This window comes from Pituophis catenifer, unplaced genomic scaffold, assembly GCF_029215685.1.
Source record: "Pituophis catenifer annectens isolate HBS135680 unplaced genomic scaffold, rPitCat1.0.hap2 SCAF_1, whole genome shotgun sequence".
Lineage (NCBI taxonomy): Eukaryota > Metazoa > Chordata > Lepidosauria > Squamata > Colubridae > Pituophis > Pituophis catenifer.
Genome location: NW_027256881.1, coordinates 10,756,331 through 11,333,046, shown reverse-complemented (window position 1 = coordinate 11,333,046; position 576,716 = coordinate 10,756,331). Strand labels below are relative to the sequence as shown.

The 576,716-nt window shown below is 42.8% G+C and overlaps 2 protein-coding genes across 3 annotated transcripts in view; both read left to right on the top strand.

The window, feature by feature from the left end:
- Positions 1-88,558, top strand: part of AUTS2 (activator of transcription and developmental regulator AUTS2) — a 1,101,572-nt gene extending 1,013,014 nt beyond the window's left edge. The window contains exons 7-19 of one of the 2 annotated variants that reach the window (XM_070945602.1): positions 42,689-43,154; positions 46,635-46,903; positions 49,683-49,903; positions 52,655-52,699; positions 62,597-62,692; positions 65,846-65,917; positions 70,314-70,343; positions 72,987-73,058; positions 74,260-74,401; positions 75,446-75,523; positions 78,761-78,844; positions 82,399-82,621; positions 87,246-88,558. In XM_070945602.1, coding sequence (XP_070801703.1) covers positions 42,689-43,154; positions 46,635-46,903; positions 49,683-49,903; positions 52,655-52,699; positions 62,597-62,692; positions 65,846-65,917; positions 70,314-70,343; positions 72,987-73,058; positions 74,260-74,401; positions 75,446-75,523; positions 78,761-78,844; positions 82,399-82,621; positions 87,246-88,482 — 3,035 coding nt within the window. In that variant the 3' untranslated portion in view covers positions 88,483-88,558. The remainder of the gene's footprint in view (positions 1-42,688; positions 43,155-46,634; positions 46,904-49,682; positions 49,904-52,654; positions 52,700-62,596; positions 62,693-65,845; positions 65,918-70,313; positions 70,344-72,986; positions 73,059-74,259; positions 74,402-75,445; positions 75,524-78,760; positions 78,845-82,398; positions 82,622-87,245) is intronic. The other variant, XM_070945611.1, reaches the window with a different exon arrangement.
- Positions 88,559-222,587: 134,029 nt separating this feature from the next.
- Positions 222,588-574,045, top strand: GALNT17 (polypeptide N-acetylgalactosaminyltransferase 17). The gene is made up of 11 exons (XM_070945586.1): positions 222,588-222,825; positions 361,228-361,411; positions 392,283-392,449; positions 411,885-412,059; positions 434,854-435,051; positions 489,660-489,777; positions 542,376-542,561; positions 550,525-550,662; positions 558,079-558,174; positions 571,826-571,993; positions 573,917-574,045. The coding sequence occupies exons 1-11, from the start codon at positions 222,588-222,590 to the stop codon at positions 574,043-574,045; spliced, it is 1,797 nt and encodes a 598-aa protein (XP_070801687.1).
- The last annotated feature ends 2,671 nt before the right edge of the window (positions 574,046-576,716 follow it).

The following is a 576,716-nucleotide window of genomic DNA, read 5'->3' as shown; positions in this document are numbered from 1 at the left end:
AGGTCTCCTGCTTGGGTGGGTCGGTTGGACTCAATGACCTACAAGATCCCTTCCAACTCTCTTAATCTGTTAAATCTGTTAAAGATCACGGACCTGCTCTAAAATCACCAGGAACAATCAAGGATTGATTGATTCAATCAAGGAGAGAAGCAACCTAGAACTGAGGAGAAATTTCCTAACAGTGAGAACAATTAACCAGCTTGCCTTCAGAGGTTGTGGGTGCTTCATCACTGGAGACTTTTAAGATGAGACCGGACAGCCATTGGTCTAGAATGGAATAGAGTCTCTTACTCAAACAAAGCTTTGGATTAGATGACCTCCAGGATTCCTTCCAACTCCATTATTCTATGTTCTGGTTCTAATTTTGGATTCTATGTTCTGTGTTCTAATTTTGGATCGGTTCCTCTTTCTCAGCCCCAAATCCACTGGGGTGAGTGGTTAAGACATTGTCCTAGGGATCAGGGAAATGTTGCTTTTGGATAGATCGTCTTCCCGTTTCTTTCCTCCCGTATTTTTTTCCCCCTTCCTCATCTCAGAAATAGATTCAAGATCTACAGAATGTGAAGCTTGCTCATTAGTCCTGTAAGCCCTTGGGAATTACACCGCTTCTTCCCAAAAGCCTTTGATGTATATTGGATTATATCTATTTTTAATTGTGATCGTAGACCACGAGCCCTGCTTTACGCATTAGCATCTCTTTGAAGTTCCCAACTGTGGGATTTCCCTCTCCCTGCTTTATTGCTGGTTTTCTTTCTTTTTTCTTTTTAAATTAATTTATTCTTCTTCTTCTTTTTTTAAGTGGGTGTGGAAACAGAAATGCTAAAGTGGCATTCTTCCCTTGATGGACGCTAATACATTTCTCCTTATGTTGAGGTCAGAACCGGGTAAGGCACGGTGGGGAGCGAACAGTTACACGGGGTGAAGTCACATCGCCAAACCCCCCACCCCCCACCCCTATCTATGGGGGCAAATGTTTCTTTTTGGAAGCGGAGTTGACAAGCCTTTCATCTTTTCAAGGAGATCAAATTGACATGGGAGCCAATCTGGAGACCCGAGATTCCTGACAGGGGCGCATTGGACAAAAGAGAAGAAGGCCTTGAGATGGATAGACGCTGATGGATTGAAAGTAGACCTCTCTGCTTTTCTCTGCTTTTTTTTTTAAAACCAAAACATGGCTTCCAACCTTCTTAGTTTGTTTACTTACTTGGTTTGATTGGTGGCATCCATTTGGTTGAGAATAGCCTTTCCCTTGACAGGGTCCCCTTTCTTCTCTTTGGCTGCAAGGTTTCGTTCCCATGAAAAGCTTAAGGGCTTCTTTTGTGTTGCCTAAAGTCAACAGAGGGTTTTCTTTCCCTTTGCTTGAGAAGCTGTCCCGGCACATAAGCGGTTGTTTTGTTTTGTTGTTTAAGTCCATGGCGGATCTGCCTCCTTCTGCCCCCTGATTTCCATCTCAATGGGCTGAGGTTTTTTTTTTTTCCCCCTGCCCTCCTGAGAATCTTGGGGCCATATGGTAATATCAGGGGTGACTATGAATAGCTAGCTAAGGATCAGTGTGGAATTCAGGTGCTTCAAAAGCCAAGTAGACTGTTGTTAGTAGACTGCTGTTTTCTAATAAGAATAAGAATAAGAATAATTTTATTTCTATACCGCCCTTCTCCCGAAGGACTCAGGGCGGTGTACAGCCTATTAAAAACACAAGACAACATCAGTTAAAATAGTTTAAAATTATTAAATGAATTCGGCTCAATTTAAAACCCCAGAAATTTAAAACCCAATTTAAAATTGTTATGTTAATAGCCCAGCCTGGCAGAACAGGGTCTTGAGTGCATAACGAAATACCTGGAGGTCAGAGATCTTACATATTTCCGGGGACAGTTCGTTCCACAGCCCTGGGGCTCCCACAGAGAAGGCCCTCCTCCTGGGTGTCGCCAGCCAACATAACTTGGCCGATGGCACCCTAAGGAGACCCTCTCTGTGGGAGCGAACTGGCCGGTGGGAGGCTATTGGTGGCAGAAGTCGGTCTCGAAGGTACCCGGGTCCTGTGCCATGGAGCGCTTTTAAGGGGGAAAAAAAGGAATAGAGTAGAATACAATAACTTAGAAGGGAGGAGTTCTATTGGAAAGGATTTAAAATGCCTGCTGCTTAATATCAGAAAACAAATCTATGTTGATTATTGGCGATTGTCTCCAGGAAGTCCACAACAGTAGAAGATAGAAGATTCTATGAGTCTGTGCCATAAATGCATAGAAGCATAGCAGGGGTGGGTTCTCCTTAGGGGTGAAATGTAAAATTTGTTACTACCAGTTCTGTGGGTGTGGCTTGGTGGTGGGGTAATGTGACTGGGTGGGCGTGGCCAACTTTTTTTTTTTTTTACTTCTCAAAGCATTCTTTCGGCGGAAGAGATTGTAGAAAAAATGCTTTTTAAAAAAAAGCCTCTGATGATTGTGTGGCTCAGCTGGGCATGGTGGTGGTGGGGTGGGCGCAGGGATTTTTGCTACCGGTTCTCTGAACCACCCGCCGCCATCGCTACCGGATCGGGTGATCCGGTCCGAACTGGGAGCATTTCACCCCTGGTTCTACTCACCTTTACTACTGGTTTGCAACGGGACCGTGTGTGAGATTCTGCGCATGCGCAGAAACTTCCTGATGACGTCCGAGTCGGTGGGTGGAACCTCCCGCCGGTTTTACTACCGGTTCTTGCGAACTGGTCTGAGCCGGGGGCAACCCACCACTGAAGCATAGGGCTTGAAGGGACCTTGGAGGTCTTCTAGTCCAACCCCCTACTCACGGTGCAAGAGTCTTATATCATCCCAGTCAAATGGTTGTCTGGTCTGTTTTCGAAAACCTCCAGTGATGGAGCACCCTCAGCCTCAGGAGGCAAGCTATTCCATTGATTGATTGCTCTCGCTGTCAGAAAATTTATCCCTACTTCTAGGTTGTATCTCTCTTTGACAAGCTTCCACCCATTTCTTGTCCTGCCCTCAGGTGCTCTAGAGAATAAGTCAATCTTCTCTTTTTTGTGACAGCCCCTCAAATACTGGAAGACAGCTATCATGCCCCCCCCCACTCCATCCTTCTCTTTGTTAGACTAAGACATACCAAAGTCCTTCAACTATTTGTCATATGATTTAGCCTCCGGACTAAATTTTTAGCTCAGAGTTGAACTGTGGAGTTCTTGCTTTCTGAGTGTAATTGTTTCCTTGCAGGCGTTTCATTACCAGACTAGGTAACCTGATCAGTGCTAAGGAAGCGCAGGGTTTGCTCCCGTTAGCACACTCACTAGCACGGATGATGCTACCTAGTTGGGTCATGAAACGTCTGCAAAGCCAATAACTCAGCTCCGAATACACCTAGGACAACGCAGGTGAGAACGCTTCTTGGATTTCGTTTTCTTTTCTGCCATACCATCCTTCCATTTGCATCACACATTTTGCCATTCGTGGTGCTTTCTATACTTCTCTTTGTTCAACTTCAGTATTCGGAGAGACTACATTCCAGGCTCTTTCTCTCTTTAGGTCCCTGCCTGATCCCTTAAACATATGTCTGCTTTGGAGGATGAAAGCTGTGTCCCTCCAGGTGTTGCTAAGTCCCCCTCCGTATGGCAGCTCTAAACAGCAGAGGGATACTGGGAATTGCTGTTCGGCAACAGTTGGAAAGCCATTGGGTCCCCACCTCCAGTGAAAACCTAGCAGTAAAGGACTGTGCTTTCCTCTAGTTTAATTTGTATTGCCCACAGTTTTTTAAAAAAATTTGATTTATATGCCGCCCTTCTCTGGAGACGGCTTACAATGCGTTAACAATAGCTTTCATACTTTTGTATATTTATACAAAGTCAGCTTATTGCCCCCACAATCTGGGTCCTCATTTTACCTACCTTAGAAAGGATGAAAGGCTGAGTCAACCTTGAGCCTGGTGAGATTTGAACTTGCAGTAATTGCAGGCAGCTGATGTTAATAACAGTGCTTTAGTCTGCTGTGCCACCAGGGCTCCTCAGTGGTCTCCCACCAAGAGCTGTGAACATTCCTCTTTAGTGATTGACTATGCCAGTTGACAAGAGTAAGCGGTCTTAAACTTTTAGAAGAAACGGGCGGGGATTCTGCCGAATTTTAGAAGGGTTCCTCTTCTGTCCAGCTGAGATGAGTAGAAGGAAACTTGTCTCTGTGCCCCCCCCCTTGTCGTTCTAAGTAGCTGACTTGAAAAGGGGGCTCAGAGTAAGGATTTAGCCCTGGGTTTGATGATCTCTTCATTCCTATCCGTGCTTGCTTTGGCTGTCTTGTCACATTTGGATGATTATTCCCAAAGAACCCCTGCCAAAATGTAATCATGTTATAGTTTAAAAAAAAAAAGCATGTTTCGAAAATAAGAGTATTTGTACTGAATCAGATCCTCCCTGTTTTGAGTATCTGATTCCAAAAGTGACCAATTCAGTTCTTTTAGTTGGTTTTTGAGGACCATTGATAAGTGGTGCTTTGGATTGTTTATTTATTTATTTATTGGTTCGATTTATATGCAGCCCTTCTCCGGAGACTCAGGGCGGCTCACAGTGCATTAAGCAATAGCCTTCATACTTTTGTATATACCTGCTTAGTAGGGCTTTCGGCCCCCCCGAGCGGTGTTCTTTTTTATACAAAGTCAGTTTATTGCCCCCACAATCCGGGTCCTCATTTTACCTACTTCGGAAGGATGGAAGGCTGAGTCAGCCTTGAGCCTGGTGAGATTCAAACTTGCAGTAATTGCAGGCAGCTGGCAGCTAAGTGCTACTTTAACAGCACTTTAATCCGCTGCTCCACCAAGGCTCTTTTCACCAAGGCTATTGTTTTCAACTTCAGTGGCATCTTTGAATATTGAATAGTTTCTTTTTCCCCTCCCCACTCCTTCTCCCCCTTCCTCCTCCTCCTCTTCTTTTCCTCTTCCTCTTCCTCCTCCTCCTCCTCCTCTCCTCTTCCTCCTCCTCCTCCTCTCCTCTTCCTCTTCCTCCTCCTCCTCCTCCTCCTCCTTATCCTAAAGTCCCCTAATCATCTTTATTACTCTTCTCTGTACTCTTTCTAGAGCCTCAACTTCTTTTTTTATATCATGGCAACTGTGATGACGATTCCAGTATGAATCGTGTGTCAGATATCATTTAGCCAGAGTAATTTGCCATTCCTGAGATACCAGTGTCAAATCAACTCTTAGTTTTAATCCAGTTATCACTATTGCACGAACTCTTGTCACAAATCCCACAATTACTATGCAGGTTTTCACGAATATACATTTTCCCATGGAAAGCTGGTACTTGTCGAATTCATGACATCCTTCCCTCCTCCCTGGGGTATAATTGAGTTCAAGTGTAGTGTATTGGGCCTAACTGAAATAAACACTTTTCAACTTTGCCGACAGTTAAGTGCCAGGAAAGCTCCTGCATTTTAAATGAGTAACTGGATAGTAGGCTCTTCAACTGATGGCTCCATTCTCTGTTGGCTGAAATGTTCAATCTGTTGTGTTAATGCTGAAATTTCCTCTTGGCTAAGGGGGATTTCTGTTGGGGCTTTTTAATGTTCAGATGTGTTTACAGAAAGTTCATCTAAACTTTATGAATCCATTTTGCCGCTGTACAAAGACTCTGCTATTGGTAGGATGCCTAATCGGTTTGCAAACTAGGGAATTTACACAGAAATAATAGTTTTGCTCTCGTAGGCTTCCTAAATTGGTCCTATCTTTAGATAAAGATGGTTCCCACTAGGAGAAAAATCTAGTTATTTGAAGTGCTGCTTTTTTTCTTGGTACGTTTTCTTCCCAGTGTCTATTAAAATTGAAATTGCTTTGAGAAAAGAAGAAAATGGCAGTCACAGTTATATGGATGGGAAGAAGGCTTCTTTTGGCTTATCTTTTAACAGATCTAACAGGTTAACAGAGTTGGAAGGGACCTTATAGGTCATCTAGTCCAACCCCCCACTCAAGCAGGAGATCCTATACCATTTCTGACAAATGGCAGTCCAATCTTTTCTTGATTCAAGTGATGAAGCTCCCACCGCTTCCAAAGGCAACTTCTGTTCCATTGGTTGATTGTTCTCACAGTTAGAAAGTTCCTCCTCATTTCTAGGTTGAATCTAACCAGAATCTAACCAGAAGATATGTTTGTGACGCAACTACACTAAGGCTATATGTACTAAAAGGCTATGTATACCATAATTGGAAAAGTTATCGCAGGTTTACGGCTGAACGTATGCCGATCTGGCCTTAGTAGGTGGCCGGAATGGGAGACATCTGATTTTGAGCGTGGGAAAGAAAATTGGACCATGTTTGATATATGATTGACTGAAAGTCTTGAGGAGAGAATACCATGGCTAAGTGGCAGAGGACCCGGGTTGCTTGCAGAAGTCCTCCTTCTGTCTCCAGATTGAGCTAAAGAAGATCTGGAGCTCGACTTGACTCGTCAGTGTTGGCAACGTGGAGTTAAAACGGCCCATTGATTTGTCTCAGTGTGAAGCATGTTCATAAACGCTTCAGATGGACCTCACAACACAGCAAATGGCGGAGGCCTCCATCTGTCTCACAAAAGCTTCCTTTCAGCCAGAGTTTCACAGCCAGGCATCCATTATGAACTTCCTCTCTTCTTTGCTTTAACCCACCATCTCCTTTCTCCATTGAGTTTCCATTGTTTTTGGAAAAGGGCCAGTTCAGCCCTCCCACCCCCCTCCTTCCCTCCCTCAAAAATCCCTCGGGAATTGCCAGATGGACTCACAACAAGAGTTTTGTTGGCAACGTCTTTGTACCATCAAAGAGAGAGAGAGAGAGAGAGAGAGAGAGAGAGACCTAGATTTGTTGGCCTTTTGAGAACTGTGAAGGCTGCTGGGACGGGACGGGGAGAAACTTGAGAGCTCTGGGGTAGAGCTTTTACGATGCCAAAATACCCTTGGAGCTACAGCTGAGCCCCCGACACCTTAGCAACGGGCACTGTTGTAAAAAAAAAAAAGGGGGGGGGGGTCACTGGAAAGCCAAGAATCCTTAGCCAAATATACTGCCAGTCGGGGCTTGTAAGAATTACTGCTGATTGCAAATGTTCAGGTGCTATGAGACAGGGAGTTGTTTTCTTTGTATGTAACTTGAGATCCACGGCCTTGAGGCAGTGGTGGGAAGCTGAGGCTTTGTGAAGGCCAAAGAAACCTTAATAACCACGAAGGTCACATACAGAGGCCTTCTACACTCCGTCTTTGACAGGTGGTTGGTATACAACAGGGGTGTCAAACTTGATTTCATTGAGGGTTGTGCGCATCAGGGTTGTGTTTGACCTCAGAGGGAGGGGGGGCTGGGGTTAACGTGGCCAGGGTGGGTGTGGCCAGCGCAATGTCACTCGTGTCGGGGGCGCCTGTGGCGGCCCGAGCACTCTGCCAGCGAAAATGGGCTCCCAAGCACCATTTTCAGCTGCAACAGCCCAGTGGTGAAATCCAATTTTTTTTACTACCGGTTCTATGGGCATGGCTTGGTGGCTGTGGTGTGGCTTGGTGGCCATGGCTTGGTGGCCATGGCAGGAGAAGGATACTACAAAATTCCCATTCCCTCCCCACTCCAGAGGAAGGATACTGCAAAATCCCCATTCCCACCCCACTCCAGGAGAAGGATACTGCAAAATTTCCATTCCCACCCTACTCTGGGGCCAGCCAGAGGTGGTATTTGCCGGTTCTCCGAAGTACTCAAAATTTCCGCTACCGGTTCTCTGAACTGCTCAAAATTTCCGCTACTGGTTCTCCAGAATCTGTCAGAACCTGCTGGATTTCACCCCTGCAATAGCCTCCTGCAACCCTCTGCCAGAGAAAACAGAGAAAATAGAGCTCGGGAGTGCGGCCCTCCCGAGCTCTGTTTCATTGGCAGAGGCACCGCGGACCGGTCCTTCACTGTTTCCAGGGTGGCCTTGCGGGTCAGATCTAAGCACCCTGTAAGCCGGATCCGGCCCACGGGCCTTGAATTTGACACTGTTGGTATACAAAATAGCCTAGCTCCATTTCTGATTCTAGGGTGACCAGACGAGAAGAAGGAACTTTGGCTAAAGATCACAATTGGTGTTTGGCAGCCACCGGTGGAAAAGATTTTGAGTACAAGCTGGCGGGCTTTGCTTTTCTGTTTTAAAACCCTGCAGAGCTCCTTCACATCTCAGTCAACAGTACAGTTAGTCCTACGACCACAATTGAGCCCAACGTTTCTGTTGTTTAAGCGAGACAGTTGTTAAATGAGTTTGGCCCCATTTTATGACCTTTCTTGCCACAATTCTACCCCACCCGTATTTCACACAATTTTGTAATTGTGTTGGCAAGAGGCATGCTTCCTTTATAGCAAATGAGTCTAAATGCCACATTCTTTGGCCAGCTTGTAGTTGCTTGGATCCTCACCATGCACCATCCCTGTGTCTCCCCTGAACCCCCATACACCCTCCCTGAGCCTTACCATGTCTCCCTTGCACCTTCTCCCTTACCTTGCCTTCTTCTCACAAGAGTTACAACATGGTAAGATGGGCGACTAATAAATTTTACAAACAAATAAGTAATTGTTCTGTCCAATTCTGGATGCCCCAGTTTGAAAAGGATAGTTTGGAGTGAATCCAGAGTTGATACCGAGATGGTGAGAGGATTGGAAACCAGGTTCTATGAAGAACAGTAAATGGAGCTGTTGCCCTGGAGAGTTGGATCAGAGCTAGGATTGAAACTACAAGGAAATAGATTCCGATTCGATATGAAATGGAATTTTTTGAGTGCCGAGAGCTGCCAATTAAGTTGCTTCGTGAAGTAACATGTTTCCCTTCCCTGGAACTCTTGAAAAAGAGTGTAATTCTTCTGGGATCTGATGTATTCTTGTGGGATAGGAAGAATGGAAGTACTGTAGTAGTGGTACCTGCAAAAAATGCCTGACATGATGACTTTGAAGTTCTCATTCTTTTTGAGATGTTTTGACACGGCACATGTACAAAAATGATGGAACTGAATTTACAATTCTGTGCTCAACCATTGTGCTGGTTCAGATACCTACCCTGTCCACTCCTGGTTAATGGGATAGAGTTGTTGAGAAGCAGCCAAAAAACAAAGGGAAACGACCGCAATGGAGCCCAAATTTTCTGTTGCTAAGCAAGACAGTTGTTAAGTGAGTTTTGCTCCATTCATTTTACGACTTTTATTGCCACAGTTTTAAGTGAATCACCGCAGTTGTTATGTTAATAACACGGTTGTTAAGCTTCCCCACCTAAAAAGTGATCACATGACTTCAGGACGCTGCAGTAATCATAAATATGAACCAGTTGCCAAACGTTCAAATTCTGATCACATGACCATGGAAATGCTGCAACGGCCATAACAGTGGTGGGTTTGTAGTAATTTGTAGTAGTTCGGAGAACCAGTAATAACATTGGCTGGCCACACCTCCGAACCGGTCCCCGGCCCAGTCGCCACTCGCTTACCCCACCCTTTTTTCCCCCCCTACAACCTCTTCGGCCGAAAAAATGCTTTTAAAAGTAAAAAAAAGAGCTTCTGATGATCGTGCAGCTCAGCTGGGATCGTCAGAGGCTTTTAAAAGCATTTTTTCTACAACCTCCTCTTACCCCCACCAAGACACGCCCACAAAATAAGCCACACCCATAGAACTTGTAGTAAAAAAATTTAGAACCCACCCCTGGGCCATAAGTGTGCAAAATGATCTTAAGTCACTCTTTCAGTACTGTTGTAACTTTAAACCCTTACTAAATGAATGGTTGTAAGTTGAGGACTACCTGTAACTCATAACCGGGGTGGATATCAGAGAAATAAGAGAAATATTAAATAGCGGAAGAGCTGCTTCCTGGAGTCTGGGTTGCTCCATTGCTGAAAGATTTCAAAGAAAGGTTGGACATAATATGTGTCTAAGGTGATTTGGGGTTCCAGACCCGGCATAAGGTTGAGTAACATTCTGTTACTCTAAACTTATAATAAGAGTACAGGTAATCCTCGATTTACAACAGTTTGTTTAATGATCATTCAAAGTTACAATGGCACTAGAAAAAGTGACATATGACCATTTTTCCCACTTACGACCATTTCAGCATCCCCATGATCACATGATCAGAATTTGGATGCTTGGCAATTGGATCATATTTATGATGATTGCAGCATCCTGGGCAGTGGTGGGTTGCTCCCGGTTCTCTCCGGTTCTACAGAACTGGTAGTAAACCAGGGGGAGGCTCCGCCCACCCAGCACAACGTCATCATTGGTGATCTGCACATGCGCAGAAGAGCGTGTGATCCCGCTGTGAACCAGTAGTAAAGGTAAGTGGAACCCACCCCTGGTCCCGGGGTCACATGATCACAATGGGGAAGCCAGATTAATTTAAGAACCGTGTTATTAACTTAAACAACTGCAGTGATTCACTTAACAACTGTGGCTAGAAAGGTCATAAATGGGGCAAAAACTCAATTAACAAATATCTGTACTATGATTAAACGCATATTACAAATTGATTATTCATGTTCTATTTTTTCCCAGTGATTTTCTTGAGCCAGGTAGTTATAGAAATACATTTACAAAAGAGATCTGGTCAGGGGTGAAATGTAAAATTTGTTACTACCGGTTCTGTAGGCGTGGCTTGGTGTGGGGGGGTAATGTGATTGGATGGGCGTGGCCAACTTTTTTAAAAAAAAACTTTTCAAAGCATTTTTTCTAATGCTTTGAAAAGCCTCTGCCGGCAACTCAGCTGGGTTCATCAGAGAGGCTTTTTAAAAAATGCTTTGAAAAGCTTCTCTGAGGATCAGGCAACTCAGCTGGGATCGTCAGAGATTTTTCAAATCATTTTTTTTACCACCTCTTCGGACAAGAGGTTGCAGAAAAAAATGCTTTGAAAAGCCTCTGATGATCCCAGCTGAGCCACGCGATCATCGGAGGTTTTTTTTTTTTACTTTTAAAAACATTTTTTCGTCAGAAGAGGTTGTAGAAAAAATGCTTTTAAAAGTAAAAAAAAAAAGCCTCTGATGGGGGGTGCAGGGATTTTTGCTACTGGTTCTCCGAACCACCCGCCACCATCGCTACTGGATCGGGCAATCCGGTCCGAACCGGGAGCATTTCACCCCTGGATCTGGTTCCCTTAGCCCTCCTATCCTTTGACAATAGTCCTGAATTCCCTTCTTATTATTATTTTTAATACCGAAAGATCACCCTTTGTTGTGTTAAAATGATCTCAATACGAAGGAGAGCAACTAACTTAGAAATTTTAGTTAGGAAGATCCTATTTGCATGGATCCTTAACACTTGCTCCGATTATTTGAACGGCATTTATAGGTTAGCCCACTCCTTTCCTAAAATGTCACCTTTATCGATTTAAAATGCAGTTATACTGTTGGTCAGGAGCCAAATACTGCCCAGGCAAGAAGGACTTTGGACTTCTATTTCCTAAGATAGCAATTTTCTCACGCAATTCCATGCCACGACTCAGACTGCTTTGGAAATGAAAAGTGCAGTCAGATGTTGAGCTAGTAAACGGTAAACAAGGGGAGAGGGGAAAAGTCTGCTGTCTGTGAAGCTGTCAAAAAGCCCACCTGGAGAACTTGAGCTGAGTGGCAGAGAATGTGCTTTGGATACTGAAGATCCCAAAGTTCAAATCAAGGCACCTCCAGGTAAGTTGGGAACATCACGGAGAGATACCACACATGGCTAATCAACACGGACAATTCTGTGCTGGAAGCTCCAGTGGCCTGACTAGGATCTTGTTTTTAAGATCCGAGTTTTGATATTGCCTAAAACAAACAAGAGGTAGGATTAAGGGGGGGACATGATAACTATCTTCTAGTACTTGTCAGAGAAAAGAAGGGATTGAATTGTTCTCCAAAGCACCAAAAGGCAGGACAAGAAGTAATGGGTGGAAGTTTGTTAAAGAGAGATTCAATTGAGAAGCAAGGGGAATTTTTTTGACAGAGCAACAATGGAATCGCTTGCCTCCCAGGATTGTGGATATTCCATCACAGAGGGTATTCAGAAATAGATTGGTCATCCATTTGATCAGGACCAGCGGTGGGTTTCACATATTCTTACCATTGGTTCGCCCCCATGCACACCTTCCGCATATGCGCCCAGCCTTCCGCACACTCGCTGTGCGTGCACCTTCTGCACATGTGCCCAGCCTTCCGCGCACATGCTTTGCTCTCTCTCTCGCCTCCAGTGCATGTGCCCCGCCTCGAAAATGTGGCTAAATAGGACAACATTACATCCAGGCGACTTGGTGGGCCCACCTGTAGTTGCTGCTACCAGTTGGCCCAAACCGGTCTGAACCAGCTGAATACTACCTCTGATCAGGATGGAGTAAAGTCTTCTGTCTTGAACAGGGATTGGAGAAGAAGTAGAGGTCTCCAAGGTGCCTTCTAGACCTATGTTCAGTATTTTAATTCGATAGATCCAGAGTCATATTCTAAACTAACGGATCGGCTCACTAATCTACTTTCCTTTTGTCGATTCCTTCCTTTTGAATATATCATATTTTTCGGAGTATAAGACGCACCTTAGTTTTTGGGGAGGAAAATAAGAAAAAAGCTGATTGGTGGGTGGATCGGCCTCCCGGAATACCCCCAATCAGCTGTTCCCAGAGGTGAATTTTAGCAACAGGTTCCTTGGTTGTGAGCTATGTGCCTTGCTTTTTTTTTTTTTTTTTTTTTGCCTCTGAAACTTCTGAAACTCTGTTTAAGAAAAAACTTTTTTTCTTGCCTCTGAAAGCCTCCGAAACAGAGCTTCAGAAAAAAAAGCCTCTGAAGTTCTGTTTGGGGGCTTCTTTTCTGAAGCTTCTTTTCTGATGCTTTTTTCAGCCTCTGAAACCTCATTGAGAAGCTGGGCAGGGCTACATTCGGAGTATAAGACGCACCCAGATTTTCAACCTCTTTTTCGGGGGGAAAAGGTGCGCCTTATACTCCGAAAAATATGGTAGTCCTTTAAATTGATGGATTTTTCCAGGGAAAGACAAGAAGGTTTAAACAGCTACTTCACCATCACCATATGGAAGTAGGCCATACTTTATTTACCTGAAGCTCTGCCTCCAAAATTCATCCTGGGGGGGTGGGGGGAAGGATTTTTATTGCTTATGTATTTTATTCTAGGATAGGTACACTGCCTCCAAAACACACACACATACAGGTTGCTGAATTGCTATTCTCAGCAGCTAATGTCAGCTTGACCATCCGTGAGGCAGGCAGGGACTTGAAATTAGATCTGGATTATTACAGATGTCCCACTTTTGGTTGAATTTATGCTGAAGACCAGTGGTGAAATCTATTTTTTTTTACTACCGGTTCTGTGGGTATGGCTTGGTGGGTGTAGCGTGGCGTGGCAGGCGTGGCAGGGGAAGGATACTGCAGAATCTCCATTCCCTCCCCACTCCTGGGGAAGAATACTGCAAAATCCCCATTCCCTCCCCACTCCTGGGGAAGAATACTGCAAAATCCCCATTCCCTCCCCACTCCTGGGCGAAGGATATTGCAAAATCTCCATTCCCACCCCACTCTGGGGTCAGCCAGAGGTGGTATTTGCATTTTCCAGTTCTCCGAACTACTCAAAATTTCCACTACGGGTTCTCCAGAACCTGTCATTTCACCCCTGCTGAAGACCTCTCCCTTTCATGCAAAGCAAGACAAGGACAGAGAAGAAATGCTTTTTTAAAGGTTGATTAAAAGATACCTTAATTGTGAAACTAGCAAAAAGCATTGATTCAGCCCTTAGAAACCGGGTTCTAGAGATTGTTCGTTCTGATAAAGTTGCTCATTTTATATTTCTGTGAAGTTACTGGTCAGGACTCAGCTTTTTGATTGTGAACCAGCTCTAATCCAGCCTACTAATCCTTATTGACGTAATTCAAGTGTATATAGGGTTGCAGCTTTGATGGACAAGCTATGTGGATGCACCCATGGAAAAATTTACGTTGCCGAGAAATTCAGCTCTCAGATATCTAGAGATTTTCTGCCTGCGGTGTTTTCATTTAAGCTGCCATTGTAGCACAACAGTGCCAAGCTATTGATTGAGCTAAATGAAATAATGAACGTTTTGTGAGAAGAGGATGATGGCATTTCTGTGCTGGTTCCTTAAGTATTTGAGCCTGTTGTTTTTAGCCAAGTCAGACTAATCTACTGCCAGCTAGCAAAATGGTAATATTTACTAATGCATAATTTTTATCTGTTCTGACTGCTGTGTTTGTTTAAGAGATTAAGCTTTATTTGAGTTTCTCAGAAAAGGCTTATCAGCACCAGATTGTCTCCTTGTCTGCACAATGTATAAACACTCTGAAAGCCCAGTTCATTTATATATTTATTTTATTTAGGAAAAAATAATAATAATCAGGGTGCATCCAGATGGCAATTTCTCATGAGCCTCATTTAGAGTTCTTGCGTGCAACTGGGAGCATGGGAATTCTTCAAGAGAAAAAGACTCAACTCCACATCCAAGAAGCTCATGTGAAGGTTTTCCCACTCATCTTTGCTTCTTCTTGCATTAGTCAACGAGGATAACCTAAAATAAACAAAGAGCAAAATTCTTCAGCATTTTTTTTTTTTTAAAAAGTGCTCATTTGGTTTGGAAGAGAATGCTTTGGAATTTCTTTTCTAGAAGAAGAAGGGGTCTGTGACAATTTGCCATAGCCAACTCACCACAGCCAACTTGCTGCGGCCAACTCTCCGTAGGGCAACTATCCACAGCCACTTCGCTGTGGGACAGCTTGCTGAAGGACAAGAGTTACCCCAATATCTAAGAAATGATGGAATAGAATCTTTAAAAAAATGATGGAAAAGAAGGGAGAAAATGAAATGCGAATGACAAAAATTAAAAAAATTTTTTTATTAATTTTGAATAATTAAATTGAATTGCTCTAGTTGAGTTGTCCCATGGAGAGTTGGCCGCAGTGAGTTGGCTGTGGCAAGTTGTCTCATTCCAAGTCCCACACAAGATCCCAAAGACAAAATCAATGTTGTGGCATGGACACAAGCTCAACCACTTTCATAAATGTATGCAACAGTGGTGGGTTGCTCCCGGTTCAGTCTGGTTCGGGCGAGCCAGTAGTGGTGATGATGTAACGTCAGCGAACCGGTTCCCTATGACTGTGAGCTGGGCCCTCCCGCCCACCCCCGCGTTATACCTACCTTTATTTGTTGTTTTTTAGCCCAGCTGATAGGCACAGCAGAGTGGATTGCTGTGCCTCAGCTGGGCAGAAATCAAATGCGCTTGCGCGGAATGCCGATCACATGCAAAGCGCGTGCGTGAAGAGAACCGGTGATAACACCGGTTGGAATCCACCACTGGTATGCAACCTCATAACCCAAATACAAAAGACATGGTGCTTTGGTCATATTGGTGCAACTCTGCTTTTCTAATTTGTTCCCCTCTTTTGCTTGTGATGTTCTTGTGTTTATTGAATTAAAAATTGGCAAAGCGCAGTTTTGAATGTCTTCCACTGTACCTTCCTCACTCTTATCATTCCGTTGTCTCTGGTTTCCCACACACTCAACTCCTAACAAAGAGATGGAGAAAGTGTTCTTCCTTTGGGGCTGCTTCAGTAGCAACTACTGTGTTTCTCCCAAAATAAGACCCTGTCTTATATTTTTTTGAACCCTGAAATAAGCGCTTGGCATGTGCTCAAAAGCCCGATTGGGCTTATTATCAGGGGATGTCTTATTTTGGGGAAACAGGATATCATTGGAGGAAGTCCTACTCTTAGAGAAATCTTGGAGGAATCCTCCATCTCATGGAGAAATTGGGAGAAGTTGTCCATCCAAAGTCTCTGTGGACAACTGGGTGAAGGATTTTGAAAGATTATTTAGGCCCAACCCTAGTAACAATAAAGGAGTTTCTGCTCAGAATTGCAGAGATGCTTGTAAGGTTCGGTGAAGAAGAATTTGATGCATCCACCATTTGTAACCAATAGCCACAATAACAAATAGCCGATATTTATTTTTATTCTATCCTTCAGCTGGAAATTGCCTACAAATATTCAGAAATGAATAAGCCCTGATCTTAAGCTACAATCTGCAAAGGAGGAAGGAAGGAAGGAAATCCCTGATTTTCTACAGTTTAAATTAGTGGAAAAGAAGAGAAAGAAACCCCAGATCTTTAAGACATTCTGCTTTCCCCCTTTTGATAGCAGTAAATATGTATCTTGCAAAGTTTTAGACTATAACAATTCAGTATTTCCTTATTCCTTGTATTTCCCCCTTCCCTCCCAACAACCACCATTCATATTTAGAATCTTAATGATAAATTGAAGTGCAAGGCAAAGCTTTTTTTTTAATGTTCCCTTTAGTAAGAGTTGTTTAAGGTTCCCTTGTCATTTTGGGTGCTTTCCAGTTTCTATGGAGAACTAATGTTCATCCTTTGTGTAAATGGAGGAAAACCAAGGATCAATTGGATTATACATCTGAGCATGGGTGTGTGAACACATGGGCTCCTATCCACCTTCCCTACTCTGAGGTCTCTCTGATGTGATAACTCCCAGAATTTCTTGCCAGCATTGACAATGGAATTCAGTGAATTGTAGTTCCCAACATCAGATGCAGGACAACTCTGAAATGTTACGCTTAACTAGAGGTGGGTTTCTGCAGGTTCTGACCAGTTCTGGAGAACCGGTAGCGGAAATTTTGAGTAATTTGGAGAACCAGTAGTAAAAAATTCTGACTGGCCCCACCCCCATCTATTCTCTGCCTCCCAAGTCCCAGCTGATCAGGAGGAAATGGGGATTTTGCAGTAACCTTTCCCTGGATTGGGGTGGGAATGGAGATTTTACAATATCCTTCTCCTGCCATGCCCACCAAGCCATGCCACACCCACCAAGCCACACCCACAGAACCGGTAGTAAAAAATTTTGAAACCCACCACTGTGCTTAACCCCTGAGGAATAAAAGCAAATAAAAACACTAGGATGCTACTTTGCCTAATTCTTAGAAGAGAACCATTTCTCTATTTATAAGACCTGGATTGGCTAAAGCACCCCACTCATGTTTTGGATATAACTCCTAACCCTGTGTCCCTTGCCTGGTCCCTCAATGCAGAACTTGTTCACTAAAGGTAAGTAATAATATCTTGCCTTAAGAAATCACTTTGTGCTCTGGAAGGAACATAGTCAGTCATTGAAGTGCTGTGAGTAATTCATTTATTTATTTAGGTTTTTAATCCTGCTTTTATTGCTTTAGATATAACTCAAGGCACCAAATAATAATCCTTCCTCCTCCTAGTTTCCCCATAGTAACAATCCTGTGAGGTAAATTGGGCTGAGAGTATGTGACTGGCCCAAAGTTACCCAGCCTGCTTTCATGCCTAAAACAGGACTAGAACCCATCCTAGTTCCTAGCCTGATGCCTTAACCACTATACCAAATTTGCATCAGTAATTCTCTGGAAGTGTTGGAAAAGTCTTCTGCAGATAGACAGAATCTTCTTTTGGCCACTGGAAGAAGATTCTATTACTTTTGAGTGGCATTTTGCAAAGATGGGTCATTTTTGAAGTAGCCTTTATCTTACAACAGAGCACGTTTTCCAGTGATTTAAGATTGAAATAACCAACAATCTTCAGGTTTAAACACGTTAAGGAGAAGGTTGTTGTTTGCAACTCAGTAATCTTGATTTTTAGAGAGCATTTCCTTTTGTTTCCTGATTGCTTATTTGTACCCTATGACTATCATTAAGTGTTGTACCTTATGATTCTTTTTTTTATTGAAAAGTTTTAAAATGTTTTACAAACAAATTCCCCCCCTTCCCCTCTTCCCCTCTCCCTCCCCCCCCCCGCACTTCCCAGAGCAAAACACAGGGTATTGCATTTAAGAAACAAAATCTAACATAAGCAAACTAACTATAAACTCTTAACTTCCCCTTACTCTTTAACTCCGCCATAGGTACTAAAATATCAAAGTAAAAAGAAAAATCATCTAAATATTTCATTCATAAGCTATTTGCAACTTTTTAGTCCCATATTTGTTTTGTATATAGTCAATCCATCTTTTCCATTCCAGTACATATCTTTCATTCGAACGGTCCTTCAAATATGCAGAAATTTTAGCCATCTCCGCCAAATTAGCTACTTTTAATGTCCATTCTTCAATAGTAGATATTTCTTCCTTCTTCCAATATTGCGCCACCAAAAGTCTGGCTGCAGTTATTAAATTCAAAATCAGATTAGTCTCTATAACTGTACATCCTTCAATTATACCCAATAAAAACAACTGTGGAGTAAATTTTATCTTCTCCTCCCACTTATGACTGTATGACTGTAACCTTGTTGCTGGTACCCTTACGATTTATATTGACTGTTTATGATTTGATTGCTTATTTGTATCCTATGACTATCATTAAGTGTTGTACCTTATGATTCTTGACGAATGTATCTTTTCTTTTTATGTACACTGAGAGCATATGCACCAAAGACAAATTCCTTGTGTGTCCAATCACACTTGGCCAATAAAAAATTCTATTCTATTCTATTGATTTTTAAAAAATAAATTAAAGTTTGGAACAGGATCGTGTCTTTCATATAGAAGTATGTATAAATGCATGCATGTATGTATGTACATACGGACATAGTTACACACTCCATTTCTTGCACAATGTTAAGCCGAGCAATATTGCAAGGCAAGAATTCCTGTTCCCCACCCTGCACCCCAAATGCCTTCAGCGGGTCATGTCATTCCTACCTCACAGCGAAAAGAGAAGCCTGCCCTTGTGCAAACAGCCGAGAGTTTTATCTTATCGCAGTCATGTAGGGCGGCTTGTCAGCCAATGTGCCTTTTACTGCCAAAACAAAATAAATCGAATCAGCTCACACATGATAACATGCACTTTTCTAACTCCAACTAATTGCTTGGCTAATTGATGTTTGTTGAACTTTCTCCATTTCATTGAGTGATTAGGTACAAAAGCTAACAGTTGACATCTGTAGGCGCTTAACTGGCATCTGTAATTACTGTTAATGTTAAATAATTGTTAGTTAATTGGAGTGGTAACTGACTGAATGGAATCCAGATTGAAGGGAAGCAAACATACAACCCCCCCACTCCAACAACCACCGACCTAGTTAAATAAATATCCCTCTCTACTTCCCAGAAGGAAAAAAAAAAACATTTTTCCCCTCTCAAGGAAAAAGAAACAATATATTTGACCTGCTTGCAAAGACAGAAATGTCTGTTTAGGTTCTTTTGGAAAGCAAGAAACTAAAATGATATCGAACTCTTACTTGTTTTTTTTTCTTTTTTATAACAAAAGTGTTTTCCCCCTTCATACCCAATATACATTTATTTATCTTTCCACAGCGGTGAATATTTCAAACAGAATAGAATAACAGAGTTGGAAGGGACCTTGGAGGTCTTCTAGTCCAACCCCCTGCTTAGGCAGGAAACCCTACACCACTTCAGACAAATGGTTATCCAACATCTTAAAAACTTCCAATGTCACAACTTCTGGAAGCAAGTCATTCCACTGGTTAATTATTCTTACTCTCGGGAAATTTCTCCTTAGTTCTAAGTTGCTTCTCTTCTTGATTAGTTTCCATCTTGTCCTGCCCTCAGGTGCTTTGGAGAATAAGTGGATTCCTTCTTCTTCTTTGTGGCAGCCCCTGAGATATTGGAACACTGCTATCATGTCACCCCTAGTCCTTCTTTTCATTAAACTAGAAAAACCCAATTCCTGAAACCATTTTTGTACATTTTAGCCTCCAGTCCCCTAATCATCTTTGTTGCTCTTCTCTGCACTCTTTCTAGAGTCTCAACATCTTTTTTTTATATCGTGGCGACCAAAATTGGATGCAGCATTCCAAGTTTTCTAACATTGGGTGACTAGTTACTACAGCTAGGACTGTTCTGTTTGTTGCCTGTCTCCTTTGGTTTAATGTAGGAAGGATTTGCCTGCTGTGGGTGTTTTTTTCTCCTCAAAGGAGAAAATGGTTTTGAAGAAAATCTCACCATTGGAATGTAGGATGGAAACCCAAGCTTCTACCAATCAGCCTTTCCCCCATGCCTCTTTCTCTGACCTTTCAGCCAAATTCCTGTGAAAGATTAGAGATTGCATTTATACGTATTTCAGCCAAATTCCAGCAGAAGATTAGAGATTGCATTGAAACAGATTTAACCCCAAGGTTGAAATTAGCAAGACACATTTGATACCCAGGTTGAAATTGGCAAAAGGCATCAGCCTTCTCAAATAAAGGAAGTCTTTTCAGATAATCGGAGTGTGACATTTTTTACCTGTTTTAAGTGAGAAAAGGGCCAAGAGGAATGTTTGAACACCCTATATTTTACTGTGAGACTTTTTCTCCAGCCGCTTCTCTGACTTCTCAAAATAAGTACCCGTATTTTTCGGACTATAAAACGCACTGTTTTGTCACCCAAAAGGGGGTGAAAATGTCTGCGCGTCTTATAGACCAAATATTGCCAAAGCCCCGCCCACACGCCAGCCATTTTTTGGCTTCCACATGCCCCATTTTTGGACCTTTTTGCGGCCCGTTTTCAGGGCTTTTTTCAGCCTGTTTTGAAGTTTTTTTCCGGCTTGTTTTAGGAGCTTTTTTGGCCCATTTTTGAGGCTTTTTTCAGCCCATTTTGGGGCTTTTTTTCAGCCCATTTTCATGGCTTTTTTTGGCCTGTTTTCAAGGCTTTCTTCGGCTTGTTTTGGGGGCTTTTTTGGCCTTTATTCAAGATTTTTTTCAGCCCATTTTGAAGCTTTTTTCGGCTTGTTTTTGAGGCTTTTTTTTGGGCCCGTATTTCAGGCTTTTTCGGCCCATTTATGGGGCTTTTTTGGCTCATTTTATCAAAAAAAAAAACGGGCCAAAAAAAGCCAAAAAACGGGCCAAAAAAGTCTTGAAAACAGGCAGAAAAAAGGCTGGAAAAGGGCCAAAAAAAGAGGCCTAGAAAATGTGGTGTGCGAAGGCAAAAAACTTTTTTGTTGTTTTCCTCTTCTAAATTTAGATGTACCTTATAGTCAGGTGTGTCTTACAGTCCAAAAAATTATATTCTCTCTCTATATATATTGATATCTAGACCATTTATCCAATTAAGTGCAGTATTTGTTAATTGGAGAAAGTGTGTTTTTCTTCCTATATAAGCTCTCAGATGACAAGCTAATCACTATATGATCCATTATCTGCTGGGGAAGACCACAAGTCACATTCAGGGGAGCGTACTCTGCCCCATTTAAACTGAGAGCCACCCCTCCCTCAAATCTTCTTCCAGAAATGCTTCTGGCTTCCATGAAAGAACTAGATCTGCCCTGCAGTATAATGGTGTAAGTCAGGGGTGTCATGGTGTCACTTTTTTTCACGTGACGTATCACAATTCCCCCCCCTTCGCTAAACCGGGGGTGGGCATGGCCAGCACATAACACATCCGTCCCACGGGCCACGAGTTTGACACCCCTAGTATAAATCAATGTTTTTCATCCTTCGCTACTTTCAGATGGGTGGACTTCAACTCCCAGGATTCTAGGAGTTGAAGTCCATCCACCTTAAAATGGCCAAGGTGGTGAAACACTGGTGTAAGTGATTGCTATTTCTTCTGATTGTGTGTACATCAGTAGAGACAGTGGGGTCACTCTGGATCCATATGCTATATGGGGTCACATCTGTTGTAGACCTCTGGTAAACAGAAAGGAGGAGGCTGTCTTCTGAGGTTCTAGCTCTTGTTAAGGACCAATCACAGGCAAGTAGAACAATTTTTTTTGTTCTTCTTACTTTACGAATTCCCGTACGTGCTATTTTTTTACATGTTATCCCTTAGCTGCGTCCTCCTTTGTCACTTCCCCTTTGGACTCTTTTTTTCCCAACTATTCCTCTGGAGACACCTTTGGGGATGTGGCTGATGATGTTTTTGTTGTTGTTGTTGTTGTTGTTGTTGTTGTTGTTGTTGTTGTTGTTGTTTTGCATCTCTGAATGGGGTTGGACAGCTAGCTTGCTATTGGCTTGCAGGTACCCCGTAATGACTCTGAAGGGGGTCAAAAAAAAGTGCCCCAGCTAATTTTGGGGGAAAGTTTGGAGCTCCAAACAGAGGTGGCCTTCACATACTATAGCAACCAGTTCACCCAGCACAGGAAATGTGAGCACGCTCACTTTGCTCACACGTGCCCCATGTGTGCATGCATACGACATCACAAAACAGGGCAATTTGTGCACACGTGCCATCCGTGCATGCATGTGATGTCAAACAACACGGCAATTTGCGCACACGTGCTGTCCGCGCATGTGTGCAGCATCAAAAACACAGCAGTATAGGATGGGATTGCGCCTGGGCAGGTGACAGGTCTCTACTACCGGTTTGCCTGAACCGGCTAAATACCATCTCTGGCTTCAAGGTTGTTAAGGGATGAAATGGGTATCTTAATACTTTCTAACATTTAAGGCACTCTTTAAAATATTGAATGCAATCCTTTTTCCTCCATTGGATGCATTTAATGAACCAAATGGGTATCTGAAACCTGGGCTGCATTTCACTTTTTACATTTGTCCTTTTCTGTCCTTATATATTTTCCTTCTTGGGTTACCGCTTTCCAAAGAGCAGTTTAGAATTGGCCCCCATCCCAGAGGAAACATTTTTTTTTTGGCAAACTTTAATATTCTGCCCCGATTCCAATGGAAAACGGGCAGGCTTTGAATACTGTTAAATCCCACACAAGTTATTTGTCTCCTAAAGGTTTGCCATGTTGCATCAGGCAGGTTCTCGGAGGAGCCCAGATGGGAGAACTCGAGATGAAAATGTAAAACAATTGTTTGTTTCTGCCATTTCTCCTCCCCCTCCCTTCAGAAATCTGCCTTTTATGTTTCTCTGACAACATAAGGTGGAACTGGCTGTGAAATTCCATGTGGAGCTTTTAATGTCAGATTGTTATTTGGTTTGACAGCAAATCCTGTCTAATCTTATGTATGTTTTGGAGGCGTTCCCCATTCCCCCTCCCTGCCCTAACGCAAGAGTGACAGCTTGATGAATCCAAATCCTACCCAAACAAAGAACCTTGGAGTAGAAACGGTCATGGCTTGACTGGCTAAGAAAACAAGATTAGATGGCTGACAAGTCCAAGCTGCAAAAAGGGTGACAGGGAGGTAGGCTTTCCCACTGTCATGTTCTCAGCCAGAGACTTCTCTGCTCTTTGATCCCTTCGTCTCTCTCTCTCTCTCTCTGTATCTCTGACTGATTGTTTTAACCCAATAATTGTGTTCAGACAAGCCCTTCACCGGGGCATTTGCAAACCTACAGGCTGCTTTTGGTCAATGTGCTATGCTTGATTGTCTTAAGTTTGCTTTGCTTTTCTATAGCCCGGACAATTTAAGTTACCTTATAATGCAGTGGGTTGCCCTTTCTTAGAGAATATATTTATTCAGTAACCAGGTTAAATGGCTAGTGTGAAAAAACGTCTCTTCTCTTCTCTTCTCTTCTCTTCTCTTCTCTTCTCTTCTCTTCTCTTCTCTTCTCTTCTCTTCTCTTCCTTCTCTTCTTCTCTTCCTTCTCTTCTCCCCTTCTTCTCTTCCTCTCTTCTCTTCCTTCTCTTCTCCCCTTCTCTTCCTCTCTTCTCTTCTCTTCTCTTCTCTTCTCTTCTCTTCTCTTCTCTTCTCTTCTCTTCTCTTCTCTTCTCTTCCTTCTCTTCTTCTCTTCTCTTCTTTTCCTTTTCTCCCCTTCTCTTCTTCTCTTCTCCTCTTCTCTTCCTCTCTTTTCTTCTCTCCCCTCCACCCTCTCCCCCTCCCTCTCCCTCTCTGCCATCAGAAAAACTTCAGGGATTGTCCAGCCAATCACCAAGAGTCAAGACTGAATACTTGGCCCACACCACTCACTCTGTTCCTTCAATTATGTCACAAACACCTATTTTTTTAGTGTTTCATACCTTCATTCACTCCATGTGCTTTCCACATGCACCTCTCCACAAGATACTGTTCATGTGACCATGGAACTCCAAGGCTGATCATTTATCTCGTCAGGGAAACTGCAGGGACTTGTGTAGGCAGTCATCGAGAGTCAAGACTGTCTTGAAGGCAACAAATACATGCATGCATACATACATACTACATACCAATATACATAGTGCCTTCGAGTCAGCATTGATTCTTGTTGACTGCCTGGGCAAGTCCCTGCATTTTTTCTTGGCAACATTTCAAAAGTGTTTTGCCATTTCCTTCTTCCTAGGGCCGAGAGAGAGGGACTGGCTCAATGGGTCTGGATTCATGCTTCAGGAGGGACTTCTTTAACCACTAGGTGTGGTGTGACAGTTGTTATAGTTTGGAAATTAAGCATGATCGAATACAGGCAGTCCCCTGATTATAGAAATAGAAATAGAATAACAGAGTTGGAAGGGACCTTGAAGGTCTTCTAGTCCAACCCCGTGCTTAGGCAGGAAACCCTACACCACTTCAGACAAATGGTTATCCAACATCTTCTTAAACGCTTGGAGCATTTGCAACTTCTGAAGGCAAGTTGTTTCACTGATTAATTGTTCTAACTGTCAGGAAATTTCCCCTTAGTTCTAGGTTGCTTCTCTCCTTGATTAGTTTCCACCCATTGCTTCCTGTCCTACCCTCAGGTGCTTTGGAGGATAGCTTGACTCCCTCTTCTTTGTGGCAGCCCCTGAGATATTGGAACACTGCTATCATGTCTCCCCTAGTCCTTCTCTTCATTAAACTAAATATACCCAGTTCCTGCAACCGTTCTTCATATGTTTTAGCCTCCAGTCCCCTAATCATCTTTGTTGCTCTTCTCTGCACTCCCTGACTCTAACTTGAATTTGTATCTAAGTCAAAACTCATACTTACAAACGGGCTGCTGGTTATTGAAAATGGCAGGTGGTATATTCTCCTTCCTTGAGCCAATGAAGTGGTGAAGTCATGCAGGGCTTTGAGAAGCCACTGAAAACAGGCTATATATTAAAAATGCCTGTCTTCAGAACCTCCTGAAAGTGCAGCTTCAGTGATAACATCAGCTCAAGTAAGAAGATGCCATCCACTATTTTTAATAATAGGTAGGCAGCCTATTCATATCTAGGGACCGTCCTTAAAATTGGATGTTGTTGACCCAGGGACTGTCTGTAGAAAGGTGCCATGGGGGGGGGGGGGTCAATCCTTTGTCTGAATCAGGGAACTAAATTAAAGTCCTCTTATCATATGATTGTCAATCCTAAAGGAAATCGATCCTGACTGTTCGTTGGAAGGACAAATAATTGAAACTGAACTTCAAATATTTTGGCCAGCAAATGAGAAGAGAGGACTTTGTTGTGGCCTGCCAGCTGCCAGCAGAGCTGGTAGCAAAACTCAGACGATGAGGAGGTAGGGGAAGAATTTGGGCCAGTTCTGGAGTCTGAGGAAGACTCTGATGGATGCTCTGCATCAGACACAGAGATAGATCAGACATTTCCCAGCCACCGGAGAGGCAGCTGCCTTTGGAGGCTGATATGAGTGAGGAGGAATAACAACTGGAGCCTGTTCCAGATGCACGTATGAGCAGAGCAGTTTGGAGAGGTGAACAACGGAGGACAAGGAGTCAACTCAGGAAGCAAAGCACACGTGGATACTGAATGGCCTCTCCCTGGCTGGGGAATAAATAGAAGGAAAGGAGAGTGGTTGTCGTAGGAGACAACCGTTCGTATTTCTGAAGATTTTGCTCATTGTGTTTCGTGCCATAAAGACTACTTACCAGAACTTAATTTGCAGCCTTTCGGCTGGGAGCTCACGGCCACAAGGAACTGATGAGGTCTGTACTGCAGTTAACTCCTTGAAGGACTATTGCCTGGACATTTCGGTGGGTGAATGCAATTAATTCACAAGAGGTAAATAAAGAGGAGGTTTTCTTGACAAGGAGTCTGTTTCTTGCTTCTGCTAAGGCTGTGTCAGAACAGACTCCTTGGAAAAGGCCCTGATTGAAATGTGTTTGAATATTAGTAGCTTGGGTTGGTAGTTAGGCTGTTGATTTGAGCTCTGAGCTTGGCAGTTTGGTGGCAAACATTTCATCACCATTCAAGGAGACATCGTCAATGCACTTTGAATTGTGCTCATCTGTCAGAACACAGGTCTTGTGTTCTGGCCCTGATGTTGGGAAAGATGGAAGGCGAAAGGAGAAGGGGATGGCAGAGGATGAGATGGTTGGATAGTGTCATCAACACAATGAACATGAATTTGGGCCAACTCTGGGAGACGATGGAGGACAGGGGAGCCTGGCTTGCTATGGTCCATAGGGTTGAGAAGAGTTAGACCTGATTTAGTGACTGAACAACAAAGCACATGACTATTGCTATCCCCTTGAAGACATCTGGTGAAGGAGCCCTACCACTTCTCTGGTCACTGGTACCACCGTCAAACTGTTCTTATTGTTAGGAACCGGCCAACATTCAGTAAGAATTTGTCATGATTTGTAAATCATGATTTATGGCTTAATGTAAGGCTGGGTAACCTGCAGTTTCTGGTCCTCATGTTACGGTTTGACTGAAAAATATTGTTGGAAGATTTGCTGATTTTTATGGTGTGATTTCTTTGTTCCTTGGGGTTATTTAAAGCTTGGAAAGAGTTGTGATAAGCAAGGCTTAATATATCCCCAAGATTTAACACATCTATCTCGAGGCTGTAAACTGTCTCCAAAGGTGAAAAGAAAGAAAAATGATCTGATAAATTTTGCAGCCCCCTCCCCCAACCCCCTCTGGGGTGTCTCTGCATCACTGGATATATTTGCACCACTCTCAAAGGTTAAAAATAGTGATCATAGAAAAAAAAAATGCCCATATCTGGATTAGTGTGATTGAGCAAACTATGGTTTGGTGCAACATGCAATTCCAAACTGTCCCTCCTTTCCGTTATTTTATTTATTTATCAAATTAATTCTCCCCCCCCACACCTCATGTGTCTATATTTTAAAATGAGATATGTGAATGAGGACATAATAATTCCTCTTATGACAATGCACTGGGAGTTTAACTTTGTTCCATAATCTGCCTAGCAATGCAATACAATATCTCTGATTTTTTTTTCTCTCAGTAAAAGAAGTTTCTTTTCATCTCCATTCTTGAGATACTTGAGAGTTTTTTCTCAATTCCTTCCTTCCTTCCTTCCTTCCTTCCTTCCTTCCTTCCTTCCTTTCTCCCTCCCTCCCTCCCTCCCTCCTTCCCTCCCTTACACACACACACATACACACATTTTCTCCTTCTTTCTCCCTCTTTCTTCCTTCCTTTCTCCCCCCCTCCCTCTCCCACACACACTTTCTCCTTCTTTCTCCCTCTTCCTTCCATCCTCCCTCCCCCTCTCTCTCTCACGCACACACTTTCTCCCTCTTCCTCCCTCCCTTTCTCCCTTCCTCCCTTCCTCTCTCTCTCTTTCTCTCTCTCTCACACACACTTTCTCCTTCTTTATCTTCCTTCCTTCCTTCCTTCCTTCCTTCCTTCCTTCCTTCCTAATTTCAATACTGCCTATCTCACTCTCAGAATGGCTCAGGGCAATGTACAACTAAATTATTATGGAAGGCAACGGTTTTCCGTTGCACTTTTCTCCTTTATTACAAAGCCTCCTTCCTGTGTAGATTTTCTAGTCTTAAAAGACGAATGAACCCTCTCCAATGGAACCCTTCATTCCCTCTTCAACATCCCGTTTGTGTTGGAATTGGAAGCGGGGGAAACCACGAACCCTGGCTTACCTCCATGTTCAATTAAACTTGTGCACAATGAGTAATTAAACTTTGGAATTTGGTGTGGCGCTGGCTACCAACTTTGGCAGGCTTCAAAATGGGGTTGGACCAAGTCTTGGGTATCAATAACGCTTAGTCTTGATGGTAATGGGACTGCCTCTAAAGACCACCTGTTGGGAGACTAATGGGCTTCCTTATGCGGTTAGTTGGTCACTGTGAATAGGCTACAGAGCAGAGGGGCTGATCCAACAGAGCCTGCTTGTATTATTCCTTTCTAAGGGGCATTGCTCTTATCGTCCTCCCATCTTTCCCATAAGGCTAGGAGTTTTCTGCCTGCTATACTAAGAAACATGTTTTATACCAGGGGTGTCAAACTCAAGGCCCATGGAGTACTTAGATCTGGCTCGCCCTGACCGGCCCACAGTGCCTCTGCCAGCGTGCGGCCCTCCTGAGCTCCGTTTTCACTGGCAAAGCACTTGGGCCACCACAGTCGCCCTCAACACAAGTGACGTTGAGCTGCCCACACCCCCCAGCCTGCCCCCCAAGGTCAAACACAACCCTGATGCGGCCCTCAATGAAATCAAGTTTGACACCCCTGTTTTACACAGAACTAATCCAGGCTTTCTGAAAGCCAGTAGGATTAAGCTGGTGAAGCTTGTGGGAGTTTCTGTGGATGAATGGCGCATGGAATAGCAATAGCACTTAGACTTATATACCACAGTGCTTTTACAGCCTTCTCTAAGCAGATTACACAGTCAGCATATTGCCCCCAACACTCTGGGTCCTCATTCTACCCACCTCGGAAGGCTGGAAGGCTGAGTCAACCTTGAACCTGGTGAGATTCGAACTGCCAAATTGCAGGCAGCCGGTAGTCAGCAAAAGTAGCCTGCAGTACTACATTCTAACCACTGCGCCACCGCGGATCTTACCTTCCCACCAAAGTGGTACCTGTTGATCTACTCGCATTTGCATGCTTTCAAATTGCTAGGTAGGCAGGAGCTGGGGCAGGGATGGGAGCTCCCCCTGTTGCATGGAGCTTGGATCTCAAACCAGATTGTCAGCTCTTCAGCTGGCAAACTCAGCATCTTTAACCGCTGAACCATTGTGCCCGAGATGCTGGATTAAGTCCTACCATATCCATGGCTTAGTAGAAAATGTAAACCCAGTTGTGTTACTCAACACAAGGAGGAGTGATAAAGGCATAGGATGGATAACCTTTTTGCCATCGCATGCCAGGAAGCGGGGGGGGGGGGTCATGTGTGCACATGCCCACACCCATAATTCTATGCACCCCACACATGCGCATGTGCACGTGACCCCCCCTCCCACCTCCTGGCATGCGATAGCCCAGTAGGCCCGTTTTTCTTCCTCACCTGGCTTCAGGGCCTCTCTAGGAGTCTGGGGAGGGCGAAAACGGCCTTCCCCACCTCCCCAGAGGTCCTCCAGAAGCTGAAAACTGCCCATTTAACAACTTCTGGTGGGTCCGGAAGATTCATTTTTTGCTGTCCCCAACCTCCAGGGCCTCTCTAGGAATCTGAGGAGAGCGAAAACAGTCTCCCCCCTCCCGGAGGTCCTCCGGAGGCCGAAAATGCCCCATTTGACAACTTCCAGTTCCACCGGGGGGGATGGAGGCCGTTTTTTTTCCCTCCCCAGACTCCTAGAGAGGCCCTGTAGCCAGGTGAGAAAGAAAAATGGGCCTTCACCACCACCCCCAGGCCCTTCGGAGGCAGGAAACAGCCTGTTTCCCTACTTCCAATGGGCCCAGAAGACCCAGGAATCAGCTGGCCGGTGCACACATATGCGCCGGAGCTGAGCTCGCATGCCCACTGATATGGCTACGCATGCCATAGGTTCACCATCACGGGCATAGGTGGTTGAAATAGTTTGCACTAGATTTGAGAAAGGCCAAGTCCTGGAACAAGGACTTTTAGCATGGCCAGTTCTTGTACTATAATAACAGAAGTGTTTAACTGTATCAAATAACATTCTTGGTCTAGACAAAGCACAGTCATGCTTCAGTCTGCTTCCATTGCCCTTGACTTTTGGAAAGCCCAAGAGCATTAAAGAAACGCTAATCAGAAAACCCTGAATAAATTGCTTACACTCTCAAAACTTGAGCAATTTGATACTATCTAAACAACCATCTCAAGCTTTGTGCCTTGGGCTGCAAGGGAAGAGAGTCAATAGAACGAATTGGAAAGTATTGATTATTTTGTTTGATTTGCTGTCAACGCATCAAATGCACTGATTTAGCCTCCCAATGACCAATAAACATTTATCTTTAGCTGCAATAAAAAGAAACAAATTCTGCATGACCCTCGGTTGCCAGAGTTAACCACTTTCAATCCAAAGTCCAATGAGAGTCTTATATTGATCACGACAATGCAGGGTTGTTGTTGTTGTCGTTGTTGTTTTTGAAGGGTGTGAGATCTAGGAAAAAGTCACCAGGTTAATCACCCAATTGTTAATCTGGAAGGGAAGGATCAGCATTCTATTATGGAATGCTTCCTTTAAGCAAGTTCCATTGGTGAGCCCTTGTTTTGTTTTCAGGAGGCTTAAGGATGAAAAAAAGGACTAGGGTGACATGATAGCAGTGTTCCAATATTTGAGGGTCTTCCACAAAGAAGAGGGGGTCAACCTATTCTCCAAAGCACCAAAAGGCAAGAAACAATGGAGGGACACTAACCAAGGAGGGAAAAGCAACCTAGAACTAAGGAGAAATTTCCTAACGGTGAGAGCAATCAAGGAATGGAATAGCTTGCATTCAGAAATTGTGGGTGTCCCATCACTAGAGGCTTTCAAAGAGAGACTGGACAACCATTTGTCTGAAATGACATAGGGATTCCTGGGTGAGCAGGGGATTGGGCTGTCCCTCCTTTCCATTATTTTATTTATTTATCAAATTAATCCCCCCCCCCAGACCTCATATGTCTATATTTTAAACTGAGATATGCGAATGAGGACAAAATACCCTGTTTCCCCTAAAATAAGACATCCCCTGATAATAGGCCCAATCGGGCTTTTGAGTGCATGCAATAAAATAAACCCCTCCTGAAAATAAACCCTCCCTGAAAATATTTAAACGCATGCACAGCTGGGCCCCGCCATTTCCTCTGGTTTCCTCCATGTGCCCCAGAATAATAAGACCTCCCCGAAAATAAGGCCAAGCACTTATTTCAGGGTTCAAAAAAAATATAAGACAGGGTCTTATTTTCAGGGAAACACAGTAATTCCTCTTCTGACAATGTACTCCAAGACCCCCAAGGTCCCTTCCAACACTATTATTCTATGTTCTAAGATTTAGTTCCTAATATCTTCAACTTGGGCTGAAAAAAATCCTGGGAATCTACTGCTACACATTCTCTGTAACGCAAGGGCCGGGGCCTATGGTAATGGGGGCCATAGACTCAACTGTTGCATTGGTTATATATCAAGATGTGTGCAACACTTTATGCAAATATGTGAGAACCTAGAGGGCAAGGCAGGGGTGGGCTTCAAAAATTTTAGCAAGGGGTTCTCTGCCCGGGTGCTGAGTGGGTGTGACCATGGGCGTCGGCCTCCTGCACCACGGTTGGGGGGGCGTTTTTGCCCTCCCTGGGCTCCGGTGGCCCGGAGCTCCCCAGGCTTCCTGAACGTATGATAGGCCCATTTTTTGCCCTCCCCCGAGTCTCCGCACATGCCCTGCACTTCAAAACAGGCCGCATGGAGACTCTGGGGAGGGGAGGGGAGGGGTGGGCGGGACAAGCCAGGAATGGGATTTGGGGGTTCTCAGAACTACAGAGAATCTTACCTAGAGGTTCTCCCGAACCCCTGTGAATCCCCAGCAGCCCACCCGTGGGGCAAGCCCAATAAGCAGCTTAAAGCTAAGGGTGACGTGTTTGCTCTGGATTTCAGAATGGCTAACGGTTGTATTCTAGAAAGAATAGTAGACAGTCCGCATACTTGATATATGGCAGCTAGGTGTGACGTATGTTTCTAAGCCTTTTCTTACGATACTTCTCCCACAATTAAATGATTGGGGTGTTTTAAATCTGTCTGGGCCAAATTGTTTAATTCGGTTTTATTCTGTTTTTAAATTTTGTATTTATGTATTTTATTGTTTGGCTGTTCACCGCCCTGAGTCCTTCGGGAGTAGGGCGGTATATAAATCAAATAAAGATAAAGATAAAGATAAAGACAATTACTATTTTTATAAATAACTAGAATAATCCAGCACTCCAAAATTGCCTTGGTAGCATTGCAAAACTGTATTTTTTTTGCACCTACTCTAACTGCTGTGATAAAACTTCATATATACAATTCCTTCCCACCCCCAAAGCTGGTCAACCAGGTAAGCCTTCCTGTCATAGACCCTCCAGGTGGGTCACCTCATCCTGTAGAGATACCTTTACTTTAAGAATATCTGCCACATCTGCTTTAAATTGTTTACCAGTGTTTTCCAGCTCTATTATCCTTGTTTCATGTGATTCACTCCCGAAGTGTTTCAGTTCTCCCACTTCTAAATCAAAACCATCAGATCTCTGATTCAAATAATTGGTTTTCTGTTTCCAGTTGTCAGTAAGGTTTTTGGCTGCCTAAATTCAGACGCCTCCAGGACTGGCCCATGTTCTTCCTCAGCCTCATCGCTGTCCGACTCCGCTGCCAGCTCCGCAGGCTGCTGGCAGACCACAACAAGAAGTCCCTTTTTTTCCTGTGCCATTGTAACTTTGAACAGTCGCTAAATGAACTGTTGTACGTCATGAATTGTACCGCTGGCCAGTAATTTAGACAGGAAATGTTTTCTGATTACCAATCAAGTAATAAAGCAATCAAAAGATAAGAAGATGGCTACTTAACTCAGGAGTGAGCTGAAACTGTAATTTAACAACATTGCCATATCAAACTAGAAGTCAGCTTTATACGGTTGTGTGCATATGAAGAAATGGCCCTCCTGTGGTTTGGAAGCCAGCTGTTTAAAATATGCATCTGTCCAAAACAAGGATGGTTTATCTCCCCCTTTTCCTCTGGGGAGTGTTGCAAAGAGTTAGGAGCTTAAATCCAACTATCCATTTACTGTCAGTCTCAAATGACTGTTGAACAAATTCAAAACAGAAGCAAAATGGGGTATTATGTTCTTGGAAAGCTTTGCACCCTGGGGGCAACCAGCTTTTCATGGAACAGAACTTTGCTGAAGGATGAAAAAGAAACCCACATGTTATTTTATTACCGTAATTGATGGGAGGCAGTTTAATATTTCCATTGCAACAGAGGCTTTGTCAACAAGCAAAGCACATAGATTATTGTTTTTGTGTGGCAGATTTTGGTCTATAATTGCATTTCCCATTCTGGAGGAGCCAAGCTTTTGAGTGTTGACTGGATGTGCTTTCTTACAATCTTGGCATCAATCTTTCTTTCAAAATTACAGTTCCCCAAGGCTGTAAAATAGGACATCTCGGTATCTCAGCAGTAAAATCCAGACTTTGCACGCAAAAGGGTCGTTCTGCCCATAGATGTCGACTAGCAGGGCTGGGAAAGACATTAGGTATGATGTCCTCCAGATGTTTTGAACTTCCATTGCAGTAGTTCAACTCCAGATACCCAGAAGGCAGCAGGCTGCTTACCCATGCTGCAGAGATCCAGTGACAGTTGGAGTAATATATATTAGGCTAAATTAATTGCGGAGGCGTGAAAGCTTTGTGCCAGCGATGGAACAGAATTAAAGACAACAGATGGTTGTGGGACACTGGCCAAAAACAAAGTTGTCACATCAGATGGGAAGACAGTCTGCCATTCTTCGCCAAAACTGGTCCTATTGAGCATTCTTTACCTAGGGGCAGTCATTTTGCCACTTACCTATAGAATAGAATAGAATAGAATTCTTTATTGGCCAAGTGTGATTGGGCACACAAGGAATTTGTCTTGGTGCATACGCTCTCGGGGTACATGAAAGAAAAGATACATTCATCAAGAGTTATAAGGTACAACTCTTAATGATAGTCATAGGGAAACAGTCAATATAAAGGATACCAGCAACAAGGTTACAGTCACACACTTATAAGTGGGAGGAGATGGGTGATAGGAACGATGAGAAGATTAATAGTAATGCAGACTTAGTGAATAGTTTGACAGTATTGAGGGAATTATTTGTTTAGCAGAGTGATGGCGTTTGGGAAAAAACTGTCCTTGTGTCTAGTTGTTCTGGTGTGCAGTGCTCTATAGTGTCATTTTGAGGGTAGAAGTTGAAACAATTTATGTCCAGGATGTGAGGGGTCTGTAAATATTTTCACCGCCCTCTTTTTGACTGGTGCAGTATACAGATCCTCAATGGAAGGCAAGTTGGTAGCCATTGTTTTTTCTGCAGTTCTAATTATTCTCTGAAGTCTGTGTCTGTCTTGTGGGTGGCAGAACCAAACCAGACAGTTATAGAGGTGCAGATGACAGACTCAATAATTTCTCTGTAGAACTGGATCAGCAGCTCCTTGGGCAGTTTGAGCTTTCCGAGTTGGCGCAAAATCACTCATCCCAAAGATAGCACGTAAGAGCTTGATTTAAGTGATACATTGGGTGGGTGCATACAACATGCTGGAATAGATTAACAGGGAGTTTGAGAAACTTGTGATTCCTAATCATTCATTGATCATTTCTGAGCTCTTGGAATAGCAGCATTGGTGAAATCTGAAATTTGTTACTACTGGTTCTGTGGGCGTGGCTTTAGGGGGTAATGTGACTGGGTGGGCGTGGCCAACTTTTTTTTTTTTACTTTTAAAAGCATTTTTTCTACAACCTCTTCGGCTGAAAAGGGTGTTAAAAATGCTTTTAAAAGCCTCTGACGATCCCAGATGAGCTGCACAATCATCAGGCTTTTTTTTTTACTTTTAAAAGCATTTTTTTGGCCGAAGAGGTTGTAGAAAAAATGCTTTTAAAAGTAAAAAAAAAACCTCTGATGATTGCGTTGCTCAGCTGGGCATGGGGGCAGGCAGGGATTTTTGCTACCAGTTCTCTGAACCACCCGCCTCCATCGCTACCAGATCGGGCGATCCGATCCAAACCGGGAGCATTTCACCCCTGCATAGCAGGTTCTGTGAAACAGGACATGGCACTGCAAAATAGAAGGAGGTACTGACTATTGGCATAATGATAAGAGAGCTCAAATATACTACTATGAAGGAAGACGAGCAATTGGAGTTTTAGTTTGAAAAGAGTAAGGGAAGGTATAAAGAAAATGGGAGGGAGAGAGAGAGAGAGAAATTTTAAAAGACACTTGCTCCTGGGGAGGAAAGCTATGGCAAAGTTAGGCAGCATACTAAAAAGCAGAGACATCACCCTGCCAACAAAAGTGCGTATAGTCAAGGCTATGGTTTTCCCAGTTGTAATGTATGGTTGTGGAAGTTGGACTATAAGGAAGGCTGAGCATCAAATAATTGAGGCCTTTAGGATAAGAGAGAGAAAATGTATAAGTATGGATTAACGATGCGAAACTGTTGAAAAGAAGAAAGTGTTAATATTTCTTTTTTTTAAAAAAAACTGTTTAATAAAAATATTTTTTAAAAAATAATAATTTAGGCCTTTGAACTATAGTGCTGGAGAGGACTCCTGCGAGTCCCTTGGACTGCAAGGCGATCAAACCAGTCAGTCCTAGAGGAGCGTCTAATGCTGGGAAAGATTGAGGGCAAAAGAAGAATGGGATGACAGAGAACAAGGTGGCTGGATGGAGTCGCTGAAGCAGTAGGCATGAGCTTAAATGGTCTCCGGGGGATGGTAGAGGACAGGAAGGCCTGGAGGAATGTTGTCCATGGGGTTACGATGGGTCGGACATGACTTTGCAACTAACAACAACAAAAAATGAATCTGGACAAGTTCATGGAAGATCATTCTTTGGTTTAGGAAGAAGAATAAATCAATATACATGTTATTTAACTATATATTGCTTGGCCGAGATGGTTTGGAGATGCTATGGAAATTCTGACTATGTGTCTACAAGCTATGAAAGTCTAGATCAGTGTTTCTCAACCTTGGTAGCTTGAAGATGGGTGGACTTCAACTCCCAGAATCTGGGAGTTGAAGTCCACCTATCTTCAAGGTTCCAAGGTTGAGAAACACTGGTTCCAAGGCTTCCAAGGTTGAGAAACACTGGTCTAGATGGACAGAAACAAACTTAGACTGAATTCCAGCAAGATGGAGTTACTGTTTGTTCACGAACATCTTGGCCCCTTAACATCCTTTATGATTTCTAAGTTGATTAGGTGGTACATAAGTTAGATGTAAGGCATGGTTGCAGATTGTGAAGTGTCTGGTGAAAGTGACTCAACCATCAACACCTGCTTTAATTATAGTAATACAACTCTCCATGGGCTGCCTTTGAAGACAACAAAGAGCCTAGTTCCAGATTCCTTGGGGGATGGTTTCTTCCAGGTGGAAACTGTTCAGTGGTGTATAAGCAGAGAAGAGATATTTAGGATCATGTCCCACAAAAGTTCAAAAGAACACACCTCTGAAGACAGTAATTCCCTGGAGTATGCCCTTGCTGGGCAACACTCCCAGAGGTGTGCCAAGCATCCTCATTTTCATGCAGAGGCATGAAAATTATTTTGACACATGGGCATTTGATGGTGATTTTTTTTGTTATCTGCCTCTATGGCTTTGGGATGCCTTTTAATCTTTTTTGTTGTTGTTGATGTTATGTACAAGCACATCTTGTTTTTCAACTTTTTAATAAATTGCTTGGAGTCTTGGGACCCTGGCAGGGCAGAAAACCCTGCAAATAAATAAACAGAAGTTATGGATGTTTACTTCCTCTGGAATTTCAGACTGCAGGCCTTGAATATTGGTTAAGAGGAAGTATTTTTTTTAAAAAAAGAGGATACTTAACTTCTCATCCAGACTTGTGAGTTCCTCAGATATAGCCCTTGAATGATTGTGCAACACGGGAAACTGGAGTTATTCCTCCAGGGCTCTTCTTGAGTTCTTATGAACTCAAAATACAGACAGTCCTTGACTTTGTTGTTGTTGTTAGTTGCAAAGTCGTGTCCGACCTATCGCGACCCCATCGACAATGTTCCTCCAGGCCTTCCTGTCCTCTACCATCCTCTGGAGTCCATTTAATTTCATGCCGACAGCTTCAGTGACTCCATCCACCACCTCATTCTGTCATCCCCTTCTTCTTTTGCCCTCAATCGTTCCCAGCATTAGGCTCTTCTCCAGTGAGTCCTTCCTTCTCATTAGGTGGCCAAAGTATTTGAGTTTCATCTTCAGGATCTGGCCTTCTAAAGAGCAGTCAGGGTTGATCTCCTCTAGGACTGACCGGTTTGATCACCTTGCAGTCCAAGGGACTCGCAGGAGTCTTCTCCAGCACCATAATTCAAAGGCCTCAATTCTTTGGTGCTCAGCCTTTCTTACATTGCATTGCAGCTGGGAAAACCATAACCTTGACTATACGCATTTTTATTGGCAGGTGACATCTTTGCTTTTTAGTATGCTAGTCCTTGATTTACAACAGCTAATTTGGTGACCTTTTGAACTTAGAACAGCATTAAAAAAGTGACTTATAACCTTAATGACCTTTGCAGCATCCCCATGGTCATGTGATCCAAATTCAGACACTTGACAATTGATTCATATTTAGGACAGTTGCATGTCCCAGGGCCACGTGGTCTCCTTTTGCGACCTTCTGACAAGCCAAGTCAATGGGGAAGCCAGACTCATTTAACAACCGTGTTACTGACTTAACAACTTCAGTGATTCACTTAACAACTGTGGCAAGGAAAGTCGTAAAATGGGACCAAGTTCAATTAACCACCATCTCACATTTAGCAACAGAAATTTTGGGCTACATTGTGGTCATAAATCGAGGACTACCTGTGCACACCCAACCTTCATTTAACGATGGGTTCATGGCCATCTTTGTCTGTGGAAGAAGGTGTTGCTTCGTTTTTTATTATTATTATTATTGCTTTTAAATCCTTGCATTTCTTTCCTTACTTGGAAATGCATCTTCAAGCCAATTCAGATGTTTTTAATAAAACTAGATTTGTCACGGAGCAGTAACTTGGGCTTCCAAGCCTGCTCCCCTCTGCTCTTTACAAAGGTTTTCCATGCTGCGAGGCTCCCAAATCTTCTGAGGTTTGGAAAAAGACAGGAGTGCTGGCTGAGTTAATGAATGTTTACCCAAAACGACAGCCATAAAGTAGAAGCTCTGTGAGGTCTGCCAAGGCCCTGTCAGCTCTCCGCCTCTGTGTGTACAAAACTAATGGGACTAAAACAAGTCCAGAGCTTTCCCTCAATTTGTCTTTGTGGATTTCAGCAACTGAGAAGAATTTTAAGCCTTGGCAGCCTTCATCGCTTTTCAAGTTACAATAGCTGAATTGGAAGACAGTTAAGGTTTAATGCATCCAGTAAGAAGGAATTGAGGTCTGGTGGATCTCATCTTGAAGGAACCTTTGTCTTTTCACCAGACGAGCGATTTACTCTCTCTCATCTCTTGGTAGCCGCAGTAGATATTCCAAGTCATGAACTGGAGGACTCCTGAACTGGAGGAGTTGCAGATAACGCACTTGTGCATGGCCAAAGCAAGAGACCAAAAATAGGCAACTAGGGCATCAAATTGCTTAAGTTTTTTTTTTTTTTTGGTCTAGTCATTTCTAGTTACTGGTAGAGTGGTGTGGTAGCCTAAAGACACTCATATCCCACCAGGAGGGTTGAGAGTTTAATCCTTGGTCAGGACAGATATTTCTCTCTCAGGGGTCAAAGAAAAAATATCTGCTGTGAACTTTACATAGCCGTCAGGAAGGGCCTCCAGCCAGTAAACACTCTACCCTGAATAAAGGGACTACAGAGTTGTAAAAAAAAATTCCAGTTACAGGTAGTCCTTGACTTACGACTACTCATTTGCGACTTTTCGAATTACGAAGAACCCCCTCCCCTGAAAGCTACTTACCATCTGATTTTGATGTTACAATGACTGCACATGCTTGCACCAGTGGTGGGTTGCCCCCGGTTCGGACCAGTTCTATAGAACCGGTAGTAAAACCAGCGGGAGGGTCCGCCCACCAACCCCAACGTCATCAGGAAGCTTCTGCACATGCAGAAGGCCCCGTTGTGAACCGGTAGTAAAGATAAGTAGAACCCACCCCTGGCTCGTACACATATACACACATAAAATCATGGGGTCGTATTTTGGATCTTTGTCAACCAGATCACTTTTATGGCTGTTTGCAGCATCCTGTCTATAGTTTTGAGCATTTGCTTCCAGTTCTGGCAAAATTTGCCTTAAAGACTGGTGGAAAAAATGCTGAAAAGTTGGCTCCGGTCATGTGATGCCCTGAGTTAACAACCATAACATCTTATGACCATAATACTGGACTCAATTACAGTTGTAATTGAGGTACAGATCTTAAAATGGTTACGATTTTTTTAAAATAAACAAAAAATACTGCCTCATGGAGAAAGCTGACTCAGTAAACGGTGTGGTCTCAATGACTAGCTATTGACGATAGCTCCACTTTGTTTCAATGTCTGGAGACGGTGTGGGTTTGAATGGGGAGGAAAAGGCTTAAGTTGAATCCAGATAAGGTTGAGTGGCTGTGGATGTTTGGACTGCCTGAGTCTGGAGTGATTCCATATTTATTGTGTTTTCCCGAAAATAAGACCCTGTCTTAAATTTTTTTGAACCCTGAAATAAGTGCTTGGCCTTATTTTTGGGAAGGATTTATTATTTTGGGAAGTGTGGAGCAAGACAGGGCTCCTCTTGCCATCTTACCTGATTTCCAGTTCTGTCTCCCTAACCCTAACCAGAGGAAATGACGGGGACTGGCTGCACGTGTGTTTAAATATTTTCGGGGGAGGTCTTGTTTTCGGGAAAACACAGTACCTGTAAATGAGGTCCAACTTTCTATTTCAGAGCTAGTGCATAATTTGAGGATCTTTTTGGACTTACAGTACTTATTCAAGAAGCAGGTGGAAGTTGTAACTAGGAAATCTTTGCATAGCTTTACTTATGACAGTGGTGCCCATACCTCAGTAGGGAAGCTCTTAAGGCAATTACATGTGCTTTGATAATTCACATCTAAACAATTGTAATGAGCTATAGATGGGACTATCCTTGAAGACCACTCAGCAACTATAACTGGTCCCAAATGCAGTAGCATGGGCAGTTACAAGAGTGCCATGGTAGGCCCACATAACATCTCTACTGCTGTTGGGGGCTTTTTTGGTTATCAGTAGGCTAGAAGGTACAATTCAGTGTGCTGGTTATTGCCTATAAAGCCCTTCATGACAATGAACCTGTTTATTTGAGGGACTGAGGGTTCCTTGGTGCTCTGCGAATTTGCCTGTATCCTTGCATATTCAAACTAGGTAACATCATCAGTGCTACTGATCAGTGACTAGCACCGATAATGTTACCTAGTTTGGATACTGAAACATCTGCAAGAAAACAAGCAAACTCAGAGAACACCAAGGACCTCTCATTTCAACCCTGAGCTATAACTATTCTCCTTTGAGACACTACCCATCCCTTGTAACTTCTGCCCAAGCCATACATTCTGATACACTCGGCATGTTCCTGGTTCCATCAATTAGAAAGTGCCATCTGGTGGGACCCAACAACTGGTTCTTCTGTGTCATGATACCTGTCCCCAGGACAACATTTACCCTGAGATTCATATGGTTCTCATTTTGACCCTCTTTAAATGAGCTCTCAAGAGCTGGCTGTCTTGAATGATGGACCCTGTCAGACCTGGAAGCCATCTTTTACCTTGTTTTGTGTACTTTTGTGGTGTTTTTATTTTTCGTTGAGATTGTTTTTCTGGATTCTTTTTTTAAATTCTTATTTTGTATCGTTTTGATTTTGTAAGCTGACCGGACAGTGGTGGGTTGCTACCGGTTCTCCCCGGTTCATACGAACCAGTAGTGGAAATTTTGAGTAGTTCAGAGAACTGGTAAATACCACCTCTGCCTGGCCCCGCCCCCAATCTATTCGCTGCCTCCCGAGTCCCAGCTGATTGGCTAGAAGGAAAAAAACTGTTTAAACTCTTGCCTCGGGGCTTCAAAGGGCCGCCCTACAGCTGATCAGCGGTGGTGGTAGACCAGTGCGCTCGAAAAACAAATGGGTAGACCAGAACGCTCAAAAAACAAATGGGTAGACCGGTATGCTCGAAAAACAAATGGGTAGACCGGTATGGCTTTGCAAGCAGTTAAAAGCCTGGTAGACCAGTATCTCTGCTAAATCCTAAAGAAGAGCCTTGGTAGTGCAGTGGTCTAAGGCACCCTGTTATTAAGCCGGTTATTAAGACCAGCTGCCTGCAATTACTGCAGGTTCGAATCTCGCCAAGGCTCAAGGTTGACTCAGCCTTCCATCCTTTCTAAGGTAGGTAAATTGAGGACCCAGTTGTGGGGACAATAAGCTGACTTTGTATAAATATATAAAATGATTAAGGCTATTGCTGAGCACCCTGAATCTCCGGAGAAGGGTGGCATATAAATCAAATTAAAAAAAAAAAAGTTTGTCATATGACCATCAAACCACACCCACAAAATAAGCCACACCCACAGAACCAGTAGTAAAAAAATGTAGAACCCACCCCTGTGACCAGAGCTATGATTTTGTGTGTGAGCGAATAAATAAGTGAACAAATAGGCATCACCATAAAACGTACCGGCATGAGTAAAATTCCCCATTTCTAAGTGTCCTTCAAGAGGTTCCACTCAACTAACTTCAAAAGCTTTCCTTGGCTGTCACACACAGCTTGTTAATTTCAGTGGTATGTGTTGCAGGAGTGTTGTTTATGTGGAGATAATCTAGGAAAGCTTTTGAAGCTCTGTTGGCACCAAACGGATTGAGTCATCTCAATTTGTCATCTCAGGAGGCTTAAAAAATAATCACAAGAAAGAGTGCCTTTACTCTTTCGATGCCACGCTGTAAACCCAAGATGCTCTTGCAGCTGACATTCATCTTTGACTCACTTGTGGTAAACAGGAGTTTCATTGCATTTCTTCACATGTAGGGTTTAATTTTATTGCTTAATATATTTGTACTCTTTCTTTTTGAAAACTGCTCGTGGCTTTGGCAATTTTGTTAATTCACTTTGGTAAACAAGTCGGGGATGGTTGTTTTTTGATCCTTCATCTTCCCTCATAAAGATCAGGCTGCAAATGGTTAGCTTTTCGTGATTAGTTTTTCTATCAGGATGTAAAACGTTAATACAAAATCAGTCAGACTCTGTTTTTGTTGTTCTTGTTTTAATATCAGGGCAGCCTGGTCTACCCAAATATGGGATGGAGCATAATTACTTCCGCTTTCAGCCCCAATCCAGGAGCCTTTGCAAGTTAGTCCCTTTTGCGACAAATCTATACTAGTCTCCCTTTATTTCTTTGTCAGTAAATATAAATTCAACACAGTCGGACTCTGGTTCATTAACCTAACGTGCTAAAGTGTACAGTAGTGGCTAAAATTGTGGAAACCTTTTGGGAAAAATGTATTTTCTAAAACTAGCTAATAACACCACTTTTTTTTGGGGGGGGGAGTAGTAGCATAAAATTATATGTCAATGGAAAGATAATTTGATCAAGAATGTAATACAATAACTTTTATGAAGGATTTGCTATTAGACTAGCAGTTACGGTATAAAGAAGAAAAGTGAAACACGTAGAAAAAATGAGATATACAACAGTTATCACCATAGAAAAAATGAGATATGCAGTACAAAAATTATCACCATGTCAGTTAGTTGGGTAATCTTTAGCCTGAATGACAGCCTTACAACGTCTTCCCATGGAGTGAACCAAGTCTTTTAGTTCTGCAGCTGTTATAATGTGAAACCAAGATTGAATGATTGCTTCTATTAACTGGGTTTTATTGCTGGGTCGCTTCTGACTAACACTTTTCTTTAATAGGCTCCATAGATTTTCAATTGGGTTAAGGTCTGGGCTATTCCCAGGCCATTCCAGCAGTGGAATAGGATTATCTTGAAACTCCAAAAAAAAAAAAAAAAGTGGTGTTATTAGCCATCAAACCTCAAAAATACACTTTTCCCAAAAGGTTTCCACAATTTTGGCCACCACTAGCTTCAGAGTATGTGTAGTTTGCTTTATTGTACCAACCATCTTTTTTTTGGTGTGTCTGTTTGATGTTTTTGTTTCCAGATACAGACTTCGGAGTTGTTACTCTAACAGAAAATGAAGATCAAGAGGCCAGGTCTTTGGCACTCCCCAAAATATCAGGATTAGAACGGAGCCAAGAGAAGAGTCAGGACGGTGGGAAAGAGCCATCGCTTGACCCTGTTGTGCCTCAGGATCTTTGTCCTCAAGTTTCTCAGCCTTTGGTCCCACCTCGTTTGGAGCCACCAACAGAGGCACGTTCTCCAGAGCCTGCTGCTGTCCACCCTGCTCGCTCCTCCTATTCGGACGTCCCAGAGAAGCAACCAGCTTTGGAAGAGGCCCAGTTTCCCACAGTTCCTCCTTCCCAAATACAACATCCACCGAGACCTCCCTCTCCTGGGCAGCCAGCCCATCCAAACCGTCCACCTTCTCAGCTGCGTCCTCCCTCCCGTAGCCTTGCACAACAGTTGTCGGCTTACAACAGCAGCAGTTTAAGCCTCAACAGCTTGAGGTGAGGATCACGTTGGGCGTTTTCCAAGCATCCGTTCATCCGCTGGGTTGTAAAAGTAGAGATGTTGACATGTCTTGAAAAGGGGCCAGGCTCTTTATTTGGGTGAGTGCTGTGGGAGTGTTGGAAGACAGGCAATAAATTATAAATAACATCTTCTTCCATAGTCCAAAAAACTCTGGGCCAACCCTGGAAACTGAGACTAGACACAAAGCTAAAGAGGTGCCAGTTTCCAGTACTATTGTCTGTAATTTAAAGGATTGAAAGTACAACAAGGCTCTTGCTGTGTCAAGTGTTAAGGAGAGACTATTAATCAGACAAGAAAAATAAAGCACTAAATAATTCAGTTGGATCCCTCACACTTCTGCTAATGAAACCCAGAGATGTATAGCAACATCTCCCATAGCCTCTATCAAGTTCTTGCGCTCCTCAATTTTAGATTTATTTTAAAAATTAAAAATAAATAAAGGGGAAACCAACTTGTGGCTCAGACAAGTATCAGCCTTTATCCATATAGATTTCCAATAAAATATCTGGGCTTCTTATAGACCAGGGGTATCAAACTCAATTTCATTGAAGGCTGCATTAGGGTTGTGTTTCACCTCAGGGGGCTGGGGTGGGCATGGCCAGCTCGACATCACTCATGTCGATGGGGTGGCACCTGTGGTGGCCATGTGCTAAGACAGGATTTCCCTCAGACCTTCCCTCACTCTCATTATAATCCATCCATCCTTCCTTCCTTCCTTCCTTCCTTCCTTCCTTCCTTCCTTCCTTCCTTCCTTCCTTCCTTCTCTTCTCTTCTCTTCTCTTCTCTTCTCTTCTCTTCTTCTTCTTTCTCTCTTCATTTTCCTTTCTTCTTCCTTCCCCTCTTTCCTTATTTTTCCTTCCTTGCTCTCTTCCCATCTTTTTCTTTGTCTTTCCTGTTTTCCTTTCCTGTCCCTTCTTGCATGCTCAAATGCAAAAGGGGAAATATTTCTCCTTTTGTTTTGTTTTTAGTTTGTTTTGCCAGTGAAAACGGAGCTCAGGGGGACTGTGCATGGCCCCCCCGCACTCTGTTTTCAGCCACAACGGCCACTTGCAGACCTCTGCCAGTGAAAATGGAGCTTGGGAGGACTCCCGAGCTCCACTTTCGCTGGCAGAGGCACCATGGGCCGGTCCTTTGCTGTTTCCAGGGCAACTCCGCAGGCCAGATCTAAGCACTCCCGGGGTTGGATCCGGCCCATAGGCCTTGAGTTTGACACCCCTGATATAGACCCAAGAGATGTTCTTAAGAAATCGAATGGCAGGTGGATACAGCTTGTGCTTTCTTTGCAAGTTATGGTCCCTCACCCTAGAAGAAGTCAGATAAATTGAGGAGATTAAATGCCTACTGGGGAAGGTCTGAATTTGGCATTCTAGTAAATGAGTGTTTTGGGGACTGGTCATATCTATCAAGGCAGCCATTTTGTGAGAACGGCTATAACACACTCTCAAAATTGTTCAAGTGTTTACCAGTCCCTCGGCTTACTTTATTACCTGACCCTAGCCATTACAGCTTATAAAATATGGCGCATGGCTTGGTGTTTTGTGGAAGCAAGGGCATGATGGTTTGTTCGCCAACTAGGCTTGAACTGTGCTTTTAATTTAATTTAATTTAATTAATTCAATTTATATGCCGCCCCTCTCCGAAGACTCAGGGCGGCGACGTCCCCTTTAGCAAAAAGGGGACGTCCAGCCGTAATCGGAGTCACCCTTGTGATGAGATGGGCGGCCTACAAATTTAATAAATAAAAATAATACAATAATCTGTCCTGAGAGATGGCAAATTTGCAATTGTCCATCTGAATCCCACTTTCTATCAGAACTGGTAGGATGAGGGAACCTCAGGCCAAGTTTCATGGACAACAGATTAGGCCAGAGATGATGATGAACCTTGGTAGTTGGTGTGTCAAAAATTCGGAAAATGCCTAATTTGGCTGGTGTGTCGCACCCCACTCCCAAACAAAAGAGGAACAATTCTCTATCTCTCCCCCCCCCCAAAAAAATCTAGGCCACTCTGAACAGTGGCACTCAGTGGCAGTGCCAAGACAGGATCTGAAGCAGAGCGCAGACCTCTATTAATGCCACTGCTGCCACACACAAAAGGCTTTGTGCAGGGGTGGGCTTCAAAAATTTTAGCAAGGGGTTCTCTGCCTGGTTGCTGAGTAGGCGTGGTCATGTTGGGCATGGCCTAGTCAGCCTCCTGCACAACGGCGGGGGAGGGGGGATGTTTTTGCCCTCTCTGGGCTCTGGAGATTTTCTTCGAGCCTCCAGGAGGGCGAAAACGGCCTCCCCAGGCTCCGGAGGCCCTCTGGAGGCTGGAAACAGGCCCCTTTCTGGCCTTTCCAAACTTCCTGTAAACCCATTTTTCACCCTCCCCGAGCCTCTGCGCGCACCCTGCACTTATCTGCATCCAAAGTGGGCCATGTGGGGACTCCTGGGAAGGTGGGGTGGGAGGGGCCAGCCAGGAATGGGATTTGGGGGTTCTTCAAACTGCACAGAATCTTAGCTAGAGGTTCTCCCGAACCCCTGTGAACCCTCAGCAGCCCACCCCTGGCTTTGTGCCATGTGAGCCTTGAGGAATGGTACAATTTGCCCTCACAGCCCAGTGTTCTCCAGGATCTGTTACGTGGCGCTTAATTTCAGTCAGTCTTCTTCTGTTGGCAGGCCCTTGTAGCCTACTCAAGGCTGTTGTGAGTCACACAAGGGGTTCGCCCTTTAAGTAATTTGGAGACCATTCTTCTACAGCCTCTGCAGCCTTGAAACACTGTGCAAAATCATGCCCCATTCTTGCACGATTTTCGGAGGCCGTGCGAGAGCGCACCCTATTCTCATGTGCTTTTTGTAGCATCTGAAAATTGTGTGAGAACGGAGTGTGCTTTTGAGAATAGTTATTGCCAGACGTTGTGGCATGTCACCTTTGACATGCATCTCATAGGTTCGCTGTCACTGGATTAGGTAGTTTTGATCTGATGTGGAGAATACGGGTAGTCCTTGACTTACGACCACAATTGAGCCCAACATTTCTGTTGCTAAGTGAGACATTTGTTAAGTGCGTTTTGCTCCATTTTTTCTTGCCACAGTGAATCCCTGCAGTTGTTCAGTTAGTAACATGGTTGTTAAGTGAATTTGCTCATCAGGTGGTCACAAAAGGTGATCACATGACCCCAGGACACGGCAGCCATCATAAATATGAGCCAGTTGCCAAGTGTCCGAATTTTGATCACGTGACCTTGCTGCCATGGTCATAAGTGTGAAAAATGGTCATAAATCACTCAATGCCGTTGTAACTTTGAACGGTCACTAAACAAACTGTTGTAAGTCAAGGACTACTGTATTTTGGGAACAAGACCTGTTCTCTCTCTGTGGCAATGGGAGGCCTTGTGAGTCTGTCCTTCCTTATTGGATAATTCCTTTCTGTGCATTTGCTAACATCTTCCTTTCTGCATCTTTTCTCACAAACAGCAGCAGCAGAAGCAGCACTCCAGCCAAAAGTCAACCCCCTCCTCCCCCACCACCTCATCCCCCCATAGCTCACCATCCCTCGGCATCCCCCTTCCCTCTCTCTTTACCCAATCACAGCCCCCTCCATAATTTCACACCTGCCCTCCAGCCTTCTAATCACACCCATCACCCCAATATGTTTGCCCCTCCCACGGCATTGCCTCCTCCTCCTCCTCTGACATCGGGGACATTACAAGTTCCAGCTCATCCCGCTGGCACTGCTTACTCAGGTAAGGAAGAAAGAGTCACTTTCCGGGGTCAAATCCTAGTTTCTTTGCTCGTTTTAGTCAATGTATTAGCATCTCAGGTTATCTGAAGGACCATCTGTTGCCGGTCACATCTACCCGACCCATTAGAGCAGGGAGGCAGGGAAGTTGTGGGTCCCCTCCCCTAGGGAGAAATACCTGGTGGGACCCAGAAGAAGGGCCTTCCCTGTGGTGGCCCCCTCTCTCTGGAACATTATCCCCCGCAGAGATTAGAATGGCCCCCACTCTAACATTCTTCCGGAAGGCGCTGAAGACCTGGTTCTGCCAGCTGGCCTGGGGAACCCAGAGCAGGATGGAGCCATTAAATGGCTCGTGTGAGGTACTGTCACTGGGGCGGGGGGATGATTTTACTATATTAATTTATTATATGATTCTTCTTTTATTAGTTTTATTGTTTTTATATTAGGTTTTATATTCTGTAAGCCGCCGTGAGTCGCCATGTGCAAATGGGGCAGCAATATAAATTCCCTAAATAAAATAAATAAATAAATAAATAGATCTTTGCGAAGGAAACAAGTTTAAATCATATTATTAGAATTATTATTAATATTCTTTATTGGCCAAGTGTGATTAGGCGCACAAACAATTTGTCTCCGGTGCATAAACTCTCAGTGTACATACAACCTTAGTGATAGATCATAATCCTAGTCGTCGTAAAAAATACATTCATCATAAAACATTAGATACAACACTTAGTGATAGTCACGGATATACTAAATAAGCAATTGACATAAATCATACTAGGATGCTAAGTAAACAATATAAATTGTACGATACAAGCAGCAAAGTTATAGTCATAAGAAGATAAAGAGATAGGTAATAGAGAAGATGAGAATAATAATGGCAATATGGTCTTTCTAGATAGTTTGACAGCGTTGTGGGAGAGTGAAACTTTGGATCTCGCAGCATGCTAAAATAAGATGCTAAAATAAAGACCAAAATAAGCATATTAAACCTCTACAAGGCTTAATGCATATAGTTTGTCTGCCAAGCTCTTCTCTAGAGGTCTGGACATATTTTTATCCACCAAATCCTTATCCTGGTATGAGGTCCACTAGAAATTGGCTTTATAAAAAAAAGATAGAAAAGGTGTGGGCCTGGCATGCAGAGGTTGCCTCTTAGGAGGTATGATCACCAGTTGGCATCCCAGTATGTAAAACAGTTGATCTGTTTGGGGACACTTTCCGATCTTGAATAAATATTGCACAATTCTAGCAATAGTTTCCAATCTTATGTTCTACCAATCCCTGTTACAAACAGATTTTATTGCGCTAGGTCATATTTTATGAAATAACTTCAAGTGGCAGCAAAGTTTTATCAAGAAGAGGGGAAGGAAGAAGGAAACAATTTTATCTCTTAAAAAAATGGAATATGGAACTATTTAACCTTCCTTCCTTCCTTCCTTCCTTCCTTCCCTCCCTCCCTCCCTCCATGTTTTTTCCTTTTCTTCCTTGCTCTATGCCCTTCTTCCTTCCCTCCCTCCATGCTTTCCTTTCCTTCTGTGCTCTGTGACCTCCCTCTCTCCCTCCCTCCCTTCCTTCCCTCCCTCCATGTTTTTCCTTTCCTTCCTTGCTCTACGCCCTTCCTCCTCCCTTCCTTCCCTCCCTCCATGTTTTTCCTTTTCTTCCTCGCTCTATGCCGTCCCTCCCTCCCTCCCACCCTTCATGTTTTTCCTTTCCTTCCTCCTCGCTCTATGCCCTTCCTTCCTTCCTTCCTTCCATCCCTCCCTCCCTCCCTCCATGTTTTTCCTTTCCTTCCTCGCTCTATGCCCTCCCTCCCTTCTTCCCTTCCTATATCTCACACATGTAAAAAGATTCAGGGCTTTGATTGCCTGGGTCATACATTCTGATGTCATCAACCTCCCATGGATGTCCCTGACCTTATATGAAGAAACCAGGAGCTCATCCACACGTATCTAAATTAACATCTGTGCAATAAGGAGAAATCAGTGGAACGAAGATGGCCCAGATTTTGGCTGTGTTCAGGATGGCCTTCTCTAGCTGTTTCCCCCCCACCCAATAAGATAGGATTGAAGGGGTTCTCTTTGGGTCCCAACACTGAGGAAATGGAGTCTTTCTGATGACCTTGAAATAGCATCCCTACTGAGATCCATATGGCCTCAACCTTACTGGGTTTTATGAAGGCCATCAAAACCTGACTTTTCAACAGATTTGGAGGGGGGCGGGGATAGACTTTGGGTTTCTCATACTATTCCTTTGTGTACAGTCGTTTGTTGTTATTGTATAACGTATTTTTCAGAGTATAAGACGCACCTTTTCCCCCCCTAAAAGTGGGTGAAAATTTAGGTGCGTCTTATAGACTGAATACGGGGGTTTTGGGCCTCCCAAGCCCTCCACGCATCATGTTTTTGCCCTCCCCGGCCCCCAAAAGCTCTCTGCAGGCCAAAAACGGATGGGTTTTTGGTGAAAACAGGCCCATTTTTGGCAAAAATGGGCCGTGCGGAGCATTGCAGAGTGCTTCTGGGGGCCTGGGAGGGCGAAAACGTGACGAGTGGAGGTCAAAAACTATTTTTTTCTTGTTTTCCTCCTGTAAATTCAGGTGCGTCTTACAGTCCGGTGCATCTCATAGTCCGAAAAATACAGAAGATTCTGATGTCTATTTTTAACCTTGTTTACAGAATTAGGCAGGCATGTTGTTTAGAGTTGGCGATGATTGGGGTGATGCATAAAATTTATTTAAAGGAGGAAGGGAAACACTTTCATGATGTTGTCTTCCTTTCCAGAGCAAGATCTTCTCCGCCAGGAGCTGAACACTCGGTTTCTGGCTTCCCAGAGCGCCGATCGTGGCGCCTCGCTGGGCCCACCACCCTACTTGAGGACGGAGTTCCACCAACACCAGCACCAACACCAGCACACGCACCAACACACGCACCAGCACACCTTCACGCCTTTTCCTCACGCCATCCCGCCAACAGCCATTATGCCAACGCCAGCACCTCCCATGGTGCGTAATCCAGGCAGAAATGTGAGGATAAGTAGCGCGCAACCTTCTTTTTGTTGCAAAGTATATTGTGACAGCTGACAAATAATAATCACAACTGCAAAGATGTTTGTGGAGTCGTGGGAGAAAAGACTGAAAGGCATTTGGGACCCTCTGGACAGTTCGCCTTTGCAGTGGGGAGGGGTCTTGGGGCAGAGGGGCTCCATGTATATAGATTCAGTAGCCCAGATCTGATACTCCTAATTTAATAGGTAATTTTACTTTTCTTTTTTTGCAATCATGAGGACATCAATCACACTTATGTGCAAAGAAAAATAGTTATACAATTAATATACCCACCCATCTCACAATTGTGGATCTGGGTGACGAATAGAGAATTAAAACCAAAAGTACAAGTAATGCAACCATTAAAACAAGTAAATATTGGACAATTAGGATAACACTATAACAAATGCCTCATAGAATTGCCTTGATATTTTACGGCACTAATTTGGTTCCAGGGCTGAAGTTTCAGTTGCTCGCATAGCTAAATTATACCCTATGTATTTCTAACTTTTCTGATAATGAGCATGAGGAAAATCTCATTGAACAAGTACCGTTTTTGGTGTGTATTGAAAGTTTTCTATATGAAATTTCTGGCTATTTATTCAGCAGGTTAATAATTTCCTTGCTTCTATTTGCTGTAAGTGAGAGGCAGCCTTTAATGAGTGCTTTTCTTTTAGAACAAAATAGAAGTATTCATCATATTGTAATAGTAATAATAATACATGTTAACAAGGCAAGTGTTAGGTAAATTATACTTTAGGGCTATTTGGCTTGCAAGTGTTTAGACACACTTAACACTAAGTGGTTACAACCACTTAGATGGCAGCCAAGAACTTATATTTTTGGTATCTGCTGCCATCTTGTGGCCATCTGGAGTTTTGCCACTATCTGGTTTTGTCCTACAATACTTAAATTGACTTAAAAAGTGTGAGTTTATCAGTAACCACAGCAGATAGGTCAAAATTGAACTGGAACCTTTTAATTAAAGATGTAAAAGCCCCAATTTCATATCCCACTCTGGGGCCACTGTTATGTTTATTGCAATCCCACAAATACAGAAAACATGGAAATGCTACAATTCGGCAATGATGTCATCTAGTGTCTTTGAGTAAAGGGAATGAATAAATAAATAATGGCAATTCCAAGAAAAGACTTATGGAAAGATAACTTGAGTCTGCTGGCATCACACCTTTATTGCCTTAAATAAAGATTTAAATAAAACTGAACCACTGGGGGAAAGAAATTAGTGAATTGTCAGTCTTCTTTCTTGCACTTCACTTTATTTACAGTATTACAATATTGTAGTATTTCTATATTTAGACCTAATTATCTCTATGTCTATCTCTATCATTCTATTGTCGAGAGTCAGGCAGCGTACATGTTTAATAAATTATCAAATTGAAGTTATAGATTATTAAATTTAAATTAATATAAATAATCTTGGTCACTCTGATCAGAAACTCCATTTGAGTAAGTGTTAATAGAATTAGAACTATTTACAGAGATGACTGAGAAATGTGAGGTAAATGTTAGCAGGCTGGGTAGAATTTTGAATCTCACCATTGCTACAGGTAGTCCTCGATTTACGATCACAATTGACAAAAAATTTTTGTTGTTAAGTGACATTTTGTTGATAAGTAACATTTGTTCAGTGAATTTTGCCCCATTTTATGACCATTTTTTCCACAGTTGTTAAATGAATCACTGCAGTTGTTAAGTAAGTGAATCTGGCTTCCCCTTTGACTTTGCTCCACAAAAGGTCACAAAAAGTGATCACATGACCCTGGGACACTGCAACCGTCCTAAATGCGAGTCAGTTGTCACGCATCCAAATTTTGATCAGGTGACTGCAGCGGTCGTAAGTGTGGAAAACAGTCATAAGTCACTTTTTTCAGTGCCAGTCACTAAATGAACTATTGTAAATTGAGGATTATTTGTACTACTGCTATTATCACTACTTTTATTATTATTGTTTTTTAAAAACCCTACTCGCTGTCTTCGTAAGCCAAATCCAGCAAAAAAGAAGATGCTGTAAAATGATGACTGAGGGTTGAGATGATAAGGTGCAAGAGCAACAGATTGTCTAATCCTTGCTTGTTTTATTTAATACCTGAAATTTCATTACTTATGTTTTCCTTGATCTATTTTGCTTTATGACTGCTGATTCCTGATCCTTCTTAACTTCTAAGGACTTGTGTGTGTTTTTTTTCTTAAAATGTTTTCTGCTATGGTTTATATTGAGGGGCATCTTAGGTTGGGTTTCTCTCTCTCTCTCTCTCTTCCTCTCTCTCTCCCTCCCTCTCTCCCTCCCTCTCTCCCTCCCTCCCTCTCTCTCTCTCTCTCTGTGTGTGTGTGTGTGTGTGTGTGTCTGTGTGTCTGTGTGTGTGTGAAGCATCAAAAAATAAAATAAAATCAAGACAATGACCACAGCTGGAATTGAAGCCTTGTTCTATTTTTTTTTTAATGTGCTTCATGAAATACACATAAAAAAGGTGCTTCTTTGATACTGTGGTTGTGGCTATCGTCTTGAGTTTATTATCCTTCTAACCTCCATCAATACCTATAAAATATCTATGAAAACTGATAGGGACTTTTTAAAAAGGGAGCATTCCAAACTTCACGAAATGAACAAAAAAAATGTGTGTTATCCTCTCCCTCCCACTCCCGACACATGTAATGTAATGAGTTTGTATTTCAATCCTTTTACAGTTTGACAAATACCCTACAAAAGTAGATCCTTTCTACCGTCACAGTGTGAGTTTTTACTATTGAATTAAAATGGTTTTAATTGCTTTTATTCCATGAGTTTACATCACTGTTCAGTCACTGAAAGAATATCCAGTTTTATGTATCATTCCTTCACATCCATTCACTATAAAAAGCATCTGTCCTCGATATTGTCAGTTGCTTTAGTTTTGTTGCCTCGATGTCTTTTCTAAAGAAGTAGCATCTTCTCCTTTTTATAATTGGCAATGTCTTTTTTCTCAGCAAGTCTAGTTTTTCATAATGAGGCTGGGTTTTCAGTGGATTTAAAGTCCCCCTTATTATTATAATAGGCTTCCTTAGAATAGAATAGAATAGAATAGAATAGAATAGAATAGAATAGAATAGAATAGAATAGGGTAGGGTAGGGTAGGGTAGGGTAGGGTAGGGTAGGGTAGGGTAGGGTAGGGTAGGGTAGGGTAGGGTAGGGAAGAATAGGATAGAATAGAATAGAATAGAATAGAATAGAATAGAATAGAATAGAATAGAATAGAATAGAATAGAATAGAATAGAATAGAATAGAATAGAATAGAATACTTTATTGGCCAAATGTGATTGGACACACAAGGAATTTGTCTTTGGTGCATATGCTCTCAGTATACATAAGATAGAACACTTAGTGATAGTCACAGGATACTAATAAGCAATCAAATCATTCTAGCATTAGTCATTATAACAATAGGACTTAGAATTATATACCACTCTCTTAGCAGCACTGTCTAAGCAGTTTACATATTGCCCCAAACAAACTGGGTCCTCATTTTACTGACCTCAAAAGGATTGGAAGGCTGAGTCAACCTTGAGCTGGTCGGAATCAAACTCCTGGCAGTCGGCAGAGTTAGCCTGCCATTCTGCATTCTAACCACTGCACCATCTTATTCATTCCATTGTTAACAGTATTTTGCAGTTTTATATGGCAACGAAGACGAGACAGCCAAGTTCACATATTAAATAGATTCCTGTGATTAGTATCTGAGGTGATTTGTGCAGATGCAGTGCATATGTCTATGTCTCATAATTGAGATGGACATAAGTTTTGCTTTGACTTTAAATCAAAACAACCCAAATGGAAACTCTGGCTATGGGACAGAGGGACAGATTAACCTTGGCAAAGTTGTGTAGATTCAAAGGCCAGCTAAACTCCCTAATAATCATCTTTCGCTTTGGTTGGACTTCCGTTACCCAAGATGGAGCTTGCAATTTGTGGGGTCCTATTGGACTCACAACTTTTGCTTCTTGTAAATTACAGATGGGATGCCAGTTGCGCCTATTCCTGGATCAGGGAGCTTTGTGTACAGTTAATTCCTACCTTGTCACCTCACAGCTGGATTATTATAATTCATTGTATATGTGACCGTCTTTAAAGACTGTGATTTTATTTTAATGTACAGGTAGTCCTCAACTTATAACCACAATTTATGTTGTTAAGTGAGAAATTTGTTAAGTGAGTTTTGCCCCATTTTACGACTTTTCTCACCATATTTGTTAAGTGAATCACTGCAGTTCTTAAATTAGTAACACGGCTGTTAAGTGAATCTGGTTTCCCTATTGACTTTGCTTGTCAGAAGATCGCAAAAGGGGATTGCATGACTGTGGGACACTGCAACCATCATAAATATGAGTCAGTTGTCAAGCATCCAAATATAAATCACGTGACATGGGGATGCTACAATGGTCATAAGTGTGAATAATGGTCATAAGTCACTTTTTCAGTGCCATTGTAACTTAGAACAGTCACTAAATGAACTGTTGTAAGTCGAGGACTACCTGTATTTATTGTTTGATATAATCCAGTCAAAACCAGTTGGAATATAATCCTGAAAAAAATAAATAAATATGTGAATAAATCAAAAGCTATAAGATTAAAAGGCCGAATCTTTTAAACAGCACCTTATTTAAATGCATCCTAACTGATGGATTTTACTTAATGACCCAAAGCAGAGAGCTATTATGGTCTAAATTGGTAAGCAAGCTAGAATTTGCTTTTTACATTTTGGATTTTGGATCAGTTTGTGGGCTTGTGTTGTTTTTTTAACCAAAGGATACCAATGTAATTAGAAAATCAGTATTATAGTCAAATGTACTTGTTTTCTCGGCTGAGAGTATAGAATTAGACATAAAAAGCAAGCAAGCAACCCAAATCAAGAATATAATGTAATCCCGACCATAGGATTATGAAAGTTCATAAAATCATTACAGTTAGAAGACCCATTTAGTCCAACCTACTATTCTATGAAGGAATCCACTTTTGTTCAGTATCTCATATGGGAACTGTTTAATGCATCAAGGTTGCAAGCTTGAATACATTTTTCAAATTCAAAGGATGTTTCGAAATGACCATCCGATCATTAGTATTTCATATACAGTCTATTCATATACGAGGGATGGGGTGGCTCAGTGGCTAAGACAATCGAAAGGTCAGCAGTTCAGCGGTTTGAATCCCTAGTGCCGCGTAACGGGGTGAGCTCCCATTACTTGTCCCAGCTTCTGCCAACCTAGCAGTTCGAAAGCACGTAAAAAATGCAAGTAGAAAAATAGGGACCACCTTTGGTGGGAAGGTAACAGCGTTCCGTGCGCCTTTGGCGTTTAGTCATGCCACATGACCACGGAGACGTCTTCAGACAGCGCTGGCTCTTCGGCTTTGAAACGGAGATGAGCACCGCCCCCTAGAGTCGGGAATGACTAGCACATATGTGCGAGAGGAACCTTTACCTTTACCTTTATATTTATATTCATATACAGTATATTCACACACTTTGATGCTAAGGAGTTAGACGTTCTACTCCCCCTCCCCACCTGAAAAGTTCCAACTGCCACTTGCCTCACATTCCATTACCTCAGGTCAAACTGGCACACGTTCCACTCCTTCACTCAGGAGCGGTCTGGGGCTTCTTACAGTACTAAACGTCTCTACCTCCCCAAAATGTCAACACCTTCCACCTATGGAACTGATTCCGGACTCAAGGCCGCGGGAGAGATATTCCCATATGAGTTTCAATCACCGACCACCACTGAGCCAACGGATTGTGAACCGAATTTCTTCTGCATAGTGTACCAGCCCAAACTCACTTCTTACACTGACCTCCTCAGTTCAGACGAATCTGTTCTTTCTACTTTAACACTAGTTAAAGGGAAAAGACTGTCTTTCTGCTGCCCGGAAGTACAACGGATGCTTCCAAAATGACGTCTTTTGGAGCCAGAGAGGGGAAGGAGGTGAAGGAAGAAGGTGCAGGGGCAGGATAGGGAGTATCATGGCGGGGCCTCAGCAGCAGCCTTCATTTCTCCAGATATACTTTGTTGGTGATGATGACAATGAGAGTTTGTCAAGACCATGGGGATGCTACAATGGTCGTAAGTTTGAAAAACGGTCATAAGTAGCGAAGCACGGGTATCCAGCTAGTTTACCATATAGGTAAAGGGCCATATGACCGTAGTGATCAATTTCCTACTGTTAAAAGAATCTGCAGACAGTTATACAAATCTCCAACTACAAGCTCCAACATTATGATTCAAAGTTTTATAAATGTTATAAATAAATAAGAGCCTTGATAGTACAGTGGTCTAAGCACCCTGTTATTAACGCAGCTGCCTGCAATTTACTGCTGGTTCGAATCTCTCCAAGCTCAAGGTTGACTCAGCCTTCCATCCTTTCTAAGGTAGGTGAAATGAGGACCCAGTTTGTGGGGGCAATAAGCTGACTTTGTATAAATATACAAAAGTATGAAGGCTATTGCTTAATGCATTGTAAGCCGCCCTGAGTCTCCGGAGAAGGGCGGCATATAAATCAATTTTTTTAAAAAATAAATAAATAAAAAATAAAGTTAATCAGTTCATGGTAAGGAAGTATAAAAAGGGGAAAGGGGAAGGAGAAAGACTCCACCCCAGTATTTGTTGAGAATATATCAGCTGTATGTTGGGAAATATTTTCAGTCGTTGGACTTCTTGCAACCTATCTTCCTTTCTTTTTAATTAGGTGAATCCTTTCTAAAAAGGCAATGGAAAAAGGAAATTTCTTCTAGTTTTAGGCAAAGGTCAAGAGCCTGAGAATGATTGAGACTTAAAGATTTAATAAATGCACATTGAATTAAACTTTAGAACATCCAAATTTGCAGGAACCACAGAGGACACTCCAAGATAGATGTTGCTTCAGCATTATTTAATTTTCAGTGATACTTGTTGTCCTGTATGCTTTGGAGCAGAAGATGTTCCTTGCTGTAGAGTTAATACTGTTGCCCTGCCTGTCAGTTTGGTGCACGAGATGTGAGATGCTCCTTGCTTGATTCCCAAGAATGAATTTGAGATGTTGGGATGTAGCCGAGATGGAGTATGAGGAATAGCATTGCCATTGTCATAATGGTCATTTTGTTGTTAACAACCAATGGGCAATAACATTGCTCTGTCCCTCCGTCTTTTTGAACGGCACATTATACAGAAAATTAAATGTTACAGGCCTTGGAGTCTTTAAAGATGCTCATTTTAGGCATTAAAAAGTGATTTCAGCCCCAGACTCTTGACTGCCTAATGACTTCTTAAAACTTTCGGTTTCAATATCAGCTAATCTTGGAAATGTTTTCTGCATCATTGGACATTCGTGCTAAAATGAACTGCATTAAAACAGCACTGAGCTATCAACAAGAAGAGAGATAGAGGAGCCAGGTAGCTGCATCCACGACTTAAATTAGTATGTTTTCCTAATGAAGTTTAACTATAAAAGGGGTTGAGGATTTTGGAGTATAGGGGAAATAAGAGGGACGTGCTTTTTGAGTTTTGGGGTTTAGAAGGCATGGCAGTTTCTCTATCTCTTGACTTTACATTGGAAGTTTCCAAAAGAATGTTATTTTTTTGGTATAGCAGCTGTATTATTTTGGCTTAGTGGCGTTTTATTGTTTTTTGGGTTCAGTTCCCTGGTCTGTAAAATAGGAAAGACGGTAAACTATCTTTCATACCAGCGTGCAATGAAATGTGTTAATGTTTCCGCCGAATTAAAAGTTTTGCTTGGTAGGAATTTAACAGTGACCATGTTCTTATTTACTTTTTCCTGCTTATTTTCAATTACCAGCATAGTAGCAATCCACACCAGCTCACGCAGCATTGCACTTATATTTGAGCTAAATGCAAAGTATAAAGAAGCAAGCTTTAATGAACTCGGCTCCAATCAAAATTGTGCTTTTTAATGATACACTCTTTCCTTTTGTAAATGGGAAACAGCAACTCATCAGTTAGAGTGGGGATGGAATCATTATTTTGATGATGATGATTTTATCCATTCAGTCGTGTCTGACTCTTGGTGATACTAAGGGCCAGGTCTCTCCATATCTTCCAATCTTGCAGTACTTTATTGAGTTGCTTTGTGTTCTGGCAGGTGTCAGCTATGATAGTGTCCAGCCACCATGTTCTTTGATGGCCTGGTTTCCTTTTACTGCTAACTTTTCCCAACATAATTGCTTTCTCCAGTGAATTCCCCCGCATGACAGGGTCAAAATAAATGAGACACAGTTTCGTGATTTTTCCTTACAGTGACATGTCTGGTGTCATACACTCCACTGCTTGCTTGTTGGTCCCCCTTTTTTGTCCAAGGAATGATTCTTTTATCTAGGGAAATTTTCTCGTACAAGTTGGGAGCAAAGTGTAGATTGCATGAATCCCAACAATATTCATTTTGTATCCTCCAGATTATATACAGTTCCCTTCCCCTGTAGGTTTTTGTTGTTGTTGTTGTTGTTGTTGTTGTTGTGGAGTTGGGGATACAGCTAAAGGGGATTGAGGATTTAAATCACACTCACTGGGAAATATGTAATGGTCCTTAAAGTCAGTCCCAACTCCTAGTCACACAGGCCCTGTGGTTTTCTTGGTGATGTTTTTCAGGAATGATTTGTCTCTGCTTTCTTTCTAGGGTTGAGGGAAGGACTGACCCAAAGTTACCCAGTTGGCTTTTATGCCTAAAGCAGAATTAGAATTCACAATTCCCCAGCATGTAGTCCAGCACCTCTAACTACTGGACCAAACTACTGGTTCTTGGGATATAAATACAGCAAACAAACAAAAAATAATAATCCTGTTCCCAAATGTGGCCATTGGAATGCCAAGTCTTGTGTGGCACTTGGAATTATGAAATTATGCAGTCTTGAAATAGGAATAAGAAGGGAATTTATAGCCCTCCATCTGCTATTAAAAGTACATGTTTTAATTTCCTTTCTATGCTTTGGCTGTGGTGGCTGGGTTGTATGAGGCTGTAATCCAGGAACATCTGGAAATCAAGTTCCCACCACTGGCCTGGCGTGTAGGTTTTCAGTCAAGAAAACTAGAGAGCATTGTTGGTAGTGCAGTCAGTCAATGAATCCATGCTAACTTGCAAAATCTTGTTGAAGTTCATACAGCGTTTAAGGTGTTAGATGAAGAGAAACCCAAGTTCAAATCCTGTCTCAGCCATGGAACTTGTCTGGTTAACTGGACCAATCCCGCTCAGTCTACTTCACTGGATTACTGTTGTGGGAAATACAGAGAAAGGGCGCTGTTTTGCAAGCTGACATTTGCTCCTGGAGAACATGTAGGATATAAATATAATGAATCCCAAAATCTATTTATTTATAACATTTATATGCCACTTCCCACTTCCAAGCCATGAATTATGCTTGGACTCTCAAGTCTCAAGTTATCTTCATTCCAAACCAGTTGAAAGTAAGACAAGGAGAAATTAATCAAGGGGAGAACCAACCTAGAACTAAGGAGAAATTTCCTGACAGTGAGAACAATTAATCAGTGGAATGGCTTGCCTTCAGAAGTGGTGGCTGTCCAACACTGAAGGTTTTTAAGAGGAGATTGGACAGTCACTTGTTTGGAATGGAATAGGGTCTCCTGCAATGCAGGAGATTGGACTAGAAGACCTCCAAGATTCCTTCCAACTCTGTGATTCTGTGATTCTGTTCACTTATTCATGTGTCTACTTATACATAGCTTCCAAGTTACCTAGATAAGATTGCAAGTAATGCTATTACATTTCCCAACAGTGTCTTTTCCAGACAATTAAGTAATTATTAAATTAAAGGCATGGAAGAGAAACTGAGATGTTATTTCTTTGTACTCTCAGTGTGATGATATACTATATTACACTAATAATGTTGGAATGCTATATACTTCTCATTTTTACATATAATGCATTAATTCTGTGCTCTTAATTGCATTTTAATGGCGGGGGAAGTGGGAACAGGAATCCTGGAACTCGTAACAATTTCTTCCCCATCTTCAATTAAACAGCATTTTTTGCTAAGTCTCATATAAAAAAACGCAGAGTATTTTTTCCCTTCCTTTTCCTATATATAGAAAACTGGGGGAAGAGACTGTTTCCTAAACTGCTTTTAAGTTCAAAGCAACTGTGCTTTGCTCAGTGGCAAAATAATATTTTGGATAAAGATGGCCTCAGGTTCAGTTTTCTGACTCTCCAAGTATAGATGGGAAATCCTGAAGACTGTGAATGCTCCAACGCTGGAAGCTTTTAAGAAGAGATTTTACAATGATTCATCTGAAATGGTATAGAGCAGTGATGGCTAACTTTTTCACCATTGCGTGCCAGGAGGGGGGCGGGCGGAGGGTCATGAGCACATGTGCCCACACCCATAATTCTATGCGCCCCACCCCCAGGTATGCACGTGCGACCCCCGCCCCACCGCTCACCCCGCTCCTGGCACGTGATGGCCCTGTAGGCCCGTTTTTCTCTCTTACCTGGCTCCAGAGCCTTTCTAGCAGCCTGGGGAGGGCGAAAACGGCCTTCCCCACCCCCTCCAGAGGGATGGGAAAGGCCGTTTTTGCCCTCCTCAGACTCCTAGAGAGGCTCTGGAGGCTGGGGACAGCAAAAAACAGGCGTTCGGGTCCCACCAGAAGTTGACAAACAGGCCATTTCTTGTGCCTCTGGAGGACTTCCGGGGGTGGGTGGGTGGGTGGGAAAGGCTGTTTTTGCCCTCCCCAGACTCCTAGAGAGGCTCTGGAGGCTGGGGACAGCAAAAACGGGCCTTCCCCACCATCCCCCAAGGCCCTTGTGAGGCAGGAAACAACCTGTTTCCCTACTTATGGTGGGGTCCAGAAGGCCCGAAAATCAGCTTGTGTGCCCACTGATATGCCTACATGTGCCATAGGTTCGCCATCATGGGTGTAGGGTTTCCTGCCTGAGCAGGGAGTTGGACTAGAGGGCCACCAAAGTCTCTTTCAACTATGTTATTCTGTTACTGTGGATGGTTATCCTAGACAACAGGAGTGTGCAAAATTAGTCAGTCGTGGACCAGAATGATCCATTCTTCTCCAGACTATCAAATCTCTTCTAAGTCATTTTGTTCTGGAGATCATTGGTGGCTTCCAGAAGCAAATCCTCTAAACCAGCAGTCACCAACTGGTGGTCCGCGAGAAAATTTTGATGGTCCACAGAAAAATTATTTGCATTTTTTATATTGCACTAAATACTATTTATCTTTTTCAAAAAATCATATTAGTGGTCTGCGGGATTTAAAATTATGAATTTTGTGGTCCGTGAGGTCCGAAAGGTTGGCGATCTCTGCTCTAAACCAGAAGTGGTTTGAGAAGCTTTAGATGTGATATTTTGGTTTTAGATGTGATATTTTGGATGAAAGAGACTGTTAGGAACTGAGTCCTCTGTCACATCATCTTGAATTCAGAGGATTGACATCTCAGAACAGTTGAATCCCCCCCTCTCCCCCCCCTCCCCCGGAAGGGTATGGTCTGGAGGCAAACAGATTTCTCTGAAAGTACACAGAATGTTCTTTTCCTGGATTAATGAATTTTGCATAAGCTAAATGAAGCAGTAATCTAGTGTGCAAAGAACAGCTTCTTATGATCTATATTATTTAAGTCATGGATGCATTACTTTTCTGGGAGAGATTGAGAGTTAGATATTAATTGCATAGCAGAGTTAAGGGCTCATGTGATCAGAATCTGTCAACCTTTTCTCCAAAACATCTGAAAACAAAACAAGAAGTGGATGGAAACTCATCAAGGAAAGAACTAACCAAGAACTAAGCAGAAATTTCTTGACAGTGAGAACAATTACTCAGTGTAATGGTTTGCCTCCAGAAATTGTGGGTGCTCCAACACCGGAAGTTTTTCAGAAGGGGTTAAACAACCATTTGTCTGAAAAGATTTCCTACTTGAGCAGAGGGCTGGACTAGAAGACCTTCAAGTTCCCTTCCAACTTGGTTATTCTGAATAACCAATAAGTGGGCGTGGGTCAAAGCAAAAAGAGGATAAAAAAGTGCATTAAAAAAACAATAATCTTATCCATAAATCAATTCCCTCCTGTATTTCCCCACTTCTACTTTAACTAATCCTGCAACCGTTAAGTTGAATTGTATTGTACTTACCAAGTATCAGCAATCATTGAGAAGCTGTCTGGAAGTTGAATGAAAAGTCTTTGGGGCTGGTACTGAAACTTGAATGCCATGATTTCAGTGCTGTAACTAATGCAATTGACAATGACATCTTTCTGCACTAGCTCCTTCCCCATGCTCCCATATTTTCTGTAATGCAGAGATAATTTTTATATCGACTATAGTTCTGCCTCATGATGCATTCGCTCAACCAGGTTTTTCCCTCCTTATCAATCATCTCTCGTCTTGCGTGCCACAAATGCTCTGTGTAACCTTTTGCTGTCTTTGTTGTCATTTCTTTGTGGGTTTATCATTTCCTCCTTCACCTAGTACTCGACAGATTAATAAGCTTCAGTGATCTTTCATGGTTTTTTTTTTTACATAGTCGATTCACCGTGTTTGTATCTCTTTTGCTTTCTTGTAAACTGAAACTGCAAGACTTGTGTATATATATATATATATATATATAAAGGGGGGGGGGATAAAGTCAGTAATACTGATCTCTTTCTGCCACAGTTATTCCACTCCTATCCTCCTGCTGTGTCTGGGATCCCTCCTATGATCCCTCCAACTGGTCCTTTTGGCTCGCTGCAAGGAGCGTTTCAACCCAAGGTAAACTTAGACTGTATAGTGTGAACTTAATTGTTTAGGCAATGAATGAGAAGATGACAACTTAGAAGTAGTGACAAGATCTTCAGACAAGCTTTCAAAGTCCATTTACTGTAAAACTATTTATAGATCCTTTGAATGTCAGATATTTTATTTCTTTGTATGGAGTATTTTGGGTGGGTGGATGTCTATAACACTGTTTTAAATCCACACTTTTTCAACATTTATTTATTTATGTAATTTATATGCCACCCTTCTCCCGAAGGACTCAGGGCGGCTTACAAAGAAAACATTCAACAAATTCGAAAATTACATAAAAATTAAAATCCAATTAAAAATTAATTAAAATTATTTCAATATAAAAATCCCCCAACGGGTCAGCCCATTTGATGAAAGAGCCACGTCTTTAGTTCATGGCGGAAGGAGAGGAGGTCAGGGCTGTCCTAAGCTCAGTGGGCAATCCGTTCCAGAGGGTCGGCGCTCCCACAGAGAACGCTATCCCCTTGGGGACCACCAGGCGATATTGTCTGACTGACGGCACCCTGAGGAGGCCCGCTCTGTGGGAGCGCACAGGACAATGGGAGGATGGCAGGAGATGATCCTACAAGTACCCTGGGCCTAAGCCATGTAGGGCTTTATAGGTGAGCACCAGCACCTTGAAATGGACCCGAAGGACCACCAGCAGCCAGTGCAGCTTGCGCAGGAGAGGTGTCACATGGGAGTAATGAGAAGCCCCCATAACAACCCGCGCGGCCGCATTCTGGACTAGCTGTAGCCTCCGGGTGCATCCCAAGGGCAGCCCCATGTAGAGGGCGTTACAGTAGTCCAACCGAGAAGTAAACGAATCCTCAGCGAAGTTTGCTCAGTGTGAACACCAGCCCTGCTAACAGTGATCCAGGCTGCTTAAATATGTAGATTATGGCTCATTAGCAGAGGCCTTCATATGTATGCTAATCAGTCTGTTAAGAATCCATTTGAGTTAAATCATCCATAGCATTGTAGATGGTTTGTTTTTTGAACTTTTTTTTAAGGAAAAAAGAGGATTTTCTCTTGATTGCAGAATCAGTTGCTCTTACGGAAGAGCTGTCTTGCAGTTTATGATTTAGAGGGGAAATACTTGTCTCGCCCCATGCACACATATGTCCATGGGTTGAAATCGTATGGTTAGAAATGGGGGAAATAGGGCAAGAAAAATGGAGAAAGAACAGCTTTTAAATCTTCATCATTCATACTCTGAAATTCTTCCATTTCAGTCTATTTAAAATGTAGAATCTCTCTCTCTCTCTTAAATTTATTGGCTGCCCATCTTACCACAGGTAACTCTGGGTGGCTTACAATCATATATACCATGTTTCTCCAAAAATAAGACCTGGTCTTATTTTCTTTTGACCCCCGAAAAAATGGCTAGGCCTTTTTTTTTGGAGGGTTCTAATTATTGACTCACCTCACGGCGGTGACACCGACAGCCCTGCCCAGCAGGAGCCCACTGCTGGCCCACTTCTTCTGTGGCCGCTTGCCGCCACTCGTACGCATCGCCCCAGCCTCCATTTTGCCTTTAGATGCCTGCCGGAAGGCATCTGCAGCCAATAACAGAGCTCCGGGCTGCAGATGCCTTCCGGCAGACATCTGAAAGTGAAATAGAGGCCGGGGCAATGCGTGCAAGTGGCGGCAAGCAGCTGCAGAAGAAGGCGAGGCAGGTGTCGGGGTATGTGAGGCCTGGTAAGTAGGGCAGCTCCATCCCCCATCCTCACCCTACCTTATTTTTTACCTGTGTGCCTCACTCCATCCCTTGCACCCTGGAGTGGGTAGGGTCTTAATTAGGGCTAATTTTGTGGGTGGGGCTTAATTTGATCATATGCACGCAAAAACGTGATAGAGCTTCTTTTCAAGGCAGGTCGTCTTTTTGGAGAAACACAGTATATACTATATTTAGTGTATATATTATATAATATCACAGTGTATATTACATACACTAAAATATACATAAGTTAAAACAGGCCAGTTTTCAAAACCTCATCATTTTTCTCAGATGGATTGGAAAAATATGGCTCAAGTTTCAGCCATTTTCATCTTTTCTTTTTTTAAAAAAATCTATTCTCCTTACTCAGATATAGAATTTTAAAGCAAAAGGTAGATCCAGCAAGGCTGGAGAAAATTAGCTGATGGACAAATTGGTTATTGTCCAAGATGGACTTTGAAAAGACATTGAAACTGTACTTCAATTTCCCAAAATTGCACACATCTCCATAAACTTAGAGAATGGAGCTGGAGACCCTTCAAGGCGGTTTCATCTCTGATCAGATGACCTCATTGAAGCAATGTATGGTTCAATCTTGAGCTTCACAGAAATGTGGGAATAGGAAGGAAAAGATGAGATGCCATCATTGAAGCAACATGGGGTTTAACCCTGAGTTTCATAGAAATGTGGGAATAGGAAGGAAAAGATTACTGTATTTTTCGAAGTATAAGAACCACCCCCCCCCCCCCGCAAAGTGGGTGGAAATGTCTGTGCGTCTTTTACAGCGAATATTGCCAAAGCCCCACCCACCCACCAGTCCCCACCCTTTGGCTATTTTTGGCCTCTTCATGTCGCAGTTTTGGCCTCCGCACGCCCCGCTTTTGGCCTCCACGCATCGCGTTTTCAGCCAGTTCCAGGCGGCGGCGATCGACAGCGATGTGCTGTGGCAATCCCGGCAGCCTGGAACAGGTCTAAAATGGAGCGTACAGAGGCCAAAAATGTGATGCGCGGAGGCCAAAAACGCAACGCGCGGTGGCGGCAATGGGCTGTGGCGATCCCTGCATCCTGGAACAGCTGATTGAATCACCTGATCCAACCACCAATCAGCTTGTGCTGAATCAGGCTGTGATAAAGTGCTGAAGCTGACCAGGCTGTTTGCTGTTTTCTGCAAGGATGCTAGCCAGTTGAATACCGATGGATGCTGGTAGGCAGAGGCAAAAATTTTTTTCTTGTTTTCCTCCCCAAAAAATAATGTGTGTCTTATACTCCAGAGCATCTTATACTCTGAAAAATACGGTATATGCCATCATTGAAGCAATGTGGGTTTTATCTGTGAGCTCCCTCACTTTCCAAAACTGATTATATTTAATATGCATGTTTAATATATGTTTCATGTGTGTTACATGTGACATTTTCAGACTTCAAATCCTATTGATGTTGCGACAAGACCTGGAGCTCTTCCACATACTCTCCTTCAGAAGGATCCCAGGGTAAGTCCCATGAAGTTGCAGCTTCTAAAAAAAAAAAACTTTTTTTTTTTAAAAAAAAATCCAAACCAAATTAAAGAAAGAAAACTATAGGTAATTCTTGACTCACAACTGCAATTGGACCAGAACTTCTGTCATTAAGTTGTGTGGCAGTTAAGTGAGTCACATCTGATTTTATGACCATTTTTTTGCCATGGTTGTTAAGTGAACCACACGGCCATTAAGCAAATCTGATTTTTGACGTTCAGTTCAAGAGTTTTATTCATGCTTTTTGTGCCCTTTGATAATCTGGGTCCTGAATCGGCAGCTAAATTACACTGGCTACTAATTCCTGTGAACACAATTCCACCTGAGCCCAAAGAGGTGAATTAATGGAACTGATCATTCAATAGGCAACAAATAATCTTACAAGGTTTGTAAATATTCTGGTCATTCTATACCCGGGAGCATCAAGATTATAGCATCAAAATGAAGATAAATATTTTGGGGCTTCCAAGGAGATTAGATGCTTCAGCAGAGGTTTTGTAATCCTCTTGGGTGCTACATGTAGTCCTTGACTTACAACAGTTCATTTAGTGACCGTTCGAAGTTAACAACGGCACTGAAAAAAGAGACTTATGGCCAAGTTTCACATTTACGACAGTTGCAGCATCCCCGTGGTCACATGATCAAAATTCAGATGCTTGGCAGCTGACTCATATTTATGACGGTTGCGGTGCTTTGGGGGGGGGGGGTCACGTGATCCACTTCCGCAATCTTCTGACAAGCAAAGTCAATGGGGAAATCAGATTCATAACTTAACAACTGCAGTGATTCACTTAACAATGGTGGCAAGAAAATGGAGCAAAATTCACTTAACAAATGTTTCACTTAGCAACAGAAATGTTGGGCTCAATTGTGGTCATAAGTCGAGGACTGCCTGTACTATCCTTCCTGGATTTTTGGCCTATAAAGCAAGTACTATAAATGTAGAACGGGGTATGGTTGGACTTCTTAGTCCTTAAGCCTATCATTCTGCTCAGAATAATAGAATAGCAGAGTTGAAAGGGACCTTGGAGGTCTTCTAGTCCAATCCCCTGCTCAAACAGGAGACCCTATACCCGTGATGGCAAACCTATGGAACGAGTGCCACAGGTGGCACGCGGAGCCATATTGGTGGGCACGTGACTGTTGCCCAAGCTGAGCTCCAGCGCACATGCGCACACCGGCCAACTGATTTTCAGGCCTTCCGGTCCCACCAGAAGTCAGGAAACTGGCTCTTTCCGGCCTCCGGAAGGCCTCCGGGGGGATGGGGAAGGCTGTTTTTGCCCTCCCCAGGCTCCTAGAAAGCCTCTGGAGCCTGGGGAGGGGGAAAAATGGGCCTACCGGGCCCACCATGTCATTGTGTGCCAAAAGCAGGGGGAAGTGTGTGTGGGTCATGTGCGCATGCACGGGAGGGCGGGGCACATTGAATTATGGATGGGGGCACACGTACCCGCGACCCCCCCATGTTCCCCCTGCTTTTGGCACACGACGGCAAAAAGGTTAGCCATCACTGCCCTATACCATTTCAGACAAATGGTTGTCCAATCTCTTCTTTAAAATCTCCAGTTTGGACCACCCACAACTTCTGAAGGCAAGTCATTCCACTGGTTAATTGTTCTCGATGTCAGGAAATCTCTCCTTAGCTCTAACTTGGTTCTTTCCTTGATTAGTTTTCATCCATGGCTTCTTGTCCTGCCCTCAGGTGCTTTGGAGAATAGGTTGACTTCTTCTTCTTTGTGGCAGCCCCTTAGATATTGGAACACTGCTATCATGTCAGCCCCTAGTCCTTCTTTTCATCATAACTCTTCTCACTGTCTATGCAGCAAGTTCTGATGACTTCAAGTAGGTACATAGAAGTTCCATCTCATTGGGAAAGTCCATTCCTAAGAAGTCCAGTTCTATGAAGGACTTGGGCATGGTCAGTTGGATGGTGACAGTCATTTAAAGTTGGAATATGACAAATCCAGCATTGATACCTATGCTCTGTTGTTCATACTTTAGCCTCACACCCAAAGAAAAGCATAAATAAGATTTATAGGATGATATAATGGCCTGAAAAAGGACAAGCAATTACTTGAGCTTCCATGAATTCCTTCAAAAAGGAATCAAAGCACTCTAATAATATGAGTCAGTTCTTGGGTATTTGAACATCATCACTTCATCTGAGTTCACAGCAGTTTAATCCCAATGAAGTGTGTGCAGCCAAAAGGAATTATGGTCAGAAAGTTCTAAAAAGAAATTCAATTATATCATAGCCTCAAGTCCCTAGTCTGTGTTAAGAGCCCTCCAAATGAGAGTTTCCTTCATAAGTCATAAGTAGCGCTGACCGTAATACAGCACATTCTTAAATTTCTGAAACTGATGCAATAAAATCAGCTTCAAGGATCAATTCCAATTTAAATAGGCTGCTATGAACACGGTAATTTGATTTTCTCTAGATTGCGTTTTATATCCTTACCCATTTTCATAACTTAAGGCATTTGATGTTGATTATTATTTAGTTAACCACTGAACCTGTCATTGCAATTTCTAGACTCTGGAGAAAAGAGGAGAAAACTAGCATATGCTGAAAGTTGATCTAGCTTGCAGAGAAAAGATGGGGGGGGGGTAGCACTGATGACGATTATTTTCTATATTGGAATGTCTCCCTTGGTGGAAAAAAAACTTTCTCTTAAAACCTAAGCTTATTCCCAGTACTGTTCTTCATTCATCTTGAATTTTAGAACGGAATGACTCCAAGGTGCTTCGACAGAAGGGGAAGGGTAGGAAATATAAATTAGCAATTCTTTATGGATAATTCAGCTGCTTCTCAAATGCATTCCCCTTTTTTATCTTCCTAAGCTTATGCTTAGCCTGAAATCCAAAGTCAATTATTTTCTTTCCAGTGTTGAATGAATGATGCAGCTCCAGGACAAACTCTTAACTTTGGAGACATGTTTCCTAGGAAGTTGACGATCTGTTAGAATGGTATATGTGATCACTTGCCCCTAAGCTCTCAGACTAGAGAGATAAGGATATTAAATTATGTTATCTGCCCATGTATGAGATTTTACCTGAAGAATTTCTCAGTTCTTAAACAATATATATCTTGTGTGGTGTCTTTATTTATTTTGACCACCAAGAGGCAGTAAAGGATTGGATTCATGCTATGCTGAGATTGTTCAATTCCATATAAAGAATGCTTGCTGGAATTGGGAATGTCTAGTTTAATGAAAAGAAGGACTAGAGGAGATATGATAGCAGCATTTCAATATCTCAGTGGCTGCCACAAGGAAGAGGGAGTCAAGCTATTCTCCAAAGCCCCTAAGGGTAGACCAAAACACAATGGATGGAAACTAATCAAGGAGAAAAGCAACCTAGAACTAAAAAGATAGTTCGAACAGTGAGAAAAGTTATGAAGAAAAGAAGGACTAGGGGGTGACATGATAGCAGTGTTCCAATAACAAAGATGATGCCACAATGAACTTATTCTCCAAAGCACCGGAAGGCAGGCCAAGAAGCCATGGCTGAAAACTAATCAAGGAGAGAACCAAGTTAGAGCTAAGGAGAAATTTCCTGACAGCGAGAACAACTAACCAGTGGAATGACTTGCCTTCAGAAGTTGTGAATGGTCCAAAACTGGAGGTTTTAAAGAAGAGATTGGACAACCATTTGTCTGAAATTGTATAGGGTCTCCTGCTTGAGCAGGGGGTTGGATGAGAAGACCTCCAAGGTCCCTTCCAACTCTTGTTATTCTGTTCTGTTCAGACAGAATTCAAAAGAATTCCAATGTAGCAGCGTTTTTCAATTTGGCAACTGTAAGACATGTGGAATTCTCCATGCTGGCTGGGGAATTTTGGATGTTGACATCCAACTGTCCATTCAGCAATATAGGATGAAACCAGCCATATTCTGTTGCTTGGTGGTCAATCCAAGATAATTAACAGAATGTGGATTGGGATTATTTATTTGCTAATTAATATAAAATATTGTCCCTTCATCATTCTTTAGCCACAAAGCTTCCAGGGTGGCTTATAAATATAAGCATTGTCCCCCTTGGGCACTCAGACAAAAACAGATGGGAAGGCAAGGTGGGTTAAACCAGTTTTCATCCTCCCACAGACCTTATGAAGACTTGCCGGTATCTGGGAAGCCAACAATTCAGATACATTGCTAGAAAAACAGTTGGCAATAGATCTAAAGCTGACAAAGCAATTGTTTTGTTTTCTCCTCTCTCTATTATAAGGTAACAGGAACTGCTTACTTAGGGCTACATGTACAATTTAGAATCGGCTAATGTTTTCCATTTTCAGATTCTTAAGAATGCTGATCTGCTAATTACCTGAACAGAGGTCTGAGTGACAGATTTTAATTCTATCTTTCTCTCTCTCTTCAGTTGACAGATCCATTCAGGCCTATGTTGAGGGTAAGATGACAACTAACCCTTTTTTTGGCCTTGTTTTGCTATGCCACTTCTGCTTTTCTTAGAATTTTCCCCAGCTGCATTCCTCTTTGAATGTTGCCTGCAAAAGGCACTCATCACAAGGCATCATTTATTCCCCCTTTAAAAAGTGGGTCACCTTTTTTGCTATATAAAAATTACTACTCATGTGGTTTGTCATAAAATTGTACAAGAGGAATGGACCACAAAAGTTATCTGATCCAGTCTTCTACAATGTGCAAAAAAACAACAACCCCAAACCCCAAGAACTTTTTTGAGAGGTGGTTATCCAGTCTCTTAAAAACCTCCAGAGATGCCGAACCCACATATTCTTGCCTCTTCTAGCTTCATCAGATGCCAGATTTCTTCCACAGTACATCAATAGCAGCCACCCAAGAGCATCTTGGCATGTGCCAAAGATTTTCCAGACTCGGTATAACATAGCAAGTGCTAAGGAATTGCCCACAATATGTACTCAGCGTGGCCGGCTTGGAAGCCACAAAATACATGCCAGAGAGTTTTCCAGACCACTTGGCTTTAATCAGTCCTGCAGGCATTCCCAAAACGTGTCTATATCTTCCCAGCCATGTACCACCTCCTCCTCGGTGGCTGCCAAAAATTCTGGCAAGCAAGCGCTTCAGAGAAGTCATTGCTCGCGTCCTCCCAATTGTTCACCACAATGAGTGGTACCTCTGACATTCTCCAGAAGTTTTGACCATCATTGTAGGGATGAACTGTGCACATGTCAGCACCTGGACAACTTTTGACACTTGCTGAGGGGATTCCAGGTTGAATGGCTTGAGGACATGATGTGTGTAGTCCTCAAGGATGCTCAACCTGGAACCATTCTGGCCGCAGTAGTGACCATTTGAAGGCACCCAAATTGTTTCATGTAGGCATCGGTGCCATTTTTGTTTCAGCGAAATGAGTGATAGCGTCTCCACGGCTCAGATCACTTTATTGAAATAAATCTACATGGACAAGTTGTGGCTTATAGTCTACCCAGCATCATCAGAGGTTTACTTTGCAAGCCACAGTAGATGATTATTTTCTCTTCCTCATGTTGCTGCATCTTTATCACATTGACTTTGTCATTAAAGTTCAGCTCCTACCAGATGTCTTAATATAGCTAACTTAATAGCCAATGTGAAGGCACTCTATTTGGTCACAAAGCCTTTCCAGATGTCTGGTAAATCTGCACATCTGCTTCTGCCAGTCTGGCAGGAGATGTTTTGTGATTGTGATTGTAAAGATTCTTGGGAGATCAACAGTCATAACAAAAAAGTCCACTGTAAAATCATGTCTACAACAATTGGAATAAGAGCGAAGGTGGAAAGAAAGAAGTTGAAGGGCTAAATGTTTGGTTATGGGCCATGACGGATTTCCATGCTTATATCTTTGATGCCTTATCAACCAGTTGACACCACATCCCAAGACAGGACAGGTCGTCCTTGCTCTCCATTTTACAAGCTGATCCTGGTATTTCTGTGGCAGTGTCTGAATCCTCCTTCAGCAATAAAACATGCTATGTAACTTAAATAAAAGGTGGTTTAAAGCAGGGGTGCACAACTTTTCTCAACTAAAAATCGGCATGGTGGAGGCTCACAGTCTAAAAATAAAAATAGACGGACAAAATCCAGACATGATTTCAGTTTATTGATTTTTAAATGCAATGATGGTTAATAAAATCAAACTCCAATTTGGAATTAAAAAAATATTTTAAAAAAATGAAATTTGGTCACAATTTTTGGAAGGATCTGAGTCTTCCATGGCAGGGAGTGAAGTTTTCTAGTGACCCATGCAGTTCTAGGGCCTTCGGTTTTGAAGCTTTTGTTTAAATGTATATAATGCTACAACTTTTGTGAATCTAAAAGAGATTCGTACAGTAACAGACCTCCGGATTTTTCGTCGGGCCCTGAAAATCTATTTATTTCAACTAGCTGGGCTGGCTTGAGTTAAATTTTAAATTGATTTTTAAATTGGGTTGTTTTAATCTACGGCCAAAATATTTAATTATTTTAAACTGTTTTTAAATTTTGTATGTCCTGTTTTTTACTTTGGCTGTTCACCGCCCTGAGTCCTATTTGGAGAAGGGTGGTATAGAAATTGAAACAAACAAACAAATAAATAAATAAATAAAAAGCAATTGTTCTCATTAGTGCCTGCATAGGTAAAGGTTTCAAAGCCGAAGAGCCAGCACTGTCTCAAGACATCTCCGTGGTCATGTGGCTGGCATGACTAAACGCCAAAGGCACACAGAATGCTGTTACCTTCCCACCAAAGGTGGTCCCTATTTTTCTACTTGCATTTTTTACATGCTTTCAAACTGCTAGGTTGGCAGAAGCTGGGACAAGTAACGGGAGTTCACCCCATTATGCAGCACTAGGGATTCGAACCACTGAACTGCCGACCTTTCGATCGACAAGCTCAGCATCTTAGCCACTGAGCCACCACATCCCAGAGTGCCTGCATAGGAGACTCCTTATAGAACGCTGCATTGTCTTTTGTGTTGAAAAAAGCCCATAGAGGGCAATTCTCAAGCAACAACAGGTTCACACTTAAATTTCATTATTCCTATAGCCAAGAGGTATTATTTTCAATACTTTTTAATGCTTTTTTCTTTTGTAGAAACCAGGCAAATGGTGTGCTATGCATGTTCATATTGCTTGGCAGATATACCACCACCAACAGAAAGTCAAGGTGAGCTCTTTTGGGCACAGATTGATTGATTGATTGATTGATTGATTGATTGATTGAACTCAGACTCTTTATGATGTCCATAACTCAATGGCAGAGCAAGAGTTTTGCATGGAAAAGGTTTCTGCTTTAACCTCTGAAAGCTCTCAAGAAACCTCCAAGATATCCATTCAATAGAAGCTCCTCTGTTCCTAATGCTTTGGAAAGCCACTGACATTCAAATGAGGTAATACTGGACCACCTGGCCTGTTTAAGGTACTTATAGTGTTCTCAGGTAGAGAACCTGTGGTCCTCCAGTTGTTATGACATTAAAACTATAGTTCTGTCAGGAACTAGGAATCAGGACCATTCATAAGAATTTGCATAGAAGATTTATTCAGACCTATACATAAGAAACTGATCAACTAATGTTCAGCAGTAAATTAGCACCAGAGACGAGTTAACAGTATTCAGTAGGAATTAAAAGCAGGAATGCAAGGACTCTAAACTGATGACATACTTAATTCTGCCCCCTCCCCTCAGCTCTGCCTGCTTTTTTCTTACAAGTTCAGCATCATCTCAGTGGACACAACTTACTCAATGCTCAATGCTATACTATATGTCATGGGTGTCAAACTCGATTTAATTGAGGGCCACATCAGGGTTGTGTTGAACCTTGTGGGGCTGGGGTGTGTGGCCAGGATGGGCATAGTCAGTTCAACATCACTCGTTGTGGTACCATTTTTGGCCATGACAGCCTCCTGCATCCCTCTGCAAGTGAAAACGGAGCTCGGGGAGGCTGCGCGCAGCCCATCTAGATTCCGTTTTCGGCTGTGACAGCCTCCTGCAGCCCTCTGCTAGCAAAAACTTCAGGGTTGACAGGAGGTCCCTGAGCTTCATTTTCGCTGTCAGAGGAACCGCAGGTCGGTCCTTTGTTGTTTCCAGGGCGGCCCCAAGGGCCCGATCTAAGCACCCCGTGGGACAGATCCAGCCCGTGGGCCTTGAGTTTGACACTCCTGCTATATGACCATTGTCCAGAATATTAACTTCTTGGCTTCCAGTTCATAAGCATGGATTACAAATATTAGCATCTATAAAACATGCCTTATAAAAGGAACCTGATCTCTCCTTGATTTCCAAAATACTACTGGTATGTTCCTTTTTTTTTTTTTTTGGGAAAAAAAAGATTGGCCACATTCATGATATTTTTTTCCCCCTATTTCAGAAACAGATGCAATCAGATCCCCATAAATTGGATTTTGGTTTGAAACCTGAATTTCTGAGCAGACCTCCAGGTCCTAGTCTTTTTGGGGCCATCCATCATCCTCATGACTTAGCCCGACCGGCAACTCTTTTCTCGGCAACCAGTGAGTTTGTAAACCACCCATCTGTTCTCTGTTGGGAAATAGAACAGGAAGAAATGGAAGGGTGGGCAGTACAATATAGACTTCAGCAATATACGATAGTGTTTTACTATTGATAAATATTATCAAATAAACAAATAGCAATGGCACTTAGACTTATATACCGCTTCATAGTGCTTTTACAGGCCTCTCTAAGCGGTTTACAGAGTCAGCCTATTGCCCCCAACAATCTGGGTCCTCATTTTATCCACCTCAAAAGGATGGAAGGCTGAGTCAACTTTGAGCCTGCCAAACTGCAGCTAGCAGTCAGCTGAAGTAGCCTGCAATACTCTAACCACTGCACCACCTCGGCTCTTCACAAATAACTTTGTGAATTAAAATACAAGACCCAAATTCACCTGGTTTGCTGTTATTTTAAATGCATTCTTTTTTTGATCAGAATTTCATGGGGGTGGGGGTGGAATATGCGTGTATAGATAGTCCTCAACAACCACAATTGAGCCCAAAATTTTTGTCAGACAGTCATTAAGTGAGTTTTGCCCCATTTTACAACCTTTCTTCCCATGGTGGTTAAGCGAATCACTGCAGCTGTTAAGTTAGTTGTTAAGTGAATCTGACTTCCCCATTAATTTTGCTTGTCAGAAGGTTGCAAAAGGGGATAACATGACCCCAGGACACTGCAACCGTCATAAATATGAACCAGTTGCCAAGCATCCGAATTTTGACCATGGGGCTGCTACAATAGTCATAGGTGGGGGAAACAGTCGTAAGTCACTTTTTCTAGTGCCGTTGTAACTTGGAACAGTCAGTAAGCGAATGGTTGTAAGTTGAGGACCACCTGTGCTGTGCATATGCTCATTCGAGATAATCAGATACATTAGAATCAAAATATTGGAAGGGGCTCTTTAGGCCATTGAGTTCAATGTACAAGAATCCATCCTCCCAACCTCTCTGCTAAACCTGAATCCAACCTAGGATACGGTGGTCGCTCTACAAGTGCTGTACTCAAATGTTTTGGTTTGCTTGCTTTTGAATTTGTTTTGCTAGGTGCCGCCCATCCAGCCGGTCCTACGTTTGGCCCTCCCCCGCACCACAGCAACTTTCTCAACCCCGCGGCCCATTTAGGTAAGTAGAAATTCTCAAAGTTAAAGCAGTCAGAACCTTCTCGCATCTGTTCTAGAATTCAGGATATGGTCCAAAGGTTCCATAATGTCAAAGAGATTTGAGTCAACGTCCACTTGACAAACTGCTTCCGATCCCATTTTTTTTCATCTTGAGTTCTTTCGTAGAGAAAAGGTGGGATGCAAATCTCGGAGATGACCATGGAGATGAGGTTGCAAATGATTTTTAATCTACATCGGATGGGAGAAGAGCATTTATACCAGTGGTGGGTTTCTACCTGTTCGCCCTGGTTCTGGTGAACTGGTAGTGGCGGTGGAGGGAGGCTCCGCCCGCTCACCCGGATGTCATCACGGACGCTCTACGCATGCGCAGAATGTTCTGCACATGTGCAGAAGCGCCGCCCGTGAGCGCTCCCAGTTCCAAACCGGTAGCGAAGGTAAGTGGAACCCACTACTGATTTACACTCTTTAGAACAGGGTCTCCAACCTTGGTAACTTTATGACTTGTGGACTTCAACTCCCAGAATTCCTCAGCCAGCAATTCTGGGAATGGAAGTCATAAAGTTGCCAAGGTTGGAGACCCCTGCTTTAGAACACAAGACCTTCCATACGTTAGTGTGGTGTGCAGCCTGTCTTTTTTTTCCATTTTATTTCAAATGTGGCCTCTTCTTCTGGTCTTTCTTCTTCCATCATGTCGATACGGTGCTTTGTGGTTTGTTCTTAAAAGGTTGGCAATGCAAGGTGAAGAGTTGAATCAGTGTGATGGTTTACTTCAATCCTCCACCGAACTTTTCCACATCCAAAGAGCAGAGTGACTTTCCCTTTATAATCCCCCCCCGCCACAACCTTAACTTTAATCTTGGTGTGACTTAACATTGCTTAAACTTAAGAGGGCGCCATGGCATGACGCCTTAAAAATGCTGGATTTGTCATCCAGAGACGGTCGGCACACCGGTGGTTCGAGCCCACGGCACCACATGGTGGAGTGAGCTCCCATCATTTGCCCCCAGGTCCTGCCCACCTTGAACCTTACATGTTCAAAAGCAAGTAAAAATATAAGTAGATCAATAGATATACCACTCTGGTGGGAAAAGCAAAAGTGGGAGCCAATTTCGGGTGTGTCTGGATGTCAGGAGAGGTCAGCGGAAGAAACCCCAGATGACCTGACATCCCCCTAATGCTGCTAGCCAGTTGGGACAAAGCTAGTTCACCCCAGTGGTGTGCCATGGATAGTATGCATGTGTGAACAAATGAACTAGAAATCTTAGGTTTGTCAGGGTTCCAAGTAATAGACCCATAGCAAGAAAAACCCCAAACCAGGTGGATTCCTCAAAGAATAGCTTTATTGGATATATCATATTGGCACAGATCTAGTGAAAACTGACTCTGAAGGTTCCCGCGGGTTCCACCTAATTAAAAGCAAAAGTTTTCCCCTCAACCCCAAACAATCAATCTCATGGTCCAATCAAAGCGCTGTCTGGTTGCCTGGAGACATCACTCCTCCTTTCCTCCGGCCAGGTGTGAGAATGTCCTTGGTTCCCAAGAGAAAGTATTTTATTTTATTTTATTGTTTAATGGATTTTAGTTGTAAGGTTCTTAATGTTTGGCCAAAGGGTATAATTCTTTTAAATTTTTAAATTTTGTATTGGATGTTTTTTACTTGGCTGTGCACCGCGCTGAGTCCACTAGGAGAAGGGCGGTATACAAATTTAAATAAAATAAATAAAAAATAAATTTTGGCTACAAAACCCCAGCTATCTCTAATCCCCCCCTCCCTATCCCTCAGCTCCACAGTGATAACACTGAAGCTCCAAGATGACTTTGGTCAGGTCAGCTTCAGGGTTGACAAGGTTGCCAGAACTATTCTGTGGTAAATTTTGGGGAAATTACAAAGTAGACATAACGTAACATAGTCTTAATCTCAAATATATTTGTTTGGTCAGAAGTTAGTCCCATTGAATTAGCAGGTCCTTAAATTCACATGGTAGCTCCTTTCTGAATCTAATTAATGTCTTACTTGCTGTAGTAAGAGTTGTCAAAATCTGGAATATCTTACCTGATTCAGTTGTTTCAGCCATTAACTTTCACGGGTTTAATTCTAAATTAACATCTGTGGACCTCACACCCTACTTAAGAGATCCCTAAGGGTGTATGTGTACGTAAGTGCACTAACTTGCCTATCATCCCTGTCACATTTTTATTTTTTTATTTCTTTGCACATTCGAATTTGTAATTTTTGTTTGATGAATAACAATTTTTTTAAAAAAATAAAAAGCAGTTTAATCACATACCCCCTCTTCCTTTCTCCTTCAATGTCCTTCACATGTAGGACATTTTTGTATCTCTTCCAAGATACAAAAGAGTTTCTGGATATGAAATCAGATCAGTGCATGTTTTTGCATCCTGCTAGTTTTGCTAAAGCGCAAGCAGTCACTTTTTTTCCCCTTTTCCAACTATATGTTCTGTTACAAACTTTTGCAAAATCCAAAATTGATTTGTTGTAATTTAAGGTTATTATTAGCCATAACCATGTTAGTGCTTGATGGTCTGTGCGATTAGGAGGGGCATCAGGTTGGATAGTTGTAGTGAGTTAACTCTATTCAATCTGAAGTCTTGATAATAGCATTATCAAGCTTGGGTATGCAGTAAGCACAAGTGAGGCATCAATGGTTTCTCCTCCTCCTTCCCTTTCCTCCTTTCTTTCTTTCTTTCTTTCTTTCTTTCTTTCTTTCTTTCTTTCTTTCTTTCTTTCTTTCTTTCTTTCTTTCTTCCTTCCTTCCTTCCTTCCTTCCTTCCTTCCTTCCTTCCTTCCTTCCTTCCTTCCTTCCTTCCTTTCTTTCTTCTTTCTTTCTTTCTTTCTTCCTTCCTTCCTTCCTTCCTTCCTTCCTTCCTTTCTTTCTTTCTTTCTTTCTTCTACTCCTCCTCTTTCTCCTCTCCTTTCTTCCTCTTCCTCCTCCTCCTCTTCCTCCTCCTCCTCCTCCTCTCCTTCTTCTCATTCAACCTCATTGCTTCCTCTTCTCTCCATTTCCATTATTTTCTCCTTTTTAACCTTCCACTTATTAATCTTATTTCCTCTCTCTTGAATCCACCCTTTCTACATATTCTTAGCTTTTCCATCTCTTTTCTTTATAAGGACATGTCCCGTTAATGCTTTGCTTGCCCTAGCCAAGTACAAGCCAGCCACTCTTTCATCCCAGGAGCTAACACCCTCTTCCATTAGCATCTTTCCGTTTGGTTTCAGAGACTTTTAATCGACCCACGACGTTCACCAGCCTTGCAGCCATGAGCAGCAATGCCTTCGGGGGACTTGGCAACCATGCCGTTAGTGAGTAAATTCTCCTTCGGCTCTGGCTATGTCAGGCTTTGGGTTGGTTTAGTAACAAGGGTGATAGAACAGTAGTTCTGATTGACAATGGGGATATGGGATTGGCCAAGTAGCCCTTCTCTTAGAGCAGGGGTCTCCAACCTTGGCAACTTTAAGACTTGTGGACTTCAAGAATTCTGGGAGTTGAAGTCCACAAGTTTTAAAGCTTTGCTGGTTGAGGAATTCTGGGAGTTGAAGTCCACAAGTCTTAAAGTTGCCAAGGTTGGAGACCCCTGTCTTAGAGAATACCACATTTAACACTGCTATGAAACCACTGGGATGGGTCATCCAGCAATTCAGCATAGATTAGAATCCCAGTGCTATACCCATCTCATATTCAATTCTGAGCTTATCTGGAAAGGAAAGGAAAGGAAAGGGAAGGGAAGGGAAGGGAAGGGAAGGGAAGGGAAGGGAAGGAAGGAAGGAAGGAAGGAAGGAAGGAAGGAAGGAAGGAAGGAAGGAAGGAAGGAAGGAAGGAAGGAAGGAAGGATGGATCTTTGTGATATGGGCTGGACTGAGACAGGTTGACTGGCTCAAAGTTGTCAGCTGGCCTTCATGCCTAATGGTAGCCTAGAACTCATATTTGCCTGGTTTCTAGACCAGCACTTTAACCAGTACAGCAGACCAACTCTCAGTATGTAAGCTACCTTGAGTTGACCAGAAACAAAGATGAGATTTTTAAAAAATCTTGTAATAAATAAACAAATGTTAATTTGCTTATACTATTATATATTGCTTTGGTAAATGTATGTATTTCTTTTGCATCATGGTTTTACTGGCAGTTTAAATAGCATTTTAACGCTGTTCTCTGCTGCCACGAATCTCAGAAATTCACCAGGATATAATTTTGAGGTCAATGTTGAATTCTGAATGATCATGTAATCTAACACAAACAACTCTCCTATTTCTATGAAGACATCTTGAGTAAATATTAGTATATTTCCTCAGACATTGTAATAAGAATGTCACGCTAAATGGCTTTTGTAGAAGAGAAAGTCAAGTTGGGGCAGATTAAGTCATTTACTTCAAAGGCTCCGCCAATAAATCGTAAAAGCTAATCTTCTAAAGATGAGATAGCCACTTTGGCTTAAAACTGAAAGGTTCCTGCCATTAGAGTATTTCATTCAACAATAAGTAGGACCTGCTCTTTGGAGTTGGAAAAAAAATCACAAAGCACTGTTGTTCATGTTGGTCTTGGTTGCAAAATACAGACACGACTAGACAAAAAGAGGGTTCCAAAAACAGAAAAGGATGATATTTTGATGAATGTTAAGATTAAGCAGTGAAAGTCATAAGATTTTATTGTATCTGGTAACAATGGCAAGTCAATTGGGCTGAACTGATTGAACTCATAGTTCCTTATTAAGGACTGCTGGAAGGGAAAGTCCTAAATAATTTAACTTCAGTTCTAGGTTGGTCATTTCGAAAGCCCTAGAACACCTGTCCCTGACCCAAAGCCTGCATTAAATGAGCCCATATGTCTTACTCATGTTGATTTATTATATACTGTCCAGTCATTGTTGATTCTTATTGTCCACATAAATCAGTGTTTCTCAACCTTGACCACTGTAAGATGCATGGACTTCAATTCCCAGAATTCCTCAGCTGAAACTGGATAGATTTTCTCCATTAAGGATCTGCCCATAATAACCTGATCCTTCAGGCCTTCTAGTAGTTTTGCCCATATTCCTTCCTGTTAATAAGTCAGTGGAACAAGCAAAGACAATACTATAGAAATGGAAACTCCATGGTTTTCATTTTCAATCTTTATAAAAGGAAACATGGCTGGTGTTTTCCCTTCATTCAAAGTACCTTCAAATCCAAAGCCTTTATAGGCAGCTAGTAAAAATTTTAAAGAAGAAACAAAGGAAAAGAACAAAGTCGTTAATTTAAAAAAAATCAGTAAATTGAAAAGAAAGGAATCTATTATTAAACATACGCTACATTCCTGCTTGAAGGAACAACAGGAATTATCCTGCATGTTGGATCTCTGTTGACTTAGGAAGTTATGGATTTGGCCATTAGTATATATACATTTTGAATTTTTAGGGGCATGAAGGGAGTCAAAAAAGCCAAGAGGGCAACCGTGACCCCACAATCAAAGCCATGTGGGACAAACATAAAATAAAGAGGGCTTCAGTCATGCAGTCCTGATTTTGACCATTTTGAGTTTGTTTGACCCCTCCCTATAGATGCTCCTGCTTTTATTGACTAGGTTCAAGTCTGCTCCTCTGGATTATCTTCTCTGTGGGCTTTGGATGTTGCAGCTATTGTTTAAGGATTGTCTTGTTTTGTCACAATGCAAGAAAGACTAAATACTTTCTTTAAACCAGTGATACTCAATGTGTGGTGAAGGGACTCCTGAGGCTGCCAGAGACCCTTTGTGGGGGTCACCAAGTCAAGTAAATATTTACTAGTTTCTCAGTTTTAATTTCCAATACAGTTGATATTAATAGATATAACCCACATAAGAGACGCGGGGGCTCAGTGGCTAAGACGCTGAGCTTGTCGATTGAAAGGTCGGCAGTTCGGCGGTTCAAATCCCTAGTGCCGCATAATGGGGTGAGCTCCCGTTACTTGTCCCAGCTTCTGCCAACCTAGCAATTCGAAAGCACGTAAAAAAAATGCAAGTAGAAAAATAGGGACCACCTTTGGTGGGAAGGTAACAGCGTTCCGTGTGCCTTTGGCGTTTAGTCATGCCAGCCACATGACCACAGAGATGTCTTCGGACAGCACTGGCTCTTCGGCTTTGAAACGGAGATGAGCACCGCCCCCTAGAATTGGGAACGACTAGCACATATGTGCGAGGGGAACCTTTACCTTTACCCCACATAAAGCAAAGCTCTGTAAGGTCCCCAATCATTTTTAAGAGTGGAAAGAGGTCCCAAGAACCAAAATATTTGAGAACCCGCCACCTTAAATTATTGTCTTAAATTGGCTGAGAATCCTGCAATGGAGGAAGGACATTTTTTTCCATCTAACTTTCATTTCCCAAGTGATTTTTTTTAAAAAAAAAACTTGGATAGTCTTCCTTTTCGATGTCTCATCACTTTATATACCTTTTTATTACATCGCCATGCTGTAGATTCCCTTGACAGGCACAGAAACAAGCAGGCTCCAAATATTTTAAAACTACAACATGCTTTGTGCTGGGCTCATTTCCTAATGACTTTGGGATTGCTTTTGTGTCCTTTAATACTATCTTATCTTAAGCTGTATTTGGACGCTCTTCCTGTTCATAAAAGAAGTAAAAACTTAGCGGTGGAGTCGCCTCAATGGCTCCCCCTGTCTTTCAACAGAGGGATTGCACCTCTTCCCCTTCAATGACATGCTAACGATGATCTCTTAATCTCCTTTCCTTTTCCAGCTCCCCATAATACGTATTCCTTTTAAACTCTTTTGAGCGCTGTTTAAATAAACAAAGTTGGGTTTGATTGGTAAGTACCGTCCAACTGAGCATATTGCTTTCTGTTTCCCGCTCCCTCCCTCCCTCCCCTTCCACTTCACCATTTCAGCACCCAACGCTATGTTTGGCCACAAGGATTGTCCCGGCATGCAAAGCTATAGCAACCCTCACGAGCCTTGGAATCGTCTGCACCGAACGCCTCCATCGTTTCCGACTCCACCGCCCTGGCTGAAGCCAGGTGAGCAGGAACGCAGCGCGTCCGCTGCAGCTCATGAACGAGACAGAGATGTAGATAAAGGAGACGCTTCTCTTAGTAAAGATGACAAAGAAAGGTATGAAAAGAACACAACGTCTACGAGCATCACAAGGGAGACTCCGGGATGGGGAGCCACGCCGAGTTTTATTCCTTCTTTAAAAGATACTTAACTTGTGGTTCCAGGGACCATCGATGGTCAGTGATGATACTATAAATTATTATTAATCATCATCATTTAACGACCCCATAATCCTTTGTGGGGTGGAGTCTGGGCAACTGAATGGAGCTAGCAGAGCGTTTAATGGCCGGATGCCCTTCCTGTTGCCAATGTGGAGCTTTATTCAGCAGATATATTCTCATTGTGCCCAGAGAGAGAAATCTCTGCCTCTACCTAGGATTGAACTCATAGCCTCCTGGTTGTGAGGCGAGAGCTCCACCTCTAGGCATCACTCTTACACTATAAATTATCAATAAAGGAGAAGTATTTGTAGCTCAGGGTTGAAATGAGGGGTCCTTGGTACTCTTTGAGCTTGGTTGTTTCCTTGCAGACGTTTCATTACCCAAATTAGGTAACAGCAATGCCTGTCAGTAGCACTGATCATGTTACCTAGTTGGGTAATAAAACGTCTGCAAGAAAACAACCAAGCTCAGAGAGCACCAAGGACCCTTCACTATAAATTATCCCTGTATACCGGTATCTCTATCTCTGTCTCTGCCTTTCTATTTATCTACCTATATATGGCCAAAATCTTGTAAAAATGTCAAGATTTTTGCCAGCAGGTTTTGACATGCTTGCTTGAAATCTCACAAGCTTTTGATATTCCTGATGGAACTTCCTGCAAGATTTTACAGGGGAACGCTAACATCCTTTGAGAGCTGGGGATTCGGAAATGTTTGCCATTAAAAAAATAACTGCATTCAATTTTGATTTCCTTGAATATGTTCTGGGACGTTACATTGACATGATGCCAACATGTACAATGTTGGTAATGTCCTGAGTTACATCATGGCCCTCAAAAGCTTTTTGATGATGACATGCTTGGCTTAAAAGAACAGGTTGGGAACTACTGTTTAGAAAACAGCCTGGGAACAAGTAAATGTTTTCAGATCTGACTTTACATCTGATGCTTTCGTTTGTAGATCTTCATTTCAATTTCATTTTGTAGGACTTTGTCACTACAAAATATTTAGAGTCAATACTAGATTAAGGTTGCAACCTTTATTCTTTATTTGAACACCTGCTCACTGAACCCAAAATAGTAGTTAGCTTCCATTGCATTTCAAACCATTTAAATGCAGGTAGTCCTCGACTTACAACAGTTCAATTAGTGACCAGTCAAAGTTACAACGGCAAAAAAGTGAACTTATGACCATTTTTCACACTTAGGGCCTTCGCTGCATCCCCGTGGTCACATGATTTACATTTGGACAACTGCTTCGTATTTATGACGGCTGCAGTGTCCCAGGGTCATGTGATTCCCCTTTGCAACCTTCTGAAAAGCAAAGTCAGCGAGGAAACCACGATGGTGGTACTAGCTTAATAACTGCAGTGATTCATTTAACAACTGTGGCAAGAAGTCGTAAAATGGGGCAAAACCTCACTTAACAAATTTCTCACTTAGCCACATAAATTTTGGGCTCCATTGTGATCATAAGCCGAGGACTACCTGTATCTTAACATTCAGTTTAATTTGGAGAATCGATTTACATGAGACTTTACTAGTATATTTGGGCTTTTGGGTTGTTATCATGGGTTGCTGAAGAAGACTTGAAATTTTCCAGAACTGGTATGGGGAACCAGGAGCACTTAAACTTTGTCTACCATTATCTCTGATCTCCGTGATAGTCGGAACTAAGTGTCCCAACAATCTCCTTGAGTCTCCGGTTCCTCATCCCATCTCTAGAACAGTACAGACAAGTAAGTTCAACGTTTTAAGTTCAATTGTGCTAAAAGGTCAATTAAGGAACCCTGCCCATGTTCAGATGAGGCCTACAAGATCATCTAATTTCTTGGGTGTTCCCCTTAAACTGTTCCTAGTGCTCTCAATATTTCATCTCCTTAACATGGTTTGGCCTGAAGATGCAAAGCTTATGCATTTTTTACTGATGGATGAATTTACTTAAATTTCTAGGAACGATTCTGCTCAGTTACTGCTGTTAGAAGATACTGGATTTGAATTATGTTTAAACTTAAAGGGTCTGTTTAGTTATCTTTCTGTAAACATAGAACAGTATTTAAGGTTCACTAATAATCTTTTTCCTTCTAGTATATTCATTCCTTCTTTGGGGCCTCCGCCCCTTCTTACCCTTTGACCATAAATTGGATGGACAGGTAGATGGATGGCACAATATTTTGTGTAGCATCTTGCCAGGCAATTTGGTTTCTATTCGGTATTATCTGGCAAAGGGTAGAAAGAAGTTTGGTGAGACTTGAAACCATTTGTAAAAAATAAGAATGTCACAAGAATTAAATGTTAAAAAAATCCAGTAGATTCTATCTAGTCATTTAAAACAACAACAACAACAACAACAATAAGACAGACAGACAGACAGAGATCTGGCCCAGTGGTGGGTTTCAACATTTTTTACTACCGGTTCTGTGGGTGTGGCTTGGTGGGCGTGGCATGGCTTGGTGGGTGTGGCAGGGGAAGGATACTGTAAAATCTCCATTCCCTCCCCACTCCTGGGGAAGGTTACTGCAAAATCCCCATTTCCTCCCGATCAGCTGGGATTTGGGAGGCAGAGAATAGATGGGGGTGGGGCCAGTCAGAATTTTTACTACCGGTTCTCTGAACTACTCAAAATTTCCACAACCGGTTCCCCAGAACTGGTCAGAACCTGCTGAAACCCACCTCTGATCTGGCCCACAGCACGCCTGACATCACTATTGTGGAAAAGAAAAAAAGTCTGGTTCATTGCAATACCAGGTGATGCAGGAATTGAAGAGAGCTAGGGAAAAATAACAAAATATTGTGATTTACCTATTGTGAGCGATTGTGGAGGAAGAAATCAAATGGTTGTACCAATAATAGTACGAGCCCTTGGAGCAATACCTGAAGGGCTGCCTAGATACATGGAAATTTTGAACTTATTAGACCTGAGTATTCCGACTTTGAAAAAAAAACCACACTCTTACTTTGAACTGCCTATATACTTAGATGTTACCTTAACGGCTCTTAGGTCCTTCATTAGGACCCGAAGACTGTTAAGTTCTTATCAGTCCCAGACTGAATCAAATTGAAGATTAAATAATAATAAAAAGATTTGCAGAAGCCAAAGAGCAAATAAGTTTCTGGAAGCTATTTCTGCACTTCTTTGTGTCATTCAATGTACTTAAGAAGATGCTTGTGGGAAGAGGTCAAAAAGGAATCTCTGCCAACATTATATTATCCACACTGGCTTCATCTTTGTCTCTAAATAACTCCAAGAATATCCCAAAGATCATAGTTCTACCATACAGTGGCCCACTACCAAAATCATATGTTTTAAGTATCTCAAAGGTGTCATATCTATAGGGGTATTTCAGAATGCTTGACTGGCTAGACTATTATGTATGATGGAATGTTGTCGCTGTTGTTGTTCGGTCTCTGAGTCCATCTCTTTACAACCCCATGGACCACAGCACCCCAAGTTCCCCTATCCTCCAATGTCTCTCGGAGTTTGCCCAAGCTCATGTTCATGGTGTCATTGACGTTATCTAATCATCTCATCCCTTGCCATCTTCTCCTTTTGCCTTCAATCTTTCCCAACATCAGAGTCTTTTCCAGTGAGTCCTCTCTTTTCATTAGATAGCCAAAGTATTTGGCTCAAAGTATTTGAGCTTCTGATGTAAGAAAGGTCTTTGGACTGAGGATATTATCTATCTGGAACACAAGTATGTGTTAGCATCCCCATTTGGAACTGACACCTTGGTTTATTTTAGTGGTCAACACCACTAAAATAAACCAGGTTTCAGTGCAACCTTACATAGCCTACTGCTATCCAGTTTTCTTGGATTAAAACTCCTTAACATTCTTATATTCAGCGAAAATATGGAAGCGTTCCAGAAAAAACCCAACTCCAAGTAAAGACTCTGAAGCAAGCATTTTTCAAGGTTCTATTTACTAGAATAGGTAAACTGGCACATCTGGGAAAACCCGAATCTGAGAGGTCGGGTTACTGAGAGGTTTTCCCTCAGTAAATCAAAACCTCCAAAACCATTCCCTCACTCCTCAGTTGATCACATGCTCCAATCACCATCCATCCCATCTCGAGACCTCACTCCGACCACTCCTCCAGATGTAGGATCGGCCTGATCTTGACCGACAGGAAGAATGCTATTATGTCTAACGACAACCCTACTAAATCCCCCCTCCTACTTTCCCACACATGAGAAGGTGGCAGCATGGAAGCTTCTGGCCTAATATGGCTTCCAAAGCTGACACTCCTATTATCTCTAAATAACTGAAATCGTGAATGAGCTGAAAGGTGTCAGGTTAGGGAGGGCTCTTTTGATATACAAATGGCAGGGACTGATAGAAGCCTTCTAGATGATGTTGGAATCTGATCTTTGGCCAAACCATTTGAAACTATAAGGAGCTGGAACTTTGTTATCCATATTAGGCATGTTATAATTACGCAGGACACATTCAAGAATTTGGCTGTAAGCATCTCCATAATCTTTCTTCTGTGTTAATTTTTGTGCTTTTTAATACTTCCAGGGAGACTATTGAGAAAAGACACTCAAGCCACCCTTCACCAGCACCTATCCATTCTGTGAGTTCCCTTGGACACAGCCGAAGCTCAGTTGAACAGATTAGGAGCCACCTGAACTCAGAAGCTCGTGAAAAAGAGAAGTCCAAAGAGCGAGAGAGAGATCATCCAGAATCACGGAAGGATATCAGTGTTGATGAGCAACACAAGGCAAAGGACAATTACATTTCAGACAAGGAAAGTGTGACCCACGATAGCAGATCGTTGGAGGAATCTAAACAAGCAACTCGGGTGCCTTCACCCTACACCAGGACACCTGCTGCAGAAAGCACCAGACCTAACAGCAACTCGAGTCGGGATGCTGAGAAGAAGAGTGAACCTGCTTATGAGAACCTGAAAAAATCGAGTGAGGTCAAAGTGAAAGAGGAGAGAAAGGAAGATCATGACATTTCTCCGGAAACACCACAAACACACCGGCCATCTGAGCGGCCACCATCCATGCCCACGTCCAGTGTCCATCCAGGCCCTTTAGCCTCCATGCCCATGACTGTGGGTGTCACTGGCATCCACCCCATGAACACCATCAGTGGTCTAGATAGGACTCGCATGATGACCCCTTTCATGGGCATTAGCCCAATCCCGGGGGCCGAACGCTTCCCATATCCTTCATTCCACTGGGACCCCATGAGAGACCCCTTGAGGGATCCCTACAGAGACTTAGACATCCATCGGAGAGACCCATTGGGCAGGGAGTTTCTCCTGAGGAACGATCCGCTGCACCGCCTCTCCACACCAAGGCTCTACGACGCAGAGAGATCTTTCAGGGACCGAGAGCCACATGACTATAATAATCATCACCATCACCCCCTTTCAGTAGACCCACGTCGTGAGCACGAAAGAGGAGCCCATCTGGACGAGAGAGAAAGGTTGCACATGCTCAGAGAGGACTACGAGCACGTACGGCTTCACTCTGTGCACCCCGTGGCCCTGGATGGTCATTTGGCTCACCCAAGTCTCCTTACTCCAGGACTTCCTAGTATGCATTACCCACGAGTCAGTCCCCCTTCAGGACTTCAGAACGGCATCCTCAATAAAACCCCTCCCACAGCAGCCCTGAGTGCTCCTCCCCCTCTCATTTCCACCCTAGGACCTCGGCCTGGTTCTCCCCGAAGGACTACACCTTTGTCGACAGAAATGAGGGACAGGCCACCCTCTCACACTCTCAAAGACATCGAAGCGCGATAAAAAATGGCCGAACACATCCAAGAGAGAGAACAATTAGACAAACGGATCTTCTTACTCGATAAATGTAGACTTTGGTAATGACCCAGCTGTATAAGATGTACATACCCAGGTGTACTAAGGTTTTTCTTTTCTTTCTTGGTTTTTTTTTCCAAAAAAAATAATAATAATAATAAATGGTTGGGTTGTATATTATATGTTGAGAAAAAAAAAGTTTTCAGAACCTTTTAGACAAAAGTTGGCACATTTTCTACGTCAATGCTCTTTCTTTCTTACTGTTCCCAACAGAACAAGATGTAAGTCAGTATTTCATCTCCCCCTCAAAATCGTCCCTCTTTCCACCTTTTCTGTCTCTCTCTTTTCATTCTCTCCAGGTTGAAATGAAGAAAAGCAGAATTCCTTTATTTTGTTATCATTATTTTATCTCCCCTGTAAGAGAGTTGTTGAAAATAACGTTATTTCGTGGGTTAGTGGGTCATATATGCAACATGGGTAAGACGAAAGCTTTACTTTGTAAGTATGTACATAGGAAAAAAAAAAAGAATGAGTAACATAATGCATTACTACTTCTTAAACTGTGCTCTTTGCAGACTTTAATTGTGTGAAAGACCGCAGACCTGCGGCACATCTAATGTCATAAGACAGCTAAACCCCTTCAGCTATGCAATTAATTTTGAGGTTTTTCACAAAAGCCTCTTTAACTCAAAGGCGCCTTGTCAACACACACAACCACCCATAAAGTCATACTTTCCCTGAACAAACCCACATATCCCTGATACCTTCTGGATGAAGAAATAAGCCATCTTCATCTTCAACAAATAGAACTTGGATCTCACCTATTGTTTGTTTTTCGTACTTTTTGCTAGCTAGTGTTTTCTTGTTTCTTTTTCTTTATTTAATTTGAAAAATGTTGTACAATGTTAGATTACATCCAGCCTCTTCATAGCTGTTGCTGGGTCACTGTGAATCAAATTTTAAAACTCAGTAGACATTTTTGCTGAAATCCATTTAGAGGAGCCAAGCAAACTCTGAATTTAACTCCCAACAATCCAGCCAGCATTGCTGTCTGGGCTGTCCTTCTCTTTAGGCCTTATAAAGTGTGAGGAGTGGGTAAGAGTTACAGACTTACAATCTGCTTCCCCTCTTCCAGGTTGCCCCCTTCCAGATTTTCTGCCAAATTACAACTTTGAATTAAGAACTACAGAAATTATTTAAAAAAAATGAGAAATTACTGTGTTAATTTCATTGTTATCAAATGACGCTAATTGTCCTAACTTTGCCTATTTGCTCATCCTTGTTTCATCCAACATGTAGAGGGTAAACTTTACTTTCTACATGTTGGATATAGAGAGTTGGCTGAGGAAGTACAGGAGCTGAAGTCCCCAAGTCTTAAAGTTGCCAAGTTTGGAGACCCCTGGTATAAACAAAGTTTTCTCTAAATGACAAAATGATTGTCATGAAACAAAACTGACACTTATACAGGCTATTCTGCCCAGGAGATCAGAAAAGGCAAGATGACAGTCATGACATGATGAATGCCTGACTTATTTTTTAAAACTTTGTTTTTTTGTGTAAAATGTCTATAAAAATAGGTCAGACTTTGATCATGCAATCACAGCTGCCATTTGACTTCCTAACCTCTCTCCAAGATGCCCTTGCAGTTACATGCTTCTGCCAGATTTTGAGGTCAGAGTAGTCAAAGCCCAATAACAATATTTGTACAACAGCCTAAACGTGCTTCATATTCACCTTGGTTAATTTTTTTAGTTTTGTGGTTTAAGATGCTATGAAAACCATTTGGTGAGTTTATATATAGTGCAAACTGAAAATCAAAACCCAAGCAAAACCTCCAAACTCTGGCACCTAATTCTCTAATTAAGGTTGGGCAAGTAAGGAAGTGTTGCGTAGAGATTAATGCTGGGGTTTGTAGTCCAAAATCTGGTGGGCAACTGATGGATCTTGGGCATTGCCTTAGTGGTTCTAGCCACCTCCAAAACTTGGCAAACAAAAGGGAATCTGATGCTTCAAGACTTTTTGCAGAAATATCTTCTATTATGTTGGCATTGGTTCTATTTGATGGGAATTGGAGCCCCAAACAACTGCAGTACACCATGTTGCCTGTGTGAGTTTAGAGCTGGGCCTTAAAACATTAACCTCCACTTTTCTAAATGCCATCTGTTGTAAACCTGATACCTCTGGTGCTATATGGACTAGCAGCTTGGAACGTGGATATCTTTGCCATTTTGGGAAAAAGAATCACCAATTTTGGGGTCGGGTACCAATTTTCTTAACCCACATTCAGACTCCAGTTGAACATCCATTAACATGGGGCATAAGCCTTGTTATAAGGATGCACTTTTGACTAGGTGCAGAAGTCTGCTGTTAACGCTTCAGAAACATTGGTAAGACAGTAGACTTACATTAATAGTTTCCCACCATCCCATCATTGTAGGGTTGAATACTAGAGGGCCATCGCACTATGTTGTCTGAACTCACTCTGGGAACACACAGGAGCACCGTCAATATTCCAGAAATGAGAAAAGGCTTAAATTCCATGAGATCAGACAGTTTAGGAGATGTCAATGATCTCATTTGAGATTTCATGCATTTTCAGGTGAGAAGACTGGAGCCTTAGAAGATGTGCGTATGTGTAAGAATCCTAAAATTGCTTGAAATTGGTACTCCCGTAAGATTTTGGCCATTTAAAAAAGAGTACTCTGCTTGATTTTAGAGGTGTGCATGCCATTATAGGTAGTCCTCAACTTACAACTATTTGTTTAGTGACCATTCAAAGTTACAGCGGCACTGAGAAAAGTGACTTACGACCATTTTTCACACTTACGACCATTGCAGCATCTTCATAGTCATATGATCAACATTCGGATGCTTAGCAACTGGTTCCTATTTAATGACTGTTGCGGTGTCCCCCTTTTGCAATCTTATGACAAGCAAAGTCAATGGGGATGCCAGATTCGCTTAACGACCGTGTTGCTACCTTAACAACTGCAGTGATTCATTTAACAACTGTGGCAAGAAAGGTCGTAAAGTGGGGCAAAACTCACTTAACCGTCTTGCTTAGCAACAGAAATGTTGGGCTCAATTTGTGGTTGTAAGTCGAGGATGACCTGGACTCAAAAATATGTAAGGTTGCCAAGGTTGCCATCCATCGTGAATGGTTTGACATTGATTTCTGTAATTATTTTAGCATCAATCAAAGGCAAAAGGAAATCACATGTGTCCATTTTTTTCCTCTTTAAGTAGAAATGGTTTTCATATGTTCAATAATTCTGTTTTCCTAAGTGTCTTGATTTTAAATGCTGAGTTCCGTTTTGAAATATTTTGGAGAGAATATGACTTTATCAGAAAGCGTACAATACCTTGCCTCCTAATAATCTGTAAAAAAATATGTGTATGAGATTAAAAGAAAATAGTTCCTTTGGTCTTCTAGTGTTAAAGTGATATCTCAAATTGTTTCTCCTGTTTTGACAAAAAGAAAAAAAAAAGTCTATTACAGACCGCTGTTTCTAATGATCAAAAATCTATTTTAGTAGTCAACTAAAAAGTTTTAGTTGTGAACTTCAGATTTTGTGAACTCCAGATGTTGTGCAGTGTTTTTTTTAAGAACAAGACAAAACAAAGCAAAAAAATGAGAGAGAGGGAGAAAGAGAGAGAGAGAGAATCCTAAAAAAAATATGTACACTGGCACTGTAGTGATAGCTTTCAGTATTGTATAAAAATATTGTTATATACAAATCTTTTTTTGCTGTTTCTCCTGTATGTAATAAAGTCCTTTCTAAATCTTATGTGAAAAAAAAAAATCAACAACTCTGAAGCGACATTCAATCCACAGCATGTTTCCTCATGAGCAAAGCCTTGTGTAATGTAAAATCTGTGCCATGTTATTAAAAAATGTGAACTAAATTGGTAGGCATTCTTTCTTTGGTGGGACGCGGTTCAGAAGACAAGGATTTGGCAGGAACTCATCCCAACAGACCTCAGGAGTTCGCTGAATGTCTATGGAGATTCTCAAGTCATCCAGGTCATGGCTGTCCCAAAGGTGTTTTTTTCCAAAGGCAACTAGACTTTCTTGGTTTTGCTCGAAGATGTTTCGCTTCTCATCCAAGAAGCTTCTTCAGTTCTGACTGAGTGGTGGTGGGGAACTGAACTGTTCAGTTCTGTCAGAACTGAAGAAGCTTCTTGGATGAGAAGCGAAATGTCTTCAAGCAAAACAAAATCCAGTTGCCTTGGGAGGGGGGGGAGCACCTTTGGATCAGTTGGGTTGTTGGACTTCAGTTCCCATCATCTTTGACTCTGTGGGGCCAACTAGGAGTGGAGTGCAAAACTGGCTTCCCATCTCTGTCGTATAGGGCCCATTTTCTCTCCTCTCCCTCCCACTCTCCGTTATATTTTATCACAGCAATGCAACACTTTCCCCCAAAGGTGCTTTTTCAAAAGGCAACTGGACTTTCTATGTTTTTCCTTGAAGAAGTTTTCACTTCTCATCCAAGAAGCTAATTCAGAACTGGAGAAGCTTCTTGGATGAGAAGCGAAACGTCTTCAAGGAAAAACAAAGAAAGTCCAGTTGCCTTTTGAAAAAGCACCTTTGGGACAACCATAACCTGTATGACTGAGAATCCCCATAGACCAGCGGTGTGTTTCACATTATGTTACTACCGGTTTGCCGTGCGCACACACTCTTCACACATGTGCCTGGCTTCCACACATGCGCCCAGCCTTCCACGCATGTGCTTTGCTTGTGTGTGTGTGTTCCGCGCATGCGCCCAGCCTCAGAAACATGCCTAAATAGGATGGCATAGAGCGGGGGGGGGGGGGCACCGGGCCCACCCGCGATTTCTGCTACCAGTTTGACTGAACCGATGTGAACCAGCTGAATACCACCTCTGCCATAGACGAGCAATGATTGTTTATAGTTTGGATTATGTCATATTTAAGCCATTTTTCACTACTGTTGCAAGCTGTGGAGCTGAAGAGATCTCTCTCTTGTCTGGAGGTTTCCTGTCTTTGGGTGAATGATCAGCCATTCTATTCATTTTCTCTTTTCATCCTTGTTCTTAGTCCATCAAAGTCCCATTATATCAAGACATTTTAAACATTATTTGTTCTTTTTAACCTTTAGGAGATGCCAGGAATCTTGGACTTGCAATTCCCTGCTGTGTAACTCTGAGGTGAAATTTGTGTTAAATCTTAATGTTTACCTGTTTTAAATCTTTCCCTTAAATGCAAGGCCAGATATTGGCAAGACATGTTTGTCGTTGATTAAGTGAACAATGTTTTACTCACATTTATTTATTTGTAACACACACACAATCACATTTATCTCTCATCTCTCTATATACTATCTATTTCTATCAATCTATCTCATATCTATCTATCATCTCTGTCATCTAATCTATCATCTATCTAATCTATAATCGATCTATCTATCTTATCTATCTAATCTATGTTGTGCAGAAGGCAAAGCACATCTATCTGTCTATCCATCCATCCATCCATCCATCCATCCATCCATCCATCCATCTATGTCTGTCTGTCTGTCTATCATCTACCGGTATCTATCATCTATCATGTAATTCACAGAAGGCAAATATCCAAAACATGGTTGGATAGTCATGTCTCCATGGCTGAGATCATACTTGATCTTAAATCTGGGTTAATAAAATATAATTGCCATGCTCAAACAACATGCTATGTCCAAAGAAAGAAATCTTATTATGGTTTTACTCCAATATTTAATTTGCAAACAGGATGGTGACTGGGTTCTTAGGATACACTGAAGTAGAAAATACCCAATTCTATTGTAGCATAGTCCAGCAAGATGTCTTCAGCTATAAGCCTTGGCATCTTTCATTGTATTTGGAAGAAAGTGACATACAGCTAAGCCTTGACTTTGGACCAGTCATTCATACGTTTGAAGCAACTGTGGACTTACCTGGGGGCTACTTAGGACTCAGTTGTTGAAATGCCAATGATTCTTCCCCCTTTGCAGCATCCCCACGCTCATGTGGTTGTGTTTTACAGAGATTCTATTAAAAGCTGGCAGTTATTTCCAGTCTTTAGCAAAACTGCCCATAGTTACAAAACTTTTTTTTTTTTTGCTTAATGGCCACAGTGTTACTTAACCTATTTTACAATAGGTTGTAAAATTGGGTTGGTTGCATGGCTGACCAATTTGATGACTATTACAGCTAAGGACCATGATGAGCAGGCTTCCTTGTGGTCAAGACAGGGACCACCTGTAGAAACTCATTATAAAGAGAAGCTGAATATCAATTTGGCTCCAAATGCCACCATCTATTTAATACAGACATCTGGAGAAGGGAAGAGCTGCAAGTAGCAATTCCATCTTGGATCTCTGAAGGTAATAGGTCTGAAGATTACCAACAGCCTTGATAGCAGGATATAAATAATTATCCATCTGATCCTCTTGATTATTTAGCAAATGCCCCAATTATGCTAACTAACGTCATTGGCTCTTTTTCAAGAAAAATATTAGACATACAGGTCAGTGGTAGGTTGCTCCTGGTTCGGTCTGGTTCTATAGAACCGGTAGTAAAACCGGCGGGAGGCTCCACCCACCCGCCACAACGTCCTCATGGGTGATTTGTGTATGCGAAGAAGTGTGCGCTCCCACACGAGTGAAGCAAGTGCGCACGTGCGCTCCCACTGCGAACCAGTAGTAAATATAAGTGGAACCCATCCCTGATACAGGTACTCCTTGACTCATGACCACAATTAAGCCCAACATTTCTAAGCAAGACAGTTGAGTTGCGCCCCATTTTATGACCTTTCTTGCCACAGTTGTTAAATGAATCACTTCACTTGTTAAGTGAATCACACGATTGTTTCACACCTGGAATTCAGCATCCAGTTTTGGTCACCGCTTTAGAAAAAAAAGATGTTGAGACTTTGGGGGGGAAAAAAGTGCAAAGAAGAGCAACTAAGATGATTAAAGGCCTGGAGACTAAAACATATGAAGAACGGTTGCAGGATTTGGATTTGGCTAGAAGGACTAGAGGGGACATGATAGCAGTATTCCAGTATTTTGAGGGGCTGACACAAAGAGGAGAGGATCAAGCGCTCCATGGCTTAGGGCCCGGTTATTTACAAGACCACCTTCTGCCACCGATAACCTCCCACCAGCCAATATGCTCCCACAGAGAGGGCCTCTTCAGGGTGCCGTCGGTCAGGCAATGTCGGCTGGCAACCCCCCAGGGAAGAGCCTTCTCTGTGGGGGCACCCACCCTCTGGATCGAGCTACCCCCAGGGATACGACTGATCCCGGACCTCCGGACCTTCCGCCGGGCCCTGAAGACTTTTTTATTTCAGCAAGCCAGGCTGGGTTAAACATTTTTAATTGGGGAATTTTATGGGTAAGGGGTTTTTAAATTGGGGAAGCCCAATGATAAATTTAATTTTGTTTTATAGTATGTTATAGTTTGTATTGTGTGTTTTTAATTTTGGCTGTTCACCGCCCCGAGTCCTTCGGGAGAGGGGGCGGTATAAAAATTAAATAAATAAATAAATAAATAAATAAATAAATAAATAAATAAATAAATAAACAAACAAACAAACAAACAAACAAACAAATTTGTTTTCCAATCACCAGAGGGCAGGTCAAGAAACAATGGATGGAAACTAATCAAGGAGAGAAGCAACCTGGAATTGAGGAAAAACTTCCTAACAGTGAGGACAGTTAACCTGTGGAACAGAAGTTGCCTTCAGAAGTTGTGGGTGCTTCATCACTGGAGGTTTTTAAGAAGAGACTGGACAGCCACTTGTCTGAAATGATACAGGGTCTCCTGCTTGAGCAGAGCGCTGGACTAGCAGATTCTGAGTCACATGGTTTTTAAGCAAATCTGGCTTCCCCCATTGACTCTGCTTGTCGAAAGCCAGCTGGGAAGGTTACACATGGTGACTACATGACCCCAGGACATTGCAATTGTCACAAATACATGCCAGTTGCCAAGCGCTTGAATTTTGATCCCAAGGCCAGGGGATGCTGCAAGAGTCCACAAGTGTAAAAACCAGTCATAAGTCATTTTTTTCAGTGCTATTGTAACTTTGAAATGTGACTAAATAAATGGTCCTAAGTCAAGGACTACTTGTATTGCATTTCAAAACGATTTCCGGCAATTATGTTTATGAATGAATACTGCAGCGGGAGAAACGTACCTGACCATACATTGAATACAAACATGGGAGAAATGAGAGACCAATATGACAGCAGTGACTTTAACAGAATAACAGAGTTGGAAGGGACCTTGGAGGTCTTCTAGTCCAACCCCCTGCCTAGTCAGGAAACCCTACACCACTTCAGACAAATGGTTATCCAACCTCTTCTTAAAAACTTCCAGGGTTGGAGCATTCACAACTTCTGGAGGCAAGTTGTTCCACTCATTAATTGTTCTAACTGTCAGGAAATTTTTCCTTAGTTCTAAGTTGCTTCTCTCCTTGATTAGTTTCCACCCATTGCTTCTTGTCCTACCTTCAGGTGCTTTGGAGAATAGGTTTATCCTAAGGTGACCAGATTTTAACATTGGTAAAGAGGGACATTGTGGGCGTGGCTTATTTTGTGGGTGTGGCTAGCTGGTCATGTGACTGGGTGGGCGTGGCTAGCAGGTCATGTGACCAGGTGGCCATGTCTATGTGTATAGGGTAAGGTGAACAGATTTTAACATTGGTAAGAGGGACACCATTGTGGGCGTGGCTTATTGTGTGGGTGTGGCTTGGAGGCCATGTGACTGGGTGGGCGTGGCTAGCTGGTCATGTGACCGGGTGGCCATGGCTATGTGTATAGGGACTACTCAGAGGGCTGGAAAGTCATTTCTGACAGGTCCTCACACTTGTGACCGGTCCTCACACTTATGACCATCCTCACATTTATGCCCGTGCAGCATTCTTAACAACCATGTCACTCATTTCACAACGCTTCTCTTCACCATGGTGACAAGATAGGGCAAAAACGTAAAATGTGAGGACAGTCGTAAGTTCGAGGACTGGTCAAAAGTGCGAGGACCAGTCAAAAATAACTTTTTCAGCCCTCTGAGTAGTCCATATGCACAAAAGGACTAACCAGAGGGCTGAAAAAAGTCATTTCTGGCAGGTCCTCGCACTTTTGACTGGTCCTCACACTTATGACCATCCTCACATTTATGCCCGTGCAGCATTCTTAACAACCATGTCACTCATTTCACAACTGCTTCTCTTCACCATGATGACAAGATAGGGCAAAAATGTAAAATGTGAGGACAGTCGTAAGTTCGAGGACTGGTCAAAAGTGTGAGGACCAGTCAAAAATAACTTTTTCAGCCCTCTGAGTAGTCCATATGCATAAAAGGATACAGTAATAGAGAGGGATGAAGGAAGGGAAGGGAAATTAGAGTAGGAGTGAGGGTAAGAGAGGGAGGAAGAGAGGAGGAGAAGGAGAAAGGAAGAGGAAATAGGGAGGAGAAGAAGAGGGTGGGGGGAAGAGAAAGTAAGAAGGAAAGAAAAGAGAGGTGGTAGGTTTGAGGAGAAAGATTGCTGTACAATAAAAAAGATGAAAGGGAAGAAAGCCAACCCCAAACAAATATAAAGATATTAAGATAAAGAATGAATTGTTAAACTTTAAAGAATAAAAGAGAACAAATATGAATAAATAGCAATAATTAGAAACACACATACAAACATACAATATATTTTCTTTGAACAGAATATTTGGCTGGTTCACAAATTTAAACAGTGTTTAGTCATTTCAATTAAATTTACAATTTCTATATTTCCTTTTTGCCATATTTATTCCTCATCTATTTTTTAAAAAAAACAATATTACCCTTCATCCTCATCTCTAATCTTAATCAAATTCAATTTTTCCCTTCTATTCTATATTATACCCCTTCCCATTGTCATCTATTTTTATATCCTCACATTGGTTAATTATGTAATTATGTAATGCAGTTGTTTAATACAAATTCAACATTTTAATATAAATCAATTAGTTATATAACTATCTTTTTTGTATATTAATCAATATGAACATGAATATTCCAATTATTTCCATGCAATCCAATTTCTTACAAATCAATTAATTATATTTACCAATAATAATAAACCAAATAATTTCCCCCATATATTCCTCCAAACCACAACTTAACCATTTCTGCTTTCAACACAGTATACAATTAATAGTATCTCAATTATTACAATTCCCTAGTTAAAAAGAGCTTTTTTTTCTTTTGTGTTTTAAACTCTCCTCTTTTGCCCTAAATAATTTCCCATTGTTTGCACCTACCTTTTTTGGTGAGGAAAAGGAAAATAAATCTGCTGCCTAATTTTCCAACGTTGCAAGCAAACAGCAAAGCCAACAGCCTGTTTTACTTTCAGTTTCGTTTTGAGCTTGATTTGCACAAAGAGAAAAAAAAACTGCTGAGCAATTTAGCAAGAGCAGAGCCCTGCGCAAATCAGCTGAGAGGGGGAAGCTGAGCTAATCAACGTAGGGCGGCCCTTTGAAGCCCCGCGGCAAGAGTTTAAACAGGTTTTTTTCCTCTAGCCATCAGTGGGGACTCAGGAGGCAGCTGGGACTCAGGAGGCAGAATGAAAAATCGGGACTTTTTTAAAACGCCGCGGGACAAATTGCTCAAAAGCGGGACTGTCCCGCCAAAAGCGGGACGTCTGGTCACCTTAGTTTATCCCCTCCTCTTTGTGGCAGCCCCTGAGATATTGGAACACTGCTATCAGGTCTCCTCTAGTCCTTCTTTTCATAAGACTAGACATATCCAGTTCCAACAACCATTCTTTATATGTTTTATCCTTGTCCCCTCATCATCTTTGTTGCTCTTCTCTGCACTCTTTCTAGATTCTCAATATCTTTTTTACATTGTGGCGACCAAAGCTGAATGCCATATTCCAAGTGTGGCCTTACCAAGGCATGATAAAGTGGTATTAACACTTCACGTGATCTTGATTCTATCTCTCTGTTTAGGCAGCCTAGAACTGTGTTGGCTTTTTTGGCAGCTGCTGCACACTGCTGGCTCATGATGGACAGGACTACATGGTTTGAGATCCTGGGCAAAAAAGGCACATGGGAGAGAGATAGAGATAAACAGACAGAGAGAGAGAGGGATTGGGAAGTGGGAGGATGCATTCGAGTTCAATCTATATATCAATCCAAGAATATTAATGTTGTCAGAACCTCTGCTAGAGACAACACAATATTCTCCCAAGCAGACCCGCATCCAAAGTTTTGGGCTAGAATTCCCCGCAGGATTTTATTCTCCTTTTCTGCAGTAAGACAGAAAGGCCAGTAGGTGGCAGCAGAGCAAAGAGTGTTATGTCCAGAAAAAGCAAATATTTTGTGTTAGGGAAGAGATGGAAGACATACAAATTACCAAATACAGATCTTCACATTGCTCTGAGTCTCCATGTTCACACATATTTTAAGAGGAGGAGGAGGAGGAGGAGGAGGAGGAGGAGGAGGAGGAGGAGGAGGAGGAGGAAGAAGAAGGAGAAGGAGAAGGAGAAGGAGAAGGAGAAGGAGAAGGAGAAGGAGAAGGAGAAGGAGAAATAAAAATAAAAATAAAAATAAATATTGGTCATATAGCAATTTTTTGGAGTTTTGCAGCCCAGATATTCTATTCTATTCTATTCTATTCTATTCTATTCTATTCTATTCTATTCTATTCTATTCTATTCTAAATAGAAAAAGGAGAAGGAAGAGGAAAAGAATGGAAAAAAAATATTTGTTTACATCAAGACAACAGGGAATTCCAAATCCCCTGGTTCCTTCCTAGTCACTCTGCATGTCTCGTGCAAGATCCTTCAGCCATGCCATCAAATCTCTATGGTGCAGTTGCTGAAAGTTAGGAATGCCATTTTATTTTATTTTTATACTATGTTTATTTTATAAGTAACTCAAGGCAGCAAATATACCCAAAACTTCTTCCTCTTATTTTTCCCACAACGACCCTGGTGAAGTGAGTTGGGCTGAGAGAGAGTGACTGGCCCATGGTCACCCAGCTAGCTTTTATGCCTAAGGCGGGACTAGAACTCACAGTCTCCAGGTTTCTACCTTGGTGCTTTAACCACTACACCAGACTGGCTTTTTTCATACAAAGCTGCAAGAAATACACACAATTGAAGTTACAGCCAAACACTAGAAATTCTGCAAACATCTAGGCCAGAGGTCTTCAAACTTGGCAGCTTTAAGACTTGTGGACTTCAACTCCCAGAATTCTCCAGCCAGCTATGCTTAAAGCTGCCAAGTTTGAAGGCCTCTGATCTAGGCTGTTCTCAGAAAAATCTTGATCCTGTGTCCTTAGCCATGAAAACTGTAGATTACCATTCCAGGTTACTAGAAAGGTTCCTGGTCATTGGTACATAAGCAGCTGTCACTATTTTTACCAATCTGATTTGGGGTCAGGTGTGATCCCCTACAGCAAATGGATATATCAGGACAGCCCGAATCAAGGATTATGTCAGGGATCCAAGTAATAGATCCATTGCAAGCAAGAACTCCGAGGCAGGTGAATTCCTCAAAGAATAGCTTTACTGGAAATATCAAATTGGCACATATCTGGTGAAAACCAACTCTGAAGGGCCCCTTGGTTTTCACCTAAATAAAAGTAAAAGTTTTTCCCTCAACCCCAAACAATCAGTCACATGGCCCAATTACTGCATCATCCGCTGGTCTGGTGACATCACTTCCCCTTCCCTCGGCCAGGTGTGAGAATGTCCTTGGTTCCCAGGAGAAAGTCTTGGGAAAGTATTTTATTTTGACTACACAAGCCCAGCTATCTCTAATTCCCCCTCCCTATCCCTTACTCCTTTTGTGGCCCACCAGTGGCCAGCAGAGCTGGCAGCAGAGTCAGACAATGAGGAGGTTGGGGAGGAACATGGGCCAGTCCTGGGGGTTGGCGAAAGCTCAGATGAGGGCTCTGCATCGGAGGCAGAGAGGGAGCTTGACAGCAGTGAGGCAGAGGAACAGCTGGAGCCTGTTCCCAGTGTGCGCATGTGCAGAGCTGCCAGAAGACAAGAACAACTAAGAACCCAGGGTTGACTTGGGAGTAAAGCCACATCTTGGAGATGATTGGCCCCTCCCATAGGAAACAAAAGAGGAGCGAACGGGGAGGGGGCTTTTGCAGGAAATAATTCGTTCATTCTGTGACTTTCAGAGACTGCCAAGTTTGGCCTTGTTCTGCATTTGGAAACTAGTTACTGTACATGGAAGCTTTCCAAGCAAGATAAGGTCTGTGTTGATAAATATTCCTTTGAAAAACTGTTTGAACAGGCCTTGCTGACTGTGAATGAAAGGAATTCACAGTCGTGTAAATAAAAGAGGTTTTGCCACAGTGGTAGGTTGCTCCCGGTTCGGTCCGGTTCTATAGAACCGGTAGTAAAATCAGTGGGAGGCTCCGCCCACCCACCATGATGTCATCATGTGTGATCTACGCATGCGCAGAAGCATGTGCGAGCAAAGCAAGCACACATGCGTGCTCCCATTGCAAACTGGTAGTAAAGGTAAGTGGAACCCACCCCTTTTTTGTGGGGGACCAAGACTCTGCTTCCTACTTTTTAAGGGAGCCTAGGTCAGAACAGCTCCAGTGTGGCAACACTGAAGCTCCAAAATGGCTTCACCCAGGTCAGCTTCAGTGTTGACAGATTAGTTGCTTTAGTCTACTATACCAAATAGGTTGAGTAAATAATAATTAAGCTAACCAAAGATGAGAAAGTGACACAGGGATAGCCAAGGGATGCAAGCTGTTGAACTTTGCACTGTGAAACACAATAGTTTTTTTTTTAAACTGAGTAATTCAGTATGTAGTAGTATTTCAGGCTGCATCCAAATTTAGTTACAGCAAGCTAAAACTACAAAACCCTCAACTCCTCAGAGGTAGGACACTTCAGCTGACAATATCTTTGAGGCTGTACGGAGTTGTAGCTCACCAAAATCTGATTTGTTCCACAACTCATGTCCCATACTATCTAAAAAGGTTAAATCATGGCAACTGGACAAAAGTTTATTACAAGAGATGTTTCATTACTCATCCAAGTAACTACTGCAGTCAAAATGAAAAATGTGGGCAGGCAGAGAGTCAGCGAGTTGTTGGAATGAACCAACTCTTGCCATACAGCAGGGGTCCTCAAACTACGGCCCGCGGGCCAGATACAGCCTGCTGAAGCCATTAATCCGGCCCGCGCAGGACCACAAGGCTGCTCCACCCACATCGCCCCACCTACCCGCCAGCCCCCACCTGCCTTCTGGAAGCCAAGAAGGCAAAAATGGGACCCACGGAGTCCTAGGGAGGCCAAAAACGGGACCGTTTTTGGCCTCCCCAGCCTCCAGAGAGAGAAAGAGAGAGGGGGGAGAGGGAGGGAGGGAGGGAGATACACAGAGACACACACAAACAGAAGTCCCTCACACACACCCCAAGGCAGCCACATCCCTTCACTAACCACCTTTCCAATCCCAGGAGCATAACAAATTAAAGTTTAATTTGTGTGTATTGTTTAATGGACTGCTAAATTGCCCATTCCCACGCAGTCACATGACTACCTAGTCAAGCCCACCCAGTCGGTCCGGCTCCCCCAACAGTCTGAGGTACCATGAATTGTCCCCTTGTTTAAAAAGTTTGAGGACCCCTGCCATACAGACTGCGGGGGGGTGGGGGTTCTCCCCAAAATGAAAAGCAACATGTAAATGAAGACTAGATCATCCAGGCCAAAAGCATCAAAAAAGGTTAAATCATGGCATCTGGACCAAAATTAATCAAAACTGAGACATTTCATTACTCATCCAAGTAACCTCCTGCAGTCTGTATGGCAAGAGTTGGTTCATTCCAACAATTCTCTGATTCTCTGCCTAGCCAAAATTTCCATTATGACTGAAGATGAGTAACAAAAATGTCTCAGTTTTAATAAACTTTGATCCAGTTGTCCATGATGTTGGAAGAAATGTCCATCTGGGTTCAGTTCCAAGTGGGGAGAAAGACACTGGAAACATGGAAGCTGTTTGGAAAGAGGGTTTAATGGTGGACAGGACCACATGGTTTGAGGTCCTGGGCAATCGAGCACCTGGGTGAGAAAGAAAGAGAAAGAGAGAGAGATTTATACCCTTTCTTGGGCCCCGCCTTGAAGCTTCCTGTTCCTGTGTAAGAAATGTATTCTGATTGGTTGTCAGACTCCCATGGGCCCATGCAGGGGTAAATTTGTAGGTTGTCTTAAGTCCCAGGCTTGGTTGAATCTTGTTAGGTGATGTAATGAAGGGGCTTTGGGCAATTCCTATTATGGCTTAATGCAGGGGTGGGTTCCACTTACCTTTACTACTGGTTCGCAGTGGGAGCACGTGCAGAAGCTTATGCACATGTGCAGATCACCCATGATAACGTTGTGGCGGGTGACCGGAGCCTCCCACCGGTTTTACTACTGGTTCTATAGAACCTGACCGAACCGGGAGCAACCCACCACTGGCTTAATGGCTTTGTCCTGGTTTGGATCTTGAGTGAGGGCTAATTCTATTACCCTGGAGCTGAAGGTCTTTTGTAGATAAGGTGGCCCAGTCTTTTGTTTTGTAGATAGGTTGGCACCAGTCTTTCTGGGACTATTAACAAAGATGGGAGCTGCTGTCCAAGAGCATGTTTCTCCTTTTCTCATCCAGGGAGGTATAATATTCTGCCTTTTTAATATTTCCTAGAATATTTCATTCTTCTAGGAGAGGGGTGGGTGCTAACTTCCTACAATGATTTAACCTTTTTAAAAGATACTTTTGGCCTGGATAATTGAGTCTTCATTTACATAATACATCATACTCCATAGATTTCCACAGAAGTACTCTAAATTGGACTCTTGACTTGGATCTGTTAGATGTTTTGTGCCAGCCATGGCAGTTTCTTAAAAGGCCACCAGATGGGAGCAAAGAGGCACCTTTGATCCCACTGGTGGGTCAGGGGGCTCCGGCCCCTGCAGCCCCATTGGGGAGAGTTAATGGCCCTCCGGCCCCCTCATATCAATTGGTAAGGGAGGGGCCTGGGGCCCCTATAAGACCCCCTGCACAGGGGCTCTCTTTGGCTCTTGTTCTAGCTCCCTACCGGACTGATCCATGGGCTCAATCCAAGCATGGATGCCTCCATGCCAGGGAACTCATTTTCTCTACTTTATTCCTAAATAAAGATTTAACTTGATTGCATCCTTGCATGCTGCCTTTTTCTTGGAAGCCTCCTCAATGAACCATCAACCTTCGTGAGATCTCTCACAGGATCCATCCCGTTAACTGTCCTAATAAATGTACTTTGTTCTTGTTTGGTTCTTTTCTGTTATCGAGAGAGAGGTGAGATGTTGCTAAATAATCCTATAACCATTAGGTGGTGCTAGATGAACAAAAAATGTTCGGAGAAGAAAACTTTGCTGCAGTTCAAGCAATTTTATGTTCCTGAGATTTTTTTTAATTTTTTATTTTTGTAAGCTACATTAGAATCTCATTGTTTGGACCTTGAGGATGCTATTTCTTCATAATCTTAGTTTCTGTACATCTGCTCTGTACCACATTGTGGCTAAATAGTTTTTTCCCGAACGCCATCACTCTGCTAAACAAATAATTCCCTCAAACTGTCAAACTATTCACTAAGGCTGCATTACTATTACTATTAATCTTCTCATTGTTCCTATCACCCATCTCCTCCCACTTATGACTGCATGACTGTAACTTTGTTGCTTGTATCCTTTTGATTTATATTGATATTGATTGTTTCCTGATTACTTATTTGTACCCTATGACTATCATTAAGTGTTGTACCTTATGATTCTTGACGAATGTATCTTGCTTTTTTATGTACACTGAGAGCATATGCATCAAAGACAAATTCCTTGTGTGTCCAATCACACTTGGCCAATAAAGAATTCTATTCTATTCTATTCTATTCTATTCTATTCTATTCTATTCTATTCTATTCTATTCTATTCTATTCTATTCTATTCTATTCTATTCTAAATAAAGGCCTCCAAAGAAACTCTCAATGATAGACAGGGTATATCAAACTCAATTTCATTGAGGGCTGCATCAGGGTTATATTTGACCTCAGGGGCTGGGTAGGCGTGGCTAAGGTGGGCTTGGCCAGCTCGACATCACTCATGTCAGGGGCACCTCTCCCAGGCTCAATTTTCAGCTGCGAAGGCCTCCTGCAGCGCTCTGCCACAAGTCCCTCTCAAGCTCCGTTTTCACTGGCAGAGCGCTGCAGGAGGCCGCTGCAGCCAAAAACAGGGCTTGGGAGGGCCACACGGCTCTGTTTTCACTGGCAGAGGCATTGTGGGCCGGTCCTTCACTATTTCTAGGGCGGCCCTGCAGGCCAGATCTAAGCACCCCATGGGTTGGATCCGGCCCGCAGGCCTTGAGTTTGACACTCCTGATATAGAGAGGTGTCTTCCCAGTAGAGCAGACTGTCTTGTTATTTATAATAGATATTTATATTTTAAGTATTTGCGTTATACCTCCCACCGGCCAGTATGCTCGCACAGAGAGGGCCTTGTCAGGGTGCCGTCGGCCAGACAATGTCAGCTGGTGACCCCCAGGGGGAGAGCTTTCTCTGTGGAACGACCTACCCCCAGAGATACGCACGATACCGGACCTCCGGACTTAAAACCCACTAATTTCATCTAGCTGGGCTGGCTTGACCCAATCCTTTGGTTTTAACTGGAAATTAATTTTAATTGGGTTATTTTAAATTGTGGCCGACGTTATTTAATATCTTTTAAACTGTTTTAATTTTTGTATGTTGTGTTTTTACTTTGGCTGTCTACCGTCCTGAGTCCTGCTGGAGAAGGGCGGTATAAAAATAAAATAAAATAAAATAAAATAAAATAAAATAAAATAAAATAAAATAAAATAAAATAAAATAAAATAAAATAAAATAAATAAATAAATATACTGCACTAGTGAGGCCACACTTGTAATACTACATCCAGTTCTGGTTGCCATGATACGAAAAAGATGCTGAGATTCTAAAAAGAGGGCAGAGAAGAGCAACAAAGATGATAAGGTGACTAGACTCTATAACGAACGGTTAAGGAAACTAGGTTTATCAAGCATACTGAAGGGAAGTTTCATCATGTACTGGAAGACATGATAATTGTCTTCTAGTACTTGAGGGACTGTCACAGAGAAGAGGGGCTGACTTATTCTCCAAAGCACCAGAAGGCAGGGCAAGAAGCAATGGAGGCTTTTAAGAAGAGACTGGATTAGTCATTTGTTTGAAACGGTATATGGCCTCCTGCTTGTGCAGGGGGTTGGACCAGGGGTGGACTTCAAAAATTTTAGCAAGGGGTTCTCTGCCCAGTTGCTGGGTGGGAGTGTGCATGGTGGGCGTGGCCTAGTGGGCCTCCTGCACCACGACAGGGGGGGTATTTTTGCCCTCCTTGGGCTCCAGAGGTTTTCCTTGAGCCTCTGGGAGGGCAAAATTGGCCTCCCCAGGCTCTGGAGGCCCTCTGGAAGCCAGAAACGGGCCTTCCCGAACTTCTGGTAGGCCCGTTTTTTGCCCTCCTCGAGCCTCTGTGTGCGCCCTGCAGTTACCTGCATCCAAAACGGGCCACGTGGGGACTCCTGGGAGGGGAGGGGTGGGTGGGGCCAGCCAGGAGTGGGATTTGGGGGTTCTCCGAACTGCACAGAATCTTAACTAGAGGTTCTCCCGAACCCCTGCAAAGCCCAGAAATTGATCCTGGACTACAGGATCATAAAAAGGAAAGGGGGGGGGGGGGAAATCAGGTTGAAAAAAGTGTTATCAGACTGTTTTTTGACTACTATAGATGGTCTCCTCCTACACTGTCTGTTCCTTTCTGAGTAATAGGCGACACTGATGAATCACTTTTATTGTTCCAAAGACTATTTTTAAGGCTGTCAGTTGGAATTTACCTATCTTAAATCTCTTCTTCCGTGTTTTGCATCCTGGAATGAGAAAACCAGTCTTGATCAACTTCCATGTGACATCATTTCAGGTTGGAAGAATGCTCTTATTTTTCTTCCTTCGGGTTTCTTTTCTTTTCTTTTCTTTCTTTCTTTCTTTCTTTCTTTCTTTCTTTCTTTCTTTCTTTCTTTCTTTCTTTTTTTTTTTTGCAAACCATACTCCTTCAAACATTCTTCCTTGAACTTCTAGTCTCCCGGTCATCTTTGTTGGATTGAGAACAAGTGGGAAGCATCCAAAGAAGGCTGCCAGGTGGTCTGATATTCTGGATTAGAGTTAATGAATACACACAGAGAAATAAAATTATAGGCCCAGTTAAAGAGCCGCGGTGGCGCACTGGTTAGAATGCAGTATTGCAGGCTAATTCATGCTGCCTGCCAGGAGTTCAGTCCTCATCGATTCAAGGTTGAGTCAGCCTTCTAGCCTTCCGAGGTTGGTAAAATGAGGACCCAGATTGTTGGGGAAAATATGCTGACTCTGTAAACCACTTAGAGAGGACTGTAAAGCACTGTGAAGCAGTCTAAGTGACATTGTTATGCATTAAAGAGCTAAAATATATCTCAGAACATATGAATCGGTGTCATACAGATTACTGTGGATGGGGATGGAAGTAGGGAGAGCCAATTTGGTGTAATGGTTAAGGCATCAGGCTAGAAACCGGGAGAGTGTGAGTTCTAGTCCTGCCTTAGGCTCAAAGCCAACTGGGACTTTGTGCCAGTCACTGTTTCTCTCAGCCCTGAGAAGAAAACAATGCCAAAACATTCCTGAAAAGCCTCCCCTAGCAAAATCTGCATCCAGACCGGAAAGTGTTGAAATAATTGCTAAAAGAACATCTGCACCATGGTTTATACCACTAAAAGTGGTATAAATGATCAGGCACAACTGAGCAGAATCTTCTAGATCCAAGGTGAGTTCGTCAGGAATGGAGAGGATCAATGGCACTTAATACTCTGTATCAAAAACATCAGACCCTGGATCTACCCATTTAATGCCCCTCAGCTCAAATGAATCAGGAGGCCGGCAGTCCAAGAGATGATATGGGATTGAATTTCAAACATCGGTACTAGAAAGCATGAGTTTAACATGGAGGTATGATCAGTGGTGGGTTTTATGTATTCTTACCAACGGTTTGCCATGCTTGCTTCACACACGTGCCTTCCACGCATGCAACTAGCCTCAAAAACGTGGCATTACACCAGGGCATTACACCAGGGCACCACCCACAGTCGCCGCTACCAGTTCACCTTAACTGGTCCGAACTGGTTGAATACCACCTCTGGAGGTATGACAGTAGCAGAACCTTCTTGGGTGCTTAGGATATGTTTGTGCTCGTGGCTGTTTTTCTGAAATTCAGTACGCAATTCCCTGGGGAAGTTCCAGTTGCCTTGCCTTCATCTGCATCTCTTGTGCATCAATTAAAGGAAGGATGTTTTGTTTACAAAGGCAGGTTAACCTCTCTCTCGCTCTCTCTCTCTTTTGCTTCTCAGTTGGATTGTCTATCTGAGCTCTTCCCATATGTGTCATCCCACGTCTCCAAAAATAGTTATTTATATGTTACTTGTCCTTGGTAGGTTTCTCCCAGGTGAAATCGAGTGTTGATAATGAGGACACCACACACTTATACAACAGTGTAAATTTAGACATTTGGGATGTGATTTCTAGGATTTAAATAGAAACATGTAACAATCTTTAATGTTCAGTGTAAAGGATAGATATCCAAATTGTGGTTCAGCAGTTGAAAACCCAAATGGAAAGGGAAAGCTACTATATATCTTTTCATAATGCCTTTAATCTATATTTAGTAGTTAACTTTATTTTTTTTTCCCTTTCATCATTTTAACAATAGTATACATATTTTAAAATATAACAAGGAAACCATTGTGAGTTTTTTTTTTTTTTTTTTTTTGTGGAGGAATGTGGGTGTATGCAGTATGTACAGATTTTTAATTAAATAAAAATCCACTTTCAAGAATAAAGCTTTACATTCCCTTTGAAGACCGCAATCACATTTAGGAGACACGAAATTATTATCTTTAGAGTCTAACTCAAAATTATGCTGTAATTGTGTTCCCCCTCATTTACATACAGTATAAAATCAAATTGGTAGATTATGGAGTCAGATCTTGCTCACATTTTAATTTGTCAGTGCCGCTGATTTCCTATCCAACATCTTAACTCTACTTTTGTAAAATAATCCATGACAGTTTGGCAGGAGGTTTTTAAAGATTTTAAACAGAAGTTGCGCAGGTATCTTTTGGGGTTATTTTAGCTTGGATTTAACACAGAATAGCCTGAGTGAGGCTTCCACTCTAAGATTCTGTGATATTTGATACATGAAACGAATAATACCCATCATTTGAGGATCCTGGAATGTGGGAAGCCCCTACCCCCAGAAGAATGAAAAATTTTGGGAAATATTTTTTAAAAGGCGGAATATTATATTTACCCTAAAGGGGAAATGAAAAAATCATAAGGGAGTTAGAAGCCAGCCCCAGTTTCCCTGCCTCAAGCAGAAACTGAGGAGACCACTGTTTAGAAATGCAGATTTGGTAATCCATTCAGAAAGACTGGGTCACAGAGGAAACTCCAAATAAGCAATTAGGAAGCCAAAAGGGTTGAAAGGATTAGCTCAGACAAGCACCTAAAATTTCCCCTTTTGCCTATAGAGCCAGCCATAATCCCATAGGAATCTGACAACAGCCAATAGAATATTAAAAGACATGCTCTTGCACAGGAATAGGAAGCTCAAATACAAAGCCCAAAGAAGGTATAAAACCAGTGGTGGGATTCAACCAGTTTGCACCACTTCGGCCGAACTGGTTGTTAAATTGCTTGTTGGCCCTGCCTCTTCCAGAAGTTCCCACGCGCCCCGTTTTGGCTCCCAGGTAAGTGAAGGGAGGCCTACAGGGCCCAAAACGGGGCATGGAGGGGTATGGTGTGGCTCCTCCATGGCCCCTTTTTGCTCCCAGGAGGTTGCAAGGAGGTCTACTTGGCCCAAAATATGAGCCAGCAGTGTGCAGCAGCTGCCAAAAAAGCCAACACAGTTCTGGGCTGCATAAACAGAGGAATACAATCAAGATCATGAAGTGTTAATACCACTTTATAATGCCTTGGAATATGGCATTCAGTTTTGGTCGCCACGATGTAAAAAAGATGTGGAGACTCTGGAAAGAGTGCAGAGAAGAGCAACAAAGAGGATTAGAAGACTGGAGGCTAAAACATACGAAGAACGGTTGCAGGAACTGGGTATGTCTAGTTTAATGAAGAGAAGGACCAGGGGAGACATGATTGCAATGTTCCAATATCTCAGAGGTTGCCACAAAGAAGAGGGAGTCAAGCTATTCTCCAAAGCACCTGAGAGTAGGACAAGAAGCAATGGGTGGAAACTAATCAAGGAGAGAAGCAACCTAGAACAAAGGAGAAATTTCCTGACAGTTAGAACAAATAATCAGTGGAACAACTTGCCTGCAGAAGTTGTGGATGCTCCAACACTGGAAATTTATAAGATGTTGGATAACCATTTGTCTGAAGTATGGTGCGGTTTCCTGCTTGGGCAGGGGGTTGGACTAGAGGACCTCCAAGGTCCCTTCCAACTCTGTTATTCTATTCTATTCTATTCTATTCTATTCTATTCTATTCTATTCTATTAAAAACCATCTTTCCAAACAGCCATCATGTTTCCAGGGTCTTTCTCCTCACTTGGAACTGAACCCAAAGGATATTTCTTCCAAGAAAAGGAAGTAACTCTGCATGTCTTCCTTGGTTTTGATGACCCTGACACTACCCCTAGCTGGCTATGTGATCTAGTCAAAGCCAGAACTGAGTTTCTGGAGATTGTGCAGGCCACTTTGGGAAGAAACAAGGTCCATTATGAGTCGTGGTGGCGCAGTGGTTAGAGTGCACTACTGCAGGCTACTTCTGCTGACTGCCGGCTGCCCGCAATTTGGCAGTTCAAATCTCACCAAGCTCAAGGTTGACTCAGCCTTCCATCCTTCTGAGGTGGGTAAAATGAGGACCCGGATTGTTGGGGACAATATGCTGACTCTGTAAACTGCTTAGAGAGGACTGTAAAGCACTGGAAAGCAGTATATAAGTCTAAGGAGCCTGAGTGGCGTAGGAGGCTAATGCCTCCTACTAAGGCAGCATTTAACATCCAGCTGCCTGCAATTACTGCGAGTTCAATTCTCACCAGGCTCAAGGTCGACTCAGCCTTCCATCCTTTCTAAGGTGGGTAAAATGAGGACCCGGTTTGTGGGGGCAATAAGCTGACTTTGTAGTAAATATACAAAAGTATGAAGGCTATTGCTTAACGCATTGTAAGCCGCCCTGAGTCTCCGGAGAAGGGCGGCATATAAAAATAAATAAATAAATAAATAAATAAATAAATAAATAAATAAATAAATAAATAAATAAAGTCTATTGCTATTATGTCAGGATCAAGTGGCTTTGATTGTATGGGCCCCACAAATCTAGACGTATTCTGCTGAATGTTATAAATAGAATTAAATAGAATATAAATAAAATCCTATGATTCTATGAATGTTCGTTATTCATATGAGGCATTAAGCATCCCTATAAAACAATGGATCCCCAACCACCAGTCTGCAGCCCACCTCCGAGCCTTCAGCCATTCGGAACTGGGCCACAGAAGTGACAGGTGAGCATGCACATGCGTTCCCCACTTACACAAACAGCAGGCAACCGTGTGCATACATCAGGAGTGGGCTTCAAAAATATTAGCAAGGGGTTCTCTGCCCGGTTGCTGGGTGGGCCTGGGTGTAACTTAGTGGTCCTCCTGCACCACGATGGGGGGGTATTTGCCTTCCCCGGGCTCTGGAGGCTTTCCTTGAGCCTCCGGGAGGGAGAAAACAGCATCCCTATGTTGTGGATTTAATAAGACAAACACAACAGGTCCGGAGGCCCTCTGGAGGCCAGAAACAGGCCTTTCCTGAACTTCCAGTAGGCCCGTTTTTCATCCTCCCCGAGCCTCCACGCATGCCCTGCACTTACCTGCATCCAAAACAGGCCACGAGGGGACTCCTGGGTGGGGGAAGTGGGGAGGGGCCATCCAGGAGTGGGATTTGGAGGTTCTCCAAATTGCACAGAATCTTAGCTAGAGGTTCTCCCGAACCCCTGTGAACCCCCAACAGCCCACCCCTGGCATACATGCACCATTTCACGAGTGGTGGACATGCGTGCCCATCTCTCATGCAGAACCATCCTTTCTCCACCTGCCCACTGGTCTTCAAAGCCGAAAAAAGGTTGGGGAACTCTGCTATAAAATGATGGTTGCATTATCCCATTTGCTCTCAACTTTCTATACAGTTGAAACACGCTGTATGAAAATAATAATACAAAGAAGGCGATAACGATAACGGTAATGACCACATCTGTATTTTTTTAAAAAGGGTGAGGGACTCAAAGGAATATTAAAATCAAACAGGTTTTCATGATCGTCTTTATTTTACTTGCATTAATACATTGAGCATGTATCTTTCTACAGGGGAATATATGCATTTGCATACGATGGCTCATTTCATCAATGTCTGGGGTGAAATTTATTAAAGATAATTACGTTCAGCCTATTGCGTCTTTGTAATAAGTACCGCAAATCCAGTCTTCTGGGAGGGAAAATGTTAAAGATGTTTTTTTAAAAAAAGCAGAAGGACCTTCATGGTTTTCTAAAGGGGTGGCAGGAAAAAAAGTCAAGTTTTTCAAGACTGTCTGGATTAAGAAATATTGTTCCAAACAGCTGCAAGAGGCACTTTCCTGGCCAATAGTTTTAAAAGAAAAGATTGCTTTGCTGTTGTTGTTTTTATTTGTATAGCTGATGACATCTCGACTATGACCGATAAGAGCAGGGCAATCACATTTGCAGAAAGATCTTTGCAGTCCAAAAACCCCAATTTTTGGTTTCTTGTCTGCCAGGAAAACCACAATAAATTACAGGTAGTCTTCAACTGTCCTAAGTTAGGAATGCGGTAGCTCAGTGGTTAAGGCGCTGAGCTTGTCGATCGAAAGGTCGGCAGTTCAGCGGTTCAAATCCCTAGTGCCACATCACGGGGTGAGCTCCTGTGACTTGTCCCAGCTTCTGCCAACCTAGCAGTTCGAAAGCACGTAAAAAATGCAAGTAGAAAAATAGGGACCACCTTTGGTGGGAAGGTAACAGCGTTCGGTGCGCCTTTGGCATTTAGTCATGCCGGCCACATGACCATGGAGACGTCTTCGGACAGCGCTGGCTCTTCGGCTTTGAAACGGAGATGAGCACCACCCCCTAGAGCCGGGAACGACTAGCACATATGTGCGAGGGGAACCTTTACCTTTAAGTTACAATGGCATTGAAAAAAGTAACTTATGACCATTTTTCACACACTTACGACCACTGCAGCATCCCCACAGTCATGTGATCAAAATTCGGATGCTTGGCAATTGGCATGTAGTTGTGACCATTCCCCAGTGTCACGAGTGTTTCCAGGATTGCTGTGGCTATCTGCCTACTCACAAACAGTATGGTTTTAATCAAGCCATCTGCTGTTGGCAATTACCTGCAAGCCTTCCCCGCCCTGGATAATTGCAGGTTAACTCCCTATATAAGCAAGGACCTTTCGCTTGCTACTCGGGCCTAGTCTAATCTAGGCCTAAATGCACTGCTCCTGCAGGAAGCTTGGTGCAACGCCGCGGATGGGAGAAGAATGCAGATAAGGACTCCAGACGCCGTTACAGAGAGACTCCCACGGATGCTTGCCTTTTGCTGTTTTGTAGCACGCAAGCTATCATCAGGACTGCTGTTGCTGGACCTTCTTCCTCCCACAAGCTTCAAGCAATGTTTGCTGTTTGAACTGTTTTTACTTCAGGTGACTTTCAGCTGTGAAGCTCGTGCTGCTCCCACCATGATGGCCTTGATGATGTATCGACGCCGAAGCTGATTACCTTCATGCTAGCTTTATTCTTTTGTGAACTGTTTCGGTATTGTGGAGAGGGATCTAGGGAGATAGCCTTGCTTCGCATACCCAGATAAGACTTTGTTTTTAATGTGTTTTCTTAAAGACATAGTGCTTTTTAAATGTTTTAAAGTAAATTATATTTTTACACAAGACGCCTCTGTCAGAATTATTTCAGTCTCAGTGTGTTTACTCATGAGCTGGTTCACGGTCCGGGGTACCCCTCAACCCCATTTCGTCACAGTTGGTAGCAGAGGATGGTTTAACGAACTTACGCTCATGTGGTAACGCGCTAGACTGAATGTCTGCAGTTGAATAGATGTTGACTAGGGCAGCAGCAGCAGCAAAAAGTATGAAGTCACAAACTGGACTGTCTGGGGCTCAGGCCAAAAATGTTTTGGCTGAAAAACCCCAAACTCTAATTGATTTAGAGAATAGTGGAGCTATAAGTTTTGGAGCAGAGGCCTCAAATTCTGAAGGGCCTAAGATAGTGAATGAACCATCATCACCTAAAGAAGTAGAGACTGGAAGAACGCCACTTCAGGTCTTGAAAACAAATACAGAGGTGGATGATGAGTTTAGGAAGGCAATCCTTCAGTTTTTAGGTTTGCCCACAGTAAGTCAGAACCCGACTGCTGATTCTAGCGAATTAATGAAGAATTCAGCCGTGAAAGGAAAGAAGATCGAAGTCCTACAAAACACCGGATCGGTAAGAGACTTTCAATCTTTTCCTAAAACCCCCACCTCAGACCATAAGTGGAGAATGGGGGATAACAGACTGCCTGATTCAAATGTTCCTGCTTCTTTGTTAAACCAGCATGGCCAAGTTGATATTGCGCCACCTGCTGTTGAAGCCATCATAGATCAGGCCATAAAGACTTTAGCTCCCTTGATGACATCAGTGACTTCTGCTAAAAATTTAAGAGACTCTCATGTTGAGCGTAAGGTTGCAAGTGTGATAGAGACTTTGGCAACCATTTTAGGCGATGGTTTGCAGGCACCATCGGCTCAGCAAATAGTAGCTGCACATACCAAAGCACCCCTGATGTCTGCGACTAATTCAGCGCACGCCACGAGTGGGATATATCCATCCGTGACGACATCGACATCCAGGACGGTTCCGGAGGCTACCTCAACTGAAGATAGGAATTTGGGAGCACGTCCAAAAATTCCTAGAGATGTGCACCAGAGAGGACCCTCAAGTTTTTGTGATCAAGCCAGGATGAGCTTTGCATCCGCACAACGTGAAGTTTTAATCCCTCCCATTGGGGAGGAACGACCGTCAGAATGCCGGATGGAAGACACTGTGTTGTGTGCTTCCATTCCAATGCCTTATTGCCCGTTCCAGGATGGACCACATTTTGAACATCAATTAATGTCTGTTTCCATGTTTAATAATGTACAGGTCCTTCCTCCTAATTTTAAAAGTTTAAGTGTGGGTGGAGGAAATTTTAAGGAATGGGTTAAAAGTATTCAAGTAATTTTAATGAAAGAAAATGTTTTATCGTTGCTGTTAAAACCCCCACCTAGACCATGGTCCTTAGAAGTTGATCTTTTACATCATAAGGCCTTTTGTATTTTATTGATGTCCATTGACCCTGCACTATATCCCAGTTTACCTAGTAACCTGACCGTAACAGAAGTTTGGGTGAAACTACATAAGCTATTTTGTTCAAAAAGCTCCCATGTTACAAACAGAGTTTATAGGGAGTTCTATTCCGCAAGGTTGAAGGCGGGAGTAGATATTAATGAACACTTATGTGAGTTAAACAGGTTAAGGCAGGAATTGATGTTGAGGGGGGAAACAGTGTCTGAACAAACCCTCATTACTGTTATACTCAATTCCCTTGATCCTAGCTGGGATAATTTTATATCGCAACTGGATAATGTTGGTTGTAATAACTTATCTTTAGAAGTGTTATCTGGCAGATTGATTGCAGAAGATAACTTGCGAAAATGCAGGGCGGCTTTTCATAAAAAGGAAAAACCTTTAAGAAGGCCCGATAGTTCAGATAGAGCATATACTATCGGAGAATGCTTCAATTGTGGTTCAAGAGAACATTATAGAAGGGATTGCCCACAAAATATGAATGCTAGGGCATGTTCAAAGGCACCTTCTGATAATAAATGTAAAAGGAGGCCATTGCCTCCTGGTAGAAAGCCAAGTATAGATGTTTCTAACCACAGAAGGGGTAAAAAGCCAAATAGAGGCAACAAAGGGAACAATCCCAGGTTTAATGATAGCTCTGTAGGTATAGTGGAAACTACTGAGTCAGAGCTTACAAGGGAACAGCGAGAGCAACTATGGTTAATGGACAGTGGAGCCAGTAACCATGTTGTCAGTGACCGAAGGTTGTTTGCTAATATGAGAAGGCATCAATCCATGGTCAAAGTTGCAAACGGTAAAAAGGTGAATGTTGTTGGCATTGGAGATGTTTATATCCCTGGGATAGGGGAGATTCACGGAGCGTTGTATGTACCAGAGATAGATCATAATCTGCTAAGCCTGATGAGGATATGTGAGAACCCTAGAATGGAGATTCTGTTCTCAGGAGGAACAGCCGTGATCAAAAACAACAAATGTGTGATTGGGGAGGTTTTGAAGATAGGTGGCTTGCCTTATTATTCCCCCAATACGAATGCTGAGTCCTGCAGTGATAGCAATTATGCTATCTCATTTGGTAGTAACAATGAATCACAGTTAGAACTAGGTGATGAGGATCAAGACTTTCACCAGAGGAAGCCTTGTAAAGACAAATGTAAAGTTAATAAAAAGTTTTTAAATTTTAACTTAGAGTCAGATAGTAGGAAACCTGAAAATGCTAATGCAATTGCTATAGGTGAGCCGTTGCACAATGAATGTGCTCACTTGATGCATCGCAGGCTAGGTCATGTGAGTTTTCCTATAGTGAAGAAGGTAACCGAACACTCAAGGGGAACCAAGATCAATGACTGTAACACATTCCTAGACTGTTCAATTTGTAGGAGTGCAAAGTTGAAGGTGAAATCTGCGCCCAAGAAGTCTCAGAGGTACTCTGAACACCCGTTTCAGCTCGTCCACATGGATTTGGTGGGTCCATTCGCACCTTCCGTGGGTAAGAGACGGTACTTTCTTACCATAGTAGACGACCATAGCAGATTTGGATTCGTTTTTCCCCTAATGTCCAAGAGTGAAACGTTGACTAAGTTTAAGGAATTTTGTAACTTAGTCCAGAACCAGCACAAGATCAGAGTTAAGAAGATCTTGACTGACAGAGGAACTGAATTTAATTCGAATCAGTTCTCCAGCTGGTTAAGGAGTAAGGGTATAGTCCATTTACGCACCGCGCCTTACTCTGCGTTTCAAAATGGCGTCGTAGAACGACGCAATGGCGTGTTACAAACTATGATGCGGTGCGCCCTAGAGGATTCCGGATTAAACTTCGCGTATTGGGTAGAAGCAGTTAGATACGCGAATTACACCCTGAACCGTGTGTGGTCTAGCGTGGTGCAGAAGACCCCATACGAGGTGCTATACGGCCATAAGCCTAGCTTGGCACACCTCCATGTTTTCGGGGTGATGGCCGATGTTCATGTCCCGAAGGAGCTCAGGAGAAAGGGAGACCCAATCTCTGTTAAACTGAGATTTGTTGGTTATGAGCAGGGCTCCAAGGCATTTAGGTTTGCCTACCCTAACGGAAAACTGATGATATCAAGGTCCGCCACCTTTCACGAAGGGGCCAACTGGAGTAAGATCCATGCCAATGAGATTCTTACTCAGAACCCTTCCCGTAGTTGTCATAGGCGAGTGGAGGATGTATCGGAGAACCTACCCGAGGATAGGGATACATCTGGTTCTGGGAAGCGTGCATCCCAGGCACCCTTGAAAGGGGTATTGAAGCGTAAGATGGGGGTAGCCAGGAAGGATAGGCACCCAGCTTCTGAGATGCATAGTGATAGTCACGAGGTAGATGACTCATCGGACAACTCTGATGTGAGTGACTCTCCTAAAGGCAGACCAGTTAGGGTTACCAGGGGCAATAAGCCTAAGAGGTACGACGACTTTGTTACCTCAGTCGACCAGGTTTTGGCCACCCCTCAGAGATATGAGGATGTGTTGGCCTTACCTGACCATGAACGACAGAAGTGGCTGGCCGCTATGGATACAGAATTAGACAGCCTGAGAAGGCTCGATGTATTCATGCCAACAAGATTGCCCAAGGACAAGAGGGTGATCGGCACCAGATGGCTTTTCAAGCAAAAGTCCATTGAAGGTGGGGGCTTTATCTATAAGGCGAGACTAGTGGCGCAGGGATTTTCGCAGAGATTCCCTGACGATTATGAGGACACCTTCTCGCCCACGGTGTGCCCTGAGAGCGTAAGAACAGCTCTCACCATCGCTACCATGCGAGGCGAACATGTCTATCAGTTCGATATTCAGACCGCGTACCTGCACGCCCAGTTAGACAAAGAGCTGTACGTGGGGATTCCTCAGGGAGTAAGCCATCGGGAAGACGATGTGTGGTTGTTGAACAAGAGCCTATATGGCTTAGAACAATCTGGTAAACGATGGTACGAGTGTCTCACAAAAAGCCTGAGAGAGATGGGCTTTTTACCATCGTCGGCTGACGAGTGTGTCTTTGTCAAGGAAGATCAGGGCATTAGGGAAACAGTACTGTTGTACGTTGACGACATACTATATATTTGCAGATCAGAGAACAGGCATAAGAAGTTCTCTGAGGACCTAAGTAAGAGTTTCGCCCTAAAACCATTAGGTCACATTAGCAAATTTTTAGGGGTGCAATTCGTAAAAACTGAGAAGGGGTTTCGGCTCTCTCAGGAAGATAAGATTCAGGAATTGCTTAAAAAGTGTAGCATGGTAGAGGCGAAGCCATGCGATACCCCTATGGCAACAGACTTCCTTAAGAATATGTACACTGAGAGCACGGAGTTTGAGGATAAGACCCTTTACAAGTCCGTGATTGGGTCGTTGTTGTACATTGCAAATTGAACTAGACCGGACATCAGTCTAAGTGTAAATGTGTTATCTAGACATTCTGAACATCCCACACAGTACCATTGGAGCGGAATCAAACGACTCCTGAGATATTTAAAAGGTACTGTGAACTATTCATTGTTATTGGAACCAGAAGCAACTAGAGAATTAAGATTGAGTTGTTTTTCGGATGCCGATTGGGCAGGGGATGTTAGATCTAGAAAAAGTACCTCGGGGTACATTGTATACCTAAATAGTAGCCCCGTGTATTGGTACTCTGGGAAGCAGAAGTTAATTGCAACCTCCACAGCGGAAGCTGAGTATGTGAGTTTGTCCAAAGCTTCCAATAACCTAGTTTGGTTTGACGATCTTCTGGTAAGCTTATGGAGGCAGCCCATGCAACCTATAAAAGTCTATGAGGATAACATGGCTGCCATTAACATATCGGAAGCCGATGCTGTAGGCCAGAGATCACGCCATATTGATATACAAAACAAACATGTGAGGCAATTGGTGAAAACAGGTTTCATTAAGACTGTGTATTGTGAAACCAAGGAACAGGTAGCGGATGTGTTTACCAAACCGCTGCCCCGTGACCAACACCTCTATCTTCTGGGTAAAATGTCGATGGCTATGTGAACGTACTTACCATTGATGTATATATGTACCCAATGTAGAATGTATGTTTGTTAACCAGTCAAATAGCCGCAGAGAAGGGGATTGTCACGAGTGTTTCCAGGATTGCTGTGGCTATCTGCCTACTCACAAACAGTATGGTTTTAATCAAGCCATCTGCTGTTGGCAATTACCTGCAAGCCTTCCCCGCCCTGGATAATTGCAGGTTAACTCCCTATATAAGCAAGGACCTTTCGCTTGCTACTCGGGCCTAGTCTAATCTAGGCCTAAATGCACTGCTCCTGCAGGAAGCTTGGTGCAACGCCGCGGATGGGAGAAGAATGCAGATAAGGACTCCAGACGCCGTTACAGAGAGACTCCCACGGATGCTTGCCTTTTGCTGTTTTGTAGCACGCAAGCTATCATCGGGACTGCTGTTGCTGGACCTTCTTCCTCCCACAAGCTTCAAGCAATGTTTGCTGTTTGAACTGTTTTTACTTCAGGTGACTTTCAGCTGTGAAGCTCGTGCTGCTCCCACCATGATGGCCTTGATGATGTATCGACGCCGAAGCTGATTACCTTCATGCTAGCTTTATTCTTTTGTGAACTGTTTCGGTATTGTGGAGAGGGATCTAGGGAGATAGCCTTGCTTCGCATACCCAGATAAGACTTTGTTTTTAATGTGTTTTCTTAAAGACATAGTGCTTTTTAAATGTTTTAAAGTAAATTATATTTTTACACAAGACGCCTCTGTCAGAATTATTTCAGTCTCAGTGTGTTTACTCATGAGCTGGTTCACGGTCCGGGGTACCCCTCAACCCCATTTCGTCACAGTTGGTAGCAGAGGATGGTTTAACGAACTTACGCTCATGTGGTAACGCGCTAGACTGAATGTCTGCAGTTGAATAGATGTTGACTAGGGCAGCAGCAGCAGCAAAAAGTATGAAGTCACAAACTGGACTGTCTGGGGCTCAGGCCAAAAATGTTTTGGCTGAAAAACCCCAAACTCTAATTGATTTAGAGAATAGTGGAGCTATAAGTTTTGGAGCAGAGGCCTCAAATTCTGAAGGGCCTAAGATAGTGAATGAACCATCATCACCTAAAGAAGTAGAGACTGGAAGAACGCCACTTCAGGTCTTGAAAACAAATACAGAGGTGGATGATGAGTTTAGGAAGGCAATCCTTCAGTTTTTAGGTTTGCCCACAGTAAGTCAGAACCCGACTGCTGATTCTAGCGAATTAATGAAGAATTCAGCCGTGAAAGGAAAGAAGATCGAAGTCCTACAAAACACCGGATCGGTAAGAGACTTTCAATCTTTTCCTAAAACCCCCACCTCAGACCATAAGTGGAGAATGGGGGATAACAGACTGCCTGATTCAAATGTTCCTGCTTCTTTGTTAAACCAGCATGGCCAAGTTGATATTGCGCCACCTGCTGTTGAAGCCATCATAGATCAGGCCATAAAGACTTTAGCTCCCTTGATGACATCAGTGACTTCTGCTAAAAATTTAAGAGACTCTCATGTTGAGCGTAAGGTTGCAAGTGTGATAGAGACTTTGGCAACCATTTTAGGCGATGGTTTGCAGGCACCATCGGCTCAGCAAATAGTAGCTGCACATACCAAAGCACCCCTGATGTCTGCGACTAATTCAGCGCACGCCACGAGTGGGATATATCCATCCGTGACGACATCGACATCCAGGACGGTTCCGGAGGCTACCTCAACTGAAGATAGGAATTTGGGAGCACGTCCAAAAATTCCTAGAGATGTGCACCAGAGAGGACCCTCAAGTTTTTGTGATCAAGCCAGGATGAGCTTTGCATCCGCACAACGTGAAGTTTTAATCCCTCCCATTGGGGAGGAACGACCGTCAGAATGCCGGATGGAAGACACTGTGTTGTGTGCTTCCATTCCAATGCCTTATTGCCCGTTCCAGGATGGACCACATTTTGAACATCAATTAATGTCTGTTTCCATGTTTAATAATGTACAGGTCCTTCCTCCTAATTTTAAAAGTTTAAGTGTGGGTGGAGGAAATTTTAAGGAATGGGTTAAAAGTATTCAAGTAATTTTAATGAAAGAAAATGTTTTATCGTTGCTGTTAAAACCCCCACCTAGACCATGGTCCTTAGAAGTTGATCTTTTACATCATAAGGCCTTTTGTATTTTATTGATGTCCATTGACCCTGCACTATATCCCAGTTTACCTAGTAACCTGACCGTAACAGAAGTTTGGGTGAAACTACATAAGCTATTTTGTTCAAAAAGCTCCCATGTTACAAACAGAGTTTATAGGGAGTTCTATTCCGCAAGGTTGAAGGCGGGAGTAGATATTAATGAACACTTATGTGAGTTAAACAGGTTAAGGCAGGAATTGATGTTGAGGGGGGAAACAGTGTCTGAACAAACCCTCATTACTGTTATACTCAATTCCCTTGATCCTAGCTGGGATAATTTTATATCGCAACTGGATAATGTTGGTTGTAATAACTTATCTTTAGAAGTGTTATCTGGCAGATTGATTGCAGAAGATAACTTGCGAAAATGCAGGGCGGCTTTTCATAAAAAGGAAAAACCTTTAAGAAGGCCCGATAGTTCAGATAGAGCATATACTATCGGAGAATGCTTCAATTGTGGTTCAAGAGAACATTATAGAAGGGATTGCCCACAAAATATGAATGCTAGGGCATGTTCAAAGGCACCTTCTGATAATAAATGTAAAAGGAGGCCATTGCCTCCTGGTAGAAAGCCAAGTATAGATGTTTCTAACCACAGAAGGGGTAAAAAGCCAAATAGAGGCAACAAAGGGAACAATCCCAGGTTTAATGATAGCTCTGTAGGTATAGTGGAAACTACTGAGTCAGAGCTTACAAGGGAACAGCGAGAGCAACTATGGTTAATGGACAGTGGAGCCAGTAACCATGTTGTCAGTGACCGAAGGTTGTTTGCTAATATGAGAAGGCATCAATCCATGGTCAAAGTTGCAAACGGTAAAAAGGTGAATGTTGTTGGCATTGGAGATGTTTATATCCCTGGGATAGGGGAGATTCACGGAGCGTTGTATGTACCAGAGATAGATCATAATCTGCTAAGCCTGATGAGGATATGTGAGAACCCTAGAATGGAGATTCTGTTCTCAGGAGGAACAGCCGTGATCAAAAACAACAAATGTGTGATTGGGGAGGTTTTGAAGATAGGTGGCTTGCCTTATTATTCCCCCAATACGAATGCTGAGTCCTGCAGTGATAGCAATTATGCTATCTCATTTGGTAGTAACAATGAATCACAGTTAGAACTAGGTGATGAGGATCAAGACTTTCACCAGAGGAAGCCTTGTAAAGACAAATGTAAAGTTAATAAAAAGTTTTTAAATTTTAACTTAGAGTCAGATAGTAGGAAACCTGAAAATGCTAATGCAATTGCTATAGGTGAGCCGTTGCACAATGAATGTGCTCACTTGATGCATCGCAGGCTAGGTCATGTGAGTTTTCCTATAGTGAAGAAGGTAACCGAACACTCAAGGGGAACCAAGATCAATGACTGTAACACATTCCTAGACTGTTCAATTTGTAGGAGTGCAAAGTTGAAGGTGAAATCTGCGCCCAAGAAGTCTCAGAGGTACTCTGAACACCCGTTTCAGCTCGTCCACATGGATTTGGTGGGTCCATTCGCACCTTCCGTGGGTAAGAGACGGTACTTTCTTACCATAGTAGACGACCATAGCAGATTTGGATTCGTTTTTCCCCTAATGTCCAAGAGTGAAACGTTGACTAAGTTTAAGGAATTTTGTAACTTAGTCCAGAACCAGCACAAGATCAGAGTTAAGAAGATCTTGACTGACAGAGGAACTGAATTTAATTCGAATCAGTTCTCCAGCTGGTTAAGGAGTAAGGGTATAGTCCATTTACGCACCGCGCCTTACTCTGCGTTTCAAAATGGCGTCGTAGAACGACGCAATGGCGTGTTACAAACTATGATGCGGTGCGCCCTAGAGGATTCCGGATTAAACTTCGCGTATTGGGTAGAAGCAGTTAGATACGCGAATTACACCCTGAACCGTGTGTGGTCTAGCGTGGTGCAGAAGACCCCATACGAGGTGCTATACGGCCATAAGCCTAGCTTGGCACACCTCCATGTTTTCGGGGTGATGGCCGATGTTCATGTCCCGAAGGAGCTCAGGAGAAAGGGAGACCCAATCTCTGTTAAACTGAGATTTGTTGGTTATGAGCAGGGCTCCAAGGCATTTAGGTTTGCCTACCCTAACGGAAAACTGATGATATCAAGGTCCGCCACCTTTCACGAAGGGGCCAACTGGAGTAAGATCCATGCCAATGAGATTCTTACTCAGAACCCTTCCCGTAGTTGTCATAGGCGAGTGGAGGATGTATCGGAGAACCTACCCGAGGATAGGGATACATCTGGTTCTGGGAAGCGTGCATCCCAGGCACCCTTGAAAGGGGTATTGAAGCGTAAGATGGGGGTAGCCAGGAAGGATAGGCACCCAGCTTCTGAGATGCATAGTGATAGTCACGAGGTAGATGACTCATCGGACAACTCTGATGTGAGTGACTCTCCTAAAGGCAGACCAGTTAGGGTTACCAGGGGCAATAAGCCTAAGAGGTACGACGACTTTGTTACCTCAGTCGACCAGGTTTTGGCCACCCCTCAGAGATATGAGGATGTGTTGGCCTTACCTGACCATGAACGACAGAAGTGGCTGGCCGCTATGGATACAGAATTAGACAGCCTGAGAAGGCTCGATGTATTCATGCCAACAAGATTGCCCAAGGACAAGAGGGTGATCGGCACCAGATGGCTTTTCAAGCAAAAGTCCATTGAAGGTGGGGGCTTTATCTATAAGGCGAGACTAGTGGCGCAGGGATTTTCGCAGAGATTCCCTGACGATTATGAGGACACCTTCTCGCCCACGGTGTGCCCTGAGAGCGTAAGAACAGCTCTCACCATCGCTACCATGCGAGGCGAACATGTCTATCAGTTCGATATTCAGACCGCGTACCTGCACGCCCAGTTAGACAAAGAGCTGTACGTGGGGATTCCTCAGGGAGTAAGCCATCGGGAAGACGATGTGTGGTTGTTGAACAAGAGCCTATATGGCTTAGAACAATCTGGTAAACGATGGTACGAGTGTCTCACAAAAAGCCTGAGAGAGATGGGCTTTTTACCATCGTCGGCTGACGAGTGTGTCTTTGTCAAGGAAGATCAGGGCATTAGGGAAACAGTACTGTTGTACGTTGACGACATACTATATATTTGCAGATCAGAGAACAGGCATAAGAAGTTCTCTGAGGACCTAAGTAAGAGTTTCGCCCTAAAACCATTAGGTCACATTAGCAAATTTTTAGGGGTGCAATTCGTAAAAACTGAGAAGGGGTTTCGGCTCTCTCAGGAAGATAAGATTCAGGAATTGCTTAAAAAGTGTAGCATGGTAGAGGCGAAGCCATGCGATACCCCTATGGCAACAGACTTCCTTAAGAATATGTACACTGAGAGCACGGAGTTTGAGGATAAGACCCTTTACAAGTCCGTGATTGGGTCGTTGTTGTACATTGCAAATTGAACTAGACCGGACATCAGTCTAAGTGTAAATGTGTTATCTAGACATTCTGAACATCCCACACAGTACCATTGGAGCGGAATCAAACGACTCCTGAGATATTTAAAAGGTACTGTGAACTATTCATTGTTATTGGAACCAGAAGCAACTAGAGAATTAAGATTGAGTTGTTTTTCGGATGCCGATTGGGCAGGGGATGTTAGATCTAGAAAAAGTACCTCGGGGTACATTGTATACCTAAATAGTAGCCCCGTGTATTGGTACTCTGGGAAGCAGAAGTTAATTGCAACCTCCACAGCGGAAGCTGAGTATGTGAGTTTGTCCAAAGCTTCCAATAACCTAGTTTGGTTTGACGATCTTCTGGTAAGCTTATGGAGGCAGCCCATGCAACCTATAAAAGTCTATGAGGATAACATGGCTGCCATTAACATATCGGAAGCCGATGCTGTAGGCCAGAGATCACGCCATATTGATATACAAAACAAACATGTGAGGCAATTGGTGAAAACAGGTTTCATTAAGACTGTGTATTGTGAAACCAAGGAACAGGTAGCGGATGTGTTTACCAAACCGCTGCCCCGTGACCAACACCTCTATCTTCTGGGTAAAATGTCGATGGCTATGTGAACGTACTTACCATTGATGTATATATGTACCCAATGTAGAATGTATGTTTGTTAACCAGTCAAATAGCCGCAGAGAAGGGGATTGTCACGAGTGTTTCCAGGATTGCTGTGGCTATCTGCCTACTCACAAACAGTATGGTTTTAATCAAGCCATCTGCTGTTGGCAATTACCTGCAAGCCTTCCCCGCCCTGGATAATTGCAGGTTAACTCCCTATATAAGCAAGGACCTTTCGCTTGCTACTCGGGCCTAGTCTAATCTAGGCCTAAATGCACTGCTCCTGCAGGAAGCTTGGTGCAACGCCGCGGATGGGAGAAGAATGCAGATAAGGACTCCAGACGCCGTTACAGAGAGACTCCCACGGATGCTTGCCTTTTGCTGTTTTGTAGCACGCAAGCTATCATCGGGACTGCTGTTGCTGGACCTTCTTCCTCCCACAAGCTTCAAGCAATGTTTGCTGTTTGAACTGTTTTTACTTCAGGTGACTTTCAGCTGTGAAGCTCGTGCTGCTCCCACCATGATGGCCTTGATGATGTATCGACGCCGAAGCTGATTACCTTCATGCTAGCTTTATTCTTTTGTGAACTGTTTCGGTATTGTGGAGAGGGATCTAGGGAGATAGCCTTGCTTCGCATACCCAGATAAGACTTTGTTTTTAATGTGTTTTCTTAAAGACATAGTGCTTTTTAAATGTTTTAAAGTAAATTATATTTTTACACAAGACGCCTCTGTCAGAATTATTTCAGTCTCAGTGTGTTTACTCATGAGCTGGTTCACGGTCCGGGGTACCCCTCAACCCCATTTCGTCACACCCAGTGTCCCGGGGAATCCTGTTACCTTTGTGACCTTCTGACAAGCAAAGTCAAGGGGGAAGCCAGATTCACTTAACAACCATGTTGCTAACTTAATCAGAGTGATTCTCTGTGGCAAGAAAGGTCATAAAATGGGGGCAAAACTCACTTAAGAAGTGTCTTGCTCAGAGATAGAATTTTTGGGCTCAGTCGCGGTCGTAAATTGAGAACTACCTGTACTGAAAATACTTCCCATTCAAATGGCTCATAAAACAAAAATATCTTCATTTTGTTGTCAGTGCTGTGTATTTAAGAAGCAGCTTCCTTTTGAGATAGTAATGTATGGACAAATATGCATGGGCACGCAAGGAGATCTTGTTGTTCATTCCAGGAGCCTCTGGAAGCCTTAGATCTTCTTTCAAATGTCAACCTGTTGAGTAGAAACACAGCTCAGCAGTTCTTGATTTGATTCCAAACGGAGATCACTTTTTTTTTTAAACAAATTGAGGAGATTGTTTTTATTGGCATAAAAGTCCCTTTTATGGGGAAGAGTTATGGAGTGCAAGCAAATCAAAGACTCCAAGTTAAGTGTTTGTATGGAATGGATGACTCTGAGCTTTGCTATTCAACTTTATTATTTATTTATTTCATTTGTTTTTAAAGTCCCCCCCCTACTTTTATAACTTTATAAGTAATCAAGAGGGTGAGCCAATATAATTTTCTTTCCTCCTCCTATTTCCTCCATAACAACAACTTTGTGAAATGGGTTAGGTTGAGAGAGAGTGTCTGTGTCTTAGGCTTTCGTGCCTAAGGCGGGAAGAGAATTCACACTCTCCTAGTGATTGGCTCAAAATCACCCAACTGGCATTTGTGCCTAAGGAGGGAAGAGAATTCATACTCTCCTAGTGATTGGCTCAAAATCACCCAACTGGCTTTCATGCCGAAGGCGGGAAGAGAATTCACACTCTCCTAGTGATTGGCTCAAAATCACCCAACTGGCTTTCATGCCTAAGGCGGGAAGAAAATTCACACTCTCCTAGTGATTGGCTCAAAGTCACCCAACTGGCTTTCATGCCGAAGGCGGGAAGAGAATTCACACTCTCCTAGTGATTGGCTCAAAGTCACCCAACTGGCTTTCATACCGAAGGCGGGAAGAGAATTAATATTCTCCTAGTGATTGGCTCAAAGTCACCCAACTGGCTTTCATACCGAAGGCGGGAAGAGAATTAATATTCTCCTAGTGATTGGCTCAAAGTCACCCAACTGGCTTTCATGCTGAAGGCGGGAAGAGAATTCACACTCTCCTAGTGATTGGCTCAAAGTCACCCAACTGGCTTTCATGCCGAAGGCGGGAAGAGAATTCACACTCTCCTAGTGATTGGCTCAAAATCACCCAACTGGCTTTCATGCCTAAGGCGGGAAGAGAATTCACACTCTCCTAGTGATTGGCTCAAAATCACCCAACTGGCTTTCATGCCTAAGGCGGGAAGAGAATTCACACTCTCCTAGTGATTGGCTCAAAGTCACCCAACTGGCTTTCATGCTGAAGGCGGGAAGAGAATTCACACTCTCCTAGTGATTGGCTCAAAATCACCCAACTGGCTTTCATGCCGAAGGCGGGAAGAGAATTCACACTCTCCTAGTGATTGGCTCAAAATCACCCAACTGGCTTTCATGCTGAAGGCGGGAAGAGAATTCACACTCTCCTAGTGATTGGCTCAAAATCACCCAACTGGCTTTCATGCCGAAGGCGGGAAGAGAATTCACACTCTCCTAGTGATTGGCTCAAAATCACCCAACTGGCTTTCATGCTGAAGGCGGGAAGAGAATTCACACTCTCCTAGTGATTGGCTCAAAATCACCCAACTGGCTTTCATGCCGAAGGCGGGAAGAGAATTCACACTCTCCTAGTGATTGGCTCAAAATCACCCAACTGGCTTTCATGCCTAAGGCGGGAAGAGAATTCACACTCTCCTAGTGATTGGCTCAAAGTCACCCAACTGGCTTTCATGCCGAAGGCGGGAAGAGAATTCACACTCTCCTAGTGATTGGCTCAAAGTCACCCAACTGGCTTTCATACCGAAGGCGGGAAGAGAATTAATATTCTCCTAGTGATTGGCTCAAAGTCACCCAACTGGCTTTCATACCGAAGGCGGGAAGAGAATTAATATTCTCCTAGTGATTGGCTCAAAGTCACCCAACTGGCTTTCATGCTGAAGGCGGGAAGAGAATTCACACTCTCCTAGTGATTGGCTCAAAGTCACCCAACTGGCTTTCATGCCGAAGGCGGGAAGAGAATTCACACTCTCCTAGTGATTGGCTCAAAGTCACCCAACTGGCTTTCATGCCGAAGGCGGGAAGAGAATTCACACTCTCCTAGTGATTGGCTCAAAGTCACCCAACTGGCTTTCATACCGAAGGCGGGAAGAGAATTAATATTCTCCTAGTGATTGGCTCAAAGTCACCCAACTGGCTTTCATGCCGAAGGCGGGAAGAGAATTCACACTCTCCTAGTGATTGGCTCAAAATCACCCAACTGGCTTTCATGCTGAAGGCGGGAAGAGAATTCACACTCTCCTAGTGATTGGCTCAAAGTCACCCAACTGGCTTTCATGCCGAAGGCGGGAAGAGAATTCACACTCTCCTAGTGATTGGCTCAAAGTCACCCAACTGGCTTTCATGCCGAAGGCGGGAAGAGAATTAATATTCTCCTAGTGATTGGCTCAAAATCACCCAACTGGCTTTCATGCCTAAGGCGGGAAGAGAATTCACACTCTCCTAGTGATTGGCTCAAAGTCACCCAACTGGCTTTCATGCCGAAGGCGGGAAGAGAATTAATATTCTCCTAGTGATTGGCTCAAAGTCACCCAACTGGCTTTCATGCCTAAGGTGGGGCTAGAATTCATAGTCTCCTGGTTTCTAGGCTAGCACCTCAACTATTAAATCGAATTGGGACACCAAACTCTACATGAACTCTCCTAGGCATGTGGTAAAGATTTGTGTGGAAAAGCTCTCCATGCCTCCCTTCTCTCCTCAGAAAGAGGATATAAAAACAATTGAAAGATTTGATTGAGCAGTTACCCTCGAGCACCAGCACTTCAGAGAAGAACCTGACTTACCTGATCAATAGAATAGAAAATGCACTGGATGAAGGTATTTAGTGTGGAAGAGAACTGGAATAGAGGGAAAAATATATATTACCAGTTCATTCTATGATCATTTGCGTGTGTTCATTATGTAGATCCACAAAACCTAACTGGACACTTAAGGGTTTAAGTCTAAAGGAGAGGTCCTCAAACTATGGCCCACGGGCCAAATACAGCCCGCTGAAGCCATTAATCCAGCTGTGTGGGATCACGATGCTGCCCCACCCCCATCGCTCCACCTACCTGCCAACCCCCACCCACCTTCTGGAAGCCGAGAAGGCAAAAATGGGATGCGCGGAGGCCTCCCCAGCCTCCAGAGACAGAGAGAGGGAGGGAGGGAGGGAGGGACACAAACACACACACATACAAACAGAAGTCCCTCACACACACCCCAAGGCAACCACATCCCTTCATTAACCTGCTTTCCACCTCAAGGAGCATAACAAATTAAAGTTTAATTTGTGTGTATTGTTTGGACTGCTAAATTGGCCATGCCCACCCAGTCACATGACCACCTAGCCATGACCACCAGTCACATGACCACCTAGTCATGCCCACCCAGTCACATGACCACCTAGCCATGACCATCAGTCACATGACCACCTAGTCATGCCCACCCAGTCACATGACCACCTAGTCATGCCCACCCAGTTGGTCTGGCCCTCCAACAGTCTGAGGGACTGTGAATTGGCCCCCTGTTTAAAAGGTTTGAGGACCCCTGGTCTTAATCATTTGGGGGTGAGGGGTGGGGGAATGAGAGAGAGAAAGCCATTTTTAATTTATATCATATATAGGCATAAAGATTCCTTGCTAAAGTTGTTTCCCCCCCACTCCCAATTGTGGAGCTAATAGCAGCTTTGGGGAAAATCAGAGGAAGGGAAAAGAGAGGTTTAAACATAGCAAATGTTTTACTAAGGACTTTGAGGTGTAAGAAGAAGCAGACACAGAGAGAAGAGAAGGTCAATGTTTTAGTTTTTTTCTGGAATTAGCAGATGTGTTCCCTCTGAATCAGTCTTGCCGAGGAGCTGCTCAAATATCTCCTCAAACGGTGTTATTTCAACATCATTTAATCAATCCAGTTATCTGAATCTTCAATCTCAGCTCGGGCTCAAATAATCCTAAAATCAAGTAGAAGACAAGAGATTATAACAAGCTCCTTGGTCATCCAGAATGCTCAATTGATGTTTCAGCAAAGAGAGTTAATTTCTGGGAACTAATTTCCTGAGAGATGGAGAAATCACTTCATTTTTATTTATTTTTTTTGAAAAAAGAGTGCAATCAGGGCTTGGAGAAGGGGAATTAATGCAGTGCGGAAAAATTATCTTGTATTTCTCTTCTCTCTTGGTTCTTGTTCAATTGGACAAAAGAGATTTTGCTTTTCAACATTTCTCTTTGAGCTTCGCTTATTTAGTTGTGAAGTGGCTAAACTCTATTCGGGAATCATCTATCTGTCATTGTAGACCAATTTCTCTGGTGGTCCACAGTCTTTTTGCTTCCCACAATTCCATGAAATCTCAAGGAAAAATATTATATGTGAACGCTTCCCTTTGAGGTTTTTTTCAAGCTGGGAAGGATACTTTCTCAAGTATTTGGAGGTTGTAAAATAATGTGAAAGCATGGCACAGAAAACCACAACAGTAGAAACTTCTTCAACCACATTCAACAATCAAGCAATATTATAGCACTAGCAATAGAACTTAGACTTATATACCGCTTCACAGCCTTTCTAAGTGGTTTACACAGTCGGCATATTGCCCCCAACAATTTGTGTCCTCATTTTACCCACCTCGGAAGGACGGAAGGCTGAGTCAACCTTGAGCCTGGTGAGATTTGAACTGGCAAATTGCAGGCAGCCGGCAGTCAACAGAAGTAGCCTGCAGTACTGCATTCTAACCATTGCACCACCATGGCTGAAGGGTCAATTATAAGGGTTGTTGGGAGAAATATCCATCTAGTTCAGTTCCAAGCTGGGAGAAAGACACTGGAAACATGGAGGCTGATTTGAAAGTTGGTTTATTGATGAATAGAATCATATGGGTTTGAGGTAATGGGCAGCTAACCACATGGAGTTGAGAATGAGGCTTATTTATACCTTCTCTTGGGCCTTGCCCTTGAGCTTCCTGTTCCTGTGCAAGAACATGTATCCTATTGGTTGTTGTAGGGGTCATAGCTAACCCTGTAGGTTGTCTGAGAAGTTTGGTTGAAGCCCAGAGCGTGATGCAATATCCCCAGGTGATTTTGTAATGTGGTGAGCTCTGCTGCTAGATAATCTTATTATATGTTGGAGGATCATGTCTTAATCCCATCACCCTGGAGCTGAAGGTCTTTTGTTTTGTAGATAGGCTGGCCCAGTCCTTCTCAATGGGCACCAAATATTTACTGGGGGCAGGGAGCTGAAGCTCTGAGTTTTTGTCTCCCTTAAGATTTTATATTTCTCTTTTGGGGAAATATTTTATCCTGCCTTTTTTAATATTTCTCAAAATATTTCATTCTTCTAGGAGAGGTGGCTTCCCTCAGGGTCATCAAGATAAATTAAAAAGAAAGGCTCAATGGTGAGCGACCCAGAGTCATGTTTATGACATAGGTGGCCCATAAATTTATTAAATCAATCAATCAAGCACCCAACAAATTCTTTGTGAGGAAGATCGCTTTTGAAGACTTGGAAGACAGATTTGAACAGAGGTTGGTTTCACCTGTCAATTTGCAAGGAAAGGACAGGAAGGTAGAGGTCAGTGAGAGAAATCTGTCTTTTCTTAAGAAGGTCTGTCTCGTGGGACCAAGAGGAAAGGCCTTTTCCGTGGTGTCTCCCTCCCTGTGGAATATCGTCCCTGTGGAAATAAGATTGACCTCCAGCCTAACACTCTTTCAAAAGGCCCTGAAGTCTTGGTTTTGCCAATTGGCCTGGGGACCTCAGGCTGATTTGGAGCCCATAAAGTGCATGGTTTGACTGTTGTCACCAGGACGTTTAGGGTTTATTGGGTTTCATATTGGGTTTTTGTTAAATAGTTCGTACAGGCATGAATTAGGATGAGGTTGCGCTTTAACAGAACACTTTATTTAAATAGCATCAGACATTAAGAAAACATGAACACTGCTGAGGAGAACTGACAGCCTATTTATACTCCTTAGCTTGTCAAAGGATAACCAATCAGCAAAACACAGATACTCCCGCTTTAGGAAGGCCACGCCTCTTGGCCAATCACAGGGTGGCGTCCCCGGTTGCCGGAGCCGCCGAACACAACAGTTTTTATTTCTGTAAGCCAGGGGTGTCAAACTCAAGACCCGTGGACTGGATCCGGCCCACAGGTGCTTAGATCTGGCTCACGGGGCTGCCATGGAAACTGTGAAGGACTGGCCTATGGTGCCTCTACCAGTGAAAATGGAGCTCAGGAGGCTGCGACGGCCTCCTGCAACCCTCTACCAGCAAAAATGGAGCTTTGGAGGGTCACGTGTGACCCTCCCGAGCTCTGTTTTCCGTGGCAGAAGGTTGCAGGAGGCCGTCTCAGCCTCCCGAACTCCGTTTTCATTGGCAGAGTGCTTGGACCACCACAGGTGCCCCTGACACGAGTGACATCGAGCTGGCCATGCCCAACCTGGTCCCAAGGTCAAGTAAAACCCTGATGCGGCCCTCAACGAAATCAAGTTTGACACCCCTGCTGTAAGCAATTTGAAATCATCATGAGTGAGGTAGGCGGCCATATAAATTTTCTTAATAAATAATTAATGGAAGGTAGTGGGGAGCATATCATGTTATTCATAAATCCATTCAGAAATATTGTAGCCTGTTGAACCGCTTTGGTGAGATATAATCTCCAGGGTTATCATGCTGCCCCAGTGGACTTTCATTTAAGCGTGAGCCAGCAATATGCTGCAGCTGCCAAAAAAAAAAAAAAGAAGAAGAAGAAGAAAGGGATATCATCAAGAACATGAGAAATGATAATATTGCTTTATACTGCACTGATAAGATGACATTTGGAATACTGTGTCCAGTTCTGGTTACCACAATAGAAACGAGATGTAAATTATTTTTTATCTGTCTTGTGGGCAAGAAACCATTTTGGTCCTGATGTATTTTGTTGTGTAATATTTTTTTCAACCTATTAGCAATTATACTCATGAAAACTTTGTAATCGGTATTCAACAAAGAAATCGGCCTATCGTTTTTTATTAATGTGGTATCTGCCCCCTCTTTTGGTATTAGGGAGATATACGCTTCTTTCCATGTGTTTGGTAATTTTGCCTCCCTCAGGGCTTTGTTATATATTTCTAATAGCATTCCGTTTAATAATTCCCCAAATGTTTTATAAAACTGCACCGTCAGATAGATAGAAAATGAAATATGTCACTGTAGGTTTGTATTTATTTATTTATTTATTTATTTATTTATTTATTTATTTATTTATTTATTTATTTATTTATTAGATTTCTATACCGCCCTACTCCTGAAGGACTCAGGGCGGTGCACAGCCAAACAATAAAAACACATACAATACAAAATTTAAAAAATAGAATAAAATCAAATTAAATAATTTTGGCCCCGACAAATTTAAAACCCCACACTTTTAAAACCAATTTAAAATTGAATATATAAATACTAAAAGATATTTAAAATTTTAAAAATCTTTTATAAAAGAGGGGGAAAATTAGACCAGGCCGGCCTGGTGAAATAGTAAGGTCTTTAAGGCGCGGCGGAAGGTGCGCAGATCCGGGATCCTCCGTATCTCTGGGGGGAGCTCGTTCCAGATAGTAGGTGCCCCCACAGAGAAGGCTCTCCCCCTGGGGGCCGCCAGTTGGCATTGTTTGGCTGACGGCACCCGGAGGAGCCCCTCTCTATGGGAGCGTACCGGCCGGTGGGAGGCTATTGGTGGTAGTAGGCGGTCCCGCAAGTACCCGGGTCCTAAGCCATGGAGTGCTTTAAAGGTGGTAACCAAAACCTTGAAGCGCACCCGGAAGACCACCGGGAGCCAGTGCATATATATATGCACTATATATATGATAATATAAATTAGTTAGTAGTTGAAGTTGTGTATTGTATATGTAAATTTGTTTCTTGATTAAGAGAAACTTGTATGTTTAAAAAAAAATTTTTTAAGAATGAATAAAGTTTTGTTTTTAAAATTAAAAAAAAAAAAGAAACGAGATGTAAAGATCCTGGAAAATATGCAGAGAAGAGCAACAAAGATGATAAAGGGGTTTGAAGGCTAAATAGTATGGTGAATAGTTAAGGGATCTAGCTATGTCAGGCCTATCAAAGAGAAGGATTAGGAGGGACATGATAACTGTCTTCTAGTACTTGAGGGACTGTCACAGAGAAGAGGCAATTGACTTAATCTCCAAGCCACCAGAGGGCAGGACAAGAAGTAATAGGTGGAAACGCATTAAAGAGAAATTCAACCTAATGTTTTGACCTAGGCTTCCCCAGCAGTACAAAGCCGAGTCCTCGTCCCGATAAACTCCTTTTATTTAATTTACAGTGAATTCCTCTACAGCAAAGTCTTTCCTCTCCCACAGTCTTTCAAGATAGTTCACAATTACCGACCTTTATCAGGCTTGTAGAGTAGTCAGGCCAGTGGTGGGTTGCCCCCGGTTCGCACTGGTTCTATAGAACTGGTAGTAAAACCGGTGGGAAGCTCCGCCCACTTACCCCGACATCATCAAAACACTTCTGCGCATGCGAAGCAAGCACGCGTGTGTGGCCCCACTGCAAACCGGTAGTAAAGGTAAGTAGAACCCACCCCTCGGTCAGGCCAATATCTTTCAGATGCCGCAATACTTGGCAAGAATGCAGTAGTGAACTAATTGTCTTCTGCAAACTCCACTCCCCTTTCGCTCCTCTTTTATTCCCTCTGGGACCGGCCATTCATCATCCACCTGTGGCCTTACTCCCAATTCGACCCTTGTTCTTTAGCTGTTCCCTTCATTGGCAACTCTGCGCATGTGCACACCGGGAACACGCTCCAGCTGTTCGCTTGCCTCACTCCAAAGGCACTGGCATATGGCCCTGGACCCCACTCTGCCTCTGACACAGAGCCCTCATCAGAGCCTTCCCCAGACTCCAGGACTGGCCCATGTTCCTCCTCAACTTCCTCACTGTCCGAATCTGCTGCCAGATCTGCTGGCCTCTGGTGGGCCACAACACCTAAAAATAAGGAGAAATTTCCTCCCAGTTCTGATTAATTAATTAAGTTGTGGATGCTCCATCACTAGAGGTTTTCAATAGACTAGACAGCCATTTGATCAGGATGGTATAAGGTCTCCTGCCTTGAGCAGAGAATTGGACGAGAAAACCTCCAAGGTCCCTTCCAGCCATATATTCTATGTTCTAATTCACTGGTCACAGGATATAATTGGCGAATTGATAATGGAAGGTGGATGGTGTTGTAAAGGACCAAAGTTTAAGGTTTATCTTTTAAACTTGGTGAAGCCTGGTTTATGAGTGATCTGAACTCCATAGACATATTTGATGGCTGGTGGTTTTTATTTTTATGGTTGGGGTTTAGAGGACGGTGCCACCAAAAAACAGGCCACAGTTTCCTCCCTCACTCCTTATTTTAATGCCACAGTGCAAAAGACGTGGCACCATTCAACTTTGTTTCACTGCCATATTTCAAAGAGCTGCTAATGAGCAACTATAAATCAGACAATACCCTTGGATGTATTCGTTAACACACAAATAAATATGATGTGCAATTAGCCCTTTTACATTTTGGTTGTTGTAGCACTGTACGCGAGATCATTAGTTTCACAAAGAAACTCTGTCTCAGAATGCTATCCTAAGCACACTTCATTGATTAATGAAATTAATGTGTGGACAGGCAAAATACCAGTCTCATCTGAGCTTCCAAGATCAATACATTCTTCTTTTTCTTCTTCTTTTTCTGTCTAAAAAAACCCAACAAATACATTGTCTTTTGTAGGAAATTCCACGACATTCTTGTACTTTACTCTAATTTATTGATGCATTTATTCTCTGAGACATTTGTAAAAAATACTTTCTGTCTGTTGGGTAGGTCGAGATAGTCCTCCAATTATGTTTGAATAGAATAGAATAGAATAGAATAGAATAGAATAGAATAGAATAGAATAGAATAGAATAGAATAGAATAGAATAGAATAGAGTAACAGAGTTGGAAGGGACCTTGAAGGTCTTCTAGTCCAACCCCCTGCTTAGGCAGGAAACCCTACACCACTTCAGACAAATGGTTATCCAACATCTTCTTAAAAATTTCCAGTGTTGGAGCATTCACAAAGTCTGCAGGCAAGTTGTTCCACTGATTAATTGTTCTAACTGTCAGGAAATTTCTCCTTAGTTCTAAGTTGCTTCTCTCCTTGATTAGTTTCCACCCATTGCTTCTTGTTCTACCCTCAGGTGCTTTGGAGAATAGTTTGACTCCCTCTTCTTTGTGGCAGCCCCTGAGATATTGGAACACTGCTATCATATCACCCCTAGAACCTTCAACTTCTGAAGGCAAACTGTTCCACGGATTAATTGTTCCGGAGGTGGAATTCAGTCGGTTCAGGCAAACCGGTAGCACTAATGATCAGTTAGCCCCGCTCTATCCTGTCCTTTACTTCCTGCTTTATAGCTCATTTCAATCACATGGCACAGCTGATCCCCCCCCCCCGTGCTGTTCTACTTACCATTGTCGACTTGGAAGATAAGCAACTGAGCTTCTAAATACTCCATTTTCAGCGCTGTGTGCAAGCACCTTAGGTGTGCATGCACACAAAGTAGTGGTGGGTTTCAACCGGTGTTACCACCAGTTCTCTTCATGCACTCGCTCCGCGCAAGCACAGTGTATTAAGGAACAGCCGAGATGCGGTAATCTGCTCTGCAGCGCCTTTCAGCTGGGCTAAAAACAACCAAATATAAGGTATGTATAAAACAGGAGTGGGTGGGAGGGCCAAACTAACCATCAGAGAGAACCAGTTTGGTCTCACCTCACCAACTCCGCTACCGACTTGCATGAACCAGGAAGAACCAGTAGCAACCCACCACTGACACAAAGCGCACGTGCGCGCACAAAACACATGCTCACTGAACCAGCTGTTAAACTGGCAGCATTCCACCACTGAATTGTTCCCACTGACAGGCAATTTCTCCTTAGTTCTAGGTTGGACTTTTTGTTGATAAGCTTCCTTCTGTTACTTCTTGTCTTGCCCCCAGGTGATTTAGAGAGTAGATTGACCCTCTGTTCTCTGTAAAAGTCCATCACAGTGGTAGGTTTCAAATTTTTTTACTACCGGTTCTGTGGGTGTGGCTTGGTGGGCATGGCATGGATTGATGGGCATGGCTTGGTGGGCGTGGCAGGGGAAGGATTCTGTAAAATCTCCATTCCCTCCCCAATCTAGGGGAAGGTTACTGCAAAATCCCCATTTCCTCCCGATCAGCTGGGACTTGGGAGGCAGAGAATAGATGGGAGTGGGGCCAGTCAGAATTTTTACTACCAGTTCTTTGAACTACTCAAAATTTCCGCTACCAGTTCTCCAGAAGTGGTCAGAACCTGCTGAAATCCACCTCTGCCTAGACCATTATGTATCCCTCAGATATTGGAAGACTGCTATCATGTCACCCTTAGTCAGGGGTGAAATGCTCCTGGTTCGGACCGGATCGCCTGATCCGGTAGCAATGGAGGCGGGTGGTTCAGAGAACCAGTAGCAAAAATCCCTGTCCCCCCATGCCCAGCTGAGCCACGCAATCATCAGAGCCTTTTTTTTTAGTTTTTCAAAGCATTTTTTCTACAACCTCTTCGGCCAAAAAAATGCTTTTAAAAGTAAAAAAAAAAAAAAAAAGCCTCTGATGATCATGCGGCTCAGCTGGGATCGTCAAAAGTTTTTAAAAGCATTTTTTCTACAACCTTTCCGAGCTGAGTTGCCTGATTGGCAGAGGCTTTTTTTCTTTTAAAAGCCTCTGATGATCCAAGCTGAGTTGCCTGATCGTCAGAGGCATTTAAAAGAAAAAAAGCCTCTGCCGATCAGGCAACACAGCTGGGATCGTCAGAGCCTTTTGAAAGCATTTTTTTACAACCTCTTCACCAAAGAGGTTGTAGAAAAAATGCTTTTAAAAGTAAAAAGAAAAAAATTGGCCACGCCCACCCAGTCACATTACCACCACCCCCACCACCCCCACTAAGTAATGCCCACAGAATTGGTAATAACAAATTTTAGATTTCACCACTGCCCTTAGTCCTTCCCTTCGTTGGACTGGACATACCTAGTTCCCTTAATCATTCATTGTATGGCTTAGCTTCCAGTTTCCTAAAATCTCCTAACTGAAAGAGACAATTAGACTGGTCCAGAAATCAAGCAGGCTTAAAGTCTGTGAATATGATCAGAAAAGATCCATATGTCAGCCTTTAATGAAATTAACACAATTTGGGTCCCACTCTGGTGTTCAGTCTGTCCCACTTCAGGCAAGGAGCATCTGCAGTGCTATTCCTCCTGTTGTGACAACCTAAACTTTTATTGCGTCTATAACTCATGTAAGGATCTGGTATGTGATACAAGTCTCTTTAGAAAACTAAGTAGGTTGTGGTGGCATGTACTAGTCACTTGGGGAATGGGTGCTAAAATCAATAGAAATAATAAAAATATATTAGGAGGAGGAGAAGGGGAGGAGGAGGAGGAAGAGGAAGAGGAGGAGGCCAATCACACAATTTTAATACATATATTCCATAAAGCCTGAAAAACTGTATAAATAGTCCTCAATCTATGACCACAAGTGGGAACTTAATTTCCATTGCTGTTAAGTGAGTTGCACCCAATTTAATAGCCTCTTTTTTTTTGCCAGGGTTGTTAAGTGAATCACTGGAATCATGCGGTCATTAAGTGAATCCAGCTTCCCCCATTCCTTTTCTTTTGGAAACTGGATTGGGAAAGTCATAGATTGTGATCACATGACTTTGGATGCTGCTACTCTCATAAATACATACTGATTACCAAGTGCCTAAACTTTAATCATAAGACTTTAAAGGGAAAGATAAAGGTTCCCCTTGCACATATGTGCTAGCCGTTCCTGACTCTAGGGGGCAGTGCTCATCTCCGTTTCAAAGCCAAAGAGCCACCGCTGTCCAAAGACGTCTCTGTGGTCATGTGGCCAGCATGACTAAACGTCAAAGGTGAATTGGAACGTTGTTACCTTCCCACCAAAGGTGGTCCCTATTTTTCTACTTCATTTTTAGGTGCTTTCGAACTGCTAGGTTGGCAGAAACTGGGACAAGTAATGGGAGCTCACCCCATTACACGGCACTAGGGATTCGAACCGCTGAACTGCCGACCTTTCGATCGACAAGCTCAGCGTCTTAGCCACTGAGCCAGCGCTTTAGGGATGCTATAATTCTTGTAAATCGCCTTAGACTTTGGTATTGAAAAAAAAAAAATCCCTCCCAAAAGTCAATACAGGTAATCCTCATTTAACAACCACTTGTTCAGGAACCATTCAAACTTGCAACAGTGTTGAACTAGTGGTAATTACGACCATCCTTGAAGTTCCAGACATCACAGAGATCTCAGAGTCACGTGATCGCAATCCAGGTACTTGGGGCCCGCTTGTGATTATGACATTGCAACATCCTGTGGACATGTGATCATGATTTGCAACATTCTCTTCCAGCTTCCCACAGTCACTGGGGAAGCCAACAGGAAATCAGAAGTTGCAATGACTTGTTTAAAAACTCCTGTGATTCTTAATGCCATTAAGTTTTAATCAGTGCCATTAATTACCAGCTTAATGATGGCAATTAGGAACTGACAGAACTGCGGTCACTAAACAACACAGTCACATAATGTCACAATTTATGGGCCACATTGATTAGTGCTGGAAATTCTGATCTTAACTACCTTTGTTAAGCAAAGATTACCTGTAACTTTTGCTGCTGACAAGGAAGTTTCTGTTATCCAGAAAAACCTGTGTATACTTGGAAGAAGTCGCCAGAACTTGAGTTTGATTTAACAGATACTCTGATTTTGGTCTATAAATAATCTGAGTCAAATAAAAACAAATTGCATCCAACTCACGATGAAACAAATAATTACAAAATTTGGAGCAGAGGTACATCTCAAATTCGGCAATTTATGTGGCGTCAAGACTAAAACGTATTGTCACTTAATCTATTTTAGGGATGGAAATGCTTCAAAAATAATGTGCTTTCCAAGGTTATTCCTGAGAAACAACAGGGCAGCTTCAACAGTGAAAGAAAAACAGATTGCATGGAAAATGCACACTCCAGGTTTGACCTCTAATCCTCCCAAACAGCCTCCAGCACATGATGTTGGCAAGGAGAATAAATCAAAATATGTGGCTTTCTCTGTGACATCCTGTGAGGCAGGACCTATTTTGATGAAGGATCTAAAACCTCAAAAGTTGCCTGGAGATGTGGCTGATGAAGATTGGGAGCATAGCAAATTATAAAAAGTTACTTGATAGTCCTTGTGAACATGTAACCTTTTTTTCTTTCAGGATAGCATTTCTTTAAAAAAAATGTTCTATATTTGCAAATCTCATTTTATCTCAAGTGCTTATGGGAAGATTAAGAATGTTTTAAGAGCTATTCACTGAAGAACCAACAGAGCTCTTGGTATATCAGCAGTACAACTTATATTTTAGATGCAAATTCTGGGGTAATATTGAAGGAGAACCCGGAAGAGATGTGGTGCTGGGTACCAGCTTGGCTGACTTCAAAGAAGGTTGGATAAATTCATGGAAATCTTGGAGATCAATAATGCTGAGCCTCAGTGGTGGTGGGATTGCCTTTGAAGGCCATTTACTGGAAGACAGTTACAATAATTTCTATGAAGACATGGTCACCAATAATAAAAGTAACTGAATGAAATGATTAATGCAATGTTGAAGTGTCCCACAGTGAGTGGGCCATGGCAACTTGTCCTGCATCAAGTTGGCTGCAATGAGTTGGCCATGGCAAGTTGGCCATGGTGAGTTGGCTGCAATGAGTTGGCCATAGCGAGTTGGCTGTGATGAGTTGGCCATGGCAAGTTGTCCATGGTGAATTGGCTGCAATGAGTTGGCCTTGGCAAGTTGGTTATAGCGAGTTGGCTGTGATAAGTTGACTGTGGCAAGTTGTCCTGGAGCAAGTTGGCTGCAATGAGTTGGCAAGTTGTCCCACGGCAAGTTGGTTGCAATGAGTTAGCCATGGCGAGTTGGCTGTGATGAGTTGGCTGTGGCAAGTTGGTTGTGGTGAGTTGTCCTAGACCCTGCACAGCATAGCTCACAGCTTCATTGACTGGCATAAGCCCCCTCGCCATGACTGATGTGTCACTAGGAAAACAGACTGCTAGACTAGATGGACCAGGGTTCCAACTCAGAAGGGCTTCTGCTTGTGCTTAGAATATGTTCTTCAAATTTTGAAAAGGTTATCGGGAACTTCCAATATGCTTCTCATAGCAAAGAGAAGACTTACTGTACCGTACTTGGCATGATATAATCACTTTCTTGCTCACTCACTGGGATGAGCTGTTAAAATAACCTCCATTTAGAAGGGCTATTTTAAAGCTTCATTGTTCTGTGGAGGAGGCTTTTGAATGGAGACCATTAATGGGCGAAGAGGAGAGAAATTTCCTCTCTGAGATTGCTGCCTTACTTGGAAAACACAAAGACACATATGCCTAGGGACACATCAAAACTTCATGTGCTAAAAGCCTTATGGCTGCAAGGAAGACATTTTCAAGGGCACCAAACTCCCTTTTGAAAATGAAATATTAGATGAGGGCAAGCATATGTGAATGAATTGGGGTCCAGGCAAGGGCTTCCTGTATTTAATGCTTGATCAGATATCTTTGCTGTCTTTCCTTCAGTTACATAATGTTCTCCTATTTTCCCACGACAACAGTCCTTGTGAGAAAATTTGGAATGAGAGAGAAGGACTGGTTCAAAGTCATCCCAAGGAAGTTTCTGGGGCTGAGAACAGACTTGAATCTGAGTCTCCCTGTTCTTAATCCAGGGGTCAGCAACCCACGGCTCTGGAGCCGCATGTGGCTCTTTCACCCCTCTGCTGTGGCTCCCTATCACTCAAAATATGCATCACAACCGCCAATGTGCGACACCCACCAGCATGCAATTTATTGAGCTTTTCGACCCCCAGCAGGCCAACCATGGATAAATCCAAGAAAAGAAAAGTTTCAGAAGAAAACAGAACGTTTAATTCAACTAGGAGCCTGAGTGGCGTAAGAGGCTAATGCCTCTTACTAAGGCAGCATTTAACATCCAGCTGCCTGCAATTACTGCGAGTTCAATTCTCACCAGGCTCAAGGTCGACTCAGTCTTCCATCCTTTCTAAGGTGGGTAAAATGAGGACCCGGTTTGTGGGGGCAATAAACTGACTTTGTATAAAATATACAAAAGTATGAAGGCTATTGCTTAATGCATTTTAAGCCGCCCTGAGTCTCTGGAGAAGGGCGGCATATAAAAATAAATAAAAATAAAAAAAATAATAAATAAATAAATAAATAAAAAACTACATATGCTAGTTTTGTGGCTGCTCAGGAAATAGTTTTTTTTTTTTTTAATTTGATTTATATGCCGCCCTTCTCCGAAGACTCAGGGCGGCTTACAATGCGTTAAGCAATAGCCTTCATCCTTTTGTATATTTTATACAAAGTCAGCTTATTGCCCCCACAATCTGGGTCCTCAATTTACCTACCTTAGAAAGGATGGAAGGCTGAGTCAACCTTGAGCCTTGGCGAGATTCGAACCCTGCAGTAATTGCAGGCAGCTGGTCTTAATAACCAGCTTAATAACAGGGTGCCTTAAACCCCTGTACTACCAAGGCTCTTTTGGGCATGGGAAGGGTTTTGTGGCTTCCCAAGTTGGGCATGGGAAGGGTTTTGTGGCTCCCGGTGTTTTCTTTTCTGTGGGAAACAGGTCCAGATGGCTCTTTGAGTGTTTAAAATTGCCAACCCCTGTTCTAACCTGTGGTGGGTTGCCCCTGGTTTGCCCCGGTTCTATAGAACCGGTAGTAAAACCGGCGGGAGGCTCCGCCCACCGACGTCATCAGAACGCTTCTTAGATATTGGAATCCTATTATCATAGCTTTGCGCGGCCCCATTGTGAACCGGTAGTAAAGGTAGGTAGAATCCACCCCTGGTCCTATCCTATGATAGTAGGGTTCCAATATCTAAGGGGCTGCCACAGAGAAGAAAGGGACAACCTGTTCTCCAAAGCTCCTGAAGAAAGAACAAGAAGCAATGGGTGAAAACTAGTCAAGGAGAGAAGAAACCTAGAACTAAGGAGGGAATTTCTGACAGGGAAAACAATTAATCGGGGGAATGGCTTGTGTTCAGAAGTTGTGGGTGCTCCATCACTGGAGGTTTTTAAGAAGAGATTGGACAGCCATTTGTCTCAAAATGGTATATGGTCTCCTGCTTGAGCAGGGGATGGGCTAGACGACCTCCGAGATCTCTTCTGTTATTCCATTATTCTGTTAATCAGAATAATGATCTTCAGAAGTTGTGGGTGCTTCATCACTGGAGGTTTTTAAGAAGCCATTTGTCTGAAATGTATAGCATCTCCTGCTTGAGCAGGAGGTTGGACCAGAAGACCTCCAAAGTTCCTCTCCAATTCTGTTAGTTCACCATCTTCACCATTACCCCACCTTGTCTTTTAGACTTAGAAGGAAAGACTGAATTCAATTCACCCAGCAAGCTTCCATAGCTGAAAGAAGGAATAGAATGTGGATCCTTTCATTCCACACTTTAACCACTATACCAGTGGTGGGTTTCAAATTTTTTTACTACTGGTTCTGTGGGCGTGGCTTGGTGGGCGTGGCTTGGTAGCCATGGCAGGGGAAGGATACAGTAAAATCTCCATTCCCACCCAACTCCAGGGGAAGGATACTGTAAAATCTCCATTCCCACCCAACTCCAGGGGAAGGATACTGTAAAATCTCCATTCCCACCCAACTCCAGGGGAAGGATACTGTAAAATCTCCATTCCCTCCCCAATCCAGGGGAAGGTTACTGCAAAATCCCCATTTCCTCCCGATCATCTGGGACTCAGGAGGCAGAGAATAGATGGGGGTGGGGCCAGTCAGAGGTGGTATTTACCGGTTCTCCGAACTACTCAAAATTTCCATTACCGGTTCTCCAGAACTGGTCAGAACCTGCTGAAACCCACCTCTGCACTATACCACATGAGTCTACTTCACCCAGGCTTGAACATGCATGTGGCCGGTGAGCCACTTGCTTTCAAACTGGAACAGGGATTTCAATATGTTTTAAGAGCAAGTGCTTTGTACAATTTTGTACTGGTTTATTTTTGGTAAACTGCCCTTTCATTCTCGGACAGATGCATACACATGTGGACACACTCCCCACATAGCTCATTCCACTCATCCGCTAAAATAGGTCCTCCATCTGCTGCTCCTTCTAAATGTTAGAAGAAAAGATTTCCTATTCTGGCAAGGGGTGGACTGGGTGACCTTTGAATATGGAGATAAAGATCAGTTTACGGCTGAATTCACACAACCCATTAAATGGAAATGCAGCTGGCTGATTTATGGCTCATGGTCAACTATAAACTCAGCCAACTAGGTTAGCTCAGGAAACCATAGTTCACCCTAAAGCTAAGCCTCTCAGTTTTGGATATACTTAATCATTCTTCTCGTGCCTCGTCTCGTGTATTTGTGTATTTATATAAAGTATGAAACAACATGTCTATTTGCATTTTCAAATGCAATTTCTATTGGGTTTTTTTTTTCCCACAGCTTCTCTACTGCTGATGTGCAGGTAATCCTTGATTTACAGACATTCATTTAATTTAATTAACTCAATTTATATGCCGCCCCTTTCCGAAGACTCAGGGCGGCTAATTTAGTGACCATTTGAAACTACAACAGCACTGAAAGAAGTGATTTTCAACTGGGCCTCTCACTTATGACCATTGCAGCAACCCATGCGATCAAAATTTGGGCACTTGGCAACTAACATATATTTATGAGCTGTGGTGGTGCAGTGGTTAGAATGTAGTACTGCAAGCTACTTCTGCTGGCTGTCAGCAGTTCTGTTGTGGCCCCGCCCTCTGAGCCTATCCCATCGGAGGAAGAAAGCTCCGAGCATGAGGAAGAGGAGTCAGCCAGGCCTCCTTCTCCAGGCCCCTCCCCTCTGGCACTGTCTCAGGAGCTGGCCGAGGGAGAGGAGATTAGCCGGGAGACAGGTGTCTCGGATGAGAGTGAAGGAGAGACGTCATTCCTGGACGCACGCCAACGAAGGCGCGATAAATAATTGCAGCAGCTCAGGAGGCGTGCTAGGGATTAGAACTGAGTCACTGGACCACACCCCAGAGACTATATAATAGAGGGTGGTGGCCAGTGATCCCTGTGATGAACAAAAACAAACCCTGGATAGTCACTAGAGCCTCGTCCGAAGCTGCTGAGAGGAATATTGTTTTTGTTGGACTCTTGTACGCTGAGTATATTATCTTTCTGTTTCTGTGGAAATAAAAGCACTTGGCAGACGGTGTGTATATCGCTGCCAAGTTGGAGATAAAGACCTGGGTGCGTGCCAAGTGCTTCCTTAACCCTCGGCTGGCTGTGTTTGTTTGTGTGTGTGTGTGGACGGGGACAGATCAAGTTCGGCAGTTCGAATCTCACCAGGCTCAAGGTTGACTCAGCCTTCCATCCTTCCAAGGGTGGTAAAATGAGGACCCAGATTGTTGGGGGCAACATGCTGATTCTGTAAACCGCTTAGAGAGGGCTGTAAAGCACCATGAAGTGGTATATAAGTCTAAGTGCTATTGCTATGACAGTTAGATATGATAGATGTTTTCAACCTTCCCTGCTGGTGTTTGATAAGCAAAGTGAATATGGATTCACTTAACAGTTGCATGATTCACTTAACAATTGCAGTGATTTGCTGAACTACGGTGTGAAAAAAAGGTTCATCAAATCAGACACAACTCACTTAATAATCACCTTGCTTAGCAATGGAAATTCTGGTTCCCATTGTGGTCATAAATTGAGGACTATTTGTAGCAGTGGTGGGATCCTTCCGGTTTATCAACTGATTTAGTGATTGTGCGCTTTGCGCGCTCCTGTGCTAGACGTGCACTGTGCACACGTGTGCAGTTCAACGAAAAATCACCTTCTGTGTTAGTGCTAGGGAATTATAACAGCTGAGATACGGCAATCTGTTCTGCCGCGCTAATCAGCTGTGAAGATAGAGATAAGTAAAGTGCAGGGGTGGGATGGCGGGCCCAGTTGATCGTCGGAGCTACCAGTTCACCCGAACCGGTCCGAACCGGTAGAATCCCACCCCTGATCTGTAAATGTAGCACTGTCAGGACTTCAATAAGTATAAATGCAAGGCTAGTGGTGCCTTCATACTCTTTTCTTTTAATACGAGGCATCTCTGTCCAGCAATCCCTCTGTATGTTCTACAGAGGACAAACTCTGTACAAAAGAATTAATGGAAGCCTGTTTCGCATCAGGACTTAAAATAAGGGCAAAGTAAAATCAGTATTTTTTTCAATCTCCTAAGACACTTCATTACTGATCTGTTTTGGAAAAAAGAGAAAGTTTAACAGCTTCATTGAGCAAGAGATTACGGAACTCATCTACATCAGAAGGTTGCAGGCAATCTCAAAAGGTCTCAACAAAGGCAGAGTGTTTTTAACACATTACAATTGTTAATGCTCAGGTACTTGTAATCTGCCTCATGTGTAACCTACATCTGCATAACTGCCTTGTTTTCAATTCCCTTCCCTTCGTCTCCCAACGCCTCCTCTCAATTTAAACCCTGAAGCAGTTCAGCCACCCTGTGCCTCTGATAAAGTCAGCTGTACTCACAAAAATGTATGCCTTTTGCAGGTAGTTTTTTTCCCCCCCCAAAAATAGTTTTTATTAAACAAATTTTATTAAAAATCTTTAACAATCTTTCCTTTTCAAGAAGAATTTCCTACTTATGCATTTTTTTCTCCCTTATTCTAATGTATCTTTTATACATATACTTCTAATATTAATTTATTTATCTATATACATATAAATAACCATGTACACAATTTCATTTCTACAATTTTTGTTTCCTCATATTTGTTATTGTATTTCTACTCCTATTTCGACCACTATTTGATCTTTCCTTGCCTTCCTTTTATCTCTCTTCTCCAGCCATTCATACCATTTCTCCCACACTATGTAATATTCTGTTTCCTCTTTTTCTTGTATCTCCTTTGTAAGTTTGTCCATTTCCGCACATTCCAAAACTTTTCTGATCAAATTATCTTCGGTTGGTATATTATTGGTGTTCCAATTCTGTGCGTAGATTATTTTGCAGGTAGTTCTTGTTAAGGATATTGGTGTTGTGTTACCAACCAGCAGAGTAAATGTACAAGGAAACGTTGCTGAGAGCAATGAATAAGAGATATGCAAACTGGTTTATCAAAAGTTTACTTTATAGTAGAAAAACAGTCTCATAGTCTTTAAACAAATTCCAAGTCTTTGCCAGTTAAATCAGTCCAGTAGTTACAGATATCTTCTTACCAAACAAACATTAGTTGGTTAGAATAACAAACTCACTCTGGTTCACAAACCATGATGGTAGCAGATCCATCAAATGATGATAGCATATCATAGCAACTCCACACACAATGGTAGCTTATCATCAACTGAATACGTTGCAGTACCTTACTTAAATACGTTCACTAGTGATTATCTAATTACAGCATGACTCAGCATTACAATGAATCAGCAATAAAACTTTAAAGTCACACAATACATATTCATATTAAAGTCACAGAACACATATATTGCCTGGACAACTTGTTAGGCTCAAACCATATCCTAACAGTTCTTGATTTACGGCCACAACTGGGCCCAACATTTCTGTTGCTAAGCGAGACAGTTGTTCAGTGAATTTTGCACCCATTTTATGACCTTTTTTGCCACTGGTGAGTCATTGCAGTTGTTAAGTTAGGAACACGGTTGCTAAGTGAATCTGGCTTCTCCCTTGACTTTGCTTGTCAGAAGGGTAACAAAAGGTGGTCACATGACCCCAGGATACTGCAACCATCATAAATTTATTTTTATTTATTTTATTTAGTTTGTCAAACATGTACGAGATAACAGGTATAAGCATAAACATGGACATGAGCACATGAAATGAGTACAAATCAATGGGGATGAATACTGCAACCATCATTAATTAATTAAGACCACACCTAGAATACTGCATCCAGTTTTGGTCACCACACTACAAAAAAGACGTTGAGACTCTAGAAAAAGTGCAGAGAAGAGCAATCAGGATGATTAGGGGACTGGAAGCTAAAACATATGAAGAACGGTTACAGGAACTGAGCATGGCTAGTCTAGTGAAGAGAAGGACCAGGGGAGACAGGATAGCAGTGTTCCAATATTTGAGGAGCTGCCACAGAGAGGAGGCGGTCAAGCTATTTTCCAAAGCATCAGAAGGCCAGACAAGGAATAATGGATTGAAGCTGATCAAGGAGAGATTCAACCTGGAAATGAGGAGGAACTTTCTGACAGTGAGAACAATCAACCCATGAAACAGAAGTTGCCTTCGGAAGTTGTGGGAGCTTCATCACTTGAGACTTTCAAGAAAAGATTGGACTGCCATTTGTCAGAAATGGTGTAGGGTCTCCTGCTTGGGCGGGGGGTTGGACTAGATGACCTACAAGGTCCCTTCCAACTCTGTTCATCTGTAAAACATCTGTAAAATCATTATCATTACAGGGATATTGCAATTGTCATTGGTGTGAAAAGCGGTCATAAGTCACTTTTTTCAGTGCCATTGTAACTTTGAACAGTCACTAAATGAATTGTTATAAGTCGAGGACTACCTGTTTTGTAAGTTGGAAAAGGTGCTCCAAGACTCTTGATTTTGAGGGTAAAGGTAAAAGCAAAGGTTCCCCTCACACATATGTACTAGTCGTTCCCGACTCTAGGGGGCGGTGCTCATCTCTGTTTCAAAGCCGAAGAGCCAGCATTGTCCAAAGACGTCTCCGTGGTCATGTGGCCGGTATGACTAAACGCCAAAGGCGCACGGAACGCAGTTACCTTCCCACCAAAGGTGACCCCTATTTTTCTACTTGCATTTTTTACATGCTTTCGAACTGCTAGGTTGGCAGAAGCTGGGACAAGTAACGGGAGCTCACTCCGTGACGCGGCACTAGGGATTCGAACCGCTGAACTGCCGACCTTTCGATCGACATGCTCAGCGTCTTAGCCACTGAGCCACCGCGTCCCTTAAAAATGGTATATGAATGGTATATTTCTTGAGTTTTTTCATCGAAAACATTTCGCCTCTCATCCAAGAGGCTTCTTTGGTTCAGTTCATGAACTAAAGGAAAAAGGGGGAAAAAACCAAGAAAGTCCAGTTGACTTTTGGAAAAAACATTGTTGAGTCATCAAAGTGGGGTTTCCGCCTTTATTTGCTAGGCACAAGATAGCAATAACAATAGCACATAGACTTATATACCGCTTCACAGTGCTTTACACCCTTCTCTAAGCGGTTTACAGAGTCAGCCAATTGCCCCCAACAATCTGGGTCCTCATTTTACTGACCTTGGAAGGATGGAAGGCTGAGTCAACCTTGAGCCCTGCAGAATTGAACTCCTGGAGCGAGCAGTGAGTTAGCCTGCAATACTGCATTCTAACCACTGCACCACCATAGATGCTGCTAAATTTCTGAGGACCTCAAAGGGTAGAGGATCATTTGAAGTGACTGGCTATAGCGCTGCCCACCCTTGTTTTAAAGAACATCTGGACTGCGTCCAAACTGAAAAACGCAAGGAAAGATTAGCATAGCATAGAGTCTTTATAAATTCATATTTGGCTCAGCTTGCTATAACCTCCAACTTAGAATCAATATTTAGCTAGATCACTGTGCACAGCAAGCAGGCTGGTAGGTGGCTGTGAGATCTGAGAGTGACTTAGAGAGAACAAGATGTCACAATTGGATGCCTGGAAGACAACTTGGGAATTGGGGGTGGTGACGGTGGAATAGATTTACAAGCTGTTTTCATGTGGCAACCAGGGTTTCATGTGGGTGATACAACTCTTAGATTGCTTTTGCTGCCTCCGTAGTTTTTGCATACTTATTTACGGATTTGATGTTTATTTTGCCACCATGATGTGACCATCAGTGGTACATGGAAGGTTAGAATTACAGCTTTCCTCAATTTGGTGTCCTCTGGTTGTTAAGAATTCGACTTCCAGCATGACTAGTTGTGGGAAATGGATATAAACTGTCACAGTGATTGCAAAAGACATTATTTTTTAGGCAGTTTTGTTACAGTTGGGAACCTTTGAAACAGCTGGCCACACTGCAGGGGTGCTGTTCAGCAGGTTTTGACAGGTTCTGGAGAACCAGTAGAGGAAATTTTGAGTAGTTCGGAGAATCAGCAAATACCATCTCTGGCTGGCCCCAGAGTGGGGTGGGAATGGAGATTTTGCACTATCCTTCCCCCAGGAGTGGTGAGGGAATGGGGATTTTGCAGTATCCTTCCCCTGCCATGCTCACCAAGCCACGCCCACAGAACCGGTAGTAAAAAAATTTGAATTTCACCACTGCCACACTGCCATTTGCATGCACAAACAGAAGGCAAGAGGGATGTGTTGGGAATAATAGAGGCTGAAGGACATGGACAAGTTTAGTCTGAGGGGGAACAGGTTTCCTTGTTTTAAACTTCTGCAAACAGAAAACCCAAAAGGCAGCCATAAAAAATGGAGTCCCTGTGGATTTTACTTCACTAGTTATTGCCAACTATAGGGGGCGATGCTCACCTCCATTTCAAGGCCATTGAACTAGTGCTATCCAAAGACATTTCTGAGGTCATGTGGCCAGCATGACATCACAGAACACTGTTACCTTCCCACCAAAGTGGTACCTATTTATCTACTTGCATTTGCATGCTTTCGAACTACTAGCTTGGCAGTTGCCTGAGGTAAGTAACAGAGGCTCATCCGTTTGCATGGCGCTCGGGTCTCGAACCTGGGCTGCTGGCTTTCCAACTGACAAGCCCAGCATCTGAATCACTGAACCACTGTGCTGTCCAAGGTAGCCATGGCCTCGTTTTTCTCATTCCATGATACAGAACTTGGAGTTACAGATTTGGAACCCAGCAAAAGCAGACATTTGTTGAATGCTAGGGGAAAAAAAAAATCTTGTGAGGTCCTTGGTGCTCTACAATCTTGGTTATCTTCTGGCAGACATTTCATTACCCAACTAGATAACATTATCAATGCTAGAAAGCAGTGAATCTGCTCTCTGTTTATATACTAGTGGCTTGCCCTGTCCGTGTTGGTGGGAGTGTTCTTGATTTAGGCTATTGTTTATTGTGAGATTGTTTGTCTGAGTTGGTCATTCCTTGCCTGGACTATTGTTTACTGCTTGAATGACCAACTCAGGCAAACAATCTCACAGTAAACAGCAGCCTAATCAAGAAACCATCAAGAGCACTCCCACCAACACTGACAGGGCAAGCCACTTATACACTAATATACAGTATATAAACAGAGCTCAGACCCCATTCCTCCCTAGCATTGATGATGTTATCTAGTTGGGTAATGAGATGTCTGCAAGAAAACTCAGAGGGTACCAAGGACCCCGCCATTCAACCCTGAGCCATAAATATTCTAGGGGGAAAAAACCTTATTGTCCTTAGAAGCAGTTCAGTGATGGGACTGATCATCCAGAAAAATTAAATTAAAAGATAGATAAATGTATCAATAGAGAAGTAAGAAAAGTGGGGGAAATGTCATAATAAAGGAAATGATAATATTAAGATATGATAAATATTGGAGCAGTAAAAAGAAGACACAAAAGATGTATTCAGAAGATATATTGAATGATTGATTATGTATTGTTTGTTTGTTTATAAAATAAAAAAAAACTTTTTAAATAAAAATTAAAAAAAAAGTGATGCCTTCAAATGGAGAAATTGGGGGAACTGGGAATGTCTAGTCTAACAAAAAGAAGAACTGTCAGAGGCTGTCAGAGAGAAGAAGGGGTTGACTATTCTCCAGAGTACCTGAGGGCAGGACAAGAAGTAATGGGTGAAAGATCATTAAAGACAAATCCAACTTGGAACTAAGGAGAAATTTCCTGACAGTCAGAAAAATGATCAGTGGAACAATTTACCTCCAGAAGTTGCTGGTGCTCCATCACTGGAGGTTTTCAAGAAGAGACAGGATAGCCAGGAATAGTATAGGGCCGTGATGGGAAACCTATGGCATGCGTGCCACAAGTGGCACGCAGCGCCCTCTCTGTGGGCACTTGAGCCGTTACCCCAGTTCAGCTCCACTGTGTATGCGTACATGCCTCCCGCCGGCCAGCTGGTTGTTGGGTCTCTGCCATGCATGTGTGGGGGTGGGGCACTTGCAGGGGGCTGTGCGTGCATGCATGGGGCGGGGGGCGGGGGGGGCCACATCAGGGGTGAAATGTAAAATTTGTTACTACTGGTTCTGTGGGTGTGGCTTGGTGGGGGGGGTAATGTAACTTGGTGGGCGTGGCCAACTTTTTTTTTTTAATTTTAACTTTTCAAAGCATTTTTTCTGCAAATGCAAAAAAATGCTTTGAAAAGCCTCTGCCGATCAGGAACACAGCTGGGATCGTCAGAGCCTTTTCAAAGCATTTTTTTAACCACCTCTTCTGCTGAAGAGGTTGCAGAAAAAAATGCTTTAAAAGTCTCTCTGATGATCCCAGCTGAGTTGCCTGATCGTTTTAAAAAATGCTTGGAAAAGTCTCTCTGACGATCAGGCAACTCAGCTGGGATCGTCAGAGAGACTTTTAAAGCATTTTTTTCTGCAACCTCTTCCAGGGAAAAGGTGGTTAAAAAAATGCTTTGAAAAGGCTCTGACGATCCCAGCTGAGCCGCGCAATCATCAGAGGCTTTTTTTTTTTACTTTTGAAAGCATTTTTTTCGGCAGAAGAAGTTGTAGAAAAAATGCTTTTAAAAGTAAAAAAAAAAAGCCTCTGATGATTGTGTGGCTCAGCTGGGCATGGTGGGGGGGGGGGGCGCAGGGATTTTTGCTATCGGTTCTCCGAACCACCCGCCGCCATTGCTACCAGATTGGGCAATCCGGTCCGAACCAAGAGCATTTCACCCCTGGCCCACATGTACATGTGCGGGGGTGGGGGGCGCACGGGGGGGGTGCACGCATGTGCAGGGGAGAGGGGTGTGTGCAGAGATGCTGTGTGCGTGCATGTGCAGGGGGCTGCATGCCTATGTGGGGGCAGCATGAGTATTGCATTTTGGGGGTTCGGGCGCGAGCAGGCAAGCGCTTTGGGCACTCAGTCTGGAAAAGGTTAGCCATCACTGGTATAGGGTCTCCTGACAGAGCAGGAGGTTGGACTAGAAGACCTCCAAGTCTTTTCCAACTCTATTATGCCATGTTCTATGTTTGTCAAGGACCGGAATGGGACAACTCGCTGCAACCAACTCACCATGGCCAATTTACCATGGGACAACTTGCCGTGGCCAACTCGCTAAAGGTCAGCTCGCTGTGGGACAATTCAACAATTCAATTTAACTATTTAAAATAGTTAAAAATATATTTTTTGTCATTCACATTTCATTTTGTCCCTCCTCTGGCATCCTTTCGTTAATTATTCTAGTCCACTACTGTATTTCTTTGATATTAGTATAACTCATATCCCATGTCCCATGGCAAGTTCGCTGTGGCAAGTTTCCTTTTGGATATTCAGACATTATCTTAATACCAATATAGAAGAAGTGGGATTTCATGCATAACATTGCTTTCTGCAGAATGACAGGTTTGAAATTCCATAGACATCATTATCTACGCTGTAGTGCTGACCTCCAAAATTTAAAATAATGTCTTGCACATCAATGTAGTATCTGAGAATCAAAACCTAGGAATTTCTCCATTTAAAACCAATGCCAGCTACTATGAGAAAAGGCAGCCAGATGTGAAATGATGTTATTTCTCTTTATAATACAGTTTTGCTGCGGCTGGCCTTGCATTATTTTATAGCAGGCTTTAAAGTACCACTAGATTGAACCAGTAGAAATGCTGTAGCTTCAAATATCCATCTTTGCTAGCTTGATTCAAATGCAGTGCTAACTATGGCTTATTTTAACTATGTTTTGTTGAATAAGCCGTTCACACACAATATGCTTCCCTGGCTGAATAGGTTTCCCCAGTTTTAATCCATCGAGATAATTAGAATAACCTGCCATCTCATAAGACAAAATATACCTTATCTTTGTTTGGAGAAAAATCCAGATCTGACATGGTTCAAAGTTAATATTAAGACTGATAAGAAACCTATCCATCTTCTCTGTCACTTTGATGAAAAGGAACAAAACAAATTTTCAAGGTCATAAAATAGCAGCAACCTTTACAAAAGTGTAAAGGTTGATTTACTGTTTTTTTTTTTTTTTAATTTTTTAGGATATATCCTAAGGCTTGGGGTGTAAATAGGAGGAACAAGCCTCATTTGCCACCATTAGCAAATCTGCTTCTTCACATTACGTTAATTAATCTGCCTTGACGATTGATGGATTTTACTGTGCTGTGGAAACTCACCTTGCCTTGAGCTCCTCTTTATTGCAATTCAAAGCTAATCCCTCTGCCTTGCCTTCCAGAAGAGAATATATATATCTATATCTATAAAAGGCCAAATGCTCTTTGGTGTTTGAATTGTCAGTGAAACTGGGTTGATGGCTAAACGGAATATTTCCTTGCACATAAAAGGAACAAGGCAAGCCATTGGGATCTTTCATGGGTTAGTTAGAGCTTTCAGAAAAGGAAGCTTAAGTTGATTCATGGATCACCTTGAGCAGGGGTGTCAAACGCAAGACCCGTGGGCCAGATCCGGCCTGTGGGGTGCTTAGATCTGGCCTGTGGGGCTGACCTGGAAACAGCAAAGGACTGGCCCGCGGTGCCTCTGCCAGCGAAAACGAAGCTCAGGAGGCCTGTGTGTGCTCCTCTCCCCGAGCTCTGTTTTCGCTTGCAGAGGGCTAGCAAAACAAACTAAAAAAACAAAACAAAAAAACAAAAGGAGAAATGTTTCCCATTTTGCATTTGAGCATGCAAGAAGGGACAGGAAAGGAGAACGGGAAAGAGGGAAGGTGGGAAGAGAGCAAGGAAAGAAAAGTAAGAAAAGAGGAGAAGGAAGAAGAAAGGAGAATGGAGAGGGAGGGAAAAAGAAGAGAAGGAAGGAAGGAAGGAAGGAAGGAAGGAAGGAAGGGAGGGAGGGAGGGAGGGAGGGAGGGAGGGAGGGAGGAAGGAAGGAAGGAAGGAAGGAAGGAAGGAAGGAAGGAAGGAAGGAAGGAGGGAGATAGATTATAATGAGAATGAGGGAGGATTTGAGGGAAGTCCTGCCTTAGCATTTGGCCACCACAGGTGTCCCTGGCACGACTGACATCAAGCTGGCCACACCCACCCTGATAACATCTACCCCATCCATGCCCACCCTGTCCCCCGAGGTCAAACACAACCCTGATGTGGCCCTCAATGAAATCGAGTTTGACACCCCTGGTCTTAAGGCTTGGTTGAAGAAGGATATTGAAAGCCATGCTCTTAGACATCAAACTAAAGTTTGATTTTTGGGCAATCCTGGAAAAGGTGTGATTTTGAGTTCGAGTTACAGGTAGTTCTCAACTTACGACCACAACTGAGTCCAACATTTATGTTGCTAAGTGAGACATTTGTTATGTGAGTTTTGCCCCATTTTATATGACTTTTCTTGCCACCGTTGTTAAGTGAATCATTGCAGTTGTTAAGTTAGTAACCCGGTTGTTAAGTGATTCTGACTATCTGTATTAGATCTGGGCTGTAACATACCAGAAAGCTCACTAGGTGGAGGCTGGGATATAGAAAACGTCAACTTGTTGCTGCCATCTAGTGGTCATCTAGATTGCTGCAGCCCAGACCTGCTGGACCTGGCTCACAATAGGCTCCTCCTAATTGTGTGTACATGTAGTCATATGTTAAGGACTATCTGTGTATATGTATGTGTATATGTACTGTACATGCATATGTATCAAATAAATTGTTTTTCGGGTATGATTTCCTCTCTTAGACCCGTATATTTATATTTCTTTTATATCTCATTCCTTTCATTTTCTAAGTGCTTAATTTTAAATGCTTACTATTTCTTACTCATTTTATGCACTTTGCACAGTGCTGTTTCTCTGGCAGGGAATAAGATGATAGATATGTTCTGTTTATATTCTGTATATCTGCATACTGATCAGATTTGCCAGCAGGCTTTGATATATATATATAATTGGATACTTGTTTTTCCCCAGAAATAGATTCAATACTTTTCCAAAAGCAAAATTAGTAGAAAATTCACAGATCTGACTTTACAAACACTGCACCTGCTGGATGATGATATAGCTCTTTTTTTTTTTAAAAAAAGCACAATTTTCTAAAGATTACCAGAGAAAGAAGTGAGATCTCATTTCCTGCTTTGTAGAACTACATATTAGCTTCATTTAAAACTTCAAATCTACATTTTGTTTGGTTGCGGAGGGGGGGAGGCAATGTTTCCTTGGAGATACCTTAACTCATTTGTTTCTATCACTTTTTTCTAACTTCTCCAAAGGAAAATGTGAAGGCTGAAAATTCTGCCACTCCCAAAATATGCTCCCAGCTTCTGAAGACAACTCTTGACTTCAGATCAACTTTTAAAGATCAGACTCTGAGATATCTATGGACATTTTCAATCATCCAGGTCAGGGTTGTCCCAAAGGTGCTTTTTACCAAAAGGTAACTGGACTATCTTGGTTTTCTTTTTTCCTTTGAAAACATTTAGTTTCTCAGTCAAAAAGCTATTCCCGTTCAGAACTGAAGAAGCTTCTTGGATGAGAAATGAAATGTTTTCAAAGGAGTTGAACTAAAAGACCTTCAAGGCAGGGGTGAAAGCTACTTACCTTCCCAATCGGAAGTGTATGCGCCGTGCATGCACGCTTGGACCCTCTGCGCATGCACAAAACCTTCTGCCCATGCACAGAGGGTAAAAAACAGGTTACTTCCTGGTTAAAACCAGGAAGTAACAATGACCAGGCGGGTGAGCGGAGCTTCGTGCCACCATCGCTATCGATTTTCTGAACCACCGGCCACCATCGCTACCAGTTCGGCCGAACCTGTCCAAACCGGAAGCATTTCACCCCTGCTCCAAAGTCCCTTTCAGCTCTATTCTGATTGATTGATTGATTGATTGATTGATTGATTGAAAAAGCCAAAAAAGTCCACAAAAGTGCTTTTTCAAAAGGCAACTGGACTTTGTTTTTCCTTGAAGATGTTTCCCTTCTCATCCAAATAGCTTCTTCTGTTCTGAAGAAGCTTCTTGGATGAGAAGTGAAATGTCTTCAAGGAAAAACAAAGTCCAGTTGTCTTCCCAAAAAGCACCTTTGGGACAACCATGACTTTGATTACTGAGGATCTCCACAAACACACACATACAAAAAAAATTGATTTGAGGCTTACGGTTGATGTTGCAGCGAGAACATCTGGAAAATAACGGGTTCCGCCGAGCCTTGCAAAATTCAGTTGGTAACCACTGTCGGGAGACCCTATGGGGTCATAGCTGCCTTGTAGGGGCGGTGAAGGAAGGAGAGGTGCTTTGCTGACCATGAGGAATTTGCAATTTCCTCGTTAGGTCCAAAGCAAGCTCTCCTGAACGGCAGCAGGGATGATGGCCATTTTTGGCACTCACAAAGCTGGGACAACCAGGACTGTAAGATTTGTGCTGGAGTGGATCGTGAACAGAGCATTGAAACTGGGTGAGATAATTACCAACTTTTACTCTAAGGACCTGATTTAAGTACAAGAATTTTAAAAGAGAACTTCCAAGCCTAAGAAAGTGGCTATTAAATACACAGAGAAAAAACCAACAACTGAAAATCAGAAGGCGAAAGAAGCCCAAGGGAAGCTTTAAAACACAGAAAGCCTGAAAAAGGCTTAAACAATTTGAAAGGTGGTTTTTTGGGAGAAACTGTCTTATTTATTTGTATTTCTAAATCCCCTGGATTTATCGGATAATCAGCTGTTTTTGACAGATTGTTTAACATTGGATTTGGGAACAAGAGAGCCATCTACTGGAAGAAGAGAAGTACTAGAAGAGAAGTACTACAGCACTATAGCAGCAGTATACTCAGTAAAAGTGAACCCAATGCACACAAAGTCCAATACACAGAATAGAAGTAACAACATCTGGAAGATGGCCTGACCTTGACTTTATGTTAGAAGTTGACTTGGATATTTTGAGAATACTTAATGAGGTTTTTTTTTTCCCCTTCTGAAGATTTCTAAAAGGAACTAACTTGCAAATAACTAAGTTTTATTAAAATTGGCTATTGGATTATGGATCTGAAAGATTGGACAAATCTAGTGGATTAATTTGGATTTGGACTATTAATGTTATTTAACAGAACATTCTATGAGACAAAAGAAGAAAGGTGATAGAAGAAAAGAGAAAAGAAGGAAAGTTAAATAAGACTTTAAAATTTGGACAAATGGGAAGATATATAGTTGGAAAACTGTAAGGCTGTAAATTAAGCAGGAGTTTTTAAATATTAAGATGTTGGAACTATAGAAATATACTGAGTAATTTTTATTAAACTGTTATAAAATGGATTTACAGGGGATGATAGAGGCATATGAAGAAATATTCTTGATGTTAAAAAGTGCGTGAAACTATAAAGAACAATAAGGAGGCAAGGGACTTGTTTAAAGACACAGAAATTAATGTAGAAATCACTCAACAATTGGGGGAAAAAGAGCAACAGGATATTCAGGAAATAGATGATAAAGTAGAAGAAGCAGTGGAAGGGAAAAATCAAAATGAGATGCAAGAAGCTAAAAATAAAGAAAAGATTAATAAGATGTGGCATGACCACGAACGCGAAGCCAAACAACAACAACGCAGCTCACCAGCTCAAATCCCCCTGCAACTCAGACTAACCCAAGCACAAGCAAGCCCCCACCTAAACAGAATACACCCCCATCCAATCAGAGCACAGCCAACCCCCCATCCAATCAGAGCACAGCCAAACCCCCAACCAATCAGAACACACCTCCACTCAATCAGAACACAGCCAAGCTCCCACCCAATCAGTTCACACCCCCACTGGCAGTTAAAAGGAAGAAACAGCTGCAATCACACATTGCTCCCAGAAGCACGAAGCTGAAAACACCAGCCTGAAGATGACGAATGAGACTTCGTCAAAATGTCGCCAAGACACTTCCAATTTTACGCGGGAGAAAACCCGAATAACCAAAGACCTACATACAAACACCCGCGAAAACCTCAGAAAACACACACACACACACACACACACACACACACACACACACACACACACACATTAACAGATAATACAACTTATTGTAACTAAAAATAAATTAAGCTTAGTAGATGGAAATTTAGGATTAGGTAATCTAATTGTATTATCAACATTAATAGTGTGTTGATTGATGGGATTGATTAAATATTGTTAATATTTGGCTTTATTAGTAATCCTACACTTTTGGAATATTGAAGTTATGGTGGAATAATGAGTAATTTTTTAAAAATATTAAATATTAGTAATTTAGTAGGGGATAACAAATACATGGCGCAAAGACATGTTATCAAAGACATGTCTTTTTACACCCCTGACTGTAGGATTGTAGTTCTAGCAATAACCGTAACCAAGCCTTGACATGGCTTGTCTTTTCAGTTGCCACTTGGATAACCCCAACTTAATTTCCTCTTTGTAACTAGGACACGCAGAATCACGCTTGCTCCTATGCAGATTCTCTCTCTCCTAGCAGCAAAAGTTATTCGCCCCCATTGGCTTCAAAGAAAAAAGCTTTTGCTCTCCTAATGCAACCTCATTATCTCTTCCCACCTCCCTCCCCCCCATCAGTCATATTTACATCTCTCTTCCCCTCCCCACTCCATGGAGTCTCTAGGCAACCGTCCCACACTTCCTCCTTCCTTCCAGATGTCTTAACAAGCTTAACTACGCGAGGTAATTGGGTCGTGAGAGCACCCTACTGCTTGTCACTGAAATAAGTGGTGAAATCAATAATTTGGGGGCAGATGTATTTAATAGCTTAGTTGTTATCGCTGAGTAGCTGAAGGAACACCTTCTGATGTTATGTCCTCACCTCCCTGCCCCAATATTGCCTGGCATAATAAATTAAGCTGGTATTCAGGGAAAGCCCCAGGAAAGCAATCTTCATTTTATGACTTGCAAATGCGTTCCATGTTTTGCAGTGAAAAATCAAATAATATTCCTGTTCGGATGATGCTCTTTCCCATCAGCTTTGCAATTTTCTTTCTACTGCTACCCAAGCAAGATCTATGCATGATTCTTATGTTTTGGATTAACACCAGGTTGATAAATTATCCTGCATTTTTTCCCCCCTTCCAGTTCTCATTGGGTTGGAGGAAAGAGATTTTTTTTGCTTTTCAAGTCTTCCAGAGGAAAAGAGGATTTTTGGAAGAATTTTGATGAGTGAAAGACTGGCTTCTTCTCCTGATGTAGGGCAAGAAGCAATGGGTGGCAACTAATCAAGGAGAGAAGCAACTTAGAACTAAGGAGAAATTTCCTGACAGTTAGAACAATTAATCAGTGGGACAACTTGCCTGCAGAAGTTATGAATGCTCCAACACTGGAAGTTTTTAAGAAGATGTTGGATAACCATTTGACTGAAGTGGTGTAGGGTTTCCTGCCTAGGCAGGAGGTTGGACTAGAAGACCTCCAAGGTGCCTTCCAACTCTGTTATTCTATTCGGTTCTGTTCTGTTCTGTTCTGTTCTGTTCTGTTCTGTTCTGTTCTATTGGAGTTACAAGGTGAACAAGGGTCCTTGTAAATGTCTCTCTTTCAATACTTTTTCCAGAAGTTTGCAATCTCCATAGCTTCCCCATTTGGAGTTTTGTGTCTATTTCTGAGCACTACAGCTCAAAAAGGACATTAACAATCTGAAGGATAACTACCGAGATAGTGAAGAATCTGGAAAACAAAGTATGTGTGAAGACTGGTTAAAGGATCTGGTTAAATTGAGCCTCCAGAAAAGACAAGAAAATTAGTATGATAACAGTCTTCAAATATCTGAAGAATAAGTGGAGTATTTAGAATAGAATAAGTATTTTCTATTGCTCCATATGGTAGGACCAGAAACAATAGGTTAAAGTGGGTCCTCAAACTTTTTAAACAGGGGGCCAATTCACGGTCCCTCAGACTGTTGGAGGGCTGGACTGGCTGGGCAGGCGTGGCTAGGTGGTCATATGACTGGGTGGACATGGCCAATTTAGCAGTCCAAACAATACACACAAATTAAAGTTTAATTTGTTATGCTCCTTGAGGTGGAAAGCAGGTTAGTGAAGGGATGTGGCTGCCATATATGAGGGACTTCTCTCTCTGTGTGTGTGTGTGTGTGTGTGTGTGTGTGTGTGTGTCTTCCTCTATCTCCCTCTCTCTCTCTCCCTCCCTCCCTCTCTCTCTCTCTCGAGGCCGGGGCCTGTTTTTGGCCTCCCAAGGCCTCAGCGCATTCCATTTTTGGCCACCCCAGCCTCCAGTACTGCTGCCCCAAAACAGGCCCATTTTTGGCCTCCCAGGGCCTTCACGCGTCCTGTTTTTGGCCTCCCAGTCTCCAGAAGGCAGATGGGGGCCGGTAGGTAAGTGCCAGCAAGCAACATACCTCTTTCCCTGTTATTCCATTGCAACTGGTGTTTGGAATTATGCTATCCTGAATTTGAAGGTGATACTCAACCTTTAAGACTAATAGCCTCTGATAGAGTTGTGCCCCACTCATGTATCCAATCCCTGCAAAGCCATCCAAATTAGTAGTCCAAAGAGCTCTTGTTAACAGATTCCATTGGTTAATGGTTAATTAAGAAGAGCATTATTTAGCGATTCTAAATCTCCTTCCAATCAGCTTCACTGGATGATCCTTGGTCTTAGTTTTAGGATGTGATGAAGGGGGGAGAGGATTTATCTTTGTCCACCTTCTTCATGCCATCATGATTTCATTAAAAAACTCAATTTTTATGACCTGTAATCTCTTAATTTAAAGTACGGTGACTGGGTGGAACTGAGCATTTACTGGCTGGATGCCCTTCCTGATGCCATGCAGAGTGGCAGCAGATATTTTTTCTTTGCCCTCTAGGGAAGCATCTGCCACTACCTAGCATTGAATTCTCAACCTTCTGAGTGGGAGGAGAACATCTTCACCACTAGGCCACTATGCTTCTCTGCCATTGTGATTTCATGTAGCCCAATAAATATATATCCCGATATAGTCAGTTGGTGCCATCACTGACTATTGGGGGCAAGTCGTTGGCCCCCATGGAGAGGGCTCGCAACTTGGGTGTCCTCCTGGACTCATGGCTGTTTTTAGAAGAGCATTTGACAGCTGTGGCCGGGAGGACTTTTTATCAGGTTCGCCTGATCCGCCAGTTGCGTCCCTTTCTGGATCGGGACTCGTTACACACGGTCACTCATGCCCTCATCACTTCCCGCCTGGACTACTATAATGCTCTCTACATGGGGGTCCCCTTGAGGAGCACCCGGAGGATCCAACTGGTCCAGAATGCGGCCTCGCGGGTGGTTACGGGATCGACGTGGAGCTCCCATGTGACTCCCCTCCTGCGCGAGCTGCACTGGCTCCCGGTGGTCTTCCGGGTGCGCTTCAAGGTTACCACCTTTAGAGCGCTCCATGGCTTAGGACCGGGGTACCTACAAGACCGCCTTCTGCCACCAATAGCCTCTCACCGACCAGTACGCTCCCATAAAGAGGGTCTTCTCAGAGTGCCGTCGGTCAAACAATGTCGACTGGCGGCCCCTAGGGGGAGAGCCTTCTCTGTGGGGGCACCTGCCATCTGGAACGAGCTCCCCCCGGAGATACGGAGGACCCCGGATCTGCGCACTTTCTGCCGCGCCCTCAAAACATTCTTATTCCAGCAGGCTGGTCTGGCCTAACCTCCCTTTTTAATTGTTTTTAAATTGGTTTTATAATTGGGGTGTTTTAAATCTGGCCAAAGTATTTAATGTATTTTAAATGGTTTTTAACATTTGTATTATGTATATTTTACTTTCTGGCTGTTCACTGCCCTGAGTCCTTCGGGAGTAGGGCGGTAAATAAATAAATAAATAAATAAATAAATAAATAAAGTCCTCTTTCAATGGCTCTTTTTAAGAGAAATATTGCAAATACTTTTTACATCTTTTGTAGGGGAATTGTTTAAGCCTTTGACAAATGATGTTGGTTACCCACTTCTGCACTTTGTTCAAAGGGTGAGACCAGTTCAAATTCCCAAGATAGCCCAGCAGACAGTTGAAGCACTTATTCTTTTTAGAAGAGGAAATGTAGAATAATGGTAGAGCCCTTTCTCTTGTATGCAAGAGGTCACTGGTTCAATTCCCAGCATTTCCACTCAAAACAAGCTTATGTAACAATTGGAGAGCAATGACCAAGAAGGCTAGTCAAGTCCTTTTCGTAATTCATACGGAGACTTGACACAGAGAAGATTTAATTGGGATTCTTGAACTAAGCATAGTTGGTTTGGCCTGATGACCTCAAGGGTCACTGTTGCTGCTCTAAAATTCTGGATGTTGACTGAGTCACTGAAAAGTGATGCCATTCGGGTGATACTTGACCCATCTACAATTAAATTCTTATATGAGTCAGAAGACAGATTCAACTATAAGAGGAGCTTAAAGTGTAAATGTAAGCATTTTAGAAACAGAAAGTATCATTCACTGAAGTGGATAAAGACAAAATGTAATGCTAATGTCACTGTTTTGATCCCTGCAAGAGAAACGAAGAGTTGAAAAGACAATACTTTGATAAGAGCTTGATTTTTATTTAATGTGTTAGGAAAGAGTGTTAAATCTCAGCTCACCTATGACAGATGTAGAGAAAGGGAGATGAGAGAGAGATGGAGAGAGATCAAGTGAAAATAAATTGAATTGTTTATTATTCGTTTGAGTATCTACCAGTGCTATTAGGATCTGTCTTCCCTAAATTGCTTACATTCCTGTTGAAAGTCATGGCACTTAATGTAGTCATCACCAGTGAACTTTTCACATCGACTTCAATAAGGTCTAACTGCAACTAAAAACAATTTTAACTTAGGGACTAAGTGATTACCTTAGATTGGAATGGATCATTTCTAAATCTAGTAGCTTCATGCAACATTGTATTCTCCATCATGACAGGAACAGGAGCTATTTGAATTTGGCCACTGCAAGATGGAAGAACATTGCTGGGTTCAATTTTATTTTTTGTTACCAGTGGTTTGTCTAAAAAAATTCTTACCACCAAGGCAGGAAAAAAAAAACATAAAACAGTAAGAGCTGCTAACCACTGGGATAAGTTGCCTCATGAGGTCTTCCTTTTCATTGGTGGTCTTCAAAGAAGTTGATGATGCTACCCATTCAGTCCAGGAGTGAAATCCAGCAGGTTCTGACAGGTTCTGGAGAATCGATAGCAGAAATTTTGAGTAGTTTGGAGAATCGGCAAATATGACTTCTGGCTGGCCCCAGAGTGGGGTGGGAATGGGGATTTTGCAATATCCTTCCCCTAGGAGTGGGCAGGAAATGGGGATTTTGCAGTATCCTTCCCCTGGAGTGGGGTGGCAATTGAGATTTTGCAGTATCCTTCCCCTGGAGTGGGGTGGGAATGGAGATTTTGCAGAATCCTTTCCCTGCCACACCCACCAAGCCACACCCACAGAACCAGTAGTAAAAAAAATTGGATTTCACCACTGATTCAGTCATGTCCGACTCTTGGCTACTCTATGAGCCACATCTCTTCACTTCTTCTGATCTTGCACTCCTTCTTTGAGTTTTTCTATGCTCTGGCTGGTGTCATATTTGATTGTGTCCAGCCACCATGTTCTTTGATGGTCTGGTTTCCATTTGCCACTAACTCTTCCAAACATAATCGCTTCCTCCAGCAAATTCCCCCACGTGCCATGGCCAAAATAAGGCATAGTCAAAGAAGACTGGATTGTCAACTGTCTGAAGTTGCTAACAGCCTTAAAACCAAAGGGATGCATTAAATGACCTCTAATACCTTTGATACTAACTCTGGGGATTTTGGTTATAAATGACTAATGAGAGATGAAGGAAGACAGATGTTTTCTTATCTTTCAGCCAGCTGAGTCTGACCTGAAAGAGTGTTTTTGTACACTCATATGATTTACAAGTCTATGAATTCACCCCTCTTCACCCCATAGTCTTAGATCTGGGCTGTGTGGTACTTAGATCTCGCCCATGAGTCCACCGAAAACAGCGAAGGATTGGCCTATGGTGTCTCTGCCAGCGAAAATGGAGCTTGGGTGGGCCACGTGAACCCCTCCCAAGCTCTGTTTTTGCTGGCAGAGCGCTCGGGCCTCCACAGGCGCCCCATGACACGAGTGATGTCAAACTGGCCACACCCACCCTGGCCATGCCCCCTCAACCCCCAAGGCAAACACATCCCTGATGTGACCCTCAATGAAATTGAGTTTGACACCACTATTGTCAGGCTCCAAGTAATGCACCCATCACAAATCAAACTCCGAGGCACTGCTTTTCCTCAAAGAACAAATTTATTTGGCTACACCAAATCTTGGTGCTACTGGTGAAAAGCCAGTACTAAAGTTCCCAGGCTTTTCACCCCAATATAAGTTTCAGTTTCTCGAGTTTCCAAAACAACTGTCACATTGTCCAACCAAGATGGGAGCTGGTTCCCCAGCGACATCTCTCCTCCTCCTCCGATCAGCCAGATGTTGGAATGTGGTTGACTCATCAGTTAGGAATGCTGTTTTGACTGAAGGCTCCATTCCCCCTTCAGCTCCAAACTGTGTCAAGCTGAATGCATATCAGAATGCCCAAAGATACAAACAATCCCACATCCCAATCAAATTCAGGCTTAACACCTATCTTAGAATCCTGATGGGGCTTCAGATTGTAAGAAGAGTCTTTTTGAATCAAGCCGAAAGCTGATTTAGCTAAGAAGTATTCTGTGTCACACAGTAGCCAATCAGAACCAAACCCTGAAGTCCTTTCCACTATGGCTCCCTAGCAACTGGTATTTAAAAAAAAGAAGGCAGCCACCGCACAGCCACTGATCTCTCCATGAATGCTAATACGGTGTAAATTAATCACATTTATCATGTCAGATGTCATGGAATTTCATGATTTAAATGAGAACGTATGCCAAGGGCTACTGATGGGAGAACAATGAAAAACAAGGTAATAAAGCCTCTTTTGCTAAGTTTCTCAAAAAAATTACTTCCTTGGCAAACCAGACTATTCTGTTTTTGTTCTTTACTCTTGGAGTCCTAGAGCTTTTCTTTTAACCTACTCTTGATGGATCCTCTGAGCTTATACTGGAGATGGTGAAGGAAGCTAACTGCTTACGCTGGTATTTTTTGGTGACACTGGTTTTCATTATCAGTAAAGGAGAATATTTGTAGCTCATGGTTGAAATGGGAAGTCCTTAGTGCTCTCTGAGCTTGGTTGTTTCTTACAGACGTTTTATTATCCAAATTAGGTAACATCATCAGCCCTGATGATGTTATGGTTTGGGTAGAATACAATGGAATGGAATGGAATAGAAAATAGAATAGAGTAGAGTAGAGTAGAGTAGAGTAGAGTAGAGTAGAGTAGAATAGAATAGAATAGAATAGAATAGAATAGAATAGAATAGAATAGAATAGAATAGAATAGAATAGAATAGAATAGAATATCAGAGTTGGAAGGGACCTTGTAGGTCATCTAGTCCAACCCCCTGCTCAAGCAGGAGACCCTAATGAAACATCTGCAATGTAATGAAACATCTACAAGAAAACAGCCAAACTCAGCGAACACCAAGGACCCCTCGTGGTTTTTTATTACTTTGCTGTCTCTTTGGTTGTTTCCCACTGCCAAATTTGGGGAAGAGGAATAACCTCCATGGAATTTCATTCATGACGTCTTCTTTTGGGATTTTTTTTTATAATTTGATTTATATGCCGCCCTTCTCCGAAGACTCAGGGCGGCTTACAATGTGCTCAGCAATAGCCTTCATCCTTTTGTATATTTATACAAAGTCAGCTTATTGCCCCCACAAACTGGGTCCTCATTTCACCTACCTTAGAAAGGATGGAAGGCTGAGTCAACCTTGAGCCTTGGCGAGATTCGAACCCTGCAGTAATTGCAGGCAGCTGGTCTTAATAACCAGCTTAATAACAGGGTGCCTTAAACCCTTGTACTACCAAGGCTCCTCGTTGAATTGACCAATGAGAAGCTAAGTGTCAGGGTTTCAAGTAACGGACCCAACACAATTAAAACTCTGAGGCCCGAGTGTTCCTGAAAGTACAGATTTATTAGGCATGTCATGTTGGCACATCTGGTGAAAACCCAACTCTGAAAGTTGCATGGTTTTATCCCACCCAAATTAAAAGTAAAAGTTTTTCCCCCTCCTTCTACATATCCATCACATGGTCCAATCAGGTCACAGTCAGTTTCAGTCCATGCCTTCCCAGTACCTGATGAGAACATCCTTGGTTCCCAGGAGAAAGAATTTTATTTTGGCTAATGGTGTCCCCAGCTATCTCTATTCCCCCCTCCCGTTCCCACAGCTCCAACCAGCCCTGCTGTGGCAGCCCTGAAGATGCTCCAAAATGCCTTCAGAGTTGACACCCAGCAGTTGTAAATCACAGATGAAAGGATTGTAGAACAACAGCCAAACACTCTCATGCAGGCATTATACCAGGAGTGAAATTCAAATTTTTTCCCTACTGGTTCTGTATGCGTGGCTTGGTGGGCATGGCAGGGGAAGGATACTGCAAAATCTCCATTCCCACCCCACTCCAGGGGAAGGATACTGCAAAATCCCCATTCCCTCCCCACTCCTGGGGAGAAGGATATTGCAAAATCTCCATTCTCACTCCACTCTGAACTACTCAAAATTTCTGCTACCAGTTCTCCAGAACCTGTCAGAACCTGCTGGATTTCACCCCTGCATTATACCTCGACCATCATTTTAAGAGTTAAGCCCTCCACCATTAAAAATGAAAGCCTTCTACCCTTTGAAAGACATTCCAAAGTGATTTTTCTTCTGTCAGGTTGAATGAAACTTGGACGGGAGAACAATGCAGGATTTCTCTGCCCCACGCTAACATCGAAGCGAGAAAGCAGTTAGCAGAGTTCAGAGAGTAGAACCAAGTCAGGGCAGACATTTTGCAAGTTATACAACAGGGCGAATGAACTTCTGATCCCCACCATCGAGTTTGCTATACTTCAACATCTCAATAATTCCATGATGTGAACTTTAACCTGACAATGTCTGAAGAGCTGCAGATTTTTTTATTATTTTTTTTTTACTTTGGTGGAAAACCAAAAGAAAAACACCTTATGGGGGAACAAGAGGAGAAATAAGACAGCGTAATGGGCAGCAGGAATAACTTTAAGGAACAGGACAAAGAGCCATGACCATGACAAGAATTAGATAAGAGCAATTTGAGTCCAAAGCAGAAATGTAAATTGAGAAAGGGTCTTGAACCTGACCTTCTCTAGATTTCATGAAGATAAAAAGAAGAGAAGAGACTGTTTATGGAGATTCTCAATCATCCAGGTCATGGTTGTCCCAAAGGCGCTTTTTCCAAAAGCCAACTGGACTTTCTTGGTGGTTTTTTTCCCTACTTCCTTAAAAATGTTTCACTTCTCTTCCAAGAAGCTTCTTAAGTTCTAATTGACTGGTAGAAAATGGAAGGATTTATATTTTTTTACAAGTTTTTTATTTTTTTATCAAACATATCAAATTCATGCGTGAACAGTGCGGCATCTGGGTGTCATACATTCTAATACAAATAAAACTAATAAAATTAATCGTAGTTATTACATTCTATCAACTTATATATTTCTAATAATGATACGCAATTATATTAAGCTGCAATCAGTCATTATTCAATTATTCCATATTTTCCCCGCCCCCTGGGAGTCTGACAGCCAATGGGATACATTTCTTGTACAGAAACAGGAAACTCTAAGGCAGGGCCCAAGAGAGTGTATAAATCTATCTCATCCATGTGCTTTTTTGCCCAGGATCTCAAAACATGTGGTCCTGTCCACTCCACTGTTAAACCATCTATCCAAGCAGCTTCCATGTTTCCAGTGTCTTTCTCCCCCCTTAGAACTGAATCCAGATGGACATTTCTTCCAACATTAAGAGCATAAGCAGTGCCCTACAGGATCTGACCTCTGACTCAAGTAGCCCAGCAGTCTTTTCTCACAATGGCCAACTAACTGCACAAGGAAGCCTACTTGTTCTCAGAAGCTGTCCCACTGCCATCAAGGCTAATAGCCACTGATTCCTGGAGACAGTCTTTCTTTCATCTTACAACAGAGCCGTACAACTTTGGCAAGAGTTGTACTTTTGAGGGTGATGCTATAAGGGCACTCCAAAAAGGTAGATTGGACCAAGACAAAAGTCTCAACATAATTGAATTAAACATGATAATTCCCCATTTACTTCATAATTCAGAATAACAGAATAACAGAGATGGAAGGGACTTTGGAGGTCTTCTAGTCCAACCCTTGCTCTGGTAGCAGACCCTATACCATTTCAGACAAATGATTGTCCAATCTCTTAAAAACTTGCCGTGTTGGAGCATGCACAACTTCTGGGGGCAAGTTGTTCCACTGATTAATTGTTCTAACTGTCAGGAAATTTCTCCTTAGTTCTAGATTGCTTCTCTCCGCAATTGGTTTCCACCCATTGCTTCTTGTCATGCCTTCAGGTGCTTTGGAGAATAGCTTGACTCCCTCTTCTCTGTGGCAGCCCCTGAGCTATTGGAACACTGCTATCATGTCATCCTTAGTAATACTTTTCATTAAACTACGCACGAAAAGAAGGACTGGGGTGAAATGATAGCAGTGTTTCAATATCTAAAGGGTTGCTACAAAGACGAGGGAATCAAGCTATTCTCCAAAGCACCGGAAGTCAGAACATTCCTCCCTTCTTCCACCATAAAAATTGCAAATGGCTGGCAAATTTTTAGAGGGGATCTGAGGCCACATTAAAGCTCCAATTCAGCCTAGAGCTTCAGGCTATGCATCCCTGCCTTAGAATATTGCAGTTGATATTTACATTCCTATTCTATAACCTCATTCATAACTCTGTCTGACAGCATGAGCTTTATGTGCAAATGAGGCCTTCTCTGCTCACCGCCTCTCTGCTCCCCTTCCATCAGTAAGCCATTTCACAAAAGCCTTAGTCAGTATTCTCCTTTATTAAAACTTGCCCATGCAGGAAAAAAAAATCACAACTGATTTTCCCCACTCTTCTTGGACAATTACAAGTGTTTGGCTTGAAAGCCGCATCCCATCGTTCACCAGAGTTGTAACCTTCTGATTCCCACTCACTGTGAACATATGAAACTGGGATGTCAGAATTGACTCCAAGATCTTTTATTTTGTTGGTTACCACCTTTAAAGCGCTCCATGGCATAGGACCTAGTTACCTTCGAGACCGCCTGCTGCCACCGACGACCTCCCATCGACCCGTACACTCCCACAGAGAGGGCCTCCTCGGGGTGCCATCAGCCAAACAATGTAGGCTGGTGACCCCCAGGGGGAGGGCCTTCTCTGTGGGGGCACCTACCCTCTGGAATCAGCTGCCCCCAGAGATAAGGAGAATCCAAGACCTCGGTGCCTTCCGCCGCACCCTTAAAACTTTCTTATTTCAGCAAGCCAGGCTGGCTTAACAAATTCTTTTAATAATTTTAATTGGTTTTGTCTTTTTAAATTTGGGGCCAAACAGAGATATTTCTTTTAATTGTTTTTAATGTTTGTATTATATGTTTTTATCTGGCTGTACACCGCCCTGAGTCCTCAGGGAGAAGGGCAGTATATAAATTTGAAATAAAATAAATAAAAATAAAATAAATTTTATGCACATTAGAAGCAAAGAAGAGCTGGTACAGAAGAGACCAATCTCAAATACTAAAGGTTCCAGATCTGGAAAGAATAATGTGGACAAGTATTATATACTACAGTAAGGGTCGTAATGTCTCAGTGGCTTAATGATGCTGGAGATGGTCTCAGCTCTGGATTAAATTTATATTTACCAACAAAGAAATAAAGGGAGACTAGTATAGATCTATTTCAAGCTATTTAGCTCTCATCAGCTAGACATACCTTTCTGGGATTTGAACCTTGGCTCCTTTATTTCTTTGTCGGTAAATATAAATTTAACACAAAATAGTTTGTCGTGAAAGCGACTGCCTGCGAAGGCTCCTGGATTGGGGCTGAAAGGCGAAAGGGAAGCAATATGCTCCTTCCCATATTTGGGTAGACCAGAACACTCTCAGCTGTGGAAGTTTGAGCCCAGGCACTGCGTGGCAGGGTGAGCTCCCATCACTTACCTCAGCTTCTGTCCACCTAACGGTTCGAAAGCATATTCTATGCAAGGTGGGGAGATGAGCTGGCGCTCTGTGCAGGCAGTCAGATTCCTGATGGCTCTGAACTTTCCTGATTGTGGCCCCAATTTGCAAGGCAGCTCTGGGAAAGAAGGGGGGCCTTGGATGACACTGCAGGAACAGCCGTTCGTCTTTCTCTCTGATGTGAAGCCAGCTCGCCCTCCTCTGGTGCACCTTGGGAAGCACACAGGCATGTCCTACAATAGAGCTGGTACCTTGGCAAGCGAAACTACCGCTCTGCACTAGCATTTTTTGTTTCCTGGCTACTATAACAGTGCCATACACTAATATTAATAATAATAATATAGGACAGCTAAGTTGGGAGTGCTGAAGCACTTCCAGGTTGAAATGATTGAACGATGACATCACCACTGTCCAGGGAATGCTGGGTTGGGGCACCTTTCACATCTCAGTTATCTATTGAAGTGGTACCCATCTATCAAATTGCGGTTGCCTGCTTTGGAACTGCTGGGGTCGGAAGGAGCTGGAGTGTATTTTATATGAAAATAGAAAAATGAAATGTTGTTCAGTGGCTAAGTCATGTCTGACTCTTCACAACCACATAATAGACCATAGCATGCCAGGCTCCCCTGTTCTCCACTGTAGAATAGAATAACAGAGTTGGAAGGGACCTTGTAGGTCATCTAGTCCAACCCCCCACCCAAGCAGGAGACCCTACACCATTTCTGACAAATGGCAGTCCAATCTCTTCTTGAAAGCTTCCAGTAATGAAGCTCCCACAACTTCCGAAGGCAACTTCTATTCCATGGGTTGATTGTTCTCACTGTCAGAAAATTTCTCCTTATTTCTAGGTTGAATCTCTCCTTGATCAGCTTCAATCCATTATTCCTTGTCTGGCCTTCAGATGCTTTGGAAAATAGCTTGACCCCTCTCCTCTCTGAGACAGCCCTTCAGATATTGGAACCCTGCTATCATATCTCCCCTGGTCCTTCTCTTCACTAGACTAGCCATGCCCAGTTCCTGCAACCGTTCTTCATATGTTTTAGCCTCCAGTCCCCTAATCACCTTTGTTGCTCTTTTCTGCACTCTTTGTAGAGTCTCAACAACTTTTTTATAATGTGGTGATCAAAACTTTGTGTCAACTTCGAAACAGATCAGGCCTGTCGCAGCCATTTTCTCTGTTTCTTAGCTTGACACACTTTGGGGAGAGGAGGGAGTTCTGGAAACATCTACTATCCCATGGGAACCAAGGCCATCCCAACAGTTGCTGGCCAGAGGCTGGAAGAAGTTGCCAAGAGACACCAGAACACCTAATTGGACAATGTGACCTGTGACAAGGAGGGAGGGAGATAAATATTCTTTAATTATACTGAAAGCCTGGAAATTAGTCAGAGCTGGATTTTTTTTTTTCATTCATGCCGAAATGATGTACTCAATAAAGCAGTTGTTTGAGAACATTGAAAGTCTCAAGAGTTGCTGAATTGGTCGGGTTCATTAGTCGGAACCTTGACATTTTGTCTCCCAGATTTTGCCCAAATTCATGTCCATTGCATCGATGACATTATCTAACCATCTCATCCTTTGCTATCTCCTTCTCCAGCCTTCCATCTTTCTCAAGGTTAGGGTCAGAGGTGGTATTCAGCCGGTTTGGACCGGTTCGTGAGTACCGGTAACAGTGACTGCAGGTCGGGTGGTCTAACCCACCCGCCCACCCGCCCCAGCGTAATGCGGTCCTATTTAGCCATGTTTTTGAAACCGGGCACATGCACAGAAGGTGCACGAGAGAGCAAAGTGCATGCGTGGAAGGCACACGCACGCGCAAAGCGAGCATGTGCGCGCAGGACGAACGGGTGGTAAGGTGTTGTGGCCCCGCCCTCTGAGCCTGTCCCATCGGAGGAAGAAAGCTCCGAGCATGAGGAAGAGGAGTCAGCCAGGCCTCCCTCTCCAGGCCCCTCCCCTCTGGCATTGTCTCAGGTGCCGGCCGAGATTAGCAGGGAGACAGGTGGCTCGGATCAGAGTGACGGAGAAACATCATTCCTGGACGCACGCCTCCGAAGGCGTGATAAACGATTGCAGCAGCTCAGAAGGCGTGCTAGGGATTAGAACTGAGTCACTGGACCACACCCCAGAGACTATATAATAGAGGGTAGTGGCCAGTGATCCTTGTGACGAACAAAACTAACCTTGGATAGTCACTAAAGCCTCGTTCGGAACTGCAGAGAGAAAGATTTATTGTTGTTGGACATTTGGAAGCTGAGTATTTGTCTTTCTGTTTTTCTGTGAAAATAAAGGCACTTGGCAGACGGTGTGTCTATCGCTGCCAAGTTGGAGATAAAGAAACTGGGTGCGTTCCAAAGTGTTTCCTTAACCCTCGGCTGGCTGTGTTTGTGTGTGTGTGTGGACGGGGACAGATCAGTAAGGATATGTAAAAGCCACAACTGGTCAGGGTCTTTTCCAATGAGTCCTCTCTCCTCTCAGTAGGTGGCCAAAGTATTTGAGCTTCAGCTTCAGTGTCTGTCCTTCCAAAGAAAAAATGAAATAGCTTGGCATATTACAAGCGATCATAATTTCAGAATCTGCTGAAGTGAAAGAGAGGCATTTAAAAATGCTACCCTGGACACATGTTTCATTGCAGAATTTATCCAGCCAACAGCCTCGCGGTGGTATCAATTGCTGTGAATTTTCAGGTAAGCGGTGGCAAATGAGGTCACCAAATTTCACCTCTCTGTCTTTTTGCACTTTTCTTTGAGGATACAAAAGAAAGTAGCTATTAAGTCTCCATGCCATTTTTCTATTACATTCAGGATGCCTTTTAGTGCAATAAAGTCAGACAGACGTAAAATTAAACATGATCGTAAAAAGAGAAAACGTAGAATAAAAAAATTGTTGGAAGCACCACCATCAAAAAGGAAATTTGGAAAAGCATCCAACCCAAACTCTGTCTGAATATGTATGTTTTTTCCCTTTGGACAAGAAAGAAAAATGGAAAGGTAGCCTTAGCCTACCAAACCTATGGTTGAAAATTTTATAGACTACAGGTAGTTCTCAACTCACAACCGTTCGTTTAGTGACTGTTCAAAGTTTTAACGGCACTGAAAAAAAAAATTGACATGTGACTGTTTTTCACATTTACAACCGTTGCAACATTCCCATGGTTACGTGATCAAAATTCGACTCGCATTTATGACGATTGCATTGTCCCGGGGTCATGGGATCTCCTTTTGTGACCTTCTGACAAGCAAAATCAATGGGGAACTTAACAACTGCAGTGATTCACTTAACAACTGTGGCAAAAGGGTCATAAAATGGGGCAAAACTCACTTAACAACTGTCTCACTTAGCAATGGAAATTTTGGGTTCCATTGAAGGTCAAGGAAGAGGGATCTCCTCTCAAGATCTCAGCAGAACATAAAATTAAAGAGTTCCCAGTGACACACATCGGAAAGAGATGGGCCCATTAAAGCATCCGATAAGAACAACTCTCAGTTTTTACTTCATAACAAAAGTGAAAAGCTTGTAAACATAGAAAATGAGCTGAGGTGGCGCAGTGGTTAGAGTGCAGTACTGCAGGCTACTTCAGCTGACTGCTAGCTGCTGTTCGGCAGTTCAAATCTCACCGGCTCAAGGTTGACTCAGTTGACTTCCATCCTTCCGAGGTGGGTAAAATGAAGACCCAGCTTGTTTGGGGCAATTTGCTGACTCTGTAAATCACTTAGAGAGGGCTGTAAAAGCACTATGAAGTGCTATATAAGTCTAAGTGCTATTGCTAAAATGCTAGAGATTGGGGATCCATTCTCTTCTGTTATTGATGTCTGTAGAGATTCTCAGTCATCCAGGTCATGATTGTCCCAAAGGTCTGTCTTCCTTCCTTCCTTCCTTCCTTCCTTCCTTCCTTCCTTCCTTCCTTCCTTCCTTCCTTCCTTCCTTTTTTTTAAAGTTTTATTGTTTTATAACTACACATTATGACAAACACATAACATACAACATATAAATATATCCTCTTTTTAACAAGTGTTTCTTCGTGGTCTGCTTTCCAATATGACTCCTCCCATCCCCCATGTCTCTCATATTGTTTCATTTTCTTCATTGTCCCCTTTTTAATTGATTACAATGTATTTTCTAATCCTAATAGCCTTAATTTTATATATTTCTATATATTTGTTTCAGATGCCTGAAAAACCCGTTAATGCTTAACTTTTTCCCCTTAAAACAATTTTATATATGTATATATATATATATATATATGTGTGTGTGTGTGTGTGTTACATACATATTTTACATTTTATATTCTCCCATATTTGTGCTGTTTTTTAGTTCTGCTCTCAAGCCATTCATACCATTTGTTCCAAATTGTATAGTAATCTGTCTCCTCTTTTTCTTTAATTTCTTTTGTTAACTTGTCCATCTCAGCACATTCTAAAACTTTTTTAATCACTTCTTCATCTGTTGGTGTTTCTTCCCGTTTCCATTTTCGTGCATATCTTATTCAAGCCGCTGTTATGATGTGTAGGATCAGATATTTTATTTCTTTGGTATATGTTCTCGTAAATATTCCTAGTAGAAATGTTTCCGGTTTTCTTTCTATTGGTTGATCTGTTATTATTTTCTAACCATTTCTTTATATTTGTCCAGAATTTTTTTGCCGCCGGGCATGTCCACCATAGATGGTAATAGGTTCCACGGGTTTTCTTACACTTCCAACATGTTGGGTCATTATTTGGGAACATCTTTGCAATTCTTGTTGGTGGTAAGTGCCATCTATAAAACATCTTCAACTGGTTTTCCTTGTATGCCACTGATAATGTTAATTTTGAATTTACTTGCCATGTTGTTTCCCACTTCTCCAAATCTATTGTATAATTAAAATTCTGTGCCCATTTAATCATTGAATCTTTCACTATCTCCTCTTCCATTTTATAATTTAGTAAAAATTTATATATCTTGCTAATTAGTTATTCATTTGTCGCTAATATAATTTTGTCTAATTTGTGATGTTCTCTTTGTATTTCATATGTTTTTGTGTCTTCTTTATGTTTGGATTGGATTTGTATATATATCCACCAATCTATATCTCTGTTCAAATCCGATTCCAGTTCTTGTCTTGATTTCAGTTTTCCTTGTTGATCTATTAGGTCTTTCTATCTTATTATTTTATTTAATTCTGTTAAATTTGGGTGTTTTAATATTTTTGTCAGTGAAAGCCAAATTGGTATTTTTGTATAGTACTGTTTTTTAATTTTGAACCAAATTTGTAATAATGCATTTCTTATTATATGTCTCTTAAAGTAACTATGTATTTTATATTTTCCATCCCAAAGGCAAGCGTGCCATCCTCCTTGTACCTTTGGGACAACCATGACCTGGATGTCTGAGAATTCCCATAAACACTCGCCTTTTTCATTTTTTTAGATTAAAAAAAAAGTAAAACCAGGCGGGTCAGATGATTCCTAGAATGTTTCTAGGAACATTCCTGGCATATAATTTCCAATGGTTTTCTAATATATGAAGCCTTAGAGAGCATATGGATTTGTCCCCTGAATCAGAGGTGAACAAGCGGAAGCAAAGTACTATTACCTGTATATTTAGTTGTTATTTAGTATCATATATTTAATTGGTATCCTTAAGATTTATATTGACTATTTCCCTATGACTATCATTAAGTGTTGCACCTTATGATTCTTGATGAACGTATCTTTTCTTTTATGTACTCCAACAGCGTATTCACCAAGACAAATTCCTTGTGTGTCCAATCACACTTGGCCAATAAAGAATTCTATTCTATTCTATTCTATTCTATTCTATTCTATTCTATTCTATTCTATTCTATTCTATTCTATTGGGAAAATTATATACCATCACAATCTTAAGGATTCAAGGTAATGGACAGGAGCTATAGTCTAGAATAAAGTCAGTGCAGCACATAATAAATATGGAACAACCAAGAATATATTATGTATGATAATAATATTCATGTCTGGTGCTACTCAACCATTCCAATTAAATCCCCAAATTCTTTCAGAACAAGTGAGATTTTACAAGCTTGTGCAGGCTTCCGAAGCCATAAGAACTGAATATAACTGAATCCCACCCCCCACACACTTTTTTTCCTTGGATCAGGAAAAGATTTCCAACCGGGCAGGCATTTCTTCAGTTATGAATTCATTTTTTATTTCTTTTATTTATAGCTCAACTTCAGGGGCTCATGATAGCCTAATTCTTTTCCTCATATTTTTCCACCACCGCCTCCTAAGTGAAATAGGGTAATCTGAGTAATAGAGATCATTTAGCATTCTTAACCAGTCAACTATTGTTGAAATGATATGGAGATAAGTCCACCACTTACAACCACAACTGAGGCAAAATTTTCTCCTGCTAAGCAAGGCAGTTATTTAATTATGCAGAATTCACTCTTTACAATCCTTTTTTTTTTGCCACAGTTGTTCAGTGAATCACTGAGGTTGTTAAGCAAATCTTGTGGTTGTTAAGTGAATCTGGCTTTCCCCATTGACTTCGCTAGTTGGAAGGTAACAAATGGTGACCCTGGGACAGTGCAGTTGTCATAAAGACTTCAGGTGTGGGTTCTACTTACTTTTACTACCGGTTCGTAACGGGATCCTGTGCGCGTGCTCGCTTAGCTTGCTTGCGTGCCTTGCTTCTGAGCATGCACAGATCACCAATGATGACATCCGGGGTGGTGGGCAGGGCCTCCCGCCAGTTTTACTACCGGTTCTTGCGAACCTGGCCAAACTAGGAGCAACCCACCGCTGAAAGACATGCCACTTGCACGTCTGAATTTTGATCACGTGACCATGAGGATGCTGCCATGGTCGTAAGTGTGAAAAACGGTCATAAGTCACTTTTTTTAGTGCCATTGAAACTTTGAATGGTCACTAAGTGAACTGTTGTAAATTAAGAACTGCCTATAAACCTGTCCTAATTAGCTTTATTTTGGCACAATATTTGGATGAGTCTATAAAATGCTCTAAAATGCTATTGGGGATTAACTAGCGATTGGCCCAAAGACTTTGTTTAACGGTGACTTAAACTTTAGTCTCCTGGACCCGAATCCATTGCTTTAACTATTAAACCATGGCTTAGAACAGGGGCCCCCAACCTTTCGGACCTCAGGGACCACTAATTTCATAATTTTAAATCCCACGGACCACTAATATCATCTGCCTAATGACCGACTGGGTGGGCGTGGTTAGTTGGTCATGTGACTGGGTGGGCATGGCCAACTCAATGTCACTCACGTCAAGGGGCACCTCGCCAGACTCTACTCACCCCTCCCCTCCCAGCCACTCCTCGCCTGCCCACCCAGGCTCCTTAGGGCCCCAACAGGAAGCAGTTGTTGGAGCTAAGCAGCCACCACGAGAAAGAGTTGGCAAAACAGCTCAGTTCAAATTGGATCTGGCAGAGAAGGAGGCTCAGCATAAGCACCTCACTGAGGATTACAAGCATAGGCTTTCCAAGCAGAGGGAAGACCTGCGGGAGTGCAAGGCCAGGCACCAGTGCCTGGAGGCTCAGCGGGCTGAGATGGTCAGCCAGTTCCTAACGGTGAGAACGTTTAATCAGTGGAACAACTTGCCTTCCGAAGTTGTGGGTGCCCCATCACTGGAGACTTTCAAGAAGAGATTGGACAACCACTTGTCTGAAATGGTATAAGGTCTGCTACTGTTGTGGCCTGCCAGTGGCCTGCGCGGATCGTGGCTGATCCCGATGATGAGGAGGCTGGTGTGGGGTTGCGCCAGCAGCCGGCGCTCACGTCGGACAGTGAGGAGGCTGAAGAGGATGTGATGTCAGAGGCAGAGACTTAGCCTGGGCCTTCAGAACCTCCAGAGGCTCCTTCAAATGGAGAGAGCAAAGTGGAGGAGCCTCTCCTCAATGCTCGAGCACGCAGGGCTACCAAAAGGCAGGAGTGGCTACTCAGGAGGAGGAAGTCTCCTCGAAGTCAGGTTTGAGGATAATTGGCCACTCCCTTAGCCTATTTATGTCCCACGCAGTTAGTAATTTCTTGCTGGAAACAACGTGTAATTATTACAGAGCATTTTTGAAGAGTGAGTGTCTTATCATATTTTGTTTTCTGGGCTGGTTGCCAACCTTTGCCGGACTTTGTTTATTCTTGGTACATTATAACTTTGATTAAGGACCATTGGCGTGTGTCACAATCCTTGGGAATCCGGAGCTGGGGCAGAACAGCTACTTGAGCAGGAGGTTGGACTAGAAGACCTCCAAGGTCCCTTCCAACTCTGTTATTCTATGTTCTAAAGTCATGGCATATTGTGCAGGTTCTGACTACGCCCAAGTGAGGCGATTTCTCATCTTCAGGTGCCTTTGAGCGTATGTCTAGGAGAAGATGACCGATGGAGGTACCATCCTTATCTTCTCAAATCTATTCTGACATTTAATTAACAATTCTGAGATTTAATCAATTGAATCAATGATTCCCTGAGATTCTGACATTTAATCAGCCGTTCAGAATGTGGGTAGTAACATGGAGCAGAGCTAACCAGAGGAGCTGTAAAGGAAAGAAAATGTGAGACAAGGCCTATCATTAGCTGAAGGTTGCGCATTTGCAGGATTTGAATACTACTTTTAAAGGGATGGGAGTGAACCCGAAAGAAAAAATATAATCCCAGATTGTATTAAGACCTTTTATCCAACTACTCCATTTATCTAATTACGTTGTTAAGATAACATCAGATCACAGACTGGTGAAGCAGGGGTGAAATCCAGCAGTTCTGACAGATTCTGGAGAACTGGTAGCGGAATAGTTCGGAGAACCGGCAAATACCACCTTTGGCTGGTCCCAGAGTGAGGTGGGAATGGGGATTTTGTAGTATCCTTCCCCTGGAGTGGGGGTGGGAATGGAGATTTTGCAATATCCTTCCCCTGGAGTGGGGTTGGAATGGGGATATTGCAGTATCCTTCCCCTGGAGTGGGGTTGGAATGGGGATATTGCAGTATCCTTCCCCTGTCATGCCCACAGAACCGGTAGTAAAAAGAAATTGGATTTCACCACTGTGGTGAAGGTTTTAAGGCAACCTTCCTTCCATCGGTAGTCCCGTTCATTTTGCAACTAAAATGATGCCATGCAGAAATAAAACAGTCACCAGTTTTCGTATATTTGGGAGAAGGCCCAGCAGTAGTGAAATCCAAATTTTTTTACTACCGGTTCTGTGGGCGTGGCTTGATGGACATGGTGTAGCTTGATGGGCGTGGCTTGGTGGGCGTGGCAGGGGAAGGATACTGCAAAATCTCCATTCCAACCCCATTCCAGGGTAGAAATTTTATTGAGATTATCATGATATACAGGTTGCCCTCGACTTATGACCACAACGGAGCTCAAAGTTTCTGCTAAATAGGGCAGTTGTTAAATAAGTTTTGTCCCATTTTACGACCTTTCTTGGCACTGTTGTTAAGTAAATCACTGCAGCTGTTAAGTTAGTAACACGGTTGTTGAGTGAATCTGGCTTTCCCATTGACTTGGCTTGGCAGAAGGTCACAGAAGGGGATCACATGACTCAGGGGACACTGCAACCGTCATAAATATGAGTCGGTTGCCATTTTGATTATGTGGAGATGGTGCAACAGTTTTATAAGTGTGAAAAATGGTCATCAGTCACTTTTTTTCAGGGCCGTAATAACTCCAATTGGTCCTTAAACGAATGGTTGTAAGTTGAGGACTAGATGAAAAATACAAATGAAAATAAAGGTAACTGGGACATGGGAAAAGGAAAGAAAAGGGAAAAGAAATTGTGTGATAAAGGGGAATAGAAAAAAAAAACATTGGCTTCCGATATTTATCAGCACATTAAAATACAAAATAAAATTGCAGCTTTTACTTTTACATACAGTACTTAGTAGGTATTAGTCATTCCTGCAACAACATACTAATCTAATCAGTAAAACCCAAAGTCAATATTTTTAATTTTGTGTGTGTGTCTTAACCACAAAATCTAGTAGAAGAGTCCAGGTAGGAACGAAACTGGATATATTCTTTTCTTTGATTAAAACAGTTAATTTTGCCATCTCTGCTAGCACCATCACTTTTTCCATCCATTCTTCCATTGTGGGGATTGACATACCTTTCTATTTTTGTGCATAAAGAAGTCTTGCTGCAGTCAACATATTTTATTTATTTTATTTTTATTTTATTTATTTATTTATTTCATCAAGCATGTATTAGATAACAGATATAAGTATAAACATGATTATGAATACATGAAATGTATACGAATGAAAGGGAATATTAGGACAGGGACGGTAGGCACGCTGGTTCACTTATGCACACCCCCTTTATGGACCTCTGAGGAATGGGATGAGGTCGACAGTAGACAGTCTAAGGTTAAAGTTTTGGGGGTTTGGGGAAGAAACCACCGAGTCAGGTAGTGCATTCCAGGCAATGACCACTCTGTTACTCAAGTCATATTTTATGCAATCACGTTTGGAGAGGTTTACCATAAGTTTGTATCTATTGTGTGCTCGTGTATTGTTGTGATTGAAGCTGAAGTAGTCATTGATAGGTAGGACATTGTAACAAATAATTTTATGTATGCTTAGGTCGGACTAAAGATGGCGAAGTTCTAAATTGTCTAAGCCCAAAATTTCAAGTCTGGTAGCATAAGGTATTCTATTGCGAGCAGAGGAGTGGAGGACTCTTCTCGTGAAATATCTCTGGACTCGTTCAATTGTATTAATGTCCGATATGCAGTGCAGGTTCCAGACAGATGAGTTGTATTCAAGAATTGGTCTATACAATTATACAATTGGTCTATATTATAACAAAGTTCCAATTTGTTGGAGAGAGACTGGCTAAGCCAGAGGGAGGAGTCAAGTGGGGAACTAGTCTGAAATCGTTACATAGGCATAAGAGAGCAAGGCCAGACTCTCATTGAATGCCATTGAACTTTATGTAGTCTGGCCCAGGAAGATTCTTGTGAAATAGACATCAGCAATAAAGTAGCTAATTGAATACTTCAGGTGTGGATCTGGTTCTTTGTACTGGATATTTCCTCCCCAATCTCTTTATCTGTGCGGGTGGGAACTGTCTTGAAAACATGTTGGATTGCCAAGCTGTGGAAATAGCACAACCCTGGACTGTAATGAGGTGCTATAAAAGATGAATCTGGAGTGAACTAATTACACCCACATTCAAATTAAAATACCTATAGAGATTGCTCAAGGAAACTGCAGAGCAGTGATTTTTAAAAACTTTAAATGACTTCACTGCAATGGTGTCACTATTTGAAATCCTTGGGCTGAATCTTTAAAATATGTACGAATGAAGCTCCGAAGACCCAAGGGAGAAGCTCATCATGTTGAGGACCAACAGCAAAATGAAAAATACTGGAAAATATGCAGGATAATCAAATGGACATGGTACCATAATTCACACCCACTCCTTGGCCATCTTTTTAGACCAGGGATTCCCAACTTTGGCAACTTTAAGACAACTGGACTTCAACTCCCAAAATTGCATGCTTGGCTGGGGAATTCTGGGAGTTGATGTCCACATGTCTTTTAAAATTGTCAATGTTGGGAAACCCTACACACACACAACACATGTCTACATGTTTACACATACACAACACATGTCTAAAAGGGAAGATGTTCAATCATGCAATCATAGCTGTCGTCTAGATTTTTTTTACACCTCCCTAAGGATGCTCCTGTCACAAAGCAACATCTGGCTCCCCAAAGTCTTGGGAACAACCAAGTTGTTGTTGAAACAAAGTTCTAACTATTATGAAAAAGACAACATACTGAATGCATATGTACGGAATGATGCCCATGAAACGTATTTAATAATAAGTCAATGTCAGTGTAAAAACAATCCAATCTTTGCCCTGACCTACACCATCATTATATGCTGCCACATTTTCTCTTCCATTCATTCCCCAATTTTCTCATGCAGTTCTTTTTTATTGCATTCTTCCCCAATGAATGAGTGAAAAGAAATAAAGGAGAAATTTCAGCATAGAGAACCAAAACTGTAGCAGCAGTAACGACAACAGTCCTTCAAATGTCTGGTGGGAATCTACATGTTTGTACATTATGGATGTCAGTTTAGAGTGCAGGGAGACCAAGTGGGGAGGATATAGAGAAGGGGCAAACAGTCCAGGCAGTTAGAATAGTTTAGTTTAGTTTAGTTTAGTTTATTTGATTTATATACTGCCCTACTCCTGAAGGACTCAGGGCGGTGAACAGCCACAAGATACAAAATTTAAAAACAGAATAAAACTGAATAGAACCAATTTGGCTGAAGACAGATTTAAAACACCCCAATAAATTAAAAACAAATTAAAATTTGCGTTTTAAAAAGGAAAAAAGGGAAAAAATTAGGCCAGGCTAGCCTGATGGAATAAAAAGGTCTTGAGAGCGCGGCGGAAGGTGCGTAGATCCGGGATCCTCCATAACTCCGGAGGAGATAACAATCAGTTCTCTGGCTGGGTAGGCGTGGCTGTTTGGTCATATGACTAGGTGGGTGATGTCACTGATCACCACCCCGCCTCCTTGCCATTTGCCTCAAAGGCAGGGGTAGGATTCAGCCAGTTGGAGCTAATCCCACCACTGGATGGCCCCGCCCCTGCCTGTTTTTTGGCCTGTTCTTTGGCCATTTTTCAGACCATTTTTGGGCCATTTTCCAGGCCGTTTTCCGGCTGGTTTTTGGGCCATTTTTGGCCTGAAAAATGGCCTGAAAACAGGCTGAAAAATGAGCAGGGGAGGGGCCAGCCAGTGGTGGGATTTGCCGGTTCGCTGAATTGCACAGAATCTTAACTACCGGTTTGCCTGAACCGGTGGGAACCGGCAGCAGCCCACCTCTGAGTCCAGGGCTTACAAAACATTGTGCCCCAGTACTGATTCTGCAACTTGCCCAGAATCCCCATGTTACAGAAACGATGACCCAGCAGCCCCAGAACAACAAAAAACAAAAAAGCAAGAGTCATCTATAACATATAGTGTAAGGGACTGTAACTGCCACTAGGTAGGACAAATAGACAGAAGGCTAGCAGAGCACATCCGTGAACACCAACCCACAATCAAGAGACATGATGAAAACTCATTAGTTTCACAACACATTGACAGACTTCACAGTCATTTCAACTGAGAAATTGTGAACATAGTAGGCTAAGCCAAATCTAAAAATCCTAGATAATTTCTGGAAGCTTGGCAGTCAGACAAAGCAACCATCAACAGGCACATAGAGGTAAACAACATCTACCTACCATTCAAAAAAGACAATAGCTAAGCCAAAAAAAGAAACAAAATACCAAAACATCTTCTCACCAGCAACGAACACCCAGATAAGCAGAGATCAACACCTTGATTAATACTAGACCAACAATCAAGCAGTAAACAACAGCCTAATGAAAGAACCAACAAGAACACTCTCACCAATGCTTACAATTTAACTTTTTTTAATTAGTTTATCGAAATATAAAATACAAAGAAAAAAATGAGAAAGCAAGAAGAGGGGAGGAGAGAAAGAAGGGGTATAGTGTAATGGGAGAAAAAGAAAAAGGCACCAATTTCGGACTCTCTTTAGCACAGTAGAAGGTAGCCACATTACAGCCACAACTTTTTGCTTTTACACAACAGTATGCACAAGCCATTTCTATAAGCCCGTGTAGTTTACAAAAACAGAATCAAAGTTTCATTTTTTCCCCCTCATTGCACAAATCACCAAATTCTGGAAGCAGTTTCAAAACAGAGACAAATTTAGATATAATCTCTGATTTGGATAAAAGAATCCATTTAACCATCTCTGCTTCTCTTTCCTGTGGGGAATAATATATCATTCATTCTCACATTTTCAAATCTGATCCATAACATTTTACCAACTTTGGAATATTATTCAGTATTACTCGAAGAACCGGTGCTTACAAAGCAAACAGGAAGCAAACCCCACTCATCATCCAGCACTGATGATGTTATCTACTTGGGTAATGAAATGTCTGCAAGGCCTCATTTCAACCCTGAGCTCAGGGGTGAAATGCTCCCAGTTTGGACCGGATTGCCCGATCCGATAGTGATGGAAGTGGGTGGTTCGGAGAACCAGTAGCAAAAATCCTTGCCCCCCCCACCATTGCCCAGCTGAGCCGTACAATCATCAGAGGCTTTTTTTATATTTTTAAAAGCATTTTTTCTGCAACCTCTTTGGCTGAAAAAATGCTTTTAAAAGTAAAAAAAAAAAGCCTCTGATGATCACGCGGCTCAGCTGGGATCATCAGAGGCTTTTAAAAGCATTTTTTCTACAACCTCTTCAGACGAAGAGGTTATAGAAAAAATGTTTTTAAAGGAAAAAAAGCCTCTGCTGATCAGGCAAGTCAGCTGGGATCGTCAGAAGCTTTTTTAAAAAAAGCTTCTGCAGATTAGGCGAGTCAGCTAGGATCGTCAGAGGCTTTAAAAAAAAAAAAGAAAGTCTCTGCCAATCAGGTAAGTCAGCTGGGATCGTCAGAGGCTTTAAAAGCATTTTTTTTTCAGCCGAAGAGGTTGTAGAAAAAATGGTTTTAAAAGTTAAAAAAAAAAAAGTTGGCCACGCCCACTCAGTCATATTACTCTCACCACCAAGCCATGCCCACAGAACTGGTAGTAACAAATTTTACATTTCACCACTGCCTGAGCTACAAATATTCTCCTTTATCAGTACCACCATAAATGGCACAACACTGAGAGCCCTCAATTCCCTACAATTGTTTGGGAAACCGTTTGGACTCACAATTTGGCAGCTGCGGAAAAGATCCATGCTTTCCACATCTGCACCAACTAATAAATCACACGGTGAACTGCAAGACGCTGGTGTTCCCCCCCACCCAGAGTTTGCCAAAAGAGGCAGACCAATTCCTACCGAGGAACAGACAGAGTGATAAACTTCTCAGCTGCCTCCATTTGATTTTTTTTCAGATACGACATTTTGTTTACTAAGCATGTGTGGGTCACCCTGAGATTTCCCTAGGCAGAAACTCTCTATCCAATCATCCCTTGACTTGAAATATTTATTAAAGCAGCAGCTATTTCATTTTGGGTGAGTCAACTCTGTGTTCCTTCCAAACAGAAGGAATGTTGCTGAAGGCGAAAATGGGATTTTTTAAAAAATATAATAATAAAAATCCCCGGTATGATTGCAACTATTTTTGACTAGGTTGGCATTCCTGTGTTTTGAGCATCTGTTCTTCCATACCAGCTACATTTATACCCCAGGGTTTTGTTTTATTTTTTTTCCCCCAAGCAGATGGCAGCATACATCTAGATGACTTTTGGTGATCCCTGCAAAAGCTCACCAGGGTGGACAATGAGCACTTTGATCAGAGGCCATTCGGAAATGTTAGAATTGCTGGTTAAACTGGGAACAGAAATGATATCATACTGCATCTATAGTATATCCAAGGAAACTGTATGCGAAGGTCCCATGAGTCAAGTTGGAAAGCAGCCGTTGCATAGAAAAAAATAATAGAATAGTGTAGAGTAGAGTAGAGTAGAGTAGAGTAGAGTAGAGTGGAGTGGAGTGGAGTGGAGTGGAGTGGAGTGGAGTGGAACGGAACGGAACGGAACGGAACGGAACAGAACAGAACAACAGAACAGAACAGAACAGAACATAATAGAAAATATGGACTGGAATATAGAATAGAATAGAATAGAATAGAATAGAATAGAATAGAATAGAATAGAATAGAATAGAAGCTGTTGCATAGAAAAAAATAATAATGTAGAGTAGAGTAGAGCGGAACGGAACGGAACAGAAGAGAACAGAACAGAACAGAACAGAACAGAAAATATGGACTGGAATATAGAATAGAATAGAATAGAATAGAATAGAATAGAATAGAATAGAATAGAATAGAATATTTATTTATTTATTTATTTATTTATTTATTTATTTATTTATTTATTTATTTATTATTCAAATTTCTATACCGCCCTTCTCCTTTCGGACTCAGGGTGGTGAACAGCCAAGATAAAAACATCTATACATAACATCACAGTTAAAAATAAAGTTAAAATAATTTATAAATTTGGCCCATAATTTAAAACTTGTCAATTAAAATCAATATTAAAATTTTAAAACTAACCCTAAAATCAAGACAGACCGGCTAACTGAAAAAAATAAGTTTTTAGGGCCCGACGAAAAGTCCGGAGGTCGGAGATCACTCGTATCTCTGGGGGTAGATTGTTCCAGAGGGTAGGTGCCACCACAGAGAAGGCTCTCCTCCTGGGGGTCGTCAGCCGGCATTGTCTGGCCGACGGCACCCTGAGGAGGCCCTCTCTGTGGGAGCGAACCGGCCGGTGGGAGGCTATTGGTGGCAGAAGGCGGTCCCGTAAGTACCCTGGCCCTAAGCCATGGAGCGCTTTAAAGGTGATCACCAACACCTTGAAGCGCACCCGGAAGTCCACCGGAAGCCAATGCAGCTCGCGCAGGAGAGGAGTCACATGGGAGCGCCCCGTCGCTCCCATAATCCTCCGCGCAGCCGCATTCTGCACCAGTTGGAGCCTCCGGGTGTACCCCAAGGGGAGCCCCATGTAGAGAGTGTTACAATAGTCCAGACGAGAAGAATAGAATAGAATAGAATAGAATAGAATAGAATAGAATAGAATAGAATAGAAGCCGTTGCATAGAAAAAAATAATAGAATAATCTAGAGTAGAGTAGAGTGGAGCGGAACGGAACGGAACAGAATGGAACGGAATGGAACAGAACAGAACAGAACAGAACAGAACAGAATAGAATAGAATAGAAAATATGGACTGGAATATAGAATAGAATAGAATAGAATAGAATAGAATAGAATAGAATAGAATAGAATAGAATAGAAGCCGTTGCATAGAAAAAAATAATAGAATAATCTAGAGTAGAGTAGAGTGGAGCGGAACGGAACGGAACAGAACGGAACGGAACGGAACAGAACAGAACAGAACAGAACAGAACAGAACAGAATAGAATAGAATAGAAAATATGGACTGGAATATAGAATAGAATAGAATAGAATAGAATAGAATAGAATAGAATAGAATAGAATAGAATAGAATAGAATAGAATAGAATAGAATAGAAAGGGATCATGTAAACACAAAACTCAGAATGTTAACAAAGCTGTAAAGATTTTAAAATCCACACTGCCTAATGGTTTTCTAAAACTGTCATTCATCAGAATGAATAAATATGCTATATGACGGTGTTTTCAATCAATCAGAGTAGTGCTGGAAGGGACCTTGGAGGTCTTCTAGTCCAACCCCCTTCTCTAGCAGGAAACCCGATACCATTTCAGACAAGTGGCTGTCCAGTCTTTTCTTGAAAACCTCCAGTGATGAAGCACCCACAACCTCTGAAGGCAACTTCTGTTCCACTGGTTAATTTGTTCTCCCTGTGAGGAAGTTCCTCCTTAATTCCAGGTTGCTTCTCTCTTTGATTAGTTTCCATCCATTGTTTCTTTTCCTACCCTCTGGTGCTGTTCTTTGTGGCAGCCCCTCAAATGCTGAAACACTGCTATCATGTCACCCCTAGTCAGGGGTGGTATTCACTTACCTTCACTACAGGGGTGGGTTCTAAATTTTTTTACTACCGCTTCTGTGGACGTGGCTTACTTTGTGGGTGTGGCTTGGAGGTCATGTGATTAGGTGGGCGTGGCTAGCTGGTCAGAGTCATTTCTGGAAGGTCCTCGCACTTACGACCAGTCCTCGCACTTACGACCCAACTCATTTGTTTGCTTTTAACACTGATCAGCTGTAGGATGGCCCTTTGAAGCCCCACGGCAAGAGTTTAAACAGTTTTTTTTCCCTCTAGTCATCAGCTGGGACTCAGGAGGCAGCAATAGATTGGGGGTGGGACCAAATAAAAGGTAAGAATAATGTGGGAGGGCGGGGGGGGAGGAGAACCGGTTCGGTGACGTCATATCGTCATCGCTACCCGCTCGGCCGAACTGGACCGAACCGGGAGGAACCCACCACTGCTTCACTACCAGTTTGCAAATGTGAGCACACATGCGTGCACACACCACCTCTGCTCATGTGCAGGGCCTTCCACCATGCGCAGAGCATCAAAAACAGGCCGTGATGACATCCAGGCAGGTGGGTGGAGCCTCCTGCAGCTGCCGATACCGCTTCGTCCGAACCGGATAGAACCGGCTGAATACCACCACTGCCCCTGGTCCTTCTTTTCTCTAGACTAGCCAAACCCAAATCCCGCAACTGTTCTTCATATGTTTTAGTCTCCAGGCCTTTAATCATGTTAGTTGCTCTTCTCTGCACTTTTCCCAAAGTCTCAACTTCTTTTTTGTTAGTGTGGTGACCAAAACTGGATGCAGTTCAGGATCAGCCAAGATCAGCGAGGTGTTGCCACCTCCTTAGGTTTTAAAAGAAAGGACCAAATGGAAATCAAACAACTTTCTCTTCTACTTCTGCCTCCTTTCATTGCAAAATGGGAGAACTACAGTTCTGAAGGATTCACGCCTTAGTATCTAGCAGTTAAGTCTCAAAGCATAGCATGGACCAGAGAGACAACTTACGTTCGGTACCGTACTATGTCCATGGATAGACAGGAAGCAGAGTTTGCCACGTTCCATCTTGCAGCTGCTGAGTTACATTTTTGAACTATTTTAGGACCATTATGCTCCTCCTCCCCTCTCCAAGTATATATTTAACCGAACAAACAAATATCCTTTGGGTTTTTAAAGGGTGGGAAACAGCTGTTGCAGAATAAGTGAAGGCAGCATACGGCGGATGGAATAGAAGCCACAGAACTAGGGAACTGGAAGGCATCTCAGCAGCCTTTTAAGCCAAAGGTAAAGGAGTCCCTGCAGATTTTACTCTGCTAGTCGCTGCTGACTGTAGGGGGTGGTACTCATCTCCATTTCAAGGCCATTGAGCCAGCGCTCTCTGAAGATGTTTCTGCGGTCATGTGACCAGCACAGAGCACTGTTACCTTCGCACCACAGTGACACCTATTTATCTACTTGCATTTATGTGCTTTTGAATTGCTAGGCTGGTAGGAGCTGGAGCAAGGATGGGAGCTCACCAGGGGTGGGCTGCTGGAGGTTTGCAGGAGTTCGGGTTCTAGCTAAGATTCTGTGCAGTTCAGAGAACCCCCAAATTCCACTCCTGGCTGGCCCTGCCAACCCCACCCCACCCCTCCCAGGAGTCCCCACAAATCCCATTTTGGATGCAGGTAAGTGTGGGGATGAGGTGGCTCAGTGGCTAAGATGCTGAGCTTGTTGATCAAAAGGTCAGCAGTTCGAATCCCTAGTGTCGCGTAATGGGGTGAGCTCCTGTTACTTGTCCCAGCTTCTGCCAACCTAGCAGTTTGAAAGCACGTAAAAAATGCATGTAGAAAAATAGGTAGCACCTTTGGTGGGAAGGTAACATTCCGTGCACCTTTGGCATTTAGTCATGCTGGCCACATGACCATGGAGACATCTTCGGACAGCACTGGCTCTTCGGCTTTGAAACGGAGATGAGCACCGCCCCCTAGAGCCGGGAACGACTAGCACATATGTGCGAGGGGAACCTTTACCTTTACCTAAGTGCAGGGTGCGTGTGGAGGCTCAGGAAGAATGAAAATGGGTCTACCAGAAGTTTGGGAAGGCTGGAAATGGGCCCATTTCTGGCCTCCAGAGGGCCTCCAGAGCCTGGTGAGGCTGTTTTCGCCCCCCCCGAGGCTCAAGGAAAGCTTCTGGAGCCCGGGGAGGGCAAAAACGCCCCCTCTGCCATGGTGCAGGAGGCCGACTAGGCCACGCCCACCATGGCCAAGCCCACCCAGCAACCGGGCAAAGAATCCCTTGCTAACATTTTTGAAGCCCACCCCTGGAGCTCACCCTGTCACATGGAGCACGAGTCTCAAACTTAATAATAATAATAATAATAATAATAATAATAATAATAATAATAATAATAATAATAATAATAATAATAATTTTATTTCTATACCACCCTTCTCCCGAAGGACTCAGGGCGGTGTACAGCCTATTTAAAAACACAAACAAAACAATGATATAAAATTTAAAATAATTAAATAAATGGCTCAAATTTAAAACCCCAATAAATTTAAATACCCCAATTTAAAACTATTGTATTGATAGTCCGGCCTGGCGGAACAACAGGGTCTTCAATGCGCAGCGAAACACCCGGAGGTCAGATATCTTACGAATTTCCGGGGGCAGTTCATTCCACAGGGCTGGGGCTCCCACAGAGAAGGCTCTCCCCCTGGGCGTCGCCAGCCGACATAACTTGGCTGATGGCACCCTGAGGAGACCCTCTCTGTGGGAACGAACTGGTCGGTGGGAGGCTATTGGTGGCAGAAGACGGTCTCGGAGGTACCCGGGTCCTATGCCACTTGGGCTGCTGGCTTTCCAGTTGACAAGCCCAGCGTTTTAACTGCTGAGCCACCGCACTGCCCTTAAGCCAAAGGTAGGGAATTGGAGAAACCAGGCCTTCATTCGAGTCTCAAATTGTTTTGTGTGCCTTTGGAGCCGCCTCCAACTTGAAGGACCAAAAAATCATGGACATGTTTCCTGGACATCAAAAATTGCCATTCAATGGAAATTGGAAAGAAAGTATATATTAATATAAAATTGGGGATGCTCGGATACCAAATAGGGGAAATAGACAACAAAGGAGAAAGAAAGAAGAGAGGAGTAGAGGGTAAGATAGAAGAGAGGGAGAGGAAAGGAAGAAAGGGGAAAGGAGAGGAAGAAAAGATAGGGGAAAAGAGTAGGAGAGAAGGTTAGAAAGGGGGAAAGGAAGGGGAAGTAGGGAAGAGGAAGGAGAGGAGGAAGGAAGAAAGTAGGAGAGGAGAGGAGGTAGGGAAGGGAAAAAAGAAGAAAGAGAAGAATGTTTGTTGTAAAATGAGGTGAAAAAAAGGGTAGAAGAGCAACCCCGAATGCAATTAAAATGTTTTATTGTTATGCTTTCTTTAGGGAAAATGTCTATATGTATGATTAATTATGGAAAGGAGAATGTACATTTACAATAGATGTGTAAGAAATAAAAATAAAAATCTTTTCAAAAAAAATTGCCATTCAACTACCTTAAAGTAGGCTGAAAAGCAAGAAAAGAAACCAAATTCAGAAAGAAAGCAGAAAAATTAAGCCTTGCCTATATAGGGATCTGCCTATCTTGCATCAATGGTTCGCCTACTGTAGTTCTCATCCTCCTCCCCAAATTTTAAATATAGACTTTGCTATCAAAAAGTGCCCACATTTACTTCTCAAATCTGGGGATAGATGTTGTTAGATGTGTGTTGTGGCCTGCCAGCGGCCTGCGCGGATCATGGCTGATCCCGACGAAGAGGAAGCTGGTGTGGTGTCACGTCAGCAGCCTGCGCAGCCAGCACTCGCGTCGGACAGCGAGGAGGCTGAAGAGGATGTGGTGCCAGAGGCAGAGACTCAGCCAGGGCCTTCAGAACACCCAGAGGCTCCTTCCAGTGGAGAGAGCGAAGTGGAGGAGCCTCTCCTCAATGCTCGAGCACGCAGGGCTGCCAAAAGGCAGGCTACTCAGGAGGAGGAGGTCTCCTCGAGAGTAAGCCTTGAGGATAATTGGCCACTCGCTTAGCCTATTTAAGTCACACGCCGTTAGTAAGTTTCTTGCTAGAAACAACTCGTATTTATTATCAGAGTATTTTGGTTTATCATATCTTGTTTTCTGGGCTGTTTGCCAACCTTTGCCGGTCTTGTTTATTCTTGCTACTTAATAAATTTGATAAGGACCGTTGGTATGTGTCAATACCCTCGGAAATCCGGGGCTGGGGCAGAACAACGTGCAAGGTTTCGTTCCCACCATTCTCCAGCCATGATAACCAGGCTAATAATTCCGGGAATTGGATACACTTGCCTCAAGGATTGTCATCTTGAGGAAAGTTATTTAGAAGAACATTCTTAGTGTAGGATTCTCGCATTTGCATTCTCTCTGTAAGATGGACTGTCCTTCATCTCTTGAGGCAGTCTGTTACTCTTAGCTGTAGTCAGCATCTGTTTTGTTTCTCCTAATTGGTTCAAGGTTAAGGTCAGTTGGGTCAGCGGAGACCAAAAAGAAGTCAGTTTTCTGCATGACCGACCTTCACGAATCTGAGGACAGCTCTGAGAGTTGTTGGCTTGAGAAATGGGTCTTTAAAGTATGTTTCTACAAATTATTTATTATCAGGTAAAGCCCAAACAGGAAGGAGACCCTCTCGCTGTCAGGGTTCCAAGTAACACCCCCAACAAAATAAGACTCCGAGGCTTGAAGTTCCTCAAGTTCCATTTTATTGAAGATGTCATATTGGCACATCTGAGAAAACCCGAATCTGAAAGCTTCCAGGTTTTCCCCACCCAAAAGAAAGTTCAAGTCCCTGCCCAGGACCCACATGTCCATCACATGATACAATCAGGCATCATCCAAAACTGAAGATACCTCCCAGTCCCCTCATGGAAGCTGCAGGGCATCGTGGCCTTGACTCTCTGAGAAAAGAATGTTATTTTGACTATATATCACCCATACTCTATACAATCCCCTCTCCCAATTTTCCACAGTAGAAAATGTGGCAGGCCTGAAGGACCAACTGTAAAAGATGGCTTCCAGGACTGATACCCATGCTTACCGGAAAAAGGATAAATAGTGTCACCACTATTTATCCAAAGCATCTACAAACATTTAATAAGATAAACGCCTGAAGGCAGAACAAGAAGCAATGAATGGAAACCAATCAATGAGAGAACCAACCTAGAATTAAGAAGAAATTTCCAGACAGTTAGAACAATTAGTCAGTGGCATGGCTTCCCTTTTAGAAGTTGTGGATTCTCCATCATTGGAAGTTTTTAAGAAGAGATTGGACAACCATATGTCTGAAGTGGTATACATTCTCCTGCTTAAGAAGACAGTTGGACTAAAAGACTTCCAAGGTTCCTTCCAACTCTGTCATTTTATTATTCTGTTAAAATAGCATCTAAGTCAGAGGCATCAAAATAGCATTTATTAGTTTTTAGATCTATTTCTTTTATTCTTAAATTTATATCCCTCCTTTCCTTCAGGAAGTCAAGGTCGCATACATACATACACTACTATTTCTTCACAATAGCAACCCTGAAATAAAGACTGGGCTGAAAGAGATTGGGTAGCCAAAGTCATCCAATGAGTTTCTTCTTCCTATGAGCAGCCTGGAACCAGATCCTCCTAGTCTACAACCAATTCCTTAACCACCACACTTGATTCAGGCATGTTCACCCTACATGATCAAATCCCCACCTCCATTTTCTTCTCCTTCCCAAACAAATCCACCTTCTGAAACAGCCAGGATGAAGACTAGCTGTTAATCATCAAAGGGAAGCCAATACTGGATGCTACATGAGTTTTGGTTAACTCAGGGGTGTCAAACTCACATTGTCATGGTGGCCTCATGTGATGTATCGGGACTTATTTCCCCTTCGCTAAACCGGGTGTGGGCGTGGCCAGCGCATGACGGAGTTTGACAGCCCTGAGTTAACTGAATAACAGAGTTGGAAGTGTCCTTGGAGGTCTTCTAGTACAACACCTTGCTCAAGAAGAAGACTCTATGCTATTCTGGAGAAATGGCTGTCCAATCTCTTCTTAGAAACCTCCTGTGATGGAGCAACCACAACGTCTGAAAGCAAGCTGTTCCACTGGGTAATTGTTTTGTCAGGAAATTTCTCCTTATTTTTTGGTTGGTTCTCTCTTTGATTAGTTTCCATCCATTGCTTCTTATTCTGCCTTCAGTTTGCAAGTGGCTCCCATTTTCCAAAATATCTGAACCCTCCATCCATCATTCTTTGCAGAAGACAGTTCTTTGTAGAAGGTGGGTTCCTTTCATTTCCAAATTTCAGGCCTTGGTTCTTTTGAAGCCCAGGTTATGAAGGGGGTGGAGAAGGACCAGTTTTACCCTATCCCTCCTTCACCCCCTGTGTGGTAGCTTTGATATCCAGTAGAATGTGTGTCTGGAGATGGAAGGAACAGGAAATATCACTTGACCAGCTGTTGCAAAAAATGTCTGGGATAGGAGCCAATGAAAAGGGCAAATAACTATTGGTTGTTGTATTATCTAGCACAACAGTTGTGGGTGTCTCTCATGATTTATGCCAAGGCAGCCTTAGCTTGTCATTCAGTCAACTCATCCTTGACTATAAATTAGCCGCTGGAGCTAAACCCCCTACTTATCATGTTACCTTTTCTGTAATTCCTTTCGGCTGGGGGAGGGGGGGGCTGCACTTTAATGGAGGGGTGTGAATGTCTCGTAATCATGACGTCACTGGTGTGGATAGCAAGGGTGTCTGTGAGGGAGGGGGAAGAAGCCGGCAGGGGTTTAGTTGTGCAGTTGTAGCCATCAACTTTTGTCTTTTTTGACTGCCTCCCACAGATGCCTCCCATAGACAGTCTGCATTTTCCATCCATTTTTTTGGGGGGGGGGTCCTCTGAAGGTTTTAAGGTGCAGAGGGAGCGATACGAAGCAGCCATCTTGTCAATCTGACTCACTGTCTGAAAGGAGTCCAATAATTTAGCAATCCATATTGGGAAAAGACCCCATAGGGGCACAAAACATATGTGTTTACCCTGCAAAGTGTGCGTGTGTGTGTGTGTGTGTGTGTGTGTGATACTTAAAAGTGGGTACATTGTGTGTGTGTGTGTGTATTTGCATGCATTGCCCAAGTAATGCCGACAGAAATACTGAACCCCAAACAACTGCCAACTTCATTCCGACAGTTGTCCTCCCACTTCGTGTGGATAGTTTGCAAATAAATTCCAAACATTTGAAACCTTGCGGACTCTCCAGCTTTACAAATTAAATTCTGGGCTGCTTTGGGTTGAAAAACAGGGATGGCTCAGCTTCTCCTCTTCTCACACATGCAAAAAAATGGAATATTTGGCAGTCCTGTGGTGATCTAAAAGGTATGAGGCATTTTAAAAGGTTTCTCTAAGTGATTTGTTTCCCCACTCAGATTGTCTGGAGATTGCTGTGTCTCTCCATCTCCTGCTGCCTTATTAAGGGAGGGAATGGAGCCCAACCGTCTGTCTTTTCACTGGATGCTGCGAAGTGGTTCCAGGTGAGGTTAAGTAAAGTAGGAGGACATGTGTGTCAGTGGCCTTTCTAAGAGTGGAAAAGGAAAAGTCACATATTTTTCAAGCATTGACATGCACTGAGTTTTCCCTTTTTTATAACTTTATTCAGTTTTCAACAAAGACAGAAATAAAAAAAACTAAAAAGGAAGGGAAAGAAAGAAAAAGAAAAGAAGGAGGAGGAGGAGGAGGAAGGAAGGAAAGAAGGAAGAAAAAGAAAGAGGAAGGAAGGAGGAAAGAAAGAAAGAAAGAAAGAAAGAAGAAAGAAAGAAAGAAGGATAGAAGGAAGGAAGAACGAAAGAACAAAAGAACAAAAGAAAGAATGAAAGAACAAAAGAATGAAAGAACAAAAGAACAAAAGAAGGAAGGAAGAACGAAAGAACGAAAGAATGAAAGAAAACTGGCTTCTCTCAGAATGATCCCTACCATAGAGGAAAACAATTAATTAATTGATTTTTTAGAGGGATTTCCCCCCTCCCCTTCTTTTGGCACTTCCAGAATTGTCCATGTAATTTCATAGTCAGATGGTTCCATGGTCATTCCTGGAAAATCAGGAGTAATTCCTTGGACCGGTGGGGGGTTCACACTTTAGGTGTGTCCAGTTTCTCCTGCTGCTGCTCTTTCTTTTGAGTTGTATTAACCTTTCACTCTTTAGATTAAGCAAAGCGAAGATACAGACTGTCCTAAGGGAAGGACTGCCCTAAATGAATAAATATTTCTAGTACATTCAGTGTGTAAAACAAGTCTCTCTTTGCTGATGACATAGAATAAAGGAATTAATTTTATTTTAACCTTTATGTGGAATACATCATATTTTTAATCTGAACAATGAACTCCAAGCTCTCCCCCCTTTTTTTTAAAAAAAAAAAACAGGCATTGTGAAAGCTGATATCAAATGGGATTGGCTGAAGTGCATAGAGTCCCTTTTTATGTACAAGGAACTGAAAATGCGTTTCAAAAAAAGAGGCTTTATAGATAATGCTTTTGGAAATGTAAAGAAGACTATAATGCAGCAAAAAGAAAAGAAAGGAAAGAAAAGCTTCAAAGGGAAATAAGTAGGTCAAGAAATAGGAGGAAATAAGTTATCCGCCTCCTTGTTTTGTGAATGATATAACAGCTGCTCTTGTTTTCTTTGAGAACCGCTATCTCTGTGGGAAGCATCCTAGAACAAGCCCACAGAGGATAGATCTGCATATGATAGTAATATGGGGTGCTCAGGGACCATTTAATCCAGCTGGTGGATAGGGATGCAGAGCTGTAATGGGAAGAAGGAATAACCTTGAGGAACAGGAGGAAGAGCCTTAAGCAAGGCAATGGTCAGATAAAGGAAATCTCAGCCTGGGATAGAAGTGTAATTTGAGAAAGCATCTCAGATACGATCCTCTGTTGCAGGGATGAAATCCAGCAGGTTTTGACAGGTTCTGGAGAACCAGTAGTGGAAATTTTGAGCAGTTCGGAGAACCGTTAGCGGAAATTTCGGAAAACCGGAAAATACCACCTTTGGTTGGCCCCAGAATGGGGTGGGAATGGAGATTTTGCAATATCGTTCCCCCAGGAGTGGGGAGCGAATGAGGATTTTGCAGTATCCTTCCCCTGCCATGCCCACCAAGCCACACTATGCCTACCAAGCCACACCCACAGAACTGGTAGTAAAAAAATTTGGATTTCACCACTGCTCTGTTGTAATGAAGAAACATGGAGGATGGGGGAGGGGAAGTGCATCTTGGGTTGCAACATTCTGTTGCTACAGTGGTTCTCCAACTTGTGGTCCATGGTCCCCCATGATGTCGTCACAGGGGGTACACGAAGGCTTCAAGAAATGTTATGGCTTATAACTTGAGTTAGGTCTTGGTGGTCCTTGGCCATGGTCCATGGCCACAAAAGGTATTTAAAGAGCGAAGAAAAGGTTGAGAACCAATGTGTTACTTTATTTATTGATTGAAGGAGGCATGATGGCTCAGTGGTTAAACACACTGTCAGCTAGATTTCCTTTATCTGACCATTGCTTTGCTTAAGGCAGGGGTGTCAAACTCAAGGCCCATGGACGAGATCCGGTCTGCGGGGTGCTTAGATCCGACCCACGGGGCTGCCCTGGAAACAGCGAAGGACCGGTCCACAGTGCCTCTGCCAATGAAAACAGAGCTTGGGAGCCCATTTTCACTGGCAGAGCACTCGGGCCACAGGTGTTCCCAACACAAGTGATGTCAAGCTGGCCATGCCCCCTGACCCCCCACCCCCACGAGGTCAAACACAATCCTGATGTGGCCCTCAATGAAATTGAGTTTGACACCCCTAGCTTAAGATTCTTCCTCCTGTTCCTCAAGGTTACTCCTTGTTGCCGTTACACCTCTTGATCCCAGTCCACCGGATGGAAAGCTGACAGCCTGGCTTCGAGACCTGAGCACTGTGTGCATGGGGTGAGCTCCCATGACTTGCCCCAGCTCCTGCCAACCTAGCAGTTCAAAAACATGCAAATACAAGTATCTGTGGAGATTCTCAGTCACCCAGTTCATAGTTGTCCCAAAGGTGCTTTTTCAAGAGGCAACTGGAATTTCTGGTTTTTCTTTGAAAACGTTTCTCTGCTCATCCAAGAAGCTTCTTCAGCTCTAAGAGCTGAGCTGAAGAAGCTTCTGTGTTCAGAGCTTCTTGGTTGAGAAGCGAAACGTCTTCAAAGAAAAACCAGAAAATCCAGTTGCCTCTTGAAAATGCACCTTTGGGGCAAATACAAGTACATAACTAGTTACCGCTTTGGCAGGAAGGTTACCACGTTCCATGGGCCTCGGCATATAGCAGTGATGGCTAATCATTTTCTCTTCATGTGCCAAAAGCGTGCATGTGCACACCCATAATGCAATGTGTGCCATCCCGCACATGCGTGCATGACCCCCCCATTCCCCCCATGCATGTGCACGTGACCCCCCTGCCCTCTGTTTTGGGCCTAGTAGGCCTCCTTGAGCCTCCTGGGCCCAAAAACGGGCCGTGGGGGTGTGTGCCACATCCCTTGTGCTCCCCCCACTCCCACAATGTGTGCACAACCCCCGCTTAACCCATGCATGCATCCCACCCCCCCGCGCAACCCAAAAATCAGCTGGCCAGCAGGAGGCATGCACACATGTGCGGAGGAGCTGAGCTGGGCGACGGCTCGCATGCCTGCAGAGAGGGGTCTGCTTGCCAGCTGTGGCACATATGCAATAGGTTCGCCATCATGGGCATATAGTCATTCTGGCCACATGTCCATGGAGGAGTCTTTGGACAATACTGGCTCCCTTGGCTAGGAAACAGAGATGTACACTACCCCCTAGAGTCAGATTGATTGATTGATTGATTGATTGATCATATTTAGAAACCACCCATCTTCCTCATAGTGTTGTGGCCCACCAGCGGCTTGTGCGGATCGTGGCTGATCCCGACGACGAGGAGGCTAGTGTGGGGTCGCGCCAGGAGCCTGCGCAGCCGGTGCTCACGTGGGATAGCGAAGAGGCTGAAGAGGATGTGGTGCCAAAGGCAGAGACTCAGCCAGGGCCTTCAGAACCTCCAGAGGCTCCTTTAAGTGGAGAGAGCGAAGTGGAGGAGCCTCTCCTCAATGCTCGGGCACGCAGGGCTGCCAAAAGGCAGGAGTGGCTATTCAGGAGGAGGAGGTCTCCTCGAGAGTAAGGCTTGAGGATAATTGGCCACTCCCTTAGCCTATTTAAGTCACACGCCGTTAATAAGTTTCTTGCTAGAAACAACTTGTAATTATCATCAGAGCATTTTTGGAAAAGTCTTATTGTATCTTGCTTTCTGGGCTGTTTGCCAACTTTTGCCAGACTGTGGTTTATTCTTGCTACTTAATAAATTTATTAATTCAATTTATTTATTTATTTATTTATTTATTAATTCAATTTATATGACGCCTTTCTCCGGAGACTCAGGGCGGCTTTGATAAGGACTGTTGGTGTGTGTCTATATCCTCAGGAATCTGGAGCTGGGGCAGAACACATAGACTGACTATAAGAGCCACTTTATCAGGAAGATGAGCGGCATTTAAATTTAGCAAACAAACAAACAAATAAATAAAATATAACATAATAAAAATACATTAGCTTACATCTATTTGGGTTTCAGGTTCGGTCCATCTAAGGATGATTTACAAGACCTCTGGACACAGCCTAATGTTGCCTGCACCAGGAAATGCAAATGTGTTATGCTTTTTATAAATTACATAGATAATAAAGGCTATCAGTCTGAAATGCTTCTTCTCCACAGAACTTCAATGTGACATGTTCACATTGTTGTGTCGCAGTGGTGGGGATTCAGCCAGTTCAGGACGGTTTGGGCAAACTGGCAGTTAAATTGCTGGCTGGCTCCGCCCCTTCCCAGCCCGCCCCTTACAGGAGTCCCCCTGCGCTCCATTTTGGTTCCCAGGTAAGTGCAGGGAGGCCTCTTAGGCTCAAAACAGGGTACGGGGGGCCAATGGCCCCCCACTCCGCTGTGGCCCATTTTTGCTCCCAGGGAGTTGCTGGAGTCCAAGTGCTGCTCACCCAGACGGTCATTAGGGCAGAGAACTGGTTGTTAAATTATTTGAATTCCACCACTGGTTTGGGGGCAATAATGGAAAATAAATTAATTACTTCTGATAAGCTCCTTTAAAGAGAGAGAGAGAGAGAAATTCAGCGAAGGAGATAAATTCCAAAATATCTCTGCATCCACTTAGCAGTTCAGTATGAATATGCTCCAACAAAGATATGAACAAAATAAAGGATAACATCAACCTATAACTTTCTAATTCAGATATCTTCCCCAGGTAAATTTGCTACCTTAAAATTTGGGAGATTTGGGTTTGTGAAAAAATGGCCGCATAATTCTGTGTGGTTGAGTCAATCATCATTATAAGAATATTTTGAGAGCGTCTGGTGCCTTTTATTCAATTTGTTAACTTCTAATTCATATGCGAAAAAAATGTGAGATAACTCTTTTGAGTTCGTTAATTGTTACAAATTTAGCAAATTGATTTTCCTTTTTAATGTTTCCTTTTAATGTTTTTTTTTTCCTGGAAAAGCATTTGAAGCATTTTTTTTCCATGTCATTGAATTAAGAAAAAGAAAAGCAAAAAAACTAAAACAGAAAAAAACCCACAACCAAACAAAAATGAATTCAACACTAGTAACAACATAAGAAGAGCTTTGCTGGTGTTATAATTATTATTTTTGGTGCCTTCAAGTTAATTTTGATGCCTGATGACTGCTTGGAATAGTCCCTGCAGTTTTCTTGGCAAGGTTTTTAGAAGTAGTTTGCCATTACCTCTTTTCTAGGGCTGAGAGAGAATGACTGGTCCAAAGACACCCAATTGTCTTTGTACCAAAGGTGGAACTAGAACTCATCGTTTCCTGGTTTCAAGCCTGGTGATATAGTCACTATACCAAACTAGTCCTCCTCTTCCTCTTCTTCTTCCTAAGCAACCTAGAACTAAGAAGAAATTTCCCAACGGAACAATTAATCAGTGGAACAACTTGCTTCCAGAAATTGTGAATGCTCCAACACTAGAAGCTCTTTAGACAAGATTGGTCAACCATTTGTCTGAAACAGTATAGGGCTTCCTTCCTAAGCAGGGGGTTGGACTAGAAGACCTTCAAAATCCCTTCCAACTCAGTTATTCTAACTACTTTCTAACCTCCAAGTTCCCTTCCAACCACTCAATTCCATTCCATCTCCTCCTCCTCCTCCAACTCACCATGGCCAACTTGCCATAGCCAAGTCACCATGCCAACTCACCAGAGCCAAGTCACCATGGCCAACTAACCACAGCCAAGTCACCATGGCCAACTCGCCACAGTTAACTTGCCATGGCAAAATCACCATGGCCAACTCACCACAGCCAAGTCACTATGGCCCACTCGCCACAGTTAACTCGCCATGGCAAACTCACCATGGCCAACTTGCCACAGGACAACTCATCATTTAACAATTCAATTTAATTACTTAAAATAGTTTTACAAATGTCATTCACATTTCATTCTGTCCCTCCTTTTTCATTCTTTCTTTAATGAATCTACTCCATCATTTCTTTGATAGTAGTGTAACTCTTGTCCCACAGTTAGTTGTCCCGCAACGAGTTAGCCATGGCAAGTTGTCCTGCAGCAATATGGCCATGGCAAGTTGGCTGTGGTGAGTTGGCTGTGGTGAGTTGGTCAAGGCAGGTTAGTCACAGTGAATTGTCATAGACCCATCCAGGTTGGTTAGAGGTTTATCTTCCATTGAGGTGCTTGTCTGAAATGATGATTGAGTGGAGTTTCTTAGCAGCTGTTGGAAAACAGCCCTAAGTGGCTTGTTAGCAACAGCCTGAGACAAACTTGATGAGATCCTGGATTCTTGCACAGCTCAGGCTGAAATTGAAACTGAAATCTTCCTGAGCCGGGACTTAGTTGTCAGTTTGCGATGGTGGAAATATCTGTAGCTTGGGTGTAGGATGAGGATGGAGCTTTCTTCTGCAGGCTTGTGGGTTGGTTTCCAAATGTTTCATTACCAGGCTAGGTAACATCTTCAGCAGAGTTTAGGGGATGTCAGTGTCAGTGTTCCTCTGTTTATAAGGGCTTCGTGTGGTCAGTAGATCTTGTGATGGGGTCCATGCTTGTGGGTGGTTGATAGATGGTCAATAGCATATGCCAGGGGTGTCACACTCAAGGCCTGTGGGCTGGATCCAGCCTGCAGTGTGCTTAGATCTGGCCTGCGGGACCACCCTGGAAACAGCAAAGGACCAGCGCATGGCGCCTCTGCCAGTGAAAACGGAACTCAGCCCTCGACATGCGGCCCTCCCGAGGTCCCGATCAGGCAACTCAGCTTGGATCGTCAGAGGCATTTAAAAGAAAAAAAAGCCTCTGATGATCGCACGGCTCAGCTGGGCAAGGGGGGGGCATGAATTTTTGCTACTGGTTTTCCGAACCACCAGCCTCCATCACTACTGGATCAGGCGATCCAGTCTGAACTGGGAGCATTTCACCCCTAGTCTTTCCCAAGTTTCCCCTCCACCTTAAACCTGAGAGTGTCAATTGTTGGCATCATTGACATCTGAGAATCATTGGCTTTTGCCTTATCTCTTACACCAGGATCATCCAGAGAAGCTAAGCCTTTCTAATGTTAATCTCCCTGGCAAGACTGTTTTGGCAGCTATGTTTCCCCACAATGACTGATCTCCATTTGTGTACAGTTTTAGTTGCAAAATAAGCCAGCTCAGCTCTGGACAGGAGAGGCTGAAAATTGGAGGAGAGGAAGAACAGTCAATGGCATATTTCATATAAAGGACAAATGTATTTTTCCTGGTCTCCAAATGGCCCAGTTCATTCATAGTATTAAGGCATGATTTGCTTATCAATGATTTGTTTAATAATAATGTATTCATTTCTAGTGCACCTTTCAACCAAGGGCCACCTATTCAAGAGACAATGAACATGTCGGAACATCAAAGAAAGCCAATAATTCCAGACCTTTACAACATAAAATTAGAAAAGCGTGTCAACAACCTAATAAAAACCAATCAATTTACAGTCCCTGAAAGAGCAAAACCAATTAAGGCACATGTGATTGCATATTCTTTCTAAACTGCCAGTAAATCAATTTCATTATATAAAAATCAATAAAACAAAAATGCTCCGTGCCACTAGGTGTTAAGTTTCCCACACGCAGCTCTAAATCCCATGACAACTTAGAGCAATGTATTATACAGCGTAACAGAGTTTGGAAGGGACCTTGGAGGTGCTCTAGTCAACCCCCCTGCTCAAGCCGGAGGACCTATACCAGGGGTCAGCAACCTGCGGTTCTGGAGCCGCATGTGGCCCTTTCACCCCTCTGCTGCGGCTCCTTGTCACTCAAAATATGCATCACAACTGCCAATGTGTGACACCCACCGGCATGCGATTTATTGAGCTTTTCAACCCCCGGTAGGCCAACCATGGATAAATCCAAGAAAAGAAAAGTTTCAGAAGAAACCAGAATGTTTAATTCAACTACATGGGCTAGTTTTGTGGCCGCTCAAGAAATAGTCAGGCACGGGAAGGCTTTTGTGGCTCCCGGTGTTTTCTTTTCTGTGGGAAACTGGTCCAAATGGCTCTTTGAGTGTTTAAGGTTGCAGACCCCTGTCCTATACCATTCCAAACAAATGTCTTTCCAAGCTCTTCTTAAAAATCCTCAGTGTTGGAGTGCCCACATCTTCTGGAGCCAGGCTGTCCCACTGATTAATCATTCTCACTGTCAGGAAATTTCTCCTTAATCCTAGGTTGGATCTCTCTTTGATAAGTTTCCATCCCTTACTTCTTGTCTTGCCCTCAGGTACTTTGGAGAATAAGTCAAGCCCCTCTTCTCTGTGACAGACCTTCAAATATTGGAAGACTGTTACCATGTTACTCCAATTCTTCTCTTCATATGTTTTAGTCTCCAACCCGCTAATAATCTTTGTTGCTCTTCCCTGCACTTTCTCTAGAGTCTCAACATCTTTTTCATATCATGGTGACCAAAATTATATGCAGTATTCCGAATGTGGTGTTACCAAAGCAATATAAAGTGGTACTAACAAGTCACATGAGCTTGAAACTCTCTCTCTGTTGATGCAGCCCAGGATTGAAATAGAAATAGAATAACAGAGTTGGAAGGGACCTTGGAGGTCTTCTAGTCCAACCCCCTGCCCAGGCAGGAAACCCTACATCACTTCAGACAAATGTTATCCAACATCTTCTTAAAAATTTCCAGTGTTGGGGCATTCACAACTTCTGCAGGCAAGTTGTTCCACTTATTAATTGTTCTAACTGTCAGGAAATTTCTCCGTAGTTTTAACTAGACATACCCAGTTCCTGCAACTGTTCTTCATATGTTTTAGCCTCCAGTCCCCTAATCATCTTTGTTGCTCTTCTCTCCACTCTTTCTAGAGTCTCCATATCTTTTTTACATCGTGGTGACCAAAACTGAATGCAATATTCCAAGTGTGGCCTTACCAAGGCATTATAAAGTGGTATTAACACTTCATGTGATCTTGATTCTATCCCTCTGTTTATGCAGCCCAGAACTGTGTTGGCTTTTTTGACAGCTGCTGCACACTGCTGGCTCATATTTAAATGGTTGTCCACTAGGACTCCAAGATCCCTCTCACAGTTACTACTATTGAGCAAGGTACCTCATATACAGTACCTGTACATTTTGTTTTTCTTCCCTAAATGTAGAACCTTACTTTTTTCACCATTGAATTTCATTTTGTCAGATAGTGCCCAATGTTCAAGTCTGTCAAGATCCTTCTGTATCTTGAGCCTATCTTCTGGAGTGTTGGCTATTCCTGCCAGCTTGGTGTCATCTGCAAATTTGATGAGTTCCCCATCTATCCCCTCATCCAAGTCATTGATGAAGATGTTGAAGAGCACTGGGCCTAAAACAGAGCCCTGGGGTACTCCACTGCATACTTCCCTCCATGTAGATGCAGTTCCATTGAGGACTACATGTTGAGTGCGGTTGGTCAGCCAGTTACGAATCCATCTGATGGTGATGCTGTCTAACCCACATTTTTCTACTTTATCTAGTAGTAGGTTATAGTCTACTTTATCAAATGCTTTACTGATTTTGATAACTTCAGTAATGATTTACTGAATTATATCGACAGCATTTCTCTGGTCCACTAATTTATCACTTTGTCAAAGAATGCAATAAGATTAGTGTGGCATGATCTGTTTTTGACAAACCCATGTTGGCTTTTGGTTATTACTTGGTTTGCTTCTAGGTGTTCGTTGATTCGTTGCTTGATTAACTTTTCCAGAATCTTCCCTGGTATTGAGGTCAGACTGATAGGTCTGTAGTTTCCTGGATCTGTTTTTTTTTTTTTCCTTTTTTGAAGACGGGAACTACATCAGCTCTTTTCCAGTCCTCTGGCAGTTCCCCTGTGCTCCAGGATCTTTGAAAGATATAGTTCAGTGGTTCTGAGATCTCGTCTGCCAGTTCCTTCAGAACCTTGGGGTGTAGTCCATCTGGTCCTGGTGATTTGAACTCATCTAGGGTAGACAGGTGTTCACTTACCATTTTCTTTCCTATTTTAACTTGTGTTCCTAATCTGTTTTTTGTGGTGCTGTTTTTGATAGGTTGGACTGTTTTTTCCTTTTGTGTATAGACAGATGTAAAAAATGAATTAAGTAGTTCTGCTTTCTCCCTGTTGCTTGTCACCTTCTTGCCACTTTTACCCAGCAATGGGCCAATTATTTTCTTGACTTTTTTCTTGTTTTTAATATGTTGGAAGAAGCTTTTTCTTGTTATTTTTTACTTTAGTTGCAAGCCTTTGTTCATTGTGAGCCTTAGCTTTCCTCACTTCATCTTTACAGGCTTGGGCTATTTGCTGATATTCTGCCTTAGTTATTTGTCCCTCTTTCCACTTTTTATACTTGTCCTTTTTGTTCAATTTGTTAGAGAGTTCTTAATGCAGTTATACTGGTTTCTTTTGAGATCTATTATTTTTCTTCTTCATTGGTTCATTCTCTAAGTTTATTGATATTAGCTCTCTTAAAGTCTAAGACTCTAGTTTGACTTTGTTCTACTACTTGTGTTTGCATAATGTTGAATTCCAATATTGTGTGATCACTTGCCCCCAAGGTTCCTTTAGCTTCAACACCTTCTATCATTTCGTCTCTGTTAGTGAGAATTAAGTCCAATATGGCTGATCCCCTTGTTCCCTTCTCTGCTTTTTGGGAAACAAAGTTGTTTGCTAGGTTTGTTAGGAACCTGTTGGATCTTCCACTTGGTGCAGAGTTTGTCTCCCAGTTGATGTCAGGGTAGTTAAAATCCCCCATTACTATTGTGATGTGCTTCCTACATGCCTTAGTTAGCTGACTAGCAAAAAGTTCATCTACTTCCTCTGTTTGGTTGGGTGGTCTATAGTATAGACCTATGGCAATGTCATTTCACCCCCCTTTAATATTGACCCAAATGCATTCAAGATAATTTTCATCATTGTTGTGTTCTATTTCTGTAGAGATGTAGTTATTTCTTAGATATAGTGCAACTCCACCTCCTCTTTTATTTGGTCTATTTCTTTTAAATAATTTATATCCCTCTAGCTGTATGTTCCATTTGTGGGTTTCATCCCACCAAGTTTCCGTAATGGCAACAATATCATATCTGCCCTCATTTACTTGAATTTCTAATTCACCCTGTTTACTCCTCATACTCTGTGAATTGGTGTATAGACATTTGAGTTCATTTTGATTGACCCTGTGTTTACTGTCTACATAACCTGTGTTGTGCCTGACTGCCCCTGCTTTCTTGCCATCTGTTTGATTAATGCACATGGTATGGCACTCACTATTAAATGCTTGGTTTTGGTTGACAGCAGGGGTGATAATCTTACTCGCACAGACATCTATGTTACATGCACTGATAGCCCTATTAATTTTGGATTTCTGGGGACAGAAATGTTCTGTATCAATTAATTTTCTGTCCCCCCTGTTCAGTTTAAATGTTTATCCAGAAAATCTGTGAATTTATTGCTAAGTAACTCAATCCCTTTCTTTGATGGATGCAATCCATCTCTTTTGTACAGTTTTTAATTGGACCAGTTGCAGACATCATGACTAATAAAACCAAAGCCTTCCCTTCTACACCACTCCTTTAATCACACCTTAAACTCCGCTACATGCTGGCCTTTCCCTTTTTGTTCCTTATATGCTGGTAAAACCTCTGAAAAGATAAGCCTGCAACCTATACTACTAAGTTCATACCCCAAGCTCTGGAAATCATTCTGCACAGAAAGTACATCCTTTTGGGACAGATCATTTGTGCCAAGATGTATAATAGCATCAACATCACAATCCTTACTGGCATTCTTGACTATCTTAAGAATACACCTCTTGTCTCTGTTGACAGTAGCACCTGGAAGACACCTGACCTCTTTCAAACCCTCCATATTTTTTCCGAAATTTACATCCCTTACAATTGAATCACCAACCAGAAGGTGGCTTCTCTTTTTGGATACTGTGCTCTTCTTGTGTGACCAATGTGTGTGGCTCTGGAGGCCCTCTGGAGGCCAGAAATGGGCCCGTTTCCAGACTTCTGGAACTTCCAGGAGGCCCATTTTTCACCCTCCCAGAGCCTCCATGTGGGCGCTGAACTTACCTGGCATCCAAAATGGGCCGTGTGAAGACTCATGGGGGGGGGAAGGGGGGGCAGCCAGCCCTTGCAACTACCCATTCAGCGAACCAGATGTAAAATTAGCATCCAGTTTGTCCGAACCGGTCCAAATTGGCTGAAGAATCAAACTGCTGGCAGCCAGCAGAATTAGCTTGCAATGCTGAATTCTGGCCATTGCGCCACCATGGTTCTCATACGTACTGTATATGCAACCATACAGAGCCTATGGTTTACAGTTGTGTATTGAGGAGAACAAATCACCCACGATGGCTTATTAAGCCATAATTAGGATAAACCAAGATATAGCAAGATGGGTGAACCTAGTCATCAAACAACACGTGGTTGGGATAGCTGCATTTGTCCTTCCAAGCTGTGCCGCCTGCACAGCAAACTGCAATTCTTTTCAAAATCAAGAAGTAAAAGGTCTGGAAGAAGTTGCATAGAAGTTGCGTAGCTTCTTCTCTGGTAATGCTGTACTACTAACTAGAGCATACAAAACATTTGCTACACCAATTCTTGAATACAGCTCATCTGTCTGGAACCCGCACTGCATATCAGACATAAATACAATCGAGAGAGTCCAGAGATATTTTACGAGAAGAGTCCTCCATTCCTCTAACCGCATACCTTATGCCACCAGACTTCAAATTTTGGGCTTAGACAATTAGAACTATGCCGACTTCAGTCTGACCTAAGCATAGTACATAAAATTATCTGCCACAATGTCCTTCCTGTCAATGGCTACTTCAGCTTCAACCACAACAATACACGAACAATTAATAGATACAAACTCAAGGTAAACCGTTCCAAACTCGATTGCAGAAAATATGACTTCGGTAACAGAGTGGTCAATGCCTGGAATGCACTACCTGACTCTGTAATTTCTTCCCCAAACCCCCAAAACTTTAACCTTAAACTGTCTACTGTTGACCTCACCCCATTCCTAAGAGGTCTGTAAGGGGCGTGCATAAGTGCACCAGCGTGCCTACTGTCCCTATCCTAATATTCCTTTTTACTTACTCTTTTCATGTATTCAAATTATGTTTATACTTTTACCTGTTATCTTATATATGCTTGACAAATAAATAAACTTAAATTTAAACTTAAGTTATCATTTCATTTATTGAGTTTAGGAGTTGTTAGGTTGATAGGCTCAGGCCATTTTTGATTTTCAATTGTCCTATCCAAAGAATTCTGGATTCATTTTGCATCACCTCCAATAGAACTAAGGACATGTTGAAAAAAAGGAGAACCAAACGCTAAGGGCAAAACCAAAGGTGACTTTCCAGCAAAGAAAGTGGATGTCAATTGGGAGAAAAGCTCCTTTATTTTACTATCTTCAGCTCCCTGATTGAGGTTAAGCTACTGGCCAGTGAATCTTTTCATGGCATCTGAAAATGCTCAACACAGCTAGGATCTGTTAAATGAAGGGTGTGTGAACTCTGGCCTCAGAGTGGCCTGTTGATTAAGCTTAGACTCAAGAAGTCTTCCCAAAATAAAGATAAAGGTTTCCCCTATTCAATCATGTCTAACTCTATGCGGTGATGCTTATTTCCATTTCTTAGCCGAGGGAGCCAGTCTTATACAAAGACCATTTCCATGGTCATGTGGCCAGCATGATTGTATGCTGAGGTGCACGGAACGCTGTTACATTCCCACTGAAGTGATACCTATTTATCTGCTCGCATTTGCATGCTTTCCAATGGCTAGGTTGGCAGGAGCCAGAGCAAGTTAACGGGAGCTCACCCCATCGTGCAGCGCTTGGGTCTCAAACCTGGGCTATCACCTTTGTAGTTGACAAGCTCAGTGTCTTCATTTGTGGGTGTGAGAGAGAGGATTATTTAGGGGTAGCTGTGAAACTTTGAAATAAAAGCTTAGCTGATTAAGGTTTCTCTAAAAATAATACAGCATTTGGATGACTGGGGGTGGAATGTGGGGAAAACGAAATCTATTATTTTCCTTGTCTTTAACATTTTGTAAGCAAAACCAGACCCGTATTTTTTCCCTGAGTCTTTAATTGCTAAAGTCAACACAAATATCAGCTGCATTAAGCAGCTGACTTTATCTAAGTTCAGAAGCAAAGCTAGGTCAGCTTTGGATGGTGCTTAGATAAGAGGTCACCAATAGTCTTTCCCCAGTTGCTCAATGAAAAGAAGGGTCAATATATATTTTTTAAAAAAACATGTTTTAGTGAAACTGCCATTCCTACCTTAAGAAAAAACTTGAATTTGGATAGAGTGAGTTAGAGATGTTCACCCAATTGCTTGTCAGTAATGAAAAAAAAATCTATCTTGTTTAGATTTGGGCTTTATTCCAAATTGGGAATAATTCCAAAGCACTAGATAAATAGAGAGTTGGTAATCATATTGATTGTGTTAAATTAAAAGATTGATTTAATTTAAATTATTTTTGTAGTTCCCATGTGATCTCTAGCATTCTGATCAAAAACCAAATATCACTCTAGCTTTGAAAGAGTGTGCATACAGTGGTGGGATTCAGCTGGTTTGGGCCGGTTCGGGTAAATTGCTTGCTGGCCCTGCCCCGCCTCTTCCAGGAGTCTCCACGTGTCCCATTTTGGCTCCCAGGTAAGTGCAGGGAGGCCTACTAGGCCCAAGATGGGACACGGAGGGGGGTGGCGCCCCCCCATGGCCCATTTTTGCTCCCAGGGAGGTGCAGGAGGCTGAGTGCTGCCTGTCACACACCCCTGGCCACGCCCAGCTGGTCATTAGGGCAGAGAACCAGTTGTTAAATTATTTGAATCCCACCACTGTGTGCATACCCTTGTATATGAGAGCCAGTTTGGTGTAGGGGTTAAAGGCAATGGGCTAGAAATAAGGCTATCAAAAGTTCTAGTCCTGCCTTTGGGACAGAACAATGGTGGGTTGCCCCCGGTTCAGACCAGTTCTATAGAACTGGTAGTAAAACCGGCGTGAGGCTCCTCCCACTGACCCCGACATCATCAGGATGCTTCTGCGCAGGCGCAGAAGTGTGCGTGTGCATGTGAGCGAAGTGCGCATGTGCGGCCCTGTTGCAAACCAGTAGTAAAGGTAAGTAGAACCCACCCCTGGGACACAAGTCTACTGGCTGGTCTCAGGCCAGTCACTTTCTCTCAATCCCAGGAAGAAAGAAATAGCAAATCACTTATTAAAATCTTGCCAAGAAAACAGCATGGATTTGTCCATGTGGTCCGTAGGAGTCAAGATTGACTTGAGGGAAAAATAATACAGATGGTCATTGACCTGCAACAATTCATTTAGTGACTGTTTACACTTATGATCACTGAAGCATCCCCATGGTCACATGATTCAAAATCAGACACTTGGCAATTGTCTTGCATTTATATGTATGTATCTCTGATGGTTGCAGGGTCCCAGGATCATGAAGGTCACTTTTTGTGACCTTCTGAAAAGCAAAGTCAATGCAGAAGCCAGATTCACTGAAGAACCGTGCTACTAATTTAACAACTGCAGTGATTCGCTTAACAATTGTGGCAAGAAAGATTGTAAAGGGGGCAAAATTCACTTAACAATGGCCTTGCTGAACAACAGAAATTTTGGGTTCAATTGTGGTCGTAAATCGAGGACTACCTGTAATAAGATTGATCAATTCTTCATAAGAAAGTCAAAAAGATCTGGATAGCAGATGTGGCAGTAATTGGAGACAGGAGAATACATAGAAGAGAAAGAACTGGAGAAGATAACAAAATACAAAGGCCTGCAAACAGAAATAGGATGACTGTGGCAAAAGAAAGAAAGAAATACCAACAGGCCAGTGGTGGGTTTCAAATTTTTTACCGGTTCTGTGGGTGTGGCAGGGGAAAGATACTGTAAAAATCTCCATTCCCACCCCACTCCAGGGAAAAGTTACTGCAAAATCCCCAATTCCTCCCGATCAGCTGGGACTCGGGAGGCAGAGAATAGATGGGGGCGGGGCCAGTCAGAGGTGGTATTTGCCAGTTCTCCAAACTACTCAAAATTTCCGCTACCGGTTCTCCAAAACTGGTCAGAACCTGCTGAAACCCACCTCAGCAATAGGCGCCTTGGGTACAACCCCCAAAACAACTGGAGCACCACTTGAACACCATTGGCATTGACAAAAATCACCACCAGTCAATTGCAAAAGGAAGCTTTACTTGGAACAGCTTACATCCTATGGCAATATCTTTAATAGCATCAAAATATCTTGCCTATCCCAGGTCTCAATAGGAAGGACTCAATAGGCGGACAATAATGTCAAATCCACTCTAAACATCTGGCCGATTATATATGCAATTTATTATTATTATTTTTATTAGTTTGATTTATATGCCGCCCTTCTCCGGAGACTCAGGGCGACCTACAATGCTTTTAAGCAATAGCCTTCATACTTTTGTATATACCTGCTTAGTAGGGCTTTTTGGCCCCCCCTAAGCGGTGTTCTATTTTATACAAAGTCAGCTTATTGCCCCCACAAACCGGGTCCTCATTTTACCTACCTCGGAAGGATGGAAGGCTGAGTCAGCCTTGAGCCTGGTGAGAATTGAACTCGCAGTAATTGCAGGCAGCTGGCAGCTAAATACTACTTTAACAGTAGTTTAGTCCACTGCGCCACCAAGGCTCTTGTAATCATAATAATACGTTTTTAAGTCATAAGAAAAAAAAAGGAAAAGCTTGGCGTGTACATCAGCTGATTGTTGAGTTGAAGAATGTGCTCGATTACTGACTTGGCTTTTGGATTGGCTAAGTCACTTTTCTGTAGCTCCTGGCCCCTCAATAACGTTTAATACAGCACTACCCCAGCAAAAGAATTGCAGTCCAAACAAGAAAACTGGAACTATACAAAGCACAGCCATCCAACTTCAACACTTTTCCACATGAGGAACTGCTCTAGCGATAGTCTCAACCGTTTCCTGACTCTCTGATCGCCACGTGGCTCCTTTGGGGAGATTATTAAATCTGGAAGTAATTATTTTTATTGTATAAATGTATTTGATTATTGCAGAGTCAGGACTAATGGTTCCGGAGGTGCCCTCACTCTTTCTTAAAAAATATAAATTGATTGTCATCTGCTATTTGGTTGACTAAACATTAGTATGATGAGTCATAAGACCACTTAAGTCTTTATTGTTTATTTACACTTGAGCCTTCAAGTTACTGCAGACATTGGTCTTGGGTGGGGTTGAGGGGCTGGCTGACTTGCCCCCCTCCCTCCCTCTAGGATGGAAATGCTGAATTCCACTCTAATGAAAGAGTGGATCAGGCAAAATCCAGAACTTTTTAACTGTCCAAGCAGGATTATATCCCCAGGCTTTAAAGATGCATCAAAAAGCATGAAAACATATTTATGACGTCCTGTAAAATTCCAGCAGCAAACTGAGCCACTGAATTTTGGCAGTGAGATTGGGCAGAGATTCCAGAAAAAAAATTGAAGGGGGTGGGGTAGGGGAAGAACTATCCGAGGTAATATTAAACTCTGCAAATGGCAATCCCAGATGGTTATTCGTGCTTAATTTATAAGGGCTATTTTTAATTCTCCTTTTTTTTTTCTTTCCTCCCGAGATCCGAAGCGAAATTTCAAAGAGAGAAGGATTCAGCAAGTGTTATTTGCTGAAGTCTCATCTCAGAGTCGTGACTCGGTGATGCAATAAGTGTTCATCATCAGCTGCAGAAAGAGGCTTGCGCTAACAATGTTTTCGTTTTTGCTTTCTATGGGAAAGAGACAAGATGGATCTTTTTAAAAAATCAGGAAAATAGGAGAGAACGTACTGTATATAGCTCAAGTGAACGGAGCAGAATTGTTGCGTTCTTGGTGTTGTCTGCGCTTAGCGATTCTCCTCCAGATGTTTCATTAGTATGCTGGTGATGTTATCTAACCTGGCCATAAACATCTGGAAGAGTAATGATCTTATTTATACTGAATCTCAAACTGGTTATCAAAAGGCAAGACAATGTTCCTTTGAAACATCTAAAGAGAATAATGATTTAGGAGAGCAAAAATCAAAGAGAAGGAAGAAGAGCAAAAAAAAAGTACATTGGGATGTAACAGAAGATGTTGAATACATAAAGCTGAAGAAGAAATGTTCCAGTTAATATAAATCTGCATGTTTAACATCATTGAAATATACGTAGATTTCCAAATTTACCCAAATAAATAAGCAACATTTTATAAAAAAAACAACCAAGCTCAGAAAATATCAAGAAACCTATCACAAGGTGATAAGAAAGAAAAAAAGAGAATAAGAAAGAAACGTGTTTTAACCCAACCCACTCACTTACAACAAAGTTTGCTCAGCAATTTTCAATAATTTCCATTTCTCTGGGTACGAGTCCATATTAAATCCTTGTGGCAATCCCACCCCCCACACCCAAAAGTAACAACCTATTATAAAAAGACAATGTTTCAGATTTAAAGGTAAAAATCTACAGGTAGTCCTCGACTTACATCCATCTGAAGTTACAACGGCACTGAAAGATGTGATTTATGACCATTTTTCACACTTACGACCGTTGCAGCATCCCCATGGTCACGTGATCAAAATTCACACACTTGGCAACTGACTCCTACTTATGACCGTTGCAGTGTCCCGGGGTCATATGATCCCCTTTGGCCATCTTCTGACAAGCAAAGTCCAAAGGGAAAGCCAGATTCATTTAACAACCGGGTGACTAATTTAACGACTGCAGTGATTCACCTAACAATGGTGGCACGAAACAATCGTAAAATGGGGCAAAATTCACTTAACAGATGTCTCACTTAGCAACAAAAATATTGGGCTCAATTGTGGACATAAGTCGAGGACTACCTATACTCTAGAGTAGTACTCTCGAGAGTACATGCAACTTTGAATCAACTATGTCTTTGCTGTAAGCTGCCCAGGGTTGCTCAATTGTAAGATGGGTGACATGGAATGAACAAACAAACAAACAAACGAGTGAATGTATGAATGGTCTTTTCCTGAAGACGACTTAGTGGAGGGCAACTACTTGATTCCAAGTAGTTTTATGACATTACTACAAACAGAGACATATAACATTTGTTTTCCTTTAAAAACTCCAGTCCTTGTTGTTGTTAGTTGTGAAGTTGTGTCCAACCCATCGCGACCCCATGGACAACATTCCTCCAGGCCTTCCGTCCTCTACCATCCTCTGGAGTCCATTTAAGCTCACGCCTACTGCTTCAGGGATTCCATCCAGCCACCTCATTCTCTGTCGTCCCTTTCTTCTTTTGCCCTCAATCTTTCCCAGCATTAGGCTCTTCTCCAGTGAGTCCTTCCTTCTCATTAGGTGGCCAAAGTATTTGAGTTTCATCTTCAGGATCTGGCCTTCTACAGAGCAGTCAGGGTTGATCTCCTCTAGGACTGACTGATTGGATCGCCTTGCAGTCCAAGGGACTCGCAGGAGTCTTCTCCAGCACCATAGTTCAAAGACCTCAATTCTTTGGCGCTCAGCCAAAGGTCTTTAATAAAAAGGTCTTTTCTTTTACAAGGTTCTTTTACATCCACCTACATTTCTGCTGTGCTGAAACATTAACTTTTAGGGCAACACTTTGTTTTGCTAGAGAGCAATGCAATATAATGGTTAAAATGTTGGACTAAGACTGGGGAAACTTGTCTTCAAGTCTCCTCTCGGCCATGGAAATTCACTGGATGATTATGGGCCAGACTCTCTCTCTCTCTCTCTCTTGGCCCGACCCATCTCACAAAAATTATTGGAATTTCTCCATCTGATGTAAAACTCACATTGCGCTGTTTAATGTCATGAATTATTAGATATCAACTCATTATTTTAAAAAAGATCTTAAGTTCTAAAGTGATCTGAGGGGTCTTTTAATATGTAGAACTAATGTTACTTTGACATTTTTATTTAATATTATTACAACTGCAATTCATAACCCTTTCGATTTCCTTTTTTCTTCTGTTTTTCTTCTTGGTTTTTAAATAATTAACAAAATATGATATTTGGGTGAAATAAATATGAAATGAGAGAGTGCTGTGTATGCTGTCCTGAACTCCTGAATGAAAGATGGGATAAGAATCTAAATAATAGTACACAAACACTTGATCCTAAAAAGCAACAATAAATGTTTCAGAATACAGAATAACAGAGTTGGAAAGGACATCGGGATCTTCTAGTCCAACCCTCCACCCTTAAGCAGGAGACCCTATACCTTTCTGAACCAATGTGTCAGGTTTCGTTGCTATCTTAAATAGCGTCCCAATTTATGATCTCTTTCAGCGCTGACACAATGACTATCCAGTTTCTTCTTAAAAGCCTCCAGTGATTGAGGACCACACCTTTTGAAGGCAAGTTGTTCCACTGGTTAATTGTTCTAACTGTCCAGAAATTTCTCCTTAGTTCTAGGTTGCTTTTCTCCTTGATTAGTTTCCACCCATTGCTTCTCGTCCTGCCCTGAATTCACACAATTCAGGTGCTTAGCAATCAGCATGTGTGGTATAAATACAGAATAGAATAAAATAAAATAGAACAGAACAGAACAGAACAGAACAGAGGAGAGGAGAAGGGAAGGGAAGGGAAGGGAAGGGAAGGGAAGGGAAGGGAAGGGAAGGGAAGGGAAGGGAAGGGAAGGGAAGGGAAGGGAAGGGAGAATAGACTAGACTAGACTAGTCTAGTCTAGATTCGACTTGACTCGACTCGACTAGAGCTGTAAGGGACCTTGGAGGTCTTCTAGTCCAGCCCGCTGCTCAAGCAGGAGAACTGATACTATTTCAGATAAGTGACTGTCTAATCTCTTCTTAAAAACCCCCAATGATGGAGCACCCACAATTTCTGAAGGCAAGCTGTTCCACTGGTTAATTGTCCTCACTGTTAGGAAGTTTCTCCTTAATTCCAGGTTGCTTCTCTCTTTGATTAGTTTCCAACCATTGTTTCTTCTCCTGCCCTCTGGTGCTTTGTAGAATAATTTGACCCCCCTCTTCTTTGTGGGAGCCCCTCAAATACTGGGATCCTGCTATCATGTCGCCCCCTAATTCTTCTTTTCTTTAGGCTCGCCAAACCCAAATCCTGCAGCCGTTTTTCATATGGTTTAGTCTTCAGGCCTTTGATCGTCTTAGTTGCTCTACTCTGAATTTTTTCCAAAAATTTATAAATATATAAATGGTATATAGGGTCTCCTGCTTAAGCAGCAGGTTGGATTGAAGATCTCCAAGGTACCTTCCAGCTCCATTCTGGTTCTGAATGATCTATTTACAACGGTTGCAGTGTCTCATGTCATGTGATGGCTATTCGCAACCTTCCCAGTTGACTAAGCAAAGTGATTGGGGGAAGACAGCTGTGCTTAACGATCATATAATTCACTTATTGCAGTGATTCATTTAACCACCATGGTAAAAAAAAAATGTCATAAAATCAGGTGCGTCTCATTTAACAACCACCTTGCTTAAAAATGGAAATTCTGGTCCCAATTTGTGGTTGTAAGTCGAGAATTACCTACGTGCAGAACATCTGTCTCAAGGCTACGGATTTGGGATAAGAAAGCAGAAAAGCATAAGGGACTCAAACTAAAACCAGATGTTGCATACAAGGCAAGTTCCTGGACATGTGTTGACTTTCTGAACTGGCTTATTTCTGGAAGAGAGAGAGAAGGTCTTTTCAAAGAAAAAGAAGAAGATGGCGTAGCCAATTAGGACAACAGAGAAAGGCAATCAGAAGCACACTTAGAGGACTGCAATTCCAACATAATTCTGATTTTTGAGAGGGTAAAATCTTCTGTGAAAGCAGCAAGTTAGTGGGCTATAAAAACAGATCTGCAGACCAGAGCAATGACGTCTGTTTATTAGTAGAAAAGCCATAGTGGCATAGTGGTTAGAATGCAGCATTGCAGGCTAACTCTTGCCCACTGCCAGCAGTTCGATCCTGAGAGGGCTCAAGGTTGACTCAGCCTTCCATCCTTCCGAGGTCAGTAAGGTAAGGACCCAGATTGTTGGGGGCAATAGGCTGATTCTGTAAACTGCTTAGAAAGAGCTATAAAAGCACTGTGAAGCAGTATTTAAGTCTAGGTGCTATTGCTATTATAGCTAACTTCATCATTATCGAGCCCTGATGGCGCAGTGGTTAAAATGCAGTATTGCAGGGTAAATTGAAATTAAGAAAAAATTCCGATAACGGAAAGCTGTAATAGTGTAATTGTGATTTTAAAGGTTAAAAATGTTGAATAAAAGTATATATATATATATATATATATATATATATATATATATATATATATATATATATTTAAAAAATGCAGTATTGCAGGCTAACTCTGCCCACAGCCTTGAGTTCAACCCTGACAGGGCTCAAGGTTGACACAGCCTTCTATCCTTCCCAGGTTGGTAAAAATGAGGGCCCAGATTGTTGAGGGCCATATGCTGACTCTATAAACCGATTAGAGCAGTGGGTCTCAACCTTCCTAATGCTGCGACCCTTTAATACAGTTCCTCATGTTGTGGTGACCCCCAACCATAAAATTATTCCATTGACCATTGAAAATATGTGTTTTCCGATGGTCTTAGGTGACCCCTGTGAAAGGGTTGTTCGACCCCCAAAGGGGTCCCGACCCACAGGTTGAAAACCACTGGATTAGAGAGTGCTGAAAGCACCGTGAAGCGGCATATCAATCTAAGTGCTAGTGCTAGTGCTATCCTAGGGACGTCCCGCGGCACATCCCTCACGGGTCACCGAAAAAAGCTTTACCACAGCTCAACCGAGCTAAAACCAGCTAACCACCTTCCAGCCAAACCGGCCTCTACCTACCCAGCAGCTGCGCTATAGATGCATGCATTGCGTTAGTTAGGGCCACCCTGGCAATCACACCCTTCATCTGGGCTCTCTGGTTCGGTGAACCAGGGTAAGGTGGCCTGGAGCCTCCCAGGCCCTTTTTGCCTAGCTGGTCCCGGTGTCTCATCTTACTCTCTTCTGGTGGGCTCCGGTGGCCTCCCATCCACCCCCCCCCCACACGCCCCCATTCCCCTCCTGGTCTCCAGCCCGGGTTTTCTATGCAACGCCGCCTCCCAGCCATGCAAAGGGGAGGATTCCCCCCCTCCTCTCCTCTTCCCGGCTCAGCGAAAGCGGATGGCTCCAGCCTCGGCAGCTGAAGGAGCGGCGGCGGCGGCGGCGGCGATGGGAAGTCCGAGCCGGGGAGCAAGCTCAGCAGCCCCGGGACCGGCGGCGTCCTCCGCTGCTCCTCCTTCTCTGGGCTTGCGCTCCGGAAGACTTCTCGGCGGCGCTCCGCAGAGGCCACGATGACTTGATTTCCTGGGGTGCCGCCGCCGCCGCCGCCGCGCTGCCTCTCCCCTGGGGTCCCTCGCCCGGCTTTCCCCAGCGCATCCATCAACCGGGCATCCTTGGCTTGCGAGAGCCGCCGAGAACCGCGCCGCCCCGAGCGCTCCGGAGGGGGAGGAATGCGCGCCTGGCAGACGGAGCGCCATCCGGAGAAGGGCTGCCGGAGAGGGGAGAAGAAAGAAGCGAGGGGGGCCTCTTAAGCAGCACCTGCGCCCCCCCCTCCTCTCGTCTCCCCATCCACTCTCGCGTCTCCCAGCTGCTGCAACCTACAGACTTTCAAAAAAGAAGAAGGAGAAAACAAAAAAAACGAGAACGGCGAAGAGCATCTCCTTCCAGCCTTTTTGCGCGCGCGCTCTCTCTCTCTTTCTTTCTCTCTCTCTCTTTCTCTCTCTCCCTTTCGAGTTGAGGGGGGGGGCTTTCTCTTTTCTTTGACCGCTCGGTAGATTTCAACCCCCCCCTCCGGTCTTCTCTTTCATTTGTTCAGGTCTTTCTCTCTCTCTCTCTCCGTCCCCCCGTCTCCCCCATCTCTTTCTTTCTTTGCCAGCGTATTTTTTCCCCCTCTCTCCTCTTGCTTTGTCGCTTAAAGGACATCTCTCCAGCAGCGGCTTGGCGGGCTTTGTGCTTTGGCCCGGCATCCTCCTTGGGGGGGGAAGGGGGGGAGGAAAAAAAAAACACCCGTTCCTTACTTTCCTCTTCCCTTCCCCCCCCCCCCCCAGCCCAATCATAATAATTTAGAAGTTTGCAGATAACTCCTTCTCCTGTTGAGGAAACATTCTCTCTCTCTCTCTCTCTCTCTCTCTCTCTCTCTCTCTGCGTCCCTCCGCCAAGAAAGAAAGTTATCCTTTTTGAATTTCTATCCACGTCCTTTTTTTCCTCTTCTCTCTTTCTGCGTGCCTTTGCTCGGCTCCCCCCCCCCCCTTGCAGGGCTTAAAGAGAAAGCTCAGGAAAACGTGGCTGCGTCCCAGGGTTTCTCGAAGTCCACTCTTTTTATTATTGGAAAAGGACCTGAAGTATTTATTCAGAATCCAGCAGCCTCCTCGTCCTCCTGCCGTCCTTCCCGCTCTCCTTTTTTTTTTTTTTTTTTTTGCGCTACTCCGGGACTTTTGGAATTTCATCTGGATTATCCTCTGGCAAACCGGTCAGACTGAAAGACATAGTGACAGACATTGGAGAACTTGGTCTTCTGCAGTGTGCAAGTCAGTTCCCAACAACCTCCCCTTCCTCCCCCAATTTAAGGGGCTGATTTGGTTTTTCCCAAAGACCAGTAGCCTCTGAGAAGGTCTGGAGGAGGTTGGCTACAGAGAAGAGCTTTCTGGGACTGGTTCCTTCTGTCTGCTGCAAAGGATGCTCCCTGTTTAACTTCCTTTCTGGCTCTTCCAGAGAGTCATGACAGTCTGGCTTCCCAGCCTTCCGAACCTTTATCTCTGGAGTGGGATCTCCAATTTAGTCTGCTTTTTCCCTTGCCTGCCACCTGCCAGCACTTGTCGCTTTAAATAACCTAACTGTGCAAACTGAGGGAGACTTGCCAAAGATGCAAGGATGGGGAAGGTGTCCTCGTCACCGTCAGCCTCTTCCTGAACGGGCTCCATCTCAAGCTTCCTTGCTCTTCTTCCAGTAATTGTCAAAGAAGAAGAAGAAGAAGAAGAAGAAGAAGAAGAAGAAGAAGAAGAAGAAGAAGAAGAAGAAGAAGAAGCAGCAGCAGCTCCAGTTGCACGTGTCCCACATTGGGAAGTTCTTGATGGCTTCTCTAAGGAGAGTGAAAGTCTTGCTGATCTTAAACTTGATTGCCGTGGCTGGCTTTGTCCTCTTCTTGGCCAAGTGCAGGCCCATTGCGATGAAGAACGGAGATGCTTTCCATGAAATTCATCCCAGGGCAGAGGTGGCCAACCTGACAGCCCACCCAGCCAACCCCATTCAAGATGCAGTGCTGAAACGGTTGTCCCTTCTTGAGGACATTGTCTACCGGCAACTAAACGGTAGGTCTACTATTTCTCTTAAGGGGTCCGTTCCTCTAGTCGCTCTCTTGCAGTTCCAGCTGTTTTATTTTGGGTGGCTTTGTAAGAAACGACTGGATTGTATGTGATGAAGAATCTGGGTCAACAAGTCCTACAACTAGTGGCAAGAATGGAGAAGGTCTTGAAATCCATTGCTTACCTTTCCAGTTAGAAAGGGGGAAAAGAACGGTATAAAATACTTTTTCCCTTGATAACTACTTTGATTTGATTTAAGGCAATGTCCAGTACATTTAAGATTGAGGCTTATTGGTTAACACATCTTACAGATAAAGGATATGAGGTAAGGAAGGGACTCTGAATCATTTGCTCATTTAGTGTGGATAATACAGAATTAGTATGATCAATCCTCTGAATAGATACAACAGCTTCTGTCTGGTTGAATTCCCACACCTGCCAAAGCTAGTTACTAAATTAACTTTTCTTTCAGGGGTGCACAATATATCGTAGCATTATATCATCGCATAGGCTAGGTTTGCACAGTGCACTAAGATACACACATCCTTCCTGTCCTTTGATTTTAAAAATGCAACTAACGGATAATGTTTCATTGATCTAGTTAAAGTTGCTGTGTGAATGTGCTCTCTGAATTCAATGTGGTTGGTCTTATCTTGTAAGATCGGGCACTTTGCTATCCTACATGCACTCTGAAAGATATTTTAAAGTCTGAAATTTCAGAGTGTGAATTCCTGCACGTTGGCACCATCTGTTTTGGCAAGATGATGGTGGCTGCTTTTCATTGCACTTCTCCTGTGTGCTGCTTTTCGCACCTGGCTAACATTTGGTGGGGTCCTCTGTGCATACAATGATTCTGGTGTGTGTGTGTGTGTGCAGTGTGGCATGGGGGAAAAATATCAGGATGTTGCCTGCTTTTCCCATGGAGCTTAAAAAAAGCATTTCTCTCCATCTTCAAAGCTCCCTATTTATTTCAATTGTTGCAAGCTTTTGGGATCCGGATACCCGAAAGTTAGTAACTAGCCTTGATGTCATCTCTGGGTGAAAATAAGAGTAGGAAGAATCTGTTAGGAGGTAATGGCGTTCTGTCTCTTCAACCAAGTTGGAGATAAAGGAGAAGTTAGTTTTGAGGAGCCATTTACATATAAACTCTTTCCTCCGCCCTGACTTTCCACATATTCAGGATATTGACTTGAGCGAAGCATATTTTAAAATGCTAAAGCTGCAGTCTGAGTATGATGGGATTCAGCCTGAGTAAACAGACATTGTAATAAGCTGCAAGATTCTAAGAGGTTGAATCACCCGAGTTTCCCATTAGCTGTGTTTACACAATTTGCTTAACCAAGTCAGGTAAAAATCTAATTGCTGCATTTGCATATCCAGCTCAGGTTGATCCGTTTGATTAATATTAAGCTTGTTTAAGGTTGCTTTGTGTGTGGGGGACAGAGAGCGAGCAAGCGAGCGAGAGATTTAATATGTTAGATGACCTTAACCTGCTTTGTCCTTTGGGTGAACCCCCAAAAAGGGCTAATTGGGGCAAATGTATTGTGAGAATGCAGCCATTAAATATGGAAGGTGTGCTTTGTCTAGAGCCACTTAGCACATCCTTCTGAGCTTGGAAATAAAATACAGCTAGTGAGTATTAAGATCAGTGGGGATGCCTTGAGTTGCTGTTTCTAAAACATTGGCCATGGGAAAACTGTACTTTTAGAACAGATCTCGCAGCCTCCAATTATCCTTGATTTGTGAAGCCCACAATTTATGGAGATTGTCAGCCATGCAGGTCACGGTTGTCCCAAAGATGCTTTTTTTTTCAAAAGGCAAATGGACTTTGTTTTCCCTTGAAGACGTTTTGCTTCTCATCCCAAGAAGCTTCTTCAGTTCTGACTTCTTCAGTCAAAACTGAAGAAGCTTCTTGGATGAGAAGCAAAACGTCATCAATGAAAACCAAGAAAATCTAGCTGCTTTTTAACAAAGCACCTTTGGGACTCACAGAATTTGCTTTTGTTGTGATGCTGAAATTTGGCTATTAATGCTCACCCTGTTAACTATCAAGTAGCACAACCCCTCTATCTTTTCACGCTTGCTTTTACTATTTTAAGTTTAGAAGATGTAGACTTTGACTGTTCACAAACACACACGCACAAAACCACCCAAAAACCTAACCTTGGTCAATTTCATGATGCAGTCCTGTCTAGCTAGATGACACGACCCTAACTATTGAAACTTGCTAATAAATGAATACATGGGGGGAAAAAACCTTTTGCACCCAAAGGTGAGAGAGGTATTTTATGAGGTGCAACTGTGGAGCCCTTCCAATTGTTGGAAGAAATATCCATCTGGTTCAGTTCCAAGCTGGGAGAAAGACACTGGAAACAAGGAGGCTGATTGGAAAGATGGTTTATCGATGAAGCAGAACTGCCAAGCACATGGTCCTGGGCAGCTGACCACCTGGAGTTGAGAGAGAGGGCTATTTATACCCTCTCTTGGGCTTTGCACTTGAGCTTCCTGTTCCTGTGCAGGAACATGTATTCTATTGGCTATTGTCAGGCTCCCATGGTGCCATGTACAAATCCTGCGAGTTTATCTGAGCTAAGTTTGGTTGACGTTTGGGCTCATGCAATGAAGGGGCTTGTTGGGCAATTCCTATAGTGGCTGAGGGCTAACCCTACCTTTCTTCAGACCTTGCTGCAGGGAATTTGCTTATGACTAGAGCTATCTATCTCTTTTTCTCTTAAGTGCTGACATCTGCTATGGGCTACTAAGGAAGGTGGGGGCTGCTTTCCAAGAGCATGTTTCTCCATTTCTCATTCAGGGAAATATAATATTCTGCCTTTTTAAAAATAGTTCTCAAAATATTTCATTCTTCTAGGAGAGGGGTGGGTGCTAACTTTCTACACTATGAAAAAGGAACAGATAAACATTTCCCCAACCATCATAATCCCCGGTGCTGGTTAAATGACTTAGATTTAAGAAGTTGTTACAGCAATCTGATCCTGCACCCTCACAGCCAAGCCATGAGGTGTTTATCTCCACAACGAGGCACAAAAAGTCTGCCATATTTACACCATGGACCATTGGATTTCTAGTGGCTGCAGAGGTGATATTCACTTACTTTCCCTACCGGTTCGCAAATGTGAGCATGCACAATCCCCACCCGGCATTCCGAGCATGTGCTTTTCTGGTGCGTGCACCTTCCGCGCATGCACCCGGCCTCAAAAATGTGCCTAAATAAGATAGCATAGAGCCGAGGCAGGTGGGCAAGCCAACCTGTGATTTCCACTACCGGTTTGGGTGAACTAGTCCGAACCGGCTGAATACCACCTAATGTGATCCATATTAGCCACAACATACCTTGGTTGTGAGGGTGAAGGATCAAATTGCTGTAACAACTTCTTAAAACATATAACCAGCACAGGGCATTATGATTGCATTCAGCCAGACCAGTGGTGGGTTTCAAATTTTTTTACAACCGGTTCTGTGGGCGTGGCTTGGTGGGCGTGGCATGGCTTGGTGGGCGTGGCTTGGTGGGCATGGCAGGGGAAGGATACTGTAAAATCTCCATTCCCTCCCCACTCCAGGGGAAGAATACTGTAAAATGTTCATTCCCTCCCCAATCCAGGGGAAGGTTACTGCAAAATCCCTATTTCCTCCCGATCAGCTGGGACTCGGGAGGCAGAGAATAGATAGGGGTGGGGCCAGTCAGAATTTTTACTACCGGTTCTCTGAACTACTCAAAATTTCCGCTACCGGTTCCCCAGAACTGATCAGAACTTAATACATGTCTCACCTAACCATGGAAATGTTGGGCTCAATTGTGGTCGTATATCGAGGATTACTTGTACATTGTCTATTTTCTGGTCCTACCCGTTCTTGCTTGCAGGCGACTGATATTATGATATCAATCATATATGTTGCCAATTCTTTAGCTAGTGTTGGCCTTCATATGCACTGAGCTCCCCCCAAGAACAAGGATGTCGTAATGTATTAGTGTAGTACCCTGTTTCCCCGAAAATAAGACATCCCCTGATAATAAGCCCAATCGGGCTTTTGAGCATGCACTAAAATAAGCCTCCCCCCAAAAATAAGCCCTCCCCAAAAATATTTAAACGCAGAGCTGGAAATCAGGTAAGATGGCAAGAGGAGCGCCATCTTGCTCCATGCACCCCAAAATAATAAGACCACCCCGAAAATAAGGCCAAGCGCTTATTTCGGGGATCAAAAATATATAAGACAGGGTCTTATTTTGGGGGAAACACAGGTATGTGTGCTGATCCAAGCAGGGTGGCCTTTCTCATCACACTGGGAGATACTACAACAGTCCTAAGTATAAATACCAGTCACAAGTAATCTTCTTCAGTGACATTGTAAGATTGAATGGTTGCTAAACAAACAGTTGCGCTCTATATGGGGCTACCCTTGAAAAGTGTTCGGAGACTACAGTTGGTCCAGAATGTAGCCTACATGGCTCAGGTCCAGGTTATCTTCAAGACCACCTTCTACTGCATAGCTCCCAATGACCGGTAAGATCCCACAGAGTTGGTCTCCTCCGGGTCCCGTCAGCTAAACAATGTCGGCTGGCGGGCCCGCGGGGGAGGGCCTTCTCTGTAGCTGCCCTGGCTCTCTGGAACCAATTACCCCCTGAGGTCCGGACTGCCCCCACCCTACTGGCCTTCCGGAAAGCGGTGAAGACTTGGCTCTTCTGGCAGGCCTGGGGCCATTGATCTCGCTACGGTGATCTTGTGAGACCCGGCCACGAATTGGAATGTATAGATTTTAATGTTTTTTTAAACTTTTGTATGGGATATTGTTCACATTGTTTTATTTTTTGTTGTTAGCCGCCCAGAGTCCCTCGGGAGTTGGGTGGCATAAAAATGCGACAAATAAATAAATAAATAAATAAATAAATAAATAAATAAATAAATAAATAAATAAATAAATAAATAGTTGTAAGTCGAGGATTAACTTGTCATTGGCCTGGATTGCTGGACTAATAATGATTTAGTACCAAAATAATTTGAAAGTATCAGGTTGTCTATGTAGGAGCCATGGTGGCACTGTGGTTAGAATGCAATATTGCAGGCTGACTCTGCTCACTGCAAGCAGTTCGATCCTGATCAGCTCAAGGTTGATTCAGCCTCCCGAGGTCGATAAAATGAAGATCCAGATTGTTGTGGGCAATATGCTGATGTTGTAATTTGTCCAGAGAGTGATGTAAAGCACTATGAAGTGGTATATAAGTCTAACCGCTATTGCTATTCCTAGCCAATGCCTATAGTGGGCAGTCTTGAGATTTTGCTTATAGCAGGTGGCAACCCTAGCTGAACTGGGCTGAACAGTTAAGCAGCCTTGGACTGCAATAATTAATTGTTGGATGGTAGACCTAAGGAAATTTTGGATTGTAGCGTAAACTGGGAAGTTGAAAAACAAACAAACAAACAAACTCTGAAAGAATGAAGTTTCATACTGTTGCCAAGAAAACTTCTTGACATCATCAGGTCTAGAATGTGACTTGAAGGACATTTATCTTCTGACTTTTAATAGACTCTTCCCTGGTCCGATGTAGGAGCGTGTCTTTAAATCACCTATGGCTGTGATGGTAAACCTATAGCATGCGTGCCAGAGGTAGCACGCAGGGCCCTCACTGTGGGCACATGCGCCATTGCCAGCTGGTCTTCGCAGGCATTGGAGAGCCTGAAAATAGCCTGAAAAATGGCTCAAAATGGCCCAAAACTAGGCTGCTTTCTGGGCCTTTTCCGGGCTGTTTCCGGGCCTTTTCGGGGCTGTTTTTTGGACCATTTTCAGGCTTTCAGGCCATTTTTAGGCTATTTTGGGGCTATTTCCAGGTCATTTTCCAGGCTGTTTCTGGGCCCTTTTTTGGGTCAAAAACTGCTCAAAAAACAGCCTGAAAATGGCCCAGAAAATGGCCAAAAAACCGGCCAAAAAACAGGCATGTGTGTGCCGGCCAGCTTGTCTTCACACATGTATGCTGTCAGGGTTCCAAGCAGTGGTGACATTCAAATTTGTTTACTACCGGTTCTGTGGGTGTGGCTTGGTGGGCGTGGCTTCATGGGTGTGGCAGGGGAAGGATATTGCAAAATCCCCATTCCCACCCCAGTTTGGGACCAGCCAGAGGTGGTATTTGCCGGTTCTCTGAACTACTCAAAATTTCCGCTACCGGTTCTCCAGAACCTGTCAGAACCTGCTGGATTTCACTGCTGGTTTCAAGTAACCCAATCGGTCGGGTCCACACAAGGACACACACACATACATGTGCATTCTGGTTTGGGCACTCAGTGCCAAAAAAGGTTCACCATCACTGACCTATTGTGTCTCCCTCAGCATAAACACAGGATGGCATGTATACCCTGCAGATTGACTTCACTCAGGTTGGTGGAAAAAAACAACAACATTGTTTGGGGGAAAGGTGAGCTATTTAAGCCCGAAGTGTCTTCTTTGTTGGCGATTCTGTGTGCAGCCGCTGGTTTTTTTTTACAGGAGGTGACTTGCAGAGAAAAGAAGACAAGCACAACCGGCATCCTCTGGTGAGAGTTAGAAAGGTACACACTGCATTTACCTAAATTATGTAGCATGCTGAGTGGTGCAGTTTTGAGATGCAGAAACTCATCATAATAGGCCTCAGACCGGTAATAAAGATCTCTCTATTAAATTGACAGGGCATGGCTTTAAATCTATACATCGTGTTCCAGCGTAAGGTCTATAAAACCTCGAGATTGTGTAGGGTCAACTTGGAAAAGCCACCGAGTTTTAGACCACTATCTTCAGAGCTGAACTATAACCTTCATCTTTTAGTTTGAAAGGCAAACCATCTGGTGAATTTACAGATGAACAGAGTTGGAAGGGACCTTGTAGGTCATCTAGTCCAACCCCCCACCCAAGCAGGAGACCCTACACCATTTCTGACAATTGGCAGTCCAGTCTCTTCTTGAAAGTCTCAAGTGATGAAACTCCCACAACTCCTGAAGGCAACTTTTGTTCCACTGGTTGATTGTTTTCACTGTCAGAAAATTTCTCCTTATTTCCAGGTTGAATCTCTCCTTGATCAGTTTCCATCCCTTATTCCTTGTGTGGCCTTCAGGTGCTTTGGAAAAAAGCTTGACCCCCTCCTCTCTGTAGCAGCCCCTCAAATATTGGAACCCTGCTATCATGTCTCCCCTGGTCCTTCTCTTCACTAGACTAGCCATGCCCAGTTCCTGCAACCGTTCTTCATATGTTTCAGTCTCCAGTCCCCAAATTATCTGGTTGCTCTTTTCTGAAGTTTTTCTACAGTCTCAACATCTTTTTTATAGTGTGGTGTCCAAAACTGGACACAGTACTCTAGGTGTGGTCTTACTAAGGCTTTATAGAGTGATATTAGTACCTCACTTGATCTTGATTGCATCCCTTTGTTAATGCAATTTAGGATTCCATTGGCTTTTTTGGCTGCCGCTGCACACTGCTGGCTCATATTTAGCTGGTTGTCCACTAAGACTCCAAGATCCCTCTCACAGTCACTGCTATTAAGCCTGGTTTCACCCAGTCTGTATGCATGCTTTTGGTTTTTCTTACCTAAGTGCAAGGCTTTACTTTTCTCTACACTGAATTTCATTTTGTTAGAGACCATCTCAGAGAGTCTGTAGAGATTCTCAGTCAACCAGGTCCTCGTAGACCCAAAGGTGCTTTTTCAGGTGGCAATGGGACTTTCTTGTTTTTTTTCTTTTGAAGATGTTTCGCTTCTTATCCAAGAAGCTTCTTCAGTGCTGACAGGATAGTGGGGAATGGAAGGGATGAACACCCCTGGAATGGCGTTGGGAGTAGGAATGGATTTCCAGAGGAAAAATTGCAGACTACAGGAACCAGGAGCACTAACCCAGGTGACCCTGAGGACACAGATTAACCTCCAAGTGCTTCAACGACCCTCTAAAACTTGAGGCAACTTGAAGATGAGTGGACTTCAACTCCCAGTATTGGAGAATCTGGGAGTTGAAGTCCACTCATCTTCAAGTTGCCAAGGTTGAAAAACACTGCTCTAAAAGGATGCAAATGACCAGCTGTCTTCAAGGAGTATAAATCCTTCCATTCCCCATTATCCTGTCAGAGCTGAAGAAGCTTCTTGGATGAGAAGCGAAACGTCTTCAAAAGAAAAAAAAAACAAATTCCAGTTGCCTCCTGAAAAAGCACCTTTGAGACATCTCAGAGAGTAATGCCACTGTTCAGGCTATTAGTACAGGTAGTCCTCAATTTACAACAGTTCGTTTAGTGACCGTTCACTGGGCCTACCTTGAGGTTACTTATGATCTGGTTTCAAAGTTGCGATAGATAGTTGGTCTTGCAAACTTCAGGCACCACTCTACTGTGGTATTTAGAAATGACCTTCTCCATCAGGACATTTCTTTAGGGCCATATTGCAGTCTCCTCTCCATAGGACAGACGTGTCTCTCTCTTCACCCTCCCTCTCCTTCTCTTCTCACAAGCTTCTGATGTTTGCATTTTATGGAAGATGCCTCAAGGCCATTGAATTAGCTGAGCTATAACTATAAAGTCAATGGCCAAAAGCCTACAGTTTCTATTTGTTTAAATAAGGTTTGAGCAGTCAGACCTCAATGATCAAGTAATTTGGAAGATTAAGCCAGAGAATGAGGCAATAATAGCAAAAGTGCACCCAACTGTTGTTGTAGGAAGATGTTTGGGCAGGAATGAAAAATACTCTAAGGATCCATTCTCATCCATATGTAGTCACTAAAAGGCAGAGGAAAAGGTTCCCTTCGCAAATATGTGCTAGTTGTTCCTGATTCTAGGGGGCGGTGCTCATCTCTGTTTCAAAGCTGAAGAGCCAGTGCTGTCCGAAGACGTCTCCGTGGTCATGTGGCCAGCATGACTAAATGGTAAAGGAGCACAGAACGCTGTTACCTTCCCACCAGAAGTGGTCTCTATTTTTCTACTTGCATTTTTTACGTGCTTTCGAACTGCTAGGCTGGCAGAAGCTGGGACAAGTAATGGGAGCTCACCCTGTTACGCGGCACTAGGAATTCAAACTGCTGACCTTTTGATCGACAAGCTCAACGTCTTAGCCACTGAGCCACCATGTACATATTGGTAAATAAGTGAATGAAAGATTTTGGTCCTTCCAAAGTCTCACTTTTGAAGCTGCTGATTCCTAGAGGTGTACAAATTTGTGTGATTTGATTGTAAGAATTGATTTGATTCAGACTTTCAAAATCAATGGCTTAATCTGATTTGGAAAAAACCAATTCAGTTAGAGAATTTAAAAAAAGCCTCTCTCTACGGGAAGTCCTTTACTTGCGATCACAATGAAGCCCCAAATTTTTGTGGCTAAATGAGACAGTTCTTTGTTAAAAGAATTTTGCCCTATTTTATGACCTTTCTTGCCACAGTTGTTAAGTTAGTAACATGGCTGTTAAATTAATGGTGCTTCCCTGTTGATTTTGCTCATCAGAAGATCACAGGACACTGCAACCGTCATAAATATATGCCAGTTGCCCAAAGTCCAAATTTTGATCACGTGACCATGGGGATGCTGCAATGGTCGTAAGTGTGAAAAACGGTCATAAGACACATTTTCAGTGCTGTTGTAACTTTGAATGGTCAGTAAATGAATGGTTGTAAGATGAAGACTACCTGTACATATACATGTACACACATACACACACAAACCCACCCACCCACCCACCCACCCACGTTTAGCACAACCAATTAGTGGGGTGTCAGTGGCTAAGATGCTGGGCTTGTTGATCAAAAGATCGGCAGTTTAGCGGTTCGAATCCCTAGTCTCGCGTAACGGAGTGAGCTCCCGTTACTTGTCCCAGCTTCTGCCAACCTAGCAGTTAGAAAGCACGTAAAAAAATGCAAGTAGAAAAATAGGGACCACTTTTGGTGGGAAGGTAAGAGCGTTCCATGTGCCTTTGGTGTTTAATCATGCCGGCCACATGACCACGGAGACGTCTTCAGACAGCACTGGCTCTTCGGCTTTGAAACGGAGATGAGCACCACCCCCTAGAGTTGGGAAAGACTAGTACTTATGTTCGAGGGGAACCTTCACCTTTACCTTTAAGATCCAGGCAGCAATACATAACATTGAATGATGTACAGGAACATCTGCATAGAATATGGGCTAAACCTTCCCAAGTCCAGATGGGAGATTCCACAGAAGGTTAGGGAGAACAATAGGGCTAAGATCCTGTAGGGATTCCAGATCCAAACAAACAGGTAGGTGCTGGCCAACCAACTGGACATCGTGGTAGTAGACAAGGACTAGAAGACAGCTGTGGTTCTAGATGTAATAGTGTCAAGTGACAGCAGCCTCAAGAAGCTGTCTGAGAAGCTAGAGAAGTGCTAGGGCCTGAAGGAGGAACTAGAGAAGATGTGGAACGCAAAGGCCAAAGTGGTCCCAGTGGTCGAATCTATGACTCCTAAACTGGGAGAATGTAATGCTAGGACCAGCTAAGGTTTTGCATAGGACCCTCAAACTCAGGGGTGCTATTCAGCAGGTTCTAACAGGATCTGGAGAACCGGTAGCAGAAATTTTGAGTAGTTCGGAGAACCGGAAAATACCATCTCTGGCTGGCCCCAGAGTGGGCTGGGAATGGAGAATTTGCAATATCTTTCCCCCAGGAGTGGGGAGGGAATGGGGATTTTGCAGTATCCTTCCCCTGCTCCCCCCACCAAGCCACGTCCATCAAGCCACACCACGTCTACCAAGCCATGCCCACAGAACTGGTAGTAAAAAAATTTGAATTCCACTACTGTTCACTCCCAGGTCTGTGGTAGAGAACCCAAGATTGAGAAAGACCAGACCACCCATAGGGGTGAGAAGGAAGGAAGGAATGTCTGTCTAGCTAGCTCTGTCAACGCTCTCTGTCAAGAGCCTCAGTGGTGCAGCGGACTAAAGTGCTGTTAAGTGCTAGCACTTAGCTGCCAGCTGCCTGCAATTAGTGCAAGTTCGAATCTCACCAGGCTCAAGGTTGACTCAGCCTTCCATCCTTTCGAGGTAGGTAAATTGAGGACCCGGATTGTGGGGGCAATAAGCCAACTTTGTATAGAACAATACCGCTTGGGGGGGGGGGCGAAAGCCCTAATAAGCAGGTATATACAAAAAAGTATGCAGGCTATTGCTATAATGCATTGTAAGCCGCCCTGAGTCTATGGAGAAGGGTGGCATATAAATTGGACTAATCATCATCATCATCATCATCATCATCATCATCATCATCGTAATAGCTAGCTAGCTAGCTAGCGGTCTCCATCTACCAAAGACTATTCAATCACTGGATTGTTTTGGAGGCATTCAGTTTGAGTAAACAACTTGATGTAAATCAAGATTCTGATTCAAGGAGGCGAATTCAGAAATTCTGTTGAATTGAGGTGCATTTTTTGGCACGGACTTGCTCCTCAAAGCACACATTTTTTTTTTTTGGTACACCTACTATTTTCTGCTAAAATCTCAAGCAGTATAACACTTCTGAAGTGTAAAGAAGGAGTTTTAAATCTGTCCTTTGGGTTGGAGCATGGTCGGAAGCCAGAAAGCCCCTGGGTGAGAATTCTAATTGAAAAGTTGACTTGAAAAGGCACAAGGTATGTTTTTTTAAGTGTTCCCAACAGATTTGCGGATTGATGTGTGGACCTCCGCATGTTCTCTCGATAGCTTTTTCTTTGTAGAACTTAAAGGTAGTGCGGCTTTGAGTTACACAATCAACACCAATGACTGTGCCTTTTTTTCCCAAAAAACTTCCTGTGAGCATACAGTGTTTCCCTGAAAAGAAGACCCTGTCTTATATTTTTTTGAACCCCGAAATAAGTGCTTGGCCTTATTTTTGGGGCGGTCTTATTATTTGAAGCACATGGAGCAAAATGGGGCTCCCCTTGCTGTCTTACCTGATATCCAGCTCTGTGTTTAAATACTTGCGGGGAGGGCTTATTTTAAGGGGGAGGCTTATTTTAGCGCATGCGCTCAAAAGCCTGATTGGGGTTATTATCAGGGGATGTCTTCTTTTCAGGGAAACAGGGTAATGTACATGATTGTACCATGAAAGAATTGGCCGGCTAAAGAGTCAAATCAGCATCTCAGGAAAGGCTCTTCTGATTTTGTAATTTTGTTTTCTGAAAATCTTTTTGCAAAGGAAAAATAGCAATAGCAATAGCACTTACTTATATACCGCTTTACAGTGCTTTACAGCCCTCTCTAAGCGGTTTACAGAGTCAGCCTCTTGCCCTCCAACAATCTGGGTCCTCATTTTACCCACCTCGGAAGGATGGAAGGCTGAGTCAACCTTGAGCCTGGTGGGATTCGAACTGCCAAATTGCAGTCAGCTGGCAGTCAGCAGAAGTAGCCTGCAGTACTGCACTCTAACCACTGCGCTACTGCAGCTTTTAAAATGGACTTAGAACTGCAAAGGCAGGAAAAAATGAAGTCACAATTGACTGTTGACCTATATTGTGGCAACTTATAAGGCAGTAGTGGGTTGCAAAACCCGTTGCTACCAGTTCGCTCATGTGTGCACTTGTGCATGTGCGCAATGCTTCTGCGCATGCGCAGAAGTGTCTGGTGCATGTGGGCAGAGCCTCCCGCTGCCACTACTGATCCGCCGATCTGGGTAGAACCGGTAGCAACCCACCACTGTTATAAGGCAACCCTTTTTGTTTTTTAAAAAAAGCAAACTATTTTTCCAAACTCTTATTGAAGATAATCAAGATGGGATTTAACATAAGATGGGGGTTGGACTAGAAGACCTCTAAGGTGCCTTCTAGTTCTATTTGATTAATCGTTTAATAGAGGTGGAATTACTAATAGGACTCATTTTGATCCAAACTATCCAATTCTTTCAACTGGGATTCTCAAAATTAGTTTTGATTGGGACCTTCAAGTCAGTATGATTCTATGAATTATGCTGGGTTAAAAAAAATAAATGGATAATCCGAAAGAAGTCTGAAGAAGTTCAACTTGAATTGAATATATCCATTTGGGCAGTTTGGATTTAAATTAACAATTAATCTTGCTTGGACCTTCAGTTGAATTGCCTTCTAATAGAAGCCCAGGCTGAATATTCAAATGCCCTTATTAGCTAACTATCTCCAGCATTCAGAGTTCTCCTCTTCTCTTCTCTTCTCTTCTCTTCTCTTCTCTTCTCTTCTCTTCTCTTCTCTTCTCTTCTCTTCTCTTCTCCTCTCCTCTCCTCTCCTCTCCTCTCCTCTCCTCTCCTCTCCTCTCTTCCTCTTCTCTCCCTTCCCCTCCCCTGGCCTCTCTCTCCCCTCCTCCCCTCCCTTCCCTTCCCCTCCTCTTCCCTTCTCTCTCCTCTATCAAAAATTCATCTACTTATCATTTATCAATCCCATCCATTCATTCAAATACATGAGTTATGAATACTTGAGTTTGTGTGGTACCAAAAGAGGATGCTATATGATCTTGAAGGCTGATATACGAAAATTCCCTACTCAGAGAGGCAATGCCCTCATGACTCTGTTCATACAGAACCAATCGAACAGGTGTTCCTCCAAGTGTGTGTATTACAAAGATATTCATACTAGCCTCATCTCACCAATACTGTATAAATACTCAGGGCAGGCAGTTATGTCTCCCTGATGCTTGCAGATATTAAGCCTGCTACAACGTACAATCTTGCCATGTTCTGCACAGCAGCAATTAAAATCCATCAGATGATGACCTGTGCCTCAAACTAGTCTTAACAAGCATCTAATTTGTTGTTTAAGTGTGCCTTATGCTGTGATAGATTAGAAAACCATGTGTTAACTTTATATGTTCTTGTATTTAATTAATGTTTTTATTCCTGTAGAAAGTTAGCACCGACCCCTCTCCTAGAAGAATGAAATATTTCGAGAAATATTACAAAAAGGCAGAATATTATATTTCCCGGATGAGAAATTGAGAAACATGTTTTTTAAAGGGAGAAAGCAGCCCCCACCTTTCTTAATAGCCCACAGCAGATGTCAGCATTTAAGAGAAAAAGAGATTGATAGCTCTATTCATAAGCAAATTCCCTGCAGCAAGGTCTGAAAAAAGGTAGGGTTAGCCCTCAGCCACAATAGGAACAAGCCCCTTCATTGCATCAGCCCAAACTTCAACCAAACGTAGCTCAGACAAACTCCTAGGGTTTGTACATGACACCATGGGAATCTGACAATAGCCAATAGAATACATGTTCTTCCACAGGAACAGGAAGCTCAAGTGCAAAGCCCAAGAGAGGGTATAAAAACCCGTCACTCTCAACTCCATGTGGTCAGCTGTACCAGAACCACAGACACGTGCTTCTGTTCCATCAATAAATGGAGCCTCTTTCCAATCAGCCTCCAGCCTCCATTTTGTTTCCAGTGCCTTTCTCCCAGCTAGGAACCAGACCTGGATATTTCTTCTAACATTCCTTTTCATTTTTTTAAAAAAAATTATATCTGTTTTTGTTTTTAAAATGTTTTTTAACCTGGTGTATTTTATAATTTTTAGCTTTTAAAATTACTGATCGTATTTTATTTTTCTTATGCTGATTTTAATTATACTGTATGCTTTATAGCTGGTTTGCCCCCCTCCAAGGGAATCCTCCCCCATTTCAATGACTGGGCGGTTGGCCTTGAGCTCCTGCTTTTTTAATAATAATAATAAAAAAAGCATCTGCTTTATTTCTGAAGTACAAAAACTCACTTGAGTTACCCCAAGACATGCCTGAAGAAAAATAAATTGGCAACCCCTCCCCAGCCCTGTTTTTTCACCGCTGCATATATTTCTATCTTGCTTTTATTTGTTTTACATTCAAAGGATCTAATACTGCACTCTGGAACGCCATTGTTAAACCCTGACAACCAAACAAAGCGAAGCATTAATAAAAATGTCACAATTACGTTTTTCAGGAAAAAGCCGGGAACAATCTCCATTGAACCGAAAGGGGGTGGAGGGTTCGACCTGGTGAATGTACAGTAGAGGAATTTAATAAAAGATATTCAGCCTGAAATGCAGGGCTTGGCTTTTACTTAAAGTAGCAAACCATTTCTCTTGCTTTATCCTGATTATTCTTTGGCTTCCTCGTTCTCCCATTTTCCTGGAGTCAAGGAGAATCCACGAAAGTGCATAATGTTTGTTCGTATCCCGCCTTTTATCATTGTTTACAAATAACTCGAGGTGACAAACATACCCAACACACCTTCCTCCTCCTATTTTCCCCACAATAACAACTCTGTGAGGTGGGTTGGACTGAGAGAGAATGACTGGCTCAAAGTCACCCAGCTGGCTTTCATGGCTAAGACGGGACTTGAACTCACAGTCTCCTGCTTTCTAGCCTAGTGCCTTAACCTCTAGACCAGTGATGGCAAACCTTTTTGAGTGCCGAAATGGTCTCACGGAAACATCATGCGGACTTGCACTCATCACAGCCGCACTCCAGAAAAGCTGAAATTCCAGGTTCTAGCACGCATGTGTACCCGACGATCATGTCACTGCGTTATTTTATTTGCCAGCTGAACTCATCATTTCTGGACTATCTGACTTTCCGTACCTTGCCAAGAATTGTTATCAAAAGCTACTACGCATGTCTGCTTTCCTTCACTTGCTTCTCACACTCTTTCCTTTGTTCTCTTGCCAGAAGGGTCCGGCTGAGAAATAGCCGGCAAAAGCTATTTCAAAAATGTAGCAATTACTTTTCTTAGTTAGTGAGGTGTTTTATTTTCTTTATAACAAATAAATGAGTTTTATTAGAAAACTTTTCTTCGGGTTTTATTTTCAGAATATTGCAAACTTGGAGAGGCCACAATCCATCCTCTAACCAGGGTGATTGTCCCAGAGCCAAAAATGGGATTAATCAATGCCCTGACAGATCAGCTGCCCGGCGCACATGCGCAGGCTGGTTTTCGGCACTGCCATGCTCGTGAAGGGATCATGCTCCGGAAAAGCCAAACTTCCAGGTTCTAGTGAGCATGTGCACATGACAATCAGCTGACCGGCGTGCATGCGCACACCGGTTTTTGGCACTTCCGTGTGCGTGAAGGAAAGCTGATTGTTGCGCATGCATGCGTGCTAGAAACCCGGGAGACAAACAGGCAAGGCTGCTTGTGCCGGGCGACATGACTTCTTGTGCCACTTTGGGCACGTGTGCCATAGGGTCTCCATCATGGCTCTAGACCAAACTGGCTCAAAGGTTAGTTCAACACTCAGAGACCTTTTTAAAGTTGGCTCAGAATCTCTCTCTCTCTCTCCCTCCCTCCCTCCCTCCCTCCCTCTCTCTCTCTCTCATCTTTCTCATTTCTTTCTCTATCTCTGTCTCTGTCTCTGTCACTATCTCTATCTCTCCCTCTCTCTCATCTCTCTATCTCAGGGGTCACCAACCTTTCAGACCTCAGGGACCACTGAATTCATAATTTTAAATCCTGTGGACCACTAATATGATGTCTAATGACTGGCTGGGTGGGCGTGGCTAGGTGGTCATGTGACTGGGTGGGTGTGGCCACCTCAATGTCATTTTTTTTTTAAAAAAAATTAATTTATATGTCGCCCTTCCCCGGAGACTCAGGGCGGCTTACAGTGCGATAAGCAATAGCCTTCATACTTTTGTATATTTATACAAAGTCAGTTTATTGCCCCCACAAACTGGGTCCTCAATTTACCTACCTTAGAAAGGATGGAAGGCTGAGTCAACCTTGAGCCTGGCGAGATTCGATCTTACTTTAATTACAGACAGCTGGTGTTAAATTACAGTGCTCTGTCTGTTGAGCTATCCAGGCTGCTCAATTGAGAAGTGCCTTGCCAGCCTCTATTCATTATTCCTCACCTGCTGCCCGGGCTCCCTCCCCTCCCAGCCACTCCTCGCCTGCCCACCCAGGCTCCTTAGGGCCCCAATAGGAAGCAGTTGCTGGAGCTAAGCAGCCACCAAGAGAAAGAGTTGGCAAAACAGCTGGCTCAGTTCAAATTGGATCTGGCCAAGAAGGAGACTCAGCATAAGCACCACACTGAGGACTATGAGCATAGGCTTTCCAAGCAGAGGGAAGACCTGCGGGAGTGCAAGGCCAGGTACTGGCGCCTGGAGGCTCAGCGGGCTAAGATGGTCAGCCAGTTCCAGGCCATGATGCTGTCCCACTGGAACAAGGCCCTCCGGCTCTTTGCCACCAGCAGCACTTCCCTCCAGCCTTCGCCCAAAACCCCTCACCAGGAGACTGAAGCAGACCCCAAGTCGGAATTTCTGCCTCCCTCTGACCCGCACAAAAAGACCCCGAAGGGGGAAACTCTCTGCAGCAACACAAACATTCATTGCACGTATCCGGCCCAGGGGCCGTAGTTTGAGGACCCCTGATTTAGTGCAATATAAAAAATGCAAATAATTTTTCTGCGGACCACCAAAGTTTTCTCACGGACCACCAGTTAGTGACCGCTGCTCTATCTCTATCTCATCTCTATCTCTCCATACATAGCCATTGACCGCTCTCTCTCCCTCTCTTTTGATACAGCCAACGATGTCCATAGGCTATGGTTAAAAAAGTGAAGAAGGGCATCTAAAGTTTGGTAGAAGCTCTGCTCATTTTTCTTTTCTCTTAAATGTCCTTCACACATAAAGAACCCAGGTGGAGCTTTGACTACATTGTCAAGAGAACCATCTTCACTTTTTTGACCATATCTTGCAGATGCCCCTGCATAGAGCAGAAAGGAGACCTGATTAAAAACAGAGATAAGGAGGCTAAGTCATTTCATTTAAACTAAATGAAATTTAAATTATTTTTTGGCTGGCCCTAACCAACTTAAGGATGGTCGCTTCAGCTATGCCACCCGTCCCATACCCATATTCATGTTCCCTCAAATATTCCACTTCCTTGCTTGTGGCTAATTTGCACTGCTGAAAAATTCCAATAAACCTATTTATGGGATAAGTCTGATGGTCGGAGGTGGGCGGGTGGGTGGGTGGGTGGGTGGGGCTTGCAGTCACATGACCACATTTCAGGTACTTGGCATTTATGACCATTTGCAGTGTCTCATGGACACGTGATTCAGGGGTGGGTTCTACTTACCTTTACTACCGGTTTGCATCGTGTCCACTCTTCTGTGCATGCGCAGAAGCTTCTGCACATGCGCAGATCACCTATGATGACGTCTGGGTCAGTGGGCGGAGCCTCCCGCCGGTTTTACTACCGGTTCTTGTGAACCAGTCCGAACTAGGGGCAACCCACCACTGACGTGATTGCATTTTACAGAGTTTTTGCTACAAAACCCTGTCAGTTAGGGGGTTCCTTAGTGGTCTCTTGAGCTTGGTTGTTTTTTTGTAGATGTTTCGTTACCCAAGGTAGTGTTCATCATCAGTGTTAGCCATTTTCTACTTTGAGTAATGCAACATCTGCAAGAAAATAACCAAGCTCAGTGAGCACCAGGGACCCCTCATTTCAACCCCGAGCTATAAATATTCTCCTTTATTGGGAACTGGCAGCTATTTCTGGTTTTTCAGCAAAACGGCACCCATAGCAAACCATTGGTTCATTTAATTCACTTAATGATCCTGGATTCACTTAATGCCTGCCAAAAAAAAGAAGATCATAACATTGATTCAGTCACAGTCTAAGGGGCTGCCACAAAGAAGAGGGGGTCAGCCTAGTCCCCAAAGAACCTGAAGGCAGAACAAGAAGCCATGGATGGAAACTAATCAAGGAGAGAAGCAGCTTAGAACTAAGGAGAAATTTCCTGACAGTGAGAACAATTAATCAGTGGAACAATTTGCTTCCAGAAGTTGTGAATGCTCCAACACTGCATATTTTAAAGAAGAAATAACTCTGTTATTCATTATTCTATTTTTATTATCATTTATTGATTTGTCGAGTATGTATTAGATAATATATATAAGTATAAGCATGAATTGAATACATAAAATGAATACAATTAAAGGGAACATTAGGACAGGGATGGTAGGCACACTGGTGCTCTTACGCACGCCCCTTACAGACCTCTTAGGAATGGGGTGAGGTCAACAGTAGCCAGTCTAAGGTTAAAATTTTGGGGGTTTGGGGATGAAACCACAGAGTCAGGTAGTGCATTCCAGGCATTGACCACTCTGTTGCTGAAGTCATATTTTCTGCAATTGAGTTTGGAGCGGTTCACTTTAAGTTGTATCTGTTGTGTGCTCGTGTATTGTTGTGGTTGAAGCTGAAGTAATCATTGACAGGTAGAACATTGTAACAGATGATTTTATGAGCTATGCTTAGGTCATACCGAAGGCGGTGTAGTTCTCAATTTTCTAAGCTCCAAATTTCAATTCTGGTGGCATAAGGTATTTTGTTGCGAGCGGAGGAGTGGAGGACTCTTCTCGTGAAATATTTCTGGACACATTCAATTGTATTAATTTCCAATATGCAGTGTGGGTTCCAGACAGATGAGCTGTATTCAAGAATTGGTCTAGCAAATGTTTTGTATGCTCTGATTAGTAGTGTAATATTACCGGAGAAGAAGCTACGAAAGATTAGGTTTACAACCCTTAATGCCTTTTTGGTGATGTTGTTACAGTGGGCTTTGGCACTTAGATCATTTGATATGAGTACTCCAAGGTCCTGTATTATTCTGTACATGACCAACCCATTTTATGACTGTCATGAGTTACAACCATGATAGGCAGGCTCCATTACAATCATAACTTGAGGACTACCTGTACACTCTACCAGTTTTCCTTTATCAGAGCAAGCAAAGTCGATCAGTTACCTTGATGCTCTGGGAGACAATTATATTAATCTTGAAAATTGTTTTGTTTTTCTACTTCCATGCTTCCCAAACCTATTTCTTGTGGTTGAGGTACTGTCAGATTTCATGCTGCTTCTAGTCAGCAAAACCATGAGGCCTAGCAAAACAAAATGGATGCTTGGTTCATTTGGGTGTGTTAAGGGCTAAGCTTAGATTCTTGAGGATGAATGGAAGAATCAATTGACATATTTAACATCTCTTGCTATTATGGCGATGTCTAATTATTGTCTGTCTTCTCCAAGTAAGAGCAAAAATTCATGCCACTTACAGGTTAAATTGAAACCAGAGTTAGATTTCTTTATTTTTTAACACCTCTCCTTTAAGAATTATGAGTCAGAATAAGAGTATAACAAGTACCGGGTAACTAAATAAATATATGTCAGAAGGATGACTAAAATATGGGAAAAAAAACATGATACAAATTAAATTTTAATCAAAACATCGTAACATGGAGAGCATCTGTTTAGATGCGCTGCTTCATAAGCAACATCCCACCATTTTCCCAAAAAGCTTCACAACAATCTCATTTAAAAAGCAACTAAAAATAAGTAAAAATGAAATGTCATTGGTATAAATAAATAAAATATGGAAATGAAACTGAACGATTCACTTACTTGTCTTACTGATAATCCATTCTTTTTTCCTTGTGATTTTATTTTTAATTGTGTATGAAGTTTTTATCCAAACTTTATTACCGGTACTTTATAAGTAACTCAAAGTGGCAAACATACCTAATATTCCTTCCCCTTCCTCCTTTCCCCACAATGACCTTGTGAGGTGGGTTGGGCTGAGAGGGAATGACTGGCCCAAGATCACTCAGCTTGCAGGACTCGAACCGAGGGGTTATTATGTGAGTTTGCCAAAATGATATATTCCAAAAAGTTTTGCATTCAGAGATTGGATCCCTGGCTGAATCCCTGCCTCTGGCACCACATCTTCTTCAGCCTCCTCGCTGTCCGACTCGAGCGCCGGCTGCACAGGCTGCTGGCGCGACACCACACCAGCCTCCTCATCTTCGGGATCAGCAACAATCCACGCAGGCTGCTGGCGGGCCACAACATCAGAATCACAGTGTCTCCAAGACTTGGGAGAAGGACCATGTCCAGAGGTGGTATTCAGCCAGTTCGGACCAGTTCAGGCGAATTGGTAGTGGCGACCTGCAGATGGGCCTGCCCCCACCCCCGCACTCGGGTGCAATCCCATCCTATATTGCTGTGTTTTTGATGCTGCATGCATGTGTGGACGGCACGCGTGAGCGAATTGCCATATTTTGTGATGCCACACGCATGCACAGATGGTTCATGCATGTTCACATTTCCAGTGCTGGGAGAACCGTTTGCTACAATATGTGAAGCCCACCATGCCGTTAATAATTTCCTGAACAGTGTAAGAGGGACAAGGTCACAAATCTTTACAAGGACAGAAAAGATGGTGTGCAAACTTGGAAAAAGACACTCAAAATATAGGATGGAGAATCCAGTCATCACTAAAGCCAGAATGAGAGAGAGAGGGAGGGAAAACCCTATGATTTTCTTTGATTAGGTAAGGAATGGGAGGTGGGGAAGGAGAGAAAGGAGAGAATTTTATTTTTATATATAAATATATAAGGCAGACTGAAAAGAACCCAAAGACAGATGAAGTCAATTCTGTAGATGTTGTAGAGAGTCTAGATCCTGGGGATAAAAGAAGTTAAGTTGTCAGCCAAGAGGTTGATGGGCTATGTTGCCAGGCCTGATGTAAAATTAATGATTGACTTGCTGAGAGTTGAAGTGTAGAAAGAAATGGTATTGAAAGAAAAATGCTTATGGCTTAATGGAACAGGAGGAGCCATTTTTTAAAACTGTGGGCCTTTTCTCACTTTTTTAAAATGTTGTATCCACTTATAGAGTTTGAGCACTGGATGATAAGAGAAACACAGTTCCTTGGATGTGAGGAACCTGTAAATCTAAATTGATGATAGGAAAAACAATCAAAATCTAACTTCCATTATTTAAGGCAGATGTGTAAGATCTGTTGGTGCCTCAGTACTGAAATACCCTGTTTCCCCGAAAATAAGACCCAACCGGAAAATAAGCCCTAGCATGATTTTTCAGGATGCTCGTAATATAAGCCCTATTCCCAAAATAAGCCCCAGTTAAGATTGTTAGCCAGATGGGTGCATTTAGTACCGTATTTCCCCCCAAATAAGACCTAACCAGAGAATAAGCCCTAATGTGTCTTTTGGAGCAAAAATTAATATAAGATCCACTCTTATTTTCGGGAAAACACGGTAGCTAAGCAGTTAGTTCACACTGTGGTTGTGTCTTGCTTGGATTGTTGTAACTGCCTATGGCCTGACTACCTCATATTATCCTTTGTATTCATAATACAATTCTATATAATGGTCTAGGCAGAGGTGGGTTTCAGCAGGTTCTGACCAGGTCTGGAGTAGCAGAAATTTTGAGTAGTTCAGAGAACTGGTAGTAAAAATTCTGACTGGCCCCGCCCCCATCTATTCTCTGCTGCCCAAGTCCCAGCTGATCGGGAGGAAATGGGGATTTTGTAGTAACCTTTCCCTGGATTGGGGAGGGAATGGAGATTTTACAGTAACGTTCCCCTGCCATGCCCACAAAGCCATGCCCACAAAGCCATGCCATGCCCACAAAGCCATGCCACGCCCACAGAACCGGTAGTAAAAAAAATTGAAACCCACCACTGGGTCTAGGCCAGGCGTGTTCAACATTGGCAATTTTAAGACCTGTGGACTACAACTCCCAGAATTCCCCAGCCAGCACTGAAGTCCACAAGTCTTAAAGCTGTCTAGGTTGGAGATCCCTGTCTAATAGGAGGCTAAAATCAAAAAGAATGAAAAGAACTGGATATATTTATCCTAAAGAAGGCTGGGTCAGGCACGTCAGTCTTTTATCACTTAAAACGAAGACAAGGAAGTGGATTTATTTTCCATAGTTCCTGAGAGTAGCAATTTAGCATTGGTATTAGAACAGAAGTCTTCAAACTTGGCAGCTTTAAGACTTGTGGACTTCAACTTCAACTTCAGCGTAGCTGGCTGGAGAATTATGGGAGTTGAAGTCCACAAGTCTTAAAGCTGTCAAGTTTGAAGACCTCGGTATTAGAAGATCCTCCCGTGCTATGTAGAATATGGGGCAGGAAGGGATCTCCAGCATTTACATTTCATCTGTGAATGTTCTTTGTCATGTATTTTGAGGGCATCCTCTTGGGCGTTTGGCATCAAGCATCCGATAACAAGCATAACTGCTACAGAAACAGCAAGAAGAATCTTAAGAAAATTTAGTCAACCTAAGAGTAGCAATGGATGAAAATTTGATAAAGTGGGATTCAAAATTAAAATAAGGAAACATTTCCTGACCATGAGAACTATTAAGCAGTGAAACAATTGGTCTTTTCAGAGTCACAAGGCTTCGTCACTGGAGATTCTCAAGCGATGGCTGGGTACCATTTCTCTGGGATCCCAAAAGTGCTTTTTCAAGAGGCAACTGGACTTCCTTGTCATTCTTTGAAGACATTTTGCTTCTCATCCAAGAAACTTCTGCTCTGACAGGATGGTGGGGAATGGAAGGATTTATACTCCTTGAAGACAGCTGTACATTTGCATCCTTTTAGAGGGTCGTTGAAGTACTTGGAGGTTTATCTGTGTCCTCAGGGTCACCTGAGTAGTACTCCTGGTTCCTGTAGTCTGCAATTTTTCCTCTGGAAATCCATTCCTACTCCCACATCATTCAAAGGATGTTCATCCCTTCCATTCCCCACTATCCTGTCAGAGCTGAAGAAACTTCTTGGATGAAAAGTGAAACATCTTCAAAGAATAACAGGAAAGTCCAGTTGCCTCTTGAAAAAGCACCTTTGAGACAACCATGGCTGAGAATCTCCATAGACATATATTTCTGGAAAGAGGGTTGGACTGGAAGACCTCCAACCTCCCTTCCAACTCCCATGATTTTATGTCTCTTGTGATTATTTCACTCCTACCGTAGCTCTCTTTATTGCCGTTCATTGGTTGAGTATTAATGAAAGACGCCATTATAAATTGCAGGGGTTGACAGATTGTACTCCGTAAGTGCTTATACAATTATTTGAAAGACCTGCAGGTGACTCATCAGCCTGTGTGCATTGGATCCAATTACTGGGACAGGATTGATTGATTTACCTGCCTATGAGAATATCCAGGTCATGATTGAGAAATTTTGTTTTTCTAACCTGACTCTAGGTTCTTCAGGATTGACTGCCTAGAACAGGGGTGTCAAACTCATGTCATCATAGTGGTGTCACGCAGGGGTGGGTGAAATGTAAAATTTGTTACTACCGGTTCTGTGGGCGTAGCTTGGTGGTGGTGGTGGTAATGTGACTGGGTGGGCGTGGCCAACTTTTTAAAAAAAACTTTTCAAAGCATTTTTTCTAATGCTTTGAAAAGCCTCTCTGCTGATCAGGCAACTCAGCTGAGATCGTCAGAGAGGCTTTTTAAAAAATACCTCTCTGACGATCCCAGCTGAGTTGCCTGATTGGCAGAGAGGTATTTTTTAAAAAGCCTCTCTGACGATCCCAGCTGAGTTGCCTGATCGGCAGAGAGGCTTTTTAAAAAATACCTCTCTGTCGATCAGGCAACTCAGCTGGGATTGTCAGAGACTTTTCAAAGCATTTTTTTTACCACCTCTTCAGCCAAGAGGTTGCAGAAAAAAATGCTTTGAAAAGCCTCTGACGATCCCAGCTGAGCCGCACGATCATCAGAGGCTTTTTTTTTACTTTTAAAAGCATTTTTTCGTCGGAAGAGGTTGTAGAAAAAATGCTTTTATAAGTAAAAAAAAAAAAAGCCTCTGATGATCGTGCGGTTCAGCTGGGCATGGTGGGGGGGGGATTTTTGCTACCGGTTCTCCGAACCACCCACCGCCTTCACTACCGGATCAGGCGATCCGGTCCAAACCGGAAGCATTTCACCTCTGGCGTCATGTGACATATCAGGATTTTTTTCCCCTTCGCTATATTGGGCGTGGCCAGTGCATGACGCATCTGGCCCGTGGGCCGGGAGTTTGATGACCCTGGTCTAGAATAACACTTGGTTTTATACTGGTGCAGTGGTTAGTATGCAATATTGCAGCCTAACTCACTGCTCACTGTCAGGACTCATTAATAACAATAATCCATCAGCGTGGTGGCACAGTGGTAAGAATGCTGTATTGCAGGCTAACTCTGCCCACAGCCTGGAGTTCGATTCTGAACAGCTCGAGGTTGACTCAGCCTTCTGTCCTTCCGAGGTCAGTAAAATGAGGACCCAGATTATTGGGGGCAATGTGCTAATTCTGTAAACTGCTTAGAGAGGGCTGTAAAGGCACTATGAAGTGGTATATAAGTGTAAGTGCTCTTGCTATTTATTTATTTTTTTAGTTTATAAGCTTGTTATTTTATGATAACTGTAGAGTATTACAATAGTGGGTTTTTCTTATCATTGCACCCTGCTTAGCTATAGGTGCAACAGAAAATTGCTCCTATTGTTTATTAATTGATTATAATTTTAAGCCACTCATCATTTTTATAAAGTGACTTTGATCAGTTGGGGTACAGTGAGAGCTGTACAGCTACAGGAGAGGTATGTGGAATAAATTTCATCCTGATCCAAACTCAGCAAACTTTGGCGGGTTGACACACCATAAATTTGCAAAACCATAACATGGGGTGCTTTCACAAAATGGGCAGCATAGGTGATAGCTTGCCTGGTTATAAAAATTGTTACCATGGTTGCCTTGACTAGTAGAACATAGCTATTTATTAGAAGACAAATTGGGAAATCCTTCCCTTGTCTCATATTTCTTCCCTTGTATCCGGAATGCTGTCTGCCAACTTAACAATAGGGGACACGGTGGCTCAGTGGCTAAGATGCTGAGCTTGTCGATCAAAAGGTCGGCAGTTCAGCAGTTTGAATCCCTAGTGCCACGTAACGGGGTGAGCTTCCGTTACTTGTCCCAGCTTCTGCCAACCTAGCAGTTCGAAAGCACGTAAAAAAATGTAAGTAGAAAACTAGGGACCACCTTTGGTGGGAAGGGAACAGCATTCCATGCGGCTTTGGCATTTAGTCATGCCGGCCACATGACCACGGAGACATCTTTGGAGAGCGCTGGCTCTTCGGCTTTGAAATGGAGATGAGTACCGCCCCCTAAAGTTGGGAATGACTAGCACATATGTGCGAGGGGAACCTTTACCTTTACCTTTACCTTTTAACTTAACAATTCTTGGGGGTTTTTTGGACAGATGGATATATATTCCAACAAAACATTGTGTTGCAACCATCTATCATTAAAAATAAAACAAAAAAAAAATTAAGGGCACCAATGAAGGACTCAAATGCATTATAGGTAGTCCTCAACTTACGATCATCATTGACCCCAACATTTCTGTTGTTAAACAAGACAGTTGTTAAGTGACTTTTACCCCAATTTATAACCTTTCTTGCCATAGTTGTTAAGCGAATCACTGCAGTTGTTATCATGGTTGTAAAGTGAATCTGAATACTTACATACTGAGCCTACAGTTTACAGTTGGGTATTGGGGGGGGGAAATCATCCATGATGACTTATTAAGAATAATTAGGATAGACCAAGATCTAGCAAGATGGATGATTTTAGTCATCATGTGGTACAGGCAGTCCTCAACTTACGATTACAGTTGAGCCTAAAATTTCAGTTGTTAAGTAAGACATTTGTTAAGGGAGTTTTGCCCCATTTTATGACCATAGTTGTTAAGTGAATCACTGCAATTGATAAGCTAGTAACCCCATTGTTAAGTGAATCTGGCTTCCCCATTGACTTTGCTTGGCAGAAGGTCGCAAAAGGGGAATCACAAAATCCTGGGACACTGCTACCATCATAAATATGAGACAGTCACCAAGGGTCTGAATTTTGGTCATGTGACCACAGGGGAGGCTGCAATGGTCATATGTGTGAAAAACAGTCATAAGTCACTTTTTTTCAGTGGTGTTGAAACTTCGAACGGTCATTAAATGAACTCTTGTAAATTGAGGTCTACCTTACTGGAATAAATGTTAGGCTGCTTCCACCTTATTTTGTTTGCTTCAGATTTTTTGCTTGAAAAAAGAAAAACTATTAACTACTCGTCTGGACTATTGTAATGCTCTCTACATGGGGCTCCCTTTGCGGTGCACCCGGAGGCTCCAACTGGTGCAAAATGCGGCCGCGCGGGGGATTATGGGAGTGACGGGGCGCTCCCACGTGACATCTCTCCTGCATGAGCTGCATTGCCTTCTGGTGGACTTCCGGGTGCGCTTCAAGGTGTTGGTGACCACCTTTAAAGCGCTCCATGGCTTAGGGCCAGGGTACTTACGGGACCGCCTTCTGCCACCAATTGCCTCCCACCGGCCGGTTCGCTCCCACAGAGAGGGCCTCCTCAGGGTGCCATCAGCCAGACAATGTTGGCTGGCGACCCCCAGGGGGAGAGCCTTCTCTGTGGTGGCACCTACCCTATGGAACAATCTACCCCCAGAGATACGAGTGATCCCAGACCTCCGGACTTTTCGTTGGGCCCTAAAAACTTACTTTTTTCAGTTAGCCGGGCTGGCCTGATTCCATGTTGGTTTTAACGTTTGATACTGATTTTTAATTGAAATGTTTTAAATTATGGGCTAAATTTCATTTAATTATTTTTTAAAAAATATTTTAACTTTTGTGTACAAGTGTTTTTATTTTGGCTGTTCACCGCCCTGAGTCCGAAAGGAGAAGGGCGGTATACAAATCTAATAAAAGATAAAGATAAAGAAAGATATTAACATCAGGTAAGACACAAGTCCCAGTGAGAACCAGTAGAAGTGTCCCTGGGGGACATTGGAGCCCATGGGCTCTAGGTTGCAGATCAGCTCAAAATCTTGGCAAGAGAACTGAAGACCAGGGAGCTGTCCACAGACACACTGCAATGGACAGTGCTGAAAAGGGCCAGCAAAATATCTAAGGTTTAAGTCTCAAAGGTGCTTTTTTCAAGAGGCAACTGGACTTTCTTGGTTTTCCTTGAAGACATTTCATTTGTCATCCAAGAAGCTTCTTCAGTTTTATTTTATTTTATTTATTTATTTTATTTTGAATTTGTATACCGCCCTTCTCCCTGAGGACTCAGGGCGGTGAACAGCCAAGTAAAAACATCAAGTACAAATATTAAAATACAGTTAAAATATACATATATAAATTTGGCCCCATTAATTAAAAACAATAAACAAAACACTTAAAAACACTTAAAAAAATTAGGCCAGCCCGGCTTGTTGAAAAAAGAAAGTTTTAAGGGCACGGCAGAAGGCACCGAGGTCTTGGATTCTCCTTATCTCTGGAGGCAATTGATTCCAGAGGGTAGGTGCCCCCACAGAGAAGGCCCTCCCCCTGGGGGTCACCAGCCTGCACTGTTTGGCTGATGGCACCCCGAGGAGGCCCTCTCTGTGGGAGCGCACAGGTCGATGGGAGATTGTCGGTGGCAGCAGGCGGTCTCGAAGATAGCTAGGCCCTATGCCATGGAGCGCTTTAAAGGTGATAACCAACACCTTGAAGCGCACCCGGAAGACCACCGGGAGCCAGTGCAGCTCGCGCAGGAGCGGTGTTACATGGGAGCGCCAGGCTGCTCCCGTCACTACCCGCGCTGCTGCATTCTGGACCAGTTGGAGCCTCCGGGTGCTCCTCAAGGGGAGCCCCATGTAGAGAGCGTTGCAGTAGTCAAGGCGAGAGGTGACGAGGGCATGAGTGACTGTGCACAGGGAATCCCGATCAAGAAAGGGCCGCAACTGGCGGATCAGGCGAACCTGACAAAAGGTCCCCCTGGTTACAGCCGTCAGATGTTCCTCCAAGGACAGCTGCCTATCCAGGAGGACTCCCAGATTGCGAGCCCTCTCTGTGGGGGCCAACGACTCGCCCCCAATAGTCAGTGATGGAGTCAACTGACTATATCGGGATGCCGGGAGCCACAGCCACTCAGTCTTGGAAGGGTTGAGCCTGAGCCTGTTCCTCCCCATCCAGATCCGCACAGCCTCCAGGCACTGGGACATCACTTCAAGGGCATCGTTGGGGTGGCCTGGGGTGGAGATGTACAGCTGGGTGTCATCAGCGTACTGGTGGTATCTCACCCCAAAGCCATGGATGATCTCGCCCAGCGGCTTCACATAAAGTTCTTCAATCAATCAATCAACCAACCAACCAACCAATCAAACAATCAATCTGTCAGAACTGAAGAAGCTTCTTGGATGAGAAGTAAAACCTCTTCAAGGAAAACCAAGAAAGTCTAGTTGCCTTTTGAAAAAGCACTTTTGGGATAGCCATGACCTGGATGACTGAGACTCTCCATAGACACTAAGGCCTAAGTCCTGAAATTTCAAAGTTATTTAAAGATGAATCCAAGGAATATATCTGTTGTATTGCGATGCAAGTATAATCCAATTTTCTCCATGCGGTGGCATAGCAATTGCAGCAAGCAATTAGGTTAGATCCCAGAGTACAAGCACATCATCCATGGAAATTCCATGGGTACCCAAAATACAAGGATGCAGATTTCACAGAATTATTATCTTTCCGTGGAAAAGCCTGGGAATAAACAAAGACTAGGATTCTGAAATGCACACAGAGTTGTTTTAATTGTATTAGATTAAAAGGCAATTGCACTAATTAAACTAAAATTAAGGGCAGTTTTTGTCTATGTGCAGTTCTATGATTTTTGGATGCATGCCTCCACTCCCAAGGCCAGATTTTAACTTCTCTTGTTTTTTGTTTCCTCCTTGCTCCCATATTTCAATGTTATTACTTTCGCATAGATTTTGCATAGATTTCTTTTGTCTACTAAAGAAACAATCTCTCTAATATTTTTCTAATGTAGAACTTTAGTAATAGATGATAGGTAGTAGGTAGGTAGAGATAGATAGATAGATAGATAGATAGATAGATAGATAGATGATAGATAAATAGATAGATAGATAGATAGAGACAGAAGAAATAAAGAAATAAAGAAAAGAGAGAAAAAGAAAGAAAGAAAAAGAAAAAGAAAGAAAGAAAGAAAGAAAGAAAGAAAGAAAGAAAGAAAGAAAGAAAGAAAGATTTTCTCCAAACAGTATTGCTTTATACAATGTGATGGTACAATTTCTTTCTTATTACTTCATGCAGGATGTTTTCACCCTTGTTTGCTGCATCTTAATATACCATGTTTCCCCAAAAACAAGACCCTGTTTTATATTTTTTTGAACCCTGAAATAAGTGCTTGGCCTTATTGCCATGCACTCAAAAGCCCAATTAGGCTTATTATCAGGGGATGTCTTATTTTGGGGGAAACCGGGTACTTAGTTCAGAAAATGTTCGGAGAACTGCACCATAAAAATCAGACTCAGGAGAGAACGTTGCAGCAAAATGTCCTTTTGTTTTTTATGTTTTGATAATGAGTCCTCTGGATTCTTATCTCATGAGAAACTCAATGCTCCCGGCCCCAGGTTTATACAAATTTTTTTTTTGTGTTTTAATCGCATACTCTCAAAGTGTTAGCTAGTCTCTTCTGATCCAAAGAGCAGTAACTGCAATGCATCCCTAATTCAAGGATAGGAAATTGTGACCACACATAGCCTGTTCTCTTTTTCTTTCTTTCTTTCTTTCTTTCTTTCTTTCTTTCTTTCTTTCTTTCTTTCTTTCTTTCTTTCTTTCTTTCTTTCTTTCTTTCTCGTTCTTTTCTTTCGTTGAAATTTATTCCAGTTGTCATGACTGTAATCAGCTGCACTCTTTCTGAGCAAATATATATTTTTTCTTTACATTCAGTGCTGCATTCTTGCCTTTTCTGTTCTTTCTGAATAAAATGTAGCCTTCCAGCGCTGTGTCTCAATCCTGAATACCATCTCCCTCAAGTTTCAATGATGCCTATCACATCACATTAACTCTTCCCAAGTTAGGATCTGTACTGTTATTTATTTGATTATTTATATCCCACCTTTGTTATTTTTACAAATAACTCAAGACAGCGAGCAGAACAGGTTAAACCCCCTCTTCTTTGTGGCAGCCCCTTAAATATTCGAACAGTGCTATCATGTCTCCCCCTTTCCTTCTTTTCACTACACTACCCAATTCCTGCAACCATTCTTCATATCTTTTAGCCTCCAGCTCTAATAATTTTTGTTGCTTTTTTCTGCATTCTTTCTAGAGTCTCAACATCTTTTTTATAATATGGGTGCAGTATTCTAAATGTGGTCTTACTAAGATGTACATATTATAAATTATTACCTATAAATACATATAAGGCTTACTTTCTTCCTCTGACTCCTATCCAGTTCAGGGCTGTGCTGCCTCTTGTCTTGCTCTTTTTTGGGGGAATGTGCTCCCTCATTCCTAGGAAGCTGCCACTTCATTGAAGTCCATCACACCAGCTCCCCCTCCATAGACCCCATCTTTCACACTCTTCAATTTTTCTTTTCTCTCATATCAAAGGCTTTCTGAAGCTTCAGCAAACCTCTTTTTGCTGGATAACATTGACCATTATCCAGGTCAGTGTCTTGGCTCCTCATTGTCAGGGTTCCGACGGATCCCTAATTAAACCATGAGCCTCGAGTTAAGCTTCAAAAGAAATCCAGTCATTTATTAGGAGCAACGTGTCGGCAGGTATCCAAGTGAAGCCAGCTCTGCCCCACGTAATTTACGGCCCAATTATGACCCTGTGTCCCCCCTCCTCCAGGGTGTGTCATAAATCACATTCTCCAACAGAGCACTTTCGCGGGCTGTAGAGATTACAGCCTTGAGAAAGGTATGCATGGAATGTGCTTCTGGTTGTGGCTGCCGGGCTGCTCTGTCAGTTTCCCCCACTCCTTCCTATGGCAACCCAAGAGCAGGCCAGGGATGCTTTGCGAGTTGACATTCATTTTATATTTCAATATTTCTTCCTATTCTAATATTTCTGCATCCGATGAGGTTTGAGACAACTCTTTATCCTGTTGATCTTCCAAGGAATTCTCTTTCAGTCTGCTTGCTCTTTCTCATGCATTAGTCATATCCCAGCCCGGTTACTGCAATGTGCTATGGATGGATTGCTTTTGAAAGCCACCCAGAAGCTACAATCAGTTCAGAGCACATCAGCATGGGTAAATATGAGTACACCTCCACCCCCATACCCTCCATGCCCTTGGTTTTAACCTTTTACTTATTTAATTATTCTTAAACTTAATGTTTTTAATGCTTTTATATCTATGCTTTTGTATTGTTGTAAGCCACCCAGAGTCACTCAAAACAGTAAGACCGGGGGGGGGGGGGGGCTTGTAAATTTAAGAAGCAAACAAATATCCAGATGTTCCATCCTGCTAAAATCTGAAATTGCATCTGCCTTGGTGAAACTTCAACTCAATATCTCTTACCTAGACCATCTGTGCACCAGAAAAGTTCAGATGTCAATAGCCAATGGGAACTCATCACCTCTTCCTCTCTATCCACATTGTGAAATGAGAAGAGTTTGGTCAATTGCAATGTCAGGGTTCCAAGTAACACCCCCAACGAAAGACGACTCCAAGGCTTGAAGTTCCTCAAAGTTCCATTTTATTAGAGCTGTCATATTGGCACATCTGGGAAAACTCGAATCCGAAGGCTTCCAGGTTTTCTCCACCCAAAGGAAAGTCCAAGTCCCTTCCCCTGCACCCACATCTCCATCACATGGTCCAATCATTGTACCATCCCAACTGGAGATGCCTCCCAGTCACACCCCTTCCAAATGCAGGGCAAGATGTCCTTGACTCTCTGAGAAAGGAATGTTATTATGACTACATATCACCCCTGCTCCATACAATCCCCCCTCCCAGTTTCCCAAAGCAGTAAATGTGGCAGGTCTCAAGGCCCAGTGCAAAAAATGGCTTCCAGGCCTGACACACTGTTGACAGCTTTATCATCCTCACAATCCTACAGTATGGTTGGGTTTATGACTCCTTCCCCTGCCTCCATTTTTGTCTCCCTAAAACACAACTGTAAAACCCACAACTTTCCGATTCTCCTTACTGAACGGAAGGGAGGAGCTTTATTTTCAGATGACAATGGCAGCATGCCAAGAGGTTTAATATTTTTTTTTATCAGCAATAATGTTCTATAAATTACATTTTAGTTTCATTTAAGAGAGAGAGAGAGTGAGAGAGAGAAAGAGGGAAGGAAGGAAGGAAATAAATAAACGAGCAGCCTTTCAAGCTCTTCAATGCAGCAGTTGGGACTGTCAACTAGCTGTGCCCTGAACTTAATGTATTTTCTAAAATGAATGTCTAGACAAATGGGAATAGAATACGCCCGCTCAGGTTTCGGAGGACTCGGATTATGTATTTAAAAATAGATAAGATGGCATTTGCTTGAGCCTGTTAGAATGTTTTCAGTTTTTCACTCCGTGCATCTTTAGAACAGCTTGCTCTTGCTTGCAATTACTGGAATAAATGACTGGACTTGAGATAACTGGGTGGGACTGGGCTACTCACTTTTTTCAGCCCAACTGGAGAAATGGTCCTATTATAATAGAAGTGAGAGCCAGTTTGGTGCAGTGGTTAAGGCACCAGATTAGAAATTGGGAGTCTGTGAGTTCTAGTCCTACCTTAGCAGGGGTGGGTTCTAATTACCTTTACTACCAGTTTGAAATGGGGCCGTGCAGGCATGTGTGCTCGCTTCGCATGCGCAGAAGCTTCCTGATGGCGTCGGGGTCAGTGGGCGGAGCCTCCTGCTGGTTTTACTACCGGTTCCTGCGAACCGGTCCAAACTGGGGCAACCCACCACTGTACTTTAGGCATAAAGCCTGGTGGGTGACTTTGGGCTAGTCACTTTCTCTCAGCCCTAGGAAGCAGACAATGGCAAACTACTTCTGAAATCTTGCAAAGAAACCTGCAAAGATCCAGTCCAGGCAGTCATCAGGAATCAATAGGATTCTACCCCCTGTCCCTTCCCAAAGATTTTTTAGTGGGTAATTGTTGCATATTGTTTTTAAAAGAAAATATTCATTCCTGGCTGTAAGTGAAAAGTTTAGAAGAGGAGGTAAGAATGAAGCATTCATCCTATATTCTAAACGAGGGTGTATCATTGCATAAATTACCTTTAGAAATGCATTCCCAGAACATCCTTTGAGGTTTTCTAAGAGCTTTCCATTTTTTTAATAGCAACCAGCCGAACACTTCATGAAATATTTTTTTCTGTGAGCTTCAAAGTATCATATAAGGTATCCCAACTCTATGAGGAAAGGTGGGCTGAAAAAACCCTGAGTGGTCTAGTCCCACCCAATTAGAGATGGGGTGTTCAAGATCATGTGAAGTGTTAATACAATGTCTTGGTAAGGCCACACTTGAAATACTGCATCCAGTTTTGGTCACCACGATGTAAAAAAGATGTTGAGACTCTAGAAAGAGTGCAGAGAAGAGCAACAAAAGTGATTAGGGGACTGGAGGCTAAAACAGATAAAGAATGGTTGTAGGAATCGGGTATGTCTAGTTTAATGAAAAGAAAAACTAGGGATGACATGATAGCAGTGTTCCCATATCTAAGGGGCTGCCACAAAGAAGGAGTCAACAATCTCTAGAAGGCAGGACAAGAAGTAATGGGTGGAAACTAATCAAGGAGAGAAGCAACTTAGAACTAAGGAGAAATTTCCTGACAGTTGAACAATTAATCAGTGGAATAACTTGCTTGTAGAAGTTGTGAATGCTCCAACACTGGAAGTTTTTAAGAAGAGATTGGACAACCGTTTGTCTGAAATGGTATACAGCTGTGATGGTGAACCTATGGCACACGTGCCATAGGTGGCACGCGGAGCCAAATCTGTGGGTATGTGAGCATTGCCCTAGCTCAGCTCCAGCGCACATGTGTGCGCCAGCCAACTGATTTTTGGGCCTTCTGGGCCCACTGGAAGTCAGGAAACGGACCGTTTCCGGCCTCTGGAGGGCCTCCGGGGGGGGGGGGAGGCTGTTTTTGCCCTCCCCAGGCTCCTAGAAAGCCTCTGGAGCCTTGGAAGGGCGAAAAAGGGCCCACCGGAAGTCAGGAAATGGGCTGTTTCTGGCCTCCAGAGGTCCTCCAGGGGGGTGGGCAAGGCCATTTTTGCCTTCCCCAGGCTCCAAGGAAGTCTCTGGAGCCTGGGGAGGGCAAAAAACAGGCCCACCTTGCCATTGTGTGCCAAAAACGGAGGTCACATGCGCATGCAGCGGGGTGGGGCACATTAAATTATGGGTGTGGGCACGTGCACGTGACCCCCCTCGTGCTCCCTCCACTTTTGGCACGCGACGGCAAAAAGATTAGCCATCACTGGTATAGAGCTTCCTGCCGGAGTAGAGGGTTGGACTAGAAGGCCTCCACAGTCCCTTCCACCTCTGTTATTCTATTCTGTTCCATTCTGTTCGACTCTGTTCTGTTCTGTATTGAATAAAGGGCAAAGGCATAAACAGATGGAATCTTATCCCATATTTTCTCTCTCGATGAGGAGGAAAACTGATAAAAAATGGATTACAAGCAAACAAGGCAGCTGAACAAGCATCTGCTGGCTTGCCCAGGTATAAATTGTTCCATAACCGCCACTCCCCAGCCCTGATTCTTGCACGTTCATCACACTGTACGTAGGTGTGAGATTCATAATGCAATTCTGTTCAGTTCCTGCCTTTGACATGAAGAGTACCGGGCGAGATTCTCTCTCAGCCTTAGGAAGCAAGCAATGGCCAACCACTTCTGAAATCTTGCCAAGGAAACTGCAGGGACTTGTCCAGGCAATTGTCGGTAGTCAACACTCACTCAAAGCGCACCCCACCCTTTGAAAAGCAGGGGCTAAATTTGGATGCATCCAGTGAAAGATGCAACAGTTGTAATTGTGGCTCTCTGTGTGTCAAGTCTTGGATTAAGTGATGATACTAAATGCCGTGCATTAAATTAATTCTGCCTCTGTTTTTACCATTTTAACTGAACCGAAAAGGAACGAATGGCTTCTGCTTTCTTCTTCCCTGGAAATGAAGAAGTCATAATAAGGGCAAAGAAATCTTGCTTGTACCCGGTAATGAGATATCCTTGATCTCTCCAGAGATTTGCAGCTTTCTTTGCTACTTTTCAAGTGAATCCTTAGGGAAATTCCCCTATGTTTTGCTTATTTTCAGATCAGGAAGCAAAAACACTATAAACATAAAGACAGTGAGAGGCAAGTAAGAATATACTCGGCCCAGGTTGTGTGTGTAGTAGAAGGATGAAAGTGTAGGAGAAGGACAGACAGACAGAAACTACAGGTGGAGGCAAGAGAGAAATCAGCCTGGAGTCATTGTGTTCCCACAAACGGTCTAGTCCAGGGGTGTCAAACTGGATTTCTTCTATAGCTGGATCAGCATTGTAGTTCTCCGTGGGCCAACTGGGGGGTGGGGAGGACATAGGATGGCTGCCTCCTGCAGCACCCTGCCAGCCAAAAGGGGGCACAGGGGGCCCTGCGTGGCCCTCCCACATCCTGTTTTCAGCCTGGACAGCCTCTTGCAGCACTCTGCCAGCAAAAATGGGGCACAGAGGGGTTGCACGCGACCCTCCTGTGCCCCGTTTTCAGCCTGCAGGGCCTCCTGCAGCACTTTGCCAGCCAAAGAGGGGTGCGGCAGGCCTGTGCATGCCCCCCGTGCCCCATTTTGGCTGGCAGAATGCTGCAGGAGGCCATCCAGGCCGAAAACAGGGTATGGGGGAGCCGTGTGTGCCCCTCCCCCCCGGGCCCATTTTGGCTGCCAGAGGCACAGTAGGCTGGTCCTTTGCTATTTCCAGGCTGGTCGCGCAGGCTAGATTTAAGCACCCTGCAGGCTGGATCCGGCCTGCGGGCCTTGAGTTTGACACCTCTGGTCTAGTCCAAGCCATCTTCCATTCCATTAACTCTTATCTAGTGCCAATTCAGTTCTGTTAGTTTGCAAGATTCTCGTGTATAAGCATGAGCAATAAATCAACTCAACTGACATTTAACAATGTGGTCCTGATTCTTTCACACCTGACAGAAGGTATCTAAAGCCCTGTGAAGTAGAATAAAATGCCAACCACTTTCTGACCTACCCTTACATCACTTCTGGATTTTATAACAATTAACAAACTTCAGTCTGAACACAACAAATGGCAACTATAAAAACTGCTCTTATAGAAGACCTCTTTTCCAAGGCTTTGTATGTTGTCTGCCCAACAAGGTCAAAGAGAAGAATAACACTGCAGAAGGATCAAATCAACCCCATTTCCAGTTATAAGATGATTTGAGATGGGTGGGAGAAGGGGCTAGTCATAAAACCATGGCAGTATTGCATATTCAGATTTATGTCATTAGCGTGATGGTATCATGTTGCAGAGGACACAAAATATGACGTTTGTATCCTTTGCCTAATTGGCATGTCGGTACTGTTACATCCACGATGCCAAATTTGCATTAAAATGCATCGTACAAATCACCGTAAAAATTTGGCCCAGTGCATGCGAAGTCAGTTGCACTGCAGTTCACTAATTTGATATTTTTCCGTACGTTGTTATATTTATTATGACATCCAGGGGAGAGGAATAAAGAAATGGACAGCTGCAGCAAAATACAATTAAAATAAAATGAAGCCTAGGGTTGCCAAAAAGGAACACATCGGACTTCCCAAGCTAAACGTATTGATTTTATTTATTTATTTACTCCATTTATTACCAACTCTATTTTATTTTTTTCTATGTACTTATTTGGATTTATAGGCTGCCAGATCCAATGGATTTAGGAAAGTTTTGGGTCTGTGAGAGAGTATGTGCTTTTGAATCGGAGTTGGCTCCTGGAAAGAGCCTGGATTAGTCCCTGGAGTTTCTTGGCAAGATTTTCAGAAATGATTTGCTCTTCCTGGGCTGAGAAAGAGGAGCTAGCCCAAGGTCCATTCTCCACCATCCAGTCAGAGCTGAAGAAGCTTTTTGGATGAGAAGCGAAAAGTCTTCAAAGAAAAACCAGAAAGTGTTGTGACCTAGGCTTACTGAGTCATTACAAGACACAGTTAGTCCCAAACAAACCTATTTTATTATAACAGCTGAGAATTACATTCATTTCCAGCTGAGTCCCAATTAGCTGCAAAAAAAAGTCCTTCAGAAAAAGTCCTTTGGGATAATCACCAACCTTTATCTTCTCTGACACCCTGCTAAAGGACTTACTTGACAAAGCCCCACGAAGTTCAGAAACAATGCCGACTGGAAACAGAGTTAGCAACGTTGCTTTCCTGCAAAAGGCCCCAAGTGCCTTTGTTTCTCTTTTAAGCCTTATGGGAGGGGCCAATCATCTCCTGGCCTTACTCCCGAGTCATCCATTTTGCTTTAGCTGCTCTTGCCTTCTGGCAGCTCTGCACATGCGTGCACTAGGAACAGGCTCCTCCTGCTCCTCTGCCTCTCTGCTGTCCGACTCTGGGGGCTCTGGAGTCCGCGCATCACTTCCAGATGACCCTGGCCCCATCTCTGCCTTTGACACAGAGACCTCATCCAGGCCTTCCCCAGACTCCAGGACTGGCCCATGTTCCTCCCCATCCTCCTCACTGTCCGACTTCATAGGCTGCTGGCGGACCACAACAGAAAGTCCAGCTGCCTCTTGAGGAAAAAAAAAAAGCACATTTGGAAGTAATTCCATGGATTAAAAGTCAAATAGTGCCTTGGATGATTTTAGCAGGGGTTCTTGCAGGAGATTTCTCCAATTAATGGTTAGAACCAGTAGGGTTACCATACCTGCTTGCAAAAATCTGGACAACCATTACAGAGTGGAAGAGAATTAATTTTTTCCCCATGTTTCTTTTTTGCTATCTAGTATATGTTTGAATTATTGCATTAAGATATGTTAAAGAATTTTTAAAACAGGCTCATAAACAAGACAGAAAAACAGAATTCTGTTTCGCAGAGGAAGAAACTGCAGGAAACTGAAGGGCTTACTTAGGCACAGATTACTTCAGTACACCTTTTGTTGGCTGAAAAGATTCTATTGGAACTGTGAATAATAACTTGTAGGCAGCTTTTTTTCCTTTTAATCTAGGATGAATTAATACCTGTAGTGTTGGGAATGGTTCTTTCCTTTTATTTCTGGTGCTTGAGCAGTAAACACTTATATAGGAGGCAAATATCATAAGGGTTTCCAAAGTTCCAAGGCTTTTTTAAAAAAAATCCTTAGGAAAGTATATAGATTGTAAAAGATGAAGTTCCAAGATAGACTAACTAGGATGGTAGTCCTGATTAGTCATTAATTGTATTCAAAATTCAATACTCCAGTGTTTTTATAGGCAATGACCAGGTTGAGCATGAAGGAGGGGTCAAGTGCATCATCAGTCTTGAGTCACCTTGTGCCCACAAGTCATGAAGCCCAATTTTAAGTCTAGCCCTGCTTGAGTTCTGTTGATTCTTATCTACCGCCAATTCGCTTTGACCGTTAGTAGTTCAGATTCTTATAGACAGTATTAAACCATAAACCAGGGTCACCAATCCATGGCTCTGGAGCCGCATGTGGCTCTTTCATCCCTCTGCTGCGGCTCCCTGTCGCTCAAAATATGCGTCATCGACTGCCAATGTGTGTCACCTACCGATACGCAATTTATTAAGGTTTTCGACCCCGGTAGGCCAACCATGGATAAATCCAAGAAAAGAAAAGTTTCAGAAGAAAACAGAATCTTTAATTCAACTATATTTGCTAGTTTTGTGGCCGCTCAGGAAATAGTCAGGCACGGGAAGAGTTTTGTGGCTCCCGGTGTTTTCTTTTCTGTGGGAAACGGGTCCAAATGGCTCTCTGAGTGTTTAAGGTCACCAACCCCTGGGATAAACCCATATTCATTTAAACTTCCTGAGCTCCTAATTTCCTGCATTTGACAATTCTCTGGAGCAGAGTTTCTCAGCCTTAGCAACTTTAAACATTGTGGACTTTAAACTCCCAGAATTTCCTGCCATCATGCATTTGAAAAACACTGTTCTAGAGCATTTGGTTTTGAGGTTGGAACATGGCTGTAGTGCTGAGGAATTCTTCCTTTACTGGAAATTTTCAATTCCAGGAAACAACCAAGTCAACTCCAGAATGGGTTGAATGATGTACTCCAGAAGAGAACCAGAAAGTTTTGCAGAGTATCAGAATGTTTTATTCCCCATATGGTGATTCTTGCAAGTACAGATTGGTTTTTGAGAGACGTGGTAAGACCACTTGGGAGCCAACTAGGTGTGGTTAGTGGTTAAAGCATCAGGCTAGAAACCAGGAGACTGTGAGTTCTAGTCTTGCCTTAGGCACAAGCCAACTGGGTGACTCAGAGGCGAGGCGAGGCGAGGCGAGGCGAGGCGAGGCAAGGCAAGGCAAGGCAAGGCGAAACTAGACTAGACTTGACTTAAAGGCTTGTATTACATGCTAGGCTAAAGTCAAATAGTATTAGCTAGTCTAGTCAGCATGTTGTGGGAATCGAGTCATTGCCATCACTATTTTGTGAGCAAGGCCATCATGTTAAATTGTCATATATTTTACTTTTTGAGTCACGGAATGTATTATAGCTACATCAATGGCATTTTGTCAACCCAAATGGGTATATTGTGCTATGTAAAAACTGTTTTTAAAGTCCTCCAGGGACTGTTATCTGTCTAAGAGCTTCTCAGACCCTCCCGAAGACGCCCTTTCTGGAAAATTGGCTGGCTCTGCTTGGCTTCATTTCAAAACCTCCAAGGACAGACACAATTGTTGGGGAAATAAATTGGCTTATATGGGATTCTATTTGGGCCTTACAAGCTGTCTTTCCAACTTGATTGAAAGTCTGCAGATATCTAGTACAAGAAAATTCTACAGGTAGTATCTTGCATTGAGATTGTTTTCCATTTTGGAGTCATTGTTTAATTTGGGAAGGCTAAGCTTTAAGGAGTCATCTCCGCCTCTGTTAAAGGGCTTATCATTGAAATTGAAATTTAGGTGCAAAGAAAAAGCCAACTCCAAGCCTATCTTTTCTTTCACACGTTGTTTCTAACAACCTTCACATTTACAAATACAGTTGGGCCAGCCATCCCATCAACAAGGCCAGTAGTGGGATTCAAATCCCGTCGCTACCGGTTCGCTCATGGGGGCGCACATGCTCATCCACTCGCGCAACACTTCTGTACATCTACAGAAGCTTCTGTGCATGCGCAGAGATGTCCAGGCAGGTGGGCAGAGCCTCCCGCCACCGCCGCTACCAGTTCACCAGATCCAGGCCGAACTGGTAGCAACCCACCACTGAACAGGGCTAACCTTTCTATGGGCTATTCCAATTCCCATCAGCCCAGACTGATTGGTCTGTAGTGAGGGAAGTTGGGTCTTCGAATTCAACATTTGCATGATAGAGATCCACACTTCTGGGCTGTTCCTTCCATAATTTTATTTAATTGCAGTTAAAAATAAGGCCATAGAAATGTGATTTTAGAGTGAATATGTTTTCTCCAATATTTATTTATTTAGTGTATAGCATGCAATGTCAGGGAAATCTACATGCCAGACACAATGCAGTTCTGACAGCCTAGATGGCTAGTTCATTTTGTTTGGCACTTGCGTGCCTAACCAGGGGTGGGTTCTAATTTTTTTTACTACCGGTTCTGTGGGCATGGCTTATTTTGTGGGCATGGTTTGATGGTCATGTGACAAGCAATTCTTTAGGCTTTAGCAGAGGTACTGGTCTACCAGGCTTTTAACTGCTTCAGAGCCGTACCGGTCTATCCATTTGTTTTTGGAGTGCACTGGTCTACCACCACACTGCCTTTTACCGCTGATCAGCTGTAAGGTGGCCCTTTGAAGCACTGCAGCAAGAGTTTAAACAGTTTTTTGCTGCTCTGCCACCACTGAGAGCATCTTGGCCTTAATTGCAGCTTGGCCTCAATTGCCAATCTACCACCACCGAGCAGTTTACAAGGAGCAGATCGGTTCTAGCCGATCAGTTGGGAGGCTTCTTGGCTTCTCAATTTAAAGCTACGGTGTCTTGGGTTTTTTTTCCTCTTCTTTGTCAAGTGAGCCCTGATTTTTTCCTTCTAGCCAATCAGCTGGGACTCAGGAGGCAGCAAATAGATTGGGGCGGGGCCAGGCAGAGGTGGTATTTACCGGTTCTCCGAACTACTCAAAATTTCCACTACCGGTTCGCAAGAACCGGGGAGAACCATTAGCAACCCACCACTTTGCCTAACCTGAGTGCAATGTGGTGTATGTGTGTGTGTGAACTAGTTTTATACCTATTAGCTAGTGGTGCTCAGATTGCTGGTTCTTCCAGGTTCCTCTGCCGATCTCATCTTGCTCACTTCAAAATACCTTGCATCTGGTCAAGTGCCATCTTCCGCTCTCCACACATACAAACACAGCTAGGGTTTTGTCAGTGTGCGCACAGTGTGACTATGTGAGACAACCCAGAAGCAAATACAGTAAAGAGAGGTTTGTCTTTAAATAGTGGTTTTATCTATAAAGAATATATACATTTACGTACTTTAGTCAGACCTCAAACAAACAGCAATCAGCAATCACAGCACGGAAGCACAGACGGAGAGAGAGATAACGCCCCAATAGGGCCTCTTCTTATTACAGGATCTTAAAGTGATATCAGTTAAAAACCTTGCTGACTCATTCCCAGCATTACATCATCGTAGCAGCTGGTCAGCTCTTAAATCATTACCCTGACAGTTTTTCCCTACCAAAGTGGTACCCATTTATCTACTTGCAAGATTACATGCTTTCAAATGGCTGGGTGGGCAGGAGCTAGGGATTGAGTGATGGGAGCTCACTCCATCTCATGGAGCTGGGCTCAAACTTCTGGATGCAGACCATTTCTGGCCAGCAGTTCCAGTGTCATTTAGCCTCTGTGCCGCCTCGTCCCCTTTTCTCCAATAAACTTTTCTTTTTTTCCTCAGTGTTTTCCTCTGAAGCAGTGTTTCTCAACCTTAACAACTTTAGGATGAATGGAATTCAACTTCCAGAATTCTCCAGCCAGCAAGGGTGGCTGGGGAATTCTGGGAGTTGAAGTCCATTTATCTTAAAGTGCTAAGGTTGAGAAACACTGCTTTGAGGGTTTTGGGGGATAGATGGGTATGTATTCTCTCTGGAAACGTATTTATTTCCTCCAGTATACTGATATTTTCTAAATTCAGCATTGGAAAATACAGAGGAAAGTTCAGAATGAAGAATAAAGAGCATTTGATCAGTCTTTTGGACCTGTGTACTTTAAGAAGTAGGCCGCATAAAATTCTTTCTGGTTTTTGTCCACCTCACAATGATAGCTTCTTTTTTAGTTTCTTTCTCTCTCTTTGCCTCTCCCAATGAATTTTTTTAAGCTTATCTTTTCTTCTCAACTGGGATAGAAAACCTCCCTCAGAAACATGGTGGTCCAAAGACACTTTAGGCAGTGACATGGGCAGCGTATAAATTTAATAAATAAATAAATAAATAAATAAATAAATAAATAAATAAATAAATAAATAAATAAATAAATAAATATGGGAGAGATCTATCTAGGAAAGGATCATCATAGGGTCCTTTTGCTCAGGTATCAATCAGTCTCTTTGACCCCATGAAAATAATCTGTTTATCAAAATGGAGAGCCGCTTATAAGACCCTTGACAACCATTTCAAATGTTCAAATATCTCGAACATTTCCAGAATCTTCCATGGATAGGAGCGTTGAGGTTTGTTCATTGGAGAGCAGTCTGATCTTTGTGTGGCTTAAAGAGAACATTGCTGGCAACAATTTCCAATTAGTCAAAAGTAAGACATCATAAACAAGAAACCCATTTTGCCCTAACATTTCCATTTTCCATTTTCTATTCTTGCCAACAAACAAATCTGGTAGGGAAGCACCGTTCATTTGATTTCTGTCCCATTTCCTATTCAGTCACCCACCTCAGAAGATTCTGGTACTGAGGGTGTATTTGTACCTGGGTCTCCCCAGTGCTGGGACAATATCTATCTTAAACTCTAACCATACTGGCTCTCATCAGTTTCAATTCAATTAGTTAACTAATTAATCAATGGATTGATCATATGCCATCAAGCTGGTGTCAATTCTTAATGCATGGAGATTCCTGGGAGGGAAGGGGAGGGTGAGGTGGGAGGGGCCAGCCAGGGGTGGCATTTGGGAGTTCGCTGAACCCCTGTGATCCTTGGCTAGATGATCACCCAAACCCTGCCAAACCCCCAGGAGTCCACCCCTGACTAGAAGATCCCTTCCAACTCTGTTATTCTGTCCTGGTTTGTTCTGGTCTTTTAGGATTTCCAGTCATGCACATCACCACTGTAATTAAGTCCATCCATTTTGGTGCTGGTCTTCTTTCTTCCTTCCCTCTTCTTTACACTGAATGATTATGTGCCATCAAGTTGGTGATGACTCTTACAGACCACATAGGTTGACCTTCCCTATGACCATCTGCCCTAATCTGGCCCTTCAGGTCTTTCAAGGGTGCTCCAGTTTCCACTGTAACTCAATCTCTCCACTTTGTTCCTAGTCATTCTCTTCTTCTTCATTTATCTCAGCATTAGAGCCTTCTCCAGAGAGCTGGGTCTTTATATAATATGTAGGATAATTTGAGCCTGATCATTTGTGCCTTGAATGAAAACCCTGGATTGATTTGAGACGAATTCCACTGCAGGTTACAGTTTTTTGAAAACTATTTCAAATTATCTTGAAGCAAAACTGCTCTCAAGAATAGAGCACTGTAATAGGAACAGGAACATTATTATCAACATAATGATATCTCAGAACTGATGCCTCATTTAAAAAAAAATCTGTGAGCTCTGGAAATGTCTGTACAGGTGTGCATTACTGCTGAAACTCAGTACAAGTGGTCCTCACGTACTTAGCCTGGCTAGGTGGCTCAGTGGCTAAGGCGCTGAGCTTGTCGATCAGAAAGGTCAGGAGTTCGGCGGTTCGAATCCCTATTATAGGTCTCCTGTGTGAGCAGGCGGTTGGACTAGATGACCTCCAAGGTCCCTTCCAACTCTGTTACTGTTACTATTTGCAATGGGATGGGCAACGAACTGGGTATGTCTAGTCTGATGAAAAGAAGGATTAGGAGTGACATGATAGAGGTGTTCCAATATCTCAGAGGCTGCCACAAAGAAGAGAGAGCCAAGCTATTCTCCAAAGCACCTGAGGGCAGGACAATAAGCAATGGGTGGAAACTACTCAAGGAGAAAAGCAATTTAGAACTAAGGAAAAATTTCCTGACAGTTAGAGCAATTAATCAGTGGAACAACTTGCCTCCAGAAGTTGTGAATGCTCCAATACTGGAAGTTTTTAAGAAGAGACTGGACAACCATTTTCTGTTCTATTCTATTCTATTCTATTCTATTCTATTCTATTCTATTCTATTCTATTCTATTCTATTCTATTCTATTCTATTCTATTCTATTCTATTCACCTCTAAGTCAGAGGTGTCAAACTTGTGCCCTGCAGGACAGATATGTCACGCATTGGCCATTCCCGGTTTAGCGAAGGGGAAAAAAGTTTCCATCCATTGCTTCTTGTTCTGCCTTCAGATGCTTTAGAAAACAGGTTGATCCCTTCTTCTTCATAGCAACCCCTCAGATACTGGAAGACTAATATAATGTCACTCCTAGTCCTCTTCATTAGACATTAAATGTACCCAATTCCTGCAAATATTTTTCATATGTTTTAGCTTCCAATCTCCTAATCATCTTTGTTTCTCTTCTCTGCACTCTTCCTTGAATCTCGACATCTTTTTTTGTATTGTGGTGACTGAAACTTTGGTAAAAACTTAAAAAAATAAGCCTCTGTTCCTAAAAACACTATATAATTCTACTTAGATGTTTTGATTGTTCTCCCTGTCAGAAAATTTCTCCTTATTTCCAGGTTAAATCTCTCCTTGTTCAGTTTCCATCCATTATTCCTTGTCTGGACTACAGGTGCTTTAGAAAATAGAAAATATTTACAAAATAGAAAATCACTAAATGAATTGTTGTAAGTTGAGAACTACGTCTGTCTGTCTTTCTAATATCTTTCTAATATAGAAGATGTTGGATAACATTTGTCTGAAGTGGTATAGGGTTTCCTGCCTGGGCAGGGGGTTGGACCAGAAGACCTCCAAGGTCCCTTCCAACTCCTATTCTATTCTATTCTATTCTATTCTATTCTATTCTATTCTATTCTATTCTATTCTATTCTATTCTATTCTATTCTATTCTACTCTACTCTACTCCACTCCACTCCACTCCACTCCACTCCACTCCACTCCACTCCACTCCATTCCATTCTATTCTATTCTATAGTTCTCTATATAGCCCTTCACAAAATTCTTCCCTCTGATCACGACTGGAGAGGTGAGGAAGTGTCATTTTGCAGATTATTATCTCGGGAAAGGGCATTCCAGATTTGCCAACAATTTCGGAGAAGTGCAAATTTGTTCTCAGCAATAATCAGGCCTCTCCCAAAAAACAAAACAAAACTCTGTGTCCAAGGATTCAAAATCTTTCATGCGAGATTCTTATGGGTGAGAATAATGAAGCCATGGAGAAAAAAAAAAAGAACTAGGAAAAAGAATTTCCGACTGAACAAATTGCTGTCCATTGTAAGGGAATCGAATCGTGCTGTGCTAAGCTCTTTCAGTTTCCTAAGCCTTTTTTTCTCCCATACTGCCTCTGAACCTGCTGAAGAAGTCCACCCGTTGTGTTTATTATTGGAATCTACAGAGGGAGCTTCCTGACGGTATGATAAAGATGCTGCCATAATATTGCTCCCCAGACATTTGAGGTAATTTAAAATGATACTTCAAGGCTATTGCAGAAACTCTGCAGCCAAACAGTCTCAGATGTCGTCTTTGGCACCGGGGGCAGTTTGCAACCTGAAGGGACAATCCAGCTTAAAAATCAGAGTTGGTTACGAGTAGCCGTTTGAAATCTTTCTGCAGACAAGTTGACTCTTTGAATTAGCTTTGTGCTAAGTGAGAGGCCAGACTAGACAGCATGAGTCTGTGTGGGCCCTTGTTTGATTCTTTGTTTAAAAATAACGTTGCAAATGAAGATAGCTGTACTATTTTAAGAAATTGAGATAAATGGAACTACAGGTAATCTTCAATTGACCACAATTAGGACCAGAATTTCAGTCATCAGTTGTTGTGGTTGTAGATCAAGGCACCCTTGTCACTGGACCTGATTTTTTCAACCTTTTTACGGTAATAGTTAAGCAAATCCAGTGGTGGGATTCAGCCGGTTCGGGCCGGTTCGGGTGAACTGGTAGTTAAATTGCTGGCTGGCCCCACCCCACCCCTTCCTGCCCTGCCCCTTCCAGGACTCCCCATGCACCCCATTTTGGCTCCCAGGTAAGTGCACGGAGGCCTCCTAGGTCTATTTTGGCTCCCAGGTAAGTGCAGGGAGGCCTCCTAGGTCCATTTTGGCTCCCAGGTAAGTGCAGGGAGGCCTCCTAGGCCCATTTTCGCTCCCAGGAGGCTTCAGGGAGGCCTCCTAGGCAGTGGTGGGATTCAAATAATTTAACAAACAGTTCTCTGCACTAATGACCAGCTGGGTAGGCTTGGCTCGGTGGTCATGTGACCGTGTGGGCGTGGCCAACTCAACATCATTCACATCGATGGGCGCTTTGCCTTAGCTGTTACAATGTAATAAGGGTTAACCAGAGAAGCAGTTTCTGTAAGAAGGGCAATAAAGATTCATCTAGAAACAACACCAGAATGTTTCCTTCCTGCCTTCTTTACAGGATTAGCCCTGTAAAGTGGGAAAAAAACAAAATAAGATTTCTTCCAACACCCGGTTCTCCGAATTGCTTAGAAAGTTAACAACCGGTTCTCCCGAATAGGTGCAAACTGGCTGAATCCCATCACTGCTCCTAGGCCCAAAACGGGGCACGATGGGGGCGGCGTGTCCCATCCCCACCCCACAGCCTGTTTTTGTTCCCAGGGAGGGTGCAGGAGGCCGAGTGCTGCCTGTCACACCCCCTGGCCATGCCCACCCAGCTGGTCATTAGGGCAGAGAACCGGTTGTTAAATTATTTGAATCCCACCACTGAGCAAATCATGTGGTTGTAAGTGTGAATCATATGATCAATAAACAAATCCATTCTCCTGAACTGACCAAAAAAAAAAAAAACCTTGGGAAACCAACTACAGTCATTGCAAATCACAGTCATGGGGCCATGGGACGCTGCAACCAGTTGTAAATACTAGGTTGCCAAGCACCTGAAATCCGGTCATGCGACCACAGGGGGATAGCATGACATTTTATCATGACTGCTTTATAGGCCATAAAGCATCCTTTCTGAGGCCATTAAAGCTTCAAAGATCATTAAATGTTCAAATAGTTGTAAGTCAAGGGCTGCCCGTAGATATAATGTAGTCATGGGATTGGTTTTATTCTTTTTTGAGTTAATTTTGTTTAGTTGTCCTATTTCGTTTTGCTTTTAGAGAGCTGGTCCTTTTATGTTTTCCTTTTGCCTTCTTTAGGAAAGCTTAGCATGATTCCCCCCCCCCTTGCTTTGGTTCTCTGGGGTTCTTTATTTATTAAACTATGCAGACTTTTTTACAATATGTATCATCATTTTAGCCATTTCTGTCAGCGCTTCTTGCAAAAATCAAATCCAGAAGGACACAGAGACAAACTGATTCATTAACTTCTATAGTCCTGAGCTTTCTTTTGCCAATTTGGCCAGCAATACTTGCTGATGTCATTGATCCATCTTGTTTTAGGTCTCTTTTGTGGACCCTTTTTATGAAGTGGGATCCATTTTATTATTTATTTATTTATTAGTTCAATTTATATGCTGCCCTTCTCCGAAGACTCAGGGTGGCTTACAATGCACTTATAGCAATAGCCTTTGTATATACCTGCTTATTAGGATTTTTGGCCCACCATAAGTGGTGTTTCTACAAAGTCAGCTTATTGCCCCCACAATCTGGGTCCTCATTTTACCTACCTCGGAAGGATGGAAGGCTGAGTCAACCTTGAGCCTGGTGAGATTTGAACTCGCACTAATTGCAGGCAGCTGGCAGCTAAGTGCTATATAACAGCACTTAGTCCGCTGCACCACCAAGGCTCTTTTATGACTGCCTTGGTCCACCTGGCATAAGTAAGTCTTGCTCTGGGACCAGCCCATTTCCATTGCAATTCTTTTACTCTCTTGACGATATCATATACTTTTACTTGTTCTCTAATCCATCAGTATAATATTGCTATTAGTGTACATACAGTACTATGACATTGCAGTGTTGTACAGAATAGTCCAATACTGTACAGGTAGTCCTTGACTTACAACAGTTCATTTAGTGACTGTTCAAAGTTACAACGGCACTGACAAAAGTGACTTATTTTTTCACAGTTACAACCATTGTAGCATCCTCAGGATCATGTGATCAAAATTCAGATGCTGGGCAACTGGTTCATACTTAGCAATAACAATAGCGCTTAGATTTATATACCGCTTCACAGTGCTTTACAGAGTCAGCATATTGCCCCCAACAATCTGGGTTCTCATTTTACTAACCTCAGAAGGATAGAAGGCTGAGTCAACCTTGAGCTGGTCATGATCAAACTCCTGACAGTGGGCAGAGTTAGCCTGCAATAGCAATAACAATAGCACTTAGACTTATATACTGCTTTACAATGCTTTACAGCCAGGGGTGGGTTCTAAATTTTTTTACTACTGGTTCTATGGGCGTGGCTTATTTTGTGGGCGTGGCTTGATAGTCATGTGACAATTATTTAGGATTTAGCAGAGGTACTGGTCTACCAGGCTTTTAACTACTTGCAGAGCTGTACCGATCTACCCATTTATTTTTTGCAGGCACTGGTCTACTCATATATTTTTGCAGGCATTGATCTACTCATGTATTTTTGCAGGCACTGGTCTACTCATTTGTTTTCTTTTAACATTGATCAGCTGTAGGGTGGCCCTTTGAAGCCCCGCGGCAAGAGTTTAAACAGGTTTTTTTCCCTCTAGCCATCAGCTGGGACTCAGGAGGCAGCAATAGATTGGGGGTGGGGCCAAATAAAAGGTAAGAATAATGTGGGGGGTGGGGGAGCATGGGGGAGTGGGGGGCGCGGAGGGGTGGGGGGCGCAGGGGGCGGGGGGGCAGAACCGGTTCGGTGACGCCATATCGTCACCGCTACCGGCTCTGCAGAACTGGGCCGAACCGGGAGGAACCCACCACTGTTTACAGCCCTCTCTAAGTGGTTTACAGAGTCAGCCTATTGCCCCCCAACAATCTGGGTCCTCATTTTACTGCCCTTGGAAGGATGGAAGGCTGAGTCAACCTTGAGCCTGGTGAGATTCGAACAACTGAACTGCAGTCAGCTGGCAGTCAGCAGAAGTAGCTTGCAGTACTGCACTCTAACCACTGCGCCACCGTGGCTCGTACTTACGACCATTGCTGTGTCCCAAAGTCATATGATCACCTTTTGCAACCATCTGACAAAGAAAGTCAGTTGGGAAGCCAAGATTCACTTCACAACTGAGTTACTAACGGATGAACTGCGATGATTCACTTAATAACTGTGGCAAGAAAGGTCGTAAAATGGGACAAAACTCACTTAACAAATGTCTGACTTAACAACCGAAAGGTTGGGCTCAATTGTAGTCGTACGTTGAGGACTACCTGCACTCTGTTTCAGACACATAAATTTAAAAATGCAAAAAGAAAAAGAAAAGAAAGAAGAGATGTTAAGGGGATGGTTTTTTTCTCAATTTCAGGGGAAAGGTGGAATTCTTCGGCAATTTCTCAAAAAAGAGTCTTCCCTCTTGGAAGTGAGATCAGTATTGCTACTGAAAAAGTGTTGTGAGAGGATTTGTCTCCTGACCAAAGGTTTTCTCTGGGAATTCAGTGGAAATATAGGAAGCCAGGCAGTCTGTTTGCAAATCCCTGGAGAGAGGCTTATGTAGTGAAAGAGTCAAATTTCATACAAATCCCTTGGCCCTTTGTAACTTAGGCTAGAAAGACAACATTGCCTTCATTTCCATTTCTAAGAATTTCTTTGAATGTCTCTTTTCCTTTGAAAGAAATGCCAAAGTCTTAATCTTCTTGAGGAATGGAATGAGAAGCCTTTGTACCTGGATGGGATACTGAACTTGTGAGACATGCTCATACGTTTTTGTGTTGATATTGTTTTCCATTTCTGTTTAGACCAGTGATAGCTAACCTTTTTGCCATCGCGTGCCAGGAACGGGGGAGCGCGGGGTGTGTTTGTGTGTGTCACACATGCACGTGCCCACACCCCATAATTCTATGCGCCTTGCCCCCACGCATGCGTGCGCGACCCCCCCACACTCCCCCCTGCTCCTGGCACGCAAATGACCCAGTAAGCTTGTTGTTCTCTCTCCCCAGGCTCCAGAGCCTTTCTAGGAGTCTGGGGAGGGTGAAAATGGCCTTCCCCACCCTCCCCGGAGGCCCTCCGGAGGCTTCCCGGTCCCACCGGAAATTGGCTAACGGTCTGTTTCTGGCCTCCGGAGGGCCTCGGGGGGGGAGGCTGTTTCCACCCTCCCCAGACTCCTAAAAAGGCTCTGGAGCCTGGGGACAGCAAAAAATGGGCCTCCCACCCCCCCAAGGCTCTCTGGAGGCAGGAAACAGCCTGTTTTCCTACTTCTGGTGGGCCCAGAAGGCCTGAAAATCAGTTGAGCTGAGCTCATGTGTCCATTGATATGGCTACATGTGCCACATGTGGCACACGTGCCATAGGTTCGCCATCATGGGTTTAGACAATAGCAAGGGTTGACAACATGGCATTTCTTATAGCCCAAAATGATGACTGTAGTCCTTTCCAAACTGACCTTAAATGCAGGTAGATTTATAACCAAACCAGCAAACCATTTGATGTTCCGATGCCACTGAATGGTGGTCCTTGGAATTCCCTTATTGACTAGTGCCTCTTGCATTCCCTCACGTTACGATTGCATCACTTAGCAATGGAAATTCTGATCTCAATTGCCGTTGTAAGTTGAGGACTACCTATAAGTAGTTTTTGCCTCGATAGATGGTACTACTTAACCAGCCTTGACTGATCTCAGAAGCTTAGTGGACCAAGACCTCATTAGTTTTAGGATGAAGATCATGTAAGATTATAGGACTGATTGACCAGAGTGGAAAATAATATAGATAATAAAAATCTTAACAGAAAGGAAGCCAGCCATTTCCACTACACTGTCACCAAGTGTCAAACACAAGGGTGTCTTTCTGTAATTTATGTGAAATTGCAAAGTTATTAAATGCTACATTTTTTGAGTGGTTTTGCAATTGCATAAAAGAGGTGAGCATTGAAAGTCCATGCTCTTTGGTGAGAGGATAGGATAGGATAGGATAGGATAGGATAGGATAGGATAGGATAGGATAGGATAGGATAGGATAGGATAGGATAGGATAGGATAGGATAACAGAGTTGGAAGGGACCTTGGAGATCTTCTAGTCCAACCCCCTGCTTAGGCAGGAAACCTACACCATTTCAGACAAATGATTATCCAATCTCTTCTTAAAAACTTTCAGTGTTGGAGCATTCACAACTTCTGCAGGCAAGTTGTTCTACCAATTAATTCTTCTAACTATCAGGAAATTTCTTCTCAGTTATAGGTTGCTTCTCTCCTTGATTAGTTTCCACCCATTACTTTTTGTTCTACCTTCAGGTGCTTTGGAGAATAGTTTGATTCCCTCTTCTTTGTGGCAACCCCTGAGATATTGGAACACTGCTATCATGTCTCCCCTAGTCCTTCTCTTCATTAAACTAGACATACCCAGTTCCAGCAACCGTTCTTCATCTGTTTTAGCCTCCAGTGCCCTAATCATCTTTGTTGCTCTTCTCTGCACTCTTTCTAGAGTCTCCACATCTTTTTTACGCATAGCTTTGTGGAAGAGAGGTGGCATATTTGGCCATTGAGGGTGATTTTTTTTTTAATTTGATTTATATGCCGCCCTTCTCCAGAGATTCAGGGCAGCTTACAATGCGTTAAGCAATAGCCTTCATACTTTTTGTATATTTATACAAAGTCAGCTTATTGCCCCCACAAACTGGGTCCTCAATTTACCTACCTTAGAAAGGATGGAAGGCTGAGTCAACCTTGAGCCTGGTGAGATTCGAACTTACAGTAATTGCAGAAAGCTGGTGTTAAATTACAGTGCTTTCAGTCTGCTGAGCCACCATTGTTTGATAAATTTCAATTTCAATTTAATTCAATTTATATGCCACCCCTCTCCGAAGATTCAGAGCAGCTCACAATACATTTAAAATCCTAATAAAAACATTTAAAAATTAAAAACATTAAAAACATTAAAACTCATTCATACCATTCATGGCCGGATCTCGCCGGATTGCAAGAGCAAGATCAACGGCCCCAGGCCTGCCGGAAGACAAAAAGGATTGCTGACGACTGCATTATCGCGATCATTTTTACATCTGCACCCATCACTACATACAGTCACATGTATGGAATTTTTTTAATTTTCCTCTCATCTCCTTTTTTGGCCCATTTCCTTCTTTTGAGGGCACTTGAAAATGGCAACCCAGATCTACCAGAAAGAAAGTATTGAATTCTCTTACAGATCTCATAGGCACACAAGATGTTTTTGGGAGGAGATTGGATAACCATTTGTCTGAAGTGGTGTATTGTTTCCTGCCTAAGCAGGGGGTTGGACTAGAAGACCTCCAAGGTCCCTTCCGACTCTTATTCTAAAAACCAATTCTGAATGCCCGTGTCTTGAAATCATATTTATACATGCCTATCTTAGTTTCATTCACAGTCTGCTTACAAACCATCTTTTTTAAGCACTATTGTCTGTCTAAAGCACTATTGTCTTTGTTTTACAACACCCAGGACTTAAAAACAAGCTAAATCTGCATTTTAATTACTATTTTTCTTATGATGTTCCTTGTCATTCTTTTTTGTAATGGATTCCTTCTGCTTGCCAGTAAATATTATTTCATATTCTTTAGCTCTGTTCAGCTTTGCCCATTAAAGGGAAAGTGGAATCCCATATAAACCACTTTTAAACCACTTTTAAAAGGATCCCTTTTAAATCTTCTGGGCTACATCTACTCAGACTTAGAAATGCATCTACAGGACTGAATTTTGCATAAAATGCTATGGGTTCACTCACGGTGTCAAGCCGTGGCTTTTACAAATGTGGTTTATGAAATACATTTCAATTGGATGCTTCCGTACAGCCTTTTAATCTGTAAATTTCTGGTTCTCACTCACCATGTTAAACTAACCCCAAAATGAACTCTTTATTATGGCTTAATGTGATAGCCACCAGACAGTCTCTTCTCATAAAATATATTTTTCGTTTTAAAGCCACTCTCCAGTTACAACCTGTATATGTCACCTTGGAAATTCATCCCTTTGAATTCCTGGAGCCGTATCTCCCAATACATCCATGTGGAATTGAAGCCTACAGCTCCCTGTTTTCCCCTCTCTTTTTCTTTAGCCTCTAGCCCACCATTTTCTCATGCCGGCTGAGGAATTCTGGGAGTTCAAATTCACACATCTTACATTTGCCAAGGTTGAGAAACTCTGCTCTGGCCTGATAAAAACCTCAGGAGATCTTGAAATTTTGTTCACGTTGTCACATTTGGATCCATCCCATAAAGCTAATGTGTGTTTTGCTTTTTCTCACGGACTAATCCTGCTTCTCATGCTTTTTGTAAAAAAAAAAAAAAAAAAAAAAAAAGTTGGATTTCAATATATCAATCATAGACAGCACTATTCCCTCAGCCACCTTGCTTCCTCCTAACGCTCTTTGTGTATCTTTTCACATTAAAAAAAATCATTTTAATTTTTAAAAATTGGGAGGCTGTCCAGGGATGCAAGATTCTGGCTTTTAGCCTTGTCTTTATAGTTTTGAAAGTCCAAGAGATCCCTTAAGGCTGTTCTTGGAAATAAAATGATGGATGGGTGGCTACAATTTGGTTTGTTGTTTGGTAGTAGGATTCACTCAGCTAGGGATTTTTTTTTTTATCTTTCACTGGGAGTTGTATTGTGTTGTGGGAAGGCAGGAAGGGAGGCTCAGCCAATCTCATTGTACACATGTACTCTGACAATAAAGTTTTTTTTTTTACTAAATGTTGGAGATGTGATTGTGAGGATGCTACTTATTTTCATATATTGTGGACATGTAAAAAGGTTAAAGCATTTTGGATAAAAATTTGGTGAATTTTACAAAATATTTTTAAAAAGAGGATAAAATTTACACCACAGTTGTTCTTGTTGGGTATAGTTGCGGACTGTACGGTTATAGAGACTAATTTGATTTTGAAGTTAATAACCGCAGCAAGACTACTGGTGGCACAATATTGGAAGAAACAAGACATACCTACTATTCAAGAATGGACATTAAAAGTAACAAACTTAGCAGAGATGGCGAAAATTTCGGCGTATTTGAAGGACCATTCAAATGAAAAATATGTGAGGGAGTGGAGAAGATGGATAGATTATATTCAAAGCAAATATCGGATTAAAAAATTGCAGATAGGTTATGAATAAATATAAAAATGTTATTATGTAATTAAATTTAGTACGATGAATGGGGAATTAAAGTACTAGAGAGTGGTAAAATGCTATAGTTAATTAGATTATGTTGGATTATGATTGTTGAATAATATACCCTGTATTTTGTTCTGGGAAGTAGGGTGGGGGGAGGGGGGAGGGAAAGGGTAAGGGAGGTGGGAGGGGTGGTGGAGAAGGGTTGGGGAGGGAGGAGGGAGGGGGGATATGTATGTAAAAATTTTTCAAAACTTTTTAATAAAAAAAAAACTTTTTTTTTAATTGAATTGTGAGTGGGTGAGTGAGTGAGAGAGTGAGAACAATCAACCCATGGAACAGAAGTTGCCTTTGGAAGTTGTGGGAGCTACATCACTGGAGGCTTTCAAGAAGAGATTGGACTGCCATTTGTCAGAATTGATGTAGGGTCTCCTGCTTGGGCAGGTGGGGTTGGACTAGATGACCTACAAGGTCCCTTCCAACTCTGTTAATCTGTAAATCTGAATTTCTCCTGTCTTTGTTTTGAAGATTCAAGTGAGGAGAAAAAATAGACTGGAAGAGAACAACCATGCAAATCAGGGTTTGTGATTAGTTTGGTGTCCCTTGTGGCTGCCATGAGGAAGCTCACATGGTAGGCAGTTTGTGAGAAGGTCCCCAGCATCTCTCAAAATTCCAAGTAAGCTCCTCACACCTGTGAAGTGAATCAAAAGTCTGAAATCTGGGAAGGAAGAGATGACAACACAGGGAGAAATCTACTCCTGTAGACTGTGAGATAGGAGCTGTAATTGTAGCTACAGCTACCTTGATTTCAATTAAAGGAAAAGCATTCCTGATGGTAGCAACAGTGAAATACTCTACTGATGGTTGTGAATTCTTCATCACTGGAGGGTTTTTTTTTTTTAAAAAAAATTGTGTGACGATCCACAGCAAACAACTGGACTCTCAGCTAGAGTGGTTTGTTTTACGGCACATTGCAGAGGATTGGATTATATGACCCATGCTGTCTCTTCCATCTCTGTGATTCTATTTCAGTGTAATTTTTGCTCTAATTGCAAGATGTGCTATGGCACTAATTAAAACAAAACTCCTTTCATAAATTAATAAACAAAACTTAACCTATACATTTCAAAATTTTAGGTTACTCCCCATCTATAACACCTTAATGGGACATTTGTACATTTGTCTAGCCTTAAGGTAATAAAGGAAGGAACAAAACTAAGTCACTTTTGAAAAGAAGACTGATTATCACAGCCAGGCAACCTACATAAAAGTTGAACGACTTTTATTTGTTTAAAGATCTATGCTAATCCAGGTTGCTCTTCCTGACCCTTTTTCTGAAGTACTCTGGGTGGAAATCAAAAGAGGACAAATCCAAATGAACACAGTTCCTCTTGTGCTAATTTTATATTTGCTAAATTTATTTGATCAACTGGTGGCTGTTGATATTGATGAAATAATTCAGATGCGTTTTCCCCAAATACTGTATCTCAGATATGAAAGACAGTGAAGACCCTGGGACCATACAAGGATTAAACATGTTGGGGTTTCATTTAGATAGATGAGATGAGATTAGACAGACAGAGGTAGGTAGATAGGCAAAGATACAGTAGATAGATAGATAGATAGATAGATAGATAGATAGGTAGGTAGGTAGGTAGATAGGTAGATAGATAGATAGATAGAAAGATATAGATATAGATATAGGTAAGTAGGTAGGTAGGTAGGTAGGTAGATAGATATAGATATAGATATAGATATAGATATAGATATAGATATAGATATATTTGTTTGTTTGTTTGTTTATTTATTTATTTGTTTGTTTGTTTGTTTGTTTGCTTGCTTTTTATACCTCCCTTCTCCAACAGGACTCAGGGCAGTGAACAGCCAAGGTAAAACATAGCATACAAAATTTAAAACAATTTAAAAAGATATTAAATAATTTCGGCCCACAATTTAAAACACCCCAATAAAATCAATTACAAATTAAAACTGAAAGATAGGATCAAGCCAGCCTGGCTAGATGAAATAAGTTAGTTTTAAGGGCCCGACGAAAAGTCCGGAGGTCCGGGATCATACATATCTCTGGGGGTAGGTCATTCCAGAGGGCGGGTGCCGCCACAGGGGAGGCTCTCCCCCTGGGGGTTGCCAGCCGACATTGTCTGGCCGACGGCACCCTGAGGAGCCCCTCTCTGTGCGAGCGTACTGGCCGGTGGGAGGCTATTGGCGGCAGAAGGCGGTTTTGTAGATACCCAGGCCCTAAGCCATAGATATAGATATAAATATCTATATCTAAGATATAGATATAGATATAGATAAGTAGGTAGGTAGGTATATAGATAGATAGATAGATAGATAGATAGATAGATAGATAGATAGATAGGAAGATAGATAGGAAGATATAGATATCAGTAGACAGACAGACAGACAGACAGACAGACAGACAGACTCCCAGAATATATTGACATAGTTTTATTCTATTTTTAATTTTAAAAACTCAGCATGGTAGATACGTTTTTATCACCAGCTCACTAATCTCAATAACAATACTGAGCAGTAGGAACTACACCAGAAACAGCAGTTTGATCCTGAGCAGCTCAAAGTTGAATGTCTATGGAGATTCTCAGTCATCCAGGTCATGGTTGTCTCAAAAGTGCTTTTTCAAGAGGCAGCTGGACTTTCTGGTTTTTCTTTCAAGACGTTTCGCTTCTCATCCCAGAAGCTTCTTCAGCTCAAGGTTGACTTAGCCTTCCGTCCTTCCGAGGTTGGTAAAATGATTGTTGGAGGCAATATGCTGACTCCGTAAACAGCTTAGAGAGGGCAGTAATGCACTATAAGCTGTATATAAATCTAAGTGCTATTACTATTGCTATTTTAGATGATGGTCCCAACGAGGTGGCAGAAAGATCAAAGTTTAGAGCTCAACTTCATTCAGCACCATGGATAGTTCCAGGTGGATCTTGTTAAGAGTACAAGGTTTGTAAGCCAAACTGTTCCAGCTGGATAGTTGGATAGTTATAAACTGTTTATCAACCCAGAAGCCCTGTGGTAAGAAATACACAGCAAAGAAGAGCTCTGCTATTGGTATCTACTGACTCCAAAATTTATGGCTCTTCATCAGCTGAACTGGTCTGGGCACAGATACTTCCAGGGGAATTTTTGCAACCTTTCTAAATAAACAAGGAGGCTCCCCCGCACTCCAAATTATGCAGATGAATGTTTTAAATTCATCCGTCAATCTTTGACATATTAAACACAGCATGCCAGGTTCCTCGAGGATGTATTGGGACCTTTTCATGTCTCAGAGCTTAGCTGAGTATATATAGCTTCCTTTACATTATTTTTAATGTTTAATGGCAGCGTCTGAATAGCTGCACTCCCCCTCCCCATCCCCAGCCTCAGTTTGGCCTCAATTTAATTCCCTTTAAAGTTTTCCTCTCCTCCACATTATTAATTAAGCATTGCAGATTGAGGGCACTGTTGGGTTGGACATTTTTCATGTTTCCCTTTTAACAAAAATATGAACGCCGTGACCTCTTTGATGCAAAGGAGAGCAATTTTGATGAAGCTGGCAGGCGGATGCAGCGGGAGCGAAGGAAAAACAGTGAGTGCCTCAAATCACTGGGCTGAACGCTCGGCTCTGGGCCGCATTGTAGGATAAGCCTCTGAGCGATATTAGTCTTTTTTTCCGCTCTGCCATTTGATCCCTTCTTCCAGGTGGTAAAGAAGAACAGCCTCCTGGCACTAGCAGAAAAAAAAAATATACCTTGATTTACTGGCACCGTTTTGGCATAAAAGCATCATTGAATAACGTTGTGCCAAGTTGAACAAGAAAATAAGCCATCGGCATCCTATAATAATGTGAACGACGTCTCCCATTCTGACCTTTGCTGGTTAAGCGTGTCGCCTTCAATGGATTTATGCAACTGTAGCTGGTTCTTTTGATGTGTGTAGCAGAGAATCTTTAAGTTGGAAAGAACCCTATAGGCTACTGAGTCCAGTCGCAGGAAACCAAATTAAAAACATTTGTGGTTCCATGGCTGTCCAAGATTCTCTTTGAATAGAGTGAAGGAGAAACAGCGTCACAATGGGTAATGGGTTCCACAGATGAACAGCTGTTATTATTAGGAAGGCTTTTCTAAGGTTCAATCAGAATCTGACTTCTATAGCTCACATTCATTATTTTGCGTCCCGTGGCTTGTCACAAAGGAGAACAGGTCCCGACCTTCTTCTGTGTCATTTACTGTCAGGTATTGACAAGTGCTGTCATCTCCCCATCAGTCTTATCTTCCCAACGTTAAAAACGTCCAATTATTTCATTCTCTTTCCCTTACTTTATTTTCATCCTCCTTGTTGTCCTTGAAGCTGTTCCAGTTCGTCTGTGTTCTTCTTGATGTGGGGATGTCCAGGACAGAGCACAATACCCAAACTCATAGCTGACTAATGTAGACAGCAAGGGAGAGAAACGTATTACTTGAGACAAAGCTGGAAGCCTGGAGGGTCTGGACCTCAGGGTGGAGAACTATAATTTAAACTCCTTTGTCCCTGTCCAATTGTGAAAGTAGCACTCCAGCCCCAACTTGTTGAATGCTAGAAATGAATTGCTGCCACAAAGAAAAGGTGGGGGGGGGGTGTCAAATTTTCTACAAAGCACCAGAGGACAGGACAAGAAACAATGGTTGGGAACTAATCAAGCAGAGAAGCAACCTGGAATTAAGGAGAAACTTCCTAACAAGTGAGGACAATTAACCAGTGGAACAGCTTGCCTTCAGAAATCGTGAGCACTCCATCACTGGAGGTTTTTAAGAAGAGACTGGACAGTCACTTGTCTGAAATAGTATAGGGTCTCCTGCTTGAAAAGGACTAGAAGACCTCCAAGATCCCTTCCAGATTCTGTTCTGTTCTGTTCTGTTCTGTTCTGTTCTACTCTACTCTACCCTACCCTACCCTACCCTACCCTACCCCACTCCACTCCACTCCACTCCACTCCACTCCACTCCACTCCACTCCACTCCACTCCACTCCACTCCATTCCTAAATCATAGCCCTTTACTGCCACTTGGACATGTGGCAAGATATGGGGGACACGACTATGGACAGGAGATGTCCACGATGGGTGGTGTCAGACTCAATCAATTGGAATTTTTCTTGGGAGGCCACAGGATAAGCCACACCCGAACAAGTGGTCATAAGTATCTTGAACAAGGAATATCACATTTTTCTACCTCCTCATACAAATGACCAGCCTTATTTCCACTACTTGTAGAAGACTCAGAAATACCCTGTTTCCCCGAAAATAAGACATCCCCTGATTATAAGCCCAATTGGGCTTTTGAGCGCATGCGCTAAAATACCTCCCCTGAAAATAAACCCACCCCAAAAATATTTAAACGCATGTGCAGGCGGTCTCCGCCATTTCCTCGGGTTAGGGTTAGGGAGACAGAGCTGGAAATCAGATAAGATGTCAAGAAGAGCCCCATCTTGCTCCACGCGCCCCAAAATAATAAGACCTCCCCAAAAATAAGGCCAAGCGCTTATTTCAGGGTTCAAAAAAATATAAGACAGTGTCTTATTTTTGGGAAAACATGGTAGTATTTCTTCCCAACATTGTGAACTATGTGATCCCATTCTAAAGGTACTGAGTTTCTTTAGAAAATTTTTAAACTGTTGACTAACCAGCAGAGTAAAAATGAAAGGAAGCCTACCTGCATTGCAGCGAGAGACTCTACAAGCTAGTCTTTCATTTACAACCAGGGGTGTAGAGCCTTGGTGGTGCAGCAGACTAAAGCACTGTTAAGTAACACCAGCTGCCTGCAATTACTGCAAGTTCAAATCTCACCAGGCTCAAGGTTGACTCAACCTTCCATCCTTTTGAGGCAGGTAAAATGAGGACCCGGTTTTTGGGGGCAATAAGCTGACTTTGTATAAAAAAGAACACCGCTTGGGCGGGGCCGAAAGCCCTCTTAAGCAGGTATATACAAAAGTATGAAGGCTATTGCTTAACGCATTGTAAACTGCCCTGAGTCTCCGGAAAAGGGTGGCATATAAATCGAACCAATAAATAAATAAATAAATAAATGCTCCCAGTTTGGATTGGATTGCCTGATCCGGTAGTGATGGAGGTGGGTGGTTCGGAGAATCAGTAGTAAAAATCCCTGCCCCCCCCATGCCCAGCTGAGCCGCGCAATCATCAGAGGCTTTTTTTTAATTTTTAAAAGCATTTTTTCTACAACCTCTTTGGCCGAAAAAATGCTTTTAAAAGTAAAAAAAAAGCCTCTGATGATAGTGTGGCTCAGCTGGGATCATCAGGGGCTTTTAAAAGCATTTTTTCTACAACCTCTTCGGTCGAAGAGGTTGTAGAAAAAATGTTTTTAAAAAGAAAAAAAGCCTCTGCTGATCAGGCAAATCAGCTGGGATCATCAGAGGCTTTTAAAAGCATTTTTTTTACAACCTCTTCAGCCAAAGAGGTTTTGGAAAAAATGGTTTAAAAGTAAAAAAAAAAAAAGTTGGCCACGCCCACCCAGTCATATTACCACCACCATCACCAAGCCACGCCCACAGAACCGGTAGTAACAAATTGTACATTTCACCACTGTTTACAACCATTCACTTACTGGCCATTCAGAGTTACAATGGCACTGAAAAAAGTAACTTGTGACCGGTCCTTGCACTTACAACCCCTTCAGCATTCCCATGGTCACGTGGTCAAAATTGATGCACTTGGCAACCGGCATGTATTTAGAAGAGTTGCAGTGTCCTGGGGTCATATGATCAGTAGTTGTGACCTTTCCAGGTGGCTTCCAACAAGTGAAGCCAATGGGGGAAATCAGATTATTTTAATAGCTGCATGATTTACTTAACAACTGCAATGATTCAACCAATCAATCAGAAGAGAGCTGGAAGGGACCTTGGAGACCTTCCAATCCACTGGACTGGACAGTGGCTGTCCAGTCTCTTAAAAACCTCCAGTAATGGAACATCTGCAACTTACCTGAAGGCAAGATGTTCCACTGGTTTATTGTCCTCACTGTTAGGAGGTTTCCCTTTAATTCCAGGTTGTTTCTCTCCTCGATTAGTTTCCAACTATTGTGTCAGGCATGCCTCCTTTCAACACTCAAGAAAGAAAAACCCCGACTCCATTTTCATAGAGAAAGGTACTTTTACTGAGTGAGAACTGAATGCAACCAAAGAAAAGCAAGGTCTGAAGCAAAGGCACGAAAACCACAAAGAGAAAGCATCCCTCCCAACTGTCCAGCGTAAATCATCCAATCCACATTTTCTCCAGGGGTCATGTGGGTGCAAACGTCTGGGAGTGTCATCCTCCTGCTATGCCACGACCGTTGACCTTGAGACGTTATCAGCTTCAAAGAAAACGCTGCAGCAAAGTTTTCTTTCTTCCTTCTCCTCCAGCTCACTTCCCGCCTCCCAAGAATTCCAATAGCTCCCCCCTCCCCCCGTTTCATGGCAGCTGAGCAAGTAAGCAATGAAAGAGCGGAGGCTGACATATTGTTTCTTGTCCTGCCCTCTGGTGCTTTGGAAAATAGTTTTACCCCCTCTTCTTTGTGGCAGCCCCTCAACTACTGGAATACTGCTATCATGTCAACCCAAGTCCTTTTCTCTAGACTAGCCATACCCAATTCTTGCAACCATTCATATGTTTTAGTCCCCAGACCTTTAATTGTCTTAGTTGCTCTTCTCTGAACTTTTTCCAAAGTCTCAACATCTTTCTTGTAATGTGGTCACCAAAGCTGGATGCAGTATTCCAGGTCTGGCCTTACTAAGGCTTTATAAAGCGATATTAATACTTAACGTGATTTTGATTCTATGCCTCTGTTTATACAATCAAGGATTGTATTAGCATTTTTGGCTGCTGCCTCACATGGCTGGCTCATATTTAAGTGATCATCTTAACAACACTTTAATTGATTCACTTAATAATGATGGCATAAAATCAGGCATGGCTCACTTAACAACCATCTTCTTAGCAGCAGAAACTCTGCTCCCAATTGTGGTTGTATATCGAGGACTATCTGTACTGAATTCTCAATCAAAGAACAGAGAAAAGAAATATATATACCGAATTATATAAAATGAATCCGTTCCTTAAAAGAAAAACGATACAGTGGGAATTCTTTTTTTAAATATTCAACACTCTAGTTTTGTTTAAATAACACTCCAGAATAAGGATTGAATTGGGATGGGGTAATCAGGAGCCAATGAAATTTCTCTCTCCCTGGAATGTCAGATCTAGCCTGCAGATTGAATAGCCTATATAAATCTGTCTATTTACACATGCCATAAATAATGCTCTGTAAATGTACTATAAATAAATGCACTATTTCATTCATAATAGATCTAATACGGAATGATGGCCATTCTAATCCATTCATCAGCCTTTGCCATCTGGATAAATCTTATGGCAATAAGATGGAAGGAAGGACCAATGGACAGGCATTTTGTGTCCAGAGATGGATATGCCTATGGGTAGTCCTTGATTTACGACCACAACTGAGCCCAAAATTTCTTTTTTTTTTATTGAAAAGTTTTTACAAACATTTTAACCAAGTTTTGAGCGCCACCTCCCTCCCCATTACCCCTCCCTCCCCTCCCCCTTCTCCCAAAATTTGAGCCCAAAATTTCTGTCGCTAAGTGAGACAATCAATTTTGAGCGTTTTTCACACTTACAACCATTGCAGCATCCCCATGGTCACATGATCAAACTTCAGATGACTCGTATTTATGACCTTTGCTTTGTCCCCGATCACGGCTTCACTTTTTGTGATCTGACAAAGTCAGTGGGGAAGTCAGATTCACTTAACAGCCATGTTACTAATTTAACAACTGCAGTGATTCGCTTAAGAACTATGGCAAGAAAGGTTGCAAAATGGGGCAAAATTTACTGAACTGTCTCACTTAGCGACAGAAATTTGTTATCCAGTAAACACTCATTTTACATCGCTTAAAAATGTTAAGGGCAGCTCCATGCAAAAATGAGTAGTTATCAGAGGTGGGTTTCAGCAGGTTCTGACCAGTTCTGGAGAACCGGTAGCGGAAATTTTGAGTAGTTCGGAGAACCGGTAAATACCACCTCTGACTGGCCCCGCCCCCATCTATTCTCTGCCTCCCGAGTCTCAGCTGATCGGGAGGAAATGGGGATTTTGCAGTATCCTTCCCCTGTTGTGACCTAGGCTTACTGAGTCATTACAATACACAATTAGTCCCAAACAAACCTATTTTATTGTAACAGCTGAGAATTACGTTCATTCCCAGCTGAGTCCCAATTAGTTGCAAAATAAATCCTTCAGAAGAAGTCCTTCAGGATAATCACCAGCCTTTATCTTCTTTGATACCCTGCCAAAGGCCTTACTTGGCAAAGCCCCATGAAGTTCAGAAACAAACAAGAGATGCCGACTGGAAACAGAGTTAGCAACGTTACTTTCCTGCAAAAGGCCTTTGTTTCTCTTTTAAGCCTTATGGAAGGGGTCAATCATCTCCTGGCCTTACTCCTGAGTCATCCCTTTTGCTTTAGCTGCTCTTGCCTTCTGGCAGCTCTGCGCATGCATGCACTAGGAACAGGCTCCTCCTGTTCCCCTGTCTCTCTGCTGTTCAACTCTGGGGGCTCCGGAATCTGGGCATCACTCCCAGATGGCCCTGGCCCATCTATGCTTCTGACGCAGAGCCCTCATCCAGGCCTTCCCCAAACTCCAGGACTGGCCCACGTTCCTCCCCATCCTCCTCACTGTCCGACTCCGCTGCCAGCTCCCCAGGCTGCTGGCGGACCATAACATCCCCTGGAGTGGGGAGGGAATGGAGATTTTACAGTATCCTTCCCCTGCCACGCCCACCAAGCCATGCCCACCAAGCCACGTCATGCCCACCAAGCCACGCCCACAGAACCGGTAGTAAAAAAATTTAAATCCCACCACTGGTAGTTATTGTTACCAAAACTCCATGGATCTGTGTCTTCATGCATGGGTCAAGTTTAGGGGTTATTCTTTGCAAAACCCTCCACTGAGCCATATATAAGAGAATGTAAAGAAAGGAAGGAAATAAAGTCACAGGACAAGTTATTTTTAATCCACATATATTAATACAAAAGGTATTTAAAAAGTTAGGGATATTTATGAGTGAAAATGGATATGGATTTTTTTTTAGGTTTTTTTTCCAAGTCTGCATTTAAATCGGGAAGAATGGTTCAAAATATACTGTAGTTTTACTCATATGGACAGTACACATGGACAGGAGTAATCTGCATTTATATTGCTTAAATAAATGCTTCCGTTATTATGTTTTTAATGCTGTTGCTACCACTTTTATTATCATTGCTCTCTAAGGTATGCATATTTTAAAGGTAATGCGAGTAGCTTTAAAAATGCATAAGGACATTGTCAGAAATAAAATAGAAGGTAGTTTAATCCCAGTTGCTGCAGGTAGTATCACTACCACTTCGCTAAATATGAACCTCGGGGTTTCAGATGACTCACAATTCTATCCCAAGGCTCCAGGGTTCTTATCTGTGTGTATTATTTATTTATTTATTTATTTATTTATTTATTTATTTATTTGTCATTCATTCATTCATTCATTCATCCATTCATTCTTATTAAATGTATATGTCACCCAATCTTGGCTTTAATAATACTTATACAGCAGTGGTGAAATTCAAATTTTTATACTACCGGTTCTGTGGGCATGGCTTGGAGGGCGTGGTGTGGCTTGGTGGGAGTGGCTTGGTGGGCATGGCAGGGGAAGGATACTGCAAAATCTCCATTCCCATCCCACTCCAGGGGAAGGATATTGCAAAATCTCCATTCCCACCTCACTCGGGGGGCCAGCCAGAGGTGGTATTTGCTGGTTCTCCGAACTACTCAAAATTTCCGCTACCGGTTCTCCAGAACCTGTCAGAACCTGTTGGATTTCACCCTGGTTATACAGGTAGTCCCCCACCTACAACAGTTCATTTAGTGACCATTCAGAGTTACAACACCACTGTCCTTAAAATTTTCAAGTGGATGTAAAATGAGTCTTTCTTGGACAATGAAGATAGCATTACTTTGGTTTGTTTCCAAGTGCCATTCAAAATGCTAATTGTTGTCTATAAAACCCTGGGACATAGGCTCTGGAAGAGACCTTGGAGGTCTTCTAGTCCAACCCTCTGCTCAAGCCGGAGACCCTATCTTATTTCAGACAAATAACTGTTCACGTTCCACTACGCATCTAAGAAGCTTCTTTAGTTCTTGCATGAGAAACTACTTGGATGAGAAGCTAATTGATTTTGCAGTAACCTTCCCCTGTTGTGACCTAGGCTTACTGAGTCATTACAATACACAATTAGTCCCAAACAAACCTATTTTATTGTAACAGCTGAGAATTATGTTCATTCCCAGCTGAGTCCCAATTAGTTGCAAAACAAGTCTTTTGGAAGAAGTTCTTCAGAATAATCACCAACCTTTATCTTCTTTGACACCCTGCCAAAGGCCTTACTTGGCAAAGCCCCATGAAGTTCAGAAACAAACAAGAGATGCCGACTGGAAACAGAGTTAGCAATGTTACTTTCCTGCAAAGGCCTTTGTTTCTCTTTTAAGCCTTATGGGAGGGGCCAATCATCTCCTGGCTTTACTCCCAAGTCATCCCTTTTGCTTTAGCTGCTCTTTCCTTCTGGCAGCTCTGCGCTTGCGTGCACTAGGAATAGGCTCCTCCTGTTCCTCTGCCTCTCTGCTGTCTGACTCTGGGGGCTCCAGAATCTGTGCATCACTCCCAGATGGCCCTGGCCCCATCTTGGAATCGTTTTCAAAGAAAATACCAAGAAAGTCCAGTTGCCCTTTGGAAAAGCACCTTTGGGGCTGTCCAGTCTCTTCTTGAAAACCTCCAGTGATGGAATACCCCCAGCTTCTGGAGGTAAGCCATTCCATTGATTAATTGTTCCCACTGTCAGGAAATTTCTCCTTAGTTCTAAGTTTGGATCTTGCCTAAATGGTCTTCCATCTGTTACTTCTTGTGCTGGCCTTTGGTGCTTTGGAGAATAAGTCAACCCCTCTTTTCTTTGACAGCTCCTCAGGTACTGGAAGACTGCTATCATATCAACCATGGTCTTCAGTAGACTAGACATACCTAGTTCCTTCCATTGTTCATCCTATGGGTATATACAGTAACATCAGGCCTGGAAGCCATCTTTTGCATTGGGCCTTCAGGCTTGCCACATTTAGTACTGTGGGAAACTGGGAGGGGGGTAATGTATGGAGCAGGGGTGATGTGTAGTCATAATAACATTCCTTTCTCAGAGAGTCAAGGACATTTTGCCCTGCACCTGGAAGGGTGTGACTAGGAGGCATCTCCAGTTGGGACGGTGCTTTGATTGGACCATGTGATGAACATGTGGGTGCTGGACAGAGACTTGGACTTTCCTTTGGGTGGGGAAAACCTGGAAGCTTTCAGATTCGGGTTTTCCCAGATGTGCCAATATGACATCTCTAAAAAATGGAACTTTGAGGAACTTCAAGCCTTTTTTCATTGGGGGGTGTTACTTGGAACCCTGACAAGTAACTTGTGACTTGGATAGTTTATAGCTCATCTAATCTCAGTCTTTCTCAACCTTAGCACCTTTAAGATGGGTGGACCAACTCCTAGGATTCCTTAGCTAGCATGAATTGTGGAAGTTGAAGTCTTAAAATTATCTTAAAACTGTTGAGGTTGAGAATCATGATTTATCTTAGGTCAAGTCTGCCTGCTTGCTTCAGAGAAATTAGGGAGTTTACTGAAAATCACCCCCTACCTAGGAAAACATCATGAAGCTCTTCTAGTCTTCTGATGAATAGTTAAAATGTGGTTTTTCTAAAAGGCCTGCAGTGATGAAGAAACTAGAAGAAGATCTGTGCTATTATCATTTGCCCTTCCTTGCAGATATAATTGCTGTTGTTATCTTATGCTTGTTTTTATTAACTTGCCTTGGCTTTCGCACATGTTCTGGGAAAGTGCCCACTTTAAATAAGAAACCGAAGTTGTTTGGAAACAGATAATATGAAGTAGCTATTATTGCATGCACAACTACTGTGATTACGGGGTTTTTGGCCATAAGAATGGGAAAAAAACCACTACAATGAACAAGATTATGGATGATATATCCCCAGAAAGGTTACACAGGAAGCAAGGGTGAAATCCAGCAGGTTCTGACAGGTTCTGGAGAACCTGTAGCGGAAATTTTGAGTAGTTTGGAAAACCGGCAAATACCACCTCTGGCTGGCCCCAGAATGGGGTGGGAATGGAGATTTTGCAATATCCTTCCCCAAGGGGTCGGGAGGGAATGGGGATTTTTGCAATATCCTTTCCCAAGGGGTCGGGAGGGAATGGAAATTTTGCAGTATCCTTCCCCTGCCATGCCCACCAAGCCACGCCCACAGAACCGGTAGTAAAACAATTTGGATTTCACCACTGATAGGAATGTTGATGAAAGCAATGTATATCATACTGTAACCTTTACAGGTGAAATGTAAGAGCTGATAACAATATAGGATGACCTTACTATGGCTATCCCAGGACCTCTATATTTCTCTATGTCTTTTACACTAATGGTACTTTCACTAATATTGTGTATCATAAAGAATTGTCCCATATGCTACTTCCCTTCATACCAAAAGAAAGTCAGTAGTCTAATTTCTGTTATCTGCCTCCTCTCTCCAGGCTCGTCAGGTGGCTCTGGATTGCATTTCTTTTTTTCTTCTTCTTCTTCTTTTTTTTTTAAAAATATATATTTATTGTTTAAACATAAATATATTGAATATAGTGCAATTCTCCTGGCGTTCCACTTGCTGTGAAACAAAGGTTAAAAAAAAAACATATATGCTATTTTAAACAGTGCTAGTACTGTTATTTCTGACCATCATATTCTAGAGTATCAAATTTATCTTTCATTCTAATACCTACATTCTAATACATATATAGTACAGTGGTGAAATCCAATTTTTTTTACTACCGGTTCTGTGGGCGTGGCCTGGTGGGCGTGGTATGGCCTGGTGGGCGTGGCTTGGTGGGCATGGCAGGGGAAGGATACTGCAAAATCTCCATCCCCACCCCACTCCAGGGGAAGAATACTGCAAAATCTCCATTCCCACCCCACTCTAGGAGAAGGATACTGCAAAATCTCCATTCCCACCCCACTCCAGGGGAAGGATACTGCAAAATCCCCATTTCCCCCCAATCAGCTGGGACTCAGGAGGCAGAAAATAGATGGGGGCGGGGCCAGTCAGAGGTAGTATTTACTGGTTCTCCGAAATACTCAGAATTTCCACTACCGGATCTCCAGAACTGGTCAGAACCTGCTGAAATCCATCTCTGTTATATATGACAACCTTCCCCTCATGGTTTCTAGAGCCTCAGGAATGAGGTGAAATGAAATAAGTAAAAAATAAATAAATAATTGGATGCCCTTTTTGGAAAGAAATTGATTTTACATTTGTATTGATTTTTATTGACCTTTATTTATTTATATTCTGCCTTTATTATGTTTATAAATAATTCAAGGCTGCAAGCATAACTTAATGTTCCTTCTTCCTCCTACTTTCCCCACAACAACAACCCTGGGAGGTAGGTTGGGCTGAGAGAGAGCGACTGGCCCAAAGTCACCTAGCCAGCTTTCAGGCCTAAGGTGGGACTAGAACTTACAATCTCCTGGGGTCTAGACTAGTACCTTAACCACTAAACCAAACTGCTCTTTAAACCAAGAATGATTTGAATACTGCATAACAGTGTTATGGTAGGGACCAGTTTGAGGGCTCTTTCATATTGATTCCCATAGTAAGGGAATCAATCCTAGTAAGGGACCCTCATCTGCAGGGTTTTTTTCCCCTTTCTTTTTTTGCTTTCTTTTTTGCCACCAAAAGGTGTTTTGGAACACACCTGTCAAGTGTGGAAGACAGGGCCATGGGTTGTTGCAATTAAACTGATTTAATGCTCATGCTTATGCATAGGAATCTAGACAACTAACGGTTAGCACAATTTGGGTACTAGATAAGGGTTAATGGAATTCAAGAGGGATTGGCCTCAGAGCAGTGGTTCTCAACCTTCCTAGTACTGCGACCCTTTAATACAATTCCTCATGTTGTGGTGCCCCCGAACCATAAAATTATTCCTAAAACCATTGAAAATATGTGTTTTCCGATGGTCTTAGGCGACCCCTGTGAAAGAGTCATTCGACCCCCAAAGGGGTCCCGACCCACAGGTTGAGAACCACTGCCTTAGACCACTTATGGGAGCTTCGAGACTCTAGAGCAGGGGTCTCCAAACTTGGCAACTTTAAGAAAGGAGCCTGAGTGGCGCAGCAGACTAATGCTACTGTTAAAGGTAGTATTTAGCTTCCAGCTGCCTGCAATTACTGCGAGTTCAATTCTCACCAGGCTCAAGGTTGACTCAGCCTTCCATCCTTTCTAAGGTAGGTAAAATGAGGACCCGGTTTGTGGGGGCAATAAGCTGACTTTGTATAAAATATACAAAAGTATGAAGGCTATTGCTTAATGCATTGTAAGCCGCCCTGAGTCTCCGGAGAAGGGCGGCATATAAATCAAAATCAAAATAATTAAAAAAAAAAAAAAGACTTGAGGACTTTAACTCCCAGAATTCCTCAGCCAGTTTTGCTTTGCTGGCTGAGGAATTCTGGGAATTGAAGTCCACAAGTCTTAAAGTTGCCAAGTTTGGAGACCCCTGCTCTAGGCCGATACCTCTCTTGATTCGACCCCCAGGCTCTGCCATTTCTTCTCCTGCAATGTTGTTGTTGTTAGCTGCAAAGTTGTGTCTGACCCATCACGATCCTATGGACAATGTTCCTCCAGGCCTTCCTGTCCTCTACCATCCCCCGGAGTCCATTTAAGCTCATGCCTACTGCTTCAGTGAGTCCATCCAGTCACCTTGTTCTCTGCCGTCCCCTTCTTCTTTTGCCCTCAATCTTTCCCAGCATTAGGCTCTTCTCCAGTGCGTCCTTCCTTCTCATTAGGTGGCCAAAGTATTTGAGTTTCATCTTCAGGATCTGGCCTTCTAAAGAGCAGTCAGGGTTGATCTCCTCTAGGACTGACCGGTTCGATTGCCTTGCAGTCCAAGGGACTCACAGGAGTCTTCAGGAGTTGCAGGATTCCTATTATTGCAGGAGTCCTGCAATAGCACATCTTTAAAAAGCCCTGCCTTTGTTCTGTGAAAATGTGCAACATCAGGAGAAGATGCAGCTGCTTTATGTATTTAAAGCAGATGCTATATTTGCACCCCTTTGTTATCCAAAGCATCTTTTACAAACAGATTCCAAAAATGGGGAGGGGGGGGACGGACAATCTTACAAAGTGCCATTCATCATTGTTGCTAGACCAGCCTGCCTGGATGCATGATTCTGTCTCCATTAGTACATGATAGCTGCCCTCTATTTTCATTTAGCTGGGAGCAAGTCCTGTTGGAAGTCAAGAGACTTATTTTAAGTGGCAATCACAGGATTAAGGAGTTGATTTTTTTGGAGGGACAGATGGCACGTTTATCATGCCTTTGATGTCGCAAGGCCTGCCACTTTTTTTTTGAAAGTATGTTTTCCCAATCACAACAGCAACAGGGATGAAAAAAACCCCACCATGAAGCGCTAGTAGTAAACAAAATAGAGATCTTGATTTATATTTGGCCAAGGAGGAGAAAATTGGTTCACCTATGATACTAGCTCATGCTCTTAATTGGACTTCAGGGAGCATCGTATTATAAGCGCATGCAAGCACATGCAAAATCAGCATTTAAATGTTCTGCATTGGTCCACTTGATTGTTGTGGCCCCCTGGTGGCCAGCCGAGCTGGCAGCAGAGTCGGGCAGTGAGGAGGTTGGGGAGGAACTTGGGCCAGTCTTGGGGGCTGGGGAAAGCTCGGACGAGGGCTCTGCGTCTGAGGCAGAGAGGGAATAAGAATAATAATAATAATTTTATTTCTATATCGCCTTTCTCCCGAAGGACTCAGGGCGGTGTACAGCCTATTAAAAGCACAAAACAAACATCAATTAAAATAATTTAAAATTATTAAATAATTTGGCTCAATTTAAAACCCCAGAAATTTATAACACCCAATTTAAAATTATTATGTTGATAGTCTGGCCTGGCGGAACAACAGGGTCTTGAGTGCACAGCGAAATACCCAGAGGTCGGAGAACTTACGCACTTCCGGGGGCAGTTCATTCCACAGGGCTGGGGCTCCCACAGAGAAGGCCCTCCCCCTGGGTGTCGCCAGCCAACATAACTTGGCCGATGGCACCCTGAGGAGACCCTCTCTGTGGGAGCGGACTAGCCAGTGGGAAGTTGTTGATGGCAGAAGGCGGTCTCGTATGTATCCCGGTTCTAAGCCATGGAGTGCTTTAAAGGTGGTGACCAACACCTTGAATCGCACCCGGAAGACCACTGGGAGCCAGTGCAGCTCGCACAGGAGGGGTGTCACGTGGGCACAACGAGTTGCGCCCATAACCACCCGCGCGGCCGTATTCTGGACCAGTTGGAGCCTCTGAGTGCTCTTCAAGGGGAGCCCCATGTAGAGAGCATTACAATAGTCCAGCCGGGAGGTGACAAGGGCATGAGTGACTGTGCGCAAGGCATCCCAGTCCAGAAAGGGCTGCAACTAGCGAATCAGGCAAACCTGATAAAAGGCCCCCCTGGCCACCGCCGTCATATGCTCTTCTAAAGACAGCCATGCGTCCAGGAGGACACCCAGATTGCGAGCCCTCTCTGTGGGGGGAGATAGACAGCAGCGTGGCGGAGGAACAGATGGAACCTGTTCCCAGTGTTCGCATGCGCAGAGCTGCCAGAAAACAGAAAACAAGAACAATTAAGAAAGCAGGGTCGACTCGGGAGTAAGGCCATACCTTGGAGATAATTGACCCCTCTCATAGGAAATAAAAGAGGAGCGAACAGGGAGTGGGCTTCTGCAGGAAACAATTTGTTCATTCTGTGACTCTAAGAGACTCTGTTCCAAGTTTTGCCTTGTACTGCGGTTGGAAACAATTTACGTGGCAGCTTGCCAAACGAGATAAGGTGTGTTGAGAAATATTGCTTTGAAAAACTGTTTGGACAAGCCTTGCTGACTGTGAATGAACGTAATTCACTGTCGTGTAAATAAAAGAGGTTTTGCCAGTAATTCCTGCCTCCTGCTTGTTAAGGGAGCCTAGGTCAGAACAGTGACCTGGATTTCACAGGCAAATCTCAGGGGTGAGAGCAGTCAATGGGCTGATCTGAACTGCTGAACCTAATTGCATTTTGCTTCTATTTAGTTTTATTATTCTGTCATTATTATTACTTATCTGTCAGTGTGATGCTTTTAGTGGTGAGAAATGCCCCGAACCTTCTGGTCCTGCACACTGGAAATGTTCAAGGTGTGGATGATGGGAAGGCAGGACTGGCATGGTTTAAAGTTACCCAAAAATAAATATGTTTACTCTCATCGCTGTTTACTTTCCGCAATGTCTGCTAATAACTGGCAATCTGAACATTTAGGAACGGGAAGAAAAAAATGTGCTATAAATGGCCCGCTAATGGGTTTTGAGTAAATCCATTCCTTCCCCCGCTATCATTTTGCTGGAAATGGGATGTGTTCCATCCTTCCCTCTTTTGTTTTCTGCTCTTTCTTGTGCCTGAATTATAAAACGTTCAAAACAACCACCTCCGGGCCTCTCTGCTTCTACTTTTCCTCCCTCCTCTTCCAAAACAATCAACATTTCTGCAGTGTTGGGTAGAGAGGGAGGTTTGCCTATTTTAATAATCACGGTAAAATATACCACCCCCTAGCAAAGAAACTTCACAACATTGATGCAGCCGGTAAAATCAATTAGATAAATTTAGCAATGTCTAATAGAGTTTCTGTTTTGGGGGACAGTCAACTACTGAACAGCTGATCCTGGACACAAATGAACTGGCAAGAGGTGGGAAACAGAATGGCTATGGGGGTTGCAATTTGATTGGGAGCCGCTGAGAGTTTGATATAAGATGGGAGGCTAATACTGCATCCAGTTTTGTCACCACAATACAAAAAAAAGCTGTTGACACTCTAGAACGAGTGCAAAGAAGAGCAACAATAGATGATTAGGAGGCTGGAGGCCAAACCGTATGATGAACAGTTGCAGGAGCTGGGTATGTCTAGTTTAACAAAAGGACACAGTGGCTCAGTGGCTAAGACGCTGAGCTTGTTGATTGAAAGGTTGGCAGCTCAATGGTTTGAATCCCTAGTGCTGTGTAACCGGGTAAGCTCCCGTGACTTGTCCCAGCTTCTGCCAACCTAACAGTTCGAAAGCACGTAAAAAATGCAAGTAGAAAAATAGAGACCACCTTTGGTGGGAAGGTAACAGCATTCTGTGCGCCTTTGGCATTGAATCATGCCAGCCACATGACCACGGAGACATCTTCGGACAGCGCTGGCTCTTCGGCTTTGAAACGGAGATGAGCACTGCCCCCTAGAGTTGGGAACGACTAGCACATTTGTGTGAGGGGAACCTTTACCTTTTTTTTAACAAAAAGAAGGACCAAGGCTGATTTGATAGCAGTCTTCCAGTACCTGAGGGGCTGTCACAGAAAAGAGGAGATTGACTTATTCTCCAAAGAATAAGGACAAGAAGTAATGGATCAGGGGTAAAATCCAGCAGGTTCTGACAGGTTCTGGAGAACCGGTAGTGGAAATTTTGAGTAGTTCGGAGGACCGGCAAATACCACCTTTGGCTGGCCTCAGAGTGGGGTGGGAATGGAGATTTTGCAATATCCTTCCCCCAGGAGAATGGGGATTTTGTAGTATCCTTCCCCTGCCATGCCCACCAAGCCACACCCACCAAGCCACGCCCACAGAACCAATAGTAAAAAAAAAATGAATTTCACCACTGTAATGGATGGAAGCTTAAAGAGAGATGTAAGCTAGAACTAGGGAGAAATTGCCTGACAATGAGAACAATTAACCAGTGGAACGGTGCTCCATTACCCACAACTGGAGGTTGTGAAGACGACATTAGACAACCATTCATCTGGAACAGTATACTGTAGGTTCTCCTGCCTGCAGAGAGGGTTGGACTAGAAGACCTCAAAGGCCCCTTCCAACTCTGTTATTCTGTAAGTAATGAATAACTTCCAGAATGCTCAGAAATGCCATGTTAGTTTGGGAATTATGGAAAGTGAAGTTCACACCAAGGTGTATCAGGAGTCAAGGCAGAAGAGGCAGCCATGGAGCCAGCAAGCACAAGAAATGCTCTGCCCCAATATGTGCCCCAAGCAAACCAGTCTGATCCCCCAGGGTCCCACCAAGTGACCAGCAGTCATCAATTACAGTATGCACAAAGCAGGTAACACCATTGATAACCAACTTTCTGCACTAGCTCATACACTAGAATTAATCTGGATATGACATGTCCTTCTACATCAACTATAAGAGCTTTTTCTATGCAGAGGTGTCCAACCTTGGCAACTTTAAAGACGTGTGGACTTCAACTCCCAGAATTCCCCAGTCAGCATGGCCAAGATTGTTGCCAAGATTGGACACCCCTGTTCTACTGATTGAAATGATTGTTCTCAAAACAGTAAATATGCAGATTGCACATTTTCTTTGCCTATTTAGACAAAAATAACAGGTAACATCATGAAACTGAAAGGAGTTCTGCTAATTGCCTATATATAGGTTTCAATTGAGGCCTTTGAACTCTGGTGCTGGAGAAGACTCCTGTGAGTCCCTTGGATTGCAAGGCAATCAAACCAGTCAGTCCTAGAGGAGATCAACCCTGACTGCTCTTTAGAAGGCCAGATCCTGAAGATGAAACTCAAATACTTTGGCCACCTAATGAGAAGGAAGGACTCACTAGAGAAGAGCCTAATGCTGGGAACGATTGAGGGCAAAAGAAGAAGAGGACGACAGAGAATGAGGTGGATGGATGGAGTCACTGAAGCAGTAGGCGTGAGCTTAAATGGACTCTAGAGGATGGGAGAGGACAGGAAGGCCTGGAGGAACATTGTCCATGGGGTTGCGATGGTCGGACATGACTTCGCAACTAGCAACAACAACAAGGTATCTCATCCTCAATGTACAACCATTTGTGGGGAGACCATTTGAAGTTATAACAGCACTGAAAAGAGTGACTGACAATCAGTCCTTACACTTATGACCATCACAGCATTCCCACAGTCACATGATCTAAATTCAGGAGCTTGGCAACTGACATGTATTTACAATGGTTGTAGATCCTGAGCTCATATGCTCATCATTTGTGACTTATCCAGTTGTCTAATCTGACAAACAAAGTCAAGGAAGGAAGCCAGAGTCACTTAATGATTGAATAATTCATTTAAAACTGTAGTAGTCCACTTAAGAAGCATGCCAAAGAAGGACAAAAAATTAGAGATGACTCAATAACTACCTTGTTTAGCAATATAAACTCTGGTTCCCATTCTGGTTGTAAGTTGAGGACTTACCTGTAAGGTACTTGCTGGAATGCTTTTGTTAAGAAGTTAACTTTCTTTTCAATAAAAAACTATTAATCTGAGCTCCTGGATTCTCATGTCTAAACGTTTCCAATCCAAACTACAAATGCCAGATGCCCACTCAACACAATATTTTCCTTTTTCTCTCCTCTTTGAACAGCAAGACCTCATGACATTATCATCAACAGGCAGGGAAACATTTTCCATTTCAAAGAGATTTTTGATGTGAGTTTTAGGTGGAGATAGATAGGCTCTATAATTGGCTTACTCTGTAAAAGTGGTCATGGGCGTGCGATGAAACGGAGTGTCAGCAAGCTAAACTGAAATTCCCAACTTTCAGTTCGGAGAAAGAACCCACGTCAACTTTCGACAATCAAGAACCGATTGTTTTATTTAAAAAAAGTCAGCTTTTGAAGCTGCCCAAATATAGCAGCTGCACAAACAGATATTATCGGGCTTGTAATACAGAAGAATTGCAGGGCGCTAGGCTTGCTGTACATGAGTGAACCAATGTTTCCTAGAAGAAAATTAATTGCCTGAAGTCTCTTCCATTTACCAAGCTTCTCTGTTTTAATCTGGGGGAAAAGATACCCTATTCTGCAGGAAGTAGGTCACAGTAGCTACCTGCTGAACAAAACCTCACAGCAATGCATCATCTATATCTGCTTATTTCCCCCATTGTTGGTTTGGCCTCAAGCCAGCTGCGCTGCGTCCAGATGTCCTCTTTGATGAATGCTAAGCACTTCTCTGAGACTAAACACTGAAGAAACCCTTACTTCTTTCATACAAAGGCCCATAAGAGAGGGGAACTCAGTCTTTATTTGGTCACTTTCTACCATGAAGTGGGGAGAACCCTCATTAGAATAGAATAGAATAACAGAGTTGGAAGGGACCTTGGAGGTCTTCCAGTCCAACCCCCTGCCCAGACAGGAAACCTACACCACTTCAGACAAATGGTTATCCAACACCTTCTTAAAATTTTCCAATGTTGGAGCATTTAGAACTTCTGGAGGCAAGTTGTTCCACTGATAAATTGTTCTAACAGTCAGGAAATTTCTCCTTAGTTCTAGGTTGCTTCTCTCCTTGACTAGTTTCCACCCATTGCTTCTAGTCCTGCCTTCAGGTGCTTTGGAGAATAGCTTGACTCCCTCTTCTTTGTGGCAGCCCCTGAGATATTGAAACACTGCTATCGTGACTCCCCTAGTCCTTCTCTTCATTAAACTAGACTTACCCAGTTCCTGCAACCGTTCTTCATATGTTTTAGCCTCCAGTCCCATGATCATCTTTGTTGCTCTTCTCTGCACTCTTTCTAGAGTCTCCACATCTTTTTTACATCGTGGCAGCAAAAACTGAATGCAATATTCCAAGTGTGGCCTTATCATGATGAGATCATGCACTTCTCAGTCCTATTAGACCCCCTCTCTTGGGGATCTTTCAATCCATCAATCATAATGTCAGCCCTGGAGCCATTTTCCCCGGCAGCTCCAGGCAGGGGTGGGCTGCTGGGGGTTCACAGGGGTTCGGGAGAACCTCTAGATAAGATTCTGTGCAGTTTGGAAGACCCCCAAATCCCACTCCTGGCTGGCCCTGCCCATCCCTCCCCTCCCAGGAGTCCCCACACGGCCCGTTTTGGATGCAGGTAAGTGCAGGGCACGCATGGAGGCTCGGGGAGGGTGAAAAACGGGCCTACTGGAAGTTTAGGAATACCAGAAACAGGCCCATTTCTGGCCTCCAGAGGGCTTCCAGAGCCTGGGGAGGCCATTTTCGCCCTCCCGGAGGTTTGAGAAAAGGCTCCAGAGCCCGGGGAGGGCAAAAACGCTTCCCTGCCATGATGCAGGAAGCCAACTAGGCCACGCCCACCATGGCCACGCCCACCCAGCAACTGGGCAGAGAACCCCTTGCTAAAATTTTTGAAGCTCACCCCTGCCTCCAGGGCTGCCACAGGAGAGATGAGTCGAGCTGTGGGAACTGGAGGGGGCAGGTAGAGATAGCTGGGGATTGTAGCCAAACTAAAATTCTTTCCTCTGAGAACCAAGGACTTTCCCACCAGGTGCAAGGAGGACGTGGGATATGAGGCCTTGAACTATCGCCTGATTGGACCATATGATGGACTGCATGGGCAGGGAAAGGAAAACTTTACTTTTAACTAGGGGGAAACCCGAGGGGGGGTTTAGAGTTGGGTTTCCCCAGATGTCAGCTGCCCCCAGAGATAAGGAGAATCCAAGACCTTGGTGTCTTCCGCCGTGCCCTTAAAACCTTCTTTTTCCAGCAAGCCGGGCTGGCCTAACACTTTTTAAAATGTTTTTAATTGTTTGTTATTGTTTTTAATCATGGGGCCAAATTTATATATATCTTTTTAATTGTATTTTAATGTTTGTAGTTTATGCTTTTACTTGGCTGTTCACTGCCCTGAGTCCTCAGGGAGAAGGGCGGTATACAAATTTTAAAATAAATAAATAAATGTGCCAATATGACATGCCTAATTAATCTACACTTTGAGGAATATGCCAGCCTTGGAGTTTTGATTCTGTTGGGTGTGTTACTTGGAACCCTCACACATAATATCCGTCAGAGTCACTTACAGACTTGGGGGGCATTGATTGATGACAGTTCTGCTCCCGAAGAGAGTAAGGTGGGTGACCTTGGCAGAGATATGTGTGAGTTATTGGCCAGGCATTTTTAAGTCCAAAACAGGCAGATAACATTCAGAAGACAGATGCCTCTTTGAGTTATGAGAGGGAGGCACAGCAGAATCAGGCTTGCAAGATTCTGCAATAATAGCCAGTATCAATAAAAGTAGTTTTAGTTTTCTTGAAGAGTTGAGTTCCTGGTGTGATCCATCTAGTAAGGCTTCCAGCTCCTAAGGACTAGTTCTTCAGAACTCATATCCCAGGTATCAGAGCTTTACCTAGTACAGGTAGTTCTCAATTTATGACCACAGTTGAGCCCAACATTTCTGTTGCTAAGTGAGACAGTTGTTAAGTGAGTTTTGCCCCGTTTTACGACCTTTCTTGTCAAGGTGAATCACTGCAGTTGTTAAGTTAATCACATGTTAAGTGTGATTAACTTAACAACTTAAGTGAATCTGGCTTCCCCATTGATTTTGCTTGTCAGAAGTTCACAGAAGGTGATCACAGAAGGGGACCCAAATTATTGGGGGCAATATGCTGACTCTGTAAACCGCTTAGAGACTGGAGTGGGGGCTAAAACATATGAAGAACGGTTGCAGGAACTGGATATGTCTAGTTCAGGAGTCAGCAACCCGTGGCTCTGGAATCACATGTGGCTCTTTCATCCCTCTGCTGTGGCTCCCTGTTGCTGGTCAGCACCACAATTGATACGGCTTTCAGTTAGGACAGATAGAGTAAAAAGGATGCCACACTAGGAGGAGACTCTATGGTGGGGGAACTGACTTCCAGTCGGCAGAGGAAAAAGGATGCCGTGCTAGGAGGAGACTTTATGGTGGGGGAACTGGACTTCCAGTCAGCTCTAGAATTGAATGGGGGCTTCCGGTTAGGTCAGGACCTTTGTGGCTCTTTGAGTGTTTAAGGTTGCCTCCCCTGGTCTAGTTTAATGAAAAGAGGGACTAGGGGAGACACGATAGCAGTCTACCAATATCTCAGGGGCTGCCACAAAGAAGAGGCAGTCAGGCTATTCTCCAAAGCACCTGAGAGCAGGTCAAGAAGCAATGGATGAAAACTAATCAAGGAGAGAAGCAACCTAGAACTAAGGAGAAATTTCCTGACAGTTAGAACAATGAATCAGTGGAACAACTTGCCTCCAGAAGTTGTGAATTCTCCAACACTGGAAATTTTTAAGAAGAGATTAGACAACCATTTGTCTGAAATGATATAGGGCTTCCTGCCTGAGCAGGGGGTTGGACTAGAAGACTGTTGTGGCCCCGCCCTCTGAGCCTGTCCCATCGGAGGAAGAAAGCTCCGAGCATGAGGAAGAGGAGTCAGCCAGGCCTCCCTCTCCAGGCCCCTCCCCTCTGGCATTGTCTCAAGTGCCGGTCGAGGGAGAGGAGACAGCTGATTCGAGTCAAAGTGATAATGAAACATCATTCCTGGACGCACGCCTCCGAAGGCGTGATAAACGTTTGCAGCAGCTTAGGAGGCGTGCTAGGGATTAGCACTGAGTCACTGGACCACACCCCAGAGACTATATAATAGAGGGTAGTGGTCAAAGGATCCTTGTGACGAACAAAGCAAAACCTTGGACAGTCACTAAAGCCTCGTCCGGAACTGCTGGGAGGAATATTATTTCTGTTTGGACTTTCTTGAACGTTCGTATCTTATCTGTCTGTTTGAGAAAATAAAGACCCTTGGCAGACGGTGTGTCTATCGCTGCCAAGTCGGAGATAAGACCTGGGTGCGTTCCAAAGTGTTTCCTTAACCCTCGACTGGCTGTGTGTGTGTGTGTGTGGGTACGGGGACAGATCAAAGACCTCCAAGGTCCCTTCCAACTCTGTTTTTCTATTCTATTCTACATGCCAGTTACGAAGCATCTGAATTTTGATCATGTGACATGACCGGGGGATGTTGCAATGGTTATAAGTGTGAAAATTGGTCATAAGCCACTTTTTTCCCAGTGTTGTCATAACTTCGAACGGTCACTAAGCGAACTGTTGTAAGGCATGGAATACCTGTATGCTAGTTACAACTCTACCTGAATCCAGATGACCTGACAATGATAATTCATGTCTTCATAGCCATTCATTAGGGTTAGGACATGGATCCAAGTTTACTAATAGCAGAGCTCATACTTCAAAGCACCTATACATATCTTTGGATTCCACAAGCTCAAAAGATCTCAGCAATCATACCATGTCTCCACCTTACCTCACAGGAAATTCCCCACACTCCCTCAGAAAATCCTCAGGAACCAACAAATGCCTGAGAGACATCTAAGCCTACCACCTTCACAGGAAGGCAGAGTAAATATGTGCACATCTTGTTTTGCATTGTACAATATTCTCCCCAGCTGCTGGCTTCCTACATCCCAATAGAATTGCTCATTAGGGAACACTTCCCATTGTTTTTTTCCAGACTAAAAAATGCAGCCATTCAATGAAATGTCACAGAAAAAGAACATTTCCAGCTATAGCTCCTTTTATCAACCTTGGCAACGAAGTCATCTGAAAATGCCATCTCTGCACCAAGAGAAAATTGAAAGAAATTCTCAGGCACTCTAAGAATAGCGGGGCCCTCGATGCTCTCTGAGCTTCATTGTTTTCTTGAAGACATTTCATTACCCAACTAGGTAACATCATCAAGGCTAAATGTCTTTATGGAGATTCTCGGTCATCCAGGTCTCAAAAGTGCTTTTTTTCAAGAAGCAACTGGACTTTCTGGTTTTTCTTTGAAGATGTTTCACTTCTCATCCGAGAAGCTTCTTCAGCTCTGTCTGGATGGTGGGGAATGGAAGGATTTCTACTCCTTGCAGACAGCTGGTCATTTGCATTCTTTTAGCAGGTCATTAAGGTCACCTGGAGGTTTATCTGTTTATTTGAGTGGTGCAAATTGGTGTAGAGGCTTCTTGGAGCAGTTGACTGTGTTGTATGACACAGGCTGCTCTTTTGAAGTCAACAAAGTCCATATTTTGGACAGAGAGGATGGCTGGTTTGAAAGAGGGGTTAAAAGAGGCCATCAATATCAAAATTGAACAGCCTTTTCCCAACCGAGGAGGAGGGGTACGACATCAACTCTCTCCAATCTACTACACAGTCCTTTCAGCAGTTCCAAGAAGGCTCCACACCCATTTGCACTACTCAGGTGACCCTGATGACAAAGATAAGACTCCAAATGGCCTCAACAACCCTCTAAAAGAATGCAAATGACCAGCTGTCTTCAAGGAGTATAAATCCTTCCATTCCCCACCCTCCATTCAGAGCTGAAGAAGCTTCTTGGATGAGAAGCGAAACATCTTCAAAGAACAACCAGAAAGTCCAGTTGCCTCTTGAGAAAAAAAAAGCACTTTTTTTATTGAAAAGTTTTAAAAAGTTTTACAGACATTTCCCCTTCCCCCTCCCTCCTCCCCTTCCAACCTTCCCCTTCCCCTCCCCCCCCCCCCACTTCCCAGAGCAAAATACAGGGTATAACATTTGACAATCATAAGCTAACATAAGCTAATTATCTATAGCCTCCTATCCCCCTCTTGAACTTTTAACTCCCCTTTTACTAAACTAAATTTAAGTACTTTATAAAATCTCTTGGATCATTCATAAGCTATTTGAAATTTTTTAGTCTGATATTTGCCTTGAATATAATCAATCCATCTTCTCCATTCTAACATATATTTTTCATTTGAATGGTCCTTTAGATATGCTGAAATTTTCGCCATTTCTGCTAAATTTACTACTTTTAATGTCCATTCTTGAATAGTAGGTAAATCTTCCTTCTTCCAGGACTGCGCCACCAAGAGTCTTGCTGCAGTTATTAAGTTCAGAATCAAATTAGTCTCTATAGCCATACAATCTGTAATTATACCTAATAAAAACAATTGTGGAGTAAACTTTATCCTTTTTTAAAAAATATTTTGAATAATCCACCATATTTTTATCCAAAATGCTTTAACTTTTTTACAAGTCCACCAAACATGAAAATAGGTAGCATTAACACAATCACATCTCCAACATTTCGGTTGTAGGTTTGGGTACATATAAGCTAACTTTTTGGGATCCAAGTGCCATCTATAAAACATTTTATAAAAGTTTTCTCTCAAATTTTGAGCTTGTGTAAATTTTACATTTCTTACCCAGATCCTTTCTCATGTTTCCATCATTATTGGTTCCTCGAAATTTTGTGCCCATTTTATCATACAATCTTTAACTAACTCTGTCTCCGAGTCTATTTCTATCAAAATATTATACAACCTTTTTATGTGCATTTGACTCTGGTCCCTAATTTGTTTTATCAAATTTTCTTCACTTTGTGTAATACCAATTTTCTGATCTTTTTTCCATCTATTCTGCAGCTGTACATAAAAAAAGGGGTGTTGTTCAGCAGGTTCTGACAGGTTCTGGAGAACCTTTAGTGGAAATTTTGACTAGTTCAGAGAACCACCAAATACCACCTCTGGCTGGCCCCAGAGTGGGGTGGAAATGCAGATTTTGCAATATCCTTCCCCCTGGAGTGGGGAGGGAATGGGGATTTTGCAGTATCCTTCCCCTGGAGTGGGGAGGGAATGGGGATTTTGCAGTATCCTTCCCCTGGAGTGGGGAGGGAATGGGGATTTTGCAGTATCCTTTCCCCAGGAGTGGGGAGAGAATGTGGATTTTGCAATATCCTTCCCCTAGAAGTGGGGAGGGAATGGGAATTTTGCAGTATCCTTCCCCCAGGAGTGGGGAGGGAATGGGGATTTTGCAGTATCCTTCCCCTAGAGTGGGGAAGGAATGGGGATTTTGCAGTATCCTTCCCCCAGGAGTGGGGAGGGAATGGGGATTTTGCAGTATCCTTCCCCTAGAGTGGGGAAGGAATGGGGATTTTGCAGTATCCTTCCCCCAGGAGTGGGGAGGGAATGGGGATTTTGCAGTATCCTTCCCGTAGAGTGGGAAAGGAATGGGGATTTTGCAGTATCCTTCCCCTGGAGTGGGGAGGGAATGGGGATTTTGCAGTATCCTTCCCCTGGAGTGGGGAGGGAATGGGGATTTTGCAGTATCCTTCCCCTGGAGTGGGGAGGGAATGGGGATTTTGCAGTATCCTTTCCCCAGGAGTGGGGAGAGAATGTGGATTTTGCAATATCCTTCCCCTAGAAGTGGGGAGGGAATGGGAATTTTGCAGTATCCTTCCCCCAGGAGTGGGGAGGGAATGGGGATTTTGCAGTATCCTTCCCCTAGAGTGGGGAAGGAATGGGGATTTTGCAGTATCCTTCCCCCAGGAGTGGGGAGGGAATGGGGATTTTGCAGTATCCTTCCCCTAGAGTGGGGAAGGAATGGGGATTTTGCAGTATCCTTCCCCCAGGAGTGGGGAGGGAATGGGGATTTTGCAGTATCCTTCCCGTAGAGTGGGAAAGGAATGGGGATTTTGCAGTATCCTTCCCCCAGGAGTGGGAGGGAATGGGGATTTTGCAGTATCCTTTCCCCAGGAGTGGGGAGGGAATGGAGATTTTGCAATATCCTTCCCCCTGAAGTGGGGAGGGAAAGGGGATTTTGCAGTATCCTTCCCCCAGGAGTGGGGAGGGAAAGGGGATTTTGCAGTATCCTTTCCCCAGGAGTGGGGAGGGAATGAGGATTTTGCAGTATCCTTCCCCTGGAGTGGGAAAGGAATGGGGATTTTGCAGTATCCTTCCCCTGCCACGCCCACCAAGCCACGGCCACCAAGCCACACCATGTCCACCAAGCCACAGAACCGATAGTAAAAAAAAAATGAATTCCACTACTGACCAAGCTCAGAGAGTACCAAAGGCTCCTCAATTTAACGCTGAACTCCAAATCTTTTCTATTGGCTCTCTTGAATAAGATAGAAAAATAAAAGCTTTTTTTTTTCCAGAGGGGAAGAAAACTTTGAGACATTGGAAAACAGATTTCATGATAGCCTGGCCTATGGAAAAATCAACCAAGGGTCTTTTTCCATGCAAGCCAAGCCTCCACGTTCCTCTGTTTCCTGACTACAGCACCATATTTCTCCAGATTTTAAGCTTTCTTTAATTAAAGTTAGAGATCATGAATATAAGGTACGGGCATTTGCAGACAATTTGGTTGTGACCTTAACTCAACCAGTGGAATCAGCAAAGGTTCTGTTGGAAGAAACATCCTTCTAGGTTCTGCTCCAAGTGGGGAAAAAGACACTGGAAACATGGAGACTGCTTGGAAAGATGGTTTAATGGTGGACAGGATCACATGGCTTGAGTTCCTGAATAAAAAAGGGGCAGATACAGTAAATCCTCGGGTTTTTATGCTCTCTATGGCTTTGAACTTCCTGGGGCCCAGAAATAGTACTCTGGTTGGTTGTCAGACTCCCAGGGGGTGGGGGTCTTAGCTAGCCGATGGTCACATGTGCTTCCCAGGTCACATGTGGTGAGTTTCTGCTGATATTGTGTAGAGAGCTAATCCTATCTTTGTTGGATCTTTGGCAATTCCTACTATGGCTCTGCCTGAAGGAGGTAGATCTTTGTTATGTAGAATAGACTGGCCCAGGCCTTAATGGCCCATTGACAAAGGGTAGGGGGCAGGAAGGTGGGAGCTGCTTTGTCTGTAAAATATGCTTCTCATATTTCTCATCCAGGGAAATATAATATTCTGCCTTTTTCATATTTCCTAAAATATTTCACTCTTCCAGGAAAGGGGTGGGTGCCAACTTCCTACAGTTCTGATGGATATAATTAAACAGTATGATCAAGTGTCTGGGTTTAAAATAAACGTTGGAAAAACAAAGATGATAGTTAAAAATATGACAATAAATCAAAAAGAGTTACAAAGGGTAATGGGATGTGAAATAGTTAAAAAAGTTAAATACCTAGGTGTTCATATTGCACCTTCTAATGGGAAACTGTATAAATATAATTATGAGTTGTTATGGCATAAAATACAAGTTGAAATGGATAAATGGAAAAAATTACAATTGTCCTTGTTAGGTAGAATAGCAGTTATAAAAATGAATGTTTTACCTAAGTTTTTATTCCTCTTTCAAATGATACCAATATTAAAAAAGGATGCCAACCTGGAAGAATGGCAGAAAGGTCTTAATAAGTTTGTATGGCAAGGTAAGAAACCAAGGATAAAATTGAAAATAATGCAGGATATGCGAGAAAGAGGGGGGCTGAAAATGTCCAATTTAAAATTATATTATGAAGCAGCTGTCTTATCAGCAATTAGTGATTGGATTAATTTAACAAATGGAAGGATTCTGAACATTGAAGGGCATGATTTGGTTTACGGTTGGCATGCTTATTTAGTGTATGATAAAAAGGAGCATTTAAGAGCCATATATTGAGGAATGCTTTATTCCATGTCTGGAAGAAATATCAATATAAGTTAAATGAAAAGATACCTATATGGACAGTACCCAGGCACGCAATAGAGAATACGAGTATAGAAAGCAGACAGGATGTAATTACATATATAGAAATTCTTAATATGGAGGGAGGTATACTAAAATTAAAACCTTTGAATGTGTTGAAAGAGGAGAAAATAATTCAAACTTGGTTTCAGTATGTACAACTACAAGCCAGATGGAGAAAAGACTAGAAAATTGGTATTATACAAAGTGATGAAAATTTAATAAAACAAACTAGAGACCAAAGTTCAATGCATATAAAAAGATTGTATAATATATTGATAGAGATAGCCTCGGAAACAGAGCTAGTTAAAGATTGTATGATAAAATGGACGCAGAATTTTGAACAATACTGTTCAACAATAATGATGGAAATATGGGAAAAAATATGGGTAAGAAATGTGAAATTTATACAAGCGCAAAACTTAAGGGAGAACTTTTATAAAATGTTTTATAGATGGCATCTAGATCCAAAAAAACTATCTCGTATGTATCCAAATGTACAACCAAAATGTTGGAGATGTGATTGTGAGGATGCTACATCCTTTCATATTTGGTGGACATGTAAAAAGGTTAAAGCGTTCTGGATAAAAATTTGGTGGATTTTACAAAAATATTCTTAAAAAGAGGTTAAAATTTATACCACAGTTGTTTCTGCTGGGTATAGTTATGGATTGTACGGTTATAGAGACTAATTTGATTTTGAATTTAATAACTGCAGCAAGATTGTTGGTGGCACAATATTGGAAGAAGCAAGATTTACCTACAATCCAAGAATGGACAATGAAAGTAACAAACCTAGCGGAGATGGCAAAAATTTTGGCGTACTTGAAGGAACATTCAAATGAAAGATATTTAAGAGCCTTGATAGTACAGGGGTTTAGTGCACCCTGTTATTAACACAGCTGCCTGCAATTTCTGCTGGTTCGAATCTCTCCAAGGCTCAAGGTTGACTCAGCCTTCCATCCTTTCTAAGGTAGGTGAAATGAGGACCCAGTTTGTGGGGGCAATAAGCTGACTTTGTATAAAATATACAATAGAATGAAGGCTATTGCTTAACGCATTGTAAGCCGCCCTGAGTCTCCGGAGAAGGGCGGCATATAAATCAAATTAAAAAAAAAAAAAAGGGACTGGAGAAGATGGATAGATTATATCCAAAGTAAATACCAGAATAAGAAGTTGCAGATAGGTTATGAATAAATATGTAGATATTTGGTGTGTTTTTAGGTAATTAAGTTAGCAGGGTAATTAGGGAATTGAAGGAATAAGAGATGCTGAATGTTATAATTATTTAGATTAGGATGGATTATCATTGTTGAATGTTATACCCTGTAATTTGTTCTGGGAAGAGGGGGGGGAGGTGGGCGGATGGGAAGGGGAAGGGGTGGGGGGAGGGCTGGTGGGGGTAAGGGAGGGGAGGGGTGGGGGTGATAGGGAAGGGGGGAAAATATGTAAACCTTTTGTAAAACTTTTTAATAAAAAAAAAAGAAAAAGAAAAAAGAAAGATCAACCAAGGGTCTTTTTCCATGCAAGCCAAGCCTCCACGTTCCTCTGCTTCCTGACTACAGCACCATATTTCTCCAGATTTTAAGCTTTCTTTAATTAAAAAGAAAAGCTCCATCATCTTTATGAGACAAAAATTAGATTTTTTTTTTAGAAAAAGACAACTGTCTGGGAAGTCATGGTGTGAAACATTTTCTGCAAAAAAGACGTTTTATGAAATTCTGGTATTAAAACTGCCTGGTCTAAGAGACATTGATCATAAACGTTTTATTGCTTCAAGAACTTCTCGAGCTAACTGTTGGACCATTTAGTATTTTATGTTCCAATGATTACCAGCAATGGCTAAATCTATCAAAAAGCTATTTATTAGATTGATATTAGGATTATCCACTGTCTACCCAATACCCAAACTCAGCCTTCATATTAAAAAATTACATTTGGTCTGGAACCATCTGTACATTTAATTGGAATTAGCTATATTGCTTTTCATGTCTTTGCCTCCCAGGGGTTGATTTATTTTTCTTTAACTCAAAATAGAATGTTTCCTCTTAAAGACGGGTAATCCTCGACTTATGACCACAATTGAGCCCAACATTTCTGTTGCTAAGTGAGGCAATTGGTGAGTTTTGCTCTGTTTTACGACCTTTCCTGTCCTGAATGTTAAGCGAATCACTGTAGTCATTGATATATTCGTCTCATGTGCTCATGTGATCAAAATTCGAATGTTTGGCGATTGGCTCTCATTTGTTTGTTTGTTTATGTTTGTTTATGTTTTATTAAATTTGTATACCACCCTACTCCCGAAGGACTCAGGACGGTGAACAGGCACAGAATAAAATACAGAAATACAAAAGTTAGAAATAATTTAAAACCAAATTAAATAATTTAGCCCAAGACAATTAAAAATCCCAATAATTTAAAACAAATTAAAATTTCAGTTTAAAAATTTAAAAGAAAGGGGAGAAAATTAGGCCAGGCCAGCTTGCTGGAATAAGAGGGTCTTAAGAGCACGGTGGAAAGTGCGCAGATCCGGAATCCTCCGTATCTCTGGGGGGAGCTCGTTCCAGATAGTGGGTGCCCCCACAGAGAAGGCCCTCCTCTTGGGGACTGCAGTCGACACTGCTTGGCTGACGGCACCCGGAGGAGCCCCTCTTTATGAGACCATACCGGCCAGTGGGAGGCTGTTTGTGGTAGTAGGCGGTCCCGTAAATAATCAGGTCCTAAGCCATGGAGCACTCTAAAGGTGGTAACCAAAACCTTGAAGTGCACCCGGAAGACCACCGGGAGCCAGTGCAGCTCGCGCAGGAGAGGTGTCACACGGGAGCGCCATGTTGCTCCCATAACCACCCGTGCGGCTGCACTCTGCGCCAATTGGAGCCTCCGGGTGCTCCTCAAGGGGAGCCCCATGTAGAGAGCATTACAATAGTCCAGGCGGCAGGTGACGAGGGCCTTTGTGACAGTTGCAGTGTCGCCGAGTCATGTGATCACATTTTGTGACCTTCTGACAAGCAAAGTCAATAAGGAAGCCAGGTTCACTTAACAATCGTATTGCAAACTTAACAACAGCAGTGATTCACTTAATAACGGTGCCAAGAAAGGTCATAAAATGGGGCTAAACTCATTTAACCGTCTTGCTTTAGCAACAGAAAATTTGGGTTCGATTGTGATTGTAAGACGAGGACTACACATACCTCACTCTGCACCATAGTACATCTAGCCCTGACTCTTCTCTAACTTAATTGTGATAGTTCTTTTGTATTTGGGAATGGGGATAAATAAATACTGTATTTTTCGGAGTATAAGAGTATAAGTATTTTCAAAAAGTGGGTATACTCATTATAACCTTCATTTTATTTTTCTTAATTTTTTATGGCACGGGAATTTTTTTTTTTTTTGCATGTATGCCCTCTTGTGCATTTGTGTGCATGTAAAGTTAAAGGTTTCACTCGCACACATGTGCTAGTCGTTCCTGACTCTAGGGGGCGGTGCTCATCTCCATTTCAAAGCCGAAGAGCTAGCGCTGCCCAAAGACATCTCTGGCATGACTAAATGCCAAAGGCGCACGGAATGCTGTTACCTTCCCACCAAAGGTGGTCCCTATTTTTCTACTTGCATTTTTTACGTGCTTTCAAACTGCTAGGTTGGCAGAAGTGGGAACAAATAACAGGAGCTCACCCCTGTTACACGGCACTAGGGATTCGAACCGCTGAACTGCTGACCTTTCGATCAACAAGCTCAGCGTCTTAGCCATTGAGCCATCACATCCCTTTTTGTGTGCATGTAGCACACTATTTATTCTCTGGTGGGATGTCACACATGACTGATTTCCACTCCCAGCAAATCTAATTGTTTTGGCTTAAAAAATAAGAGTGATGAAAAAAAAATGCTGACAGTTTCCTAACTTCACCAGTTTAGCAATGTGCTTTTGTTATAGTAACACATGATGGTTGAGATCTTTTATAATGTTAATCTTTTTGACTGGAGAGAGAAACTTGATCCCCAGCCTCTCAGTCATGAACTGTTTTATTTCCCTTCAGTGTAGGAAGATAAATATTATGAAACATTTAAGCTGACCAATACATTTCAGCCTCTCTGATGTAGGCAGATATGATGTGCAACACTGTGTAGTTGTGCAGCATTATTTCCTCCAAGTTTATTGTTGTAGGTTCTACATCCTTAGGGAAATTCTAATTCTTGGCTAGGCTTGCTGGGAATTTGGGGAGCTGTAATTTACTGATATCTTGAGAGCCACATTTTATCCACCGTAATAGGGACCGGGAACACTGCCATGATCAAAATGAAATCTGCAGTTATGGCATAACAACCATAACTTTGAACAGTTATGCCATGAACAACTTCCAAAATAGTCTTATACTATTATAAAAGACACCCCTTAGCCGTATCTGTTTAAATACCAGAAACAGATAAGGAAAACGTCATGATTGCAAGTTTAGTACAACGGTAGAAGAGTCAACTTACAGAAGTTGTGGTTTCTTCATCTCTGGATATTTTTTAATGAAAAGCTGGATAATTACTTCTAAAAGCTTTCGTTGGTTTTCCTACAGATCACAGAGGATTGGCCTGGATCAGTGTTTCTCAATTGTGGCATCTTGAATAGAATAGAATAGAATAGAATAGAATAGAATAGAATAGAATAGAATAGAATAGAATAGAATAGAATAGAATAGAATAGAATAGAATTTTTTATTGCCAAGTGTGATTGGACACACAAGGAATTTGTCTTAGTGCATATGCTCTCAGTATACATAAAAAGACAAGATACCTTCATCAAGAATCATAAGATACAACACTTAATGATAGTCATAGGGTACAAATAAGCAATCAGGAAACAATATCAATATAAATCGTAAGGATAAAAGCAACAAAATTACAGTCATACAGTCATAAGTGGAAGGAAATGGGTGGTGGGAATGATGAGAAGATTAATAGTAGTGCAGACTTAGTAAATAGTTTGACAGTGTTTAGGGAAATATTTGTTTAGCAGAGTGATGGCATTCAGGAAAAAACTGTTCTTGTGTCTAGTTTTTCTGGTGTGCAGTGCTCTATAGCGTCATTTTGATGGTAGGAGTTGAAACAATTTATGTTCAGGATGTGAGGGGTCTGTAAATATTTTCACAGCCCTCTTTTTGACTAATGCAGTATAGGTCCTCAATGGAAGGCAGGTTGATAGCAATTGTTTTTTCTGCAGTTCTAATTATCCTCCGAAGTCACTCTGTCTTGTTGGGTTGCAGAGCCAAACCAGACAGTTATAGAGGTGCAGATGTGGACTTAGATGTGGACTCAGCTCCCAGAATTCTCAACTCCCAGAAGGTTGAGAAACACTGCCTTAGATGATTCTTGAAATTCATTCAATTCTGCAATTCTATGATTGTCTGGTTTTATGATTTAATAACATGGGGAAAAGCACAAGAGCTTGGAGAGAGGGAAGGGGGGAGTGGAAGAGTTCAGGACCTTGGAGAGCTCAATGGAAAAAGTACAAGAGCTGTTGTTGATCAAGTTGGCTCTTATTCTTTTACCGCTGGAAAACTGGAGATCGTTTTCATTTGTAGGGCATTTAGACAGAAGGATTTCAAGTACAGCAAGAACATGTTCTATTTTAAAGTTAGATTGCTTTATGGATAATTTTATCTCTGTCTATTGCACACTGCCTACCGCTGCACAAATAGCTGTTGGTAGTAAGTAAATTCGGCTTGACATATTTACTTGCTTTACTCCATTTCTGCTTTCTCATAATGCACGGTCATAAACTAAAGAACAGAACCAAGTCTGCATGGTAGGTTAGAACATAATGTGGCTTTATAGTTTGTAGTTCAGTAGGTTCTGCCACAGCCATTCCTTTCACTTTGCATTTGCAGGTTTTAGAGATAATCCTTCTGGTAGAATATGTCAGAGCCCATTGATGTAGATGGCTTTACAAGAGGATTGCATATATTCACTGAGGTATCAATGCTCCAAAGTTATTGCTAGGTAGGGTATTACCTCGCTCAAAGACAGATTTAGTCCTGAGCAATGCTTGTGGAGGGATCACTTTTTCTGTGACAGTTGGTCTAGATACTTATAAGACTTTCACAATGTTCAAAGGTAATGTTAGTCTTTAGAAAGGGGAAGATGAACCTTGCTTGTGGGCATGCCAGAGGCAGATCATGGGTTAGGTTAGCAATGATCTATTCAGCCTGTTCATGAAACTGCATCTGCTGTAAAAAAATATATATATGAAAAGATTGACTGAAAAATAACAAATAAGAAGTAGGATGGTATTACGAATAAAGGCATATATTTGTGTCCTAGGATAGTATTGCAGGAATCAGAGTGGTGCGGTGGCCTAGAGGTGGAGCTCTTGCCTCACAGTCAGGAAGCTGTGAGTTCAATCCTAGGTTGAGGCAGGTATTTCTCTCTCTGGGCACACTGAGAATGCATCTGCTGAACAAAACTCTGCATTGGTGACAGGAAGGGCATCTGGCCAGGAAACACTCAGTTCCATTCAGTTGCCCAGACTGCACCCTACAAGGGATTATGGGATTGTTAAAAGAGGATGATGATAGTATTGCAGGAATCAATCTGGGTTGGTCACCAGGACAAGAGGTTTAGTCTTCCGAGCTTTTGGACTCATACTGGAGCCCATCCTCAGTAGGATGGATATTACTTGCAATATTACTTGCAAAAAACCCACATTTGTTTGGTTCTGTTGAATCTATCATACTATGTTCTCCAGTGGTGGGTTTCAAAATTTTTTACTACCGGTTCTGTGGGTGTGGCTTGGTGAGCATGGTGTGGCGTGGCATGGCTTGGTGGATGTGGCAGGGGAAGGATACTGTAAAATCTCCACTCCCTCCCCTCTCCAGGGGAAGGTTACTGCAAAATCTCCATTTCCTCCTGATCAGCTGGGACTCGGGAAGCAGAGAATAGATGGGGGCGGGGCCAGGGTCGATAGCAGTATTCCAGTATTTGAGGGGCTGCCACAAAGAAGAGGGAGTCAATTTATTCTCCAAAGCACCAGAAGGCAGGACAAGAAATAATGGCTGGAAACTAATCAAGGAGAGAAGCAACCTGGAATTAAGGAGAAACTTCCTAACAGTGAGGACAATTAACCAGTGGAACAGCTTGCCACCAGAAATCGTGGGCACGCCATCATTTTTTTTTAAAGAAGAGTCTAGACCAGAGGTGTCAAACTCAGTTTCATTGAGGGTCTCATCAGGGTTATGTTTGACCTCGGGCGTGGAGGCTTGGTGGGCGTGGCCAGGGTGGGCATGACCAGCTCAATATCACTTGTGTCAGGGGCGCCTGCAGGGGCCTCCTGCAGTGCTCTACGAGTGAAAATGGAACTAGGGGGACCACACGCAGCCCTCCCGAGCTCTGTTTTCACTGGCAGATGCACCACGGACTGGTCCTTCGCTGTTTCCAGGGCGGCCCCGTGGGCCAGATCTAAGCACCCTGTGGGCCAGATCCGGCCCCCAGGGACTTGAGTTTGACACCCCTGGTTTAGACAGTCACTTATCTGAAATGGTAGAGATTCTCCTGCTTGAGCAAGAGGCTGGAAGAGAAGACCTCCAAGGTTCCTTCCAGCTCTATTTTATTCCATTCTAAAAACTGCAACCTTATTTTACAGTTGGAGAGTGGGGATGGGATTCTGAGGAATGCAGTGACAAAGTTTATCCCGGATTTAGGCAGAAAAACCACTGTGATTTATAAATCAAATGTTGTTGGAGTGGTGGATCATTTTATGAAATAAAATGCGACTAGTGGGCATTTTGTAGATTAAAGGAGGTTTTAATAAATAGCGTTTCTGGGAAAGTAGAGCTACATGTTAACACTATTACAGAATGTCCTGTTATTCACTCAAATTGAATATTCTTTGGATGCAGGCAAGCTGGGGATGTGTTAAGAGCTCTCTTGACAACAAAATCACTGCTTACAGAAGTTGCTGAACATTAAGCTTATATAATAAATTTGACTCAACGCCTTGGGTATCTCTCTTATCCTTTTTCAGTGTGCTGATGGGGTGACCCAAGGCTCAGGGTTGGATCACTGCATTCAAATCCACTCCATTGCGGGTAGCCTTCCACTTACGATGATCTTTTGGGAAAGCAACAGGTTGGGGCCCAATTGTACCTAAGGGGAAATGATGTTTCATAAAGAAGGGGCCACCACCAAGGAGACTTATTGTGACTGGGTGGCTTACAAAATTCAAAATCTGAAAAAAAAAAAAAAAGCTCCAAAAACAGCCCCCAAAAAATATATCCACAAAAATGAATTAAGGACAATAAAACAAGGAAGAGCCGTGGTGGCTCAGTAGTTACAATGCAGTATTGCAGGCTCATTCTGCCAACTGCCAGCAGTTCGATTCCCACGGCTCAAGGTTGACTCAACTTTCCAATGTAAGTAGAAACTGATTAGGATTAGAATCTGGCTAGAATCAGAGAGCCGTGGTGGCACAGTGGTTAGAATGCGGTATTGCAGGCTAACTCTGCCCACTGCTAGGAGTTCGATCCTGACCGGCTCAAGGTTGACTCAGTCTTCCATCCTTCCGAGGTTGGTAAAACAAGGACCCAGATTGTTCAGGATAATATACTGACTCTGTAAATTGCTTAGAGAGGGGTGTAAAGTACTGTGAAGTGGTATATAAGTCTAAGTCAGTGGTGGTATTCATCCGGTTCTATCCGGTTCAGGTGAACTGGTAGTGGCGGCTGCGGGAGGCTCCGGCTCACATCCCGTTTTTGATGCTCTGCGCATGCGCGGAAGGCTCTACATATGCGCAGAGGTCACGTGTACTCACATTTGCAAACCGGTAGGGAAGATAAGTGAATACCACCCCTGGTCTAAGATGTTCTGTCCCCGTCTCACACACGCACACAAACAGATATCCAGGGGTTAAATAAAACTGGCAGACAACAAATTCTTTCGATAAGAGGATTGGCAGCAACCCAGTAGCTGCTTGCCAAGAACTTTATCCATAAAGGGAGGGGTTGTTCCTCCGACAGATTAAGCCAAACAAGATACACACAGTTCAAGAATTGTCAAGTCCAGTCCGTATTAATTCCACGGCAGATATCGTTGTTGCAAAGATACAATATGACTTGTTGTAGTTAGTTTTGTCCGTCACAGAGTCTGAATGGCCATCTCACCCCCTTATATCCCCTGTGGGGTGTGGTCCAGTGACTCAGCTTAATCTCTGGCATGCCCCCTTTTCTGCTGCGTGTGCTTGTCTCCGGCGCTGGCGTGGATCCAGCCAAGACTTATCTCCGTCACTGTCCGACTGTGAGGAGGTACCTGGCTCCTGGCCAATCTCTCCTCCCTCGGGAGACACCTGAGGCATTGCCAGAGAGGAGGGTCCTGGAGAGGGAGGCCTGGCCAACTCCTCTCCTTCATGTTCGGAGCCTTCTCCCTCCGATAAGTCAGCCTCGGGGGTCGGAGTCACAACATAAGTGCTATTGCTACTGCTAATATAAGCCACAAAATCTTAAAAACACAAGCACAAAACCATAAAAATATAAATCTGTAGGAGAGCACTATTTTCTTAACTGTATAACCACTTAGCAGGATCTCTGAGAACTTCACTGTATCCCCAAGTAACATGGCAAAGATATGTCCTAGACCAGGGGTGAAATGCTCCTGGTTCGGACCGGATCACCCGATCCGGTAGCAATGGAGGCGGGTGGTTCGGAGAACCGGTAGCAAAAATCCCTGCCCCCCCCATTGCCCAGCTGAGCCACACAATCATCAGAGGCTTTTTTTAAATTTTTAAAAGCATTTTTTCTACAACCTCTTTGCTTTTAAAAGTAAAAAAAAGCCTCTGATGATCGCGCGGCTCAGCTGGGATCATCAGAGGCTTTTAAAAGCATTTTTTCTACAACCTCTTCGGCCAAAGAGGTTATAGAAAAAATGTTTTTAAAAGGAAAAAAAGCCTCTGCCGATATGGCAAGTCAGCTGGGATCGTCAGAGGCTTTAAAAGCATTTTTTTTACAACCTCTTCAGCTGAAGAGGTTGTAGAAAAAATGGTTTTAAAAGTAAAAAAAAAAAAAAAAAGTTGGCCATGCCCACTCAGTCATATTACCCCCACCACCACGAAGCCATGCCCACAGAACCGGTAATAACAAATTTTACATTTCACCACTGCCTCAGGCTCTTCTGGAAGGCCAAAAATATTGGGGTCAATCTCACTTCAGGGGAGACATCAACACTGTGAATGAAGGCAAATATACCTGTCCTAGGTCAGTGATGGTTAACCTTTTGGGTGCCGAGTGCCCAAAGCACGTGCATGTGCGCACAAATGCACTCACACGTACCCAAACCCCCAAAATGCAATGTGCGTGCCCCCCACACATGTGCCCAACAAATGCGTACGCATCCCCCGTACCCTGTTTTGGCTTCCAGGTTGGTGCAGGAGGTCTTTCAGGCCCAAAATGGGCCATGGGGGATGCGCGAACCCTCCAAATGCAATGCAAACATCCCCAGCACATGCGTCCCACCCCCTGCACATGTATGGCAGAGACCCAAAGACAAGCTGGCCGGTGGGAGGCGTGCGCGCATGTGCAGTGAAGCTGTGCTGGGGTGATGGCTGGCGTGCCTGCAGAAAGGGCTCTGCGTGCCACGTGTGGCACGCGTGCCATAGGTCACCATCACGGTCCTAGGATAATGTTGCAGGATCCAATCAGAGTCAGTCACTGGGACCAAAAGTTTATTCTTCCAAGCTTTTGGGGTTGTGATGGTGCCCATCACCAGAGAACTTCTCTCTCTCTCTCCTGATTGAATTTCGTTCAAAAATGGTACTGGCAACATGCCCTCTTTGTTGGATCTGTCATCCCTGTCGCAGACAAATAACTCAGGGAATTTTGCCCAAATTATTTGACAGTCAGATTGTTCAGGGAGTCCAAAAAACCTGGAAAGTTGATAGAAGACTTGGAGTTCTTAAGAAACAATGCAATATGGATTTTCTCACTTTCTTTATGAATTCTGCCATGATCTGCCTCTATAAATCCTTGTGCCTGGTCCAAATAGCAATAGCACTTAGACTTATATACCGCTTTACAGCCCTCTCTAAGCAGTTTACAGAGTCAGCATATTGTCCCCAACAATCTGGGCCCTCATTTTATCCGACCTCGGAAGGATGGAAGGCTGAGTCAACCTTGAGCCTGGTGAGATTTGAACTGCCACATTGCAAGCAGCCGGCAGGCAGCAAAAATAGCCTGCAGTACTGCACACTAACCACTGCGCCACCGTGGCTCATAGTCCTTGGAATATCTAGATAGTTTACAGAGGATAGGTAATCTATCTGAAATGATACTGAAAAACAGGACTCTATTGCAGAGATTCACAAATTAAGACCTTCACAGAATAAGAGAGTTAGATGGGAACTCAGAGGTCTTCTAGTCCAATGACCTGCTCAAGCAGGAAAACCTATATCATTCCAGACAAGTGGCTGCCAAGTCTTTTCTTAAAAGCCTCCATTGATGGAGCACCCACAACTTCTAAAGGCAAGACGTTCCACTGGTTAATTGTTCTCACTGTCAGGAAAATTTCTCCTTAGTTCTAGGTTGCTTCTCTCCTTGATTAGTTTCCACCCATTGCTTCTTGACCTGCCTTCAGGTTCTTTGGAGAATAGGTTGACCCCCCCCCACCGCCCTCTTCTTTGTGACAGTGACCTCTAGCCAGTGTTCTTGTGTTTGAATATGGCACACAGAACAAGTTATTGAAAAGTTGTATGTCAGTGCAAAGTATTCAACTCACAGTCACTAACTACATTAAATACGCTCAATCCATTCATTTTTAATTCAATCAGTGTTCACTTAGATCCAAGTTTCTTTCCTACAGCTTCACCCTAAAGGCATATGACTCAAAAGCCAAGTCATATTTTTTTCAGGTAAAAATAGGAGCACATTTTTTTTCTCTGTTGAGATAAAGGGTAAGCTCAACTTAGGAACCTATCCTTACAGTTTTCTTGTCAAAAAATAGAAGGTTTTCCATTGCCTTCTTCTGGACTATGTTTTGACTTCCAGTTAGTATTCCTTAGTGGTCTCCTATAAACTTCTTTGCCAAGGTTCTCTTGGCCATCTGCTGTTGAGACTTGGTCTGTTGAAGATGTCACCTACCTTATTTTTCAGAGTATAAGACGCATCTTTTCCTTCCAAAAAACAGGGTGAAAATCTGGGTGCAGTCTTATACTCCGAATGTAGCCCCACCCGGCTTCTCAAACAGAGGTTTCAGAGGCTGAAAAAAGCATCAGAAAAGAAGCCCCCAAACAGAGCTTCAGAGGCTTTTTTTTCTGAAGCCCCCAAACAGAGCTTCAGAGGCTTTTTTTTTCTGAAGTTTGGGAGGCTTTCAGAGGCAGGAAAAAAAGTTTTTTCTGAAACAGAGTTTCAGAAGTTCCAGAGGCAGAAAAAAAAAGCAAAAAAAAAAAAAAAAAAAGCAAGGCACAGAGCTCACAACCAAGGAACCTGTTGCTAAAATTCACCTCTGGAAACAGCTAATTGGGGGTATTCCGGGAGGCTGATTCACCTGCCAATCAGCTTTATTTTCCTTCCCAAAAACTAAGGTGCGTCTTATACTCCGAAAAATACAGTACTTAAAAGGCTAACTATCTTCATACATTTGAACGGCAGATAAATAAATATCTCATATTCTCAGGATGGCTGTGAGGATCCTTGAAGATCCAATTCAAATACCTGATTTGAGAAATCAAGTCAACTCCCTAACTCCATACAAAGGAGCTACCACATTCATGTTGGAAGTCCATCAAATTGTTGGATCATTTCAAAGGCAACTGAGCTGAATGAAGTCATCAAAGACTTGACTCAAAGGAATGGTTCAGCTGGGTCATCTTCCACCTGAATCTTCAAGTGGAAATTTCACGTAGGCCAAATTCTTATTTTTGCTACAAAAGGAGGGAATTGGAACATTCTTGGTTAATTCGCATTTGTTACCACTTGTGCAATTTTTAGGTACTGCCTGACTTGTTTGACGAGGGGATGCCATTATTTCAAATTCCTTATGAACTGATGTTCTTTCAAAGAACTTTCCTAATAAGATAAAGAGGAAGGAGAGATAAGCTTGTCTCTTGCTGATAATGCTACTGCTTACCACCACCACTTGGCTGCTTTCTTCTGCTCATCAGACATTCTCTTTGATTAGAAACATCAGAGAAGCTACAGTAACAAGGTGACAGCAGAAGTCGGTATCTTCTCACCAAATGAATAGGAAGAAAATCACAAATTGTGTTCTAGTTTGTCTTTCTGACCTGTCTATGCAGACATAATAGAAACTAGACGAATGTAGAAACAATAGCCATATTATGTGGTGTCCTAACATCAAAAAGGGGGACGCAGTGGCTCAGTAGCTAAGTTGCTGAGCTTGTCGATTGAAAGGTCGGCAGTTCAGTGATTCGAATCCCTAGTGCCGCGTAATGGGGTGAGCTCCCGTTACTTGTCCCAGTTTGTGCCAACCTAGCAGTTTGAAAGCACGTAAAAAATGCAAGTAGAAAAATAGGGACCACCTTTGGTGGGAAGGTAACAGCATTCCATGAGCCTTTGGCGTTTAGTCATGCCGGCCACATGACCACGGAGACGTCTTCGGACAGCGCTGGCTCTTCGGCTTTGAAACGGAGATGAGCATCACCCCCTAGAGACGGGAGCAACTGCACATAAGTGCGAGGGGAACCTTTACCTTTACCAACATCAAAAAAGGAGAAATGGATGAAAGGCTGAGCTCTATAGAGAGACGAAGGCCCTCTGTCTGAAGGGATATTGAGCCAAGATAGGATAGAAGTACAGCCGAAGGAGCAATAAATATCTTGAAGTTGCCTGCTTTGTATTATTTTCCCATCCAATTGCGCTCTGTCCTCTGTGACCTTCACCATCCCAAAAATATTAAATTCCCAATTACTGAAGGGTGAGGGTGAGTCAGTCTTAATCTGTTTATGAAATACCAATGGATAAATTCATATAGATATAGATATAGATATAGATATAGATATAGATATAGATATATAGATATATAGATATATAGATATATATGAATATATATATGTATTTAGAAAGAAAATATTCTTTCTAAAAATATATATGTATATATTTAGAAAGAATATTTTCACAACCTATATAAAAGCTTAGAGGTGCTGAGTTTATATATCTTGGCTTATTTAACCCTTGGTTATCAAAGAAGCCACAAAGATTTTGGATTCATACATTCTTACGTCCAGCGTTAAGACTTATCCCATGATTTACAAAATATGTTGGCTGGGTTCATATTACAGGTAGTCTCAACTTACAACCAGTTGCTTAGTGACCATTTGAGGTTCTGACAGACTTATCGGGGGTACTTATAACCAGGATTTGAAGTTCTGAGAATTGTTCTCCTCACTCATGGTCACATGACTGCATTTTGAGCACTTATCAACTTATCAAGGTGATGATACATAAATGCATTTATGGATATTCACAGTGTCCCATGCAAAGGTGGGCTGCACTTATGTTCACAACCGGTTCGCTGGTTGTAAGTGCGTGCATGCATGTATGCTCACTTCGCTCACATGTGCCCCTTTTGGGACTGAAATGGAGCTTCGAACATGCCGCTAATCAACTCAGGCAGCTCCAGTGAGTACAGCAGGGATGCCGTGGAACTCAGCTGGGTAGCATGGGCGGGGGGAATGAGCCAGAAAGTTAGTTATATATGAAAAGCATAGCACAATAAATGATCACAGCTAAGGGTTCGCCCGAACCCGCGTGACCATGCAGCAGCCCATCACTGGTCCCATGGTCAGGTAACTGCTTTATCTATTGATTTATTTGTAACCCATCATTATTATTTTTACAAATCACTCAAGGTGATGAATATATCCAACCCACCTTTGTTTTACAACAGTTTTGCAAAAAAACTAGCATTGACTTCTGGTTTTTGGCAAACCACAATGATAGCAAACCATTGGTTCATTTAATGACTGTGGGTTTCCTTAATAACCCTGGTGATTTGCTTAATGAACACTTCAAAAAAGGCCATAAATTTTGAATTGGTCACATGACCCATCTTGTTTTATGACTGTCATGAGTTATGACCCTGTTGGGCATGGACTATTACGGTCATAACTGAAGGACAACCTGAACACACCAAGTCCAAAACCTCATAGTGTTTGCCTCATAGGGTGTAAAGACAACCAAAATGAGAGTGGCAGAAATAATTGAAAACATTATCCAGTGTGTTCCATGTATCTTCCTTGCCATCAAATGTACAACATATGTTGTTTAGGTTTCCAGTAGTGTAAAACATCCAATTTCATAATCAGAGGATGCCTCTGAAGGAGACAAAACAAAACAATTAAATGATATGCTGGATAAAATCTAGTCAAATGGATTTTCTTAACCTCGGGGCATCATCTGCAACAGCTCAGTGAAACAGAATAAGACAGAAGCCACAAGGAGCCATATTCAGAAAATATAAAGTGCTTTGCTTCTGTCTACTGATTGAAATGTTTGCATAACAGACAATTCAACAAAGTGATCTGAATTTGGCATCCATCAAGAACCGTCAGTAAAGTTTTCTTAAGCTGCTACCTCCTATGGCTTCAGTTTATGCAATGAGAGTGTTTTTTTTTTACTAGAATAACAATGGCGCTTCCATCATTTGAGATATATTTAGAGAAAATGCCATCACAAGACCTATCACTACACTCTCACCAGTGGTGGGTTTCAAATTTTTTTACTACCAGTTCTGTCGCCGTGGCTTGGTGGGCATGGTGTGGCTTGGTGGGCGTGGCAGAGGAAGGCTACTGCAAAATCTCAATTGCCTCCCCAATCCAGGGGAAGGTTACTGCAAAAACCCCTTTTCCTCCTGATCAGCTGGGACTTGGGAGGCAGAGAATAGATGGGGGCAGGGCCAGTCAGAATTTTTACTACCGGTTCTCCGAACTACTCAAAATTTCCACTACAGGTTCTCCAGAACTGGTCAGAACCTGCTGAAACCCACCTCTGACCCTCACCTGATGTGACTGTCCCATCACTAGAGCTACTGACTCCCATGGAGCCCTTATAAGCAGAAAAACACCAACACTGAAATTCCCTAAATTCCGCTGAAGTTGTTAACTAGCCTAGTAACGAAACATTCAGAAAACAACCCACAAGCTCAGAGAACGAACCTCCAGTCTCACAAAATGCCATCTATTGGTTTTAAAAAGCCTTCTCTTCTTCTCATATTGTTTCAGCTAGGACTGAAACATGGCCAATGTCCAGCACTCAACAACCCAAAACAAAAGATTAATAACCACAGTATTTAAGAAATAACTTTATGCCTATTTGGTGCCCCCTTGGTATCTTGGTACTCATTAATTGATTCCGGGAGGTGCGATGGATACCAAAAATGATGAGTACCAAACAGTTTTTTCCCATAAGGAATAATGTAGTGAGTCACAAGGAAGCCGACACCGACATGTTCTAGCTTGTGTGTTAAGTACTAAACAAATGATGAGTCCCAGGACAATTTTTTTCACATCAAAATGCAAAGAGATTGTAGCATTTTCAATTTTATTCTCGCTTTTTTGCCTTGCCAAATAAATTTCAGAGTCAATTTGTTCAAGTCATCAAAGAATTTCTTTTCAATTTTTATAGGTACTGTTTGGAACAGGAAAAGCAGTTTTGGTAGGATATTCATTTTTATTGTGGCAATCCTTCCTAACATTGATAAGTTTAAGTTTATTGGATTTCTATACCGCCTTTCTCCCAGGGGACTCAGGGCGGTATACAGCCACATTAGAACACATAAATTTATAAAATTTAAAACCGATTAAAACAAATATATACAATTTGGCCCTCAATTAAAACACACATACACCCATTTAAAATTCATATTAGGCCAGTCCGGCTTGCTGAAACAGGAAGGTCTTTAGGGCACGGCGAAAAGTATGCAGGTCGGGGCTAAGATGAAGCTTTAGGGGCAGCTCATTCCAAAGGGCTGGTGCCCCCACAGAGAAGGCTCTCCCCCTGGGTGTCGCCAGTCGGCATTGTTTGGCCGACAGCACCCTGAGGAGCCCCTCTCTATGGGAGCGTATTGGCCGGTGGGAGGTTGTTGATGGCAGAAGGCGGTCTCGTATGTATCCCGGTCCTAAGCCATGGAGTGCTTTAAAGGTGGTGACCAACACCTTGAATCGCACTCGGAAGACCAACGGGAGCCAGTGCAGCTCACACAGGAGGAGTGTTACATGGGCGTGCTGAGTCGCACCCATAACCACCCACCCGGCTGCATTCTGGACCAGCTGGAGCCTCTGAGTGCTCTTCAAGGGGAGCCCCATGTAGAGAGTGTTGCAGTAGTCCAGACGGGATGTGACGAGGGCATGAGTGACTGTGCGCAGGGCATCCCGGTCCAGAAAGGGACGCAACTGGTGCATCAGGCGAACCTGATAGAAAGCTCCCCTGGCCACGGCCATCATGTGCTCTTCCAAAGACAGCCGTGCATCCAGGAGAACACCCAAGTTGCGAGCCCTCTCTGTGGGGGCCAAGATCTCACCCCCAATAGTCAGTGATGGCACCAGCTGACTATACCAGGATGCCGGAAGCCACAGCCACTCAGTCTTGGAGGGGTTGAGTTTGAGCCTGTTTCTCCCCATCCAGATCCGCACAGCCTCCAGGCACCGGGACATCACGTCAAGGGCATCATTGGGGTGGTTCAAAGTGGAGATGTACAGCTGAGTATCGTCAGCGTACTGATGGAATCTCACTCCGAAACCACGATTGATCTCGCCCAGCGGCTTCACATAAATGTTGAACAGAAGAGGCGAGAGGACAGACCCTTGTGGCACCCCACACACAAGGTGCCTCAAGGTCAACCTCTGTCCCCGCCAACACAAACTGCGTACGATCGGAGAGGAAGGAGGAAAACCACCGCAACACGGTGCCATCCACTCCTCACCCCTCCAATCGTTGCAGCATGATACCATGGTCGATGGTATCAAAAGCCGCTGAGAGATCTAATAGGACCAGGACAGAGGAACAACCCCTGTCCCGAGCCCTCCAGAGATCATCAACCAATGCAACCAATGCCGTTTCCGTGCTGTGCCCTGGCTTGAAGCCCGACTGGAATGGGTCTAAATAATCGGCTTCATCCAGGTACTGGGGCAGTTGTCGCGCTACCACACTCTCAACAATCTTTGCCACAAAGAGAAGGTTGGAGACTGGGGATAATTCGCTAATGTAGCCGGGTCCAGGGAAGGCTTCTTGAGGAGAGGTCTCACCACCGCCTCTTTCAAAGAGGGGGGAAAGTAACCTTCACTCAAAGAAGTGTTAATAATCCCCTGGAGCCAGCCTCATGTAACCTCCCGGGAGGCCAGCACCAACCAGGAAGGACACGGATCCAACAAACATGTGGCAGCGCTAAGTCTCCCCAGAATCCTGTCCACGTCCTCGGGAGTCACAGGGTCAAACCCCTCCCAGATAACATTCTCAAGATTCCCCTCCATCACTCCATCCGGATCTACCCAATCAGAGTCCAGACCTTCCCGAATCTGAGTGACTTTGTCATGCAGGAATTGCACAAAATCCTCAGCGCTGCCCTGCAAGGGGTCTTCCCTCGCTCCCAGGTGAAGGAGAGAGCAGGTCACTCTAAACAGGGCTGCTGGGCGGTTCTCTGCAGACCCGATAAGAGCGGAAAAATAGTTAAATTTCACCACTTTTATCGCCACTAGGTAGATCTTAATATGAGACCTCACCAGTGTTCGGTCAGATTTGGAGCGACTGGGCCTCCAATCACTCTCCAGGCGTCTTTTCCGGCGCTTCATCTCTCTCAGCTCCTTGGAGAATCAGGGAGCCAATTGAGATCGGCACCGGGTCAGAGGCTGCAAAGGCCGATAAATGTAGGTTTTTCCATTTTTCCAAATCTAATTTTATTTGCTTCAGTAATTTTATATAACTTCTTTTATCGTTGCACATCTTGCTGTTAAGTGTATTCCCAAACATTTAACTTTCTTAACTATTTGAAAGTCCACTTTTTCTGCCAGATTTTCTTTGTGTGTGTGTGTGTGTAAGGTTTTTAACTGTAACTTTAGTTTTTTTCTCTGTTTATTTTCAGTCCTGCTACCTCTCCAAACTCCTCTATCTTTTGTAATAGTTTTGGAATTGTCTCTAGTGGTTCTTCTATAATAAATATCAAATCATCTGCAAACACTTGTAATTTGTATGTTTCCTCTCTTATCTTAGAACTGGACTAGGCTAGAAAACCTCCAAGGTCTCTTCCAAGTCTGTTATTCTGTTATAAATGTGTTGAGTACCAAATTTGATGAGTTTGAAACCAGTTGAGTGCCAAGATACCCCTGTATCTGTAATGGACAATAGGGACGGCTTTGAGGAAAGGAGGAAGAGCTGCAATCAGGGCAAATGATCAGATAAATGAAATCTGAGTCCAGGGCAGAAATGTAATTTCAGAAAGCATCACAGACATGACCTTCTTTAGTTTTTAAGACAAAGAAGGGAGGAGGAAACACATTCAGAAGCATCTATCTATGGATAAGCATATCTGTGATGACCCGGGGCGTGGCACAAAGGCAACACAGCCAGAGAATAAGTACAGGTCCCTTTATTAGCTCCAAACTTTGTCCCCAATGTCCCTTTACTCTCCGGTCTGGAGAAAAACTCTTCCACAAACCTGTAAGCAGACAAAACTTCCAACTATAAATCCCACGGGGCAAGATAAGGTAATTAATCTGGCAGGGCATGCAAGATAAGAAGTCCAGACTTGAAGTAGCACGGCAGTAAATCAAACCAGTTGGGAGGATGCCAGGAACTCAGATAAAGCAGCTAACACGAATTCAGAGTTTGTTCCTGACAACTGCCCCTCCCATTTGCCTCCCCTTTAAACTCCAGCTCCAGGTGTATCTTGTGAAGGGGATCGAGGCCCTTTCCTCTCTTGTAAGCCACGCAACCTACATTGCTCTCTTCTCCATTCTTCCCTGCATGGCCTAGGATGAGGAGGGGGTTGGCCTTGGTCTTCATCGGAACCCCCTCTCCCTTGTTCTACCTCTCCCCTGCTCTGCCCAGCCTGACTTTGCCCTTCCCCAGTTTCCTCCACAGCCAACGGAGCCACTCTCTCGCTCTCTGTCCTCTTCTATCTCAGAGTCAGACTCCGACAGGGGCATGACAATATCTGTGAGTATATACATAGGTCCCTTCCAACTCTATGATCCCATGAAAGAGGATTCCGTTTTCAAAGTCCTGTCACTTAATCCTGGCTTTTCTGGATTCCTGTTTTTGACATCATGGTTGGAGATGACAGAAAGTGCTAATGATGATGTTTTTATAGCACAACTTTGCATCACTTTGAAGTGTAGGAGAAGAAGAAATCTGTTAGGAACCAAGAGTCAGATTCTAAGGGCATAGAAGTGTATTCAGTAATGGTGAAATTTCATGATATTACTGTCACAAACATAGTTCTAACATCTATTAATTTTTTTGGCACGGCATTTATACACACAAAAAAGCTAAAGTTTCACCTAAGCCCACTCACCATGAAGTAGCCCAATCAGGACAAGGGGCTATTGGAAGGTTACAATGAAATAGCTAATAATGGTCTTTCAATGCTTTTCATGTGTCTTTACTATCCAGAAATCTCAGCAATGGCTCTGATAGCTAGGAATTCTGGGAAATGAAGTTCTCCCATCTGAAAGTAAGGCTTTCAGTAGGAATCAGGGCCAGAATTTGGTTCTTTGGATTCAAGAAGTTCCTTCTTATCTTTATCCCAAGATTAAGGAAATCTGAGGAAATCATTTCTTGTGTATATCAAGTACTTATTGATGAATTCATAGAGCACAATTCATTGGATTACTTAACTGGCCCAGTCTGTTTTGTGAATCCACTAATCCAAAATGATACCAGGGCTATTGAAGGTCAAATTATCGGGACATGATGGCTCAGTGGCTAAGTTGCTGAGCTTGTCGATCGAAAGGTCGGCAGTTCAGCAGTTCGAATCCCTAGTGCCGCGTAATGGGGCGAGCTCCCGCTACTTGTCTCAGCTTCTGCCAAACTAGGAATTCGAAAGCACGTAAAAAATGCAAGTAGAAAAATAGGGACCACCTTTGGTGGGAAGGTAACAGCGTTCCGTGTGCCTTTGGCATTTAGACATGCCAGCCACGTGACCACAGAGATGTCTTTGGACAGCACTGGCTCTTTGGCTTTGAAACAGAGATGAGCACCGCCCCCTAGAGTTGGGAACGACTAGCACATATGTGCGAGGGGAACCTTTACCTTTACCTCTTAAGTCAAATTACTCCTCTCTACTTGTCCATGTTGTCCAAACAATGGTGTAGTTTCCAAATCTTATCTAGTCAGTTCTTTAAGAAAATGAGACAGAGGCACAGGGTGGTTGAAAATGCAAAAAAATTGATTACCGTACTCGCTTCCAAAGTGAAGCAATAGAGAATATGCTACCCAAACACTTATTGGCTGTACATCCTACACTATGCCAACTGATGCATGTCTAAATAATACAGAAGGGGCCTATGGCAAAGTCCCTTGTGGACCAAGAGATGGGGAGCTGACTTGGGAGCAATAGAAAAGAAACACTGAATCTGAAATATATGAAAAAAAACTGCTGTAGTTTATTCCCTCCAGACCCTTAAACCTTCAGAGGTTGAACACAAAGATGCTTTGAAGGGTCAGCAGTCCAAACCAAGAATTCAAAAGTAATTTCTCAAAATACAGAACAATGCTAAACCAAGGGAGAAAATAGGGCAGGCAGCAGCAGTTTGAGGGTTGTGTTATCCCCTCTGTACAAGGAGACTCCATGGGTATTCCAGCCTCAGCATAAAGGCAATTCCCTTCTTGGGAAATCTCTGGCTTTTTCTTTTTTTTCTAATATGGCTCCCCAATATGAGGGATCTCTTTATGGGCCCGAAAGACAACCTGGGTTCCAGCAAAACATCACGGAAGGGTGAGGAGTGTCTTTATACATGGCATATTAAGCGTAATTTCAGCTAGTGTTTTCTTCACAGGCTTCACTTGGCCATTATTTTCTCCTCTCCATCATCTCCCTCCTCCACATTCTTCTCCAACTCCCACATCTGCTCTTTCAAAAGAGAAACCTTTAAGATTAGCCAGCCCTGTATCCACAGGCACTGCCAGTCAGCAGCTGTGGCTTAGTGATGAGGATGCTGGTGTTTTCCCTTCACCATATTTCACCCTACTTGGGCCTCAGGTAGCCTTTTTGGATGGGCTTACCTGGGCTTCAGATCTTCCATGGGTAGGCAGGCATCATCCATACTTGTTTTTTGGTTGCTTGGGTCACTTCATCTCCTGCTTGGAGTAAACCAGGTGACTTGGGGGAAGTCTCTTGTCCAACATCTGGCTTGCTTTTAGCTTGTGTTGGAGAAGAATACATTTTTTTCAGCGATGTCAACTGATCACCTGCTCCTGAAGGAATAAAGAGCACTCCATCATCCTCTTCGACCCGCTCATGAATCTGATGAGTCATTAAACTGAAACCAGGTTGACTTGCAGGCTCCACCCATTTTTTAAGTAGATTGGTATGCCAGGTTTGCTTTGAGGGGCAGTGTCCAGGCATCAGGATTTCATAACTGACTGGTCCTATGCGTTGAAGCACTGAAAAAGGCCCTTGCCACTGAGCTAGCGATTTGTTTGCAGTGGAAGGGAGCAACAGTAACACTCTCTGTCCTGGATGAAATTCTCGCAAGTTAGTACGCCGGTCATAGTATAATTTTTTATGCACTTGAGCATGCCTAATGTTGTCTGAAGCCAGCTCCCTTATCTGGTTTAGCTTGTCCCCCATTTGCAGGATATAGCTAATGTTTCTTGAAAGAGACTTGGCCTTTCCCTCCCAAATTTCCCTAACCATTTGAAGGGGTCTTCTGACTGTTGGACCACATAACAACTCATAAGGAGAGAACTCCATAGAAGTCTGAGATTGCTCCCGATAAGCAAACAATAAGATCTGGAGCCACCTGTCCCAGTCAGAACCTGTCTCTGAAATGTATTTTGTCAGCATTTGTTTAAGGGTTTGGTTGAATCGTTCCACTAGACTATCAGACTGAGGGTGATAAGGGGAAATTTTGATTCTCTTCATTCCCAATTTTTTGTAAAGGAGATTCATAGTTTGGCTTGTAATGTTTTTCTCATAATCTGTAACTATCTCACCAGGGATTCCGATTCTAGAGAACAAGTCTACTAAGGTTGAGGCAATCTCCTGGCTGGTATTTGTTCTGAGGGCAAACGCTTCAGGATAACTTGTCGCATAGTCACACACTACAAGGATAAATCTATAGCCTCGTTGACTTTTTGCCAACAGGCCTATTATGTCCATAGCTATCGTACGGAAGGGGATACCCACCATGGGAAGAGGGAATAATGGACTCTTCTTTGGATCCTTGAGGAGATCTGATTTTTGGCATTCTTTACAACATGCACAAAACTGGCGAGTATCAGCATACATTCCTGGCCACCAAAAGACACGTGCAATTCTGGCATAAGTATGCTGATGTTCCTGGTGTCCTGTCCCGGGTATAGTGTGGCTGATTCTCATGATTAGAGATCTGCATGCCATGGGCACAACTAATCTAGAACCACATTTGTCAGTGACATACAGGATGTCATTCTTTTGGGTGACCTTTTTACCACCTGGCAATAGGTTCCCCAGTTGTGAAAGTACCTTCCGTAGGGAAGGATCAGATGTCTGGAGCTGTCCTACATTTTCAGGGAGTTCCCACTCAGATTCTGTTCTTTCGTTAGGATTGTTGACTTGGGTCTCCATGTACAAACTCTCCTCTTTCTTCTTCTTCTTCCTCTTCTTCTTCTTTTGGGCTTTAGGTTTCTTAGTTTTTCCTGGGGCCTCACTCAGGGTTCCCTGGGGATCAGGTAGCCTTTCCCACAACTGTTGCATTTGGGATTGAGCCTGAGTGATGATAACAGGATTTGCCTCCAAGAGTTCCCTCAGGTTTGGGAGGTCTTGCCCCAGGATCATGTCATAAGGTAATGTAGGATTCACTCCAACTTGGAGAGAAAAAGCTCGCCCCCCAACTTCTACTGGGACCTTAGCCACAGCATGAGGTCTGGATTCACCATCAGCCCCCAAAACGAGAAGTTGTTGACTTGGGATATACATCTGGGAGGATACATGTGCACTTTTAATCAAACTGTGGGAACATCCTGTATCAAGGAGTGCTTTCAGTGGTTGGCCATTGACCACTGCAGTTGTCAGCTGTAATTTAGTTATGGTAATTCCAGGCATCTCCTCCACAACCTCATATGTGGCTAGGGGACACTGATTAGTCTGATGTCCTCCTGTATGACAATGAGAACACTCCTCTGGCTTTCCTACTCTTGGACTACTGCTTTTAGTGTCACCTTCAGCAATCTGACCACTGATATCGTTCTCTGTACTACTTTTAGGAAGGCCCTTGGTCGACCAGGTTGTACAGTTTATGGCCCAGGGCCCCTCCTTACCACCAGGATGGCATTTGGTAGTTCTGGTTGGCTGGACTTTCTGATTGCTTTTTAGCCAGTAATCGGCTATCTTCTCAAGTGGGGCTTCCTCTTTTGGGGAGCCGTTGTATCTTTTCCTAGTTTCAGGGTATCTGGAAACAGAAGTGTGGTGAGCCAATAAATAGTTCTCTGCCAGTTCTAAAGCTTGATTACAGTTGTCTGGTTGATGTTCTAGAACCCAGTGCTTTACCGCTTCTGGAAGGATGGTAACAAATTGCTCTAAAACTACACACTCAAACACTTCTTGGGAGGCCCTCATTTCAGGAGACAGCCACCTCCTGGCAAACTCTCTGAGCTGATTCAAGGCTTCTCGAGGTCCTTCCTCTTCTTTGAATTTATACGTTCGAAACAGTTGCCAGTAGGCCTCAGAATGGAGTTCAAACCGCTGTTGGATCGCAGCCTGAACCAGTTTATAGTTAGCAGACTCTTGGGGTGAAAGATGTTTCAAAGCTTTCAAGGCCTTCCCAGTCAGACAGGGAACCAGCCGTGACACCCATTCTTCTTTTGGCCAGTGGCATGCAGTAGCTACTCTTTCAAACTTTGTTAAGTAAGAGTTCACATCCTCATCCTCCCCCATCTTCACTAGCTTTATTTCTCTGCGGTGCTGTGGAAGAGGAACAGTAGGAAGGGTTAAGGAAGAAGCATCCCATCTGCAGAGCTCTGAACTAACTGACATCTCCTTCGGATACCTTTGCTCATGGTGGTCCCCTTCGTCTCGGGCAGAACTTTCCCTTCCCAGCCGATCTTGGCATGATTGCTCCTGCCAGTGCTGTTCTGCATCAATCAGAGCTTGTTTCTGGTACATCAAGGCTTGCAGAATGGCTGTGATGGGATCTACTTTGCCTGTAGCCTGGTCTGTAGGTGTCGACTCCTTTAAAAGTGGACCTTGGGTTGGCTCATCTGAGGAGACTTCATCCTGATTTGAGTTAACTGCTACATCTTCTCTGTCCATCTTCTCCCTCATGGCAAGATGCTGTTGCTGAACTAATGTAGAGTAAGCTTGGGTTGGGCACCTAGCACACAATGTCTTAATTTAGCATCCTGAGGGATCCTCTCTGGAATTCTTTTCAACGGTCAGTTGCTTGCATTAACCACGCCTCTTCTTCAGCCCACTTCTGACACCAGTGTGGCAAAGTCCCTTGTAGACAGAGAGCTGGGGAGCTGACTTGGGAGTAATAAAAACAAACAAACACTGGACCCTAAAATATATAGAAAACCTGATGTAGTTTATTCTCTCCAGAGTCTTCAGAATTCAGGGTCAAGAGTTGAACTCAAAGACTCTTGGGAGTGTCAGCGGTCCAAACCAAGAACTCAAAACACCAAGGGAGAAAATGGGATTAGCAGCAGAGCAACCTGATGTTTGTTATTCTCCCTTTGCGTCAAGAGATTCAATGGGTGTTCCAGCCTTGGCATAAAGGCAATGCCCTGCTTGGGAAGTCTCTATTTCTTTCTTTTCTTCTAAATTAGGCTTTCCAGTATGAAGGACCTGTTCTATTCTGGGTCTGAAAGATGAACTGGGTCCTGGATAAACATTTCAGAAGGATGGGGGGAGTCTGTTTATACAGGCCTTGTAAGGGTGTACAAGGTAACGCCTTGTAACTTCTAGCTGGTGCTTCCTCTTCAGGCTTCACCTGGTCATTGAGCTCTCTATCATCTCACTCCACCTTCTTCTCCAACCTTCACATCTACCCTCTCAAAAGACCAGCTTTTGAGCTTAGCAGCCCTGAGATCAGACTTCTGTGCTCTCAGGAGCTAGAGTTTACTTATAAGAAGGTTGATGTTTTCCCTTCAACACAGGGCCATTGATGTAATAAAGCCTCACCAATAATCTTCAAGCACAAGGCATCATGGGATACTAGGAAGGACTTAAAGAAGTGAGAAGGATTTTTAAGAAGGAAAAACTGGAAAAACAATGACACACCATCAGAAGACAAGGTGATTAGAAAAATTATGGAGTGTGCGGAAATGGATAAGCTCACAAAAGAGATACAAGAAAAAGATGAAACAGAATATTACTTAGTCTGGGAGAAATGGTATAAATGGTTGGAGGAGAAAGGGGGGAAAAAAAGGGGGGGGACACAAAAGAAAACTAAACAATGGTTAAATTAGGTGGAGGAATAGAGAAACAAATGGGAAGATATAAAAACTGTGGAAAGGAAATTAGGTACCTGTTTATGTTAAATGTAAATAAAATATTTAGATTAAGAGAATATATTATAACGGTATATATATGATGTACTAGAAATATATGTATAAAAGATATATTAAGATACGAAAGAGAAAATGTATAAATATGGATTACTGATGCGAAGATGTTAATCTGTTGTTGTTGTTTTTTAAAAAAACTGTTTAATAAAATTATTTAAAAAAAAAAAAGAAGTGAGAAGGATTTTATGTTCCTTCATATACTGGGTTTTTTTAAAAAAAAACCCTGTTAGCGTTACCTGCCAGTTCCAAAACAATAGGTTGTAACCATGGTTAATGAGCCAGCAGAATTTATGCCAAGGACTGCAGTAGGCTCAAATTTGCAAAAAACTCTCCCATAATTCTTGCTGGAATCAGAAAATGCTCCCATCCCAATCTCATTTCCCTGCTGTTGAATGGATATAGACATTGGCAAGATCAATGACTTTTAATTCGAGAAACGTCTGCTGTGTAATTAAAAGGAGTCAGTGGCCAAGAGAAATCAGCAGAAGCTTCGGAGTGAAATTTCAGAGGAATATTGCTTACATGCAACTTAAAAGAACCGTTTAGGATCAAAGTACGAATATACAAAGAGCAGATGTGAGTTAAACAAAATAAGAGAGCCACAGAAACACACCAAAATGGTTTGAAATTAGAGGTCAGATCCGTCTGTCCTAAAAGCTTATGTGATTGAATGTACTCCTTAAGAGCCTTGGTGGCACAGCAGACTAAAGTGCTGTTAAGTAGCATCAGCTGCCTGCAATTACTGCAAGTTCAAATCTCACCAGGCTCAAGGTTGACTCAGCCTTCCATCCTTTCGAGGTAGGTAAAATGAGGACCCGGATTGTGGGGGCAATAAGCTGACTTTGTATAAAAAAGAACACCGCTTAGGGGCCCCCGAAAGCCCTACTAAGCAGGTATATACAAAAATATGAAGGCTATTGCTTAACGCATTGTAAGCCACCCTGAGTCTCCAGAGAAAGGGCGGCATATAAATCGAACAAATAAATAAATAAATAAATAAATAAATAAATAAATAAATAAATAAATAAATAAATAAATAAATAAATAAATAAATTTGGGTGGGGATTTTTTTTTTTTTAAAAGGAATTGATTAAATGTGTGCATGAAGGAGCCTTCTCATTTTTACCCATTTCTGCATGCTGCTTTTTCACAATAGGATAAAAGTGTTTTCTATTTTATATGCATAACATTTCATTTAAACTGGGTGATGCAACTGTAGCAAACAAGATGGGAACCAGAAGCTATAATACAGAGGGTCCCCAACCCGTAGGCTGTGATCCGACACTGGGGTCCATGGCGTGTCAGTAACCAGGCCACTGAACAAGCAAAGTCCCATCTACGGGATGCAGGCAGCATGTGAAACCACGCGCCCTCCAGTCCGTGGAAAAATCTCTCTCTGCGGAACCTAATTTTAAGCAATTAAAAATTATTTTAATTTTTGCCATTCATATTTCATTCTGTCCCTCCTTTTGCATCCTTTCTGTAATGATTCTATTCCACCATTTCTTTGATATTAGTGCAATTCGTGTCCCACAGCGAGTTGTCCTGTGCGTGGGTGGGCTTCAGATCCTTTAGCAACGAGTTCGCTGTCCTGTTGCTGGGTTGGCGTGGCCATGGTGGGTGTGGCCTAGTCAGCTGCCTGCATCATGGTGTGTGTGGGGTGTTTTTCGCCCTCCCCAGGCACTGGAGGCTTTCCTGGAGCCTCCAGGAGAGCGAAAAGAGCTTCCCTGGGGTCTGGAGGCCCTCTGGAAGCCAGAAACAGGCCCGTTTCCGGACTTCTGGAACCTCCAGTAGGCCCGTTTTTTCTCTCCCAGACCCTCTGTGCGACCCCTGCACTTACCTGGAATGATGAATGGGCCGCGTGGAGACTCCTGGGAGGGGTGGGGTGGGTGTGGCCAGCCAGGGGTGACATTTGGGGGTTCGCCAAACCCTGGTGATTCTTGGCTAGATGATCGCCTGAACCCTGCCGAACCCCCAGGAGCCCACCCTTGGTCCTGTGGCGAGATGGCCATGGTGAGTTGTCCTGCAATGAATTGGCCATGGCAAGTTGGCTGTGGTGAGTTGGCCATGGTGAGTTGACCATGGCGAATTGTCATAGACCCCCAGGAATCATAAGGAGTGTCTCGGCCTTTCTACCATGTTTTCCCGAAAATAAGACCTGTCTTATACTTTTTTGAACCCTGAAATAAGTGCTTGGCCTTATTGCCATGTACTCAAAAGCCCAATTGGGTTTATTATCAAGGGATGTCTTATTTTGGTAGTCCACTTCATGAAACCCAAACCATAAGTTTGGTAATGTTACCTTTATCATAACATTACAGTAAGAGAATCTTGCATTGCCTGAAAGCTCTTCCCCTCTCCCTTACCTTTACATCCCAGAGAGCTAGGGAGAGTCCTTGCTGAGATTTGTTGTCATTTGTGAACTGAGATAGCTCTTCTCTGACTATTGCCTAGGCTGTGGTTCTTCCTTCTGGCTATCTCCTTTTATCTGCATTCTCACAGCCCATCACAGAATGTTACCAGTGACTCAATGACACTAGAGAAAGAAACATAATTTTTTTTAGAAGGAGTGAGCATGACCAAAACCTGGGAAATATAGCTTTGCAAAAACTAATGCAAAATTTGAACAGATACAATTTGATGCACTGGAAGGGAAATTGAGGTCACAAAAATGGCTGGGAGCCACATGTGCATTGTCCACCTCTCTGGAGTTAGATCCTCCATGAATTATTTTTTTTTAATTTTCCTTCAAAATACTTGGTGAACAGTACATTGTCTGGGTCAATTGACTCCATGTACAATCTTGATAACCCTCCATGAATTATGAAGCTCCCCAGGAGGTCCAAGTCCAGTCATAATTTTTCAGCCCAACCTAAATTACAGGGGTATTCTGAGAATCAAAGGGGCAAAGGGAGAGGAGAATGTCATCCTGAACTTTGTGCCTAAAGGAAGAAACATAATTTTGGTAAAAGGCAAGCAGAATATAGAAATAGTACTTAAAACTTATATGCCGCTTCCTAGCAGTTTATAGAGACAGCCTATCGCCTCCAACAATCTGGGTCCACATTTAACCAACCTTGGAAGGATGTAAGGTTGAGTCAACCTTGAGCTGGTCAGGATTGAATTTCTGGCTGTGGGCAGAGTCAGCCTGTAATACTGCATTCTAACCACTGTGCCACCAGGGCCCTTTTATCAAGGCATTGCACATGTATATAGCAATAGCACTTACACTTACCATGTTTTCCCCAAAGTAAGACCCTGTCTTATATTTTTTGAACCCCAAAATAAGTGCTTGGCCTTATTTTTGGGGGAGGTCTTATTATTTTGGGGCTCATGGAGCAAGACGGGGATCCTCTTGCTGTCTTATCTGATTTCCAGCTCTGACTCCCTAACCCTAACCAGAGGAAATGGCGGGGACCGGCTGCACGTGCGTTTAAATATTTTCAGCGAGGGCTTATTTTGGGGGGAAAGCTTATTTTCAGGACAGGGTTTATTTTTGGAGGAGGGCTTATTTTTAGGGAAACACGGTATATACAGCTTTACAGCTCTCTCTAAGCGATTTACAGAATCAGCATATTGCCCTCAATAATCTGGGTCTTCATTTTACCCACTTCAGAAGGATGGAAGGCTGAGTCAACCTTGAGCCTGGTGAGATTCGAACTGCCAAATTGCAGTCAGCAGAAATAACCTGCAGTAGTGCACTCTAACTATTGTGCTACCACAGCTCTTATCCTGGCAGAGCTCCTTTTTTTGAAAGTGGTAGATTCACTGCTTCAAAGCCTGTTCATTCAGTGAACAGCAGGTCTTTTCTTTGTCTTAAAGGAGATTGAGATTCTTTTCCTATGAATTGATTTGTTACAGCCAGTGGAGAGAAAAGAACTGGGTGGGTAAAACAGCATTGGGAGCAGATTGATTGATTGGCGATAGTTTTATTTATTTCTTTAACCTCTAGTGATCAGGCTGTCTTTCAGAAGTGTGGTTTAAAAGGAGAGAGATTGCATCATCTGGGGAACGACTACTCCAGTTCATTGAATGATTAAATCTCTCTCTCTCTCTTTCTGCTTTTTGGTGGCTTAGGTTGAATTGCAATAATTTCCAAATAACCTTTGCAAAAGTCACCTTCATGCATTTAATGGCTTTTGCAAAGAGTATCAAAAAAGTTCCTGGGTTGAAAGTGAAATGAAACCCAATCAGGGTGAAAAAGACATGGATGACAAACTCTGGTGGGAGCAAATATTGACGTTTTCCTCCCATGAGGGTCTCTGATGGATGAATGCACAGGAAATAATATTTAGAACTAGTTTGGTCTAGTGGTTAAGGCACTGAGCTAGAAAGTGGGAGACTGAGCTAGAAAGTGGGAGACTGAGTTCAAGTCCAGCTTTAGCCAGGAAAGCCAGATGGCTGACTTTTGGGGCAGTCCTTCTATCTCACAGCCCGACTCACCTCACAGGGTTGTTGTAATGGGGAACACAGAAGGAGGAAGGTGTGTTGGATATGTTTGCCACCTTGAGTTATTTGTAAAAATAAGAAAGGCAGGATAGCAATAGCAGTAGCATTTAGACTTCCTGTATATACCACTTCACAATGCTTTACAGCCTTCTCTAAGCGGTTTACAGAAGCAGCATATTGCCCCCAACAATCTGGGTCCCCATTTTACCAACCTCGGAAGGATGGAAAGCTGAGAACCTTGAGCCTGGTGAGATTCGAACTGCCAAATTGCAGGCCACCAGCAGTCAGTAGAAGTAACCTGCAGTGCTGCATTCTAATCACTGTGCCACCGTGACTCTAGGATACAAGTAAGTAAGTAAAAAATAAGGAAGGAAGGAAGGAAGGAAGGAAGGAAGGAAGGAAGGAAGGAAGGAAGGGAGGAAGGAAGGAAGGAAATGGAAGGGATGGGAAGGGAACGGAACGGAACAGAACAGAACAGAACAGAACAGAACAGAACAGAACAGAACAGAATAGAATAGAATAGAATAGAATAGAATTTTTTATTCATAAGGTACAACACTTAATGATAGTCATAGGATACAAATAAGCAATCAGGAAATAATATCAATATAAATCGTAAGGATACAAGCAACAAAGTTACAGTCATACAGTCATAAATGGAAGGAGATGGGTGATGGGAACGATGAGAAAATTAATAATAGTGCGGAAGGAAGGAAGAAAGGAAGGAAGGAAGGAAGGAAGGAAGGAAGGAAGGAAGGAAGGAAGGAAGGAAGGAAGGAAATAACATTTACTTAGGGGAGAAAAAATCAATCAATCAATTAATACACTCTGTCTAGGAGAGGAAAAATCCATAGAGGCTCAGATGGGAATTTCTAAATTCCAAGAGGTAAGTAAATTGTTTTCCATTTCCTTTAATGTTTAAGAGTTTCTTGACACTTCAGAGTTAAAGCAGAATGGAAGAAATGTCACCCATTCTAAATAGTGCAGTCCTTAATGCTCCCTTCAGGATCTGCTGTGGTCAATTTTCCTCTGATTTTAATTGTCAACCATCCCGTTGGCATGTACAGCAAAAGAAACTCCTGTGACATTTTTTGTTACCAAGAGTAAAACTTTGCTGACAGATCCATATATATAGGCACAGAAGAAGCAATGCCAGTTCTAAAGATTTGGCACGAAATGCAGCATAGTAAAAAGCAACAAAAACAACAACACTTTTCCTGCCCCCGGGCCGCCCATTGTCCACTGTCCACCAATCCAGGTTAAATATTTTGTTTTGGGAAAACAGTCTGTGCTTTTCGAAAATCTTCAGCGTATGACCTTGAAGTTGCAAGATCTTTTCAGGCTGCAAATGGCTCACATAAATTCCTTTTCTCTCTCCCAGCTCCCCACGCATCTCAATCATCCTCATCCTCTTCCCCCCCCCCTTAGCTTCTTTGTCAAGTTGCAAGCAGAAAGATGTGTTTTGCGAGTCAGCCTTGACATTAATAAATAGAAACATCTGGATAGAAAAATGTCAAGAGGGCTTCCTGTTCCAGCTCTGTCTTCTGATGATCCACTGAATTGCACATATCTTTTTCAGTGAAGTACCTTTAGTTCCTGAACTAAACCTACCTACTGGGGCACCAAATCTGGATAACCCCTTCACTGTTGTGGTTGCCATTATTTTGGTTCAGACATTTAAGGACTTCGAAAACTCTTTGATGAGCATCATCTTGACCACTGATGAGTAACTGAATCCTTGTAAACTCTTGCCTGAATCGTTAGTTAGGATCTTGCTATCTTCTGTTGATGGGACATGATGGCTCAGTGGCTAAGATGCTGAGCTTGTTGATCGAAAGATCAGCAGTTTTGTGGTTTGAATCCCTAGTGCCGCGTAATGGAGTAAGCTCCCATTACTTGTCCCAGCTTTTGCCAACCTAGCAGTTCGAAAGTACATAAAAAGTTCAAGTAGAAAAATAGGGACCACCTTTGGTGGGAAGGTAACAGCATTCTGTGCGCCTTTGGCGTTTAGTCATGCCGGCCACATGAGCACGGAGATGTCTTCAGACAGCGCTGGCTCTTCGGCTTTGAAACGGAGATGAGCACCACCCCCTAGAGGTGGGAACGACTAGCACATATGTGCGAGGGGAACCTTTATCTTTATCTTCTGTTAGCTCCCTTTTTTTGATTGCCTTTGATATTTTTCAAACACCAAGATCATCTCTGATCACACTCACCCTTTGATTAAGTGTCCAAAATATCTTAGCTTTTGTTTTATTAGTGGCTCCACTGATTTTACTTCCTCTAGCACTGAATGACTGGTTCTTCTAGCAGTTTAAGGATGTCTCAGCAATTTTCTCTACTGCCACAATTCAAAGCCTTGTAGTTTTTTTTTCTCATACTTTTGATGATTCAGCTTTCACATTCCTCTGTTACAACTGGAAAAACTACAGCCTTGACATGATCCACTTTCTGACTCTAGTTCCATGATCAAGCCTTCATACCATGCTACCGGTTCGCCCGAACCGGTAGTAATAAAAGCTACTAGTTCGGGCGAACCGGTAGTAAACAAATGCTACAGGTTTGGATGAACCAGTATTTCTGACAATCAGCTGTGCCCCGCAATTTATATTTGCTAGAAAGCAGGAAATCCTGCTTTCTAGTGAATCTAAATTGCGTGGCACAGCTGTTCCTCCCCTCACTGTTCTACTTACCTTAGAAAAGGCTTCTTAATCCTCCTTTTACAGTGCTGTGCGGTAGTGCCTGTGGTGCGCCTGTGCATGAAGCACACATTTGGTGTACACCATGCATGTGCACGCACCACGAAGTGGTAGTGAAGTGAACCAGTAGAAGACTTCAGAGCATTTCACCCCTGCTTCATACCTATCAGGAATTTCGGGGTTTTTCCACATACAGATCTTCTCTATCTCTATCTCCTCCATCTCCATCTCCATCTCCATCTCCATCTCCATCTCCATCTCCATCTCCATCTCCATCTCCATCTCCATCTCCATTTCCATCTATCTATCTATCTATCTATCTATCTATCTATCTATCTATCTATCTATCTATCTATCTATCTATCTTCCTTGTCTGGGGCTCCTTTGCCTTGTTTAACATTTATAATACCCTTCTTCACACCCTTGATTTCTATTTTTTTTTCTTTTAACAACTCTGTAATCCCTTCATTGAGGTGGAGTTGGGATGACTGAATGGAGCTGAGTGTTTACCGGCCAAATGCCCTTCCTGCCGCCTACAGGGAGTTCACAGCAGACAATTACTCATTGCTCCCAGAGAGAGAAATATTTACCCATACCTAGGATCAAACTCACACCCTCCCGATGGTGAGGGGAGAGCTCCACCTGTCCTCTAGGCCACCACGCTACTCATCCTTGATGTCCATAAATTTCCTAAATAAATCTCTTTGTCCTTTCTGTCATCTTTCTGTTAGTGTCACTGTTATCCTTATGGTCTTTATTCAGATAGTGTTCCTTTTCTTGCTATTTTTCTAAAATTCAGTATTTAATTGGCAATTTTTCCTCAGGCTCTGTTGCCTTCTACTTTTCAGTGTTTTTCATTATTTTCAACAGATCAGCAAAGAAACATTTTGCTTTCTTCTGTTCTTTGCATTTGGGGATATTTTTTGTTTGCTTCTTCTTTTAATATTGTCACACATTTATCAAATCTAACCCATTAAATCTATTATTTACTTCACCACATAATCATATGAAATAATGCTGAGGCTGTATTTTGTTAGGCTGGTAATTTTTATTTCTTTCCTTTAAATTACTATTTTGGAAGGAAAACCTCATATTCTGAGCAGCAGTCAGTGCCAGGTCTTGTTTGTGCTGACTGAATAGAGTTCACCTACTTTTGCTTGCATAAAATAAAATCAAGTTCGTTTTTAATGTTGTTCATCTGTTTATGTTCACAATGCCTAGAGTCATCTTCTACTTTACTAAAAGCAATAGCAATAGCACTTAGTCGCTTCCCAGTGCTTTATTGTGGAGGAGAATGTCATCCTGAGTTTTGTGCACAAAGGAAGAAATATAAATTTGGTAAACAGCAAGCAGATTATAGCAATAGCAGGGAGCTGCGGTGGCACAGTGGTTAGAGTGCAGTACTGCAGGCTACTTCTGCTGCCTGCAATTTGGCAGATCGAATCTCACCAGGCTCAAGGTTGACTCAGCCTTCCATCTTTCCAAAGTGGGTAAAATGAGGACCCAGATTGTTGGGGGAAATAGGCTGACTCTGTAAACTGCTTAGAGAGGGCTGTAAAACACTGAAGTAGTATAGAAATCTCTGCTATAATAGCACTTAGACTTACAGTATATACTGCTTCACAGTGCTTTACAGCCCCCTCTAAGCAGCTTACTTAGCAGCATATTGTCCCAAACAATCTGAGTCCTCGTTTAACTGACTTCAGAAGGGTGGAAGGTTGAGTCAACCTTGAGCCGGTCTGGATTGAAGAAATCGAACTCCTGGCAATGTGGGCAGAATTAGCCTGCAATACTGCATTCTAACCACTGTGCCACCACTGCTATAAAGAAGATTTATTTATTTATTTATTTATTGGTTCGATTTATATGCCGCCCTTCTCCGGAGACTCAGGGCGGCTTACAATGCGTTAAGCAATAGCCTTCATACTTTTGTATATACCTGCTTAGTAGGGCTTTCGGCCCCTCCTAAGCGGTGTTCTGTTTTTATACAAAGTCAGCTTATTGCCCCCACAAACCGGGTCCTCATTTTACCTACCTCGAAAGGATGGAAGGCTAAGTCAACCTTGCTATAAACTTTAAATGTTCTTTGTAGAGTCAGCTCTCATGACATATATGACAGCCTCTGTTTGGTGATCTTGGGTTCGAGTGATATTTTTGATGAGGTTCTGTCTAGGACTTCTTCATTATTTTTGCTGTCCATAGGATGTCCTAAAGGTGGTTTTTCAGGAGGCAACTGGACTATCTCGCTTTTCTTTGAAGATGTTTCACTTCTCATCAGTGGTGGGTTTTGGATTATCTTACTACCGGTTCACCACGTGCATGCATGCTCGCTTTGTGCACATGTGTGCCCAGTTCGCACACAGGCCTGCCTTCCGCGCATGCACCTGGCCTTCTGCCCATACACTTTGCTCGTGTGCCTGGCTTTCCGCACATGCGCTTTGCTCACGTGCGCGCCTTCCGCGCATGCACCCGGCCTCAAAACCATGCCTAAATAGGATTTCCACTACCGGTTCAGGCGAACCGGTCCGAAATAGCTGAATACCACCTTTGCTTCTCATCCAAGAAGCTTCTTCAGCTTTGACTGGATGGTGAGGATCCAATTCATCAAAGCTGAAGAAGCTTCTTGGATGAGAAGCAAAACATCTTCCAAGAAAAACAAGAAAGTCCAGTTGCCTCCTGAAAAACCATCTTTGGGACAACCATGTCCTGGATGACTGAGAGTCACTACAATCTTTTTGTCCTTGGGATGCATAATAGTCACCTCCAGCACCTTCAAAGCTGCCCAACCTCCTCCTATTGTTCTGCCCCAGCTCCAGATTTCCGAGGATATTGACACACACCAATGGTCCTTATCAAATTTATTAAGTAGCAAGAATAAACCAAAGTCCGGCAAAGGTTGGCAACCAGCCCAGAAAACAAAATATGATAAGACTTTTCCAAAAATGCTCTGATGATAATTACAAGTTGTTTCCAGCAAGAAACTTACTAACTGCATGTGACTTAAATAGGGAGTGGCCAATTATCCTCAAGGCTTACTCTCGAGAAGACCTCCTCCTCCTGAGTAGCCACTCCTGCCTTTTGGCAGCCCTGCCTGCTCGAGCATTGAGAAGAGGCTCCTCCACTTCGCTCTCTCCACTTGAAGGAGCCTCTGGAGGTTCTGAAGGCCCTGGCTGAGTCCCTGCCTCTGGCACCACATCCTCTTCAGCCTCCTCACTGTCCGACGTGAGTGCCGGCTGCTGGCGTGACACCACACCAGCTTCCTCGTCGTTGGGATCAGTCACGATCCGCGCAGGCCGCTGGCGGGCCACAACACCTATCTGCCTTTTTCAGAGTCCAGTTTTCACTGCCATAAGTAGCAATTGGGAAAATTATTGCACAAACTAATCTGCATTGGGTTGTGAGACTGATGTTTTTACTCTTCCAGATGCTCATTCATGTCAGACATTGCAGTTCTTCCAAATGCTCCGAGTGGTGGAAATCCACACATCTTAAAATTGCTGAGGTTGAGAAACACCGCATTAGATAATAGCTTTCAAAGACAATCAGCCTTAATTAATTTCACAACTACAAGATTATCTCTTTAAGAAAACAGTAAATAAGGAAATGCAGCCACCTTGAAAAAGGAGAGTATTTTACTTATACTCCAGAGATGGTTAAATTCACATGAAGTCTTTAAAGGAAACACATGGAAACAATATTAGGTGCGTGTATGTGCACACAAATATACACATGAATGCCTTGGGCAAATTTGTCTCTTCGGCTGCAAAAGTAAAGCTCTTCATCAAGCATTTAAAAAAACATAAAAATGGAAGGATAAATGGGAGAAGGACGTAGAGAGCATTCAAGATCAGAAGCATAAGTGTTGGTTCTGTATATTATGTGGTGGACAGTAGTAAGGAGGTAGATTCCCAGGAGGGAGGGGCTGCATTCCAGAGGAGTGACAATGACAGGTTCGAATCTTACCAGGCTCAAGGTTGACTCAGCCTTCCATCCTTTCTAAGGTAGGTAAATTGAGGACCCAGTTTGTGGGGGCAATAAGCTGACTTTGTATAAATATAGAAAACTATGAAGGCTATTGCTTAACGCACTGTAAGCCGCCCTGAGTCTCCGGAAAAGGGCGGCATATAAATCAAATTTAAAATAAAATAAAAAAAAAATTCAGTTCAGAGAGTTTGTGTGAGAGAAAGAGGATGAAAGCATCTCCTCCCTAATAGTTCCCAGAGTCTAGGCTTAATGTGGGCAGTAGTTTTCTTGAGTCTTGCTTGAGGCAAGATTCTGTCTATAGGTTTGAAACAATAAAGAAACTTGGAACTACTTGGAAGATTCACTATGCGTCCTTCTTGGTTGGGGGGTGGGGGTGGGCTGACAATTATCTTGTAAGAGTCCCTGAGTAGCTCTTCAATTTCTCTGGAGTTTTCTTGGAAAATGCATTCTGTTTTTCTCTTTCATCCATTAGATTTCTTTTGGAGATTTTTTTAAAAAAATCTTTCTAGCTTCCAGAAAGTATTATAGCTTCCCAGTTATGGATTTATGGGAAACCAGAAAAGCTGCAGAATGCTGGAGAGAGTATTTTTTTATAGGGGGAAAGCATATTTGCATATTATGAAGTCTCTGGTCACTTTATACTTCAAGAAATGCAAGAACAACCTGAAAATTTCAACAGAATTCTCTTTTTTTTTTTTAAAAAAAAAAATCCTTTCCATGGAACTGGCAAAAAAAAAAAAAAGGGTAAAATGCAAATGAAAAGTTCAATACAACATTAACCTTGCTTGACCCAAAGTGTAATACTTGACGTAGATGCTCAGAATCCAATTTTGTCTCTGGTCCTTCCTATGAATGCTCTCGCTTCACCTTTTGCTGATTCTCAAATGCCTTCGACTAGGTGCTGACATTCATCCAACTCAATGCACTGTTCCATTTCCCTTTCGCAATAGCTTCGGTAGGTCAGTGCACTGACAGAACAAAATTTAAATGCTTCTTTCCAAAGCTTATCTTGTGCACTTTTCATAATAGGGGGGTAAGCAATACGTGCTCCGTTCTCCCAAAGCTCTTCGCGTGTGCGTTCTACTGTATGAGCTGTATATTTGCAAAGAACTTTTCAAGCATTGTTGCTAAAAAGCTTTTGGAGAGAAACTGTTCCTACCTTGATTGTTTGGTTTCAAAAGAACTCCCAGCTTTTTTTTATTTTTTAAACCCTGGGAAATATAAAACCAGACTTTTGATATTGCAGTTTGAAGCCTTCTTTTTTTTTTTTTGTTTTGGCCCAAAATAACAGGGCAAGGTAGACGGTTTCTTTTTAATTTACATTTCCCTGGTGGCAGTTCAGCTGTTGGAAAACATACATTTGTTTTTTATATATAAATAAAAAAATCCCTTTTTCACTTCCAGCAGTTTTTCAGATCCTTGCAATTAGCCCTTGTTGAAATAAACACAGCCTCCCAGCTTCCCATTTCGCCACAGTTCATCCACAGTTCATCCACAAGCGATGGGTAGATGCCTGAGGACTTGATTCAATCCACATTTGGTAGCTGAACTGACTCGATCAGCATTTTATGAGCTAACGTGTGCAGGCTGGAAAGCTAGGGTACTTTTGGCCTAAGCTCCTCTGCAAACGGTCTTAGCTTAAGGGGTTCAAGGATGGGTACATCTTAACGTGCATTGCAGGATAAAAGAGGCTGAAGAATGTCTCACCAGGTTAAAATAGATGTTGGTCAACGTTACTAAAGAGACAGTGGTGGGATTAAAATAATTTAACAACTGGTTCTCTGCCCTAATGACCAACTGGTTGGGCATGGCCATGGTCTGTGACAGGCAGCACATGGCCTCCTGCACCCCCCTGGGAGCAAAAACGGGCTGTGGGAGGGACAAACTGCCCCCACCCCTGTTTTGGGTCTAGTAAGCCTCCCTGCGGCCTCCTGGGAGCAAAAATGGGTTATGGAGTGCACCCCCCCCCCCGAACCCCATTTTGGGCCTAGGAGGCCTCCCTGAAGCCTCCTGGTAACGAAAACGGGCAGTGTGTAGGGGGCGCACTGCCCCCCCACACCCCATTTTGGGCCTAAGAGGCCTCCCTGAAGCCTCCTGAGAGCAAAAATGGGCAGTGGGGGGTGTCGCACCCCATTTTGGGCCTAAGAGATCTCCCTGCATTTACCTGGGAGCCAAAATGGGGAGCATGGAGATTCCTGGAGGGGGGGAGGAGGGGCCGGACCAGCCAGAAATTTAACTACTGCTTCGCCTGAATTGCCCCGAACCGGCTGAATCCCACCACTGTAAAGAGAGCATTTTCTATGAATCAGTGGCAGTGTGGAGGTGTAAAAATTCGATACATAAAAACTGGCAGTATAAAAAGAAAAATAAATATTTTGTGAGGCCCTTGAAGTTCTCTGAGCGTGGTGGTTTTTTTGCAGGCATTTCATTACCTGACTAGGTAATATCATCAGTGCTAGAAAGGAGCAGGGTTTGCTCTAATTTTTATACACTAGTGCCTTGCCCTTTCAGAGTTGGTGGGAGTTGGTGGGAGTGTTCTTGGCGGTTCCTTGATTAGGTTGTTTTTATTGTTACCTTGTTTGTCTGCATTGGTAATTTCTTAATTGAACAATTTCTTAACTTCTCAATTGTTGGTCTAGTCTTAATCTTGGTATGTTTGTTCTACATAGTGGCTATTACAGTCCTTACAGTGTAGGTTGTAGGTGGCTACTATTTTTTTCTTCTGGAAAAAACAAAAAAAATATTTTGTTTTCCAAGAATTTTACTTGCTGCTTTGTTTCTGAAAAAAAAATAGGGGTGGAAACAGACGGCTTTAAAGGCAAAGCCCAAATGAATTATTTTCTTTTAGGAAAAAAAAGAATAACAATTCACCAAGACAAGGTACTCATATATTGCGATTCTTTATTCCTCCCAAATGTTTTCTCTTAGATTTGTGCAAAATTTTGTACTTAAAGGGAAAATGGTGTTTCAGAGCACTCGTAAAGTTCACACTTGTTGGCAACTCATTAAAGCAGGTGTATCATTTTTGAGGTTATTTGACATAAACTCAGGAAAGGCACTGCAGCTTTATTAAGTTTCGGGCCACAAAACACCAGTGGTGGGTTCCTCCCGGTTCGGCCTGGTTCAGCCGAGCCAGTAGTGGTGACGATATGACGTCACCGAACCGGTTCTTTTTGTTTGGGAACTGGGCCCTCCCGCCTCCCGCCCCCCACATTATTCTTACCTTTTATTTGGCCCCACCCCCAATCGGCTAGAAGGAAAAAAACTGTTTAAACTCTTGCCGCAGGACTTCAAAGGGCCACCCTACAGCTGATCAGTGTTAAAAGGCAGTGTGGTGGTAGACCGGTGCCTCCAAAAACAAATGGGTAGACCGGTGCCTCCAAAAATGAATGAGTAGACCGGTGCCTCCAAAAACGAATGAGTAGATCGGTGCCTCCCAAAAAAAATGGGTAGACCAGTGCCTCCAAAAACAAATGGGTAGACCGGTGCCTCCAAAAATGAATGAGTAGACTGGTGCCTCCAAAAACGAATGAGTAAACCAGTGCCTCCAAAAACAAATGGGTAGACCGGTGCCTCCAAAAATGAATGGGTAGACCGGTGCCTCCAAAAACAAATGAGTAGACGGGTACAGCTCTGCAAGCAGTTAAAAGCCTGGTAGACCAGTACCTCTGCTAAATCCTAAAGAATTGTCACCTGACCATCAAGCCACGCCCACAAAATAAGCCACACCCAACCGGTCGTAAAAACATTTAGAACCCACCCCTGCAAAACACCCAGGTATGTTCCACAGAAACAACTATGTGTGAAGCAGCTTTTTGCCTTTGAATCCAAAATGTCCACTTCTTTATTTTCTATTTAATTTGTCATTAAAATATTTTATGTAGTATATTAGAATCCCGAGAGACAGTTTGGTGCTGTGGGCAGGGAAGCTGGGAGAATGTGAATTCTAGAGTGTGCCGTAGGCATGACGCCATCTGGATGGCTTTGGACCAATCACTCTCTCTCTCTCCCTCTCTCTCTCAGCCCTAGGAAAGAGGTAATAGTAAACCACTTCTAAAACTTGCTAAGAAAACTTCAAGGAGTTGTCTAGGCAGTTACTAGCAGTCAACACTGACTGGAGGAACAAAACCAAAAATTATGATTGTTAGTTTGGTTTAGTGATCAAGGTGCTGGACTACAAGTGGAGAGGTTGTGAGTTCTGGTCCTGCCTTAGAGCCGAGGTGGCACAGTAGTTAGAGTGCAGTACTGCAGGCTACTTCATCTGACTGCTAGTTGCAGTTCAGCAGTTCAAATCTCACCGGCTCAAGGCTGACTCAGTTGACTTCCATCCTTCTGAGGTTGGTAAAATGAGGACCCAGATTGTTGGGGGCAATAGGCTGACTCTGTAAGCCGCTTAGAGAGGGCTGGAAAGCACTGTGAAGTGGTATATAAGTCTAAGTGCTATTGCTATTGTTATTAGGTATAAAGCCAGGTAGGTGATTTTGGGCCATAATTCTGTCACAACTCTAGGAAGAAATAGAGATCTTCTAGTCCAATCCCCTGCTTAGCAGGAAACCCTATATCACTTCAGACAAATGGTTATCCAATCTCTTCTTCAAAATTTCCAGCATTGGAGCATTAATGGCAAATTACTTCTGAAGAATGTTACCCACAAAAGTGCCAGGTATTGTAGGTGACTTTGAGCATCCTTCCATCTCAGCTCTAGGAAGAAACTCTTAATGGCACTCCACTTCTGAAGAATGTTAACCCCCCACAATGCTTATAATAAGCAACTCAATAAAAACAACACTTTCCCACTGTGCTGGGTTTTTTTTAGCAGAGTTCATTCTGTTTGGTTGGTCTGCCTGTTCTCTTTGCAAAACTCTCTCTTTCCTTTTATTTTGGTAGAAGAAGATAGGGTCTATTATCAAGCCACCCACCTTGCCCTTATTTCCTTCTGTGTGCTGAAGTGGGTTTCAAAAACATTCTTAAAAGCCTCCCTAGATTTTTCAGATCATTCCAGGAAGCGAAAGGAAAGGAGTTCAACACGACTTCACACCTGAACGGGGTGAAGTTACTGGTGCTTCAGATATTTTCCTCCGGGCCAGCCTTAATGATCAGTTCTCCTTCTCCAAGGCTGGTTCTGCAAAGGCAACTTGTCAGTTGGTTTCAAGCCTGGTTTTTTTTTTTTTTTTACTTCAGTCAAACTTGAAGTTGGGCAGTTAAAGGTATTATCCTTACTTTGCAGTCTTGGCAAATCCTTTCTGACAAGCTGTGCTAGCGGTGAGTTGAGTTAAGAGACCTGCAAAGAAACGAAGAGGGGCTGCAAAGAATGGAAATTCGTCAAGCTAAGTTGTCACATCGTGCATGAGATAGCTTTCATTTTTATGACAATCTTTAGGTGACATGGAGATAATGGGGGTGGGGTGGGGGAGAGAGAGAAAAAAGGGGAGGGTGGCCCCTCTTTAAAGGGACCGCTTTATGATATGCTTCCTTTGAGTGCACATGTGATGCACATCACTGCATCATATGTGATGCACTGCGGGCTGTTTTCTCTAAAGCGAGATTATTCGCTTAGCGTAATTTATTGAATTTACAGCACGTACTTCAAGAGTTAGTAGATGGCTTCATTTTTTGAACAAATGTAAAGTAGGCTATGGAAAAAAAAGTTACAGAGGTAAAGGAGGACAATGGATGAATGGGCCCAAATACTGATTTATTTTATTTTACTTGTTAAATTTATATGGCCTCCCAACTCACACACAATAATCCATAGGATGGTGAAGGCAACCAGTGTTGTTAGGGTTGAATTCTGACCTTGGTCAAATTTCCAAAGTTCTCTACAAGCAAACAATTTTACATTCTTACCTTCTCATCCTACTACTCTCTTTTGGGGCAAAGAATATTATACCAAATGCATTAAAATGTAAAAAAACAATAAGCCAAATACATTAAAGGCAGAGGTGCTATTCAGCAGGTTCTGACAGGTTCTGGAGAACCCATAGCGGACATTTTGAGTAGTTCGGAGAACTGGCAAATACCACCTCTGGCTGGCCCCAGAGTGGGGTGGGAATGGAGATTTTGCAGGATCCTTCCCCTGCCATGCCAACCAAGCCATGCCCATAGAACCGGTAGTAAAAAAAATTGAATTCCACCACTGATTAAAGGCATGAGATAAGGAAAAAGAAAACAAATATAATGAGCCCAGTTTACAAACACTGTCCATCACTATTCATTATATTTGTCCAGATCTTTTTTTCCTTGTAAACCAGGGGCATCAAACTCAAGGTCCATCGGTCGAATCTGGCCTGTGTGATGCTTAGATCTGGCCCGCAGGGCCGCCCTGGAAACAGCAAAGGAAGTATACGCGATGCCTCTGTCAACGAAAATGGAGCTCGTGAAGGCCAAGTTCCATTTTTGTTGGCAGAGGGCTGCAGGAAGCTGTCGTATCCCCCCCATCCCCACCTGGGTCACCACAGGTGCTCCTGATACGAGTGATGTCAAGCTGGCCATTTCCACCCTGGCCATACTTCCCCCAGCCCCCCGCTTCTGAGGTCAAACACAACCCTGTTGCAGCCCTCAATGAAATTGAGTTTGACACCCCTGTTGTAAATCATCTTTGTTTACTTGCATCCCTTCTTTGCTTCGTGTGTGGACTTTTTGTTCTGTCAGTTTTTCATCTCTTTGTCAGATTCTACTCAGAATCTAATCAGCTATGGTTTTCTTAATTTTCAAGTTCCTCTGGACACATTCACTCTTCCTTCATAAGCTGATTTTGAAGTTTGACTCTCATTTATTATTTCTTTTGTTGCAGTCAAACCCTAAAGCCCTGATAGTGAACCTATGGCATGCATGCTCAAAGTGGCATGTGGAGCCATGTCACTTGACATGCGCAGCATCAACCGTTCCTATTCCGGGTTTCTCGCATGCATGCGCGCACGTGATGATCAGCTGGCCTTTTTGCGTGCAGCAGTGACAGAAACTTGTTCTGTCCCCCTTCCCCACACAGGCAAACATGCAACCAGGCACGCCTGCCAAGTTTTTATTAAGCAATCAGACTAGAAACCGTTGCAGATAAGAGTTTTGGCAGTAAACTGTGTAATGCCTGCCAAGTCAGTTTTCACTCACAGTAAGCAAGAGAGAGTTTATCCTCAGTCCGGTCCAATAGCAAAAAGTAATCCACGAAGCAAGAGTTAGCCAAGGTCCAATCCAAATATGTACAAGTCAGATTCCAGGTAACGCGATGTGACTCTCAGGTTTTTAACTTTGACTGTCACAAAGCCTGAAGAGCAATCACACCCACTTTTATTCCTTGTGGGGTATGGCTCAGTGACTCAGCTCAATCTCTGGCTCTCTGACGCCTCTTTCGTTGCTGGGCACGCTTCTCCCTCCGACGCTGCCTGGGATCAAGCCAGGATTCATCATTCTCGCTCCCTATCTGTTGTTGTTCCAATATGCTTTCCTCCTGGCATATCCCAGGCTGTTCCTCTTGGCCTTCGGATGAAACCTGAGGCATTGCCAGAGAGGAGGGTCCTGGAGAGGGAGGCCTTGTCAGTTCCTCTCCGTCACCTTCTGAGTCCTCTTCCTCTGTTAGGACAGGCTCGGGAGTCGGGGTCACAACAGAAACTGGAAGATCTGGTCTTCCATTTTTCTGCGTGTTTCAAATGTCCAGTTCTCCTGGCCTGGCAATACAGAAGCAACCGCACTCTGGAACTGTAGAATCAGGGCTTATTCAGGCCTGAGGCCTGGGACAAAATGAATCTGTAACCGTAGCAGTTCAGTGTAAAGTCAGCGCTGGGAGCTACTTCCTCCCAGGGCTTTATGTAGGCAGGACACACCCCTCTGCCCCACCCGGGCAGCTACCATCCGGCATCGACATCCAGTTCCTTTGCAGCAGACAACCCAGTGGCTCCAGTCATCTAGTTTCCTGGTCCATCATGCTGCCATTATTTAATTCACTTGTGGGGAGGCTGACCTGTATATGGGGAGGGGGAAATCTCATAGCTAGTGAATGCAGCTCTCATCTGCATGGAGGGTGCCTTTTCCTGCTAAATTCTATAAGACTAAACTACTTAAGCGGACCAAATCCATCTTTTTGGGTTCAGTCCATATTCGTTGAGTAACTATACAATTTTTTAAACTGACCTCTTCTTCTTTTACCACACATATAACAATACAGTACAGTAGTGGCCAAAATTGTGGAAACTTTTTGGGAAAAGTATATTTTCTAAAACTAGCTAATAACACCACTTTTTTTGGAGTAGTACCATAAAATTATATATCAATGGAAAGATAATTTAATCAAGAATGTAATGCAATAACTTTTATGAAGGATTTGCCATTAGAATAGCAGTATAAAAAAGAAAAGTGAAATACCTAGAAAAAGCAAGATCTACAAAAATGATCACCATAGAAAAAAAATGAGATATACAAAAATGATCACCATGTCAGTTAATACTTAGTTGGGTAACCTTTAGCATGAATTACAGCCTTACAAAATCTTCCCATGGAGTGAACCAAGTTTTTTAGTTCAGCAGCTGTTCTAATGTGGAACCAAGATTGAATGATTGATTCTATTAACTGGGTTTTATTGCTGGGTCGGTTCTGACTAACAAGTTTCTTTAGTCGGCTCCATAGATTTTCAATTGGGTTAAGATCTGGGCTATTCCCAGGCCATTCCAGTAGTGGAATATTGTAGTGGAATATCTTGAAACTTCAAAAAAAAAGTGATGTTATTAGCCATCAAACCTCAAAAATACACTTTTCCCAAAAGGCAACTGTCCTGAGAGTCACTGTCCAAAACGGGTGAAATCCAGCAGGTTCTGACAGGTTCTTGAAAACTGGTAGCGGAAATTTTAAGTAGTTCGGAGAACCGGCAAATACCACCTCTGGCTGGCCCCAGAGTGGGGAGGGAATGGGGATTTTGTAGTATCCTTCCCCTGGAGCAGGGTGGGAATGGAGATTTTGCAGTATCCTTTCCCTGTCCCACCCACCAAGCCACACCCACCTAGCCACACCATGCCCACCAAGCCACTCCCACAGAACCAGTAGTAAAAAAATTGGATTTTACCACTGGTCCAAAATCACTTAACTAAGGCCTCTAAATTAAAGAAAAAATTGAAGTTTATAATCTTCCAGCTTCTACTCTAACACCTTGAACCACTACACCCACTGGATTTCTAAGGGAATATTACATTTCCTTAGCTTCACTGGAGGCTTTTAAGAAGAGATTGGATCACCAGTTGTCTGGAATAGTATAACGGCAGTGATGACTAACCTTTTGGCTCTCGTGTGCCAAAAGAGGGGGGGGAGGAGGAGCATGGAGGGGTTGAGCTTGCATGTGCCCACACCCATAATTCAATGTACCCCACCCCCCCATGTATGCAAGCGCTACCCCCCCCATGCGACCCCCACTTTTGGCATGTCATGGCATTGTGGGCCCAGTAGGCCTGTTTTTTGCCCTCCCTAGGCTCCAGAGGCTTTCTAAGAGCCTGGGGAGGGCAAAAACAACCTTCCCCCCCCCGGAGGCCCTCTGGAGGCCAGAAATGGCCCGTTTCCCGACTTCTAGTAGGCCCGAAAGGCCCCAAAATCACCTGGCCAGCGCACGCATGCGGGCTGGAGCTGAGCTAGGGCAACGCTTGCGTGCCCACAGATATGGCTCCGCGTGGCACCTGTGGCACACGTGCCATAGGTTTGCTATCACAGCTATAGGGTCTCTTGCATGAGTAGGGGGTTGGACTAGAAGACCTCCAAGGTCCCTTCCAACTCTGTTATTCTGTTATTCCCTGCCCGAAATGTAACAGTTGACTAAGAGTTTCCTTATTTTTCTACAGGATTTCTTACAGGATATTATTTTCATCAGACACATCAATCTGCATGTAAAACACCCCGTGATTCATGCCTATTCACTTTATTATATGCTTCCTTTAAATCAAAGATGAACAAATTGTTTCTCGGATTTATACATTTCCCAGGGACCAACTGAAGAGGGAAAAAATGGGGTCCACCCACACCCTGCCTAGCATAAAGCTTTATTTCCCAAATTTGTTTATTGTCACTTTCATACTGTTTCACTCGCAGTTGTGACGGTCTTCCCAGAACCAAAACTTCTTTGGTTTTCATCTTCTTTTAATCTTCTCCCTTTCATAGGGAGAAAATAGTGGCATTTTTTTCGATAGTCTAAGAAAGATGCCATTTTCATGCTGATATTATAAGCAAGCCGTACAGTCTCCATATGAAACCACATTTATATTTTAATATTTCCCCAGTTTCAACTTCTACATGGTGGTTTTACCATTTTCCAACTTTCTCATTGCATCTGTGACTTCCATTTCATATTTTTTTTTTAAAAAAAACATTACTATTTATGGCATTCATTTCCATTCTAATCGTCAAAATATCATTATCATTCCCATTTTTAATTTCATCCACCCTGCTGGAACCTTTTTTCCCTTTTTTTACTCACTTCCAGAAGATTTTTTTTGTAAATTATTAAACTTAACTGTTCCTTGTTTTGTTTGTAACAGAATAACAGAGTTGGAAGGGACCTTGGAGGTCTTCTAGTCCAACCTCCTGCTCAGGCAGGAAACTTATACCAGGGGTGTCAAACTCAATTTCATTGAGGGCCGCATGAGGGTTGTGTTTGACCTGGGTGGGTGGGGTGGGTGACCAGTGGGCGTGGCCAGCTCAATGTCGCTTATCGAGGCTCCGTTTTCAGGCGCGACGGCCTCCTGCAGCCCTCTACCAGAAAAACGGAACTCGGGGAGGCCACATGCAGCCTGCCCGGGCTCCATTTTTGACCACGACAGCCTCTGTAGCCCTCTGCCAGCAAAAATGGAGCTCAGGGAGGCCGCGGACTTGCCTCAGACTTTGATTTTCTTTCGCTGCATTCAGTTCATACTCAGTAAAAGTACCTTTCTCTACAAACATGGAGTTGGGGTTTTTCTTTCTTGAGTTTTGAACGGAGGCACACCTGACACTTCCACAATTTTGGCCACTACTGTATAAATATTCTCCTTTAATGGACTCTTTTCTCCATTTGGTTCCTCTAGGACACCGTATCCTTGACATCTTTTAGTAGAACCTGTGATAGGCACAAACTAAATTGTTAAGGAATATTTCTCTCCATCTGTTAAAACTCTAACTCTCCAACTTGCCTTTTATTTAGAAGCTCCCTTGTCTTTCCGTGTGAGCGTCATTAGGAAGTCTCACATGTCTCCCTGGAGGATGGTTTGAATCGGTGGTGGGTTTCAAAATTTTTACTACCGGTTCTGTGGGTGTGGTTTGGTGGATGTGGCATAGCTTGGTGGGCGTGGCTTGGTGGATGTGGCAGGGGAAGGATACTGTAAAATCTCCATTCCCACCAACTCCCAGAATCCCCCAGCCAGCATGTTTTAAGATGGGTGGACTCCAACTTCCAGAATCCCCCAGCCATCATCCTTTAAGAGGGGTGGACTCCAACTCCCAGAATCCCCCAGTCAGCATGTTTTAAGATGGGTGGACTTCCACTCCCAGAATCCCCAGCCAGCATGCTTTAAAATGGGTGTACCCTGTAACTGGCTGTGGAATTCTGGGAGTTGAAGTCCTCCCGTCTTACCATTGCCCAGATGGAGTAGCATTGCTGCCAGCCCAGCCTTCCTCTCCTCCTTCCAGTGGTGGGTTTCAAAATTTTTTACTACTGGTTCTGTGGGCGTGGCATGACTTAGTGGGCGTGGCTTGGTGGACGTGACAGGGGAAGGATATTGTAAAATCTCCATTGCCTCCCGATCAGCTGGGACTTGGGAGGCAGAGAATACTGTAGATGGGGGCGGGGCCAGTCAGAATTTTTACTACCGGTTTTCCGAACTCAAAACTCAAAACTTCCGCTACCGGTTCTCCAGAACTGGTCAGAACCTGCTGAAACCCACCTCTTGTTTGAATGGTTTCCAATCCATATCTAGATGGAGAAGAGAAGCTTTGGGAACTGGATTTGGGAACATGGAACCGAGGGCTCATCAAATTAAGCTGTTTTGATTGTCAAGCTCTTTTGTTTCTTGGTCACCGTCTACTCAAATAAAGCATCCCACAAAAGACCTGCCTTGGGGTGAGTTGGGGGTCTGAATCTCTTGAACCATAAAGGTGGGAAAATAAATATCACAGCTAGGAATAAAAATCATCCATCAAGGCGCTCAGTAGTGCCTGACAATGAGAGAGGTGTGAATCTCTCCTAAAAATAAATGTAAAAACGTCAGGTGCTACAGCTTTCTATAATGCACAGTGAAGCATGCCATAAAATATTACTTTGTCTCTCTTTTCCTGACATGCTTGGATTAAGAATTTTTTTTTCTCCCTCCATATTCTGGATGGAGGGGGTGGTATTCATTCACTCTTGCGGCTTGGCTTTTAAGAGGTGAAAGGAAAATTCAGTTTTATTTCCAGACCTAGCACTGTGCCTCAATGTGCACATGTGCTTTAATGGAGACTGAAATTGGCCTTTAAATCGGCATTCAATTTAGCTTATTCACCGTTCAGATTGAGAAAATGGATATTTACTTGGCAGCTATCTACTTTTTTTTTTAGAATAAAAAAAAGTCAATTGGCCTGCTGTTGGCAAGGGAGCAGGATATGGCAGGTCCATGATCGAGTAGCTAGATGGGAATGGGCAATTTGGCCTGCTAATGATGGAGAATTTAGGTGGGAATTTGACTTATTTGTGAGTCGGCCTAGATGGAATTTGCCTTACTATGATTCAAATGGTAGGGTGTAGTGGGAAATTTGACTGGCTATGATTCAGAGGCTAAATAAAATTCGGCTTACCTGTGACTCAGACACAAGATTGAACAGAAGAATTAGGCTTATTAATGATTCATATAATAAATTCTTTCCTCTGTGCCATCTTGAGATGTTATGTTAGCCTTAGACTTTCAATGTCCCCTGAATATCGCTGGGCAGGAATCTAGTTTAATAATGCATAGATAAAGGTCCCTTGGTTAGTTCTTACAATTTCCAAGTAAACTTATTATTTGGGGAAACATGATAGCAGTGTTTCAATATCTCAGGGGTGGCCACAAAGAAGAGGGAGTCAAGCTATTCTCCAAAGCATCTGAGGGTAGGACAAGAAGCAGTGGGTGGAAACTAATCAAGGAGAGAAGCAACCTAGAACTAAGGAAAAATTTCCTGACAGAACAATTAATCAGTGGAACAACTTGCCTTCAGAAGCTGTCAATTCTCCAACACTGAAAGTTTTTAAGAAGATGTTGGATAACCATTTGTCTGAAGCGATGTAGGATTTCCTGCCTAAGCAGGGGGTTGGACTAGAAGATCTCCAAGGTCCCTTCCAACTATTCTATTCTATTCTATTCTATTCTATTCTATTCTATTCTATTCTATTCTATTCTATTCTATTCTACTCTACTCTACTCTACTCTACTCTACTCTACTCTACTCTACTCTACTCTATTCTTAGAAGCAAAGCTAAGAGAGATTTTCCTCTTTCTGTGGTTGTTTGTTTGTAGAGAATTTTTTCAGTGGCAATAGAAAGCAAACACTATGTAAAAATTATATGGTCAGGAAGATTAGAGCCAGAAATAAAGACCATATATAATTGGTCAGCATCTGAAGGCAGGACAGGAAGTAACAGGTGAAAGATCATTAAAGAGAGATCTAACCTAGAACTAAGGAGAAATTTCCCAACAGTGAGAACAATTAATCACTGGAATGGCTTATCTCCAGAAGTTGTGGGTGCTCCATTACTGGAGGTTTTCAGGAAGAGCTTGGACAGCCATTTATCTGGAAGCGTAAAGGGTTTCATGTTTGAGCAGAGGGATGGATTAGAAGACCTTCAAGGTCCCTTCCAATAGTATTCCATCTTCAATATTCTGTTTGTTCATTCAAAAGATGGATAGACTAGTTATACCTTTCCTTCCTTGTTGGATACACTAGCAGGACAGCCAGGATACATTGATGGCGATTTTGTACACCTGTTGATGTGATTCAAGGGAAGATGGGTATCATAGCTTCTAATGTCTGCTTTCAAGACTGACTCTTGTGTGTCTCTTCTTTGTTTTATTTTTCTACTAGGTCTGTCAAAATCCTTGGGGCTTATTGAAGGCTACGGTGGTCGTGGCAAAGGTGGCTTGCCTGCCACTCTTTCTCCAGAGGAGGAAGAAAAAGCCAAGGGACCCCACGAAAAATATGGCTACAATTCCTATCTCAGCGAGAAAATATCCTTGGATCGCACCATACCAGATTATCGTCCAACTAAGTAAGTCGGAGATTTTCAAACCAGAGAGGAGAAACAGTTCTGCTATTTGGTATAGTGGGGCAGTTGTTTCTAGTTACAGATATTGGGATAAGGTGGACCATGTTGAAGTACAGAATTGTCTGCTTCCTGATCCAGGTCCCTTAAAAGCAAATTGGTTTCAGTGATAGAGTCACTTTATGTGATCTGCAAAGTCTTGATGACCTGCAGATACTTGAAGAGAGATACAAGAGAAGAGCTGATTGCCCTCCTCATTGGCTTGATATGTGGAATATCTTAATTCCCCCCCCCCCCCCGCAACAAGGTCTACATGCAAAATCATTAGTTTGAAACGCCATTTTGGTTTGGTCTCTGGTTTCTGCTTATATACTGAGTGTTTTCCAAATAATAGATTTGGACCCACGCCAAATCTTCTAGTTAGTGTACAAAGATCAGTGCATCAAGTGTGAACATGCTCAGAGGTGGTATTCAGCCAGTTCGTACCGGTTCAGGCTGTCCCGGCTCTATGCCAGCCTATTTAGGCAAGTTTTCAAGGCCGAGCGCATGTGTGGAAGGCGTGCAAGAACTGGTGGTAAGAATACTGAAAACCCACTGCTGATGGTGATGATAACTGTAATATTGATTATGAGCAGGTAAAAGAATATAAGGTAAATTTCTTCTTCTTCTTCTTCTTCTTCTTCTTCTTCTTCTTCTTCTTCTTCTTCTTCTCTCTCCTCCTCCTCCTCCTCCTCTTCCTCCTCCTCCTCCTCCTCCTCCTCCTCCTCCTCCTCCTCCTCCTCCTCCTCCTCCTCCTCCTCCTCCTCCTCCTCCTCAAGTTTGGGGACACATTAATATCAGTTCACTCTTAGTTAAAATTCTAAAATGTTGGGCCCAGGAACCACCAGCAGACAATCTAGGTCTAGGCATCCAGAGAAGATCTGATGGGAGTTTTCCCTCCTTGTGAGGACATAATTGTATGCACTATGCAACAGATCTTCTGAGCTTCAGCCACTACTCCCCACTTGGAAGACTATCTCTCAGAAATATGGTATGTAGCCACGGTGGTGCAGTGGTTAGATTGCAATGCTGCAGGCTACTTCTGCTGCCTGCCGGCTGCCTGCAATTTGGCAGTTCAAATCTCACCAGATTCAAGGTTGACTCAGCCTTCCATCCTTCCGAGGTGAGTAAAATGAGGACTCAGATTGTTGTTGGGGGCAATATGCTGACTCTGTAAACCGCTTAGAGAGGGCTGTAAAGCACTGTGAAATGGTATATAAGACTAAGTGCTATTGCTATGTACATCCCTACTTACCGTAGAATTCAAAAAGAAATTAAAAGCTGCTGGATTGAATGCACTGGTGATCCTTCGCTATCTTTGGTGTCTTCTTGCAGTCTGCGTTTCACTATTTTTATTTGGTTTTGAAATGGTATATTTATCTTCTTGTTACTTGCCCAGAGTCTCTTGGTATGGTGAATGAAGTCTGTGTTCCCAGGCAAGAGGGGCTGAATTCCAGAGAGCAAAGAGGCAGCCAATCATGGAGAGTTTGGTCTGGAGAAATAGGGTGCTGTAACCTAATTGCTGGGCTCCTTCCCAGCAATTCTCAGAGTACATCTATAGTTATGCTAATAGTTGCTTTGATTTGGCAAGATTCTGTCTAAAGGTGTGGAACAATAAAGGAAACTGCTCAGGAGTAACTCGACGTCTTTCCTGGTTCTTGGGGGATGTTAGCCATAAATGTCAGCATGATCTTTTAGTGTGCCTTGCCCAAATAGGATTTGAATTGGAGGTTGGAAGATGTTGGAAGCAACTTTCTAACAGAGAATCGCTTTGTATACAGTTCAGACATACTGGGTTTAGAATGAGCTCTTTTATTGTTTAGTATCTTCTGACTCATCTGTGATAAAGCTTGCATCATATAATGCATCAGTAACATTATATGTATCATGTAGCATTTCATAACATCCCATAATACTCTTAGTATGATCTTATTAATGCTCATTCTGAGCACGGCGGCATAGTGGTTAGAATGCAGTACTGCAGGCTACTTCTGCTGATTGCCAGTTGCCTGCAATTTGGCAGTTCGAATCTCACGGTGGCGCTGTGGTTAGACTGCAGTAGCACAGGCTACTTTTGCTGACTTCTGACAGCCTGCAATTTGGCAGTTCAAATCTCACCAGGCTCAAGGTTGACTCAGCCTTTCAACCTTCAGAGGTGGGTAAAATGAGGACCCAAATTGTTGGGGGGCAATATGCTGACTCGGTAAACCGCTTAGGGCTGTAAAGCACTGTGAAGCAGTATATAAGTCTATTGCTATTGCTATTCTCATATTCAGTAGGTGTGGCTTTTACATTATAATGAGGCATAATGAGTTTACTAGAATTCAAATCTAGGTACAGTCCTTGTCTTTAGCAGGTTTCAGCCAGTTCTTATCAAACTTTCCATTCCTCATGGAGAACTTGCTTGTTATGTCGAAGAACTAGTAACATTAATCCAAAAAACTCCTAGTTACTGAAAACACTACTCCGCGGTGGTGCAGTGGTTAGAATGCAATATTGCAGGCTACTTCTGCTGACTGCCAGCTGCCTGCAATTTGGCAGATCGAATCTCACCAGGCTCATGGTTGACTAAGCCTTCCACCCTTCCGAGGTGGGTAAAATGAGGACCCAGATTGTTGGGGGCCATAGGCTGACTCGGTAAACCACTTAGAGAGGGCTGTAAAAAGCACTGTGAAGCGGTATATAAATCTAAATGCTATTGCTATTGCTACTCAAAGAGGTCCCCCTCTCCTGCTCTCATCAGGGGCAACCGACAGCTGGCATAGGAGCTGGATATAGTAATAATAATAATAAATAATAATAATAATTTTATTTCTATACCGCCCTTCTCCCGAAGGACTCAGGATGGTATACAGCCTATTTAAAAACAGAATCAACGTCAATTTAAAATAATTTTAAAATATTAAATAAATTTGGCTTAATTTAAAACCCCCCAAATTTAAAACATCCAATTTAAAATTATGTTGCTAACCCAGCCTGGCGGATCAACAGGGTCTTGAGTGCGCAGCGAAATACCCGGAGGTCAGAAATCTTACGAATTTCCGGGGGCAGTTCATTCCACAGGGCTGGGGCTCCCACAGAGAAGGCCCTCCCCCTAGGTGTCGCCAGCCGACATGACTTGGCCGATGGCACCCTGAGGAGACCCTCTCTGTGGGAGCGGACTAGTCGGTGGGAGGCTATCGGTGGCAGAAGACGGTCTCGAAGGTACCCGGGTCCTGTGCCATGGAGCGCTTTAAAGGTGGTGACCAACACCTTGAATTGCACCCGGAAGACCACTGGGAGCCAGTGCAGCTCGCGCAGGAGGGGTGTCACGTGGGCACAACGGGTTGCACCCATAACCACCCGTGCGGCCGCATTCTGGACCAGTTGGAGCCTCTGAGTGCTCTTCAAGCTCTTCAAGGGGAGCCCCATGTAGAAAGCATTACAATAATCCAGCCAGGAGGTGACAAGGGCGTGAGTGACTGTGTGCAGGGCGTCCCGGTCCAGAAAGGGCTGCAACTGGCGAATCAGGCGAACCTGATAAAAGGCCCCCCTGGCCACAGCCGTCATATGCTCTTCTAAAGACAGCCGTGCGTCCAGGAGGACACCCAGATTGCGAGCCCTCTCTGTGGGGGGCAAAGATTAAAAGAATATAAGTATTGCAGATCAGTAAAGTAAGTGAAGAGAGTCACATCTGCTTTGTGGGCTTCCCAATCTAGTGCATTTTTTGGAAAATCCATATGAGTATCTATAGCAATGGGCTCAAAGGCATGACAGTCCCAGAGGTCATTAGTTGCAGAAGGAGCATCAGCAGCTTTTTGGTGTGGTTTATGGTAATGCAAAAGCTTTTCTCAAAGTGAAATGGGGCAAAGGCTCCTTAAGGAAGAGTCTACTGGGTCACAGAGAAGCAAGTTGAGAGGTCCTTGGAGAGCCCCTGCCTCAACAACCTATCCAAGGATGTCAAACAGCTTTACCAGTGGATCTTAGCGTTGCTGATTGATCAAGAGAGGTGCTTTGCTCCAGGCATCTACTGTATATATTTCATCTTAGCATAACAACGTAGGCCTTGAATCACAATTTCTTTTCTTCAAAAGTGGGAAAAAGAAGAACTTTTGTCTAACCTCATAAATGTTTTAAAATGATACCGGCAGCATCTCTTCACATTCAAGCTGAGTCTTGAGTGGCTGTCATTCTGGTCTGTTTTTTTTTTTCAATGTGTAGATCATCTCCCCAAAGGTGAGATTAATGCACAAACACACCTCATTGTTTAGATAGGTGCTGTTGTGAGCAGCCGATCTCATTCTTTTTATTTTGAGCGTTCATGACATGAGTACCATTGGTAATGCATACCGAATGGCATCAATTGTGTATAAGGATTGGGGGAATTTGAAGGTTTGTAAAAAAAAAATAATAATAATTTGTAATTTGTAAAATAGATATGAAAAGCAATGCCCGTTGGAGACTCCAAAGCAATCCTTAGAGAATTGTGTGCGATTAGGAATCACGGTATATGAACAGACTATGGGGGAAAAAATTAAAAGATGCTTGCTCCTGGGGAGGAAAGCTATGGCAAAGCTAGACAGCATACTAAAAAGCAGAGACATCACTGTCCCAACAAAAGTGCGTATAGTCAAGGCTATGGTTTTCCCAGTTGCAATGTATGGCTGTGAAAGTTGGACCATAAGAAAGGCTGAGCGCCAAAGAATTGAGGCCTTTGAACTATGGTGCTGGAGAAGACTCCTGCGAGTCCCTTGGACTGCAAGGCGATGAAACTGGTCCGTCCTAGGGGAGATCAACCCTGACTGCTCTTTAGAAGGCCAGATCCTGAAGATGAAACTCAAATACTTTGGCCACCTAATGAGAAGGAAGGACTCACTGGAGAAGAGCCTAATGTTGGGAAAGATTGAGGGCAAAAGAAGAAAGGGACGACAGAGAACGAGGTGGCTGGATGGAGTCACTGAAACAGTCGACATGAACTTAAATGGACTCCGGGGGATGGTAGAGGACAGGAAGGCCTGGAGGAACATTGTCCATGGGGGGTCCATGTGATGGGTCAGTCACGACTTCGGAACTAACAACAACAACATGGGGAAAGTGAGTCATGAACCGTGGGAGGGAAGGAATATAGTGAAATTTTCCAGGAAAGGGCATAATTGCCTAACTTGAAAAATAATCCATTTCATCACAGGTCCTGCTTATACTGTAGCAAGTGCAGTTCTGCTTTGGAGGCAGATGTTTGAAGCAAATGGGTCTTTGAATCTTGATTGTTCCCTGGGTAGGTAGTGTGGCACACAACTGTGTTGGTGTAATTGGCCTGTTGTTGATATGCAAGGATATATTTATCTGTCTCAAAGTCTCCCTCTCCACTTTATTTTATCCCTTTCGGATATACATCTCACCTCTACACTGTGTGAGGGCCTGTACGTTGATTCCAATCGTGTGGAATTCACAGTCTGCTCTTATGCAGCTGGCAGATATCGAATTGGCAATTTCAATATAGTGGGAAGACATGCATTGCTTTTCTTTCATTGAGAAAGAAATTGGTTAAAATAGGTTTTCAAATAGGAAAGCAAGCAGTTGTGCAGCAATGCAATTTATAACAGGGAAACTGAATTGCATGGGAAAGATAACTTTATAAAGAAAATGAATATGAAGAATATTATAAAATAGTTGCTTGATAGCAAGATGGGTGGTATATAAAGTTAATAAATAAATACTAGAAAGTAGTAAATGAATTAGATCTGGGTTTTCTTCTAAACACATTTTTATTTATTTGTATTCTGCCTTTATTATTTTTACAAATAAATACAATGGAAGCAGTGGTGAAATGTAAAATTTGTTACTACCAGTTCTGTGGGCATGGCTTGGTGAGGGGGGAGTAATATGACTGAGTGGGCGTGGCCAACTTTTTTTTTTTTACTTTTGAAACCATTTTTTCAGCTGAAGAGGTTGTAAAAAATGCTTTTAAAGCCTCTGACGATCCCAGCTGACTTGCCTGATCGGCAGAGGTTTTTTTTCCTTTTAAAAACATTTTTTCTATAACCTCTTTGGTCGAAGAGGTTATAGAAAAAATGCTTTTAAAAGCCTCTGATGATCCCAGCTGAGCCGTGCGATCATCAGAGGCTTTTTTTTACTTTTAAAAGCATTTTTTCAGCCAAAGAGGTTGTAGAAAAAATGCTTTTAAAAATTAAAAAAAGCCTCTGATGATTGCGCGGCTCAGCTGGGCAATGGGGAGGGGGCAGGGATTTTTGCTACCGGTTCTCCGAACCCACCCACCTCCCTTGCTACCGGATTGGGCAATCCGGTCCAAACCAGGAGCATTTCACCCCTGAACGGAAGAGAACATATCCAACACACCTTCCATATTTTCCCCATGTGAAACAATATTCATTTTCTTAATCAAACCCTCTTGCCTTGTTCACATATGCTGCTCAGTCTCTGATATTCACAGTGTGATGTGTCCAAAATGTGAACCAAAGGATTAAAGCTAGACTGACTTACTGATGTACTGATTTTGCACCAACAGGTCAGTGTAGATCCTTGGTGACTAGTGTTGTGGCCCGCCAGCTGCCAGCAGAGCTGGTGGCAGACTCAGATAATGAGGAGGTTGGGGAGGAACTTGGGCCAGTTCTGTAGTGTGGGGATGTTCTGTGTCAGACACAGAGATAGAGGCAGGGCCGTCTGACATTTCCCAGCCACCGGAGAGGCAGCTGCCTTTGGAGGCTGATATGAGTGAGTAGGAAGGACAGCTGGGGCCTGTTCCAGATGCACGTACGTGCAGAGCATTAAGACAGGTGAACAATGGAGGACAAGGAGTCAGCTCGGGAAGCAAAGCACATGTGGATGCTGAATGGCCCCTCCCTGGCTGGGGAATAAATAGAAGGAAAGGGGAGTGTTTGTCGTAGGAGACAACAGTTCGTATTTCTGAAGATTTTGCTCATTGTGTTTTGTATCACAAAAACTGTTTGCCAGAACTTAGTTTGCAGCCTTTCGGCTGGGAGCTCACAGCCATGCAATTATTGCAAGGAACTGATAAGGTCTGTTACTGCAGTTAACTCCTTGAAGGACTCTTGTCTGGACATTTTGGTGGGTGAATGCAATTAAATAGAATAGAATAGAATAGAATAGAATAGAATAGAATAGAATAGAATAGAATAGAATAGAATAGAATAACAGAGTTGGAAGGGACCTTGGAGGTCTTCTAGTCCAACCCCCTGCCCAGGCAGAAATCCCTTCCAATTCTATCATTCTATGTTCTAACTTTCCTAGCATTACTTACCGCTCAAGAAATCTGCGGTTTTACATCATGATTCCAAAATATGGTAATTTGAACCTCTTTCTTCACTTCAGGTTTAGTGTTGATAGCAGATCCCTCCCAAAGCAAAACCTATCCATCATTTCAAGATCTTCATTATGAGTTCTAGTTGCTGTCCCTGTTGTTATAAATTTGGTGTTCCTTATATTTAATTACAGTCACACTTTTCGCTGTGCTCCTTGACTTTCATTATTAGAGTTTGCAGATCATTTGTATTTTCAGCTACCAAGTAGTGTCATCAGCATAACACGGAATATTGATGGTTTTTTTCTCCATTGTTTTAAAAACATGTTCAACTTCTTCCAACCCAGGCTCCCTCAGTGTATATTCAGCACATAGACTAAATAAATATAGATTATCCTTGACTTATGACCATAGTGGGACTTGCCCATTATGGCCATATGTCATCATCATCATCATCTTTGTTTAATGACCCCATAATCATTTGCAGGGTGGAGTCTGGGCAGCTGAATGGAGCTAGCAGTGTGTTTACTGGCCGGATGCCCTTCCTGACGCCAATGCGGAGATTTGTTCAGCAGATATATTCTCATTGTGCCCAGAGAGAGAATTATCTGCCTCTACCTAGGATCGAACTCACAGCCTCCTGATTGTTAGGTGAGAGCTCCACCTCTAGACCATCGCACCGCTCCCCTAGGGCCAGGGTATTTACGAGACCACCTGCTGCTACCGATAACCTCCCACCGGCCAATACGCTCTCACAGAGAGGGCCTCCTCAGGGTGCCGTCGGTCAAGCAATGTCGGCTGGCGGCCCCCAGGGGGAGAGCCTTCTCTATGGGAGCACCTGCCCTCTGGAACAAGCTACCTCCCGGAATACGGTTGATTCCGGATCTCCGCACTTTCCGTAAGGCCCTGAAGACGTTTTTATTTCAGCAAGCCAGCCTGGCCTGAATAGGTTTTAGGGGTTTTTAATTGTATTGCTAGGGGTTTTAAATTGGGGCGGCTGTTTAATTTAATTTATTTTAATTATTTTAACTTTTATATTGCATGTGATTTTAATTCTCGGCTGTTCACCGCCCTGAGTCCCTTCGGGGAGAAGGGCGGGATATAAATTTGAAAAATAAATAAATAAATAAATAAATATGTTGTGTTGGTTGTAAAATCAATGACCAATCCAATTTTACTATCTTTTTTTTTTTTTTTTGTGGTGGTTGTTAAAGAAACACCATGATTTTTAAGTGAACCAATGGCTCATTTTGGGTGTTGTTTTGCTGAAAACTGGAAGAAACTGCTGTTTTTCTGGCAAAACAGTTTTAAAAACACAATCACATGATTGTGGGATGCTATAAACAACTGTAAATGTGGCCTGGTTGCCAAGCACCCAAGGCTCAGTCAACAGAATTCAGGAGGGGTTGCAGTTGGACCATCTGTGCTGCAATCTAACGGATGGCTCTGATTCTTTGTACCTGACGACACATAGGGGGAACATCAAACCAGGCAAGATGGTGGCTGCAACATCATTGAGCCACGGTGGCGCAGTGGTTAGAGTGCAGTACTGCAGGCTATTTCTGCTGACTGCCAGCTGCCTGCAATTTGGAAGATTGAATCCCACCAGGCTCAAGGTTGACTCAGCCTTCCATCCTTCCAAGGTGGGTAAAATGAGGAGCCAGATTGTTGAGGGCAATTGGCTGACTCTATAAACAGCTTAAAGAGGGCTGTAAAAGCACTGTGAAGTGGTATATAAGCAGCACTGGGATTCACTTACCTTCCCTATCAGTTTGCAAATGTGAGAGTGTGTGTGCTCTCTCTCGCTTCGCTCGCATGCAGTAGGTGCGCATTACATCCGGGTGGGTGGGTAAAACCGCCCACAGATGCCGCTACCAGTTTCCCTGATCCGGAGAGAACCAGCTGAATCCCACCACTGTATATAAGTCTAAGTGCTATTGCTATCATAATTTTTTATGATGTATATTGTCAGGTTACGATGTCGTCTCAAATAAATTGCATTTCCAAGCAAATAGTCTTTGATGAAATCTTTCATTTATTGAGCACAACAATCTGTCCCCAAGTCCATCGTAGCCAACACTGACTTCCTGACCCCAAACCTTCCCTTTCCGTTCCCCAATTCTCTGAGTCTCATTGGCCATCTTCCAAATCACTCTCCCCATATCTACTACTTCAGCCCCCAGGAATGTCCCCCCCTCCCATTCCATCTCCTAGGGGATATTATCTTCAGGGAAAATAAATAGGTGAAAAGTCAAGCGTCCTCTTGCCAGCTGCCCCCTCTTCTCCTCCTTATGTCAGCACTGGAGCGAATGTAGTTTGGAGTGCTGACATATATACACATCAAAAGGGTGGGATTTGGATAGGGTTTGGATGTTGTGCAGTCATCTCGCCTTTCTTTTGGGTCCTCTTTGCAAATACCACTGGTTCTCAAACCATGCTGAATCCAGTTTAACCTACTCTAGCATGATATGGGAACATATTTAAGGAGCTTTCCCCTTCTACCATTTGCGTCTTTCCCACCTCTGCCTATTGTCAATGTTGTTTCTGTAGCCTCAACTTGAATAACACTTTTAATCAAAATCTGCCTTTCCAGCTTTGAAGCTTCATCTGACAGCAATGTTCAAGTTGGAGGCATTCCATGCGGGGGGGGGGGGGGGAAGGGAAGGGGGGAGGGATTTAAAAAGTCAACCTGGTGGTTGCAATTCCATGATTAAACCGCCCTTTCCTCTTTTTTTTTTTTTTAACATCTTGCATTTTGCACATGCAATATTCATTAACGTTTTGCACATACAATATTCATTAAAGAAAAGACAGGATTTAGTGCAGTGGCAGTCATAATTTTGACTGTCTTTGACCCCCTTCTCTTACAGGAGCCTCCGGAGGGAGCAAAAGTCTCTAACACGCTTAATGGTTTATTTTCTTTCCAATCTATTTCGTTGGCTCCCTTTTGCTGCCCACCTTTCAGAATGCCAGCTTTTGCTATTTGGCAAACAGCAATTCTGATTTTGATTGTGGGTTTTATGGAAGCGGAAGACAACAGCAATGACAACAATTAACTCAAGTGCTTTAGCTTCTGATTAAAATGGAGACAAGTCAAAGGAATTTAGTCTAATGGGGTTCCGGATCGCTGAATTAGCAGGGGATCCAGAATTCTAAAGTATGTATTATTTTCGGTAAAACTCCAAAGAACAGATTAATGGGCTCAGTAGCCAATTCACAAACAGACAGATTCAAGGCTTTTAAATGTGTATTTTTTTTATTTGCATCCTGCCTTTATTATTTTTACAAATAACTCAAGGCTGTGAGCTAGAGGTGGATTTCAGCAGGTTCTGACCAGTTCTGGAGAACCGGTAACAGAAATTTTGAGTAGTTCAGAGAACTGGTAGTAAAAATTCTGACTGGCCCCGCCCCCATCTAGTCTCTGCCTCCCAAGTCCCAGCTGAGCGGGAGGAAATGGGGATTTTGCAGTAACCTTCCCCTAGATTGGGGAGGAAATGGGGATTTTACATTATCCTTCCCCTGCCATGCCCACCAAGCCACGCCCACCAAGCCACGCCCACCAAGCCACACCCACAGAACCAGTAGTAAAATAATTTGAAACCCACCACTGCTGTGAGCATACCCAACCCACCTTCCTCCTCCTATTTTTCCCACGACAACAACCCTGTGAGGTGGGTTGGGTTGGGTTGAGAGAGAGTGACTGGCCCAAAGTTACCCAGGTGGCTTCCATAGGTAAGGCAGGACTTGAACTCACCATCTACCAGATCTACCGAGAAGGCTGCATCCAATTCTGACTACCCATATTTAGGAAAAATATTGTTAATAAAAACAGAGCAGCCATGCTAGAGTCTGTAAGAATAAGGATGTGAGAAATGGTTAGAGCAATTGAGTAATGCTTAGTCTAGAACAGGGGTATCCAACCTTGGCAAATTGAGTCCAGAGATATTTCACAAGAAGAGTCCTCCACTCCTCTGCTCGCAGCAGAATACCTTATGCCACCAGGCTTGAAATTTTGGGCTTAGACAACTTACGCCACCTTCAGTCTGACCTAAGCGTAGTACACAAAATTATCTGCTACAATGTCCTACCTGTCAATGACTACTTCAGCTTCAACTGCAATAATACACGAGCGCACAATAGATACAAATTTAAGGTAAACTGCTCCAAACTCGATTGCAGAAAATACGACTTCAGCAACAGAGTGGTCAATGCCTGGAATGCTCTACCTGACTCTGTGGTTTCTTCCCCAAACCCCCAAAACTTTAACTTTAGACTATCTACTGTTGACCTCATCCCATTCCTAAGAGATCTGTAAGGGGCGTGCATAAGCGCACCAACGTGCCTATCATCCTTGTCCTACTGTCCCCATATTGCTGAGCACATTGTAAGCCGCCCTGAGTCTTCGGAGAAGGGCGGCATATAAATCAAATAAAAATAAATAAATAAATAAATAAATTTCTTCATATCCATTTCCTGTATTCATAATCATGTTTATACTTATATCTGTTATCTTATACATGCTTGACAAAATAAATAAATAAAATAAAATAAAATAAAACTTTAAGACCTGTGGACATCAACTCCCAGAATTCTTCAGGCAATCAACATGGGTAGGGAATTCTGGGAGTTGAAGTCCACAAGGCTTAAAGTTGCCAAGGTTGGACACTATTACTCTAGAGAACAGAAGACTGAAGGAAGACATGATATCTGTGAAATAGCTTGTCTCCAACTGTTCTTGTCCAGCAAGTCTCCTCCATTAAACATTGCCATTCTGTGGGACCTAGAAATCTAATCTCTATTGTGGCCCCCACCCTCTGGAAGAATATCCCCCCAGAGATAAGGATGGTGCCCTTTTCCTAGGGTTCTGGAAAAATGGCTTTGGTCCCAGGTCTGAGGTTAATATTTATTAATAATTTTTCAATGGCCCCTGGTGGATATTTTTGGTTGTTATGCTGCTATTTTTTTAGATTATTTTACTCTGGGCTATCTATTTGATATGAGAGACATGATGGCTCAGTGACTAAGATGCTGAGCTTATCGATCAAAAGGTCGGCAGTTCAGTGGTTCGAATCCCTAGTGCCGCGTAATGGGGTGAGCTCCTGTTACTTGTCCCACCTTCTGCCAACCTAGCAGTAGAAAGGACGTAAAAAATGCAAGTAGAAAAATAGGGACCACCTTTGGTGGGAAGGTAACAGCGTTCCGAGCACCTTTGGTGCTTAGTTATGCCGGCCACATGACCACGGAGACGTCTTTGGACAGCACTGGCTCTTCGGCTTTGACACGGAGATGAGCACCACCCCCTAGAGTCAGGAATGGCTAGCACATATGCGTGAGGAGAACCTTTACCTTTATCTATTTGATTTAATGTTTTTAGCTGTTTTTATGTTTTCTATGCCATCCAGCATCCACTGGAGTTGGACAGGAAATAGTAGTACTTAAGTAGACTTAAGACTGGTCACTTAATGACTGTTTGAAGTTACAGTGGAACCCTCACTCCCAAAGGTACTTATGAACTGGTTCTAAAGTTCCAAAGGCTGCCCTTCCTGTGGTCATGTGACTGCATTTTGGACACTTGACAACCTACCTGCTTATATGACTGTTTGCAGCATCCTGAAGTCACATGACCAACATTTACAACCTTTTTCCTAAAACCCACACTTATTCCCAATTGTTGGCCAAAACGCCCCATAGAGAACAATAGATTCATTAATGACCATGGTTTTCATTTAATGATGACAGATGGCAGATCTAAAAAAACATGGTAATTCATTTAACAACTGCCACACACACAAAAAAAACATATTATCATGTCAGTTGTCAACTCACAAAGCATTTCTAGTCTGCTCTCGAGTTGTCATGGGCAGAAAGTGGGGAGATCTGTCGGAGCAGTTCAGCAGCCACGTTCACAAGCACATTCCATGCATACCTTCCTTCAAGGGTGGATCTCAGATTATCAGAGCCAGTTTGTGAGCCTGGTTTCTATAGCCCGCAAAAGCGCCTTGTTGGAGAATGTGATTTATGACACAGCCTGAGAGGAGGGGGAAACCAGGGTCATAGGTGAACCATAAATTAGGTGCGGCAGAGTTGACTATACTTGGGAAGCTGCTGTTATGTTACTCCTAATAAATAACTGGATTTCTTTTGAAACTTGGCTCGAGGCTCATGAGTTAATTAGGGCATTCATCGGAGCCCTGACATCAGTCCTGTGATGACCTGTTTTATGACCATAATGACTTATGACTATGTTGGACAGGCTCCATTATGGTCATACATTTTATGACCATTATGACTTATGACTATATTGTATAGGCTCCATTATGGTCATAAGTCAAGGACTATCTCTACTCTACTCCTACTACTATGTAGCAGCTGTTTTCAAATATCTGAAGGGTATCTATATATAAAGTCAAGAAATGTCATCCAGATTTGGTTCCTGTAAAGAGAATCAAAGATTGGTCAAACTGAGTTCTCGGTCCAGCCATTTTCTTGGCTGGTCACGCCCCCACCTACTTTGAGGGATGTAGACTGTGTGGAACAGTCAGAGGCCAAGTACAAGCCTTGCCTAAAAAAGTTGTGTTCTTCTGGACCCTCTGCTTTACTACACGTAGGGAAATAAATTAATAATGCCCAGCATAAACAGTGAAATACCCTCCGCTTTATGTGTGCTTGATCAAAGATTTCTATGAACAGGTATTTTCAGAGACGAACGTATTTGCTCAGTCAGAAGGTTGTTTGCCTTGTGCTTCATAAATTAGGCATAAACTGACTTCCTATTGATAAATCCCTTTGAAGGACTGCAGATGAAAAAAAAAAAGGAAGCAAAGCACAAAGGGAAAAAAAATACGCATCTAAATCAAAGCTTGTTGTTCTTTCAAAAGTTTGGGGGAGCAGAAGGGAGGAATGGAATTCATGCAGCTTGCAAGATCTCCTCTGTCTTTGTCTCTCTGCTGCTGGTAATACCTTCTCTGAAGCACCACGTAATCACATGCAGCTCAATTAATTTTCTGCTTGATCGTAGGGTTTGTTTCAAAGGGATCTAATCAAGCATTCTCCAACTAATCCGCTCTAATCAGGGCAATAACTTATACTCTCAGGATGAATTGGAAGATTGAAAGAGGTCATTTTCTACTGAGTGATAGAAACCAAAAGCTTTGCTCTGTGCGAGGGTGAAGGTTCATTCTTTGAGTTTGTGGGTTGGTTTCCAAATGTTTTGTTACCAGGTTGGGTGACATCTTTAGTGGAGTTCAGGGGATGTCAGTTTTAGGGGACACAGTGGCTCAGTGGCTCAGTGGCTAAGAAGCTGAGCTTGTCGATTGAAAGGTTGGCAGTTCAGTGGTTCAAATACCTTTACCTTTAAGGGATGTCAGTGTCGGTGTTCTTTCATTTATAAGGGCTTTGTGTGGTCAGTAGGTCTTATGATGGATCACGTGTGGGTGTGTCAAGTGAGGGTCTTGTAATGGGTCTTATGATGGGTCAGGTGTGAGTCTTCCATGAGAGTCTTGTGATGGATCTTGTGATAGGGAGGTTACATCAGGTGAGTGTTAGGGAATGGCTATTGCCTAACTGGTTGGGTTGGCAATATATATATAAACCACCAATGCATGTTTGCAGTCAAAATGTAATGTATAGCTTTAAGACTGTAATGCTGTATTGCATCATACTGATTGGCTAGCTCTGTAGCCAATGTATTTAAGAGGAAGCTTGAATCATGGCTTATTTTTTCTTATTACATTATTATTGTTACCTCTGCTCCTTTCTGCCTGTTCTCTCTGCATGATCACTGATTGATCATTGCTACTTGTTGTTTTCTACTGTTTTACTGGTTCTTTACTGCTGTACTTGTTCCTGTTTGCAACTCCAAAAAGAACTGTTTTATTGCATATGACTACAATAACTGGTAAGAAGACTTTGTTCTTGGAATATCCCTGGATTGACAATTTAACTATCTTTATCTGTGTATGACCTGGATTGTTTATTGGACTTTGCTTTACTTTTTCCTAAAAGTAAATCACAACTCAGTGTGTCTGTGTATTGACAGTGCTTAGTCACAATCACTCTCAGCCATTCCTCATGTGCACAACCTTGCTACTCAAGGGTTACTCTATGCATATTCCTTAACAGTGAGGGTCATTGGGAGGTGAAGTGATGGTTGGGGAGGGGGTGTTTGCGTGGGTTGGTTGAGGGTCGGTGTTGTCTCTGGTTGGCTGTGTGGTTGATTTGGATTCTGAGGGTTTCGTAGGCTGGTTGTAGGTCAGTGTGTCTGTTGATGGAATTGCTTGTGGAGTGCCAGGCTTCAATGAACTCAAGAGTATGATGGGTGGTAGCGTAGCCAATGATTTTTGTGTTGCTCCAATCAAACAGGTGCTGTTTGGTGTCGGTGTGGGTAGAGATTAAGGATTTGGGATTGTGGCATTACCTATCCTGTTAACATTCAGAAACCAACCCACAAGTTCGGAGAACAAGCCTTCACCCTCATCCTATACCCGACCTACAGATATTCACCACTATTTCTTGTTCTGTGTGTTTTGTGTATTGCCGAGTTTGGGCATTTTCTCATGCTAAGGCATGCTTCTATGGGAGACAGTGTTGTGAAGTATTTCCAGTGTTGGAAAATATTTCTCTAGAAAAGTGCTCTACAGCTGTCCCAAAGATACTTTTTCAGGAGGCAACTGGACTTTCTTGTTGATGTTGTTTTTGAAGATGCTTCACTTCTCATCCAAGAAGCTTCTTCAGCTCTGACAGGATGGTGGGGAATGGATTACTCCTTCCATTGAATGCTCTACAGCTGTGTTCCCCCTTTTTTTCTCCCCCCTCCCTTTTCTTTTTTTCTCCATTTTCCTCCAGAAAGTTTTTCCAATTGCTGAAGGCCAGTGATTTGCTAACATAATGGCTGAAATCCCCAGTTTCAGAAAATCTGTGGAGGGGCACTTTGCTTCACTTGAGCTTTGACTGAAAACATTCCTTCAAATTGAAGCAGTAAAGTGAAGTAAAGCCACATCTTGCTTTGATTCATTGGAGAGTAGTAGCTGCTTCATTTGGCTCCCCACTGCAACAGAGCCTCGGCACATGTGTAGATGATGTTCCTGTTATTGAAGCAAAGAGGTTGATTGAGATAGGTCACAAGTTTGACATATGTACTGATAGAAGAGAATATGTGTAGCTCAGGATTGAACTGTGAGGTCCATGCTGCTGTTTCAGCTTGGTTGTTTTCTTGCAGATGTTTCATTACCAACTAGGTAACATCATCAGATGTAAGTATAGATCTACGGATAGATCATATGTTAGAGGGCTCATTAAAAGATTTTTAAAATTGGGAGGCCGATTGATTTCTTTTAATTATCTTAACTTTTGTATTGTGTGTATTTTAATTTTGGCTGTTCACCGCCCTGAGTTCCTTTTGGGAGAAGGGCGGTCTACAAATTAAATTAATAAAATAAAAAAATAATAATTATTATTTTGCAACTTACATAGAGAGGTTTTGTTACTGAGTGAATGATGAGCTGAAATAAGTTTATTTATTTATTTATTTATTTATTTATTTATTTATTTATTTATTTATTTATTTATTTTATTTCTATACCGCCCTTCTCCCGAAGGACTCAGGGCGGTGTACAGCCTAATTAAAAACACAAGGACAGACAAAATTTTAAAATAATTAAAATTATTAAATAATAGGCCCAATTTATAAAACCCCAAATTTAAAATCCCATTTAAAACCAATTAAAATCTTTACATTGATAGCTCAGCCTGGCAGAACAACATGGTTTTGAGGGCACAGCGAAACACACGGAGATCAGAGATTTTACGAATTTCTGGGGGCAGATCATTCCAAAGGGCAGGGGCTCCCACAGAGAAGGCCCTCCCCCTGGGTGTCACCAGCCGACATAATTTGGCCGATGGCACCCTGAGGAGACCCTCTCTGTGGGAGCGAACTGGCCAGTGGGAGGCTACTGGTGGCAGAAGACGGTCTCGAAGGTATCCAGGTCCAATGCCATGGAGCGCTTTAAAGGTGGTAACCAACACCTTGAATCGCACCCAGAAGACCACTGGGAGCCAGTGCAGCTCGCGCAGGAGGGGTGTCACGTGGGCACAACGAGTTGTCTGATAGGAGCCATCTGGAGTCTATTAACAGTTCCCACTTGGGATCAATTGGGTTTTTTTTAATGGGACCTGTCCAGGGTCCTGAAACATCCCTCTTGGATCACTCTTGCTATACAATATCTTAATATTTTACACTGGGTTTTTCTAACACAATTTCCCTCTTTTATGTGTTTGCATCAGAGGTATCTATAGCAGACTTCCTTCAGGTCTTCAGAAGTGTAGAACATATCTTGTGTGCGGAAGGTCTGAGGTCTTAAATTTTTGGCATTTCCAGGATTTCCAGGTGTTTTTTAACAACTGGTTCTCTGCCCTAATGACTGGCTGGGTAGGCATGGCTGGGGGTGGTGGTCATGTGACTGGTGGAAGTGAGTGGCATTGAGTTGGCCATGCCCACCCAGGTTTTGTGGCTCCCGGTGTTTTCTTTTCTGTGGGAAATGGTTCCAAATGGCTCTTTGAGTGCTTAAGGTTGCAGACCCCTGATTTAAGGGAAGGCAACCTATATTCTCAGGGCTCCATGCAAACTGCAAGTTCTGTTTCTGAGGCTTTTTGACCCCCTGTTTAACCACAACTGTCATCAACCATTTCCAATTCCACTATTTTAAAGTGAAAACTACAGAAAAACTGTATAACTTAAAATTGATTGCTCACTCCTAGTTTATGCTGCTAACCTATATTTGTATGACAGTTCCAGATCAGGTCTCTGATGGGCAGTTCCAGGTAGATTTTTTTTTCCTGCTTATAATCTTTTGCTTTTCTACCCAGAGGACAAAACAAGATTCTAGTCTTCATGTTCTAAATAAGAAGTTAGTTAAAGAGAAATACCAGAATTAAATGGGTCACATAGCTCTAAACTACTGACCTTGACAGGAATCTTGATGTTGTCAGTTCTGACTCAAAAGTTTAAATTGGGCCTTTCCCAATGTTACATGAGATGTAGAAATTGAACTATTATATATTTGAGAGGCTGCCACAAAGAAGAGGGGGGGGGTCAACTTATTCTCCGAAGCAATTGAAAGCAGGACAAAAAGCAATGGATGGAAACTAACCAAGGAGAGAAGCAATCTAGAACTAAGGAGAGATTTCTTGAGGAGTTAGAACAATTAACCAGTGGAATGGCTTGTTTTCAGAAGTTGTGAATGCTCCATCACTGGAGCCCCAACTGTGCTTTTTCAAGAGGCAACTGGACTTTCTGTTTTTTTCTTTGAAGATGTTTCATTTCTCATTAAGAAGGTTCTTGGATGAGAAGCGAAACGTCTTCAAAGAAAAACCAGAAAGTTCAGTTGCCTCTTGAAAAAGAACTTTTGGGACAACCATGACCTGGATGACTGAGAATCTCCATAGACATCCATCACTGTCTGTTAAGAAGAAATTGGACAGCCATTTGTCTGAAATGCTATAGGGTCTCCTGCTTGAGCCAGGGTGTCAGCCAGGGTGTCAGAGTGGGGTGCGAATGGAGATTTTGCAGTATCCTTCCCCTGCCATGCCCACCAAGCCACGCCCACCAAGCCACACCACACCACACCCACCAAGGCACATCCACAGAACCGGTAGTAAAAAAAATTGGATTTCACCACTGCATATTAACGCCAGAAGCTTCCACGCTGCTACCTTCTTGCGCTTGGGAAAGTAGGAAGGGGGGATTTAATAGAAAGATTGTAGTTAGACATAATAGCATTCTTTTTTGCGGTCAAGGTCATGGTGTTCCTGCATCTGGAGGAGGACTGTTTGCAGTAGTGGCTCAAGTTGGGACGGAGGGTGATTGGGCCATGTGATGGACTGATAGGTGCAGGGGATGGATTTGGGGTTTTGATTTATTGAGGGAAAACCCAGAACTCTCAGATTGGGGTTTTCCCAGATGTGCCAGTATATCTACTCTAATAAATGGAAGATTTGAGATGATGCCTCTCTCGGAGTTTTTGATTGGAGTTGGGTTGTTCAGGAATGCTGACAAAGGGATTGGATTAGTAGAATCGCTTCCAACTCGGTTACTCTGTTAACTTTAGCTCTGAAGGTATATGTTCTACCAGTAAGCTAGAATATAGAATAGCATCCAATTGTGGACCGGACATTCTGAATTAAAAAAGAAAATGTTATGGTTGTGCAATGACCCCCACTTCAAGCCTTTCTCGATGTCCCAATACGTTGATCTTCTGAAGAAAAAGATTGCAGAGAAAGCTCCACATGGGCAGAATTAGCAGTCCAAATGCGAAGCAAGCTCATCAGCAAGCATGACACTGAAAATTTTATTACGATGAGGTTGGCATTATAAAAAGGGGGATATCCTTGCAATGATTGTATGGTAGCTATCTCTGTGGACGAATGAATAATTAATATTATAGGCAGTGGTGGGTTTCAAAAAATTTTGCTACTGGTTTGATGGTCATGGCTAGGTGGGGGGCATGTGGCCAACTTGACGTCACTCACACCCACGCTGTTCTACCCCAGCTATGGATCCCAAAGAACGCAGCACACACAAAGTCCGTTCAAACCTTGGTTTACTAAATAAATCAGTCTTTTACAACAACGGCTGTTAATTAACTGCATTAACAGCCTCCAAGAATTCAAAGAATAATAACTGAAAGCTTACTGTGGTTGGCAGAATGCCCAGAAGCAATTTGCAGGAAGCTGATAAGATAAGCAAGACAAGACAGGAAGGTATGTGAACGAAGTTGTTCCCTGCAAATTGCTTCAGTCGGCATTCCTCCTTAAATAGGCTAAGGGAGTGGCCAATTAGCCCCAAGCCTTACTCTTGAGGAGACCTCCTCCTAAGGAGCCACTCCTGCCTTTTGGCAGCTCTGCATGCCCGTGCATCAAGAAGAGGCTCCTCCTCTTTGTCCTCTTCACTTAAGGGAACTTCTGGAGGTTCTGAAGGCCCTGGCTGAATCCCCGCCTCTGGCACCACATCTTCTCCAGCCCCCTCATTGTCTGACTCGAGTGCCAGCTGCACAGGCTGTTGGCGCAGCACCACACCAGCTTCCTTGCTGTCGGAATCAGCTACTAGCTGCACAGGCCGTGTACGGGCCACAACACCCACCCACTCAGTCACATGTCCCCCCCCCACCTAGCCACAGCCACAGGAAAAGGTAGGAAAATTTTTGTAATTTCCACCTATCTAACCCTGCCCTCCCTTTGAGAACCGTTTTGCGGCAGCGACTGGCCGAGGGCCATGCGATCACCATATGCGATCTTCTGACAAGCAAAATCCATGGGGAAGCCAGATTCACTTAACAACCATGTTATCAACTTAACAACTGCAGTGATTCACTTAACACTTGTGGCAATAGAAGTCGTGAAATGAGGCAAAACTAAATGTTGCATTTAGCAACAGAAATGTCGGTGTCAAGGTTCCGACTGATGAACCCAAGCAAGCAAGCAAGCACTGTTGAGACGTTCTGCTCTCTGAATTATTCTTCTTCTTGTGCCATATCCGTCATCGGATGCTGGCGATCATGTTGGTCCTATTTTTAGCAACAGCCACACAAAAAAGTGCTGTTGAGTTTTGTCCAAACCCGTCCCTTAGGTTTTGAAGCCATGATGTTCTTCTTCTGCCTGGACCTCGTTTGCCTTCAATCTTTCTTTGGAGGATTAAGTGACTTAGGCTGTATTTTTCCAGGTGTCGTATCACATGTCCAAAATATTTTAACTTTCGCTTTTTTATATTTCCCTTGGCTTTCCCAGGTGGCTTATCACCTCTGAATGCAAAACTTTATTGAGTACATCATATTGGCACAGATTGAAAGCAAAACCAACTCTAACTAATTCCCGCGGTTTTCATATAATTAAAGAATAGACTCTCCCTCCTCCTATTAGCGCAGGTCACATTGTCCAATTAGATGGCCAGGTATTGTTATGGAAACTGTCTAAGTCTTTAGATGTTAGATGACCTTGGTTTCCACAGGACGGTTTCTTGCTGCCATCTGGAACTGGCATTCTTGGAGTGGCTCTTCCTCCCCCCCTCTATTGTTGTGGCAAGCTGAAAAGCGGCAGCGGCTGCGACAGCAAAATCACTCTTTTGAAGTTGACAGTCTCAACTTCAATTGTGGTTGTAAATTGAGGATTACCCGTATTAATAAAAAGGGAACATCCCTCAGTGCTTCCTCTCTTTTCTAAGCCACTTGCGGGAAGGAAGTTAGGGAGTTAAGACAGTAAAACACCTCTCTCTTCAAATGGCAAGTACTTAAGAATTCTCAGCTCAGGCATTTGTGCCCTTCATCCCCCTCAATGTTACTACCAGAGAGCACTGCAAGAGGGAGGCATTAAAGAAATTTATTAACTTACTAAAGCAGAGCTGTCTCTGCCGCTGCCATTGGGGGTGAAACAGCCTGGCTCATTTTAGTGGAAGTGGAGGGGAGGGAAGCCTCAGCACATAACTGCTCTAGTGTCTTTCCATCAGCTTAAACCTGTCAGCCCTGGAGGCTATCTTTTTCTTTGGATCATCAGGGCTGCCACACTTAGTGCTGTGGGAAAGTGGGAGGAGGTTTGCGTGGAGTTGGTAGAGTTATTTAGTCATAACAACATTCTTTCTCTGAGAGTCAAGGACGTTCAGCCTGCACCTGGAGAGGTGTGACTGGGACGCATCTCCAGTTGGGACTGTGGATTGATTGGGCCATGTGATGGAGATGTGGGTTCAGGAGAAGGGATTTTGACTTTCTTTTGGATGGGGAAAACCTGGGAACTTTCAGATTCGGGTTTTCCCAGATGTGCCAATACGACATCTCTGATAAAATGGATCTAAATAATTATGATAGAAGTAATATTGATGATTATAGTATTTGAATAAGATGAAGCATATTTTGTAACCCTGAAAGTGTAAAGAAATTGTATTGATACTGGGACTGTAAAAATTGAATTATAAAAAAGGAATTATTTGAAGGGGAAAGTTGGAATGAATTTGAAATAGAAGTTAAGTTTACTTAAAAAGGGAGGTTATAAAAGTAAATGGGAGGAATTGTATTGTTTTGGGTAAAATGGTAAAATGATTAATGACAAAGATGATGTAAAACAAATATAAAGGAATATATACTTAAAAGGGTCAAATAACGGATAAAGTAGTAAGATAGGATAAAATTTGGTCCATCTTTGGGAAAAATTGACGCTAAAGAAATAATTGTGAAAAATTAAATGTTTGAATGACTGTGCTTAAAGTAAAGGGTTTCAATAGATTAAAAAATTGTGATAGGTGAAGATAAAGAGGCGTGGTCGGATGGTAATATTGATTATATATTTCATAAAAAAATAGATAAAAGGGGGAAAGTAGAATATTGGCAGAAATTGGAGTATATATAGTAAATATGGAGAAAATGAGCTGTATGAATTTTGACTCGGTCAATACTCTATTCAGAAATTATGTATTTTATGTTTGTGTGTCTGAAAAAAAATTAAAAATGTTTTTTTTTTAAGGATCTTTGAGGAATTGCCTGCCTTGAGGTCTTACTTGGTTGTGGGGGCGGTTACTTGGAACCCTGACAAAACCATTTTGAAAAGAGACCCAGTTCAGGCCTGCCCTGCACCTATCTCTGGGGCCAGAATAACAGAGTTTGAAGGGACCTTGGAGATCTTCTAGTCCAACCCCCTGCTCAGGCAGGAAGCTGGTTCTGAGTCAGGGGTGAAATGCTCCCAGTTCGGACCGGATCACCCAATCCGGTAGCGATGGAAGCAGATGGTTCGGAGACCCGGTAGCAAAAATCCCTGCCCCCCCCCATTGCCCAGCTGAGCCGCGCAATCATCAGAGGCTTTTTTTTATTTTTAAAAACATTTTTTCTATAACCTCTTTGGCCGAAAAAATGCTTTTAAAAGTAAAAAAAAAAAAGCCTCTGATGATCATGCGGCTCAGCTGGCGTCATCAGAGGCTTTAAAAAAAGAAAGAAAGCCTCTGCCGATCAGGCAAGTCAGCTGGGATTGTCAGAGGCTTTAAAAGCATTTTTTACAACCTCTTCAGCCGAAGAGGTTGTAGAAAAAATGGTTTTAAAAGTTAAAAAAAAAAGTTGACCACACCCACTCAGTCATATTAACCCCTCCCACCAAGCCACGCCCACCAAACCGGTAGTATCAAATTTTACATTTTACCACTGTTCTGAGTGATTTATTTTCAGATTGAAGACTACTGGGAGATCCTAGAATTTGGATGGGAGTTCACCTGAAATCTGGATTGAAAACTAAGAATAGATATAGATACAAATATATACACACACAAAACCACACACACACAAATGGAAGAAGAAAATGACAAACCACATTGTTGTCAAAGATTATATAGACACGTCTATGATTTCAGGGTTCCAACTGGGCTCAAAGGAGTTTCCTTCATATACAAATATCAATGTCTGTTATTCTTTAGCAGAATAACAGAGTTGGAAGGGACTTTGGAGGTCTTCTAGTCCAACCCCCTGCTCAGGAAGGGAGCCCAGTACCATTTCAGACAACCAGTTGTCCAATCGCTTCTTAAAAACCTCCAGTGTTGGCGCATCCACAACTTCTAGAGGCAAGTCATTCCACTGATCAATTGTTCTCACTGTCAGGAAATTTCTTCTTTCTAGGTTGCTTCTCTCCTTGATTAGTTTCCATCTGTTGTTTCTTGTCCTGCCTTCAGATACTTTGAAGAATAGGTTGCTCCACACTTCTTTATGGCAGCTCCTGAGATATTGGAACACTACTATCATGACACCCCTAGTCCTTCTTTTCATCAAACTCGACATACCCAATTCCAGCAACCAATTTTTTAATATGTTTTAGCCTCCAGTCCCCTAACCATCTTTGTTGCTTTTCAGAGGAAGACAAGTTGTTTTGAAATTTAAGCCCACAAGTTCTTGAAATGTGCCGAGCGTCAAGGAGAAAGCATTGATGGAACATTATTGTCGCTGAGATTTCAGCAGTTATCATCATTCATTAGCCAAATATTGAAGCTGTCAGGTTACAAAGCAAAACTGCTGAAAAAAATGTGTGGAAAAAAAAATGATGTATGATTGTGTTATCTACATCATGTTTGCCTATTTACTAGGGACGTTCCTGATTATTACTTTTTTTTTTTTTGCTTATTTTTCTTGCTTTTAAATAAAATGGCCTTCTTCTTTGTAGTTACATTTGCCATGTTTGTGTGTTGTATTCCGGTGAAGAATGAATTACAGTTTGCAATTCTGGTTATTCATAACTTCAGATTGTCAAACCTGTCTATATCCACTTTGGACCAATTTATCAGTCTGCGTTTCTTGAAATGGTCTCGTGTTCCTTTGAGGTTTCAAAGTTGGGACATGCTTAGCTTCAACGTTTTAAAATGTCCTTCTTTTCTTGCTTTTTATAATATCTAGCCAGATGCAGAGTCTTGAAGAATCCAACCCTTCATAATTATTATAACATTTCGGTTCACCTAGGAAAAACACTACCCCCTATAGAATGATGATTTATTTGTATGGACCAGAGGTCTTCAAACTTGGCAGCTTTAAGACTTGTGGACTTCAACTACCAGAATTCTCCAGACAGCTATGCTTAAAGTCTTAAAGCTTTAAGTCTTAAAGCTTTAAGACAAGTCTTAAAGCTGCCAAGACTTAAAACAAGTCTTAAAGCTGCCAAGTTTGAAGACCTCTGGTATGGACTGTCTCTTATTTTCTAGTACTTGACCCGTTTTCCAGGCTGAGTCCCCTCTAGGATTCTTTAATGGAACTAGGGTAGTGTTGGCTAGTGAAAAATACAATATTTCTTATCAACCTTCTCTCTGCCATATATTCAAATATCCAAACCAGAGGTGGGTTTCAGCAAGTTCTGACCAGTTGTGGAGAACCGGTAGCGGAAATTTTGAGTAGTTCGAAGAACCGGTAAATCTCACCTCTGACTTGCCCCGCCCCCATCTATTCTCTGCTTCCTGAGTCCCAGCTGATCGGGAGGAAATGGGGATTTTGCAGTATCCTTCCCTGGAGTGGGGTGGGAATCCTTCCTCTGCCATGCCCACCAAGCCACTCCCACCAAGCCAAGCAACGCCCACCAAACCACGCCCACAGAATCAGTAGTAAAAATTTTTGAATCCCACCACTGACCCAAACATTCATTCTTCCCTCTTCCCAGGTAAAGGGCTATCAAAGATGTAAAGACATCAAAGAGAGCTTCAGCTTTCTTCTTCCTGACATCTAAACAGTTTCTTTTTTCCTTTTAAGAAGATTCTGTGATTGTTATTGTCACTTTGGGTATATTTCTGACCTTCAGGACATGGATTGCCTGTGGCCTGGTATTTGTAGATCTTCTGGAATTTCTTGAAGTGAATTTTCAGAAAGTGAAGCAAGTTGAAGCAAAACCTAAATTCTACTCTCTAACCCCAGTTAACCGGATCTAGTTGGCTAGGGCAGGGGTCTACAACCTTAAACACTCAAAGAGCCATTTGGACCTGTTTCCCACAGAAAAGAAAACACAGGGAGCCACAAAACCTGGGTGGGTGTGGCCAACTCAATGTCACTCAATTCCACCAGTCACATGACTCCCTCTCTGTATCTCTCTGTATCTCTCTCTCCCCCCCACTCTCTCTGTATTTCTCTGTCTCTGCCCCAGCTGCTTCTCCATCACCTGCTGTCGCCCTTATCTTTTCAGGCCAGGCAAGGGGTGACTGGGAGGGGAGGGCGAGGGGTGGGCAAAGCCAGTGGTGGGATCACCCAACAGGGAGCCACAGCAGAGGGCCCATAGAGCCACATGCGGCTCCGGAGCTGCATGTTGCTGACACCTGGGCTAGGGAATTATGCAGATTCTCTGATTCAATTCATTAATTCCCATAAAAAATAAGACTAAAAACTAAACTAATTCAGATTAATTGTATTATGACAACTACTGGCCAGAAGATTAATTGTCCAACTTCTGATATAGATAGATAAGATAGACAGATAGACAGATAGACAGATAGGCAGGCAGACAGACAGAACCCTAGAGTCACCTTGTAATATTCAACCTTTAAAAAAAATAATTCTATTTAAATTTTTCATTAAATAATAAAAGATAATGCAAACTAAGTAACAAAAGAACTAAAAAGGCACTAGAAAACAAAATCAAAGGAAAAAACCCCAAGAAAGCAACTACCAGTCATTGCAACAAATATAAACAATTTCACTATCTCTTTATTGCCTCTTAATTAACAGATATTAAGCTCTTGATCCCTTAACTCATCTCTTAACTGTAGGCAAATCCAATCAGCAGCATCTTCCTCTAGTCCAGGTGTCAGCAAAAAGTCCAGACAGAGCCCTAAAATAATAGCACTAATTAACAGAGATAAAGCTTGGCATTCCACATTTCAACTCTTAACTACAGTCTAAGCAAATCCACAATTAGAAGGCAGAAAGTGGTTCCAGTATCCTAGCATGAATAAAAGATTAAATGCAATATGACAGAAGGACATTTCCTCCTTTCAAGAGAACAAGCTGACCAATATCCCTTACTTTAAGTGGAAAGACTTAATTAGATACAAAGCCAAGCTACAATGCTATCAGATTAGGATATCTAGAGTAAACACAATGTTAATTGTAAGCAAATCCAGTATACATTTTTTTCCAGGCCAGATGTCAGCTAAACCAGAAAGAAACCACCTCAAATAACATTCCATTTTTACCCTAATCGCATAAATCAGTTTTGTGCTTCTTCTTTTGATGTAAAACAATTTTGCTCTTAATCTGTTCAGATGATTGCTGATCCTTGCTTCATTTTCCCCCCAAAACTTAAACAGCCTCTTCTGTAAATCCAGCAAGAAGAAATTATTCCAATTGCTGTCTGCAATTGTCATTTTTTATTTCCTTCTCAATCTTTAAAACCTCATCCTTTTTTTTTTATGTCTAATGACAAATTCTTGTTTAAATTCTTTTTTATGTTGTTCTCCGATACACTTTTTCTGCAACAATCTCTTCCGGGAACACAGCTGACATTATTGATTCAAAATCCCAGTGCAGTTCCTCAAAAATGTCTTACAATGCCATTATAAATTGCTTATCTTCTTATGTCTCCAGTATCAAAAAGCTGTTTTTCTTTCCAACAAAAATCCATTTGTTCTTTAAGATTAATTTCAAAGACTTCATATTCAAAATTATTTATCAACTTTAGATACCATCCATCTCATGCTCAGAGATGTTCAATATCTCACCCAATATTTTAGTATTTTCCTGAGCCATTCATTTGTTTAAAACTTTCTGTAGCCAGAACTTTGTCTTGCTTTGTGCTATTACTTTACATACATAATTGTTTTGTAGATACACCTTCATTTTCCTACATCCAGGACCAAAGGCACCCACTCACCCTTGTCATTTTGCAATTGTCTAACTTCTTTAAAGCATTTGATAGATGATTTATGAAAGTGATTAGCAAGGAAAGTAGTGGTGAAATCTAAAATTGTTACTACCGGTTCTGTGGGTGTGGCTTGGTGGTGGTGGGGATAATGTGACTCGGTGGGCGTGGCCAATTCTTTTTTTTTACTTTTAAAACCATTTTTTCTACAACCTCTTCGGCGAAGAGGTTGTAAAAAAATGCTTTCAAAAGGCTCTGACGATCCCAGATGAGTTGCCTGATCGGCAGAGGCTTTTTTTCTTTTAAATGCCTCTGACGATCCAAGCTGAGTTGCCTGATTGGCAGAGTGGTTAGAGTGCAGTACTGCAGGCTACTTCTGCTGCCTGCTGTCTGTCAGCAGTTTGGCAGATTGAATCTCACAAGGCTCAAGGTTGACTCAGCCTTGACTCCTTCCGAGGTGGGTAAAATGAGGACCCAAATTGTTGGGGGCAATATTCTGACTCTGTAAATTGCTTAGAGAGGGCTGTAAAGCACTGTAAAGTGATATATAAGTCTAAGTGCTATTGCTATTGCAGGCTAATTCTGCCCACTGCCAGGAGTTTGATCCTGATCGGCTCAAGGTAGACTCAGCCTTCCATCCTTCCGAGGTTGGTAAAATGAGAACCCAGATGGTTGGGGCCAATATGCTGACTCTGTAAACTGCTTGGAGAGGGTTGTAAGCACTATGAAGCAGTATATAAATCTGCTATTGCTATTTGGTGTTAGTGTTTGTATATTCCCTCTCTCTCTCTCTCTCTCTCTCTCTCTCTCTCTCTCTCTCTCTCTCTCTCTCTCTCTCTCTCTGTGTGTGTGTGTGTATTTAATGAATAGAATGTCTCTGCAAGCTTAAAGCAAACTTTCACTACTCATGTCAGCCTCTCAACTTTATCCAGATCAGAAAACCGACTTCTCAAGAAAATGGAAACTAGTGTTGTGACTGAGGCCCACGTATTGATTACCAAACACAATTCAGTCCTCAACAAACTTATTTTATTAAAATAAAAAATAAAATTAATTCATTCTCAGCTTAGTCCAAAACAAATTTTTCATAACCTGCCAAAAGCTTTTCTTGGCAAACCCCCCACAAAGTTCAAGAGATGCTGACAAGAAGCACTGGAATCAACGTTGCTTTTCTACAAAGAACCTAATGGCTCGTTGCTGCTCTTTTAAGCCTTATGGGAGTGGCCAATCATCTTCTGGCCTTACTCCCAAGTCGTCCTTTCTGCTTCAGCTGCTCTTGCCTTCTGGCAGCTCTTCTCATGCGTGCACTAGGAACAGGCTCCTCCTGTTCCTCTGCCTCTCTGCTGTCCACCTCTGGAGGCTCCGGAGTCCACACATCGCTCCCCGATTGCCCTGGCCCCATCTCTGCCTCTGATGCAGAGCCCTCGTCTGGGCCTTCCCCTGCCTCCAGGACTGGCCCATTGTCCTCCCCAGCCTCCTCACTGTCCGACTCTGCTGCCAGCTCTGCAGGCTGCTGGCGGACCACAACAACTAGATTTCATTGATATTGTCTATAATAACAGAAGCTTGCAAACCTGGTTGTGTTTTTCCATCTCTTCCTCTCATATCCCAGGGAATCAGGGAAGATCTAGTACTATTATTTTCCCTTCTCCCTCAGCTTATAACATGGTTCTGCATATTTTGTCTTTGCTTTTGACCTGATTTCTGAATAAATTCTCCAAGCTCATCTTCCCAGTTCCCTAGACCTAGACCATGCCATTCTAAATTTGGTTTATTCCCAGTGTAAAGACAGTTGGACGCCATAAATGGTCTTCTGTGGATTACCCATCCCTGCTTTAAAATGCTGTATAGATAAATTCCTGGTCTTGGCTTATGGCTATTCTTGTTTATTCCAAAGGAGCAGGAATGATAGAGTGGACATAACTGTATCTACATTTGGATCCAAGAACTTCTTTTGCGATTGCAATCTAACAAGCTCATCTTGGCTCGCGGTTCAGAAAAATAAATAAAATATCAGTTGGCTGAGTAGCTTTCTTTGTTTCTTGCCACTAAAGTGTGAAAGAAAGATGCTTGAAGAATAACATATAATGCGAATTCCAGTGTGAATTGTCCTGATCTGTTCTTCATGGATTAATGTGCGGAAAGAAACTTAGTTCTCCATTGGGCTTTTCACACTTGGATATTTTGATGCCACTCTTGGTTGAAACAAGAGCAGCAAAATGCATTTTAAAAGTGCATACCTTAAAAGGAAAATGCTTTTAAAATGTTTTCTAGACTTCCATCAAAGTGGGGTTTTTTTTTCCCCTGATGGAAATTAATATGGAAATAGAATAGACTGCAGAGAATTCAGTCCAGGAGTAAACAATAGGATTTTTGCTATCGCCGTTTTAAAACGAAGACATTATTGGCTCCAATTGAACTGGTTTTGAAAGGAGACCAGACAAATTCATGGTGGATAGGATGTCAGAATTGCTGGATGGCTGCTTATTGTCTTATGAATTACAGGCAGTCCTCGACTTACGACCACAATTAGCTCAAAATTTCTGCTGCTATAAGAAGAAGAGACATTTGTTAAGGGAGTTTTACCTCATTTTACGATATTTTCGTAATGACTGCAGTTGATCGGTTAGTAACACTTTAACATGTTAAGTGAACCCGGCTTCCTCATTGACTTTGCTTGTCAGAAGGTTGCAAAAGGCGAATCACATTGCAAGCGTCATAAATACGAGTCAGTTGACAAGTACCTGAATTATGATGACATGATCATGGGGATGCTGCAGCGGTTGTAAGTGGGAAAAATGGTAATAAGTCATTTTTTCCCCAGTCCTATTGTAACTTCAAATGAGCGCTAAATGAATTGCTCTAAATCAAGGACTACTTGTGTTTCAGTTCAGTCCTTTCCTCCTCCCCACTCCTCCTCCTCTCCCTCTTCCTCCTCCTCCTCTTCTTCTTCCTCCTCCTCTTCTTTCTCCTCCTCCTCTTCAGGTGAGGCAGGTATGCTCCATGGGTCATACTCAGTAGTAGGTTTCACTTACCTTTGCTACCAGTTCGAAACTGTGAGCGCGCAGAGCATCCGTGATGACATCAGGAAAGGTGGGTGGAGCTTCCCATTGCCGCCGCTACTGGTTTGCCCGAACTGGGGCAAACCAGTAGAAGCCCACCACTGGTCATATTTCTTTGTTTTTGTACTTTTTGTAACTCTTCAGCTAATCTTTCTTCTTCTCTTTGTCTCTCTAGGTGTAAAGAGCTTAAATACGCAAAGGATCTCCCACAGATTTCTATTATTTTTATCTTTGTCAATGAGGCGCTTTCCGTCATCCTGCGTTCGGTTCACAGCGCTGTAAATCACACTCCAGCTCACCTCTTGAAAGAGATCATCCTCGTCGATGACAATAGCGATGAAGGTATGGAGCTCAATTTCTAGGGCAGGGGAAGACCAAGCAGGCAGGAGACTTACGAAATACTCAATATTTATTTATTCGAACAATATCTTTAGCTTGATGGAGTACTACAATCAAATTTCCTGTGCTAAATACCCACAGTAAAACTAATACCAAAAGCAGGGTGGAATTGCACTAATTTTACTTGCTCGTGGGATGTAAGGAGGGTTTTGAGCACCTTTCTCTGCAGGAAATGTGATTCATGATGTGAGTGAGCCACCACAGAGAAAGTAATAACAACAGATAACAGAATAACAGAGTTGGAAGGGACCTTGGAGGTCTTCTAGTCTAACCCCCTGCTTAAGCAGGAGACCCTATACCAGGGGTGTCACACTCAAGGCCCGGGGGCTGGATCTGGTCCTGCTTAGATCTGACCCGTGGGGCCGCCCTGCAAACAGCAAAGGACCAGCCCACAGTGCCTCTGCCAGCGAAAACAGAGCTGGGGGGGGGCACACAGGGCCCTCCCAGGCTCCGTTTTCAGCTCTGACAGCCTCCTGCATCCCTCTGCCAGCAAAAATGGAGCTCAGGGAGGCCACATGCACACACACCCCACCCCCGGGCTCCGTTTTTGCTGGCAGAGGGCTGCAGGAGGCTGTCACAGCCAAAAACAGACAAGTGGCTGTCCAATCTTTTCTTGAAAGTCTCCAGTGATGGAGCATCCACTGGTTAACTGTTCTCATGGTTAGGAAATTTCTCCTTAGTTCTAGATTTGCTACTCTCTTTGATTAATTTCCATCCATTGCTTCTTGTCTGGTCTTTTGGTGCTTTGGAAAATAGGTTGACTTCCTCTTCTTTGTGGCAGCCCCTTAAATATTGGAACACTGCTAGTCCTTTTTTTCACTAGGCTAGCCATGCCCAGTTCCTGTAACCCTCATATTCATATGTTTTAGCCTCCAGTCCCCTAATCATCTTTGTTCTTTTCTGCACTTGTTGTGACCTAGGCTTACTGAGTACTTACATTGCACAATTAGTCCCAAAAAAACCTATTTTATTGTAACAGCTGAGAATTATGTTCATTCCCAGCTGAGTCCCAATTAGTTGCAAAACAAGTCCTTCAGGATAATCACCAACCTTTATCTTCTTTGACACCCTGCCAAAGGCCTTACTTGGCAAAGCCCCACGAAGTTTAGAAACAAACAAGAGACGCCAACTGGAAACAGAGTTAGCAATGTTGCTTTTCTGCCAAAGGCCCAAGTGTCTTTGTTTCTTTTTTAAGCCTTATGGGAGGGGCCAATCATCACCTGGCCTTACTCCTGAGTTGTCCCTTTTGCTTTAGCTGCTCTTGCCTTCTGGCAGCTCTGCGCATGCGTGCACTAGGAACAGGCTTCTCCTGTTCCTCTACGTCTCTGCTGTTCGACTCTGGGGGTTCTGGAGTCTGTGCATCACACCCAGATGACCCTGACCCCATCTCTGCCTCCAACGCAGAGTCCTTGTCCAGGCCTTCCACAGACTCCAGGACTGGCCCATGTTCCTCCCCAGCCTCCTCACTGTCTGACTCAGCTGCCAGCTCCGCAGGCTGCTCATGGACCACAACAGCACTCTTTCTAGAATCTCAACATCTTTTCTATAATATGGTGACCAAAACTGGATGCAGCATTCCGAGTGTGGCCTTATTAAGGGTTTATAAAATGGTACTACTACTACTTTATGTGAACTCGATTCTGTCTCTAGTCTATTTCCATGTTCTCCTGAAGAACAATTCTCAATAGATCTTCTCTAGATGAAGCAGCACACAACATTTCTTGCTTTTGCTATTCTTGTTCAATTTGACGGAGAAATTGGTCCCACCACCTTCAAGGGAAGAATGGAAAAATTATCATGATTTAAATTATAATTATAGTAATCCGAGTCTTTGCTTTGAACACTTTAAACTGATTCTATTGAAAGCCTCAATTCAGCGCAAGCATTGAGCCTTTGAGAACATTTCTTGGCAACTAGTATTGCTCAATGCATTGAATCAATTAAGGCATTTCAGATGACGAGATTCCATTGGAAAGGACAATTAAATTGCCTTCAAATTAAACCTTTGAATGAAAGCTTTGCATCAGTCTAAGCTGTTTTTTTTAAAACTTTTGCCAAGAAGCAGAAGGAATCAGAAAGAACATATAACATAGAATAATAGAGTCGGAAGGGACCTTGGAGGTCTTCTAGTCCAACCCCTGCTCAAGCCTCCAGTGATGGAGCACCTACAACTTCTGAAGGGAAGCTATTCCATTGGTTGACTGCTCTCACCATTAGGAATTTTCTCCTAAGTTCTAGGTTGCTTCTCTCCTTGGTCAGTTTCCATCCATTGTTTCTTATCTTTCTTTTTGGAAAGAAGTTTGACCGCCTCTCTTTGTAAGAATATTGGGACACTGCTATCATGTCTCCCCAATCCTGCTTTTCATTAGACTAGACATATCTAATTCCTGTAACTGTTCTTTATGTTTTAGCCTCCAACCCCTTAATCATCCTTGTTGGTCATCTCTACATTCTTTTCAGAGTCTTAACATCTTTTTTACATTGTAGTGACCAAACCTTGATGCAGTATTCCAAGTGTAGTCTTACTTGGAATAGATAAGGGACTATACTTCACTTGGCTTTAGTTTTATTCATTCCTGTTGTATTCTTATGTAAGTATTTATTAAATTTTTATGCCACCCATCTCCCCTCTTTGCAGCTTCTTGATGCTCTAGAGGAGAATTTCAAATCACTTGACTTTAATGCTTGGAAAAGCTTGAATGAAAAACAGTCAACTGTGATAAGATAACAGCCAAAGCTACTTCCTGCTTGATAGGTAGCTGCTATATATATTTTTTTGCTCTGGTCTCTGCAGTTGTAGATATTCTCCTTGTTTCTTGAGGAAGGCAAATTAATGTTTTAGAAGCCACTGGAGTCTGCAGCCCAATGGTGTGATGGAATCAGCTGGTGTGAACCGAGTGTTAAATTTTTGGAAATTTTTGAGCAGCCAAAAGCAGAGTTGAGCTGCAAACGCATAGCACATGATCAGTTGTTTGGCAGCTAGCACTGCGGCATCCACAGAGGGGGCAAAGCTGTTAAATATTTATCAGCACACCAGTGCTTCAGCCTTTCCTATATGCCTGCTCTGTCAAACATTATAGGGATTGTCTTATATCAATAGGAAACCAGCAACAGCTTAATGAGAATGAAAGGTTGAGCAGTGGTCTGGTTAAGATGATATTTGATGACTTCATGGTTCGTTTTATTGGTAGCTGTGGAAGAGATTTGTCATTGCCTTCTCAGGCAATGATACCCCCTATTTCCTGTTTACAACACAGTCCTTTCAGCAGTTCCAAGAAGGCTCCACACCAGTGGTGGGTTCCTCCCTGTTTGGCCCGGTTCCACCGAGACGGTAGCGGTGATGATATGACGTCACCGAACCAGTTCTGCCCCCCTGCCTCCCGCCTCCCCCGCGTTATTTTTACCTTTTATTTGGCCCCACCCCCAATCTATTGCTGCCTCCTGAGTCCCAGCTGATAGCTAGAGGGGAAAAAACTGTTTAAACTCTTGCCGCAGGGCTTCAAAGGGCCACCCTACAGCTGATCAGTGTTAAAAGAAAACAAAAGAGTAGACCGGTGCCTGCAAAAATAAATGGGTAGACCAGTGCCTGCAAAAATACATGAGTAGATCAGTGCCTGCAAAAATAAATGGGTAGACCAGTGCCTGCAAAAATACATGAGTAGATCAGTGCCTGCAAAAATAAATGGGTAGACCAGTGCCTGCAAAAATAAATGGGTAGATCGATACAGCTCTGCAAGCAGTTAAAAGCCTGGTAGACCAGTACCTCTGCTAAATCCTAAAGAATTGTCACATGACCATTAAGCTATGCCCACAAAATAAACCACGCCCACAGAACCGGTAGTAAAAAAATTTAGAATCCACCCCTGCTCCACACCTATTTGCACTGTTCAGGTGACCCCCGAGGGTACAGATAAACCTCCAAGTGGCCTCCGCGACTCTCAGAAAGAGTGCTAACGACCAGACGACTATAAGGAATATAAATCCTTCCATCCTCCACTATTCAGTCAGAACTGAAGAAGCTTCTTGGATGAGAAGCAAAATGTCTTTGAGGAAAAAACGAAGTCCAGTTGCCTTTTGAAAAAACAGCTTTGGGACAACCATGACCTGGTTGACTGAGAATCTCCATAAGACGTTGCCTTCTTCTTCTTTTTTTTTTTTTTATTTATTTTGATTTATATGCCGCCCTTCTCCGGAGACTCAGGGCGGCTTACAAGGCATTAAGCAATAGCCTTCATACTTTTGTATATTTTATACAAAGTCAGCTTATTGCCCCCAACCGGGTCCTCATTATACCTACCTTAGAAAGGATGGAAGGCTGAGTCAACCTTGAGCCTGGTGAGAATTGAAGTTCTAGTCTAGTTTACCACTTTAGTCTAGTTTACAACTTTAGTTTACCACTCTGAGATTTGCCAATAGTCTTCCATCCGAATAAAAGTCGGGCAGTGGTGGGATTCTGCCGGTTCTAGGGGGTTCGGCCGAACCCTTTGTTAAATTGCTGGCTCGCCCCGCCCCTCCGCACCACTATTTATTGCCAATAAATAGTGGTGGGCGAGGGGCGGGCGAGCCAGCAATTTAACAAACGGTTCGGTGTTTTTTTGTAATTTTATTGGCCCGTGGAGCTTCAGCATAGGCTAATTAGCCCCTTGATTCTATCGACCTACCGAGTCTCAGCTGATTTGCTCTCAACTGTTTTGCTCAGGGCTCTGCTGCTTGCTTGCAAAGAGTGCAGACTTTTTTCCCCTATCTATGCTGAAAAACGAAACTGAAAGTAAAGCAGGCTGTTGGCTTTGCTGTTGCTGCAATGTTGGAAAATTAGGCAGGCAGATTTATGTTCTTTTTCCTCACCAAAAAAGGTAGGTGCAAACTATCTTTAGTGGAAAGGTAGTTTTCCCTAAAGAGGTAGTTCCTCTTTAGGGAAAAAGAGGAGAGTTCAAGATTTTAAAACACAAAAGAAAAAAAGCTCTATTTAAATAGGGAATTGTAATAATTGAGATACTATTAATTGTATATTGTGTTGAAAGCAGAAATGGTTAGGTTGTGGTTTGGAGGAATATATGGGGGAAATTATTTGGTTTATTATTATTGGTAAATATAATTAATTGATTTGTAAGAAATTGGATTGCATGGAAATAATTGGAATATTCATGTTCATATTGATTAATATACAAAAAAGATAGTTATATAACTAATTGATTTATATTAAAATGTTGAATTTATATTAAACAACTGTAATATTACATAATTAACCAATGTGAGGATGGATATAAAAATAGATGACAATGAGAAGGGGTATAATATAGAATAGAAGGGAAAAATTGAACTTGATTAAGATGGAATAAATATGGCAAAAAGGAAATACAGAATTTGTAAATTTAATTGAAATGACTAAACACTGTTTAAATTTGTGAACCGGCCAAATACTCTGGTCAAAGAAAATACATTGTATGTTTGTATGTGTGTTTCTAATTACTGCTATTTATTCATATTTATTCTCTTTTATTCTTTAAAGTTTAACAATTCATTCTTTATCTTAATATCTTTATATTTGTTTGGGGTTGCCTTTCTTCATTTCATCTTTTTTACTGTACAGCAATCTTTCTCCTCAAACCTACCACCTCTCTCTTTTCTTTCCTTCTTACTTTCTCTTCCCTCCTCTTCTTCTCCTCCTCTCTTCCTCCCTCTCTTACCCTCACTCCTACTCTAATTTCCCTTCCCTTCCTCCCTTCTCTTCCTTCTCTGTCTCTCCTTCTTTCTTCCATCTTTCTTCTCCTTCCTTCATCCCTCTCTATTGCTGTATCCTTTTGTGCATATGGATTATTCAGAGGGCTGAAAAAGTTATTTTTGACTGGTCCTCGCACTTTTGACCAGTCCTCAAACTTACGACTATCCTCACATTTTACGTTTTTCGCCCTATCTTGTCACCATGGTGAAGAGAAACAGTTGTGAAATGAGTGACACGGTTGTTAAGAATGTTACAATGGGCATAAATGATGACCAGTCATAAGGGTGAGGACCGGTCAAAAGTGCAAAGACCTGTCAGAAATGACTTTTTTCAGCCCTCTGAATAGTCCCTATGTGCATATGGACTAGTCAGAAGGCTGAAAAAGTAATTTTTGACTGGTCCTCGCACTTTTGACCGGTCCTTGAACTTATGACTGTCCTCACATTTTACGTTTTACGTCCTATCTTGTCACCATGGTGAAGAGAAGTAGTGGTGAAATGACTGACACGGTTAAGAATGCCACAATGGGCACGAATGTGAGGATGGTCATAAGTGCGAGGATCAGTCAGAAATGACTTTTTTCAGCCCTCTGAGTAGTCCCTATGCACATAGCCACGCCCACCTGGTCACATGACCACCAAGCCACACACCCTCAACTAAGCCACGCCCACAGAACCGGTTGTTAAAAATATTGAATCCCACCACTGAAGTCGGGTTTGATCTTGCTTAGCATTTTGAAGTTCTGCCATGTAATAAACCTCCATCTCTTCGATGTATCTCAAAGGTACCTACCTAACTCTGTCAGAATTAGATCTTCTAAAGCAGAGGTCTCCAACCTTGGCAACTTTAAGACTTGTGGACTTCAACTCCCAGAATTCCTCAGCCAGCAAAGCAAAGGCTGTGGAATTCTGGGAGTTGAAGTCCACAGGTCTTAAAGTTGCCAAGGTTGGAGACCCCTATTCTAAAGTGAAAAAAAATACATCATATTCATCCAATTTGATTTAGAAGGCCTGGACTTTGCTCATCTGTCTTTTCTTTCCATTTCGCCTATCCCTGGATATGATGCAAACAAAACTTGTCCCAAAGAGAACTTGATGTGTGCTCTGAAGAAGAGATATACAGAGCAGAAGCAGTAGCTAAATTCAGCCTTTTATACTTGACATTTTCTCAGTCTGACCTCAAAACACTTATTTTTTTTTCCTTGTAGCTGTTTTGCTGCTTATTTCAAAAGCACATGACTTTTGCAAACATATTTACTAACTAAAGTTGGCAGCGGTGTGTGTGTGTGTGTGTGTCAGAGGTGAGTTTCAGCAGGTTCTGATCAGTTCTGGAGAACCGGTAGCAGAAATTTTGAGTAGTTTGTAGAACCGGTTGTAAAAATTCTGACTGGCCCCGCCCGCATCTATTCTCTGCCTCCTGAGTCCCAGCTGATTGGGAGGAAATGGGGATTTTGTAGTAACCTTCCCATGGAGTGGGGTGGGAATGGAGATTTTACAGTATCCTTCCCCTGCCATGCCCACCAAGCCATGCCCACCAAGCCATGCCACACCCACCAAGCCACACCCACAGAACTGGTAGTAAAAAAATTTGAAACCCCCCACTGATGTGTGTGTAAAAGAAAGGGAGAGAGGAAGGAGGATGACATGGCATACGTTATGAAATGATACAGTGAGAGTTTGAGTGAGTCCACAGTATTCTTTGGAGAATAGCTTGACTCCCTCTTCTTTCTAACAGCCCCTTATATATTGAACATTGCCATCATGTCACCCCAGTCCTTCTTTTCATTAAACTAAACGTACCCAGTTCTTGCAACCGTTCTTCATAGGTTTGACCTCTAATCATTTTTGCTGCTCTTCTTTGCATTCTTTTTACAGTCTCAACATCTTTTTTACATCACGGTGAGCATAACTGGACACAATATTCCAAGTATGGCCTTACCAAGGCATTATAAAGTGGTATTAACACTTCATGTGATCTTAATTCTATCCCTCTGTTTATGCAGCCTAGAACTGTGTTGGCTTTTTTGGCAACTGCTACACACTGCTGGCTCATATTTAAGTGACTGTCCACTAGGACTCCAAGATCCCTCTCGCAGTTACTACTATTGAGCCAGGCAAAAAAAAGCAAAAAAGAAAAGGATCGGAATAGAGTTCTAGGAAACGATACATACTTGAGAAACAGCAACCATTACAAAAACAGTTTTTGAATGTGACACATAACTTCTTACGTGGGCTTTTGGCCGATCATACCTTAACACCCTATTTTAGATCTTCTTGGTAAAGCAAAAATATTTTTGAATACCAATATCTTCCAAGCTCCTTAAATCCTAAACATATGCGCACGGGGAAAAAAGAGTAATGAATTCTAAAGTAATTGAATCCAGTCTTGTGCTGATTGTTACTTCCCTAACAGATGCGACCCAGTTAAAATATTTCCAGGGAAGCACAACTGTTCCACAGAGAAATACTTATGGTTAGGACATTTCTATCAAGATCAGCGTCAATGTTCCAAGCAATGCACCCACTGAAAGCAGAACTCCAAGACTTATAGATTCCTCAAAGAACGATTTATTGGATACATCATATTGGCACAACTGGTGAAAACCGACTCTGAAGGTTCCCGTGATTTTCACCTAATTAAAAAGTCAAAGTTCCCCTTTCCCCCCAGGTCACATTGTCCAACGGTGGTGCTAGAGGTCACCTGGTTATTCCACTCCTCCTCTTCTCAGCCACCCGTTGGAATGACCTTGGTTACCACAAGAAAGATTTTTTAATTTTGACGGCCAAGCTGTGCTATCTAATTTCCCTCCCCCCTTCCCTTTCTCCCCCTCCATTTTGTGACAACCATGAAGCCTCTAAGATGGCCTCAGCCAGGTTCACTTCAGGGTTGAAAGTCAGTTTAAAAACCTGTTTTCCTCCATTTTCTATGGATGGAAATTCTAATTTGTATGAAATGTTAGACACAAATCTAGGCGGCTTCAGGGTTTTTTTTATTTTTTACTCCTTCCATGATGAAATGTACAGGTAATCCTAGACTTACAACCATTCATTTAGGGACTATCCGAAGTCATAACAGCATTGAAAACACCCTTACAGCATCTCTGTGGTCTTGCGATCAAAATTTGGACTTGGCAACTGGCATGTATTTATGATGGCTGCAGTGTCCCAGGGTCACATAATCATCCTTGGTTGCCATCTGACAAGCGAAGTCAGTAGGGAAGCCAGATTCATTTAACAACCATGTTACTAACTTAGCAATAGTGATTCATGTCACAACTGTGGCAAGAAAAGTAGTTAAGATAGAACAACTCAACAAGTGCCTTACATAGCAATGGAAATTGCTCAATTATGGTCATAAGTCAAGGACTACCCTGTATTACCATACAAATTTGTAGAGTCTGAAAACAAATTTCTTCTCTTTGAAGTTTGAAGTAGGAGTGGAAAAATGTAGGGTCCATATTAGAATATAGACTCCAACAAGCTCTAGCTTGGCTTTACATGCATTGTGTTGCATATTTGCAACATCTAAATATATCTAAATTTGATAAAATATTTACAGTTTACATTGCATTAACAATAGCACTTAGACTTATATATCACTTTATAGTGCTTTATAGCCCACTCTAAGCGGTTTACATAGTCAGCATATTGACCCTCCCTCCAACAATCTGGGTCCTCATTTTACCCACTTCGGAAGGATGGAAGGCTGAGTCAGCCTTGAGCCGATCAGGATAGAACTGCTGGAGTAAGTAGTGAGTTAGCCTGCATTATTGCATTTTAACCACTGCACCACCAGACCTTAATTCAGGGTTGGGCTTCAAAAATTTTAGCAAGGGGTTCTCTGCCTGGTTGCTGGGTGGGCATGGCCATGGTAGGAGTGGCCTAGTCAACCTCCCACACCACTGGGGGGGGGGCGATTTTGCCCTACTCAGGCTCCGGAGGCTTTTCTTGACCCTCCGGGAGGAAGAAAATGGCCTCCCCAGGCTCCAGAGGCCCTCTGGAGGCCGGAAATGGGCCTGTTTCTGGCCTTCCTGAACTTCAGTAGGCCCGTTTTTCACTCTCCCAGAGCTTCCACATGTGCCCTGCACTTACCTGCATCCAAAATGGGCTATGTGGGGACTCCTAGGAGAGGCAGAGTGGGGTGGGTGAGGCCAGCCAGGAGTGGGATTTGGGGGTTCTCCGAACTGCACAGAATCTTAGCTAGCGTTTCTCCTGATCCCCTGCAAACCCCCAGCCCACCCACTGCATTGTGCACAAACATGGGGTTTGAAGACAGGAGGTCTTCAGATAGGCAGTGTGCCCTATATACCCATTGACAGTCTCCCCTCCTAACTTTTTAATATTCTTCTAATCAGAGAATTAGTCTTTTCTGAATCATGGTGGGTTGTTTTTTTTTTTTTTAAAGACATGTAAAATTAAATAGAAGCTGACATCTTGTCAAGACTTCATAGCATCCTGCAGGGTATCTGGTCTCCATGAAGTCACCCCATTGGGATGGTAGAAAGTAAGAGAAAAATAGTGTGAAAGGGAAAAAAAGTATTTTTCATTGAACTAAAACTTCCAAAATGTTTCTGCTACTCAGTTGGTGAGAAATATCCTTTTGATCAAATGTTTGTCTCCTGATCAATAGGGGTATGGAGCTCCATAAGGCAGCCCCCGGAAATTCGTAAGATTTCTGACCTCCGGGTATTTCGCTGCGCACTCAAGACCCTATTGTTCTGCCAGGCTGGGTTAGCAACATAATTTTAAATTGGATGTTTTAAATTTTTGGGGTTTTAAATTAAGCCAAACTTATTTAATACTTTTAAATTATTTTAAATTGATGTTTATTCTGTTTTTAATTAGGCTATATGCCGCCCTGAGTCCTTCGGGAGAAGGGCGGTATAGAAATAAAATTATTATTATTATTATTATTATTATTATTATTATTATTATTATTATTATTATTATTTTCTAACTGGACTACTTTCCCATTGCCACCATTTTGTGAGTTTACAAATGCATTTGGCTTCTTTTGGACTATTAATAGAACATCTATTTGGATTGTTAATAGAACAAAATGCACAGGTACAGTATATCTGGTACCTTGCTCAATAGTAGTAACTGTGAGAGGGATCTTGGAGTCCTAGGGGACAACCATTTAAATATGAGCCAGCAGTGTGCAGCAGCTGTCAAAAAAGCCAACATATTTCTAGGCTGCATAAACAGAGGGATAGAATCAAGATCACGTGAACCATTAATACCACTTCATAAGGCCTTGGTAAGGCCACACTTGCAATACTGCATTCAGTTTTGGTCGCCACAACGTAAAAAAAGATGTGGAGACTCTAGAAAGAGTGCAGAGAAGAGCAACGAAGAGGATTAGTAAAAATTTCATTTTTTGTTTTAAAAAAACTGTTCAATAGAAATTATTTAAAAAAGAAGAAGCAACAATGGGTGGAAACTAACGAAGGAGAGAAGCAGCTTAGAACTAAGGAGAAATTTCCTGACAGAACAATTAAACAGTGGAACAACTTGCCTCCAGAGGTTGTGAATGCTCCAACACTGGAAATTTTTAAGAAGAGGTTGGATAACCATTTGTCTGAAGTGGTGTAGGGTTTCCTGCAATAGCAGGGGGTTCAAATCCTGATCCACTTCTGGCTTGTAGATTCCATCTGATGAATGGAAGGATAAAGAATAAAGAACTCATTATTTAAGCAAGTTCCCCCTTTTTAATGACCAGAATTCCAACTAAACTCTGAAGGAAACTGCTATATATTTATCATTTTATTCCTTTCTAAATGTGTTCAGGTTTCACAAAATAATCAATTAAACTCATTTGAAACACGCACGTAAGATTTCTTTTATTGGTGACGGCTCTCATAAAACGACTATAAAAAGATTCTTTTCCTCCCCTTTTTCTCCACTTTACTGAAACCTAATTGAATTTTAATGAGATGGCACAATGGATGTGTGCTTATACATTTTTCTGAAAAGCTGAATCGCAGATCAGTCCCCCTCGCATCCAAATTTGGACAGAGTGGAACAGGAAAGGGGTATTTGTTGTTGTTCAGTCCCTAAAAGTCATGTCTGACTCTTTGTGACCCCATGGACCACAATACACCAGACCCCATTGTCCTCCACTGTTTCCTGAAGTTTGCTCAAATTCATGTTCATTGCGTCAATGACCCTATCTAACCATCTCATCCTCTGCCATCTCTGTCTCCTTTTGCCTTCCATCTTTCCCAACATCAGGGTCTTTTCCAATGAATCCTCTCTTCTCATTAGGTGGTCAAAGTATTTGAGTTTCAGCTTCAGGATCTGTCTGTCAGGGTTCCAAGTAACACCCCCAATGAAAGAAAACTCTGAGGCTTGAGTTTCCTCAAAGTTCTGTTTTATTAGAGATGTCATATTGGTACATCTGGGAAAACCCGAATCTGAAAGCTTCCAGCTTTTCCTCACCCAAAGGAGAGTTCAAGTCCCTTCCCCTGCACCCACAAGTCTATCACATGGCCCAATCAAAGCACCGTCCCAACTGGAGATGCCTCCCAGTCACACCCCTCCAGGTGCAGGGCAAGATGTCCTTGACTTTCTGAGAAAGGAATGTTATTATGACTATATATCACCCTGGCTCCATACAATCCCCCCTCCCAGTTTCCCACAGCAGTAAATGTGGCAGGTCTGAAGGCCCAGTGAAAAAGATGGCATCCAGGCCTGACACTGTCCTTCCAAAGAACAGTCAAGGTCGATTTCCTTTAGGATTGACTGATTTGATCTCCTTGCAGTCCAAGGGACTCTCAAGAGTTTTCTCCAGCACCACAATTTAAAAGTATAAATTATTTGGTGCTCAGCCTTTCTTATAGTCCAACTCTCACTGCCATTACTTTACTACTGGGAAAATTGGAAAAGGGGCATTGTGTAGATTATTTCTTTACATTTTATCAGGTAGCAGCATTTGACCCACCTGCTTGGGCTCAGAAGCTAAAAAGGGTTGGATGTTTCCTTCCTCGGAAGGAAGACCATTAAGAAATTCTTGGGGCGTAGACAAAATCAGAAATAAAAATATATATCAGAAAATGGCAATGTCAAACCACTTCCATGTTATTGCCAAGACTACTACATTGACATGTCCATGTAATTCCCAGGAGTTGAAATTGAATAGAATAGAGTTGGAAGGGACCTTGGAGGTCTTCAACCCCCTGCTTAGGCAGGAAACCCTACACCACTTCAGACAAATGGTTATCCAACAACTTCTTAAAAACTTCCAGTGTTGGAGCATTCACAGCTTCTGGAGGCAAGTTGTTCCACTGATTATTTGTTCTAACTGTCAGGAAATTTCTCCTTAGTTCTAAGTTGCTTCTCTCCTTGATTAGTTTCCACCCATTGCTTCTTGTCCTACCTTCAGGTGCTTTGGAGAATAGCCTGACTCCCTCTTTTATGTGGCAGCTCCTGAGATATTGGAACACAGGAAGGAAGGAAGGGAGGGAGGGAGGGAGGGAGGAGAGAGGAGGGGAAGGGGAAGGGGAAGGGGAGGAGAAAGGGGAGAAGGAAAGGAAAGGCAATAGCACCAACCCCAATATATTTCTTTTTTATTATTATAATAGTGTAATGAAGTATTAGTGAAAACCCTGAGAAAACTTGAGATATTTCAGAAGGAATATTTCTGCCATTACAGTGTTTAATTCAAGTCAGATTGTGTCTTTCTAATGTCTACTAATCAACCACGGTTAAGCAAACTATGATACATAGTGCAGTGTGGAAACTCAGATGTTAAACTGAAAGAGTTTTCCTCTTTCTCAGGCAGAGATGTTTTCTATCCCTCCTATCCAATCTTTTTAACTTGGAGGAACACTTGACCTTGAGCCTAGCATTCCAAGAAAGGTGAAGAGGAGAACATAAAGCTGGACTGAAATTAACTTGACCAGGCATGGCAGTGGGATCTGAGTCATCAAAAAAAAAAAGTCCCTTCTAATGGCCTTTCTCCAAAATCTCATTTTTATTTTTTTATTTCATGTTTCAGAACAGTCTTTATAGCAGCTGGCTGTCTGCCATGATGTAAATCTAAATGTCACTAATTCTGTGGTGATTTCTCCCATATTTTACATCTGAACATTTAAGGATCTTCTTTTCTCCTTTGGGTAAGGATCAGAAATGGCTAGGAAAATCACGGTGCCCACATATTTAATGCCAAACCGAGATTTATTTCCTTTGCCCTTTCCCTTCCCCCTCTCCACCTCTTCATCCCTCTTCCTTCTCCTAGCAGCTTCATGTCTATGTGGATTCTCAGTCATTCAGGTCTTGATTGTCCCAAAGATGCTTTCTCAAAAGGCAGCTGGACTTTCTTTGTTTTTCCTTGAGGATATTTCCCTTCTCATCCAAGAAGCTTCTTTAGTTCTTCACTTCAGAATTGAAGAAGCTTCTTGGATGACAAGCAAAACATCTTCAAGGAAAATCAGAGAAAGTTCAGTTGCCTTTTGAAAAACCACTTTTGCGACTAGTAGCTTCAGGAGAACAAAAAATGAGAAAAAGTATTCAACATGTAGAGAAAGTCAAAGGAATGAAAAGAATGGAATGCCTGGAACAAAAGCTTCCTTTGATTTATAGCCTCTCTCAAATTAGAAACATCTTTCCAAGCTATTGAATGAAAATCACGTTTTGGTCCATGTAGCAACTTTATTGCAATTGTTGTGATGCCAATTCAGGGTATATGTTGACTCTGTAAACTGATTAGAGGGGGCTGTAAAGCACTGTGAAGCTGTATATAAGTCTAAGTACTATTGCTATTGTTTTTTATTTGTTATTGTCCCGGTTGTCACAGCTTGTGACTTGCCAAAAAAATGGCCGTCATCCCTGCTGCTGTTTGGGAGAACTTTCTTCGGACCTAACGAGGAAATTCCTCGTGGTTGATGAAGCACCTCTCCTTTCTTTACCACCCCTCCAAGATGGCTTAGACCCCTTAGGACAGTGTTTGCGAACCTTTCTGGCATCAACTGCTGAAATGGGAGTGTGCGTACATGCCAGAAACCAGAAGAGCAGCCACCCAGTGTGCATGTGCGTGTCGGGAAGATGATCTTCCAGTTTCTGGCACGCACATGCACACTGGCCAGCTGGTCTTCGCGCACGCATGCATGCCAGAAAGCTGAAGACCAGGTGGCCAGTGCGCATGCACGCGCCAGAAACCAGAACAGCAGCCGCCTGGCACATGCATTTGCACCAGGCAGCTGTTCTTCTGGTTTCTGGTGCTACCATGTGTGTGAAGACCAGCTGGCTGGCATGCCGGAATCTGGAAGAGCAACGGGTGATAGCTCACATGTCCGGAGAGATGTCTTTCCACTTCCAGCATGCGTGCTATAGATTCACCATCACGGCCTTAGGGTCTCCTGACAGCTCCGCTATTTTCCAGCCATTCTTGCCACGATGTCAACCGGAAATCGCTATTTGTTATCGGTTATGATCAGCTCATCAAATCCTTGACCTTGGAACACAATGACACTTTTAATAGGTTCAAGAAACGTCATGTTTGTACATTCCACATTAGTGTGCAGTGTGGTGGAATCTCCATATATTATCATCAGTCCATATATTAATTTTAACTTATCCAACATACGTGTAGGTTAAATCTTTTTGACTTAGTTTCAAATGAGGTCATCTGTTAATTTAGCTTTCTGGCCAACTGCTATGTTATTTTTCCAGCCGAGTGTTGTAAGTTGCTATCTGTACTCTACCTCGTTGCCTTCACATGTTTCTGAATTGATGTCCAAATCCTGTAAGAAGATGACATTTCAATTTATTTCAGAAATTTCAGTAGAGCTATTGTGATCTCATCAAATTAGTGCTCTAAACTATGGTATGTCCAAGATCAGCAAAGCATGTCACAGGGCAACTAACCAGAACTAGAAATCATAAATAGAACTTGGTGCCATTAAATTGGATTTGAAGTGCTGTCTAAATCTTTAGACAGTAGCTGCTGGCCACTACTTGCAGTATCCTGAGATTGTTGCATTATAAAAAACAGGGGGGAGAGCTGACTGGATAGAAAAGAGAAGAATTCCATTTGATGGAAAGGTAAATTGACTTTGGAGATTGGACCTATTGCATTTAATCAAACAACAACTGATAAGAGACGGTATTAAGAATCAAATATGGCTATTTGATCCAGGACAAATTAATAGGAAAAATTTTGGGGATGTTTTGGGATAGTTAAGAAGTCATGGTAAATTTTTAACGAGTTGATTACAATAGCAGTTTCTTAACAGAGGAGTTACTTAACAGAAGGGATGCGGTGGCTCAGTGGCTAAGCTCACTGGCTGTGCTTGTCAATCAAAAGATTGGCAGTTCAACGGTTCAAATCCTTAGTGCCATGTAACAGGGTGGGCTCCTGTCCCAGCTTCCGTGCGCCTTTGGCGTTTAGTCATGCTGGCCATATGACCACGGAGACATCTGGTTCTTTGGCTTTGAAATGGAGATGAGCACCGCCCCCTAGAGTCGGGAACGACTAGCACATATGTGAGAGGGGAATCTTTACCTTTAACAGAGAGAGGGGTTTGGAATTTTAATCTTGTCCTTTTTTATTACTGCTGTTCTTCCTGTTAATTATTTTGTTATTAATATAGCATATAGATGACAGGTTAACAATTTGTAAATAGAATTAGTAGTTTAGTCATTTAAAATTCTTTGGGCCTGTTTCTTAAGGGGCGGGAAGATAATATTGTTGTAATACACGGGTGTCAAACTTGCGATGTCATGTTGTCACATGACATATTGCAACTTTTCCCCTCTTTGCTAAACTGGGGGTGGGCATGGCCAGCACGTGACGCATCCGGCCCACAAGCCACAAGTTTGACACCCCTGTTGTAATATACAAATCAGCATTTAACTAGGAAGGACAATATGTGTATATATATATATGTGTTAGTCTTTTTTAGTGCACCTTTTTCTTTTTAATGTCTTGCTTGTTTTGTTTTGTTTGTTTTATATTTTAACTTTTTTTGAATAAAATAAAAATAGTTTTAAAATCGGGTGAACATCTGGCTTGCAAAAATATGTATGGAAACACCTACATTTGTTGTGGTGTCCTTAGTGCTCTCTGAGCTTGGTGGTTTTCTTGCAGACATTTCATTACCAAACTAGGTAACATCATCAATGCAATGATAATGTTACCTAGTTTGGTAATGAATCATAAAGTTAAGCTAATTCCCTCTCATCTAACGTATCATGGGAAATGTGGAGTTAACCAAACTTTATCTTTCCTAAGATCTATACCTCACTTTGAAGAGTCTTCTATAACAGAGGTCTCTAATCTTTCCAACTCAGTGGACCGGGGAAGGTGACGGCAGCAGGGTAGGGTGGGGAGAGGGAATAAATGCAAGGGCATACATGCGTGTGCACTATTTTCACAAATGCACTTTCACACACGTGAGCACGCTCTCAACAGTCCGAGCTCCGGACCTAAATCAGTACAAAAATGCCACATGCTTGTAGGCTAACTGGCTTTATTCAGCTGGACTCTGGCACACGTTGAGTTCTAGCAGCAGCAAAATAGCAGTCTGTAAAGATGCAAAGTCAGTGCCGGGAGCTTCCGCCACCCAGCATGCTTTATTTAGGTGGGCCATGCCCTCTTCCCCCTGGCTGGCCTCGCCCATCGTCAGTCGTGTGATAGCTTGGGTAGTGGGGCTCTGCCCGGCAGTTCCTTGACCCAGAACAGCTGATTTATTTATTTATTTATTTATTTATTTATTTATTTATTTATTTATTTATTTATTTATTTATTTATTTATTTGATTGATTGATTGATTGATATGCCGCCCTTCTCCAGAGACTCAGGGCGGCTTACAATGCGTTAAGCAATAGCCTTCATCCTTTTGTATATACCTGCTTAGTAGGGCTTTCGCCCCCCCCCCCAAGCGGTGTTATTTTTTATACAAAGTCAGCTTATTGCCCCCACAATCCGGGTCCTCATTTTACCTACCTCGAAAGGATGGAAGGCTGAGTCAACCTTTAGCCTGGTGAGATTTGAACTTGCAGTAATTGCAGGCAGCTGGTGTTACTTAACAGTGCTTTAGTCTGCTGTGCCACCAAGGCTCTTTTCAGGCCAGAATAGTTGGTTGTCACTTGGAGCTTCTGATCTCTGCTGGCAGTTTGCCACGCATCGCCATGCTTCCCTGCTTTGCAGCTGAGCCCAGTCGCTGCCTCCGTCGCCGCTGCAGTCTTCCCTACACGCCCCCCCCATCACCGGTGCTCCATTGCTTCTGTCACTGCGATTCCGACGCCCCCCTTCACCAGTGCTCCGTCCTGCCCTGTCATGGCAAACCCCGGACTTCAGGTTTTGACACACGCATGGACACCCACACGCCACTTCCGTGGCCCGGTTCCGAAGGGGCTGCGATCTGGCATTGGGTCACGGAACGAGTGTTGGGGATCCCTTTTCTATAACGTCTAGGGACCTCTGCAAGTCTTAAGATGCTATATAACTCCAAATCACCAAACACCAAAATCCCCTAATAAAATGAATAGCAAAAGGTCTGAATATTTTGGTCCCATCTCCTCAAGGGGAACCACAGGGCCTACCTTGGCTTGAGCAAATTCTGATAATAAGCTATTTACCAGTGTAAACCGGTTGATCAATTGAGACAATGTCCAAATGTCAGATGAAGGATTTTTTTGGTTAGCTGGAAAACTATGCTTAATATTTTTTTAAGAGCAAGGAGCCACAAAGGGTGGGACAAAGATACAAAAAAGTCTGGACCATGCCTTCTGAGAGTGGATTCTTTCAAAGATTTCTGCCTCTTTCAAGAGCTGTGGTGGCGCAGTGGTTAGAATGCAGTATTACAGATTAATTCTGCCCACTGCCAGGAGTTCGATCCTGACATGCTTAAGGTTGACTCATCCTTTCATCCTTCTGAGGTCAGTAAAATGAAGACCCACATTGTTGGGGGCAATATGCTGACTCTGTAACCCACTTAGAGAGGGTTGTAAACAGTGGTGGGGTTCAGCCAGTTCACACCACTTTGGGAGAACCGGTTGTTAACTTTCTGAGCAGTTTGGCAAACTGGTTGTTGGAAGAAATCATTAGGGCAGAGAACCGGTTGTTAAATTACTTGAATCCCACCCACTGGTTGTAAAGCACTATGAAGCGGTATATAAGTCTAAGTGCTATATGCCAACATCTTCCTTTGTTTCCTTTCTCAAAAGGATGGGAAGCCATCCTACAGATTTCTATTAGTCGAGAGTCGAGGTGGTGCAGTAGTTAGAATGCAGTATTGCAGGCTAATTCTCTATACCGCCCACTATGGGGTGGTATATAAGTTTAAGTGCTATTGCTATCGAAGTGGATTTGGAGAACCTCAAAAAAAAAGAAGATTTATTTGTTTATTTTATTTGTCAAACATGTATAAGATAGCAAATATATGTATAAACATGATTATGAATACAGGATAAGGATACGAATAAATGGGGACAGTAGGACAGGGACGGTAGGCACGCTGGTGCTCTTATGCACACCCCTTACAGACCTCTTAGGAATGGGGTGAGGTCGACAGTAGACAGCCTAAGGTTAAAGTTTTGGGGGTTTGGGGAAGTAACCACAGAGTCAGGGAGTGCAGATGTTCTTTGGCTACATACTGTGAAATGGGCACCCAAGCTTCTTGTATTTGCTCATTGTTTTTCCTTCTCCTTCTAGAAGAATTGAAGGCACCACTGGAAGAATATGTCAACAAGAGATATCCAGGCCTGGTGAAGGTAGTCCGTAACCAGAAAAGAGAAGGTTTGATCCGAGCTCGTATTGAAGGCTGGAAAGTGGCCTCAGGGCATATCACGGGCTTCTTTGATGCTCATGTGGAATTCACCGCAGGCTGGTAGGTGACCATGTAAGATCTGCTGTTTTAATTCTTCACCCTTAGCTCATTTCTACTCATCTTGCCTTCAGTTTGGCTGCTTTTGGTACAACAGAAGTGCCTTATCAGTTTCATAATTTTTTTTTTATTTAATCAAAGGGAACAAAAAGGAAACAATATTGTAGGCCACCTTTTAAATGTGACCAGTCAATATCTTGACAAAAGGTTACTACTGTAGAGTGTGAATAGAACAGAACAGAACAGAACAGAACAGAACAAAACAGAACAGAACAGAACAGAACAGAACAGAACAGAACAGAACAGAATAGAATAACAGAGTTGGAAGGGACCATGGAGGTCTTCTAGTCCAACCCCCTGCTTAGGCAGGAGACCCTACACCACTTCAAACAAATGGTTATCCAACATCATCTTAAAAACTTCCAGTGTTGGAGCATTCACAACTTCTGGAGGCAAGTTGTTCCACTGATTAATTGTTCTAACTGTCAGGAAATTTCTCCTTAGTTCTAAGTTGCTTCTCTCCTTGATTAGTTTCCACCCATTGCTTCTTGTCCTGCCCTCAGGTGCTTTGGAGAATAGCTTGACTCCCTCTTCTTTGTGGCAGCCTGTTTACTTGTGTTTATGTTTTGCCTTCTCTGTTCATAAGACTTTCCAATGCAAGGAATAGACAACATTGCACAAAAGAGAAAAGAAAGCAAAATAAAAAAAAACCCCAATGTTTAAAATTTGGTAAGACCACACTTGGAATACTGCATCCAATTTTGGCCATCACAATATAAAAAAAGATGTTAAAACTCTTCCTAGAGTCTAAGAGCAAATAGGCATTTGTGTATTTCAAAGGATCTGAAAATAAAGGGTCTGAAAATAAAAGCAATCCAGCATTTGGTCTACAGAGCAATTGCACGACAATAGAAAATGGAAGGGAAGGTCAACAAAGATCAATATTAGATAGATAAAAGGGAATGACCAAATAAGGAAGAGTCAAAATACAAAGAGAAATGTATATTATAGTTGCGACAAACTGGACATGTATTGAAATGGATGTTTATATGTTTTTATGTTTTGTTCGTTTCATTGTTCTGTTTAGTTTATACTTATAAATAAAAATTGGAGGAAAACAAAGAAAATGGAAGGGAAGGGAAGGGAAGAGGAGAGAGAAAAGAGAAGAGAAGAGAAGAGAAGAGAAGAGAAGAGAAGAGAAGAGAAGAGAAGAGAAGAGAAGAGAAGAGAAGAGAAGAGAAGAAGAGAAGAGTTGGAAGGGACCTCAGAGGTCTTCTAGTCCAACCCTCTGTTTAGGCAGGAAACCTTCAGACAAATGGTTGTCCAATCTCTTCTGAAAATCTTCCAGCATTTGAGTACCCACAACTTCTAGAGGCAAGTCGTTCCACTGGTAGATTGTTCTAACTGTCAGGGAATTTCTCCTTAGTTCCAGGTTGCTTCTCTCCTTGATTAGTTTCCACCCATTGCTTCTTGTCCTGCCTTCAGGTGTTTTGGAGAATAGGTTGACCCATTCTTCTTTGTGGGGTATTGGAAGACTGCTATCATGTCACCCCTGGTCCTTCCATTCATTAAACTACGACATACCCAATAATAATATTGACAGAGTCAATAAGTTGACTCTTAAAGAAAGAAAAGTTACACTTTTGAAGCTAGACATAGCTTCTTCTGTATTTTGAGAATCACAAGTGCCCCCTTCTTTAAAAAAGTTGGCCTAACGATGAATCAAATGAGAGTGTTTAAGAATGGCACAAAAGTGACATTGACAAAGCAGTTCAAGGATTCTGAATAGAAAGCCTTCCTCTCCCCTTCTCCCCATTTAAGCTTTCGTCTAAAGCCTATCCTAGGTTTCCTGGCTATTTTAGATTATTTCACTATGACAAGTCATAAAATGTGTAAAATCGGATTTAATGCAAGAGTGGAGAATCCCAACGTTTTCACCGAGAGAAGCTGTTAGAGGAAGAGTGTGCAACTAACTGGAATAGGAGACAGGAAGGAAGCGGCAATTGAAATGGAAGCAAGTCACTGTGCCTGACCTAAAAAAAACATTGCATATTGATCGGGAAAAAGTTGGACTCCTTCCCCCCCCTTTTTTTAATAGCAATTTTATAATGAAGCATATGGGACGGGGAAAGAAATGCAGCTTCCAAGAATAGAATAGGGTGAAAATGTTGAACCCCATTTACTCTGGAAACATCGTGTTGTTTCCTCTTCATTGGACTGGAGGCTAAAACATATGAAGAATGGTTGCAAGAATTGGGTATGTCTCTAGTTTAATGAAAAGAAGGATTAGGGCAGTGATGGGATTCAAGTAATTTAACAACCAGTTCTCTGCCCTAATGATTTCTTCCAACAACCAGTTTGCCAAACTGCTCAGAAAGTTAACAACCGGTTCTCCAGAAGTGGTGCGAACTGGCTGAATCCCACCACTGGATTAGGGGTAACATGATAGCAGGGTTCCAATATCTAAGGGGCTATCCCAGAGAAGAGGGGGCCAACCTATTCTCCAAAGAACCAGAGGGCAGAACAAGAAGCAATGGATGGAAACTTATCAAGGAAAGAGACAATCAGGAACTAAGGAGAAATTTCCTGACAGTGAGAACTGTCTGTCTGTCTGTCTGTCTGTCTGTCTGTCTGTCTGTCTGTCTGTCTGTCTGTCTGTCTGTCTGTCTGTCTTATCTATCTATCTATCCATCCATCAATCTATCTATCTATCTACCTTCCTATCTATTATCTATCTATCTATCTATCTATCTATCTATCTATCTATCATCCATCCATCCATCCATCTATCTATCTACCTACCTACCTATCATCCATCCATCCATCCATCCATCCATCCATCCATCCATCCATCCATCCATCCATCCATCTATCTATCTATCTATCTATCTATCTATCTATCTATCTATCTATCTATCTCTACCTACCTACCTACCTACCTATTTTATTAGCCACCCATCTTACCATAAAATAACAATCAATGAAACAGAAAAAGGTGCTCCACCATTTGAGATTTTTAAGAAAAGATTGGACTTTTAATTTTCAAATTAGAACAGCGCCACAGCATCTGTGGCAAGCTACAGTGCTGTCGAAATTACAACATTTGATGACATCCTCACACAAATCCCGTCATTCCAAAATTGCACCACCGTGTCTGATATTAGGTATTAAGTATCAAGATCACCTGAAATGTTACTACTGTTTAAACTGCCCTGGTAAGACCACACTTGAAACACTCCATCCAGTTTTGGTCCCCATGATATAAAAAAAGATATTGAGAGTCTAGAAAGAGTGCAGAGAAGAGCAACAAAGATGATTAGGAGGCTGGAGGCTAAGGCATACAATGAACGGCTACAGGAATTGAGTCTGTCTAGTCTAATGAAGAGAAAAACTAGGTGTGATGTGCTAGCAGTCTTTCAATATTTGTGGGACTGTCCCAGAGAAGAGGGATCCAGCTAATTCCCCACAGCATCTGAGGGCAAGACTAGAAGTAATAAGTGGAAGCTTATCAAAGAGAGATCCAACCTAGAATTAAGGAGACATCTCCTGACAGTAAGAACAATTAATCAGTGGAACAACTTGCATCTAGAAGTTGTGGGTGATCCATCACTGGAGGTTATTAAGAAGAGATTGGGCAGTTATTTGTTCTGAATGGTACAGCGTCTCCTGTTTTAAACAAGGGTTGGACTAGAAGATCTCCAAAGTCCCTTCCTACTCTGTAATTCTGTATTCTAGTCCAGTGGTCCCCAACCTTTTTATCGCCGCGGACCAATCAGCCTTTGATAATTTTACCGTGGCCCGCTGAGTGCGCGCAGGGGTGGGGGCTTTGGGCCACACGTGCGTACCTGCGCAGGGCTCTCTTCCCTGGAGCCTTTGCGCACGGCCCAGGAGCTTTTGCGCACGGCCCAGGAGCCTTTGCGCTGCAGCGTTCATGTCCCCCGGCCGCTGCGTGGCCCGGTGCCAGGTACTCCATGGCCCGGCACCGGTCCGCGGACCGGGGGTTGGGGACCACTGCTCTAGTCTGTGTTCTAGGAAAGGTTGCACACAAGAAGGAGCGATTCAAAACTCCTTACTCGTTTCTCAAGCAAAGGTTTGTAAGTCCAAGGGTTGGGTCCAACCATCTGCACCCAGCAGAGTGCCCTCCTACTTAGTACGGGATCAAGGAGAAATTGGATACCTTGTGCTTTTAGAGAGCACCCAATAGTTATACATCAGGTTACCTCTTGTATATCATTCTATTCCTGGGCACAATCACCATGGCAACCACTTTGCAAGAACACCCACACTTGACTCAAAATTCCAAAGGTGCCTGTGACCCTCAACATTTATATTTCACTGTTTTGGAAAGAAGATAGATAAGAGAGAAGCATATAAGAGGCAGATGCCAGAATACCAGAATACCAGAATTGGAAGGGAACTTAGAGGTCTTCTAGCCCAACCCACTGCTCAAGCAGGAAACTCTAACATTTCAGGCAAGTGGTTGTCCAATCCAGTGGTGAAATGTAAAATTTGTTACTACCGGTTCTGTGGGCGTGGCTTGGGGGGGGATAATATGACTGAGTGGGCGTGGCCAACTTTTTTAAAAACTTTTTTTTTATTGAAAAGTTTTAGAGAATTTTACAAATATTTTCCCATATCACCTCCCCACTCCCTCCTCAACCCTCCCCCCCCCCCGACTTCCCAGAGCAAAATACAGGGTATAGCATTCAACAAACATATACTAACATAAGCTAACCATCTATAGACTCCTATCTTCCTTTTGTACTTTAACTTCCCCTTTTACTTGACTAAATATAAGTACTTTTTTAAAATCTTTATTTTCATTCATAAATTATTTGAAACTTTTTAGTCCGATATTTGTTTTGAATATAGTCAATCCAACTTCTCCCTTCCAAAATATATCTTTCATTTGAATAGTCCTTCAAATATGCTGAAATTTTGGCCATCTGTGCTAAATTTGCTACTTTTAGTGTCCATTCTTCAATCGTAGGCAAATCTTCCTTCTTCCAATACTAACTTTGTCAGATAACGTTGTCTTATCTAACGTTGTCAGATAAGAGACAGCAGAGCCCAGAGCTGGATAATGGGCAGGGCAAGGGACTCAGAAGACACCAGTGGTGAAATCTAAAATTTGTTACTACTGGTTCTGTGGGCATGGCTTGGTGGTGGTGGGGTAATGTGAATGGGTGGGCATGGCCAATTTTTTTTTTTTTTTTACTTTTAAAACCATTTTTTCTATAACCTCTTCAGCTGAAGAGGTTGTAAAAAAAATGCTTTTAAAAGCCTCTGACGATCCCAGCTGACTTGCCTGATCGGCAGAGGCCTTTTTTCCTTTTGGTTGTAGAAAAAATACTTTTAAAAATTTAAAAAAAGCCTCTGATGATTGCGCGGCTCAGCTGGGCGGGGGGGGGGGTGGCCAAGGATTTTTGCTACCAGTTCTCCAAACCACCCGCCTCCATCGCTAACGGATCAGGTGATCCGGTCCGAACCGGGAGCATTTCACCCCGGTCCAATCTCTTTTTTAAAAGCCTCCAGTGTTGGAGCATCCACAACTTTTGGAGGCAAGTCATTCCACTGATTAATTGTTCTAACAGTCAGGAAAAGTGTGGTATTAGATATGGTGTAAAGAATATTTTTTAGAGAAATTCTAGGAGGAAATTACATCCCAATAATGCCTACTCCCAGGAGAATGGAGAAGCTTTAAGAAACATCCGGGCTTGGGCCCTGAATGACTCTTGTGTCTATTTCAGTTCATGATGGGTAAGCTAACATCAACATTAAACTGCTTTGATTCATGAGTTCCTTAGACCAAAAGCCTACTAGGATCAACCTTATGTGTTTCGAATACTTGATTCCTTGAAATCCTATTGTCCTTGTTCACAGTTTGGATAAGATTCAGTTTCAGGATCACACTCGATACCTCGGACAGGGATATCGGCAGCATATAAATTTAGTAAACAAATAAAGGGTTCCATGATGAGCATCCACCCTCTCTCAATCTCTCTCAGTATCCTAAACACAGCTAGTATTCTGAGTAAGAACAAGGACCTTCAACAATAGGCAATGTTCAAGCAATGAGCCAATCCAGGAGGATGTGTCCTGCAAGACCTCCCTTTAATGGTTTGCTCATTTCTCCCTGTCTCCAAAATCAGTTTTAAGTGCTTTACAATTTACAAATGCTTCCTCCCTCCCTCCCTCCCTCCCTCCCTCCCTCCCTCCCTCCCTCCCTCCCTCCCTCCCTCCCTCCCTCCCTCCCTCCCTTCTTTCTTTCTTTCTTTCTTTCTTTCTTTCTTTCTTTCTTTCTTTCTTTCTTTCTATAACAAGGGTGGACTTTACTACTGTGAAGATATTCTTCCTAGTCGACGGGAGGAAGCTGCTGCTGTTATTGGCTATTGATCGACATATTGATTTGGTGTTTATATTTTTTGTTATACAATGAATAGTATTGAAGTATTTAAACTGCTTAGATTTTAGTTATGGGTTCGAATGAAACAACCTGTAACTCCTAGTACTGTGATGGTGAACCCATGGCACGCGTGCCAGAGGTGGCACGCAGTGCCCTCTCTGTGGGCACGCGAGGTGTCACCCCAGTTCAGCTCCGCCGTGCATGCGCGCGTGCCTCCCACTTACCAGCTAGTCTTTGGGTCTCTGCCACACATGCGCAGGGGGGCGGGGCACGCGAGGGGGACCGTGCATGCGTGCAGGGGGGGCACAAGCAGGGGCATGCACATGTGCAGGGGTGGGCAGCATGCAGGGGGACTGCACACATTGCATTTTGGGGGTTCGGGCACACATGCACGTATTCACATGCATGTGCGCGCTCACTTTGGGCACTCGGTCCGGAAAAGGTTAGCCATAATTGTTCTAGTAATTAATAGTAGAGGGCCCGTTTTGGTGTAGTGGTTAAAGGCACCAGTCTTTAGCATGCAGGAGGCTGCGAATTGTATTCTTATCTTCGACACAAAGCCAGTTTAGTGACTTGAGCCAACCCCACTCTCTCAATTATTAAAAAAAGACAACTACTTGGCAATCACTTCCAAAAATATTGCCAAGAAAATTGCTTAGAATTGTCCAGGCACTCACCAATAAGGAAGACTGATTTAAAGGCAGAACTAAATAAGTAAATAACTATTAGAAGAAATTGTGACCTGTTCTGAGCCAGGTTTTCAAACAAAACAGGATAATTGCTTGAAGCAGAGTTGAAACTTATTTGACAGCAAAACAAGACAGTTTAGCAATTGAAGCTGGCAACAAATTGAAACAAAAGTTTGGTCCACATTTATGGAAAATTCTATCTTTTTATTTTTTTGAAAAAACTTTTTTATTTTAAAACAAAAACAAACCATAAAACCATCATCATTCCAAACAATTACAGACAGTGTGTCAATCAGTTAAAATTCTTTTGTGCTTAATCCCATCTTCAGAATACCAATTTGTAACAAAAGCTTATTTCTCATAAAAAAGAACCTCACATATTTTATCTTTACATCAATTTCATGTTTCATATTTCATCTCCATATTTTGTTATCTATCCATTGATAAAACAAATCCCATATCAAATAATATTGTTTTTCTTCCTGTTCTCTGATTTCAAATGTCAATTTACTCATTTCAGCACAGTCCATAATCTTCTTAATAACTTCATCATCAGTAGGTATCTTCTCTCCTTTCTAGTTTTTAGCAAATACAATTCTAGCCGCTGTTAAAACATTCACAATTAAATATTGCAATTCTCATTGATTGTGGGTCCGGTGGTCATCTCTATGGGGCATGCTCCTCCGATGATGACGGATCAGGTCTGCAAGCTAAGAAGCTCCTCCCCTTCCTCTTGCTTCCCAGCTTTCAGACTCAATCCGATTTGGATCTAGTCATGGTTTGAGCTGCTCCATAGTTTTTTGAGTCCTGACAGTCTAAAATTCGTTTCTTGGCTAATTGGATATTCTAAAATTAATTAAAATTATTCTAAATTGTTCCTGCCTTGCTCCCCTTAGGTTGAGCACGCCAGCGCGAACGGCTTAGGCCCAAGACCGCTGAGGACCGCTCTGCGGTGGGACAGGTCCCCTTTAACAGAGGGCCTTCCCAGCAGCGCAGCATTCGCCACCAAAGCAGCCGATCTGCAGGACTTTCTTCCCCGGCCGTTTGGCTTAGCGAACGGCTGGGCGGCTCGGAGCTAATCTGCTCTGATCGGCTGCTGAGCGCCGGAAGGCGCAGGAGCCCTGGAGAGCCTTTAGGAGGACGGAAGAGCCGCGTTTCAGCGTGCGGCACGCTCCCAGGCTCCCAGGAAACCGCGTGGCAGGGCGGTTCAGCTGCATCGGCAGTGGAGAGTCTGGTGTTTCCCTGGGCTTCGCCCACACGCCGCAGGAGATTTTTGGAGGCCTCCTGTAAGGGTCCCTGGGTTCTCCTCGTGGCGGGCGCCATTTTGGGGGCTGTGATTCAGCCTTTCGCCTCGCCCGCCATTTTGAAATTCAGCTCTCATGGGGATTAGAGGCCTATCTTCCAGGATGGCATCCAGACACCCCAGGCCCAGAAAGCAGGCCTCTGTCTCTGATCAGCCTGAGGTTCAGGCAGCTATTCCAGCTAAACGAGCGAAGATATCCTCTGCTAAAGATTCTGACTCTAGATCTAAGGAGGAAATGAAGCTACACCAAGCCATTGAACGCTCTATTCAAAAGGCGCTGAAGGATGCCTCCATTAGGGAGACAGATACCTCTGCTTCTGTTCCAGTGCAGGCCTCTTCTCCTGCAAGGTCTTCTCCAGCCCATCTGTCTCAGCCTCCAACCTTATCTCCTGATGGGGATGGGATTTCCTCACAACCCCTTCAACAAGTGAATGAATCTTTATTCGGGACACAAGGGGACCCAGCTTCTGGGGCCCTTAGCCAAGGGGAGACCTTAGCTCCTCATGATCCAGATCCTCAAGGTTCAGGGGAGGAAGTCCAGGGAACCTCAATAACCCCTGAGTTAGTGGCTTTCATTCATCAGGCAATTCAGCAAGGTATTCAGGCAGATAAACAATGTAGGACTGCCACATGGGTTTCGGAATCCCCCTCGCAAATTGATGTTGAAGGTTCCTGTTTTTCTGGGGATAGGGCCCAGTTGCCCACTAGGGCCCATTCCTCAGCCTCCTCAGTGCAGGGCTCCTTGGCGGGGGAGGATTTGAAGGAAGCTGAATTATCGGAAGATGAGGATCTGTCTCCAGATCAACCTTCCTTCATTGGTCTCTTTAAGCCACAGATGTTCAGGTCCTTGTTACATAAGGCCAAGCTTACCACAGGTCTAGGATCACCCCGGCCTAATCAAGCAGGGGAAGGGACGTCAGCATCAGTGCCATTATTTGAGGAGCCCATTATTGAGTCTGAGGAGATTCCGGGCCCCAAGTTGTTTAGAGAGGTCCTCACCAAGCAATGGCTAGCTCCTTCCTTGGGGTCTAAACCCAATGCTCTGGACAAGCGCATTTATAATATGGCCCTGGAGATTTCTTCCCTCCTGCAGGTGCCGGGGATCGATGCTCCCATAGTGGCTCTTTCGGCTTCATCTTATACCACCGGTCCACCAGAAGAGAGCCTCCGGCCTGAGGACCGTCGACTGGAGCACGCACTGGTCAAGTCTCATCAAGCAGCTGCGTGGTCGGTGAAGTCTTCATTGGCGGCTTCTTTCTTCAACTGGGCCTCCATTTTGTGGCTTAAACAGCTTCAAGATCGCCTCCCTCTTTCTGACTCTCGCTCTCAACAGGACATTAACAAGGTATTGGCGGCCTTGGAATTCTCGGCTGATGCCACCCTGAATTCATCCAGGTTCTCGGCTAAGGCCATGGGAGCTTCCATTTCGGCCCATAGACTCCTTTGGCTCAGACAATGGCAGGCTGACGCCAAGTCTAAATGGCGTTTGGCTTCCTCTCCCTTTGAAGGTTCCCAATTGTTTGGGGCTCCCTTGGAACCTCTCTTAGTAGAATCCAAGGACAAGCGCAAGTATTTGCCTGCTACCTCTCGTAGGTCTGACCCTAGAGCTTTCCAGTCCTTTCGTCCCTTTCGGGGGGCAGATGGCAATTTCTCCAGCCACAGGAGTCAGAGGGTCTTCCAGTCTAGACAATCCCGTCCTTCAGACCGTCAGGGGTTCCAACCTCAGCGGGGCCAATTCAGATGCCCGTTCAGAGGGGATCGTGGGCGTTCCGCCCGCAGATCCCGCTGACGGTGCGACTGGCCTTCCCATAGGGGGCCGCCTGGCCTTCTTCACCAGCCAATGGGAGGCCCCATCTTCAGACGTTTGGGTCAGGGAGACGGTCAGGGTGGGCCTCTCCCTCGAGTTCCTCTCCAACCCCCTGACCAGATTTCTCAGATGCCCCCTCTCTCGGGATCGGGCTTACCAGCTCCTGATGGTATTGGCCATCCAAAATCTTCTCGAAATCCAGGCCATTGAGCCCGTGCCTCGGGAGCTGCACGGACAAGGCTTCTATTCCCACCTGTTCGTAGTCCAGAAGTCATCGGGGGGCTGGAGAGCGATTCTGGACCTCAAATCCCTGAACCGACGAATCGTCTATCGTCAGTTCAAGATGCAGTCCCTCACCTCCATCTTGGAAGGCATCAGACCCGGGGACTTCCTCTCATCAATAGACCTGACAGAGGCTTACCTGCACGTCCCCATTCATTTAGAGTTCAGGAAATTCCTTCGCTTCTGTTATGCGGGTCGTCATTATCAGTATTGTGCCCTCCCATTCGGCCTATCCTCGGCTCCTCGAGTTTTCACCAAAATCATGGCCGCACTAGTGGGCTACCTCCGGACTCTTCCCATAAGGATCCAGGCCTATCTGGACGATCTCCTCGTCCAGTCGACTTCGGAGGTTCTAGCGCGCCGGGACTTGGACACCACCGTCCAAGTCCTGGAGAGCCACGGGTTTTCCGTCAACATGGCCAAGAGCCAGCTGATACCCACGACCCGCATACAGCATCTGGGGGCCATTATCGACTCTGTGGAGGAAAAAGTGTATCTTTCTCAGGAGCACCTGTCCAGCCTGCGGTCTCTGGTCAGGGCAGTGTCGTTGGGGAGGCCTGTCTCCCTGGAGTCGCTGTCCCAGCTCCTGGGAAAGATGGTCTCCTGTATAGGGATCGTCCCTTGGGCGCGTCTCCACTGCAGGGACCTGCAGTGGTTTCTGCTCCCATACCAGAAACAACAGTTGGGGACATCCAGCCGCAAGGTCCTTCTTCCCCACAAGGTGCTCCTGTCCCTCCAATGGTGGTCCTCTGCAGCAGTCCTCAAGGGAAGGGAGTTCGGGGTCTCCCAATTCCTGATTCTGACAACGGATGCCAGTCTTCAGGACTGGGGGGCTCACCTGTCATCTTACATAGCCCAGGGCAGTTGGTCTCAGTCCGACTTGTCCCACAACATCAACTGGTTAGAACTCCGGGCCATCCACCTAGCCCTCCGGGTATTTCAGGACAAAGTGACGGACAAACACATATTGGTTTGGACCGACAACATAGCTGCCAAGGCGCATGTAAACCACCTAGGGGGGACCCGGTCTCGCCACCTCATGGAGGAGGCCGAGAGTCTGGGAGCCTGGGCGGAGACTCACCTGAGGTCCCTTCGAGCATCTCATATATCGGGAGTGTCGAATTCCCAAGCAGACTGGCTCAGCCGGAAGTCAGTGGACCAAGGGGAGTGGACTCTGGATCCGGAGCTGTTTCGACTGATCACCGCTCGCCTGGGCTCTCCTGTGGTGGATCTGTTTGCCACTCGAGCCAATCGTCAGACAGAGAGGTTCTTCTCTCGTTACCCGGAACAGGGGGCAGAGGCCGTGGACGCTCTCCACAGCGATTGGCCGTCCGGCCTCCTCTACGCCTTCCCGCCTCTGCCTCTCATTCCCAAAGTCGTCAGAAGGATGCTGCTGCTCCGGGCAGAGTTGCTGCTGATCGCCCCGTTCTGGCCTCGTCGGCCTTGGTTTGCGGATCTCCAAGCCCTGTCCATTCGTCATCCCTGGCATCTTCCTCGAGACAGGGTGGTTCTTCGGCAAGGACCTCTGCTTCATCCGGACCCAGTGTAGCTTCAGCTAACCACATGGCGGTTGAGCGGAGCTTGCTGAGAGCGGCCAAGGTTCCATCTAGGGTTGTCAGCACCATCCAAGCAGCCCGCCGCCCATCAACGACCCGAATTTACGACTCCACCTGGCGTTCCTTTGTCTCATGGTGCAACCGTCAATCCATAGTCCCTACGGCGGCCACCACTGTGCAGGTACTGGTCTTCCTTCAGGACGGGTTCGAAGCGGGACTGGCCCCGAACACTCTCCGCAGACAGGTCTCTGCCCTGTCCACCATTCTGTGTTGCGGTTCCAAGGGTTCCCTCTCGAGTCGGTCCCTTATCCATCTCTTTCTCAGAGGGGCTTCAAACCTTCGCCCGGGGCCAATTCATAGATACCCTTCCTGGGATTTGCCCCTAGTGCTGGACGCCCTTACCAGGGCTCCCTTTGAACCCCTTAGGACGGTAGGACTCCGCTTCCTTTCCTACAAGGTCTCCTTTTTGCTGGCCATAACATCGGCCAGGCGAATTTTGGAGTTGGCAGCACTTTCCATTAGGGCTGACCTGTGTATTTTCCATACGGATAGGGTGGTCCTTAGGTTAGACCCCTCATTCCTCCCTAAACTTAATTCCCCGTTCCACCGTTCACAGGAGCTAGTCCTTCCGAACTTTTGTCCACGTCCCAACCGGCCCTTAGAATGGGCCTGACATACTTTGGACGTACGTAGAGCACTGTGGATTTACATCCGTCGGACCTCCGACTTCAGACGGTCGGAATCCCTCCTGGTCTCCTTCCAGCCATCCTCTATGGGTCAAAAGGTCTCCTCCATCACGGTAGGACGTTGGATCAGGGCCACCATAGCCACAGCTTACGGGTCCCAGGCCTTGCCAGTTCCACCTAGGATCACAGCCCATTCCACTCGCAGTGCGGCCACTTCGGCTGCCTGGGCTACCCAAGCCTCTTTGGAGGAGATCTGCCGTGCTGCGGCCTGGTCGTCCCCTACTCCCTTCATACGTCACTATCGCCTCGACCAGTTTGCATCCGCGGATGCAGCCTTTGGACGTAGGGTTCTCCAACAGGTCCTCCAGCGGACCACCTCATCGGCCAGGGTGGCTCCCTCCCTATAGGTTCCTGCTTTGGTATGTCCCATAGAGATGACCACCGGACCCACGATCAATGAGAATGGGCTTTGACTTACCTGAAAGCCCTTTCTGATTGTGGTGGGTCCGGTGGTCAGCCCCACCCTGCAGAGGCCCAGGGCTGATTCGGTGTGGTCCTGTTTCCTTCCTTGCAGCTCACCGTGTGGGTCTGCCACAAATCGTCTCTCATCGGAAAGCTGGGAAGCAAGAGGAAGGGGAGGAGCTTCTTAGCTTGCAGACCCGATCCGTCATCATCGGAGGAGCATGCCCCATAGAGATGACCACCGGACCCACCACAATCAGAAAGGGCTTTCAGGTAAGTCAAAGCCCATTCTCTTATTATATGTCTCTGGTAAATCCCTAATAAAAATATCTCTGGTTTAAAGTCAATATGTCTCTCTATCATTTTTTCCAACCACGTGTGTATTTTAGTCCTGAAAAGTTCTATCTTTTGTTGTAGAAATGCGTGAATGTAGTCCGTTCCCACCCATCCCGAAATATGCTGGGTCCAGTAGAGAGGAAATTCTCACCCTGTAGGGTTTTGCAATCTTTTTCCTTCTGTGAGCCCAGGTGTTGACCTTAGGTGATAGATTTGAAGTTGAGGGAGGCCTATTGTGTGTGTAAAAGATTTTCAACCCTTGAGGGGATTTTAATTAAGTTGCTGGTGTTTTCCAATTTTCTAGCTAAAGGCATGCTTAGTTTCAGCCTAGGTGTCAGAAACAGTGGAAAGTCTTAAGCAACCTTTTGTTTTATTGTCTGGGGTTCACTGATGGGTCAGAGATGGCCAGGTTTATAGTGAGTGGCATGGATGGCAAGGTCGCATGGAGTTTTTTCTTCTCACATCACCTAAAGCCGTGATGGTGAACCTATGGCACGCGTGCCAGAGGTGCCACGCAGCACCCTCTCTGTGGGTATGCGAGCCGTCTCCCCAGCTCAGCTCTGCCGCGCATGTCTACATGCCTCCCGCCAGCCAGCTGGTCTTCAGGTCTCTGCCACGCATGCATGGGGGGTGGGGCACATGCACAGGAGGGCACATGCATGGGGGCATGTGGTGGGGCGCATGCGGGGGGCTCGGTGCATGCAGAGGCTGCACACTCATGCACAGGGGGGCATGGGGGTTGTGTGTGAATGCATGGGGTGGAGCGCATGCGCATGCACAGGGGCGTGTGGTGGATGGGGCACATGCACAGGGGTAATGCACGCATTGCATTTTGGGGGTGCACACACACTTTGGGCACTTGGTCCGGAAAAGGTTAACCATCACTGACCTAAAGACTTTCTTGCCAATATTCTAATTAGGTGGTTTACCAACCTGCCAAAATACCAACCATTGAAGGAAGGAGTGTAGTGTAGTAGAAGGAGAGGCAAAACCTGGGGGCAGAGTCAAAAGAGGGATTAACCTAGAATCCCTACATAGCCACAAGTGAACTAAGTCCAATTCCCTTTGATTTCCATTCACCCTTGTTTAACTCCAAGCAGGTGCTATTAGTTGAGAAGATTCTTGTCCATAGGCATGATTAGTAATAAATCAGTTTAATTGGACCTTCAGGTGTAGACCTGATCTTTCATGCCTGTCATTAATCATTATTACTCACAGTTAACACCTGCTTGGGGTTAAATAAGGGTCAAAAGTATGGGGTGGTGCACTTAGTTTGCTTGTAGCTATATAAGGATTCTAGGCTGATCACTCTTTTAACTCCTACCCTATGGTCTGCTACTCCTTCCCCTACAAAATAATTTGCATTGGCTTACATACACTCATGTTACATACAGGGACTGCAAGAAATTAAAAGACACTTGCCATAGGAAAGCTAAGGCAAATATAGATAGGTTACTAAAAAGCAGAGACATCACCCTACCAACAAAAGTGCGTATAGTCAAGGCTATGGTTTTCCCAGTTGCAATGTATGGCTGTGAAAGTTGGACCATAAGGAAGGCTGAGCGCCAAAGAATTAAGGCCTTTGAACGATGGTGCTGGAGAAGACTCCCGCGAGTCCCTTGGACTGCAAGACGATCAAACCGGTCAGTCCTAGAGGAAATCAACCCTGACAGCTCATTAGAAGGCCAGATCCTGAAGATGAAACTCAAATACTTTGGCCACTTAACGAGAAGGAAGGACTCACTGGAGAAGAGCCTAATGCTGGGAAAGATTGAGGGCAAAAGAAGAATGGGACAACAGAGAATGAGGTGGCTGGATGGATTCACCAAAGCAGTCGGCATGAGCTTAAATGGACTCCATAGGATGGTAGAGGACAGGAAGGCCTGGAGGAACGTTGTCTATGGGGTCACGATGTGTTGGACATGACTTTGCAACTAACAACAACACATACAGTCATGCAGGCATCTCTTCCTTTCTCCTGAGACCGTAATAAATGCTTTTCATTTTTATTAACGTCATTTGAAAGACATTCTGTGGCGAGGTAGCAAGACTGATGTGGATCTTACAGAGCACTCTTGATGCTTTAAAGTACAATTAGACTTCATTTTGCCATTTATTTATCTGTTACGCTTCCATCCTTCCACTCTTCCAAGAATTCAATATTTCTCCTTCTTACTTTTCCTTGTGAAGCAGCCTGGCCTGGAATAGATGGATTGGGTCTAGGTTACCCCAAAAGTTGGCTGAGTGGGGCCTTGAATTTTATTTTTGCCAACCCTACACGCAGGAGGAAACCAATTAACCATAATTATTTTTAACAAAACCACTTTAAACTCCCTCTTCTTAAAAGCTACTTTTATGCCAGAGATATCTATTGAAGAGTATCGGTAGAGTTAAATTCTATTCTGTGAAAGGGCTAAAAATTAATGGGTTTTTCCATTTCTTCCTCCTCCCCTGGTAAACTCGATTTTATTTTTTTAGAAATAAAGATCATTTCTCTTCCGCTTTCCGCTTGATATAGATGTGACAGGAGAGCCTCATACACAATTCATCCTGTGCCACAGAAAGAAGAAGCTATTGCTCCCAGGAGGAAAATTGTAGAATATCTGCAAAACAGATGGGGGGGGGGAGAGAATGGATTTCAAATGGGTTCATGGGTGTTACCTTTTGAACAATGAACCCCAAAGATACGTTTCAAAGGCATCTTTTCAACCCTGGCATCTATAGGTCGAGCTTAAATGCTCTTATCCCTCTCGGGTTGCTCATTCTTCAAAGCTGGGTGTTATATAAGCAGCAGAAAAGGCTGCTGTTTACTAAAAGGTTATCTTAAAAAGACCTTCACCAGAGGAGGTATTAAGCAGTTATCTCTGCTTTTGACTAGGCTGAGAGCCTGTTGTTTAAGAAAGCAGGTTGGTACCAGGATCACATTATGTGGATGAATTCATAGCATTAACTCTTCTTTCAGTCAAACTCATGCCAGTTCCAAGTAATGCACCCACCACAAATCGAACTCTGAGGCATTTCGTTTCCTCAAAGAACAAATATTTAGATACATCATCTTGGCATGAGCTGGTGGAAAGCCAGTACTGAAAGTTCCCGCACTTTCCACCCCAGTATAAGTAGGAGTTTCTCAATTTTCCAAAACAATCTGTCACATTGTCCAACCAAGATGAGAGATGGTTGCTTGGTGACTTCTCCTCTGGCCAGCCAGACGTTGCAATGTACTTGACTCATTGACTATCCTGTTTCCCTGAAAATAAGACATCCCCTGATAATAAGCCCAATTAGGCTTTTGAGTGCATGTACTAATATAAGCCCCCCCCCGAAAATAAGCCCTCCCTGGAAATATTTAAATGCAGAGCTGGAAATCAGGTAAGACTGCAAGAGGAGCCCCATCTTGCTCCACGTGCCCCAAAATAATAAGACCTCCCCGAAAATAAGGCCAAGCGCTTATTTTGGGGTTCAAAAAAATATAAGACAGGGTCTTATTTTTGGCGAAACATGGTAGCTATGTTGTTTTGGCTGAAGACTCCATCCTCCTCAGCTCTCCCCACTTCAATCAGCTCCAAACTGTGTCAAACTGAATTCATGTCAGAGTAACCAAAGATATAAACAATCCAACATCTCACATTCTGGGCAGCCCCCATATCCTCAATTTACAATCCTTCATTTAGTGACCATTCAAAGTTACAACATCATTGAAAAATGTAATTTATGATCGTTTTTCATACTTACAACCTTTGCAGCATCCCCATAGTTCATCATCATCTTTTAATGACCCCATAATCCCTTGCAGGGTGGAGCCTGGGCAACTGAATGGAGCTGAGTGTTTACTGGTTGGATGACCTTCCTGTCGCCAATGCAGAGTTGTATTCAGCAAATATATTCTCATCGTGCCCAGAGAGAAATATCTGCCTCTACCTAGGATTGAACTCACAGCCTCCTGATTGTAAGGTGAAAGCTCTACCTCTAGGCCACCGCACCACTCAGCATCCCCATAGTTAAGTGATCAAAATTCAAATACTTGATAACTGACTCATATTTATGACGGTTGCAGTGTCCTGGGGTCATGTGATCATCTTTTGCAACTTTCTGACCATCAAAATCAGCCAGGAAGCCGGATTCACTTAACAACTGCATTACTAACTTAACAGCCATAGCGGTTTGCTTAACAACTTCAGCAAGAAAAATTGTAAAATGGGGCAAAACTCATCTAACAGCTGTCTTGTTTAACAAAAGAAATTTTGGGCTCAGTTGTGGTCATACGTTGAGGACCACCTGTACTGAAATGCACTCTACATAGGGTTAGCCTTGAAAGAATATTTGTTGCAGTCCGCCAGCAGCCTGCGGAGCTGGCAGCAGAGTCAGACAGTGATGAGGCTGAGGAAGAAAATGGGCCAGTCCTGGAGACTGGGGAAGGCCCAGATGAGGGCTCTGCGTCAGAGGCAGAGATGGGGCCAGGGCCATCGGGGAGTGATATGCGGACTTTGGAGCTGACAGTAGAGAGGCAGAGGAACAGGAGGAGCCTTTCCTAGTGCACGTTTGAGAAGAGCTGCCAGATGGCAGGAGCAGCTAAAGCAGAGAGGACGACTCGGGAGTAGGGCCAAGAGATGATTGGCCCCTCCCATAAGGCTTAAAAGACCAGCAACAGTTCTTGGCCTCTTTGCCGGAAAACAATGTTGAGAGAATTTTTCTTGTTTCACTGTATTCATTTCTTGTCGGTGTCTTCTGCTTCTGAACTTTTGCCAAGAAAAGCCTTTGGCAGTTTGCCTAATTATACCAAGGTCGGTGATAAACTGAGGAATGGTGTTTTGAAGAATTGGTTTTAATTTAGTTTGGACTATGCTGAGAATGAGTTAATTCTCAGCTGTTCTAATAAAGTCTGTTTGTTTTCAAACTGTTTGCATTTAATACTAACTACTTGGGCCTGGGTCACAACAATATTCAGAAGCTGCAGCTGGTGCAGAATGAGGTGGCATAAGCAGTTTGGGTGCCCCTAGGGTTGCATATTTATTTATTTATTTATTTATTTAAATTTGATTTATATGCCGCCCTTCTCCGAAGACTCAGGGCGGCTTACAATGTGCTCAGCAATAGCCTTCATCCTTTTGTATATTTATACAAAGTCAGCTTATTGCCCCCACAAACTGGGTCCTCATTTCACCTACCTTAGAAAGGATGGAAGGCTGAGTCAACCTTGAGCCTTAGCGAGATTCGAACCCTGCAGTAATTGCAGGCAGCTGGTCTTAAGCAGCTTAATAACAGGGTGCCTTGTATATGTAACACCTTTGGAACATTGAGTGCCAATTTGCTTATGGGTGCAATTTAAGGTATTGGTCACGCTTTTAAAGTCCTTTATGGCATGGGACCAGGTTATCTAAGGAACCCTCTCATCCCATTTTTTAAAAAATTATTATTATTTTATTTTATATGAATCCCATCTTTGTTATTTTTTCAAATAACTCAAGGCTGGGAACATACCCAACACACCTTCCTCCTCCTCCTATATTCTGCACAGCAAGAACCATTTGAGGTGGGTTGGGCTGAGAGAGAGTGACCGGCCCAAAGTCACCCAGCCGGCTTTCATGCCTAAAGAGGGATTAGAACCAGGGGTGAAATCCAGCAGGTTCTGACAGGTTCTGGAGAATCGGTAGCGGAAATTTTGAGTAGTTCGGAGAACCGGCAAATACCACCTCTGGCTGGCCCCAGAGTGGGGTGGGAATGGAGATTTTGCAATATCCTTCCCCTAGGAGTGGGCAGGAAATGGGGATTTTGCAGTATCCTTCCCCTGGAGTGGGGTGGCAATTGAGATTTTGCAGTATCCTTCCCCTGCCATGCCCACCAAGCCACACCACACCCACCAAGCCACGCCCACAGAACCGGTAGTAAAAAAAATTGGATTTCACCACTGATTAGAACTCACAGTCTCCTGATGATTGGCCCAAAGTTACCAGTCAGCTTTCATGCCGTAGGCAGGACTAGAACTCACAGTCTCCTGGTGATTGGCCCAAAGTTACCAGCCAGCTTTCATGCCTAAGGAGGGGTTAGAACTCACAGTCTTCTGGTGACTGGCCCAAAATCACCAGCCAGCTTTCATGCTGAAGGTGGAACTAGAACTTACAGTCTCCTGGGAATTGGCCCAAAGTCACCATCTAGCTTTCATGCTGAAGGCAGGACTAGAATTCATAGTCTCCTGGTGATTGGCCCAAAGTCACCAGCCAGCTTCTATGGCTAAGGCAATTTCATCTACCCATCGTACCTCAACAGGCAGGGAGGGCACATTACAGAGCCCATTGGTTAAAGAACTTTGATTGGTGGGGTCTAGGAAGAAAGATTTCTTTCTGATGCACAGTGACTTGCTTTCTGCTTGTCCCCAGAGGCAAAAGGCTCTCACCATCCTGGGCTTCTGGAAGAGCATTAAGTCCTGGCTCTGCTGACTGGCCTCAGAATCCCAGAATGCTTTGCACCCCTGGGGTTGGTTGGAGGGCCGAACAGGCTCCTTCTGGCTTTTAACTTTACAATTTTCCCTTTTAACTTTGTTTTAATCAAGCTTTTAACATGTTTTTTTAACAATAGCATTTATCTCATTTTACTGTTTTATCTGCAAATTGCCCAGAGGCACGCAAGTGTGATGGGTGGTATAAAAATTTGGAAAATAAATAAATAAATAAATAAATAAATAAATAAATAAATAAATAAATAAATAAATAATAAAAAGATGGAGACACATTGAATTTAGGCACAGGCAGACTTTTGACCAAAGAAGGTGGGATTGTGGGAGGTGATAGAGAAGCACAATAGCAATAGCACTTAGATTTATATACCGCTTTACAGTGCTTTATAGCCCTCTCTAAGCAGTTTACAGAGTCAGCATATTGCCCCCAACAATTTGGGTCCTCATTTTACCCACCTCGGAAGGATGGAAGGCGGAGTCAACCTTGAGCCAGGTGAGATTTGAACTGCCAAATTGCAGGAAGCTGGCAGTCAGCAGAAGTAGCCTGCAGTACTGCACTCTAACCACTCCACCAGCATGGCTCAATGGACAGAGATTGAGCACAATGGATAGAGATAAGTGTGTTACTCACATAATCTTGCTGGCGCAGTGGTTAAAGTGCAGTATTGCGGGCAAACTCTGCCCACAGCCTGGAGTTCGATCCTAACCAGATCAAGGTTGACTCTGCCTTCCATCCTTCCGAGCTCAGTAAAATGCAATATGCAGTAAATTGCAATATGCACTATGCAAATAATGCTTCTACATTTTAAATCACTCAGAGAGTGCTGTAAAGCACTATGGGGTGGTATATAACCCTAAATTGCTATGCTATTGCTATCCTATTGCTATAACAATGCTGCAAATTTCTTTCTTTTTTGAGGGAAATGTTTCTTCCCCCTTCTAAGACAAGCAAATGAAGCATTGTATTGCCACATTTGGAAGCTGGCATGTTAGAGATTCAAAGAGAAACTCCTAATCTCGTATTATACTTGATTCTGATGGGAATATAAAGGGACCGTGATTAGTGTTTGCATTTAAATCTCAGGAGAAGCCTCCAAATTTGGAAAGCTTGCATGACATTGGAACTGTGTCACTCGCAGTGCTAATTTCTCATTCAGGTGATGTTTTAGTCAACCTGCGTCAGAAGTGGGAATACAGATTGGCAAATGTACAGTTAATTTCTTACCAGGTCTACTGAAAGGCAAGCCCTACAGAGTTTAAATGGAAACTTACCTTCAGGCATCTACCTCGGATTGCAGCCTAAAGTCCCCGTTGATGGATTCAATTGATCTCCCTCCCTTCCACAATCTTTGTTGTCAGCCTGTGTGAAATCTTTCCTGCATTTTGAATGGGGATAAGGAAAGATGTACTTGAATAACCTTGAGATAGCTGCCTTACCGTCGCGTGCTCTTTTCACAAGATGTTTAAGGCAAAGTTCCTTGATGCTGTCTAAGCCGGTGCAATTGTTAAAGGATTTATTGACTTAACATAAGCCAAGACTGAATAAATATCCATATACTGTTTTCTTGAGTGGTTTATTTTATTGGGCTTTAACTCCATTTTATTATTATAAAGGCCAGTGATTTCCATGCACAAAGCTCTCAGCATCCCCATTAAAGATTCTTGCTTTCTATCTTTGGGAAATATATTGAAATAGGTAAAGGTTCTCCCTGCACATATGTGCTAGTCGTTCCCGACTCTAGGGGGCGGTGCTCATCTCCGTTTCAAAGACAGCGCTGTCCGAAGACGTCTCTGTGATCAGCATGACTCAATGCCAGAGGCGCACGGAACGCTGTTACCTTCCCACCAAAGGTGGTCCCTATTTTTCTACTTGCATTTTTTACGTGCTTTCGGACTGCTAGGTTGGCAGAAGCTGGGACAAGTAACGGGAGCTCACCCTGTTACACGGCACTCAGGGTTCGAACCGCTGAACTGCCAACCTTTCAATCGACAAGCTCAGCGTCTTACCCACTAAGCCACTGCGTCCCTTCCATATTGAAATAACCAATAGTTAAATGTTATAGTAGAAGCTGGATCCTGATTTCAGTCCCTAGTTTCTTCCACTCAGGAATGGAATAGAATAGAGGGACAATGAGGTCTAATGGTTAAGGTGCTGGAATAAGATAGAGAAGAGCCAGGTTCAGGTCTACCCTCAACACGGGTATCTTTGGATGAGTCCCTCTCCCTCAATCCAATGCTCTGCATTGTTGCTGTGAGCATACAATGAATGAAGATATTTGAAAGTTGCATTAGGACTCCAATGAAAAGTTAGGATATAAATTATTGTTGTTGTTGTTGTTGATGATGATGATGATTTTGATGATGATGATGATGATGATGATGATGATAGAAAAGAAAGCAAAAATAATAGCAATAGTAATAGGCTTCTTGGGTGCAATTCCAAAACAACTGGAGCACCACTTGAACGCTATTGGCATTGACAAAAACATCATCAGTCAATTGCAGAAGGCAGCTTTACTTGGAACAGCTTACATCTGTGATGTACCGTTAACAACATCAGCTACCTATCTCAAATCCTTGGGAACTTGATAGGTGGATTAAAAATACCAAATTCAGTCTCAACATCTGGCTAACTGTGCGACCAACCATAATAGTATAGAATGTATGGTATTAGGTAGGTAGGTGGAGTAGAATTTTGATTCCTGATAAAAAAGATTGTACATACCACAATGATGAAAACCAATCTAATCAATGGTGTGCTTCTTGGAATGTAATTGCCTAGCATCTTTCCAAACTAATGGTTTGGTTTTCTCTTCCAGGGCAGAGCCAGTTCTTTCAAGAATCCAGGAGAACCGGAAAAGGGTCATCCTCCCATCAATTGACAATATCAAGCAGGACACCTTTGAGGTGCAGCGCTATGAAAATTCAGCCCACGGATACAGCTGGGAGCTGTGGTGCATGTATATTAGTCCGCCAAAGGATTGGTGGGACGCAGGAGATCCTTCCTTACCTATCAGGTTGGTTCTGAATTGCAAGTTGTTAAGGTATTCACAGTGTTTTCTTTTTCAGAGTGGAATATAATATCACATAAATCAACATCTTAACCTGATGTTAGTATTAGAACTTGGCCAATTTATCATATTAAAAGCTTCTCCTTCTGAACCAAACTCTGAGTGAGCAGAATTTTGAACTGTTGACTGGAAACAAACAAACGAAAATATCTAGAAGAGACACCAGTTTTTCTTTTCTTAATTGTTCTTATTGCATTTATTGGATGGCTTTTCTTATAAAAGGGGTGAGCAACATGGTGTTGGTTCTAAGTAGACTTTAGGTAAAGGTAAAGGTTCCCTTTGCACATATGTACTAGTCGTTCCCGACTCTAGGTGGTGCTCATCTTTGTTTCAAAGCCGAAGAGCCAGCGCTGTCTGAAGATGTCTCCGTGGTCATGTGGCCGGCATGACTAAATGCCAAAGGTGCACGGAATACTGTTACCTTCCCACCAAAAGTGGTCCCTATTTTTCTACTGGCATTTTTTACGTGCTTTCAAACTGCTAGGTTGGCAGAAGCTGGGACAACTAACGGGAGCTCACCCCATTACGCGACACTAGGGATTCAAACTGCTGAACTGCCACCGCTCAGTATAGACTTTATGTCCCCACTAATCATCAAAACTACCTCTTCCTCCTTGTCTTTAAGCCTACTTAATTTTTTTTTAAACCCAAATCTTAGCTTAGAAGCTAATTGGATCACTTTTAACTCTACAATATTCTCCCATTTTTTGTCTGATTTTTCTCCAACATAAAAAGAAAAAGAAATTAATTACAAGAATGCCTCTAGAGACCCTACATACTCCCATAGATATATTTAAAAAATAGAAGATGGTGGGCAACTGAGGCCTATGATGGGAAAGTATTCCCACTTTTCCCCAGAAAGCAGACCAAACAAACAGGGAATCAAAGAAGCATCATGGAAGGCTAGAAATAAAGACAGAAAACCAACCATCACCATGTTGTATTTTAAGAAATGATGTTCCATGCCTCCTTACAAATCACCATTGCAGGTGATGTGTCATAGTGTTTGTGGATTTCTCTCAAAATTCTCAAGATACACAGCAGTCCAAAAAGATTGTCTATATCTTGCCTTTTTGTTTTCGCTTAACAACCCTGTTATCCCTTGCATCGAGGTGGCACTGGGGTGACTGAATGGAGCTGAGCATTTACTGGCAGGATGCCCTTCCTGACACCTACATGGAGCTCACAGCAGATATTTTCTCTTTGTGCCCAGAGAGAGAAGTATGTGCCACTACCTAGGATAGAACTCACAGCCTTTTGATTGTTAGGCAAGAGCTCCATCTCTAGGCCACCATACCACACCACTCTTTCTCATTCCTGTTGAATTCTTATTCATTTATTAATATACATATACTATATATATGTGTGTGTGTGTTTTCTGAGGTTTTTGTGGGTGTTTGTATGTAGGTCTTTGGTTATTCGGGTTTTCTCCCACGTGAAATTGGAAGTGTCTTGGCGACGTTTCGATGAAGTCTCATTTGTCATCTTCAGGCTGGTGTTTTCGGCTTCGTGCTTCTGGGAGCAATGTGTGATCACAGCTGTTTCTTCCTTTTAACTGCCAGTGGGGGTGTGAACTGATTGGGTGGGAGCTTGGCTGTGTTCTGATTGGGTGGAGGTGTGTTCTGATAGGTTGGGGGCTTGGCTGTGCTCTGATTGGATGGGGTGTGTTCTGTTTGGGTGGGGGCTTGGTTGTGCTCGGGTTAGTCTGAGTTGCAGGGGGATTTGAGCTGGTGAGCTGCGTTGCTGTTGTTTAGCTTCACGTTCGTGGTTGTGCCACATCTTCATGGTGGGTGTCAGTTTGCTTCATGTATGGATTGGAGAGGTTTAAAGTGGCTAATAATGCAGCTGTGGTCTGGCTTCTGGTTTGTGGTCATGCCTCATCATCGGTGTGGGTTTGCTTTTTGCGTGGATGTGTGGTGGTGACATCCTGTGTGGTTTTCGTGAGTGTGGGTCTGGTGTCATTCTTTGTGTTAGGAACTCGTTTGTCAATAAGGGTGGGTTTCCAAATGGCTGGTAGGCGGGAGGTATCATCTCCTTTATTCATGCTGTGTGGGTGTTTTTCTATCTCGATGGCTTCTCTGATTATTCTGTTGTTAAAGTGTTCAGTTTTGGCGATAGTTCTGGTCTTTTTAAAGTCAATTTCATGTCCTGTGGCTTTAAGGTGTTGGACCAGGGAAGAAGTTGGATCCTCTTTTTTGACTGAGTTCTTGTGTTCTTCAATCCGTGCACTTATTCTTCTGTTGGTTTGTCCGATGTATGTGGTGGGGCAGGCGGTGCATGGGATTTCATATACTCCTTGATTTTCTAAATCAATTTTGTCTTTGGAGTTTCTTAGGATGGTGGATATTTTTTTTTTCTCCACAAACCGAAAAATATCCACCATCCTAAGAAACCCCAAACAATATCAATATAAATCGTAAGGATACAAGCAACAAAATTAGTCATGCAGTCATAAGTGGGAGGAGATGGGTGGTGGGAACGATGAGAAGATTAATAGTAGTGCAGACTTAGTAAATAGTTTGACAGTGTTGAGGGAATTATTTGTTTAGCAGAGTGATGGCATTCGGGGAAAAACTGTTCTTGTATCTAGTTGTTCTGGTGTACAGAGCTCTATAGAGTCGTTTTGAGGGTAGGAGTTGAAACAATTTATGTCCAGGATGCGAGGGGTCTGTAAATATTTTCACAGCCCTCTTTTTGACTTGTGAGGTATACAGGTCCTCAATGGAAGGCAGGCTGGTAGCAATTATTTTTTCTGCAGTTCTAATTATCCTCTGAAGCCTATGTCTGTCTTGTTGGGTTACAGAGCCAAACCAGACAGTTATAGAGGTACAGATGACAGACTCAATAATTCCTCTGTAGAACTGGATCAGCAGCTCCTTGGGCAGTTTGAACTTTCTGAGTTGGCGCAGAAAGAACATTCTTTGTTTGTGCTTTTTTGATGACGTTTTTGATGTTAGCTGTCCATTTTAGATCTTGAGATATGGTAGAACCTAGAAATTTGAAGGTCTCTACTGTTGATACTGTGTTATCTAGTATTGTGAGAGGTGGAAGTATGGAAGGGTTTCTCCTAAAGTCTACCACCATTTCTACAGTTTTGAGTCTGTTCAGTTCCAGATTGTTCCAGTCGCACCATGAGGCTAGTTGTTCAACCTCCCATCTATATGCGTATCCATAATTGTCTTGAATGAGACCGATCACTGTTATGTCATCTGCGAACTTCAGTAGTTTAACAGATGGATCATTAGAGATGCAGTCATTGGTATACAGAGAGAAGAGAAGTGGGGAGAGCACACAGCCTTGTGGGGGAGGACCCGTGTACTAATTGAACAGGTATCTGATGCGATTCTGCTTAGCTTCACCTGCTGCTTATTTTGTAGTTGCTGTTTTTCTCTGGTCCTTTATGTCATATGCCTTTTCTATAAGATTAAAAAGAAAAATAGAAAGTTGGGAACCATTTTATGCCTGAAAAAGAGATTGGCAAACCACTCTGTGCTGTTACTAATAAAACCACATAGGGTTAATGGGCAGAAATAATACTTTTAGGGATTGAAGGAAGAGCTGCAACCAAGACAATGGATAGAGGAAAAAAATTTAAGTCCGAGGCAGAAATGTAATTTGAGAAAATGTTTCAAGGTTGACCTTCCCTAGTTCCCTTGTAGATAAAGGGATGGAGAGTGGGAAGATGTGCATTCAGACTTGCAAGGTTCTATTACTGCAATTTTATAATAAAAGTAGCATTAACATTCATAACTTTAGTTTCCTTGTCTGGTTGACCTTGAAAGGTTGCCATCAGAAGCTGAACGTAAATTAGCAGCATAACAGAATAGCAATAGCACTTAGACTTATATACTGCTTCACAGTGCTCTACACCAGTGGTGGGTTGCCCCCGGTTCAGACCGGTTTTATAGAACCGGTAGTAAAACCGGCGGGAAGCCCACTGACCCCAACATCATGAGGAAGCTTCTGTGCGCGCAGCCCCGTTGCGAACTGGTAGTAAAGGTAAGTAGAACCCATCCCTGCTTTACAGCCCTCTCTAAGAGGTTTACAGAGTCAGCATATTGCCCCCAACAATCTGGGTCCTCGTTTTACTGATCTCGGAAGGATGGAAGGCTACGTCAACCTTGAGCTGGTGAGACCCAAATTGCCAAACTGCTGGCAGGCAGCAGGCAGCAGAAGTAGCCTGCAGTACTGGATTCTAACCCCTGCACCACCACAGCTAACACAGCTGGAAGAGACCTTGGAGATCTTCTAGTCCAACCCTCTGCTCAGACAGGAAACCATACATTTCCGACAAATGATTGTCCAATCTCTTCTTAAAAACTTCCAGTGTTGGAGCACCCACAACTTCACTGATTAAATTGTTCTGTCAGGAAACTTCTCCTTCCATTTAGGTTGCTTCTTTCCTTGATTAGTTTCCATCCACTGCTTCTTGTCCTGCCTTCAAGTGCTTTGGAGAATAGGTTGACTCCCTCTTCTTTATGGCAACCCTTTAAATATTGGAACAGTGTTACCATGTCATCCCTAGTCCTTTTTTTCTTAAACTAGACACACCCAATTTCAGGAACCATTCTTTATAGGTTTAATGTCCAGTCCACTGATCATCTTTGTTGAACTTCTAGAGTCTCAACACCTTTTTTTACATCATTACATCTTGTTTACCCGAAGGAAACTTTGCTTTTAAGCGACATTCTACATCTGCTCCTAAAGATTGATGTTGGGCACCTCATTTCTAAGTAGACCATCATTTTCCTGTCCTCTAATTTCCACCTACAAAATCTTTAACACCTGTGCCAATAAATGCCACAGCACAGGAACAATACACAAATGTAGAAAAAGACATTACTGATCATTGCCTTGTGCAAATTGTTGCAAAGATGTCCAACTTGACCTGAAGTGACCTCCAAAAAAGTCACTGGAACTAGATCAGAAGACCGGTAGAACTATCATCAAAGTGCAGGAAGAGAGATGAAATAAAATCTATGAAGCCATAGCTTGGAAGGAGACAAGATAATATCACAGAGCAGAATTGGGTTTTTCAGTCTGAATCGTCATAGTGGAAAATAGAAGAATAACTCCCCAGACAGGCATGGTATATTTGAAAGACATTCCATCTGCTTGCTGTCCGTACAGTCTGCTCTCTTTGAGTGAAGGAACAGACAGCCTCGCTCTCTCTCTCTCCTGGGGCAAATTGCCCAGAATCAAATGAAACAGTAATACTTCACGAAAAAAGTGAACTTGAGGTGGGGGTTGGAGAACGACTTACTTGATCCCTGGGATAAAAATAACTAGATTTGAAAGTGGGATAATAAGTTCTGATCAGGGAAGAAAACCAAAAGGACTTAGAGACCATCAGTATGAAACTTGCTTATCCGCTGATTTGCAAAGTTGGAAGAAAACTCAAAGATCACCAGATCTTGCTTTGTTAAAATGATAGGTGACCATCCATTCCATGCTTAATGATATTGAACATGTAGGGGAAGGAGTAGCAGAATCAAGGGACAGTGTCAAACGAGGGATCAGCCTAGAATCCTTACACAGCCACAAGTGAAAGAGATCCAACTGTCCTTGAATTCTATTGACCCTTATCTAACTGAGAGGGATCTTGAAGTCCTAGTGGATAACCATTTAAATATGAGCCAACAGTGTGCAGCAGCTGCCAAAAAAGCCAACACAGTTCTAGGCTGCATAAACAGAGGGATAGAATCAAGATCACGTGAAGTGTTAATACTACTTTATAATGCCTTGGTAAGGCCACACTTGGAATACTGCATTCAATTTTGGTTGCCATGATGTAAAAAATATGTTGAGAAAGAGTGCAGAGAAAAGCAACGAAGCTGATTAGGGGACTGGAGGCTAAAACATATGAAGAACGGTTGCAGGAACTGGGTATGTCTAGTCTAATGAAAAGAAGGACTAGGGGAGACATGATAGCAATGTTCCAATATCTCAGGGGCTGCCACAAAGAAGAGGGAGTCAGGCTATTCTCCAAAGCACCTGAGGGTGGAGCAAGAAGCAATGGGTGGAAACTAATAAGGAGAGAAGCAACTTAGAACTAAGGAGAAATTTCCTGACAGTTAGAACAGTTAATCAGTGAAACAACTTGCCTCCAGAAGTTGTAAATGTTCCAACACTGGAAGTTTTTAAGAAGATGTTGGATAACCATTTGTCTGAAGTGGTGTAGGGTTTCCTGCCTAAGCAGGGGGTTGGATTAGAAGACCTCCAAGATCCCTTCCAACTCTGTTATTCTATTCTATTCTATTCTATTCTATTCTATTCTATTCTATTCTATTCTATTCTATTCTATTCTATTCCATTCCATTCCATTCCATTCCATTCCATTCCATTCTAACTCAAGCAGGTGCTAACTGTTACTTGAGAATATTCCTGTGCATAGGCATGAGTAGCCACAAATCAATTTAACTGGACCTTCACATTGACAAAATGGAGGCTTAATGATCTTCAATAGAGAGTCCACAATCACGCAAAGATGGCAGCTGCCCACCTGCTTATAGCCTAAAACAATTCTGCTGTTGAAGCCAATCTTTTTCTTGTAATCAAAACCCACTAACATCTGAAACAGTGGGTGACCAATTATCTAACCTTTTTAAGCCATTGGCTTCTTAAAGACATCTTTGAAAAGTTCTTCACCATTGTTTCTGGTTTTCATCACCCTGAGTAGTTGAGCTTCACCCTAAAATTTGGCTAGCCTGTTACTTAGTTTATGGCTCCAAATGGAATGGTGTCACAAGGGAGTTAAGACAGATTTACAAGGCCAAATTTATGGAGACATTGATGGCTACCAGACATGCAGACTATACATTATCTCCAATAATAGAGACACCGTGTCTGCTAATACCAGATTTCTTTCTTTCTTTCTTTGATTTTATTTTTTAAAAAAATCCCATTTTTATTATTTTATAAGTAACTCAAGGCAGGGAACATACATATTGCTCTTTCCTTATGTGGGTTGAACCGAGAGAAAAGGACTGGCCCAAAGACACCCAGTTGGCTTTCGTACCTAAGGTTAGATTAGAACTCAGAGCCTCCTGGTTTCTAGTCTTGGAGCTTAACCACTATTCTGAAGCTGAAGAAGGGAGTGTTTTTGTCTTGATGCCCTGCCTGGGGTTTGTCCAGAAACATTTAGGAATCTGGATAGTAGATTAGATTATTTTTTAGATTATACTGGCCTGTTATCTAGCAATTTATATTATTTCATTAAGTGTTTGTTTAAAGTTTTAACAAATATCTGGGTTCCAGATAAAATATATTCACCTATAAGTCTTTCCAAGGGGTGATAGATAGAAGGTTTATAAATAAATTATCAGCACACAAATATGAAGCTAAAAATTAAAATATTTCCTTTGTAGGGCCAGTTGGGGCAGGAATCTTGTTGGAGATCAAGAGAGAAGTCCATGGAGACATTGGTAGTTGCCAGCTTTATGATGGGAAGGTGCAAAAATAAGACAAGTGACACCAAAGGGAGCAATCCCCCCTTCTAATCTTAGCATCCTTTCCTCCTGAATTATGCCACTGCATATAACTGTCTGGAAAAAAAAAAAGGGCTCATAATTCATGTATGTAAAGGGGCTATGGGAGAAAAGCCAGATTGCAATCAATATTACACAAGTCCTGGCATACAAATATCGAAACTCAGAAAGCAGATGCTTGGCCAGAGTTTTACTAGTCTCAGAATGACTTGTTCCAACTGAGCCTGGAAGGGTTTGCGAACATCAAAGCCAAAAGAAAAGGGAGAAAGGAGGAAGAATCTGGATGAAATAAGAAAATGTGTTAATCATATTGCCATCTACATGTGTGCAGTTCTGGTATTAGAATGGGGAGGGAGGGGAGGTAGAAGTGAATAGCCCTTAAGGCTTCCATTCAGTTGAACTTTGTGCTTGGTTTTTTAAAAAAAGGACATACACAAGACAGGACAATATTCACTGTTCTATAACAATGATGGCAAACCTTTTCGGCACCGAGTGCTGAAAAAGGAGCACGCCAGTGGTGGGTTTCAAAATTTTTTACTACCTGTTCTGTGGGCGTGGCATGGCTTGGTGGGCATGGCTTGATGAGCGTGGCAGGGGAAAGATACTGTAAAATATCCATTTCCTCCTGATCCAAACAATGTCGGCTGATGGCCCCCAGGAGGAGAGAGTTCTCTGTGGGAGCCCCGACCGTCTGGAATGGATTGCCCACTGAGCTCAGGACAGCCACCGGCCTTCTTTCCTTCCGTCGCGAGCTGAAGTCGTGGCTCTTCCGTCAACTCAACTGATCCGTTTGGGGGTACACTGTCATAATTTTAAACTGTTTTAATAGGGTTGCGGTTTTAATTTTATTTCATTGTGATTTGTATTGGAATTTGTCATTTTGTAAGCCGCCTTGAGTCCCCAGGGAGAAAGGCGGCATATAAATCGCAATAATAATAAATAAAATCAGTTGGGACTTGGGAGGCAGAGAATAGATGGGGGCGGGGCCAGTCAGAATTCTCTGAACTACTCAAAATTTCCGCTACTGGTTCTCCAGAACTGGTCAGATCCTGCTGAAACCCACCTCTGGAGCACACGTGCATCTGGGCCACAACCCGGAAGAAGAGCTGCCCAGAGCGCATGTACGTGCCCGAAAATGAACTTCTGGTTTCAGCTACTGAACTTCCGGTTTCAGCCAGCTACTCTTCCGGGTTTATGGCGCGCATGCACACGTGACGATCAGCTGGCCGGTGCGCATGCTCACGGATGGAAAATGGAAGACCAGCTCTTCCAGTTTCCAGCACTGCCGCGTGCAAAAAGACTAGCTGATTGTTGCACGCACATGCATGCCAAAAACCCGCATGAGGAACAGGTGATGCCACGCGTGCAGGGTGACATGGCTCCATGTGCCACTTTGGGCATGTGTGCCATAGGTTCGCCATTACCGTCCTATAAGATACCAATAGAAGAGAAATATTTGTAGCTCAGGGTTGAAATCTGGAGTCCTCGATTCTCTCTGAGCTTGGCTGTTTTCTTGAAATGTCTGGAAGGAAACAGCCAAGCTCACAGAGCACCGAGGATCTCACTGTTCTATAAGATTCCAGCCATACTTAAAGCTTTTATTATTATTATTATTATTTTGTGAATGATGAAGATGTTCTGTGAATTACAATGGTTGGGTTTTTTTTCCCACTTTAGAAGAAAAGCTAAATCAAAACATGATGCAAATTGTGCAGACATATCTATCAAGTAGTCTGATATGAGCCTTTTTTTTAAAAAGTCAGAAGACAAAACGTCTGTTTTTTTCCCCCTAAGAATTGGCTTACCATATTTCTTATTGTTTTTATTATTGCTGTTGGTGTGTTATTACTGAGACAATTGTCTTCCGTCAGTCTGCAGTTCACTTTGGCATGGCCTTTTAAAAATAATAATAATTACCAGCATGATTGTCGGGAGATGAACGTAGATTTCAGCAGACGGGGAAAATAAATATATAAAACAGGAATGGAATCGTGTTTTACTATTTTCCTGAGGTTCATCCAGGGAAAACAAGGAGTTTACTCTTGACTTTCTGTGCAGGGAGGGTCAGCTACAGCCCCGTTATGACCTGTGGTCTTCAACTCCCAGAATTCCCGAGCCAGCCGTGCATAAAGTAAAATAAAATAAAAATCTTTGGGAAGGGGGTAGGTGTCTGTCGTAACTTCAAACAGTCCCTATGTGACTGTTTGTAAGTTGAGGTCTATCTGTAAACTCTTTTCCAAGTCTTTCCTTAATGGTTCCTTCCTTCCTCCCTCCCTAAAGAAGCTTTCATGCCTCAACCAAGCTTGGCTCTAAATTCCTTTACATTCGGTTAAAGTTGAGATTAGGGTTCATTTATTCAAAAGAAACTTCATCACCTTTTCCAAATCATCTTCCTTCCTTCCTCCCTTTCCCTCCCTCCCTCCCTCCCTCCCTCCCTCCCTCCCTCTCCCTCCCTCCCTCCCTCCCTCCCTCCCTCCTTCCTTCCTTCCTTCCTTCCTTCCTTCCTTCCTTCCTTCCTTCCTTCCTTCCTTTCTTTCTTTCTTCCTTCCTTCCTCCCAATTCCAGTTCCAATTCCAATTCCAATTCAAACCTTTATTATCAGAGTACAAGATGTATACAATGAGATTGGCTGAGCCTCCCTTCGTATATGCCCCCCCCCAACACAATACAACTCACAGTGAAAGACAATCCCTACCCAGTGAATCCTACTAACAAACACTCAGTCCTATTGCACCATGTGAACTTATTGCACATCGCCCCGCAAGTCAATCCCTCCCTCCCTCCCTCCCTCCCTCCCTCCCTCCCTCCCTTCCTTCCTTCCTTCCTTTCTCTTTCTTTCTTTCTTTCTCGCTTTCTTTCTTTCTTTCTTTTCTTTCTTTCCTTCCTTCCTTCTTTCCTTCCTTCCTTCCTTCCTTTCTCTCCTTTCTTTCTTTCTCTCCCTCTTTCCTTCCTTTCTTCCTTCTTTCTTTCCTTCCTTTGTTCCTTCTTTCTCTTTCTTTCTTTCTTTTCTTTCTTTCCTTCCTTCTTTCTCTTTCTTTCTTTCTTTCTTTCTTTCCTTCCTTCCTTCCTTCCTTCCTTCCTTCCTTCCTTCCTTTCTCTCTCCTTTCTTTCTTTCTCTCCCTCTTTCCTTCCTTCCTTCCTTTCTCTCTCCTTTCTTTCTTTCTTTCTCTCCCCCTTCCTTCCTTTCCTTCCTTCCTTCTTTCTTTCTCTTTCCTTCCTTCCTTCCTTTCTTTCTCTCTCCTTTTCTTCTTCCCTTCCTTTCTTTCTTCCTTCCTTCCTTTTTTCTTTCTCTCCCCCTTTCTTTCTTTCTTTCTTTCTTTCTTTCTTTCTTTCTTTCTTTCATTCTTTCTTTCCTAACTTCCTTCCTTTCTTGCTTTCCTCCTTCCTTCCTTCCTTTCCTCCCTCCCTCCCTCCCTCCCTCCCTCCCTCCCTCCCTCCCTTCCTTCCTTCCTTCCTTCCTTCCTTCCTTCCTTCCTTTCCCCTAGTCATGTTTTTGATGCCTGGTCACTGCCTGCAGTAGTTCTTGCAAGTTTTCTTAATAAAATCTTCCTGCTTCCAGCTCCTGTTCGTACATAGGTTTAATTTACAGTTAAAGGCATCCCTCTTTTTTTCATCTTCGTGGGCACAAAAATAGCCTCCCCCCAAACCACTCCCCCCCACCTTTCCTTACTTTTACATTTCATAGCTGAAGTTGGAAGAAAAATTGTTTTAGAGCCCATGACCTACCGAGAATTTCATTGGGGAATTCCAGGATGATAAACAGACATTTCAAGTGAGATCCTGAAACACAACTGATATCCGTTGTTGTCAGGTGCTTTATAAAACCGGGGGAACTTAAATTGGTAATGATGGCAGCGAGCAAATGTGTTTCTGCAGCCTCACGATCATGCCGAAGTCAAGCAGCACCACTAAACCTAGAGGGAAATTAAGAGGGAAGGAATTTCGAGCCATGCTAAGTAAAAGTCCCATATGAGTGCACACATACGGCTAGCACACTGGTTACATTTCTGAGAGGCTTCCCATGCAGAGGAAAACATCCATCTAATTAGAAGCATTTCTGAACCCTGCCCAAGAACTGTTCAGGTTGCAGTAAGAAAAGCTGGGAATTTGCTGCCTTCTTAGGGGTTTCTAAGCTGGCTAGGGAATTCTGGGAGCTGAAGTCCACAAGTTTGAGAAACTTTATCCTACAGCCTTCGAAAAGCCAGTTTACTGTAGTGCAGGGGTCCCCATCCCCTGGTCCATAGACTGGCACCGGTCCATGACCTACCAGGAACTGGGCCACGCAAGTGAGCAAAGTCCCATCTGCACACACACAGGATGCAGGCAGTGAGCAAAACTATGCTCCCCCAGGTCCGTGAAAAAAATCGCTCTTCGCTGAATCGATCCTTGGTACCCAAAAGGTTGAGGGCTTCTACTATAGTGGTTAAAGCACCAGGCTGAAAACAATGAGATTGTGGATTGCTGGATTGTTGCAATGTGCTTTACATGGGGCTGCCCTTGAAGACTACTCAGAAGTTACAAGTGGTCCAGGATGCAGTAGGATGGGCAGTATTGGGTGCCAATAGTTTCACCCATGTTATACCCTGGTTATGCAATCTGCAGGTTTTTTTTCCAGGTGCAATTCAAGGTGATGGCTATCACCTTTAAAGTCCTATGCGACATGGGACCTGTTTATTTGTGGGACTGCATTTCCCTAAGAATATCCACTCGATCCACTAGATCAAATAGACTGGGCACGGACTAGGTCCTCTCACTAAAATCTTGTTATCTAGTGGGACTTGGAAGTGTGCTTTTTCTGTGGCTGTCCTTACCCTTGTGGAACACTTTCTTGCTGGTAATTCAAACAGCCGCCATCCATCTAACCTTTAGAAATCCTTCCTTCCTTCCTTCCTTCCTTCCTTCCTTCCTTCCTTCCTTCCTTCCTTCCTTCCTTCCTTCCTTCCTTCCTTCTAAGCAATCACATTCTTCCCCATTTTTCATTGGAGTACCTAAGCCTCATCATCTATAATTCAAATGCAGTAGAAAGCTTTAAAATATATTTCTAAAGCTTCTGTTCCTTTCCTTTTCCTTCTCCCTGTCCTTTTTCCCTCTGCTCTCTCCCTCTCCATCTTCCCTTTCCCATTCCCTCTTTATCTTCCCTTTCCCCCTGCCTCTCCCATTTCCCTTTCCATCTCCTTTCCCCCCTCTCCTTTTCTCCTTTTCTTCCAGTAGAAATCTCTTTGTCTCTCTCTGTGTGTGTCTCTGTCTTTGTCTGTCTGTCTGTCTGTCTGTCTCTCTCTCTCTGTCTCTCTCTCTCCCCCACCCCCGTGTGTGTGTCTGTGTCTATTTCGCTCTCTCTCTCTCTCTCTCTCTCTCTGTGTGTGTGTGTGTGTGTGTGTGTGTGTGTGTGTGTGTGTTATTAATTGCACTGTTAAAAATGGGCAGTTTTGTCACCAAATTATGGGCAGAGTTTTATTGAGTCTCTTGCAGAGAAGGTACCAAAATCTTCCCGGATTTTGAAATGTTTGCCAGCCAATCCCCTTTAGAACAGCAAGGCCTTAGCTTTTTCAACAAACAAATGCTGACAGATGAGCTAACATTACCTCCCAATTTATTATGCTAGCATAGTAAATAAGGCTTGAAATGAGGCTCCCCATTCTCAGGATTCAATTAATCTACTTTTGTTCCATGCATGCACGCTCTCCTATTTCTCTGGTCCCCCTTTTTGAAAGATTTACTTCTTTGCCGAGCCCATGCATGCATAATACCGGGGATTGGATAAATAACTTGTGGCATTTTTATCGGAAAATAAGGCAACATTATCATTTTTTCCTCCATTTTGCGAGATGCAATAAGCTTAAATTTCCTCATGAAATCTTTTGAGAGCTCACACTGTATAATAAGATGGAAATAGATATGGCATGATGGTAGTAGTGCTACAATATACATAAAACATGTCTTAAAGTTGTGTTTAACATTTCATCTCCCACTGGTCTTTACATACTGGTCCCATCCAAGTGAGATATAAACTACATTACAAAGATTTAGACATGTTTGTCCTCGAGATGGCTTATAATAACTACAGCTGAAACTGTAGCTTACTTTAAGTAATAAGTAATACAAGTAATAACACTTGTAACGGAGCCCTATTCTATGTAACAATTGGGGAAAGCCCATTTTTTAATAATCTGTACAGTGCTTCCTTTAGTTTCAAAGAAAGTCCAAGTGGACAGTCACTTAAATATGAGCCAGAAGTTTGTTGCAGCTTGCCAAAACATCCAACACAGTCCTAGGCTGCATTAACAGAGGGATAGAATTAAAATCATTTGAAGTGTTAATATCACTTTATAATGCCTTGGTAAGGCCACACTTGGAATACTGCATCCAGTTTTGGTTGCCACAGTGTAAATAAGAAGTTGAGACTCTAGAAGGAGTACAGAGAAGAGCAACCAAGAGGATTAGGGGACTGGAGGCTAAAACAGATGAAGAACAGTTGCAGGAACTGGGTATGTCTAGATTAATGAAAATAAGGACTAGGAGAGACATGATAGCAGTATTCCAATATCTCAGGGGTTGCCACGAAGAAGAGGGAGTCAAGCTATTCTCCAAAGAACCTGGAGGCAGGACAAAAAGCAATGGATGGAAACTAATTAAGGAGAGAAGCAACTCAAATCTAAGGAGAAATTTCCTTACAGTGAGAACAATTAATCATTGGAATGACTTGCCTCTAGAAGTTGTGGATGTGCCAACACTGGAGGCTTTTAAGAAGAGATTGTACAACCAGTGGTCTGAAATAGTATAGAGTTTCCTGCTTGAGCAGAGGGTTGGACTAGAAGACCTTCAAGGACCCTCCCAATTCTGTTATTCTGCTAAAGAATAATAGACATTGATATTGGTATATGAAGGAATCTCTTTGAGCCCCGTTGGAACTTTGAAATCATACATATGTCTATATAATCTTTGACAACAATATGGATGTGGTTTGTCATTTCCTTCTTCCATTTTGTGTGTATGGTTGTGTGTGTGTATATATATATATATATTTGCATCTACATCAGTGGTGGGTTTTTACTACCTGTTCTGTGGGTGTGGCTTGGTGGGTGTGGCATGGCTTGGTGGGCGTGGCTTGGTGGGTGTGGCAGGGGAAGGATACTGCAAAATCTCCATTTCCTCCCGATCAGCTGGGACTTGAGAGGCAGAGAATAGATGGGGGTGGGGCCAGTCAGAATTTTTACTACTGGTTCTCCGAACTACTCAAAATTTCCACTACCAATTCTCCAGAACTGGTCAGAACCTGCTGAAACCCACCTCTGATCTACATCTATTCTTAGTTTTCAATCTAGATTTCAGGTGATCTCCCGTCCAAGTTCTAGGAGCTTCCAGTAGTCTCCAATCCGAAAATAAATCACTCAAAACCAGCTTAACTTTTAAAGATCAGTCCTTCAGCAAAATCCTGCATCCCAGCTGTGTCCATATATTTATATTCATTTGTATTGAAAAGTTCATATTTTGTAAGTAGTCTTTCCAACAAACACTTCTAAAGGGGAAGTTGAAAAAATGAAAGCACACTTGAGTTTTCTGAGCTATAAGAAGTAATCCATGAATCTAAGAACCACACACTCACTTTTAGGAAAAGAAGCAGCAATACAGGTAGTCCTCAATTTATGACCAGTTGCTTAGTGACCATTCAAAGTTACAAAAAAAAAAAATCCTTGAAAAGACTTAAGACTAAAAACTACTTAAGACTCGATTTCAGCATCATGAAAGCTGCATCTCTCCCCAATCACGTAATTTTATTTTGGACACTTGGCAAACTGACTTATCTGTTATGGCTGTTTGCAGTGTCCTGTGATCACATGACCATGATTTTCAACATTTTTTTGGACGGTTTCTGATATTTATTTTTGATTTCTGGCAAAAAAAAAAAAGCCCATTGGTTAAAATGGATTTGCTTAACAACCACAGGGTTCACTTAACAACCCCTGAAAAATAAGCAGAAAATTCTATCCAGTCATGTGATGTCTCGATTTACCACCACAATGAATTAACAACCATAATTCTGGGCTCAATTATTGTCATAATGTTCTGACCCAACTCCCCAAGCATGACAAACCCTCTGAAGTTAACTCAAAGATTCCTTTATTCGGAGCACCAGCAGCAGCCCTGGCAAAAAGTTTCTCTCTCACTGCAGGCTAACAAGTCCATCCATCTGTCCAGAGGATGAATAGTTGTCTGCCACATCTATTCATCTTCGCCCCTTGCCTTTTATCCCCAGAGCTAGAGTGAGGCTTCACTAGCAGCAGTGGCTCTTCCTTCCTCAGGATCAGCCCATGGATTTCCATTGCTCTCCTCTCCTCTGCCTTCTGCGCATCAGTGTATCAGGCACTGGACCCAGCTGTTCCTCCTCTTCCTCATCAGCCACTTCCAGACCTGGGGGCTGTTGACTCTCCTTCTGAGGGCTGATGGATGGCCCAGGCTCTGCCTCGTCTCTCTCTCTCTCTGCCAGCTCCACTCCCTCTTCCCCCTCGGAGCTCTCAGGTTGCCTTGATGCTGGCCCTGACTCCCACGCCACCTCCTCCTCATCTGATTCAGCTGCTGGAGGGGCTAGCGGCTGACAGGCCACAACATAAAAGTTGAGGATTTCCTGTAATTCTTGGCTTCTCTGCAGCCTCTTTCCCATGTAGAAAATACAACGAATCCACTCTCTTAGCCATGGACATAGATACAGTCAGGAACAATACTGCATAATTATAACTTAGCTCCCTGGCATCCCCTCCCATATCAGTTTATAAATGAAGGTTGCACGGCCCCATCTGAGGCTTGATCGAACTTCAGTACAAGTGAGAATGACTGGGAATAATGTAATGAATACAGAGAAGCACAGCCTGTTTGTGATGTATAATACATGAGTCACTGTGCTTATTTTTTTTCTTTCTCCCTGACTATATATATATATATATATATATGCATATTCTTTCTAGCCAGGTTTTACCTATGTAAACTTAGTTGTTCTTCAGCCCTAGGTTCTGTGAAATCTCATTCACAAGTTCTTGGGCCCTTTTTCTGCTGACAAACTGCAACTCTGTGTTGCTTCCTGGGAGACCCAGATAGCTATTTCTACCTCTTAAGGCGTCATCAGTGGGCCACACCCACTTCCCAATTATGCTCCCTGTAAAAGGCATAATGTATCTTTTTTCTTTTTTCATAGGCTTTTATGTGCATATTCTTTCTAGCCAGGTTTTACCTATGTAAACTTAGTTGTTCTTCAGCCCTAGGTTCTGTGAAATCTCATTCACAAGTTCTTGGGCCCTTTTTCTGCTGACAAACTGCAACTCTGTGTTGCTTCCTGGGAAAGATTTCCCAGGAATATGAGAATATGCACATAAAAGCCTATGAAAAAAGAAAAAAGATACATTATGCCTTTTACAGGGAGGATAATTGGGAAGTGGGTGTGGCCCACTGATGACGCCTTAAGAGGTAGAAATAGCTATCTGGGTCTCCCAGGAAGCAACACAGAGTTGCAGTTTGTCAGCAGAAAAAGGGCCCAAGAACTTGTGAATGAGATTTCACAGAACCTAGGGCTGAAGAACAACTAAGTTTACATAGGTAAAACCTGGCTAGAAAGAATATGCACATAAAAGCCTATGAAAAAAGAAAAAAGATACATTATGCCTTTTACAGGGAGGATAATTGGGAAGTGGGTGTGGCCCACTGATGACGCCTTAAGAGGTAGAAATAGCTATCTGGGTCTCCCAGGAAGCAACACAGAGTTGCAGTTTGTCAGCAGAAAAAGGGCCCAAGAACTTGTGAATGAGATTTCACAGAACCTAGGGCTGAAGAACAACTAAGTTTACATAGGTAAAACCTGGCTAGAAAGAATATGCACATAAAAGCCTATGAAAAAAGAAAAAAGATATATATATATATATATATATATATATATATATATATATATATATATATATATATATATATATATGTATATATGTATATGTATATATATTAAAAAAGCATCTTTTTGTCAGTTCAAAATCAGATCCCCTGGGTTTTCGTGCAAGGAAATGTGTGGAGGTTGGCTACGGATTCTGTTATTTAGGGAAATTCAGATTTATATTCTAAAAGCAGTTGCAGGAATGTTAGACAGCTCTTCTGCTTGTTGCCAGCAGGAGCTAAATTTCTCTCTTGCTCCAGAGTAGGTTTATTTGGACCATTGCATTTGGAATTTAACGCTCAGATTGCAGCTGGCAGTGGTTTGGAAGTCTGTTGCATTATAACCTCTGGGCTTCAGGTATGAAACGGATCCTATTTTGAGATACAGGTGCTTCTACAGTATACATGCTTATGTATACAAATTATACAAATTATACAGATTATACAGGTGCTTCTTAACCCAAAATTGTGTTAAGCTCAGGAGTGAAATTCGATTGGTTTGGACCGGCTCAGTCGAACCGGTAGGGACTATTTGAATCGGTTCACCGAACTGGTAAAAACCACCCCTGATTGGCCCCTCCCATGCCCGCCCACTCACCCGCTCGCCCAGTTGCCCCTCACCCCTTCCGGCCGCTCACTCGCCCCTTCCGGCCACTCGCCCCATTCAATGTTAAATGATGCAGCAGAGAGAATCCGAACTTTTCTCCCTCCATTCACAGCGGAGCTGCTGCAGCCTGTCCCTTTAAGGTACTTTAAGGTACTTCGACTCCCGGGAGGGAGGGACCCGGGTGCGGGGGCATAAAGGGAGCAGCAGCTCCGCTGTGAATGGAGGGAGAAAAATTCAGATTCTCTCTGCCACAGCATTCACTATGAGCCCTTCTGGTGTTCATACACACATTTTTTCCTACATAACCGAGTTCTGTGGGTGTGGCTTGGTGGGAGGGGTCATGTAACTGAGTGGGTGTGGGCATGAATGACATTGAGTTGGCCACGCCCATTCAGTCACAGGAAACACCCCCTCACCAAGCCACACCCACAGAACCGGTAGGGAAAAAAATGTAATGTCACCATGGTTAAGCTTCTCCATAACAGATGTAGTAAGGTTACTGTTGTGAACTCAATGAGCCTTATTCCATGTTGAAAGAAAAGCCAATGCAACAGAGGTTAGAGCAATGCATTCCAGACACAGGAACACAAAGAAACCAAAATGTTTATATTCATAAAAAAAAAAAACATTCTGAAATGTTAAGACGCTTCTAGTACATTGCCACTAATCTGACAAGATGAGGTACTGATTTACCAGGACAGGAGGCAAGAAAATTTGGGAAATCAAAGCCTTGTGGGAGGAATAATTTATTATGAATTCCTCTTGAACTACTGGAGAATTTAATTTGTTCCAATAGAAGAAAATATCTCAAAGCTGAACCGTGGAAGTCTTGGTGTACTTTGAATGTGGTTGTTTGCTTAAGATGTTTCATTACTCAACATCTGATGCCTCAGGATGTTACAGGTAACCCTCGATTTATGACTACAATTGAGCCCAAAATTTATGTTGCTTAAGACATTTGTTAAGTGAGTTTGGCCCCCATTTTTAAGAGCCTTGGTGGCACAGCAGACTAAAGTGCTGTTAAATAGCACCAGCTGCCTGCAATTACTGCAAGTTCAAATCTCACCAGGCTCAAGGTTGACTCAGCCTTCCATCCTTTCGAGGTAGGTAAAATGAGGACCCGGATTGTGGGAGCAATAAGCTGACTTTGTATAAAAAAGAACACCGCTTATGGGGGGCCGAAAGCCCTACTAAGCAGGTATATACAAAAGTATGAAGGCTATTGCTTAACGCGTTGTAAGCCACCCTGAGTCTCCGGAGAAGGGCGGCATATAAATCGAACTAATAAATAAATTTTACAACTTTTCTTGCCACTGTTGTTAAGTGAATCACTGCAGTTGTTAAGTGAACCGGGCTTCCCCATTGACTTTGCTTGTCAGAAGATCACAAAAGGTGATCACATCACCCTGGGGACACTGCACCTGTTGTAAATACGAGTCTCTTGCTGACTGTGTGAAGTTTGATCATGTGAGCACGGGGATGCTGCAACGGTCGTAAGTGTGAAAGATGGTCATAAGTCACTTTTATTTTCAGTGACGTTAATAACTTTAGTGGTCACTAAATGAGCTGTTGTAAACTGAGGACTATCTGTACTTCATTAGTTGACTAAATGTTTGCAAACAATCAACCAAGATCAGAGAGCACCAGGAATTCCAAAATTCATGTGTGCTGAAATAATCATATGACATTAGTACAGGGGTAGATACAAGGTCAACGTGATCTCATAACACCCCATTGATGGCTCTCCAAGCATCCTGTGATTGTACTGCCAAAACTCAAAGTTGGCTGTGCAATTTGTTTGTTCATTTGGTTCTATTTTGCTTAGATGGAGTGATTGTAACATTGGCATGTTTTTCCCCTTGGAAAATGTCCTCAACATCCCAAAATGGCCAGATATTCCCATCTCTCTGGTGACATCTGTCATCTGGTCCTTCAGGAGGGTAGGAGCTTGAATTACAGCCTTGATTCTTCAAACTTATAGTAGGGCTGAACCTCAGCTGACTAAGACCTTGGAGAAGAAAGAGACTTGGTCTTGATCTTTGTGGAAGGACTACGAAATTAAATTATTTAATAATAATATTATAATTCCTCCTAGGACTTTACTAAAGAGAGTGCCCCACTCAAGAAATGACATCATATGGTGATCCAGAGCTAGACGCACAATGCCTGATTAGCAAAATGTCTAGTCTTATGAGATTTTGGGGACAAAATTTCATGTGATGGCAGCCAAAAAAAAAGTATACAGGAAAAAAAAACTTTGCTGCCATCTAATGCTTATCCAATTTTGTAGACTAGAACTGATAGCTGTAAGCAGGGGTGGGCTTCAAAAATTTTAGCAAGGGGTTCTCTGCCAGGTTGCTGGGTGGGTGTGGCCATGGTGGGTGTGGCCTAGTCAGCCTCCTGCACCACGGGGGGAGGGGAACAGGATGTTTTGCCCTCCCCAGGCTCCAGAGACTTTTTTCAAGCCTCCGGGAGGGTGAAAACGGTCTCCCCATGCTCCGGAGGCCATCTGGAGACCGGAAACTGGTCCATTTCCAGTCTTCCCGAACTTCCGGTAGGCCCATTTATTGCCCTCTCCGAGCCTCCTTGCGTGCCCTGCACTTACCTGCATCCAAAATGGGCCACATGGGGACTCCTGGGAAAGGTGGGATGGGTGGGGCCAGTCAGGAGTAGGATTTGGGGGTTCTCTGAACTGCACAGAATCTTAGCTAGAGGTTCTCCCAAACCCCTGCGAACCCCCAGCAGCCCACCCCTGGCTGTAAATATTTTAAATACCGGTAACTCCAAGCTAGTCATGTTCTGAATAATGGTTCTAATGCCAGGAAGTGATAAGGTGCAACATCATCCATAAAGTCCATAGAGTCATGTGACTATGAGATATGGGCAACATATAAATTTAATTAAACTAGATGATGATGATGATGGTATCCATTCAGTCATGTCCGACTCTTGGCAATTCTATGGGCCAGGTATCCCTATAGCTTCCAATCTTGCACAACTTCTTTGAGTTCTTCTATGTTCTGGCTGATGTCCGTTTTGATGGTGTTCAGCCATCTTGTTCTTTGATGGCCTGGTTTCCTCAATCAATTTATAAATTAAAATAAAAGTTGCTGAATTAGAGATGAGCTATTGATGAAACAGTGATGTCGTGGCTCAGTGGCTAAGATGCTGAGCTTGTCGATTGAAAGGTCGGCAGTTCAGCGGTTTGAATCCCTAGTGCCGCGTAATGGGGTGAGCTCCCCTTATTTGTCCCAGCTTCTGCCAACCTAGCAGTTTGAAAGCACGTAAAAAATGCAAGTAGAAAAAGTAGGGACCACCTTTGGTGGGAAGGTAACAGCGTTCCGTGCGCCTTTGGTGTTTAGTCATGCCGGCCACATGACCACGGAGACGTCTTCGGACAGCGCTGGCTCTTCAGCTTTGAAACGGAGATGAGCACCGCCCCCTAGAGTCGGGAACGACTAGCACATATGTGCGAGGGGAACTTTTACCTTTTACCTTTTTATTGATGAAACAACATCTTTCTTGCTGTGCTCTAGTCTGAAAAAGAGTTAGTTTTGCTTTGCAGAAGATGGCTTGAGGGAACAGAAGAATCGAATGACTTTTTTACTTCACAGTTGGGGAATAAAATGGAGAATTTCATGTTCAAGTACAGAACCAGTTGTTAAAATTGCTTTAAAACTGCTGAAAGTACCATGATCCAATCTGGTCTTTTCTCTTCACCCCTTGATCCTCTGTGTATTGAAATAAATCAATAGGAGGGTTTCATTCCATATTACATGAACAAAAATTCTTGGGGAAATGGGCCTTTATTCTAGGAACTTTCGTTTTTTGTCTCACCCAACCTGTTTGATTTTGCCCCCTGAAAATAGCTGTAGCACAATTCATACTTGAGCAAGAAACTCATGCCGTGACTTTGATAAATCGTTCCAGACAATTGCTTTAATGGGTTGGGATGTTGTGCACCCAACAGAAATCATCAAATGGAGGGAAATTCCCAGCTGCAATTATAAGGTACACCATGAACGTATTGAGGCCTGTTGCATTTCTAGACTAGTGGAAATGTTGCCTTTGATCCATAGTGAAAAAGGGTAGAATGGTTTATCTAAATGAGATTCTGTTCTGTTATAAATATTTCAAGGTGTTATTATTATTATTATTTATTCATTTTTATATGCCACCCTTCTCCGGAGACTCAGGGCGGCTTACAATGCATTAAGCAATATTATATTATATTAGCCATAGCAATAGCACTTAAATTTATACACTGCTTCATAGTGCTTTTATAGCTGTCTCTCAGCGGTTTACAGAGTCAGCTTCTTGCCCCCAACAATCTGGGTCCTCATTTTACCGACCTCGGAAGAATGGAAGGCTGAATCAACTTTGAGCTGGTCAGGATCGAACTCCTGACAATGAAATTGCAGAGTTAGCCTATAATAGTGCATTCGAAACCACTGCTCCATCACAGGATTCAGATGCATGGAGGGATGTTACGTAGTTATATGTTTTGTTGAGTGCTATCCAGAGTCATTTCTTCGTGACATGGGTGGCTCCATAAATTAGATAAATATATAAATAAAATAAACCATGGAAAATAATCTATACTTCTAAATCACTGTGGTATTTATTTATTTATTAAACTTTTATGCAACCTAACTCTCCTTTAGCGTGACTCTGGGTGGCTTACCAATTACAAAACAAGTAGAAAAATAATTATTAGTAAAACTACACAGATCGAGATTTTAAAGCTAATTTAAGTATAATAATTAAGGTGTTGCATTCTAACAGATTTTACTCTCACCTCAGCCATGGAGGCTAGCTAATTTTGAGCCAGTGAATCTAACACACGGCGTCATTTTTGTGTGACAAAGTGTGTCTTCTCCTGCAGGGATCTCCAACTACTGGGCTGCGTGAGTGGCTGGCTAACTTATGCAAATGGCAGGCTGCTGGGCAGTTGCACCTGTGTGTGCTGGCCTGCCTCTTGTGTAAGTTGAGTTGTATGTGTGCGTGCCAGCCCTCACTCACGCATGTGCTGTGTGTGTGCACTGGCCCGCTGTTCATGCAGCCCATTTCCCCTCTTTCCACCCCCAGTCAGGCTACCAAGCTGCAAAGCTTGGGGACTGCACCTCCTTCTCTGTCTCTGTCTCTCTCCCTCCATCCCTCCATCCCTCTCTCTCTCTCTCTCTCTCTCTCTCTCTCTCTCCTTCCCTCCCTCCCTCCCTCTATCCATCTCCATCTATCTTTACACCAGGGGTGGGTTCTAAATTTTTTTACTACCGGTTCTGTGTGTGTGGCTTATTGTGTGGGCGTGGCTTGATGGTCATGTGACAATTCTTTAGGATTTAGCAAAGGTACTGGTCTACCAGACTTTTAACTGCTTGCAGAACTGTATCGGTCTACCCATTTGTTTTTGGAGGCACTGGTCTACTCATTTGTTTTTGGAAGCACTGGTCTAGCAGCACACTGCCTTTTAACACTGATCAGCTGTAGGGCGGCCCTTTGAAGCCCCACCGCAAGAGTTTAAACAGCGTTTTTCCTCCTAGCCGATCAGCTGGGACTTAGGAGGCAGCAATAGATTGGGGGTGGGGCCAAATAAAAGGTAAGAATAATGTGGGGGGAGCGGGGGGGCAGGGGGGCAGAACCGGTTCGGTGATATCATATCATCACCGCTACCGGCTCGGCGGAACCGGGCGGAACCAGGAGGAACCCACCACTGCTTTACACATATATACACGCATACATACACAAACACAGATAGGTAGACTCAACCAATGACCATAACTGAGTGTTGAATTGTGATTGTAAGTCATTGCGGTCATTCAGCGGATCACCACATGACCAGATCCAATTTTACAACATTTTTTTGTGGCAAGTCCTTAAGCAAATACCACAGTTTTTAAATGAATTCATTTTATACAGTGGGCATTTTTTTTTGCCAGAAATGAGAAATAAACATTAGAAACCAGCAAAAAAAAAAAAAAAAAAAAAAAAAAATCATTGAAAATTGTGATCGCATGACCACAGGATGCTGCAAATGACTCTAAAGGTGAGCTGGTTGCCAAGCACCCAACATATGATCATGTGACCAAAACAATTTGTATGTGAGAGGCCATTGTAACTTTGAAATCAGATCATAAGTAGCTCTTGTGAGGGGCCCATCATAACTTTGAAAGGTTAAGAAGGGATTGGTCATATCAGAGCCGTGGTGGCGCAGTGGCTAGAATGCAGTACTGCAGGCTACTTCTGCTGACTGCCGACTGCCAGCAGTTTGATAGTTCAATTCTCACCAGCTCAAGGTTGACTCAGCCTTCCATCCTTCCGAGGTCAGTAAAATGAGAACCCAGATTGTTGGGGGCAATATGCTGACTCCAAAAAATAATTAGAGAGGGCTGCAAAGCACTGTGCAGCAGTATATAAGTCTAAATGCTATTGTTATATGTTGAGGACTACCTGTACCAATAACAATACTAAATACACAAATTCAGGGGCAGGAGAAATCAAAGAAAAATGCTGTTTGAAGTAACCAATGATAAAGTATGTATTACTGAGAAAAGAAACCAATGCAATGGTCACAACAGCTATTGGAAGAGGTCTCAAAATATTACGTCTGCTGCAGTCAGATGAATTAGCTGCTCATGGAGACATTTGGCATGGATGAAGCCAAATTATTTCCAGTTAGTTGGAAACAGTCTTTTTATTTTAAGAAAAGACTGTAGCTTAGTGTAAAGGACCAGGTTAACATGCCAAAAGTTGCAGGCTCTGTCTCTACCATGTTCAGAACCAAGGTTGGGAAGATGGTGGTTACTCTTGAGTTGAACAGGAAATGAGCAAATACTGTATTTTTTGGAGTATAAGATGCACTTTCCCCCCCTCCCAAAAGAGGGTGAAAATTTGGGTGCATCTTATACACCGAATGTAGCCCCGCCCACCCGCTGGCCCCATCCTTTGGCCTCTGCCTCCCAGCAATTTGCCTCCTTGCAGCAAACAGCCCATTTCAGTTTCAGCTTCAGCACAGCCTTCTTAGCACAAGCAGCTGATAGTCAGTTGGATCGGCCTCCCGACCATCAGCTGTTTCTGGCTGCAGGGATTGCCATTGTCTATTGCTGCCTCCGCATGCTCCATTTTTGGCCTCAGCTGTTTGCTGTTTGCTGCAAGGAGGCAAATTGCTGGGAGGCAGAGGCAGAAGCAGATTTTTTTTCTTGTGCTAATCAGGCTGTGCTGACAATGAAACTGAAACTGAAACAGACTGTTGTTTGCTGCAAGGAGGCAAATTGCTGGGAGGCAGAGGCAGAAGCAGATTTTTTTTTCTTGTTTTCCTCCCCCAAAAAAGGTAAATGCGTTTTATAATCCGGAGCATCCTATACTCCAAAAAATACAATATTTCAGAATAATGTTAGATTGAATTCCAAAATTAGACATTTGCTCAAGTTCATGAAATGTATCGATATTTCTTCACTAATTGCCAGACAGAGTTGCAATGAGTGTATTATATAAAACTGTTTTATATATTTTTTTAAAAAAAATAGGACTCTGAAATGGATATATGCCTTGTAAAGTCTTTGTCTTCCATTCTGGAGCTTGATAACAAATTTATTCTGAGCAGAGTAGGAAACATGTGGTCATCTTCTCTTTTGGTTGCATTCAGCCAATTTCATCCTATCTAATTCTTCCAGCCTCCCTGGAAAGGAGCAGCAGCGCTGTGATAACAATTGGCAGTAATTTTTCTTTTTTGGATCAAATTCTGGCTTAAGTAGGAATGGCAGAGAACTTTCATCCGTCGATGCTTTTATACAAAAGTCCCCTGATTTTCATCCCCTTTTTCTGTTTTGATAAAATTGGCTTCCCTCTTCAATTTTGCTCAGCGAATTAGCTCTAAGCCTGTTCTCCTTCTGGGGAATTATAAAGGACTTGTTTGTTTTGACTTTGAGCCTCAAGTGGTAATGACTTATCATTGATGATGCACTAGATGGACTTTTTCAGGCTTTGGAGGGTTGGGTTTGGAGAGTGGGGTTGTGGGATGATGGTTGCATGAAGTCATGTTGCTCTTCAAAAGCCCCCAATGTGCACCAGTTTGGAAGATTTTAAAGGTGCCTAGAAATTGGGGAAAAGACTTCCCCTTAACTTTCATATTAAAAAGACCCAGGACTTGATAATTTTTGTTCTGATTATTCAGAGAAACTCTAGAACAGTGTTTCTCAACCTTGGAAGCTTGAAGATGGGTGGACTTCAACTCCCAGAATCCTTCAGCTAGTGCTGCTGGCTGGGGGATTCTGGGAGTTGAAGTCCACCCATCTTTAAGCTACCAAGGGTGAGAAACACTTCTCTAGAACTAAAGCTGGAATGCTGAGAGCCATCTTAGAATCATAGAATCACAGAGTTGGAGATCTTCTAGTCCAACTCTCTGCCCAAGGAAGGAGATCTGACACCATCCTAGACAAATGTGTCAGCCTCCACTTTTATATTGCTTGCTTGCTATGGCTACCATTGTAATGGGGGGAGGGGGGGAGCTGTCTGGGTATTTGGGAGGGGGGAAGTGAGCTGGTGGAGATGTCTCGTAACAGGGAGTGGATTGGAGAAAGTTTTCCTCAGCACTTTCTCTGCAGCTGGAAGGCGTGCTTATAACCAGTCAAGGTCAACCGTCCTGGCATTCCAGAAGGATGGAGCCATCGGAAGCTGCACCCCACATGACACCTTGGGGGGATGTGGATTGGTCAATCCTGACTGGTCCCTTGGGGGGAGGGTTTGGGGGATGCTTTCTGTATGTGATTTTTGTGCCTATTGCCTCAGACCTTGCTTTTCTTTGGTTGCATTAAGTTCATACTCAGTAAAAGTACCTTTCTTTACAAAAATGGAATCAGGGTTTTTCTTTCTTAAGTACTGAAAGGAGGCATACCTGACAAAATGGTTGTTGAATAGAATAGAATAGAATAGAATAGCAGAGTTGGAAAGGACCTTGGAGGTCTTCTAGTCCAACCCCCTGCTTAGGCAGGAAACCATACATCACTTCAGACAAATGGTTATCCAACATCTTCTTAAAAACTTCCAGTGTTGGAGCATTTACAACTTCTGGAGGCAAGTTGTTCCACTGATTAATTGTTCTAACTGTCAGGAAATTTTTCCTTATTTCCAGGTTGCTTCTCTCCTTGATTAGTTTCCATCCGTTGTTTCTTGTCCTGCCTTCAGATACTTTGAAGAATAGCTTGACTCCCTCTTCTTTGTGGCAGCCCCTGAGATATTGGAACACTGCTATCATGTCTCCCTTAGTCCTTCTTTTCCTTAAACTAGACATACTCATTTCCTGCAACCATTCTTCATATGTTTTAGCCTCCAGTCCCCTAATCCTCTTTGTGGTTCAAATAATCAAGCCAATGACCAAACAAGTGATTTTTCTGACTGGAATCCATCATATTAAATTGGAAGTTATGTGTCACACAGGTTGCTGTGGTAACATTGATAGTTGCAGTGATGCATGACTGAGATACAATTTATTGTCTTTGTCTCTTGCTGGTGTTTCCACCAAATTCTGGTTGACCATTGTAGACATTTGAGACTGGATGAAATCAGCTTTTGGTCTGATCTTGGGGGTGAGGAGAATCCCTTAGACAGTTTTATTTTTTACGGTGGTCTTATCCTTACTTATTTGTTAATGGTCGTATTTTTTACTCTGTTTTTTTTTAAAAGCCACCTTTTTTTTTTTTTTTAAGTTCAGCTTTCTGTCCTCTCCTTGGCTCATAACCCCAGCCAGTTGACGAGATGCCTCCACTGAGGCATTCATGCACTCAAAGGATGCAGATGGCTGTTTGAAAATCGACATTTTTCCCCCCTTGAGGATAAGCTTATTAAAGAGAAAACTTAAATTGTTGCACAAAAAGCCTTTTGAATAAATTGGACAGCTTCAGGGAGTGGATATGTATATCTGAGCTCCTGCTGAGAAGGTCAGCCCTTCATACACATACATACCCCTCCTTTTTGAGTCATGTGTTCAGTTCTGGGCATTCTTAAGAAGGTTTTAGTGGGGAAAAATGAGGTTCAGCAAAGGTCAATAAGAATCATCAGGGGAGTAGAAAAGAAATCTTATGAAGAGAAATGTTTAGCCTTGAGAAGAGAAGACCAGGAGGTCATCGAGAAGAAAGTCAAGTCCACTTTATCATTCCTGAAGGCAAAAGGCGGAATAATGAAGTTATAGAAAGGCAGAAAGGGGAAAAAAAATAACACTAAATACAATTCTACAGTGGAACCAATGAAGGAAGGAAGAGACGAGTTCCTGTCAAGGATGCTTTCAATAGAAAAGAATATTTGTAGCTCAGGGTTGAATTGTGGGGTCCTTGGTGCTCTCTGAGCTTGATTTTTTCTTCTTCTTGCAGATGTTTCATGTTTATGGAGATTCTCAGTCATCCAGGTCATGGTTGTTCCAAAGATGCTTTTTTTTCAAAAGGCAACTGGACTTTTTTTGTTTATCTTCTCACTCAAGAAGCTTCTTCAGCTCAAACTGATGAGAAGCAAAACATCTTCCAGGAAAAACAAAGGAAGTCCAGTTGCCTTTGGAAAAAGCACGTTTGGGATTTGCAGATGTTTCATTACCAAGCTAGGTAACATCATCAGTACACCATCTAAGTTACCTAGTTTGGTAATGAATTGTCTGCAAGAAAGCAACCGAGTTCAGAGAGCACCAGGGCCCCTGGGGGGATGCTTTTATTTGGCTCTCTGCACTGAGCAGTAGGTTGGGTGTAATGCTTTTTTCCAATTGTGGGAAGAAATATCCATCTGGTTCAGTTCCAAGCCATGAGAAAGACACTGGAAACATGGAGGCTGATTGGAAAGAAGGTGTAACGATGAACAGAACCACCAAGCACATGGTTCTGGTGCAGCTGACAAAATGGAGTTGAGAGTGAGGAGTTTTCGTATCTTCTCTTGGACTTTGCACTTGAGCTTCCGGTTCCTGTGCAAGAACATGTATTCTATTGGCTGTTGTCAGACTCCCATGGGGCCATATAAGGGTTATGTAGAGGTCCTAGCTGGCTCTATGGGCAAAGTACAAATCTCAGGTGTTTGTCTGAGCTAAGTTTGGTTGAAGCTTAGACTGCTCTGAAAGGGTGTTGGGCAATTCCTATTGTGGCTTAATGGCTTTACTCTGTGTTGGATCTTGACTGAGGGATAATCCTACCATTCTGCCTTTGTTTCAAAATATCCTGTCTTGAACGGATTACCAAATCTGCATTTCTGAAAGGTGGGCCTCCTCAGTTTGGTTTCTGAATAGACTGGCCCAATCTTTCTTAATGGGCACAAAATATCTGCTGGGATTATTAAGAAAGTGGGGTTTGCTTTCTACCTCTTAAAAAACATGTTTCTCCATTTCTCCCTTTGGGAATTATAATATTCTGGCTTTTTTAAATATTCCTCAAAATATTTCATTCTTCTAGGTGGAGGGGGGGCTTCCCACACAACCCTATGATTCGGTTCCTTTACTGTGTCTGTAAGAGTTGAGAGTGCTGATAGAAAGAGTCTTTGGGGAGGGACAGTGGTGGGTTGCTACTGGTTCATCCCGGATCAGGCGAACTGGTAGTGGCAGCAGTGGGAGGCTCTGCCCACCCGCATGGGCATCTCTGTGCATGCCCACGAGCGAACTGGTAGTGACGGGATTTGAATCCCACTACTGGGGAGGGATGAGGGTGCAGGATGGGGAATCATAAACTAGAAAGGATTGAATTGATTTCTCTCTCCAAAAGATAGATAGCATCCAGTTTTCCCAAATAGATATGCCCGCAGATAGTAATTTATTGTGGGGTAAGGGATTATGCAAAGGAGCTTGGCTATACCATCTGTCTAATTTGGATTAAGATTTTCTGTTTCCTTCCCCAATTTTTTTTTGGAAAGCCAGTGTGATGCAGTGATTAAGCTGTAGTGAGCTGGCAGGGGAGAGATCCAAATTCAAATTGATTCTTATATATGGAAGCTCATCTAGCCATTACCTTCTTTCAGCCCAATCTGGCTCATAAAATTGTTGTGGGGAAAAAATATGAGGTAGCAGAAGAGTATTCTGTCTATTATAGTGTTTCTCAACTTTAACAACTTTAAGATGTGAGGACTTCAAGTCCCAGAATACCCCAGCCAGCGTGGCTGCCTCAGGTATTCTGGGAGTTGAAGTCCACACGTCTTAAAATTGTCAAGCTTGAGAAAGGAAACACTGTTCTACCTCTTTGGGCTCCTGAATAAAAACTAGGATATAAATTTGTCAAACAAATAAATCCAGGTTTTCCTTTTTAAAAAAAGATGCACACCGTTTTTTGTTAAGGATTGCACTTAATATTATATTTTCAGGTCTTTCAAACCCCCGACTGTTGGAAAACATTCCACTAATGCTTGCAGTCAGCTTGACAAATTTTGCAAAAAAGTCAGAAGCACAAAAATGGGTTCCAGGGAACTTATAATGCTCTAGGATTGTAGGTTTCGCATCTCCTAGCATATCTAATCCATACATTTGCATGCATTTCACAGGCATCATTTCAAGCCTGAGGCATGCAGAAGATTAGTCTGTTATTAGAGAGCAAGGAAGATTTAGAGAGATGCTTGGTAAGAAGGGGGAAAAATAAGAAAAGTATGTTTAACGTTTTTATAATATCCCACATTTTTTACAGGTAGTTCTTGACCCACAACCGTAATGGAGCCTGCCCATTTCAGTCACAAGTTGTGACGGTGATTAAGCATGATTGCCACTGCTCTCTTTGATGCAGTGTTAAGCGATCATGTGGGTTGTTAAAAGCGGGGGGGGGGAGGGGGCAACCTCCGGTCCATGGACTGACACTGGTCCATGGCATGCCAGAAACTAGGCCGCACAAACAAGTAAAGCCCTGTCAGGGTTCCAGGTAACACCCCCAACAAAAGAAAACTCCGAGGCTTGAAGTTCCTCAAAGTTCCATTTTATTAGAGATGTTATATTGGCACATCTGGGAAAACCCGAATCTGAAAGTTTCCAGGTTTTTCGCACCCAAAGGAAAATTCAAGTCCCTGCCCAACACCCACAAGTCCATCACATGGTCCAATCAAAGCACTGTCCCAACTGGAGATGCTTCCCAGTTCCAACCCTCCAGGTGCAGGGCAAGATGTCCTTGACTCTCTGAGAAAGGAATGTTATTATGACTATATTATCACCCTGGCTCCATACAATCCCCCGCTCCCAGTTTCCCACAGTAGGAAATGTGGCAGGCCTGAAGATCCAATGAAAAAGATGGCTTCTAAGGCCTGACAGCCCTATCTGTGGGGTGCAGGCAGCACAGGAAAACCACACTCCCTCTGGCAGTGGTGGGTTTCAAAAATTTTTACTACTGGTTCTGTGGGTGTGACATAGCTTGGTGGGCATGGCTTGGTGGGTGTGGCATGGGAAGGATACCTTAAAATCTCCATTCCCTCCCCACTCAAGGGGAAGGATACTGTAAAATCTCCATTCCCACCCCATTCCAGGGGAAGGATACTGTAAAATCTCCATTCCCTCCCCACTCCAGGGGAAGGTTACTGCAAAATCCCCATTTCCTCCCAAACAGCTGGGACTCGGGAGGCAGAGAATAAATGGGGGTGGGGCCAGTCAGAATTTTTACTACCGGTTCTCCGAACTACTCAAAATTTCTGCTACCGGTTCTCCAGAACTGGTCAGAACCTGCTGAAATCCACCTCTGCCCTCTGGTCTGCAGAAAAACCTCTCTCCACAGAAGTGGTCCCTGATGCCTGAAAGGTTGCAAGCCTTTGGTTAAGAGGACCCAAGCCTCTGCCCCAACCCCTGAAGCTCCCTGTGCTCTGTGTCTATGGAGATTCTTGGTCATTCAGGTCATGGTTGTCCCAAAGGGACTTTTTCTTTCTTTTTTTTCAAGAGGCAACTTGGACTTCTGGTTTTTCTTTCAAGACATTTTGCTTCTAATCCAAGAAGCTTCTTCAGCTCTTCCACCAATTTTCTTGGGGAAAGCCAGTGTGCTGCAGTAATTAAGACGTAGTGAGCTGGCAGTGGAGAGATCCAAATTGAAATTGATTCTTATATATCAGGGGTGTCAAACTGGATTTCTTCAGGGGCCAGATCAGCATTGTAGTTCTCCTCTGCGGGCCAGCTGTGGAGGTGGGAGAAGACAAGACAGCCGACGGATGGGATGGATACTTCCTGCAGCACCAGGGGTGAAATTCAATTTTTTTCCCTACCGGTTCTATGGGCGTGGCTTGGTGGGCGTGTCAGGGGAAGGATATTGCAAAATCTCCATTCCTATCCAACTCTGGAGCCAGAGGTGGTATTTGCCGGTTCTCCAAACTACTCAAAACGTCCGCTACCGGTTCTCCAGAACCTGTTAGCACCTGCTGAATTTCACCCCTGTGCAGCACCCTGCCAGCCAAAACATTTTTGCTAGCAGATGCACCGCAGGCCGGTCCTTTGCTATTTCCACACTGGCCTCGCGGGCCAGATCTAAGCACCCCGCGAGTCGGATCCAGCCCACAGGCCTTGAGTTTGACACCCCTGTTATATATGGAAGCTCATATATAAGAGCTGAAGAAGCTTCTTGGATGAGAAGTGAAACGTCTTCAAAGAAAAACCAAAAAGTCCAGTTGTCTCTTGCAAAAAAAAAAAACACAATACCTTTGGGACCCTGTGCTTTGCTTCCTGTTCCTTGGGATCCCCATTCTGAAAACGGCCCTTGCTTCTGGGATGGTGCCACGTGGCCCAGGGACACAGATGGGCTGGACCGTTTGCCCTACTTCTCTAAGGTGAGCTCCAGAGCATGGCACCATTTGGAAATAGGTGCCATTTTTGGAACAGCCGAAATTCGCTGCTCAGAAGTGGAATTTTTTTTCCTTGCATGTTTTTTTTTTAAGCCTCCTAGTCTACAAGTACACTCCTAGATCACTCTGAATCTTTCATGTCAAGTTAATTTGGAACGGCTTCATTTTGAACTATGGTGTAGAGATTCATGACTGCATTCGGGTAGGAGACAAAAGGTGCCACACCATACATGGTGACCGAAAGCAAAAGACAAGCCATATCACTGTACCTTTTGGAGAAAAAAACAAACAAACAGCACTATAATTTGCTTTTTCATTTCTGGGGGTTGGGGGGAGTCTTCCTCTCTTTCTCCAGTTCTTTCCAGTTTGTATTCATTACTAAGAATAGAAACCAAGCATCACAATCTGGAATCATGAAAAGGAATTATGAACACACTGCTTCCCAGAAATGTAAAATAGGGAAGGCATGATAGCGAAAGAGAGAGAGAGAGAGAGGGAGGGAAGGAGGGAGGGAGGGAGAGGGAGGCGGGAAGAGAGGGGGGGAAGGAGGGAGAAAAGGAAGGGGAGAGAGGGAGAGGGAGAGGGAGAGAGAGAGAGAGAGAGAGAGAGAGAGAGAGAAGAGAAGAGAAGAGAAGAGAAGAGAAGAGAATAGATTATTGGCCAAGTGTGATTGGACACACAAGGAATTTGTCTTGGTGCATACACTCAGTATGTGTATGCATCAGTATTTTCTTTTATGCAGTACATAAAAGAAAAGATGCATTCGTCAAGAATCATAAAGTACAACACTTAATGATAGTCATAGGGAAACAGTTAGTAACTACTTTGACAGTGTTGAGGTAGGGAGAGAGGGAGGGAGAGGGGAGAGAGATGGGGAGGGAGGGAGGGAGGGAGGGGGAGGGAGAGAGGAAGGGAGGGAATATGTCAGAATTGGCAACTTCTTAAGATGCTGAATGTCATGGAATGATTTTGCATGATGATATGTATGACGAAGTAATAAATCATTAAAGGAATTCTGTCTTCTCTCCCTTCATCTCAATCTGTTTCTGGTGTTTAGCCTTGCCCAGCATATCCCTGCTGGGTTTCGAATTTGGCTCAAAAGAAATAGAAAAGACAGTGTGCTCCCTTGTGGAATCCAGCATAGGCTTCCTAAAACTCCTGGAGCATGAGCAATATAGTACCACTTGGACATCATAGAACATAGAATAATAGGGTTGAAAGGAACCCTGGAAGCCTTCTAGAATCTAGACCAGTAATGGCTAACCTTTTCTGGATCAAGTGCCCAAAGCGCACACGTGTGTGCAGTGTGTGTGTACCCGAACCCCCAAAATGCAATGCGTGTGTGGGCCCCGGTGCATGCACCCCATCTCCTGTGCATGTGCACATGGCCCCCCCATATGCACCCCGCCCTCTGCACATGCGCACTTCTCCCCCCACATGCACCCCCCCCACGCATGCACAGTAGAGATCCGAAGACCAGCTGGCCAGTGGGAGGCGCACATGCATGCATAGCAGAGTTGAACTGGAGAGACGGCTGCGTGCCAATTCTGGCACACGTGCCATAGGTTCGCCATCACGAATCTAGACCAACACCCCACCCCCACTCAAACAGGAGACCATACATCAGTGATGGCTAATCTTTTTGCCATCGCGTGCCAGGAGGGGGGGGCAAGGGAGGGTCGCACGCGCTCGTGCCCACGTGCATAAGCGCGCAACCCCCCCTCCCCCCGCTCCTGGCACATGATGGCCTGGTAGGCCAGAACCTCTCTAGGAGTCTCTAGGAGCCTCTCTAGGAGTCTCTGGAGGCTGGGGACAGCAACGTCACTTCCTGTCCCACCGGGAGTCGGGAAATGGGCCCTTTCAACCTCCGTAGGGCCTCCAAGGGAGTCGGAAAGGCTGTTTTCCCCCTTCCCAGATAAATAGAGAAGATCTGGAGCCAGGTAAGAAAGAAAAACGGTCCTTCCCCACCCACCACCCCAGGCCCTCTAGAAGCAGGAAACAGCCTGTTTCCCTACTTCTGGTGGGCCCAGAAGGCCCAAAAATCAGCTGGCTGGCATGCGCATGTGCCCCAGAGCTGAGCTGGCATGCCCACTGATACGGCTCTGTGTGCCACCTGTGGCATGCATGCCATAGGTTCGCCATCACAGCCCTACACTATTTCAGAAAAATGTCTCTTCTTGAAAACTTCCAGCAATGGAGCACCTACAATTTCAGGCAAGCCCATTCCACTGATTGATTGTCCTCATTTGTCAGGAAATTTCTCCTTATTTCTAGGTAGATGATGAGTTTCCATCCATCTCTTCTTGCCCTGCCTTCCTGCTTTGGGGAATAGGTCAAGCCCCTCTTCTCTATGACGGCCCCTCAAGTACTGGAAGATCACTATCATGTCATCCATCCCTAGCCTTTCTTTTTGTTAAATTAGACATATGTTCCTTGCATGGATCAGTTGGAATTCATCATCATCGCATCAGTTGTCACTCTGACAATTGAAGCCACCCCAGAGAAATATAAAGGGAATGAGAAGGAAACCAAAGATTGCTGACATACATGCCCAGTTATGACTCCGACTTGGAACATCAACAGTTGATGCCTATGAATAAAGGAGACGGTGTCACCAATGCCAACCAAAGAATCTCAAACAGTAGCATGCCTCCTCAGTCTAGGTTGTCTAAATGCCCCATATTTTCTAAAATCTCAGAAAAATTACAAGAGGTCTTTTCTCCAAAAGTGCCACGATACTTTAATGGCTTTCTGTCAGGGTTCCGACATCCCCTAATTAAATCATGAACCTCAAGCCAAGCTTCAAAAGAAATCCAGTTATTTATTAGGAGCTTCATGTCGGCACATTCCCAAGTGAAATCAGCTCTGACCCTACGTAATTTACCCAAATATGACCCTGTCTCTCCACCCCCCCCCCGAGTGTGTCATCAATCATATTTGCCAACTGAACAATTTTGCGGGTTGTAGAGATCACTCCCCTCCAGTTGCTGTAGGTAACCCTGGGATACCGCCTTGAGAGAGATAAGCATGGAATGTGCATCTATCTTTGGCTGCCATGCCGTTTCGCTGGTTTCCCATTTCCTATGGCAACTTGAGACAGGGCAGGGATGCTTTGCAAGTTGACACTTTCTCTTGAATAACAACAGCAAAATTTGAGATCTACTGATGACACAATTTGAACGACAGTTCATTTAGTGACCATTCAAAGTTACAATGGCACTGAAAAAAACTGGCTTATGACCACTTTTCACACTTATGACCACGGCAGCATCCCCGTGGTCATGTGATCAAAATTTGGAGGCTTGGCAACTGTCTCCTATTTATGATGGTTGCAGTGTTCTGGGGTCATGTGATCACTTTTTTGCGACTTTCTGATAAGCAAAGTCAATAGAGAAGCCAGATTCACTTAACAACTGTGTTACTAACTTAACAACTACAATGATTCACTTAACAACAGTGGCAAAAAAAAGGTTGTCAAAGGGGACAAAACTCCGTTAACAAATGTCCCACTTAGCAACAGAAATTTTGGGCTCAACTGTGGTTGTAAGTTGTGGATCACCTATATGTGTATAAACACTCACCCAACACCCTGCTGAATTTCACCCCTGACTTTACAGTGCTTTCCAGCCCTCTCTAAGTGGTTTACCGAGTCACCATATTTTCCCCAACACTTTGGGTCCTCATTTTACCCACCTCGGAAGGATGAAAGGCTGAGTCAACCTTGAGCCTGACGAGATTGGAACTGCCAAATTGCAGGCTGCCGGCATTTAGTAGAAAAAGACCATAGTACTGCACTCTAACCACTGCGCCACCATAATCATGATTGGAAAGTTCAATTCCCATGTAGCTGCAGGAAAGAAACTTGGAGTATACAAGATCTTCAGCAAGTATTGCGGGCCCAACTGGCAAAAGTTGGCCATGGCAAATTGTCATAGATCCAATGCGGTGGGCAGAGTAGCACAGTGACTGCTGAATTGGTGATGCGAATATATGAGCTCAAATCCCTATTCATCCATAAACGTCGGTAATAAAATGACACCGAGCTACATCTTAATATAGATTTGTTGAGAAGATTAATATGGGAAGATAGGCAAGGAAAGAATGATCTCTGAGAAGGGAGCATTAAATCTGAATCAAGTAGAAGAGGCAGCTCATCCCTGTGATCAGCATCCTTAGAAGGATTCTTTCAAGTGAAGAATTGAAATAGAACTGGGCATTCAAAGTTCACTTTTTATAATGCAATTTATAATGCAATTTTGCACTTGGGTGGAAAATTTTGGAAAAGCAAAGGCAGAGTTTAATTCTAGATCAAGGGTGTCAAACTCAATTTCATTGAGGGCCACATCAGGGCCGTGGTTGACCTCAGGGGGCCGGGTGGATGTGGTTGACTGGTGGCCGTGGTCAGCTTGATGCCACTCACTGGGTGTGGCCAACTCAGTGGGTGTGGCCAACTGGGTGAGTGTGGCCAGATTGACACCACTCCTGACACTGCTGGCATGTTTCCTCTTTGCATTGGGTAGACAGGGCCAAAGCGACACAGGCTGGCCCCTTACATTTTCCAGGCCCGCCCCCCAGGCCGAGGTGGCGCAGTGGTTAGAGTGCACTACTGCAGCTACTTCACCTGACTGCTAGTTCAGCAGATCAGCGGATCAAATCTCACCGGCTCAAGGTTGACTCAGCCTTCCATCCTTCCGAGGCGGGTAAAATAAGGACCCAGATTGTTGGGGGCAATATACTATTTAGTATACTCTCTTTGGTGTAAGCCGCCCAGAGTCCTCGGAGAGTGGGAGACATAGAAATATGACAAATAAATAAATAAATAAATCTAACCACATCGTGGGCCGAATCCGGCCCCCGGGCCTTTAATTTGACGCCCCTGTTCTAGATGATGTAATCGGAGGATGAGCTCAGTGGCCCCACTGAAAATCTTTTGTATAGACTCCAATCCTGGTGGCAAGGGATGATGGGATTGGTCATCCAAAGCATCTGGAGAGCAATCTTGGCTTTCGAATGGAAGATTTTATGTCATAGCTCCAAATGCCTGTTCTGAAATTAGTGCCAAAGTGCACTTTTCTCCTAATATGAGTTAGGAAAGGAAGAGACTCGCAGAGTAATTGGTCTCTGCGCCAGATACATTTTCTCTCTCCTGTTTTCCCTCCTGGCTTTTATTAAACTCATATGTCTCCAAATGTTCAAAATGTGATTAATTGCTGATTTCCAACTGGGTACAAAGCTGGAGAAGGTTACGTGTGTCCCACTTTGTCCCCCACCCCTGAGCTGCAGGCAGAGATAAGTAGCTCTGTGGGTCTCTGTGTCTGTATGTAGGGAGAAATAATACACACACACACACACACACAAATATCGCTCAGACGACAGGCGGGATATGTTCCCTGCCTTGTCAAGCAACTGAATGCTGAGATCAAGGAAGAGATAGTTTAGAAAAGAAAATATCCCCTGGTTTTCCTACATTTTATCTAGGCTAGCAATGAACTGCCAGACTGAATATTATACACGGTGAGAAGTATAAATACTATAAGTGAAAAAGAAGAGTATATGGTGGAGGAAAAAAGAAATGAGAAAGGTAGAATGCATTGGGGTTGGCCTTAAGCTGACACCCATCTTTGGATGTCAAGCTAGCTTGAAACAAGAAAACTGCTGTTGGAAGAAATGTCCATCTGGGTTCAGTTCCAAATGGGGAAAAAGACACTGGAAACATGGTGGCTGCTTGGAAAGATGGTTTTTAATGGTGGACAAGACCACATGCCTTGAAGATCTTGGGTGAAGAGAAAAAAAGGGAAGAGATGCTGAGAGTGCCTAAGTTTTATACCCTCTCTGGGCTTTTGAATTTGAGCTTGTATTCTGATTGGTTGTCAGACTCCCATGGGGCCGTGCAGGGGTAACTTTGTAGGTTGTGTTTTTGAGTCCCAAGTTTGGTTGACACTTGCTAGGTGATGATGTAATGAAAGGGACTTTGGGCAATTCCTACTGTGGCTCTGCCTGAAGGAGGTAGATCTTTGTTATGTAGAATAGACTGGCCCAGGCCTTAATGGCCCATTGACAAAGGTGGAGGGGGAGAGGCTGAGTTTCTGCCTCCCTTTTAGGGGAAATATTCTGCCCTTTTAATATCTCCTAAAATATTTCATTTTCTAGGAGAGGGGTGGGTGCTAACTTCCTACACTGCCTGATAGCATCATATAAGGACAATTACAACCAAGTTACTTAAAATCAGCTCCACTATGGTAAGCTTAGTGAAAATCCTGTGTTTTTGCCCTCTTCCTGGCAGAAAGGGGGCTCAATATTATCCTTCTCCCCCTCCTCCCTCGAATATTGGAACACTGCTATCATGTCACCCCTGGTCCTTCTCTTCATTAGACTAGCCATGCCCAGTTCTTGCAGCTGTTCTTCATATGTTGAGATCAGTGGTGAAATGTAAAATTTGTTACTACCGGTTCTGTGGGCGTGGCTTGGTGGTGGTGGGTTATATGACTGAGTGGGTATGGCCAACTTTTTTTTTTTTACTTTTAAAACCATTTTTCTACAACCTCTTCAGCCAAAGAGGTTGTAAAAAAAAATGCTTTTAAAAGCCTCTGATGATCCCAGCTGAGTTGCCTGATCAGCAGAGGTTTTCCTTTTTTTTTTTAAAGCCTCTGACAATCCCAGCTGACTTGCCTGATCGGCAGAGGCTTCCTTTCCTTTTAAAAACATTTTTTCTATAACCTCTTGAAGAGGTTGTAGAAAAAATGCTTTTAAAAACCTCTGATGATCCCAGCTGAGCCGTGCGATCATTAGAGGCTTTTTCTTTTTACTTTTAAAAGCATTTTTTCAGCCAAAGAGGTTGTAGAAAAAATGCTTTTAAAAATAAATTAAAAAAGCCTCTGATGATTGCATGGCTCAGCTGGACATGGGGGGTGGCCAGGGATTTTTGCTACTGGTTCTCCGAACCACCCGCCTCCATCGCTACCGGATCGGGCGATCCGGTCTGAACTGGGAGCATTTCACCCCTGGTTGAGATTCTAGAAAGAATGCAGAGAAGAGCAACATCTTTTTTTTTACAATGTAGTGATGAAAATTGGATGCGGTATTCTAGTATGGTCTTGGGAGAGATCCAGAAACCTGGAAGAGTTCCAGAAGACGGCCCTCTCTTGTGCATCAGATATCTGGTGGTGGGAACTTCTTCAGGAAGGTGAGTCCTCTAAGGTGGTGTTTTTCAGCCTCAACAACTTTAAAACGTTTGGATGTCAGGTCCCAGAATTCCCCAACCAGTGCTGGCTGAGGAATTCTGGGAATTGGAAATCATATCTTTTAAAGTTGCTGAGGTTGAAAAACACTACTCTTAAGGAACCAGGTAGGCTCACGGTGGCCCTTTGGATAGTCAGACCTTTAGAACTTTAACAATCAGAATAAGAGAGTTGGAAAGGACCTTAGAGATCTTCCAGTCCAACCCCCTGCTCAAGTAGGAAACTTTATACCACTTCAGACAAATGGTTATCCAACATCTTCTTAAAAACTTCCAGTGTTGGAGCATTCACAACTTCTGGAGGCAAGTTGTTCCACTGATTAATTGTTCTAACTGTCAGGAAAGTTCTTCTTACTTCTAGGTTGCTTCTCTCCTTGACTAGTTTCCATCCATTGCTTCTTGTCCTGCCTTCAGGGGCTTTGGAGAATAGGTTGACCCCTTCTTCTTTGTGGCAGCCCCTTGGGTATTGGAATACTACTATTATGTTACTCCCTAGTCCTTCTTTTCATTAAATTAGACATATTCAGTTCCTGAAACCGTTCTCTGTATGTTTTAGCCTCCAGTCCCCTAATCATCTTTGTTGTTCTTCTCTGCACTCTTTCTAGAGTCTCAACATCTTTTCTACATCGTGGTGACCAAAACTGGATGCAGTATTCCACGTGTGATCTTACCAAGGCATTATAAAGTGGTATTAACACTTCACATGATCACTAATGCCTCAGGTGATCAACCCCCCAAAACTTATTTTGTGTCTCCATGCTGGTTCCTCTTCTTCCTGAGCAATTATATCCTTACAAAAGGGTTATAGCACTATGGACATTAAGTGGAAATAAGAATAGGAAATACATTTTGATCTGAAACATGTTTTGCAATATCGTGTGTCCCTCAGCGCTGTTTATTGCACTACCAACCGTAGTAGAAAATTGGACCTCTGAGCCTGCTTTGAATTATCTAGGCCACCAATGGGCAACTTTCTGGATTTTTTTTTTCTGCTGAGAATTGCATTTCTCTGAAGCTATCCATAAGGAATGGTGGAAGGCTGGGCTTAAGCAAAAAAAAAAAAAAAAAGGTGGAGCCAAAAACACTCTTGACTCTTCTGATATCCTTTTTAACTCTGCTGATTTGTGACCTCCCTTTATTCCTTCCTTCTTTCCTCAATCTTTTTCTTCATAAAGAATGGAATGGACTAGGTTTTTTTTTTTTTGCAGACATTGGGAGATGAAGAGATGGGTTGGGCAGCATTCAAAGGCTACACCATTCTTTGCAGGGGTGGGCTTCAAAAATTTTAGCAACGGGTTCTCTGCCTGGTTTCTGGGTGGGTGTGGCCATAGTGGGCATGGCCTAGTCGGCCTCCTGCACCATGGCAGGGGAGCATTTTTGCCCTCCCTGGGCTCTGGAGGCTTTCCTTGAGCCTCTGGGAGGGCAAAAATGGCCTCCCCAGGCTCCAGAGGCCCTCTGGGGGCCCTCCTGAACTTCCAGTAGCTCATTTTTCACCCTCCCTGAACCTCCGCATGCATTTATCTGAATCCAAAAGGGGCCACATACGGACTCCTGGGAGGGGCGGGGTGAGGTGGTGTGGGCAGGGCCAGCCAGGAGTGGCATTTGGGGGTTCTCCGAACTGCACAGAATCTTAGCTACAGGTTCTCCCGAACCCCTGCGAACCCCCAACAGCCCACCCCTGATTCTTTGGCATGTACAGTGATTTGCACATGACGTCTCTGCAACTCCTCTTTTCTTAGAATTGCACTGCAGCTGCAAAGATCAGCTGCAAAACTCCAGGGGGAAAAAATAGACCTCTGTTCTATAGAGCTGTGTATAAGGGTGATGTGAGGACCCCAATACTTGTTCTCTTCAACTTATAATAGTTCATTTAGTGACCGTTCAAAGTTACAATGGCACTGGAAAAAAAAAAGACTTCTGATTGTTTTTTGTACTGTCGACTATTGCAGCCACAGTCATGTGATCAAAATTCAGACACTTAGCCACCGACTCAAATTTATGATGGTTGCAGTGTCCCAGAGTCACATGATCCCCTTTTGCAACCTTCTGGCAAGAAGAAGTCCATAGGGAAGCCAGATTCACTTAACAACCGTGTTATTAATTTAAGAACTGCAGTGATTCACTGAACAATTGTGGCAAAAAAGGTTGTAAAATGGGAACAAATTCTCTTAATAATTGTCTTGCTTAGCAACAGAAATTTGGGACTCAATTGTGGTCATAAGTGAAGGACTAGCTGTATGATCCAAAGCACTTTTTTGACATTGAATCCAAAATGCTGTATAGACCTAAGGCTGAAGAATTTTGAATATTTTTTTAGATTAGACTAGACTAGACTAGACTAGACTAGACTAGACTAGACTAGACTAGACTAGACTAGACTAGACTGCCTTTATTGTCACTTGGAATGTACACTGATCGGCATACATTAAAATGAAAATTCATTGCATACAGCTCTTAAAGGATCACCACCTCCAATATACACCACATAAACATGACTAAACAAACAAAGAAACAAACACAAAATCATGCATATACCCACATATATTATATGACACAGAGAAACAACACAGTCTAGTTTAGATGTATACATGCACATGGCGAGAAAAACAAATATTGTGATTTTACCAGATGGATGGCATAGGAAATAAAGCAAAGCAAAACAAAGGGAACAAAGCAGAATCTGGAAGTCCAGCTAGAAATACTTTGAAACCTCCTCTCAAAGGGGAGCAACAGAAACAGACCATAAAGTGGCTGTGTGGGGTCTCTAACAATGTTTTGAGCTCAAAGCGCTTATAAGTAGTATCCTGAATAATGGGAAGAGAGCTTCCTATAATCTTCTTGATTGTCCTTACCACTCTCTGTAGGGACTTTCTATCTGAGGCACTGCTGCCACCAAACCAAACAGTTTGTTAAAATGTTTTCAATTGTGCCTCTGTAAAAAGTGGCCAGGACAGAAGGGGAAAGATGCACTCTCCTCATCCAACACAGGAAATGCAGATGAACATTAACGCAAGAGTGCTTGCAATCTGGAAGCTATATATTTCTCACCCTTGATCTAAATTTTTAGCATGAAGCCAATAAGGACGTTTTTATCTTGCTTGGAAACTGGTCGATCTTCTTGCAGCTTGATCTTGGCTTGTGCCAGAACCGAACATTAGAAAAGCCATAGTCAAATGCATCCTGACCTCTGAAAGAACAATATTCAAATATGGTTTATAAACAAGCTGAGGATCTGAAGAGCTTGAAAGCTTCTTCATCTACAAAAAAATAAAAATAAAATAATTTCAGCAGTAAGCATTAGCTTGAAAGGCTTCTGTTTCATCTTTTTCTTTTTTTCTTTTTTTCTTTTTTAAGCTCTTAAGGCTTGTTAAACTCCTGCAGAATTGAGGGTGGAAGAGACACTTAATCTAACGGGCTTTTTTATGCAATCTCTCCCGTTTTTAATTAGTTTCTCAGATACCCAAACTGTTGGTGGGAGTAAGAAAAGAAAGCCCATTTGAAACACACAATTAAGCTAGGTTATCGGAGCACAACAACAAGGATTTATACATCCAGTGTGTTTTTGCAAATGCATGGGGGGGGGGAGGGAGGAGATGTGGTATTAAGCATCAAAGTCTTAATAGAATTTCTTTCCTTTCAATTCCCCACCTCCTTCCTTCTGATGGGTGAGACTTTGAATCAAGGGCAATGAAAATGATAATAAAACTTAGCTCGTCTCCCCTGCCTCACCCCACCCCCACCAAACTCTCCTCTGTTTAAAATACATCTCTGCTTTGAGTCTGGCTCAGACCATTTTGTGCAGGACAGGAAGGAATGGATGGAAACTAATCCAGGAGAGAACCAACATAGAACTAAGGAGAATTTTCCTGACAGTGAGAACAATTAATCTCAATTAAATGACTTGCTTCCAGAAGTTGGGGGTGCTCCAACACTGGAGGATTTTAAAAAGAGACTGGACAACCATTTCTCTGAAAAGGTATTGGGTTTCCTGCTTGAGCAGAGGGTTGGACTAGAAGACCTCAAAGGTCCCTTCTAACCCTATTATTCTGTTAATGAGAAATGGAGAAAGGTGCCCAATATTTTACGCTGATGGGTTTATTTGTTTTGATCTGGACTTTCTACCACTTAGAAGAATGTTTGCAGAACCTCTCTTTAGCTCAAAGTTGGTAAACCTTTAGTGCCCCAAAGCCACACCAATACAACATAGAACAATAGGGTTGGAAGAGTCCTTGGAGGTCTTCTAGTCCAACTTCCTGTTCAGGAAGGAGACCCTATACCAAATGTTGTCCAATCACTTCTTGAAAACCTCCAGTGATGTTTCACCCACAACTTCTGGAGACAAGTCCTTCCACCGATTAATTGTTCTCATGGTCAGATTAATCAGATTAATTAATGAGCCGCGGTGGTTAGAGTGCAGTACTGCAGCTACTTCAGCTGACTGCTAGTTCAGCAGATCAGCGGATCAAATCTCACCGGCTCAAGGTTGACTCAGCCTTCCATCCTTCCGAGGTGGGTAAAATGAGGACCCAGATTGTTAGGGGGCAATATGCTATTTAGTATACTCTCTTTGGTGTAAGCCGCCCAGAGTCCTTGGAGAGTGGGCGGCATAGAAATATGACTAAGAAAATAAATAGATAAAAATAAATCTCTCCTTAGTTCTAGGTTGCTTCTCTCCTTGATAACTTTTCATCTGTTACTTCTTGTCCTGCCCTCAGGCGCTTTGAAGAATAGGTTGACCAGTGGTGGGATTCAAATAATTTAACAACCGGTTCTCTGCCCTAATGACTGGCTGGGTGGGCTTGACCATGGTGGGTGTGGCCAGGGGTATAACAGGTGCACCCGGCCTCCTGCAACCCCCTTAGGAGCACAAACGGGCTGCCAGGGGCCTGCACCCCACCCCGTTTTGGGCCTAGGAGGCCTCCCTGAAGACTCCTGGGAGCAAAAACAGGCCACGGGAAGGGCAGACCACACCCCCGCACCCAGTGGTGGGATTCAGGCAATTTAACAACTGGTTCTCTGCCCTAATGATTTCTTCCAACAACCAGTGTTCCATACTGCTCAGAAAGTTAACAACCGGTTCTCCCGAAGTGGTGCGAACTGGCTGAATCCCACCACTGCCCGCACCCCATTTTGGGCCTAGAAGGCCTCCTTGCATTTATCTGGGAGCCAAAATGGGGTATGTGGGGACTCCTAGAAAGGGCCAGGAGGGGAGGGGCCAGCCAGCAATTTAACTATCGGTTTGCCCAAACCGGCCTGAACCGGATGAATCCCACCACTGGTTGACCCTCTATTGTCTGTGACAGTCGCTCAAGTAGTGGAAGACTGCTATCACAATATGATTAACTGCTAACATGATACTGCCAAGAACCATGTTAATGGTATCTCAACAAATGGGACAGTTCTTGCAGCTCATTTTTCTCCATTCAGTCTAAACAACCAAGGTGACTTCCTTTCCCCCTCTCCCTCGCTCTCTCTGTCTATGTCTGTGTCTGTCTCTCTCTCTGCTATTTAACCTGGAATCACTAATCAGTATTTATGGTGTGTGTGTGCGTGTGCGTGTGTCAGAGGTGGGTTTCAGCAGGTTCTAACCAGTTCTGGAGAACCTGTAGTGGAAATTTTGAATAGTTCGGAGAACCGGTAGTAAAAATTCTGACTGGCCCCACCCCCATCTATTCTCTGCCTCCCGAGTCCCAGCTGATCGGGAGGAAATGGGGATTTTGCAGTAACCTTCCCCTGGAGTGAATAGGGAATGGAGATTTTACAGTATCCTTCCCCTGGAATGGGGTGGGAATGGAGATTTTACAGTATCCTTCCCCTGCCACGCCCACTAAGCCATGCCACACCCATCAAGCCACACCCACAGAACCAGTAGTAAAATATTTTGAAACCCACCATTGGCATGTGTGTGTGTGTGTGTGTGTGTGTGTGTGAGAGAGAGAGAGAGAGAGAGAGAGAGAGTCAGTCAGTCAGTCAGTCAGTCAGTCAGTCTGAAAGGTATTTTTTCAAGAGGCAACTGGGCTTTCTTGTTTTTCTTTTGAAGGCATTTCACTTCTTATCCAGGAAACTACTTCAGCTCTGACTGGATGGTGGGGAATGAAAGGATTACAAACATAAATATAAATACTTCCATTCCCCACCATTCAGTCAGAGCTGAGGAAGCTTCTTGGATGAGAAGCGAAACGTCTTCAAAGCAAAACCAGAAAGTCCAGTTGCCTCTTGAAAAAAAAAAAATCACCTTTGGGACAACCATGACCTAGATGACTGAGAATTTCCATAGATAAGGACTCCATAGATAAGGAAATATGCAGTAATAATATTTACATTATAAACCATCCAGAAAGTGCTCTAAAGTGCTACATGATCAGTGGTGGGATTCAGCCGGTTTGGGCAAACTGGTTGTTAAATTGCTGGCTGGCCCTGCCCCTTCCCAGCCCACCCTGCCCCTTCCAGGAATCCCCACAGCCCTCCCCCTGAGGCCCGTTTCTGCTCCCAGGAGGCTTCAGGGCAGCTTCCTAGGCCTGTTTTTACTTCCCAGGAGGCTTTAGGGAGGTTTCCTAGGCCCAAAACGGGGCATGGGGGGTGGTGCATCCCCACTGCAGCCTGTTTGTGCTCCTAGGGGGGTGCAGGAGGCCAAGTGCTGTCTGTCACACACCCCTGGCCACGCCCACCATGACCACACCCACCTAGCCAGTCATTAGGGCAGAGAACCGGTTGTTGAATTATTTGAATCCCACCACTGTATGTGGTGCTATATAAGCCTAAATGGTATTGCTATTGCTATTCTTAGTAATTCGTGTTCTTTTAGTTTCGGTTAGACCCATTCTCGTGCTTAAAATTTTCAATAAAGCTATATTAAACCAAAAGCAAGTATCTTTCCCCTTTTATCTTACTTTTTCCTCGTAATCACAAATAATGGAGCTGTTCAAGAACCAGGCGTTTTCAACACTATTATCTTTCTGAGATGAATTGCTCCAGCTAAATGGTTGTTAGGCATTACAACTTATAAACAGTGAAATAGAATTCTTAAATAGCACACGGCAGAGTTTGGGAAATGAGTCAAGGATTTTATCTTTCTCTCTGAAGCTAAGCTCCAGATTTGTACCCATGAACGTATTTATCAAATATATTAGCTGCACCGAATGAAACTTCTGATCTCAAAGGGGAAAGCAAATGAAAACATGGATGGGGGTATTGAAAAAGAAGCCCTTTGTACAGCTGGTCCTCGAGTTACGACCGCTCGCTTAGTGACTGTTTGATGCTATGACAAACCTCTCTGTAACTATTAACTATTGAAAACACCAAGATAGAGATCATTCTTACTAAGTCAACCAGATAGGAAACCCTACCAGATAAGCTAATTCTACATTATTGTAAAGCTACATTAAGGAAATTTTGCAAGTTTGAAAGAAAAATTTTCCTACAGTCTCCTATACAATTTGAGAAACTAGGGAGGGTGTCTTCCAGGGGTGAAATGCTCCCGGTTCGGACCGGATCGCCCGATCCGGTAGCGATGGAGGCGGGTGGTTTGGAGAACCAGTAGCAAAAATCCCTGCCTCTCCCTATGCCCAGCTGAGCCGCACAATCATCAGAGGCTTTTTTTCTTTTAAATGGCTCTGACGATCCCAGCTGAGTTGCCTGATTGTCAGAGGGTTTTTAAAAAACCCTCAGAGCCTTTTGAAAGCATTTTTTTACAACCTCTTCGCCGAAGAGGTTGTAGAAAAAATGGTTTTAAAAGTAAAAAAAAAAAAATTGGCCATGCCCACCCAGTCACATTACCCCACCACCACCAAGCCACACCCACAGAACCAGTAGTAACAAATTTTAGATTTCACCACTGGTGTCTCCTGCCCATTATCCAGCTCTGGGCTCTGCTGTCTCTTATCTGACAACCCTAAGGCAGAATAACAAAATAACAGAGTTAAAAGAGATCTTGGAGGTCTTCTAGTCTGACCACCTGCTCAGACAGGAAACCCTATGCCATTTCACACAAACAGTTGTCCAATCTCTTCTGAAAAACCTCCAGTGTTGGATCACTCACAGTTTCTGGAGGCAAGTCATTCCACTGATTTATTGTTCACATTGTCAGGAAATTTCTCCTTAGTTCTAGGTTGTTCTAGGTCTCCTTAGTTCTAAACAGCATCTATTTGCCCTGTCTGCCAAGTTCTTTCTCACATACCATTATAATAACCGTATTCATTGTAAATTCTGGATGAGCTGGTTCGTCCTTAAAATCTGAAAATCTGAAAGAACCTACCTGAATTAACACGGTTACTGGTTTTCAAAGAGAGATTCATCAGTATATATACCTAAGTAATTTATCAGCAGTTTGTGCTTCAGTGAAAAGAATTGGGAATGGGAATTCAACTCTTGAAGAGACAACTCTTCCTTTCACTTTCAGCTGAGTTCTTGCTGATATTGAGGAGAGCTGCTGATGTCAGGAAAGGTAGCCTACTCTTATGCAATGAGCAACACAAGACACTGAGATTAGCAACTTGATTCATTTCAAAATCTGAAACAAACCTGCATCATAGCAATCGACATCCCTCCTGTCCATAGTTCAACTGGCTGAATTGAGCCTAAAGAATTCATCTTCAGATGAAGAATTCATCTTCAGATGAATTCACAATCAATCAATCAATGAATCAGAATAGATCGGGAAGGGACCTTGGAGGTCTTCTAGTCTCCAAGCAGGAGAACCTATACCCGTGATGGCGAATCTATGGCATGCATGCCACAGCTGGCACGCGAGCCGTCGCCCAGCTCAGCTCCACCATGCATGCGTGCGTATGCCTCCCGCAGGCCGGCTGATTTTCGGGATGTGCAGGGGGTGGGGCACATGTGGGAGACGCACGTGCAAGCACAGGGGGAGTCACACGTGCATGGTGGGGGGAGGGGAGAGTGCCGGGAGGGCGACACCCCCTTCAGCTTGTTTTTGGGCCCAGGAGGCTGCAGGGAGGACTGCTAGGCCCAAACGGGGTGCAGGAGGTGCAGCGTTCCACCCATGGACCGTTTTTGGGCCAAGCAGGCTGCAGGGAGACCTGCTAAACCCAAAATGGGGGTCGGGGGTCGTACATAGATACATGGGGGGGAGAGGAATCATGGCGGAGCATGTGCGCATGCGCGGGGGCAGGGGAAATGTGGGGGGGTCTTGCGTGCATCCGTAGGGGGAAGCATTACAATATGGGTGCCAGCACGTGCGTGCACTGGCACACGCATGCACACTTTCGGCACACAATGAGAAAAAGGTTAGCCATCACTATATACCTATACCATTTCAGACAGTCTCTTCTTAAAAACCTCCAGGGATGAAGCACCCACAACTTCTGAAGGCAAGCTGTTCCACTGGTTAATGCTTCTCACTGTTAGGAAGTTTCTCCTTAATTCCAGACTGATTCTCTCCTTGATTAGTTTCCATCCATTATTTCTTGTCTTGGCTTCTGGTGCTTTGGAAAATAAGTTGACCCCTTCCTCTTTGTGACAGCCCCTCAAATACTGGGATCCTGCTATCATGTCACCCCAGTCCTTCTTTTCTCTAGACTAGCCATACCCAATTCCTGCAACCGTTCTTCATATGTTTTGGTCTCCAGTCCCTTAATCATCTTAGTTGCTCTTCTCTCCACTTTTTCCAAAATATCAACCTCACAACAAATGGAGACTCTGGATGATGGGTCTTCCAGCAAAGAACTGTGAATTTATTCTTAAAAGAACTTATTCTTTTATCCTTTGCCTGTAGCGAGTAGTATACATTCTTTTCCCTGTCATCTTAGCCTTTCTTTGACCTATTCAGTTGCTGGGACAAATGTGATTTGCCGCAGGGCAACTGACCGGAACATGCTTGTAAACGAGTTGCAATCCTTAAATCTCTATCTGATCTGATCTTGATGAATTGCTTCCCAGTCCTAGGCATCGGTGTATAATGTTATCATACTGCCAGTCGCAAACTCTGTTTTTCCATTCCCAGCGCAGGCAGTCTTTGACTTACAATAATTTCTTTAGCAACTATTTGCGAGTCAATGGTACTGAGAAAAGTGACTTAAAACCGGTACTCACAATAGAACAGTTGCAGCATCCTCATGGTCACATGATCAAAATTTGGATGCTTGGCAACTGGCATGTATTTAAGATAACTTTTATTGTCATTTTTTTAATTGTGAGCACACTGGCCCACATTAAAAATGAAATTCTGCTGCCTGCTCTCAAAAGAAAGTATATATCTACCCATATACTTACATAACACAGTTATATACATGCCATACACACATATCCTGTTTCCCTGAAAATAAGACCTATCCTGAAAATAAGCCCTAGCATATTTTACGTGTGTGCCTAATATAAGCCCTGCTCCAAAAATAAGCCCTATTTAAGAGCCTGAGCAGCCCACCGCCTGTCCATTCTGGTTGCTTGTGATGCTGCAGCCACAAGGTGAGGTGGGGTGGAGCTGCCTCATGCGCCCCGCACTGGCTTACCTCAGGGTCCCTGCAGTCAGGCCCTCCATGCCCCAACTGTTGTGGTCCGCCAGCAGCCTGCGGAGCTGGCAGCGGAGTCGGACAGTGACGAGGCTGGGGAGGAACATGGGCCAGTCCTGGAGTCTGGGGAAGGCCCAGATGAGGGCTCTGCATCGGAGGCAGAGATGGGGCCAGGGCCATCTGGGAGTGATGCGCAGACTCCAGAGCCCCCAAAGTCAGACAGCAGAGAGGCAGAGGAACAGGAGGAGCCTGTTCCTACTGCACGCATGTGCAGAGCTGCCAGAAGGCAAGAGCAGCTAAAGCGAAAGGGACGATTTGGGAGTAAGGCCAGGAGATTATTGCCCCTCCCATAAGGCTTAAAAGAGAAACAAAGGCACTTTGGCAGGAAAGCAACGTTGCTAATTCTGTTGCCAGTTGGCATCTCTTGTTTGTTTCTGAACTTCGTGGGGCTTTGCCTAGTAAGGCTTTGGAAGGGTGTCAAAGAAGATAAAGGCTGGTGATTATCCCGAAGGACTTCTTCTGAATGACTTTTTTTGCAAGTAATTGGGACTCAGCTGGGAATGAACGTAATTCTCAGCTGTTACAATAAAATAGGTTAATTTGGGACTAATTGTGCCTTGTAATGACTCAGTAAGTCTAGGTCACAACACCGACAACTGCCTCATGGTGGCAGCACCAGCACCCATGTGCATCAGAAGCCCACATGACCACTGGCCCACTTCTTCTGCGATGCAACTAAAGGGGGACGCCTATTGAAAGAAGCCTTGTTTTCCAACAATAACTCCATCAAAGGCACATTGACCTGCTACCGAGTTACCAAGCATTGAGGAACCAAGAATATCCTGCAGGATGAGCAGAGACTGATTTCTATCAGGGAGTAGAGATCGATGGCACACACCCACCCACCCAATTTGGGCATATAGACTTGTCCTGTGGAGGCATACCCAGCCTGGGCCAAATGCCGAGGAGCCTGGCAGAGCAGTGTTGTGGTCCATCAGCAGCCTGCAGACCTGGCAATGGAGTCAGACAATGAGGAGGCTGGGGAGGACAATGGGCCAGTCCTGGAGTCTGGGGAAGGTTCAGATGAGGGCTCTGCATCAGAGGCAGAGATGGGGCCAGGGCCATCTGGGAGTGATGCGCAGACTCCGGAGCCTCCAGAGGCGGACAGCAGAGAGGCAGAGGAACAGGAGGAGCCTGTTCCTAGTGCATGCATGTGCAGAGCTGCCGGAAGGCAAGAGCAGCTAAAGCAAAAGGGACAACTCGGGAGTAAGGCCAGGAGATGATTGACCCCTCCCATAAGGCTTAAAAGAGCAGCAACGAGCCGTTGAGTTCTTTGTAGAAAATCAATGTTGATTCCTGTGCTTCTTGTCAGCGTTTCTTGAACTTTGTGGGGGTTTTGCCAAGAAAAGCCTTTGGCAGGTTGCCAAAGACATCAAAGGTTGGTGATATGGCTGACAGACTGGTTATTAAGAATTTTGTTTTGGACTAAGCTGAGAATGAATTAATTCTCAGCTGTTTTAATAAAATAAGTTTGTTGAGGACTGAATTGTGTTTGGTAATCACTACTTGGGCCTCGGTCACAACAAACAGCTACAAGCCATAATAGACATGGGTAATGAGGAACGAGCCGGGTCGGTTACAAGATCATGGGCAAAACAACAAATGAAGTTGTTTGATATATCAAATGTGCCTGTGAGGTAGAGGAGTGGTGGTTTGTGGGAAGGGGCCAGAGAGAATGCCGTTAAAGCAATATCTGACAGCTCAGCATCATTCCCTGAGGATGGGCAGCCCAAGCGGTGCATGATAGGGGAGGAAGCACAGGAGCTAAGCCTCCATCGATTACATGTCTGAAGTAAAAACGACAGAGCTAATTATAGGTGGGAAGTGGGAGGATGGGTCTATCATGCGTGCAATGGCCAAATTGATCAATGATGCATAAAGGCGAATATCTCTTCAATGTTAGTTTTTGCACTGATGATGTTAGCAACGGCTGACGAAAGCTAAATGGATAATATATATTTTTTCCAATGACGCTGTAACTTTAAATGGTTCTAAGTCAAGGACCATCCGTATGTGCGACTCTGTGCTCCTGAAGAAAACGCAGGGTAGAAATCAAACAAATCATTTGATTCAGTCCACATCCTCTTGATACCGTTAAAAGATGCACCTGTGAGTGTGCAGAAGGGCATACTGGCTCAGCGGTTCCATTCAATGCATCAAATTAATTGGGTGTCCAGTTCAAAAGGATGACTCGAGTGAATCAGAGCTTCATCCAGACCTAGTAAATTGTTAGCGTGTTGGTGTCTAAGTTAATCTTTGAACAACAAAAGAGACCGTTGACAAAAATTGGGGCTCATGAGCGTTAGCTTTCTGGAAGCTTGATATCCACCGAGCATGAAAAGAAATATCTTCAGGATAACAGTAGTAGAACAAAAGAATCAATTACTCACAGTAGATTAAAAGAATGAGGTGGGGGAAAGAGCTGGGAAGGTAAATTTGGAATTTGTAGGCATATCACAGCTAATTACAAAATAGCTGATATGATGGAGCCTGTCAGTTACAAAGCACAGTAGTTATTTGAAAGCCAACTGGTCAACTCGTTGTCATCTCAAGACCTTCAGGAACAAACTGTCCAGTGGTGGGTTCTTCCCGGTTCGGCCCAGTTCAGCCAAGCCGGTAGCGGTGACGACATGAAGTCACTGAACCAGTTCTCTTTGTTTGGGAGTTGGGCCCTCCCACCCCTACCCCCGCATTATTCTTACCTTTTATTTGGCCCCACCCCCAATTTTTCGCTGCCTCCCGAGTCCCAGCTGATCAGCTAGAAGGAAAAAAACTGTTTAAACTCTTGCCACGGGGCTTCAAAGGGCCGCCCTACAGCTGATCAGTGTTAAAAGGCAGTGTGGTGGTAGACCAGTACGTTCGAAAAACAAATGGGTAGACCGGTGCCTCCAAAAACAAATGAGTAGACTGGTGCCTCCAAAAACAAATGAGTAGACTGGTGCCTCCAAAAACAAATGAGTAGACCAGAACGCTCCAAGAACAAATGGGTAGACTGGTACAGCTCTGCAAGCAGTTAAAAGCCTGGTAGACCAGTACCTCTGCTAAATCCTAAAGAATTGTCACATGACCATCAAACGATGCCCACAAAATAATGCCCACAGAACCAGTAGTAAAAAATTTTAGAACCCACCCCTGAAACTGTCCCATCCAGATTTAATTTTGTCTTTTCCTGGGTTGGATACTCTTCAAAACAGGATTGAGCTCTAAGAAATCTTCAGAGCGTTCTCGTGGCATCTCCATCAACCCCAGAGGCATCCTCGCAAATAGAGATACTGTTAAAAGCTGGTGCATTGTCCATTCCTTTTTTTTTTAATTAGAAGAATGTAATTAGATTAATTAAAAGAACCTTAAGTAGATTTTTTCCCAAATTAGCAGGGAGCATCTTATGCACCAAAGGAGGAGGTCTGCAGGCACATGGATGCTCACAACCATTAGATTACCTATTGCTGATTTAAACTTCTATCACAACAGGTGTTCTATTGTGATGGCACAGTGGTTAAAATGCAGTATTGCAGGCTAATTCTGCCAACTGCCAGCAGTTTTTTTCCTGACTGGCTCAAGGTTGACTCAGCCTTCCTTCCTTTTGAGGTCGGTAAAATGAGGACCCAGATAGTTGGGGGCAATGTGTTGACTCTGTAAACTGCTTAGAGAAGGCTGTAAAGCACTGTGAAGCAATATATAAGTCTAAGGTCTATTGCTAGAACAATTAGACCTCTATCTCTTGGGAAAGATAACAATAGCAATAACACTTAGACTTATATACTGCTTTACAGTGCTTTATAGCCCTCTCTAAGCAGTTTACACAGTCAGCATATTGCCTCCAGAAATTTGGCTCCTCATTTTAGCCACCTTGGAAGGCTGGAAGGCTGAGTCAACCTTGAACCTGGTGAGATTCGAATTGCCAAATTGCAGGCAGCCAGCAGGCAGCAGAAGTAGCCTGCAATACTGCACTCTAACCACTGCGCCACTGTGGCTCAAGATATAATCAAACCACAATAACAAAGCACTTCCTTACTTCTCTTCTATTTATTCCTCAGGACGCCAGCTATGATTGGATGTTCTTTTGTGGTGAACCGGAAGTTCTTTGGGGAAATCGGTCTTCTTGATCCAGGGATGGACGTTTATGGTGGAGAGAACATTGAGCTTGGAATTAAGGTTGGTGAGATGATTACAACAAAGTGATTCTTCTTCCTGAGGTAGCTTAGTAAGAGCTTGTAAATTGAAATCTGATTCTAGTTACTAAGTCTGCATTACTATTAATCTTCTCATCGTTCCTATCACCCATCTCCTCTCATTTAAAACTGTATGACTATAACCTTGTTGCTGGTATCCTTACGATTTATATTGACTGTTTCCTAATATGATTTGATTGCTTATTTGTTCCTTATGACTATCATTAAGTATTGTACCTTATGCTTCTTGACGAATGTATCTTTTCTTTTTATGTACACCAAGAGCGTAGGCACCAAGACAAATCTCTTGTGTGTCCAATCACACTCGGCCAATAAAGAATTCTATTCTAGTCTATTCTTCCTCCTGGATCATCCTTTTCGTAAATAAGTGGCTTCTTTCCTTAAACAAATATTAAGTCTTGCCTCCTAGTGTTTCAATGTTTAATATAGCTTTCAAATAAAAGGATGGTGTTTTTTCCCCAAATTGATTCTCAAGAGTCACATAAGCTTCAGTCCTAAACCTCCCAATGAAATTGATAGTGTTTCTGCATAAATACACATTGTTGATATATACATGTGAACATCTCTAGAGAAATATTAGCTGGTATCAAGTTCTGTCTGAGATCAAATCAGTATCGTTCTCTAAATCGTAGGAATTAATTAGCTATCACTCCGAAGAAGTAAAAGATAATAAATGTTCACTGTTTTCTTCGCTCTGAATCTAAGGTTCACTTTAGTCTTCTAGAAGATTTCTGTGTTCTGCTAATCAGAAAAGCCCAATTAGATTTCTTTGAGCACTCAGGGGTATGATTAGAAAGTACACTCTCCCTTCCATCCCACGTATTGGTGAGCAACTGGTGAGACCTTTTGCACACCTCAAGGAGAAATAAACAGATTAGAAATTTGTTTCATTTAAAATGTTTTTATTTCATCTGTCGTGCATCATCCCTGAAGACCGTACTATGCAGCAACACACTGTGATATTGTGGCACTATGCAGACAATCCCTTGTAAGCAGTATATGGGAGTAACTCATTTTTTGGGGGGTGGGAGATGGGAGTTGTTCAAGTTATTTATGGTTCAAGTCATTGAACCGTAAGTTAAACAAATGAGCTCGGTCTGCATTCGCAGTCGCAAACAAATTAACTAAGGTTAGCAGTATAAGATGAATCTATTGTTTGATTGCTCCTGTGAGATCCTTACTTGACCTTCTACCAACACAGCCAAGCTAATGTTATTGCCCAGATCCTGTTGCAATCATGGTTTTCATTTCGTTACTCATCCTTGTTTCTTCCTCTTTCTTCTGTCCAATCTGTTGCTAGGGACTGATGTACTTTGATTGACATACTACTAGAGTGACTAGATGGAGTAGGCAGCCATAGAAACTAATAAATATATACAAGAACATACTTTAATATAAACATGTATTACAGTGGTGGGTTCCTCCCAGTTCGGCCCAGTTCGGCCGAGCCAGTAGCGGTGACAATATGATGTCACTGACTCGGTTCTCTTTGTTCAGGAGCTGGGCTCTCCCACCCACCCACCCACCGCATTATTCTTATTCTACTCTTTTATTTGGCCCCGCCCCCAATCTATTTGCTGCCTCCTGAGTCCCAGCTGGCTAGAAGGGAAAAAACTGTTTAAACTCTTGCCCCGGAGCTTCAAAGGGCCGCCCTACAGCTGATCAGTGTTAAAAGGCAGTGTGGTGGTAGACCAGTGCACTCGAAAAACAAATGGGTAGACCGGTGCCTCCAAAAACAAATGAGTAGACCGGTGCCTCCAAAAACAAATGAGTAGACTGGTGCCTTCAAAAACAAATGGGTAGACTGGTGCCTCCAAAAACAAATGAGTAGACTGGTGCCTCCAAAAACAAATGAGTAGACCAGAACGCTCCAAGAACAAATGGGTAGACTGGTACAGCTCTGCAAGCAGTTAAAAGCCTGGTAGATGAGTACCTCTGCTAAATCCTAAAGAATTGTCACATGACCATCAAACCACGCCCACAAAATAAGCCACGCCCACAGAACCGGTAGTAAAAAAATTTAGAACCCACCCCTGGTGTATTACTATCAGAATCAGGGATGGTATTTACTTACCTTCGCTACCGGTTTGCAAATGTGAGCGCGCATGTGCGCTCGCTCATTTCGCTCGCGTACACCACCTCCGCATATGCGCAGAACCTTCTGCACATGCCCAGAGCATCAAAAATGGGATGTGATGACATCTGGGTGGGTAGGTGCTGCAGCTGCTGCTACCAGCTGGCCCGAACTGAATAGAACTGGCTGAATCCCACCACTGATCAGAATGATATAGATTTGATGACTGTAAGAATATGATTAGATTATTTTTTTTAATCAAGTTTTATTGGTTTTTTTCTCCCCTAACAGCCCCCCACATATTTTATGAAACAGAGTATTGACCATATCGTATCGTATCGTATCATATCATATACAACTTGTCATATCCAAATATATTTTACTTAGTTACAATTTCTGCCAAAGTGTTCTTTTTCCATATTTTTTTAATCAAATCTTAATATTCTATTCTTATTTCTATAAACAGCATCTTCTTTCACCCTCAAATTCTATTTTCTCCGTTTTTAATCATATATATTCTCTTTTAATTTTTAATAATTCATTTTTTATCCTAATATATTTAAACATGTTCGGGGATGCCTTTCTTCCAGTTCATCTTTTTTGTTTTACAGCAATCTTTCTTCTCTTTCTCTTCCTCTCCCTCCCTTCTTTTATCCCTCCTACCTACTTCTTCCCTCCTCTCCTACTCCTTCTCTACTTCCACTTCCTTTCTCCCCCTCATCCTTTCTCCCCCATCTAACCTTCTCTCCTACTCTTATTTCCCTTTCCTTTCTTCCTCTTCCCTTTCTTCTATTCCTCTCTCTCATTCTCCCTTCCTTCAAGATTAGATTAGTTTTGTATGTCTAAATAATATTGTGATTGGTATTAGAATTGTGTATTGAAACATTGAATAATGAAATAATGAATTATGTATCTTAAAACAAATAGATGCAAAGTCTTTCTTTCCTTCCTTCCTTCCTTCTTTCCTTCTTCCTTCCTTCCTTCCTTCCTTCCTTCCTTCCTTCCTTCCTTCTTCCTTCCTTCCTTCCTTCCTTCCTTCCTCCTTTCCTTTCCTTTCCTTTCCTTTTCTTTCCTCCTCCTCCTCCTTCTTCTCTCTCTCTCTCCCTCCCTCCCCCCCCTCTCTCTCCATAATGTTGTAATGAAGAACATAAGGAGCCTTATTAATGTTCGACCTGTTCACTGTTTGATATGTTCACTGAAGAGAAAGAGTAGGGAAGCACATTACACATTATAATCACTTAACTTCAATGATGTTACCTAATTTGGCAATGAAACTTCTACAAGAAAATAACCAAGCTTGGAAAGCACCAAGTATCCCACAGTTCCATCCGAGCTACTAATATTCTCTTCTATTGCAACATTACAATCATCATCAGCTTAAGTAAGCAACTATCACACAGAAGAATGGGAGGGGGGGAGTTCTTAATACAGAGAATACGATTTTGAAGCTAATGGGCTTGAAGGCCAGATAGCTGCCTTAGGAGACTTTTCTTGATAGTAAGAGCTGTTCAATAATAGAAACAGCTTCCTTGACAGCCATCTATAGCCTCCTGTGCGATTTGATATCATTAGATGACACTATTACAACCACACTATTACAACCAGTGCCCATGAATGCGATCTGTGGCTAATTACACCCCATTTGCACCCTAGGAAATAAACTCCCCAATCATGCTATCAATGCAGCAGCATTCATCTTCAGTGGCATGAGTTTTACTGATTTTTTTTTTCCCACCCGTAAAATAAGCCAAATGAATGCCACCCACTTCCCCACACCAGCCTCTGCTGCTTTCAAACTTACTCCCACCCGGCAGGCTGAAAATGAGTTCAGGCCTTGCAAGCAACAGTGGTTATCTCTCTTTAGCAGCAATTAAAATGTCAAGCTAATCTTCTAGGTCATAAATCGAGTTTAAGTTCTGTAGATTTAAGTTTTGTTACCAAGCAGGCTGTGAACAGGGCCAGGCAACGAGAGACCGTACAGGTAGTCCTTGTTCAGCTACCATAGTCGGGACTGGTAACTTGGTCGTTAAGTGAAGCAGTCAATAAGTGAAACTGCGACTGTGTTTAGGATCTGTTTCCCTATGACTATCATTAAGTGTTGTACCTTATGATTCTTTTTTTAAAAAAAGGTTTTTTATTAATCATTCAAAATTAAAAACACCGGACATAGATATGACATCACTGGTTCTAAATATGTTATGTATAAATAACGTATAAGGTTAAAGAATTATATTATAATATTAACTTTAACATAATTTGTATTAGTTTAATGTGTTGTACCTTATGATTCTTGACGAACATATCTTTTCTTTTATATACACTGAGAGCGTATGCACCAAGACAAATTCCTTGTGTGTCCAATCACACTTGGCCAATAAAGAATTCTATTCTGTTCTGTTCTGTTCTGTTCTGTTCTATTCTATTCTATTCTATTCTATTCTATTCTATTCTATTCTATTCTATTCTATTCTATTCTATCTTATTGATAGAAGAGAATATTTATAGTTCAGGGTTGAGCTGTGGAATCTCTCTGAGCTTGATTCTTTTCTTGCAGATTTCATTACCATGGTGCATTGATGATGTTACCTAGTTTGGTAACATCTGCAAGAAAACCACCAAGCACTTAGAGAGCACTTAGAATCTTATTTCAGCTTTCCTTTGCTTTACAGATCTGCAAAGGTTGTAAATGCAAGGATTGGTGGCGAAGTTACTTTTTCATCACCATCATAACTGTGAATGGTTGCTAAATGAGGCAGTTGTTAAGCAAGGACCAGTGTTTGGAAGCAACCTGACAATAACAAAGGTTTCACAAGAGGAATTGTCAGAAGCCATTCTCCAGGCTTATTTGAGAACTCAATTAGAATTTCCCCTTGGCTTTCTGCCTCTTTAAGGTGCTGTTATCTAGCCAGGTTGGGTGGAGAAAGCTTCTGGAGACCCTTCCATATCTTGGTGGGATCTGATATACTGTATTTTTCGGAGTATAAGACACACTTTTCCCCCCCCCCTAAAAGCGGCTGAAAATTTGGGTGCATCTTATACGCCGAATGTAGCCCTGCCCACCCTTCGGCCCCCACCCTTCGGCCTCCGCACATCCTCTTCCTGGCTGCAGAGATTGTCACAGACAATGGCCTGCATTTTTGGGCTCCACGCCTCGTGTTTGCAGCCTCTAAACGTTCTGTTTGAGAGCTGTTCAAGGCTGTGGGGATTGCCAAAGCACATCACCATCGATTGCCATCTCTGCGCATCGCGTTTTCGGGCTCTGCGCATCGCGTTTTCGGCTTCTGCATGCCCCGTTTTGAACAGCTCTCAAACAAAATGTTTGGAGGCTGAAAACGCAAGGCACAGAGCCCAAAATGGCAACTCGGAACAGCTGCTGCCTTGTCTTAACTACTTCTGCACTTCGCCTGCTTGACTCACTGGAGCTCCCTCTGACGATCAGCTGTGCTTTTGAAGCTGCTTATCAGCCCCAACGTGGTGCGTGTGAGCGAAGCGATCGTGCGCGCACGTGCACTCACAACCAGGAACTAATGTGCTGAAGCTGACCAGGCTAAGGACACTAGCCAGATGAATGCCTGGTAGGCAGAGGCAGATTTTTCCCCCCCTATTTTCCTCCCCAAAAACTAAGGTGCATCTTATACTCTTATACGCTGAAAAATACGGTACTTGGTTCCAGGCTCCTCTTTTTCACTGATGAGCATGTCACCACTGGGAGTCTTCCTTCAATTTCCTTCAACTCCTTTTCTGCTCCTTCTGTTCTTCTTCAGCTTCTGTTGAGGATTCAGGAGAAAAAGCCACAAGGAGAAGAAATTGAGAGATGAGATTGGTTGGTTTTAGTGTGCTGTGGGCACACGGTGGTTGTGATTTTCTTTGAATTTGATTTAATGCGATTTATATACTTGGTCATTCTTGTTTGTAAAGCTTAGGATATGATGTGAAGCAAGACAAATCCATTTTTAATAAATCAGGGTCAAGCTAACCATGACTTAGCACAGTGTGTAAATTTCATCAGGTATTAAAGACAGAGAGCAATCAATGTTAACAAGATAAACGGAGAACTCAGACTTGGTGGATAGCAAAGGAGCTGCACTGCAAGAGATCTTAGGATGGAGATATTTCAGCTTGACTTGGTCTCTTTTCCAAAGCAGAAAATGTCATGGTGTGGCAATAATTTCAGTCCTCTTCCATCAGCCTCTGAAAGACTCCAAATGTTAGAAATGGTTTAACTAACAAAGAGCAAGGAAAGAAAAAAAAAAGAATTTCCCAAATGGTACTTCCTATTTTTAACTCCCAATTTATCATTAAACTGATGACAATGCATAGGTCGCTGCTTCAAGAATAGGCAAAGTGAAATTTAAGGGAGGCCAAATCAAGGTATTTGCAAGCCATGTTGATTTTAGATTTGCATTCATTCATAAACATGCCTAGTTCTGGTTCTGCAATGTTTTGTGTTTTAAAAAAAACAACAATCGCATAATGTATATATTTTCTGTGAAGTCCTTGGCATTCTCTGAGCTTGGTTGTTTGCTTGCAGACGTTTTGCCAGCCAACCAGGGCCGGATTTTCCTATAGGCTAACTAGGCTTCAGCCTAGGGCCTCAAGATCAAGAGGGGCCTACATTCAAATTGTTAGCAAAATTAAAATTACACTTTCACTATAGGTGAAAGGGCCTCATAAGTGGAATAGCCTAGGGCCTCTTTTCATCTAAATCCGGCCCTGCAGCCAACTAGGTAACACCATCAATGCTAATGAATGTGGGGTTTGCCCCCTACAGTTTCCCTGTTGAAACTATGGTTAACTCCATCCATATTAATATATCTTTATGTATTTCTAAAGATATGGAATCTAGATTCATTAATTTGTATGTCCATTTGGTGGTGGCGATTGGTTTTTCTTGAGTGCAAAATAAAGTCTCCTATAAGTCAAGTTTAGGATGATGCAGTGGCTCAGCGGTTAAGATGCTGGGCTTGTCAGTTGGAAAGCCTGCAGCCCAGGTTCGAGACCAGAGCAACACAAGATGGGGTGAGCTCCCATCCTCACCTCAACTCCTGCCAACCTAACAGTTCAAAAACATGCAAATGAAAGTAGATAAATAGGCACCACTTCGGTGGGAAGGTAACAGGGCTCTGTGACATCATGCTGGCCATAGGACCACAGAAATGTCTTCAGACAGTGCTGGCTCAATGGCCTTGAAATGAAGATGAGCACTGTCCCCTACATCAGCAATGGCTAGTAGAGTAAAATCTGCAGGGATTCCTTTACCTTTCTTTATATATATAAGTATGACTCTGTATTGACCCATTCATGAAGTTTTCTTGGCAAGATTTCTCCCTTAAATTTCACAGTCTAGCATAGGAAAATCCCAGGGCATCCCCAGCCCTGGGATTTTCTGGTGCTCTCCTATCTAACTATTAATCAGATCCAACCCAGCTATGCTTTTGAAGTTCCTGCCCATTGTATTTTGCGTGGACACATATATTGCAATATATAGGTAAATGCAAAATTTGAACAGCAAACCAAACTGCGTATTAGCTCGGTAAGTATAGGTGAGAGCAATCCACTTGGAAATATAAACCAAATAAATCCACAGATGAGTGATGAAATTCAATTTTTTTTACTACTGGTTCCATGGGCGTGCCCTGGTGGGCATGGTGTGGCTTGGTGGGCATGGCAGGGGAAGGATACTGCAAAATCTCCACCCCATTCCAGGGGAGGGATACTGCAAAATCCCCATTCCCTCCCCACTCCTGGGGGAAGGATATTGCAAAATCTCCATTCCCACCCCACTCTGGGACCAGCCAGAGGTGGTATTTTCCGGTTCTCCGAACTACTTAAAATTTCCACTACTGGGTCTCCAAACTATTCAAAATTTCTGCTACCAGTTCTCCAGAACCTGTCAGAACCTGCTGGATTTCACTCCTGCCACAGATGAACATCCCAGTCGGAAAGGCAGTTATGAAGCTGTAGTAACTTTGGCGAGCTGGAAATGGCACAAGCATTTTCTATGATCCTTAATTTGCTACGAAAAGGAGGCATGGAAAACCCATTTTTAAAATGTGTCAAGTGTGGGTTGTGTAGACATACAAATAGCACAGCTCTTTTTGAGCTGCAGTATAAGGGGGAAAAAATGTTATGGGATAGACACGGCTTGTCTTGTTAGATCTGATGCAGACGATCTATCTTTCTGCCAGGAGTTGGAAAGTGTTTTATTACTGTGCAATCTCAAAGGTTACTGTGAATCACTAACAATAAAAAGCACACTCCAAAGCTCGGAAAATGTCAGCGGTTCAGTTTGTAGTATTTGCTTATTCCGAGGTGCCTTGATGCTGCTTCAATAAACTCTTGCCAATCTCAGCCCACAGTCTCCCATGTAAATTCTGAAGGGAATTTGATGCCAGCTGTTTAGCCCGATTGTGAAAAACAGATATGACAGGCACAAATAACCAGAGCCACACGTGCAGAGTTCAATATAACTACTTTATTGTGTTCTGCCTATAATGCAAGAATCTCTTGCAAGGGAAGGTTTCTAAGGGAAACCTTCCCTTAGAAACAAATAGATAAGGCCCCAAGGAACTGGTAGCTATTTCATTGTTTTAGCAAATGGTTAATGTTATAGATAATGTTATCCCTTGTGTTTTGGTGGTTTCTGTACACTGCCCAGAACAGTAGTGGGTTTCAGTAGGTTCTGACCAGTTCTGGAGAACCGGTAGTGGAAATTTTGAGTAGTTCGGAGAACCGGTAAATACCACCTCTGATTGCTCCCTCCCCATCTATTCTTTGCCTCCGGAGTCCCAGCTGATCGGGAGGGAATGGGGATTTTGCAGTAACCTTCCACTGCAGTGGGGAGGGAATGGAGATTTTATAGTATCCTTCCCCTGCCACGCCCACCAAGCCACACCCACAGAACCAGTAGTAAAAATTTTTGAAACCCATCACTGGCCCAGAATGATATCGTTTGAATGGGGAGGGTCATGTAAGTGCTTCAGATAAATAAATAAACAAGCAAGCAAACAAATGGATGAGACGAAATAATAAATTGTAGAGTTTAGAAGAGCCCATACAGTTAGAACAATTAACCAGTGGAACAACTTGCCTCTAGAAGTTGTGGGTGCTCCATCACTGGAGGTTTTTAAGAAGAGATTGGGCAGCTATTTTCCTGGAAGGGTATATGGTCTGCTGCTTGAACAGGGGGTTGGACTGGAAGATCTTCAAAGTCCCTTCCAACTTTGTTATTCTGTTGGCTAGTCCACTGCTTCTCAATCTCAACAGCTTTAAGGTCAGGGGTGGGCTCTAAATTTTTTTACTACCGGTTTTGTGGGCGTGGCTTATTTTATGGGTGTGGCTTAGAGGTCATGTGACTAGGTGGGCGTGGCTAGCTGGTCAGAGTCATTTCTGGAAGGTCCTCACACTTACGACCAGTCCTCGCACTTACGACCCGACTCATTTGTTTACTTTTAACACTGATCAGCTGTAGGATGGCCCTTTGAAGCTCCGCGGCAAGAGTTTAAACAGTTTTTTCCCCTCTAGTCATCAGTTGGGACTCAGGAGGCAGCAATAGATTGGGGGTGGGACCAAATAAAAGGTAAGAATAACGTGGGGGGTGGGGGTGGGTGGGGGAGAACCGGTTCGGTGATGTCATATCGTCACCGCTACCGGCTCTGCCGAACCGGACCAAACCGGGAGGAACCCACCACTGTTTAAGATGATAGGACTTCCTCAGAAATCCCAGCCAGCAAGTAACAGGAATTACAACAATAAGATATCTAATGAAGTAATTAAGACAAAAATGACTATTTTATTAAAAAAAAGCAGTCTTTTTGCTCAATCTTTCTAATTAAAAAAAAATTACCTGATTTTTTTGGGTTTTTTTCTGACTCTGACACATACAATCTCACAACTGAGCCTACAACAGTAATCTGAGGCGATTTTGCAATTGTCACATGAGTTCAGACAGGCCTTTGGTGCTGTCAGGGAAAGCAGCCAAATCTCTCAAGATTTCACAGTTTAAAAATGCTTAGGAGCATTTTCCCCCCCACCCCCCAATCAATAGGAGATGGGAAACTGTTAAACAGTGTGAAGAATGCTGTGTTACTAAGCCTGCGTTGAGACTTTAATCCTTCATAGAATATTTTCTTTCATTAAATATGATTTACAGTATGAATTTAAAAATCACTTTCCTCTCTTCTCTTTATCGGAGAATAAGTGGGGGAATTGTACTTTCAGACTTGCAAGACTGATGTCAGCATTACCAGATAGACCAGACAGGAAACGTGAATAGATGAACAAATTCTACTTTATTTGTGAAAGCTGTATTAACAGAATCTCTTGCGAATCTGAAAGAAAATTTCTTCTACAGTCTGAGAAACTAGGGAGGGTCTTTTCTGAGCCTCTTGCCCTACCCATTGTGGCAACCAAAACTGGATGCAGTATTCCAAGTGTGGACTTAACAGTGCAGTATAAAGCAGTACTAACGCTGAGATTAGAGATTAGAGATTAGAGATTAGAGATTAGAGATTAGAGATTAGAGATTAGAGATTAGAGATTAGAGATTAGAGATTAGATTAGATCAGATCAGATCAGATCAGATCAGATCAGAGAGTTGGAAGGGACCTTGTAAGGTCATCTAGTCCAACCCACCGCCCAAGCAGGAGACCCTAAACCATTTCCGACAAATGGCAGTCCAGTCTCTTCTTGAAAGCTTCCAATAATGAAGCTCCCACAACTTCTAAAGGCAAAGCTGGTCCATTGGTTGATTGTTGTCACTGTCAGAAAATTTCTCCTTATTTCTAGGTTGAATCTCTCTCCTTGACCAGTTTCCATCTATTATTCCTTGTCTGGCCTTTGGGTGTCTTGGAAAATAGCTTGACCCCTTCCTCTCTGTAACAGCCCCTCAAATATTGGAACACAAGTACTGTAGACTAGCCATGCTCAGTTCCTGTAGCCGTTCTTCATATGTTTTAGTCTCCAGTCCCCTAATCATCCTCTTCTCTGCACTTTTTCTAGAGTCTCAACATCTTTTTTATAGTATGGTGACCAAAACTGGATGCAGTATTCTAGATGTGGTCTTACTAAGGCTTTATAGAGTGGTATTAGTACCTCACTTGATCTTGATTGTATCCCTTTGTTAATGCAGTTTAGGATTGCATTGGCTTTTTTGGCTGCTGCTGCACATTGCTGGCTCATATTTAACTGGTCGTCCACTAAGACTCCAAAATCCCTCACTTCACGTGATCTTGATACTTGATACCTGATATCAGACCTTGTGATGTAATTTTGGGATGATTCGTGTCATGATATCATCAAGCATTACTATTTTGGTAGCCCTGTAGCTTGCCACTTTTTCCTGGCCACTTTTTACAGAGGCACGATTGAGAGCGTTTTAATGAACTGCATCACTGTTTGGTTTGGTGGCAGCAGTGCCTCAGATAGAAAGTCCATACAGAGAGTGATAAGGACAGCTGAGAAGATTATAGGAAGCTCGCTTCCTGTTATTCAGGATACTGCTGATAAGCACCATGTGGTTCGAGTTCAAAGCATTGTTAGAGACCCCACACCCCACACTTTATGATCTGTTTCTGTTGCGCCCTTCTGGGAGGAGGTTTCCAAGTATTTCTAGCAGGACTACCAGATTCTGTAACAGCTGTGTTTTCTATGTCATCCATCTGGTAAACTCGCAAGATTCGTTTCTCTCGCCATGTACATGTAATCATCCAAACTAAACTGTGTTGTTTCTCCATGTCATATAATATAAGTGGGTACATGCATAATTTTGTATGTATGTATGTATGTATGTATGCATGCATGCATGTATGTATGTATGTATTTATTTATCTTGTCATGTTTATGTTGTGTACATTAGAGGTGGAGACCCTTTGAGAGCTATATGCAACAATATTTCATTTTAATGTATGCCGATTAGTGTACATTCACAGTGACAATAAAGTTAGTCTAAGTCTTCTAAGTCTAAGACTACAGATGCTGCTGAGCTCCAAGTTAAAAAATTCCCACATTAAAAGTTTTACAAAACAGATATTAACAATAATAATTGTACGAACAATGGGGGTGTCTGGTGTGCTGCTGTGAAAATGCATTTTACATTTTACAGCTTAGAATTCTTTGGCTCCGTGGGGATAAACATTTAATTTGCATACTAAAACTGTTTTTCTGGGTTCATGTAATATACTGTATTGAACCATGAACTAATTCCAAAGATGGGGTTGCCCTAAACCTGTGATGGCGAACCTCTGGCATGTGTGCCAGAGGTGGCATGCAGAACCCTCTCTGCTGGCACACGCGCCGTTGCCCCAGATCAGATTTCCATGGCGTTTCTTTCGTGAGTTTCTGTTTCCCTGCAAACGACAAAAAAGAAGCTCATGAAAGAAAAAGATCTTACCTCTTGCTGCATTACCGGTGTTGGGATGCCCTGCCTCCTGCCAGCCAGCTGGTCTTCAGGTCTCTGCTGCGCATTTCTGCATGTCCGTGCATGGCATCGCATGCACATGTTTGCGTGCATGCACCTTTCAGTCTGGGCATGGTGCACGCGTGCAGTTTGGGCACTCGTTATCTAAAAGGTTCGCTATCACTGCCCTAAACCATCAAAATCAACCTCTAAAACCTAAGCAAAAACCAGACAAGAATAAAGTCATTTGATCGATCTTTAATCAACTGGATTATTTGACTTTGTGAACACTCCCTTTCTGTCTCTCTTTTTCTCTCTTTCTTAAATTCACACATATTGTTGCTTCCCTATTAAGCAGGAACTAACCACAGATTAACATCTCAAGTATGGGATTCAAGAGGAGCAAGGAAGAATATTTGTTGGGCATTCAGGGCTGGTAATTTTTCTAGATGCACATTAGCTGAGTTAAGGACCAGATAAAGTAAACATGTATTTTGCATTTTCCCAGATAAAATAGTTTTAATGACTGCTGTGAGCAATGTTGTGCATGATATCCATCGCTGATTTCGTTCCTTCACAAACTCTGTTAGTGATGCTCTGGGGGTATTTGAACAGCTGCTTGCTTTGTCAGGGAATTGGTTTCTGTGCACACACAGACACACAACACACAACTAGGTTTATTGCTCAGGAACACATGCACACACACGCACAAACATACATTTGGCTCTTGAAAAAATATGGCATGATTAAAATGCTTGATCGTCATGTCCAACTTTCATCCCAAACTTCTTGATAAAATTCAAAATTCATTTTATTTCCCAGGCACAATGCAGCTTGAAAAGAACAATAGAAAAAAGAAAGAAAGAAAAGGATTCTCTATAATGAATGAGCCAAAATAGAAAATAAAGCTAGGCTGAAATTTTCAGCCCAATATCCTACTCCACATTTTATTCAAATAATAATTCCCCCCCCCCCTCTGCTTTTCTTCCTTGGTGCAAACCTGGCTATTCCTGTTGTGGTATTCATCTCCAACTAGAGTTGCAAACAGGGGCATTGTTGTGTTTCTGTGTCTGTGTGTGTGTATTTGTGTTGGTGTGTGTGTTTGTGTTTGTCAATTATTGAAGTGCCACTGCATTTTTAAATGTATTACAACGCATGTAAAAATAATGATGAGCCTTCAGTTCCACAGTTGCGACCACTGTCTTGCCCAGGTAGTCCTCATTTAGCGACTGCTTTGTTTGGCAATCGTTCACAGTTACAATGGAGTTGAAGTAGTGTACATTTAAAAATATTTAACTATTTCACGATCAATCCTCACATTTGCAGATCTGTAATCAAAGGGAAGGTAAAGTAAGATCGTTAAGTACAATCACAGTTTCATGCAGCAACTACCTAACTTTGTTTATTTCTTTATGTGTCACATTTCTGAATCACCCATCACCCCCAAAGAGATGGGTGATTGATGACCAAGTTGCTGGTCCTAATTATGATTGCTAAACGAGGACTAACTCTACATCCAGCCAATGCCCACTGGTTGTAAATGCCCATGAAATCTGGTCAGCTTTCTCCTGTAAAATTTCCCTCCCCACTTGCTTCTCAAAGCCTCCCCAATTTCAATGCCTCCCCAATTTTACTTTTCAATGTCACAGTAAAATATTACACTCTGTATCCTGGATGGGTACCATTCTTCCTTTCCCCAACCCTCAGCCCCTCACATCCTTCTGAACTGTCCTCACAACAGGATTTGATAATAGTTGAAGTATGTTTAACTTGATTGCATAGGGGACCATGATATGATTCTATATCAGTTGTAATCTCTTTTAGATTTTAATTCTCATCTGACTTGAATTAAGCACTGTAATAGCAGAAATGTTCCTTCTGAAATATCTCAGGTTTTCCGTGAAATATCTCAGGGTTTTCACTAATAGTTCACTATACTATTATAATAATAAAAAAGAAATATATTGAGGTTGGTGCTATTGCTTTTTCCTCCTTTCCTTTCCTTTCCTTTCCTTTCCTTTCCTTTCCTTTCCTTTCCTTTCCTTTCCTTTCCTTTCCTTTCCTTTCCCCCTCCCCTTTCACTTCCCCTTTCTCTACCCCTCTTCTCTCCTCCCTCCCTCCCTCCCTCCTTTCTTTCTTTCTTCCTTCCTTTCCCTTTCCCTCCCTCCCTCCCCCCCCTCTCTCTCTCTCCTAAGCAATCCCATTCTTCCCTCTTTTTGATTGAACTAAGCCTGACTTTCTATAATTCAAATAAGTGGAACACTTTTTTAAAGCTTTTACAGAATTCAAGTCCTACTAGGGGCAATACACTGATGTTATCAGAGTTAGGAGCAGAATTTTCTTCTTTTTAAAAAATGTCTCTTCTCTCCTTCCTTCTTCTCCTTACCTTGTGCATGTATTTCATTTCTTTAAGCCAATGAATCATCAGTCTTGGACACTTAATGCATCTCTTTTATTACTCCTTAGTTTTGTTCCCCCGAGATTCTTAACCCAGCTGACCACAATCCCACTCAGATCTCTTTCCTTGTTATTCTGGCAGCATATAAACTTAGTAACTAGGTTAAAAGTCTTCATTCAGAGACTTGTCAATTTTCTAGAGGAAGTACCTAATATCTCAAGAGCCTTTGTAGCGGGAGAGCACAGATAAACCTTCACAACATCAGCAGCTCTTATGTATTGTTCAAGCAGGCGGTAACGGTTGTAGAAATAATGGGAAGGAAGAACGAGAAAATCAATCTCCTCAAAATACATGCAATATTCATCCCCTATTCTCACTGGGTTGTTTTTTTTTTTTAACCACACATTCAACCACAGTAGAAATCTTTGTAGCAAGATTCTAACTTCTTTCTTAAGGAAATATGCAGAGCCAATTTTCCAATCTGCTCACTTGCAGAAAAGAAAGCATACAGGTAGTTATCAGAATAACAGAGCTGGAAAGGACCGTGGAGGTTTTGTTGTTGTTGTTGTTAGTTGCAAAGTTGCGTCCGACCCATCGTGACCCCATGGACAACGTTCCTCCAAGCCTTCCTTTCCTCTACCATCCTCTGGAGTCCATTTAAACTCAGGCTGACTGCTTCAGTGACTCCATCCAGCCACCTTGTCCCCTTCTTCTTTTGCCCTCAATCTTTCCCAGCATTAGGCTCTTCTCCAGGGAGTCCTTCCTTCTCATTAGGTGGCCAAAGTATTTGAGTTTCACCTTCAGGACTTGGCCTTCTAAAGAGCAGTCAGGGTTGATCTCCTCTAGGACTGACCGGTTTGATGGCCTTGCAGTCCAAGGGACTTGCAGGAGTCTTCTCCAGCACCAGAGTTCAAAGGCCTCTCAATTCTTTGGCGCTTAGACTTCCTTATGGTCCAACTTTCACAGCCATACATTGCAACTGGGAAAACTATAGCCTTGACTATACGCACTTTTGTTGTCAGGGTGATATCTCTGCTTTTTAGTAAGCTAAAGGAGGTTATCTAGGCCAACCCCATGCTCAAGCAGTAGACCCTAAACCATTCCAAACAAGTGGCTGTCTAGGTCTTCTTAAAAACCTCCAGATGGCATCTCCCACCGGCACGGATCTCCAAAATGTTCCCCAATACATCTTCACTCCGCTGGAAATGCAAAGAATAAAAAGGGACATACTACCACATGTGGTGGTCGTGTCCCAAAGCCAAACAATTCTGGAATAATATCAAAACCCAATTGGAACAAATAACAGCTCAAAAAGTACCACTAAGACCAGAAACATATTTATTAGGCATATTTACAGGTAATTATGACAGAGAAATAATATATTTGATCACACATATTTTGACTGCCTCAAGGATCACTTATGCACAAAATTGGAAGTTGGAAGAAGTCCCAACACAAGATAGAATAATATCTAAAGTCATGGAATGTGCTGAGATGGACAGACTCACCAAGGAAATTCAAGGAAAGGAAGAATCTGACTACTACCTGGTTGGCAAAGGTGGTATCAATTGTTAGAGGGAAAAACCAAAACCAAAAGAGGATCCTAAAAGAGTAAAACAAAATTCTGTACCAAATAAGATATAACAATGCATAATTAAATATTAAAAAATAATATCGTTATATAAGGTGAGAGGAAGGAATACATATCAAGGAATTTAGGTTATTGATGTTGGAGGAAATCAGACATTACGTTTAGATGTTATTTATGTTATTAATGTCGTATTTGTCACATTTGTATGTGTATGTGTATGTGTATTTTGTGTGTTTATATATGTAATAAAAATTTATTTTAAAAAAAAAAACCCTCCAGTGTGGGAGCACCCATGACTTCCAGAGGCAAGCTGTTCTACCAATTAGTTGTTCTCACCGACATAAAATTTCTCCTTAGTTCTCATTCAATTCTGTCCTTGATAAGTTTCCATCTGTTACTTCTCCTGCCCTCAGGTGCTTTGGTCGACCCCCTCTTCTTTGTGACAATCCCTCTAATATTGGAAGACTGCTATCATGGCACCCCCTGGTCCTTCCCTTCTTTAAATTAGACATACCTAGTTTCCCCAATCACTCATCATATGGCTTAACCTCCACACACCCCCAGTCACCTTTGTTGTTGTTCTTTGCACTCAGTATTACCACATTTTGGAATGGAAACATTTGATGATATGCAACAAAGCTTCCAAGAAAGGACTGGAAGATGACAGCAACATTTATTAGAGAAGAACTGTAGCCAACAGAAATACAAAGCGTCATGGAGAATAACTTTGCAGAGGAGATCACTGATCAACTGTCTGGAGCAGAGAGAGAAGGGTTTATTTAACAGAATAACAGAGTTGGAAAGGATCTCGGAGGTGTTCTAATCCAACCCCATGTTTAAGCAGGAGAGCCTACAGTATACCATTCCCTAGAAATGGCTGTCCAAACTTTTCTTAAAAGCCTCCAGTGATGGAGCACCCACAACTTCTGAAGGCATGCTGTTCCACTATTCATTGTTCTCACTGTTACCAAATTTCTTCCTAGTTCAAAGTTGCTTCTCTCCTTGATTAGTTTCCATCCATTGTTTCTTGCCTTGCCTTCCGGTGCTTTGGAAAATAGGTTGACCTCCTCTTCTTTGTGGAAAAGGCTAGCTGCCTTTGAATTAGGTTGGTTGGTGCAGGGTTAGCATGGCCAAATTGGGAGAGGGGGAGTTATAAGTCATAAGTCATAAGTTTATTTGTCAAGCATATATAAGATAACAGGTAAAAGTATAAACATAATTTAAATATATAAAAAGAGTAAGTAAAAAGAAGTATTAGGACAGGGACGGTAGGCACTTTGGTGCACTTATGCACGCCCCTTACAGACCTCTTAGGAATGGGGTGAGGTCAACAATAGACAGTTTAAGGTTAAAGTTTTGGGGGTTTGGGGAAGAAACTACAGAATCAGGTAATGCATTCCAGGCATTGACCACTCTGTTACTGAAGTCATATTTTCTGCAGTCGAGTTTGGAACGGTTTACCTTGAGTTTGTATCTATTATTTGCTCGTGCATTGTTGTGGTTGAAGCTGAAGTAGTCATTGACAGGAAGGACATTGTGGCAGATAATTTTATGTACTATGCTTAGGTCAGACTGAAGTCGGCATAGTTCTAAGTTGTCTAAGCCCAACATTTGGAGTCTGGTGGCATAAAGTATTTTATTGCGGTTAGAGGAATGGAGGACTCTTCTCGTAAAATATCTCTGGACTCTCTCAGTTGTATTTATGTCCGATATGCAGTGCGGGTTCCAGACAGATGAGCTGAGTTCAAGAATTGGTCTAGCAAATGTTTTGTATGCTCTAGTTAGTAGTACAACATTACCAAAGAAGAAGCTATGCAAGATTAAGTTAACAACTCTTAATGCCTTTTTGGCAATGTTTTTACAGTGGGCTCTGGCACTTAGATCTTTAGAAATGAGTACTCCAAGGTCCTTGACAGAGTGAGGGTCATCTACAAGGTCATGTCCATCTAATTTGTATTTTATATTTTGATTTTTTTTTTTTGCCAATGTGCAAGACAGAGCATTTGTTGGTTGAGATTTGAAGTTGCTACTTGTTAGACCAATCTGACACATAGGGAAGGTCCTTTTGAAGGATAGTTGCATTGTCGGTGGTGTTGAATAGTTTAACATCATCATCGAAGAGAACACAGTGGCTTTTAATATGATCACAAAGGTCATTTATGTAAAGTATGAAGAGTGTTGGACCTAAAACTCTGCCTTGGGGAACACCGCTATTAACATGTACAGGATTTGATAGAGCACTTCCTATTTTGACCACTTGTTGTCTGTTTGACAGGAAGGCAGCTATCCATATATGTAGGAGTCCAGAAATGCCATAGGATTTTAGTTTTAGAAGTAGTTTGTCTTGAACTACTGAATCAAAATTTTTACAGAAGTCTATGTAAACTGCGTCTATTGCTTTGCCCTGATCGAGATGTGTAGTCCATATGTTTTTGCAATGTAGTAGTTGTAGATTACAGGATAATTTTTTTCTGAAACCTAATTGTTTGTTATCTGTGGGTTCAGAATCCTGAGGCTATGAAAATTATATAATGGAACGTTTCCTGTTTTGTCCTTCATTAGAAGAAGGTGATTGCACAATATAGGCTCTTTCCAAGGCCCATTCATAAGTCCAGAAATTTGCATAATGGTTAAAAAAAAGACATAGTAAATGGACCTGAAAAGAAGCCTCATGCCTGATAATTAGTACTAAAAGGAATTCTTGCTCTGGATCTGCCACTTTGCAAGATAAGAAAAACGGAAATAATTCTACACGATCAAAACAATTAGTTCTGGTCCTGTTCACCCAGAACATTCTGCTTGTCCAAACCACCCCTGACTCTGATTATATCTTGCTCAGCATTCCCATTTCTTCTACCCTTTCTTGCAATTCTCAGGTTTAAATGCCAGCTTTGGTGTCCTTTTAGTCGAAGCAGAGGGACTGTCTAATGGATTGATGCTGCCCTTTCTCGCAAAGCAGGGTATGAACACGGGCTCTATAAAAAATTAGATAGACTTTCAGGAACCTGGATTTGAATCTCCTTGTCGTTATACTGTATACCCTGCTAATTGCGAGCAGAAATTAAAGTGCAATCTGCATGCAGATATATGGGGCGGAGGGAGATGTAATTCCAACCCCTCTAATTGAATCCTTTCTTGCTACAAGCATTTCCATTCTCTTGAAAATCGAAGGCCTGTTTCAACTGCTCGAGAAAGCCCTCCGGCTAAATATTTGTAGCCTATGCTGGATTTACAGTGGCCACGTGTTCTATTTCACGCAAAGGATTCCCCTATTAAAAGTAACTAGTTTCTGACTGCATCCTTTTTTTTTTTTTAATATAACATTCTCATTCGATTTGATGGAAAGACAATAGGTTTGCCGGGGTTTTTTTTTCTCCTCCCAGAGAATGCGGTTAGAATTCTCATCCGCAGAGTCTTTATGCTGCGTTACACTTACCTCGTTACAAAAATGGTTAGGGGGATATAAATAGGTGAATGGCGTTCCTTTCATTTTACAAGCATTCCTCCAGCAGTTTCCACCCCTCTGGCTTTCTACACTTCAAGGAAAGTCAGCAGGAGGGACACTATCTTGTTGCTGTTGCATACTTGGAGAAATTTGGACAGCCAGTCGCCTTCAATAAGGAACTATGTTGTAAGACACCATTGTGAGAAATGGTAAAGGAACTGTCAAACATCCAAAGTGTAAAAAAAAAGAGAGAGAGAGAGAGAGAAAGAGAAAGAAAAGGTGCTTTGGCAGGGCAAGCAACTTTAGAGAAACTGAAAGTGCAGAGAAGAGCAGCTAAGATGATTAAAGGCCTGGAAACTAAAACATATGAAGAACGGTTGCAGAACTGGTTATGCCCAGTCTGGAGAAAAGAAGGACTAGGGGCAACTTGATAACAATATTCCAATATTTGAGAGGCTGCCACAAAGAAGGGGGGGGTCAACTTATTTTCCAAAGCACCAGAAGGCAAAACAAGAACCAATGGATGGAAACTAATCAAAGAGAGAAACAACCTGGGATTAAGGAGAAGCTTCCTAACAATGAGGACAATTAACCAGTGGAACAGAAGTTGCCTTCAGAAGTTGTGGGTACTCCATCACTGGAGGTTTTTAAGAAAAGACTGAATAGCCACTTGTCTGAAATGGTATCGGGTCTCCTGCTTGAGCAGAGCCTTGGAGTAGAAGACCTCCAAGGTCCCTTCCAATTGTTTTCTGATTGATTGAAGTTATTACTATTTATTTAGCATAAGGCAGTGTTAGAATAGCCAGGAGAGTACAATGCTAATACAGAGTAGTAATTTGGCTGCCTAAGACTGCCAGCCCGTTTGGTTCATGCTTGCACACTTTCTAAAGTGCACCACAGGGGGAGAGCTAATTGTGTGATATTGGCACACAATTAAGAGATGGAAATGATACAGTATAGGTAGTCTTCGACTTATGGCTGATCACTTAGTGACCATTCAATGTTACAATGGACCACCCAAAAAGTACTTATGACCCATTTCCAATGTTCCAACTGCTATTTCTTTCCACCCACCATCACGTGACTGCATTTTGGACACTTGGCAACTGGTCCACCTGTTAGAATTTAGAATTTAGAACTGTTTGCAGTGTCCTGTCACCAAGATTTACAACAATTTTGCTGAAAACTGGGGTTTATTTCTGGTTTTCACCAAAAAGTGCCCCATAGCCAACAATGGACTCAAGTAACGACCACTAGGGGAAAAAAACTCATAAAAATGGATCAAGTTACATGGTGGTCCATTTTATGACTGTCACCAATTATGACCATAATGGACAGGCTCTATTACTGTCATAAGTTGAGGACTACTTGTAATGCTAATCAAGCTTGATTATTTCATGGACACAGAGTTTTCTTGGCAGAGTTGTGGAAGACATTTTCCACTGCTTTCTTTAGGGATTCTTTTCAACCTCCAAATCTAACCTATAGCCCAAATCCAACCTATAGCCTGGTATAATTTGCTCTTTGAAAGCATACTTTATCAGAAATACAGTCTTTTTTAAGACTAAGATTAAATATCTGCAATTCCTGCCATGCAGGGCAATCTCCAATCTTCTATTTGTCTTGTAGACCAAAATGATCTTGAGGTGATCCAGTAGTTTTTGTGAAGCTAATTTTCTGAACTGAATATTCTGAGTATTCTATCCAGGGTCAAAATGTTAATAACTGGAACTGGAATGGCCAGATTAATGAAACCTGAGGAAAATGGAATGTTCCAGAAAATCCCAGAGCTTTCCAGAATGTTCTGTGGAACAATAGGTTTTACACATACCTTCTTACAATCATACTTAGCCAGTTTATGTTGGTCCTTATTGACTGCCCACTTGAAAAAGTGAAAGGTGATAAACTATAGGACCTAATACAATTGAAAGTTTATTTAATTTTGAAGCAATTAAATGAATGAACATCTTAAATAATTGCTTCTGAGGTATTTAATGATTTCTCCGTTCCTGAGTATTATACATTTCAGTTGGTAAAAGTGTTTGGAAGCATCTTGAGGGCCTATGAAAAGGTTTTTGAGGTTTATGAAAGTGGAAGAAAGACAAAGAGCTATCAAAGGATGGAGCAGTAGCTTTCAAATCAGAGCTGTGTCAAAATTCTTGAACACATTTTCTTTTAATATCCACGCTTTGTGCGAAAGAAAAGAAAGTTCAATTTCTTTCCCAGAGAAGAAAACACAGGTGAAAATCAAATGCCACAGGGGTGATGTTACAATGTACTTGGTTACGAGGCAGCATAAAAGTATCTTGTCTTTCACTGCAGAGTAATAAGCAATAAAAAAATCAGAGGTTGTAGTAGACAGCCAGCCTGGTGTACTGGTAGTGCTAGATTAGGACTGGGGGAAGCCTGGCTCTAGTTCTCACTCAGTTATAGAAGCTCCCTAGATGACTTTTGACCAGTCAATGTCTCTCAATCTAACCTACACCACAGGGATATTGCTTTGAGAGAGGAAAATTGAAAAAAAGAACACTATAAACACCTTTTCTATTGTCCCAAAGGTGTTTTTTTTTTTTTCAGGAGGCAACTGGACTTCCTTGTTTTTTCTTTGAAGATGTTTCGCTTTTCATCCAAGAAGCTTCTTCAGTTCTGACAGGTTAGTGGTTGAGTGAGCTGAAGAAGCTTCTTGGAAGAGAAGCGAAACATCTTCAAAGAAAAAACAAGGAAGTCCAGTTGCCTCCTGGAAAAAAAAAAAAACATCTTTGGGACAACCATGACCTGGATGACTAAGAATCTCTACAGACCTTTTCCATTGCAATTAAGCAAATTTGCTCATCATTGGATGCCAGTTGGGAAGGTCGTAAATTGTGATCTTGTGACTGTAGCATGCTACAACCATTATAACTGTGAGACAGTTGCCAAGTGCTCAAATCGTGATCACATCTACAAAAGGCAGGAGATAATCTTCTCTATAATCACCCTCACCCTTCCATTCTGACACAAGGGAAGATGATGATGGAATTATCCTCCTTCTCCTCCTTTTCCTCCTCCTCCTCCTTCTCCTCCTCCTCCTTCCTCTTCTCCTCCTTTTCCTTCTCCTTCTCCTCCTTCTCCTTCTCCTCCTCCTTCTCCTCCTTCTTCTCCTCCTTCTCTCCCTCCTCCTTTTTCTCCTCCTCCTCCTCCTCCTTCTCCTTCTTTTCCTCCTCAAGGCATTTTTGTGTCCCCCAAGATAAATAAGCAATGAAGCAAGGGATTCATTTCAAAACCTCCATCATCTATAGGTCAGGTCATGTCAGATATTTCAGTTTCCATCTGCTGCAGCACAACACCAACTCAGAATGAGTAAAGCTGTTTCAAACTTAGAATAAGCGTTTTCTGTCAGTCTCTTTGTATTATCATTCCAGGGACATTAGTAGTGCTAATCAGTCCATCAAGACAAGGAGTCACCTCCACATGCTTGTGTCTTCTTGTATATCAGAGCCTGTTCTTGCCCTTGATGTGCAAATCAGTTAGACAATAGGCTAGACAAATATGGCAGATCTGTTCCAAGATTACCCCCTGAAACCAGGGAGAGAGAGTAATTGAAATGCCTGTCCTTCTCAGATACAATTTCTGTTTGCTTACTCCAGTGCCCTGTGATTTAACAACTGCTTCATAGCCGTGGCCTTTGTAACGTCTTCTATATTTAACAGGTGTTCCTTTGGACTTCTCTCTTTATATTGCTCATATTTAATGGATGATTAAAGAGAAAAATGCTTCTGCTTATTGCAGCCATGAAATAAGTGTGGAGGAAAGTGAAATATGTATCTCACTCTCTGCGAGAGACATCTGGTATAATTAACAAGCCACAGCGAAGATGCTAAAAATATTTTGACAAGTTGATTTTTGGAAAACATGCTGTAATACACAAACACGTACACATTCCTGTTTTTCCCCCGCTTTTATTTTAAAAAACCCTGTATCACCTCAATGTTCTGGTGAGAAGAAACACCACCTAAATTGTTGAAGTTCAGTCTAGCTAGATGGCAGTAGGTTATAGATAGTCTTGGTGATCTAAGAAAGCTAAGCAGGATCAAACACGTTTAGGATTTGGATGGGAAATAATCGAGAAATACTTGGCTACAGACTGGGAAAATGAAAATAATGTCTTCCCAAAATGCAGTAGGAATTCATCTTTATCCTCCTGCTAAGTAAAAACCACAAGGAGATGATTATGAAGTTAGTAGATTTTTTTTCCAACTCAGTGAATATTTTTTATCTTTACCGATACTTATATAGCAATAGCAATTAGATTTACTGTATATACCGCTTCACAGTGCTTCACAGCACTCTCTAAACAGTTTACAGAGTCAGCACATTGCCCCAATAATCTAGGTCAGGGGTCAGCAACCTGCGGCTCTGGAGCCGCATGTGGCTCTTTCACCCCTCTGCTGTGGCTCCCTATCACTGAAAATATGCGTCACAACCACCAATGTGTGACCCCCGCCGGCACATGATTTATTGAGTTTTTCAACCCCCAGTAGGCCAACCATGGATAAATCCCAGAAAAGAAAAGTTTCAGAAGAAAACAGAACATTTAATTCAACTATATATGCTAGTTTTGTGGCTGCTCAAGAAATAGTCAGGCACGGGAAGGGTTTTGTGGCTCCCGGTGTTTTCTTTTCTGTGGGAAACGGGTCCAAATAGCTCTTTGAGTGTTTAAGGTTGCAGACCCCTGATCTAGGTCCTCATTTTACTGACCTCGGAAGGATGGAAGGCTGAGTTAACCTTGAGCCTGGTGAGAATCGAACTGTCGGCAGTCAGCAGAGTTAGCCTGCAATACCGCATTCTAACCATTGCGCCAGCACAGCTCCTATATGTTTAAATTGTTCAGTTTGCATTTAATACAAACTAGTCTGCTCTCCCTTTATCCTTCAGAAGACAATTATAGGTAGTCCTAAACTTACAGCCATTTGTTTAGTGACTGTTCAAAGTTACAGTGGCACTGAAAAAAAGTGACTTACAATATGACTATTTTTCTTACTTATGGCCATCATCCTCATGGTCACGTAATCAAAATTCAGATGCTTGGTAACTGACTCACATATATGACAGTTGCAGTGTCCTGGGGTCATGTGATCACCTTTTGAGACCTTCTGAATAGAATAGAATAGAATAGAATAGAATAGAATAGAATAGAATAGAATAGAATAGAATAGAATAGTCCTGGTGGCGCAGCAGACTAAAGCACTGTTATTAACATCAGCTGCCTGCAATTACTGCAAGTTCAAATCTCACCAGGCTCAAGGTTGACTCAGCCTTCCATCCTTTCTAAGGTAGGTAAAATGAGGACCCAGATTGTGGGGGCAATAAGCTGCCTTTGTATAAAATATACAAAAGTATGAAGGCTATTGCTTAACGCATTGTAAGCCACCCTGAGTCTCCGGAGAAGGGCGGCATATAAATCAAATTAAAAAAACAACAACAGAACAGAACAGAACAGAATAACAGAGTTGAAAGGGGACCTTGGAGGTCTTCTACTCCAACCCCCTGCTTAGGCAAAAAAACCTATACCACTTCAGACAAATGGTTATCCAACATCTTCTTTAAAACTTCTAGTGTTGGAGCATTCACAACTTCTGGAGGCAAGTTGTTTCACTGATTAATTGTTCTAACTATCAGGAAATTTCTCCTTAGTTCTAGGTTGCTTCTCTCCTTGATTAGTTTCCACCCATTGCTTCTTGTCCTGCCCTCAGGTGCTTTGGACTAGCAAAATCAATAGGGAAGACAGAGGTGCTTAACCTAATCCAGCCCGCGGGCCTGAGTTTGATACCCCTGACTTAGAGAATGGATTTGTACTTGTACTCTTTCCCAGCTTCCTAGGCATGGCTTCAGAAAGCTTTTTTCTTTAATCAGCCGTTTCAAAAGTTAGAAACAAAAGTGGGTTCACACACAGCATACCGCCGTAGGGTAAACAGATTTGGTAACTGATGGTTCAGCAAGTTGCTTTGGCTATGTATCACTTGCCATTTGAAGAACTGAGTTCACTTTTAATATACATGATAGGAAAGGCAACTAAAAATGAAATGCTGTGATACCCCCATCATTCCGATCTGGATGGGTTTTCAGGGAAATTATGTTTAATCCATAATACATCCAAGCATTATGAACTGGATAAATTTGCATTCCAAAGTAGATAACTAAGAGATTTCAACCACATTTTTTTTTTTAAGACAAGAACTTCAAAAGCAAAAATTGCTTTGCCTTATTTAGGAAAACAGAACGCCTGGAACAACATTTCGTAATGAACATGAAAAAGTGTCTCAGATGTGCTACTGTTTTTAGTTGTTGTTTTTCCCTAAAAATTAGAAAAATAATACTGGAGCATAATTTATTTAAATGTGCATAACAGAAATGAGATCTGTTTCACTCATTCAGATTATGTTTAAAATGACTTTCACGTATGCGTTTGTTCTACTTCTTTTCTCTACCCCCTTTTTCAGAAAGTGGATCAAAATCTACATATAAGTTTTTACACTTCCTTCTTTTAACTTATTTTCCCAAAGTCATGTCTCTCTGTGTGTGCCCGTTTGGACTGAGAAGTATCAAACTCATTCTATATTCATTTCCTTTCGTGCCACAGTTTGTTAAGCGAATCACTGCCATTGTTAAGTTATTAGCATGGTTGTTAAGTGAATCTCATTGACTTTGCTTGTCAGAAGGTCGCAAAAGCTGATCACATGACCCCAGGACAATGCAACCGTCATATGAATCAGTTGCCAAATGTCTGAATTATGATTACATGATCGTGGAAATGCTACAACAGTCATAAATGTGAAAAACGGTCACAAGTCACTTTTTTTCAGTACCATTGTAATTTCAAATGATCACTAAATGAACTGTTGTAAGTTGAGGACTACCTGTAGATTGTAGCATTGCTATGTTAATCAGCTACACAAAATTGTTGTGGCCTGTCGGCCGTCGGCCCCTCCAGCAGCCAAATCAGAGGAGGAAGAAGAGGCATGTGAGTCAGGGTCAGCATCAAGGCAACTTGAGAGCTCCGAGGTGGAAGAGGGAATGGAGCTGTCAGAGAGAGAGAGAGAGAGAGAGAGAGAGAGAGAGAGAGAGGGGCAGCGCCTGGGCTGACCATCAGCCCTCAGATGGAGAGTCAACAGCCCCCAGGTCTGGAGGTGAGGAAGAGGAGGAGCAGCTGTGTCCAGTTCCTGATGCGCGGATGCGCAGAAGGCAGAGGAGAGGAGAGCAGTGGAAATCTGTGGGCCGATCCTTGGGAAGGAAGAGCCAGCACTTCTAATGAAGCCCCACCCTAGCTCTGGGGATAAAAGGCAGGGGGCGGAGATGAATACATGCAGCAGACAACTATTCATCTTCTGGACGGACGGACTTGTTAGCCTGCATTGAGAGAGAAATTTTTTGCCGGGGTTGCCGCCACTCCTAATAAAGGAATTGTCAACTTGCAAAGCTTTCAAGTTGCCATGAGCAGGAGGGTGGGAGAACTGAAGTGAATTCCATACATTCTTCCTGACCGCAATCAGAAGGAGGGTGTTAGGTTTCACAGCCAGCCAAAGTGGTTAATTGGAGAATGTGATTTATGACATGGCCAGAGAGGAGGGGAGAGACAGGGTCATAGGGGAACGTAAATCTACGTAGGATCAGTCCTGACTGCATCCGAGTATTGCTGGAATGGTGCTCCCAATAAATGAATATATTTCCCTTGAAGTTTGGATCATGGCTCATGAATTAATTAGGGCATCTTTCGGAAACTTGACAGGAATCTTTGAGTTCACTTCAGAGGTTTTGTCATGTTTTGGACACTGGGTCAGAAGAAAATCTCTGGTGCCACTATTGTTTAGTCAACCTAGGATTTTCTGTGCTATGCTTCCTTCCTTCTCTTGTTTCTGTCTATCACATCCTGTAATGGTATGTGGAAATGACCGTGGGGGACAGGAGGAAGAGCTGCACAGTAGACAGCAAAGGTCAGATAAGTATGCAGGAGGCTTGGGGGCTGACAAGGTGTCTTAGAAGGACCATTTCTGGTTTCTTGGACTGTAGAGGCAAAAGAGGGCAGAGATGCACTTTCAGATTTGCGTGATTCGGTTAATGTAACCTTACAATAATGTTAGAGGTAGTAAATCTGGATGGGCTTCTTGCCTAGATTATTTCAAAGGCAGACGTGGCCATAATTCCACTCTTTTAAATGTCTTCCATTTGTTATTTGGAAGAAGGGGAATTCAGGATGGAAAAGACAGAAAGTGGGGGGGGGAGGTACATTTCTTTTAAAATCCATTAAGAAGAATTCAGACAAACACGTTTTAGAGAAAGGCAGAAAGAAAATCAAGATATTGAAATAAGTGGTTAGGTTCAGTGGTGGGTTTCAAAAAATTTTTACTACTGGTTCTGTGAGTGTGGTTTGGTGGCCATGGCATGGCTTGGAGGGCATTGATTGGTGGGCGTGGCAGGGGAAGGTTACCGTAAAATCTCCATTCCCACCCACTCCAGGGGAAGGATACTGCAAAATCCCCATTTCCTCCCGATCAGCTGGGACTCGGAAGCAGAGAATAGATGGGGGCAGGGCCAGTCAGAGGTGGTATTTACCGATTCTCCAAACTATTCAAAATTTCTGCTACCGGTTCTCCAGAACTGGTCAGAACCTGCTGAAACCCACATCTGGTTAGGTTTAAACTTGGAGCAGATCAGGCGGGGGGTGGGATTTAACAGCACACTTTGAACAGGATCCAATCTGGGTTGGTCACCAGGACGAGAGATTTAGTCTTCCATGCTTTCATCCTTGTGCTGGAGCCCATCCTCAGAGAACTTCTCTCTAGCAGAGTGTGTGCTTTGGGTTATTCTGTGTGTGGTATTGATGTGATACTTATTATTATGTGTGGCTTTTTAGATGATGATTGGGATGTTGATGGCTGGCTGTTACTTCATTGGCTGTTGTTTCCTTGTGCTGCCAAGCCTTCGCCTCCTAAGTACTTGATAAGCTGGTGGTAAATCAGCACTCCTGTTGACATACGAGAGGCCTGTTTCCCAGGCTTCAATCACTTCCCTGGCTGTTTTTGTGCCTGCTTGTCCAACAATCTTAGTACAGTGTTTCCCCGAAAATAAGACAACTCCTGATAATAAGCCCAATCAGGCTTTTGACTGCATGCGCTAAAATAAGCCCTCCCCAAAAATATTTAACTGCATGTGCAGCCAGTCCCCGCCATTTCCTCTGGCTAGGGTTAGGAAGACAGAGCTGGAAATCAGGTAAGATGGCAAGAGGAGCCCTGTCTTGCTCCACGCGCCCCAAAATAATAAGACCTCCCTGAAAATAAGGCCAAGCACTTATTTCGGGGTTCAAAAAAAATATAAGACAGGGTCTTATTTTCGGGAAAACACGGGTAGCTGAAAAATTGAATGTATGTCCTTGTTTATTGCAATGTATGTTGAACACTTGAAAACACTTTGAACACTTGAAAGCAAGATGCAAAGAAGAAGACCAAGATTTCTGTCATCCCAGAGAACAGGATAATAGATTTAAATTATATAATCTGGTTGAAAGTTAGGAAAAATTTCTTAATGGTAAGAATAGTTACAGTTGATGTGTACTGCCCAGAATCCTCTTTTGATATATTTGATAAATAAGTAAATTAACAAATAATTGAATGGTGGAACCAATTATCCACAAAGGTAGTGAGTTCCCATTTACTGGATGTTTTTTAAGGGAGAGTAGAGTGCAGTTTACCTAGAATCAGTCCTGCTTGCCTGCCACTGAATTCAAAATGAGTTTAAGCAGCTTACACAAGCAGAAATAGATAACCACACAAAAGAAGCATATAGATAGACACAATCCAAGTACACAATAACGATAAGAACACACAACTATGAGTGGGATCTACACCATCAGTGGAGAGGTTGTCTACTGTGCAGCTTTTCTTCCTGTCTCCCAGGGTCATTTTTGCATATCATTACAGGATGTGATAGATAAAAAGGAAAGAAGGAGGAAAGATTAGCACAGAAATCCTATGGAGACGAAACAGTGCAATGGTAAATGTCTATGGAGATTCTCAGTCATCCAGGCCATGGTTGTCCCAAAGGTGCTTTTTTCTCAAGAGGCAACTGGACTTTCTGGTTTTTCTTTGAAGATGTTTTGCTTCTCATCCAAGAAGCTTCTTGATGGTGGGGAATGGAAGGATTTATACCAGTGGTGAAATCTAAAATTTGTTCCTACCGGTTCTGTGGGCGTGGCTTGTTGGGGGGGGGAATAATGTGACTGGGTGGGCATGGCCAATTTTTTTTTTTACTTTTAAAACCATTTTTACATGTAAAACCATGTAAAAAAATGCTTTCAAAAGGCTCTGACGATCCCAGCTGAGTTGCCTGATCGTCAGAGGGTTTTTAAAAAAGAGCTTGGATCGACAGAGCCATTTAAAAGTTTTTTTCTTTTAAATGGCTCTGACCATCCAAGCTGAGTTGTCTGATCGGCAGGCAACTCAGCTGGGATCATCAGAGCTGGGATCGTCAGAGCTTGGCTCGTCAGAGGCATTTAAAAGAAAAAAAGCCTCTGAAGTTCGCGCGGCTCAGCTGGGCATGGGGGGTGGGGGCAGGCATTTTTGCTACCGGTTCTGCCTGCCGCCATTGCTACCTACTTGCCCGAGCCGGTCCGAACCAGGAGCATTTCACCCCTGATTTACACTCCTTGCAGACAGCTGGACATTTGCATTCTTTTAGTGGGTCATTAAGGTCACCTGGAGGTTTATCTGTGTCCTCAGAGTCACCTGAGTGGTGCAAATTGGTGTTGATCCTTCCTGGAACTTCTGAAAGGACTGTGTTGTAGACTGGAGATAGATTGGAGAGTTTGGACAGAGAGGATCGCTGGTTTGAAAGAGGGATTAAAAGAGGCCATCTATGTAAAAATTGAACAGCCCTCTCTCAACAGAGGAGGAGGGGTACGACATCATCTATCTCCAATCTACAACACAGTCCTTTCAACAGTTCCAAGAAGGCTCCATGCCAACTTGCACCACTCAGGTGACCCTGAGGACACAGATAAACGTTCAGGTGACCTTAATGATCTTCTAAAAGGATGCAAATGGACAGCTGTCTGCAAAAAGTATAAATCCATCCATTCCCCACCATCCAGTCAGAGCTGAAGAATCTTCTTGGATGAGAAGCGAAACGTCTTCAAAGAAAAACCAGAAAGTCCAATTGCCTCTTGAAAAAAGCGCCTTTGGGGGAGCAATGCTACAGTCTACTTTCCTTTTGTGGTGGGCATTCCTCTCCACTGATGGATAAAAACACACAACTATCAGTAGATAGGTACACCATCAACAACTCAATCTCTGAATGCTTTCCTAGATCATCAAGTTTTCACAAACTTTCCAAATATTAATATTTATTTATTAGTCATATTTCTATGCCGCCCACTCTCCGAAGACTTTGGGCAGCTTACACCAAAGACAGTATACTAAATAGCGTATTGCCCCCAACAATCTGGGTCCTCATTTTACCCACCTCGGAAGGATGGAAGGCTGAGTCAACCTTGAGCCGGTGAGATTTGATCCGCTGATCTGGGGAAATAGCAGTCAGCTGAAGTAGCTGCAGTACTGCACTCTAACCACTGCGCCACCTCGGCTCTTCAATAGAAAAGATAAGATAACCGTTATTGTCATTTTTTACTGTGGGCACTCTGGCACAAATTAAAAATGAAATTCTGTTGCCTGCTTGCACGTTATGTACACATATATAACACACATGCTATATACATACATATGTATATACCTACACCCAAACATATAAATGTTAATTACTGTCCATTTTGAATACATAACAGAAAGAGGAAGCTTGAGAGATCACAAGTCTGATATTGTATAGAACCAAACTGTGATTGAATCTGGATGTTCTGCTTTGGATGCCACAGAGCCTCCTCCCAGAAAGTAACCAGGAAAACAGGTCATGAAGAGGATGTGTAGCGTCCCAGACAATCTTGTAGACCCTATTCAAGCATCACTTATATGCTATGTCCTGGATGGAAGGGAGCAAACTACCAATAATCTTTTCTACCATCCTCACCACTTCTGCACCGCCTTCCTGTCTGAAGCAATAATGCTTCCAAATCAGACAGTAATGCCATATGACAGGATGCTCTTGATCGCCCCTCTATAGAAAGTGGTAAGGACAGGGGAAGGAAGAGGTACTTTTCCTCATATGACACAGAAAATGTGGCTGCTGCTGTGACCGCTTCACCAGTGTCTCGCTGTTGAGTGACCAAGCTCAAAAGATAGTGATTTTTCTTTTGGCAAGAGATGATTCTACAAGAGGGGAGATAGGTAGTAGTTTTAACTGTTCAGTTGTGTCTGACTCTTGGTGACTTTATAGGCAAGTGCTCTCCATATTGTCCTATCAAGCACAGCTTCTTTCAGTTGTTGGGTGTTCATCTTTGTATCAGCTTTGATGGTACAAAGTCAGTGAGTTCTTTTTGCTCCACCAACCATTCCTAATGTTATTGACTTCTCCAATAAATTTCCACGCATGACATGACCAAAGTAAATCAGAGTTAGTCTTGTAGTTTTGGCTTCTAGTGATGTTTCTGGTTTTATATGATTCAGCACCTCTCTGGTGGCTGCTCTGACTATCCATGGTATGCACAATAATTTACGCCAGCACCATAGGGGGGGTGGAGAGGTATAAAATGGTCAAATATGGGCTGGATGATGCTACTGTTGGATGGGCTCACAACTGCTCAATCATCACACCTAATGAGTGCTTGTTAGTGATTTGACCAACTTGGCAGGAAGTGATGAATGGAGTGCCACAAGATTCTATCCTGGGTCCTTTGCTGTTCAACATTGTTATCAGTGGTATGGATGAAGAATGCCAATCAAATGTGGAGATGATACAAAGCTGGTGGTTAATACTTTAAAAGAAAGAGAAAAGATTCAGAAAGATCTAAGTAGGCTTGAACAATAGGCTAAATTGAATAGTATGAAATACAATAGGAGGAAGTGTGAAGCTTTGCCTCCAGGTAGGAAAAAATAAAAATACAGAAAAGGTTTGTCAGCAGGACATGCGTAAAGGTTCTAAGGTGTTCTTGTCAACTTGAGTCACCCGTGTGAACCAGCTGCTAAAAAGATAAATGTTGCGGACTCTAGAATATAAGAAGTAATTATTCTATTCTGCCTAGTCAGATTCAACTAAGAATACTATGTTCATTGCTGGTCACTAGAGTTCAAAAAGAGAAGTAACAAAATTGAGGACATTAGAGTAGGACAACAAGATGCTGTTTGGCTGGACAACCAAGGAATGAAAGAATCTAAATATGTTGTTCTTTAGAGAAAAGATGGTTGACGGGAGATATGATTTCATTCTTCAAATATTTGAAGCTCGTTGCCCAGAAATAGCAATAGCACTTAGACTTATATACCACTTCACAGTGGTTTCAGCACTCTCTAAGTGGTTTACAGAGTCAGCCTATTGCCCCCAATAATCTGGGTCCTCATTTTACCCACCTCGGAAGGATGGAAGGATGAGTCAACCTTGAGCTCATCAGGATCGAACTGCTGGAGTGAGCAATGAGTTAGCCCTGCAGTACTACATTCTAATCACTGCGCCACCGCAGCTCAGAAAAGAAGGGTAGACATTTTCTACAGATCTAGGGGGCAGAACCAGAATAAATGGGTTAAAAAATAGAAGGAGGTTCAGGCTCAGGAAAAGCTCACTATATTAACGACGGATAGTCCTTGACCAGTGGTGGAATTCAAATAATTTAACAACCGGTTCTCTGCCCTAATGATTTCTTCCAACAGCCAGTTCACCAAACTGCTCAGAAAGTTAACAACTGGTTCTCCCGAAGTGGTGCGAACTGGCTGAATCCCACTACTGTCCTTGACTTATAACAGTCATTTAGCGACTGTTTAAACTTACCGTGGCACTGAAAGAAGTGATTTATAGTCCTCACACTAATGACTCTTACAACATCCCCACAGACACGTGATCAAAATTTGTGCTCTTGGCAACTGGCATGTATTCAGAGCAATTCCAACATCTCTGGATCATATGATCACCAATTGTGATCATCCCACAATCGCTTCTGATGAGCAAAGTCAATGGGGGGGGAGTCAGATCCACTTAATGACCATTATATTCATGTAATAACTGCTGGGATTTGCTTAACAGCCACAGCAAAAAAAGGTAATAAAATCTCTTAACACCTGCCTTGCTTATCGTCAGAAATTCCGGTCTCAATTGTGATGCTACGTTGAAGACAATCTATATCAGCCAGTAAATCGACTATCAAATGAAGTGGTATACATTTTTTTTTCTCTTAGAGGCCTTCAAACAGAAGACAGCTAGTCTTCTATAAGGCTTTACTCTCATGGATCCTGCTTAGGGCATGAGATTTGGGTAAATGACCTCCAGGATCCCTTTCAACAATATGACCCATTCCCTTGGGATTTACCTAAAGAGATCTATGTGTGTCACTCAAGGCTGGAAAGCAGTGGCTGGATAATAGAAGGAGGTAAAGTAAAGATGTTTAAGAGCCATTGAGCCCAATCATTTACTCAGGGAGGAAATCTAAATCAAAGGATCCAATTCAGATAAGTGCCTGGTGTCAACCTGAACATGTCCAGTGAAAGAAGAGCTGACTACTTTGCTGGATAATTGGTCGCAATGTTGAACAGTTTTTACTGGTAGGAAAGGATTCCGGTTCTAATTTCCAATGGGACTTCACTTTCCTATAAAACTCATTAGTCGGTGTCCCATTTTCTGGAATAATTATGATCAGACATTGACTTTTATGAGCCATCCTTTCTAGTTCCTGAAAAAACACCACTGCATCTCCTTTGGGACTTGTCTACTCAGGGTGAAATGTTCCCATTTTATGGGAACGTTTCATTTCACATGACTTCATGACTTCAGCCTATCAGATCTGGGCTAAAAAAAAAATTGAATGAGCTACATTTGTTTGTTTGTTTGTTTGTTTGTTTGTTTGTTTGTTTATTTATTTATTTGATTGATTGATTGATTGATTGATTGATTGATTGATTGATTGATTTATATACCGCCCTACTCCTGAAGGACTCAGGGCGGTGAACAGCCAAACAGTAAAAAATACATAGATACAAAATTCAAAAAACAAAATAAAATCGAATTAAACAATTTGGCCCAGACAAATTAAAACACCCCAATCATTTAAAAACTGATTAAAATTTGCATAATTAAAAAGAGGGAAAAGATTAGGCCAGGCCCGCCTGGTGGAATAAAAAGGTCTTAAGAGCGCGGCGGAAGGTGCGCAGATCCGGGATCCTCCATATTTCCGGGGGGAGCTCGTTCCAGATAGTAGGTGCCCCCACAGAGAAGGGTCTCCCGCTGGGGGCTGCCAGTCGACATTGTTTGGCCGACGGCACCCGGAGGAGCCCTTCTCTATGAGAGCGTACCGGCCGGTGGGAGGCTATTGGTGGTAGTAGGTGGTCCCGTAAATAACCAGGTCCTAAGCCATGGAGCGCTCTAAAGGTGGTAACCAAAACCTTGAAGCGCACCCGGAAGACCACTGGGAGCCAGTGCAGCTCGCACAGGAGAGGTGTTACATGGGAACGCCATGTCGCTCCCATTACCCATTACATCATCATCATCATCTTTCTAGCATTATTCCTGCAGGTGCAGGATCCACTTTTCGGATCAATGAATAGAATAACAGAGTTGGAAGAGACTTTGGAGGTCTTCTAGTGCAGTCCCCTGATCAAGCAGGAAACCCTATACCACTTCAGGCAAATGGTTGTCCAATCTCCTATTAAAAACTTCCAGTGTTGGAGCACCCCACAACTTCTGGAGGCAAGTTTGATTAATTGTTAACACTGAGTAATTGTTCTAATTGTCAGGGAATTTCTCCTTAGTTCTAGGTTGGTTCTTTTCTTTATTAGTTTCCATCTATTGCTTTTTGTCCTGCCCTCAGGTGCTTTGGAGAGAGTAGAGTAGAGTAGAGTAGAGTAGAGTAGAGTAGAGTAGAGTAGAAAGAATGGAACGGAACGGAACGGAACGGAACGGAACAGAATAAACAGAGTTGAAAGAGACCTAACTGCTATTGCTATTGCTATTTAGTGACCGTTCAAAGTTACAACGGCCACTGAAAAAAGTGGATTATGATTGTTTTTCACACTTACGACTGTTGCAGCATCCCCATGGTCACATGATCAACGTTCGGATGCTTGACCCCTTGTAACAATTGTAGTTTCCCAAGATCACGTGATCCCTTTTTGCAACCTTCTGACAAGCAAAATCAATGGGGAAGCCAGGTTCCCTTTACCACCATGTTACTAACTGCAGTGATTCTCTTAACAAGTTTGGCAAGAACGGTCGTAAAATGGGGGCAAGGCTGACTTGAACAACTGTCCTACCTTGGGTTCAATTGTGGTCATACCTGAGATTACCTGAGAGCTGAAAAGTGTACTTCTGTCGATCCATCCCCTCCCCCGCAAAAAAATAAAAATGCATTTGCTTCCTTTGCAATTACATCATCAGCTACTAGTCCGTGACCTTTTCCTCAAACCCCATTTACTAAGCCATCTGATGTCTGTGCATTTCACTTTTTCTCCTGTCAGTGAAGAACTTTGCACTTCCTTCTGTAAAAATATCTTTCTCTTCTTCCTGCTCATTTCTGTATTCTATCTGGGTCATTTGCAATGTTATTTCTGTCTTAGGTGGTGTGGGCTGTTCCCCCCAATTTTATATCATCTGCAGATCTGCTAAGTATTCGCTCCGTCTCTGACATATCCATTTGCTCGCTCACACTGATGGGGTTATCCATTATCCCTGACACTCTTTTTTTTTTTTACTCTCTATTCTGCATCCCCCCCCCTTCTGTCCTTTCCATTTCTTAAACGGACTTCCATCTTCTCTCCTTCGTTCCTGTTTTTTTTTATCTGCTGATGCCGCTACGCAGGAAAATTTGCTTTTCTAAAAGGTCTCAATAGATTATTTGAGAGAAGACTTTTCAAATTAGGCCAATGGTTGTAGGTCCTGGTGGTAGCTGACACCCAGGACAAAAGGTTTGGGGTGAATTTGGAGCTTGTGTTTCATGAGAAATAATTATCACTTTAAGGAGATGCAAAAGCCGTCGCTCTTTTCTGTGCTTATTCCTCCCCAGCTCTACATATTTCTTCAATTTTGGGTGCTATAAAATTAATTAACTAACTAATTAACAACAGTAACAAAAGCCTCCCAAGGTCTTAGTTCCTATTTTTAGGATTTTTCTAGGGGGAAAAATGTGTTTATGCAAAAGGGTGGTGGGTAGGAAATAGATCTCTTGGTTTGTTTTATTTTTTCAAGGACAGACCGTTTTGTAATATTCTTAGTGATAAAAAGGAGAGTAGAATGTAGATGTCAGCCTTGAACGTTGTGGTTAGAGTAACCTGTCTTAATGAATTAAATCTGTATCCAGCTTTATCTGGAGCACATTAGCCACTAGGTAAATGGCCATAGGCTACAAAGATGGGAGTTGCAATTCACTGTTATTGTAGACAGGATAGAATTTTTAATATTGGAAGATACATACTCATTATCTTAAAGGGACGCAGTGGCTCAATGGCTGAGACGCTGAGCTTGTCAATCGAAAGGTCGGTAGTTCAGCGGTTCGAATCCCTAGTGCCACGTAACGAGGTGAGCTCCTGTTACTTGTCCCAGCTTCTGCCAACCTAGCAGTTCGAAAGCATGTAAAAAATGCAAGTAGAAAAATAGGGACCACCTTTGGTGGGAAGGTAACAGCGCTCCTTGCGCCTTCAGCATTTAGTCATGCCGGCCATATGACCACAGAGACATCTTCGGACAGCGCTGGCTCTTCGGCTTTGAAACGATGATGAGCACCGCCCCCTAGAGTCAGGAACGACTAGCACATATGTGCAAAGGGAGCTTTTACCTTTACTTTATTATCTTCATTCTTAAAATCTTACTTTCTTGGAGGTCTTATTATGTGGATTGGGGTAGAAAATCTCAAATTTTTCTTTTTGACTATTTTCATTTTTTATTTTAAAACTGGCCTTTATTTCTGGTTTTCAGCAAAATCACTCCACAGCAAACAATGGGTTTGCTTAAGAAGTGCAAATGCGCTTACCAACCATGGTGAATCACATAACATCTGCTACAAAAAAATAATAATAGTAAAATCTGGGTGATTTTATGATCACCTGTTTTATGACCATCACAATTTATGACCGAAATGGGCAAGCTCCATTACGGTCATATGTCAAGGAATACCTGTACATCATCACTTGTATAGGCCTGGTGTGAACAAGTCAACTTTATTTATTTATTTTTTTAAAAAATTATTTTATTTTATTTTATTGAAAAGACAGTGCCATGTCAGGACAACAATGCAAATAAAGCAAAGCCAGAGAGAGACCAATGGTAAATCTTAACATATATGCTTATTAAGGAATAACCCTTGAGTAGCAAAGGTGTGTACATGAAAGCGGTTGAGAGTAGTTATGAATAAGCACAGTCACCACACAGATACACTGAGTCGTGTTACAGTTTACACAGTCCAATAAACAAAGTCTTCATACCAGTCGTATTAATCATACACAGTAAACAGTTCTTCTAGAGTTGCAAACAGTAAGACAGTAAGTCAGATAGAGATATCAGAGAGCAAGAACAACAAAGAGAACAAGCCATGTTTCTAGCTCCCTCTTAAGGACATTGGCAATAGAGCTAACCAATCAGTACACAGTATGATACAATACAGCAGTCTTAAAGCTATACAATACAGTACAATATAATGCAAACATACATTGATGGTTTATATATTGCCAACCCAACAAGTTAGGTAATACTCATATTCCTAACAATGCTAATAACTGTAATTGTGCTATGTTAACAGTAATTGCAACAATACAACAACAAAAAAGGAAATAAAAGAAAACTTCAACTAAGTTTCTACTTACATTAGCTTATTTACAAATTTTTCCATATTATATCCATAGTTTTATACATCTTTGTTGTACTGACATTCATAATCTTCCCTCTCGTTTCTGCCTCTGGTCTCTATCCATTCATAAAATTTATTCCATGTCCTGTAATATTTTGAGTCTTCTTTATCTTTAATTTTTAAAGTTAATCTGTTCATTTCAGCACAATTCCAAATTTTCCTAATTATGTCATCATCCGGTGGGGTGTTCATATTTTTCCAATATTTAGCATATATAATTCAGGGGTGAAATCCAGCAGGTTCTGACAGGTTCTGGAGAACCGGTAGTGGAAATTTTGAGTAGTTCGGAGAACTGGCAAATACAATCTCTGGCTGGTACCAGAGTGGGGTGGGAATGGAGATTTTGCAATATCCTTCCCCCAGGAGTGGGGAGGGAATGAAGCGTTTGCAGTATCCTTCCCCTGGAGTGGGGTGGGAATGGAGATTTTGCTGTATCCTTCCCCTGCCACACCCACCAGGCCACCCCAATGATGCCCTTGTCCCGCTGTCTGGAGGCCGTGCGGATCTGGATGGGGAGGAACAGGCTCAGACTCAACCCCTCCAAGACTGAGTGGCTGTGGCTCCCGATGACCCGATATAGCCAGCTGACACCATCACTGGCTATTGGGGATGAGATCTTACCCCCCTCAGAGAGAGCTCGCAACTTGGACGTCCTCCTGGACTCACGGCTGTCCTTGGAAGATCATATGACAGCCGTGGCCAGGGGGGCCTTTTATCAGGTTCGCCTGATCTCCCAGTTCTCCTTTCTGAATCGGGACGCCCTGCGCACAGTCACTCACGCCCTCGTCACTTCCCGGCTGGACTATTGCAATGCTCTCTACATGGGGCTCCCCTTGAGGAGCACCCAGAGGCTCCAGCTGGTCCAGAATGCAGCCGTGCGAGTAATAATGGGGGCGACTCATCGCTCCCATGTAACACCCATCTTGCGCAAACTGCACTGGCTCCCGGTGATCTTCCGGGTGCGCTTCAAGGTGTTGGTTACCACCTTTAAAGTGCTCCATGGCTTAGGACCTGGTTATCTACAGGACCGCATTCTGCCACCGATTGCCTCCCACTGACCAATAAGCTCCCACCGAGAGGGCCTCCTCAGGGTGCCATCAGCCAAACAGTGTAGGCTGGCGACCCCCAGGGGGAGAGCCTTCTCTATGGGGGCTCCAGCCCTATGGAATGAACTGCCCCCAGACATATGAAGGATCCCCGACCTCCGTGCCTTCCATCGCGCTCTGAAGACCCTATTATTCCAGCAAGCTGGATTGACAGGATAAAGGTTTTTAAATTGGGTTTTGATAGGGGTTTTAAATGATCTTAGTTGGATGCTTTAAATTTGGCCAAATGATTGAATTATTTTAATAAGCTTTTAATTTTGTTGTACATTGTTTTTACCATGGCTGTTCACTGCCCTGAGTCCCTCGGGAGAAGGGCAGTATATAAATATAATAAACTAACTAACTAACTAACTAACTAACTAACTAACTAACTAACTAACTAACTAACTAATTGATATAATTCTAGCTGCTGTGAACAAGTCAACTTTATTGAACATTCAATTCCTCCTCCTCCTTCTCCTTCTCCTTCTCCTCCCCCCCCCCCTCCTCCTCGCCCCCTTTATAGCATCCTTGTTATCTGCCCAGTCACTTCTGCATTTGATTTCATACATATTTGAGGCCATGTAATTGTCAGAGTCAGTTTGGCTGTATTTGTTCCTGCTTGGTCCTTATCTTCCACCAACACACCTTGAGGCCGAGTCCTTCAGGATCCAAAAGGTGAGTTCTTTGTTCCTGCTTTGTAGTTAAAGGAACGACAGCAATTTATTTCTTGGGAAGGAGTGAAATCAAACACGGGCTCGGATGCAGTGTGCAATTCTGCAAATCTTCCCACCACCACCACCTCAAGACACACGGCTTTGAAATGCAACACCACACATCTTCGGCACCACACTTCTGTAACAAAATTAAGTTCAGAAGCTTTCCTGTCAGCCCCATCTTCCTTTCCCTGGAGCCTCTTCTAAGACAGGAAGTTGCAGAGCTCATGTACAGCTTGGCTCTGGATTGCAATTCAACGCCTTTAAAAAGTTAAAGAGGAGAGACAGCACTATAAGAGTCCTGGGTCCATATGCCTGATAACAAGAAAGACAGAAAAAAGTGGGGGAGAGTGAGTGGAGAGAAATGAACATTACGAAGAGAAAATTGGCAGGGGAGATAAAATGGAGGGCTGAAATAGCCAGTATGTGTTTTTGTGTATGGACCAGGCTCCAAATTAATTATTTATTTTTATTTTATTTGTTTGTCAAACATGTACAAGGTAGCAAGTATAACTATGAACATAAGCATGAAAAAGAGGAAGTAAATACAGATAAATGGGGACAGTAAGACAGGGACAGTAGGCATGCTGATGCGCTTATGCACGCCCCCTTTACGGACCTCTTAGGAATGGGGTGAGGTCCACGGTAGATAGTGTGCCTACCAGTAGATAGTGTGCCTACCATCCCTGTCTTACTGTCCCCATTTATCTGTATTTACTTCCTCTTTTTCATGCTTACGTTCATACTTATACTTGCTACCTTGTACATGTTGATGGTTGAAGCTGTGGGGGTTTGAGGATATAACAACAGAGTCCACTTGTGCAGGGGTCTGGAGATGCCTTAAGAACTAAGTTTCAGCAGTAGTTTGTCGTGCACCACTGAATCAAAGGCTTTGCAGAAGTCTATGTAAATTGTGTCTATTGATTCACCCTGGTCAAGATGTGTGGTCCAAATGTTTCTGCAATGTAAAAGTTGCAGATTACAGGACATTATGATTTTTCCAAGCTAAATTCTTCATTGTTTCACACTTATAGACAAAAAATTCACACAGACCAAGGACAGATTACTGATAGTAATCAGCATCTACAATATACGTTGGGAACTATTAGGGAAGGGCTGCCTTCACCTCCTTTCTATCACACATAATATCTGGGCTGAGTTGCCTCTTACACCTCTGGAATGCAGCCCCTCCGTCCTGGGAATCCACCTCCTTACTATATTCCACAACCATATACAGGTAGACCTCGACCTACGACACAATTGAGCCCAAAATTTCTGTTGCTAAGTGAGTCATTTGTTAAGCGAGTTTTGCTCCCTTTTACGACTCTTCTTGCCATGGGTGTTCAATTAATCACTGTAGGTGTTAAGTTAGTAATTTAGGAATCTGGCTTCCCATTGACTTTGTTTATCAGAAGGTTGCAAAAGATGATGACGGGACCCCGGGACATTGCAACTGTCATAAATATGTCAAGCATCTGAATTTTGATCATGTGACCACGGAAATACTGCAACGGTCGTAAGTGTGATCGTTTTTCAGTGCCGTTGTAACTTTGAATGGTTACTAAATGAACTGTTGTGAGTTGAGGACCACCTATTCGTGCATATCGGTGTGTAAATGGATCCTCTTCAGAATATTTTGCTCAAAGCCCCCTTCTTCCCGACCGCATCACAGAACACAGTTTATTTCCACGTTGTTACAAGCAAACCTTTCATAATAAATGTTGCAAATCACACTTACATGGACAAAAATAATAATGCTATTGTGTCTTGAGATATTCTAGGTGAGGAAAAAGATGATTTTCCCATTATGTCTGGTGGAGATTGGGGAGGCGTGAATCACCCACAATTGCATTGGTGACTCAGTTTGAAAAATCACACCAGTCCAATGGAAATTTCCCTGTTGATTCAGGCAATCCAGTTCAGATTTGCAAATCAGTTCCAAGAATTCTGTTCAGAAAAATGCTTTTGCATGTACACAAGAGTCCATCAAAATGCTGACAGGGGTAGTAGTATGAGGGTAAAGGTTCATTCGCCAACAGTGGTGGGTTCCTCCCGGTTCCGCCAGGTTCCGCCGAGCTGGTAGCGGTGACGATATGATGTCACCGAACCAGTTCTCTTTGTTCGGGAGCTGGGCCCTCCTGCCCTGCCCACGTTATTCTTACCTTTTATTTGGCCCCACCCCCAATCTATTCACTGCCTCCCGAGTCCCAGCTGATGGCTAGAAGGAAAAAAAACTGTTTAAACTCTTGCCGCGGGGCTTCAAAGGGCCGCCCTACAGCTGATCAGTGTTAAAAGGCAGTGTGGTGGTAGACCGGTGCCTCCAAAAACAAATGGGTAGACCGGTACAGCTCTGCAAGCAGTTAAAAGCCTGATAGACCAGTACCTCTGCTAAATCCTAAAGAATTGTCACATGACCATCAAACCACGCCCACAAAATAAGCCACGCCCATGGAACCGGTAGTAAAAAAATTTAGAACCCACCCATGTTCTCCAAGCTTGTGGGTTGGTTTCCAAACGTTTCGTTACCAGGCTAGGTAACATGTTCAGCGAAGTTTATGGGATGTCAGTATCAGTGTTCTGTTTATAAGGGCTTCAGGTGTGGGACAGAGTTGACACACCCACGGCTAAGTATCACTGATACTGGCATCCCCTAAACTCCGCTGAAGATGTTACCTAGCTTGGTAATGAAACATTCAGAAACCAACCCACAAGTTCAGAGAATGAACCTTTACCCTCGTCCTACACCTGAGCTACAGATATTCGCCACTATAGCAAAGGTATGTAGCATTTCAATTCAATCTGGAGTCATCTGATTCAATTTTATTTTTCAACTCGGTTCAGAACTTAGATTTGAACCAGATTATTACATTGATGGAATCACTTTCTAAGAGAAGTTCTGAAATGAATATTGGCCCAGCTATAGCTTGTCACCTCTACTGGGCTAGTCACTAGCAAAGGGATCAAAGTTACTTGAAGGTGTGACATTCAGTGATTACTTCTGAAGGTCCGGAGATAAGCGTCTAGGATGCTAAAGTGTTTGAAATCAATCAAAGGAAGAATGGTGGAAAAAGCTGGCTATGTACTACGCTTAAGAAGACAAGATTAAGGGATGCTATGAGAGCTGTCTTAAAACATCTGAAGGGCTGTCAGCTGGAAGAAAGGGCAGATTTATTTTCCATTGTTCATTTGTTCAGAATTAAAGGATGGACACCACAGGGGAACAGATTTGGGGTAACATCAAGCAAAGTTCTTTAATGACCGCAGCTGTTCAACAGTGGGGCAGATGTTGTCTAAAGATAATGCATTCTTTTTTGGAGGAGAGCTAATAGAGCCACACAGTGCCTGGTTTGATTTCCAAAAGGTTATTTTGGAGCATTAACCCTGTGATGGAATGTGTGGCTGAAGAAGGAGATAGGGCAGTGGTCCCCAACCTTTGTGGCTCCCGGCTACGGGAGAGAGGGGAACCAGGTCCTGCAAGTGGGAGAGCTGGCATGCACTTGAAAGCAGCTCAACTTGGGTGAGCAATGAGACTGCATGCATGTGTGTGTACATGCAGCTGGACTGCAAGTCGAGCTCGGCATGCATGTGTGCCCTGACCTGCCACTTGTGCAAGTTGAGCTGAGCATGTGCACACGAGGTGTACACACCTGTGCATGGTGGCTCGCCTCTTGCATGGCCCAGTTCTGAATAGGCCATAGCCCGGCAGTGGGCCACAGCCCAGGGGTTGAGGACCTCTGAGATAGAGGAAATTTCAGCAATGGCATCGCACAATCCCAAAGAGAGGCCCCATACAAGAGACTGCATAGTCCTGAACTGGATGGAGAAGAGAGGAAAAAGTTCAGGGTAGTCACACCCGGGAATCTCCCAGGATAAATCTATTAGGTGAATGTCAAGCATGGGGAAATCAGAAGTCCAGGAAGTTCAAATGAATATAAAGGTTTTTGCAAGCTTATGCTCTTTACAAAAATCTGAACTACTAACAGTCAAGGGAAATGAGTGGGAGATAAGAATCAGAGGAATTCAAGATGCCTGGACTTAGATCTCTTGTGGGTGCAAAGGGACTTGAGACTGATGATGCATTTGACCCCTCCCTCAGGCTCACCTGGTCATGTCCTAGAGTGAGAATGTTATAGCTGTAATCTGGTAAGATTTTGCCTACTAGCAAGATTTTGTCTATAAGCAAATTCTTTGTAACTGGACTCAATTGGTTGTCCGAAAGGTGCTTTGTCAAGAGGCAACTGGACTTTCTGGTTTTTTTTTGAAGATGTTTTGCTTCTCATCCAAGGAGCTTCTTCAGAGTTGATATTTCTTGGATGAGAAGCGAAACATTTTCAAAGAAAAACCAGAAAGTCCAGTTGCCTCTTGAAAAAGCACCTTTGGGACAACCATGACTGGATGATTGAGAATCTCCATAGATATTGGATTCAATTGGATTTCACTGGTGGCTTGGGTTTGATGCACCTGTTGGCAACATCTTAAAGCTGTCATGCCCTTTTCTATGTGTTCATGAATCTGAAGTGTTGAACAGCCCTAGTATTTAAGCGGAGGTACATCTCACTTTGTAGGTCCCTCATTGAACAGGAGGTCTGACAGAGTCTCAGGAATGCCATACTATTTATTTATTTTTATTTATTTGTTTAAATTTCTATACCGCCCTTCTCCAAATAGGACTCAGGGCGGTGCACAGCCTAAGTAAAAACAAAGCATACAAAATTTAAAAAACAGTAATAAAATAATTAGATATTCTGGCCGTAAATTAAAACAACCCAATTTAAAACCAATTTAAAATTTAGCTCAAGCCAGCCCAGCTAGTTGAAATAAATAAGTTTTCAGGGCCCGCCGAAAAATCCGGAGGTCTGTTATTATACGTAACTCCGGGGGAAGGTTATTCCAGAGGGTGGGCGCCGTCACAGAGAAGGCTCTCCCCCTGGGGGTCGCCAGCCGACATTGTCTGGCGGACGGCACCCTGAGGAGGCCCACTCTGTGCGAGCGTACTGGCCGGTGGGAGGCTATTGGTGGCAGTAGGCGGTCTCGTAAGTACCCCGGCCCTGAGCCATGGAGCGCTTTAAAGGTGGTCACCAACACCTTGAAGCGCACCCGGAAGACCACTGGGAGCCAGTGCAGCTCGCGCAGGAGAGGTGTCACATGGGAGCGCCTCGTCGCCCCCATAATCCCCCGCGCGGCCGCATTCTGGACCAGCTGGAGCCTCCGGGTGCACCCCAGGGGGAGCCCCATGTAGAGAGCGTTGCAGTAGTCCAGGCGGGAAGTGACTAGTGCCTGAGTGACTGTGCGTAGAGAGTCCCGATCTAGAAAGGGGCGCAACTGGCGTATCAGGCGAACCTGATAAAAAGCCCCCCTGGCCACGGCCGTCAAATGGTCTTCTAAAGACAGCCGTGCGTCCAGGAGGACGCCCAAGTTGCGAGCCCTCTCCGTGGGGGCGAGTGATTCGCCCCCAATAGCCAGCGATGGCGTCAGCTGGCTATATCGGGACGCTGGAAGCCACAGCCACTCGGTCTTGGAGGGGTTGAGTCGGAGCCTGTTTCTCCCCATCCAGGCCCGCACGGCCTCCAGGCACTGGGACATCACTTCAAGGGCATCGTTGGGGTGGCCTGGAGTGGAGATGTACAGCTGGGTGTCATCAGCGTACTGATGGAACTCCACCCCGAAGCCACGGATGATCTCACCCAGCGGCTTTACATAAATGTTGAACAGAAGGGGCGAGAGGACCGACCCTTGTGGCACCCCACAAGCAAGGTGCCTCGGGGTCGACCGCTGCCCCCCCGTCAACACAGATTGCGACCGGTCAGAGAGGTAGGAGGAGAACCACCGCAGAACGGTGCCCCCCACCCCCAACCCCGCCAACCGGTGCAACATGATACCATGGTCGATGGTATCAAAAGCCGCTGAGAGGTCTAACAGGACCAGGATAGAGGAGCAACCCCTATCCCGAGCCCTCCAGAGATCTAGCTTTTGTGCATCCTGATCATGTATTAGTGAGAATGATTTCTTCTCTTTTTTTGTCCCCTCTGGGTAAGTCATTTAAACTAGGTATTTGGTGTTGCAATGAAAACCTGGCACTTTACATATTTGCATAAGAGGTCTCAGTGCAAGTAGAAAAAGGAATCACTTTTGGTGATGAATGAAGTATAACAGAGCTCAGATCCTTCAGCCGTATCCTCCTTTAATGTTATTCCTTGCTCAATGGTCTCCTTCCTCCATCTTTCAATTCTGTTTTGCTCTTACGTACCATCAAGAGTCTTGCCATAAAGTACGTCCATTCAAAGGGTGTCAAGGATCATTTTCTTGCTTAGTTCTCTAGGCATCTGCTGTTACTTCTCTCCTGATCTTAGGTGGGGCAATTCCCATGAGAGGCTATAAATTCTCAGTTGATGTAGGTTAGAGCAGAGTTCCCCAACCTTTCTGGGTTGGTGGCTTGGAGGGGAGAGAGTGACAGGCACCTTTATGTCCACTTATGTCCACTTGCACCTGTGCAAATGGGTCTGAGTGTGTGGGCAATGCAAACAAGGCCATGCACACCTGTGTGATGCTTGTGGTGATGCTAGCACCCACGTGATGCTTGCACCGATGCTAGCACCCATGCAATGCTCATGGTGACACTAGTTCCCACATGACGCTAGTCCAGTGTGCCTCTGAGTAAGTCACTTAAACTAGATATTTGGTGTTATAATGAAAATGTGGCACTTTACATACTTGCATAAGAGGCCTCCGTGCAAGTAGAAAAGGGAATCACTTTTGGTGATAAATGGGAAATTGAACTGTTGTGGATCACAGGACACATTACAGCCAAAGGGAAGCTAGATGCCGGGTCCAAGCTGCCAAAACTTCTCTCTGGACCAAGGAGAGATCCTGAGATCGTCCAAATGTACATAAGACAGCTGGGTTTTTTGGGTGAGCAGACAGCAGAAACTGATGTTTTTGAACTCGCTTATATTCAGCCAGGAGCTGTGAGATTTCATCATGCTCAGAGCTGTTAACATAGCCTTGTTTTTGGACTCAATATTCAATCATACCTCATCTTTTCAATCCCTTTGTGTTTTATTTATATTTATTGTATGTTAAATATTGAGAAACATTCATAATCATAAATTTGACATTAGCTGGTTGAGTTCTTCAATCCATTTAGAAAGAAAGTAACTTAAATGTGCTAGTAGGGATTTTATTTAAAAAAAATGTTCAGCAAGAAGGTGACAATAGTGTTGATTTTGGAAAGTTTTAAACAGACTAAAGGTTAGTTGGATTTGAATTAAAGAAGAACTTGGATGTTAATTAAGAGAATGCTTTCTTGTGGAAAAATTTGTTTTGTTCACATTTAAGCAGAAAAGATAACTTTGAACATTCAATACTCGAGGGTACTAGATGGCATCCCTAAAAGAATTCTTTGATATTTGGGTATAAGAGGTTTTCAAGTTATTTAACTGTATAATAGAACTAAAATGTGCTACTGAAAAGGAAGAAGCTTCATTGAATAAAACTGAAGTGATTTTAAGGATTTAAGAATTATAACCCATAAGAAAGAGATGGGAATAATGGATCTACAAATGTAATTTGCTGATGATTTTAAAGCACAGAAGGGATTTGCTGGAGTTAATATATTGGAACTATAGAAAGATGATAAGAATTTTGAAAGAAGAGATAAAGAAACTAGGAGAAACAGATGTTAGAACTTCTTTTGTGGGAAAAGAAGAAAAATTTATTTATTTATTTGAATTAATTGATTTATTTGATCATGGTTAAAATAATGGACTGTTATTTCTGGTGATGTCTTTTTTTTAACAAATTGAATGATGATTTTTATTTATGGTAATGTTTACTTGGGGGTATTGGATATAATTTGTAATACTTACGTTTTTGTTGTTTTTCCAGATAAATAATGGGTTGCCATTTTTGATGATATTTAATGATTTCTTTTGATTGGGACTGGATGATGAATTGGGCTTTGATTATTTAAAGAGAGGGGTTAGGGGCAATTTATTTAAATGGAAGTGGAGATATAAATACTTAAGGTGTTATTTTTGATAACCTTTACTTGCCTTTTACTGATAAGTAAGAAAACATGAAGATTTAGAGATGGGCTTATAGAAAATTGGCTGAGCTATGGAATGCAGGAATGTTTGATTGCATTTTAAAAGACACGATAATTTGTGATGTGTATAATACTTGCTGGGGATGAGGGGGAAATTTACTTTTTCTTTTCTCTTTTTAGATTTTTTAAAATTTTACCATTATTATTTTTATAAATAGCTCAAATACTCAAATACCTAATACTCCTTCCTCCTCCTATTTCCCCCACAATGACAACCCTGTGAAGTGAACTGGGGAGAGAGAGGGGGGGGAGGGAGAGAGGGAGAGAGAGAGGGAGAGAGAGAGAGAGAGAGAGAGAGAGAGAGAGAGAGAGAGAGAGAGATTGGCCAAAACCAAGTCACCTTCTTGGCTTTGTCGTTGGCCAAAAATAAGCCATTGTCAGTACATGTTTCTGGCAGTAACTGACATAGTAGAAGATGGGCTGGGCTCTGAATCTCTCCATATTCACACCAGGGGCCGTATTCACTTACCTTCGCTACCGGTTCGCCAATGTGAGCGCACACATGCTCACTTTGCGAGCACGCTCTACCTCCGCGCATGCACAGGATCTTCCACGTATGCGCAGAGCGTCAAAAATGGGACATGATTACATCCGGGTGAGTGGGCGGAGCCTCCCGCCACCACCACTACTGGTTCACCCGAACCGGTTAGAACCAGCTGAATACCACCACTGATTCACATGGCATATTGTTATCTGCTAACAGCCTCCAATTGAGCATATTAGTCTTACACTTAGGCACTCTCAGCTATTCAGGGAGGGTAGTATAACGGAGCTCAGATCCTTCAGCCCTATCCTCCTTTAATGTTATTCCTTGCTCAATGGTCTCCTTCCGCCATCTTTCAATTCTGCTTTGCTCTTACATACCCTCAAGAATCTTGCCATAAAGTGCGTCCATTCAAAGTGTGTCAAGGATCATTTTCTTGCTTAGTTCTCTAGGCGTCAGCTGTTGTTTCTCTCCTGATCTTAGGTGGGGCAATTCCCATGAGATGCTATAAATTCTCAGTTGATGTAGGTTAGAGCAGAGTTCCCCAACCTTTCTGGGTTGGCGGCTTGGAGGGGAGAGAGGGGTAGGCACCTTTATGCATGCCTGCACCTGTGCAAATGGGCCCATGAGTGTGCGGGCAATGCAAACAAAGAGACTTGATAGTACAGTGGTCTATGCACCCTGTTATTAACACAGCTGCCTGCAATTTCTGCTGGTTCAAATCTCTCCAAGGCTCAAGGTTGACTCAGCCTTCCATCCTTTCTAAGGTAGGTGAAATGAGGACCCAGTTTGTGGGGGCAATAAGTTGACTTTGTATAAAATATACAAAAGTATGAAGGCTATTGCTTAACGCACTGTAAGCCGCCCTGAGTCTCCGGAGAAGGGCGGCATATAAATCAAATTTAAAAAAAAAAAAAAAAAGCCATGCACACCTGTGTGATGCTTGTGCTGATGCTAGCACCCACGTGATGCTTGCACCAATGCTAGCACCCGTGCAATGCTCATGGTGACGCTAGTGCCTGCACGACACTAGTCCAGTGTGCTTGCACACATGCACGCTGGCCAGCCACTCACCCATCCCAGTTGCCAACAGGCCATGGCTCGGTAGTGGGCCATGGCCCACAGGTTGGGGACCCCTGTGTTAAAGGCATCCTTTCACTAAATATACTGCTTCATTGATGGCAATGTCAACTTGTTTTGCATGTGCAGATGCATCCACTCTGGAGCAATATTGAAGGTAAAGCCAAAAGACATCCCCATCCCTAAAATTGCAATCTCTATAGAGAATTATTATTTGCATACCAACAGCATGCTCTTCTACAGAGACACTTAGGGCCAAAACTGATGTGTGCAAAGTGATTGACTGAATTCCCTATGTATAGTTGATAGTTTTCCTGATGATATTATTTCTCAAGATGACTTTAGACTTGGTGTTGCGGCAATGCAGTATAAAAGAGAGTATCCCATCCAGTGTCACACCGTGATATTTTGGTATTCAACAGTGCTGTAATTGGTCCTCTTGCCACATATCATCCAACCCTTCCATTGAATCTCAATTTTGAAGGTGGAAAGCACAGACTTGGGTCTTCTGTGGTGTTTTTTTTTTTTATTTGATTTATATGCCGCCCTTCTCCGCAGACTCAGGGCAGTTTACAGTGCATTAAGCAATAGCCTTCATACTTTTGTATATTTATACAAAGTCAGCTTATTGCCCCCACAACTGGGTCCTCAATTTACCTACCTTAGAAAGGATGGAAGGCTCAGTCAACCTTGAGCCTTGGCGAGATTCGAACCTGCAGTAATTGCAGGCAGCTGGTCTTAATAACCAGCTTAATAACAGGGTGCCTTAGACTACTGTACTACCAAGGCTTGGGTTTGGGCTTCAAGTGGTTGACAGTATAATATCATCCTAATTCCTCAAGTGCTACCAGATTTTCCCAGCTATCTCATCAAAAGCTGATCCTGGTGCAGCCACTGCTGTGTTGTCTATATAGATGAATAGACGTGTATTGTCTGGTTGATCATTCTTATATATTTTATATGACGTTGGAGAAAATGTGCTACCTTTTGACACCCTGTTCCTCTGCCTTCTGGTTTCTAGTCCGGTGCCTTAACACATCTGATGTTTTTCCCCACTTCTGCACTTAAAATTTTAAATAATTTTAATGTATTTCTCTACTACATTGTTGCATTGGTTTTACTTGTTCGATATAGTCCTTAATAAAATTATTGGGGGCGGGGGAAACAATGCAAGTACAAAAGAATAGAGCAGAGGCAGGAAATCATGATACATATTTCTCCTTTTTGGGCCACCATGGCTTGCTGGATACACCTCATTTACACTGAGTAATGCAAATCTTCCAGATGTACTAATGCAGGGGTGTCAAACTCGATTTCACTGAGGGCTGCATCAGGGTTGTATGTGACCTCGGGGGGGGGGGGGGAAGCAGCTGCGACGGCCTTCTGCAGCCCTCTGCCAGCAAAAATGGAGGTCAGGGGGACCATGCGCAGCCCCCTCCGGGCCCTGTTTCTGGCCGTGAGGCCTCCTGCAGCCCTCTGCCAGTGAAAATGGGGCCCGGGGTACCGCACGCAGCCTCCCAAACTCCATTTTCACTGGCAGAGGCACCGCAGGCTGGTCCTTTGCTGTTTCCAGGGCAGCCCCGTGGGCCAGATTTAAGCACCCCATGGGCAGGATCCGGCCCGCGGGCCTTGAGTTTGACACCCTGTCCTAGGGCAATGAAATGGATCTGAAAGATACCACTTAGGAGGATACTGAGGGAGGTTAGGATCAGGGATGGGCTTCAAACATTTTAGCAAGGGGTTCTCTGCCCAGTTGCTGGGTGGGCGTGGCCATGGTGAGTGTGGCCTAGTTAGCCTCCTGCACCATGGCGGGGGGCATGGTTTTGCCCTCCCCAGGCTCCGGAGGCTTTGCTCAAGCCTCCAGGAGGGCGAAAATGGCCTACCCAGACTCCAGAGGCCTTCTGGAGGCCGGACTCATTTCTGGCCTTCCCAAAATTCTGGTAGGCCCATTTTTCACCCTCCCAGAGCCTCCACGCATGCCCTGCACTTACCTACATTCAAAACGGGCTGTGTGGGGACTCCGGAGAGGGGCGGGGTGGAGTGGGTGGGGCCAGCTAAGAGTGGGATTTGGAGGTTCTCTGAACTGCACAGAATCTTAGCTAGCAGTTCTCCCGAACCGCTGCAAACCCCCAGCAGCCCACCCCTGGTTATGATGTTTGCGAATATGGGGGTGTTTCCAGTTACTGACTTTCTGTTGTTGTCTTTTCTCCTTTGTCTCAATCTTTCCAGGTGTGGCTGTGTGGTGGCAGCATGGAGGTTCTCCCTTGCTCTCGAGTGGCCCACATTGAGCGCAAGAAGAAGCCGTACAACAATAACATTGGCTTCTACACCAAGAGGAACGCACTGCGGGTGGCCGAGGTATGGATGGATGATTACAAGTCCCATGTATACATCGCATGGAACCTGCCGTTGGAGGTGAGTCAACATACTTACTGTAGATCTCCTTCATCTGCCTTTTCTCCTAATGTCCTTTCAGTGAATCTGTGAGTGACTATGTTTATAGCAGAGAATCTTTCAGCCTTCTGCAGGCATCCTATTTGTACAAACACACACACTACATAAACCACATGGTAGCTCTGCCATACAAAGAGGCTATAGAAATCTAATTCCTCCTCTTTTGAATTACTCCTGCTCCAGCTCTTCTTTTTTTCCCTTTTATGAGAGGGAGGAGACCTTGACCTTCTCTTCAGACATTGCTGGAACAAGTGATTTCATCACAAAATGCCAATCTGCCTGCTTTCAACTTGTCAAATGGGGTAAAGAAAGGGTGATCTTTGCTCCAGACAGAAAAAAAAAAATGTCCTGACCCAATATTTAGCACATATACACCAGAAACCACACTGATTTTTTTCTTTTTCTTTCTCTTCTTTGTTTACATTCTTAATAGAAAGGGAAAAGAGGAAAAGATGAGGCGGTACAGAGATGGAAGTTTCCAAACTTGGTTATTATGGGGCTAAAGTATCTTTAGGTAAAGGTTCCCCTTGCACATATGTGCTAGTTGTTCTCGACTCTAGAAGGTGGTGCTCATCTCCGTTTCAAAGCCGAAGAGCCAGCGCTCTTCGAAGACGTCTCCGTGGTCATGTGGCTGGCATGACTAAATGCCAAACGCGCACGGAACGCTGTTACCTTCCCACCAAAGGTGGTCCCTATTTTTCTACTTGCATTTTTATGTGCTTTTGAACTGCTAGGTTGGCAGAAACTGGGACAAGTAACAGGAGTTCACCCCGTTACGCGGCACTAGGGATTTGAATTGCTGAATTGCCGACCTTTCGATTGACAAGCTCAGCATCTTAGCCACTGAGCCACCGCATCCCTAAAAAAAAGTCCTAAAAAAAGTAACTTTGGAAGCTCCCAAATAATATCATAACATTTCCAGTGATTTCATATGGACCGAATTCTAGGAACTGTGATGGGCTGGAAAATAGACCTCAGCTTAATTTCAAATTTTGCTTTTTCACTTGAAAGTACATAATTTCCACATGAACATTTTACAGGCACCTGTAGGAGATGACCAGGGGGAGCCTGAGGGCAGGGTCAAATGCATCATCTGTTTGGAGTCTACACCCCCATAAGAGACCTAAGTCCTGCCCCCTTGAAGTCTATTGACTGTCATCTGGTGCCAATTCGCCTTGACGTTAGTAGATCAGATTCTTGTGTACAGGTTACATGGAATAAATTTGCCGTGCTTTTTGATCTCAGTCCTGGCTCCTGGTTTCTTGCACCTAACAGAACCCACCTGAGTGCCAGTTTGCTCCCAGTTTAATTGGAAAGTTCCATTTTTGACAGAGATGAGCTATGTGACCCCACTGGCTGTAAGTGACTATTCATATAGATCATTCATATAGATAAGTGTCCATTCATATAGATCAGGGGTATCAAACTCAATTTCATTGAGGGCCGCAACAGGGTTGTGTTTGACTTTGGGAGGCCGGGGTGGGTGTGGCCAGGGTGGGCGTGGTCAGCATGACATCACTCGTGTCGGGGTGCCTGTGGTGGCCCAAGCACTCTGCCAGTGAAAATGGGCTCCTGGGCCCTGTTTTCAGGGCAACGGCCTTCTGCAGGCCTCTGCCAGTGAAAATGGAGCTTGGGGGTGGCTGGGCGCGGCCCCCCTGAGTTTCATTTTTGCTGGCAGAAGGCTGCAGGAGGCTGTCCTGGCTGAAAACGGAGCCTGGGATGGCTACGTGCGGCCCTCCCGAGTTCTGCTTTTGCTGAGAGGCACCACAGACCGGTCCTTTGCTGTTTCCAGGACAGCCCTGTGGGCCAGATCAAAGCACCCAGTGTGCCAGATCCAGCCCACAGGCCTTGAGTTTGACACCCCTGATATAGATGCTGGAGCCCAAGCTACTTCATACCAGTGAATTTTGACGGCTGAAATTGTTTACTATCAGCCTCCCACCTGAAGAATGCTGAAATGGTTATGTCTGTGGAGTTTCTCAGTCATCCAGGCCATGGTTGTCCCAAAGGTGTTTTTTCAAAAGGCAACTGGACATTCTTTGGTTTTTTTCCCTTGAAGACATTTTTTTTTTAAATTTGATTTATATGCCGCCCTTCTCCGGAGACTCAAGGCGGCTTACAATGTGCTAAGCAATAGCCTTCATCCTTTTGTATATTTATACAAAGTCAGCTTATTGCCCCCACAACTGGGTCAATTTACCTACCTTAGAAAGGATGGAAGGCTGAGTCAACCTTGAGCCTTGGCGAGATTCGAACCTGCAGTAATTGCAGGCAGCTGTGTTAATAACAGGGTGCATTAGACCACTGTACTATCAAGGCTCTTCATTTCAGGAAATGAAGAATCTTCTTGGATGAGAAGTGAAATGTCTTCAAGGAAAAACAAAGAAAGTCCAGTTGCCTTTTGAAAAAAAAACACCTTTGGGACTTTAATAGTTATGTCTCTGAAAGGCTTCTTATAAGTATCTTGCTTTAAATACGGTATGACCCGAGGGTCCCCAGACAGCCTTTAAATTGCTATTTTTCTCAACCCTCATTCCAATAGCAACATTTTGAGGAATAAAACCTAAAAGCAAACAAATATATAGAAGTGTGGTGCTTCACTACAAGAGGGAACCCATCTATACCCTTATGACTTTCTTTTTTTTTTTCTTTCTAAATGTAAGTAAGGAAAACTTGAATTGAATTCCAATTCCTGAAGATTTCATGGATATGTCTGTGTTATTTTCTTGGAAACAATGTGGAAGTGCTTCACAATTGCCTTTTTAATGATTTCTTTTTAACCTCCCAATGTATCACCTGCTGGTCTCTCATTCTAATACTAATCAGGGCTAACACCGTTTCCCTTTCCAAGCTCTGCCAAAGTCATCTAAGTGCTGACTTCCATATATATTATTTTCTTAATTACCGTAGGCCAGAATAGTGCAATTTTTTTCAATTTTCCAGATATTTTTTTTTTCACTTTACCATCTAGGCTACAGATCTGGACTTCCTAATATTTTCCCTCCAAGTGCCAACCACATCAAACTTTTCTCAGATTTTTTTGAGTTTGACTAAAGCAAGCTAAGTATTGCCCTCTGTTGTGACATTTCTTTGCATTTAAAAAAAAGCAAGCAGCAATACTAATTTAATAATCAGGTTGATAGCTAGGTGGGGAGAGTTTTACTAGTGAAGATACATTGTCAGTTGGTAAAGGATAAGGTTCCCCTCGCACATATGTGCTAGTCGTTCCCGACTCTAGGGGGCAGTGTTCATCTCCGTTTCAAAGCCAAAGAGCCAGCACTGTCTGAAGACATCTCTGTGGTCATGTGGCTGGCATGACTAAATGCCAAAGGCTCACGGAACGCTGTTACCTTCCCATCAAAGGTGGTCCCTAGTTTTCTACTTGCATTTTTTATGTGCTTTCGAACTGCTAGATTGACAGAAGCTGGGACAAGTCACGGGAGCTCACCCTTTTACGCGGCACTAGGGATTCGAACTGCTGAACTGCCCACCTTTCGATCAACAAGCTCAGCATCTTAGCCACTGAGCCACCGCGTCTCTCAACATTGTCAATACAGAAGCCAATTGTTTATTCAGCCTTGTTAGAAATGAGATCTTGGACTTTTAATCAGGCTTAAAAACTTATTTTTTTCTTCTCTGGCATGTTTAGTTTTACTGATTTCTGCCTTTGTTTTTCTGTTTATCATCTCCTTTGGTGTGTTTTATTGATTTTTTTTTTTTTTTGCTTTTATCTTTGTTGTTTGCCTTGAGAGTTGTCATCTTGAAAGATAAGCTCTGTGTGTTTTCTAAGCCACTAATCGAGCATAGGTTGAACTCATTAAAAATGAAGAAAGAAAGAAAGAAAGAAAGAAAGAAAGAAAGAAAGAAAGAAAGAAAGAAAGAAAGAAAGAAAGAGGGAGAAAGAAAGGGAGAGAGAGAAAGAGAGAGAGAAAGAGAGAGAGAAAGAAAGAAAGAAAGAAAGAAAGAAAGAAAGAAAGAAAGAAAGAAAGAAAGAAAAGTGGATCCTGAATCAAATCTCCCAGACAACAAAAGCTATAATTCCAAATACTCAGAAAAATTCACTTACCCTGAAAGATATTTCTTTTCAGACTGGACAGTATAAAAATTGAGAAAACCTATTTTGCTTTCTAAAAAGATTCATATTTTTTTTCCTTTAGTATCTGAAAAGTGAACACAATGTCTCGAAAACGTGTTAAAGATATATTGTGATTGAAAAATAGAAAATTATAACTGGGACTATCAGCTAAATGTGGAAAAACTCCTTAACCAATTTTTGCCCTTTATAAGGGATTTTAAAAACTTTTTTCATCCCATCAAGTGTTTAATTACTTCTTTCCATGGCATTTCTTATTGTATGAGATTACCCAGTCCCTGCTGTTCACATTTTAGTCCTCCAAAGATTTCTGAGTTTTTCTTTTTCCTTTTCAGATTTTTTTCCCTTTCACTTATGAAATATGAGATTTCCATAAACATTTAGATAGATGGTGCTGTTTGGGGCTGCAAATTCATTCAGTGGCATTCGTTTCTGAACACTGGCAATAGAAAGAATGAAAATTCAATTTATGGGAGCATAATAGTTTGGTCTCACATCAGTCATCTTCCTTAACAATAGTAACTACCACAACAATTAAAAAATATCAACAACAAAAGCTTCCATGAATATTGACTTCCATTGCCTATTATGCTTCAGTCAATCAAGATTTTCACATAACTCTTCAGCATTTCCGTTAGATAGAGAAGACGTAGACTATTTTAAATACCTTTAATTAAAGGGTGCATTTTACCCCAAGCATACTATAATTTTCTGTGCAACATAGAATCTCTAATCTAATCTTTCAAGCCAACATCTGGTTGCCCAGATCACAGCTACTAAGAGGAATTTGCAGTCTCCGACATTCTTCAGAAACAAAGATTGCTTGCAAAGACAGGCAGATATAGAGGGATGCAGTGATGGCATTGATAAATTTAGTTGAATTTCTCTTTCTTCTCTCTTATCATTAGTCTTCATGACTTCTTAATCCTTTTTTCTGCTTTGCATAACTTTGCTTACTTTGAAAAAAAATAGCACGGTGGGCATGTATATATGTATGAAAATAGTGATGATGATGAAATGTTTACAATGAAGGTGACAATGGTGACAATGATGATGATGATGATGATGATAGGTTTGGAGAAACAAAATCTCATTAAAGAACAAACTAACCAGGCTTCTTAAAATTATAAATTTAACAGAAAAACAGATATGAGGAACCAATGAAAAGAAGATAATGAAGAGTCATCAATAAAGTTAATAATGATTTATGAATCAAACCAGGGGGAAAACATTCTAAGAGATGTGAAAAGAGAATGAGAGGAGCGGAAAGATACTTGGGGAAGGGAAACAGGAGTCTGGGCTGGTAATTTCAAAGCTAGACAGTGGAAGAGGGTAGGGATGGGAGAAACACTTAGATTGACTAGGCACACTCAATACCTAGATTGATTAGGTACAGTGATGTAGACACAGATACAGACAGATAAAGATTTAAGAGAAGAATATGGGAAGCAAGTCAAAAAAAGAATAAGAATTAAAGTATTGATGCGGACAAGAGATGATGGATAGAAGGTGGAAGAAAGAAGAAATAAATAAATCTTTTTTTCTTTTTCTTTCCTTTTTTTTATTATGGTGGCAGGAGGAGAAATTAGAACAGAGATAGGAATGTGTTCAATAAGAGATTGAGGGATTACTTGTATCACCTTTACATGATGAAACAAAAGTAATAATAAAATGGGAAAATTAGAGATTGAATGATGGAATTACTAAGTAAGTTTAAATAACATTGTGATTGGGAAATGTTGAGCAATTAAATAACGAAAAGAAAATATTTTAATATAAACATGTGCATTAATACTAGAATGATATAGATTGGATGAAAGCAAAGAATATGAATAGAGTTATTTTGTATATTTAAATAATATTGTGATTGGCATTAGAATAGTATATTGAAACATCGAATAATGAAACAATGAAGGATAGTATTTTAATATAAATAGATTTGAAGAGGGAAATATGGGAAATATGGGAAATATGAATAAGAACTAAGTATTAAAAATGGGAAAATTAGAGATTAAATAATGGTATTGAGTTTGTTTAAATAATATTATGATTTGCAGTGGAATAATAAAGTGAAATAAAGAGTAATAAAATGATGAAAGTACATATTTTAATATAAACAGATGTATTAATAGTGGAATATAGATTGGAAGAATGTAAAGAATATGAATAGAATTAATTTGCATGTATAAATAATATTGTGATTGGTATTAGAATTGTATATTTAAATATTGAACAATGAAATAATGAAGGATAGTATTGTAATACAAAGGGAACGTCTTTTAATATAATGGTGACATGAATAAAAGTTAGAATAAAGACAGAAATAAAAGAAGGGGAATATTAGTAGACACATTTTTGTAAAATAAGACAAATGCAAGGAGAAGAGAGGTTTAGAAACTGAATGGCGGTAGTATTATGTATGTTTAAACAATATGAAATAATAAAATATTATAACTTGATATAAATGTGCATTACTACTAGAAATATATAAGCTGGATGAATGTGATAACTGTGATCAATAATACTATTTTATCTGTACTGTAATGGATGTCACCCAGGTGTCACACTGTTCACACATTGATATGCATATGTAATATTAAAAGAAAACTTGATAAAAAAAATTATAAATTTAACATTCTGGATATCACATCAAACCAGGACTCCCCAGCAGATATTAATGCTGAGAAGGTTACCTTTTTATATGTCCTAAGCCTGCATTCCAAAAAAAGAGGGGCCTTTCAGAAATTGGAATCATAACCTCTTCCTATGAAACATCTTGATTTTGAGATTAAAGTGCCCATTTCTGTGCACAGGACTAAGTTGTTTTGAACATTCTTGAGTTATCTCAAATTCCAAAAAGAATCAGAGTAGATTTTCCCTTTGATTTTAAAATCAAAATGTAGTGTGCTGATTTCAGAATGTTTCATCTATTGCCATTCATAAAGAGTTCAGGAAAATATTTTGCTATTCTTAGCTGGAGGTGATGGGGATTGAACTTTTGATCTTCTCGTGGGTGTCAAACTCGCCGCGTCATGTTGCCGTCACAGGATGTTTTGCCACTTTTTCTCATTTGCGGAGCTGGGGTGGGCGTGGCCTGCGCATGAGGCATCTGACCCATGGGCCGCCAGTTTGACATCCCTGTTCTAGATATAATTCAATGCTTTGCCACTGAATTATAGTTCATATTTGTAGCTGTATTGTGTCAGCACGGTGGCTCACATGGTTAGAATGCTGAGTTGACAATCAGCAAGCCCACATTCGAGACCCAAGTACTGCTGGGTGGTAGGGTGAGCTCCCATCATTTGCTCCAGCTCCTGCCGACCTAGCAGTTTAAAAGCATGCAAACGTGAGTAGATAAATAGGTACCATTTTGGTGGGCTTATTACTGGGGATCTGAAAGGAGCTCCCCAACTGAGCATCCCCCAGGCAATGGTGATGTCACCATCATGATGTCCTTTCAACCTGGAAGTGCCTCGTTGCTTCTTCTGACACAAATACGACAACGACGATGACAATCTGTATTGGCTGGGATGAGTGGGAATTTTATGCCAGGGGTGATTTTTAGGCCAAAGACTACTCACACTTTAAAGAAACTGTTGGCCTACCTAACTCCAGATGTTGTCACAATCTTGTTCTATGTTTCTTTGGGCTTTCCAATGTGAAAAGAAGAGAAAGACCTCAAGGGTGGCCCCATAAACTATGGAGGTAGGAAAATCCAAAAGAAAGATTCCTAACAATGTGTTTTTAAAAAGCAGGAGTGAACATCTGGTTATTTCAGAGCATAGCAACAATAAGAGGAAGAGATGATGTAACCATGTACCTGTCTTTCAGAACCCAGGAATTGATATTGGGGATGTTTCTGAGCGAAAAGCATTAAGAAAAAGTTTGAAATGCAAGAGTTTCCAATGGTACCTGGACCACGTCTACCCAGAAATGAGAAGATACAATAACACCATTGCCTATGGAGAGGTAATTAAGAAGGAACTACTACATGGAATATGTAAGAATTGACTGTGAATTTAGAGTACATTTTATGTGTCTCCTCCAACCATTTTCTAATGAGATCTGCAGGGAGTAACTAGAATCAGACAGTTTTACTCAAAACTGGAATTAAAACTCCTTCAGCCAGCCCCAATGGCTATCTAATGTCATTCTTGCCTTCAGAACAGAAGATTACAAATATCTCTGGAACCAGTTTCATTTGGTCATGTTCCATTTAATTTACACCAGGAGACTTAATATCTTTCAGGGGTTTGGGAGTTCAGTTACTATTCTTTTTGAACGTTGTCTTTGCTAGTTATCACTTGCAGAAGATGCCATCAAGATTTGCACCATTGCTGTACACGTCAGCTTTCTACTTGAGAAATTTTCCTGACTCTTTATCGAGATGATATAATTTCTTAACATTAGTTATCATAACCTGATATAACATGGTATAACCATATCATGTTTTAATATGGCTGTAAACCGCCCTGAGTCCTTCGGGAGAAGGGCAGTATAGAAATGTAATAAACTCAGCTCAACTCAACTCAACCAGAACTGATAGGAATTATAGATTAATCACATTGGTGGGTCAGGAGTTTCCTATTTCTGGTGTAGGCACCACTAAGCTAAATTGGTTTTAGGTAATAGGGACTAGGTGCCATCTATTTCTAATCTCAGTTCAGTTTGGATGCCCTGCTCGATCTGATTTAACCGTTCAAATTGATTTGGAAATCCACTTGATTTCAACTCAGTCCATTTGGGAAGTTGTTTTGATTCTTCATTCAATCAAGTGATTTTCAAATTGTGTTTTTGAACTTGGCAACTTCTCTACCACCAGCCTTGTGATATCTGGCCATTATGGCTGCAATAGAGCATGCTGTAAGCAATATCCCAGCTGTGCTAACTGTGGTCCTTTTTTTTTTTTCAATGGAAAGACTAAAGCTGGGGTCCTTTGCTTGCAAAGCACATTTCTTACATGCATAATAAGGTCCTCTTTATTGTGAACGTGGACCACCAATGTAACAATTGCATTTGAGGTTCTCTCTTTGAAGAAATGGCTCAAAATAGGTGGCCATCTAACATCTCATTGTTATCAAATCAAAGTGGTGGTAGTATCTTTCAGCCTTACCCTGGTCTCTGTTCTAAATAATATCAAGCATTGGTTCTGATGAGGAGACAACATTCTTCTTTGCCTGAAACTTAGTGGAGAGAATTTAGTTGTAGAATTCACAAAAAATCCAGATGGCTGTAAGTGCACTGTGATTCATGACCCATTCTACTTTATGATGAATCACACCAGGTATGAAAAAAAGGTTATGTTTCTCAGCCCTAATTATAAAGGGAAAAATTTCTTGCATTGGTTTAGTCTTGCAATCCTCTGGTTTCCCATTTGGTTAGGAAGGCTTCGACGCTGTATTGATTTGCAATATTTGTCAGGCTGTATCTCTTGTCATCACTTAACATTAGTTCCATAGCCAAGGCTGAAGGGAATTATAGACCAACCACATTTGGTGGGACATGTGTTTCCATTCCTGGTCTGGCAGTACCAAGCTACTGTTGGTTTTAGACAGCATGCTCTGAATTGATTTTAGATGTATGGATAGGGTGCTGTCTAATTCGAATCTCAATTCAGGTTGGATGGCCTGGTTGATCTGATTTAACCATTCAAATTGGTTTGTCAATCTAAATGATTTCAACTGTCAGTCCATTTGGAAAGTTGTTTGGATTCTTCATTCAACCAGGTGATTTTCACATCAAATTTCCAAATTTAAGTTTTATGCAATTCTACTTTAACAGTCACTTCCTAAATGTAGTTATATAGAGCAGTGTTTCCCAAACTTGGGAATTTCAAGATGTATGGACTTCAACTCCCAAAATCCCATAGCCAGCCATGCTGGATGGGGAATTCTGGGAGTTGAAGTCCACACTTCTTAAAGTTCCCAAGTTTGGGAAACACTGATATAGAGCTGTGGCTCGGTGGGTTGCGTGCAGAAATTGAAATCCAACATCTCCAAGTCAGTTTGAGAAAGATTCCTGCTGGAAACTTTGCATTCATTATCATTCTTTAACATGTCTATTAAATAAAGCCATTTTTCTGGGTTGACACAATGCAGTGAACCAAACTAATAGCTGGATTTACATGACCCACTTAAGCCACAAATGTACAAAAAAGAAAACAACTGACCACGATTTGATTCTGATTAGAGCAGTCTATAAGTCTTATAAGTAAGCAAATAAATAAAGTGAATATTACTGCAACATGCAATTATAATATTCTGGTTATGAGTTTGGGTGGACACAGCCAATGCATGGTATACTGAAGTTGATAGATCAATAATTCGACATTTATAGTCATAAGGTCCCATACCCTCCTCACTCTTCAACCCACATTTCTTTGTTGATGAACAGAGCCATTGTCTGCTCTGAGCTCACTTTGAACATCAGAGCTCAAAATAGGATCTTACACTTAAGCAGGAAAAACCAAAAGTACCCATATAGACTGGGTGAAACCAGGCTTAACAGCAGTAACTGTAACAGGAGTCTTGGAATCTTATTGGACAACCAGTTAAATATGAGTTAGCAGTGTGCGGCAGCCAAAAAACCCAATGTAATCCTAAATTGCATTAACAGGGGGATACAATCAAGATCATGTGAGGTACTAATAAAGCCTTAGGAAGACCACACCTAGAATACTGCATCCAGTTATGGTCACCACACTAAAAAAGATGAGGAGACTCTAGAAAAAATGCAGAGAAGAGCAACCAGGGGACTGGAGATTAAAACATATGAAGAACGGTTACAGGAACTGGGCATAGCTAGACTAGTGAAGAGAAGGACCAGGAGAGACATGATAGCAGTGTTCCAGCATTTGAGGGGCTGCCACAGAGAGGGTCAAGATACTGTCTAAGACACCCAAAGGCCAGACAAGGAATAATGGATGGAAGCTGATCAAAGAGAGATTCAACCTGGAAATAAGGAGAAATTTTCTGACAATGAGAACAATCAACCAATGGAACAGCTTGCCTTCAGAAGTTGTGGGAGCTTCATCACTGGAGGCTTTCAAGGACTGCCATTTGTCAGAAATGGTGTAGGGCCTCCTGCTTGGGTGGGGGGTTGGACTAAATGACCTACAAAGTCCCTTCCAACTCTGTTACTCTGTTAATCTCTATTAATAGGAGAAACAGCTCTAGCAAACAACTGTTGGAAAGTCAGCTATGGATGGGCTATTTGTATAGTGGGGCTGATGGACATTCACAATGTTCTCCTTAACTGAAAACTCCCACCTTTTATTGCAGTGTATGAATAGGGCAGATGTCCTCCACTTCTTCATCATATTCAGCCCAGAATTAAAATGTAGATTGATATGCAGTGGAAAGTCATTGCATAGCAGCATCTGGGAAATTTGCAGAAACCCTCACTTGCTGGCCATTTGCTTGACAAGCTGGCAGAGGGCCTAAGGAAACAGACAGAAATAATAATTCACCCATAATTCATTTTCAATTGCTATTCTATTCCAGACATAACCAATCACTTATGAATGGACATTCGGTTTATTCTATTTTTTTTTACAGTGTTTCAAGTTTCCATTTCACCTAGAGAAGGAAGAAGACGAGGAGGAGGTTTTAGGTTTTACCATTTTGAAAGAGAGAAAAAAAAATCTTTAATCTCCCATCACTTCTTTTAAAAAGATAAATGTTTGGCGGAGAGGAGAAAAATGCTAGGAGAGAAAGCGAGAAAGATTCCTGGGAGACTCATCCTGTAAAGATAACAATAATGTATTTCCTTCTATTACCTATGTACCAGGGTAGATAATTCTTGATATCTGGTGGATACATTAATAGTAATTTGGGGGAGGAAAGCCCACAGTGAGTTTGGCTAGGATGAAGAATGGATAAAATATGTTACTCTTATGTTAGTCCAGCTTTGACCTGGGATGTTTTCCATTACTACTTTTTTTAACAGTGTGAATTGTTTTTTAGGACAGTGGGAATTAATTTCCATTTTTTTTCATTAATATTTTTTTATTGTTTTATATCATACATTTATTTTCTATGTTGAGCAGTGTGCTCTCTACGTGTCCAAGATGTTAACATGCGAACGTACAAACATCATCATCATTGTCATTATAGTCATATATACCTTAACAAATATGCAGTAACATATAAACAGATATGCGATAATATCCATCATATTATAACATATATTGTCTTTCATTATGGTGTCGATTATATAACTATCAAGTTAAAAAAAATTACCCATCTATTTTCATTTCTTTTATACACTATATTTCACCCAGTTTCACGACGACAGTCCATCTCTTTCCTTCTTTCTTCTCCTTCTCTCCCTTCCCTTCTCCCCTCCACTTCCCTCTCCTTCCCTCTCTCCTTCTCCTCTCCTCCCCTCTCCTTCCCTCTCTCTTTCTCTTCTCCCCTCTCTACTTCCCTCTTCTCCCTTTTCCTCTCCTCCTCTCCCTTCTCCTCTCTCTTCTTCTCCGCTTCCCTCTCCTTCCCTTTCTCCTACTCCTCTCCTCCCCTCTCCTTCCCTCTCTCTTTCTCTTCTCTCCTCTCTACTTCCCTCTTCTCCCTTTTCCTCTCCTCCTCTCCCTTCTCCTCTCTCTTCTTCTCCGCTTCCCTCTCCTTCCCTTTCTCCTACTCCTCTCCTCCCATCCACTTCCCTCTCTCCTTTTCCCTCTCTCCTTCCCTCTTCCATCTCCTTCCTTCTCCCCTCCCGTCCTCCACTCCACTCCACTCCACTTCCCTCTCTCCCATCATCACTCCACTTCTCTTTCCTTCCATCTTTTTCTTTTCGTTGTTGCATATTTCCAATTCCTAGAATACGGTGTATTTTCCAGATACCATCTCTTTCAAATATAACTATACATTTTCTACAGTGGGAATTGATTTTCAGACTGCATATGTCCCCACTCCCCTCCCCACCCCAATCTCCATTGTTGTGATCTCAGGGAGTATATATTCTGTAATGGCACTTTACCCAATGGGACAGATTTCTACTCCCTTCTCCAAGAAATGGATGGTTCCAACTCTTGTAGCATTTTAGAAGTCCACAAAGATCTCACTCTTCCTCCAGACATTGGGGCTGAGTTAGAAGTCACTGAAACATTGGCATGGGTGTAAATGATAAATAGCCTTTGATTTGGTTTCTTTTTGGACTTTTTATTTTGTTCACCATCCCAAGTTTCTCAGACTGACGGGCAGGCATATAAATTGGATGGAAGGATGGATGGATGGATGGATGGAAGGAAGGAAGGAAGGAAGGAAGGAAGGAAGGAAGGAAGGATATTATAATGAGAGCTGATTGTGAAGGGCATTATTGTTTTGTGAAAGAACCAGGAAATGGGTTGATGGTTGAGGTAGTCCTCGACTTACAACCACAATTGAGCCCAACATTTATGTTGCTAAGTGAGACATTTGTTAAGTGAGTTTTGCCCCACTTTATGACCTTTCTTACCACGGTTGTTAACTGAATCACTGCAGTTGTTAAATGAGTAACAAGGTTGTTAAGCAAATCTGGCTTCCCCGTTGACTTTGCTTGTCAGAAGGTTGCAAAACGGGATCACATGACCCCAGGACACTGCAACTGTCATAAATATGCATCAGTTGCTAAACATCCAAATTTTGATCACATGACCGCAGGGATGCTACAACAGTCGTAAGTATGAAAAACGGTCATAAGTCACTTTTTTCAATGCCGTTGTAACTTTGAATGGTCACTAAACGAAGTGTTGTAAGTCGAGAACTGCCTGTATAGTAGAATTCTCCCTCATGCAACTCACAGCTTGAAATGCCAAAAGAAAATGCTTGAACCAAATTGCTTTAAATTTTCTGGGCTTAGCCTGGCCTATCCACCTGACAGAGAGAAAGGCTCTCGTGCCCATGGCTTCCTCTTTGTAGTCAAAATGGCAACGAATACAACTTCTACATTTCTAAAAAATATGGGATTGGGATCCAAACCAATACCACACATAGTCTTTTTTCTGATCTCCTGTAACATTTTCTATTCTGTCAACCTCATTTTCATGGGTCCCAAGCAGTGGTGAAATCCAATTTTTTTTACTACCGGTTCTGTGGGTGTGGCTTGGTGGGCGTGGCTTGGTGGATGTGACAGGGGAAGGATACTGCAAAATCCCCATTCCCTCCCCACTTCTGGGGGAAGGATACTGCAAAATCCCCATTCCCTCTCCACTCCTGGGGGAAGGATGTTGCAAAATCTCCATTCCCACCCCACTCTGGGGCCAGCCAGAGGTGGTATTTGCCAGTTCTCTGAACTGCTCAAAATTTCTGCAACCAGTTCTCCAGAACCTGTCAGAACCTGCTGGATTTCACCCTCGGCCTAAGAATTCGTTTTAGTAAGCTGTGGTGAATTTATCTCTGTGTTTGATCTACTATACACGTAGCCATGGCCACCCGGTCACCTGACCAGCTAGCCACGCCCACCCAGCCACATGACCTCCAAGCCACACCCACAAAATAAGCCATGCCCACAGAACCGATAATAAACATTTTTAGAACCCACCCCTGGTTGGGGGTCACCACAACATGAGGAACTGTATTAATGGGTCGCGGCCTTAGGAAGGTTGAGAACCACTGATCTACAGCCTCCCTGACTGCTGCAATTTGCTTTCTGTGGGACTGTGTGGAAAGCCAAGAAGGCTGCCGATTGCTGGAGAGATAATGGTGAACTAAGAGATAATATTAGTAGCTCGGGTTGGTAGTTGGGCTGTTGGTTTGGGCTCCGAGCTTGGCAACTTGGTTGCAAATATTTCGTCACCATTTGAGGAGACATCGTCAGTGTGCTTTGAATTGTGCTTGTCTGTCAGAACACTGGTCTTTAAATACTTTTTATGTGATGCAGATTAGTGTGGATGTTGTTTGTTACTTCTAAGTCATGGTCTGATTGTTCATTAGCTGTTGTTATAAAGGCATGGTCTGTGGTTTTAAGTACCCTCTGTGTGACGTAACTTAGTGTTTTTTGTTTTACATGACACAGACAGTACTTAAAACCAAAGACCATACCTTGATAACAACAACCAATCAACAATCAGACCATGACTCAGAAGTAACAAACAACATTCAAACTAATTTGCATCACATAAAAAGGTATTTAAAGACCTGTGTTCTGACAGACGAACACAATTCAAAGCACACTGACGAGCTCTCCTCGAATGGTGATGAAACGTTTGCAACCAAATTGCCAAGCTCGGAGCCCAAACCAACAGCCCAACTACCAACCCAAGCTACTAATATTTGGACACATCTCAAATCAATAAAATCTTCCAGTAATTATAAGAAAACACTTGTCAAGAGAAGTGAGAAAACACTTGTTAAAAATGTCTTCATCTTACACTAGCAAGATCTCATTCCGTTTTTGCATTTGTTACAGCTGAGGAACAACAAGATAAAAGATGTCTGCCTCGATCAAGGGCCACAGGAAAATCACACGGCGATCCTCTACCCATGCCATGGCTGGGGGCCACAGGTTAGAATTCGACTTGGTTACCATGATGTGATTTCAACAAGGATGCTGAAAAAGTTTTAACGTACTAGTGAAGAAGCCCGGGTGAATTCTGCACTGAGCAGGAAGTTGAATAGAATAGAATATAATTTTTTTATTCGCCAAGTGTGATTTGACACACAAGGAATTTGTCTTTGGTGCATGTGCTCTCAGTGTACATAAAAGAAAAGATACGTTCATCAAGAATCATAAGGTACAAAACTTAATGATAGTCATGGGATACAAATAAGCAATCAGGAAACAATATCAATATAATATTGTATCGTATGGATACAAGCAACAAAATTACAGTCAAGCAACAAAATTACAGTCATACAGTCATAAGTGGGAGGAGATGGGTGGTGGGAATGATGAGAAGATTAATAGTAGTGCAGACTTAGTAAATAGTTTGACAGTGTTGGGGGAATTATTTGTTTAGCAGAGTGATGGCATTTGGGGAAAAAACCGTCCTTGTGTCTAGTTGTTCTGTTGTGCAGTGCTCTATAGTGTTGTTTTGAGGGTAGGAGTTGAAACAGTTTATGTCCAGGATGTGAGGGGTCTGTAAATTGGACTAGATACTTCTAAAATGTGTTCCAAATTTAAGATTCTAGGGATCAATTAATTCAGGATTACCAAGATGGAAGGTAGCAATAGCACTTAGACTTATATACTGTTCCATAGTGCTTTACAGCGCTCTCTATGCAGATTGCAGAGTCAGCATATTCACACCCACCCACCCCCCTCAACAATCTGGGTCCTCATTTTACTGTCCTCGGAAGGATGGAAGGCTGAGTCAACTTCGAGCGGTCAGAATCAAATTCCTGACTATGGGCAGAATTAGCCTGCAATCCTGCATTCTAACCACTGCGCCACCGCGGATCTTAAATACAGGTAGTCCTCAACTTTCAACCATAATTGAGGCCAAAATTTATGTTGCTAAGCAAAACATTTGTTAAGTGAGTTTGGCCCATTTTATGACTTTTCTTGCCACAATCGTTCAGTGAATCGTTGCAGTTCCTAAGTTAATGACCTGGTTGTTAAGTGAATCTCACTTCCCCATTGACTTTATTTGACAGAAGGTTGCCAGAGGTGTTCACATGAATATGAGTCAGTTGCCAAGCATACAAATCTTGGTCACGTGACCATGAGGACTCTGCAATGGTCATAAGTGTAAACTAAATGAACTTGTTGTAAGTCGAGGACTATCTGTATTGGGGGTCTTCAACCTTGGAAACTTTAAGACTTGTGGATTTTAACTCCTAGAGTTCCTCAGTCAGCTTTGTTGTCTGAGGAATTCTGGGAGTTGAAGTCCACAAGTCTTAAAGTTGCCAAGGTTGGAGACCCCTGATCTATATGATCATATTTCAGATTCAGCCTTTAACTTTATAGCATGTCAGCTTCCTTTTCGTTGTGTTTAAATAACAAAAAAATTTTAAGTAGACTGGGAAAAGAGCCTTGGTAGTACAGTGGTCTAAAGCACCCTGTTATTAAGACCAGCTGCCTGCAATTACTGCAGGTTCGAATATCTCCAGGCTCAAGGTTGACTCAGCCTTCCATCCTTTCTAAGGTAGGTAAATTGAGGACCCAGTTGTGGGGGAAATAAGCTGACTTTGTATAAATATACAAAAGGATGAAGGCTATTGCTTAGCGCATTGTAAGCTGCCCTGAGTCTCCGGAGAAGGGCGGCATATAAATCAAAAATTAAAAAAAAGGAAAATAGTGGGTATCGAAAGATGTAACCATGGACATAATTTCCAGACAAGAACATGGAGAGTTGGGATCCATAACTCGATCTCCTTCAATGGAATCAGGAAAGCCTTCTTTTTTGAAATGGGGTTTGTGCATCCCATTCAAGGATGCTTCTGGGGAAGAAGCATCTCCGTGTATGGAGCGCTTTCCTGTTTGACATTCAGGAATGTCAAAAGAATTTCTGCGTTTGCAGGGCCGTTTTCTTTTCTCTCTCTTTCCCCAAAGGTCAACTCCTGTGTACTTTCTACACTTGAATAGAGCTTGTGATCTGCTCTTTTTCTTTCTTCTGTGGCAAATCCTTTGTCTAGTGATTTTTCTAAAGTGGAATTCTTCCACCAATGTGTATAGTTATGTAGGTCTTTCATATTGGAATTTCCTACTTGCCCCAAACATTGGTTTCACAGTTGGACATGTGAGCAGATCTTTCCCTCCTCTGTCCTTTCACTTTATTTAGAGGGTAATCCAATCCACAGATGGTTAACAGAATATAAGAGAATAACAAGAGTTGGAAGGGACTTGGAGGTTTTCTAATCAACCCTCTGTTCAAGTACCATTTCAGACAAATAGCAATAGCACTTAGACTTATATACCACTTCACAGTGCTTTACAGCCCTCTCTAAGCGGTTTACAGAGTCAGCCTATTGCCCCCAACAATCTGGTCCTCATTTTATCTACCTCGGAAGGATGGAAGGCTGAGTCAACCTTGAGCCGGTGAGATTTAAACTGCTGAACTGCAGCTAGCAGTCAGTTGAAGTAGCCTGCAGTGCTGCACTCTAACCACTGTGCCACCTTGGACAAATATTTGTCCAATCTCTTCTTAAAAACTTCCAGTGTTGGAGCACCTACAATTTCTGGAGGAAAGTCGCTTCACTGATTAATTGTTCTAACTGTCAGGAAATTTCTCCTTAGTTGTGGGTTGGATCTTTCCTTAACTAGCTTCCATCCATTGCTTCTTATTTTGCCTGCAGGTGCTTTGGAGAATAGCTTGACTCCCTCTTCTTTGTGGCAACCCCTCAGATATTGGAATGCTGCTATCACATCACCCCTAGTCCTTGTTTTCATTAAACTAGACATACCCAGTTCCTGTAACTGTTCTTCATATGTTTTAGCCTCCAGTCCCCTAATCATCTTTGTTGCTCTTCTCTGCACTCTTTCTACAGTCTTAACATCTTTTTTATATCCTGGCGGCCAAAACTGGATCAGTATTCCAAGCGTGGTGTTACCCTTATAAAGAAGTACTAACACTTCACATGCTATTGATTTTATCCTTCTATTAATGCAGCTTGGCTTTTTTAGCAGCTTCAGCTATTTCCACCTGTTTTCTCTTTTCTGACTTGTGTGTAAAACTTTGCTGCAGAAACTGCAAGAATTTTGCTCTTACTCCCACCTCAAATTTTATTCCAAGAGTTGCTGTTTTATTTTATTTTATTTTATTTTCCACACCAGTATCCTTCAGAGTGACAGCAGGCTGCTCTTTTGGGAGGACCTTGAGGAAACAAATGGCAAGGATAGTTTAGCAGACACCACAATTTGCTCCAATAGAGGTTTTCTAGTCATCCTTTCAGGGTAGCCCCATGTAGCATACATACTATCAGTTATGAAAATCTGCCCAGTCCAAGACCAGGGGAAGCACTGATGGATGAGACATAATTTGCAAAGGAGCACCTTCCTCCAAGTGCAGTGACAGTGACAGAACTAAAAGGCTTTCCAAGCTGTCAACCAGCTCTTTTAATCCCTCACAATTCTTCTTCTTCTCATTCTTAACGAACAGAGCTTGGAAATAATGGAACACATGTAGTCCTCCAATTATGACCATTGATTGATTTGAAGTTACAATGGCACTGAAGAAAACGACTAACAGCTGGTTCTTGCACTTATGCCCACGGCCACATCCCCACAGTCATGTGATTAAAATTCAGGCACTTGGCAATCGACATGTATTTATGATGGTTGCAGCATCCGTGTGTCATGCAACTGCCAACCTTCTTAGCCAGCTTCTGACAAGCAAAGTTAATGGGAAAACCAGATTTCCTTAACAACTGCATGTTTAATTTAACAACTGCAGTGATTGGCTTCACAACTGTGGCAAAAAAGAAGGTTGCAAAATTGGGTGTGGCTCACTTAACAACCATAGCAATTCTGGTCCTGGTTGTTGTCATAAGTTGAGGAGTAGCTGTAGCCAGAGGTGGTATTCAGCCGGTTCGCACTGGTTCAAGCGAACTGGTAGTGGCAATCATGGGTGGGCTTACCCACCCGCCCCGGCTCCACGTCATGCTACTTAGGCATGTTTTTGAGGCCGGGCGCATTTGCAGAAGGCGCACAAGCGAGCAAAGTGTATGCGCAGAAGGCCAAGCGCATGTGCAGACAGCATACGTGCATGCGAAATGAGCGTGTGTGCATGGGGCGAACCGGTGACAAAGGTAAGTGAAACCCACCCCTGGCTGTAGCTGATGAACTAGCATTCAGTATTTTTGAACCCCAACAAGTAACAGTAACAGAGTTGGAAGGGACCTTGGAGGTCCTCTAGTCCAACCCCCTGCTCACGCAGGAGACCTGTAGTAGGGATTCGAACCACCAAACTGCCGACCTTTCTGATCGACCAGCTCAGTGTCTCAGTTTAAGACATGTTAAGACATGTGGACTTCAACATGCTGGCTGGGGAATTCTGGGTACTGAAGCCCACACATCTTAAAGTCGCTGGGGTTCAGAAATGCTGAAGTACACTAACAGCTTTCTTTAAAACGTGCTTGCAAGCAAGGCTGGCAATTGCCTAGCCCTGTAATTAGAACGGTCCAAAATATTGTAAGCTTGAAATGTAGCAAACTCAAAATGACTATTAGAAAAAAAAACTTCTAACCCGGAACAAGACAGCCCAATTCTAGAGTTTTGTCCTAAATTAAAGTGAGATTAAGTATTGCAATCATTGTTTCAAATGTTACAGCTGGGAACAAAGGAAGCTCAGAAGTAGTCCCAACTCCCTTTCTTGTCATCCTGGGGTCACAAAAATAGATGAGATGATAGTCCATGCTGAGCACTGTCTATCTAATTTAAAAGCAATTTAAAACTCTAAGAAATGGACTCAATCTGGAAGGATCTCTCTGTTCTCAAATAAGAACCCACATTCAGGAATATTTAAATGTGTTGACTTTAGCATTTAGAATATTACTTGAAATTGAGTGATGATCACCTAAAAAGTCATTGGCTCCTACCGTAAAGGAGAAAAACTGGAAAGTGAAGCAAACCATGGTTCCTTGAATCCCATTTAGGTCTTCATGAAGTATCCATGTGGTTTCAATCCATCCATCCATCCATCCATCCATCCATCCATCCATCCATCAATCAATCAGAATAGAGTTGGAAGGGACCATGGAGATCTTCTAAGTCCAACCTTCTGCTCAAGCAGGAGACCTTATACAATTTGAGATCTCTGGAATTTTCTTTGAAAGCTTATTTGAAATACAGTCCATGTGGGGCCATGATGCTCTTTGAATTCAAACATTCATGGTCTAGGATGACTGTTGTGGCCCACCGGCAGCCAGCAAAGCTGGCAGCAGAGTCAGACAGTGAGGAGGTTGGGGAGGAACATGGGCCAGTTTTGGGGGTTGGGGAAAGTTCGGATGAGGGCTCTGCATCGGAGGCAGAGAGGGAGCTAGACAGCAGTGAGGCAGAGGAACAGCTGGAGCCTGTTCCCAGCGTGAGTATGCGCAGAGCTGCCAGAAGACAAGAACAACTCAGAAAGCAGGGTCGACTTGGGAGTAAAGCCACACCTTGGAGGTAATTGGCCCCTCCCATAGGAAACAAAAGACGAGCGAACGAGGAATGGGCTTTTGCAGGAAACAATTAGTTCATTCAGTTGTTTCAAGAGTGGAAAGTTCTGTTCGTGACTCTAAGAGACTCTGTGCCAAATTTTGTCTTACACTGCATTTGGAAACAAGTTATGTGGCAGCTTGCCAAGGGAGATAAGGTTTGTGTTGATAAATATACCTTTGAAAAACCGTTTGGACAAGCCTTGCTGACTGTGAATGAAAGTAATTCACAGTCATGTAAATAAAAGAGGTTTTGCCAGGACCGATTCCTGCTTCCTGCTTTTCAAGGGTCAGAACAATGATGTTGGTCTGCTCCTCTCAAGAGGACCTCTGAAAATCTCTTCTCCTTGTGAACTTTATAGGACCTGGAAGAGATGGAAGATCTTCTCTCTGCTGACCTTGCACAGCCTTCCTCAGGGTCTTGGCTGATGAGCTCCTTTCTTATTTTTCAAGAGATTATTAAAAACTTCTTTTTCCACCAGACCTTTGGCTTGATGGAATGAGTTGTGGTGGGTATCCATCTGTATATTTGTTGGCATGATTTGGAGATGTTGGCAGAGACACAGAGCTGTAAGATTGGGTCAGTTAACAAATACAGTAAACTCATTTATTATTTATTTTATTTTAATTTATTTATTTCCTACCCTTATTGTTTTTATAAACAATTCAAGGCAGCAAACATATCTAATAACTCCTTCCTCCTCTTATTTTCCCCAGAACAAACGTATGAAGTGAATTGGGCTGAGAGAGAGTGACTGGCCCAAGATCACCCAGCTGGCTTTCATGGCTAAGACTGGATTAAAACTGATGGGTCTCCTGGTTTCTATTCTGGTGGCCTTAACCACTAGACTAGGGATGTCCAACCTTGGCAACTTTAAGACGTGTGGACTTCAACTCCCAGAATTCCCTAGCCACCATAATTGGCTGAGGAATTCTGGAAGTTGAAGTCCACAACAGCTCAGCTGTGTCTTTTCCTAGCATCAAATGGCTGCTTTCCACAGCTTCAGGACAGGTCAGTAAGAAGATACATTAGAAGATGTACTAGAAGACCTCCAAGATCTGTTCCAACTCTGTTATTCTATTATTCATTTAAGGAGTTATAGATGGATGTGTCATACCTGCCCTTCCATCTTTTCCCTTTGGAATCCAAAGAGCAACACATACTCAATCTTGCCATGGACCTCTGATCATTTGGGCTTTTCTGAACCTATTGAAACATTTCCCCTTAAATCCATTAATCAACTGGAGAAGATGGAGAACAGAGCAGGGGCTGGGAAGGGGTCTTTTTAACCCAGTTCTACAGGGCTGCCACAGAAGCCTCACATCATACCTTTGAAATATCTCGGTTGAAAGGGAAATGAAATAATTTCCATACTGTTTGCTTATTCTGTGCTTGTAGCTGAATGCCCCAAAGAAATTATTTGTTATCCTGAGCTGGCTGGCTTGTATGGTTAGTTCCTCCTGCTCTCCGCCCCCAGTCACTGTTTTAACAAAACAACTTTTCTTCTACTGCTTGATTTCTTGAATTAAAATTTGGGGCTGCTGCTTGCCTCTTTCAACCCATCTGTCAAAGAAGCGCAAAGCGGTTTCCGTTTCCCTGATCTTTTTCTCTCTCTCTCTCTCTCTCTCTCCCTCCCTCCCACCTTCCTTTTCCATTTCTTTTCATTGTTAGATAGCAGGAAGCATTCTTCCCCATCCCCCCACCCCCCCAACCTTGCTGATCTTCTATTCATTTGTACCGTGTCTTTAAAAACAAACAAAAGAAGCCAATCAAGGTGGTTATTGATTTGCATAGAAGCTGTAAAAACCTAAGTTCTTCTGACAGATAGGCAGGAGGTGGGATGGGGCCGCATTTTCACCCATTTTAATTTGATTCCTTATAATAAATACCTGTCGATGAAATGAGAGATTAACAAGAATATTCAATCTTGGAGCCAACCATCTTCAGCTATAAATTGCATTCTGGTTTGCATGCCTGGCCTTGCTTCAGCAGTTAAAATCCTACCGCCGGCATGAAGAAATATGAAAAATGTTGAAGAAAAGCAAAAAAAATAATAAAAAAATAAAATAAAATCCTTAGAGAAATGAATGTCTGTGATAGAAAAGGTGAACACGGTACCCAGGAGAATATGATCCAAGTTTCAATCGCATGGATATGGCCACCATTTTGATTTTTTCAATCATACCTTGAGGATGTTCCTGCTTCTAAGGATTTTTTTTGGGGGGGGAGGGGCATTCCTTCAGGACTTACATATTTATTTTTAACTATACGCTGCAGAGATCCATGTGTTGGAAGAAATCTCCTTCTAGGTTCTGCTCCAAGTGGGGAAAAAGACACTGGAAACATGGAGACTGCTTGGAAAGATGGTTTAATGGTGGACAGGATCACATGGCTTGAGTTCCTGAACAGAAAAGGGAGGAATACAGCGAGTCTACGGGTTTTTATGCTCTTTCTGGCTTTGCATTTCTTGGGGCCCCAAAATAGTATCTTGATTGATTGTCAGACTCCCAGGGGGTGGGGTTCTTAGCTAGCCTTGCTGGCTGATGGTCACATGTGCTTCCCAGGTCGCATGTGGTGAGTTTCTTCTGCTATTGTGTAGAGGAATAATCCTATCTTTGTTGGATCTTTGGCAATTCCTACTATGGCTCTGCCTGAAGGAGGTAGATCTTTGTTATGTAGAATAGATTGGCCCAAGCCTTAATGGCCCATTGACAAAGGGTGGGGGCAGGAAGATGGGAGCTGCTTCAAAACATGCTTATCCATTTCTCATCCAGGGAAATATAATATTCTGCCTTTTTCATATTTCCTAAAATATTTTGCTCTTCCAGGAAAGGGGTGGGTGCTAACTTCCTACACATGCTTAGAGGGGATAATGTCCCAAGGTCAGATTGAGGCAGGAGTGAAATCTACTTACCTTCCTTACGCACCCTGCTCACAGACCTTCTGCGCATGCGCAAAACCTGCCCATGCGCAAAACCTTCTGCGCATGCGCAGAAGGTAAAGAACACATTACTTCCTGGTTAAAACCAGGAAGTAACGACGCCCAGGTGGTCTGTTAGACTAGATCTGTCTAGTCTAACAAAGAGAAGAATTAGGGGTGGCAATGACAGCAGTCTTCCAATATTTGAAGAGGGGATTGACCAAAGCACCTGAGGACAAGAAGTAACAGGTGGAAGATTGTCAAAGAGAGAGATCTGATTTAGAATTAAGGAGGAATTTCCTGACAGTGAGAACAATTAATCTATGGAACAGCTTGCCTCCAGAAGTTGTGGATGCTCCATCACTGGAGGTTTTTCAGAAGATGTTGGATAACCATTTATTTGTCTGGAAAGATATAGGGTGTCATGCTTGAGCAGGCAGTTGGATTAGAAGACAGCCAAGGTCCCTTCCAACTCGGTTATTCTGTTCTATTCTGTTTTGTTCTTTTTCCACATTCCACTATCCAGAAAGCAGCATGGGAGGGAAAAAAACCTGCCGTGACCACTATGGGAAGCCATCTTCCCATAGTGGTGCCATTTATGGCACCACTATGGGAAGTGTCATCTTCCCTGACCACTATGGTCATGTGGTTTCATCTTCCCTGACCACTATGGGAAGAAAAGGAGTAGGGGAGACATGATAGCAGTGTTCCAATATCTCAGGGGCTGCCACAAAGAAGATGGAGTCAAACTATTCTTCAAAGCACCTGAAGGCAGGACAAGAAGAAACGGGTGGAAACTAATCGAAGAGAGAAGCAACTTAGAACTAAGGAGAAATTTCCTGACAGTTAGAACAATTAATAAGTGGAACAAGTTGCCTGCAGAAGTTGTGAATTCTCCAACACTGGAAGTTTTTAAAAAGATGTTGGATAACCATTTGTCTGAAGTGGTGTAGGGTTTCCTGCCTGGGCAGAGGGTTGGACTAGAAGACCTCCAAGGTCCCTTCCAACTCTGTTATTCTATTCTATTCTATTCTATTCTATTCTATTCTATTCTATTCTATTCTATTCTATTCTATTCTCTGAGTCAATTGTTCCAGAGGTGGGCTTCAGCAGGTTCTGATCAGTTCTGGAGAACCGGTAGGAGAAATTTTGAGTAATTCGGAGAACCGGTAGTAAAAATTCTGACTGGCCCCGCCTCCATCTATTCTCTGCCTCCCAAGTCCCAGCTGATTGGGAGGAAATGGGGATTTTACAGTATCCTTCCCCTGCCAGCTCACCAAGCCATGCCCACCAAGCCACACCCACAGAACCGGTAGTAAAAAAAATTGAAACCCACCACTGAATTGTTCCCATTGGCCTCATCGGCCTATTCTAATTTAGATAATGTTCTGGGCTGCACAGTGCTTTTAGATTCAATTCTGGGGGAAAAAAGTGCTTGGCAGTATACAGAGTGCAAAATGCAGAATCTGCCAAAGTCTTATTAGAGCACACACATATCCAGGATTGTGTGGCTCCTAGAAATAAATCCATCTGTGAGTGGATGAATGAGTCAAGCAACAAGAGTTGCTGCATTCATATTTCTCTGCATTCTTTTCAGAATTGAATCTGCAACATCGCCCTACTGTACGTGATGTGCATGGGGTTTTTAAGCCAGCTATGGACACATACAATTTGTTTCTTTAAATTCAGCTAATTGTCTCTTGGAAAGTAACACACACAGTGTTTATACTTAGTAGGTGGGGGGGGGGTGAGGGTGGAAGAGAGCTCTGATTGGCAATGCGTTTTTTAACTCATATAATTGAGCGATTGATGTCTTCCACTTTCCTCGTGATGAGCTGCCAGGTAAATTTGATTAATACACAAAAATAAATCATATCAAAATATTGCAAGTTAATACCCAGCAAGTTAATTTCAGCAGTTCCTTTACAGCAGGGGTGAAATCCAAATTTTTTCCCTACCGGTTCTGTGGGCGTGGTGGACTAGCAGGGAAAGGATATTGCAAAATCCCCATTCCTACCCCACTCCAGGGGAAGGATACTGCAAAATCCCCATTCCCTCCCCACTCCTGGGGGAAGGATATTGCAAAATCTCCATTCCCACCCCACTCTGGGGCCAGCCACAGGTGGTATTTGCTGGTTCTCCGAACTACTCAAAATTTCCGCTACCGGTTCTCCAGAATCTGTCAGAACCTGCTGGATTTCACCCCTGCTTTACAGGGCATACAACTGCACTCTGAATTATAGTGACTTTATAATGACAGGGTTTGAGGCCATGCTAAACCGATATTCTCTAGTTCTGACTTGTTACAGGCCATTCCAAACCTCACTTAGCAAGTCTTTAAAAAAAAAAAAAGAATGAGAGAATATAATTAACTTTCTCCCACTGTGAGCACACAGATCCCGACCAAAACCATAATGAAGGAAGATGGATGTTCAGTGTTAATTTCCAGCAGAAGCGATCAAATGGAGTTAGCAGTGCGCCAACTATATTTCTGAGCTTCTTGAATTTCGAGGAATTTTCCAGCTGGTGTCAATTTAACATTAATTAAGATTAATTGCATTTCTCTAGGGCACAAAGAGGGGCTGCTCTATAAAACATGTAGAATTGAAAAATGGTAAGGCAAGCTTGTCCCTGCTATCTCTTGACTGAGATAGCAGTCTACATAAGCAGAATATTTTATACAATACCGCCTATGTCGCCCAAATCCCATACATTATATTGCACAGAAGTGTGCAGGCATGTTCCCGTTGCAAACCAGTAGTAGTTGGTGGCGCAGCAGACTAAAGTGCTGTTAAGTAGCATCAGCTGCCTGCAATTACTGCAGGTTCAAATCTCACCAGGCTCAAGGTTGACTTGGCTTTCCATCCTTCCGAGGTAGGTAAAATGAGGACCCGGATTGTGGGGGCAAAAAGCGGACTTTGTATAAAAAAGAACACCGCTTAGGGGGGGCCGAAAGCCCTACTAAGCAGGTATATACAAAAGTATGAAGGCTATTGCTTAACGCATTGTAAGCTGCCCTGAGTCTCCGGAGAAGGGCGGCATATAAATCGAACCAATAAATAAATAATAAATAAATAAAGGTAAGTCGAACCCACCCCTGCTTAACATGTACCATTGGTGGATTGCTACCGATTCGCCCTGGTTTGGGCGAACCGGTAGCAGCGGTGGCGGGAGGCTCCACCCACCTGCCCGGACACCATCAAATATGCTCTGTGCATGTGCAGAAGCTTCTGAGCATGTGCAGAAGTGGTGCACGCACGAGCGAACCGGTAGCAAAGGTAAGTGAAACATGTTCAACTCCAAGAATCCCTGAGAAAAAGTCCAAGGTCCCTTCTTGCTGTCTGACTATTAGTGAACCCTCTACCAAACCACCAGGTTTTAACCTCCCTTACTCTTTATGGACAAAATTGAACAGATGTGGGTAAAACATTAAAATATTACAATAATAAATATCAGCTGTCAACTCGCAAAGCATCCCTGGCCTGCTCTCAAGTTGTCATAGGCAAGGGGAATGGGAAAGCGGTGAAGCGGCATGGCAGCCAAAAACAAAAGCACATTCCAGACATATCTCTCTCAAGGCTGTCTCCCAGGTTTACCCACAGTGGCCGGAGGGGAGTGATCTCTACAACCCGCGAAATTGCTCCGTTGGCGAATGTGACTGATGGCACACCCTGAGGGGAGGGGGGAAATAGGGTCAAGTCTGGGCCGTAAATTATATGGGGTCAGAGTTAGCCACATTTGGAACGTGCCGACATGAAGCTCCTAATAAATAACTGGATTTCTTTTGAAGCTTGGCTCCAGGCTAATGATTTAATTAGGGCATCCGTCGGAACCCTGACATCAGCATTAAAATGAACATTAAAATTGTCAAAGATGATGAGGAAGAGAACAAGATACACATGGGATGGGGGTGGAATCTTCTTTCAGTCCATTGACTACCTACAGTAGTATACGCTCCCATCAGGGCTCCCAGGCCAAATGGCAGGGCCAGATTTTGAGGCCCTTTCAGAAAGTCAATAGAGCGTGGGGTTATATCAGCTTGAGGGACACAATGTTCCAAAGGGGGAGAGCCAAAGCAGAAAAGTCTCTTCTTACCATTAGGAAGTCTTCTCTAACAGTGATGTTTGCCTTCTGTAATAGTTTTAGGGTCTGGGAAAAGCAGAGAACAGCCTTAATTCTCTTTGGTTATTTGACGAATATCAATAGCACTTAGACTTATATATCACTTCACAGTGCTTTACAGCCCTCTTTAAATGGTTTACAGAGTCACCTTATTGCCCCCCCAATAATCTGGGTCCTCATTTTACTGTCCTCGGAAGGATGGAAGGCTGAGTCAACCTTGAGCCTGGTGAGAATCAAACTCCCAAACTGCAGGCAGTCAGCAGAAATAGCCTGCAGTACCGCATTCTAACTGTTGCACCACCATGGTTGATGATACAGGAGCTTATACTGTAGGTATGGACTGAAAGAATGTGAGTCAATCACCACACACTGAAGTCTAAACATACCAGTGGTGGGTTCCTCCCGGTTTGGTCCGGTTCGGCCGAGACGGTAGCGGTGACGATATGACTTCACCGAACCGGTTCTCCCCCCCACGCCCTCCCACCCACCCACGTTATTCTTACCTTTTATTTGGTCCCACCCCCAATCTATTGCTGCCTCCTGAGTCCCAGCTGATGACTAGAGGGGAAAAAAACTGTTTAAACTCTTGCTGGGGGGCGTCAAAGGGCTGTCCTACAGCTGATCAGTGTTAAAAGCAAACAAATGAGTCGGGTCGTAAGTGCGAGGACCTTCCAGATGACCAGCTAGCCACGCCCACCTAGTCACATGACCTCCAAGCCACACCTACAAAATAAGCCACGCCCACAGAACCAGTAGTAAAAAAATTTAGAACCCACCCATGAAACATACCCATCACTCTTTATAAGGCTGAATCCCCTGATTATCTTAACGTCTTTCTCTGGACCTTCTCCATGGTTTCTATGAACTTTTGCCCAGAGCTTTGCGCAGTCCTTGAATTGGAGTTTCATCAGAGCAAAACATCATTTAAAATCATAATAATCCATATTATCTTTCACTACCAGACCGTATTTGGTTCTGCAGTAGATAACATTCATCTCACTAAACCTGGCTCTTTTTCTCTCTCTCTTCCTTCCCTAGCTTGCTCGCTACACCAAAGAAGGATTTCTGCATTTAGGAGCTCTTGGGACCACAATATTGCTCCCAGATACCCGCTGCTTGGTGGATAATGTGAAGAGTAAACTCCCTCAGCTGCTTGACTGCGAGAAAGTCAAGAGCAGCCTCCATAAGCGTTGGAATTTTATACAGGTTCATGCTTTTTTTTTTTTTTGCAATTATTTTCATATGAATTGTTTGTGGTGTTGGAAGAAATATCCTTCTGGGTTCAGTTCCACGTGGGGAAGAAAGACACTGGAAACATGGTGGTTTTTAATGGTGGACAGGACCACTTGGTTTGAGGTCCTGGGCAAAAAGCACATCATCAAAACACTTCTGCGCATGTGCAGAAGATTCTGCGCTTGCGCAGAAGAGCGCGTGTGCGCGCTCGCTTCACTCACACGCATACGCAGCCCCACTGCAAACCGCTAGTAAAAGTAAGTAGAACCCACCCTGAATGGAATGGAATGGAATGGAATAGAATAGAATAGAATAGAATAGAATAGAATAGAATAGAATAGAATAGAATAGAATAGAATAGAATAGAATAGAATAGAATAGAATAGAATAGAATTCTTTATTGGCCAAGTGTGATTGGACACACAAGGAATTTGTCTTGGTGCATACGCTCTCAGTGTACATGAAAGAAAAGATACGTTCGTCAAGAATATGCATCAAATAATTATTCAGTTACCTTTGCCTACCCTATGCTTGTAAGCCGCTGAAATTAGACCTACATAAAACTAAACAGAGAATTTCAGTTGATTTCCAGCCCAGTTCGGCTGTATTAATTTTAATTTTAATGCGGTGATGTTCCCATGGCTGTTTCATAATATACGAAGCAGCCCTCCGCTAAATCAAACCACTGGTCCAGCTATTCTTGGGTATCATTATGAAGTACATTCTATGAGATTATGTGAACTAGTTTGGAGTCTGGCTATCTTCAGTTAGTATGTGGAATCTGAGAATTCTCCTTTGTTGCCTTGGTGCAAAATAAGTGTGGGCATCACACACACACACACACACACACACACGTGTTAGAATTCTGGAAGCTTCCTCATTTCCTACCAAAATCAGCCTTGCTTGCATTGGAGAGATTTCCCAACATTAACCGAACATGCCAAGGATTGAAAGCTGAAAACATTTGAAAGCAAAGCAGGCGTGCTCATTTCTCTCAGATATACAGTATAGCTGTCCTGCCTAAATAATTTGGCTGCAGTATGAGATAACACCATATGCAGGGCAGTGGTGAAATCTGAACCAGTTTACTACTGGTTTGCTGGCTGCGCATGCGCAGTGCACGCCAAAAGGAGGCATGCGGTAAGTAGAGCAGGGGGGGGGTGATCAGCTGTGGCGTGGGATTTTTTTTTTTAACTTTTAAAAGCATTGCTGAGGATCGTGCGGCTCAGCTGAATCATCAGAGCCTTTTAAAAGCATTTTTTTCTACAACCTCTTCGGCCGAAGAGGTTGCAGAAAAAATATTTTTAAAAGTAAAAAAAAAAAAGCCTCTGACAATCAGGCAACTCAGCTGGGATCGTCAGAGTCTTTTAAAAGCAGCAGGTAGTTCTCCGAACTACCCGCTGCTATCACTACCGGATTGGGCGATCTGATCAGCCAGCGGTAGTATTTGCTGGTTCTCCAAACTACTCAAAATTTCTGCTACCAGTTCTCTGAACTGCTCAAAATCTCCCCTACTGGTTCTCCAGAAACTGTCAGAACCTGCTGGATTTCACCCTGCACCAACATGTGGTGCTGCCAGTTTGACACCCCTAGCTTAGGGCTAGCAAATCTCGCTGCAAAACTTAAAATTGCCACTAGTGGCAGCAAAGGATTAGAATGTTATATCCCTTTACCGCCATCTAATGGTTGATCCAGTTACAGCAAGTCAAATCTGGTAATTTTTTTAGCTTGAAGTTATAGGACAATATCAAAAAAAGGGGATTCTTCTTCCTTGCATGTCCTGAATTACAACTTCAAAAATTCCCAGTTGGCATGGGAATTGTAATCTGACCTATTAAAAGATGATAGATGTTAACACTGATTTATTTATTTCTCTCTCTCTTAAACATAATCCAGCATGGTGCAATCCTAAACAAAGGGACAGGACGCTGCTTGGAAGTCGAAAATAAAGGCACGTCAGGTATGGATCTTATTCTTCGCAGCTGCACAGGTCAAAGGTGGACAATTAAACATTTTATCAAGTAGAGAACCTCTTATCCAACCTTCAAGAATTCTTCAGACTTGAGTTCTCACCAGGGGAGACATTTTTATCAAACCTTCCACTCTCATTCACACTATCAGGGAAGACTCACAAGGGAAGGTGTTTGCGTTGTTGTTGTTGTTGGTTTTTTTTTTTTACATTTTATTTATTTGAACTTTGCTTATCTACTCTGCCAAACTTTGACTGACTGAATGAAAACATTCCAGATCGACAGTTGTCATTATCCTGAAGGCTCAAGGAACATCTTGGCTTAAGGACAAGTAATGAAAGCTTACAAACTTTTCCAAAAATAACCCAAATCCCCACTCCAGATACAGGACCAGCAAATTATATTTGAGGTTCAGAGATGAAACTTTTGATATTCTTTTATTTGAATGCACACAATCTTAGAAATGACCTAATATATTAATATGGAATACCATGTCAAAAGATTTTAAAAAAACAAACAAACCCAGTCATCTTCCATGAAGGTAGCATGAGATGTCTATCACAGCCTCATTTGGAAGTTTCAAGTGCTCTGGAGTTCTAGAAGGACATTTTATAGACTTTTTGAAGAACGTGCTCTTCATACCAAGCACACACCATGTTGTTATCGACTTCATGCTACTAGTTCAAAAGAGGAGCAAGAATTATCCTGAAACGTCATGAATTGATAGGGATGTCAATGCAACCCACCAGGGAGTTTTAAAAGGAGAGATTTGCAGCAACAGAAGAACGTGGACTCTGCCATTGCAGTGAATGGACCCTAACATCTGTATTACTCCCATGAAAATTTCCCACACACACACACACACACACACACACACACACATTAAACCAATTTGTTTGTGAAAAATATACAGCCATAAAGGATTGTTTCTGAAATTGCATACATCACAGCGGAGTTATGTAAGAAACCAAGAGCCTAAATAACAGGCAAAAAAAAAAAAAGATTGTTATGGAAAAAAATTCTATTTGTGTGGACACTTGGAATCAAAATTGACTTGATGGTACATAATCAGTCAATATGGTGGAGAAGTGTAGATTTTAAAAAAAATAAAAGAGGAAAGGGGAAAATTTCATCACAAAGAGCGTCAGGGAAGAGTATGTTTACAAAAAAATTAAAAATTTAAAAAATTTAAGGGAATTTCCATTAAAAAGCTGGTACTTTAGGAGAAAATGTATGTAATATTATTGAATATTTAAGGAAAGTTATGCTTGAAAATTTATGCAAACAACCGATTTAAACAAATCGATAAATGAGACAGGTTCTGCCTTCGCTAGGACAAGCCCTAGACCAGATTTTTGCTGATTTATATATATGTATCTCAAGCAGTATTTTTATAGCCAACAGAATTGCAATTTGTGCTTTCTAGGGATCAAATTTCTTGCCCTTGTCACTCTTAAAAAGAGAGTACACTGTTTCCAATTATTAGTCGATGATAGATAATGAGGATGTTTTCACGAGGAACTGTATTTCTCCCAAGTTCCCTATAAGCAAAGGGAATATTTTTGCTTTGGTGTATGTGGAATGTGAAATATGCAATCTTAATTTAAAGAAAAATCCTGTGAAAATGTGGTTTAGAAACAAACAAACAAAAACTCACACTGTTTTCTACTTGGAGCGAAATCCCTTGTCACGATTTTGGCATGTGTTGATTGGCTTCCTTAACCATTGGCTAATTTAAATTCAGCACAGTTGGTGGAAGAAAAAGGAAAAAAAGCTTCTTTAAAACAGAAAGTTTTCTTCTCTCGGGACATCCAATTAAATAATCCAAGATCTAAAAATTCTGGGTAAGAGAAGAGGGTTCTCCCATGACATATTTAGCCGGGTCATTTAAACACTTAAGAGTTTGCATCTGGATAATACGCTAAGAATGGTTTGTGTTGATCTTTGTTAGTTTCTTAATGGCCTAGTTCGATGTGCATCCTGCTTGGTTGATTTCTGTGCAATGAATTCTACAAACCCAGAAAACTGGGTTAATTCAGTAATCAGGTTAAATGGTTGTGAATGCAGCTGTTGTTCAATTTGTTTAATTAAATTCTTTCATTTCCAGAACCGATCGCCATAGGATGTGTTCAAGGTCTATCAACAGCTATTAGCTTTGATGGCATAAAAGGAATGTCCATATTCAGAAGACTTACTGTGTTAAATACCATTGGAAACAGAGCATCAATGGAGACATTCTGCTAACGGCTAAACATTTCTGATACACATTATTGGTTGCACAGGAAAACAGGGCATTAGGCAAGATAACATTTTGGCACAATTCAACATTTTATCTTGATTTATTTCCAGTCACTCCAAAACAACTTACAACCTGATTTCAAAGTTCTGATGGCCACACTCACATACACACACACACAACCTACCATGAACACATTTTGGTCACTTGGCAACTAGCCTGCATTTATGGTTGTTTGCACATGACCACAATTTACAATGCTTTGGGCAAGAAACTACCATTTACTTGTGTTTTCTGGGGGGGGGAAATGGGTAGAAAACAGATTAACAGATTAACAGAGTTGGAAGGGACCTTATAGGTCATCTCGTCCAACACCCCCCCACACGCCCGCTCAAGCAGGAGACCCTATACAGTTTCTGACAAATGGCAGTCCAATCTTTTCTTGAAACTCTCAAGTGACGAATCTCCCACAACTTCTGAAGGCAACTTC

Bases quoted from the DNA above. Each gene is read 5' to 3' on its own strand.
- GALNT17 (XM_070945586.1), top strand. From the start codon at position 222,588: ATGGCTTCTCTAAGGAGAGTGAAAGTCTTGCTGATCTTAAACTTGATT. The intron at 222,826-361,227 runs GTAGGTCTACTA...TTTTTCTACTAG, and splicing joins TGTCTACCGGCAACTAAACG to GTCTGTCAAAATCCTTGGGG. The intron at 392,450-411,884 runs GTATGGAGCTCA...TTCTCCTTCTAG, and splicing joins CGATGACAATAGCGATGAAG to AAGAATTGAAGGCACCACTG.